Here is a 576,716-nt window from a genome sequence, read left to right as displayed (position 1 = left end):
CATCAGGAACCTGGACTGCTGAGTTTCTTTCCCAGGGAAAATGGAAAAAGGATGTGCCCAGGGGCCCCTGGACCTGGGCTGGGGCCTCACTGCAAAGAATCCTTATGTCGAAGGATGGACCCCACACCGAAGTTGTCCCCACCTCAAACTTGTGCTGCCCTGATAGACCCAAGGGAGCCCTACAAACTGACATCAGGAACCTGGACTGCTGAGTTTTCTTTCCCAGGGAAAATGGAAAAAGGATGTGCCCAGGGGCCCCTGGCCCTGACTGCAAAAAATCCTTATATCGAAGGATGGACCCCACACCGAAGTTGTCCCCACCTCACACTTGTGCTGCCCTGATACACCCAAGGGAGCCCTACAAACTGACATCAGGAACCTGGACTGCTGAGTTTTCTTTCCCAGGGAAAATGGAAAAAGGATGTGCCCAGGGGCCTCTGGCCGTGGGCTGGGGCCTCACTACAAAAAATCCTTATATCGAAGGATGGACCCCACACCGAAGTTGTCCCCACCTCACACTTGTGCTGCCCTGATAGACCCAAGGGAACCCTACAAACTGACATCAGGAACCTGGACTGCTGAGTTTTCTTTCCCAGGGAAAATGGAAAAAGGATGTGCCCAGGGGCCTCTGGCTCTGACTGCAAAAAATCCTTATATCGAAGGATGGACCCCACACTGAAGTTGTCCCCACCTCAAACTTCTGCTGCCCTGATAGACCCAAGGGAGCCCTACAAACTGACATCAGGAACCTGGACTGCTGAGTTTTCTTTCCCAGGGAAAATGGAAAAAGGATGTGCCCAGGGGCCCCTGGCCGTGACTGCAAAAAATCCTTATATCGAAGGATGGACCCCACACCGAAGTTGTCCCCACCTCAAACTTGTGCTGCCCTGATAGACCCAAGGGAGCCCTAAAAACTGACATCAGGAACCTGGACTGCTGAGTTTTCTTTCCCAGGGAAAATGGAAAAAGGTTGTGCCTAGGGGCCCCTGGCCCTGACTGCAAAAAATCCTTATATCGAAGGATGGACCCCACACCGAAGTTGTCCCCACCTCAAACTTGTGCTGCCCTGATAGACCCAAGGGAGCCCTACAAACTGACATCAGGAACCTGGACTGCTGAGTTTTCTTTCCCAGGGAAAATGGAAAAAGGATGTGCCCAGGGGCCCCTGGCCCTGGGCTGGGGCCTCACTTCAAAGAATCCTTATATCGAAGGATGGACCCAACACCGAAGTTGTCCCCACCTCAAACTTGTGCTGCCCTGATAGACCCAAGGGAGCCCTACAAACTGACATCAGGAACCTGGACTGCTGAGTTTTCTTTCCCAGGGAAAATGGAAAAAGGATGTGCCCAGGGGCCCCTGGCCCTGACTGCATAAAATCCTTATATCGAAGGATGGACCCCACACCGAAGTTGTCCCCACCTCAAACTTGTGCTGCCCTGATAGACCCAAGGGAGCCCTACAAACTGACATCAGGAACCTGGACTGCTGAGTTTTCTTTCCCAGGGAAAATGGAAAAAGGATGTGCCCAGGGGCCCCTGGCCCTGACTGCAAAGAATCCTTATATCGAAGGATGGACCCCACAGCGAAGTTGTCCCCACCTCAAACTTGTGCTGCCCTGATAGACCCAAGGGAGCCCTACAAACTGACATCAGGAACCTGGACTGCTCAGTTTTCTTTCCCAGGGAAAATGGAAAAAGGATGTGCCCAGGGGCCCCTGGCCCTGACTGCAAAAAATCCTTATATCGAAGGATGGACCCCACACCGAAGTTGTCCCCACCTCAAACTTGTGCTGCCCTGATAGACCCAAGGGAACCCTACAAACTGACATCAGGAACCTGGACTGCTGAGTTTTCTTTCCCAGGGAAAATGGAAAAAGGATGTGCCCAGAGTCCCCTGGCCCTGGGCTGGGACCTCACTGCAAAGAATCCTTATATCGAAGGATGGACCCAACACCGAAGTTGTCCCCACCTCAAACTTGTGCTGCCCTGATAGACGCAAGGGAGCCCTACAAACTGACATCAGGAACCTGGACTGCTGAGTTTTCTTTCCCAGGGAAAATGGAAAAAGGATGTGCCCAGGGGCCCCTGGCCCTGACTGCATAAAATCCTTATATCGAAGGATGGACCCCACACCGAAGTTGTCCCCACCTCAAACTTGTGCTGCCCTGATAGACCCAAGGGAGCCCTACAAACTGACATCAGGAACCTGGACTGCTGAGTTTTCTTTCCCAGGGAAAATGGAAAAAGGATGTGCCCAGGGGCCCCCTGGCCCTGGACCCCTGGCCCTGACTGCAAAATATCCTTATATCGAAGGATGGACCCCACACCGAAGTTGTCCCCACCTCAAACTTGTGCTGCCCTGATAGACCCAAGGGAGCCCTACAAACTGACATCAGCAACCTGGACTGCTGAGTTTTCTTTCCCAGGGAAAATGGAAAAAGGATGTGCCCAGGGGCCCCTGGCCCTGACTGCAAAAAATCCTTATATCGAAGGATGGACCCCACACCGAATTTGTCCCCACCTCAAACTTGGGCTGCCCTGATACACCCAAGGGAGCCCTACAAACTGACATCAGGAACCTGGACTGCTGAGTTTCTTTCCCAGGGAAAATGGAAAAAGGATGTGCCCAGGGGCCCCTGGACCTGGGCTGGGGCCTCACTGCCAAGAATCCTTATGTCGAAGGATGGACCCCACACCGAAGTTGTCCCCACCTCAAACTTGTGCTGCCCTGATAGACCCAAGGGAGCCCTACAAACTGACATCAGGAACCTGGACTGCTGAGTTTTCTTTCCCAGGGAAAATGGAAAAAGGATGTGCCCAGGGGCCCCTGGCCCTGACTGCAAAAAATCCTTATATCGAAGGATGGACCCCACACCGAAGTTGTCCCCACCTCACACTTGTGCTGCCCTGATAGACCCAAGGGAACCCTACAAACTGACATCAGGAACCTGGACTGCTGAGTTTTCTTTCCCAGGGAAAATGGAAAAAGGATGTGCCCAGGGGCCTCTGGCTCTGACTGCAAAAAATCCTTATATCGAAGGATGGACCCCACACTGAAGTTGTGCCCACCTCAAACTTGTGCTGCCCTGATAGACCCAAGGGAGCCCTACAAACTGACATCAGGAACCTGGACTGCTGAGTTTTCTTTCCCAGGGAAAATGGAAAAAGGATGTGCCCAGGGGCCCCTGGCCGTGACTGCAAAAAATCCTTATATCGAAGGATGGACCCCACACCGAAGTTGTCCCCACCTCAAACTTGTGCTGCCCTGATAGACCCAAGGGAGCCCTAAAAACTGACATCAGGAACCTGGACTGCTGAGTTTTCTTTCCCAGGGAAAATGGAAAAAGGTTGTGCCTAGGGGCCCCTGGCCCTGACTGCAAAAAATCCTTATATCGAAGGATGGACCCCACACCGAAGTTGTCCCCACCTCAAACTTGTGCTGCCCTGATAGACCCAAGGGAGCCCTACAAACTGACATCAGGAACCTGGACTGCTGAGTTTTCTTTCCCAGGGAAAATGGAAAAAGGATGTGCCCAGAGGCCCCTGGCCCTGGGCTGGGACCTCACTGCAAAGAATCCTTATATCGAAGGATGGACCCAACACCGAAGTTGTCCCCACCTCAAACTTGTGCTGCCCTGATAGACCCAAGGGAGCCCTACAAACTGACATCAGGAACCTGGACTGCTGAGTTTTCTTTCCCAGGGAAAATGGAAAAAGGATGTGCCCAGGGGCCCCCTGGCCCTGGGCCCCTGGCCCTGACTGCAAAATATCCTTATATCGAAGGATGGACCCCACACGAAGTGGTCCCCACCTCAAACTTGTGCTGCCCTGATAGACCCAAGGGAACCCTACAAACTGACATCAGCAACCTGGACTGCTGAGTTTCCTTTCCCAGGGAAAATGGAAAAAGGATGTGCCCAGGGGCCCCTGGCCCTGACTGCAAAAAATCCTTATATCGAAGGATGGACCCCACACCGAATTTGTCCCCACCTCAAACTTGGGCTGCCCTGATACACCCAAGGGAGCCCTAAAAACTGACATCAGGAACCTGGACTGCTGAGTTTCTTTCCCAGGGAAAATGGAAAAAGGATGTGCCCAGGGGCCCCTGGCCCTGGGCTGGGGCCTCACTGCCAAGAATCCTTATATCGAAGGATGGACCCCACACCGAAGTTATCCCCACCTCAAACTTGTGCTGCCCTGATACACCCAAGGGAGCCCTACAAACTGACATCAGGAACCTGGACTGCTGAGTTCTCTTTCCCAGGGAAAATGGAAAAAGGATGTGCCCAGGGGCCCCTGTCCCTGACTGCAAAAAATCCTTATATCGAAGGATGGACCCCACACCGAAGTTGTCCCCACCTCAAACTTGTGCTGCCCTGATAGACCCAAGGGAACCCTACAAACTGACATCAGGAACCTGGACTGCTGAGTTTTCTTTCCCAGGGAAAATGGAAAAAGGATGTGCCCAGGGGCCCCTGTCCCTGACTGCAAAAAATCCTTATATCGAAGGATGGACCCCACACCGAAGTTGTCCCCACCTCAAACTTGTGCTGCCCTGATAGACCCAAGGGAGCCCTACAAACTGACATCAGGAACCTGGACTGCTGAGTTTTCTTTCCCAGGGTAAATGGAAAAAGGATGTGCCCAGGGGCCCCTGGCCCTGATTGCAAAAAATCCTTATATCGAAGGATGGACCCCACACCGAAGTTGTCCCCACCTCAAACTTGTGCTGCCCTGATAGACCCAAGGGAACCCTACAAACTGACATCAGGAACCTGGACTGCTGAGTTTTCTTTCCCAGGGAAAATGGAAAAAGGATGTGCCCAGGGGCCCCTGGCCCTGACTGCAAAAAATCCTTATATGGAAGGATGGAACCCACACGAAGTGGTCCCCACCTCAAACTTGTGCTGCCCTGATAGACCCAAGGGAGCCCTACAAACTGACATCAGCAACCTGGACTGCTGAGTTTTCTTTCCCAGGGAAAATGGAAAAAGGATGTGCCCAGGGGCCCCTGGCCCTGGGCTGGGGCCTCACTGCAAAGAATCCTTATATCGAAGGATGGACCCCACACCGATGTTCTCCACACCTCAAACTTGTGCTGCCCTGATAGACCCAAGGGAGCCCTACAAACTGACATCAGGAACCTGGACTGCTGAGTTCTCTTTCCCAGGGAAAATGGAAAAAGGATGTGCCCAGGGGCCCCTGGCCCTGACTGCAAAAAATCCTTATATCGAAGGATGGACCCCACACCGAAGTTGTCCCCACCTCAAACTTGTGCTGCCCTGATAAACCCAAGGGAACCCTACAAACTGACATCAGGAACCTGGACTGCTGAGTTTTCTTTCCCAGGGAAAATGGAAAAAGGATGTGCCCAGGGGCCCCTGGCCCTGACTGCAAAAAATCCTTATATCGAAGGATGGACCCCACACCGAAGTTGTCCCCACCTCAAACTTGTGCTGCCCTGATAGACCCAAGGGAGCCCTACAAACTGACATCAGGAACCTGGACTGCTGAGTTTTCTTTCCCTGGGAAAATGATAAAAGGGTGTGCCCAGGGGCCCCTTGCCCTGATTGCAAAAAATCCTTATATCGAAGGATGGACCCCACACCGAAGTTGTCCCCACCTCAAACTTGTGCTGCCCTGATAGACCCAAGGGAACCCTACAAACTGACATCAGGAACCTGGACTGCTGAGTTTTCTTTCCCAGGGAAAATGGAAAAAGGATGTGCCCAGGGGCCCCTGGCCCTGACTGCAAAAAATCCTTATATGGAAGGATGGAACCCACACCGAAGTTGTCCCCACCTCAAACTTGTGCTGCCCTGATAGACCCAACGGAACCCTACAAACTGACATCAGGAACCTGGACTGCTGAGTTTTCTTTCCCAGGGAAAATGGAAAAAGGATGTGCCCAGGGGCCCCTGGCCCTGACTGCAAAAAATCCTTATATCGAAGGATGGACCCCACACCGAAGTTGTCCCCACCTCAAACTTGTGCTGCCCTGATACACCCAAGGGAGCCCTAAAAACTGACATCAGGAACCTGGACTGCTGAGTTTTCTTTCCCAGGGAAAATGGAAAAAGGTTGTGCCTAGGGGCCCCTGGCCCTGACTGCAAAAAATCCTTATATCGAAGGATGGACCCCACACCGAAGTTGTCCCCACCTCAAACTTGTGCTGCCCTGATAGACCCAAGGGAGCCCTACAAACTGACATCAGGAACCTGGACTGCTCAGTTTTCTTTCCCAGGGAAAATGGAAAAAGGATGTGCCCAGGGGCCCCTGGCCCTGACTGCAAAAAATCCTTATATCGAAGGATGGACCCCACACCGAATTTCTCCCCACCTCAAACTTGTGCTGCCCTGATAGACCCAAGGGAGCCCTACAAACTGACATCAGGAACCTGGACTGCTGAGTTTTCTTTCCCAGGGAAAATGGAAAAAGGTTGTGCCCAGGGGCCCCTGGCCCTGACTGCAAAAAATCCTTATATCGAAGGATGGACCCCACACCGAAGTTGTCCCCACCTCAAACTTGTGCTGCCCTGATAGACCCAAGGGAACCCTAAAAACTGACATCAGGAACCTGGACTGCTGAGTTTTCTTTCCCAGGGAAAATGGAAAAAGGATGTGCCCAGAGTCCCCTGGCCCTGGGCTGGGACCTCACTGCAAAGAATCCTTATATCGAAGGATGGACCCAACACCGAAGTTGTCCCCACCTCAAACTTGTGCTGCCCTGATAGACCCAAGGGAACCCTACAAACTGACATCAGGAACCTGGACTGCTGAGTTTTCTTTCCCAGGGAAAATGGAAAAAGGATGTGCCCAGGGGCCCCTGGGCCTGACTGCATAAAATCCTTATATCGAAGGATGGACCCCACACCGAAGTTGTCCCCACCTCAAACTTGTGCTGCCCTGATAGACCCAAGGGAGCCCTACAAACTGACATCAGGAACCTGGACTGCTGAGTTTTCTTTCCCAGGGAAAATGGAAAAAGGATGTGCCCAGGGGCCCCCTGGCCCTGGACCCCTGGCCCTGACTGCAAAATATCCTTATATCGAAGGATGGACCCCACACCGAAGTTGTCCCCACCTCAAACTTGTGCTGCCCTGATAGACCCAAGGGAGCCCTACAAACTGACATCAGCAACCTGGACTGCTGAGTTTTCTTTCCCAGGGAAAATGGAAAAAGGATGTGCCCAGGGGCCCCTGGCCCTGACTGCAAAAAATCCTTATATCGAAGGATGGACCCCACACCGAATTTGTCCCCACCTCAAACTTGGGCTGCCCTGAAACACCCAAGGGAGCCCTACAAACTGACATCAGGAACCTGGACTGCTGAGTTTCTTTCCCAGGGAAAATGGAAAAAGGATGTGCCCAGGGGCCCCTGGACCTGGGCTGGGGCCTCACTGCAAAGAATCCTTATGTCGAAGGATGGACCCCACACCGAAGTTGTCCCCACCTCAAACTTGTGCTGCCCTGATAGACCCAAGGGAGCCCTACAAACTGACATCAGGAACCTGGACTGCTGAGTTTTCTTTCCCAGGGAAAATGGAAAAAGGATGTGCCCAGGGGCCCCTGGCCCTGACTGCAAAAAATCCTTATATCGAAGGATGGACCCCACACCGAAGTTGTCCCCACCTCACACTTGTGCTGCCCTGATACACCCAAGGGAGCCCTAAAAACTGACATCAGGAACCTGGACTGCTGAGTTTTCTTTCCCAGGGAAAATGGAAAAAGGATGTGCCCAGGGGCCTCTGGCCGCGGGCTGGGGCCTCACTACAAAAAATCCTTATATCGAAGGATGGACCCCACACCTAAGTTGTCCCCACCTCACACTTGTGCTGCCCTGATAGACCCAAGGGAACCCTACAAACTGACATCAGCAACCTGGACTGATGAGTTTTCTTTCCCAGGGAAAATGGAAAAAGGATGTGCCCAGGGGCCTCTGGCTCTGACTGCAAAAAATCCTTATATCGAAGGATGGACCCCACACTGAAGTTGTCCCCACCTCAAACTTCTGCTGCCCTAATAGACCCAAGGGAGCCCTACAAACTGACATCAGGAACCTGGACTACTGAGTTTTCTTTCCCAGGGAAAATGGAAAAAGGATGTGCCCAGGGGCCTCTGGCCCTGGGCTGGGGCCCCACTACAAAAAATCCTTATATCGAAGGATGGACCCCACACCGAAGTTGTCCCCACCTCAAACTTGTGCTGCCCTGATAGACCCAAGGGAGCCCTAAAAACTGACATCAGGAACCTGGACTGCTGAGTTTTCTTTCCCAGGGAAAATGGAAAAAGGTTGTGCCTAGGGGCCCCTGGCCCTGACTGCAAAAAATCCTTATATCGAAGGATGGACCCCACACCGAAGTTGTCCCCACCTCAAACTTGTGCTGCCCTGATAGACGCAAGGGAGCCCTACAAACTGACATCAGGAACCTGGACTGCTGAGTTTTCTTTCCCAGGGAAAATGGAAAAAGGATGTGCCCAGGGGCCCCTGGCCCTGGGCTGGGGCCTCACTGCAAAGAATCCTTATATCGAAGGATGGACCCAACACCGAAGTTGTCCCCACCTCAAACTTGTGCTGCCCTGATAGACCCAAGGGAGCCCTACAAACTGACATCAGGAACCTGGACTGCTGAGTTTTCTTTCCCAGGGAAAATGGAAAAAGGATGTGCCCAGGGGCCCCTGGCCCTGACTGCATAAAATCCTTATATCGAAGGATGGACCCCACACCGAAGTTGTCCCCACCTCAAACTTGTGCTGCCCTGATAGACCCAAGGGAGCCCTACAAACTGACATCAGGAACCTGGACTGCTGAGTTTTCTTTCCCAGGGAAAATGGAAAAAGGATGTGCCCAGGGGCCCCTGGCCCTGACTGCATAAAATCCTTATATCGAAGGATGGACCCCACACCGAAGTTGTCCCCACCTCAAACTTGTGCTGCCCTGATAGACCCAAGGGAGCCCTACAAACTGACATCAGGAACCTGGACTGCTGAGTTTTCTTTCCCAGGGAAAATGGAAAAAGGATGTGCCCAGGGGCCCCTGGCCCTGACTGCAAAAAATCCTTATATCGAAGGATGGACCCCACACCGAAGCTGTCCCCACCTCAAACTTGTGCTGCCCTGATAGACCCAAGGGAGCCCTACAAACTGACATCAGGAACCTGGACTGCTGAGTTTTCTTTCCCAGGGAAAATGGAAAAAGGATGTGCCCAGGGGCCCCTGGCCCTGACTGCAAAAAATCCTTATATCGAAGGATGGACCCCACACCGAAGATGTCCCCACCTCAAACTTGCATTGCCCTGATAGACCCAAGGGAACCCTACAAACTGACATCAGGAACCTGGACTGCTGAGTTTTCTTTCCCAGGGAAAATGGAAAAAGGATATGCCCAGAGGCCCCTGGCCCCGGGGCTGGGGCCTCACTGCAAAGAATCCTTATATCGAAGGATGGACCCAACACCGAAGTTGTCCCCACCTCAAACTTGTGCTGCCCTGATAGACCCAAGGGAGCCCTACAAACTGACATCAGGAACCTGGACTGCTGAGTTTTCTTTCCCAGGGAAAATGGAAAAAGGATGTGCCCAGGGGCCCCTGGCCCTGACTGCATAAAATCCTTATATTGAAGGATGGACCCCACACCGAAGTTGTCCCCACCTCAAACTTGTGCTGCCCTGATAGACCCAAGGGAGCCCTACAAACTGACATCAGGAACCTGGACTGCTGAGTTTTCTTTCCCAGGGAAAATGGAAAAAGGATGTGCCCAGGGGCCCCCTGGCCCTGGGCCCCTGGCCCTGACTGCAAAATATCCTTATATCGAAGGATGGACCCCACACGAAGTGGTCCCCACCTCAAACTTGTGCTGCCCTGATAGACCCAAGGGAACCCTACAAACTGACATCAGCAACCTGGACTGCTGAGTTTCCTTTCCCAGGGAAAATGGAAAAAGGATGTGCCCAGGGGCCCCTGGCCCTGACTGCAAAAAATCCTTATATCGAAGGATGGACCCCACACCGAATTTGTCCCCACCTCAAACTTGTGCTGCCCTGATAGACCCAAGGGAGCCCTACAAACTGACATCAGGAACCTGGACTGCTGAGTTTCTTTCCCAGGGAAAATGGAAAAAGGATGTGCCCAGGGGCCCCTGTCCCTGGGCTGGGGCCTCACTGCAAAGAATCCTTATATCGAAGGATGGACCCCACACCGAAGTTGTCCCCACCTCAAACTTGTGCTGCCCTGATACACCCAAGGGAGCCCTACAAACTGACATCAGGAACCTGGACTGCTGAGTTCTCTTTCCCAGGGAAAATGGAAAAAGGATGTGCCCAGGGGCCCCTGGCCCTGACTGCAAAAAATCCTTATATCGAAGGATGGACCCCACACCGAAGTTGTCCCCACCTCAAACTTGTGCTGCCCTGATAGACCCAAGGGAACCCTACAAACTGACATCAGGAACCTGGACTGCTGAGTTTTCTTTCCCAGGGAAAATGGAAAAAGGATGTGCCCAGGGGCCCCTGTCCCTGACTGCAAAAAATCCTTATATCGAAGGATGGACCCCACACCGAAGTTGTCCCCACCTCAAACTTGTGCTGCCCTGATAGACCCAAGGGAGCCCTACAAACTGACATCAGGAACCTGGACTGCTGAGTTTTCTTTCCCTGGGGAAATGATAAAAGGGTGTGCCCAGGGGCCCCTGGCCCTGATTGCAAAAAATCCTTATATCGAAGGATGGACCCCACACCGAAGTTGTCCCCACCTCAAACTTGTGCTGCCCTGATAGACCCAAGGGAGCCCTACAAACTGACATCAGCAACCTGGACTGCTGAGTGTTCTTTCCCAGGGAAAATGGAAAAAGGATGTGCCCAGGGGCCCCTGGCCCTGACTGCAAAAAATCCTTATATCGAAGGATGGACCCCACACCGAATTTGTCCCCACCTCAAACTTGTGCTGCCCTGATAGACCCAAGGGAGCCCTACAAACTGACATCAGGAACCTGGACTGCTGAGTTTTCTTTCCCAGGGAAAATGGAAAAAGGATGTGCCCAGGGGCCCCTGGCCCTGGGCTGGGGCCTCACTGCAAAGAATCCTTATATCGAAGGATGGACCCCACACCGAAGTTGTCCCCACCTCTAACTTGTGCTGCCCTGATAGACCCAAGGGAGCCCTACAAACTGACATCAGGAACCTGGACTGCTGAGTTTTCTTTCCCTGGGAAAATGATAAAAGGGTGTGCCCAGGGGCCCCTGGCCCTGATTGCAAAAAATCCTTATATCGAAGGATGGACCCCACACCGAAGTTGTCCCCACCTCAAACTTGTGCTGCCCTGATAGACCCAAGGGAACCCTACAAACTGACATCAGGAACCTGGACTGCTGAGTTTTCTTTCCCAGGGAAAATGGAAAAAGGATGTGCCCAGGGGCCCCTGGCCCTGACTGCAAAAAATCCTTATATGGAAGGATGGAACCCACACCGAAGTTGTCCCCACCTCAAACTTGTGCTGCCCTGATAGACCCAACGGAACCCTACAAACTGACATCAGGAACCTGGACTGCTGAGTTTTCTTTCCCAGGGAAAATGGAAAAAGGATGTGCCCAGGGGCCCCTGGCCCTGACTGCAAAAAATCCTTATATCGAAGGATGGACCCCACACCGAAGTTGTCCCCACCTCAAACTTGTGCTGCCCTGATACACCCAAGGGAGCCCTAAAAACTGACATCAGGAACCTGGACTGCTGAGTTTTCTTTCCCAGGGAAAATGGAAAAAGGTTGTGCCTAGGGGCCCCTGGCCCTGACTGCAAAAAATCCTTATATCGAAGGATGGACCCCACACCGAAGTTGTCCCCACCTCAAACTTGTGCTGCCCTGATAGACCCAAGGGAGCCCTACAAACTGACATCAGGAACCTGGACTGCTCAGTTTTCTTTCCCAGGGAAAATGGAAAAAGGATGTGCCCAGGGGCCCCTGGCCCTGACTGCAAAAAATCCTTATATCGAAGGATGGACCCCACACCGAAGTTGTCCCCACCTCAAACTTGTGCTGCCCTGATAGACCCAAGGGAACCCTACAAACTGACATCAGGAACCTGGACTGCTGAGTTTTCTTTCCCAGGGAAAATGGAAAAAGGATGTGCCCAGAGTCCCCTGGCCCTGGGCTGGGACCTCACTGCAAAGAATCCTTATATCGAAGGATGGACCCAACACCGAAGTTGTCCCCACCTCAAACTTGTGCTGCCCTGATAGACCCAAGGGAACCCTACAAACTGACATCAGGAACCTGGACTGCTGAGTTTTCTTTCCCAGGGAAAATGGAAAAAGGATGTGCCCAGGGGCCCCTGGCCCTGACTGCATAAAATCCTTATATCGAAGGATGGACCCCACACCGAAGTTGTCCCCACCTCAAACTTGTGCTGCCCTGATAGACCCAAGGGAGCCCTACAAACTGACATCAGGAACCTGGACTGCTGAGTTTTCTTTCCCAGGGAAAATGGAAAAAGGATGTGCCCAGGGGCCCCCTGGCCCTGGACCCCTGTCCCTGACTGCAAAATATCCTTATATCGAAGGATGGACCCCACACCGAAGTTGTCCCCACCTCAAACTTGTGCTGCCCTGATAGACCCAAGGGAGCCCTACAAACTGACATCAGCAACCTGGACTGCTGAGTTTTCTTTCCCAGGGAAAATGGAAAAAGGATGTGCCCAGGGGCCCCTGGCCCTGACTGCAAAAAATCCTTATATCGAAGGATGGACCCCACACCGAATTTGTCCCCACCTCAAACTTGGGCTGCCCTGAAACACCCAAGGGAGCCCTACAAACTGACATCAGGAACCTGGACTGCTGAGTTTCTTTCCCAGGGAAAATGGAAAAAGGATGTGCCCAGGGGCCCCTGGACCTGGGCTGGGGCCTCACTGCCAAGAATCCTTATGTCGAAGGATGGACCCCACACCGAAGTTCTCCACACCTCAAACTTGTGCTGCCCTGATAGACCCAAGGGAGCCCTACAAACTGACATCAGGAACCTGGACTGCTGAGTTTTCTTTCCCAGGGAAAATGGAAAAAGGATGTGCCCAGGGGCCCCTGGCCCTGACTGCAAAAAATCCTTATATCGAAGGATGGACCCCACACCGAAGTTGTCCCCACCTCACACTTGTGCTGCCCTGATAGACCCAAGGGAGCCCTACAAACTGACATCAGGAACCTGGACTGCTGAGTTTTCTTTCCCAGGGAAAATGGAAAAAGGATGTGCCCAGGGGCCTCTGGCCGTGGGCTGGGGCCTCACTACAAAAAATCCTTATATCGAAGGATGGACCCCACACCGAAGTTGTCCCCACCTCACACTTGTGCTGCCCTGATAGACCCAAGGGAACCCTACAAACTGACATCAGGAACCTGGACTGCTGAGTTTTCTTTCCCAGGGAAAATGGAAAAAGGATGTGCCCAGGGGCCTCTGGCTCTGACTGCAAAAAATCCTTATATCGAAGGATGGACCCCACACTGAAGTTGTCCCCACCTCAAACTTCTGCTGCCCTGATAGACCCAAGGGAGCCCTACAAACTGACATCAGGAACCTGGACTGCTGAGTTTTCTTTCCCAGGGAAAATGGAAAAAGGATGTGCCCAGGGGCCCCTGGCCGTGACTGCAAAAAATCCTTATATCGAAGGATGGACCCCACACCGAAGTTGTCCCCACCTCAAACTTGTCCTGCCCTGATAGACCCAAGGGAGCCCTAAAAACTGACATCAGGAACCTGGACTGCTGAGTTTTCTTTCCCAGGGAAAATGGAAAAAGGTTGTGCCTAGGGGCCCCTGGCCCTGACTGCAAAAAATCCTTATATCGAAGGATGGACCCCACACCGAAGTTGTCCCCACCTCAAACTTGTGCTGCCCTGATAGACGCAAGGGAGCCCTACAAACTGACATCAGGAACCTGGACTGCTGAGTTTTCTTTCCCAGGGAAAATGGAAAAAGGATGTGCCCAGGGGCCCCTGGCCCTGGGCTGGGGCCTCACTGCAAAGAATCCTTTTATCGAAGGATGGACCCAACACCGAAGTTGTCCCCACCTCAAACTTGTGCTGCCCTGATAGACCCAAGGGAGCCCTAAAAACTGACATCAGGAACCTGGACTGCTGAGTTTTCTTTCCCAGGGAAAATGGAAAAAGGATGTGCCCAGGGGCCCCTGGCCCTGACTGCATAAAATCCTTATATCGAAGGATGGACCCCACACCGAAGTTGTCCCCACCTCAAACTTGTGCTGCCCTGATAGACCCAAGGGAGCCCTACAAACTGACATCAGGAACCTGGACTGCTCAGTTTTCTTTCCCAGGGAAAATGGAAAAAGGATGTGCCCAGGGGCCCCTGTCCCTGACTGCAAAAAATCCTTATATCGAAGGATGGACCCCACACCGAATTTGTCCCCACCTCAAACTTGTGCTGCCCTGATAGACCCAAGGGAGCCCTACAAACTGACATCAGGAACCTGGACTGCTCAGTTTTCTTTCCCAGGGAAAATGGAAAAAGGATGTGCCCAGGGGCCCCTGGCCCTGACTGCAAAAAATCCTTATATCGAAGGATGGACCCCACACCGAAGTTGTCCCCACCTCAAACTTGTGCTGCCCTGATAGACCCAAGGGAACCCTACAAACTGACATCAGGAACCTGGACTGCTGAGTTTTCTTTCCCAGGGAAAATGGAAAAAGGATGTGCCCAGAGGCCCCTGGCCCTGACTGCATAAAATGCTTGTATCGAAGGATGGACCCCACACCGAAGTTGTCCCCACCTCAAACTTGTGCTGCCCTGATAGACCCAAGGGAGCCCTACAAACTGACATCAGGAACCTGGACTGCTGAGTTTTCTTTCCCAGGGAAAATGGAAAAAGGATGTGCCCAGGGGCCCCCTGGCCCTGGACCCCTGGCCCTGACTGCAAAATATCCTTATATCGAAGGATGGACCCCACACCGAAGTTGTCCCCACCTCAAACTTGTGCTGCCCTGATAGACCCAAGGGAGCCCTACAAACTGACATCAGCAACCTGGACTGCTGAGTTTTCTTTCCCAGGGAAAATGGAAAAAGGATGTGCCCAGGGGCCCCTGGCCCTGACTGCAAAAAATCCTTATATCGAAGGATGGACCCCACACCGAATTTGTCCCCACCTCAAACTTGGGCTGCCCTGATACACCCAAGGGAGCCCTACAAACTGACATCAGGAACCTGGACTGCTGAGTTTCTTTCCCAGGGAAAATGGAAAAAGGATGTGCCCAGGGGCCCCTGGACCTGGGCTGGGGCCTCACTGCCAAGAATCCTTATATCGAAGGATGGACCCAACACCGAAGTTGTCCCCACCTCAAACTTGTGCTGCCCTGATAGACGCAAGGGAGCCCTACAAACTGACATCAGGAACCTGGACTGCTGAGTTTTCTTTCCCAGGGAAAATGGAAAAAGGATGTGCCCAGGGGCCCCTGGCCCTGACTGCATAAAATGATTATATCGAAGGATGGACCCCACACCGAAGTTGTCCCCACCTCAAACTTGTGCTGCCCTGATAGACCCAAGGGAGCCCTACAAACTGACATCAGGAACCTGGACTGCTGAGTTTTCTTTCCCAGGGAAAATGGAAAAAGGATGTGCCCAGGGGCCCCCTGGCCCTGGACCCCTGGCCCTGACTGCAAAATATCCTTATATCGAAGGATGGACCCCACATCGAAGTTGTCCCCACCTCAAACTTGTGCTGCCCTGATAGACCCAAGGGAGCCCTACAAACTGACATCAGCAACCTGGACTGCTGAGTTTTCTTTCCCAGGGAAAATGGAAAAAGGATGTGCCCAGGGGCCCCTGGCCCTGACTGCAAAAAATCCTTATATCGAAGGATGGACCCCACACCGAATTTGTCCCCACCTCAAACTTGGGCTGCCCTGATACACCCAAGGGAGCCCTACAAACTGACATCAGGAACCTGGACTGCTGAGTTTCTTTCCCAGGGAAAATGGAAAAAGGATGTGCCCAGGGGCCCCTGGACCTGGGCTGGGGCCTCACTGCCAAGAATCCTTATGTCGAAGGATGGACCCCACACCGAAGTTCTCCACACCTCAAACTTGTGCTGCCCTGATAGACCCAAGGGAGCCCTACAAACTGACATCAGGAACCTGGACTGCTGAGTTTTCTTTCCCAGGGAAAATGGAAAAAGGATGTGCCCAGGGGCCCCTGGCCCTGACTGCAAAAAATCCTTATATCGAAGGATGGACCCCACACCGAAGTTGTCCCCACCTCACACTTGTGCTGCCCTGATACACCCAAGGGAGCCCTACAAACTGACATCAGGAACCTGGACTGCTGAGTTTTCTTTCCCAGGGAAAATGGAAAAAGGATGTGCCCAGGGGCCTCTGGCCGTGGGCTGGGGCCTCACTACAAAAAATCCTTATATCGAAGGATGGACCCCACACCGAAGTTGTCCCCACCTCACACTTGTGCTGCCCTGATAGACCCAAGGGAACCCTACAAACTGACATCAGGAACCTGGACTGCTGAGTTTTCTTTCCCAGGGAAAATGGAAAAAGGATGTGCCCAGGGGCCTCTGGCTCTGACTGCAAAAAATCCTTATATCGAAGGATGGACCCCACACTGAAGTTGTCCCCACCTCAAACTTGTGCTGCCCTGATAGACCCAAGGGAGCCCTACAAACTGACATCAGGAACCTGGACTGCTGAGTTTTCTTTCCCAGGGAAAATGGAAAAAGGATGTGCCCAGGGGCCCCTGGCCGTGACTGCAAAAAATCCTTATATCGAAGGATGGACCCCACACCGAAGTTGTCCCCACCTCAAACTTGTGCTGCCCTGATAGACCCAAGGGAGCCCTAAAAACTGACATCAGGAACCTGGACTGCTGAGTTTTCTTTCCCAGGGAAAATGGAAAAAGGTTGTGCCTAGGGGCCCCTGGCCCTGACTGCAAAAAATCCTTATATCGAAGGATGGACCCCACACCGAAGTTGTCCCCACCTCAAACTTGTGCTGCCCTGATAGACGCAAGGGAGCCCTACAAACTGACATCAGGAACCTGGACTGCTGAGTTTTCTTTCCCAGGGAAAATGGAAAAAGGATGTGCCCAGGGGCCCCTGGCCCTGGGCTGGGGCCTCACTGCAAAGAATCCTTATATCGAAGGATGGACCCAACACCGAAGTTGTCCCCACCTCAAACTTGTGCTGCCCTGATACACCCAAGGGAGCCCTACAAACTGACATCAGGAACCTGGACTGCTGAGTTTTCTTTCCCAGGGAAAATGGAAAAAGGATGTGCCCAGGGGCCCCTGGCCCTGACTGCATAAAATCCTTATATCGAAGGATGGACCCCACACCGAAGTTGTCCCCACCTCAAACTTGTGCTGCCCTGATAGACCCAAGGGAGCCCTACAAACTGACATCAGGAACCTGGACTGCTGAGTTTTCTTTCCCAGGGAAAATGGAAAAAGGATGTGCCCAGGGGCCCCTGGCCCTGACTGCAAAAAATCCTTATATCGAAGGATGGACCCCACACCGAAGCTGTCCCCACCTCAAACTTGTGCTGCCCTGATAGACCCAAGGGAGCCCTACAAACTGACATCAGGAACCTGGACTGCTGAGTTTTCTTTCCCAGGGAAAATGGAAAAAGGATGTGCCCAGGGGCCCCTGGCCCTGACTGCAAAAAATCCTTATATCGAAGGATGGACCCCACACCGAAGATGTCCCCACCTCAAACTTGCATTGCCCTGATAGACCCAAGGGAACCCTACAAACTGACATCAGGAACCTGGACTGCTGAGTTTTCTTTCCCAGGGAAAATGGAAAAAGGATATGCCCAGAGGCCCCTGGCCCCGGGGCTGGGGCCTCACTGCAAAGAATCCTTATATCGAAGGATGGACCCAACACCGAAGTTGTCCCCACCTCAAACTTGTGCTGCCCTGATAGACCCAAGGGAGCCCTACAAACTGACATCAGGAACCTGGACTGCTGAGTTTTCTTTCCCAGGGAAAATGGAAAAAGGATGTGCCCAGGGGCCCCTGGCCCTGACTGCATAAAATCCTTATATTGAAGGATGGACCCCACACCGAAGTTGTCCCCACCTCAAACTTGTGCTGCCCTGATAGACCCAAGGGAGCCCTACAAACTGACATCAGGAACCTGGACTGCTGAGTTTTCTTTCCCAGGGAAAATGGAAAAAGGATGTGCCCAGGGGCCCCCTGGCCCTGGGCCCCTGGCCCTGACTGCAAAATATCCTTATATCGAAGGATGGACCCCACACGAAGTGGTCCCCACCTCAAACTTGTGCTGCCCTGATAGACCCAAGGGAACCCTACAAACTGACATCAGCAACCTGGACTGCTGAGTTTCCTTTCCCAGGGAAAATGGAAAAAGGATGTGCCCAGGGGCCCCTGGCCCTGACTGCAAAAAATCCTTATATCGAAGGATGGACCCCACACCGAATTTGTCCCCACCTCAAACTTGTGCTGCCCTGATAGACCCAAGGGAGCCCTACAAACTGACATCAGGAACCTGGACTGCTGAGTTTCTTTCCCAGGGAAAATGGAAAAAGGATGTGCCCAGGGGCCCCTGTCCCTGGGCTGGGGCCTCACTGCAAAGAATCCTTATATCGAAGGATGGACCCCACACCGAAGTTGTCCCCACCTCAAACTTGTGCTGCCCTGATACACCCAAGGGAGCCCTACAAACTGACATCAGGAACCTGGACTGCTGAGTTCTCTTTCCCAGGGAAAATGGAAAAAGGATGTGCCCAGGGGCCCCTGGCCCTGACTGCAAAAAATCCTTATATCGAAGGATGGACCCCACACCGAAGTTGTCCCCACCTCAAACTTGTGCTGCCCTGATAGACCCAAGGGAACCCTACAAACTGACATCAGGAACCTGGACTGCTGAGTTTTCTTTCCCAGGGAAAATGGAAAAAGGATGTGCCCAGGGGCCCCTGTCCCTGACTGCAAAAAATCCTTATATCGAAGGATGGACCCCACACCGAAGTTGTCCCCACCTCAAACTTGTGCTGCCCTGATAGACCCAAGGGAGCCCTACAAACTGACATCAGGAACCTGGACTGCTGAGTTTTCTTTCCCTGGGGAAATGATAAAAGGGTGTGCCCAGGGGCCCCTGGCCCTGATTGCAAAAAATCCTTATATCGAAGGATGGACCCCACACCGAAGTTGTCCCCACCTCAAACTTGTGCTGCCCTGATAGACCCAAGGGAGCCCTACAAACTGACATCAGCAACCTGGACTGCTGAGTGTTCTTTCCCAGGGAAAATGGAAAAAGGATGTGCCCAGGGGCCCCTGGCCCTGACTGCAAAAAATCCTTATATCGAAGGATGGACCCCACACCGAATTTGTCCCCACCTCAAACTTGTGCTGCCCTGATAGACCCAAGGGAGCCCTACAAACTGACATCAGGAACCTGGACTGCTGAGTTTTCTTTCCCAGGGAAAATGGAAAAAGGATGTGCCCAGGGGCCCCTGGCCCTGGGCTGGGGCCTCACTGCAAAGAATCCTTATATCGAAGGATGGACCCCACACCGAAGTTGTCCCCACCTCTAACTTGTGCTGCCCTGATAGACCCAAGGGAGCCCTACAAACTGACATCAGGAACCTGGACTGCTGAGTTTTCTTTCCCTGGGAAAATGATAAAAGGGTGTGCCCAGGGGCCCCTGGCCCTGATTGCAAAAAATCCTTATATCGAAGGATGGACCCCACACCGAAGTTGTCCCCACCTCAAACTTGTGCTGCCCTGATAGACCCAAGGGAACCCTACAAACTGACATCAGGAACCTGGACTGCTGAGTTTTCTTTCCCAGGGAAAATGGAAAAAGGATGTGCCCAGGGGCCCCTGGCCCTGACTGCAAAAAATCCTTATATGGAAGGATGGAACCCACACCGAAGTTGTCCCCACCTCAAACTTGTGCTGCCCTGATAGACCCAACGGAACCCTACAAACTGACATCAGGAACCTGGACTGCTGAGTTTTCTTTCCCAGGGAAAATGGAAAAAGGATGTGCCCAGGGGCCCCTGGCCCTGACTGCAAAAAATCCTTATATCGAAGGATGGACCCCACACCGAAGTTGTCCCCACCTCAAACTTGTGCTGCCCTGATACACCCAAGGGAGCCCTAAAAACTGACATCAGGAACCTGGACTGCTGAGTTTTCTTTCCCAGGGAAAATGGAAAAAGGTTGTGCCTAGGGGCCCCTGGCCCTGACTGCAAAAAATCCTTATATCGAAGGATGGACCCCACACCGAAGTTGTCCCCACCTCAAACTTGTGCTGCCCTGATAGACCCAAGGGAGCCCTACAAACTGACATCAGGAACCTGGACTGCTCAGTTTTCTTTCCCAGGGAAAATGGAAAAAGGATGTGCCCAGGGGCCCCTGGCCCTGACTGCAAAAAATCCTTATATCGAAGGATGGACCCCACACCGAAGTTGTCCCCACCTCAAACTTGTGCTGCCCTGATAGACCCAAGGGAACCCTACAAACTGACATCAGGAACCTGGACTGCTGAGTTTTCTTTCCCAGGGAAAATGGAAAAAGGATGTGCCCAGAGTCCCCTGGCCCTGGGCTGGGACCTCACTGCAAAGAATCCTTATATCGAAGGATGGACCCAACACCGAAGTTGTCCCCACCTCAAACTTGTGCTGCCCTGATAGACCCAAGGGAACCCTACAAACTGACATCAGGAACCTGGACTGCTGAGTTTTCTTTCCCAGGGAAAATGGAAAAAGGATGTGCCCAGGGGCCCCTGGCCCTGACTGCATAAAATCCTTATATCGAAGGATGGACCCCACACCGAAGTTGTCCCCACCTCAAACTTGTGCTGCCCTGATAGACCCAAGGGAGCCCTACAAACTGACATCAGGAACCTGGACTGCTGAGTTTTCTTTCCCAGGGAAAATGGAAAAAGGATGTGCCCAGGGGCCCCCTGGCCCTGGACCCCTGTCCCTGACTGCAAAATATCCTTATATCGAAGGATGGACCCCACACCGAAGTTGTCCCCACCTCAAACTTGTGCTGCCCTGATAGACCCAAGGGAGCCCTACAAACTGACATCAGCAACCTGGACTGCTGAGTTTTCTTTCCCAGGGAAAATGGAAAAAGGATGTGCCCAGGGGCCCCTGGCCCTGACTGCAAAAAATCCTTATATCGAAGGATGGACCCCACACCGAATTTGTCCCCACCTCAAACTTGGGCTGCCCTGAAACACCCAAGGGAGCCCTACAAACTGACATCAGGAACCTGGACTGCTGAGTTTCTTTCCCAGGGAAAATGGAAAAAGGATGTGCCCAGGGGCCCCTGGACCTGGGCTGGGGCCTCACTGCCAAGAATCCTTATGTCGAAGGATGGACCCCACACCGAAGTTCTCCACACCTCAAACTTGTGCTGCCCTGATAGACCCAAGGGAGCCCTACAAACTGACATCAGGAACCTGGACTGCTGAGTTTTCTTTCCCAGGGAAAATGGAAAAAGGATGTGCCCAGGGGCCCCTGGCCCTGACTGCAAAAAATCCTTATATCGAAGGATGGACCCCACACCGAAGTTGTCCCCACCTCACACTTGTGCTGCCCTGATAGACCCAAGGGAGCCCTACAAACTGACATCAGGAACCTGGACTGCTGAGTTTTCTTTCCCAGGGAAAATGGAAAAAGGATGTGCCCAGGGGCCTCTGGCCGTGGGCTGGGGCCTCACTACAAAAAATCCTTATATCGAAGGATGGACCCCACACCGAAGTTGTCCCCACCTCACACTTGTGCTGCCCTGATAGACCCAAGGGAACCCTACAAACTGACATCAGGAACCTGGACTGCTGAGTTTTCTTTCCCAGGGAAAATGGAAAAAGGATGTGCCCAGGGGCCTCTGGCTCTGACTGCAAAAAATCCTTATATCGAAGGATGGACCCCACACTGAAGTTGTCCCCACCTCAAACTTCTGCTGCCCTGATAGACCCAAGGGAGCCCTACAAACTGACATCAGGAACCTGGACTGCTGAGTTTTCTTTCCCAGGGAAAATGGAAAAAGGATGTGCCCAGGGGCCCCTGGCCGTGACTGCAAAAAATCCTTATATCGAAGGATGGACCCCACACCGAAGTTGTCCCCACCTCAAACTTGTCCTGCCCTGATAGACCCAAGGGAGCCCTAAAAACTGACATCAGGAACCTGGACTGCTGAGTTTTCTTTCCCAGGGAAAATGGAAAAAGGTTGTGCCTAGGGGCCCCTGGCCCTGACTGCAAAAAATCCTTATATCGAAGGATGGACCCCACACCGAAGTTGTCCCCACCTCAAACTTGTGCTGCCCTGATAGACGCAAGGGAGCCCTACAAACTGACATCAGGAACCTGGACTGCTGAGTTTTCTTTCCCAGGGAAAATGGAAAAAGGATGTGCCCAGGGGCCCCTGGCCCTGGGCTGGGGCCTCACTGCAAAGAATCCTTTTATCGAAGGATGGACCCAACACCGAAGTTGTCCCCACCTCAAACTTGTGCTGCCCTGATAGACCCAAGGGAGCCCTAAAAACTGACATCAGGAACCTGGACTGCTGAGTTTTCTTTCCCAGGGAAAATGGAAAAAGGATGTGCCCAGGGGCCCCTGGCCCTGACTGCATAAAATCCTTATATCGAAGGATGGACCCCACACCGAAGTTGTCCCCACCTCAAACTTGTGCTGCCCTGATAGACCCAAGGGAGCCCTACAAACTGACATCAGGAACCTGGACTGCTCAGTTTTCTTTCCCAGGGAAAATGGAAAAAGGATGTGCCCAGGGGCCCCTGTCCCTGACTGCAAAAAATCCTTATATCGAAGGATGGACCCCACACCGAATTTGTCCCCACCTCAAACTTGTGCTGCCCTGATAGACCCAAGGGAGCCCTACAAACTGACATCAGGAACCTGGACTGCTCAGTTTTCTTTCCCAGGGAAAATGGAAAAAGGATGTGCCCAGGGGCCCCTGGCCCTGACTGCAAAAAATCCTTATATCGAAGGATGGACCCCACACCGAAGTTGTCCCCACCTCAAACTTGTGCTGCCCTGATAGACCCAAGGGAACCCTACAAACTGACATCAGGAACCTGGACTGCTGAGTTTTCTTTCCCAGGGAAAATGGAAAAAGGATGTGCCCAGAGGCCCCTGGCCCTGACTGCATAAAATGCTTGTATCGAAGGATGGACCCCACACCGAAGTTGTCCCCACCTCAAACTTGTGCTGCCCTGATAGACCCAAGGGAGCCCTACAAACTGACATCAGGAACCTGGACTGCTGAGTTTTCTTTCCCAGGGAAAATGGAAAAAGGATGTGCCCAGGGGCCCCCTGGCCCTGGACCCCTGGCCCTGACTGCAAAATATCCTTATATCGAAGGATGGACCCCACACCGAAGTTGTCCCCACCTCAAACTTGTGCTGCCCTGATAGACCCAAGGGAGCCCTACAAACTGACATCAGCAACCTGGACTGCTGAGTTTTCTTTCCCAGGGAAAATGGAAAAAGGATGTGCCCAGGGGCCCCTGGCCCTGACTGCAAAAAATCCTTATATCGAAGGATGGACCCCACACCGAATTTGTCCCCACCTCAAACTTGGGCTGCCCTGATACACCCAAGGGAGCCCTACAAACTGACATCAGGAACCTGGACTGCTGAGTTTCTTTCCCAGGGAAAATGGAAAAAGGATGTGCCCAGGGGCCCCTGGACCTGGGCTGGGGCCTCACTGCCAAGAATCCTTATATCGAAGGATGGACCCAACACCGAAGTTGTCCCCACCTCAAACTTGTGCTGCCCTGATAGACGCAAGGGAGCCCTACAAACTGACATCAGGAACCTGGACTGCTGAGTTTTCTTTCCCAGGGAAAATGGAAAAAGGATGTGCCCAGGGGCCCCTGGCCCTGACTGCATAAAATGATTATATCGAAGGATGGACCCCACACCGAAGTTGTCCCCACCTCAAACTTGTGCTGCCCTGATAGACCCAAGGGAGCCCTACAAACTGACATCAGGAACCTGGACTGCTGAGTTTTCTTTCCCAGGGAAAATGGAAAAAGGATGTGCCCAGGGGCCCCCTGGCCCTGGACCCCTGGCCCTGACTGCAAAATATCCTTATATCGAAGGATGGACCCCACATCGAAGTTGTCCCCACCTCAAACTTGTGCTGCCCTGATAGACCCAAGGGAGCCCTACAAACTGACATCAGCAACCTGGACTGCTGAGTTTTCTTTCCCAGGGAAAATGGAAAAAGGATGTGCCCAGGGGCCCCTGGCCCTGACTGCAAAAAATCCTTATATCGAAGGATGGACCCCACACCGAATTTGTCCCCACCTCAAACTTGGGCTGCCCTGATACACCCAAGGGAGCCCTACAAACTGACATCAGGAACCTGGACTGCTGAGTTTCTTTCCCAGGGAAAATGGAAAAAGGATGTGCCCAGGGGCCCCTGGACCTGGGCTGGGGCCTCACTGCCAAGAATCCTTATGTCGAAGGATGGACCCCACACCGAAGTTCTCCACACCTCAAACTTGTGCTGCCCTGATAGACCCAAGGGAGCCCTACAAACTGACATCAGGAACCTGGACTGCTGAGTTTTCTTTCCCAGGGAAAATGGAAAAAGGATGTGCCCAGGGGCCCCTGGCCCTGACTGCAAAAAATCCTTATATCGAAGGATGGACCCCACACCGAAGTTGTCCCCACCTCACACTTGTGCTGCCCTGATACACCCAAGGGAGCCCTACAAACTGACATCAGGAACCTGGACTGCTGAGTTTTCTTTCCCAGGGAAAATGGAAAAAGGATGTGCCCAGGGGCCTCTGGCCGTGGGCTGGGGCCTCACTACAAAAAATCCTTATATCGAAGGATGGACCCCACACCGAAGTTGTCCCCACCTCACACTTGTGCTGCCCTGATAGACCCAAGGGAACCCTACAAACTGACATCAGGAACCTGGACTGCTGAGTTTTCTTTCCCAGGGAAAATGGAAAAAGGATGTGCCCAGGGGCCTCTGGCTCTGACTGCAAAAAATCCTTATATCGAAGGATGGACCCCACACTGAAGTTGTCCCCACCTCAAACTTGTGCTGCCCTGATAGACCCAAGGGAGCCCTACAAACTGACATCAGGAACCTGGACTGCTGAGTTTTCTTTCCCAGGGAAAATGGAAAAAGGATGTGCCCAGGGGCCCCTGGCCGTGACTGCAAAAAATCCTTATATCGAAGGATGGACCCCACACCGAAGTTGTCCCCACCTCAAACTTGTGCTGCCCTGATAGACCCAAGGGAGCCCTAAAAACTGACATCAGGAACCTGGACTGCTGAGTTTTCTTTCCCAGGGAAAATGGAAAAAGGTTGTGCCTAGGGGCCCCTGGCCCTGACTGCAAAAAATCCTTATATCGAAGGATGGACCCCACACCGAAGTTGTCCCCACCTCAAACTTGTGCTGCCCTGATAGACGCAAGGGAGCCCTACAAACTGACATCAGGAACCTGGACTGCTGAGTTTTCTTTCCCAGGGAAAATGGAAAAAGGATGTGCCCAGGGGCCCCTGGCCCTGGGCTGGGGCCTCACTGCAAAGAATCCTTATATCGAAGGATGGACCCAACACCGAAGTTGTCCCCACCTCAAACTTGTGCTGCCCTGATACACCCAAGGGAGCCCTACAAACTGACATCAGGAACCTGGACTGCTGAGTTTTCTTTCCCAGGGAAAATGGAAAAAGGATGTGCCCAGGGGCCCCTGGCCCTGACTGCATAAAATCCTTATATCGAAGGATGGACCCCACACCGAAGTTGTCCCCACCTCAAACTTGTGCTGCCCTGATAGACCCAAGGGAGCCCTACAAACTGACATCAGGAACCTGGACTGCTGAGTTTTCTTTCCCAGGGAAAATGGAAAAAGGATGTGCCCAGGGGCCCCTGGCCCTGACTGCAAAGAATCCTTATATCGAAGGATGGACCCCACAGCGAAGTTGTCCCCACCTCAAACTTGTGCTGCCCTGATAGACCCAAGGGAGCCCTACAAACTGACATCAGGAACCTGGACTGCTGAGTTTTCTTTCCCAGGGAAAATGGAAAAAGGATGTGCCCAGGGGCCCCTGGCCCTGACTGCAAAAAATCCTTATATCGAAGGATGGACCCCACACCGAAGTTGTCCCCACCTCAAACTTGTGCTGCCCTGATAGACCCAAGGGAACCCTACAAACTGACATCAGGAACCTGGACTGCTGAGTTTTCTTTCCCAGGGAAAATGGAAAAAGGATGTGCCCAGAGGCCCCTGGCCCTGGGCTGGGACCTCACTGCAAAGAATCCTTATATCGAAGGATGGACCCAACACCGAAGTTGTCCCCACCTCAAACTTGTGCTGCCCTGATAGACGCAAGGGAGCCCTACAAACTGACATCAGGAACCTGGACTGCTGAGTTTTCTTTCCCAGGGAAAATGGAAAAAGGATGTGCCCAGGGGCCCCTGGCCCTGACTGCATAAAATCCTTATATCGAAGGATGGACCCCACACCGAAGTTGTCCCCACCTCAAACTTGTGCTGCCCTGATAGACCCAAGGGAGCCCTACAAACTGACATCAGGAACCTGGACTGCTGAGTTTTCTTTCCCAGGGAAAATGGAAAAAGGATGTGCCCAGGGGCCCCCTGGCCCTGGGCCCCTGGCCCTGACTGCAAAATATCCTTATATCGAAGGATGGACCCCACACCGAAGTTGTCCCCACCTCAAACTTGGGCTGCCCTGATACACCCAAGGGAGCCCTACAAACTGACATCAGGAACCTGGACTGCTGAGTTTCTTTCCCAGGGAAAATGGAAAAAGGATGTGCCCAGGGGCCCCTGGACCTGGGCTGGGGCCTCACTGCAAAGAATCCTTATGTCGAAGGATGGACCCCACACCGAAGTTGTCCCCACCTCAAACTTGTGCTGCCCTGATAGACCCAAGGGAGCCCTACAAACTGACATCAGGAACCTGGACTGCTGAGTTTTCTTTCCCAGGGTAAATGGAAAAAGGATGTGCCCAGGGGCCCCTGGCCCTGACTGCAAAAAATCCTTATATCGAAGGATGGACCCCACACCGAAGTTGTCCCCACCTCACACTTGTGCTGCCCTGATAGACCCAAGGGAACCCTACAAACTGACATCAGGAACCTGGACTGCTGAGTTTTCTTTCCCAGGGAAAATGGAAAAAGGATGTGCCCAGGGGCCTCTGGCTCTGACTGCAAAAAATCCTTATATCGAAGGATGGACCCCACACTGAAGTTGTCCCCACCTCAAACTTCTGCTGCCCTGATAGACCCAAGGGAGCCCTACAAACTGACATCAGGAACCTGGACTGCTGAGTTTTCTTTCCCAGGGAAAATGGAAAAAGGATGTGCCCAGGGGCCCCTGGCCGTGACTGCAAAAAATCCTTATATCGAAGGATGGACCCCACACCGAAGTTGTCCCCACCTCAAACTTGTGCTCCCCTGATACACCCAAGGGAGCCCTAAAAACTGACATCAGGAACCTGGACTGCTGAGTTTTCTTTCCCAGGGAAAATGGAAAAAGGTTGTGCCTAGGGGCCCCTGGCCCTGACTGCAAAAAATCCTTATATCGAAGGATGGACCCCACACCGAAGTTGTCCCCACCTCAAACTTGTGCTGCCCTGATAGACGCAAGGGAGCCCTACAAACTGACATCAGGAACCTGGACTGCTGAGTTTTCTTTCCCAGGGAAAATGGAAAAAGGATGTGCCCAGGGGCCCCTGGCCCTGGGCTGGGGCCTCACTGCAAAGAATCCTTATATCGAAGGATGGACCCAACACCGAAGTTGTCCCCACCTCAAACTTGTGCTGCCCTGATAGACGCAAGGGAGCCCTACAAACTGACATCAGGAACCTGGACTGCTGAGTTTTCTTTCCCAGGGAAAATGGAAAAAGGATGTGCCCAGGGGCCCCTGGCCCTGACTGCATAAAATCCTTATATCGAAGGATGGACCCCACACCGAAGTTGTCCCCACCTCAAACTTGTGCTGCCCTGATAGACCCAAGGGAGCCCTACAAACTGACATCAGGAACCTGGACTGCTGAGTTTTCTTTCCCAGGGAAAATGGAAAAAGGATGTGCCCAGGGGCCCCCTGGCCCTGGGCCCCTGGCCCTGACTGCAAAATATCCTTATATCGAAGGATGGACCCCACACCGAAGTTGTCCCCACCTCAAACTTGTGCTGCCCTGATAGACCCAAGGGAGCCCTACAAACTGACATCAGCAACCTGGACTGCTGAGTTTTCTTTCCCAGGGAAAATGGAAAAAGGATGTGCCCAGGGGCCCCTGGCCCTGACTGCAAAAAATCCTTATATTGAAGGATGGACCCCACACCGAAGATGTCCCCACCTCTAACTTGTGCTGCCCTGATACACCCAAGGGAGCCCTACAAACTGACATCAGGAACCTGGACTGCTGAGTTTTCTTTCCCAGGGAAAATGATAACAGGGTGTGCCCAGGGGCCCCTGGCCCTGATTGCAAAAAATCCTTATATCGAAGGATGGACCCCACACCGAAGTTGTCCCCACCTCAAACTTGTGCTGCCCTGATAGACCCAAGGGAGCCCTACAAACTGACATCAGGAACCTGGACTGCTGAGTTTTCTTTCCCAGGGAAAATGGAAAAAGGATGTGCCCAGGGGCCCCTGGCCCTGACTGCAAAAAATCCTTATATTGAAGGATGGACCCCACACCGAAGATGTCCCCACCTCAAACTTGTGCTGCCCTGATACACCCAAGGGAGCCCTACAAACTGACATCAGGAACCTGGACTGCTGAGTTTTCTTTCCCAGGGAAAATGATAAAAGGGTGTGCCCAGGGGCCCCTGGCCCTGATTGCAAAAAATCCTTATATCGAAGGATGGACCCCACACCGAAGTTGTCCCCACCTCAAACTTGTGCTGCCCTGATAGACCCAAGGGAGCCCTACAAACTGACATCAGGAACCTGGACTGCTGAGTTTTCTTTCCCAGGGAAAATGGAAAAAGGATGTGCCCAGGGGACCCTGGCCCTGACTGAAAAAAATCCTTATATCGAAGGATGGACCCCACACCGAAGTTGTCCCCACCTCAAACTTCTGCTGCCCTGATACACCCAAGGGAGCCCTACCAACTGACATCAGCAACCTGGACTGCTGAGTTTTCTTTCCCAGGGAAAATGGAAAAAGGATGTGCCAGGGGCCCCTGGCCCTGACTGCAAAAAATCCTTATATCGGAGGATGGACCCCACACCGAATTTGTCCCCACCTCAAACTTGGGCTGCCCTGATAGACCCAAGGGAGCCCTACAAACTGACATCAGGAACCTGGACTGCTGAGTTTCTTTCCCAGGGAAAATGGAAAAAGGATGTGCCCAGGGGCCCCTTGGCCCTGGGCCCCTGGCCCTGACTGCAAAATATCCTTATATCGAAGGATGGACCCCACACCGAAGTTGTCCCCACCTCAAACTTGGGCTGCCCTGATACACCCAAGGGAGCCCTACAAACTGACATCAGGAACCTGGACTGCTGAGTTTCTTTCCCAGGGAAAATGGAAAAAGGATGTGCCCAGGGGCCCCTGGACCTGGGCTGGGGCCTCACTGCAAAGAATCCTTATGTCGAAGGATGGACCCCACACCGAAGTTGTCCCCACCTCAAACTTGTGCTGCCCTGATAGACCCAAGGGAGCCCTACAAACTGACATCAGGAACCTGGACTGCTGAGTTTTCTTTCCCAGGGTAAATGGAAAAAGGATGTGCCCAGGGGCCCCTGGCCCTGACTGCAAAAAATCCTTATATCGAAGGATGGACCCCACACCGAAGTTGTCCCCACCTCACACTTGTGCTGCCCTGATACACCCAAGGGAGCCCTACAAACTGACATCAGGAACCTGGACTGCTGAGTTTTCTTTCCCAGGGAAAATGGAAAAAGGATGTGCCCAGGGGCCTCTGGCCGTGGGCTGCGGCCTCATTACAAAAAATCCTTATATCGAAGGATGGACCCCACACCGAAGTTGTCCCCACCTCACACTTGTGCTGCCCTGATAGACCCAAGGGAACCCTACAAACTGACATCAGGAACCTGGACTGCTGAGTTTTCTTTCCCAGGGAAAATGGAAAAAGGATGTGCCCAGGGGCCTCTGGCTCTGACTGCAAAAAATCCTTATATCGAAGGATGGACCCCACACTGAAGTTGTCCCCACCTCAAACTTCTGCTGCCCTGATAGACCCAAGGGAGCCCTACAAACTGACATCAGGAACCTGGACTGCTGAGTTTTCTTTCCCAGGGAAAATGGAAAAAGGATGTGCCCAGGGGCCCCTGGCCGTGACTGCAAAAAATCCTTATATCGAAGGATGGACCCCACACCGAAGTTGTCCCCACCTCAAACTTGTGCTCCCCTGATACACCCAAGGGAGCCCTAAAAACTGACATCAGGAACCTGGACTGCTGAGTTTTCTTTCCCAGGGAAAATGGAAAAAGGTTGTGCCTAGGGGCCCCTGGCCCTGACTGCAAAAAATCCTTATATCGAAGGATGGACCCCACACCGAAGTTGTCCCCACCTCAAACTTGTGCTGCCCTGATAGACGCAAGGGAGCCCTACAAACTGACATCAGGAACCTGGACTGCTGAGTTTTCTTTCCCAGGGAAAATGGAAAAAGGATGTGCCCAGGGGCCCCTGGCCCTGGGCTGGGGCCTCACTGCAAAGAATCCTTATATCGAAGGATGGACCCAACACCGAAGTTGTCCCCACCTCAAACTTGTGCTGCCCTGATAGACGCAAGGGAGCCCTACAAACTGACATCAGGAACCTGGACTGCTGAGTTTTCTTTCCCAGGGAAAATGGAAAAAGGATGTGCCCAGGGGCCCCTGGCCCTGACTGCATAAAATCCTTATATCGAAGGATGGACCCCACACCGAAGTTGTCCCCACCTCAAACTTGTGCTGCCCTGATAGACCCAAGGGAGCCCTACAAACTGACATCAGGAACCTGGACTGCTGAGTTTTCTTTCCCAGGGAAAATGGAAAAAGGATGTGCCCAGGGGCCCCCTGGCCCTGGGCCCCTGGCCCTGACTGCAAAATATCCTTATATCGAAGGATGGACCCCACACCGAAGTTGTCCCCACCTCAAACTTGTGCTGCCCTGATAGACCCAAGGGAGCCCTACAAACTGACATCAGCAACCTGGACTGCTGAGTTTTCTTTCCCAGGGAAAATGGAAAAAGGATGTGCCCAGGGGCCCCTGGCCCTGACTGCAAAAAATCCTTATATTGAAGGATGGACCCCACACCGAAGATGTCCCCACCTCTAACTTGTGCTGCCCTGATACACCCAAGGGAGCCCTACAAACTGACATCAGGAACCTGGACTGCTGAGTTTTCTTTCCCAGGGAAAATGATAACAGGGTGTGCCCAGGGGCCCCTGGCCCTGATTGCAAAAAATCCTTATATCGAAGGATGGACCCCACACCGAAGTTGTCCCCACCTCAAACTTGTGCTGCCCTGATAGACCCAAGGGAGCCCTACAAACTGACATCAGGAACCTGGACTGCTGAGTTTTCTTTCCCAGGGAAAATGGAAAAAGGATGTGCCCAGGGGCCCCTGGCCCTGACTGCAAAAAATCCTTATATTGAAGGATGGACCCCACACCGAAGATGTCCCCACCTCAAACTTGTGCTGCCCTGATACACCCAAGGGAGCCCTACAAACTGACATCAGGAACCTGGACTGCTGAGTTTTCTTTCCCAGGGAAAATGATAAAAGGGTGTGCCCAGGGGCCCCTGGCCCTGATTGCAAAAAATCCTTATATCGAAGGATGGACCCCACACCGAAGTTGTCCCCACCTCAAACTTGTGCTGCCCTGATAGACCCAAGGGAGCCCTACAAACTGACATCAGGAACCTGGACTGCTGAGTTTTCTTTCCCAGGGAAAATGGAAAAAGGATGTGCCCAGGGGACCCTGGCCCTGACTGAAAAAAATCCTTATATCGAAGGATGGACCCCACACCGAAGTTGTCCCCACCTCAAACTTCTGCTGCCCTGATACACCCAAGGGAGCCCTACCAACTGACATCAGCAACCTGGACTGCTGAGTTTTCTTTCCCAGGGAAAATGGAAAAAGGGTGTGCCAGGGGCCCCTGGCCCTGACTGCAAAAAATCCTTATATCGGAGGATGGACCCCACACCGAATTTGTCCCCACCTCAAACTTGGGCTGCCCTGATAGACCCAAGGGAGCCCTACAAACTGACATCAGGAACCTGGACTGCTGAGTTTCTTTCCCAGGGAAAATGGAAAAAGGATGTGCCCAGGGGCCCCTGGCCCTGGGCTGGGGCCTCACTGCAAAGAATCCTTATATCCAAGGATGGACCCCACACCGAAGTTCTCCACACCTCAAACTTGTGCTGCCCTGATAGACCCAAGGGAGCCCTACAAACTGACATCAGGAACCTGGACTGCTGAGTTTTCTTTCCCAGGGAAAATGGAAAAAGGATGTGCCCAGGGGCCCCTGGCCCTGACTGCAAAAAATCCTTATATCGAAGGATGGACCCCACACCGAAGTTGTCCCCACCTCAAACTTGTGCTGCCCTGATACACCCAAGGGAGCCCTAAAAACTGACATCAGGAACTTGGACTGCTGAGTTTTCTTTCCCAGGGAAAATGGAAAAAGGTTGTGCCCAGGGGCCCCTGGCCCTGACTACAAAAAATCCTTATATCGAAGGATGGACCCCACACCGAAGTTGTCCCCACCTCAAACTTGTGCTGCCCTGATACACCCCAGGGAGCCCTAAAAACTGACATCAGGAACTTGGACTGCTGAGTTTTCTTTCCCAGGGAAAATGGAAAAAGGATGTGCCCAGGGGCCCCTGGCCCTGACTACAAAAAATCCTTATATCGAAGGATGGACCCCACACCGAAGTTGTCCCCACCTCAAACTTGTGCTGCCCTGATACACCCAAGGGAGCCCTACAAACTGACATCAGGAACCTGGACTGCTGAGTTTCCTTTCCCAGGGAAAATGGAAAAAGGTTGTGCCCAGGGGCCGCTGGCACTCGGCCCCTGGCCCTGACAGCAAAAAATCCTTATATCGAAGGATGGACCCCACACCGAAGTTGTCCCCACCTCAAACTTGTGCTGCCCTGATAGACCCAAGGGAGCCCTACAAACTGACATCAGGAACCTGGACTGCTGAGTTTTCTTTCCCAGGGAAAATGGAAAAAGGATGTGCCCAGGGGCCCCTGGACCTGGGCTGGGGCCTCACTGCCAAGAATCCTTATGTCGAAGGATGGACCCCACACCGAAGTTCTCCACACCTCAAACTTGTGCTGCCCTGATACACCCAAGGGAGCCCTACAAACTGACATCAGGAACCTGGACTGCTGAGTTTTCTTTCCCAGGGAAAATGGAAAAAGGATGTGCCCAGGGGCCCCTGGCCCTGACTGCAAAAAATCCTTATATCGAAGGATGGACCCCACACCGAAGTTGTCCCCACCTCACACTTGTGCTGCCCTGATACACCCAAGGGAGCCCTACAAACTGACATCAGGAACCTGGACTGCTGAGTTTTCTTTCCCAGGGAAAATGGAAAAAGGATGTGCCCAGGGGCCTCTGGCCGTGGGCTGGGGCCTCACTACAAAAAATCCATATATCGAAGGATGGACCCCACACCGAAGTTGTCCCCACCTCACACTTGTGCTGCCCTGATAGACCCAAGGGAACCCTACAAACTGACATCAGGAACCTGGACTGCTGAGTTTTCTTTCCCAGGGAAAATGGAAAAAGGATGTGCCCAGGGGCCTCTGGCTCTGACTGCAAAAAATCCTTATATCGAAGGATGGACCCCACACTGAAGTTGTCCCCACCTCAAACTTGTGCTGCCCTGATAGACCCAAGGGAGCCCTACAAACTGACATCAGGAACCTGGACTGCTGAGTTTTCTTTCCCAGGGAAAATGGAAAAAGGATGTGCCCAGGGGCCCCTGGCCGTGACTGCAAAAAATCCTTATATCGAAGGATGGACCCCACACCGAAGTTGTCCCCACCTCAAACTTGTGCTGCCCTGATAGACCCAAGGGAGCCCTAAAAACTGACATCAGGAACCTGGACTGCTGAGTTTTCTTTCCCAGGGAAAATGGAAAAAGGTTGTGCCTAGGGGCCCCTGGCCCTGACTGCAAAAAATCCTTATATCGAAGGATGGACCCCACACCGAAGTTGTCCCCACCTCAAACTTGTGCTGCCCTGATAGACGCAAGGGAGCCCTACAAACTGACATCAGGAACCTGGACTGCTGAGTTTTCTTTCCCAGGGAAAATGGAAAAAGGATGTGCCCAGGGGCCCCTGGCCCTGGGCTGGGGCCTCACTGCAAAGAATCCTTATATCGAAGGATGGACCCAACACCGAAGTTGTCCCCACCTCAAACTTGTGCTGCCCTGATACACCCAAGGGAGCCCTACAAACTGACATCAGGAACCTGGACTGCTGAGTTTTCTTTCCCAGGGAAAATGGAAAAAGGTTGTGCCCAGGGGCCCCTGGCCCTGACTGCATAAAATCCTTATATCGAAGGATGGACCCCACACCGAAGTTGTCCCCACCTCAAACTTGTGCTGCCCTGATAGACCCAAGGGAGCCCTACAAACTGACATCAGGAACCTGGACTGCTGAGTTTTCTTTCCCAGGGAAAATGGAAAAAGGATGTGCCCAGGGGCCCCTGGCCCTGACTGCAAAGAATCCTTATATCGAAGGATGGACCCCACAGCGAAGTTGTCCCCACCTCAAACTTGTGCTGCCCTGATAGACCCAAGGGAGCCCTACAAACTGACATCAGGAACCTGGACTGCTGAGTTTTCTTTCCCAGGGAAAATGGAAAAAGGATGTGCCCAGGGGCCCCTGGCCCTGACTGCAAAAAATCCTTATATCGAAGGATGGACCCCACACCGAAGTTGTCCCCACCTCTAACTTGTGCTGCCCTGATACACCCAAGGGAGCCCTACAAACTGACATCAGGAACCTGGACTGCTGAGTTTTCTTTCCCAGGGAAAATGATAACAGGGTGTGCCCAGGGGCCCCTGGCCCTGATTGCAAAAAATCCTTATATCGAAGGATGGACCCCACACCGAAGTTGTCCCCACCTCAAACTTGTGCTGCCCTGATAGACCCAAGGGAGCCCTACAAACTGACATCAGCAACCTGGACTGCTGAGTTTTCTTTCCCAGGGAAAATGGAAAAAGGATGTGCCCAGGGGCCCCTGGCCCTGACTGCAAAAAATCCTTATATTGAAGGATGGACCCCACACCGAAGATGTCCCCACCTCAAACTTGTGCTGCCCTGATACACCCAAGGGAGCCCTACAAACTGACATCAGGAACCTGGACTGCTGAGTTTTCTTTCCCAGGGAAAATGATAAAAGGGTGTGCCCAGGGGCCCCTGGCCCTGATTGCAAAAAATCCTTATATCGAAGGATGGACCCCACACCGAAGTTGTCCCCACCTCAAACTTGTGCTGCCCTGATAGACCCAAGGGAGCCCTACAAACTGACATCAGGAACCTGGACTGCTGAGTTTTCTTTCCCAGGGAAAATGGAAAAAGGATGTGCCCAGGGGACCCTGGCCCTGACTGAAAAAAATCCTTATATCGAAGGATGGACCCCACACCGAAGTTGTCCCCACCTCAAACTTCTGCTGCCCTGATACACCCAAGGGAGCCCTACCAACTGACATCAGCAACCTGGACTGCTGAGTTTTCTTTCCCAGGGAAAATGGAAAAAGGATGTGCCAGGGGCCCCTGGCCCTGACTGCAAAAAATCCTTATATCGGAGGATGGACCCCACACCGAATTTGTCCCCACCTCAAACTTGGGCTGCCCTGATAGACCCAAGGGAGCCCTACAAACTGACATCAGGAACCTGGACTGCTGAGTTTCTTTCCCAGGGAAAATGGAAAAAGGATGTGCCCAGGGGCCCCTTGGCCCTGGGCCCCTGGCCCTGACTGCAAAATATCCTTATATCGAAGGATGGACCCCACACCGAAGTTGTCCCCACCTCAAACTTGGGCTGCCCTGATACACCCAAGGGAGCCCTACAAACTGACATCAGGAACCTGGACTGCTGAGTTTCTTTCCCAGGGAAAATGGAAAAAGGATGTGCCCAGGGGCCCCTGGACCTGGGCTGGGGCCTCACTGCAAAGAATCCTTATGTCGAAGGATGGACCCCACACCGAAGTTGTCCCCACCTCAAACTTGTGCTGCCCTGATAGACCCAAGGGAGCCCTACAAACTGACATCAGGAACCTGGACTGCTGAGTTTTCTTTCCCAGGGTAAATGGAAAAAGGATGTGCCCAGGGGCCCCTGGCCCTGACTGCAAAAAATCCTTATATCGAAGGATGGACCCCACACCGAAGTTGTCCCCACCTCACACTTGTGCTGCCCTGATACACCCAAGGGAGCCCTACAAACTGACATCAGGAACCTGGACTGCTGAGTTTTCTTTCCCAGGGAAAATGGAAAAAGGATGTGCCCAGGGGCCTCTGGCCGTGGGCTGCGGCCTCATTACAAAAAATCCTTATATCGAAGGATGGACCCCACACCGAAGTTGTCCCCACCTCACACTTGTGCTGCCCTGATAGACCCAAGGGAACCCTACAAACTGACATCAGGAACCTGGACTGCTGAGTTTTCTTTCCCAGGGAAAATGGAAAAAGGATGTGCCCAGGGGCCTCTGGCTCTGACTGCAAAAAATCCTTATATCGAAGGATGGACCCCACACTGAAGTTGTCCCCACCTCAAACTTGTGCTGCCCTGATAGACGCAAGGGAGCCCTACAAACTGACATCAGGAACCTGGACTGCTGAGTTTTCTTTCCCAGGGAAAATGGAAAAAGGATGTGCCCAGGGGCCCCTGGCCCTGACTGCATAAAATCCTTATATCGAAGGATGGACCCCACACCGAAGTTGTCCCCACCTCAAACTTGTGCTGCCCTGATAGACCCAAGGGAGCCCTACAAACTGACATCAGGAACCTGGACTGCTGAGTTTTCTTTCCCAGGGAAAATGGAAAAAGGATGTGCCCAGGGGCCCCCTGGCCCTGGGCCCCTGGCCCTGACTGCAAAATATCCTTATATCGAAGGATGGACCCCACACCGAAGTTGTCCCCACCTCAAACTTGTGCTGCCCTGATAGACCCAAGGGAGCCCTACAAACTGACATCAGCAACCTGGACTGCTGAGTTTTCTTTCCCAGGGAAAATGGAAAAAGGATGTGCCCAGGGGCCCCTGGCCCTGACTGCAAAAAATCCTTATATTGAAGGATGGACCCCACACCGAAGATGTCCCCACCTCTAACTTGTGCTGCCCTGATACACCCAAGGGAGCCCTACAAACTGACATCAGGAACCTGGACTGCTGAGTTTTCTTTCCCAGGGAAAATGATAACAGGGTGTGCCCAGGGGCCCCTGGCCCTGATTGCAAAAAATCCTTATATCGAAGGATGGACCCCACACCGAAGTTGTCCCCACCTCAAACTTGTGCTGCCCTGATAGACCCAAGGGAGCCCTACAAACTGACATCAGGAACCTGGACTGCTGAGTTTTCTTTCCCAGGGAAAATGGAAAAAGGATGTGCCCAGGGGCCCCTGGCCCTGACTGCAAAAAATCCTTATATTGAAGGATGGACCCCACACCGAAGATGTCCCCACCTCAAACTTGTGCTGCCCTGATACACCCAAGGGAGCCCTACAAACTGACATCAGGAACCTGGACTGCTGAGTTTTCTTTCCCAGGGAAAATGATAAAAGGGTGTGCCCAGGGGCCCCTGGCCCTGATTGCAAAAAATCCTTATATCGAAGGATGGACCCCACACCGAAGTTGTCCCCACCTCAAACTTGTGCTGCCCTGATAGACCCAAGGGAGCCCTACAAACTGACATCAGGAACCTGGACTGCTGAGTTTTCTTTCCCAGGGAAAATGGAAAAAGGATGTGCCCAGGGGACCCTGGCCCTGACTGAAAAAAATCCTTATATCGAAGGATGGACCCCACACCGAAGTTGTCCCCACCTCAAACTTCTGCTGCCCTGATACACCCAAGGGAGCCCTACCAACTGACATCAGCAACCTGGACTGCTGAGTTTTCTTTCCCAGGGAAAATGGAAAAAGGGTGTGCCAGGGGCCCCTGGCCCTGACTGCAAAAAATCCTTATATCGGAGGATGGACCCCACACCGAATTTGTCCCCACCTCAAACTTGGGCTGCCCTGATAGACCCAAGGGAGCCCTACAAACTGACATCAGGAACCTGGACTGCTGAGTTTCTTTCCCAGGGAAAATGGAAAAAGGATGTGCCCAGGGGCCCCTGGCCCTGGGCTGGGGCCTCACTGCAAAGAATCCTTATATCCAAGGATGGACCCCACACCGAAGTTCTCCACACCTCAAACTTGTGCTGCCCTGATAGACCCAAGGGAGCCCTACAAACTGACATCAGGAACCTGGACTGCTGAGTTTTCTTTCCCAGGGAAAATGGAAAAAGGATGTGCCCAGGGGCCCCTGGCCCTGACTGCAAAAAATCCTTATATCGAAGGATGGACCCCACACCGAAGTTGTCCCCACCTCAAACTTGTGCTGCCCTGATACACCCAAGGGAGCCCTAAAAACTGACATCAGGAACTTGGACTGCTGAGTTTTCTTTCCCAGGGAAAATGGAAAAAGGTTGTGCCCAGGGGCCCCTGGCCCTGACTACAAAAAATCCTTATATCGAAGGATGGACCCCACACCGAAGTTGTCCCCACCTCAAACTTGTGCTGCCCTGATACACCCCAGGGAGCCCTAAAAACTGACATCAGGAACTTGGACTGCTGAGTTTTCTTTCCCAGGGAAAATGGAAAAAGGATGTGCCCAGGGGCCCCTGGCCCTGACAGCAAAAAATCCTTATATCGAAGGATGGACCCCACACCGAAGTTGTCCCCACCTCAAACTTGTGCTGCCCTGATAGACCCAAGGGAGCCCTACAAACTGACATCAGGAACCTGGACTGCTGAGTTTTCTTTCCCAGGGAAAATGGAAAAAGGATGTGCCCAGGGGCCCCTGGACCTGGGCTGGGGCCTCACTGCCAAGAATCCTTATGTCGAAGGATGGACCCCACACCGAAGTTCTCCACACCTCAAACTTGTGCTGCCCTGATACACCCAAGGGAGCCCTACAAACTGACATCAGGAACCTGGACTGCTGAGTTTTCTTTCCCAGGGAAAATGGAAAAAGGATGTGCCCAGGGGCCCCTGGCCCTGACTGCAAAAAATCCTTATATCGAAGGATGGACCCCACACCGAAGTTGTCCCCACCTCACACTTGTGCTGCCCTGATACACCCAAGGGAGCCCTACAAACTGACATCAGGAACCTGGACTGCTGAGTTTTCTTTCCCAGGGAAAATGGAAAAAGGATGTGCCCAGGGGCCTCTGGCCGTGGGCTGGGGCCTCACTACAAAAAATCCTTATATCGAAGGATGGACCCCACACCGAAGTTGTCCCCACCTCACACTTGTGCTGCCCTGATAGACCCAAGGGAACCCTACAAACTGACATCAGGAACCTGGACTGCTGAGTTTTCTTTCCCAGGGAAAATGGAAAAAGGATGTGCCCAGGGGCCTCTGGCTCTGACTGCAAAAAATCCTTATATCGAAGGATGGACCCCACACTGAAGTTGTCCCCACCTCAAACTTGTGCTGCCCTGATAGACCCAAGGGAGCCCTACAAACTGACATCAGGAACCTGGACTGCTGAGTTTTCTTTCCCAGGGAAAATGGAAAAAGGATGTGCCCAGGGGCCCCTGGCCGTGACTGCAAAAAATCCTTATATCGAAGGATGGACCCCACACCGAAGTTGTCCCCACCTCAAACTTGTGCTGCCCTGATAGACCCAAGGGAGCCCTAAAAACTGACATCAGGAACCTGGACTGCTGAGTTTTCTTTCCCAGGGAAAATGGAAAAAGGTTGTGCCTAGGGGCCCCTGGCCCTGACTGCAAAAAATCCTTATATCGAAGGATGGACCCCACACCGAAGTTGTCCCCACCTCAAACTTGTGCTGCCCTGATAGACGCAAGGGAGCCCTACAAACTGACATCAGGAACCTGGACTGCTGAGTTTTCTTTCCCAGGGAAAATGGAAAAAGGATGTGCCCAGGGGCCCCTGGCCCTGGGCTGGGGCCTCACTGCAAAGAATCCTTATATCGAAGGATGGACCCAACACCGAAGTTGTCCCCACCTCAAACTTGTGCTGCCCTGATACACCCAAGGGAGCCCTACAAACTGACATCAGGAACCTGGACTGCTGAGTTTTCTTTCCCAGGGAAAATGGAAAAAGGTTGTGCCCAGGGGCCCCTGGCCCTGACTGCATAAAATCCTTATATCGAAGGATGGACCCCACACCGAAGTTGTCCCCACCTCAAACTTGTGCTGCCCTGATAGACCCAAGGGAGCCCTACAAACTGACATCAGGAACCTGGACTGCTGAGTTTTCTTTCCCAGGGAAAATGGAAAAAGGATGTGCCCAGGGGCCCCTGGCCCTGACTGCAAAGAATCCTTATATCGAAGGATGGACCCCACAGCGAAGTTGTCCCCACCTCAAACTTGTGCTGCCCTGATAGACCCAAGGGAGCCCTACAAACTGACATCAGGAACCTGGACTGCTGAGTTTTCTTTCCCAGGGAAAATGGAAAAAGGATGTGCCCAGGGGCCCCTGGCCCTGACTGCAAAAAATCCGTATATCAAAGGATGGACCCCACACCGAAGTTGTCCCCACCTCAAACTTGTGCTGCCCTGATAGACCCAAGGGAACCCTACAAACTGACATCAGGAACCTGGACTGCTGAGTTTTCTTTCCCAGGGAAAATGGAAAAAGGATGTGCCCAGAGGCCCCTGGCCCTGGGCTGGGACCTCACTGCAAAGAATCCTTATATCGAAGGATGGACCCAACACCGAAGTTGTCCCCACCTCAAACTTGTGCTGCCCTGATAGACGCAAGGGAGCCCTACAAACTGACATCAGGAACCTGGACTGCTGAGTTTTCTTTCCCAGGGAAAATGGAAAAAGGATGTGCCCAGGGGCCCCTGGCCCTGACTGCATAAAATCCTTATATCGAAGGATGGACCCCACACCGAAGTTGTCCCCACCTCAAACTTGTGCTGCCCTGATAGACCCAAGGGAGCCCTACAAACTGACATCAGGAACCTGGACTGCTGAGTTTTCTTTCCCAGGGAAAATGGAAAAAGGATGTGCCCAGGGGCCCCCTGGCCCTGGGCCCCTGGTCCTGACTGCAAAATATCCTTATATCGAAGGATGGACCCCACACCGAAGTTGTCCCCACCTCAAACTTGTGCTGCCCTGATAGACCCAAGGGAGCCCTACAAACTGACATCAGCAACCTGGACTGCTGAGTTTTCTTTCCCAGGGAAAATGGAAAAAGGATGTGCCCAGGGGCCCCTGGCCCTGACTGCAAAAAATCCTTATATCGAAGGATGGACCCCACACCGAAGTTGTCCCCACCTCAAACTTGGGCTGCCCTGATACACCCAAGGGAGCCCTACAAACTGACATCAGGAACCTGGACTGCTGAGTTTCTTTCCCAGGGAAAATGGAAAAAGGATGTGCCCAGGGGCCCCTGGACCTGGGCTGGGGCCTCACTGCAAAGAATCCTTATATCGAAGGATGGACCCCACACCGAAGTTGTCCCCACCTCAAACTTGTGCTGCCCTGATAGACCCAAGGGAGCCCTACAAACTGACATCAGGAACCTGGACTGCTGAGTTTTCTTTCCCAGGGTAAATGGAAAAAGGATGTGCCCAGGGGCCCCTGGCCCTGACTGCAAAAAATCCTTATATCGAAGGATGGACCCCACACCGAAGTTGTCCCCACCTCACACTTGTGCTGCCCTGATAGACCCAAGGGAGCCCTACAAACTGACATCAGGAACCTGGACTGCTGAGTTTTCTTTCCCAGGGAAAATGGAAAAAGGATGTGCCCAGGGGCCTCTGGCCGTGGGCTGCGGCCTCATTACAAAAAATCCTTATATCGAAGGATGGACCCCACACCGAAGTTGTCCCCACCTCACACTTGTGCTGCCCTGATAGACCCAAGGGAACCCTACAAACTGACATCAGGAACCTGGACTGCTGAGTTTTCTTTCCCAGGGAAAATGGAAAAAGGATGTGCCCAGGGGCCTCTGGCTCTGACTGCAAAAAATCCTTATATCGAAGGATGGACCCCACACTGAAGTTGTCCCCACCTCAAACTTCTGCTGCCCTGATAGACCCAAGGGAGCCCTACAAACTGACATCAGGAACCTGGACTGCTGAGTTTTCTTTCCCAGGGAAAATGGAAAAAGGATGTGCCCAGGGGCCCCTGGCCGTGACTGCAAAAAATCCTTATATCGAAGGATGGACCCCACACCGAAGTTGTCCCCACCTCAAACTTGTGCTCCCCTGATACACCCAAGGGAGCCCTAAAAACTGACATCAGGAACCTGGACTGCTGAGTTTTCTTTCCCAGGGAAAATGGAAAAAGGTTGTGCCTAGGGGCCCCTGGCCCTGACTGCAAAAAATCCTTATATCGAAGGATGGACCCCACACCGAAGTTGTCCCCACCTCAAACTTGTGCTGCCCTGATAGACGCAAGGGAGCCCTACAAACTGACATCAGGAACCTGGACTGCTGAGTTTTCTTTCCCAGGGAAAATGGAAAAAGGATGTGCCCAGGGGCCCCTGGCCCTGGGCTGGGGCCTCACTGCAAAGAATCCTTATATCGAAGGATGGACCCAACACCGAAGTTGTCCCCACCTCAAACTTGTGCTGCCCTGATAGACGCAAGGGAGCCCTACAAACTGACATCAGCAACCTGGACTGCTGAGTTTTCTTTCCCAGGGAAAATGGAAAAAGGATGTGCCCAGGGGCCCCTGGCCCTGACTGCATAAAATCCTTATATCGAAGGATGGACCCCACACCGAAGTTGTCCCCACCTCAAACTTGTGCTGCCCTGATAGACCCAAGGGAGCCCTACAAACTGACATCAGGAACCTGGACTGCTGAGTTTTCTTTCCCAGGGAAAATGGAAAAAGGATGTGCCCAGGGGCCCCCTGGCCCTGGGCCCCTGGCCCTGACTGCAAAATATCCTTATATCGAAGGATGGACCCCACACCGAAGTTGTCCCCACCTCAAACTTGTGCTGCCCTGATAGACCCAAGGGAGCCCTACAAACTGACATCAGGAACCTGGACTGCTGAGTTTTCTTTCCCAGGGAAAATGGAAAAAGGATGTGCCCAGGGGCCCCTGGCCCTGACTGCAAAAAATCCTTATATTGAAGGATGGACCCCACACCGAAGATGTCCCCACCTCTAACTTGTGCTGCCCTGATACACCCAAGGGAGCCCTACAAACTGACATCAGGAACCTGGACTGCTGAGTTTTCTTTCCCAGGGAAAATGATAACAGGGTGTGCCCAGGGGCCCCTGGCCCTGATTGCAAAAAATCCTTATATCGAAGGATGGACCCCACACCGAAGTTGTCCCCACCTCAAACTTGTGCTGCCCTGATAGACCCAAGGGAGCCCTACAAACTGACATCAGGAACCTGGACTGCTGAGTTTTCTTTCCCAGGGAAAATGGAAAAAGGGTGTGCCCAGGGGCCCCTGGCCCTGACTGCAAAAAATCCTTATATTGAAGGATGGACCCCACACCGAAGATGTCCCCACCTCAAACTTGTGCTGCCCTGATACACCCAAGGGAGCCCTACAAACTGACATCAGGAACCTGGACTGCTGAGTTTTCTTTCCCAGGGAAAATGGAAAAAGGATGTGCCCAGGGGACCCTGGCCCTGACTGAAAAAAATCCTTATATCGAAGGATGGACCCCACACCGAAGTTGTCCCCACCTCAAACTTCTGCTGCCCTGATACACCCAAGGGAGCCCTACCAACTGACATCAGCAACCTGGACTGCTGAGTTTTCTTTCCCAGGGAAAATGGAAAAAGGATGTGCCAGGGGCCCCTGGCCCTGACTGCAAAAAATCCTTATATCGGAGGATGGACCCCACACCGAATTTGTCCCCACCTCAAACTTGGGCTGCCCTGATAGACCCAAGGGAGCCCTACAAACTGACATCAGGAACCTGGACTGCTGAGTTTCTTTCCCAGGGAAAATGGAAAAAGGATGTGCCCAGGGGCCCCTGGCCCTGGGCTGGGGCCTCACTGCAAAGAATCCTTATATCCAAGGATGGACCCCACACCGAAGTTCTCCACACCTCAAACTTGTGCTGCCCTGATAGACCCAAGGGAGCCCTACAAACTGACATCAGGAACCTGGACTGCTGAGTTTTCTTTCCCAGGGAAAATGGAAAAAGGATGTGCCCAGGGGCCCCTGGCCCTGACTGCAAAAAATCCTTATATCGAAGGATGGACCCCACACCGAAGTTGTCCCCACCTCAAACTTGTGCTGCCCTGATACACCCAAGGGAGCCCTAAAAACTGACATCAGGAACTTGGACTGCTGAGTTTTCTTTCCCAGGGAAAATGGAAAAAGGTTGTGCCCAGGGGCCCCTGGCCCTGACTACAAAAAATCCTTATATCGAAGGATGGACCCCACACCGAAGTTGTCCCCACCTCAAACTTGTGCTGCCCTGATACACCCCAGGGAGCCCTAAAAACTGACATCAGGAACTTGGACTGCTGAGTTTTCTTTCCCAGGGAAAATGGAAAAAGGATGTGCCCAGGGGCCCCTGGCCCTGACTACAAAAAATCCTTATATCGAAGGATGGACCCCACACCGAAGTTGTCCCCACCTCAAACTTGTGCTGCCCTGATACACCCAAGGGAGCCCTACAAACTGACATCAGGAACCTGGACTGCTGAGTTCCCTTTCCCAGGGAAAATGGAAAAAGGTTGTGCCCAGGGGCCGCTGGCACTCGGCCCCTGGCCCTGACAGCAAAAAATCCTTATATCGAAGGATGGACCCCACACCGAAGTTGTCCCCACCTCAAACTTGTGCTGCCCTGATACACCCAATGGAGCCCTACAAACTGACATCAGGAACCTGGACTGCGGAGTTTTCTTTCCCAGGGAAAATGGAAAAAGGATGTGCCCAGGGGCCCCTGGCCCGGACTGCAAAAAATCCTTATATCGAAGTATGGACCCCACACCGAATTTGTCCCCACCTCAAACTTGTGCTGCCCTGATAGACCCAAGGGAGCCCTACAAACTGACATCAGGAACCTGGACTGCTGAGTTTTCTTTCCCAGGGAAAATGGAAAAAGGATGTGCCCAGGGGACCCTGGCCCTGACTGAAAAAAATCCTTATATCGAAGGATGGACCCCACACCGAAGTTGTTCCCACCTCAAACTTGTGCTGCCCTGATAGACCCAAGGGAGCCCTACAAACTGACATCAGGAACCTGGACTGCTGAGTTTTCTTTCCCAGGGAAAATGGAAAAAGGATGTGCCCAGGGGCCCCTGGCCCTGACTGCAAAAAATCCTTATATTGAAGGATGGACCCCACACCGAAGTTGTCCCCACCTCAAACTTCTGCTGCCCTGATAGACCCAAGGGAACCCTACAAACTGACATCAGGAACCTGGACTGCTGAGTTTTCTTTCCCAGGGAAAATGGAAAAAGGATGTGCCCAGAGGCCCCTGGCCCTGACTGCAAAAAATCCTTATATCGAAGGATGGACCCCACACCGAATTTGTCCCCACCTCAAACTTGTGCTATCCTGATACACCCAAGGGAGCCCTACAAACTGACATCAGGAACCTGGACTGCTGAGTTTTCTTTCCCAGGGAAAATGGAAAAAGGATGTGCCCAGGGGCCCCAGGCCCTGACTGCAAAAAATCCTTATATCGAAGGATGGACCCCACACCGAAGTTGTCCCCACCTCAAACTTGTGCTGCCCTGATACACCCAAGGGAGCCCTACCAACTGACATCTGCAACCTGGACTGCTGAGTTTTCTTTCCCAGGGAAAATGGAAAAAGGATGTGCCCAGGGGCCCCTGGCCCTGACTGCAAAGAATCCTTATATCGAAGGATGGACCCCACACCGAATTTGTCCCCACCTCAAACTTGGGCTGCCCTGATACACCAAAGGGAGCCCTACAAACTGACATCAGGAACCTGGACTGCTGAGTTTCTTTCCCAGGGAAAATGGAAAAAGGATGTGCCCAGGGGCCCCTGGCCCTGGGCTGGGGCCTCACTGCAAAGAATCCTTATATCGAAGGATGGACCCCACACCGAAGTTCTCCACACCTCAAACTTGTGCTGCCCTGATAGACCCAAGGGAGCCCTACAAACTGACATCAGGAACCTGGACTGCTGAGTTTTCTTTCCCAGGGAAAATGGAAAAAGGATGTGCCCAGGGGCCCCTGGCCCTGACTGCAAAGAATCCTTATATCGAAGGATGGACCCCACACCGAAGTTGTCCCCACCTCAAACTTGTGCTGCCCTGATAGACCCAAGGGAGCCCTACAAACTGACATCAGGAACCTGGACTGCTCAGTTTTCTTTCCCAGGGAAAATGGAAAAAGGATGTGCCCAGGGGCCTCTGGCCGTGGGCTGGGGCCTCACTACAAAAAATCCTTATATCGAAGGATGGACCCCACACCGAAGTTGTCCCCACCTCAAACTTGTGCTGCCCTGATAGACCCAAGGGAGCCCTACAAACTGACATCAGGAACCTGGACTGCTGAGTTTTCTTTCCCAGGGAAAATGGAAAAAGGATGTGCCCAGGGGCCCCTGGCCCTGACTGCAAAGAATCCTTATATCGAAGGATGGACCCCACACCGAAGTTGTCCCCACCTCAAACTTGTGCTGCCCTGATAGACCCAAGGGAGCCCTACAAACTGACATCAGGAACCTGGACTGCTCAGTTTTCTTTCCCAGGGAAAATGGAAAAAGGATGTGCCCAGGGGCCTCTGGCCGTGGGCTGGGGCCTCACTACAAAAAATCCTTATATCGAAGGATGGACCCCACACCGAAGTTGTCCCCACCTCACACTTGTGCTGCCCTGATAGACCCAAGGGAACCCTACAAACTGACATCAGGAACCTGGACTGCTGAGTTTTCTTTCCCAGGGAAAATGGAAAAAGGATGTGCCCAGGGGCCCCTGTCCCTGACTGCAAAAAATCCTTATATCAAAGGATGGACCCCACACCGAAGTTGTCCCCACCTCAAAATTGTGCTGCCTTGATAGACCCAAGGGAACGCTACAAACTGACATCAGGAACCTGGACTGCTGAGTTTTCTTTCCCAGGGAAAATGGAAAAAGGATGTGCCCAGGGGCCCCTGGCCCTGACTGCAAAAAATCCTTATATCGAAGGATGGACCCCACACCGAATTTGTCCCCACCTCAAACTTGTGCTGCCCTGATACACCCAAGGGAGCCCTACAAACTGACATCAGGAACCTGGACTGCTGAGTTTTCTTTCCCAGGGAAAATGGAAAAAGGATGTGCCCAGGGGCCCCAGGCCCTGACTGCAAAAAATCCTTATATCGAAGGATGGACCCCACACCGAAGTTGTCCCCACCTCAAACTTGTGCTGCCCTGATACACCCAAGGGAGCCCTACCAACTGACATCTGCAACCTGGACTGCTGAGTTTTCTTTCCCAGGGAAAATGGAAAAAGGATGTGCCCAGGGGCCCCTGGCCCTGACTGCAAAGAATCCTTATATCGAAGGATGGACCCCACACCGAATTTGTCCCCACCTCAAACTTGGGCTGCCCTGATACACCAAAGGGAGCCCTACAAACTGACATCAGGAACCTGGACTGCTGAGTTTCTTTCCCAGGGAAAATGGAAAAAGGATGTGCCCAGGGGCCCCTGGCCCTGGGCTGGGGCCTCACTGCAAAGAATCCTTATATCGAAGGATGGACCCCACACCGAAGTTCTCCACACCTCAAACTTGTGCTGCCCTGATAGACCCAAGGGAGCCCTACAAACTGACATCAGGAACCTGGACTGCTGAGTTTTCTTTCCCAGGGAAAATGGAAAAAGGATGTGCCCAGGGGCCCCTGGCCCTGACTGCAAAGAATCCTTATATCGAAGGATGGACCCCACACCGAAGTTGTCCCCACCTCAAACTTGTGCTGCCCTGATAGACCCAAGGGAGCCCTACAAACTGACATCAGGAACCTGGACTGCTCAGTTTTCTTTCCCAGGGAAAATGGAAAAAGGATGTGCCCAGGGGCCTCTGGCCGTGGGCTGGGGCCTCACTACAAAAAATCCTTATATCGAAGGATGGACCCCACACCGAAGTTGTCCCCACCTCACACTTGTGCTGCCCTGATAGACCCAAGGGAACCCTACAAACTGACATCAGGAACCTGGACTGCTGAGTTTTCTTTCCCAGGGAAAATGGAAAAAGGATGTGCCCAGGGGCCTCTGGCCCTGACTGCAAAGAATCCTTATATCGAAGGATGGACCCCACACCGAAGTTGTCCCCACCTCAAACTTGTGCTGCCCTGATAGACCCAAGGGAGCCCTACAAACTGACATCAGGAACCTGGACTGCTCAGTTTTCTTTCCCAGGGAAAATGGAAAAAGGATGTGCCCAGGGGCCTCTGGCCGTGGGCTGGGGCCTCACTACAAAAAATCCTTATATCGAAGGATGGACCCCACACCGAAGTTGTCCCCACCTCACACTTGTGCTGCCCTGATAGACCCAAGGGAACCCTACAAACTGACATCAGGAACCTGGACTGCTGAGTTTTCTTTCCCAGGGAAAATGGAAAAAGGTTGTGCCCAGGGGCCCCTGGACCTGGGCTGGGGCCTCATTGCAAAGAATCCTTATATCGAAAGATGGACCCCACACCGAATTTGTACCCATCTCAAACTTGTGCTGCCCTGATACACCCAAGGGAGCCCTACAAACTGACATCAGGAACCTGGACTGCTGAGTTTTCTTTCCCAGGGAAAATGGAAAAAGGATGTGCCCAGGGGCCCCTGGCCCTGACTGCAAAAAATCCTTATATCGAAGGATGGACCCCACACCGAAGTTGTCCCCACCTCAAACTTGTGCTGCCGTGATAGACCCAAGGGAGCCCTACAAACTGACATCAGGAACCTGGACTGCTGAGTTTTCTTTCCCAGGGAAAATGGAAAAAGGATGTGCCCAGGGGCCCCTGTCCCTGACTGCAAAAAATCCTTATATCAAAGGATGGACCCCACACCGAAGTTTTCCCCACCTCAAACTTGTGCTGCCTTGATAGACCCAAGGGAACGCTACAAACTGACATCAGGAACCTGGACTGCTGAGTTTTCTTTCCCAGGGAAAATGGAAAAAGGATGTGCCCAGGGGCCCCTGGCCCTGACTGCAAAAAATCCTTATATCGAAGGATGGACCCCACACCGAATTTGTCCCCACCTCAAACTTGTGCTGCCCTGATACACCCAAGGGAGCCCTACAAACTGACATCAGGAACCTGGACTGCTGAGTTTTCTTTCCCTGGGTAAATGGGAAAAGGATGTGCCCAGGGGCCCCTGGCCCTGACTGCAAAAATCCTTATATCGATGGATGGACCCCAGACCGAAGTTGTCCCCACCTCAAACTTGTGCTGCCCTGATACACCCAAGGGAGCCCTACAAACTGACATCAGGAACCTGGACTGCTGAGTTTTCTTTCCCAGGGAAAATGGAAAAAGGATGTGCCCAGGGGCCCCTGGCCCTGGGCTGGGGCCTCACTGCAAAGAATCCTTATATCGAAGGATGGACCCCACACCGAAGTTGTCCCCACCTCAAACTTGTGCTGCCCTGATAGACCCAAGGGAGCCCTACAAACTGACATCAGGAACCTGGACTGCTGAGTTTCCTTTCCCAGGGAAAATGGAAAAAGGATGTGCCCAGGGGCCCCTGGCACTCGGCCCCTGGCCCTGACAGCAAAAAATCCTTATATCGAAGGATGGACCCCACACCGAAGTTGTCCCCACCTCAAACTTGTGCTGCCCTGATACACCCAAGGGAGCCCTACAAACTGACATCAGGAACCTGGACTGCTGAGTTTTTTTTCCCAGGGAAAATGGAAAAAGGATGTGCCCAGAGGCCCCTGGCCCTGGGCTGGGGCCTCACTGCAAAGAATCCTTATATCGAAGGATGGACCCAACACCGAAGTTGTCCCCACCTCAAACTTGTGCTGCCCTGATAGACCCAAGGGAGCCCTACAAACTGACATCAGGAACCTGGACTGCTGAGTTTTCTTTCCCAGGGAAAATGGAAAAAGGATGTGCCCAGGGGCCCCTGGCCCTGACTGCAAAAAATCCTTATATTGAAGGACGGACCCCACACCGAAGTTGTCCCCACCTCAAACTTGTGCTGCCCTGATAGACCCAAGGGAGCCCTACAAACTGACATCAGGAACCTGGACTACTGAGTTTCTTTCCCAGGGAAAATGGAAAAAGGATGTGCCCAGGGGCCTCTGGCCCTGGGCTGGGGCCCCACTACAAAAAATCCTTATATCGAAGGATGGACCCCACACCGAAGTTGTCCCCACCTCAAACTTGTGCTGCCCTGATACACCCAAGGGAGCCCTACAAACTGACATCAGGAACCTGGACTGCTGAGTTTTCTTTCCCAGGGAAAATGATAACAGGGTGTGCCCAGGGGACCCTGGTCCTGATTGCAAAAAATCCTTATATCGAAGGATGGACCCCACACCGAAGTTGTCCCCACCTCAAACTTGTGCTGCCCTGATAGACCCAAGGGAGCCCTACAAACTGACATCAGGAACCTGGACTACTGAGTTTTCTTTCCCAGGGAAAATGGAAAAAGGATGTGCCCAGGGGCCTCTGGCCCTGGGCTGGGGCCCCACTACAAAAAATCCTTATATCGAAGGATGGACCCCACACCGAAGTTGTCCCCACCTCAAACTTGTGCTGCCCTGATACACCCCAGGGAGCCCTAAAAACTGACATCAGGAACTTGGACTGCTGAGTTTTCTTTCCCAGGGAAAATGGAAAAAGGATGTGCCCAGGGGCCCCTGGCCCTGACTACAAAAAATCCTTATATTGAAGGATGGACCCCAGACCGAAGTTGTCCCCACCTCAAACTTGTGCTGCCCAGATACACCCAAGGGAGCCCTACAAACTGACATCAGGAACCTGGACTGCTGAGTTTCCTTTCCCAGGGAAAATGGAAAAAGGATGTGCCCAGGGGCCCCTGGCCCTGGGCTGGGGCCTCACTGCAAAGAATCCTTATATCGAAGGATGGACCCCACACCGAAGTTGTCCCCACCTCAAACTTGTGCTGCCCTGATAGACCCAAGGGAACCCTACAAACTGACATCAGGAACCTGGACTGCTGAGTTTTCTTTCCCAGGGAAAATGGAAAAAGGATGTGCCCAGAGGCCCCTGGCCCTGGGCTGGGACCTCACTGCAAAGAATCCTTATATCGAAGGATGGACCCAACACCGAAGTTGTCCCCACCTCAAACTTGTGCTGCCCTGATAGACCCAAGGGAGCCCTACAAACTGACATCAGGAACCTGGACTGCTGAGTTTTCTTTCCCAGGGAAAATGGAAAAAGGATGTGCCCAGGGGCCCCTGGCCCTGACTGCAAAAAATCCTTATATTGAAGGACGGACCCCACACCGAAGTTGTCCCCACCTCAAACTTGTGCTGCCCTGATAGACCCAAGGGAGCCCTACAAACTGACATCAGGAACCTGGACTACTGAGTTTTCTTTCCCAGGGAAAATGGAAAAAGGATGTGCCCAGGGGCCTCTGGCCCTGGGCTGGGGCCCCACTACAAAAAATCCTTATATCGAAGGATGGACCCCACACCGAAGTTGTCCCCACCTCTAACTTGTGCTGCCCTGATACACCCAAGGGAGCCCTACAAACTGACATCAGGAACCTGGACTGCTGAGTTTTCTTTCCCAGGGAAAATGATAACAGGGTGTGCCCAGGGGACCCTGGTCCTGATTGCAAAAAATCCTTATATCGAAGGATGGACCCCACACCGAAGTTGTCCCCACCTCAAACTTGTGCTGCCCTGATAGACCCAAGGGAGCCCTACAAACTGACATCAGGAACCTGGACTACTGAGTTTTCTTTCCCAGGGAAAATGGAAAAAGGATGTGCCCAGGGGCCTCTGGCCCTGGGCTGGGGCCCCACTACAAAAAATCCTTATATCGAAGGATGGACCCCACACCGAAGTTGTCCCCACCTCAAACTTGTGCTGCCCTGATACACCCAAGGGAGCCCTACAAACTGACATCAGGAACCTGGACTGCTGAGTTTCCTTTCCCAGGGAAAATGGAAAAAGGATGTGCCCAGGGGCCCCTGGCACTCGGCCCCTGGCCCTGACAGCAAAAAATCCTTATATCGAAGGATGGACCCTACACCGAATTTGTCCCCACCTCAAACTTGTGCTGCCCTGATACACCCAAGGGAGCCCTACAAACTGACATCAGGAACCTGGACTGCTGAGTTTTCTTTCCCAGGGAAAATGGAAAAAGGATGTGCCCAGGGGCCCCTGGCCCTGACTGCAAAAAATCCTTATATTGAAGGATGGACCCCACACCGAAGTTGTCCCCACCTCAAACTTCTGCTGCCCTGATAGACCCAAGGGAACCCTACAAACTGACATCAGGAACCTGGACTGCTGAGTTTTCTTTCCCAGGGAAAATGGAAAAAGGATGTGCCCAGGGGACCCTGGCCCTGACTGCAAAAAATCCTTATATCGAAGGATGGACCCCACACCGAATTTGTCCCCACCTCAAACTTGTGCTATCCTGATAGACCCAAGGGAGCCCTACAAACTGACATCAGGAACCTGGACTGCTGAGTTTTCTTTCCCAGGGAAAATGGAAAAAGGATGTGCCCAGGGGCCCCAGGCCCTGACTGCAAAAAATCCTTATATCGAAGGATGGACCCCACACCGAAGTTGTCCCCACCTCAAACTTGTGCTGCCCTGATAGACCCAAGGGAGCCCTACAAACTGACATCAGGAACCTGGACTGCTGAGTTTTCTTTCCCAGGGAAAATGGAAAAAGGATGTGCCCAGGGGCCTCTGGCCTTGGGCTGGGGCCTCACTACTAAAAATCCTTATATCGAAGGATGGACCCCACACCGAAGTTGTCCCCACCTCACACTTGTGCTGCCCTGATACACCCAAGGGAACCCTACAAACTGACATCAGGAACCTGGACTGCTGAGTTTTCTTTCCCAGGGAAAATGGAAAAAGGATGTGCCCAGGGGCCTCTGGCTCTGACTGCAAAAAATCCTTATATCGAAGGATGGACCCCACACCGAAGTTGTCCCCACCTCAAACTTGTGCTGCCCTGATAGACCCAAGGGAGCCCTACAAACTGACATCAGGAACCTGGACTGCTGAGTTTTCTTTCCCAGGGAAAATGGAAAAAGGATGTGCCCAGGGGCCCCTGGCCGTGACTGCAAAAATTCCTTATATCGAAGGATGGACCCCACACCGAAGTTGTCCCCACCTCAAACTTGTGCTGCCCTGATAGACCCAAGGGAGCCCTACAAACTGACATCAGGAACCTGGACTGCTGAGTTTTCTTTCCCAGGGAAAATGGAAAAAGGATGTGCCCAGGGGCCCCTGGCCTGGACTGCAAAAAATCCTTATATCGAAGGATGGACCCCACACCGAAGTTGTCCCCACCTCAAACTTGTGCTGCCCTGATAGACCCAAGGGAGCCCTACAAACTGACATCAGGAACCTGGACTGCTGAGTTTTCTTTCCCAGGGAAAATGGAAAAAGGATGTGCCCAGGGGCCCCCTGGCCCTGGGCCCCTGGCCCTGACTGCAAAATATCCTTATATCAAAGGATGGACCCCACACCGAAGTTGTCCCCACCTCAAACTTGTGCTGCCCTGATACACCCAAGGGAGCCCTACCAACTGACATCAGGAACCTGGACTGCTGAGTTTTCTTTCCCAGGGAAAATGGAAAAAGGATGTGCCCAGGGGCCCCTGGCCCTGACTGCAAAAAATCCTTATATCGAAGGATGGACCCCACACCGAATTTGTCCCCACCTCAAACTTGGGCTGCCCTGATACACCAAAGGGAGCCCTACAAACTGACATCAGGAACCTGGACTGCTGAGTTTTCTTTCCCAGGGAAAATGGAAAAAGGATGTGCCCAGAGGCCCCTGGCCCTGGGCTGGGGCCTCACTGCAAAGAATCCTTATATCGAAGGATGGACCCAACACCGAAGTTGTCCCCACCTCAAACTTGTGCTGCCCTGATAGACCCAAGGGAGCCCTACAAACTGACATCAGGAACCTGGACTGCTGAGTTTTCTTTCCCAGGGAAAATGGAAAAAGGATGTGCCCAGGGGCCCCTGGCCCTGACTGCAAAAAATCCTTATATTGAAGGACGGACCCCACACCGAAGTTGTCCCCACCTCAAACTTGTGCTGCCCTGATAGACCCAAGGGAGCCCTACAAACTGACATCAGGAACCTGGACTGCTGAGTTTTCTTTCCCAGGGAAAATGGAAAAAGGATGTGCCCAGGGGACCCTGGCCCTGACTGCAAAAAATCCTTATATTGAAGGATGGACCCACACCGAAGTTGTCCCCACCTCAAACTTCTGCTGCCCTGATAGACCCAAGGGAACCCTACAAACTGACATCAGGAACCTGGACTGCTGAGTTTTCTTTCCCAGGGAAAATGGAAAAAGGATGTGCCCAGAGGCCCCTGGCCCTGACTGCAAAAAATCCTTATATCGAAGGATGGACCCCACACCGAATTTGTCCCCACCTCAAACTTGTGCTATCCTGATACACCCAAGGGAGCCCTACAAACTGACATCAGGAACCTGGACTGCTGAGTTTTCTTTCCCAGGGAAAATGGAAAAAGGATGTGCCCAGGGGCCCCAGGCCCTGACTGCAAAAAATCCTTATATCGAAGGATGGACCCCACACCGAAGTTGTCCCCACCTCAAACTTGTGCTGCCCTGATAGATCCAAGGGAGCCCTACAAACTGACATCAGGAACCTGGACTACTGAGTTTTCTTTCCCAGGGAAAATGGAAAAAGGATGTGCCCAGGGGCCTCTGGCCCTGGGCTGGGGCCCCACTACAAAAAATCCTTATATCGAAGGATGGACCCCACACCGAAGTTGTCCCCACCTCAAACTTGTGCTGCCCTGATACACCCCAGGGAGCCCTAAAAACTGACATCAGGAACTTGGACTGCTGAGTTTTCTTTCCCAGGGAAAATGGAAAAAGGATGTGCCCAGGGGCCCCTGGCCCTGACTACAAAAAATCCTTATATCGAAGGATGGACCCCAGACCGAAGTTGTCCCCACCTCAAACTTGTGCTGCCCTGATACACCCAAGGGAGCCCTACAAACTGACATCAGGAACCTGGACTGCTGAGTTTCCTTTCCCAGGGAAAATGGAAAAAGGATGTGCCCAGGGGCCCCTGGCACTCGGCCCCTGGCCCTGATAGCAAAAAATCCTTATATCGAAGTATGGACCCCACACCGAATTTGTCCCCACCTCAAACTTGTGCTGCCCTGATACACCCAAGGGAGCCCTACAAACTGACATCAGGAACCTGGACTGCTGAGTTTCTTTCCCAGGGAAAATGGAAAAAGGATGTGCCCAGGGGCCCCTGGCCCTGACTGCAAAAAATCCTTATATTGAAGGATGGACCCCACACCGAAGTTGTCCCCACCTCAAACTTCTGCTGCCCTGATAGACCCAAGGGAACCCTACAAACTGACATCAGGAACCTGGACTGCTGAGTTTTCTTTCCCAGGGAAAATGGAAAAAGGATGTGCCCAGAGGCCCCTGGCCCTGACTGCAAAAAATCCTTATATCGAAGGATGGACCCCACACCGAATTTGTCCCCACCTCAAACTTGTGCTATCCTGATACACCCAAGGGAGCCCTACAAACTGACATCAGGAACCTGGACTGCTGAGTTTTCTTTCCCAGGGAAAATGGAAAAAGGATGTGCCCAGGGGCCCCAGGCCCTGACTGCAAAAAATCCTTATATCGAAGGATGGACCCCACACCGAAGTTGTCCCCACCTCAAACTTGTGCTGCCCTGATAGACCCAAGGGAGCCCTACAAACTGACATCAGGAACCTGGACTGCTGAGTTTTCTTTCCCAGGGAAAATGGAAAAAGGATGTGCCCAGGGGCCTCTGGCCGTGGGCTGGGGCCTCACTACTAAAAATCCTTATATCGAAGGATGGACCCCACACCGAAGTTGTCCCCACCTCACACTTGTGCTGCCCTGATAGACCCAAGGGAACCCTACAAACTGACATCAGGAACCTGGACTGCTGAGTTTTCTTTCCCAGGGAAAATGGAAAAAGGATGTGCCCAGGGGCCTCTGGCTCTGACTGCAAAAAATCCTTATATCGAAGGATGGAACCCACACCGAAGTTGTCCCCAACTCAAACTTGTGCTGCCCTGATACACCCAAGGGAGCCCTACAAACTGACATCAGGAACCTGGACTGCTGAGTTTTCTTTCCCAGGGAAAATGGAAAAAGGATGTGCCCAGGGGCCCCTGGCCGTGACTGCAAAAAATCCTTATATCAAAGGATGGACCCCACACCGAAGTTGTCCCCACCTCAAACTTGTGCTGCCCTGATAGACCCAAGGGAGCCCTACAAACTGACATCAGGAACCTGGACTGCTGAGTTTTCTTTCCCAGGGAAAATGGAAAAAGGATGTGCCCAGGGGCCCCTGGCCCTGACTGCAAAAAATCCTTATATCGAAGGATGGAACCCACACCGAAGTTGTCCCCATCTCAAACTTGTGCTGCCCTGATAGACCCAAGGGAGCCCTACAAATTGACATCAGGAACGTGGACTGCTGAGTTTTCTTTCCCAGGGAAAATGGAAAAAGGTTGTGCCCAGGGGCCCCTGGACCTGGGCTGGGGCCTCATTGCAAAGAATCCTTATATCGAAGGATGGACCCCACACCGAAGTTGTCCCCACCTCAAACTTGTGCTGCCCTGATAGACCCAAGGGAGCCCTACAAACTGACATCAGGAACCTGGACTGCTGAGTTTTCTTTCCCAGGGAAAATGGAAAAAGGATGTGCCCAGGGGCCTCTGGCCCTGACTGCAAAAAATCCTTATATCGAAGGATGGACCCCACACCGAAGTTGTCCCCACCTCAAACTTGTGCTACCCTGATAGACCCAGGGAGCCCTACAAACTGACATCAGGAACCTGGACTGCTGAGTTTTCTTTCCCAGGGAAAATGGAAAAAGGATGTGCCCAGGGGCCCCCTGGCCCTGGGCCCCTGGCCCTGACTGCAAAATATCCTTATATCAAAGGATGGACCCCACACCGAAGTTGTCCCCACCTCAAACTTGTGCTGCCCTGATACACCCAAGGGAGCCCTACCAACTGACATCAGCAACCTGGACTGCTGAGTTTTCTTTCCCAGGGAAAATGGAAAAAGGATGTGCCCAGGGGCCCCTGGCCCTGACTGCAAAAAATCCTTATATCGAAGGATGGACCCCACACCGAAGTTGTCCCCACCTCAAACTTGGGCTGCCCTGATACACCAAAGGGAGCCCTACAAACTGACATCAGGAACCTGGACTGCTGAGTTTTCTTTCCCAGGGAAAATGGAAAAAGGATGTGCCCAGAGGCCCCTGGCCCTGGGCTGGGGCCTCACTGCAAAGAATCCTTATATCGAAGGATGGACCCAACACCGAATTTGTCCCCACCTCAAACTTGTGCTGCCCTGATAGACCCAAGGGAGCCCTACAAACTGACATCAGGAACCTGGACTGCTGAGTTTTCTTTCCCAGGGAAAATGGAAAAAGGATGTGCCCAGGGGCCCCTGGCCCTGACTGCAAAAAATCCTTATATTGAAGGACGGACCCCACACCGAAGTTGTCCCCACCTCAAACTTGTGCTGCCCTGATAGACCCAAGGGAGCCCTACAAACTGACATCAGGAACCTGGACTACTGAGTTTTCTTTCCCAGGGAAAATGGAAAAAGGATGTGCCCAGGGGCCTCTGGCCCTGGGCTGGGGCCCCACTACAAAAAATCCTTATATCGAAGGATGGACCCCACACCGAAGTTGTCCCCACCTCAAACTTGTGCTGCCCTGATACACCCCAGGGAGCCCTAAAAACTGACATCAGGAACTTGGACTGCTGAGTTTTCTTTCCCAGGGAAAATGGAAAAAGGATGTGCCCAGGGGCCCCTGGCCCTGACTGCAAAAAATCCTTATATCGAAGGATGGACCCCAGACCGAAGTTGTCCCCACCTCAAACTTGTGCTGCCCTGAAACACCCAAGGGAGCCCTACAAACTGACATCAGGAACCTGGACTGCTGAGTTTCCTTTCCCAGGGAAAATGGAAAAAGGATGTGCCCAGGGGCCCCTGGCACTCGGCCCCTGGCCCTGACAGCAAAAAATCCTTATATCGAAGGATGGACCCCACACCGAATTTGTCCCCACCTCAAACTTGTGCTGCCCTGATACACCCAAGGGAGCCCTACAAACTGACATCAGGAACCTGGACTGCTGAGTTTTCTTTCCCAGGGAAAATGGAAAAAGGATGTGCCCAGGGGCCCCTGGCCCTGACTGCAAAAAATCCTTATATTGAAGGATGGACCCCACACCGAAGATGTCCCCACCTCTAACTTGTGCTGCCCTGATACACCCAAGGGAGCCCTACAAACTGACATCAGGAACCTGGACTGCTGAGTTTTCTTTCCCAGGGAAAATGATAACAGGGTGTGCCCAGGGGCCCCTTGCCCTGATTGCAAAGAATCCTTATATCGAAGGATGGACCCCACACCGAAGTTGTCCCCACCTCAAACTTGTGCTGCCCTGATACACCCAAGGGAGCCCTACAAACTGACATCAGGAACCTGGACTGCTGAGTTTTCTTTCCCAGGGAAAATGGAAAAAGGATGTGCCCAGGGGACCCTGGCCCTGACTGAAAAAAATCCTTATATCAAAGGATGGACCCCACACCGAAGTTGTCCCCACCTCAAACTTGTGCTGCCCTGATAGACCCAAGGGAGCCCTACAAACTGACATGAGGAACCTGGACTGCTGAGTTTTCTTTCCCAGGGAAAATGGAAAAAGGATGTGCCCAGGGGCCCCTGGCCCTGACTGCAAAAAATCCTTATATTGAAGGATGGACCCCACACCGAAGTTGTCCCCACCTCAAACTTCTGCTGCCCTGATAGACCCAAGGGAACCCTACAAACTGACATCAGGAACCTGGACTGCTGAGTTTTCTTTCCCAGGGAAAATGGAAAAAGGATGTGCCCAGAGGCCCCTGGCCCTGACTGCAAAAAATCCTTATATCGAAGGATGGACCCCACACCGAATTTGTCGCCACCTCAAACTTGTGCTATCCTGATAGACCCAAGGGAGCCCTACAAACTGACATCAGGAACCTGGACTGCTGAGTTTTCTTTCCCAGGGAAAATGGAAAAAGGATGTGCCCAGGGGCCCCCTGGCCCTGGGCCCCTGGCCCTGACTGCAAAATATCCTTATATCAAAGGATGGACCCCACACCGAAGTTGTCCCCACCTCAAACTTGTGCTGCCCTGATACACCCAAGGGAGCCCTACCAACTGACATCAGCAACCTGGACTGCTGAGTTTTCTTTCCCAGGGAAAATGGAAAAAGGATGTGCCCAGGGGCCCCTGGCCCTGACTGCAAAAAATCCTTATATCGAAGGATGGACCCCACACCGAATTTGTCCCCACCTCAAACTTGGGCTGCCCTGATACACCAAAGGGAGCCCTACAAACTGACATCAGGAACCTGGACTGCTGAGTTTCTTTCCCAGGGAAAATGGAAAAAGGATGTGCCCAGGGGCCCCTGGCCCTGGGCTGGGGCCTCACTGCAAAGAATCCTTATATCGAAGGATGGACCCCACACCAAAGTTCTCCACACCTCAAACTTGTGCTGCCCTGATAGACCCAAGGGAGCCCTACAAACTGACATCAGGAACCTGGACTGCTGAGTTTTCTTTCCCAGGGAAAATGGAAAAAGGATGTGCCCAGGGGCCCCTGGCCCTGACTGCAAAAAATCCTTATATCGAAGGATGGACCCCACACCGAAGTTGTCCCCACCTCAAACTTGTGCTGCCCTGATAGACCCAAGGGAGCCCTACAAACTGACATCAGGAACCTGGACTGCTGAGTTTTCTTTCCCAGGGAAAATGGAAAAAGGATGTGCCAAGGGGCCTCTGGCCCTGACTGCAAAAAATCCTTATATCGAAGGATGGACCCCACACTGAAGTTGTCCCCACCTCAAACTTGTGCTGCCCTGATAGACCCAAGGGAGCCCTACAAACTGACATCAGGAACCTGGACTGCTGAGTTTTCTTTCCCAGGGAAAATGGAAAAAGGATGTGCCCAGGGGCCCCTGGCCCTGACTGCAAAAAATCCTTATATCGAAGGATGGAACCCACACCGAAGTTGTCCCCAACTCAAACTTGTGCTGCCCTGATACACCCAAGGGAGCCCTACAAACTGACATCAGGAACCTGGACTGCTGAGTTTTCTTTCCCAGGGAAAATGGAAAAAGGATGTGCCCAGGGGCCCCTGTCCCTGACTGAAAAAAATCCTTATATCAAAGGATGGACCCCACACCGAAGTTGTCCCCACCTCAAACTTGTGCTGCCCTGATAGACCCAAGGGAACGCTACAAACTGACATCAGGAACCTGGACTGCTGAGTTTTCTTTCCCAGGGAAAATGGAAAAAGGATGTGCCCAGGGGCCCCTGGCCCTGACTGCAAAAAATCCTTATATCGAAGGATGGACCCCACACCGAAGTTGTCCCCACCTCAAACTTGTGCTGCCCTGATAGACCCAAGGGAGCCCTACAAACTGACATCAGAAACCTGGACTGCTGAGTTTTCTTTCCCTGGGGAAATGGAAAAAGGATGTGCCCAGGGGACCCTGGCCCTGACTGAAAAAAATCCTTATATTGACGGATGGACCCCACACCGAAGTTGTCCCCACCTCAAACTTGTGCTGCCCTGCTAGACCCAAGGGAGCCCTACAAACTGACATCAGGAACCTGGACTGCTGAGTTTTCTTTCCCAGGGAAAATGGAAAAAGGATGTGCCCAGGGGCCCCAGGCCCTGACTGCAAAAAATCCTTATATCGAAGGATGGACCCCACACCGAAGTTGTCCCCACCTCAAACTTGTGCTGCCCTGATAGACCCAAGGGAACCCTACAAACTGACATCAGGAACCTGGACTGCTGAGTTTTCTTTCCCAGGGAAAATGGAAAAAGGATGTGCCCAGGGGCCCCAGGCCCTGACTGCAAAAAATCCTTATATTGAAGGATGGACCCCACACCGAATTTGTCCCCACCTCAAACTTGTGCTGCCCTGATAGACCGAAGGGAGCCCTACAAACTGACATCAGGAACCTGGACTGCTGAGTTTTCTTTCCCAGGGAAAATGAAAAAAGGATGTGCCCAGGGGCCCCTGGCCCTGGGCCCCTGGCCCTGACAGCAAAAAATCCTTATATCGAAGGATGGACCCCACACCGAAGTTGTCCCCACTTCAAACTTGTGCTGCCCTGATAGACCCAAGGGAGCCCTACAAACTGACATCAGGAACCTGGACTGCTGAGTTTTCTTTCCCAGGGATTGGCCAAAGGATGTGCCCAGGGGCCCCTGGCACTGGGCAGGGACCTCACTGCAAAAAATCCTTATATCGAAGGATGGACCCCACACCGAAATTGTCCCCACATCAAACTTGTGCTGCCCTGATAGACCCAAGGGAGCCCTACAAACTGACATCAGGAACCTGGACTGCTGAGTTTTCTTTCCCAGGGAAAATGGAAAAAGGATGTGCCCGGGGGCCCCTGGCCCTGACAGCAAAAAATCCTTATATCGAAGGATGGACCCCACACCGAAGTTGTCCCCACCTCAAACTTGTGCTGCCCTGATACACCCAAGGGAGCCCTACAAACTGACATCAGGAACCTGGACTGCTGAGTTTCCTTTCCCAGGGAAAATGGAAAAAGGATGTGCCCAGGGGCCACTGGCCCTGACTGCAAAAAATCCTTATATCGAAGGATGGACCCCAGACCGAAGTTGTCCCCACCTCAAATTTGTGCTGCCCTGTAAGACCCAAGGGAGCCCTACAAACTGACATCAGGAACCTGGACTGCTGAGTTTTCTTTCCCAGGGAAAATGGAAAAAGGATGTGCCCGGGGGCCCCTGGCCCTGACTGCAAAAAATCCTTATATCGAAGGATGGACCCCACACCGAAGTTGTCCCCACCTCAAACTTGTGCTGCCCTGATAGACCCAAGGGAGCCCTACAAACTGACATCAGGAACCTGGACTACTGAGTTTTCTTTCCCAGGGAAAATGGAAAAAGGATGTGCCCAGGGGCCCCTGGCCCTGACTGCAAAAAATCCTTATATCGAAGGATGGACCCCACACCGAAGTTGTCCCCACCTCAAACTTGTGCTGCCCTGATAGACCCAAGGGAGCCCTACAAACTGACATCAGGAACCTGGACTGCTGAGTTTTCTTTCCCAGGGAAAATGGAAAAAGGATGTGCCCGGGGGGCCCTTGCCCTGACAGCAAAAAATCCTTATATCGAAGGATGGACCCCACACCGAAGTTGTCCCCACCTCAAACTTGTGCTGCCCTGATAGACCGAAGGGAGCCCTACAAACTGACATCAGGAACCTGGACTGCTGAGTTTTCTTTCCCAGGGAAAATGGAAAAAGGATGTGCCCAGGGGCCCCTGGCCTGGACTGCAAAAAATCATTATATCGAAGGATGGAGCCCACACGAAAGTTGTGCCCACCTCAAACTTGTGCTGCCCTGATAGACCCAAGGGAGTCTTTTTTTATTAAAAAGTGCATTCTACCATGAAAAACTGAAAACAAGAATGCCTTCAAAGCACAGTATATCCTTTGTCAGCACAACAATAAATATGAACAGCAACAACTTTATGCTAGATCTGGCAATGGGGTGGGATGGTGTGCTGTTTGTGTCGAAAAAGTTGTAGCAGTCTCTGTTCAAGGCATATTATTAGGAACTCTTAGCTTTCAATAGGGCCAACAAAAAGCACCACAGTACAACTAATAATTGTTAGGCTCCAAAAAATACTCATAGAGTGAAATGCTTGTGAAGTTACTGAAGAATAACAGCACAATATTTTGATGTATTTTTTTCTTACAGATTCTCTGTAGGAACAAAAAGGCTATTATATCTAAGAAACGAGAAATGGAATGGGCAATGAGGTGGGTGACTAAGGGCCTGACGTAAAAATGGAGAGGTATCTAAAGGCTGCTAAATCATCTAAGTAGTTCAAATACCTTTTAACCATTTAAATTATAGGAGTAGGGCAGTATTTAGAAGATATATATTTAAGTGTCCATTGTTTCTTTTTTTTTTTTTTTTAATGCAAATGGTTCTGCATTTTTCTTTTATATGACTGTAAGGAAAGTTTTAAAACTCTCTGTTGCTGAGCTTTGTCTGCCTGGATGATCCATAGTATCCATTCATTACTGAGGAAATAATATTCTGTGATAGTCCTGAACTCTTCTAACATCTTCCAGGTTGCAGGCAGAGTGTGATTCTGCTGGTAAAGTAGATGGGATAAGCAGAGGTGTGACTGACATTTTCCAGGAACAAAGGAGCTTGCACACATGGGTGCACCTGGGGTGTAGCATACAGGAGAAAGAGCAGGTGAGGAGTAAGGCACACAAAACTGCTCCCTCTCCTAGAAATGTTCAGACGCAGCAAAGCACACAGAGCTGTTACTGCCAAAATGAGTGCAAAAGATGAGCTCCACTGCATTTAGAACAGGTTTCCTGACCCTCAGCTCTGAAATCCTTCTCCATATCAAGCTAAGATATTTAGGGCTGGCAGCAGAAATGGCATTTATCTCTCTGTGCTCCCTTTGCTTTCTGTAAGGACTCTGAACCAAGTTCCTCACCACCATGGCTCAGAGGAGAGGAGCACCAGCACAGATTGCAAATCAGATCATAGAATCACAGAATATGAGGAGTTGTAAGGGACATACCAGGGTCATCAAGTCCAACTCCTGGTCCTAAGCAGGGCACCCTCAGAGTCACACCATGGGCCTGAGACCATTGTCCAAACACTTCCTGAACTCTGTCAGCCTTGGTGCTGTGAGCACCCTGGGGAGCCTGTTTTGTATTCAAACACACTCTGGGTGAAAAACTGCTATGGGATTGTATGTCCTCAACAGTAAACGAACTCCATGGTTTATCTTGGAGAATACAGCACACACTAAAGGCAGGTAGGAAATTTGGGTAAGATCTGTGAAGGAATACTGGCACCAGCTTGCTGAAAGTAGCTGCCTGGCCATTCATGGGACACACTAGGAGAGGTGGCAGCTCCCAAGGGAGATACAGGAAGACAGTAAAGAGAGCACATCAGACAGAAGCAGCTGAATCACAGTATTCAGGACATGGATTCCGCTGTGTTTAAGATATCAGCATGTCTACTGTCTCTCTAGATCTGAGTCCTAGATTTTGCAATGAGTGCAGAACCATGGACTGCAAAGAGCTGTTCCATGAATGTACAGCAACCCATCCTATGTCTGCATGTAACTGATGGAACAAACCTTCTCTGGTTATCAATGTTAACAAAATAAACTTCCTAAATTTCAAAAAGAAAGATCTTTGTAAAGGAAAAGAAAAAAGGAAAAGGCCTGCTTGACCAAGAACCATATCACTGTTCTTCTGGCTAAATCTGCACTACTCAGATAAGGGAGTTGCACTTCAGTAGCCCCATCTTTAAACAGAGTTGAGGATTTCCACAGTGTAATGCATGTCAGCACTAATAACTTGGCACAAGTCAACCTCTGTTATCAGAATAAACAGCCCATTTACTTATCCATAAATTTCTGGTTTCAATATGCCTCATCCAAATTACATGCAAGACAAATTTGCACCAAAATTATACAAAAATGCCAGTCTATATTGAGGGGTATTAATAGCATTGATAAGCACAGTACCACAGAAATGAAGATAAAACCTATCCATTCCACTTCAGGATCCAAACCATTTCTAGACACATTCAACATTTCAAAGTTACCTTTTTTCCCCATATGCATTGAAAAAATTCAGCATTAAAAGAACTGTCTATAAGCCCCTCCAACTATCCTCCCTAGTGGATTTTACTCAGGGGATAAAAAAGATTTCTCAATTTCAAACAGTTACCCCCAAGGTACTAGTCAGACTAATACCCCAAACCAATGAAAAACAGTGCTCTGCTCTTTCCAGTGCTCACTGAGAGACAGGATTCTGAACTTTGACACTGTCACCATCTTAATCCTTGGTTATTATTAAGCAATTACAATTCAGCACTCTATGGTATGTATGTGTGTGTGTGTATATATATATTTGTGTGTGCATATATATATTCACTAATCTCAAACTCTGAAAACACCTTCCAAAAACACAATGCTTGATTTTGACCTGCTACACACATTTTTCTCTTTACTCTAATTTCAGCCTATGATTATAAAACAGGAGCATTAATACCCTCTTACTTGTTTCAGGGTTATGGAGGTTAATTTATTAATGCCCATGAGATTGTCTGAGGTAGCCAAATTGAATGCCTGGATAAATGCAAACACACTAGATCAGCAGGAATGCTTTAATTAACTACAGCCTCAATACTCAATCACTCAGTAAAGCTAATCAAAACACTATTGCAGGAAACCAAATAATATTTATAGAAATTCTACAGAAAAAAATTGCATCAGAATTTACCTGTGTATATACAATAATAATTATTTTCTTAATAATTTTGCATTTATTTTGCTGAATTTCTTTGTTCCATTTTAAAGTTGCTCCCTCCAAGCTAGGCCAACTTGAAATAACTGAGAACACCAAATTTACTTCTTAGTATTCAGCACAAAGTTTATTGCAACTTAGAATGCAATTAAGGACTTTTTTTTAAGAGCCAACTTTGATTTTGAGAGTATGGTCAAAGTGTTCACAATAACAGAAAGATTACCGTAATACTTCTCTGCATCCAAGTATAGGAAAATAGAGAAAATTTATACTTAAATTAATGATTGCCATGTAGCTAGATATATCACAATATCTCAAACACATGGCAGAGCAAAAGCAAAAAAATATTAATAGGAATGTTCTCTAATCTAATGCTATTTGATTAAGCAAATATACCACAAAAATACTATAGGAAGAAGGCTGCAGGTATAGAAATGATGTACTGAAATCCTCTAATTTCTTTTAAAAGATTTTTCTTAAAGAGTTTATGTGGATAAGTCTTATTGAAAGTATGAATTTGGTGTTAGGTCATTGTCACATCTGTGTTGTGGACAGAATCAATTCCTGCCCTTCACCCAATATGGTTTAAATCTGATGTCTGACTTAGTTAAATACCAGCAGTACCTGAGCCTGAGCCCTGTCCTTACACACACGATGAGTTTTGAGCACAGTACCTGATGCATAGAGATGTGTTGTACCTGGTCTGGGAGCTCCAGGAGCCACAGGGGCTGCTGAAGGCCCCAGCAGAGGTGCAAGGACTGGGGAGCTCTGGCTGAGCACTGTGGGGCTGGAGCAGTGCCCAGAGGCAGAGCCTGGCAGCTCCAGCCCAGCTGTGGGCACAGGGTAGCAGTGGGCACAGCCAGCCCTGCCTTGCTTCCAGTTCTCTGCAAGGTCTGCAGGGAGCTTCACTCTATGCTGCAGCCACTTCTTATTCCTATTTGTGTGTGGAAAAATATCCCTGTGGGACTCTCTCTAAAAAAAAATGTTTACAGAACTAATTAAGTGGAAACTGCTACTGACCTTTTAATACTAATTATTTCTGACAGTGTTCTAGAATAATTAAAACAGGAAGAATAGAGCTCTTAAAGGAAACAGCTGTAGTGTGCTGAAATGCTATACCTGTCACAGCTGCCTCTCCAGCCCCACAAGGACTTTTTCAGCCACAAATGCCTGTGCAAAGCAAAGTCACCACACTGGTGACTTCGTGCCTCCTCCGCAGTGCTCAGCCTTGGAAACAAACACAAAATGCCCCTTTGTTCTGCTGACAGCTTTACTGACTGCAAGGAGAACTAAGGTTGGGTTGATTTGCACCAAGGACTAGCTGATCTCACAACACAGACATTAGAGAATTAGATTTACTGTTCATTTCAGAAAACAAGCTATCCCAGCAGCATCCCAGCCGCACCAGCCAAGCATCCAGTCCACAGTACAGGCACATCAAGGAAACTAGCTCTAAAGCAGAGAAACGGAACAAAGCAGTAAACCCTCATAGTTTTAATTATGCACAGCAATTACACAGGAACCAAAATTTCTTTATGCCAGAAGATTGAGCAAAAGCCAAAAGGATCACTTATTCATTACTACTTTGCAGTCATTTCATACTTTGTTGAACAACTTAAAAGCCTTGAGAGAACAAACAAGCGGCAATTTTGCTTTGAAAGGTTAAGCCCAAAAGGGAATTAGAGGCTGAGGCAATAACTTTACTTAGTTATTTACACAGCTCTAACTACAGTCCACAGAATGTGTATTTTTTACTGTCTTGTCCACCCATTGGCCAAAAGAAAAAAAGGGGGAAATAATTCATTCTAGGTTGCACAGAGAGGCAACATTGCCTCTCTGTACAACCACCACAGAGCAGAAATGTCCCCAGTCAGGGATAACAGCTCTGTTCACATGGGGGGTGACTCCTAGACATAGGTTGGATTTTTCATCTAATCCATCATTTTCTTTCTGCTCAGAAAACACCCAGGTTCCTGGGAAGGCCACAACTAAAACATTTTAATACATGCGTATAATTGTTTTCCACTTCATTATTCATTTGCTCTTTTCTGACTTCCCCATCTTTCCCCTTACAACAGCAGCTGCTCCCCAGTCTACTGTTTGGGTCTTTCTTCTCACTTTTTAAATCAGTACATATTGCAGTTCGAAAAATGGGCTGAGATGCACACTGCTCATTGGGCTGAACATTTGTAAGGACTAATAACTCCCACAGCATGGGAAAATAGAATATGACCATCACAACCAAATTAGTTTGACTTTAGGTTTCTTCTTTTGCTCCTCCTCCTTACTGTTAATGCAAGAATTTATTTGACTTTGTAATTTTTTATTAGAAACAAAGATCCATCTCAAATTTTCTCTGGTCTTCAATATTTGTGTTATTAAATAGCTCACTTATTTTTATCTTATTACTCAGTTCAACTGCCAAAATGCCAGTATAATCCAAAGCCTGTCACTAGATGGAAAAAATGTTTAGGAAAAGATACAAGAACTATGGCCTTTTATGAGCATTATCAACAACTGTGAACACTTGTTGTGACTCTACCTTTATCCATATAGCTGTTCCTGGAAATGTCCTTGAAACCCTGCTTGTAAATACTACATTAAAGCTTCTAAAATATGTGAAAGAGCTTTGGTTTGCCATATTCTAAAATATGTGAAAGAGCTTTGGTTTGCCCTTAATTTTCATTCCTCTACTTGGGCATGATGAAGATGGAACTCCGTATTTATACTTGCTTTTTGAATGAGAGAGGATGTTCTTCCAAAAAGACTTAATCTGATGAGTATTTGCACAGGATGAAAGAAGTGACGAGTTGTATAAACCTTAGAGAGAACTCTGGTCCCCAAACAGAGACCAAATTTGTTCAGAATAAAAATGGTAGAAGTGTGATCTGTTGCACCACATGTGAAACAATTTCATATAAAGATTTTAATTTTGAAACTCATAAAATGTTTGTTCCTTCTCAAATTTCAACCTATTCTGTTGCTGCTGGTTTTTTTTACTCCGCAGCCTGTAAAGTGTCAATTCTATACAGACATCACTAGTGTTTCAGCCTCCACCACTCCTAAGGTTATATGGTTTCCTCTGCAAAAAAACTACAGCTCCTGTAAAATAAACAGCTACTTTTCAGTAAAGAATGTGTTACCTAGAAGAATCATTGTTTACCAAGGAGACAACTGCTCAGCAAAGCTGGAGTTGTTTGACCCCATTACGGAGGCAATCACCAAAGAACAGAAGTTTCAAATACACTTCATAATGTGGTAAGTAATCTATAGACACTTCATCCAGCTTTTATAGAAAACATTGCACAGGATATGCTTTTACTCTCATATAGAATACTGAACAGCATTCAATCAATTTTTCACACTGCTAACCTACAGGGTAATGCATGTGAAACACACACATTTTGTTCCAAATCCCTGATCTATGTTATCCTCAAATGCAAAAGAGAAAAACAAGAGTACCAAGAAATATTTTCCTCATTGTCAAGTATTCCCTTTATACACTAATAAAAAGGTGAGAAAACATCACTGATCTCCAAACGGCATTACATTTGTTCATAGGTTAGAAATGAAATAATAAATATGGTTTAACTATCATTTGGTTTACATAAACATAAGTACTTATGAATTAAAAGCTCTTGAACCTTTACTGTAATTATAGCACACTCTTGAGTGTACAATTAAAAGAAGATACAGCAATCAAACATTCTGTTGTCCCTTGGATTGTAGGATTCCACTTTCTTTGCAAGTGACATATTTCTATGACATACTTTATTAAAATCTGTATGCGTGTTTATTTGCATTTAAGTTTCTGTTCCAAAGTAGCTCAAATAAGCTGGATACCCATGGCAGCAAGCTCCTTTAGCTTTGAAAAAAACAGTAGAATAAAGAGTTTAGGATTCATTGGTACCAGCATTTGAGTACAGAGACTTTGTACATCCAAGTTAAGCCCTTAATCCCAGTAGGCATTTTGAGAACACACACTCTTGTAACACCTCATTTGAGCTGATCAATTTTATTCTCTTCAGAAAAAAATTGCCACAAACCTGTACCACATGACAGCTGGAATGTGCTGCAGGATTACCTCATAATAATTAGCAGCAATGAAACCCTGTGGATATCCTAGAAACTTCTAAATTTACCTAAACAGCAAAGATTGACAAAACACAAAAGCGACCATGCTGGAATGGCACAGCATAAGGTGTGAGTTGGAATGGAGAAGAGCAAAACATCAACACAGCCACAAGGGCATCATGGCAGCCTAGTAAAGCAGCATGTATAGCTCCTTGCTGTGATTCAGTAAGGACTGCATAAATTCCTAAAAAAGGATTAATTTAAAAATAATTAAACAAGGACAAGTTTCTTCAAAAATGAGAATTATACTTTGCTGAGAAAAGTAATGTGATATTACATGGTCACCTAGCTGAACTTACTGTACCTTTTTTCCTTACCTTAAAAACCTTAAATAAGAAAGATTTTCCTAAATTAATAAAAATTACTCCAGGCACATTCAAAAGAAATTTCCTCCATTAAATTCAGCTTTTTCACCTTTATGACAAAGCTGAAAGCCACTATAACTTTATCTACTCCTTTGTGTAGCAGAAGTAGAACTAAATTTTGAGCAAGACCAAGATTTTTGAAATACAGATCTGTGATTCAAACCTATCTCCTATTATATGCTCACAAGTAACTACCATCACAGGAAGTGGAAAAGAGCAGTGGAATTTCCTTCATTAATCTTGAGAGCACTGAAGCAGGAACAATTCCATCCTGCAGTTCCTCAGACTATAACAATCCCCCAGATAAATTGTCTAAACTTTTGAGATTACTGCTGGTTGCAATGTCTTCCTGTTGATACTTTTCTGGATTTCTATGTATTTCTATCTATATTCCTACTTACAGTGAAATGAATTAAAAGAGTTATAAATTTATTAAAAGGTGATATAACCAAATTAAAGACTAATAATTAATAAACTTTACTAATTCATCATTAGCCTGAACTAGTTACATTTAAAATATTATTTTAGTATGCATTATTTTAGTAGATTCACTTCACTTTTGACAAAATCCATAATATTGTCAAGAAATTCCACAAAAATTACTGAACAGAAACACTCTAATGTGACAGCAGTCATATTAAATGACTCTAGAAACAAAGAGTTTTAACTCTCTTTAACAGGACAATAATCACAGCTGAAGCATTTGTATATATAAAATATCTTAGTAGCAAGACCTTAGCTTTGTATTTTTACCTCAGTTTCTGCCTGGTAAATTATGAAAGATGATTTTTACATGTTGTTTACTATTGGAATAGTTAACCATTTTTCTTCTACTTTTATTTGCTGACATCCCATTTTAAGCACATAAAAAATTGTCAGTTTTCCTAAAATACTAATCTGAAAACATATGCATGATTACTTGAGTCCTTGGGTATTTGAGAAGTGGTTTGTAAGCATATGGTTTAACATTAAAGCAGAGCTACAATGTTGCATAAAACCTAAAGAGTGATGACTTACCTGATTTAGGCCTGAGTTTCACTTCTGCTTGGTCTTGATTGAAATGCAGCACATGGATCTTCAAGGGCATCTGCATCACCCATTTAATAGATTCTGTAAGCAGAGAATTAAGATGGTCCTTGAATTTTGAATTATTTGCTGAATTATGATTTGATTATTACATTTTGCAGGAGTTCAAAGTTACATACATAATATATATGGCACAAAATTCTGATTTTACCACAAGAGTCATATTGAACAACCATTCTTATTCTCAGACATGAGGACATACGGTATTTTGCTAGAAGCGGCAAGACTGGGACATGAGCTGGGATGAAAGGGACAACAGGGTTTCTTTGAGCACACTTGGCAGCAGAACTGCTTTCTCCTGCCTCAAGAATGCTCTGCAGAACAAGATCTCATGGGGAACAGAGGGAAGCTTGGGAAGATGAGCAGGGATCCAGGTAGCAAATAATGCTTCTAGGATATAGAAGAGAACAGCAGGGATAAAAAGCATCTCTTACTTTCTTCCTTTCCCTTCCCAAGGCTGCCATAACTCTCTACTGCCATAACTTTTGTTCCTTTTTTTAATGAATAAAACATCTACTGCTACATCAGTCTAGTTCCCACAAAGAATTTGTCCCATTTCTTTCCCTCCCATCTTCTGTGCTTCATTACATATGCCATTTCTCCTAAGCCTCTGTCTCCCTAATTGTATGAATTAGAGAACAGATTAGAAGCAGCGAGGTTTGTACCAGATACCAGATCTGCTCTTCTTGCACCACTCTGTTAGATTTAAGGCAAAGGCTCTTTGACACTGTCACCCTTTCCTGTTCATAGATCAGCAGATAAGCAGCATGCCAGCAATGGTGCTTAAATTGCATAAGTACCAGTCTCCAACTACTATACTCAAAAATAGTTCTGATTCTACCTGGAGCTTGTCTTTAACATATTTTTTAACAGCAGAGCTCTTCCAACAGACAAGTACTACACACTCTGGGGGCATATGCCAAGAGATGGCACAGTCAAATGGAATAATGGTTTCCTACCTACAGATGTATTTATAATTTTTGCTTCCATTGCAGATAAAAAAATTATAACGGCCTCTCCCTCAAAGCACCTCAAGACAGAAAGATTTCCAAAAGTTGTGCAAGCTTTTCTTTCACACAGAATGGCTTGGGCTTCAAAAAGAAGATCAGACCAAATACCTTTGCTGTAGCTATGTTTGTAAGAAGGTAAAACAGCCATAATGATTCCCTGCAACAGTGGAGGGCTTTTGTCTGCCTTTCTCCTATTTTACAGTAATTGGTTACTATTTGGACATTTGGTTTTTTTCAAGAAATGAAAAGGTAGATGCAAGTTGCAAACCATATCCTCCCCTTCACCTCAGGGGCTACTCTGAATGTTGGTTAAGGGAGGGTTTACTGCGCATGCTCATTATTTCTATACAATGATTACCTTCTGCAACTACAGGTGTTGTCATTTAGCTAATTAAACCCAGGTTGTCCCAAATCCTGCAAATCTCCTGCAAATGAGAGATTCAGGCAGCTGAATTACCTGATTTGGCTCTGCAGTGATCATGTGAGAAAGTGGAGGTCTAATTAACAGTAGAATAATCATTTAGTTCTATCCATATTCATTAACAGTCTCAGTCTGTTTGTTAGAGACATTAGGTGGCATGCTGTAAGACCCACAACATTCTTGTTCTCCATCAGGAAAAAAACAAGTTAAAGCAGAATCCAAGAAAATCCCCCCATGTAGGTTATTTTTTGTATTTTCCCAAAACAGTGAACACTGTGTTAGCTAAAAGGAAGAATGTATCTAACTCTGCTAACATTGCAGAGAAGCGAAGTGAGTCTGAAAAAGTGGTACCAATTAACACCACCTTGTAGTCTTTTACAGCAGGTGTGGTACTAAATGCCAGCACAGCCTGAATATCACACCTGCTCAGGTTTAATTAATACCATTAAGGGATTAATGTCTAGCTCACACAAACCATCCCCCCCACCCCCATGGATCCCCATGACCTGCATTAACTTTAGGACTTCAGTGAAAGTTTCCAATATCATTGTTATGCAAAATAAAGGCTACAAAGAATGTAGATGTGCTGGTTTCTGTACCTGAAACTGCTTTTCCTAGAAGAGATCACTTGACTTCCTGCCAGTTGCAGTGCTGCCATCAGTATGCTAAATGTACCGTGTGTCTTCTTAAAATAGCAGCAGCCTCTGCAGCCCTGGCCCAGCAGGCAGCATCTCGGTTGTTCTGAACTGATTTAACTGATCAGGTGTCAGAAGCTGAACATCAGACCTAAGCTTCTTCCCCAGCTAACTGGGATGACAGCACTGCTCATTCCCTTAGCCATAACAATGAGCATCAGAGCAGGAACATGATTCAGGCCACCAGAACATACCAGGTCCAAAGCACAGAAATTATGTCTTTATACCCGGAGATGACCAAATCCTGCTATAGAACATATATATATTTTTTTCAACATCAGAAAGCGAGATTCACAGTGCACTATGTAAGGAAAACTTACAACCTGTTTCTTTCTCCTTTGCCCCATGACTGATTTATGAGTCAGAATATGACAAAGCTAATGGCTAAAAAAAAAAAGCTAAAAAGCCATGCACAAGGATTCTGCCACAATAATGTGGGAGCACAAGTCTTCTGTTTGAAATAAGGGATAGCCTCTCCACTGGAAAGAAGAGGAGTATTCAGGAAAACTGCATTTCAGATCCTGTAATTGACCTAGTGGCAGCAGAAAGGCTGCCACTTTTTGCAAAGAAAAAAATATGGGAGAAAGCAAAAAAAAAAAGCAAGGGAATCAATGGCATGTAATTTTTCACTACCTAAAATGCCTAGTCTTCTGTGATTTAGAAAAATAATTAGAAATATGCTGATGCTCTAACATGCAATTGTTCTGAAGCTCTATCACTCTCCTGGGCTTTCAGCAATTGGCTGATTTACAGAGATATGGAGACTGTTTCAACACTACAAGTGCAAAAAACTGTAAGTTAATTGTAATTCCTCATCATTTATTTCTGTTGCTTTGAATGCTCTTTAATGTTACAATCAAGAGAAACCAGCCATAAACACCTACATTGTTTGTTTTGTTGGGTTGGGGTTTTTTAAAATATATTTCTCTCTAAAGCTGAAGGAATCCATCAGTGATAGTGAAAGAGAATTGTAAACATCTTTCTGATAACTTTCAATAATCTGAGATAAAGAAACAGGCAACAAAAAGGTCTTGGAAATGAAAGCAGAGAAACAGCCAAGCCCTTCCCCAGCACAACTCATTTGGGTATTGCTTCTCTTAGACTGGTAGCCAATACTAATGAGACATTAAATAGCAAGGGAAAACAGCAAGAAGAAATCAAGCCTCAGAAAAAGCCTCAAGAAAGAAGGGCATTGATAAAACGAGTATAATGACACATTAACTCTACCATCCAAGGTCAGACTGAATGTGCCCCTTCATTGCAACAGGTAAACCGACACATTCCAACACTAAGTTCACAGTCAACTTTCCCCATGGCAAATACAATAGCCAGCACAAAAATAACAGTTTTTACACAGCCTGCTAGCTTTGCTCTTATTCTGAAACTCTCCATTTCTCACTGTCCACATCAGCAGATACAGGGTGCTTCAGCTGCATTATCTGCTGGCTTTGATGGTGTGTACAATTACAGGGTTTTGCCCATTTACTAAGATATACTCTGCCACCCTTTAGAAGTGATCTCTCTCTCCCACTATTGAAATAGCAGATCACAGACTCTGAAAAGACTATCAAAGGAAGGATTTTGACTTCTTTCTCTGCTTATGCACATTTCCCTTTCCCAGCTAGGGCTGGCAGCAGACAGGCTTAATTCAACTCCCCTTAATTGCATTGGCAGCTCACTTAGATTCACTGACTTCAGCTGAAGCACAATTAAGAGAATAGTGGATAATTCAAAGCTTAGAATTCTTTTTCTCCTAAAACCTGTGCAATTAATCTCTTCAACCTGACTTATAGACATACCTTGGAATGTATTGCTTTTTCTACCATGCATGCAAGAAAACTGTTAATGTTGATGTTTGACACCTTTTAGGATTTTCTTTTTAAAATATTTATCAGTATAACTCCATGGAGAGCTGCACATTATTGTGTAGGTTTAGGATCAATTTCTGTGAAATTATTTTGGGAAAACTATAACTAATTAATATAAATAGTGAATTTGCTCTCATGTTCAGTCAGCTGCAAAATTCTAATCTTCATATAACATGAACACAACTCTGATGATTTTTCTGCCAGGGAGCAAATACAGGGCATTTCCCAAAGAGATTTAATGGATGAGATGAAGGATGAGTGTTTGAAATAGATAAAGGAAAAAAAACAGGGATGGGGGAGGGGGAAGGAAACCAAAGGCTTGCTTTTTTCCCCAAATGCTGATGTTTGCAGCAAGATATTAAATTATTCTAAGACACAAATTATGAGTAATTGAGACAATTCTCACATCTTCCTTGTGCCTATATAGCACTTATGAAAGAAAGATATATTTCTGTGACAGAACACAGACTTCCTCTGCTTCACCAGAATGAGTAAGGGAGAAAACAAAACACACCAGTGCTCTTTGGAGAGTGTGTCTCTCTTGCATGAACTCCACTTCCCTAATCAGTTCATTTTAAGGTAAATGACTGCACGTAGCAATCTCACATGTGGAAAATTATTCCCAAGCATGGGAAAAGGACAATAGAAATTCAAAACTAGTAACTGGACATTCACTTCAATATTGCATTAATAAAAGCTTTCCAGGATTAATAAGATTATCAATGATAACAATATTAATAACATTGTTTTGGTCAAACTCTAACTTTCCTATTCACTTTTTTTCCAGATAAATCCACATTGACTTTCATAAAAGGTTATTATGTGGAGAAAACCTCTGGCCTTCCTTTCTTCAGTTATTATATGTAGCTTTCAAATTAACACACATGCCTTTTTTTATTCATTTTATCACTTGTATATAAAGAAAACAAATATTTTGAGACACGATCTACTGCTTCTCCCATGGAACAAATGCATTTCACAGCTCTGACTTTAGCTTTTGAAGTACAATGCACCACACAATTATTTTGGAAAACAAAGCACACAGAGCAACAGAGGTACAACGAACACAGAATATGCTTCTTCTAACTCAGGCAAACCCATACAGGGATGTTGCAGCCTAAATTGCAAAACAAGCACTGCCAGTCTCATCTAACACCCCAAAACCTCAAGCTATCCACTGCCACTCATTGGTGAGGAAATCCAAAGTACCTGGCTTTGGGATAGCTCAGCAAGGCCTTGAGCACAGGTTCTCTTTCTACCTCCCATTTCAGAACAGCAGGGTCCCCGTGCTGGGGATCTCCTGGAGCACAACCTGAGCAGATCCACACTGGAGCTGGCTGCAGCTTGTGGCTCCACGGGGCTAAAATGTGTTGTTTTACTTAATCTTCACTGCACAGATGCATTCCAGCACCAACAGTGCTGTTGCAGATATTAAGAGTTTTGATAATCTAACTAGAAAATGTCAGCTGTGGTGCCAGAACACTGGGGGAGTGAAGCTGAGGGAGAATAATTTAATTTAAAATGCTGACTCTTTAAATTCAGTTCTGGTTTGCCCCTCTCCTTTTCTTCATTTGCATTACCAAACCAAAACAAGATTTCTCTGTGTGTTTTAGTTTCTGTGTTTTTGAGAGAAAAGAAAAAAAACTGTTCTTCACCTACAAAATCCACTGACTGAGGAGAAGGATGCTAACGGTATCCTATGGTCTGGTGAGAAGATGAACAGCAAGATTCACTTCATACACACACACGTAAAGATTCTTCTCCCATTTTTTCTTTATTTATTACCAACCAATGTCAAGCCCACATTTCTCTTTCTAGGTCAACTGGGATAGCTTAGGACCTTTGACTCATCAAAGAGTAGTTGAAAATCACATTTGGCTTTTCTCAAGCTTTCAGAAATTATATTAAAGCATCTTTCTGCCTTTGCTCCTCTATAAATTTGTAGAGTCAATGCTACATCATTTCCCCCACTTCCATCAAAGAGATAGGAATGCAGCTTTCTTCCTCTTTTTGTGGACTTGACCCTTTGGAGTAGAGTCATTTACATCATTCTAAAATTTTAAAATTGTGAAAGTTTTCCTATTTCATGTCTGTCTATCATAGAGAATGCAAAGTATTCTTATCTAATACAAATTCTGCAATTTGGGATTTCGATATCTTAACATGCTGGAAACAGGAAATTGTGAAATTCATCTTGCAACTGACAAATTGCACTACTATTGTAGCAAGTAAATATTTTTTTTTTGAGTTTTTAAGCTATGTAATGTTGTTTTGAATTGAAATGAATACATGAACAGAAGAAATACTTTTTATGTATTTCAGTTTTTTGTAGCTATGCAAATAGAAATTTATAAATGTCATTATTTGCAAAAAGCAGCTTAACACTAGTTTAGAGAAGTATATAGGATCCTAAGCTAGTGTTATCCTGGATTTTAATTATAACAAAAGAGAAATATAAATATATATTTAAAACCCTTTAATGTTTGTCTCTCAAACACATACATGCACGAATCCTGAAACCAGAAACAAAAAACTTCTCTGCTGGTTCCAACATTGCCATATTCTAAGAAATCTTGCTTTATTTGTTATTGTTGTATAGTATCTCTGCATTTCCATAGCACTTTTCTGTGGATATTCTAGTTCTGTGGTCTTTAGGACAACATCACAGATACTTCCCTCAAAAGAACTGGTTTTCAAAATTTTTTTTTTCAGACAGGGAATCTGGTAAAAAGAAAATTTTCCCCTCTTGCTTCATGGCATATTTCATTCTGAAACCCTAATCTATTTTCCATTATGGCAACGTCACTGAACCTGAGTTTTATTCATGTCCATATGACTGGCTGGGGGCTAATGAAAACATTACCTCAAAACAAACCACCACCACCGGAAAAACCCCCAAAAACCCCCAAACAAAAAAACCACCAAAACTCCACAAAACCCCTAGACTAGTAGGGCTTCCAGGAAATCCAGAGTTTTGCTTTTCACCTTTACATAGGCTTTTAGTTCTAAAAAGGATCAAAGTTTTTTTAGTTAAAGCATCAAAGTAAGGAGACAAATTCTGAGATTAAATAGAACAATCTTTCCATGGGACACTTTTTAAAATGCAGCGTAGTGTCTACAACCTAAAAATATACTTTAACAGAACCAATACCCTTTCTTTAGTAAAAAACTGGGAAAATTTATTTTCCACAAAAGAATTCATAAAGCACAGCCTCCCAATTTAGAGTCATTAGCATATGCTAAACCACTAATTGAGGAACTTTTCTCTTTGCTTCTACTGTTAATGGAACAAATACCCAGTAATGAGAGCGGGTTTCCAAAAGTTTTCCTACCAATTTCTCAGCAGTCTGAAGGCCCTCCACGTGCAAACTGTGGAAGCCTCAACACAGAGCAGATCTTCTGTGTTGCTATGGAAGAGCAGATTCTCTACATGGATACTGTAAGAGGAAAAAACCCAAACCTATTCCTATTTAATTCAAAAAACACTTTACTGAATCTTTTTCCAAATAGCTTATTCAATAATCTGATTCACACACTTAGGGTTTTCCAATATTTCATGTAAAAATAAACCCTAAAAATATTAAGGCTTCTTTCTGGCTCACTTTGATGTTGTTTTTGAAGTACATTTCTGAGGGCTGTAGTAGAGTCTTTTCTTAAGATGTATTGCTGGCTGGTCAGCCAGAGGTAGGACTTTGCATTTTCTGTCTGAATCTATCTACTAAGATCTACACACTGAGAATGATTCTTACATAAGCTAGTTTTTCCACAACAAAAGATGTATATGAAATAGTTTCTCCACTCTGAAAAGCAAGGATTAGAACTTCACATTCTTGCATGAAATTGTCTAACAACTTGGAAACCAACCCATCTTGCCATGGAAAAGATCACAGGGCAGATATTATCTGTGCCATTTAAGTAAGAAATATGAGATCAAGCTTTACCAGTAAAGTAAAAAAGTAAAACCAACTTAAATCAAAAAAAAAAAAAAAAAAAAAAAAAAAACCCCAACAACAACAAAACAATGACAATAAAAAAACCCCACCAATTAATCACTAGAGGTTCATATCAGAGACAATGTGCTAAATGTGTGCACAGTTCCTACTGCAGTAGTAAATAGACATCATGTACATACTCACTCCAATACACAACAGGATCACAGAATCATTTCCATGACACATACATTTTCAGACAAATCTATTTGATTTAATCCAGGGAACTGAAGAATCTGCTTTAAAAATACTTTAAGTGATAAAGACTGTCAAAACCAGTAGTCTTTTTCAGTAGTCTATTTGGAGTTATTAAAAAAAAAAACAAAGTAAAAAAACCAACCACATGCAAAAAAACTAAATAAATACATTAAGACTTTATTCTCCCTTTCACCTACATAATATGCACTGTCACTTTGCCATGAATAGATAAAAAGGATTAAAACTGCATCTGTTTCCCCCACAGATTAAGAAGATTGCTGAAAGGCAAAGTAGAAGCTGGCTTCTCTACATGTCAGCTCTCATATAAAACATCCTGTAGCAACAGGACAACTGTGATGAAAGCTGAATGCCAACCTTCCAGCTGAAAACAAATCTTGCTGGGAAATTAGCTGAAAGGGACACCACAGTTACCATGATTGTCTTTGTTTATCACATGCCACACTATTAATTTGTTACATAATCAAAACACTACCAAAGCATAATTTAAAAGTATGTGTTTGTTTACATGCAAAGACAAGAAATACACATATTAAAATCTTTTTGTTTTTGTAGATGTTTGATAGCTTGGAAAAAAGCATCCAACAGAACTTGGTATTTAAAGAAGAGCCTTTCAAATTATGATAACATCTTGCATGTATTATTTATCTTAGTATGTACAGGGCAAGGTCAGCACGGACAGCAACACTTCATGTTTCCAAATACAAGTCCATGTACAGGTATAACAAAATTACCTTAAATATCTACCAGAAACACACATCTCCTTAACCCCTCCAGCAGAATCAGACTGATGTCTGCTGAGCTGCAGTCCTTCAACATAAAATGTCATAGTTTACATCTTTTTTGGCACCGAGGCTGGGAGCCTTGTGGAGGAGCTGAGGGTTTGCACCATCTCAGCATCAGCCCATGAGCTCCGTGAACATCATGAGTGCTTAGTGATGGGGAGAGCTCCAGAGGAGCTACTGGCTTTTGCTTTGATGGCAACAAAAAATTTACCAGGGTGATATTGCAAATACAGTAAGATCCTTGTTCTGCAAACAGTTTCTCTGATCCTTAACAGAATTTGCTAAGAAACTTCTACAGCTAACATGGAAATACTTTTAGGTCTGTAAACCAGGCAAGAGTGACCGTGAGCTGTGTGCCCTGATGATAACAGCACTTGATGCCAGGCATTTTGTCTAGTCCACTACTATGCCGTTTCATGCTTTTTGAGCTTGATGCACGTTTCTTTTTGTAAAATTGATTGCATTATTCCTCTGGAAACATTAAACATATGTCAAAAGCTGCAGCACAACTTACTGAGGAAAAAAAATATAGTAAAATGGTCTAGTATTTTATACATAAATGACAGGTAACTTTGGATTTAACCATGCACTTGTTAAACAAATACAAAAAACCTGTAATTTATGATATATTCTAATTTATGATATATTCTTCAGCTTTTAATTTTGCTCTCAATTTTGTTATTGTTAGCTATAAGAACATACAGCAAATCTGGCTTTTTCCATTGTCAGCTTAGGCAACAGAAGAAATTTAGGGGTTTTAAATTAAGAGGGAAATCTTCCAGATTCAGCTCTGACCATACACCATTTCATGTTAAATAAAGCCAAGAAAAGCCTAAAAACTTAAATTACCACCAGGTTTCACCAATTTTTCTTCTCTGAAAAATATTTACAGCTTGGTTTCAAATAAATTTGTGGGGACTGGGAGAGTGGTTGGGTTGGGTTTTTTTGGGCATCTTTTGCAGAAGCCAAAGGACCAGGCTGAGGAAGGTGGGTGGAGGCTGTAAAATAGTCCTTCCATAGATGCCTCTGTATGACAGCCAAAAGCCACAGGGCTGTTTTCTGGTTTCATTACAGTCTCTACTCCTGCCTTTCACTTGTAAAGCTGACAGTACAAATGGGGCCACTCCATGCTGAACTTCACATAAGTATTGGGATAAGAAGCATTCCTCTGAGTGTGCTGTGCCATCACAGAGACCAAGGCCCTCTCTGAGCCCCATCTGACATACTGCCCTTTGGGAAGCCAGGAGCTTTCAAAGCCACATAAGCCCTCTTCCAGTGTAACCCACCACACATATAAAGGTTTTAGACAAAAAAGCAAACAGCCCTGACTCTTTCAGCTAACACATCAATTTAGGGGATGTAGCTTCCATTACTGCTGTCAGGAAGCATCAAAAGGCATGAAGGCACCAGAATAGATCAAACATCCAGCTATGTCTTGCTGAGAGTTATATATATATATACTTCAGAGAGGGGTATGGCTGGTCAGAAGAGCAACAGAAGGCAACACAGGGTGGGTCAGGACACAACCAAGGCTTTTTAGCAGGTGGTCTAGAGACTTCAACGAGCACCTGAGCACATCTCTGGCAGCCCTCAGAAAGAATCAGTTCCTCTTAACCCTGTCAAAATAGAAAAAAATAATAAACCTGAGTAAATTAATTGAAACTATTAGTAGTGTTTTAATTTTTTTTTTTATTTTGAGCCTGTATGAGGTATAAGCCAGGAGCTACAGCTTCTCTCACACTGTTCTTGCTTCCCTCCCCACACTACTTTTGAAAGCACAGCACAGATGCTTTCCCAGCAGTGTGTTGTTCTGCTGCCAATTCCTTTGTCTTGCTTGCACTGTCACCAACTGTACTCTTCTGGGGGTAGCCTTTTCTGTTCCTAACAAGATGTATTTCACAAATCACAAATTAAAGCACCGCAACAGGTCTCCTGACATGAACAGAAAAATTGTGCCTGCTGGAGCACAAGCACAAAGGAGGAAGAGATTCATTGCCAACAGACATACATAACTAGAAACAGAAAAACTGCAAAAAATTAGTTTTAAAACCTGGTTATGTGGTAGCTCTAGAAGAAATATCAAAGACATGGCCTTAGTATAGAACAATGGCCATAACACACATGCTACTTCATGTCTCTCCAAACCAGAGGAATTGCTAAGCTGGGTATGGGATGCCTAATTACTTTGAGTCATGTTGCTCTCAAAATATTTTGCCACATTTTATAAAAACATGTGAAATGGTGAAATATTTAAAACATGCCAGATTCCTCTTAAATGGGAACTACTCTTTCTTGAGTGCTTAACCTACTTCTACAACCAGGAAATTTAATATCTTTAATATTAAGAGCAAATTAATCTCTAAATAAAATATTTTACAGCTACTCAGTTTTTTGAATGTAAATATAAATGAGCTACTTTGTTCACATCAGTTCAAGGAAAAGAATAATTTATTACATGTATTTTGGTATCTGTGTTAACTCTCCAAAACATATTGTGGAAGTTATCCCAGATTCCTTATTAGCAAATTTAAAGAAAGCAGCATTACTTTTTCTGTGAAGACACTTTTCCATTTGCATGTTCTTTGATGCTACTTTCTATATTATAGGTATCTCATTCATATTTACAGATGCAGTATGCAGTATAACATTTCAAGACCAAAGCTGAAAGAAAACACAAACACACACATTCAATTCATTAAAATTCCTCTTAGGTCATAATACAATTAAAAATAAGAGAACAAGAAAGAAGACAAACATTGCTAGCTCCACAATAATGTTATTAGGTTAAGGACATGACAATTAACAATCTATTGTCTGTGATTTTATTTCTACAGTATTTTATTGTTAGAGAAGTAATGACAAAGCTTGATTGCACACAGGTATGCACTGATATAATGAACATTTGTTTACTGCCTGAAATAAGTCACCCTTGGTAAGTACACTCAGGGTTCTCAGAGTTGTTTGGAGCTCAGCCACAACCAAAAACCAGCAAACACTGTGCCCACACTAATTTCTTTAGGCCCCCTACAATTACCAGAGGCAATAACTGGCTCTTTATGGCACTAAATAATGTTATTCTTCATAGCACTAAGTCTCCTTGAATAATATTTTGTGCAGATGACATCTGTTCCTTTTAAATTCATCAATATAGATAATTTTGTTCTCAATACATCTCAATGGTAAGAACTTTAGACCTATTCTATACACTTCCTAGTGCAATGGCCTGGATATCATTGGTTGTGCTAAAGCACAGATATGTTTCTAGAACCCTTACTTGGCTTAAATCATGAGACACAGCCATTCTTAAAGCTGGAATACTTAAACCTCTCTCATGTCCCCCTAATCTTTGGAAGCACAATTTTCCTGAGAACTCCTGATGCTCTGACAGTCCCCACTGAGTAGAAGCAAAGGTTTTGCTCCTGGGTGTGACCATGAGTTAGATGGTTCTGTTCCATTGCTGATACTCTACTGGCAGCCGAGATATGAGATTTCACCTCATTTTTACTCCTTTGTGTGTTGTATGCAACACACTGGCACTATTGATTTAATAGAGACACCCTGGGCTTTATAGGTGACATTTCATATTATTAGGTAGCTTCATCTTTATTATAAACACAGTCATTAGAAATTGAACAGCACTGTCTCTCCACCTCTTTTCTTATATGCTTTTCTACTTTATTTTTACATGTGCATGTGATAATGTGTATTTTAATTATTTTAAAATTTAAGTATCCAGAAGGAAGAAATCTGCTACATATCTGAGTTAAATATAACCCACTCCTTTCTAGACTCTTTCTTCCATTAATACAATTTCAGACAAATCCAGTGACAGTATGTTTAATCTAACACAGAGGTACAACACGAAGATGACACAGTGTAAATTTCTGGGGTTGTTGGGTTTTGTGGGTTTTTTTAAATTTTTGTTGTTTTTTCACTTGTTGGGTTTTGTTTTTTTTTTTTTTTTTAGGAAACTTTCGCTTGCATTCTCCTTATCTGATGTGTACACCGTCTCCAACAGAGAGTTTTGTTGATGACAGTGCAAGAGACACCAGAGGTACTACATAAATTTATGTCACACTTAACTGAATAGTAGGAGTGAAGAGTATTTCCTAAAATTAGACTGACTGTTTCCATGGAAACAAGAGAGCACAAACTGAATTGTAATAACTTGACTTTATAAAGTCAAAAGAAAGGGCATCTTTATACATTTTGTTGACAAAAGGACGGAAGCCAGTAGTTTATTATTTATGGGATTTCACCTTTAGGCATATTTCTGATCCTTATTTTGTTCAGAAGAAATGAGTTGTTGCTTTTGAGGTCAGGGAGGTTCACATTGACATAAAAGGTATAGGGTATCCCTGTTAACAAATAATATGCTCTCCCGAATAACACAGATGAGAGCTTGAACATAGAAACACAGTTTGAAGACATTAAGATTAATGTTCAAATGGAATTTAACATTCATCTTCAGAAAAAAAAAAATCAGAAAAGGGAGAAGGATACCTGTTTCCAAATTGCTAGCAATGGAAATCAACATCAATCCAGACATTGTCCCAGTGATACAATATATTTTCTCTGTTAAAGAGGAAAACAAAAGGAAAATAAATACATCCTGCAACACAAATACATCCCAAGGCGAGGAGGGACTGGAAATTGTTAAGGAAAATGCTTAGGGATGATTTGCTAAACTACAATAGTTGATTTTGTGAAATCACTCTAGTCCTCTGCCCCAATTAGATGAACACTCCCTACTGATATCCTCCTGGAACTACCACCCCAGGGTTTGATATGGTGCTCCAGAAACAGAGACAATTGCTAATCATGAAGGTTTCCCTCTCTTCCTACTGGACAGGCTCTCTGTTTCTACAGCCAAGGATTAGTTATTCAATGTAGCCCACTGGGGGCTTCACATCTAAACACAGAACGTCTCATTGTCCTCTCACATTGTTTGATTGCTCACTTGGGTATCACATGCAAGTTTTAATAGTTATTTTAGCAGTTCTAATAACTACTTTGAAAATAACAATGTCAAATGTCACAGCCCGCACAAACAAAAAAAGCAGCTCCCTGACAGTGATTGCTTCTTGACAATTATCCAAGTTTTAATCCCTTGTCTCTGTAATGGTGACCTGTTTATCATTCTCATTTCATGGGCAAAATTCTGACCATCAGCAGCTCATGTTTTCTACAAAAATAGTTATATCAACAGTATTGCCTGCATAAGTTAAACTTGTAACCCAGAGAGAAGAGACATATCCTTTCAAAGTAATGATCTGGTTCTTTAGCAATACACTTATTTCTTCTTTTACTGTAACTTTCTTGTAATACTTTTTTATTGAATCCTATAACAACTACTCAAAAACTATACAAGGAATCAATGACTAATAGTTCCTTTCTACTTTCAGCCATCACAAAAAACAGGTTTAGCTTCTTTCACTTTTAGGCAATTCTTCCAACATTCTGAAATGAGCTAAACAGATCAATAGTCAATAGCCTGCACAGCTCTTCAGGGAGCCCACTTAAAACTTTGTGATGTGAGTTTGTTAATGAACTCTAGCTCATTGTATGACGTGAATTCTGGTAGTTTTAGTACCTATACTGGTGACATATTTAGCCCCAGATAAGGAAGGGGAAAAAAATCAACACACCTTTCTTTAGAACAGGCTGAAAGGAGAGGCAGACTGAGACAACAGGGATTTTCCTGCTTCAGGTAACGTGCTGTACCTTGTCAAAGGGGCCAGGGAATAACTCCTGATAGGATTCATCTCCTTTAGCTCTAGGACTGGACACCAGCATGGAAAGAGACTGATGGAAAGCACCAGCAGATTTGCTTTCAATCTCACTTTGGATTTGCCACCAAAGAAGTGAAAGACACCTCTGATTGGGCAGCTATTCAATTTTACTTCAGAATTCCAGAGGAGCCTCAGACTGAAGACATTAGATTTACTTGCCTAAAGCAAAGTGTCATGAACTTGATTATAGTATTGGAAGGATATAACAAAAGACAAAGCATAAAAATAGTAAAGCATAATCCCTCTGAAAAACAATTAATTCCTTATTTTTCAAGCAGGATGACTATAAACCTTGTTCATTATTTCTTAGCCATTTAAAAACTACATAATGGCAAAATATTTTCTGCACATTTTTATTTTATCATGATACACTTTTTGTGGCCAATTCTCTGTAGAAGGTACACATAACACTACACAAGTCTGGCTGCCCTTTGGGGAGTGCAGCTATCTTCTAGTTTTTTAAGTCCAACCTATTACACATCAGAGTATATCTGTTCATGAAGAAGTCAAGAAAGCTGAGCAACATTATGATTTTTATTATATCTCAAATGTAGCTTGAATTACGTAAGAATACTCTTAATATTGCTTTGAAAATTGTCACAATGGAAAGTACTTCATAAATGAAGAACAAGAACTTAGCTTAAAAAAAGCAAAGAATGAGAGACCAATCAAATAAACAGGATAACATATAATCATAATTACATCATATTCCTCTTCACATCTTAAAAGAACTTTATCAACACAAATTTTCACAGAAGGCCTGCCTGGAATTAATGCATCATCAAGATAATTTAAAGAATTCAGAAGCAGAGGAATTCAAACATTTTTGAAGTTCATACAGAAGAGCAGCAGATCCAGTATCAAGACAAACATATCCTTGCAGACTTGCCAAATCAATTTAATGGAAGTGGCTCTCAGTTCTTGTTCTCAGAGGCCTGGCACTACAAGCCTGACACTGTTATTTGCTTCTGTCCTGGACTATGCTCTGGATCTAGGCTCTTCTGCCTTTCATGCCCAAGAGGTTTTAGTAGCATTTAGTGATCTGCCAAACACATTCAGTCTGGAGCCAGTGATACAATAAATAGATCCTGTATTTTAAGGGACAATGTATATGGAAGAGTAGAAGTAGTCATAGGTCACAAGCAGTGGTAAAGTAGAGTGAAGCAAGAGTGGAGCAACAGATACAAGGCAAGAGGACAAGACCACCTTGGGACCTTGGCTAATTCAAACTTTATTTTTTTAGAACACTGAAAGTTACTGTAAGGTGAATACATAAATAGAGAAAGACAGAAATATTTAGGAGCAGAATTCTATTTAAAAAAATATTTTGGTTACTAATAAGGTATCAAATATTTCTCTTTTTTGGGTGTACACACAGGGCATGCCAACAGACACGTATAAGTGTTACTCTCACCATATAACACAAGTCTTGTGTCTTCCTCTTGGACAAGCACAAGCCGTGTCTTTCCCTGTCTTCCCACTGCACTTCATTGCTTGTGTCATTTACACCTAGATCAGAAAACTTGTTCCAACAATGCATTTTCATGTTAGATGGAACAGGTTTCTAGGCCACATTTAGACTCAAGATGGTTTTATAAGAAAGAGAACATGAGATGAAAAGGAGCAACTTTTGCAACATTACATTAGCTATGTTTAGTGTTTTTTGAGATATAAATATTCCATGCTCCAATACATTAAAAATTGCCTAATCAATCCAATGGACTTTCTCACAGAAGACTTCTCCAAATTTATAATGCTTTAATATTGAGTGCTGACAGTAAGTGCAGCATGGGGAAGGACAGAATTAGAGAGTGAATAAGAAGAGCTGTACTGGTAAACAGAAGAAACAACTCAAAAATAAATATTTTTAGTTATAAAAAAGCAGTCTTAGGGATGCAAGAAAACTACTGGAATCCCTATCTGTATGGACTTGTGGTGCTTTATATGACTTGGTGTTTGAAATGCCTTTCATATAATTTATATTGTTCCCACAGAAGTCAGTAGGCTTCATGCAGAAAAGTCAAATATATGGAATCCCAGGCAGATAGGTTGGTATAAACCTGCCAAAGTAAACTGAAATATTGCAGCTATTTAAGATGGCCATGGAACTTGTTTCAACTTAAGTTAAATTTTGTTGATTTTTTTAGTTCAGTTTGTGGAGGGTTTTTTGGGGGGTTGGTCTATTTTACTGTGGGTTGTTTTGGTTTGGTTTTGTTTTTTTTAGTAAGATTCTTAGTCTATTTAATTTATTTATTCTTAACTGAAGGGAAAAAGTTACTTCAAAAATTGATCCAAAAGTATATTGACAGCTGGTGGGACTGATACAAGTATTTGTACAGTATTTTCCATATAGGGTTCCATCTCCATTTTAACATCTGCATTTTAAGTTTATGTCATTAAACTTAACAGCTTTTTAAATACAACCTATACATTTAACTCCTTTGTGTACTTTCACACAGAATATCCAAATATACCAATAAAGAAACATATTTTGAATGAGCACTACTAAAGCATATTTTTTGTTAGAATGGGGCTTTTTTTGTAACTTTCCCATTGTAACTGCCTGGGTATTTTATGGTTTTGCAATGCTATCTTCATTGGCAAGGATAATATTCTATGACAGATAAGAAAAGGAACCAAAAAGAAAAAAAAAATGTGAAACTGGACCTGTGAAAAGAATTTTGCAAAGACTGAGAATACTGAAATGCAAAGCAGATGCCCATTCATCTTCCACTGCAACTTGTAAGAGTAAGGAAAATAGTTTTAGAAGTGATTAACTGAGGTGGTCTTCAGAAAAAGTCACAGGTGAAGATGCAAGATTTTACTTCATTTTCCAGACCTTTCACAATTCACAAAAGGATGTGGCCTTGAACATTGTTTACATGTATGTATATTAAAATCTAGTCTAACATCACAGTGAAATCACAATACTGCCTTTCTATGCCTTCTTCTCATACCTTCTCTCCCTGACTTTTCAAACAACACAGAGCCCCATGGGAGGCTAAAGACTCCTCCATGACCATCCTGTACACTGCTACAAGACTAATAATATCCCAAAATATTTTCTATGTGCAAACCACACAAGCAGTGTAAGAAATATTACATAAACAACTATACATACCTTTTTATACCATATTAAAAATTCCCAAAGAACACAAAGTTTTCATATCTGTTAGGTAACAGAATATTTCGTAGATATAAATACAACTAAAAGATGGGGTTTGCAATTATCTGTAACAAATCATTAATAGGTTTTGAATTCAGAGTTAGACCATGAAATCTCAGATGCCCTAGCTTTTTTCTTGTCAGCCTGCTGGCACAGACTCTTGCATCAAGAACTGTGCAGTACAGAGCTTCCAGCCATCCCTCCGAGTTCAGGGCACCAGGAGAGCAGGATCAAGCAGCTGGAATTAGAAATTATGCAGGGATGGTCTTTTACAAATGTAGATGTGAATTTGCCATTCCATTTTATGGTTTGTAGTGAGGCATTGTAACTGAATGTGACAGAACACTGCAGGAGGGCAGTTCTGCTTCACAGAATTGTAAGGGAAGTGGGTAATGCTGATGCTTTACAACTGTAGGCATGTTTTTCCACAAATAAGCTCTATCCACAAATGCACATATACAACTAGAAGTCAAAGGTACTAAGGCACTCATTTCAGGGAGAGGGAAAGGCAGAAGAAAACACAGTTACAACAGAAATACTGTCTTACAACCAGCACTAACTTTGCCATTAATACATCCAATTACAGCAGATTTCTCCTAACAGCTCAGGTGTGCCATATCTTGCAGAGTATCAGCCCTTCTGCCTACAGATTCAGACAATGTAATAAGATGAAAAGATGAGTGAGAGTCTCAAGTTAGTAGGAAAGTTTCTTCTGCAGTTATCCTTACTAAAATTTCCTGCAAAACCAGACCTCTATTTAGCAAACTTTTGGCATTTGTTTTTCCTTTTCACCAAAACAAAAGGCTCCTCCACAGCACTCAAACTTTAGCACTCAGATGCAGTGCAGAAAATGCTCTTGAATTCCAAGTACCAGGAAAAAACTATAAATATAGAGCAATATAGAGATTATTCAGGAATGGGGAAGGAGTTACATGCTAGAATTCAAAAGAGCCTTTTGATAGAAGATTTGCCAAAATATACCCAAATAGACTGAAAGATTTGTTTCTATGAACTTATATTTACTTGGGGGAAAGTGTGAAAAATCCAGAGCCATACCTGATCTGCAGAAACCCTTTAACACCATCTAAGTACAGTGAAGAAGAAGGAACAAATAAGCCAGGAAAATTGCTATCTGCAACTTTCTTATATGCAAGAGAAACAGAATCATTTACCAGCTGCTTGTGCTGTTGTTTACAGCTCAAGTGATGCAACATAAAATTAATTATGCCAGCACCACAGATTCATTCCCAGAGTTAATTTACTGTGTACATTTTCCTTCACACTTCACAAGATGCCCAGGAAAAACTGAAAAAGGATTAGTAAGAAAAATCCTACAGCCTTGCTGCAGATAAGAATGCAGAGCAATCAGCTACTTCCAAACTTCTTCCCTCCACCTCTTACTATCTGTTCTCCTACTGTGAGCCACAGCCACAGTCATGATCTCTGCATGTGAGATCATGACTGCTTTACTTTGAGTTGAGCCAGGTTTGAGGGCACTTTTAAATGGCCAAATGCCCTCAAACCTGACTCGACTTTGTCAAGGTAAAGCAGTCATGATCCCACATGCAGAAGCCCCCAGGCTCTCATTCCTCTGTGTTGTATTTTACCCCAAAACACCTTTGTGGTCCAGGGCTGCTTGCAGCACTGCTGTGATGTGCAGAACAACTTGCAGAGAAACCAATGCCTCTTCAGCTTGATTTGTCCCAAGGGGCTTGACCACAGTCTCTGCCATTGAATTAATCCCATCTCCTGGCATAAGTCTCAATGAACTGTGAAGAAACCAAGGAAGGCTAAAGATGTCAGCATGGTATTTCTGCACGTTCAGGTTTAAAGCCACACCTCAGCTAAACTGTTCACCTGTTGGAAGTGAAAAGGAGATCTAAATGTTTTCTTCAGCTAAAATATAGGTCCCCACTGCTTTGCAAGCTTTAATCAACAAACAAATAAGTATATTCCAAATCCTCTAGAACATCAAGGTGCTGAAAATATGCATTTTTCTATTTATAATTTTTAATGCAAGGACAAAAGCTTTTAAGTATACTCATCCCGGAGCTGGAATTGCTTCATTTCCTCTTTTCCTAAATTATTTTAGAGCAGTTTGTGATACTGACTTTTTTTCCCCTCAGCCACATCACAGAGCCTGTGTATCACTGTTGAACAACTGGACTCGAATACTTTAAAGCAAATAAGATAATGCTGGATGAGAACAAAGTCAGAATTTCTTCATTGGCATCCTTTAGTTTGCCAGGCACCTGGCCCACAAGGGGCTGGAGCAGTACAAACTAGAAGGAACAGGGCCCTCTAGATTTCAAAGATTTGTTTCCATGGGATTTTATAGAAAGAGATATTGGAGGTACAATCTAAAATTGAATTCCTAAATTAATAGTAGCCTAGCCATATCTCTCATTTTGGTCAGTGAGGTCACACATTTTGATCAATGGCTTAATGCGACAGTTCATTCACAAATTGAATGAATCAAGAGAGGTACTGGGAAGAAAGACACCAAAATTTAGCTGAGGCTCCCTTCAAAGCCTTCCCTCCCATGGTGGACTTGTCTTTAGTATTGGAGAACTCCCTCTGCAGAATTATGAAATATAAAAGCCAGATGACAGAAAAGACACCCTATCATTTACAAACCATTTTCAGTTTTTTCCACTCATACATTCCATCCTTCATGCATCTTCTAACATAAAATTTCTAGTTTAGCTTTGCCTTCACTTCCTATACATGTCAGATAACCTCTTGCCTCATGGAGACCTGTGGGGAGTTACTTATGGCCCTATAAAAATAAGAGTTTAGTCATGTTTCTTAATATATACATTTAGAAACATAAGATATATTTTGGTTTGGGAACTTTTTAAATTAATTACAATTATTTTACATAAATTGGGCAAGTTTCTTGCTAATATTTACTCATAAACAAACACTTGAACAGTTAATTCTTTATCACAAACATTTTTAACAATGAAATCTGCAGAATAATTCCTATGAACTCCCTTATCAAAATGGCAAAGAAAACAGCAGTTAAGCAATAAGCCATGCACAAAAAAAGCTCTATATCTTATTTCCCAGTAATTCATGATTAGCCACAGATAAATTCAGGTTGTTCAAAAGCATAAAAAATATCCTGCAATTTCAACTTCCATTAAAAACCTAAGGAAAAAAGATTCAAAATTTTCCGAATTGAAAACTAAAAATCACCAGAAGAGAAAAAAAATATTTCAAGCTTTAGAAAGGATGAAACTGAGAAGCAATTTTCTAGAACTCTCAAATTGCAGAGGCTTCAATTACTAAGATGTGGAATTTGTTTTAATTTGCCCTGTTTGAAGACTTGTTGCTAGTCCTACTGCAGTCTCTACCAGCATAACTAATGAGGTCACTGCATAAGGGTTCAGAGCTGAACTCCACTCACAGCCAGAAAATATCTATTGCAGAGGCACATTTAATTATATTATCAAGTTTTTGTTTATTGCCTCATGATGAATTTCATATCACATTCTCTCCATTTACAACTGAAGTATTCTCTCACAGCCACCTACAGAAGTAAAAGACAAGGCTTCAAGAATGAGTCTATTCTTCAAAATATAATCATCCAAATGAAAAACATGTGAACAAAAATGAACAAAACAAAAAGAAATTAAAAAAACATCCTGTAGACAGTCACGTGTATCAAAGCAATACACAGGCACACCTGTCCTGCCAGGACACCTGCTGCATATGAGCAGTGTGGGCTTAGAAGGACTCCCAACAAGAAATGCAGTGTTTTCTGCACATCAAATAAGCTGTGCCCACACAGACTCAACCAGGGTACTAAAGAGTCCTATAGCAGGCAGTGCACAAAAGGAGCTCCCTTTTCAGTTTAATAAAACTTTTAATGTTATTTCAGTACATTTCACAGTCAAAGCAGAATTTCTCAACCACCATATTTAATTTTGTTTAAAAGCTGAACTGTCTGCAAACAGCACACTATGCTGCACAGAAGCTGGTCTTCACCAGAGTGAAGTCTCAGCAGTACCACATTGTCCTTGCAGTCCAGTCTGTGAGCAAAGTATGTGCTGTGGAAAAAGGTTGTTAGAGGAAAATCAGATTATTAATTAATATACTGCTGTATTAATATTTGGATAAATGAATAATAATTAAATTGATCTTATATATTCTTTCCTCCTTTGCTTGCAATGCAACTTCATACACATATACTCAAGAACTCTGAAAAACTCTGATGCTTTAAGAAAATGTAGGAAGCTTCTCTATCATGTGTTACTCTCTTTGATGAGATCTTAGAGATTTAAATACAAATACTTAAATCTCATTTCAGTTGTGTTTTTCAACACTTCATTTCTTAACACTTTACACTGTAATGAGTGTTTTTAATGCTTTATCTCTTATTTCACTTTGCAGTGAAACATTTTCCAGTATGTTTTTTGTGTATGATAGCAATAAACATAATAAACTATATTTTTCACTAATAGAGAAAATTTACATGATTTCTGTGCTGCCTCCATCTCAGGTAATTGCTCTGAAAAGCTCAACAACAAATTTTCTCTAACACTGTGAAGTAATTGAGAGGAAGATCCAGTTAGCCATTCATAGGCAGGAGGTGAGGCCTCCTGGCCTCCTCCTGCTGCACACAGATGTCCCCACACATGTTGTGAGAGGATGTGAGCCCCAAGGCAGCCCACGCGCTAACCCTGCCCTGGCCACAAACGTGTAATGAAGACCCCAGGAAAAAGAGGACCCAAGGTGGTTGCAAAACCAAGTCCATACAAAGAGGTCAGGTTCAGACACAAATACAGGTTCAGCACGTTGGTGTTACTTTAACAGCTTCTGCTTCACTGTCTGAGTCCTCTCTGACAGACCTGGGGCTAAAAGTCTGCCTCCCTGCTCTTTGTTCCTGCTTATTCCAGATGGCCTGGAGAGTTCTGACAGGGAGAGGGAACAAATAACATACTAATAGCTATAGCTATTCCAGGACAATAAAGGGAGCCAGACTGCGGCCAAACATCAGTGAAAAAATTATAAAAAATGTATTTTCGTCTCCTCATACTGGGGAAACCCAAATAGTTCCCTTGGTGCCTATATCAAACCCAACCCAACTAAATCAAAATGTTCTGCTTTTTTAGAACAACTGTCTGAAAATAATATGCAGTGCTTAGTTTCATGTTTGCCACAGCAGCACTCCTACCTCCATGGGAAGGAGTGATGAATAGGAGCTGTGACTTGCAGGATGCCTTTCCCACTTCCCTCTTGCCCACCTTTAACTCTGTGCAGCACTACCAACATCTGGCTGCTCCCTCTTGAAGCTGTGCTTAGCAGGTGAAGCCCATCCACATATTTAGTAAAGTCAAATGGAAATTAACCATATGTGTATGAAGCCAAAACATACATATGCCAGATAGAAAAAGGCAGAAATCCTTATTTTAGTCCTTGTTTTAGGACCAAACTACACAGATACATTTTTAGCACATGCTTGGGACTGTTTTGCATAAAGTACTATTTCTTTGCCCCCAGACTTCTGATGTGGATTAACCTTTCTCATGAACTCCAGTAGCACAATTAAGAGTTGAAAATATTAACAAATGCAATAAATGGAAAAAAAGGATTATTTTTAAGAACTGTTGATAAACATGAGTTTTCTGTGATTTCAGATAGTTTATGTCTAGCCCCTGTGATAAGACAGCAAAAGGCAACCAAATGTATTTTCTGGTTCACCAGGGAGACTGCAAACAGCTATTTACACAAGAGCTTCATGCAATTAGGAACAAAATCCAAAGAACCCAACATGATTTGTCTGGCAATCAGGTATTTGCAGTCAGGCCCTGGATTGTGCACACAGACACACAGAAGCACTTCACAAGTCATCAGTCTGGTAATCAAATACTGTTGTTATATAATAAATTTGACTAATGGGCACAGAGCACCTGCTGGTTTTGTTGCTGCTGCTATTACTAGCCAAATTTTATTAGCAAATAAAAGCTAATAGGCTGCTCTTCTTCCATTTCAGTGACTTGTGATAATGGTGACATTAGGATACCTGTTCTGAGGATACAATTTTTAAGCTCTGTCTACACTTTCATGGGCACAATCAGGCTTGTCAAATCTACTAGTCTAAGAATCTTCATCTTCTTTCTCAGCTGAATTATTTATGCAGCCAATATTAAGTAAAGAACACTTAACATATAAATGTTTTATATCAACTTAATTAAAAGTTCCCAGTTCTCAGTTAGTCAGTACTGGCCCAGGTAATTTGCCTAATTTTTGTCTTCAGGGGATTCTCCTGTGAGCACTCTAACCACACTGAACCTGTTACGAACTAAGAGTTTATTGAAGTGATAAGGACTTTTTTTTTTTTTACCCTAATTGTATTTTGGTGACTGACTGAACTGTGAATCTTCATCACAGGCTGCATGAAAAAAGGCTCTTGCTGGAAAAGACAAAGAGTATTTCTTCCCTGAAAGGTGATATAATAAGGTATGGAAATAAAAGAGCCCTGCCAATGCCCCCTTTTCAATTGGAACTTCTTCCACACTCAGCTGATGTAAGTTCCCAGTCCACATTGGGCAGCAGGGTAGCCTGGAATCACAGAAGGGTTTGGTAGGAAGGGACTAAAGATCATCCAGTTCCAAACAATCTGGCATGGGCAGGGACTCCTTCCACTGGACCAGACTGACACACCTGGCCTTGCCTGAACTGCCAGGGATGGGTATCCATGATTTCAGCAACCTGCTGAGGGCCTCACAACCCTCACAGTAAAGAATTTCTTCCTAATATCTAATCTAAACCTACCCTGTCAGTTTAAAGGGGTGATACTTCACTGAGCAGAGAGTTGAAATTCTTAAGAAAATAGAAAACACAACAAATTGGGAAAAAAAAAAAAAAAAAAAAAAAACCAGAACAAAACACCCTAGAGTTTAAAGTAAAACTATAACTATCAATGCCAGGAAGAGACTTTAAAGGAAATACTTGCTAAAGACATAAAAGCCAGGATGCACTCTGGATAGTGCTTGAAGGACAGGCAAAATATTCAGTGAATCTGAAACCATAGGATAAAGCTCAATGATCTCTCTGTGCTGATGTTCACAGTGCAGGAAGAGCTGTGGGGACCTTCTCACCCCAGAGCATTCCTAAGAATCACCAAGTCACATCTAAGAATCCATTAAAATCTGCAGTGTCTGTAGAAGGCTTAATTATTGAAATCAAATTCATCAAACCAAATCACCACCTGAACAACATGCCTGATTATATTCAGCCAAGAGTTTAAAAGAATTTATTGATGAAATGTCTGTTTACTACTTGTTGCTCTATAAAGCTCTATCACTGAAACTAACTTTCATATGAGATAAATGAATGTTGGCAAGGTTGATCCAAGCAACTACAAACCTTGACAAAAGCTTTTAACTTGGGTAGAGGTTGAAAGAAAAATAAATAATAAATTTTCCGGGTACATTAAAAAATATTACAGAATAGAAAGCAAATCAACTTTTTTCCTTTTTCAATAAAAGTAATATTTCAAATTTATTATGTTTCTGATGTTCCAAAAACAAACTAGTACAGTTCAGCCATGGAGAATCCTAGATCTTTTTAATGAAATGAATTTAGAAAAGTCTCTCAATGACCTTTAAGGAAAATAAAATGTCATTGGATAAGAAGGAACATCCCCTGGCAGACTGATAATTTGCTAAAGGATAGAAGGCAAATTATAAGAATAAACAATTCTCTTGTTGATTAAAAAGAATTCATTTCTTGTTGAAATTAGTCATGGTAATAAAGACCATAACAAACACAGATGAATTCCAGAAAGACCTAACAAAGCTGAATGAGTAATTAAAAGGCAGATGAAATTCATCATCAATAAATGAAGAAATGTCCATAGGGAAAACATAAGTACAAAATTACATGCTTGAAATTATCTTTTCCTACTCAAAAAGTTATGCACTATCTCTGATAGTGATAAAATATAACAATTACTTTGATAAAAATACCATTTCAGTGTCCAATAATCTAAATGTAAATAAGAAATGGTTAGGGGAAACAGAGAACAAAACATGAGACATCATTATGTTTTTTATATAAATCCTTTGGGTGCTCACATTTTGAATCATGAGTGCAATTTTAGTAACCTCATAACACATATAGCAGAAAGAGGCAACAAAGGATGATTAGAGACAAAATGATTTTCTAAAAATAGAGACTGAATAGAAAAGGACTCCTCAGAGTGGAAACCTGACAATAAAGATGGAGTATGCTTATTTCATGCATCTCTATCAGTGTGGAGAAGATGAATAGGAAGTGATTATCAACTGTTTCTCAGAACACAATTACCCAAGTCATGCTATTTAGTGCTGCTCCTAAAAGCATAGAAGAATAAATGTTTTTACATACCTCATTGATTATTTTGCCAGAGAAGACTGGGGTGATAGGAAAACAAGCAAGTTCAAAAGGAACTAAATGATTTGTGGACAATAGATCCACTGATGGACACTAACATGGTTCATGCAGTCATCCACTTGGGTAGTGCCCTGACTGCAGATTTCCACAGCCTATGGAAGGGGATCACTCTACACTCATCCTGCTTTTGCATCTAGCTGAAAACTAAAAACAGCTAAATAGAATTTTGGTCTGACATAGTAAAATTTTTCCCAGTTTTTGTTTTGGTTTTTGTTTGTTTGTTTGTTTTCTTGAGGTACTATAACATTCTGATAAACAAAATAATGCTTTCCAAGGAAAAGAAGGAAGATAAAAGTATTGATGTTTTCCAGTGGGGGAAATGCTTCTTGCTGCCAGCGGAGCCTTACAGAAGTGACTTTTTATTAGGCAACACAACAGTTTAGATCACTCACTATCCACTTTTAGGATCAGTCTGTTGGATGACCCAACACACAAAGGGGAACTGGCAAATTTGTCCATGAGATGGGACCCACAACTTAGACTACATCAGTGAGAGCTGATGCCACCCCTTTGTTTAGCTAATTGTTCAGCTCTGAAGAGCAATAGAGAATTGTAGTCTTTGATTTGAGTCACTTATTCTTGTTGCAGTGATATGTTTTAATGAATCTCAGTAAAGGTTTGAGAATTCAATCTCAAATTCTGCCTTTAATATACAATTTACTTCTCACTGACTCCAGAGAGAGCACTCCAAAGAAAGATTCAGCCCCACATCACCTGCTTACTATGTTTATTGTCCTTTAGAGTGCAATAGAAAAAAAAGAGAGTAGCAATATATCTAGCAACTAAGTTGTTTGATTTATGCCTCCTTTCTGCTTTTTCAGAGTTTTTGTATTTTCATCCCCATCATTTTACATTTGTTCCTACTAATGGTGTGCTCTCAAGCTATTTCCCATTATATATTTACTCCCTTTATTGTTTGCAATATTGAACTATAGTGACTGAGTTCCACCCCCAATACACAATTTCTCCAAGGTCCCATCTTTGTTATGACCAAACCTACCAATACATACTAGTTTTTAGCTCTAGAAAGTTCGTATTCTACAAACTTAAAAAAAATTAAAAGTAAAGAAGACATTAAGACAGTCTGCAAGTTCTTTGGAAAATAGGAAAATACCAATTACAGCTGCATTCATACACAATGGGGAGCACAGAAGGCTTCAATTGCTTCTTTACACTGGTAAAGAACACCAGCACCCTTATCCCCCCCCACAACCTCTAACATACATTAGACAGTTCCTAAGATGCTGTTGGAAGACATCAGTGACTGCCTCCTCCTCATGGAGGGATACAGACATGGAAGAGATGCCACACTGATTCTGCACCAGCCCAAGGCTCTCTCATGCCCAGGAAATTCCCCACGTCACTACTCCACTACTACCTCCATCAACACTCCATATGCTGTTTATGCTCCAGGACAGCATAAACAGCCTACACCCAGAAGAGCCCTCAGAATTCTTTCAAAGTGACTTATTCCTTTTAGATACATGGTTCTTACAAGATGGCATCCAAGGTTATTGTGTTTAAGCAGTACCTCCTAGGAGAGACACTGTCATTGGGTCAGTACCAAGAAAACTCTTAAAACAGGAAAGGAAGAAATATGCAACAATTAAGTATATTCCTCTACTAACCAAACCACTTCCTCTTCAAACCATTTTTTCCAAGCCATTCAAGGCTGAGAAATCAAGGCTTTGTGACTTGTTCAGTTTTCTGATGTATGCCTGTGGTTACACAGGTCGCATGAACTTATCTTCTAAATCAGCACACCTGTCAATATCCTGGTGCAGAACACAAAGGTACTTCATAACAGACTTTGGTCACAAACATGTGACCAATGAAAGACTTGGTGCCAGATTTTACACCAAACCAACCCATTTTCTGGGCACTGCCATATCCTTTCCTCTCCTGTCAGACAAGTATTGAGGAAGAGCTTTGCAGCGGCAGAGCCTGCAAGACATGCACAGCTCCTCCCACCCCACTGCAAGCAGAGCAGCAGTGCCACAAGGATCTCTCAGCGTGGGGGCATCTGAACAACCAGGCTGGATATACAGCAAGCACAGAGGGGAGGCAGCAAAAGGCTCAGAGAAAAGTGAGTTCCCTTAAGATTGCTTGGGCTGCACAGAATCCAAGTAATGAGGGGTGGATCCTCAGACCTGTGTTAACAGCCTGTCTCTGGGATTTTCTGTTTTCATTTCCTTCACCAAAACGAAACCTTATTTTTCACAAGTTCTTTCAATACTTCCCACCACTGACACATTTGGGATCTATTCCAATGTAAATCGAGCAAACTTTTACTTTAGTCTAAGTTAGGTGGGTGGGGGGATTTTTTTCTGTTTGATTTAGGTTTGGTTTGTAGGGTTTTTTTTTTGTTTTGTTTGGATTTTTTTCCAATTGTTTATAATATTACTACTGAAGTCTGTCACACTGTGAAAATCATCTTGAAGTGGTTTCAGAGTCACACACAGACCAGAGAAAAGCCTGCTGAGAATAAACATGTTGTAAACCAAATTACACCTGAGAAGTCAACACCCTGTTTCAAATGACATATGGCTGCTGTACAGAACACAATGTAGAACATTAAAAGGCTAGAAGCTGGGTAACTGACTGTGCATGTAACAATACAGATTGCTAGCATTGCTCTATTTATTTGGGTGGCTTTTAAAAACAAAAGTGACACAAGGTTGATACCACAGTTTTGCATAAATTTTATCACCAGCATAGATGAGCCATCTACAAGAAATGCAGAGAGAGATATTGCACTTTAACTTTAGACAATGGAATGTTTAAGAAACACGAACATCTTTACTGGGTCAAGCTGCTATAGTTTATAGAAAGTGCAGAATCACATAAAGTGAATATCAAAATTCTCAACAGCAGTTTTTCTTCTGAATTCAATCCAAACTAATAAATCTACAGTGTCTCTGCTTTCTCTGTTCACTTCAGCTCTTATCTAAATGACAAGTCTTGTCCGTGTGCCATGGATAAGTATAGCATCCTGTCAGGGAAATGACAGAAGCATCCTCAATTCTGCCAGACAAATCACAGTAGATGGGACATTATTTTCTCTTTCGCTATTTGACAGTGCCATCTGTAACTTCTGCCAATTTTCATGCATTACTCAAGGCAATTGCTTTCCTTTTGTTAAGAAGAAAAGAAGATTGTGACAGAGCTAGCCATCAAAGTTAACAGAGCACCCAACTTTGTGCAACTTTTATAACACTCCTACCTGCAACATGGAAGAGAGGCAAAATGCCAACAAAATACATGAGGGAATCAACTCACCGACAAAGACAAATGCAAATTAAAAATAAAAAAAGGTTTGTGCTCAGTGTTTTGTGATTCAAGGAAGCATTACAATTATACATGACCTGCTTTGTCCTTAAGGGCTAGAATGGGCACTTGATTGGAATATTACTACAGGAAACACCAGGCTCATGTGGCTGGAGGCACATGATCTAGGAGGGAAGCAGCTTGTTGTGCTGCATAATGAACATATTTCTACTTTTTTTGTAGAAAAATAACACTCCAACTTCCTTCATGCCATCTGCCCTACACTGAGTTCCTCAAATATTGCAGAAAAAGGAAAGAATCTTCTATAGGAATCCTCTATAACATTGTCAACATATTAAAGACTATCTACTCTAATAATATGACAAGTGCCAAAGGGTGACCTTGGTCTCATAATTATTAAACACATTTATTAGTTTTATCTTGTATGTGCAAGGTCATTTTAGGAGAGTTTGAAGCATTTAAGTGTTTCAGATATACATGGTCTTGTGCAACATTTCTACCCGAGTTCTCCTGATAGTGATTAATTCAAACAGGCATTTGTTGACAAGAGTCTCCCACAGCTTGGCTTAGATCCCTGCATGCTGGTGACTCTTGCAACTTTTCTACCTTCCTCTTCTCATAGAGGGTCTTAGTCCTCAATATAACATTTTGCAAGTAGAGCAGAGCAGCAGTTCTCTTTGTCTCAATGGTGGTAAGGAACCCCTAAGTTTCTAGTTGGCTCAACAAGTAGTTTTCTGCATGAATTGAAGTATATTTTGCAAACTGGATGCTGGAAAAATGGCAGGTAAATGTCTAGAATCAGTATTATAACCATTAGCATATGGTTAACAACTCAAAAAGAAAGGAGGGAGTTCAGGACCTAAAAGCTGCTGAATCCTATCTGCCAGGAACATCCACAAGGGACTAGATACTTTCTAAAAATAAAACTCAAGACCCACAGTCTAATTTGAATGCCTTGAGGTGCAAGCATGCATGTTTCAACCATTTAGTCTTAATTATTTTTTTATTTTGCAAGCTTTTTTTGGAATAGTCCAAGTAAAAAAGTTCAAATCTTTATCATGCAAGCTATGACAGATGGGATCCCTTTGGATCTGCTGTAGAAAAAGATTCAGAAGGAGTATCTGCAATATTTGCTGCCGAAATTCCCACCAGAAGTCAGATGTCTTCATGAAAGAGGTGTACTTCTTTAACATTTTTACAAATTAAAAATCACAAGTAAATGAATAAGTTCCCAACTGGTCTTACAGAGAATATTAAAGTCCTTCTTGAGCTGGGAATAACAGATAAATAGTGCAGAAAATATAACCTGTCCCTTTCTGTCCTAATGCCAAAGAGTAAATCACTCATGTCAGAAACATTATTGTGTCATACAGTAAAATTTGAGACTATTAAAATACCAGTGCACAGATTTGATATTAAAAACATTTCTCATGAAATTTCTTGCTGCACATTGACAAAATATGGAAGCCCTGTGGGCTTGTTCCTTTAAAATGATACATTTGATTCTGACAGAAAGAAATTTAAAGAAATTATGTACAGACTGATTTCCAAGTAATAGCAGAAACACAAGCCATGCTCACAACCAAAAAAATCCAAGTACTATAGCCCTTGAGGATTATATTGAACATGCTAATAAATGATGTGCAAGTGGGTGTATGAAAAAATAAATACAGGGATTACAGAAGTCACAGCAAATTCTGCACAGGCAACTCTCCAGTGCATTAATATTTTCATTTAAATCAACTTGCATTATCTTGTTCCTTTGAAGGTGTAACAAGAATCATGTAAATTCTTCTGCAGTCATTAAGCACAGAGATATACTGAAATGCACCTTTAAGTGCAGTTAAACCAAGTAGCAAATGTGTGAATTAAATTAACTAAATTAGGAAAAAACAATATGGAAAAGTAATTGATACTTCATGATGACTCCACGGCAGTTATGGGATAAACATATAACTTTCCCTTTGGTGCAGTTCTTAAAACAACACCCAGCAGGATAGCATAGGAAGCTGGGGCATGCTTAGCAGGTCACTTCCCTCTGTACTGCATTCTTAGTGTTAAAAGTATCCTAAAACACGAGTCCTCCTCCTGGAGCCACACAAGCCATTTCAGGAACTTAAACCCACTTCTGCAGGAGAAGATATTCTCCTAGTATCACCACCCAACCACTCCACAAAAAGAGAGGTACATTATGGAATTAATCGCCAAGCCTACTTGTGAATCCTTTCAAGCACTTCCTCCATTTGGTGGCAGAGTGCTCTTAAAGGCACTTAGGGGCCTTGCTGACAAAGGACCAAATTGACCATATCTGAGCAAAAAAGTAAAAATATGGGATGTCTGACTGCCATGAAGAATTCTACACCAAGATTCCTTCCCATCCTGCCTAGATGGCCCAAGACCATGGCTTCAGCCTGGTAATAAGAGATTTTTTCCCCAGTTCTCTGTTTCTGCTCTTTTAATAGCACTTCCCTTTGAATATACAAAACTCTTTTTATACCCATAAAACTGTGGGGTTTTGTGATGCAGCTACACTAATTTCTTTAGTGCATGCCAAAATCTAATTGTTCTATGATAAAACAATGTGCCTTGATCTTACTGGCATGCATTGCATAAAGCTAGAGAGTTTTATCTTGAGGCTATTCCTTCCTTTATGTTAAAAATCACACATCCCCATCACTGTCGCCATTTCCTCAATCCATCAGTGTCCAACGTCTGCAGAAAAATGTTGGGTTTTTCTGGACAAATCCTGTATTCATTATATATTCCCAAATTTTGTCCTATTGTTAGGGGTTCTGCTAAAGCATCTTCTTGTTAAAGAGCAGGAATAATCTTTATTGTGTCTGACCTCCTTCACTTGCCTCTTGAAGATCATCCTGCATACCCAGTAAGTGCATGATCAGAACTGAATATTCAAGTATGACAAAATTGTCTGAGATGCTTCCCCAAAATAAGCAACAAACTGGTTTAAAAACATTTATGTAATTATGGAATATAGTTTTTTTAATGCCTTAGGATTTTAGCTTTTATATTTTTCTTATATTTGTAATCCTACAATTCTTTAGTGTTTAACTTTAAACTCTATGTACAGTGTCAGCTGCTGCTTTCCCATTTTGGTCAGGCAAAACAATTCTTCTCTAGGCCTGGGAATCAAGGACACCTCACTGACTCAGGCCCTGAGAAATGTAAACAAAAGTGAGTTGGGGGCCAGCAAACTTGGGATAAATGACTTCATTACCTGAAGCTGTAATTGAAAGATTAACTCCCAATATGCAAATGGAGTAAACTTATAGAAGTATGAAAACTCATCATGCATTTTTTGAGTGTAGCCCCTGGGGGAGCTTTGTCTGCCCTAAATGTACCTGAAGGCCCTTAAGTACAAAATAACTGCTTTTTATTCCCTTAAGTTTGTCTGGACTGTTTTTAGGTAGTCCCAAAAAAGCACGTTTGCTTAATGAAAAATGTGCCCTGCAACAAAATAAAGAAATTGTGTTTTTATCTAGACAGTTTAAAGGGTAAGTATTCTTACAGCAGCTGGCTGGGATAATTTCAGCAGAGATATATTCTGAACACAGAGACTGGTCTATCATTTACAGTAATTAAAATTCATAAACATCTCTATTAAAGAATAGCTTTTCTTCATAATGAGGAGTAAAGGACTGAGTGCTCTCACAGGTGAATGCTGAATGGATGGGTAAACTATTTTTTCATAAAGTATTTCCAGACACCGAACAAGAAGTCAAGTTTGAAATCCCAAACTGACATTGATTCAGATGCTAGCTTGAGGCCATTTTTTGGATAAGTAGTATTGTCTCTGTGTGGAACAAAACAGATTGGCCTGTTGCAGTAGCAGCAACAAAATTGCATTTAAAAAAATTAAAATCTGTGTACTGAGCTCTTTTGAGGCTGTAAAATTGTGTAACTTTGTGCCAAAACCTACCATTAAAAAACAAACAAAGAAAACAACTATTTTGTCTTTAAGACTATTTCCTCTGATAAAGACTCTAACACATTTAGCAAAAAAAGTATTTTATAGAACTTACAAAAACTACAGCAACACTTGCCACAGGCACCAAGGCTGGTGACTGCTGGGCCTGAGGGATGTCTCAGTGTATGACCTGTATCAGGTAACTTTTGCCTCCAAATGAAAGACTTCCAGTAAATATACCTACTGATGAGGGGACCAATATGAGAGAAAAATCTCCCTTAAGCTTTAAAGGAATAGAGTCTACAATATTTTTAGGTTAAAGTTAGGTCCTCAGCTCAGTATTGACACCTGCCAGGAGATACCTGAATCCCTGAAGTGGAAAAGCAGAATTTCTACCTCATAGCAATATTAGTCATCTGCGTTCCCACCCCTTGAAATCACCTGAGAGAAGTTTTATACGGGCTGCAGTCCTTGGCAGGTGTTCTCCAGCTGGATCCCATCCCTTAGCTGTGTGCCATGAAGTTTTCCTGCTGGCTCTGCAGCCACAGCCACTGCCCAGAGGCAGCTGCTCGCTTGCCAGGACACAACTGCCTGGTATTTGCAAGCTTTATACAACAAAGGGGAAAGGCAAAGAAGAAATAGCTCCTTAATGAAAGGGATTTTAATGCCTTTCTGTCATTACATTCAGCCATGTTTCCTTCAGTTGCAATAAAATCCCACAGATTTTAAGCCTTTTCTGATAATGTTATGTTACATGGTTTTTCTCCTGATGTTTTACAAGAGCCTAAATAATGCCTTTCACCCACACACTGAATTTGTTGGTGGTTCAGGGAAAGCTGGCTTCCTCACAGGTTTCCATGAAACTGGTTAGGCAATTCTAAGTTGGATTTTTAAAAGAAATATCATTTTGTTTCAGAGCAAGGCTGATATTCCAGAAATAAATGTATAAATTGGGGTGAATGAGGCACAACCTCCATACCCACAGCAAGGGACACTCTCAGAGCTCAGGCCCCACACGGCCCCTGGGAGGAACTGAGGGCCTTAGTTCAGTACCTTAATTTTGGTCAAGAAATTATGAACAACCTCTGTGATGGTTTCTGAGGAAGGTGCCCTTTCCAGCATGGTCACAGTCATTGTCTGCCCATAATCCCAGGGAAGTGGGAATGTGGAAGGTGGCGTTCCGGGCTGGCGGGGAAGGGCACTGAGGGCAGGGCAGGGCAGGGCAGGGTGGCCCAGCACCGCTGCTGTCCTGCCCTCACACCGCGCTGTCCTGCCCTCACTCCATGGTGTCCTGCCCTCACTCCATGGTGTCCTGCCCTCACTCCATGGTGTCCTGCCCTCGCACCATGCTGTCCTGCCCTCACACCATGGTGTCCTGCCCTCACACCGCGCTGTCCTGCCCTCACACCGTGCTGTCCTGCCCTCACACTGTGCTGTCCTGCCCTCACACCGCGCTGTCCTGCCCTCACACCATGGTGTCCTGCCCTCACACCATGGTGTCCTGCCCTCACACTGTGCTGTCCTGCCCTCACACCGCGCTGTCCTGCCCTCACACCATGGTGTCCTGCCCTCACACCGTGCTGTCCTGCCCTCACACTGTGCTGTCCTGCCCTCGCACCATGGTGTCCTGCCCTCACACCGTGCTGTCCTGCCCTCGCACCGTGCTGTCCTGCCCTCACACCATGGTGTCCTGCCCTCACACCATGGTGTCCTGCCCTCACTCCATGATGTTCTGCCCTCACGCCATGATGTTCTGCCCTCACACCATGGTGTCCTGCCCTCACACCATGGTGTCCTGCCCTCGCACCATGGTGTCCTGCCCTCACACCATGGTGTCCTGCCCTCACTCCATGGTGTCCTGCCCTCGCACCGTGCTGTCCTGCCCTCACTCCATGGTGTCCTGCCCTCACACCATGGTGTCCTGCCCTCACTCCATGGTGTCCTGCCCTCACGCCATGATGTTCTGCCCTCACACCGCGCTGTCCTGCCCTCACACCATGGTGTCCTGCCCTCACACCATGGTGTCCTGCCCTCACTCCATGGTGTCCTGCCCTCGCACCATGGTGTCCTGCCCTCGCACCATGGTGTCCTGCCCTCACAGGTGGTGGTGAAGTCTCTCCTCCAACCCGTGCTTCCGAAGAAAAACTGCTCAGGCTCTTGCTGTTCGGTCTCAAGGCAGTTTATAGTCAGTTATCTAAAAGATTGTCTTCGTGGGCTGCGGCTGCTTGGTCAGCGGCCTGGGCAGAGGCACACACACACACCCTGACACCCTCTCTGTCTGTGTCTTCTTCTTCTCTCCCCCCACCCAGGGCTGCTGCTATCTTTTATATGAGATATTATGTATTACATGTTTATAGTTTTCCCCCAATACCTACTACCTGTATTACAAAGTGCTTTTCTACTCTAAACCAATCTGTGAGTGCCAACATCACCAAGAACATGCAGGCGAGGAAGAAGAAGGAGGAAGGACAGGATCAGCCCACTTTCCCCCATCTTAGAACTTCTGACCCCCATGTACAACGTAAAAACGCCCCTGTACAGGTGCTAAAAGCCCCCTGTACAATACTAAAAAAATTTCCCCTCTGTTTTGCAACTACTTTTACTATACTATCTAACCTTTTCTGACTGCTTGTTCCACCTCCAAAGTTGGTAACTCATTCCATGGCTCAAACTCAAAATCACAGTTGTTTCCAGCTGCCTGCCAGGGTCTAAAATGCTTCTGACCAAGGCCTGGAACCTCTAAAAATGTCTGAGAGACATTTTGAGTTCCAACACTGGGCAAGGAGGGAAAGGCCATGAAAACAATTAAATTTTGTTTTATGGCTCAGCTCATATGAAAATAAGAGATTAAAATAAATAAATAATAAAAATAACCCTACCATCAAACCTTAAATGAAAACTGGATCGAGATGCATTTTAAATAGTCACTCCCGCTAGAAATTGCTGAGAAAATAAACTGACATACATCTTCAAACATTCTAAATAGGTCAGTTAGACTTTTTCAGTTAGTAAGAACACTGTACCTTAAATTCATTTATTCTATACCATATTTAACATTAACACACACCAGATCTATCATAGACTGCAAACCATGGGGTTTTTAACATTACACCCAAAAGCCTTTACAGTATATTCCACCTTTAGCACTACAGGGCTCCAGTCAACAGGAGGTTCTGCAACAAATAGTTTTCATTACAGCCCTTTTAAACCCAAAGTTTTTAGTTCACCCATGTCAGAAAATGGGCAGCCATCAGAATGCTGTTGGAAGTAAGGAGCATATGTATGTTTCACATGTATTAATGTCAGGGGTTAAGGGGCTGGGAGAGGTTTCTGTGGAGTATTTTTGCTTGCCCCATCCCAGCTCTAAGACAGCCAGGGATGTAGTGAGGGGAGTTTAGCACAGCAGTAGAAATTTTGACTCTCTAGGTTACATAACCCCAGATGGATGCTGGGATCTTGATCACTCTGAAAAGCACCACACAAGAACAAGAGTTAAGAGCTGGAGTAATTTTTAAATGTTTGTTAACGCATGGTAACATTTAAAAAATTAATACCTATGTGCTAGCACTGTCAGACTCAAGCAGCTTCAGGAGTCCAAACAAAATTTGCCTACAATTTCAATTCTACTGCCTCAACTGCCCTGTTGGTTGGGTAGCTCAGCTTACTACAGATGAGATTCCCTCAGCTCCCAGACTCATCATAGCTTAAAAGTCATATTATTCACTGTATTACTTTGCTTTGAAGAGATATGCAGCTATTTTTCTGGCTGTTTGTAAGGAACTTACTGCTGGCTGTAGCAGATGCTGGTTCTGATTCTGTAAGTTTACTTACCCAAAAAGACCATGAAAATACTAGATCAAGAATTCAGAATAGGATCAGAGAAGAAATATCTAAATGTGTAAAAGTGCCAAGTTAATTTATAACTGAGCACTTAGACCAGGTAATGGTGGAAGCAACAGAGACATGAAATCTATCCATTTCAATACTTCCTCTGGAAATGTTCCATAAAGCTGGAGGAGACTGGAACTCAGCCTGACAGGATTTGGATGTCTGTAAAACCAACCTAAATAGCAAACTAAATCCTGTGTATGAGCGTATTCTGAGGAGGAGGCCAGTTATCTAAATATAAAATTTTAAATTTTAATTGTCATTTGTTAGAATAGAATTCTGCACTTAGAGAGACAAGCCTCAGTTGGAGGCAACACAGGGAAAACAACCTTTGCTAAAATATTTTTTCCTTCACATCTGTTGTTGAAATCCTCAACTCATACTGCAGTCATTTAACACAAGTGAGATTGTTCTATTTCTATGCAAAGTAAACATAAACACAGCTGAACTGCTCAAAACTCCACATCTCAAACAATACCAGTAACTCAGGACTGTAGAGCAAGCCTGGAAGCATGATACTGATGGAGTTTTTAATAAACACTTCTGTGAAATGTCAAGACAGCATTGCTTATTCTCTATTCTGCTTCAAGTTTTGCACTATTTAGTTTATTTCTGAAAGGGTCAAGTTCTGACATGAGGCATTAATTGAGAAACTTAGTTCCCATTAAAAATGAGAACAATTGTAATATTCATAACTGAGACAAAAAAGTAAATGTCAAAGACAAAGAAAATCTAGAAGTAATTATAACAGGAAAGAAACCTTGTTTACACATTGTTTACTTATGTGGGTGCTTTTAATCCTTGGAGTAACTAATACTGAAACTTGTACTGGGCAATTTTATTGCAGATCCCTTCCATCAGAACTAATATGAATACAGATCAATCCACTGGTCAGTGCAGACAACCTTATCGCAGAAATTGAAGAGTTTTGTTGTTTTGCACTGCTCTTCATGTTACAAATACAGAATACATTAACAGTTACCCAAAGGAAGGTTTATAGAGTAGTTTAAGTGGCCAAAAACAACAGCTTGCCACTAAAAACAAACAAAACAAGACTCTATATCAATAACATATTGGCTATTTTTGTCTTGTCATGAGAATGTTAGCAAATAAACCTTGCTTTGTTTAAACAGTTTGATACAGTCACATGTACAGAGTAATTTATGTTCTCAAACACTCCAAAAGAGACATAACCATAAGCATACTCATTTCCTAATGCCAAAATTCTTGATTATAAGTCAGTAAATAACAGTAAACAAATAATTCCTAATAAGAACCTATTTAATTTATTCTAAGGCCTTACTTGTAATACTGTAACACATGATGTGCTCAAGCAATGGTCAGACCTCTGCAACAAACTGCAGCATCACAGAAATTTGTCCTAGTAGAGACAATTCAACAGGAAATAACAGGGCAGCCTGGGAATAGCCATGTGAGACAGAAGCTATTAATGCATTTGAAAAACTTTGGGAAAGCCCATGGGCTAAATCATAAGAGACATGTAAATGAAAATAATCAGAGGAAGCAATGTTGCCTACAGGTACCACTACAGTGTCTACCATTATAATGCATAACTGTTATAATAAAAATATTAGCCAGTTTTAGAATTTTCTCATATTCCAAGAAATGGAACAGAAGACTTCCCACATTATCTGTTCCACCTGTTCTATACTAGGTTTACTGGTTTACTGGGTCTTTTTTTTTTTTTTTTTTTGGACATTGTCTCAGAAGCACTTCAGTAATTAGTTATTTGTAAAAAATTGCAATAGTAGAAACTTCTCTTTTCTCCTGTTAACAATATCTACAACTTTTTTTTTTTTTAATCTTGCTATGTATGTGCGTTTCTTGTTATCAGGAATGTACTCTTCACCATTTCTATGGAAGATACTACTTAGCTGTTCCCATGCAGTTCACAAATGCTCAGTCTCCTGGCACCCACAGCAGAGTCCAGGCTGTTGAGGCACTAGGCAGAGAAACCCAAGCAGAAACACTCTCACTCCTAGGTTTCAATGCTTCTGCTCCTCTCACCCAGGTGAAATGGCAAGGAAAGCAGACTGGCAAGTGGGACAAGAGCCAGGACGAGAGATTGGAAAACAGCACAGACAGAAACAAGAAAGCTGCAGGTGGAAGACCAAAAGTACAAAATAATTTTTTGCGTTTTGTTTCTGTTGCCTTTGACTGCTAAGTTTGTAACCTTGTTGTGCCCCTACATAGCTTTTGTTCTACAAAGTCAAATGTTTTACTAGATTTATTTTCTCGGTCTATATTTATCTGTGCATTATTTGGCTTAACAGACAAGACAAGTATTTGCATAATCTTGTCTTCATCGGCTACTGTGAACATGTACAAAACTCCACATATGTAGGAATCTGCATAATTCTCAGTTTAAAAAAATCCTATTTTGTGTCCTAGCTCAATAGAACTTTTCCCTATAAAGTAACAATGTAAGAACAATGCTAGTTCAAGTATCGCTAATAGAAACTCTTTTTAGTTGTAACCATCTTCTGTGGTATAGATGTGATGTTAGCAGATGTGAAATGGCTTCCTATTATTTGGGATAATACACAGTCATATAATGATTTAAGAATGAAATGGTTCTTCTGCACTGAAATCCCTTTTAGGTCTTTAGGCATCAACAACCCATTGGAAATGCACATGCACTCCAGGTATCTAACTAACATGACTGATGTTAACACTTACGTTGTTGAAGCAGCAGATTTTTAATATGAGCTATAACTAGGCTCAGCCTACAATATAAACCATATAAATTCCTTCTGCTCATAGGAACAGCTTTGAAGCTATCTGTGTTTTGCCACAGCTCCTTATTTCTCCCAAGACCAGTGAACTCTACGGAGCCACTCTTCACTACACCTCATTCCCTGTAACTTCTATTTGCCGCAATATACCTTGATCCTCTCCATGCATTTGGAAAGAGCACTCGGTGCATCAACAACAGTGAGTCAATGTAATTGTATAAATGTCTGACAATGTAACACTTGATACTTAATCCCCTCACGCCTCCACCCCCGAAAAAAGTAAAGATAAAAAGAAACCAAAAAGGCCAAACACAATACATACTTTTTTATTGACCAAGATTAGTTATTGTTCACATAATTTATACTTCCCTTTGGCTTTGTATTAGTCTAAATAAAAGGACAATGACATGGCTGTGGAAATCCAGCACATTGTTTCTGTTATACAGATAATAACCCAACAAATGCTCTGTATACTCAAATTGTCTCACTGACATCTCTATTTACACTAGCAGCAGTAGCTCCTGCTTTCTCTGAGCCACATCATCTCTGCAGGCACCAGACCAAGATCAGGGCTCTTTTGCAAGCATTTCTGCAGCTTATATAGCCACTACAGCCTAATAAATTACTGTTCAAATGCATTGAGAGTAACCTGGAAAGACAGTGAAGTACAATTGGGAGAGAAACCTATAGTTATTTAATCACTTGGGTCCCAGCTCTGCACAAACACATTCATTCCAAAGAGTGTTTGTTCTGACTTCAATGAAGTTGGTTTTGACACAGGTAATTACCACCAAAATTTGCCTGATCAGGGCCTCTGCTACCTCACCAGCAAAGGTCTGATCAACAGACCCATAAGAATGCTTGTAGCCATCTTATGCTAAAATTTGTCCTGTGAATAAAACAGCTGCTGCCTGCTTTGTGCTGCAGTTGTGTTACAATTAGCATCACTACACATCTGTCCAGTATTAGGTATTTTTCAAATAGACCCTCTGCAAGATGCTCACTGGGTAAAAGCCTTTGGGAGATCCTTGTTCAGATTAATCATGGCATAAAACAAGATATGTGAGTGTAACTGAACAGTGAAGTCACTGTGCTCATTTCTCATGCCCATCACCCAGAGATGTGAACAGGCAGCTTGTCTGAGAAGAGCAGCACCACACCCCTGCAAAGACAGGCTCTGCAGCTTGGTCCTCTCAGTCTTATGGACAGAGACCAGGCAGCTACCATTCTAGGTCATCTCTGCTGAATGAAATGTTAATACATTTACAAAGCTGATTAGTTGAACTGACCCATCTTTTGGTCAGCTCTTCAGTTTGGCTTCAGAAATCCCATAATAGGATTTACTCTTCTGCTGCAGCTTGCATAGGAGCCCTGTAAATTCAGCCCAGAGGGCTTTTACTGAAGGAAAATGAGGTGGTGTATCATTTCACTGCAGTACGCTTCAAATACATGTGCAAAAGCATGAAGACTAGCCAGGTTCAGCATTGCTTTGCATGAGGTCAACATGATTATAGTTCCTATAAAAAGCACACACGATGCAGCAAATTCAAATTGCATTGCAGGAACATGAAAGAGGGAGAGCATGGAAACTGCCTCACCAGCTTTCTGACCCACTGAACAAAAAAGACAGCAGTCAAGAAGTTGGACAAAGTAAGCAGGAGACTTGCATTTGGCAATTCATCTCTACATGCCAGAGCTGTAAGCAAAGTGCCTCTGGTGGCACATTTCAGTGCACAACCTCCATTCAGCTACACAGAAATTTCAACCTCTGCAAATGGCTAAAATTTTCCATTTTCTGCTTCAGCCATTCTCAAGGCTTTTCCTAAGATGAAACATGTCTAATAGTTATTAAAATAAAACTATCTAGAACAGGAACTTCAAATTTAGAATAGCATGTTTGTGCATATGTTCTGTGCTGTTCCAAATCTGAACAAATACTGCAACTCTGAAAAAACGAAAGCTGGGACATGTCAGACAAGGTAAAAGCATGAAGGAGCAATAGGAAATCTTGTGGAAAGTTTGGTCTCCTCTCAAAAAGTAGTGTTAGACAGAACTCAAAGAGAGAAAACAAGGCTGTCTAAAAGAGAGGAGAATGCTTGTCATTAATGTCCAAGATTTGAAATCTAGAAAAGCAAACAGGCAAATGAGACAGATCTTCCAATCTGTCAATGTCCTAGAGATTGTAAGATTAGATGCCCATTCACCATCTCTTTCCATGCAAGTGAAGAACAAGTGGCCTCAAATGAGGCCGCCAAAAACCAAACTCAAAGCAAACATAAAAATCTAACAAAGCTGTGGATTCCCTTGCACATAACAGTGAAAGTTTATACTTCTTTTTATTTTTAATTAAAGAGAAACTAGACAAATTTGTGGAAAATATATAGGCCAGCAATTGCTCTTTATGTAATATTATTTGAACATGATTCTGTGTTAAAAATACTTGTGGCTATGGAAAGGACTAGAGGATGGTGGATATATATATATATATATCTATATATATATATATAGATATATACAGACACACACACACACACATATATATATGTTTGTCCTGTTCTCATTCTCAACTCATTCTCAATCCTAAACATTTGCTTTTGATTTTTGCTGGAGGCGGGGCCTTGGGATATAGGGTTTTTATTAAAAAATTTAAAACTTAAAACCAGCTATTTCCATGCTGTTATCTCTCAAGTAACTGTAAGCCACAAAGAACAAGCAATCTGTCTGTTTGTGAAGTCCCAGAGATTTTAAAAAGACTTCAAGTAGACAGACCCTAGAGCACATCTAATGGGGTTCCTTTTTGTATCATACTTTATTCTTCCCAAAGGCTGGCCTGTACTGGTTTTTCTCCTTGAATACCCCACCAGTCCCAAGCACAGGAAGAAGGGGGAAGCACAGCAGGGAGTTTATCTCAGCTGACACCCAGAGGGGTCACATTAGTCACTGCCAACTTGCAACTGTTATATAAAGGAGGCAACTTGCCCAACAAAATACGGAAAAAGAGGCTTCAGTGGGCTCTCCCAGACAGTGATTCAGAGTTCAACACCTACTCAAAAATTCTCTGAAGGTGTTTCCATCTCTGCTAGGCAGACTAGAAGACAAGGCAGCAAACACAGACATCCAAGGAAAATGGCTAAATTTAGGCAGATAAATACTTCTTCTTGTGCAGATTGGAAATAAAGGCAGAGCCTAAAGAGATAACTATCAAATAAATTGCCAGTGATTGCTTTTGAACTGCCCAGGAATGATGGTATTTTGTCTTGTCATCACATCTAATAAACAGAAAATGCAATTGAGTCACTCAGTAGGCAATTGGATTTGATTTTTCATTTCCCTTTGATGCTTATAATTCCATTTTATGTTAGCAGCAGAGAGGACTGGGCTGTGACAGTGATAACAGATTATCTAGTAGTGCATATTTTTTCCTAGAACATCATGAAAGTAGCAAGTTGTGATAACCTCTAGCAGCAACAAGGACTAAAGATGAGACCTTCACATAGAGGCTTTTGCAGCATTACTGACATCATTACACTGCTGTTCTGGAGAAATCCGTAGGCATTTTTCAGCATAATAGAGCAACCTTCCTTCAGCAAAATGCTGGTGTTAGCTGGAAACTCTGGAAAGCCTGGAGGCACTCATTTACACAGGGGTTAATGGTCTCAATTCTGCAATTCTGTTCCCAAAATCCAAGCCTCCATGCAGATATTCTCCAAGTTTTTGTGTCATTCAGCAGCCTTTGCCTCGTGTTCTTCTGATCAAATATAAATTGCATGGCTTAGCTTTTTTTCACAGCTGTACAAACTACTTCAACTAATGGTTACCTAACCTTCAAAAAGCATAACATCATTTGTATCACAACCCAGCAAATCCTCCAGACAATTCCACTCAATTCCTCTTCTAAAATCCTTGAATTTATGTAGGTTCGTAATTATCCAAGTATATTCTTAATTGTTTTCAGATCAGTCCTCTTATTACGATATTTTTTTCAGTCTCTCTCAATTAGGCTCAGTTTAAGTGCTTCCAGCTGAAACATCCCAAGATAAATATTCTTGTGACTAGTATGAGAATTGACAGTTCAAAGCACAGCATAAATGTATCAGAATTTATGTGTTTGGGAACCCAAAAGTGAGACAGTATCTTGAACCTGACAGTTAGATAAATGAAGTTGAGCCTGTTTGTCTCCTGCTGTTTTAACTCAGTAGTGCTCTGTGCCTGTGACCTGCAGTACAGGGGCACCTGACACTGCAATAATGCTGAGGCACAGGAATAGATTACCTACAGTGCTTATGGAAATGTCTAGCAGAGGGAATTTTAATAATAACACGTCGGACTAACTGCTTCTGACAGTTGCTTAAGTATAGTTGACATTACTCTCAGAAAAGGTGATTATCTTTCACAGGTTTTCCCAGACCTATATTGTAGAGTTTCATGGCATACCAGCATTAAAACCACAAATTTATTAGAAAGCAGCAATTCACATGTCTTGGAAGGGCTATAACTGTGTGGCCTTCAGAGGTTCCTTCCTGTCTTATTCTAATTGCCTGGGTAGCTGTGTAGATTACTATGAGAACATGGATCCACTGTTCTCCTCTGTGCCCCATTGTGATTTTTAGAGGTCAAAGCAACAAAAATGGAAATTTATACACGAGGTTGGGGACATACATGCCTACTTATAACCATGGTTCTTGTACTGCACATTTCTTACCCTTAATCTTGGTGTGTGTGCACATATTGTAATCTGTTGGTACTCCCCTTCTATTTCTTTCAGCTGTTCTCTTTTCCTCTGAAAAGCAGAACATTCCAAAGATTTTGGTGGACACTCCTACATGTTTAGAACTTGTCTAAAGAGTTTTACCATTCTGAAAGATCTTCACATCTGAATGACTAAACTGTAATTACAGAAGAATCTACACAACAATGAAATAAAAACTTGTTCAAATTTTAATTTGCAATAAAAGTAGCAACTTGGCTGCTACAACAACAAACTTTTATGTAACTAACTTTGTGAGGCAGTGAACACTTTTCCCTATACAATGGATCAGAAGTATGTAATACATTAAGTCAGCCCTAAGATCTCAACATACAAATAAAGAAACAAGTCCCAAGACATTATCACCTTAGGAAAAAAATTAAAGTTCTTGAGTTCAATCTTCAGTATAACTATCATCATTACCAGCTAGTATAAATGAGCTTTTGATCTATGGTGCAATTTACATGTATTTATAGTGTGTTATAAACCCACACAATAATTTTATTTCTCTAGAATTTGCTTCTTAGCAAGTATTTTCTGACAAGAAAACATCTTCATAGCTTCATAAGAACAAGAATATGTGAAGATTCTGGTGACAGATAAAAACTAGCTATATCCGAAACACCATTAAAGCTGTAAAGCCAGTATATTTTTTTCCCCATTAAACTTAAGGACTATATAGCTGATATTCCAAAGCATTCCCCCCCACCCCCCCTCATTATTATTATTATTTCTGGATTTTTAATTCTTTGTTTAAGAACAATTTGTAGATTCTGAGAACTGAGTTGAGATATGGAAACCATGCAAAACTCTATGCTTCATACAAAACAGAACTCTGTCAAGTTTAAGAGGTTCATATGACCTGACTGTTGTCATTCAAGCTAAGGAGGAGAGGAGTTCTCTCTAAATCCCATGGCATCACTAGTCTTTGTATTAAAATAACAAATCAACTTAGTCCACACAGTATAAAATTTAATCTTAGTCTTATGTTTATTTCCTGATGTTTTCCTGTAAATCAACTAGAAATTAAGAATGAGCTTGCCTTTAGATTTCTTAAATAAAAATAGAAATAAACCAAACCAAAATAAATTAAGAACAAACAAGCAAAAAATTCTCCCCTCCCCTAAATAAGATGACCTATATAGATATAGATATATATATGTATATATCAGACAATTCCTGATGCAACATTCAGTAAAGCCACTGGCTTACACCTAGAATATAAGGAGGATTTTTATTTTCCCCCCATTATCCTTTAGATGGAAAAAAAAACAAGAAAATATGCTGTGAGCAATATCTCACCCTTTAACTTCATATCAAAGGTGAAGATCAAGCCCTTGTCTGCATAAATATTTAGTGAGAGCCCCTCAACACAAGGGTTTTGAAACTTAAAAGGGTTTAGGCAACACACAAGACATTTTGATGTTCCACTGAGAAACAAGATCAATAAACTGCAATGAAGCTGAAATATTAATTCTAAGAAGGATGATAAGGTCCTTACATAAACATTGGATTTGAAGATAACTATACAAGATATCAGATAGTATATATACTAGTTTACATTCAAATATTAATATTTTATCCAGAATCTAACACACATAGTAATGTGTCATATTCAATTTAAGTGCTACATATTAATGTACAATCTTAATGGTATTTGAAGGAAGGGGAATGACACCCATTACCCGACTTGTGCACTTGTCCCTCACCGAGCACGTGTTTAAATTCAGCCTACAGAGTATGAATAGCATAGCTGTCCCAATCACTTCATAAAGCAGTCCCACATAGCCAAGCAGGTAGTATTTACTTATAAGACTCAGACTATGCTAGGGAAAGGCATGGAGTTCTGCCATCATTGCTGTAGAGAGCAAGACTGGATATTTAAATAGATTTAACAACAGAAAATAATCCTATTAAGTGCAGGGCCTGGTAGCATTATGCAGTGCTCAGATTTATAGAAGAGTAGGGGAATGGTTGCAGGGATTTTGGCTTGGAAGACTGTCAGTGAAGAAATCTGAGCATGTACCATGGAGTAGTGAGTGATTGCATACTCCTGAGTCTACTCCAAATATTTTATTTTATGCATACATAAAGCTCAACCAAAGTTATACCAATTCAGTATGGTATAAAATAAGAAAGTTAGGCATTCAGAGAAGCAAGTCACAATACAATTACCATCAGCTTTACCTCTCCCTAAGGTTTAAGAAGCTGTAATTGAGAGCTGTGAGAATTCCCCATCAAAGTAGGTCTAATTTTATCAGGCTTTACTTAAATTACTGAGCTACAAACTCAGTTTGACAAAGCTGCTTTAGTGTGGTTCTACTGTATTTCCATTTTAACTTTTATTACTAAAACCAGAATTGAAATGCAAGGTTTACATTCAGGAAATTATTTACATATACTTCTGTTGTTAGAATGGACTGCTGTTCATGAGGTCTGTACATGCAGTATAATATCTTGCTGAAGGCTGATTAAATAGATCCTTAAAAATTAGAAAGGAAACAAAGGAACCCTAAATTAGAAACTTGAAGCCCAAATAGCAGTTTGAGCCTACTCTCACTTGGGCTCTGCTGCTGCTTACTAGAGGTCTGAGCTGCTTAGTGGGTGCTCAGATTGTCTGACTTGCAGCCAGGAATATGCTGAGCTGTTGACATGGCAGATGTCAGAGTTTCATGAGTGGAATCTCTGGTGTGTTTGGCAGTAAATTTAGAGCCTAAAATTGGGTATGGCTTTTAGGAATATGAAAGCAGGTGGTAGACTGCAACTTGAATAGGAACAGAAGAAATTGTCACTGACTTCAATGAGAAGAGAGGACATGCAGCCTGAGAGATCAGGGATCAGTAGAGGTGCCCAGCCTAAATTCAGACTGCTACTCACACTGCATTTCTTACAATCCTGTCCAGGCTTCCTGCATTTCCCTCTCCAACCAGTGAACTGAAATTTGGGTTCCTGTAAAGACACAGTGAAATAGGCCATTCATTTGTTAAGTACAAACATTTTGGCAAGCCAAAAAGTGCAAAAGTCAGTCCTACTATATATGCCAGCTCTTTCCAGGAGTTGTGAATGGCACTGAAGATTAGAAGAAAGGAAGGGTCTGTATCAGTGCACTGTCCCTGCTCAGCCACCTCCAGCAACAGATGCCTTTAGAATGACTACATATGCCTCAGAGACCTGAGGTGCTAGAGCAATTTTTTTTTTGCAACACCATCACAATTTAAATCTTAAAAATCATGCACAATAATTAATGTCAAGAACTATTCAAGGAATTTTTACTTTGGCCAAAATACCCCCAGCAGACATGGTCACTAAGCACAAAAAGCCCAAAATCAGTATTAGCACATCTATGTACATGCACACAAACCCAGACTGTTTTGAGGATGGGTTTAAAGTGCAATGAGAAGTCAATGAAAAAGGAGGCTGGTTTTTATCAGTTCTCTTTCCTAAGCACATCTCAAGAGCACTCAGGGAAGAAGATGTAGACTGCATTTGTTACATTGGTAATATATGTCTCTTAAAAACAAAAAAACAAAACAAAAAAAAACCCCACAAAATTCCCAAACTCCTCTTTCCTGGGGAAATGCAGAGTGCAAAAGGATTTGCTGGCATGAGTGTAGCAGAACACATAAGGAATAAATTCAAAATTTGGGAAAAGTCACATTTCTTATGCATGCACTGTGCTCTTGTAGAGATTCAGAGCACATACACATAGAACTCATGGTGCTGGAGAATCAGTCAGAAGAGAGAACAGGTACAATTTATGAAGAAAAATGTTAATCCTGCAGAGAACCAAAATTAGGTCTGCTGTGCCTATGAAAACGCTTGCACAGAATATAAGATTTTCCAGATTCTAAACTAGTTGGCAATTCCAGTCCTGAAGGTTATAATTAAAGACCAGCTTCACTCTGCAAAAAGTAGTGGAGGTGGCACAATATTTTTCTTGATTTTAGGTGGCCAGGATAGGAAACATGACAGAATGGCAGAGAAAAATCTATGAAGAAAGATGAAGCAGTTCTTAAGTTTACTGAATTATCAATTACTGACTGACAGTAGGACTCCTAAAAATCCCACTGGTGCAGTATGACATTCAGTATGGATAGTGTGGATAACACTGACTGGTATTGAAAAATACTGCCAGTTGAACATGTAATACAGGAAATGTAGGAAATGTCATCAGGTATGTCAGTAAAAGCCAAAGCTGCAAGTAGTAAATTATCAGTGCAAAATTGGAGTGTGGGAGAATTCTATGGGTCTGCATAGGATCTTCACACAACTCTTCTGAGACATTAAAACTGAACAAACTGGACTCTGCAGTGGTTTTTAAATTTTGTCATAACTTTCAAATGAATTAGGCAGTAACTTGTTACAAACTTCATTATGTAACAACATTCTACATTCCAACCAAAGATTAGCAAAACCTCTGCCCTATATTAAGAGACTTAAAATGAGATGTCCATGACAGATATTTTTTACAAATTCATCCTATCATTTCTGGTCTTGACTTCTGTTAATTCTTCAACATTCTTTTCATTTCAAGAACAAAAACCTAGTAATTAATGTTTTAGGGTTTTTTTAAACAATCTAAACTCTAATCCTTCCTGTTCCAAATAAAAAAATAACTAGCCGTTACTTATCTGCTTGTAAGTAAATATGGCTCAACTTTGGAAAACTGAAAGATTAGTAACACCATTAAATCTAAGCCACACAAGAAATCCCTATCAGCATAATAAAATCTTTCCATTTTGGCACACCCTTTGTCATATATGTACTTTCATTGTCAGAATATCAAAATGCAATAAGAAAATTCTTAATAATGATTTTCACATTATCTATAGGCCCTTAAACAGATGCAATCTCCATTTGTTTAGACTGAAAGGTTATCCTTATACACATTTTTATTGCCACTGAATTGTGGCCTGAATAAAGTTTAATGACATGGCTACTCTGGTGATGAGTCTCTAGGGACCACCACAAGTTGACAGATATGTTTGTTTCAAAGAGAGCAGAAGTGCTAAAAGTACATAAAAGCAGTAGCTGTCCACTTTCAGATTAGCACTGCCTTCTCTAAAGACACACAGTGCAGCAAGTATAGCCTGAGCCTGTGATGTTATTCACACATTGCTCAGGAGGCTGCCCCACAGAGCTTAAAAAAATACCCAAGCAAACAATTACTTAAGAATTATAGATCTCTATCCAGAATTTCCGAAAAGGGTTTCCAGGAGCTTTGTGTTTCAGAGTTCCATTTCTTCAGCCTTTCTCACACAAACTATCCCTATTGCACTACAGAAATCTCCGAAGTGCAGTAAAATACCACAACATTTAGAAGGGTTTTCTCCAGTTGTGTGCCTTATCTTATCTGTTCATACTAGAGCAAACTAGTCTCTCCTAAACAATGACAGATCCCCTTCTGCCCCAACAGAAAACACTAACCACGATCTGCCAATGCAGACTCACCAAATTCTAACATTTGCATCAGGGACGGTTATTAGCATTAACAATGTATTAGTAGCTGATCAGTGACTGTGATCTTTGCATACATGATAGCCTGCTAATTAGAACAGTAATATAGAAAAATAAAAATCAGGGCCTAATATTCTTCAATAGGCTCAGAGCTATAAAAGCAATCTGTCAAGATGCTTTTGTCACCCCAGAGAGCCTCAGATGGCAAACCCCATGTTCTAATCCTGAAGTTACTCTATTAGTGAAAGATCTTGAGAATCAATGAGGTACAAAATACCAGAAAGGGAGCAAAATTCACCTTAGAAAGTAGAGCCTTCACTGCACTCCATACACCCAAGCTAATTATGTATTTTATTCAAAGGGTGTTTCTATTTATATATTGTATCTTTGAGCCTACAGTTATAAGTCTATGAGGCCAAGCAATGAATTGCCAATTAAATTTTGTTCATCAAGATTTAAATTGAGTACTACACAAAATATGCACACAAACATACTCCAAATGCAAAACAACCTGTAAATATTAGAGCTTTGCAGAGCAGTTTTCGGTATGAAACCATATAACTTGCAGATAAAATTTTACTACACCACAAAATACGATCTATGGTTTACAGCAAAAAAAGCCACATTTATTTCCATCTCCTGATTTTCACATCACAATATCATAATCAAAATAGTGTAAGAAATATATTTGTATAATTTAATAGTTTAGTAGAAGAGATCCTTTTGCTAGAATTAAAATTTAATAGCATTACTCACCTGGACCAATTTTTAACATAATACCTACACATTAGTTTACTGTACATTGACAGAACCAAACTTTTCATTTATAGGAGCATGAGAAGATAATCTCATGGGAGAGCTCACCGAAGTGTGATCTGTTATTCTGCTAATATAGTTGGGTTTTATTTGCTTTGGATTTGTTAATGTTTTTCTTCAAACAAACAAAATTAACTTCATTTCTTTTCATGTTCCATAAAGAAACTGGTACTGGCAAGAACCTAAAGAAGTCAGGAAGTCCATATGTAGTATCAGTGTAACTAACACTCTCATTCAGTGTAGCTAAACACAATCCTTACTGATGGCTTCCCAGCCACTCCCAAGAGCATCCTGTGATCCCACAGTAATTTTCACTGACTGTCTGTAAATCTCCAGTTGTTGTCTAAACCAAATTTCTTAAGACTCTGAGAACCCCTAAGTACTATGGTCTGCCAGGACAGCAGACCTTCATAATGCTTTAAATGTAACCACAAATAAAAAATAGTAAAATTTAAAATTAAACCTAGAAAACCCCTAGCCATCACCAAACTAGGACTCATTAAATATTTACTGCATGTTTGCCCATTCTGGGTACGCTTAACCATACCAGAATTATTTGGAATTTTGTCTTCCACAAATTCCCAACATACACCATGAACAAAATGTCTCTCAAACTACTACAACTTGTCTTCTAAAAGCCCTCCAAAAAGCTAAGGGGTGAGAAACAAGTTTCAAAATTTTTCATTAAAAGGAGAATGTTTTTATTTTACCCATTCCTCTTCTAATGGTGAGCAATTCATCCAATTCAAGTGAAGTTGCATTGCACATCCACATGAAATATTCACTTATTTCTCAAATATACCACTCCCTAGATGAATCTTCAATTACCTTTTTAAATGAGGCATCTCTCTGACTCCAGCTAATTGTGCTTTTAGGAATTAGAACTCAGACACATAGCAGAAATACATGTAGCTTGCTTTATTTTTATTACTGTTTCTATATCAAACAGTAAATAACTTAAACACTGAAGTGAAAATTCACTGACAGAAGTCAAAAAGCATGTAGTGAAAAATAGAGGTTTGTGGAATGAAATGCCTGCCTTCACATGCAGTTATAGGATCTTAATTTTAATTTTTTTCTCATAAAATTATTTCAGGATGTCATCAAGCTCTAAACACTCCCATCTTCTCCCCAAATCTAGATAAGCTCTTCTGTTCAGAACTATAAATGAAATTGCCATTGCCTGCTTGAAACTTTCCCAAAATGTGCCTTATTGCTAGTTATCTTACTTATCCCTAGGTTCCCCTACAAACAAAATTTCATTCAGAAGTGTTTCAGCCCTTACAAATTTAGGCTCTGATGCAAAAATGTATCCTGTTACAGGCTTAGTAATAAATTATGGAGGATTACAGGTGCAAGGGTCACATTATCTAAATTTCCTCAGAACACAGAGTAGGTCTGAACCATGATAAAAGGTCTGTACAGAGGGGCTTTCATGTCTGTGTACCTGTTACAGTGGAAATACACATTTCAGTTTAACAACTGGTATTTATGATTCTAGAAATACCATTAGCTACTATGGTGATGAAAATTGATTTCATAGTAATCTTGAAACTTTTAACTCCATAGGATTTTCTATGTGACTGTAGGCATCTGTTTACAGTCTCCCCTCCTGCAGCTATTTAAACAACTGCACATGGTAATTTAGCAGCCTAAAGTATGAAAAACATGAAAGGTCAGGTTTTCACACTTATTTAAATACTTCTTGTTTGTAAAAAGGTTGCTAGCTTTTTGTTATTCTCTTGCAAGTTCAGCCAGAGGTGTTTAAAATGAGATTGAAGGGCTGAAGATATTTTCTTTTTTTTTTTTTTTTTTTTGTTACTGGTAGTAACTGTCCTGCTCTTTTCATACACCTGCATTTTATTTTCAGCATAGCCTGTCATTTATTCAAATATATTGCATGAGCAATTTCTCACATTGAATCTCATAAATATATAATCCACACAGAAAATTAGCACACAGCAGTTGGTATACTCTTAGATGAAAAATCTACCAAAAAAGTAAAGCTTCTTCTTCACATTTTAATTGTATGTTCATTTCATCTATGCAATTTTTATGCTTCAATAGCAATTTTACAAGCCACAGAACACAATAGCTACAGACAAACCTATCAAATCGGACATTTTGCATTATCAGTTACATTGATATTTAAATTTTCTTTTCTGAAAATTTGAAGCCTCTTTTCTGACCTCTTCCATATTTTCTACCTGCCTATTGACATGAAGGAAAAATGGATAATTGTTATTGATAGCTACTCTGAGACCTGTTTAGTAAGTCTTTTGACTTAACCTCTTTTTCTAGGGACATAAAAAATATACTACCTATTTAAAATCTAACTGCTCCCAGCACTTGAAAATTTCACCCAGGAGAACAGCCAAAAATATGAAGCCTGAGGGAAACACTACATTGGAGGATGGCAGCTAGAATTTATATAAAATTTCCAAAAATAGTTTAGCAATGAAAAATGCCGATGATTTTCAGGAAGACTCAGAATTCCAGATCTTATTTTCATTAATTCTTCAGAATACTCTAAAAATTTTACACATATTCTGAAAACAGAGCTGTCCCTTATCACCACAGCCTTTTAAGTAAGCAGCAGCATTCTGGACAACCTCTGGAGGTGCAGAAAAGGGCAAGAGCAAGCACACAGCAGTTGTATAATATATTCTCACAGTTTATGGGACATTAAGTGTGGATGCTCAGAGAACAGGGAAAACCAAAAGCATTTTTTTTCATCTTTATGAAAAAACTCAGGGCAGCATAGATGAACTCAAAGGGTGTGTTTGGGAATGTGTCACCTTCTGTCTACTCTACATGCATCATCACCTTCAGATGCCTAAAAGATTTCAGTTAATGCTACACATGATGGCTCATTGCCTACCAGCTGGCTCTGAATAAAATGAGTGCATTACTTTTGACCTAAGAGGAACTGTATGGCTCAGTCTGAGCTTATTGCAAACACCAGCTCCTTTCCCTGTGGAATAATACAGTTGAGATCAGCTGGAATACTCAGTCATAGGAGCTCTCTAGTTTACTGGAATGAGAGTGACAACAAACTATTCAGAGTTTCAAAAATCTAGGACCAGCTTATTATTCTTGATTTATCTTTCAGAATTTAAATGCAATCTCTTTGCCCTTTTTCTTCTCTCATCCAGGACACAGGTAGACTGAAAATAGAATGAAGGTTTGGGAGCTAAAGAGAGACAAGCAGACAGACTGAGTAGGTTTAATATTTAAACTTGCTTATTAACTCAAAAAAAATGAGGTTATGTTAGAAAAAATTCTCTTTGTAGTTGCAGATATGTACAAAGATGAAAACTAAATCATCTCGCACCCATTCCCTATGGCAATAAGCTGCATTTATTAAACAGGGAGCTGTGTCACAGTCTGGAGTGAAGCAACAAACAACTGTTCATTCTCTTTTGACTACATTCAACAACTATCTTGGCCAGACTCACTTTAAAGCTCCTGGCCATTGCCAGTAAGAATCTTGTCAACCAGATCTGTTCTGATATAAATTAAAGTAAGTCATGCTACTTACTTGTTGCAAAACATTATGACACCTCTTCAGTTCTGGTTTGTCGACTGAGGGTACTTCAGTCACAGCCCAAGTACCCATCTCAAAGGGAACAGAACTTTGATAGGCAGAACAAAACTTTATAACTGTAAAGAACTCCAAACCTAAACCAAATGAAAGCAACAAACAAAACAAGCAAGCTACCGGACAACAAACTTTATCTGAAACATATTAACATACAAAAGGCAATATAATAGATAATAACCTAATCTTCAATGCAAATAATTTAACCAATGCAACTCTACAAGAAAATACACCTGGCATTTTGGCTAAAAGAGGCGTCCCTCTACAATGTCAGTGCTCAATCAATCTATTGAGCAACAACACAAAGAGAATTATGCAACCTCATCAATAACCTGACTGCACAAGGTCATTGTTTATGCACAATAATCAAACACATGGTAATAACAGCCAGCTGTAATATCCATCTTGGTAAGCAAACATCTTAGTAGACAAATATAAACACTGCTAGATGGCTTATATTTAAAAAACTTTTCAGCAACTATAGGGCAACCATGTAGAACCCCTTTAATATTTATTGGAAAGGGGGTATAGTTTAATTGTAAAGGGCTAACTAAATATCCATCTGTGTGCACACCAACTGCACAGCAAACATGGGTGAGGAGGATAAAGAAAGGTTCATCCTAAATACTTGTTGATTAACACTAGTGTCCAAAGGCCCCTATTAGGATTAGGTGCTGCACTTGTCCTAACTGAATCCAATTTTTTTATTATGTAAGAGAGATGGTCCCTGTACTTGGGATTTGACAATATTGTATTTATTCTGGAAATACTATACCTGTGTCCAGAAAATGCCAAAATGCTGACAGGTTTTTAATCCTGCTTTTGCAACACGCTAAGATTTCCACCTCTGTATTTTTAATTAGGAGAGTTTTGCACGAAGCACCTAAAGGACAAGCAAAGAGAAGCGGAAAGAAAAATTCTGTTTCCTCTAGCCCCCTACAACATTGATCTATTCCTGAAAATACCATCTAGTTACAGGGTCAGTACAGAACTGTAGAGCACTTGAGACAAACCAAGTCATGCATAAGTAGAGTTTTTGGGGAGAGTTTTTCACTGCAAGTGAACAAAACTTGAAATCTAATGAAGCACAGAATAATACAAAGCACAGAATCTTCTGGGTTGAAAGAGATCTCTTGAGAGGACTTAGTCCAACCCACTGCCCAGCAGGGTCAGCTACAGCAGGTTGTGCAGGACCATGTCCAGATGGGGTGTGGAATAGCTCAAAGAATGGCTGAAGTCTAATCAAACTCCTAGTGTAAGTTTGGCTCCCTCTGATTTTCAGGAATGACTGACATATTTTCTTAGGAGACAGTCAGCTAGGTTTGGTGCTATTGTTTAAGTTTCTGTCAGTTCAAACTAACAGCTCGGCAGCAGTTTCTTCTGCTTCTTTTCCCAACAGAAGGGCTGACTAATTATTTTTAAGCAGTCCTTTGGGTTTTTATAAAAGCTGAAATCAGCAAAATCTTAACAACTGGAATAGTCTGTACCCTTAAAACATAATAATATTGTATTCTCTAGCCATAACCTGCTGTCATCCAGTATGGGAACAGTATCCTAGGCTGACACATAAGACAGCTAACTAAAATGCCACAGTATTCTCTTCCTGGTGCCAATTCCTATCTAAAAGCTGAGAGAAAAATACACTCCCGGTGACAGCTTTGAAACAACTCAATGTGTGACAGTAATCAGTTCTCTTCTGTCAAGTTGGATTCCAGGAAAAAGAATAGTTCTTTTTAGGCTATGTGCCAACATTGTCAAGGAATAAGAACAAAGGCACAAAGTAGTACTTGGCTAAATTCCTCAGAAATAAAGACTATAGGCTTTCAGTGAAGAGGGGTGCTGGCTACCTGAGAAAAGAATAATTCTGGTAGATTGCAAAGAAATCATGTTGTAATGGCTGGCTCGAGGAAGGGCTCTGAAACAGTGAGAAGAAGCAGTAGAAGAAGGCATGTCTGTGCAACAGGTTTGTGGAATTTTTGCAGGATGACGGAAACAGAAAATAAAGATTTACCAATGCAAAAAAAAAAAAAAATAAAGGGAAGAAATCAAATTACATGGGGAGAATCTGAGGGTTTCATGTCATCATCAAGGACATAATAAAACTCAAACAAAGAACCAGTACATCGGTAACGTCAGTGCTATCTGCTGGAGTGAGGGAGTGATGCATGGCAGTGTTTATATAGAAAAATGAGGGTTCAGAGCCTTACCACATCAGAGAAAAAAAAATCAAACATAAAGGTGAGACTGAGCAACATATAGTCTCACCCCTAATGAGGGAAAAACCTCTCCTATATTTTTCTGTTTCAGAGCTCTTCCCTTTTGTCAAATTACAAGAGAAAAAAATCTGATATTAGAGAGTAGAAAACCTGTTATGAAGTTCTGGACTGACAACATAACTGAGAGAAAATGGTCATTTCCTTTCTCAGTGTCTAACTGAAGATCTGCCTGTTCTTCCCCTTCAGAACAGGAGCAAAACTTAAAAAGTACTGAAGAAGCTGTTTTTCAAACTCAGGCATACAAATGTGAAAAACCACATCTGTAAAGCAAATAAGCCTTGACCAGCTTTAATCAGTAGCCCAAATGCAGCCTAAGAGACACCCAGGTAGTATCACAGAAATCAGAGAAGAGACCTCTGAAGAACATCTAGTCCAACCCCCCTGCTAGGCTGCTATGTCTCTATTTCCTCAGCTTCTTCACTTTGCATTTAAAACTTCTCTTTGCTTTGAGTCACCTTTACCAACCATGACGTAGCTATTAGCCTTTCTGACTCTTATGTCACTTCACATGCTGTCAGAAGGTGTAAGCCATGTTCTTAGCACAAAATCTCGAGATATTCGAAAATTAAGATTAAACTTCTTTCTCTTGGTTATGTGGAAGTCACTGATAATAAACCCTTTAAGTTTCAGATAGTCTTTCTTAACAACAAAAAGTGTTGATTCAGTGCCTCTAGCGAAAGTTGGTTGAGAAATTTCCACACTGTAAATTGGAGCAGAGAAGAAAACCTGATTTAATATATAAAATATTTCTCTCCACATGCCCCAGGCCCCTCCAAAACTCACTAAACTTCATGATTTCATAATGATGTGTCAACTAAAGGGAATAGCAAGGTGTAGGAAAGGAATGATGTATTTAAAGAAGAGAAACACTGAATCTTTATTGAAAAAAAAAAAAAAGTTGTCCAAACATGAATTTAATGCCCTTGCCCCCTGCCCTTCCTTTTTGTCTTTGAAATCACTCAACAAATCTCTGAACAGAGCACTTGACTATAGAACAGGGCTCACCATACACAAGTCAAGCTTTCAGCAGCCTTTGTATATTTGTGTAAGTTCTTGCCATGGTTTCGCTGCTGGATTCCTGTTGTGTTTGCTACGTAACTAACAGAAGCACAATTCTCATTAACTAACTGGACAGGGCATATCTTGGGCTTTGACCTTGAGAATAAACTTATTGAAAACAAATCTCAGCAGAAGTGGAATCTTGCCAGGAACTGCAAGGTGATACCAGTTGTCTCCAGCCCTCCAAATTTCACACCTGAGGCAAAGGGACTGCCGCTGAACCCAGGAAGCTTTGGGTTCAAAATGTTTTGAACCGTGCATCCTTCTCTTGTGATTCAAGTGCTTTTAATCTCTCCTTTCACGACCAGAGACCAATTCTAATCATTTGCACTGCACAGATTTTCTGACATGGTTATGCAAACATGATAGAGCTGAGCCTCAACACACTCGGTATTTTCCTGCAAAGAAAAAGCAAACAAACCAGGAAAAGTTTGCTGAAAGTAACCAAATAATATAGTCTGAATGAGCTGAAAACAAGACGTAAGTTACAGTTAACTCTAGGCTCCTTCTCTAAATGCTTGTCACATCTGAGACAGCCAGAAAGAAAGCCCCGTCATTTAAATCACATGGTTTACAGGGCTGGGGCTCCATGAACATCATGACATTCGTAACGAGGACTCGGCAAGGATCGCCCGTTTCTCTCTGGAGCCACGGAGCACCTCACTGTCACGTCCCCGCTCCCACACTGCAGCCGGAGCACAACGCCAGCAACTTCTGCAGCCGTCCTGAACTCCTGCAGCCGCCGGCTCCATCGCTCCGGCGAACAGCTCCCGACCGGCGGCGCCTCCCGCATGTCCCGGCCGGGCACCGGCAGCCGGGCAGCGGCTCGCAGGTGCGAGGAGCGCCGGGCACGGCGCTGCCCTGCGGGGACGGCGCTGGCCGCGGCTCCCTGTGCCGAGGCGCCGCGCTCGGCCCGCGCCCCCGGGAGCGCCGGGCCCCGCGGGGCTCGGCCGCGAGGGAGGGCCGGGGGAGGCGGCGGGGCGGGCGGGGGAGGAGTGAGGCGGAGGGCAGGGCCGGGAGGCGCCGCAGCGCCGGGGACGCGCCGTCGCTGCCCCGACACGGCCGGAGCGGAGGGTCCCGCCGCCTTCGCCGCCGCCATGGCCGGGCGCCCCCCGCCCGCCGCCCCCAGGTAGGGCCCGCGCCCCTCCCCGCGCGCCGCCGCCTGCGCGCTCCGCGCCGCGCCGCTCGGGGCCGCGCCGCGTGAGGGCGGCCGCGGAGCCGCCGGTGCCTCGGGTGAGTATCGGTGCTGGGCTCGCGGGGCCCCGCACCGAGCCCAGCACCTCCCGGGCTCTCAGCCGCGCGGGAGCCCGCGGGGCGGGCGGGGGTCTCCGGCCTGAGAACGGTCACGGAGGAGCCGCGCTTGGGCTCCGCGGTGCCGGCGGCGGAGCGGAGCGGCTCCGGGAATTGGCGAGCGGCTGCGGAAGGGCGGGCGAGGCGCCGCACCTGCCGGGAGGTGTCGGTCACCCGCCGCGGCTCTGCCCCTGCGCCTAAAGCGGGAATTAGAGGGCTTTCCTTACTAGAGAAAGAAAGAATAGACACTGTCGTCTAAATTCGCTCTAACCGCTGGTTTTCATGCCGTAGCGTCTCGAGAGAGTCGGTAAGTTAATTAGTGCTTAATGGTACCTTTAGGATGTTGTGCTGAAATCACTTCGGCGCGTGTCCGCTACCTAGTTAATCAGATTGTTTCACGAGCAAAGAAAAACCTAAAAATCACTGTAGTTCTGTTATCCTGGCTCCACCAAACGCGCATTTATAGCAATCATGAAGAACCGATTAGCGCAAAACTTCCTGCAAGACGGAAATGGATGTACGGATAGCAGGAGCCTACCGGAGATGGAAGATGTGGTTAAGCATAATTTTCAACAATCACAAGTAAATTGCATTTTGATAGTAGCAGGCAGACAGAAGTATTATAGAAATTATACCGTTTAAGACTTATCATAGATAGAAAGCATATGTTGTCAATTATTACAATTCGTTTTGGTTTAGTTGCTCCCAGTGCAATGTCTAAATGACTCGTAAAAAAACGATAGAAATAAAGTTTGGAGAGCGCACAACCTTAAAAGAAAGAGGGTGAAAGGATGTGTAACTACCTAAACACACAAGAGGAACTACTTGGGGGAGGGAGGCACAACGACACCTGAGTGGGTGATCATTACTTTGAGGAGAAATTGCTTCTATTTACTAGAAGGAAACAAAAAGCTTTAAAGCAATCACTTAGACTGGATTGAATAGTGTTTCGTATAAATAAATATTTACTGACCAAAGCTTAATAATGCTTTTGCATTTCCATCTGAATTGCCTGGTCTAGAAATAGTGCTTGCCAATATTTCCCTTGGCATTTCAGGGTGAAATGAAAAAAACATGGCAAGGAATTTTTACACTATGAATAGCAAAGAGATTATAGTAACTTTAGTATTTTATGGGAAAGCACTATCTGAAAGAGAGAGGGATGCAGGCTTTAAGGCAAGAGAGACTTTTAGGTTATATGACATGACATCTTGTATTTCACACTCTAAAAAAATTTGGTAGAATGCAATCTTGACGCCAAGATAAACAGATATTCCAGCAAGACAGTCTTGAAGGTATCAAGAATTGGACAAGTTGCTTGTTTGCTTGCCTATGGTCTTGTTTTCACTGTTACAAATTTACCTCCTCCTAAATCTAGAGCCATCTTCCAACTCCACAATTGTTGCTAAGCTTTTCATCACTGTGTTTAGAAACTGAGGAAACCAGTTCTACTCCATTCCAGAGCTCTGCCATCTGGTCATCTCTTCACCTCTGCTATAGGCCTATTAACCCAGATAAAATTGCCTATTTCTGTAGTAAGGCCAAAGCTAATCTTATTCATGTGAGCAAGGTACCTCTTTCATCTTCCTGAAGAGTGATTCTCTTCCTGGAGCTTAAGCAGGTCAGACATTCCTACACCAGGAACTACTGTTCTTTTTCATCTCCTGAAGCTCACTGTTGTCAGCTGCTTGTTATTTGTTAAGCAAGGTAACCCTTTCCTTGCTGAAGCTTTAACTGTAAGCTTTCTGTGTGCCTGTAAGGATCACAGGACTGCAGGAAGGGTGACCAGAACAGCATGTAGTTTATTCAGGGCATTCCTGTCTTCATCAGGAAACCCTGAGGGGAAAAAAAAAATCACATCTGGAAAGCCATGGAACAGATAACTTGTCATTCATACACCTGCAGCTCATTATGCCCACCATACAATATTTAGGCAACTTGTAATTGAGATGTAGTTACAGCAGCTGTTGAGAAATACAAACTTTGAGTGTCAGCATTTAGGAATTAGCTTTACTGACCTCACCAAAGAAAATTTTCACTGTCAAACTGTTAGAAATCAAGGGTATTTTTCATTTTCCTTACTGAATCACTTTAGGCATTAACCTGTTTCTGTGGCTGTTTATACCTTATCTTAATCATCTACACATGCCTTCATAAACCACAGCTTGGCCCACTTGCTGTCACACATCACCATCACTCCCAGAGTTCAACAAAAACTCAGGGTGCACACCAATTCCTAGTCAGTACCTTCTCTTCCTTTGGCTTCTGTAGCTGAAGGCAAAACCATAAACCCTGGGTTGGGATGCCAGCAGTCACTGCAGAGCAGAGCAGAGCAGGCAAGTGGCCTTCAGGCTTCTGATAATTCAGCTTTTCCAGCAACAGCTTCTTGCAGTGAACACTTAGCCTGTGGGTCAGATGAGCAGCTGCAGGGAACTGCACAGAACTGATAGCTGCCACTTTCCCTTCAAGCAGCATTTTTGATGCATGTTGCAGTTGGGGAGCTGGAAATGTGATCTATTGGGATTTACTGTTTGGGGGTTTTGTTTGTTTATGGTGGCTGGTTTTGGTTTGGTGGGTTTTTTTATGGTAGAGAAAAAAACACCACCCCTACATTAAAATCTTAAATATACCAGCTTGCACTTTGCCTCATTAGGTGAGAGACAGAAAGAAAAATGCATGAACTTCCTTGTTTCTGGCCCCTATATTAGTGACTATCTGGGATGCTGCTGCACAGCTGCTTAAGGACATAGAACCACTCCCTTCAGTAAAACTGGAGTTTTTCTGCTCAAGCTTATGAAATCAAACCTATAAACATTGCAATTTTATGTATCTGAAAGAAATATTGGCTGCCAAATAAAAGTCTTCCAACATGTCTTTTGGACTGGAACTGCTTTCAACATACCTTTTGTGTAAATACTAGAAAGAAGTGGAGGAATGAAAAGTGTTCCTCAATTCAGAATTGGAAACAGCAGTGGAGCTTAGAAGCAACTTTAGACTGGATAGTAATTTGGAAAAAATTAAAATGTCTGTGCATTCAACAGAGATGAGAAGTAGCAGGTTTTACATTTTAAAAAGTGGAAATACAAGCCCAAGAATAGACAAGTTCTATTTCTGAGAACTTGCTCTGCATGTAATAAAAAAAGTGTTGTATCACCAACACAAAATGATCTTTGCTGCATCTTAGAAATGCCTGGTGTGGCACATAGTGCACAAGAATGGCTAGGAAAAGCCTTTCTGGTTTTACAGGATCCTGGTGGGAACCAAGCACTATTTACATTTGAGGAATGTGCTAGGGCTGACCACAGATGTAGAGGTAAGTTATTTAGAGCTGAGAAGACATCCAAAAGCTGTAGCTGTATCAGAGCTTCCTTACAGGCAGCAGGCATGTGGCACACACTCAGTGCCACTGGAACTCTCTAACACTGTCACAGACAGAGCTGACAGCTGCTCTTATGCTCCAGCAAAGCAGCCTGGATCTTGTATAACAGAGAAAACAGATTTGGTGGCTTTGAATTAAGATGCTTTTAGGAATGAGTGAAATAAAACTTTGATCCTTTAAGGAGACAATATTGCAGGCAAAGGCTCCACAACAGCCATGAGACTAAGCTACAGATATTAATTTGAATAAATCATTAAAGAAAAGAGAATACAAACAAAAATAAAAGAAACAGAAAATCAACACATAAACAGAAATAAATACTAAACATCTATTCGGAAAAATTACCAGTGATGGGTGAAATGATACAAGTGAAGAGGAGCAGGTAGTGGGACTGACCACACAGACCACGTCTTATAGGTCTGTTATCCATATTTTTCCACCTCTCAGAGTACAGGAAAACTGAATGTATTACAAATCTTATTTAAATGAAAGAGAGCAAATAAATCCCCTGAACAAGTGAGTACTGTCAGAACTCCCATTATCAGGAAACTACATGCATTAGAGCAGCAGCTGGCGTCACATATGAAGATGAAATTTATTTTTCTGCACTCATGCAGAACCAGTACGGCAGCCCAACCAGAGGAATCAGTTTAATACTTACTTTTTATTTGCAAATTAGCAGATGAATGTACCAGATATTATAAGTGTAGCAACCAGAAAAATTATCTGATAAGTTTCAATATTAATTAACTTCTTCCAGTGTTAGTTTCAGTCTCAGTGGAGGGAATCTCTGAAATGACATGCTGTGCCCTGTTTTCATGGTCAATTACTTTAAGCAGTTCACTAACCTGGCTAACCTGTGTTGTTAAACATAGACAAGATTCTCAGAGATGCTTTCTTCAGTGAGGTCAGGGAAGGAAAAAAATCAGCTAAAACCAGAAGGAACCTAAATTGTCAAAGGTCATAGGTCTGTGCACGAGGAATCAGATCCCTTGAGGGATAGAACTCTGGGTGAAGGGAGGAGTGTAGAAGCAGTAAAGAAGTTAACTATAGAATTTCCATGCTTTGTTTCACTAACCCAATTGCACACTACAGTGACCAAACTGTACTGCTTATGTCCAGGCTTGGCATCTCCATTTCTTCCTTATTTAACCAATCCCATCTGGTTTGAATTCTCTAATCTCGCCTACCCTAGCCTCCCACATGAATTTCTCACTGTTTTCCTGAAAATATCCATTAATCTCCTCCTTCAGCTCCGGCTCTAATCCCTTGCATCCCTTCTCCCCTTTGTGCCTGCAGCAGCTGCAGTAGTGTCAGTCACTCTGTTCACAGTCTGCCTATGCACACCAATCCTTCTCCTTCATTCAGTCCTTCTCCAGACACAATTGAGAAGTACTAACAACTGTCAGTAATAATTTGTAATAATAAGATTCTATTGCTATGCTGCTCATTTTGTATATGATTTAGGTTATGACCTCCCCCCAGTAATCATTGTAGACATACTCACTAATACATCAGGGTTTTGTCATCTTCCTCAGCCCTACATTAATCACTTTATTCTTTCTTGTTACATGTGGTTGGTTCAGCTACTACCTGTTGCCGTTGAGCAAGACATGACACAGATACACCAGAAGGCTGGTTTGCACAACAGCAGCTTTAATAGAAAAAATCTCCTCTTTTATAGACAGCTTCAACACATTCTACTTGATTGGCTAATTAACAAAAACGTCTTTCTCACAAACAGTCCTTGAGAAGAACAGAAAAACAGAGTAGGAAAACACCACCTGCAGGTTGCTTATACTAACAAGTTACCTTCGTTTCTCTGCAATTCCATAAAAAGTCTCACAAGTCCACTGTGAGAAAACAAATCTCGTTTTCTCACACTGACCAGGCTGTCACATCCACAACTACCTGAGAAGGCATGGTGGGAGGGAGACATAGATTCATGGCAACCTTTATCTGCACTGTGGCTAATGAACCCCAGCCACTCCTCATGCAGCTATCCTTCCCTAAACTTAAGAACACCTTCTAAAGAGCATGTGTTAAAGCCATGTATTTTAAGCCCTGATTGGCACCTGAACAGCCAGCAGTGGCATATGCAGACAGCAGTGAGGTGTGCTAGAGGTGCTGATGAGCAGGAACAGGCTGAGAGGGAGGCTGGGAGAGCTCCCTCTGAGGATGCCAGCTTGGGGTGGCAGGGTCCCTGCAGTGGTCCCTGCAGGCTCACTGCTCTGTATTACACTCACTGCAGCTGCTCTCACACACAGTACTGACTTATTGCAGTGGAGAAGCAGCTCCAGCATGAAGGACCAGGAATGCAAGCACTAACAGCCTTGTAGTTTTGAGCATTAACTAAGAAGTGCAGTAGGCAGCTTAATTTTTTTTTTTTCTCAGAAGAAGAAAAATTAATTATTAATTTCTACATCAAAACAATAGCTTTAATTACCAACTTGCTGGCTGAAGTGCAGCAGCAGCTCCTCTTTTCCTGGTGTGTTTTACAGGCTCTTGCCTGTGCTCTCTGGGGAGAAGCAGAAAGGAGTAGCCTGCCTGGCACTAAGGATGAGGCACTTTGAAAAACTGCACATCTGTCAGGATCTCAGTGTCAGAAATTTTTGGGGGTTGTTTCCCAATTTTTTAACCACCTCTTTGCTTATCAGTGGATTTGATAGTGCTTCAGACTTCATGTGCAGTACAGCTTCCCTTCTTCCTGCTTCACTGAAAGGGAGAAAAAAACTATACTGCGTATTTCTGGTTGTCTTTTAACCAGAACTACAAAGTTAGTATGTGTAGATTAATACTGTAATATCTGAAATTTATTTGCTGCCCAGAATGAATTTTAAAACTTCTTTTTTCAGTCTTGTCAACCTTTGGATTGTTGACATTAATCTCTTTAGTTTCCCTCAATAATTTTCTTCCCTTCAAGACTTGCCTGGTTATTATTAAATATCTGGCTACTGCAAGTGCCCATGACACACAATAGGTAGTCATCAAAGTTATGTTTCCTCTTGGTTGTGGCATCACAATTTCTTTTACATCTAATTATTCTTGACCGCTGTGTAAGAAAGTGCAATTTGTAAGTCTTGATTAAATGTAATTTAGCACTGAAAGAACAAGTTCTTTTCTAAAGCTGCTAACACAGAACTTGATGCTAGAGTATATATTTCACTGCTAGTGAATTCAGAACTGGTCAACAAGTCCTGTATAACCCTAGGCAGTGAATTTTAAGATTGAAACTTACCCTTCATGCACTGTCCTGAGCTGACTCCATGCACTTGCAGTAACTATCTTCCAAGTATTATGGGAGCTTTTTTGTTTTCTGGAAAAGTTTTGATCTATTACATGAATTGCTGGAAAACTGAAATTCATTGAACAAATACATTGTTGTGGTGTAGTTAAAACTTTCTAAACAGAAAGATGCACACAATTTCATAGGACTTACTTGTATTTTCTTTTAGCAGTGAAAAACATGTGTGGTCCTCCTGTAGTCTCTGTGAGATTCCATAGTTATCAAAATTTCATATACAGGCATTCTGTCAGCCATGGAGTTGTTCATTACATGCAGTGGCTCTTCAGAATATTAAAGGGAGAAAGAAATGACTCTTAGTTTTCAGAACTGTGTTTAAATCAGGTCCCAATCCGTTTCCCCTAAGATGCATTTACAACCATCTGTGCTATTTCAATTTGAAAAGAGAAGAAATCAAATCAGCAGGGTAATGTTTCAACAACATACTTATAGCTTGTTCCTCTTCCACGTTGTCAGGGCAATGTCCTCAGTGAAAAATGTGTATTACCATTGTAGACATCTAATAAAAATGAACAGGTCATTTATTTTTAAAAGGAAAAGATTTGCATGCTGTGGTGTTGAAATGAAACCCGCTATCCTCACATAAACTCTGGAATAAGGCCTTCCCTTCAACTGGAATAAAACAAAATGCTCCTTGAATATTTAAAAATACAGAAGTAGTAGCACAGCTCTTAGGGAGCTTAGTTGTATGATCACATTGTATTTCAAGACCTTCAATCCTAAACATAATACATTCCATAAATTCAGTGAAATCCAATGGTCACTTTATCCACATTCCCAAAGGTAGCATATATGACCTATATCAGTGTTTGCATTATGTAATTTAGGTGTTAATATAGCTACCAAACACAGGGTTTTGGTACTTTTACAAATATACCAATACTTGCCAGATTTTGGAAATCTGTGCATGATGGAACAGTACATAGTACTATAAGAGAGAGGTGTCTTTTGGTACTAGCAACAGTAGAAGATATTTCATACAAGAAGAATTCATTCATAGGTAAGTATGTATTTGTTGAGTGCAACAGGTGATTTTCTGATTCAGAAGGCAAGGCTTTTAAGGCATCATGTATAAGAAAAATCGTTAACTACTGAAAAAAATAGTGACAGACCATAAACAAGTAATATAAACACTAGTCCAAGTCCAATAATAAAACAAATAAAGAGGGTGTAGGAATGGATTTACTTTGCATAAATTGCTTTTGCATACAAAGAACCAGACCTCTGTGTTACTTGTGTCCTTCTGTAGCTGCAATTGCTACAGTGACCCCCACTATGAAACAATAGGAAGGAATTTGGTGAAACCTGGATTGAAGTACATACTGCTTTTTTTGTTCCTTTGAATTAAAAGAGCTTAGTGTTGATCAGAGTAAATTTAAACACTCCCAAAGGCATGAAACAAGTGGCAACCTCTACTCTTAATGAAGTTAATAGGAAGAGCTGGTTTATATTTTTTTTTCATTAATAGTAAGTGTAGGAATACCCATTTGGCAAGTACTCACAGAATCACACTGCAGGCAGTGATAAAGTTGTCTGAGAGCTTAACCTGAGCTCAGTCTGTGGTGCAAATGGTCCTGCTGGACCTTGTGCATGCGAACAAGTTAACAATGAACAAGTTAACCATGTCAAGCCCAGGTATCACAACAGTTTCATAATGAATCTGAAATTCATTGCAAAGCAGTGGCAGTTTTATCTACATCATGCTATAAGGAATTAATTAAATTAATAACACATTGACCTGATTCACAGTTAGAGTCCTAGAGATAATTTCCCAAGTTCATTGTAGAATATGAAAGGCTGTATATTTTAGAGAGTAGAAAGAAGCATTCATATTGCCAAAAAAGCTCAAGTTTCTTGGACTGAAATCTCATGCTTTTTTTAAGCTGGTATAAGTGAGGAAAAAGTTGTGAATGTTGCCTTCACCTACCACTCAATCCTGTTAATCATATTACAGCCCATGGAAAAAAAATTTCACAAATTGAAGCAAATTAAACCAAATCTAATGTTTGCAGTATCTTGACAGAATGGCACAAAAGCATGTTTTATCATATTAAAAGCAAAGTTGATTAGAGGCAGCTTCATTTTGTTCTTGTCTCTTACAATGTTATCATGCTTTTTTAAAAATACCATACTTTTAAGCTAATGAGTTTTGAGATTTTTTTTTATGTCTAGTCACAGACAGTACTCATTGGCATATTCAGACAACTTCAAAATTGGGAAGATTTTTCTTTGGGATATTATTAGCAAATCAGAATTGTTTATTTCAGGCATGTAAAACATGTTAAAATAAGATCTGTTGTGAATAAACCATGACAAAATTTATTCTTTGGCATTAAAATAAGCAGAATGTACCCTGACATTTTAACTTGATAGTTTATGAATGTAACTGCAGGTGGTCATAGAAACAATACTGGATTAAAGAGAATAGGAAATTCTGTTAATATTTCATATGAAAACACTTATTTTTAGACTATTGTTTTACTTGTCTAGTATCATTAGTCAAGGTAAAAACATATTGCTTTCTGAACTCTATTATAATTCTAGACAATGTTTTGGAAGGTTTAGCAGGAATCTAAAACAGCTTGGCTTTCTTGCAAATTGAAAGTGCTGGGAAACATATTTTCTTGAAGTTGAAGAAATAGGCATGTTCCCTAGAAATAATACATTTTCTGGATAGGTACTTTTGAAAGTACTTTAGATACCGTTGAGGTAAAATATTTCCCATAATAAAATTGAGTTTAATAGGGACCAGTATCACAACTATATAGTGTCATTTTGACCAGTTTTATTTTTAATGCATAGATATGTTGGTGTAAGTACCTGACCAAAGGAACTAATTACAACAGGCTAAAAATTGCCTTCATCTTACAGCTGTAGAAATGATGTTACAATTGGGCAGTGTTATTACTGAGAACAGAGGAAGAAGAGCAGACTCTCCTTAGAAGAATATCAACCAAATCTCCTGGCCTTGCTCACAGCACCAAAATCTTGGTTCTCTTGTGGTTGAGAGGAAGGGATGAATTCAAGCATTTGGGTTCAAAACACCTGCTTGAACCTGTTCTGCCAAACAGGAGATCAAAATGTCTTTGGTGGCTCCCAAGATACCTGCAAGCCACCACTGTGCTGCGGGTGAGGCTAATCTGCCTGTTTCACTTGAAGCCCTCCCTCCTTCACCACTGAGAACAGACTGACCTGGTTATTTATTTGCTTGTGTCACTGTGTGTAGCACTGGTTCAGCAAGCACATGCCTTACAGATACCTGATAACAGAAATTCCTGATCACCTTATCATATTTTTCTCCCTCTGCTCTGATTGACTTAGATCACAGAAATGCTTCTCTCCCCCGCCTCCCCCCCAAAAAATGGGGAAAAAAGGAAACAAAGAAATTGTCATGCTTTACTGATCAGTTCTGTGGCTTATTGATGGCTGGGGAATCTTCAAGCATCTAGAATAAATATTTTTTTTATAATTTCCTATAGTGTTCAGAGACATTAACTGCTGTGATATGGACAGGTGCATCTTCACTACACTGAAGTCAGTTCTCATGCTTTGTAATAAGGAGCACTGTACCTCATGATACTATAACCACTTGGCTTGTCATACACATACTTTTTTGTTTCCAAGCCCTCAAGCTATTCCATAATTCAAATTGTGTCTTGAAAAAACTAGTTTTCCAGTATCAGTAGTCCGTTTTCAGTAACAGTTTTGCCCTTTATGTTTTTAAAAGTAACTGAAAGTGATGCTGCAACAGTGGGAAGTTCTCAGGGTCCTATCTTCAATATCTGTATTTAGGACCCCTTTCTTAATTTCATAATTCCAAAGACAGATTTATTATTTCTGTGGAGAGGTGGTACAAAGAATTTCAGAAAGTCTGCTGAATTTTAGGAAAATGCCATTCAAAAGATGAAAGTTATGCTCACCTTCTGATCACGCACATAATCCTGACTACCTACCACATTTCAATTATGCTTGTACAGTCTATTTGATTTGTAATCAATCTAAAATAAAAAGACACATGAACAGCTAGCAAATTTTGATTACCTACACACACTTTCTATTAAAATAAAATCGTGACATATGCATTTACTTTTAAGTTATGATTATCTTCATCACATTACTCTTACCTTCAGAAATATTCAATATCTGTCTTGAATATAATCACTTAAAAGCTTTTTTAAATTAAATTTGAGATCTTTAGAGGATGGCTTTTAAAAATTGTCAGATAGTGAAATACTTGTTTGCATGTGTTGTGCTTTGAGGCTTATTCTGTCAGTTTACTGCTGTTGCTCTGATGCTCCAAATGAGAATCACACTTGTTGATGACAAAAGCTGGTTAAGAAGCTTTTCTGTAATGTTTGGCTATATAATATAAATAGGATGCCAAAAATACTTAATAATGAGTTAAGGCGAGATTTACATCCTCCACATAAAAACACTGGTGTCTTCCTGTGTCATGTTCACTGCTTGTCCTGAGATGCCCAGCTGACAGTTTGTGCACAGCAAAGGGATGAGAGGAGCAGGCAGTGAGCACAAGTTGTTTGTTAGATACAAGAAACATGTAAAACAGGCTGTGAAAAATTACCCAGTGGTTTATGGCATGACAGCCTAATCTTCAATGTCTGATTTCCTGAAAAGTGCTAAGAATTTCTATTTCTAGTTGAAATCTGTGGGATCTGCTTTTACATTTGTTATATATTTAAAATGGCCCAAATTTCACCAGTTGTGTCACAATGGTTTTTTCATTCTTTTTAAAGGAGGATCAGATAACATCATACATTTGAACTATTACATTGTGCTGCACTAACAACATATCCTATATTAAGAATAGACATTGCCATCAAAAATGCAGAAATAATATAGATTTCTTAGTAAATACATGGTCATGAACATTTTTGCTAGAATGGAAAAACAATTATTTCCTCTTTTGTACTTCTTTCCACAGCACAAGGACCAGTAATGTTGTACAGTACACCTACATATGCTAAGTGAATAAGGAATTTTTACTGGGACATCTTTTAAGACTATTTCAGATTTTATATTGTTTTTTGCTGACTTAGTAGGCTTAAATAGTAAAAATTCTATTGCTTTGCTGTAGAGGAAATGAAAACTGCCTTATTCTGATGTTTTTGTGACACCTGTGCCTGTATCTCTCTAAAATCAGCTTCCCAATCAGCACTGATCACTTAAGTGTGTACAGACTAATTGTTCAAAGAATCCTTCCTTTAACAAGATTTCTTATTTTTCCTGCAGTCAAACCCTGTGCAGAGCCTTAGTTTCCCACTGGCTGGCACTCCAGACCTGAGTACAGACTCCTTGCTTTTGGGGCAGAAAAGCAGTCTGAGTTGTCTTTCAGTCCATCTCCATAAGGTAAAGTCCTTTAGCCTTCCCTGCATTTAAGGGTCTGTTTCTTAATTCCAAGTCAGTCATTCTTCAACAGACCTTGCTGGTCCCTAGCTGGTGATCCAGGTCATGTTTTTGTACTTTCTAAAACACCTTCCACCTCAGGAGCTCAGCAGAAGTTCCAGTTACCTGTGAACTGTTGTGGGCATTTCCCACCAGAAGAGATCTCAGAGTTCCTCCTGTTCTTTCCTGTAGTTTCCTCTGACTAAGGTCCAAGGCTGTTCTTTCTGGAAGGTTTCCTTAGTAAGTAGCCATTCTACCATCATAACAAAGGTCTGTCTAGAATTGCCTTAAAGCCATGTTAAATCCAGGGTTAGGTGGGGAAAAGGCAGGATGACTATCAGCTGTCTGCAAAAGTCAGTTTTAGATTGGGTTGACTCTATCAGTAAATTACTGAAATACAGTTAAGCATCAAAAAGCACCAGCCCAATCATCTGTCGTTCAGCTCCTGAGTGCCAACTCTTTGATTTGATTGTCAGCTCTCTGAACTGAATATATCCTGCCATAGCTATTGAATGTGGAGGAGTTTGTCAGACTTGTAAAGCCTTGTTATTTTAGCCTTAGTAATTCAATCAGTAAACTCGGGAAGGAAGGAATATTTCTAAGTAGATCATAAAAAATGTAGTTAGTTTTCTTTAAATTTGTTCTTCAGTAAAACTGGTCTGTTCTTTTATAATATTTTAAAAACATGATTTGAAAGAAGGCTGATTGCTACTGCTTATAGAGACTTACAGATTTATTTGCAGGTTTAATTTGAAGCAGAATAAAGGTCATTCAGGGCTCTTTGGGCATTGTGAAGTGTACCCTAGCATGGATTGTCTTTTATCTGCACCTGTTTTTCATCAGCATGTAGCTGAAGACCTGATCTTTTGGCAGCTGTATCACTGAAAAAATGAAATGTAAATCAAGGGTACCCAGTAGACTCTATTAAATGACAAATCTGAATATAAAGCAGTTAAACTTCTAGTCTTTTTTGTGTGCTGATCTGTAAAACCCAATCCTGTACCTGTTAGAGTGCACAGACAGTGAAGGAAGTATTCAGTATTTTTGTTTCCAGTGAAGGCAATAGTAGCCATGGGAGATTTAAAAAAGTCTATTAATACCTTACAAGATGCAATCCTGATATTGCCAGTGATTATATTCTGTTCTTGAGTTCCAAATCCATAACAAAATCAGAAAGACATTTGTTTGAGGTATTTATAGAGCATCTGTTTGACTCACCATCTGTGCTCTGATTGAAGTATACACATTGTCCAGACTGAATAAAAACCATTTATATGGATTAGAATAGTAATTTTGACACTGTTACATCTAAAAATTTTGTTCCTGGTGACTTTGCTGACCTGTTTACTTGCAAAGGTAAATTTTAAAACTGTAAAATCTGAAAGGTAGCATGAGGAAAGAGTATGACTAGTCTGTCCACTTCAAAAGACTTTGAAGTTAAGAGATGCTGTTTGAACACTGCATGCCTTTCAAAACTGCTTCTTGCTTAGGGTCTGGATTAAGTGGCTGCCCTCCTCAGTTGCTTAGTAGCTTTCAGGTTTATTTGATAGGGTAAAAGTAAGAAGATGCTAAGGTATTTTGCTCTGCTTTCATTTCTTTCATATTTCTATTTCAAAATGAGATTCATTCATTTTTTGTTGTTCATGATGTTCACTACAAATATTATCAGAACAACAGAAATGTAGCTCACTATAGCTTGGCATTAATTGCACTGAGAAACCTCCCTGTGTTCATTCAGTTTGCTTCCTTCAAGATTATTTTTTCATGGATCAGTACATTTTATATGTTCAAAATGCCAAGATTAGGAGTCGTAATGAAAAGAGGAAAAGCAGCAGGCTGTAATATGTATATCAAAAATGTAACGGTCACTTACTGTTTATTGAGATTGCTCCTTAGGAATGATTACTGAACAGCAAGTTTTGAGAAGTTGTTTATGCTTATTCAAGATGGTAGGAAATTGAAGTTTCTGATACTGTTTCACAAGATTAATTTTCTTTGGTGATAACCTGGGGAATTCTTTAAATTACCTCATCTTAGTTGATGTAGCACCATCTGCCACATCTGCAAAGGAGATAATTATTTTTAGGAGCAGCTGTGGGTTTTTTGATTAAGTCTTGAGTCATCGAGGTCAGTATTTTTGAATTATTTAACATAGGAAAGATGAAGCCATTTGTTTCCATTTTGGACAGTAATACATGATTATTACAGTTATTAATATAAACCTCATAGCTATTTACTACAGTCCTCTAATTTCCAGGGAATTTGTTTGTATTCTTTGTGAGTGCATATAGCTTGTAGGAAAAAAAGTTATCAGTTACAATTCATGAATCAGTAAGACAGGACCTGGTGGCAAATGAGTGTGGAGACTTCTCTGTTAACGTAAATACCAGAGTGAAAATAGTGCACTTAAATGGTGCACCAAGTCTTAGGTTCCAGGTTCCCAACTTCAGTTTCAAAAGCTGAATTATATGTTAGGATCTTTCACACCAAAAGAAAACTCTCAAAATGAGCCATTCCTGAACAGAGATTGATTGCTATGCCTATGGCTTTTTGTGGTACCTTCAAGTCAGATGAGCACATCTAACACAGATCATCATTCTCCATCACATACTAAACAAGGGAGCCAAGAAAAATGAGAACTGAGACCTAAAAACTCTTAACAGCTTTCTTTATCTTGTAATGAAAAGGCTCCAATCTGTGCCAGATATCTTGAAAGTCCAGCACTTCATGTAAGCTCTTAATGTGAAGTAAAGAGCGTAGTATGTGAATGCAGAGCTATCACTTGATGATGAGCTGGCTGCATCTCTGCAAGAGTTTCATTCTGCCTCTTGCTATGGAGGAACTAATAAGAGCAGAATCTTCTCAAAGCCAGAATAGTTTTTCCCTGGAGAGTTAGTAAACAATAGGTTTATATCACTGCCTTTGCTACAGAGAAAGGGTGGCAGAGCTGTATAGCCTAAGGAAGGTCTCTTGAGAAAACACCTGTTGAAAATTTAAACTTAGAAAGGATACCCATGGGATAAAGAGAAGAGAAAAACTTTGCTCTGAGAGCTGAGATAATTGAAAAAATATGTTGAAAAGTCAAATTCATGTTCTGTGTTGGAAGAAAGACCTGTGCCCCTGAAAGTATCTATGCAGGACCTCATACACTGCACTTCCCTGAGTTATGGAAGACTTACTTTTGTGGTGCTGAATTCCCAGCCTACAGAAGCACAGCTGGGTGCTCATTTTCCCATCAGCTGGCATGCGTTGCTGCAGATCTCCTTTGTGTCACACCTAGTCATGTACCTGACTGACCAGCAGGAGTGGCCAGAGGGTTTCCCTGTGCTTCTAGAAATTGTGTAGCCATAAACTCAATAAGGAAAAGGCTGTGGAGTCTAAAACTGAATGTAGCTCTCCTATTTTGACACATCTTTGTTAAAAGTTTTCTGCATTTCAGGGACTGAACCCTGACTGGTTGAAGCTGTTTGCAAGCGGTGGGAGCCCAGAGTTCTGTCCCTGCCACAATTCAGGAGTTGAACTGCAGTGCAGCATGAGAACAGGAGTTTTGCTAAGCAGTTACAGATCAAGAGACATGAACTTAAGACAAAAAAGAAGCTCTGAAAGTATTAGAGATACTTGTAAATGCATTTTCCTTTGTCCTGCGAAACACAGTTGCTGATTTTTCCTGTGCTCCAAGTAATCACCTGGATTTGAAATAAAACTCCAAGGACTGGGATAGGTGTCAAGAGGATTTGGGTTTACCAATTTTCGGAACATCAGAGGCAGTTGGGTTTCCTGTCAGAACTTTAGTATGAGTGGAAGCCTATTCTCATTTAAAATATTTAATGGCATTCTACATTTATTTCAGTCAGCATGTGCTTTTAACAAGGTTTTCTATATTTACAAATGAAAAGTGGGCTTATTTTGAAAAGAACACAGATTTTAAAGGATTAAGAAGTTTTTATAGATCATTTCACTTTCCACATGACTTGGAGGAGAGCTTTACTTCTGTATGGGACATGTCATGTGCTACCCCTTGCTGAAATACTGTCCAGAGATAGCACAGATTTGTTTATACTTCAGAATGTGACTCTCCAACTACACTTTCCAGCTATGCTTTAATGTGTATTCTATTTGTACTGTTTAATTAAGTTCCAAAGAAGGCCTTCAGGTAGTTGTCAAATTGTTATCTTTGTTGCTGTTAGACTCAGCAATACTACAGGCACTGAAGTTCAGTTCCCTGCACACAATGGAAATAGTCATTACCAGCCCATCAGCTCCCTGTGGCAGGGCCACTCAGCCTTCCTTTCAGTGAAGAGCAGGACAAAAGAGTACAACAGGCCTTGTAATTCAACCTGCAGGTCAGCCTTAATCTGTAATTTTCTACTAGATTGTAGATGTGATGCATTTTATAAAAAGAGGCAGTGCACAGCTTCTGCTGTGAGTGGCAAGTTTTACCTCCAAAGGCTGCATCTCAATGTGGATTTATCAAGGAGGATACTTAACTTATATGATTTGACCCTCTGAATATGAGGGTCAAGTACAAATAAGATTTGACACTCTGAATATGAGGTTCCTACTTTAAATGGAGTTAGAAAATCAGAACTGACTTAATTTTTAAAATTTCCTTCATTCTGTTAAAGAACTCAGTATAAGGGCTATAAAGTGCTATTTTGCTGTATCAAATGCCAGAAAAATTACTTCCAGAAATATTACTCTGTATCTATATCATCTGAGCAATGAAGCAGAGTTATGTAAACGGAAAAGTCTTTCTAAGTACAAATGATGCTGGTATCTTCCAGAGTATTAAGTAGTAACACACTTTCCAAGTTAAGTCAATTAATGCTCTGGTCTCTCTTGTGCACCTATAGTCTGTCCTCCCATGTGATTCATTAAACTTCCCCCCAGCTAGCAGTTAACAATTCCTAAATTAGTTTTATGTTTTTTATTAACTCTTCTAATTCCATCTAGATACTTCTATCCATCTAGATACTTTTTAAAATTATTATGGAATAGCACCACACATGTCAGTAGAATTCTCATTGAGGAAGTTTCTTACCAGTGAGAATGCATATATTTATGGCTAGTCCTAAGCAGTATCAGGTGAAAGGTACATCCATGAATCCTGGAGGGAAAGGTAGCCTTAGTCATGCTTGGCTCTGGATTTCAGGAAAAAAAGTGCGAGTGGCCTCCTCTTAACATACTGGTTTACAGTCCAGTAAAGGGGACTGAGGAAAATGCACTTTAGGTTTGGGCATAGCAGGACAGTCTGTTATCCCATTGGAACCAATGAGAGCCATGGTAACCTGGCCACTCTTTATGGTCCATCACAACTTGTTCCACATATTCTCATAGGTTACTTGCAATAATTAAAAGCACTCCAAAGACCCAGTCTGGAAAGCAGAACATGATTCTTTTCTCTTAGTGTGTTCCTGGATAAATAGTCCTATAGCACGTGTGGCCTTTAACTGTGATTGTCATGACCAGAAGAAGCTTCATTAATCTTGGACCAATGTGATTACTAAACAATAGAAGATCTTTGAAGACTGGCCTGAACTATTCCAAAAGAAAAGTATGAAGGTTCGTTCTTGCTGTGTATGCAAATAATTTGGCTGGGGGGAACTTGGCTTTATGGTTTTGTACTTCACATCTGCACAGTTCCGAAGTAAACGTGTTTGTTGTGTACCACTGTATCACAAAACAGAGTATGTGCATGATTTAGTTTAGCCCCAAACCTACAGTGTACTGAGCTGTTCCATCTGGATTACAGAATACTGCATCTCCTGTAGTGTTTTTTTACTTTGTAATCATTACGCCTTTACTTCCATCCTGGCAGGTAAAATTGCAGCAAATATTTCTGTTGTTTACCAAGTGGAATTATTGCAGCAAGTATTTCATTTGCTGCTCCAAGCTGCCTGCGTATGAAAACAAGATAGTACCACCTTTTACAGTGGCATTCAAGACAGACAGATCTGGTTGTAGGGAGTTTATGCTTTCCTCTAGTCTTCAAAAGACATTAGTCTGCTATTTTATATCCAAAGTCTATAGCTCAGGATAGTCTTCCAAAAAGGGAAAATTAGCAATAAATTCACTAGGAATATCAGCTAGGAGAGTACAGACAGCATCTTGTATTCTAAATTACATCTCTTTACTGACCTGTCTTTTGGTATTACTTGAGTTATTTATGTAGCTGAGTCACTGGAAAGGTTTTTGGGGGCTTGTTTCTTTTTTGTTCTTCAGCAACTTTGAATCTCCACTGATGCATGACGTCCCAGAGCGCCAAGGCAGCAGCACAGACAGTTCTGCAAGCAGTTTTGGAAGCTCTGTCACAGCATGTAAGAAGGTAACTTTTCAGTTTATATTATATTCAAAGTCCAGTGTATATATATATATATATATATATATATATATATATAGCTTTGCTTTTTAGCTTTCAGCTTTAGTGAGGAATACAAAATTTAAGTCATACTTAGAAAAGGTTTGATACAGAAAAATAACTTAGTGGTTCTGTTATGTTATCTTGCAAGTTTTGTCTGCCTGGTCTGTACTTGTCCCAAAATACATTATACATATATAGGAAGTAAACTCCCATTTGAACATTTCTAATTTACCTCATTATCTGACATTTCATTATATGAAATAAAAGCACAAATACCTTCAGAACTATCAATAAATGACAGGTTTCTGAGACCCAGACAGAGCTTTGCTTCTCTCAGGTCAATGCAATGGAGGGTCCTTCATGAAAAAACTTTTATTGGAATGGCTTCTACAACAGTAGGTGGTAGAGAATGCTGTTATTGTTTCCTAAAATCAGGTTGAGATGTAATAATTTAATTTAGAGCATGTGAGGGGGAAAAAAGTGACACCTGTGTGTGTATGTATGTCATTAGGAGTGGTAAAATGTTATTTTATGTGTGCAGCTAATTTCAGTACAACTGATAATAAACGGTGAAGACCTTTTATTCCTCCTTCCTAGGAGCTTGTTATGGCAGTACAGTCTGAGGGAAGGGGGCACTACCAGAGATTATTGAGGAGGACAGGCTTTCACCTCTCACTCTGCAATAAACCTCAGAGCTCTACTGTCTCCCACAGGCATAATTCTAGAGCTGAAAAGATAGCATTCATTTTAAATTTAACAGTTTATTCAATCTTCTCATAATTCTGTCTTTTAATAATGCTTTCATTTTGGGTTTGGAGTTTTGGGGTTTTTTTCTGTAAGAAGAGTGAAGGATAAAACATGTAGATGCTAAAGATTTTTTCCTTATACTGAAAACCATGCACAGAAATTGTGTTAGATATAATATCATTGATATAAAAAGAGAACTCGATAAGACAGATGTGTATGCTGGGACTGGGCTTTTCTTCCTCACCCTAACATGGCTAAAAGATAAACTGTCAATATTTAATTTGATCAAAGGGTTCATTTGCAAAATAACAGGTTTTAAAAATACTGTAATTGGAATCCTCATATAGACAGAAAATCTACTGTGTGGGAAAACATCTTAAATTTTTATTTAATCTCAGAGTTGTCTACTTTATATAAGAGTGAAAGACAATGGGACAACACTAAGTGCCACACTGCCTTTACAAAAAAGGCTCCTGCTTGGCCACATTCATAAGCATCACTCGCTTTTAAAGGTTATCCTGTGTCACGTGTGACAGCTGCTTCACCTGTCCAATCCCTTGCATCTGAGCTGTTCATTGTAAAACAAATCAATTTTATGACTGTCAGCCCACTAAAAGAAGTTATTCACTTCTGACAATACTTCTGACAAACCACAGGATGCTTCTGGCTTCTTTACACTGTTGTCAGAGTCTACCTTTGTGTAAACATAAAAGTTTACCTTTTATGTCTGTGTATGTGTGTGTGTGTGTGTGGGGGGGGTTGTGTGTGGAAAAGGATGAAGAATTCTCTTTTAGCCTGTGTTAAGTGATTTTGAAGTTAGATGTGTGGTGGAGTGAAATGCTGTGGCCTCCTGCTGCAAGGGAACAGTTTGAACAGTTGAATTTGAGTAGTTGTATTTGGCATGAATGGCTCCTGTCAGGAACCATATGAGATGTAGCCTGTTACTACACAGACCAACCTAAATGAATGCAGATGTGCCCCTCAATATCTTGTTTTATTCTGTATGTCCCACTTTCCTATCTTTTTTTGATGAGTAGTAATTAACCAAAGCAATTAAGATGTTCAGTAATGAAGATGCAGATGTTTCATTTGTGGAGCAGAGCCTTTTTAATGCTGTCTCAGTTATAGATATTTACTCTATTTTAATGTCTTGTGATCTAAATCAGGGAGCAGGAAGCTGTTACACTAAACTCATATGCAGTATTTTCCTCTGGGAAAGAGTGACTTTTCTAATCCACACTCTGCTAGAGGCTGATTTAGTTCATTGATTCACAACACACTGAGTAATGCTGACGGCTGAGTCTCTAGATGAGAGTGGAAAACTTTTTTTTAGAACCATGAATTACTGCTGATTTCACATTTAGTGCATGATGCAGATTCATCCTGAATTATTTTTTCTGAGTGTGATGATCCTGCTCCAAGCCTGATATACAGCACTATAGTGTGTGCAGCTGTCACATGAGTATGGTCAATGAATCAAATTCTGCTTTCAGTTTTCAGCTGATAGGAAAAATACTAACAATGTGTCAGTGGGATTGACCCTGCACTTGTCTTAATTAAATAAGAATGAAGAGAAGTACAGGAGGTGAAAGTACAGAAGACAGGAGGATGAAATTTTGGCAAGTGATAATGTTTGCCTTAAAGGGCAGGACTGCAGACTGACAGCTGAAGGAGAAGAGGGTTCGTTTTCTTGTCATTTGGTACGGATCACCTCAGTATATTTTGAAGAAATGCTTAAATGCAAGAATGGCAGTGGTAATATGATGGTAGAGATAAAAAGAGTACCAGTTCTCACATTGCTTTTGATTAATTAACTAGCTCTCTTAATTTAGATCAACTCCTTCAAGTTTATACACTTTTGATCATTGCAGTCATATATTATTTTTCTATAAGGACTTCTGTATGTTCCTTTAAAAGCATGAATATCCCATCAAGTTTTCATGCATGTGTAAACTCCCACTTTGTCTTAATACATGAACCTGTTTAACAGGGAGAGCTGCCTTACAATAGCAAGAGGCTATTGTAAGAAAGAGTCAATTTATTCTTACTATATGTGTGTCTTTGATCACAGTAAGACTGTTACCAAAGAAATATGCCCAAAAGTTCACATGGCTTCTAGAGATACATTTTTGCACAGCAGGTGTGTGTAACCCTAGCTGCTATCAGCATTCATTGCAGGGTAGCCCAAATTCTCTTTCCTCCACGGAAGTACTAAGGGGAAAGCTCTGAACCATATCATGTCTGTAATGGTCCTAACGCAAGAATTTGTGTTTCATAAGATGGAAATTAAACTGATCCAACATTTACCCTTCCCTCCTGCCACCACTGACTCAAATGTCTCCTCCATCTCCTGAGCAGCACTCAGACCTCTAAAACCAGACCATGTGCAAGGACACCTCTGGCACACATTCCTGCATTCTCCCATCCCCACAGCACTGGCTTTTCAGAGTAGTTTCTGGAGCCTTTCCAAATTATTTTGAGCCAACCTCTGTTCCTTATATCTGACCAGCTGACCTCTGCCAACTTGTGCTGTGTGGACTCAAGTATATCTGGTTTTGTTTTTCTCACCTGTCCTTTTCAAATCCAAGTTGCTGTAAATTATTTTCCCCAACCTCCAGTATTAAAAATGTTACACCTATTCACCCCTCTTCACACTTCTGGATACATCCTCAAGTGTGTGTGCAGAACAACCAATGCACAGGAGAGCAGAATCTGGCCCAGGGAACAAGTAATCCTACTTAATGGTATTAATCTACTTGAGGTTACTTAGAAATCACATGCTGTCCAAAACTTCCATGTAGTCATTTCTACCCTTAACTTCAAAGTCTGTCATGAAAAGCTGCATGCAAAAAATTAAGTGAAATATAAAGCCTTGCAACTCATAAACCACCCTGAAGTGACTCAAGCTTGGCAACCATGACCTGACCTGACCAGACCAAAACATTTGTCTTCACCAGTATTTGCTTCCTGATAAAAATATCTCTGAAAGAAAATTAAAGCTACCAAGGATCATTTAACATCCCACAGGAGATAAAGTGGGTGAAGTGTGGACTGCCCAGCTCATTTCATGGGTTTGTCATGTACAATATACACCTGCTATGACTGAGCTGTTCTGAAATGCACACCAAGTCCTTCTGAGACAAAGATGAGCAGCACCAAGGATATCTGCAGCTTGTCTTGGCATGATGAATTTCTGCCCATCACAGTTTCTCAGAAACTGAGTTTTGGGAAAGAAAAATCTAAAGTAATAAAGGTCAAAGAAAAATTCACTGTGATCTTTAAGGAAATTAAACAAGACTGCTTGTTACAGCAAAAGCTGTTTGAGATTAAAAAACGTTTCCTGTGTATGCAAAATTATATTTTAACAAGATTATGTTTATTTTAATGTCAGCCCTTGAGGATGAGAATGTCTAGAATCTAATTAAATCTGAAATCATATATAGATTTGTATGTGTGTTTTTGTGTATGTTCAATTCTATGTTCTCTTCACAAAGCCTCAGAGAATTATAATTTTTCAGAAAAAGGAGAGGAATTCCTAATTCTAGATTTTACCCACCAGCTCATAATGCTTCAAGATTTTCTCAAAAAAAAAATAAAAAAACCCACAAGCAAAAAAAACCAAAAACAAACAAAAAATAAAACAACCAAATGCACACAAGAGTTGATTACACTAACAGGAAATTGTTTCTTTGGGATATGGAGTGTATTATTTTCCCTATCTACTCTTGGAGTTAGTTATGATGGCAGGAATCTTTTTGCACTGAGACGGGAGGTTATAAAATTTTTTGAGTGCAGAGTCATTGCACTGGTAAACAAGATTAGCTAGCAGCCCCCAAGAAGAGGCTGGTGAAGCATTCATGAGCCTTTGGTATTCTCAGAAGAAAGTCTTTGGGCACAGTACTTCCCCTGAGTATTTTGTGAACCTTAAATTTGTATTTTAAAGCTCTTTGGAAGAAAACCCATAGCAGGGCTCGTGTACTGAGAAACAAGTGCGAAGGTGGAAAGTCTCCATGGAGGGCACCAAAAAAGGCACTGAAGCAGGCCAAGCTCAGGGCCTGTGGTGTTCCCCATTACCTCCTCATCCCTCTCCTGCTGACTTTTATTTAGAAATCAATATAAGTATAATACAGAGAGTGAAATATTAACTGTGCAACTGACTTTCTACCAGAAAGATAAATATTAGAGTGGGAGTTAGTCTGTGGGTGGTAATAAGCTTACTTCTGGATGCCCCCAAGTATTAGAGAACTGTGTCAACTGGCCACATGAGTTTTCCACAGTCATCCATCTTCCCTGAGAAATGAGGACTCACAAGTTATTCTCACTTCTCTTCCCGAAGAAGAGATCTAGGCTTAGAGGTCAAGTGTTCTTGAAGTAGGACAAATGAGTGTCAATACAAAACTTGCAGTCAGGTAAAGGAAAGTACTGTAGATAGATTTTCTTTCCCTAGGTATAGTAACAAATTTATATTTTAAATATAATTATTAAAAGTCCAAAGATTAGAGTACAGGCTATTTCTATGTAATACAAGAATTGCAAGAAGTATAAATAAAATATACATATATTTCATAAACATACTTTGCTGCCTAGGGAAGATGATGAGCCATAGTAATATTCGTAAGTAGCACTAATGGTGCAGCAGTATTTTTCCTGCTGTTCCCTAGCTGTTTTAAAGATACTAATGGTCCTTCTTTTTCATGGTAGAATATTAGTGCAGAGGCAGAAAGAAAAGAATTCAGTTTAATCTAAGCATCAGATTTGCAAACTGGCTTTGCCTCTTTAAAGTCTGCAGGTCACTGTAGCCCCATTTTGGTTTTGTTTGAGTGGAGCTGTGGCACACACTGTAGGGCTGAGTCAACACAGAGATTAAACTCAATGTTTTGGTCTCAGGGTGCTGACTGACCTCAAGACTCATTACAGAAGGTGCAAAATACTTCAACTTCTCAGAAAACAGAAAAACTTGTTTAAGAAGAAGGAGTTTGGAGCCTCGGAAATCCCTGAAATGAGGCTGCTGGCAGAATGAGTAGTACTGATCTACTGTGGAGATACAGTCAGTCATAAAGACTGCAAGTTGGTGTGCTCGGGTGTAATTGAATAATTAGTTTATCTAATGTGCCTCTTTATCACTTTAATGCAGAACAACACTAACAGCAATATTTTTCATTAAAAAGTACTGGGTTTGGGCATTTTCTTCAAGTGTTATCTCCAAGGACTCTCAGTTCTGGAAGAAAATAGTTCATACTTCAGGGGATATGCAAGTGATTTGACTAAAGGTGCAGTAACTGGATGGGTCCAAACCAAACAGCTCTGTCTTGCCCCTCTTTCTCCCCCTACCCCACTTCCCCCCAGTTTTGTCAATAAAATTTCTATTGAGTTACAACAATAGGGTTCTGGCCCCCAGAGCACAATAGGGCTCAGAAAAAATTGTAATTATTTTAACTATTTTTAACTATTTTAACAGATTCTCTGCAGTAACAGTCTGCTAGAATCAACAGACTACTGGCTGCAGAATCAGAGGACACCATGCCAAATTGGCTTTCTAGAAGACAAGTCAGAGAGCAACTGTGCCTCAGTAAGTACTCACTGCCATCTCCTTGAAAGTTATGTGGATAGGGTGTGGAGCTGACAGCAGTACATGTTAAACTAAAAGTCTGGAATTTGCAGCTTTCTTTTAAAAGAAAACATACAAACTAAAAATACATATTTCTATACAGAACACATTAATAAAGACTACTGCAGAGATTTCCTCATGTTTGGCTTTCAGACTTTGGTGGCTCTCTGCATGTTTTTATGTTCATAATCTGCAACTCACAAGAAAGAAAAATAAGCCAAAGAGAAAATTATTCTGAACCATAACTTGTTAAGTGGCAGGTTGGAAAGAGCAGATGTTTAGAAGGCTGCTCAATATTCCTGAAGGCAGAGAGACACAATTAAAGAGAAAAGGCTCATTCCATGTTAGATGAAAGGAAGCTGCTGAACTCATACAGAATTATTTTGCACTTGAAATTAAATTTCAATCTCATTATTATGGGTTATAATGTGATTAAGATCAGCTTTTGTTTAACAATGTGCATGAAGAAATAAGAGTTATATTGCTTTATAAACTATCTACATGAAACTGGATGGAAATACATGGCTATGTTTTTAATAGTTTTTTACTTGACGGAGGACTCAGAACAGCAGGTCTTCCCTCAGAATCCTGTTCAAATGCTATTCCCTGGTCTCAGTGAGCAAGGGCTTTAGGAAAGATCAGCTTTATCCCAGGTGAAAGGTTTCCAGCACTGCTTGTGCTGCACACAACCTAAAGACCAGCTGAGAGCTCTCATGGAGCCTGCTGGGATTCCCTCAAGGACATGGACACTCGGCTCCAGGTGATGAACCCAGGCTGCTGCTGCCAGCAATCCGAATCTCCATCCGCGGAGGCGGCGGCCGGAGCCTTCGCGTCCTCCTGGGGTGACACAGAGTGCCCGAGAGCAGCAGTGACACAGCAGGGTCATTGTCATTGCAGCTGTGGCATTTGAATATGGTCAGAGGTTCTTGGGCTTAATTCAGTCATAGCCAGCACTGCTCTATCCATTTCCACAAGACAGAGTGAGCAAAATGCACAACCTAGTCCCGGTGTACAAGCGAGCAACCTTACAAGGTGAGAACCTGAACGCGTTCTTAGCCAACACGGTTCATCAGGCAGATAACCAGTGGTATCCTTGTTTTTTCATATAGGAAGGGATTACTTTTAATGCAAAACATATTGACTGCAGTAATTTAATTGTACTATTTAGTATTTAATACCCTAAAAATTAGGCTTATTTTCTCAGATAAAATTGCTACCCAATATAAGAATTACTACCTAATATAAAAATTAATTCTGGCTTGCTTTTTTACCTGTTGACCTTTGACTTTTTGCTTAATTTTTCATATAATCTTAGAGGAAATTATATTTGTCTCTTGATAGGCTGGGCATACCAAGCAAAGATAAGTTGTTATAGAAAGATTATGCCATTGCTACCCTCCTTATTTCAGGCAATATTGTCTGATTTTGCCATGCTGTCTGTTTTAAAAGGTTAAACTACCTTGAAGAGCTTTTTCCTCAACACTAATATTATAATTGGTTTTTTTCTCTTTGGAAGAAATTTGTCTAATTGGTAAACATTTCATTAAACTTACTTCAATTAACAATGGTACTGTTTAGCAGCAGTTTACCACTGAGATTAGGATACATAGTTCCTCTTAATATAATCAGGTAGTATTTTGAAAGTAGTTTATTATAGATGTCTTGTTTTGTTTGTTTATACTGAATGAGAACTTAATTGAAATTTACCTAACAGAATAAAATACATGAATTTGTGAGACATAACAATGCATAAGCTCCACATAGTGATTTATAAATGGAATTAAAATTTCTGTAAGGTAACATTCTTCTTGCCCCATGGAGTGACCTTATAAAATAAAACTAGTTTCACATAAAAATAGATACTTTTGCTTACTCCACTAGCGCCATCTTTCTTTCTCTGGACTTGTAACAAATGTTTCCTGCTTTGGACATGCTTTTATGAAGACCTTATTGGAAAAGAAAAAACTGATAGATACTTTTTCCCCAGTTTCTCTCCAAATATCTAGATCTAGAATAATTACCAGTGCTGAATATTTGTGGTTGCCTTATGTTAGTACAAGTTAAGAAATCTAAACTCTTGCTTAATTAGATGATTTATAATTTTCTTCTAGCATTGGACTCTCCTAAAGCACAGTCCCTTCATCTTGCACACAGAAATGAAAATTATTACTTTATCTTAGCAGTTGCTAAGATTTAACACTTTTCTTCACAATGCTTTTACAGCATCTCCATGTTTAAGGTGGTATTGCCACACTGCTAAAGATGTATCTTAATTTTCTTTTAGGAATTCTTCATGAACATAGTCATTAAACTATTACTTAGGAAAAGAGCAGGATACAAAACTAAATGATGAAAAAAAAAATGGTGGTATAGTCCTGCAAGATATTTGGTATTCATTTGGTTCAAGATACGTATAAGTGAATTTTCAAAGTATTCTCTGGCCTTTCATGCTCCAGACCAGCAAAAAGGCATTAGAAATTATATTTGTACCTATTAAAAAAAAAACCAACAACAAAAAGTCTCTCAAAATGGACCCAGGCTCCAGTGATCTCCCCACAAGATCATCACACCCCATTGCTCTTTGCATGACCACCCTGTCCCAACACGGAGGCTGGGAGCAAGACATTGCCACTCCACACAGCCTCACGGAGAATTGTCCTTGAGAACCACTGACGTAGGCAGGTAGAACCTCTCCTTCCCAAGCAGTGCCTTTGTGTAAGGGGCAGTGGATTTCCAGACTGGCAGAAATCCTGCAAACTTCCTGTCTAATATCTTGGAGAAGCAGAAATGTCACACCTGTAAATGGCAATATGGAAGGTGGAAAATACCTGCCTTTCAATTAAAGCACTAAGAAACAGGGCTCGTTTCTTACTTTAGCGTAAATAGATAACACTTTTTAAAGGGTTAGCATGTGACAAGGACTCATTTTAAATTGTTTTATACCTCCTTAAAGCTGAGAAAAAAATTGGATTTGCAGGCAGATGGATGAGAGAACAGTTTCAATAAAGTGTTAAAGGTTTTGAAACATTCTTGAAATAGTCCAGCAGCTTTTCCATTTGCAAGTGCTCCTACTTTGTAACTACAAAAATGCTCACTACAGAATGCTCCATACAGGGATGTAAGTAATGCAGCCTGTATGCATAGACATAGGCAGTTGGATATTGGTTAAATCCAGCCCAAAGGAGCAGCAGGAACACATGGTCAGAGCAGAGGGAAAGGACAAGGACAGTGGCCCAAACTTCAATCAAATTCAGTCATGTTAAACACCCTCACGTCTAATTGTTGGCTGCTTTTCTGTGCCCCTGTGCCATTGGAACTTTTTTGGAAGTGGTCTGGTGATGATGGTGGAAGCACAAAGGAGAGTGGAGGACAGCATGACTGGGGGACAGTGGAGACAGCAGCAGCCACTGAGTGGGCTAATGCCACATGGCAGAACCCTAATCTGTCTGCAGCGCAGGAGGAGACAGAATTACAGTTTAGGGTTAGTTAAACTGGTTAGTTTAGTGCAGGAGAACATACCCAACCTAGGAGACAAAGCTGAGCTTTGCAAAGAAGGGAAGCAGTGCTTATCTTGGTGAGTGACAAGTGAGAGAGAAACCAGATTGTTACCAAAGCAAACAGGTGATGTGGTGACAGATCACATGGCCTGTGGTGTCTCTGTTAACTGAGATAATGAAGAATGCCATTTTGCTATCAGAGCAACTGGATGGCTTTGCTGTCCTAAGCAGTTATTTCAGCATTATCACTTTCATTGCAGTTTAGCCATCAAGCTTTCAAACAAGGAGGAGGTTAAGGATGCCCTTATGCACTAATTTGAGCTGGTCAAATCAGGGCTACTCTGGTCTCACCTCCTCCTCCAGCTCCTGCTTCATCTCATTGAATGCCCTGGCATTTTTACAAGTGTGCAGTAAATCAATTCAGAGAGAAAAGTAACTATGAAATTAAGAAATTAGTTTTTCTAGCCAAGTCTTCCTTGAATCATCTCACCATATTGTCAGATAAATGCCAGAGCTCACTCAAGGGATGGAACAAAAACATCCAGGAAACAGTTACCACAAATTAATTCAAACTGAATGATAACATGTGCAGAAAGTAAAAATCGTTGGCGAGGTGCATTTTGATGAAATAAAGGACAGCAGGTTTCACTTGAAATAAGGTATATTATGAGTTGTTTGCATTCTTTTCTTCACCCAAGTGTTTTTAAAGATATGGTACTACATATCTTTGGATGATTAGGTAAAACTACACAGTTTTGGGGTTTTTTTTGCATCAGTTTTTCATACTAGATTACTTCCAGTAACTTGCTAACATAGTGCAGACAATGTGTCAGGGACATTTCCTATCCCTTACTCAGGGCCCATGTATCCAATATGTTCTTCAGAGAGTCCAAAGAATGAGAGCATGCCCTCACTGAACAGTGATGGTGTAGTTGTACAGGAGTTTGGAAAGAAGGATTATTCCCCAGGCTGATAGTAGTCAACAAGGCTTTTTACACAGGGAAATACAGAAGTGCAATCTTGAATCCCAGAGATTTTTGTTTGTTGGTTTGTTTTCAAATAAAGCCATGTGTGTTCCTGAATAGTGACCATGCACAGCTGAAACAGATGCTTTGTTTTATTGTGTTTGAATGAAGTTTTACATTTGCTAGCAAACATAGAAAAGCCCTATTTTCCTGCCTAAAGCCACCAGACCTACATACTAAGACCTTTTTCCTCCCTCATGAGATTGCTTGCACACCTCAGCACTACGTCACAGGCAGGGAATTACAAGGCTGTTTATTTTACATTTCACTCCATAATTACTCAACCATCTTCAGGAACAGCATTGTCTCTTTCAGAAATCAAAATCCATCCACTGCTTTCCAGATCTAAACCATAATTACTGGAGATATTTTTAGGTTTAAGTCTCATCTTCCTATTCAGCTTGACGATACCTTAATTACATCCTGACATGGTGCAGGAATCAACAGCAGCAGGCTAAATTGTGACATTAAGTTGTAGTCCTTTCTCAGGCATGTGTGGGTGTTCTTGCTGCTGGTAAGGAATTGTACCTTCCAGAGAGCCCCTCTCTGGCTTGCACAGGGAAATAAAACCTTTCATCTTCACCAATTGCTCTCTGCGTTATGGAGCACAGTGCAGGCAGACTGAGCACTTGCTTAAAAGACCACTGAAAAGATTACTATATAATCTGTAAAATATGTTTCACTTTCTGCTCTTGTGCATACTTGGCTCTGAAAAATTTATCTTCACATATGAGCCAATGTTAAGATAGAATTCAAATATGCCCTTAAAGGGTTGCATTTCCACATTTTCAGTACCACACATATATCATACAGCAGTCAAAAGCTGCCTTATGTGAAATATTTCAGAGTGTGAAATATTGACAATAGATTTTCTTATTTTTCCTGTAACTTTAGACTTGGGACACTCTTTAATTTGCTGTCTAGATCTGCCATCTACTTTCCTGTCCATCCATGAGGGTCTCCCACTGCAGTGGGTTTCTGTCTGTCCTTAAGAGAAGTAGGTGCTTAACCTTACTCTGACAAAGCTATAAATAAGCACTGGGAGGATCAAGTGTGGTATTGCAGCTGTGTCCTCTCCAGCATTCTGCTCTGGCATATTCTCAGTGCCTCCATGACCTGCTTTATCAAGAAATGAGATTCTTGTGCTACCTCCAGAGTGGACATCTGTGACTGTGCTGTTACAGCCACAGGCTCCCTCCAATATGAATTGCAGGCTGAGGTTCACAGAAATTTGTTAAACATTAAGTATACAGGGCACTGGAGAGAGTAGATGGTGCATGTGGCATAAATATTTATTGGAATATTTTCTCTAAGTCTTAAGTAGCAATTAATTACATCAAACCCAAAGGAATAAGCTTTAATGGGAAGAAAATATTCACAGCTGGTTTTGAAGCAGTGGATTATGAAGAGATAACTTGGGAAGATTCATTAATTCAGTCCTGCCATTAAGATAGGGATAGTCTCTAAAATATCAAGAACCATAAATCCACCAAATCATTTGAGATAAGCACCTTCTGAAAAATAATTTGGACTAAATTTCAAATTCATTACTGCTAAAAATGCTATAAGGAGAGTAGTATAACACATCCTTCTGACAACATACATGGTATACCTAAAAGAGAATTGTGGCTGGGCTGGGGAGACAAGGGAGAGTCATGTCAGGACCTTATTTAGGTGAATTTGAGTGACTTACAGGAGATGCACAGAGTTGTCTGCTTTTGGAAACACTCCATTAGAGCCTGCAAGAAGAGTGGTTGGAAACCTCATGTCATGTTAGATAGCAGTTGTGCAGCTCACAGGAGAGTTTTTTACATGGAAACTGAAAGGAGTAACGTGGCTTTTGTGGCCATCCCAATGAAAATATAGGGCAAGAATGGGGAAAAAGACTTCCTCCACTCACAGCTAGAGATGGAAATTGCCCTTCTCTAATCATGCAAAGGACCATACAACAGAAGGAAGGCTCAGACCTCATTTCAAGTTGATGTTTCCCCAACCTGCCTTGCATCCTGTTGTAATTTTGGGCAGAGAAACTGTCAGTAGGGTGCCATGGTCCTACTTTGACACAAATGGATTTCTTGATGGTAGCCTGATCTGACTTTGGTGAGATAAGGATGGTACTGCTGTATCCCACTGAGGGATTGCTGTCATGAAGCCTTTGGAGTTATTTGTAGTACAGAAGATGGGCCTGAGCTGCCTCATACTGTCAGGTTACAACTGTGTGCAGGGCTGGAGGTAATTTCCTTCACCATGGCTGGTGTAGGCCTTTTCTGCATTTCTGTATTTCTGCTGAACACAGGGAATGAATAGAGAAATGCCTTTGCTATTCCTGAACAGGGCTTGTGTACTGTCCCCACCAGTGAGTTCACTGGGGGGCACAGCAGGCTGGGATAGCAGACCCCAGCTGGCCCAAGGGAAGTTCCATAGATGTGACATCATGCTCAACACAGAAAGCAGGGGGGACAAGGAGAAAAAGGGGGACAGAAAACCTATATAATACTGCTGCCTCACATTTTCATTCATTCAAATCCTTTTGCAATTAGCCACAGGGCATATCTAGTACTTCCAAAGTAATATTTTAATTTCTACATTTCACAGCTGGTTCCTTTGCCAGAATCATTTTGGCAAGCATGGAAATTCATGCAAGACAAGCATTGCATCCAAATGCTAATGGGCAATTAGCTCTGTCTTCCAGAAACTTCTTTTTTAATTCCAAGTCACTATCAGGGCATTTCAAATACCTCGTATAAGACATCTTTCAGATCAAGATCCTCTTTAACTATTTAAATATAAAAGGTCAGATTTTACTGTTCTTGGGGGAGAGAGCTACATTTCTTATACCGTTCCCAGTCTCCTATCTACTAAAAATGTGCACTCTGCATATTAGTGATAACTGCTAATGACCCCAAAAAGAAGTGAAGACAGCCACTGGCAGTGAAAATAAGTCACCAGAATTTGTTCAGTGGAGGAAAGGAAATTGTAACCTAAAAATAAATACCCACAACAGAAAAGCAACAGCTGGTAATTTTCAGTTTCCTTATTTTTTATAATGCAGATATTCACAAAAATATATCAGCCCTTAACTAATTTATACTATATACACTATATATACACTTCTTCAGTAGATACTTATCTGTATGCTTAGGAAAAGGAAACACTTTTCAGAAGTTACCTGATTTCATTCTTCCATCCCAAGACAGCACACCAATTCAATAGCAAGGCATGAAACAAAATCCTGCCTTCTTCCCAAAACTACTCCAAGGTGGAGTAATAAAAAGCAAAATAATAGTAGTGATTAAAAAATGTGGGAGAACACTCTGAAGGAACGTTCTGAAGACTATTACCTGAAACCCACACATTTCAGGTAGTAGTTTGTTAATGGTTGAGATCTCTCTTTCCCAGAAATTATAGGAAAGTGTCTTTTCCATTACATGTTTTATAATGGCAGTGTCACACGCCTCACTGCTCTGCATGTAGGCATTTTAAAACCTCCTATAAAACCAGAAGGAAGATGAATGAAGATGGCATGTTGAGCATTATGAAACCATATGCAAAAGAAAGCCATGTGCACATTCCTGCTTCAGATAATCCTCATTTCCTCTTCATTAGTGTCTGTGTGACTGCACAGTTATATAGGTAATAGCTGAGAAATCTGTGAGTGTGCCTGAGTGGGTGCAGGAACCGTGTGCTCCCAGGCAGGGTGTCTGATTGCTCTGCTGCAGCTGATTGCTCTGAGCTCCTCCTGAGTGAAATGAGCAGTTGTTTATCACACAGATAAACACAGAGGCCCCATGACAGTGTGAGAACTTGAGGAACATTCCATGGTGGATGTTCTTCTGCACAGCTTTGTGCACTTAGCATGAACGTTAGCTTCCACTGTGGGTTGCACCTAACTGCAGCCGAGTGTTTTGCCACAAGTGTTCTCCAAAGAGCTTCTGTCAGGACCTTGTATAGACAAAGGGTGTGTCCAGCCCTGTGAACTACAAGATGCACTGCAACTGTCCATACAACATCTATAAGTTTGAGAACAAACAGAACTCACCACACATTTCAGTGTGAAATGACCACAAACGCCACTCCTTATATAGTACTGCAGGAATCTAGCACAGGATGAGATTTCCAGCTCATTTTCCAAAAAGATCCAATCCAATCCTCAAGCAGATGCCAAGATTCCTCATCTCTTTGGTCTTCTGCAAAGAGACTGGGAAGTACCACTGTAGTTCTCCTTTCTATAGTATTAGTCCAGACCTGCAGATTTAGGATGACCATGAGGAAGGCAGATATTTTCCTGGTAGAAGCTTGTCTAGGGAAGGAAGTTCAGACCCGAATACCTTTCTGATTCCCAGCTTTACTATTTCAGATACAAGAAATTGAAAGCTAGAAGATTCTTGTTTTATTCCAGTGTTTTGCTCTAAACCCTTCAGAATGTTATTCAGGTATTTTTTCCTCCAACTGTGTATGCAACTAAGTATGTAGAACAAACAACTGATTTTTTTTTAATTGCAGAGCTTAAAAATGGTAATGATAAAGCTGATAATCTGACTGACTCATGGACAGATCTTTATTTCTGTCAGATGCTATGTAATTTAGTAGAAAAACATCTATGATTACAGCAGCTCTATGGTGTGGTTCTGGGAATGCAGAGCTTGTGAGAATGGATGAGTGTGCAGAAGTACAGCTACTTCTGCCTGATACACAGGGATTAGGGATGAATTCAATAATTCTGATGTTATCACCACTTCCTCCAGATTGCAGCAGATGTTTAATTGAGATATTCCATGCTCTTTTTAACTGACAGTATGCAAATGTGGGTAGTCATAGTTTTTAAGTAATTTTTCTAGGTATATGGGCAGAATTAGTATCAAATCCACCAAAGCTAATTTTCCCAGTTAAAATCACTTTATTTACTGTGAGAATTTAAAGAATTTCTCCCTTTGCTTCTTGAACATTTTATATATTTGAGTAAGCTGAGTCCTTCCAGAGCAACACATACACCCTGCACTCTTTTTGTTTTTTTTAGTTCCCTCCAAGTGCTTGAAGAACTCTGTGAGAGGAAATTATTTAGCATTATTATTTCATACTGGATTCAGGAACTCAGTAAAACTGACCTCAGCTGAGGAACAAGCTCAACTGAGGAACAATGTCCAAAAATATATGTCATTAGGCAAAACATTCTCCCCAAGCAGCTGTGGGTTTCTGTGAATAAAAATAATTTGACAAACTAGTCAAATTATATTTAAATTACTTTGATTAAATTTTTTTAAAGAATTGAGAGAACACCTAGGATTACAGTCTCAGTAAAAAAGCATGATTAGAGTTTCTGGTTGCCTGTTTACCAACAGAAATAATTTCAGACTCAAGTGAAATAGTCACTTACAAGATGATATCTGTCTAATTTGACAATAGGCCTGATGTTCCAGAGCCAAAGTTCCTACAGGTTTCATAAATACAGATGAAACTGAGAAATTTTAAGGGTGTGAACTCAAGCCTTACTTATACAACAGAGAAACCAGACAGAGCTACACTTTATTAAAGTCTGAGAGGAAAGTGGCAGAGCTTACATGTCAACATGCTGAAAAGTTAACCTTAAGATACTAATACATAGATAAGCAGACTTTTCTAATCTCAGCAGTCAGACAGCCAACTGTTTGACAGACTGATTCATAAGCACAAGAACCTGTACCATTCCTTCTTTTTCAAGTAATCTTGCTGCCTCAGAGCTCTGCCAATTTATAACCTGTCTAACAGCTGGGGCAGAGCTGCCCTGCAATTTGTAGAGCATGCATGAGCAGACAGATGCTGTGCACATCTACTGCAGCAGAAACAGGGGTCAGTCCCAAAAGGTTTGGCTAAAAATTACAGAAACCATCACTGTCACCAAATTGTATCCATCACAAAGCTGTAATTCCTGTTGCTTGTAACAGTGGTCAGCAGTAAGTAGCTGGATATTTTGTATGCTGAATGTAAATTCTCTTAATGGAAGGGTGAAACAATCCTTTTCGAGAGGAAAGAACATGATGGTCTTGGTTTAAAAATGTATTTTTATGAGGCAGGAAGCAAGAAGAAGGACTGGGGCCAGGATGGGCCTGGTGAAGAAAAGGAAGAGCTGAGGAAATTATCCAGATCAGTTAGATTTTACAGTCCTAGTTTCTTAGAGTGTATAATGGTGCATATTTATCAAACAACTGAGCTCAATCAAAAGCTATCATCAGACCTGCATGCTTCCTTCCTTAATTCTCACTTCATCCTCTGAAAAGCAGAGAACTTACAGAATGATCTGCTTTAAACAAGGAATTTTTTTAATCAGAGAAGACAAGGGGCTTTTTTTCATCTAGAGACAACAGTTTCTGATCTATTGGATACAATCCTGAAATCCCTTCACAGAAAGCTTTGAGCAGAGATTTATCAGGAAGAGTTTCATAAGGTGTGACAACCACAGAGCTGCTGGTTTTCCCTGCTGCCCTGCAAAGTGCCACCTCTTCATTCCTTCTTCCCCCAGTGTAGTCCAGAACAAAAGGCACCTAAGCCTGGGAGACTGCAAAATACAGCAGACCTACCCCACTGTGTGAAAAACAGAGCAAAATGAGATACATGGCCTGAACTATTCTGCATACTAACATTTTGCTTAAAAAGATGGGGGGAACATATTGTGTCTTATAATGAAGTGATAATTAGAGTCAGTCGTGGAGGCAAGTAAGGAAGAACTAGCTTGGTTTGAAAACTCAAAAGCAAGCAGACTGTTCCAGACAGTGGTGTTTTAGCTGCTGATCTGACAGCCTGTATCCAGTTGAGAAATGCACAATTGACTCTATCCACTGATAGCTGCACTTACACCTTGCTAATACCTGCTCACCCCGACACCCCAGAGACCTGGGGCAGGCGGATCAATCTCACAGTCATGCTGTGGAGTATTTTCACTTGACATCTCTGTTTAGCAAAATCATTTGCATTTTTTAATTAGGCTTAGCCACACTGACTTCCTCATCTTTCTCAAGTACTGAAAAATCCTGTAGAGCACCACAGAACAGTTTGCTGTGCACAGATAAGCAGAATGGATTTAAGTACTTATAACGCTTTAATCTCGTTTTGTGCTTCTACGTGTCGTACAAATGTCTTTGAGAAAAGTAATTGATTTTTATAGTAGTTTAGAGCAATGCTGTACCAAATAAAAGTATCTAGGTGTGTTCAAGAAAACATTAAGCAAATACTTAACTGTGCCAGAAATCTGAGCATTCATTTAGTAATGTACCATCAATGTTCTCTTTTCTGTAAATTAAACATCATCATTTCCTTCGCTTCAGTTGCTTATAGGATTAAAGAATTCATCTGTTTAGCTTTGTAGACTGCAGGCAGTTGTATTTCTTGGCTTACCAAAACTAGCATGGGCAGTGACTGCCAAGACAATCAGAGTTTGGGGCTAGAGGGAGTCAGTCTTTCACCTTGGTATCATTAAATAGCTTAGTTTTAGAAACCATTCTTTGGTGCATTTGGGACAGTTCTTAGCCAGTGATGGTTTCAGTCATTTTAAGCAAAACCTTTTGGGACTGAACTCTGTTTCTGCTGAGTTATTTAGCAGAGTCTGGCCTATAATTAACCGCAACAATTAAAACTTCGTTGCATCATTGCATTTTGGCAATTTAAAGCTTCAACCATTTCTATGAATTTTTTCCCTGGAAGTGTCTAAAATTCAAAGGTACCATTTTATGAACTTTTGTCTTTTTCTTTCTGGAGCAGCCTGGTCACTGATGCATTGTTGCAGACTGTGCTTGTATTTCAGTAACAGGCCCACCTGGCTGAGCTGGAGTTCAGAGGAGGCAGGAAAAGGATAAAGGTGTAGGACTGGCTCCTGAGCAACTCACAAACTGATTTTAGGTTATTATTCTGCTCATGAACAGATTCTCATTTAAAATAACACATCCTGCAATAGTCTGATGGAACCATAATTTTTCCATACCAACAATTTAAAATACAGGAAATGGAAAAAGTCAAGCTTAACTTGAACAAAGCTAAATTATTATATCAATTATGGTTTATTGGTTTATATTTATCTTGTTTTATTTGGACTGGCCTTGAAATCAGATCTGTTAACTGTCACAGTTATATTATCTAGACCCCTGAGATTCTATTTAACATGTAAATGGATACAGAAAGAAAGAAAATAAATAAGCATAATAAGACCTAGCAAAAAAAAAAATCAAGAAGATTAATGCAAGCATATAAGGTTTTACAGAAATGTACATTAACTCTTTAATCTTGCACAAGCAGTAATACTTTCTATTAGTTCTGCAGTAAAAACTCTTTTTGATGCCAGTCTATGAATAAAAGTGGTGACAGAAAAATAAACTAACTTTTTAACGGTAATGAGAGACAAGAAATATCTGGCTATTGCTCCTGGCCTTGATAGGTGCAAAGTCATTTCTGTGAAGGAAGTTTTATCCTCAACCTGGGCATATTCACTGGGGCAGTCACAGTGTGGTTGATAACAAAATTCCCATCAAATGCAGTGAATTTGCCCAAGAACCCACATGTCTGAAGATGCAATGGAGGGAGACTTCCCAAAGCCTGAGTCACAGGGAAAACCTGACAGCAGCTTTTCAGCACATGAATCAGAACTATATTGTAGCATTTACACTGAGAGTTGGAGCCATAGAGGCCTTGAGTATCAGTTATGAAAGTTTTCTTTTAGTAAATAATTGTGGTGAAGTGACCAAAGCCACAAGCTTCCAAAAAAAGTTTGCAATCAGCCTCCTTTCACACAAGTCTTAGCAGGTCTTTCAAACTATTTTTCTGTTTCCTTGTGAGCTAATGGATGATCTTATATGACATTTTAGAATATTTATTTCAAAACCATCATTTCACAGCTATTTGGTTTTTTATCTTTCTTTAAAAAAAAGGGTACTTGAAACTCTATTGTGATTACAAGATTTAAGAAATTGCAATTTTAAAGAACAGAGAGGTCAATGATTTGGGGACCTTACAGACAGTATACTAGATATATATACACACACATTTATATCTATATATCACTAGAAATCCAAGAGGTTTTATTTAGCCATCATACTAGTATAAATAAGACAAGTGAAAATAAATGCAGTTATATTTGTGAGCTTTGCAGATCAGCATTTTGCTAACCATCAAAACAAATGCTCCTGTCACACAAACTGGCTGTATGGATACAATCTGCTGGAAAAGGCATTTTATGCCATCCTAATATAAGTCAAAAATATATGAGTGATTCTGGTCATTTTCAAAGAGACAAAACTCACAGCAAGTTTCTGGACAAAATTTGGCATATTGCCACTCCTTTGATATTTTCTGTGGGTTACAGCTTACTTTGGCTCACAAGTACAGGGTAAAACAATATTTTTTCCTCGGGCTTTCACTGACTTCAGCTCCTGAGGGAGCCCATCATGCAGCTGTATATTCTCTGAAATAGTCACCATTCCAATGAGCAATGCCTTGGAGCAGCTCTATTCTGTTATTGTGCTGTGGGGAAATTACAGTGATCTAATCTTTTTAAAGCCAGGAGACTCAGACTTAGGTCTAATAGAAGTTTAGAGCAACTGTATTGTTTTTCTACTTTGCAGAGATGAAATTAGGATGAGAATAGGTTCAGAATTCCAAATCTGCCTCCTATCACAGAGTTATTGCTATGAGCAGAAATTATTGTGGTCAAAGATTCCATTAAATCCTTAAAACAACTGTCGCAGCAATCACAACTGATGTAAAATTCAATCACCCTCTTCACAAACTGTATCTTCACAATCCTACATTTCAAAAGGGATAAAGTGTTTAGAATAATAGTGTATAAGAAACAGCACACACCCTGAGTATAACCAATACCTGCCCAAAATATGGAGGAGAAACAACATGGAAGTAAAATGCCAGGCCTTTAGGATTTCAAAGGATAATGCTAAATAATAATCAGAACATCAGTGCACTGGTGTAAGATGCATGCCACTCACCAGCAGCAAGGTGAGATGCAAAGAAGTACAGCAGGGTGCATGTTAATTTAAAAGTGACATTGGGACAGCTGCATACCTGGTCACCCAAACCAGGACAGAGAGGACACAGCTGGCTGTCCTGACATAGAGCTGCCTTCTGCTCCTGCCACTGCACTCTGGTCAGCAACAGATGGCAACGTTGAAAGGGAACAAAATCACTGCCGAGGGCAGGGGGAAGCTCTGACTGCAAGGGCAGCACAGTCTGACCCTGCCTGTCCTGCTGTGCAGCTGCAGATGCTGCTGCAGTTCTCTGCCTGGGGACTGCATTCCTACCATCACTTTAACTGTTTTTTTTTTTAACTTGGCACCCAGGAACTGCCTGCTCAGAACCACTTTCCCCTGAGATCTCTCCTGGGGCTATTTACCTTTTTCACTTCTGTTTGTAGGAAATTAGACATGAGTTTTATGGGCAGATAAAAGAGCAGTCCCAAACCAGTTGTTTCTTTTAAGTGCCTTATGAAGTGTCTGAATTGGCACCTAGCATGAGTTAACTCAGTGATGTGTCAGGAAAAGGATGGGTAAAGCAGAACAGCATAGACCTGGGAGATAAAAACTCTATAAGCTCATTTTCAAGACAAAGAACATGGATAATTCTACCCAGTTCTGGTGCAAATCCAAACATCTGCATAGACATTTAGCCTCTGCTGAGGTGTATGGTACCAAACCCAGGCTGATGGTGACACCTAGGCCAAAGCTGGGGATCAGATGGATGGAGGCAGTGGTGGAGTGACAGGGACAAAACAGTTTGTGTCACCTGCATGTAGTCCTGCTACCACTTTGATAGTCCGTTTAACTGTGTTCTCCTAAGCCAGCTATTGATGGATTAGAAACTAAGAAACTGTGCTTAGGAGTGTCCTTTACGTTACAAAGTCATAGGCTCAAATGTTAGAAAATGGCAGATTCACAGTGCTCTGATTCTACATATTTTTCCCCCTTTTTGCAGGCTTCCTGTTCACTGAATAGGCAGCAGTTCTGCGTTGCATAAATGTGGGCATATGAGGTAAAATTCAGGTTGCACAAGCCATCTGTAGAGAGTTCTCATTTTTGAGTCTTGTCTCTTCAGTTTATCTTTCTTTTAAAATAGATAGTGAAATTGGGAGGGTGGTATAGTGTAGATTTGATTTTATGGGGGGAAAAACACCTCAAGCAAGTGTTGACCATAGTCCTTCACAGCACAGAACACACAACTGCAGCTCACTTTCATAACCAGGTTTGCTATATCCTAAAGCCATTTGTCAGTGAGGAAAATATACTGTGTTTACATTACATCCTTAAATACTTTATAAAAAACAATTTATTAATACATAGTTCTTCTAAGAATTGAGCTGTCTACATAATTTCTACACCAACTCAAGAGCAGATTTCAGGACTTCACTCATCTACAGAATTTACCCTATGCATCTCCTACCAGTTATAAAAATTACCATGCAAAATACAGAAGAAAAAAAGAAAAAAAAGTTTCTCTATTTGCTTTTTATATGATCATGAAAAGTAAAGACTTCTTCAAGAGCTCAGCAAGTTAGTGATGATAACCTGACTGGAAATATCTTAGCAGAAATGCTTGGAGGGTTTGATAAGAGGAAGGTTGGGGGTCAGACCCAAATCTGTGCTATTGATGTACAAGAATCTGCATAGTGCAAAAGTTGCTATTCACAGTGTGCCTGCGCATTAAATGCTTTCAGGACATGTAACACCCTGCTTTGTTCTACATTTCAGTGCTGTAGTACATGTTCACCAAAAGAACAGCACTCCTCTCTTGAGCAAATGGGACTTCTAAACTTGGAAAAACTACTGAGCCAAAAGCAGATCCTGGCACCTACCCAGGAAGTTGTGGGTGTCTATCTCACTGTGGAAAGCCTGAATTTGGGTGGTGGGTTGTTTCTTCTTTGTATTATGCAACGCCATTTAAATTTTGTTGTTTTCTCCCTCCTAAATAAGTATTCCCTAAGGCAGAAAAAAAGGCAATATCTTGAAGTTTATGTATGGCTTCCAGACAGAAAATCAGTGTAAGTGGAAAGCAGACACACTTCGGAACTGAAAAGTTGTTTGTGGGAAGTCAAGTATGTGAAGAAATAAAGGAGTGGCTGGGAAAGGACTGACATTTAAAGATACTGTGATAAGGAGAAGGTTGGGTTACAGCTGAACTGAGCTGCAGCTGATACAAAGAAAAAAAAAATCAGAATTAAATTGAGGTTAACAAATCCTGACCTGACCTTGGCTCTTCCTTCATAGTTTATGCAGTGTTTCCATCCAAATTATTAATTGTTCTCTAGTGTTATTTTGCCTTGTTTTGATGGAGGTGTCCCTGATAATTACTAGAAGTTAATCAAGCAATGCAAGCTAATGAGAGCTTAAAACTTGTATTGTGTAAAAAGAAAACAGGGAGAGATTTTTCATAATAGATCATTTTTTCTTTGAGCACCACTGGTGAAGTACCTCCAACAAAAATATCCTCACAGTGAACTTCCTAGAAGGAAACAGTAGAGCAGAGCAGGCCAGGATGGAACTGTACAGGTAATTTGTGGTTACAGTACCTCCCCATCTCATCCTGCCTCCTGCTCACAGCAAAGGGAAAAAGTAAATGAGTTCATCAGTGTCTTTCACCACTGTGAAACTGTTTTTGTTTTAAAATTGCCTGTAATTAAAACTGCAAAATCCACAGAACAGGAAATGCTAAAAGACTGCTTTGGCAGTGTAATAAATCAATAGCAATGGAATTTGACAAGTGTATTTGGAAACTGGATTCAGCACTGCAGCAGGTTTTACAGTGCAAGTCCATTAGGTTCTGAAAATCAAGAAAGAAAGGAAAAGGAAGGAGGGAGGCGGGCAGGAAGGAAGGCAGGCAGGCAGGAAGGCAGGAAGGCAGGAAGGAAGGAACGAAGGAAGGAAGGAACGAAGGAAGGAAGGGAAGGACTTAAAGTACTAGCTATTCCTGCTTGTACTGAGGTTTCTTCTGTTGAGGCATTGGTGAGTTATGTGCCATGCACGCCTGAACCAGAGATGATTTTTTGGCAGCTTGGAGAGGGCCTGGCTTTAGGATGGCAGTCAGTGTCACTGGTAGCAGTGCCACAGTTCATCACAGCAAAGTCCTGAGCCATCATTCCACAGAGGCAGCAAAGGACAAACCAAGGTTTACAGAGAATCAGGTGTTTGGCTGAAGACACAAGTGCTCCTGTGCAGCTTTTTCACAGTCCTCCTCAGTACCAGCCCTGCCTTCAGCATGGGGTGACCCTGCTGGAGAGGAGCTGAACCCAGCCCCACAGCTTCCCACACTCCCACCCTGGTGCCAAGCTGATGGTTCCCTAAGCAAACACACCTCCATGCACCTGCACACTCATATCTCATACCTCATGCTGTTGTGGGCAAGTTCATGTGCAAATCAAGAGTGAAATTTGCTAATGCTTTTTGGTAACTACCTCTTGTTGATATGTGAAATGCCTACATGTGAAAACCCAGTAGAAAGTAGGAGAAGTGTTTGTCCAATCAACTGCAGCATGTTTAGGACATTACATAACCACCATACTATGTTGCTAGAGGATATTTTTACTATTTCGTAGCTTAGACATTTTTATAACTATTTCTTAAAAGTTCACCAGATAACAGTGGCATATCCTGATTGTTGTCATTATCAGACACAGAAGTATTTTCGCTAAAATTGTAAAAGGGCTGGAAAATATGTTTTTAAGTTCATGTAAAATTGACATTAAACTATTTAAAAGGGCAAAAAGCTTTCTTCTTCACTGGGTGGTTTTTGGTTTATAATGGGAGCACTGGCTGGATCTTTCCATCTGCTGTGCTGGCTGTTACTGCAGATGGTCATAATCTGTACATATGGCATGTGCATATATAAACTGAAATCAGGGCTGTCTTGGTGTAAAAGCAGGCACACAACAGGAGCTTCGGTGCTTAACACAACAGTGTTGGTGAAGGGGATAATTTAGAGTATTCTCATTTTCTATGGGATATTTACATGGAATTAGGGAAAGTATTTCCTCTTCACTGAAAAAGAAGCAAAAAACCCAAAATCACTCAGCTCTTTTATGTTAAATTTTGGATCTGCAATTTATTTGAAGTCAGGTGTTGGCTTCAGCTGCGCCCTGAATTTGTGTTAGATTTTGGGTTAAATGAGGACAACACCAAACTCTCATAAACTTCACAGTCAGCCTAGTTTTGGAGTCCCTGCTTCTAAATCAGAGTTGGAGGAGGGATTTTCTTATTAGAAAATGGCCTTCCAATAAGCATGCAATAAAAGAAAAGTCTTCAGAAATTAAATGGTCTTTAGATCTGAAGTTTCTGTTTAAGTTAATCTCACTACCATTAAATAGTCGCTGAAACTCACAATAATCAAAGAAGTGGCAAAAGCCCTTGTCATCAAAAGCAGAACTTTCTGGTGAAGCACTCACCAGGCAGTTAAACTTTTCTGCACCTGTGGTGCCCAGTTAGCAATGCTGAAAACTTCCTGTTGAATATTGCCTCATGAACCAAGTTTAAAAAAATATTTTCATAAAGTGTTAAACTTCTCACAGACATTCTGGAAAGTTAGGAGAAATACTAGGAGAAATACTCCAATACTTATATGGTGTGCAGAAAACTCTAAAAGCAACTCACAATTTCACTTACAAAACATTTAGCAACAAGTGCCTGAAAATAAGAAATCATTGGAAAAGACATGAAGAATTTATCAGGTATATGATCAAATGTATTTTTAACATTTCCTCTACCTTTACTGATATCCTCTACATTACAGTTTATTTGCAACATTTGCTCATTCATCAGACAAACCAATTGTCAGCACAGATAAAGTCATTACTCTTATTCCATTTTTCCTCCTTTCTTACCATCTATTCCCCTGTTCTCTTTACTAACCTTTCTACCTTTCTCATAGTAGGAAAAAGCTTCACAGATTCAGCTACAAGTCTAGAAAATGAAAATATAGTGACTTTTAAAGGGTTGCTGACTTTCTAATACAACTTTATAAAGTGCTTTTTCTTTTTTCTCTCTCATTACAGGTTTGTTTTGTGAATTTAGATGCCAACAGAGATGATTGCAGTGATGAGCAAGTGAAACAGGTAACTGCTTAGGTCTCAAAAACATGCACAATGGATTATTCAGGCCCACTAGGATTCTCCAGTAAAAAACCAGAATAAAACTCTATGAACTAATCAAAGACAACCCTAGATTTTTAAGCATTACAGAGAGCAATGCATAAGGAATCAGAAATTGTCTCAAAACTGGACTATGTTACATAGCATTTCTTATTCCTATCCCCGAAATTTGTAATGGATTGTTGCAGTCTGAATTCACAGCAGTTGTGTAAATTTCTTGCTTTTTTCAGAAAAATGAACACAGACATGTCATACATCCATTTTCTTCAAATTTGGCATAATAATACATAAAAGAGTTTCTGGTATCCTGCTCTGCCACCAGCTTCTGATTTCTTTCTCTATCCTACTGCCAAAAAGCCCCTGAAAATCTCCCCCTAATCTAGGTCTTGTTCAGCTGAGCTGTTTTACTCATTCAAACTCTACATAGGTAGGAGAGGTCTAGATAAACTCCACATAGGTTGAGGAGGGATCTAGATAAAACAGAACTAAATGTGTGTTTGATCTGTTTAACTGGAAGTTACAAGGGTAGGAAAAAAGAAGTTTTTAAAAAGCAGTAAAAAACCCTGGTTATTTTACAAGCACTAAGACAAGCTACATCATGATGTGATATTTAAGACACATACCATTCCAGAAAAAAAAAAAAACATTAAATCTGCAGAAGTGACATTTAAAAAAAAAAGGGGCCTGGTGTCACTTTTGTGCTTGCATCTTCCTTTATCAGTTTCTTTTATCATCCTGGCTCGGTGCCCACGTTTGACACACCAATACAGAAGCAATATGTAGTGAGTGAACACAGGTAGGATCTCCAGACAGTACCCAGGGAGTTTCTTGGTTAAACCATTTCAGTTCATTTGCTGGAAACACTTCTAGCTCACAGAACAACCAGTACTGGCACCTTGTTGCAAGTCATTTGTTAGCAGAAACAGTTTTTCTATGCTGTGTTCTGCATCCTGGAACTGTGAAGATTCTGTTGTCAAAAATAAATATGGCAACTTGCAGAAAAATGATTTTTCTATTGAATCAGTAAGGTAACTGTGCAGGACAGCCTGAGAGGTTTTGCTTTACTGAGGCCACAAAAGCACTGGTTGTTTTCTAAAATGTGGTGGTTTTATTGTTGTTTATGGTGTTTGTTGAAGAACAAAAGCTATAAGAGGAAACACCAAAAGTTTCTCCCTCAATCTTAGAACTAGACATCTGTTCTCAGTTTTCAGTGCAGGTAATAAAAATTCCCTGCTGGCACAGGTGCTGTGCATTATTTTCCAAGAGGAAACTCCCTCATCCCCATTTCAGTGTATAATAAGCAGGTTTTTTAAATTAGCATAGAGTGGCATGGAATTTTATGCAATACACTGGTGTGGTGAAAGCATTTCTTAAAATAATTTTGAAGATGTTAGCACAGCTGTTTTTCATATGAAATATATAACTAGCAGGTACTTTATTTACTAAAAGGTGCTGTTAGGATTTTGTGTTACTGATTTAACCTTGGAATGGGTTAAATTGGGGTGTTTTGTGTAAAATAATTATGCTTCCAGACTTCTTTTTTTTTTTTTTCCTGAAGAAAAGGTAAAGAAGTGAAGTAAAAGATATATAAAATGCCATAACTTCCTACCTAAGAAATCTGATAAAATGTGACAATTTAGGCAGTAGAAAAATAGAAATACTTCAGGAAGTGTTTGTGATAATAGAAAGGGTATAATTAAAAAAATAATGATGAGAACTTTTTTATGCTACAGTGAAACATCTAACTGAATTGAAGCACTGAATTCAATTATATCACATAAAAATACTTAGTCTCATCTGGAGATCAGTTCCCTGAAAAGTGAATAGTTTCCTAATATTGATTTATCTTTTCTAAGCCAGAAAGTTTTATATTTAATTCAAGTCAAGAAGAAATAGCAGTACTGCAAGCTTAATATTTTGAGGATGAAAAGGAAAGAAAATGAAGTATTGTTGCCTCGGTTAGTAACTAAAGCAGATGTCTGGGTGCCCAAATCTGCACTCCCTGAAGGGCTTTGCCACATGTTCTGCACTAACAGCTGGGCCATGGTGGTGCAGAAAATTGAGGTGGTATTTCCTCTGCTCCTGCTCTAAGGGGTCAGCCTTGCTTCTCTGTTCACAGAGCAAGGGCACCAAGACCCTTTGCAGAGAGAGCTGCACTCTCAGCATAGGTATTTGGCTTTTTGTTCTGGCCTTCTTACACAGAAGAGCACAAATGTCTCCTGCACGTGCTGGGGGACAGTACAGATCTGTACAGCACCACTGATGCTGTGACTGTTACTGCTTTTGCCTCTAACAAATACATAACCTATAGGGAGTGACTGTATCATTACAAATGGAAGGTCATGAAGGTACACAGTGTAAAAGAAAAGAAAAGCTTATTTCCAATAGTTTTGCTGTTCCATGTTTAGCATTGCACCAATTTGGTTGGCAATTTCCAGGCAACTGCCACTGGTTTCTTACTAGTCATATGCCTGGAGGAAAAGAAGATTTGCCCTGTTCTCATTACCATGTCTACTGAAGCTTTTGTGTTTCAGGCCATGAGAGAAACACTGTTTTCACAGTCTAAGGAACTCACATGTAACAGGAAGTATTTAGATGCACCAATCCAATCAAGCTGCTTAGCATGTGACAATGTGAGAGATGGCAGATTGTCCTGCTGGACACTTGAACAAAAGTTTATACTGTCATCATGTCTTGTCTGGTGTCTCAAAAGAAAGAATACACATTTTAATGCTACCAGTTCTATTCTTAATATACTTGAAGTAATGCTTTCAAGTGAGCTTTCTAAAAGGATGCCTTTAAGTGATATTTCATTTTAATGACTATAACTGTGCAACTCAGACTTTATCACCTGAGAGCAAAATGTCTGTTTCATACTACAGAAATTGATCAGCATCTCACCCAGTCTCCCTAAACTGATCAGTTCAATGAACGTACAGCCTCCGAAGGAAAATGAAATAGTACTGCTGAGTGGATTGACATCAGGAAACCTTCAGGCCGATTATGAGGTTCCCCAGGTAAGAGTCAAACTCAGCTTTAAGATCACATCATGCCTGTGAAAGATGGAATTTGGAAAATGGGAAAAAGGAACCTAAAAGCAAAGATGTGAGATCAATTTGAGATGAGTGGAAGTTGCAAACATGCAAACAAGAGCCTCTGTCAGGCAGATTTAAGTGTGTGGTGCATGGCAGGGGGACACACACCATCTACACAAAAAGCTAAGAGATGCTGCTATTCCCCCTGGATCCTGCAGATCTGGGTTGCAGCTGGTAATTCTTTAAGCCACATTAGCACTTGATCCTTCAGAGGAGTCAGGCACTGGTGGCAGAGATGATGACTGATTTGTAAGCCCTGATTTCAAGAGGAGCAGAAGGGCAGCAGAGAAGGAAAGAGGTAACACTTCTGTGCATTGAGCTGGGTCAGGGCATTGGCCTTTCCTGTGGTCTTGCCACTTTCCACTTTCATTCCCAATACATCTTCACCTCTCAACTTCATTAAAACTGCAGATTTACCCTGGAGTACAAAATTGTCTCGACCAATTTAAAACACAAACAGGTATTGCCAGGTTTATCTGCTGCAGATAAGAAAAGAAGGAAACTTTCACTGAAATCACCTTGTGTACAAAAGCCTTCCTGAAGGAGACTATGTGACAGCTGCATTGCAAAGATCACTGAATTTTATAGTTTACCAATAAGCTGGTCATTAAAGAGAGCAAGCACCTGGTTATTGAGCTTTCTTGCCACTCATGACTAATGGCTTAGTTTAGAAATGTTTAACAAATACAAGCACAAGGCTGTGGTGGGAGAGATGGAGTTCCAAACCCCACATCCCAAGATGTTGCAATGCACACAGGGGTGGTCTGAGACCCAAACAAGGTAACTGAAATACCCAAATCACCCCTGTCTCCACAGACACTGAGGCTGGCAGCCCTCCCATAGAGAATAGAGTCAAGAGACAAACAGGAACTAAATAAATTTCTGTCAAGTAAAGCTTTGCATTGGGACTGGATGAAATTTATTGGCCAAATATGCTACATCCATCCTATTGTTTAGCTTTCAGAGAAATTCATTTGTAAGGTGACTGGCAGAGTTTTTGTAAAAGGACTTTTATGCCACTCTCCCTCAAGCCATTTTCACAAGTACAACCCAAAAAATGGATTGGGGAAAAAGCGGGGGAATGTCTGATCTAAGGCTGCGTCTCTTTTTCATAACATTTTTCACAATACAGTGCATGCTCAAGCCTGATTCAATTTCATAGCAGCTATCTAATTTATCTTTTCTGTTTTAACACGCTAATTTATCTGGTTTTCTTTTCAGACACATTTTTTAGGTGGAAAAGGAGAGCAAGCTAATAAACATGTTAATCTAGCATAACACTCATCCCACTCTCTTTATTAGTAGATGATTGGTTTGCACTCACAGTCAAAGACAAAAGGTCCAGGATGGGGTCACCTTCCTATGTTATATATTGTGCAAATGCCCAGGAGGTCCAGGGCATCTTTTGCACAGCTTAAAACTTCTGCCTCAATCCAGTCCAAAGTTAGTACCACCTAAGCTGGCTCTTTCCTGGGAGCCTGAGTTCAAAGCACAACATCACAAGCAGCAAAACCTTGGCTTTGGTTCAGGATACATCCATAAAGCAAGCATGGTCCCATGCAGGGACACTGACTCAGCTCTGTTGTATTAATGTCCAACTGTTTTAATATCAGTAAAATGAGGATAACAAGAGTTCCTTCCTCTCAGTTTCTGTCCAATGTTCAACTTAATTGTGCAGCTTCTCTAGAGAAGGCAGTTTTATATAAAGGCTGAGGACATTGTGCACTGGATCCCCATTTCCAGTGGGAGGTTGTATTGGCCTGAAATAATGGGGCTTTGGACAAAGAGGGAGAGCAGCAAAGAAACAAACAAAATAAAACACCATTTAAAAATGGTCTGTTGGAACATCTAAAGGTGACCTGCTCTTCACAGTCTTATCAGCCAGTATTTACAGGGCTGTCTTCAAACAAGCATTGCAACAGAAATGACCCTGAAAAGGAATTGATGCCCACAAACAATTCTCTCCAGAGGAGTAATACTGGGTACTGTGAGGCCACTAATAACAGCATGTCAGATGACTAACATCAAATAATTCTCTGTCATTAAAACAACACGTTGATTGAAAACAAACAATCCCCTGTGATACAGCTGTGTTATTTACTAAAACACTTCTATAACAAAAGCTGTCAGTCCAAGAAATCTTTTTTTGGCATACGTGTAACTGCACACTGTTGCTAACATTGAAATGACAAAATGTATTGCATCTTTGCAACAGAACATTCCCGAGATATTTATATAGAGAGAAGCTTAAAATAAGTGTTATTTTTTAATTGAATAACTGAGATTCTTTTCCCCTGTAGTGTCCTTGGCTGGCAGATGTCTGCTTGGTTCAGTGTGCGAGGGGGGACAGGAGGAACAGCGCAAGCTGCATTATTTTTGAAATAAACAAGTTTCTGATTGGACTTGAGCTCGTTCAGGAGAGGCAGCTGCAGATAGAAACTCGTGTCCTAAAGCCTGAGGATGACACAAACTGCTCCGTGTCCTCAATAGAAGAAGATTTCCTCACGGCCTCTGAGCACCTCGAGGATGACAACGAGGCTGATGAATATAAAGCTGGTAAAAGCAGGGGGACTGAGCATAATTATGCTGTTGTTCATACTGCCAAACAGCTATAGCAATGCTCACAGAAATTGCACTTGATGTTAATTCATGCATATGTAATTTAGAAAATGGACAGCCATTCATATTTTTTAAGTTTTGTTCAAAGACAAGGTACATGGCTGTGCAGTACTTTTACAGAGCAATAATGGACTACAAAGTTGTGCAGCTCTTTCATTTTAGAAGTCACAAGTTACTCTCCAAACACTATTTTTTTTTTCTCAACAGGTCATGAAAAATTAAATGCTTCAGAAGCATCTTCAGATGTCAAAAAAAATAAAGGAAAGGGATTTGAAAACATTCACTATAGAAAAGCCAGGTTGCCATTCATTCTTGAAGGGAACTGCATTAATAAAGATAATGCAGCTGCTCAGGTCTCTGAAACTGTGAATGCTGGGGCTGAAAATGGCATCTCACAGCCTGAAGATAAGTCAGACCAGGAAATACTGTGGCAGAAGGAATTAGCTGGAAAAGGTACTTCATCATTTAGTACTACTAATTTGACTAGTGAGGTTGAAAACTCAGCACTCATGTTAGAAGATGTATCTGTAATCAAAATGGCTAAAGAGGAGCTGGAGCCTCGGGGTGACCCCACAACGAAACACAGCAGCAAGGCAGATGGGGAAGATTGTGCAGGTGTCAGGAAAACTGATCCCCCCTCCCAGAATGAGCAGGCGACCACAGGTCAGTACGCCACAAATTTAGCAGAATCTGTTCTGCAGGATGCATTCATTAGACTGTCACAGTCTCGACCCAGTTTCAGTGAGGAGGCTGCAGTCAGCATCTCTGCAGGAAGCTCCTGTAAGTCAGAAGATGTATCTGCCTCCCGATCATGGAACGAGCTCCCAAAGATCGTCATAGTGCAGAGCCCGGACAGCTCTGAGCACGTCCCGGACTGGCCGGGCTCTGCCTTCCCCAGCCCCAGCCACTGGGCTGAGGCAGAAAGCTCTGCTGAAGTCTCGGATTCCTTCGAGGAAGAACATTCAAACGGACATGACCAAAGTGCACTGGAAGTGGCTCTGGCTTGTGCAGCCACTGTCATTGGAACCATTTCCAGTCCCCAGGCTGTGGAAAAATTCCGCTGGGAGCAGGAAGTGGCGGACTCGAGTGGAGTGGTTGCTAATGAAGAGGTGCAAGCAGCACCCTCACAGCTCCTTGACGACTGTGCTGGCACGGAATACTCGTTCCCATCTGCGCTCTGTGGCATGACTCAAGTGGCAAGTGCTGTAGCCATCTGTGGCCTGGAGGAAACAAAGGAGGAGAAATACCCTGCAGCTTCCAGTGGACTTCTGTCTGCTGCTCAGGCCTCTGCAGCCATTACTCTGCATTGCAGCTTAGCTGTAGGAAGCAGCATGGAGAAGCTGAATGAGAACATTGCAGAGGCGCTTCTGAAAGAGGCATCCCTAATTCTGACAAAACCTAACACATACAAAAATGTAGGGCATTTTATGGAATCCATAAATGGGAAAATTATTGAAACGGCAGCAAGACCACATATTCCACGTGCTGATGGAGTAATCAGGGATGAACTTGCACAAAACTTATCCAATATTATTCTACGACATTCTATAGAAGAAGTTAGGAAGAAGAGACAGGTACAACCGGAGGATGGCTCAAGTACACAAGACTTTTTCACAGAGACTGCAAACGAGTTGCTTTTTAATATAATATATTTCACTTGCAAGAAGATTAACGACATAAGGCAACTTGAAGAGTGTTCTCCTCTCTTTTCTGAAAGCGCAAAAGCAGAGAAAGTAACAAGAGCAGAAGGATGGCCAACACTGGCAACAGCATGTGAAACTTCACACAGCCCCCTTGATCATTCTGTTGCTAAGCCATTTGGTACATCCTACAGCAGCAGTACTAGTAAAGATCTTGAAAAGGTCACAAGCACTTGCAAGAGTGATATCAAAGATGTAAATAGCAATGAAGGTTCCACACTGAATTCAGAACCAAGTGTAGATACAGGGCATAACACACTTGGTGCAAAAACATCGCCCAAGAAGAGATACCTGAAAAAAGCTGCACGAGACTGTTACAAATCCCCAAATCAGAGTAATAATCATCATCAGAAGAAAGACTACAGATCATTTTCAGACAGAGAAAATACCTTTGCAAACAGTGAATGCAGGCACAGTGTTCAAGAACAGCTGTCTTCCAGTGCCACCATAAATACAGAAAACCAAGCCAAGATTAAGTGTGATTCTGTGCTAAATAATGATGTCCAACTTAGCTTGTCTTTGTTAGGAAACCATGTGTTGCTTCCTTCTCAGCCTGTGCTGCAGGTGAAAAATTCAAGGGACAAATATTGTATAACAGACTTTGCGGAAGAATTGGCAGAAACAGTTGTCTCTATGGCAACAGAAATAGCTGCCATTTGTCTAGAAAATTCAAATGGCAAGCAACCCTGGTTCTGTGCATGGAAGAGAGGCAGTGAATATCTGGTGACCCAGAGTTTATCATGCAGAACCATGAAAAGGAAGAAGGAAACCCACACCAATGGTTCTGTGGTTCGGAAGCACAGGGCACCTCGGCTTAGTGAGATCAAAAGAAAAACAGATGAGCATCCTGAGCTAAAGGAAAAATTGATGAATCGAGTAGTAGATGAATCTATAAACCTTGAGGACACACCAGATTCAGTCAATCTCTTTGCGAATGAAGTGGCTGCCAAGATCATGAACCTCACTGAACTCTCCATGGTTGATAGTATCTGGCAAGGTCCAAACCACCCCAGGAACAGACTGCACTGTGAAAGGTGGAGCCGAGCCAAGGCCTCAAGCTGTGAGAGCATACCAGAGGAAGACTCAGATTCCAAAGCCTCTTTCAATACCCTAGGCCTCATGAACAGCTTTGGTCACTCTCTCAGTCAGACAAGTTCTGTCTCAAAGCAGTCTAGTTGTGAGAGCATTACAGATGAATTTTCAAGATTTATGGTGAACCAGATGGAAAACGAAGGAAGAGGATTTGATTTATTACTGGATTATTATGCAGGAAAAAATGCAAACAGTATCTTAACTTCTGCCTTGCAACAGGTAGCCAAGAAAAATAGCCATCTTAATGTAAGACCAAGTTGCCCATCCAAACAGTCCAGCACAGAAAGTATAACAGAAGAGTTTTATAGGTATATGCTAAGAGAAATAGAAAAGGAAAATAAAGATAATGCATCATCCTCTCGGAATTCAAAGGACTGGTGTGGCAGTTTGCTGGCACCCTCTCTACGGTCACCTTTCTGCTTTAGGCAGTCGTCGATGCCTGACAGTAGATCCTCAGGCTCCAGGCTTACAGTGAACGTCCCAATTAAAGCAAATTCCTTAGACGGGTTTGCCCATCATCGCCAAGATTCATTGAGCGTACAGCCCGTCAGTACCATGGCTTCTGCAGGGCTCTGCAAGTCTGACTCCTGCCTGTACCAGAGAGGCAAGACTGACCAGATCACAGACATGCTGATCCACGAGACCTGGGCCAGTTCCATTGAGTCTCTGATGCGCAAGAACAAAATCATAGCAGATGAGGCAGAGGCTACAGAGGCAGACCAGTTTCACAGTGATTCTCCACCACACGTGGAACAATATGCAAAAAGACTGGCTGCAAATATTGTTGAAAGTGGTAAAAGTTTAATTGTTGTCCAGCAGGATTCCTTTGATTGTACAAGCCGAGAACACGTGCTGACAAGCAAGCATCCCCAAAGCACAGCCCAGGTACAGCCCAAACCCACAATGGAGGAAGTGAATTTGGATGAGAAAAAAGAGCAGATGGAGAGCCCTGGAAGCCTCCCTGCAGGACAGCTCAGGGAAGTGCCTTTAATTCAGATAGAAACTGATCAACGAGATGAGCCAGATAAAGACTCAGAGTCCTTGACTTCATGTGGCCCATCTGGAAAGGGGCAGCAAAGCAAAGCCAAGCCTCCAGAAGCTTTGGATGGGAAACATGTGGTTTCCAGTTCCCCAGTAAGTAGGTAAGTGACTAAACAGAAAATCAGCACATTGCTTTGTTCTTTGGTTTATTTTCACAGTAAAAGTTATTTCTATAGAAGAAGAAGATAAGAGTGGTACTTTTAAAGAAATAAGCAGGCTAAGTCTTGACTACAGATTTCTTTTGGCAGAAAATTACCCAATCATGTGTCGCAGTGGTACTTTCTGGAGAAAACTTATATTGAATATGACATTGTGGTATTAAGATTTAAATGTAATACTGCACAGACAAGTTCTCTTTCTACAGACATTTATGTCTCCCATAAGACAGGAAAGATGGACCAAAGCTTAAACTTGTATTTAACACAGGCTGATATCTGAACTAAAAAATAGATAAATAAAAATCAGTGCTAGTGTATAACAGACAATAGCAGGATTTGACCTGTAGTTCTCTGCTATACTTGTTGCAAGTAACGTTTTGTGTACCTGGGAACAAGACCAGACTTTGAGAGCTTGAGGTTTAACTTTGTGTTTACAGCCTGGAGCTACAAGTAGTAAAAATTCTTTAGTGAAGGCAAAATAAGAATAAAAATAGCCCTCATCTTTTGGTTCAAGACTTCTCTGGAAAAATTTAGATAGGGAAAAGAAGAGCATTTTATTTTAATGTTGCTTCATGGAGTTTAGATCACAGCTTACCACCCTCTCCTTACAGCTGTTCTTCTTTTGTAAGGAAATCTGCAGCTTGCTTTTGTTAAGGTAAAGTGTGAGCCAGCGTGAGAGCGCAGTGCAAATGCAGAGTATTGCTGCGGGTGCTCTGAGGTGAAGGGAATGCTCTCTCTCAAGGCGTTGTCTCTTTAACACAGTACTTCATTATATCTGTTACTTTAGTGGTATCTAAACTGCCAGTCTTGGAGCACTGCAGCACCTCGTTATCTCAGAGTGGCAGAAAGAGGGCAGGTGCTGGTGTTAGAAACCATTTTGTAGCTCATTTTATTCTAGGCAGAGCATTTGACAAAGCTGTGCTTGAAGTGAGAAAGTAGATTGCAAGTGCATGGCAGCAATTAGGTGGATAATTACCATGGTGTCACTAGTCTTTCATACTGACTCTCCTGCACTAACCTTCCTCCTCCTTAAAATGCAACCTGCTTTTAGAAAGATAAATTTAGAAATCCACCTATTTGGAATCTTGACTGCTTGCAAATTAAGTTATTTTTGCAGCTTACGAGCCTTTCATCTTTTCCTCTGTTTTTGAAGCAGAGTTCCCAACATGGCTATGACATGGTTAAAGCAATAGCATTGATAGGGCAGAATTAGTAAGTAGAGGCTACACCTGCCTGAGCATCTTGGCTCAGCAATGCTGTGCAGTTTTGGTTCAGCTTGCCTCCATTTCTGTCCATTGGCATCATTTGTAGCATGAAATGCAGGGTTCTTCTAAAGCAATCTCAAATAGAAGCTGCCCAAGTGCTCTCCAGATGCGCTGGTGTCTTTGCTGGGAAGGCAAAGCCTCCAGTGGTTATTCACAGAAATCTGAACTATTTGTGGCATGGCTGTCTGGACTAAGTCTAGGCTCAAGTGAAAACTTAAAAATATATATAATGTAGCTATAAAAACATCAATAGAAATTGCTCTGATCCATTCCTACTGCTTGAAATTACTTGCTAGTTCAGATACAGGCACATAGGACTCCAGGCAAAATATCAAGCAGACATAGAGTCAATTAGGAGGAAAAAAAAAAACCAAACATGAAAGCCTTCAGCAATGAAAAAAAGCTGTTTCTGGTACACAGGCCATGCAACAGAGCCTGTCCTGTCACAGTTACACAGAAACTGTTCCATGTGACTGCTCACAAGTGGGGAACTGTCAGTTCAAAGCATCACTGGTGTGAGATGTAATTGCATCATGAATCAAACAAAACCAAAATGCCAAGAAACATCACCCACAGCAATCTCTTGTGTTTTGGACCAGGTATCAGGAGCTGCCTGTCCTGTACTAAGAAGCTGAGTAGCACTCAGAGAGTGAGAGCTTGGCCTTTAGATACCCACAATGATATTGTCTCACTATATGCCTAATCAAGGTAGTTACTCAGGAGCAGTAGAACTGTAGTAGTAGTACTGGTGTGATCTCCTGCTTTAACTGAAGGCAGATGCCTTAACCATAACTTCACATAAAGGTCTGAAGGCAAGAACTTCTCTAGAGAGATCCTGCAGAGGGTTGTCAGTACAGAACATAACATTGCTTTAATCCCTAAATTGCAAATGGAGATATCTAGTGAATATAGCAAAACTACATTTTGCTTTATTTGTTATTCTGGCACTACAGTGATATAATTATTGGAGGGATTGATTGTTACTTTTCTTTCTATCAAAAGCCCAGTTTAGCTCTAAAAACCTAGCAAAAATATAGTTTCTTCTTTTTTTGTTTCTGTGTTTGTTAGGAGCATGTGTACATATGTGTGGCATACACACATGTGTGACATATGTCAAGTGTGCAGAATTGAAGCATTTTTCCCTTAACCTTGTACTTTCTAAACTCAGTCTGGGCTCCATCTTCAGTCTGGTTTCTGACTGTTGCAATATTTGTCCTTTCCCAGCCTAAGCTGTGAAGATTGTCAGGACATGGCAGACTCAGAATCATTAGTGATCCACAACCCACAATACTTTCCTACTTTCTCTTCTTTTGGATCTACAATTTGAATAAAGTAGAAAACCCTGTCAAGAACTTTATTCACCCATTAGCAGGACAGTGATTTAGCAGCAATATTTATTTCCAAGAAATGCTGTCATTGTGCAGTAACGTATACCACATACTTCAACCTCTGATTGACTGAAGTGAATTAAACAATAAACCTTTACAGTGATCAGGTATTTTATACATGCTAAATCTTTTTGTACAAGCTAAAACTTTTCTATGCATACTTAAATCTAAGGTTTGTGTTTATTTGTAGCAGTCATAAGAAAGTCCTTTTTTAAGAGCATCTCAGGCCAGATGTTCTGCTGGGCTTTATGTATAAATTATAAACTTGTCCAATCTTTTGCATGTCTATAATTCTGCAGCTTGGTTGACTTTAATGAGCAGCATTGCCTGAAGATTGGTGGCACCAGTTTGTTTGCCTATATTACAATGACAGTGTGTCTCCCCTATCACCCTGGCAGCACCAGTCCTCAGAGCAGATCGGATGCTGAAATCATAGGGGAGACAAAAACAGCTGAAGAATTTCCAGCCCATCTCAGCAGCAGTGAAGAAAGCACTGGCAGCTGGTCCCAGCTGGCCAACGATGAGGACAATCCTGATGACACCAGCAGCTACCTGCAGCTCAGCGAGCGCTCCCTGAGGTACCCACCTTGTCTCTTCCCACTGTACAGGGTGGTCTGCCCACCAAGCCTGCCCTGCCTCAGCAGTGAGAGGCAACAGCTCGAGACTTACTCAGAATACTGTAAAGAATGTCTAATGGCAGACTTTATTTCTTTATTTTTTAATAAGGGAAAAAAACTTCCCACGTTCTGATTCTCAGCCAGGTCTTCTTATATTGGTGAGTAGCTCGATTCAGACAAAGAAAAAAACATCCTGGCATCACTAAGCATCTCAGTCCTACAGCAAAAAGGCCATTGGATAAGTTAATTGCTATAGTATTTTGATTTATTTGCTGTTGTTGCCTAATGTTTCCTTTGGCACCTCCTTAGCCAAGATTGACAAGACTGCCATTCCCACCAGAAATCCATGCATTGAGGACAAAGATTGAGCCCTGATCTGCTTAGACTGGCACAGGGCTGCAAATTAACAGAGGATGACCAATTTTTCCCTGAGTAGAAATAAGTTCAAGAGCTCCTACTACTATGACCTGATTTTGTTTCAATTCAAGTCAGGAAAAATGTTTGAAAATGTTATTTAGTCCTTGGAGTTTATATAGAGTGGTAGTAGTTTGACTTCAGCCCTTTCACAGCATCAAATTGAGTAAGGTTTTTCCTTTACATGCTCTTAGACTATGTTTTAAAATATTATCAAGTAATTACATCTTTCTCTTGAGTATTAAGATGACAAGGAGGGAAGACATTATGGTAATGAAGCAGGGAAAAGAAAGAGTCTCTGTCAGAGAGCACTGTTGGCTGGCTGAAATTACTGAACAAAACCATTGCTGCCAGTGCAGCTGAACATCCATCCTGTTATTACAGTATCAACCTTTAACAAAGTCCTTGGTCTGAGAGAGCTGAAGTATTGTGCCTTTCAGCTCTGCACTGGAACAGAAATTGCTACAGCAAGTCTGAATTCATGCTGACAATGTCTCAGAACACCTGGTGGGGAAAGGAACTGTCTAATCAATCCCTCTAATGTAGGGGAAAATGCTATTAGTTGGTTTTTCAGTAAAAATTAAGTGGTTCACTGTGACTTGCCACACAGAATTTGTTCATGGTAATTGACTTGCAGACAGCAAATTCACAACTTGTCCATGAGATTATATTAGAGTATCTGCATAAACATTCACTGTCAGATTTATAATGATGTTATAAAGTGAACTGGTAATATTTTTTTCCAAATATCCTCAAGTGTGCTACTTCATCCTTGTGAAGAAGCCAAAGAGAATACTTCTGTGTATTTGTGGTCCCAATGAGCAAATTTGCTTTGATTAAAATCTCAGTCTTTCAGACTAGTCAGAAACATGAGGGGTCATCTCTGTACCTGTGGGTTCCATCAGATCCCAAATAGTATTTGGGGTATGGTGTAGTACACTGAAACTGTTGCTGGTTACCAGCATGGACTCACCCTAAAGGTAAGTGTATGATGGGCAGCTAATGCCTTGCTCCTGAATTCCCCCTGTTCAGAGGGAGCTGGATCTTCACAGGTTTCTTGCAGGACATCTCTGTACCTGCTAATCCTTCTTTTCAAGGACTTAGGCAGACTCAGTTTTTGTTTGAGGCCAAGTGTTCTTTGCATAAGCCATTCACAGGAAAACAGTCCACTTTTTTTTCCTGCAATTTTCAGCATCACTTGATGCACTGATGCACTTGATACATGCTTGATCTAGAACTATTTTAGTAAAAGCCTCATTATTTGAGCAGACTAGTGTGCTTCATTCAGGGGACCACTTGCTGAGCACAATTGATTTTATGGAATAGAGCTCCTTCCCACTTTGCTTTGTACAGAAATAAATTTTTAGAAGATGTATGGAGACACAGCTTGGCACTAATACTTAAACTTTTGCTTTGTCAGCAATGGCAACAGCAGTACAACTAGCAGTCTTGGCATTATGGACCTGGAAATTTATCAGGAGAACGTGCCATCTTCTCCTATGATTAAGTAAGTAGTCACTGAAGTGAGACTTGATGTTTAGTCCAATTTTATCTGCAAATCATTTACGCCACCAAAACCGTGCCAAGCCCTGCTTTGCACCTGCTGCTGTGCCTGCCCAGGTTTCAGAAAAAAGCACATGCAGGTGTCTGTGCAGAGTGAGGGCACCAGACAGTGAAAAATTGCAGGAAAACCCAATCAGGTGGATCTCTTGAGAACACAGATCCATCAACCACCCTGTCTAAAAGACAGTTCTCTGTGGTATCAGTTTTCTGTCATCAAACAGTCTCTGAATATTATCAAAACTCTATTGTAATACCAAGGAAGATAAAGCAAATAAGGATCAATTAAAAACAATTTAAAAAAACTCAATAGCATTCTTTCCAATAATAACAATAATAATAATTTGGCCAACAATACATCTTACCTATTGTTTCTGGGAATGTTTCTACGGAACATGCAATTCAGTTATCAAGAGATGTGCAAGTACATCCTGCCTAAAGATCCTGGTACAACCTGCCAGCTGGTGAATGTCATTATGCAGCCAGGGCACACCCACTGCACAAACATACAGCCTGGACATCACATACTGAACATGGGAACTTCTGAAGTCAGTGACATCAGAAAATTGTCGCAGCAAAACACAGACATTGGAAAATCAGCATTTACACCCAGGTTATGAGACTTGCTGTGTCTTACCATAATGTCGTTTGCTTGTCATTATGTGAACTGTAAAGATACACAGATCCTGGTGAAACGTAAAACATGACATAACTAATACAAGTACTTCATCCTGCTACAGAAAAATGCTGCAATTAATTTTTTCCTGAATCACAGATTAAATATTTAAATATATTCAGCATTTTATTGTTTCATCCTATGTAACCTTTTTCTTGCAGTTTTCTAGGTCTTGCATTGAGGGAGAAGTTTATTCATCATGAAGCAGTATTGTAGACTGTTCCTAAGTATGACTAATAAGCTTTGTTGTTGTTTGTTTCTAAGTGAATTAGTAGAAGAAAAGGTTTTCCTTAAAGAACAGACAGAAAACACTGAGGGTAAGTTGAACTGTATCAATTAAAACATACAGTTTGAAGATAATACAAGCAATTGCACAGTAACTAGTGGGATTATTTTTCCAGAAAGTACTTCTGAGCTTTCAGTGGGAACAGCCAACTGTCAAAAGGACCTCCTGGTGATAAACTTTGATCTGGAACCAGAGTGCCCTGATGTGGAGCTGCGAGCCACCCTGCAGTGGATTGCTGCTTCTGAACTTGGAATTCCAACTATCTATTTTAAAAAATCTCAGGAAAACAGAATTGAAAAGGTAGTGTTTACAAAATTTGCCATACTATTAATGTCTACGTAACTGTAGCAGTTATGATTTGTTGAAGTTATTGAGCTTAAAAGCAGATACAAAAACATCTTTATTACAGCAAGATGGCAACACTGCTGTTTATGAGAGAAAGGAATGAGAGGATAGGTGTGTCAGAACTTAAAGTATGTGAAATATGTAGTAGATTGTCTATGGCATAAGAAAGTATCACCTTGATACCTTGTCCAAGTCTCTATAGCATGCTTTGATGAATTTGTCCACTTTTTCATAACAATACATTAAATAATAATGGCCAAGGCAGAATTAAGAGTCCTTTATGAGGCTGCATTTGAAAGGCTGCACATGGTTTACATGGAGTTTAAGTGCAAAGGTTTAAAAAATAAAAAACATTTGCATGTAGACATCACATGTACTATATTCTGCTATTTGGTCATTATAATGTGAGATATTGTTTGGATTTAAAATTTTCAGTCCTTATGCTGCATCTGCTTTGCCTGTAACACCAATTACAGCAGCCTCAGGTCGGTCTGAACTTGTGCCTGGCTGTTCATAAATTGCTCCAGCTGGGGGTACAACTTTGAGAGCAGAATGGACAGACACAGATGACTGAGAAACCGCCTGAGGTTTCTCCAAGCCAGAGCCAGGAGCAACATTGAAGACCAAAACAGCCACAAGAAGTGCAAACCCTTTCTATTCCTGAATGATTGGCTGGGGCTCCTTTGTTGACCCCACCAAATACCAACCACAGCAATTCAGGAAAGCCCAAGAGAGACCCATTTCCAAGATCAGCAAGAAAGCTTAAGCTTTAAGACTTAAAACCATGTTAGTATTTAAGTAAATTAATGAAAAAAGTATTACAAATCAGTATTTTGGTCTCTTATGGGAAGATCATTTTGAGTAGCAGAGATATTGTTTGATTTTCTTGAGTACATGCATTTGGGAATCATAAACATAATTTAAAATGCATTCAACAGCAACAGTCCAAATTGCATCTAATTAAAGAAACAGCTGTCAGCTTTACCCATGTGCTTTGGCAAACAGTTAATTCAATTGCAAAAATACACTAGAGAATAATGAAGCACATCCTGCCTACAACAGCATTCTTGGAAATCACGTGCCTATTAAATATCATTAAAATAAATATTAAAAGTTTAGGCTGCAGTATGTAAATAGCAAACAGCTACACTAACTAAAGACGCAATCTTTTCTTTTGTGCTTTAAAGCTTAAAACAGAAGGAGCAAACTAATTATTGTGAAATGCAAAGAATTGAAAAGTTTTGATTTTCATTTATGTGCTTCAGAAGAAAAAGGGGCCAGATGGATGACCATGTGAAGCCCATTATTAAGTACCAAGTGGACAAAATCCAGGATTTTTTCTTACAGCTGCTTAAGAACATATATTTAACCTCTGGTTTCTCAGGAAATTTAAAAAAAAGTCAAATATAGATACTGTCTGTTTAAAACACAACTGTGATAAATGTTTTCATGTGACAAAATTTTACACAGAATTCCCTCTCACTAATACTATTTGGATATTTAAAATACTATGGCATGTATATATGGAAGTACAGAAAATTAAACATAAAGTAAAATATAGCTAGTAGTAATGCAAAAATATTTTTTTCAAGATGGACAATCACACTTCCATTATTTTGACAATGAGTTGTTGATAACATGACAAATAGCAATCCTTTATCAAACTGACTTTGTCTGGTTTTACTTTCTTTGCAATAAATAAATAATTGTCAGAAGCAGTTAATTTAGAAAATGTCATGAGAGCCCATCAGTCTTTGGCGAGCTATGGAACTAGAGAAATTAATGTTTTATAAATATCAAGAACGTTGATGTTGCTGTGCACTGAATGGTGTCCACTCCCTCATACAGCTGTGCATTTACAAAGGGCGGGCTACCAGGAGTTTGTGTGCATGCATTCCACAAAACCTTAGAAAATGTTCACCAAATCCCAAGTGTACTTCATGGTGCTTTATTCAGTGTATTTTTATTTAGTTTCTAGATGTGGTGCAGTTAGTTCAGCGGAAGTCCTGGAAAGTGGGGGACATCTTCCAAGCCGTGGTGCAGTACTGCAAGCTCAGCGAGGAGGGCAGAGAGATCACACCCAGCCTGTTTGACTGGCTGCTTGAACTGGGTTAACAAAGCTTGCTGGTTCAGCTTTCCTGTTTTATTCCAGTTTAAAGAAGCAGTGGTTTGTGTAATGCTCTGATTTCTGAACATCACTGAATAAAATGTGCAAAATTTACAAACTCTACAAAAACAGCACAAGTCCATGCCACAACTGACCCAGGAGCAAAGTGAATCTGAATTTATTGTGTCTTTCTGTGTCATGAGGGACTCTTGACATGTTGTGCTGTAGAGTGCACTGTACCATGAGGGGATGGATTTTTAGCTTCATGAATTAATGAACTACACAGTAAAGGCTTAATTATCTAATCTATTCAGTTTTCATCAATTCGATTAAATCAGGTAAAATGGGATAGTAGCCTACCATTCAGTTTTAAAACAACACTGATATTTGTACAGTGTAACTGTTGGAAGCAGAGTGTGTTTCAGAATGCCTGGAGGCACCCTAGATAAATAATATTTATGGATTTTTGAAATCCCCATAATCTGCTAAGGGGTACAAGCTTTTGAACACTTAACACCTTTGCAGTTAGACAACACAATAAAAAGCTGTTGAAAATACATTTTAGTTTCTTCCCATGTGTTTATTTCTCTTCCATAGCTGTTCCTCAATTATGCAACCTTCCCGAAGAAAGAAAATCCCATCTCCTAGTTACTGTCCTTTAAAACCTGATTCCTTTTCCCTGGGAAGCAGTGCAGTTCAGCACAGCTACACCTGGGAGATTCCTGCCCACAGCTCTGGGAGCCAGGGCAGCAGCTCTCGAGCCCTGTCCTGCCCCAGCCCTGCAACCCTGGGCAAGTCATTTCACCTCTGTGCCTCAGTGTCCCTGCCTGGCAAAAGGGAATCATAACAACTCTTACCTAAAGTGCTTCTGTTGAAAGCACCATGTAACACTCTACATATCAATTAAAAGCAGTGAAAAAAGTACTATTTAATTTAGTGTCATTGAATAAATTATTAATGAGGTGAAGAAATGCATATCTTAAAAGAGCACCATCTTGTCCTAAAAATCTCAAGGTTAATTTTTGTAACTTAGAAAAAAGCAAAATGTTTGTTAAAATTTCAGCAGACATATGTGTTTATTTTGAAGACAACTGTTTGGACTATATGTGAGAGTTCACATTCCTATAACATTTCTATAATTGTTTGATAAGATCTACTCTGCTATTGTCCTGTTGAGATGATCTGTTGGTATCATGCACTTAGTAATACATTCTCTCCACTCTGCCAAAGAGACTGAGTGTGAATTTAAAGGTAAAAACAACTTATGACGTCACAGCTCTTTTGCAATTTGTTTTTTTGAAAATACTTACTTTTCATCTCTCTTACTCAAATACTGGAATAGAATACCTGCCTGCTTTTCCCAAAAAAATATTTCAGAGAAGTTTTATTTTCCATATAACAGTATATGCTTCTGTAATATTTATTGAAAAAAAACCTATCCTTTTGCACTAAATATTTTTGAAAATTTTGAAGTAGTTTTAAATAATTTATGAAAAAGAGCCATATTCTCAGTTTTATCTTTAAAACCATTACAAAACTTGCATGATTGCATTGCTCATTTGTTACAAAATACAAATTGTTAGTAAATCAAAATTTAATGTGGAACATTAAATAACATGAGTAATTCTCGATCTACTCTGTAGTATAAACAAAACAGGAGAGGTTGCTTTACAGTCAAAATAGAGGTCAATTTATTGCAAACAATGAACATAACTGGTGTCATTGGGCCAGCCCCTAAGAACTGCTCAGCATCTCTAACTCCCACTAATGTGAGTGGCAGCTCTGAATGCTCAGCATTTCTGAGGCTGAGAGCTAATGAAAAGCACCAAGAATTATAAAGTGCTTTGTTTGAGTTAATAAATGGGAATGTGTATTTATTTTGAAACCAAATACAGTTAGTTGTCAGTATTCAATTTTTTTGTTGTGATAGAATGTTTCCAAAGCACAAATATCATGACAGAGTTGTAACAGTGTGATGCAGTTTCTCTGTACAGTAGTTCTTAATGTTGCAATTTATTCAGAAATAAATTTATGTTATAATGTGTGTCCTCTTTGCCTTCCTAGAATGTTCACAAATGAGCTGTGGATTTTTTGGACCTTTAAAATATTTGCCTGCCATCCCTGGAGCTTCTCAAACTCTGCTTCTCAATGACAAATCTGATTCATGGCTCTGGTCGAAACAAGCCAGAGCAAGGTCCAGGGCTTACCTCAATGCCAGAGCTACTCAGGTTTCAAGTTCCAGGCTACAAGTCAATCTAGAGAAAATAGGCTAAACGTAACATTCTTAGTATCACAATAAAGAGAAATTATACCCTGATTGCCCAGAATAACTCCCAATGTACAGCCTCTATCAGTGCTCACTCTGGCTGCTTTCAGTACCTGCAAAAGTGAGCAGGAGGGTGGGGAGACAGTTCTGGAGTTTCCTCTCCTTGTGTAAGTTCACAGGGGCATTTACTGCAATATTGTCTAGATATCACAGGTATTTCTACTGCTAAACAGAAAAGGAAACCATCACTTTGCTGAATAAATCAGAAAAGCACTTGTCCATTCTTAATTTTTTTTCAGTTTTTTCAAAGTGGGTATTAAATACACCTAAATGAGAATAACATACAGCCTTAGACAAATATCTCCCTCTACATGAGCATGAGGTAGGTTTTTAACATCAGGGGTGGCTGCTCACTATCTCTCTTGACAAAAACTAGGATACAACAAATTAAAATCATAGAAGCCAGATTCAAAGTAAACAAAAATAAATGAGAAGCTATCAAAGGAGAGGATGTACACAACTTCAAGTGGGAGCTGGAGAAGTTCTTGCAGGAGATGTCTCAGGATGCCCTGGTTCATCAGAGCCCCCCCATGGGAGCAGCAGCCATGGCTGTAGTGCTCCCCTTTCTGACAGTGGCTGCAGGGGAAGGTGCTTTGCCACCACAGGGTTAATGCTACCATCCACATAATAAAAAGCAGCATTTGGCCTGCAGATCTGCTACTCTTCAAAAAGCAATTCTACCGTATTTGAATTAGATATTTAAAAACTTCATTATTTATGTTTTTGTGTTCATGGTTCTTTTAATGTTGAGGTTACTAGCAGCTGAAAAACTATACCTCAGTTTTGTTCATACTGCTGAGGATTTTTATTGTCTTCAAGTAAATTAACCATTTATGGTCTGTGATAAAAATAGTCACCTGTTAAATTCAGTAGATAACTTTTCTGAGGAGGCCAGTTTTACAGTTGCTCTTGCCCTGTTTCATGCAGAGCTGCATGACAGACAAGCATAGGAATATCACTGTGATCCTGAACTGTACATGTCAAAATGACAGAGGGGAAAAGCCCACCAGTCCATTGAAATAAAGAACCCACATGATGTACTTAAATAAAACAAATTGCAGCTCAGAAGGAAAGCACATTAATACTAGCCAATTTAAAAATATGAGTCGGAGCCATTCCTAAGCCTTCGCCATGTATGAGCAAATCTACAATACCATTACTTCAGTTTTCCCAACCCACTGAACCCAGTCATCACAAGGAACAGGCCCTCAGAAGGCAACTTGCAGCTATGCAGCACTTAGCAGGACACACAGCTCTATTAGACAGCTAGACTATCAAACTAATTAAAACAATTTGCAGTGAAGACAGGGCTGGGTGATGGGTACTGTGCCCCCCTTCCAGCTTCACCTGAGAATTAGACAGTAAAGTGCAGCAAACTGGAAAATAGAAGCAGGATTATATTTCCACATCCTTTTACTAACTACCCAGGAAATGTGAGTGATCCCACTGAAGGAGACAAAAAAAAGAAATTCACACAAAATGCCACTTTTAAAACATGAGTGGGTGTGAGTATTACTGTCATCACCTATTCAGAAAGAATTTGAATCTCACACGTCACAAGTCCAAGTACACATCATGTGCTTAAATGGAAATCCCCATCCTTGTGAAGTGTATGTTCTGTCCTAGAGCAGTTATATGACACGATACAAACTCCTTTCCCAGAAAAACAGAATTGCATATTCACAGAGGTTCATCCTGAAAAGATTTCAAAGATCCTAAAGGACACAAAGAATACAGCAAATATTATTTCTACAGTGACAAGCCTAAGCACTTCAGGGCTCTCCTGAGTTAATCATTTTCAATAAGGTCACAGGGAACCAAGTTTGCCAGCATTTCAGGGTAATGTTGAAAGCTACATCTCACTCCAACCACACAGTGATTAAAGTAGCATTTGGATTGTATAAGGTACACAGATTAAAAAAAAGTGCCAGGTAATAGAGCTTGAACATACACATTCACCATTTTGGCTGATGGACTAAAGTAGAATCAGATAAAGGGATAAAGCTGCTGCCAGATCCACAGCATGGTTGCAGCAAGTTACATTTATGCAATACATTGCTAATGCATATATGCATAATTTACAAAATCCACATGTGGGTAAACCAAGGTTCAGGAAACCTAACATCAAAGCATTCACAAAGAGTATCTAGAGTACTACTGAAGCTCTTACAAGGTACCAAGCCAGCACCCTTTCCAGCAGTGCTGGGAATCACACCAGATGTGAAATATTTCACATGTGAGCAGGAAACTTAGATAACTTAGCCTGAAAAGCAGTTCTACACACTCAAGAATCTAGGAAGAATCAGAAATAGAATCCAGATAGTCTGCCAGTCCAGCCAGTGCTTACTGTATTAAACCTCAACACACAATTTCTTGCAAAAATAGGACAAGAGCTTGAAGCCAAAAGCTATTACTGATGTCTGATTCATTAGCACAGTATAAGAAAAAAATCATGAAGGAAGATACAACAGGAAGAAAACCCAACTAAAAGATTAAGGGGTGTGGGGGGGGAGAGAGAATTAAAGAGAATTAATTTAGTTTCTAATCGCAGTCCAAAGAATATTTTCTACTTTGTGATAGTTCACAGCAAGTCAAATTTCAGTTTTTAAATATGTAGCAGTAATTGTATACATCTCACAATAGTAAATTTTGTCAGCTGAAAATCTCCCAGGTCACAAGTACCCATCAAAATTGGGTAATTCTAAACCAACACAGAACAGCACTGCTCTTCCGGGCCTTTCAATTCCACCTTACTGAGATACATTTTTGACAACCGAAAATTTTGCACAAAAACCTAGGAAGCACCACAGGCATTACAGAGACATTTGTGTCAGCCACTTTGCCTACTGGTGAAAACTTCATTTTAAATGATCTGCATCTCTCTGCTCACTTCTCCCACAGTACAGCACTACTTGAAACAACCAGGAAATCTGCCAAGTGATGACAGGCACTTTTGTTTCTTCATTTACACACAAGGGTGCTGGCAAGCACTCAGAGGTAGTCCCAACACATCAGCTTTAGTAACTTCCTACTAAATTTAACCACATTTAGAAGTCCACAATCACCCAAAGATACAGAATATAAACAAAACATACCAAGTTAATTCTCTGCTGTCCACTTCCTTTCTCTCTCTTAGCCTCTTCATCCTTCCTTTGAGTCTGCTGGAGGAGACCAATCAGTTCTGCTCCTTCACTATGCCTGCAAAGAGCAATTGCACTCCCAGGTGCTCTTAGGAAGCAGAGTGAGCTCTGTTCCAGGTGAAACCTATTGGCAGTTTCTGGGAGAGGAAAGCCTGGCTAAAAGCTCATTGCATGCTACTAGATGACTTGCAGGAGTCTCTCATCCACTTCTCTGTTCATGTCAGGATCCTTAGCTTCCAATCTTTGGCAAGCAGAGTTTCTTCATGCTGGACTAATCACTAGGCCAGGATTCCAAGTTTAAGCCACTACTGATAGTAATTTCTTTTTTTACTTCACTTCAAAATAGGACAATAAGTACTGAGCAGGAAAGAAAGATGGACTGGAAAGAAGTGGGCAAGTATGAGAGGGGACTTTAACTGCAGCATGCATGGAAGAGTTAATAGCAAGGCTGCTCATAAATAGCTGCTGGTTTTCTCCAGAAACATGAATGGGGCATTGTATTACAAAAAGCAAATCTGGCATTTTAATTCAATATTTTATTACAGACACACAAAAAATTAATACAAAAGTCAGCTGTCACAACTGAGATTACTATAATGCTCTATTTTTTTTTATTAAAAAGGTTACAAATTAAAAAATCACACATAAAGAAACTGAGATATTCTATGCATTCGTTCTCATTAATCATGATTCTCTCTGGTGATTGAAATAAGAGACCAGATTCTTCTCAGTGCTACTCAGTGAAGAGGCAACATGCACTAATAAGGAACTATTTTGCTTAAACATAAGAGGGGGAAAAAAACCCTATTTTTCTTCTTTACTATGCAAGTAATCAAATACTAAGCAGGTTGTGTAAAGAAACTGTGGAGTCTTCATCCTTGGAGATATTCAAACCCACGTCAGTCCTGGGCAGCCTGCTTGGATGACAGGGTTCTGAGCAGGGCAGGCTGTTGTACAAGATGACCTCCAGCGGTCCCTTCCAACCTCTGCAGTTCTGTGATGCCATATCTAAGTCAAACCTTATCAAATCTAGATAACTGTGCTACTTCAACAGAAGGCAAACCAAGAGAGTGAAAGAAAACAGAGCTGACAGGCTGAGTTTATTGACTCTGAAATTCACAAAGTAGGCAGGCATACATCAAACCGGATCCTTTTCTTCAGTCAGTGCCAGATTCTACAGGAGTTATCCTTGCTCCCTAGTAATAAACACACATTGTGAAGGATCATTTAGGTGCACAGTCTATCCATTTCTGTTAATACCTACATCAACAATGTACCCATAAAACACATATATTTTTTCTCAACTAGCAAAAGGCAGCAGAATCTAGGGCAATACTTTCAACTGAGATCATCCTGCATCCTATGACTGAAATGAAGGAAACCTGATCAGAGTTCAGTACCAAATACAAAAAAGGCATGGTCCTTTGCCTTGTGTTCATCCACACCTCCCTCACAGCAATGCATTGTGAGAAAATGGCTTTGTCACTGCTCTGGTGCTGGTATGTGCCCACTGGAGAGATGGGAGGTCGTGCCCATACCTTTGCACAAATTCTTTCATGGCCATATTGTCTTAAATCTCAGTTCTAAAGTGAAGTTCTAGATTTTCTTGACTATATTGTAAGTCACTGCTGGTACACGCATTTGGCCCCAGAAAGTTTTCAGATAGTTTTTGTTTTGCCATAGCAAGATTTCAGATGTCTCTCAAAAAAAGGAAAGAAAAATAGAATATATTAGTTACCTGTAATGATTGTATCACCTTTGTAGTTAAAAGCACAGGAGAAGATCTCATCAGTATGGCCCTCTAATATCTGAAGGCAGTGTCCAGTAGCAGCATCCCAGAGCCGAGCTGTTTTATCAGAACTGGCTGTTAGTATGCAATTGCCTTTAGGGTTGAAACACACCTTTAAAAAATACAGAAATTAGTTATGTATATGAGTTATATATTGTACTCAGCAAGTCCTAGAGAAAGAAGCATATAAAAGTGATTGAAAGATGTAAGTAGAAAGCAGCAACTCTTGCATTCAGATTTTTAGCTAAAATCAAGGGTAGTAGTCCACTAGAGTCATGCTGGCAAATTTTGTGGCTGAACACTTTGTGTATTTACAAAGGCCTTATATACTATGACCTTACTGCAGGATCATAGCTTCCAAATAGCAGTTTTATTTAAATGTCAACATTATTCCAATGTAAAATTTATATATATTTTATAGACTTCTACCTTAAATAACATACATCTCTGTAGTATTAGAATCTGCACTGGAAACTATTTTATAGTAAGTCTTCGTATTTGTTAAACATTCACTGCCAATACTGTATGGATTTCCAGATAATCAGGTACATTTTTTGAGCACTAACTGGACAATACCAGTTTATTATATAATTCAAAACCACTTAATCAGTGAGGGCAAAATGTCTGCTCCCCAGAAATCAAATTTCCAAGTAGTAACATTCCTAAGTGGTCACATCTCCATAGAATATCTACAGAAATACATGGCCTTTTCCACGTGCTCCCAGAGGAGCAGTTTCTCTCCTCCAGCACTGAAATGATGCCAATACTAAGGCCCTGATGGAAGCTGTCTCTGACCCATCCTCTCAGCAGCAGGGGTTCAGACTGTCCTCAGTGGTTCTACACTCAGTGTGAGATATTGCAGTGACTTTAGTAACTGTGGAACGACGATCCTTCTGAACTTCCTATTCTCTCAGCAAAATGATTTATATACTAATCAACAGAATTAAAGCATTTAAGTTTTGTTCATTAAGAACCATCCTAGATTTGAAATATTAATATTTCAACATCAAAATACATCAAAAAGAGCAGTACAAACAAAGCACACTAGCTTGGAAGCTAAGGAGATTATCTATCTGAAAGAATAATGAAAAGGTGGAAGCAATCAATAACAAAGTTTGAGAAATACATACAATGTTGGAAGCAACTAAATGTATTTGAAACAGAGCCTTGGTGTTCAAAACGGAGCCAGCAAAGCACATGAGCACACTTCTCATGACCAAGTGATTCATTTAGGTGCACAGTCTATCCATTTCTATTAATACCTACATCAACAATGTATGGTGGTATAATGATTAACAGTATTCCTGCATCATGGAGTAACTGCTGGATTGGATGTCACACAAAGTAAAGTTTAAAAATATGTAAACCACACACAACTTACCTTTGAAATTTCATCTTCATGCCCTTCTAGCTTTGCAATGCACTGTTTTGTTCCTGCATTATAGACTCTTGCTGACCCTGTTGCAGTAGGAGCCATATGTGATTGTTATGCTTTACCACCCATTTCAGTAAGAACATTTGAATAAGGTCAGAAGGAACTCATCCTCAGGTTTAATTTTGGAAGAAATAGAAGGCAAACTTCACAGAGTTTCCTCCAAGGGCAAAATATGCTAAAAAGAATCTGTAATCTGAGTGGAAAAGATTGCCTTCCTTTCCTAATCAGAAATGGATTCTTCTGGAAAATTCCTAACATATGAATACAAAGGTCCACATAGAACACAGTTTATTGAAGCCTGTTATTTCAGAATACATGTACAATATATTTATAAAGCTTTCATTATATTTCACTGTTTAATAAGATATTGATTAAATATCAGGAAACTGTTTACATTGGCTTTTGTCTTAATATAGCAAGTACAGGAAAATAGATCCAAATAGTCCTCCCCATCCAGTCTGGTACCCTGTTTCTAGAATTGTGTATCTAAAACTAATACAGTATTGTCGTTATGCAGTATAACATAAATAATTGAGCAGGTCAATATAGAAAACTATTTATTGTGATTCCTATACAAATAATAAACATGCAAAACTTCTGCATGCCAATAACAAAGCTGCTTCTTTCACTACCTCTTTATTGTGTATTCTTTTGTTGTGCATTAGAAGAGCCTGCTAGTAAATCTAACAGTAAAATTCCAACTACATTTTTCATTAAAGCCTAAATCTGAGTCACCAAATCAACCCCCTGACAAGCTATTTATGTACACATTTAAAATGTATTTCCAGCCACAAGTGAAATATTTCTTTCCAAGTTTGAAGTTAAAGGGGAAAGACATGTTGAGTTGATTGAAGTATGAAAATAAGAACTTCATCATTGGAGAAAACTTTTAAAGTTTAATGCCCAATTTCTGTAATGAAACAAACATTGCTCGATGGATAGTTTTGAATCAAGTCCTCCTCTTCATCAAGCTACATTCAAAGCAGAGCCTGAGGAGAGGACAGAGGTGTTTGGTGCTGCAGCTCCCCAGCAGTGGCAGCCCCTCACTCACCATCGGCAGAGGCTGTTGCAATGCACTGCCCGGTGTAGTCAAAGCAGACATCCAGCACCTCCCTGCTGTGCCCCGCCAGCGTCGCGATGTGTGTCCCTGTCACAGCATTCCACAGCTGCACACACAAACAGGGGCACTGCATTGCTTCTTTGGACTAATTCACTTTAGAGGTATCTAGTTGAATGATAAAGCAACTTGTAGAGGCCCTTTCTGATGTTTGACATGTAATAACATGAAAGCTGAATACAAATCAATAAGGAGTCACTCTTTAGTTAGTTTAATGAAGTTCTATACATTTTTTAGTTCAGTGTATTGACTAAACAAGACTTGACTTCATGAAATCAGTAAGATTATAGGTTTTACATTTAGTTGTAAATTCTCTAATTCATTATATTCACTACTTTAAAATTATGCTCCTCAATTTAAAAAAGATACATTTTATATGTCAAGTAGCTGTATTCACTACCTACTCAAACAGCTTACCATGCACGTTTTGTCCATTGATCCAGTGACAATGAGAGAACAGTCCCAGTTGAACTGGGCACTGCTAATCTCTCCTCGGTGGCCTATTAAAGTATGTAACAACCTACCAAAAGAAAATTTTAAATGATCATTTACATTTATAGTATGTATTTTTATATACACCTATAAATCGTAAGTTTAGAAAATTGTATAGTTGAGGTGTCAAGCCTTAATTAAAGCAATTAAATGGAATGGTACAGCTCATTAACAATTCTAGTACTACATCAATTCCATTTTCTATTTTTGGCAAAAAGAGGCAGTAAAAAATAAAATGGAAATTTCCTCCCTTCTCTTTGAAAAATATTTTAGTGAATGTATTTCCAGTGAAATTTGATGATCTTCAATACCAGCGACAGATTCCTTGTATTCATCTACATGCTAAGCAAGTACAGCAAGTTTTTCCACATTACTCTCCCATTATCCTACTTCAATGAACTGTAAAAACAGTACATCTTTAAAACTCCATATAATCTAAACCCTTTATAAAATCCACTGAAGATCAAATGGAAGTTAATCAGGTACTTAATGTGAGCATGTTCCCAAATAACAGACAAATGACAGCCCAACTGAAATATGATTTCTAATCCTCATTAATCCTGAACATCTTGCTGCACAAGATTAGCAATACAAGTCCCATTAAATTCTTCAGCTTTATCTGAGTAGAGAGGTTACAATTAGCCAATACTGCTTCCTATTTAATGGCCTATAAAGCAACAAAGCCTAAAAAAGATTAATTGAGATATGCATCTATTAAAGGATTAGCAAATTGGGTTATTATCACAATGTAGTATCACTGCATCATTAATAGAAGCAGACTGTAAATAACAGATAAACTAATGACTAGAAAAACAACTAAATTAGTTTAAGTGACTGAAATGTTTTTATTCATTGCACAAGATATACAAGAGTAGCTAAATTAATATATGTGCTAAATGAACAGTAAAGAAAATTTCCTGAGCATTTGAATTTGCTATTTGTTTATAATAACAAAAACTTGATTACATTCTTAGTATTTTACAGAATTACTCTTTTTACTTTCTAACACTGAGGTCTACACTGTTGTAATTGTGCAGATTCTTTTACAGTAAAACAAAAAATCAACAAGCCAATAACAGAGGAAATCTTAATTTTATAAACGTATTATTTGGTCATCAAGACTGCTGTTACTGTAATACCTAATGCCCAAAATACCTAGTAATACCTACAAAGAAATTTTAATCTAAAAGCTGAAAGCTTAAACTTTCAATTTTCAAAAAGGCAGTGCGGCCTTCAAGCTTTGACATAAAAATCTGATCAATAAACAGAATAAATAGCAATGTGGAGACCATCTCACAGAAGCCGTTATCAGAAACACAGAAAAAACACAGAAGACAGACTTATGAAGTGCCATTAAAAATCCCATTTCAGTTTATTATTAAAAGCAATCAGCTTTAGTCATGGCAGTATTTCCTTAGCCTTCAGTTTCCAAGTGAAATTTGATCTATGGATGCTCTAGTATTTGACTATAATTGCAAATGAGAAACTGCTTCACTCTCACACGCTGGTGTCCAGCACCCCTCACCCAAGATACAGGACCAGGCTGATGATTTGCCAAATGAAGCTTTGCAGACACCTTCAACTGAACTACAATGGGCTGTATCTGCCATGGAAATACAGACTTGGATTACAAAAGTGTGTTTCCCCCTTTACCTTTTTTTTCTTTTAAATCATAGCTATTTTATGAAGAGAATCTCAAACTTTGTTCAGATTTTCTGTCCCTACATCAATTTCCCTCAGGGCAGTTCAGGGCACCTACCCAGAATAAAACTCAGGAACACATGTGCTCAGCAGCGTCAGCCAGAAGAAACTGAAATTTGAAAAGCTGTACACCTCATGTGACTCACATGGTGAAAAACAAGTACACAAAATCTCACTTACAAGTTGTTTTCAGATCTACCTGAATCTGTCAACAGAAAATTATTATTTGCTCACAGTCTTTCTGACTGCAACTTTCCATTATTTCTAAATGTATTCATGCCCAGATGGCTCATGCCATCTGAAAGACTGACTGCTGGCCTTGGAACAATTCTATTGCCTGCTAGCTAATCTCCAGAGCTGCCAGTGAGACTCTGCTCCTTCATATTGCTGGTATTGGCCTTGATGTGAAGTCTGTATTGATTTCATAGAAAAAAAATGCAACATGAAAATCCCCAGACTTTGATTTCACTGTAGACTCAAACAATAAGATGGAAAAAGTATTTTTCACACAAAAACACTTGCAAGAACATCAGGCTGAAGGAAGTTGAATTCAAAGGTCAATTTGCTGAATGAGTGTTGGTGTTGAATAAGCTCAAAAATTATAGGATCAAGACTTAAATGATACACTATGTGTACACTACTTATAAATCACACACTTAGTCTCACTTTTATATATATTGTCTATTATCCCAAAATATCACTATACACACACTTTTCTTTTATATATAAATTTCAGAGATATTCCCCTTGGTCTCAAAAAAAAAAAAAAAGGCACAACCCCTGTAAACAAAATAGAATGGTTATCTTCATAAATTACTCTGTCAGTAATCAGGGTGATCATTTTATTATTTTACTTACACTGAGTTTCCCACTGAAAAAACAAGTGAATTTGTCATTCAGTATTATACAAGTTCATAATTACCTGTTGCATTATTATTTGTTGGCATCCTAATCAAGAGATTTTGTTCTCTACAGTCAAAGGAGAACACATACTAAATTCATATTGACAAAGGATGATGAGAGGAAAAATACACCCTCTACAGTTTTTAAAGATAACATAACCAGAATAATTTTCTATAACATAAAATCTACTTTCTACTTAAACAGTCTAGAAATCCTAGACACATTGCAAATCATGAGTTTCCATGTTGATAAATATATTTCTCTTTGAAGAATTCACCAGGAACATGCATAGGATCTGTCCAATCTTTCTGTCTCTTTAGCATTCATAAGACAGAAATTGAAAATAAAGAACACATCCAAAAGCATTTCATGAGCAGCATTCCTTTTCAAAAGAACAAAGAGAACAGGAGTAACAAATTACAAGATGAAAGAACATATACTCTAAATGAAATAAAAGCTGAAATAAGCAAGCATGAAATAAGGTGTAGCTCAACATTTTCTATTTAATTTGTCCTGAAATCATGCAAAGTAAAATTATATTTATTAGTACTATAGTACCTGCCAGTGCCAACATCCCATACTCCTACTGTATGGTCAAAGGAGCCAGTGATGATCCTGTCTCCAGTGGTATTGAAAGACAGAGCAATAATTTCTGCTGAGTGTCCCTGAGAGAATTTTTGAAAAGGAGTATGAGAATACAAATTATTACTTTTCCATTAATATAGTTTAATATGTAATCATTTTTCAGCAGCATAATCCTTCTATAACTCATCACTATTTTATTTACTGTCTTGTCCAGTACACCACAATTTTGACAGAATGATCTACCTGACAGTGGAATAGTCAATATCCCAACAACTGCAAAAACTCAGGCACACCACTTAAGCAGGAAGCTTATTCACTACATATGACTTAGGATTTATGTAAGAGAAATGCATTGAAGCAGCAGAGGCCAATCTGACCCTGGGGAATGCCAGCAAGCCATGCAGAGCAAAGAGAGATGACAATCTAGAGGTAACTGGATGGCTGTCCTCTCCCTTGTTTATCTCCTCCATACAGAGGAGGTCACAACTTACAGTAGAGCAGTAAGTTTTAACAAGTGATGGAAGGGATTCTAATCTATAGCAGTAATGTCACTGCAATGAGAAACTCTGTCTTTTGATAAATAGGACTCATAAAATACCAAAGCTTTTCTAATTCCCTTCAAGTTTTCTTATTCTGTTTTATAACTGCAGTCACTATGGGATCACCTGGTAAAAGAAACTGCAAAGTTTGAAACAGTTGTAATGGTTACACTGTTATTTATCTCAGTTGGAAAACTAAGCCAGGAGCACCTCTGAAAACATAAAGAATGCAAACATACATTTAAAGTGGCTACTTCTTCTCCTTTCTCTAGATCCCATAATTTGGCAGTGGTATCCATGCTTCCAGTTGCCAACAGTGTGCTCTGAGGATTAAATGATAAGCACACCTGTAGCAAGAAACATTAGAGAGAAAAAGTTTAAAGTAGTCCATTTATAAACAAGGACTAGGATTACTATTTTTAAATACGACAAAGACCTGATACTATTTTATGGCATCCAGAAAACTTGTAGAATTCTTCCAATAGCTCTAGAACAGCAACAAATCCTTACCACATAATTCTGGATAAGTACTCAAACCAAGTGGACTCCTTGCCAGCACATGCTTTTTTTTTAATTTCAAAATTCTCTTTGAAACCCTCCAATTACTATCCAGTCTGACAGTCCTCCCTAGCACTATCATTTGGTAGGTTTTCTCTGTTACTTGATGAGACTGGGGCAAAGATCATCCAAACAGTTCTGTGTACCCACAAACACACTCTGTGCACTCTTACTCTATCAGGTGTCATTATCGATGTCATTTGCCAAGGGCATTGCCACAGCATCATATTTAAGAAAAAGCAAGAATAAAAGCTTAACAACTACTTTTTTTCACATTAAAAAATTTCACATTAAAAAAAAATTCATATTAACAAATTATGTGTTCATCCTACCATTTTCTGTAATTATTCAGTGTGATTGCTCTGCAAATAAAAAATAGCAGGTGCCATGAAAAAAGTAAAACAGTAGCTCAGTTTTTTCATCCTGAGTAACTATGGGCATGCCCTTGCCAGAAATGTATCTGATGCAATAATGGCCTTTTAGAAACAGGTCTGATTCAGAGAAACACATAATTTCCTACTGGCAATTACCTTCTTCTAATTACTTGTCAGCACAACTCCTAACACTCCGAGTCTAATCTAACCCCTAAGAAGTCAGAAAAAATGGAGGCCTTTAAGCATTTACCTGACTGATTTTATGCCATAAAATCACTGCAGCCTTTCTCAATAAGCAAACATGTTCTCCATTGTAAGGGGTAAATCAGAGCATCCAGAGAATCAAAACCACATTGAAATCAACCTCAAATTCCAATACAGTAAACCACCATTTTCTTGCTCTAGTTAAGGCCTCTCAATCTACAGTTAAATTCAAAATGTTTTTTTCAGAAACAATTTTCAGCAATATTTCACTGAAAAGTGATTGTATAGCTATTTTTTTAAAAAAACAAAAAAGCCATTCATTATCGAAATTCAGAGTGTTAATGTTTTTGCCCCGATCTTTCAAACTGAAATTTGTGTATCAAGGCACTTGCTGCTGCTGATAGGGGTCCTAGTGCATGGGAGAGGAAACCAAGCATTTTTAAGTCTAAGCTGTTTAAATTTCATAGATCTTTGACATTTCAGCATCCCACATATTCCCAGTTAACACACTTTAAATTTCAGAAATTCATTCCCCTACAGCTCCAATTGGTTCTGTACACAAAGTACAGATCTCTGTGAAATACAAGAATACAAGCAATGATGTTCTTGTAATTTAGTTCTGCAAATATGACAGGCAATGCAAGATAGCTGGAAAAACATGTGATATGTAATCAAACAAAAAGTATGTACAATAAACTGAAAATTTCAGTTGCTATGGTATTTTTCAATGTTTTAGCAAACAAGGGAAGTCAGAACAAAGTAAAAATAACAATATAATTTCAAACTGTGTGTGAGGATTTATTCTATCTCAAGAACTCAGACTATCATCCCTTGCAGTGCAGAAATGTTAACAAGACCTGGATGTATGAATAGAAGTGCCACAATAACTGTGCCTTCCAGTGGGAGCTCACAGGGAGTCAGAACTCACAGTCATCAACGATGGTGTGAGGAAACAAAGAAATAAGAAATATCCATCACTACTCACTATTTCTGCACTATGTCCTCTGAAGGTGTGATAACATTTTCCTGTTTCTGTACTCCACAGTTTGCAGGTTTTATCAAAAGATCCAGTGGCAATCTTGTCACTAAATAGAAAAAAAAAAAATCCTATAATTTTTATGTAGAAAAAACCTCTGACTCCAGAGAAACAACACTCAGCCTTGGAAGCTCCCGTGCACTTTGATGCTCGCTGCCACACTACAAGATCCTGCAACAGGATTTTACAAACACAAGTTACAGCAAGGCAAAAGATTAGCAGACACAGGGAGTTTCTAAAAGATCTACTGTGCCTATCTATAAGCAGAGGAGTGTTCATAACTGATGACTGACCTACTTGAGGGATGATGTTGTGCTGTACTTACATATTTATTAGGAAGTTATATAATTTCATCAGATAACATCTCTTTATCAACAATTATAAATGCAGTTCGCCCAAATTTCCACTTTTATGTTACAATCTAGTTCTTGATCTTTGCACAGATTTTTGTCATTAGTTTCAGCAAGCTATATAAATGAACTTCATTAAATGCTTTTCTAAAGTAAAGAAAAATATCAGAATATAAGACATTGACACAGCAGGATCTAAGTTTTCCTTTCACACAGAAGAAAAGAAAGAGATAAAGTTTCAAATAGTGTAAGAACAAATCTTTTAACATTAATTTCCCGATGGTAATTGTGTATTGTTCACCTGATAAATAGGACATCCAACATTAATGTGATTCAATAGAAAAATAGCTTCCTCAGGAAGCAAATGACAATGAAACTTCAGTAGCTAACATGTAATTCCCTTCACCTAACAGGTGGCAATTCCAACCTGGGGCAAACAATTGCTTAAGAAAACAAAAGGTGCAAAAATTAGTATCTGATGTTCACACAGCAGCACCTTGTGGATTGTACAAAAATAACTCAAAAGCTTTGACATTTCTAAATCGTCCTAAATAATATTGAATCTGTAATGGCAAATGGAGAAGTCCACTTCTTTCTCCTTAACTGAAGCAACACAGATTGTCATAAGTACTTATATGTCACATCACATACAGGCAGAAGAGAATGGTAAACATTCAGAATACAATCTGGTCATGTAGATAATACTGAAATAAACTGTGTTTCAATACATTCAGCTAACTCATATTTTTTTCAAGACTGAAGACCTAATTAAATTTTTGGTTAAAATTTCTAAATTTAATTCTAAAATATTATAGCAGAAAACATGTTTGAACGGATCTCTTGTACAAATAATGACAGTGTCATCCTACAGTGATTAGCTACAGATGAACTCTACAAACTCAGAAGTTTAACTCTTTCAATTTAAAATAGTCTATTCTTTGTTAGAATATTTGTAAAATAACAGTATTAGCAATTATGAAGAATCTCAGAGGAAATTTATTTACCCATAGGGGTTATTGAAAGCTATTGCATAGACAACGTTTCTGTGTCCCTCCAGCGAATGCAGCTCTTCTCCCGATGCTGTATCCCACAGTTTGCAGGTTCTATCATAGCTTCCAGTGATAAAGCTAAAGCAAAGAGAAATGCATTTCTGAATACAGCAAATATCTTACTGGTTCCAATGCACAGCCAAATTATTTATTTCCATAGATTTTAGTTAGCATTGTCTCAGATCCTAAATCTCCTCTTTCTTCCAAAAATACAGATTTATGACCAAAGAGGTTCCTTTTCTTCTTTCTTTTTAACATCTTATTCATAAAACCCCATTTTTTCTAATCTTTAGAGTATTTCAACTAGAAAGCATGCTGCTGCTTTTAAGACATGAAGGAAAAAATGATAAGACATATGTCCACAGTGAAATCAATTAACATGAAAGTAACACTTTTACTACAGTGAAACTCCCAAATTAGTTTATGTCAAAGACTTATTTAGCTTTTAGCAATATTTAGCTTATTCCCAAAAAGGTACTTCTTTCTGTAATATGATAATTGTCAATAGACTATGACTGTGGAAAAAAAAATTACATAAATTGAATCTCACCTGCTACTTTTTTGCATCTCCCATGGTCCAAGAGGCCTGAAATATAATCCCCAATTATGCCTGAAGCTGCTTATAAGCAGCAGAACTGAATTCTTTCAGCAAGATAAGAGCACTGAAGTTTCCATACCATTTAATTTACTAGTACAAAACTTCAATTAATGATTAGGTACTTTGACTTTGAAAACAACTTACCGGGAACCAGATTTGTTAAATGCAACATTAGTCAGAGGCAATATGTGTGTTCTAAGCACCTGAAATAGAAACAGGGGCACTGAGAGGAAATACATTTGATGCTAAAAAATTAAACAAAATTGCTCAAAAATATTCAACAGATTAATTTTTTCTCCTCCTCCTCCTGTTAGAGAAGAAAAAAATCCCACATTAATCATTAGGTTACCACTGAAGATGTTATATAGTATTGATTTCAATTTTATCCTTTATTTTAATGACCTGGGTTTTTTTTTCCACGTTTGCATTTTCTTCACCTTCTCCAAGGTGAGAAATTGGTCTTCTCAAGACCAGCAAAACAACCCTAGACCAGATCTGAATGGGGAAAATAAAAGAGGACACCATGATGACTATAAGATCACTGATGAAAGAAAGCCCAACTAATATTAACCCTTAGCCAGTGAACCAAGAAATCCAATTCAATTTGAGACTTTTAGGGTGTGGGATGCTTCCAGCTGGCACTTGACTTTGTTATACAAAACAGGATTTAAAAAAATAAATATGAGCCACAGCTTATAAGAAATATAAGCTACAGCTCTGTCTATGAGGTCATGACAAGGTGTGGAAAACCATAACAAAGATACTCAGCAAGACAAAATTTCAACTTTAATGTCTGCAGATTGTGTAGGTTGTGGAGGGCACTGGTTTCTAACACTGTTTCTAATCAGACACTACAAGATCATTCATGTGAATGAGCCCATAGCCATAGTAACACATACTAAGGTTTATTAAGCAAAGGTTAAAATAGTTTCAGATACTGCAATGGAAGTCACCATGCCATGATACTTTAAAAAGAACAAAAAAAAAAAAAAAAAAAAAAGAACAAAAAAAAAAAATCTGGTTGGTGTTTGAATAAACTGGCTGCTGTAAAACATGGCTTGCACTTTCACCTATTAGAAGCTGCCCTCTCCTCAAATCTAAACCATAATAAAATCAGAAACTGGGAAATCACCACAATTGCTGACAGTGAAGTAAAGGGATATTAAAAATACCCCAGTGATTCCCCAAGTCTTTTCTGCAGAGTAACAATGAAGAAGAAACTGTTTATGAACAGTGAGATTTAATCACTGACATATAACCAGAACTTCAATTTTTTTTTTTTTTTGCTTATCTCAAGTTTTCCAAGCTGCCTGTCTCCAAAAGGAAAATGAGAAAGGTTCACAGAGCTTCTACTCAGAAGAGTAGGGATTCATCAAAATGGAAATAACAACTGATAAGTGAAGGACTGAGAGGGAGGGAAAAACAGAAAATGTATTTTATGTTACAGAAGCAGCAATTTCTGCTCTCTAGAGACTGCAACACAAGCTGTACTTTCAGCTACAAAGTGGGAATGGGCAATCAATATGTGGAAATGACAAAAATATTTAATTTTTTAAAAAAGCCACAATATCCATCTGCATATGAGAATTATGAAAATTTATGGAAATCTCACCCATAAGATTCTTAGGACTACATGCAGGCAGCTCTGAACAACAAAGGTATTTTGAAATTATTAAAAAAGGGAGGAAAACAAGATGGGATTTTATGTAATTTCAGATTATGAGACTAATTCTCTTCTTCCAATGCCCAGTGCTGCAGTTGCTTTATCCACAGAACTCTGAGCCAGCAAATATTGTCTGTGCAAATGATACAATAATCAAAACCTAAAGCAGTATTAGGAAAAAATATTCCTCAATTGTGCAAAATCTGCTACAGCTGTATCTAATATAAAAATCTGCAAATTACTACAGCATCCCATGCCATGGAATAGCTTAAAATCTGAGAAATTGCTATAAAATCTTATTTCACTGCAGGGTGCCTAACATGCCACCATCACCACAATTACTGGAAATAACAAAAATATGATCTTATACACTTGTTTCAGATTATACTCCAGTGCAACAGGAATAAAAACCATTCATTTCCAAACAATGCACACATGGAACATTTTTTTCAGGGAAAAGGAAAACAAATCTTACTCCCACCAATCTCTTATATTTTATTAGTATCAGAAAGATCTGGTGGTCATATTTCATTTAGAAACTCTAAATGAAACTGAACATCAAAAAAGTTCTTGTCACACACTTCTAACCACTTTTGAGTGAAGGAAATAATCCAGCACTGATTGGATTTTCCTGCTTCTATTGTTTCCAAACAGAGAAGCTCAGACACAGCACTATACCCAACAATGAACAAATACATTATTTACACTCAAGTTTGAACAAGCATTTGAAGATTTGTCAGTCTCTGTGATGTACAAACAACTTCTAAAGCTTTTGAAAAGCAAGGCATTATCTCAGTTGAGAGCATAACTTGGAAGAGAAACTTCTCAAATTTAAGATGCCTTGCTACATAGCTCTGTTTTCAAGGTTAAATACATATTTCTTTGCAGAATTCACCCAGATGAGTATTCTGATCAAAAGAACGAAAGTTGTACTTTGGAACATGTAAGGGGTTTTACGGCTGAACAAACCAACACAAAACTTCTTTTTCTCTTCCAATGTAAGGTAACAATAAATGCTACAGCACTGACCAACATTGTTAACAGCTAGCTACACATTGCCATCTGCTGACACAATAAAGATACAACGTTTAATTATGTCAGATTGTAGCATGCAGTATCTCGAAGAAAGGTTCATTTGCACAATTAAATACAATTAAACCTATTCTCTTCTAACACGCTCGATCTTGGATTTTAAACTCTGCAAGGTCTCTGTAATCATTGCTCTTAAAAATCCTATTTGTTTGAAAAAATATTTCAAGTACGACCTGTAAGGTGAATATCAAGTCATCAATAGTCAAAGATAATAGTAATGACAGAAAGTAATGAAAACCAGGATTTGTAATGACAACTGCATGTAGCATAAAACCCCATAAATTTAGAGCATAAATCCCACCATTTTCACAAAATGAAGAACAAGTAGACACATGTATAAAAATATTTTCATCCTTTCCCAACAACTAATTTACATGGGGTCAATTTACAGGTTTTGTTTAAATGTAATGATGGGTGTTGTTGGCCCATAAACTCTTACTCAACAAATAAAAGATTGATTTCTCTCCATCCAAAACACACCCTAGTGCATAAACCTGGGTAAACAGTATCTAGAAACAATTATACCTCTCAACTTTATTGGGGGAATTCCTGGCAGAAAAGCCAGGCCAGACTCAGTTGCTCTGAAAGTGCAGAGGATTGAAAATTGCCAAGGAATCAGTCATACAGCACAATAAACAGCAGGAAAAATATACTCACAGTATCACCACTTAAACCCCCCCAAATTCCCAAAATTATTTTAAAGATGCCTCTGACCTTAAAAAGAGAGAAATTGTGATTCTGTTTTTCCCCTAGCTTCTCCTGCAATCTTTGTACTAGGCATATGACATGTTCCAAGCAGGAAGATGTGATGAGAGGTTCTCTTTTTTGGATTTCTTCTACTAAGGCTGTAACATCTGTGCTAATTATGAGAAAAGAATGAAAAATAATTCAATAAATACCCCAAACCCACTACAGTCCATCCTGTGGAAATAATTATGAATTTAAACCCATGAACATTATTTATTTGCAGAGAAACTGAAGTAAGCAATTAAATAGTATGCATTTATCTCATTCTGTAAAGGCCTAAAGAAATAAGAATAAATCTTTCTTGGTTTTTATATTTCCTTCCCTCTCTTACTGAAGTTGTACAGTAAAATTCAACTTTAAAAATTGTAGCTTGGCAAGAAATTTATATTTTTGAAAGGAGGATTAGGCATGGGAGATGTGAGTCAAAAATTTTCAGTTTAAATATCTGAATTAAACTGGAATTTCATAAATTCCAAACAAACTGTCCATGAAGTAGTAACAAGATAAATTATGTATGCAAAGGCTTAAATTTATCTCTGTCTGTAGCTTCAGAAATCTATGGCTGTTTCTACAACTCTTAGTTTTGACCATAACTACCACGTGGTCCAGTGTACTGATGTCCCTGGAGCCCCCAGCAAGGGGGCCACAGCTAGTCTGTGGAACTGGATCTTCTTCCCATTTCACCAGATAACTACTGATTTCTGGCTTTCTGTGAGAAGCTAAAGGTTGACAATATCCAGCAGTTAAATCACAATGCACTCTTAAAATCAGCTTAGCAAGAAAGCCAAGCATTTCTGTTAGTATGGGAATTATTCAATTCTAAAGGGGATTTTCTGCATCAGTCTTCTAAATGGGAGCCACTACATCATTAAAGAGTATCCTCTCAGTGTTTATACTCCTGTTCAGTAACACCAGTCAACTTATTTCTTTCACAAAAAGACTTGATAGGTTTTACCCACAGCACTATACTGGACAGTCATAAGTAGACAAAACTTAAAAATTTTTAAATTGTGATTTTTTTATCCTGCATATCCAGGTTACACTGTCTACTGACTTGGGCTTACATGCAAGGCCTCTTCCATATCAATGCTGGTATTAAGACAATTATATTACTTCATGTCTTTCTGCCTAATAAACTCCATGGATTTTGGTAACTTTATTTAATGGTGGCACTTTGTTATTTTTCTGAAGCCCCTCCTACTAGAGCTGGCTGAGTAGAGGACATAGGTTCTACATAATAGCTGATCTTAACTATGTCTAATACAGTCAAATAGAGTTTTACATGAACATGCTATAAAAACACAGAGAGTGCTGTTATCTGAAGTAATATCATACTTACTCAGGTCTAAGATCAAGCAGATCTATTGATTTGGTCTTTGACTCAACACCTTCTACATACTCCAAAATAATTCCTTTAAATACAAGTGATAAACAGGTCATAATTAGACTTCTGGAGTTTTATAATATGCACTGTAGACAGCAACACTTCCACTTTCATAGCTCCACTGACTTCAGGAGACACAATTCCAGCTCTTGGAGCTGGAAGGAGGTTAGCTGTTATTGCTGAGAGTAAGCATGGTGATGAACAACTCTCATATGCTTATATGAAAAATTATATTAAACAATATTATTTCTGAGCTATTTTCTATTCTAGAAATTAGCAAGCTCTTTTTTCCAACAACTTTTTGTATCATTTCATCAGTATTAATTTCAAAGAAGCTGTCCTGAAGATACTTGCTGTAGTTTGGTGTTCTAAGAAGCCTGGAAAACATGTTTTACAAAAAGCATTATATTTATTCTAATGTTTGCAAAGGCTTGAGTGTAGTAATGTATCAAAAATCATAAAATGCTTTACATTTCCAGTTTTGCTCTGGCACCTCTGCAACTTCCACTGAACTGGAGTATTTAAATGTTTAACCACATGGCTTCCTGTTTTGAAACAGCTGATAAAATGCTCAGCTGCTCCTTGACTTTCTGTGGGAAAAGATAATTTAGATGAACTTCTGTGTCATTCTGCATTTTACAAAGTTCATAGGAAAAGCCACACTTCTGTGACTACACTATCATGAGCTTCTTCCATTTCTTTATGTGTTGGTGCTGCAATAAGTAAATCATCCATGTAATGTATGATTATTGCATCTGGATGTTTCTGTTGAGCAGGAGACAAAGCTCGTGCCACAAACCATTGGCATATAGTTGGCGAGTTTTTGAATTTGAAAGGAAGATCCTTTTTTCCAATACACTCCCTGAGCCGACCATCTCCAGGTTGTTTCACTTCTGAAATGTCACTGAAACACCTGAGTACAGCACATTGGTATATGGTACTGTAAGGTGCTGGCAGCACTGCTTTTCAAAGCATGTCTCCACTCAGAAAATTCATCAATGAAGTACAAAAAATAGGAATTAGTATCAGCTAGGCTGGAAAAGGCATCTGAGATCATTAAGTCCAACCCAGGACTGAACACCACTTTGTCAACCAAACCCTGGCACTGAACGCCAGTCCTTAAACCCCTCAGCGATGGTGACTCCACCAACTCCCTTTCCAATGTCTGATCACTGTTTCTATGAAGAATTTCTTCCTAATATCTAATTTAAATCTCCCCTGGCACAGATAAAGACTATGCCCTCTCATCCTCTCACTGCCTGCCTGGCAGAAGAGACCGATCCTCACCTGGCTCCAACCTCCTCCTATGTAGCAGCAGAGTGGCAACTTTTTTCTGCTAAACAGCCATTTAAAAACACAAACACTTTTTTTTCTGTTCCAGCGACAGTCACCGTTGACTTTTTAAACCCCTTCCTGTGATGCGAGTTAAGACTGCCTTGCCTTTGCAGTAAGTCACTAATTACAGCCTCTCAGCCAGGCACGGGCACAAACGGCGGCACCTCCGCCCCGGCCGGCGGGGGACCCGCCGTGACGGGCGGCCCGCACACCCCGCAGGGCCCCGCCGCACGCCCCACACCCGCAGCCCCCGGCCCGGCACGGCCGCCGGCAGCACCCGGAGCCCCGGCCCCGCTCCGCACCCGGCGGGAAGTAGCGCAGCAGGAGCCGCCTCAGCGCCATCGCCGCCGCCGCGCCGGGCCCGCGCGTCCGCCCGCAGCCATGGCAACGGCCCGGGGCGCATGCGCGGCCGCGGCGCGGGGCTGAGGGCGCCGGGCCCGCCATGGCGGGGAGCTGGGGGCGTGGCTGTGGCTGCGCAGCCGAGCCGGCCCCGGGTCAGCGCCACCGCCCCGGGGTCAGTGCTATTGCCCCGGGGTCAGCGCCACCGCCCCGGGGTCAGTGCTATTGCCCCGGGGTCAGCGCCACCGCCCCGGGGTCAGCGCCATCGCCCCGGGGTCAGCGCCACCGCCCAGGGGTCAGTGCCACCGCCCCGGGGTCAGTGCTATTGCCCCGGGGTCAGTGCCATTGCCCCGGGTCAGCGCCACCGCCCCGGGGTCAGTGCCACCGCCCCGGGGTCAGTGCCACCGCCCCGGGGTCAGTGCCATTGCCCCGGGTCAGCCCTATCGCCTCGGGGTCAGTGTCACCGCCCCGGGGTCAGTGCCATTGCCCCGGGTCAGCCCTATCGCCCCGGGGTCAGCGCCACCGCCCCGGGGTCAGTGCTATCGCCCCGGGGTCAGCGCCACCGCCCCGGGGTCAGTGCTATTGTCCCGGGGTCAGTGCCACCGCCCCGGGGTCAGTGCCATCGCCCCGGGGTCAGTGCCACCGCCCCGGGGTCAGTGCCATCGCCCCGGGGTCAGTGCCATCGCCCCGGGTCAGCCCTATCGCCCCGGGGTCAGTGCTATTGTCCCGGGGTCAGTGTCACCGCCCCGTGGTCAGTGCCACCGCCCTGGGGTCAGTGCTATTGCCCCAGGGTCAGTGCCACTGCCCCGGGGTCAGTGCTATCGCCCTGGGGTCAGTGCTATTGCCCCAGGGTCAGTGCCACTGCCCCGGGGTCAGTGCTATTGCCCCGGGGTCAGCGCTATTGCCCCGGGGTCAGTGCTATTGCCCCAGGGTCAGTGCTATTGCCCCGGGGTCAGTGCCACCGCCCCGGGGTCAGCGCTATTGCCCCGGGGTCAGCGCCACCGCCCCGGGGTCAGTGCTATTGCCCCAGGGTCAGTGCCACCTCCACCGTTCTTACCTGCGAGCGCTTCTGGGCTGCGCCACTGAGAGGAAAGGAGCGGATCTAGAAAGGAGCGCGCTAAAAAATAGATATAAACTCGGAGTGCCAAAGAGCCACTAGTAACGGCGTAGCAAATGTGTGAAAGCTTTTTGGAAAGTGAATAGTTGCCTACTGAGGAAAGAGGGCAAAGATTAATTAAATTAAAAAAGAAAAAAAAAACTAATCAGTTTAGTTTTTTTAAGGAGATACTGAGGATTGAAGCACAACTATGAAAATACACTTTAGAATCACAGAATCATTAAGGCTTGGAAAAGGCCTTACGATAGACACCAACCATTAACCTAGCACACCATGTTCACCACTGTCCCCAAGGGCCACAGGACTTTAGAACAATGGTGATTCCACCAATTCCCTGAGCAGTTCTTAATATCCAGTCTAACCCATCCCCTGGCACAACCTGAGGCCATTTCCTCTCATCCTGTCACTTGCTACCCAGGAGAAGAGAGTGACCCTGCCTGGCTACAGGCTCCTTTCAGGGAGCTGGGGAAGTGATAGTGTCCCCCCAGTGTCCTTCTCCCCAGCTAAACACCCCCAGCTCCCTCAGCTGCTCCTCACAGGCTTGTGCTCCAGACCCTGCATCAGTTTCATGCCTTTGTTTGGATATGCATTTCATCAAAAAGAGAAGAAAAGATGTCATTGAAAAGAGATAACCAGCATGCAATCATGAGGAGATAATGCATTAATGGCATGAAAAATTTGAGTCAAGCTTCATACTGAAATGGCTACAGAGATCATTAGGGGGAAGCAGTAAACACATTCTCTTTTGGCCGATCTCATAGCCCACGTTGTTGACAATGAATCAATAAAAGACAGTCCCACTCAGTGTTTAACAGTACGTGACTTTTCCAAAGACGCTCATATGGCTCCCTACAGCTTCTCTTTGAAGATAGTAATTTGGTTTTTTGAAAGCCAGGAAATAAAATACAATGGCCAATTCCAGACTTACTTCAGGACATGGCTGGGGGACAAAGTGGTCTCTGAGTTTTTCATTCCCATTTGTTTGTTTTAAGTCTTTTGTCTTGTTTGTATGTGGAAAGTCTTGAGGCAGATAAGAAATACTTTTATTGAAAACAATCCAAACATCTTTCCAAAGGAATTTACTTACTTGGACCAACCCTGTTCAAAAATAACTTTTTGAACAACCCCAAATCTTAGTGGTCCCCAGTTTCTTACCAACTTTTTGCATTTGTTTAGCATAATATTTATTCACCCAAATTATAAATTCAGAACATAAATCCTTTTCTGTTAACTTAAATGACATGAACAAACAATCATGGCAAGGACACTGCTTTTTGCCTTAAAAGATAATTGGTTCATCATAAACACAGATTCATGCAGCCTTTCTGGCACCTTCAGTATTACTTGACACCAACTGGAATTACTACGTCAAATTGTTTTAGTCATATTTAAACAAAACACTCAAAATGGGAGGGAGGTGGAAGGACTGCAAAGCTCCATGATGTCAGTACCTGTTGATCAGTACGTTTTCCCCTTACTTTCTTGCTCCAAATCTTCATCTGAACACAGACACCTCACAATTTGTCCTTACCTGTTATGAGGATGCACTAATGACACAAGATGTTAAACCAGGCCTCAGCTGTCTCCTCTTTCCTTGCTTCTGTAAGCATAAGATAAGGGAGCAGAGGAGTCACAGCAGAAGTCAGTCCCTCTGAGCCCTGTGCTGGCTCTCCAGGCTGACCTGCAGAGGCACTGATGTGATGGCCTTGTTTGCTTCACTGTACTGTCACTAGAAAAAACTGCTGACCACCTGAGTGGGGACAAGGAGCTCACTGTGCCGAGACAAAGCTTTTCCCACAGCTATTCCCAAAGCTTTACCCAGCTTTACCTGCCTGCAAAATGCATGTACAATGGCGACAGAGTGTCCTTCTGACAAAGCAGAACCAGAGCGGTAGCACTGGCAGGATTATCTGAGGAGGCTTTAGGCAAAAATGGGAAAACTGTGGGGAGGGAGTGAATGGAAGGATTTGCTATCCCATTGTTACTTGGAGACTAGCTAAGAGGGATTCTGATTATACAGCAGACTGAGCTCCTGTCCATGCCATTAAACCTCGACTGTTAAGAAGAAATGCAACTTTTCTTCAAGTTCATTGAAAGAAGAATTAGTGCATACTTGTAGAAGGAATATTTTCGGACTGCGGTGGCAAAATTGTCGCCCTGCTGTTTTTTCAGTGTCTGAAGAGTGCACACAGCCTATGAGTAATGAAAGGCCAACTTCAAAGAATGCACCATGTAGGAAGTCAAAAAAATCTACACTGGAAATAAAAATTAAATGCTGAGACATCCAGGATGAGATAATCTTTCATATACAGAGATCAAAAGTATTGATGATATCAGCCTGGAAAGATAATTTATATAGCAGTTGCTCCCTGTCCATTTTTGCTTATGTTAGCAGCTTCCATGGGAGGCAGAAAGTTGAGATAATGTAACACTCATTGGTTTGTATTCAAGAGGCTTTGAAAGGCTTCAGTGTAGATTTATCTATGGTGCTGAAGGGAACTCTGACAGACATTGTGAAGCAAAATCAGTGCAGTTACAATGAAGAACTTCCTTTGGAGAATCTTGGGTTCTTCCTGCCAACATAGGCTCTGAAAAATCCTCTCTTGAGCCAATGTACCATCCTAAGGATAAGATGAAGGAAATACTTCTGAGTCAGAACACATTTGCTTGCAGAGAACAGTGGGGTTTAGGCTTTCTGTTTTAAAGTTGCATCATGACCCACTTGTTCTGAAGTAGGTCAGCCTGTGGTATGCTGAACTCTATCAGAAAGGCCAGCCCAAAAGTAGTCTGAGTTGAGGGAAAGATGTAGAAAGCCACTTCCTATTTCTGTTATGCAAGTAGTGGGTGAAATGAATTTTTATTAAGGGGAGTTTTTGTGTGCTGTCCTTTCTCATCATTTTCAGGTCTGTAGAATGGAGAAGAACAATTTCTTGATAGTTCCTTGTTTCTGCTTGGTGAATTAAACAGATTTACATGACTTTTTTTTCCCCAAGGTTGTTTTATTCTAGCATATTCTGCTTCCTCTTACCCAAACAAACTCACTGCATTGCTAAAGCTCCTTCTCACTTCTGCTCTGTTATTTCCAATGCTACTCAAGACACCACAGCCATGAAAAATGTTAAAACAATTACTTACATAAAGGACTTTATCTTCTGGGAGTTTTCCCTTTGCTAGGTAAGAGCTGTTCCAGGAGAAAGAAGTGACAGTGCATTTTAGAACAGTCTTCTCTTTCCCAAGGATTGTTTATCCTCTTTGCATGGCTGTTTTCATTAATTTAAAAATCTAAAATTAAAAAAAAAAAATTACAAGTTGCAATTTGCCAAGAAAGTGTGTCACCCACAAATTTCTGTTCACATGAATAGTTGCTTGTGATGTTCAAGCAACTATTGTTGCAGTGAAATAATAACAAGTAGCAGAAAGGAACAGTAGTTCTCTTCCTTAGTCTTCCATTTTCCATCTCTGACAAACTGCTTGCATATACCATGAACTCAAGGAATTCCATACATCCTTACTTGCTTCAATCACATTTTCACTTGGCTGAAATAGAATTTTCCTTCCTGTCCACTTTTCATTACTTTCCTCTTAACTTGGCCAAGTTTATGAGTTGACCTGACAACAAAAGAATCCTCAGTACAAAACCCCCAATGAGATATATTTATCTTACTGCTTCTGAGAAGTACTCAGAGATGTTTTAAATCTTTCTTTCCATGGCCCATGAAGACCTTTAGGCTGAGCTCTGCATTGTCCCATCAAGACGGCGAAGCTGACGGTGTTGGTAATAACGTAAGTGCTCTGCGGTCACTAAGTCTTCCAGATGCACCCAGTGGAAAAGAGAGGTGCTCTTCTACATATACATAATGCACAACTGGGTCAAACCATGAGTCAGGAGGCAGCAAAAACTCCTGACAAAAAAAACATGATTTCTAGTAAGTCTACAATAGAACTGGAAAATATAAGTACAGAAAGCCACTTTGTTTTAGAAAAAACGACTTTGCTGAAGTAGAAGTGTGTTTATCTCACCATTGTTTGTAATAATTTTTTTTCTTAAAGTCAAAATAACTAACTTGTGATTTCATACTTATTATCTATAATTATGACATTTATTAAGCATTTCACTTAAACAGTTCTTTTTTCCATATCTGTTTCAAGACCAGGTTGTTTGGGGTTGGATGGGTCCTTAAGCAACCTGGTCTAGTGGAAGGTGTCCCTGCCCATGTCAGGGGGGTTGAAACTGTATGATCTTTAAGGTCCCTTCCAACCCAAACCATTCTATGATTCTATAATCCTATAATCCTATAATCCTTCAATAAGTGTGGTAGTCATACTACATTGTCTTCTTTTTTTAGCATCATTTTGATCTTCTTCATATGGATGTGCAAAATAAGGTGCATGTATATCAACCATTAATTGTAATTAACAGTAATACAGTAGCACCCACTTTCATAGTCATGAAACATTTTTACCTACTCTTGTACCAATTTGGGGAATGCAAAAGTGAGCAAGTCTTTGAGATTTGCAGGTATCTCAGATGTGTGAGATTTGCATCATCTCTGAGAGACATTTTGACTCTACTTTTCCTGTGGCATATCTGCTTTTTACCATGCAGTATTCTAAATTTCATCTGCTGCTTTTACATTTAATATGTATTTTGTATTCTATAATCTTTGAATAATGTTAAAAATTCAAGAAAGCTAAAACACTATTAAATGACTGCCTGGTTTACTTACAGTGGTAGGTCTGTGAGCAATACTCTATGGCTAATGTACAAGAGCAACCACAGGACTGCAGCTATTGTATATCACATTTAAATGCTCTAACACCAGCAGCTCTAGGAGGGCTTTGGCTGGAAGCTGCATCTGACAGCACCAAAAGAATAAACACAGCAATTCAAAAGCCTTTACAGACTTACGGCTGCAACACTGCTCAGTTAAGGCTGACACCTCCCAGAATGGAGCAACCACAAGATCATGGGAACATAAATCATAGTTTTCACTTATGTACAGTCATACAGCTCTAATTGCTTAGTATACTTAGCATGCACAACACAGTGGGTTTGTTCTGAGGACTAAAAGCTTCTTTTATGATTCATTTTTTGGCAAAGGATGTTGCCTGTAGCCTGATATTTGGAGCAAGACTGCCAGGGTGTAACACAGCTGACCTCAGTGTACAGAAGGTCTGTTACAACTGATCCATTTTTATTGTTTTGATGTTTATCCAGCTGGGTGGATGCCATTAGAATCAAATGACAGTATCATAAGCTTAAAGCCCTTTGCGGTTCTGTACTTCCTCAATTCAATTCTCAACAAACTTGTGTTGTGCTGGTGCACTCCTGTTCATCAGGAGTGAAGCCAGGCAGCACGTGGGCTCGTTGGTGATTGAAAATAACTGACCAATTGTCCACGTCCCCATGGAGGGGCTGAAAGTGTCACTGTCACTAAGCACACCCAGGAGAGCTTAGGTTTCAGATATGCTTGAAAGCTGAGCACTGCAGGACAAGGCCATTCATCCATTAGTCTCTTGGATTTGCAGGGACTTTACAACCCCCTTTGTGTTTTTCCCCGTTTGGTGGAAAAATCAGGAGACAAGGAAGGAATAAAACAGTCTTCAACTTATCGAAGGTGCCATCAACTGAAGAAAAATGCAATAAATAACTTGTTAGTACTTCTTCAGCAGATGAAATGTGGCAGGTTTTATATTTTAACAGCAAAATTAAATCATCAGATTTGCTACTCCCAACAAAAATCCCTGACCATGTAATGCTAAGTTATTTTGTTGCTTTTTGCTAGTGTGTGATTAAAAAAAATTAGAAATGAGTAAATCTAGTTATGATTCCATACATGGACAGAAAATTTTCTGTCAAAGATCCTAACACAACAAAAAGCTACAATTGCTGACTCAGAAAGATGTGAGATTGCTTTATGGTAAAAAAAAAAAAAAAACTTTTAAAAAGAAGAAAAAAATCATTAAATAAAAAAAAACACACACAGAAAGAATAGACACAAATAGGATTCAATAGCAATACTGCAGCTAGCACAAAAATCACTGAGGACAGGTTTCAATACAGAGTTTGAAACTGAAGTATAAAGCGCTCAGTGTTTGAAGGGAAAGCTTTCACATCCACTTGCCAAATATCCAAACTATATTAAAAAGCATTTTGCAAAAATTTTGGGGTTTTAAATACTATTTAAATGGAAGAGAAAAAGTCTCCAAATTACTATTATTTAATTCTGAATCTCAAATTATTCAACAAAATTGCACAGGCTGAATTAGGAGCTGGAGGCAAAGATAGACAGGAGACAGAAACTCACCTGCTCACATGCAGAACAGTCCCACCAAAGTAATCAGGATTCAGGTTTTCCTAGAAAGGGTCAGGATTTACAGAGCTATCATAACTTCTAACTGACCACTCAAGGTTATATACAAAAATGTTCCTCTGATCTAATAATTTTGGAGTCCCAGCACTCAGTTATAATACCTGTTTGTATCCTCAGGAAGGCATGGAGGGGCATGCTGCTTCTACACAGACTTTTCTACCGGTAACATAACAACCTTAGCAATTTCTGACACTGAGCATGGAAACCAAGCTTTTCAATATCTTTCCTCTTCCAAAGAGATTGGTTATAAAAAAAAATTCACCCAGAATAAGAGGAACTAAAAATAAATCCCTCAAGTCATAGCTCTGTGGATGGAGCACGTGGGGTTTTGTAGCAGTGGTACCATGGAGGAGCAGAGGAAGCATGAGTTACAGAGCAACACAAAACTTTAAAGAGGCCTGAACTGGGAATAAAGAGCCACCCACAGAATTCCACACACTGGTCTCCACTTCCTTATTTTGCTCCCCTGCTTTAAATTCAACCCATGGACTCCAGGCTTTTCTGCACCAAGTTCTTTACAGCTCTGGTTCCTAACACCTGTTCCCAGGGTGGGCTTAGGGAACCTCACCTTCCAGCTTTTAACACAAACCCATTCATCATGTCTGTACCACTTTTTGGTACCTGATTTAGCCTATGAACTCTCTGAGCCCAAACAGCTCATACCAGTACTAGCAGGTATGAGACAGAGCTCCATGCTTCTGCCCAGAAGTTAGGGGAATGCCCAAGGAACAAACTGGATAATACTGGGGAATACCTTATGTTCTCAATATCAGGAATCCACCTGAAGGAAATTAAAGCTAATTAATATTGCTCCTTTAGGTACTTTGCCCCTTGAGAGCTTCACCCACAGGGACCTGACAAGTCCCAGATTTGTAGAGCCACAAGCAGATTTTTTAAGTTCTAGCAGGCGTTGAAACCAGAAAATAACAGCCTTACACTCAATGAACACCATTTTAAAAACCCAGTATCCCTCATCTCCTCTCTCAAGGGCACCCAAAATACTTTGCATTTAAGTTTAAAAATTAAATTTAAATTGGTGCTTGTATTTCTATGACTAAAAGGTACTAAAAGGCAATATGTAAATTTATCCATAAGACTCCGGTGCTGAAAGTGGGAGGACATCACTTGCACACCCTACATGGTCACATCCCTGGAGTCCACATGGGCCATGTAATAGAGGGTAAAAAGCTGAGCAGTCCTCCCCTGCCCACCTGCACCTATCTCTTCCTTGAGGTCTCATTATTCTATCAGGCATCCCTGACCTCCATCAAGAGCTCCTGCATCATGAAAACCTCATTATGCTGGAAGCCATAGGATACCATAGGCAGACACAGAAAGCAGAGGAAAGCACTGCAAGTTTCTCCTCTAGAGAAAGCCCTTTAGGTTGAGAGCAGACTGTGTTACAACAATGAACCCTCCTCAGTGGCTAAGCTAGAAGCTTGCCCAGTAACAATGTGTAAGGCCCCTACTGATTAAATAGAGAAACTGGCAAAAGGAGTTATCTCAAATCTGATTAAGATGAAACTATGTCTTCATGGTAAACAAAACTTGATATATGGCAGCTGGCTGGAGGCAAGGAAGGAATTGCATCCTATGGAGGTCATAGCTACCCCTAGGGCAAGCAAAGTGAGTAAGGTGGAAAGTGGCTGTAACAGGTGTCAACACACCTGTGCAATTGTTTCAGCTGGAGGCTCTTAACAAAGGAATTAATTTCAAGGGCAAGTCATGTTTTCAATTAAAAAGAAATAAACATATCATAGAGAGTATTGATTTTAACATTTAATTTTTTTAAATCTCCAGTTACCATTTTTTTTCTACAAACAGACTTTGTTTAACAATAGTTAATTTAATAATACTTCAAGAGGTATTATAATGCTAACTACAGCTTAAAGGAAACATTTTGGCACAAGACAATAACAAAATAAACAGAATAAATAACCTGCTTTACATATGCTGAAGAAAATAAAAACAATATACAATAAACTTAATAAAATTCACACTCTGTACAACAGTTCAAGGTAGACCTTACTAAACAGCACTCATGTCCTAGCAGTAACATACACATATTAGTAAAAATAGAAATTTTAACAACATGCTTAACTCAAGCAAAACAGTGATGCAATATGAATCAACTCAAGAAGTTCATCAGTTCCGAAGAAGCCAGAGTTGGAGGTGAGTGAACACACAGCAGTGTTCAAACCATCTCAGCCAGGAGCCTCAACCCAGTGCTTCTTCAGCCATGTTTGAGTTTAACTCCTTGCTGGAAACTGCATCAGACTGACATCTTCCTGAGCTTCTGGCTGTTAAAAGGAAGGGAGAACATAAATAATGACCTCAATTGCAGTTTTCTCTTCTTCCCTGAGAGAATAGCTCAGGTGGAAGAAAGGACAGGTGACATGACTGACTCTGAGAAGACTCAAGAAAGGAGTAGCTAAGTCTGACAGGAGATGGAAAGAGAGGGATTCCTACCTAAGGAAAAGGAGATGTTTCTTCACCCAGCTTTCATTAGGATTTACACAGGCATTCCGCCCACTGGCAGTGTGGAAGCTAGAAAAGAAATAATGATAAAGAAATCAGAAATCCCTGCCAATAACTGCTGTTGGAGTACATTTGCTCTATATAATGACCAATAGAAACAGCTTTTCTAAACACCTGTTAGACATGGAATGATCCAAATCCCTCCAATATCATATGAAGAAAAAGGAAGTTAAATGTAATAGCTACTTCAGTCTCAGGGATCATTTTTTGCACCATAAAATGTTTTTTCAGTTTATTTGATCTGTTTAGGCAAAGACCCTTGCTGGATGCCAGAAACAAGTTGTAAAGTTAAGGAGAATAGCTGTTGTCATGCTAAGGTGACAGATCAGCATCTAGGCCAAAACCCTGTAAGAAAAACATCCGATCCCTGTGAATTAGACAAGTCTTGTCACTTATGTGTCTGTTCACAGGTTTTGGCAAGGGAGCACTCCGTGTTGGCCAGAGTGGCCCTTAGCTGGAGACAAAACCTGTCTTTGTTTGCACAGCTGATTGCTAAAGAGTCAGATTTATTATTTGTATTGTATGACTGTCCCTTGGGTTAGCAGTCTTTGTCAACTAGAGGTTGTGTGGTTTTTTTACATGTGTGATATACAATTTATTCAGTCAATTTAACTTTTAGAAAAGGCAGGGAAAATCATTCTGATAGCATTCAAATCCTTGGTTTAACCAAAACAGACATCCCAAGGTTAATACACGTCAGAAAAAAGAGCAGAGATTCAGAAAAGTAACTTACATGATGGCAGGGATGTCGCAGACCTCACTGGGGAGCTGCTCAGTGTAACCCTTCAGAGCCTTCCGCGGCAGCCGCGCTTTGGTGTAGGACAGGCAGCAGTCCTGGTTGCTATGTGCTGGAGCGAAGGACAGCAACAAAATAAATAAACCCCATTTGGCCATCCTGTCCAGGGCACTCACTGTTCTACCCCAGCCATCCAGCTCCCTCATGACAGACGAGGGGGATGAGGCAGGAGACAGCACATTTTGCTGGAGGCATTCCCTTCCAGCTCAGCCTCACCCTGCTGCGAGCAGCGCCAGGAGCCCTGCCCGGGCAGCACGCCCGAGGTCACTCACCTTCCGAGGTGCCCCACAGGAGCAGCGCCAGGAGCCCCAGCAGGGAAAGCAGGACCATGCTCTTGCTGCAGCCACTCATTCCCTCTGCACACACAGCTGCTCCAGCGAGTGCCTGCCTGCTGCTCCTGCCAGCCCTGCCACACCTGCACCTGCTTATAAAGCGTGGCAGGAGCCTCGGGAATTCACCCACGGGCGGGTTCCACTGTCATCAGCGGAGTTCCCCACAGCGAATTTCATCGTGCCCAATTTGGCCCCTGCACTCCTTCCGGGTACAAATGGAGATAAGTGTGCTGGGGAATATTGTAATTCTTTTTTAAGTTGCTTAAAAGGTTCCTTCCAAAAGAAAAGGAAATAAAAGTCTATATGGTAATGAATGGTTCTGTGGGTGCAGCCTGTGTCGTTTCAGGGGTAGGAGTGTGGGTTGTGTAATGTGGAAAGTCAAATCTAGGTAACTTTAAATGTTATCTACAGAAACCGTGTGTCTTCTCTGCTCTAGTTTAATAAACCCAGCCTGGGAGCAGAGGGAGTGGGAGCAGATTCATTTCAGTGTGGCAAACCCACAGGAGCTGGGTCACAAGCTGCACCAACACCGAAGTAGTACATTAATATTTCCTGATTGGCCAACACAGTGGAGTTTCCAGATTACTACTTTCTGAGCTCTGGACTGTAGTATTGGCAAGGACTCATGAGCAACATTGAGTATTCATGGAAATGGGTTTATTTAATTTCCTTAACCATATATTCCTGCCATGACTTCCTGCCAGTTTGTTACATGTCTGAACTATTTCATCTGCAACAGAGTGAGCTTAAAAGAAACTTGAAATGGGGCCTATATTCTCAAAATCTGTACCTTCTATAATGCATTAATGCACTTCATAAACAATAGCTGTAGTTTTTGCATTCCCAAACTGTATCAGAGTATTGTGACTCCTGAACCATTCAACAAAAATACACAAAATCTTAAAATTGCCTTGCACTGTCTAGAGAAACCACCAGGGAGAGGTTCTGACACCACTCCAATTACATTGATTGAGCTGCCACTCAAGGATGGAACTTTCCCATGCTGTTTAGGGATCTGTGTGAAACTACTGTGATGGCTGCAGGCCATGTCCTGACCAGCCAGTGCTCACAGGAGCTGCTGCCAGCTCCAGGTGCTTGTAGAGTAACCTGAGATTTAAGTGGCTTCTCTTAAGGTAGAGCTCATGGACAGTCATAGGCAGTGCAAAATTACATGCTTTCCATCATTCAGAGTGCCAGTACCACTCTCAAAGGGAGATTTGTAGAAACAGAAACAGCTTGAACTCTAGAACAGACTGTTATTCAGAGAAATTAATTTCTCTATGTAATAGTGAGAATTGAAGGAATTTCATATGGCTGAAGTATACATGAGCAACCTTGCAGTGTGCATGGCATTACATATACTGGACATGCTTCTCTGCAGAGCCACAGCAACTGGCCAAAGGATGGGGATGAGGCAACAAAGAGCCCATGCCCTAATGAATGCTGCTTTTTGTAACTGTTTTATGGATCATAGTGAAATGCCACAAAAGTACAAAAAGATCAATGCTCTCAGTATGCAGCTATCTCTGCACTGCTTTAAAGACTATTTGTTGGCATTAGGCACTGCCTCAAACTCACTGACTAGAATGGTAATTTTTTCTTTTACAACAGATTTCATGGATCCCAAGTCTATTACAGCTATACCCAGCTTTGGCATTTCGTATGCCATTTCCCAGGATATGCTGTTATCCAGATGGAGGTGGCCTTGCATCTCATGTCTTCTTTGTGACTCTACAGCTCTATTTCTTCTCCACTGAGTGCTTCCTGGACAGAATTTTCTCATCTGAGCTTTGACACTTCTACCTAAGCCCCAGCAGTTTGGATACCAGGGTGATGACACTACTCAGGCAGTGCTCACCCTGTAGTCCTGCCCTCAGGCAGTTTCCATCACACCAGTGGTTCCCACAACTGACCACAGCTGGTGATGTGCCTTGTCACAGCTGGACTTGTGCTCATGGTGTTCCTTTTAGCTCATTTTTTCTTTGATTTAGGAAATTAGGTTAACATTTAGATTTAGAACAGCAGCCACAAGGAGGGCCCCAACTTCAGGAGCACTGTCATTTTGCTTGTACTTGGTGTATACAAAGTACCTTCAGTTTATTTGCACAAAGTAGTTAAAACAATCCAAAAAGGTTTAATGCAAAGAGCTGAAGAAAGCTCTGCTGGCTGTGATATGACACATAACTGTATCTTACCAGTCTTTACCTTCACATATCCCTAATGCAAACAGAAGGCAAAAAAATATAAAAAAACAAGGAGGTGCTTATATGTTCCTGAGAAGTGTTTTTCATTATTCCCTGGGAATGAGGGGCCAGTGACTGTTGTCCACCCTGACCCAACCAAACTTTCAGTCTGGTTCCCTTTGGCACATGTGTGACCAAGTGGGGCCATGTAGGCTGGCCAGGGACTGCCACACAGCCAAGAGATGAGGCTGCCAGGCCCTAGGGTGGCCAATGGCACCTCCAAACCCATCCCTGGTCGGCTGCAGGTGCCATATAAACATGTTTAGTGTCTTAACAGTTCAAAGGGGGCTGCCAGGTCAAGGGAGGCCATAATTTCCCTGCCCTGGGGCCCATGTGGGGAGGGCTGTGTCCAGGGTCTCCTCAGAGGGTATAGACCTAGCATGAGAGGTATCAGCCACGAGCTGTGAAAAGGGAAATTCCCACTGGACATAGGGAAGCAACCTTTCCATAGCAAGGGGGTGAGGCACTGGGACAGGTCACCCAGGATGGGAAAGCCTAGTTTGAACACCCTTGTAAATACTCAAACCTAAGCATGGCCCTTCCCTGAACATGATCTTAAACTTGGGTTCCTTCCCAAGCCACAATCAACCCTACATTATTTTTTTCTGGGTTTTTCACATTTAGCTGTTTGTTTCTTATTTTATTTTCCTGACTTGTCTTTTTGACTTGACTTCGCTGCAAGCTTCTCAGCTTCCCTCGCTCCTGTTGTCCTTCCTCAGATCCCCTCACAACACCTGCAGTCACAGTAAGGCAGAACAGCAAAACACAGACTGACAAAGCATTCATCCTCTCCTAAGCTTCCTCTCCTGTTGTTCCAGGGGCCAGAGAAAACAGGCTCAAACCCTCCTGTGTGTATAACAGCAAAGACAGCCTAGGTGCCAGTGCTGCAGAGCCATCCAGTCAGACCTGTGGAAGAAATGCATTAGGAAAAACTGAGCCTTTTCCCAAGTAACACTGAGGAACTGACAATTCTGAGCAGCTTGGGGATGTTAAAGAGGAGAACTGGGGAGTCAAACTGCGCTCAGACACTATCTGCAAAGCTACAGCCAGAGGCAACTTTCTCTGGTCACCAAACTGCTACATCCTGATAATATGCTTTCTCTCTTATATCCCAAAGGACTTTTACTCACAGAAATACCTGCTGAAAGTCTGAAATGCTGAAGAGGACTTAATAGTTCATCCTTGATAAACACCTCCATACAGGGCAAAAAATTTTGGGGGGGAGGGGATGGGCTTACCATATCATTCTCCCCATCACAGAAAAGCACAGGAGCAGTCTACCTGGTTTCCATGCAAGGGTTAAAATACTTTATGGACTTTTGAAGAGAAAGACAGAAAAGGAATTTTATAATCATTAACCATTTGATTATTGTCACTTTATGGACTTAGGTCTAACATTAAAGATGAAAGACTAAAATAAAGAACTTGAATGTCAGACACTGTCAGTATCTTTACCTGTGTCCTACAATAAGATGAGAAACATACTGAGAGTTGTTAATCAACTAGCAGTTAACAACAGTTTCCATGTTTTTCATCCTCACAAAGAGATGTTTTATTGCTTATTAGTACCTTTTCTGAATTGATGTAAATAAAACCTTACAGCAATACTGCTGATCATCCAGGAAACACAGAACCAGATGGGGGAAATTCCCTCCTGTAATTTCCAGAGATTTTCAGACTCCTTTGATAAAGCAAAGTGCATGAGAAGGCAGTAGCCGGAAGGAACATGGCCAAATATGGGGATTTAATCATTGCATAATCTCTGATGAGTACATGCGTAAGTACCAAGCAGAAAAGTTCCAGAGGTAACTTGCTCAATATCTCTGGAGCTTTAGAGGCTGTGATGCAACCCAGTGATTTCAGGCAATTCAATACTTGCATGATTGACAAAAGTTGTTATCTGAGGAAGAAGCCAATTTTCACTAATTATAGGTTGCAATTCATACATGACAGTTCTAGAAATAATTGAATGGCATTGCTTTGATGCAATTATGGACAAGATATATGCCTGTTGGCAGAAATTAACTTTCCATCTATCGAAAGTGCAGGTTATGAGGAGACCTGGTGAACCTGCCATGAACATCCTGGCAGCATCCCAGCACCGCTGATTGCTTCCTGCTACGTACATACAGAAGCTAAATATCTAGTGTTCTGAGGGCAGATTTCTCTCTGCAAAGTTAGTTCTACTCTGTCTACAGTCCCTTGGGGTAGCCAACCACCCTTTCACAGAAATGGACCTCTCAAACATGATGGCAAAGCCTATAACTGGAAAGGAGAATGAAAAAAAGTCTTCACTGGATTTGTGTGGCAGGGTTTTGGGTAGGTACTGGTAGTGGATGCTCTTCTAGAATCTTCTCCCATGTCTGGCAGAGGCAATGCCAGCTAGCTCCAAGGAAGGACTCAGTGGACAAGGCTGAGCTCATCACTGACAGTGGTATCATCTCTGGGATAATGTATTTAGGAAGGGGGAAAAAGCCCTGTGCAACTGCAGCCAGAGAGAAGAATGAGTATGTGGAGGATGGATACATGAAAGCACTCTGCAGACCCCAAGTTCAGTGCAGAAAGAGGGGCAGGACCTGCTCCAGGTGCCAGGGCAGAGGTTCCCCTGAAGCCCAGAGTGCAGGCTGTGGTGAGGCACTGCCCATGCAGGAGCAGAGATCCACCTGCAGCCCCGGAGGACCCCACGTCAGAGCAGCTGGATGCCCAAGGGAGGCTGTGACCCCTTGGGAAACCCACACTGCAGCAGGATCCTGGTAGGACGTGTGGCCCCATGGAGAGAGGAGCCCAGGGAGAGGAGGGAGATAGTGTGGGGGCAGTAGAGGTTACATGTGATGAAGTGACCAAAACCTCCATTTTCATACACCTGAACTGCTGGGGGAAGGAGGTACAGAAAATCAGGAGTAAAGTTAAGCCCAGGAAGAAGGGAGGTGTGGAGGGAAGATGTTTTAAGATTTGATCTTACCTGTCATGATCCTACCTTGATTTGATTGCTAAAAAATTTAATGAATTTCCTCAAGCTGAATCTGTTTTGCCTGTGCTGGCAATTGGTGATTAATCTCTCCATGTCCTTGTTTTGGTCTCTGAGCCTTTCCTTATTAACCTCTCCTCTGTCCAGCTGAGGAGTGGAATGATAGAGCAGCTTTGGTGGGCACGTGGCATCCAGCCAGGGTTAACACACCAGTCAAAAGAGGAGACCTTAAAAACAATTAAAACCTGTCTGCCAAGCTGGGCTCTAAGTTACATTATATTTCCTTTGTTACAGCCCTAGTTCTTTTCCAGTTTAAATTTGTTTTTATTTTATTTTATTTTTTATTTTATACCTTTTGGCATAGTAAACACAACAGCAGAAACATTTTGACTAATATGTTTCTGATCCTTAAAGTAGTCCAGAAGTGTGGATTTTCTGAATAACTTCTACAAAGGTGGGAAGAAAGGAAGGAATCACTTGAAAGGATTTTACACTATCTCCTGCAAGAGACTGAGACCACCAAGTGTCATTTGGAGACAAAAAGAAACCTGATTACAAAAAGTAGCAACATAATTAATTAAGTAATGTAACTAAATTAATGTAATGCAAGGATACTACACACCTTAGACACAGATGTGTTTAACATCCCAAAATCTTCACCAAAAAAAGCTATCAGCAACTTTTCAGCACAAGAGTGGTCATACAGCCACGCTGAGCCTGACCCTCACCACTTCTACACAAATCAGTGCTTCACTACTTCAGTTTGGCTGAGAATTTCCCCAAGATGCATAGATCCCAGAGAAGATTTGGGAAAGGAAAATTGCTAGAGCCAAAATCTACAGCCTGAACATGAAAATGCCTTCCAATACTAATAAAATGAGGCTTGCACTTCAAAAATGTTTAATTCAGAAAGAGGAGGAAAAGATACTATGCCTTGGCAATTATGAAAGAGAAATATATGACATTTTCTGAATGTTGAAAGTAAAATATAAGAATAGAAGGAGAAAAAAAAATCTATGACTTAAAATTTTCATTAAAATGCAGTTTTAGGTTGGCTGAAACTGTTAATTAATTAAATTGAAACATGATTTTGTATAAAATTAGAAGAGAACTATTAAGAAAATGGGAAGCTGCTTTCTTTGTGTTCTGTTTGCTTCCTCCAAAAGACCTAAGACAAATAATCCAAACCTTACAAAGAAAAGAGAAAAAATAACTAAATAACATGAAGTGGTAAAGTTTTAAGTTGACCAAGAGAACTCGTGAAGGTTTTACTGTCACAGTTGACATATGGAATATGTGATTACTTGGACTACTTAGTACATTGTTGACAGAGCCAGTTTGTCATGTATTACTGGCAGCCCAGCTTAAAAATACCCAGCCATACCTGCTTATTTGGGATTGCCAAACAAAAACCAACCGAGATTCTTTAAAGAGCTGTTAGCCAAGGCTGTGGAGTGGCTGTGTCACAAAACCTGGCAGAGCAGCTGTGGACACAGGCAAGTGCTGCAATCACTGCAGCTTTCCAGCACTACGTGGTTGCATTATAGGGACTTCCCTGAGAGCTTAAAATCACAACAGCCCTGGACTTTCCTCTTTCCAAGAGGCCTGCTCTTTTCCCAAGGAAACCACACCACCACATCCCTTCCATGCTGACTCTTACAGGTTCTTTTGCATAACACAACTGAGATCACTGACTTTCTTCCCCTCCTATACCCCTTTGCTGACCTTGGTTAGCACCCCTTGATTTCTGCAGGGGCATTTGGAGGCCTTAGAAAGCGCAGCCTTGCCCTAGCTCCTGTGAAGGAAGCCATCTGCCAGGGTAATTTTTCCTCTCTTGCTGCAGGGTTCCCTTGGCTGCTTCAAGCATTCTCTTGCTTGTCCCCATTTTCAGAGTCTTTCTTGCCTATTGCTAGTCCACACAACTCCAGCCAGCCCCAAAAGTGTCCTGTTGGTTGGGCTCCTGGCTAGGGCTTTGAGGAGGGTGCTGTGTCCAACCCCTCAAGCCTGCTCACAGCCATCAGGGGCTCCTGTAAACAAGGCAAGAACCAGAGACAGAAGAACTGTTTTAAGCAAGAACAGATGTTTTAAGTCAAGCAATGTGGACTTGACAGAAATCTGTAATTCCAAAGTGACCTGTGTTTTACAAGAACATCTCCTCAAGTATGTTCAGCCTTCCTCAGATCAAAGACTGGTCCTTTTTCTAGTTGTCTTTATACCCAGCCTAGGCCATCGAGGCATATGGGAACCAGGGCCAGAGCTCCAGGGTACAACACACACTATAAATGCTTTGCCTTTGAAAGAACTCACAGGAAGGTGAAAGCACATGGAGAAAAACTTGGACCACATTAAAAAAATATTCTTCATGAAAGGGATAAAACCTAACACACTGCTGATGAAAAAAAAAAAAAACCAAACAACAAGCAAAAACAAAACCCCTAAAGACTTTAATAACTCTACCATCAAAACTCTTTGGGGCTGGCAAGAAATCAAGGTATTAGAAGAACTCAGGACATTTTAAGTGGAAGTATTCTTACATTTAAACAAACAGTAGCAGCATTAACAGACTTATTTTAAGTCTGTTACAGTTGTCATTAGAGGTTTAGCATTAAATGAAGCAGCCAGATTGTTATGACCACTTGTGAAAATGTGACAAATGCTCTTCCAGCAGGACTTTACTGCTTGAGCTGTTGCAATGATACAAAGTCTCCCACGGTGTCTGTAATGACATGCACCTTGAGGATAAAAAATGTAGAGAGAATGTGCTGAGCTGAAACTTCCTACATACACACAGGTTGTGCAAACGTAAATTTGCATCTCTGAAGTGAGATGTCCATCTGTGACAACAGGACAATATCTGCCACTAGTGGGAGGTCTGTGGGATACGTGTACAGGGGAACACGCCCTGGAAAGTGCTCTTTCAACATAGAAAGTGCCTTCCAAATCCCTTCCGGTTTTTCCTCTCATTTTTCTTTGGCAAGCCACAGTGAGTGAGCATTAATCACTGCAAGTATTAACCATTTCAAATGAGATTGCTTTGACGTATATATCACTCCCCTCTTGTTAATTAACTGGAGATTTTAAAAGTATGCAATCCAAGAAAGACTAAAGCACAGGTATTACATGGCATTGTTACAAAAACTACATATAAGATGTTAAAGTCATCAGGCCAAATCATCAAGTAACAAACCTGGAGATAGGGGAGGTTTTTGTGGTGCTGGGATAAGCATCCTACATACATCTATATCTAGCTGTAGTTAGAAATTCTAAAGGTGAAGCTTAATAGAATCTTTCATATCCTTCCTCATCTTCTAAAATGCGCTTTTGCTCATTTTTTGTTACCATGTGTCACTTTTTTCTCACCAGAATAATCTTTCCCCACTTCATTGAGAAACAACAAAAAGCTGCTGTTCTTCCTTTAAATACTGATGGCTTCTATGCCATTAGAAGAGCTGACAGACAGTGTAGGGGACAGAGGGACACCAGAGCCCAGTACACTCAGCACTTGCACAAAAGTCAACTGCAAACCTACAACAGTGACCTCATAATATTTTATTAGAAAGGAAAATCCTCAGAGAATTTCACTGACAAGGGAGTAGTTCCTGTCTTCCACTGATGATCTGGAAAAAAAATAAAAGGAAAACTAAAGGATCTACTTCAGGTTTAATCTGTTCTGTAGGCCTTTCTGTTCTGCTGTCATTGAATGCAACAGGAAGGTTTCCTCCACCTTCCAGCACCTCACTTCTTTGCACCCCTCAGCTGGGAGAGCAGAGTGTGCTTTGTGCCAGAAAAAGTGAGAAAGTAAAAGTTTATTCAACCAACCCAGTCCTCAGGCAACCAAATCCAGTTCTCAGAGAGTGGGCAACACTTTTATTTGGAAACCTCCCAAGGTGTCTGAGAGATTTTTGCAAGAGGCACAGAGCAAATCAGAGACCTGCAATGCAGGTCACTGTCATGCAAATAAGGATGCCTGTAAAGCCTTGGCAATGCTTTCAAAGGGACACACACTGTAATTGGATGCTCCCTACCCACCCTCTCACAATTACATCAGTGATCTTTCACCTACAATGAATTCAGCAACTAACCTGTAACCAAAAGGAGACAAACCAGCCAGTGACATATATTGCAGAAAGGTAATGCAATGTAACTTTCCCTGGCCAATAAGAGATTAAGAGGGTAAAGCCCTTCAAATTAGCACTTGCTCAGACTTCATTGTTTACAAAAGGGACATAAAGCATGGCCAAAGTAGGTTCACCCAGTCTTTATAAACTCATCACAGGACTTCTGTGTGCTCCATACCATGTTAGTAGCACATTATGACAAGAGGTCCACATCTTGTTCATGCCCAAGTGTGCCAATAAAAAAATGCTGCCTGTAAGAAAAAAGAATTAAACCCCCTCAAAATGTCTCAGAGTGATGATTAATGGCACAGCTGTTTGTTCCAGATCCTGAATTGCTACCAGCAGCCACTTCCCTGCATGGTGCCAGTGGCAGTGGGCGCTCCAGTGACAAGAGTTAAGAAGAGTGATTGATAAAAAGAGTAGGCATTATCCTTAGGTAAGGTACAGCATAGTGAAAAATAGCCTTACAGCATTACTTTTTTAGTAAGGAAGCAGCTGTAAATGTACATTTAATCCAAGTACCTGAGACGTTATTTTGGTTGAATGCATTTCCTAACCTACCCTTTGCAGGAATGCCCCTAGTACCTTCTATCTAAATATCCCGAACTAAACTTTGCATATTCATTTTTGTGTCTCAGATGAAAAGCACCTAAGCCCAGGATGTGAATGTCTTGCCACATTAGGAACCCGGGGCAAGATTCAGAAGAAAGTAATGGAAACACTCACCCACACACTGTGGGATTCAGGGCCAGGCTGCGGAGAGCAGCTCATTCCCAAAGTGAGCATGCAGTACATGAGAAAAGATAAAGATCAGCTGATCCATAAGTCAGAAAGTGAACTTTTCTTGGGGATACTTCTGGGTCTGAGAAATCCAACAAAAATACATTTTATTCTTTATAACTGCCATTGGAACCTTTCTGTGCATAGGCTGTATTTGGCCACGAATGGAGAAAAATCTTCAGTATTAGCCACAGAAAATTTTCTGAGCTATCACTTCCTTTAAAGAACAAACTACACACTCTTCAAATAGAATAAGCCATCAGTTTGATTTGAAGAAGCCTCTTTGTCTGAGTTGGACAGGTGTCAAGAAGCAGATATGATTTGTGAGATGACAGTCAGTGCCCAACCAGACAGAGAGACACCTCACACTACCAACATGAGCCTTTCAGCCTTGGTGCCATCCTGTGAAGCACCAGAGATAATATCAGGATTGAGTGCAAGGGGCGGCAGAGGCAGGAGACAGTACCAAGATGACAAAGGTTTTCAGTCTTGTTCTTTTTCTTTCTTTCAGTTTATTTTTTCAGTTCTTTTTCATTCTTGTTCTTTCAGTCTTGTTCCCCTCTCAGAATTTTCCTATCTCCTTGATTCATTAGAGACTATATTAGATTATCTCTTCAGGATACACTACTACCATAAAACTCACCTTTCCTTCACTCTAACAGAATCTTCCCTTTCCCAAATGAACAGAAGTGGGATATCAGCTAGCAGATCACCCAGCCCACTCTCCAAGCAGAACAACACTTCTGCATCTAACTACACCTTGTGAAAAGAGCATAGTCCCTTTCAAACCCAGCAGCTAAGCTCTGCTGCAGGCATCTTATGGCAGAGGGCTCAAGTTGACCAAAAACTTGTATAAGCTCATCACAGTTCTACAGTCTTCTTCCATTTGGCATTCAGAAGTGAATCAGTGAAAAAACAAAAAATTTTAACTACAAACAAGATGGGTTGAAGACTATGGGAAAGAAGAGATAATGGGTAAAAGAGGATCTGAAAGCAGAGAAACCAAACATCAATGCCTGAAAGTTACTTAAATCATTCATTCTCATTATTGCATTACAGGAAAAACAGAATTTTGCAGTTTTTCTCAATGTCAAGAAATTTGAGTTGGATTCTTCAATAAGTCAATTCAAACCCCAAGTAAAAGTGTTTCCCTCAAGAGTTCTCTGCATTTTAGCAAGAGTTCCTAAGAATAAAACCAAATGCATGTATAGTCAGTGTTCTCCCAGAGGGGCTGTCACCTCCTATAGCTACAGGGTCAATAGAACAGGAAGAACCAAGATAACTCTAGGATCAGTGTCAGCAGTGATTAATGGCTGGGAAAGAGCCCAAGGGAATTGTTACATTCCTTCCATGCATTAGTTTCACATACATTACAGATGCTGCCAGCATGTGAGGAGTGCCTGGTGATGCACCATGAGTCACATGGCTCCGTTTGAGACAGTCCTGTGAAGAGCAGAGAGGAACATGATGATCCCTATGGCTCCCACCCAGCTCAAGGGGTTTTATGACTCCAGGAGTGCACAGCACTGTCCCAAGCAGGAGGAGGTGGTTTCATGGACAAAGGCCAACAAACAAGTTATAAAGGCAAGAGGCAGGGATGGCCCCTCTAACATCACTAACCCTGTAATATTGGATTGTTGAGGGGTAGAAGGCAAAGGCTGCAAAATCTGGCCAAGAATGAAGGCAAAAGAGGCTGACCTGAGACACTTCTCTGACCCAGCAAGAAACGTCATACCTTTTTCATATTCATGTACATGTCCATAAAGTTACTGTTCCATTTTACTGTGTGTGAACCAATATGCTGCCTTCCTCTGTTTGGATAATTCACTGTTACAAATATGTACATTTTCCTACTGTACTGGTCATATTCCTGAATAATTATTACATCCCTCATTCCCTCATCCCTCAGACCAACATGTGGTGGGACCAGGGTGGGAGTGGATCTAAATTTGCATAAATACTTTTTTTGTGAAAATCTGTACATTTCACAGAGTATACTCTGCTGTTGTGAGTCCCACTGAATCTTCTGAAGCTGGCTATAGGGCAGCTATCCCCATATTCAGCAGCACTGTAAGAACTTGTCAAAGCAAAAAATCTCACAAATTTGCCAGCAAATAAGTCAAGAGGATGCAGAGCAGGGTGTTTTACTTTTTACCTTTTAAATTTATCAGAATAGTTTGAAACATCATTTAAGTGGTGTGGATACCTTCCAATCTTACAGCAGTGGTATTTGCTCCTCCTCACCTCTGTAACTACCCATGCACAGGTACAGCTCTCTCTTTAATATAGCCCAGTTTGAGGCACAGATGGCTCCCAAGCCACATATCCTGTCAAATAGACACAAAATTCTCTGGGAACAGAATTTCCTCTATTGATTTTGTGTCAGGCAGGCACTAAACTGTAGTTTGGGTCTTGATTCACTGCTGCCTTGGGCAGAGACGGGCCAGGATTATCTGGCTGTTCCTTTAAGGGTGCTGAAAGAAAGCCAGCTGGAGGCCTTTCCAAAGGAGGTGTCAGAGCAAGCTGTAATACCAGAAGAACAGGAAAAAACCCAAACAGAGTCCAGTAGCTGCAATACACACAGGACAACTAGAAGTGAGACTGGGAATACTAAAAGGAGGCTTTTCCCTTGGAAGTAAGAAAGGAAGAGCTCCAGCACAGAAGGTATGATTATATATGAACTTTAGAAATATGAAATCCTGGAATGACAAGGAAAAGTGGGAGGAAAGAAGAGAGCAATCCCATGGGGAGCTGGGGGGCTGTGTTAGGCTGTGTGTAAAAGAGCAGACAGCTCTGGCACCAAAAATTGCTGAAGGAAAAAAGAAACAGAAGATTGTTTTGTTGTAGAACAACACCAAGGCATCCTAAAACATCTTCAAAAGTGAACAAAATCCTAGATTTATAAAAGACAAATTGACCACATGGGATGCCTGAACCAGGAACAAATTGGATCCTTCCCCCTCAAGCTGCAAGGCAGAGCTCTGGTTGTCAGAAGTTTGTAGTTATGAAAGCAGAAAGGAGGGCTTGTACAGCAGCTGCACAGCTGGAGAGGGCTTCACCAAGGGCTGGGGTGTGAGTGGAACACAAACCCCAGAGCAAGTGAGGTGACAAAACCCCAGGGCAGGTGAAGTGACACAATCTCCCACTCCCCAAGGGCAGAGTGGGCTGCCCCTGGGAGCCTCTGCCCTTCCCAGCTCAGCAGCAGTGACAGGCTTTTTCTGCACAACTCCTTATATCAAGTGGGAAAATTCTCACCTGACTTTACCTACCAGCCTAACACTGGCACCTCAAAGAGCAGAAGTGCATGTTAGAGGTACAGGTCTAGCCCAAAACCCTAAACAGTGCTGACTCACACTCTCGATGCCTTTCTCAGAATCCCAGGAAGCATTCCCATGGCACTGGGGTGCTGCCTGGCTCTCATGATTACCGCGTGGGAGGAGAGCCAGGGGATGTGACTCAGTGAGCACCATCCTGGGCCCAGACTGGTCCTGCCAAAGCCACGCTTGCAGCAGACTGATGTTCCAACAGCTGGGAGGAAGGAGGGGCAGAAACGCTTCCTTCCTGGAGAACTCCGTGTCTCACAGTCCTCCCGAGCTCGTTTTGCCTTGCTGGGGCCACCTTGCCATCTAGTGGTTCACACTGCAGAGCTGACACACAGCTGGGTTCCTTTCTGCTGGAATCCTGTAATGCCCATGCTTTCAGCTCTTTCACACCAAAGGAAGTAATTCAAATGCCCCTGGATCTGCACTTATTTCTTAGTGTGTCAGGCTGTCAGTAAAATGTGCTGTCATAGCATGAAGTTGGAAAATATGCGTAATGCCTACTGCATTATATATATCATATCCTATAAAAAAGGATCCTCGGCCCATCCAACCTGGAGTGATATACTCATCAGGACATGACTGCTTTGGGTTGAATAGACCTTCTCCAGCTTTTACCAAAAAGTTTGTGAAAAAACACTGCTTCATTTTAAAGATTTTTATAAGATTCATTTTTTGCCCAAAAAAAGAAAGAGTTTTCAGGAGGAAAGTAGATAAAAGTCAAAAGCAGAGTGATAGAAATCCCATCTGCTAATATGCAAAGTCCAAAAGGCTCCAAAACATAAACTGCACACATTTAAGATTCTTGACATTGCCTATACTAACATGAATATGGATATTAACTTACTGTCTATTTCCTTTTCCTGTCCCCATTACACCCATTTTGACTTTTCTTTGGGCTCTGTCCAGCAGAGTTGAAAATTTTAATTTATTCCATCACCTCACCTAGTGACAAGAACAAAAATACCTGCTTCATTTCATTTTAGCATGAACTGTTAACTTTCTGTGACCACTTTTATAAATGGAAAATATGATGTCTGTATCCAAAATGGACTTCTCATGCAGATAATCCCAGATGAGAGTCTGGCTTGATATCATTTCTGAATTACTTAGCAGCTCCATCTGCTAGGCTCCAGAGTTATCTTCGTCATTCAACAAGGTGCTTGGCTGTGATCAGTCATGGTGTCAAGGGAAATCTCAGTGCTCAGCTGTCTTCAGCACTTCAATCTAGAAAGGTTTTTCCTGTGTTTATATTGGTCAGTGCAGATGGAATGACAGGGTAGTTTGTCTCCCAGTTAAGGATCTTCAAACTCATTTTTTATGCACTTTCTACAAAGAGAGCAGTAGACAAATGTGAGGAATAACTGCTCACTTTAACATTATAAATAAAATTTATTTTGAACTGTCAACCTCTAAAGAGCACTCCTAGGCATTAGAAACCACAAAATAAAAATCAATTACAAGATTTTTTTGCACTTGCATGGGCAATATCATTATTCTAACAAACTTTATCCTCAGCTTTGCTGCAGAGGCCATGGGCTGCTGGAAGCAAGAGAGAACCAACACCTGGACTTTCCCCACCTTGATTCTATGCCTCTACGGATTCTTCTACATGATGAAACCATCAGAACCTTTCCTAACACCATACCTAATGGGACCAGATAAAAACCTGACCACAGATGAGGTATGATTTTATTCTATGATTTCTTTTAATTGAAGAAGTGAAAATAGAAAGGGAAAACATGGTTTAAAGGTTTTTTTAAAAATTAAAAGGAAAAAAAAGCACAAATGTAATCGGCTCTGGCAGGTTACAATTTGCAGCAAACTGTATAAATAAAAGATCCATTTAATGGATCCAAGATCCATTTGCCTGCCCAACAGTCCCATGCTAATTCAATGTGATTATATATTTCATGAATTCCTTGAGTGAAAAACCTTCCCTCTACATCACCATTTAAAATACATGAGCTTTCTTTCCTCAACAACCAAACCACTGACATTTCTGTTCTAGGTTACCAACCAGATTCTGCCAGTTTGGACATACTCCTACCTGGCTCTCCTTTTCCCAGTGTTCCTGCTCACAGACTATGTGCGCTACAAGCCCGTCCTCCTCCTGCAGGGCATCAGCCTCATCCTCACGTGGCTCCTGCTGCTCTTTGCACATGGCGTGCTGGCCATGCAGCTGGTGGAATTCTTCTATGGCATGGTCACAGCCACCGAGGTGGCCTATTACGCCTACATCTACAGCGTGGTCAGCACCCAACACTACCAGAGGGTCACCAGCTACTGCAGGAGTGCCACTCTGGTGGCAGCCACCGTGGCCGCCGTGCTGGGACAGCTGCTGGTGTCCTTAGCACACGTCTCCTACTTCTACCTCAACGCCATTACCTTGGCTTCCGTGTCCCTGGCATTCCTGTGCGCCTTCTTCCTGCCCGTGCCCCAGAGGAGCATGTTCTTCCACAAGAAAGATGCCCCTGAGCCTCTGCCAGGGCCTGGCAAAGGGCTGCCTGCGGGCGCTGCCCGCGGGCCCTGGAGCTGCCAAGAGGAAAGGAGCCCCGATGCTGCTGCCGGGGCCGCGAGCCCCCAGCCCCAGGCTGGCAGGGCCGGGCCCCACAGGCGCGTGCTCAGCGTGCTGCTGCAGCTGGGCAGGGACCTGAGGGATTGCTACGGCTCCCGCAAGCTCCTCTACTGGTCCCTGTGGTGGGCTCTGGCCACGGCTGGCTTTAACCAGGTGGTGAATTATGTGCAGGTGCTGTGGGACTTCCGAGCCCCCTCGCACAGCTCTGCCGTGTACAACGGAGCTGTCGAAGCAATAGCAACTTTTCTGAGTAAGTCAGTGCTTAAATATTGATCACAATGAGCTCCTCTGAAGTTTCACTGTAGTAAACTTTCAAAGTGCCATTCCATTGCAGGCGCTCCAGGGAGCCAGTGCACACACACCCTGTGCATTCCAGACCTAGGTCTTTGATGTACAACAGCTCAAATGTGAGCTATTTTGGTTTTTCTTTAGTAGCAAACAATTAACCATAACTTACCAGTATACAGAAAGTGTGCAAGTCACATAGACACTGCATCTAGCTGGTAAATCCATTCAGAAGCAGCCCTACTTCTTTGGATGAGGCTATTGGGTGGAGGTTTTTTTTTTCCACAAAACAATTATTTCCATGTTTCCATAACAATGCCATCAGCTTACACAGATGGGAGAAGTTTTCATAAAAAATTTTACACAAAAAGAACTTAATCCTCTCATTTAGATTCTTTTTCTAGTGAAATACCCTTGTGCAACGAGACAAAAAGAAAAATTTTAGTCCTTGGAAAATACAGATTTTTAGGGAAAAAAGATTCTGTGAATTTGTACAATCTTATTATGAACCATTCCACTTCTGTACCAGGAGCAGATGCTTGCACCACACAAGCAAAGTGAGGTTATCAAAAGGTAACATCAGAGGATACCACCCTGCCTTGGCTCACATTGTGCCGTTGTAAAGAACTTGCACAAGACCTGGGGGTGTGGTTTACCAGGTAGAAGAAACACATCTGCCTCACACCTAGTCATTCAGGTCACCTTTACAGACATTAAGGAGAAACAGAGACTACTTTTGCAGCAGGCAACTAAATAGACCACGTAAATCATGAACTTGAAGACCTCCTGTAGTATCTACTCCTTACTGAATTTCTCTCTCTCGTGGACTTGCCTATTTCTCAGTGTCTAAGTATAGAAGTTTGTAAATTGTCTAGAACCCCTAAGAAGGGCAGTCAGGTGGCTTAACTTTGCAACAGATGCATATTCTAGGAGGCCCACAAAAAACAAACCTATCCTTTCTTGTTCCATGGATATACTTCCTTGATGCCTCAAAACTCACTTTTTTGACAGTTTACCCCCTCTATGAGGTGGACAGAGCTAAACTGTTCAATTGAACGTTTACTATCCTAGCTAGGAGAAGGTGGAAGAATTTCCTTCTTGACTCCAAAACATGTTCCTAATTCTCTCCCCAGAGATACATGCTGTGTACAGACACCTAAATAATAAATCCTTCTGCATTACAGTTTATCCTGTGAAGTGGAATAAAACACTAAGAGCAGAATGGCAGAAAATTTATATATGCAGTTGTCTTAAAATGACCAGTCATCTGCACAGCTGCAGAAGGCATCAGAAATGCTTTCAAACTTCAGACTATTCTGCTTCATTATTCAGCATTGCCTTTTGGCATGTGAGTGTGGCAAGACTTGGTCATACAGCTGTGGAACAGATACAATATTTACAAGTCTTTTTTTCTCTTTTTCTAGGCTCACTAACATCTTTCCTAGTACAGTATGTGAAGATTAACTGGGACTATTTTGGAGAACTGGCTTTAGGGATCTTCTCTGCAATAGATGCCAGTTGTCTGTTTCTCATGCACTTCTCTACCAGCATCTGGGCATGTTATGCTGGATATCTCATTTTCAAGGCATGCTATATGCTCCTCCTGACAATAGCAACGTAAGTACAAAATATCACAATGCTGCCATCATGCACAGAATACTGAGCCTACTTTGAGTTTGCTTTGGGCATCCTTTTCCTCAGAGGTAGCTGACCTAATGCTAGACATAACTGTTTAGGTAAGGACAAGAACGCTAAAATGTCTGTTTATGCTGTTTTCGTTCTTCCAAAAAACCAGGCAAGAAAAATTGTCAAAAGGACATAGAACATTTACCTAAGCAGAAATTAAACAAGGCACAAGGTAATGTTATTACTAAAGGCAATGGTAACAGCAAAATGTAGAAGCCATTTTCCTCCTTTCCTGGTATAAAAGATGCAAAGTGAACAATAGGGACAAGCATACCTTGACAGCCATCCTTTAGGATCACCATATGCCTAGATCCCCTACTGATAAATTTTTTAGCATGCCATGAACTGCATGAATGCAGGAAAATACTCAATATAAAGTGTTCCTCAACATAATTTTATAGATATAATCATTAATGATATTAAGATGTAAAGAAGGAATAAAAGGGAACATAGGATATATAAACTCAGATATGATCTCATAGGAGACCAAGCTATTCTGTTGTCAGAAATAGAAATGTATAAATAATATTAACAACAAATATTTTATCCTGTGTATTAAATATAAAATGTTATTGCTCCAGTCATTTTCTTGTTTGGAATGTCTTTAGACATACCACACTATTTCATTAGCAAAAATACTGCATGCATTTTGTGTCAAACACCAAAATTAATCTGATAGAATTTTAAAAAATTGCTAACATTATTATGCATGGCAAGATTATGCCTATCTTGAAAGAAGCATATGAGCTCTTATTCGTCATTTTGGTAGACTGTTATTACATTTTAGTTAATTACACCTGGACTATTTAAATATATTCTAAAATAAACCCAACAAAGTAAAATCTTGCAAAAATCTCCCAAGCTAAAGTCATTGAAAATGAGTCCTGAAGGAATAACACCCTTTTGTTTGTATAGAAACTTTGCAGGTATATGTTGCAAAGAAAGATGTTCTGATTATTGTCATAAAAGTAAAAATCTACAGGCTCTTGACAGAAATAAGCAGCATGCTACCTCCACTGTCAAATCACAAAGCAAAATGTGACTCATCACCACAGAAAGCTTGGTTAGAAGATACCCAGAGTGACCTCCCAGCCAGGGCAGAACTGCTTCCAGTGTCAGCTTCTAGCCATGGCCTCTGCACAGCCTGTCTGTCACAGTCTATGCAGGCAGAGAAGGAACAAAGTGGAAGGGTATAGATAACATAAATTCTACCTGATCAGCTGAAAGCAGGGGCTAGAAAAGCAGCCCATGCAGTTAAAAAAAAAAAAACATTAAAATACACTATGGTACCCCAGACTTTTTTTTTTTTTTTTTTTTTTTGAGAAAGCAAGGAAGCAAACAAACAAATGAAGCACCATTTCCTCTGTCCTTGATGCACCATCTCCATGAATCATTATCTCTTCATCAACTGCTAGACAGCAATAGATTTCCCAGTGGGAGGTGACTGACGTGCCAGTTTCCCCTTAGGTTCCAGATCGCTGTCAATCTGAGCATGGAACGCTATGCCCTGATGTTTGGGTTCAACAACTTCATTGCCCTGCTGATCCAGACCAGTCTCACAATAGCTGTGGTAGATTCAAGAGGCCTGGGACTGGACATAGTGACTCAAGTAAGTGAGTTACCTTACTACCTGTTTACTGCTCAGCCAAATAATCTTCAAAATTCCTATGCCAAAGGACAACTTAATTCTCTTTCTTCTATAGAAATCCAGAAATCGTGTTTTTCCCTTGTCATTCTTCATCACTGTTTGTCGTCATTCTTTCCTTTTGCCTTTTAATGCATTTAGGATTACAGATGCTGGTCTGTTACTTTTCAAAGGGAGATACACCAGAACATAACTAACCAGGCCCTGCTATCCAACCAGTTTTAGTAGTTAATAGGACACCATCCTTTCTCTTCCTGAAAGCTCAGACTGGTTTTGTCAGATGAAGAATGGGAGTTCAGGACTATGAGGCACAGTCTGGATTATTTGATTTATTTCAGCTCAAGTAACTTTGATTTCCAGCTCAGGAACAAACCTGTTCTGTATCTCAGCATGTACAATAGAGTCTTCCGCCCACAGCTTGGGCACTTTATTGGGATGGGACATCCTATCTTACAACAGTGTCCCTAACTTCAACCCAATGTCACTCATGTTGAAGTCAACTGAAACCCACTGACTTCTGCCATTTTCTCTGATGGGCTCTCAGCTGGGGCAGCTTTTCTACTCTAATGGGTCTGAAAAAGACTAAAGCTATTCACACTCTGCACAGAGAAGGCAAAAGTGACTTTGAGAGAGTAAAGATCAAATCAAACATTAAATCTTTAAAATTAAGAACAGGAATATGTAGGACTTCATAAATAGCCTTGCCACTGTTGTTGGAAATACTAATATAAAATCAACAGTATATTTACTGAAACCATCGTGGTGACAGTTACTGAAATGTGCAAAAAGCAAAACAAGAAGTTGGTTTCTTCACAAGGATTATTCATGACAATGTGGGTAATGAAGGTACTTCTACATTTTGCACTAATAGAAAAAAATATCCTGTTCTTATCCCTGTCTGATGTTTATTAAGAGGCATAAGGAATGGAAGAAAGGGGCAGTTCTTCACCATTATCTGCTGTGTACCTTGAAAAGGCAAAAATTCAAGTGTAGAGAAACTGCCAGAACACAAGAAAATCAGAGTGACTGTCATCTTCAGAAAAAGCAGCATTTCTCTAATGTGTCTTTCATTAATTGTTCTGCCTTTTTCTCCTCCTCTCCCAGTTTTTAATTTATGGCAGCTACTTCGCAGTCATACATGGGATTTTCATGATCAGAAGCATTTGTGTGCTGGTCTCATGCAAATGCCAAAGAAATATAGAGAGATCTTGCCCAGAACAGCTGAACCAGGCTGAGCACGAGTCCTGGGAGAAGGGCTCCCAGCAGGGAAGAAGAGCAGCATGCAGGGAACAGTAGTGCAAGAAGAACGTTCAACTGAGCCCTGAAAAGCTATGCTGAATCATTCCAGCACTTCAGCACAACATATGCCAGCAGAGAGCTCACCAGAACAGCACTGTGCCAAGAATAAAAGATAAGTTGCTTTAGATTCTTATTTACATGCATATAAATAGCTTAAAGGCAGTAATTTATACACAGAATCAGAGCAACCACCTTTGCATCCCCCGTGCATGATGGCAGGGGGCAGAGTTCACCCTGCCTTGCTCATTGTAGCTCCTGAACGTGCTGCTGACAAAGCTGCTTCTGTCACATTTGCTGATGCAGTGGCTGAAGGTGCAACTCCCCTTTGCACAGCCCTTGTTCTGAACCAAGGAAGAAAAGATCATGTTTGCATCACTCTATTCTTTCATACTCAGTACAGGCAGATGGGGGACAGACTCCTCCTGTCTCATCCCACAGCTCAGAGCACACAGGCTGCAAAAATCTGGGCTTGCACAACCCATCCTGGGAGCTTCACTGCAACACTGCTACATCACAGTTGTTGCTTGGCCCACATTTGAGAGCTACAAACACTGTGCTGACTTCACAGCAATCTCTGCCGAGAAGGGAATTGAGAGAACAAGTAAAAGGCAAGAGAACCACTCCTTTGCTTGTGCTTTCAGTAAAATTAAATTCAGGACTGATTGTCTTCCTCTTTCAGCAGGAAAATAAATAATATGAAGGGGCTTAAGTAGCACAGCCTAAAACCAGAGAAGGACATTGTGGAGAAATTTAGCTGATTCCATAAAGGAAAATTCCAGATTAACAGGAATATCCAAGAAGATTTATAACTGAAACAGTGAGCATCACATGCTTTTGAGTGCCGAGTGAGGGAAGTCCACTGATCTTAGCCAAGAATGTAGCAGGATCAGCCAAACTCATAGTTTGTCAAGAAGCTCCAAGTCCTACAGCTAATTTTGTCCAAAAGACAGTCCAGGAGAAGGAAAAAAGAGACTAGAAATGAGTTTGCATAGTGAATATATAATTTAATATGAACTATATCCGTATGCTGAAGTTATTTCTGTAGTGCTGTTTGCTTCTAGCTTCCAATATCTACATCTAACTAATAAAAACCACTTAGCATTTACAGAATATTTTTCCTGTAGAGACACAAGCTATCATTTGTACAGACCAGCTTTTCATATCACTGTCACACACTGCAACTAGACAAAGTGCTCAGAGGCAAGGGCAGACAGGACAGAATCAATTTGTTTCAAGTCCCTAGAAGAATCAGTAGGATCTGACAAAATGAACCTGGCTAATTTTTTAGGCCTTTTGTTTACCACTGTGCATTGTGGGGACATTGCTGTAAACCAGCTCTAAGGAGAACAGTTTAACCATTGCAGTCATCAAAGTGGGAGATTCACTTAGTTTCCAGTGAGAGTTCTTTTCTTGCTGCAGAACTGAGGGCATGATGCTCCTGCCTGAAGAAATAAGGACAGAATACAAGAGAGCAAGGACTACTTTTTCTATTCTTTAAGAATAAGCAAGAATAAGTAGCAATCTTCTTTTGAGGCACTCAGTTTAGAACTAGATGTCAGTCCCAGACTAGAAGTTAACAGGAGCTTGTGTTTAAATTAAAAAGAGGAACTTCATATTTTCAGCTTCATTCTTATGTTCTGGCTAGAGCTAACTCTATGTCTGTAGGATGCCACTGAGAAGCAAAGAAACAGAGCAGACACAATGTATTTAGCTTGCAGCTTTAGAGAAAACCATATTAAGAAAACTATCTGTTTTCTTTAAAGACTTTAAATAAAAATGAATCAATTCCTATTCTCTCTAAGCTCCAAAATAATGATTCTGACATTGGAAGCTGGCAGGAAGCATTATGGGGGGAATAGGGGAAGAAGAAAGCAGCCCTTGGGAGTGTTAGGAGGAGAAAGACAAGGCCTTGCTATCCTGGGTTTTCAGCTGAAAATCAGAACTCACCCAGCAATCAGAGGTTTCTACAAGAGTTAAGATATACAGATGCACCTGTGTGTTTGTGTACTTGCACACACAAACTCTGGAGAGGAAATAGTTGAGACCTGGCAGGTTACAAGGAAATCTGTAACCACAGACTGTTTAGTTCTGCAGGAAAAGGACATTCTCAAAACATCCACCCCTCCTAGCAGCTTTTAGTATGGCTTGTTTTAATTCCAGTGTGTTAAAGGCTTCCATGCAAACATGGAACTCCAGAGCTGGGCACATTCCTCCCCATAGCTGCAACCCCCTCTAAATAGACCACTAATTACCTTTGAAACATTGGTGGGTTTGGGCACAAATCTTCCATGAAGATACAGTCCAACAATCTGATATGGCCAGTTTGAGCAAACAAGGAAGGAACAAATAGTGTGTTTGTATTCAAAACATGCAGGTGCTGCCCAAGCACTGTGTGGGCTACCACAGAAACATGAGCCAGCAGCCCTTTCAGCCCCTGCCCAGCAGCACCTTCTCTTCCCAAGGCTCTTTCCCTACCTCAGAAGCGCTTGGCCAGGGAGGAGGATGAAGGGCAGAGGCAGGCCTGGCTCCCCCGAGCACTTCCTGCCTGCTTGCACCACACCTCAGCACTGAGGGAATCTCCCATACCTGCAGGACCAGACCAGGCTCTGTAGAGCTCACAAAGGGCCCTCCAGCATCTGCTCCCATGGTGCTCCCACGTGCTACCAACAGCTTCAGGGTGAACTCCAGCCTCTGATGAACCTTGGAAGATGCAGGCAGTACACTCTAAAAAAATGGGTAAAGGAAAGAAAAGTGCAACATTTCTCTGAAGCAAGCCTGTTAATTTTTTAGCTTGGAACCTAGATTTAGCAATTTAATTTTGCTCATTTGTCCTTAAATGACAGATCTGTCATCATACAAAAGTAGTTCCTGGCCAATTAATAGTACGAAGCATGTGCTGTCCTACCTCCCAAAGCCCCAGCAAAGCCAGGACAGTCAGAGCACACCCCACGAGCCCAGTGGCTTCTGTGCTCTGCATGGGACAAGGACACTGTTAGCACAAACTGTAAAACTGGTTATCTGCCTTGCCATGAATCAGAGACCAGAGCTCTTAAAGGTATTTATTAACAGAAAGAATGCAATCATTGCTTTCTTGTCACAACAGGTTTTATTAATCATTAGCTGCACTAAGTCTTATAGTTTTATCTTAAAAATAGAACTCAGTTTGCTGACAAAATCCATAAAGAACACTTTCTCTGCAATCTTCATGGACAAGTTCTGCAAGAACAGCTATGACAAGTTGTTACTATTATTATTTAAATTCTGATAACATTTTATCAAGTTTAGAAATAACTTCTTGGAAAAAAGTTACAGAAATTTCTGACTACCACCAGCTCAAAAGGGTGGTTTTCTGACTTCTCTGCAAGACAAAGCCATCATGGGAAGAACTGCATCTGAATCCACAGGAAATGCACCACAGCCAGAGCCCTGACAGGTAATTCATCACTGTTGGAATTATTCAGGAGTGTGCTAGCTACTCACTTGCTCAGTGCATTTGGAGGTGATGCAAGATTTCTGCAGATGTTACTGATAAGCCCAGGGCTTAATTTTTATATTTTTAATCACATTTAAAACAAGGTCTTGAGTTAAAGATACTAGAGACTATATTTTATTTACAATTATTTGTAAGAGAAAGATGACAGAGGCAATTTATAAAAATCACGTTACAAGGTAAGGGCTGTTTTTTCTAACATTCCTCTGAGATCACAAAAATATTGTCTTTATAACATACAATTTATATTAAGTTTTAATGGATATCATCTCACGGTGCAAGCAAAAGCCCTTTTTCAAAAGTGCCTGCTATAGAGTGGAATTCAGCAATTTAAGATACACAGCTTGTAGCAGCATGATTAAACATCAGCTAGTGCTTTGCTTTCATTTGCTTATGATTGAAAACACTGTTTCACTTATTTTCAGGATCAGTGAAATTGACTTTTTAACACAAAAGTAGTAAAATAAACTTTAAAACCCAAATCTTTCTAGACTTCTTTTTGCTGCCAACTACACAGAAGAAACAAGCCTGCTTTTCCTTTTGGTTGTCACTTTCAAAAGTGAAGTCAATAGTTTTCTATTCTAAGTCTAAGCAGGTACCATGAGCAGACTGTATCTGGATCTTTCTTTATTCTCTCCAGTGACTGGAATGCGAGAAACATGGTTAGTGTTAAAGCATTTTAAGGAAACTGAGGTCACAATGGGTTGAGCTGCCTGATGGCTTTTATTGCCATCAAGAAAGTTTGCATGGTCATTAAGTCAAATCAACAAAAAAATCAAACAGATTTGCAAATCAACAGAAAAAAACCTCCTTGAGCACACAGAATGAGCTTTAATCTCACACATAGCTCATTCATTAATTCAGAAATGAGACTGTAATGGAACTTTATTCTGCTACAGCACAGCCACTCAGCCCTAAGCACGTTACTATGAACAACCTTTGACAGACAATACAGAGTTTACCAGGGCTGATGCACCTTGATCCAGTTGCCCATTTCCAAGTTACAGCTGTGATGCCAGGAAGGTTCCAAGAAGGGAACATTGGCTTAGGCACGTGGCACAGCTGGAGCCATGCACTTCACTCACCAGACAGAAGCAACAATGCCCTTTATCAATGTATCAAAGTTCAGTGGCAGATGTGACGGTGCTTTAACAAGACTCAACAGGATAGTGTGCTTGACTTAGTGCAGAGATGACAAGATCAGGTAAAACTGTCAGAGACCCTCCTACTAAGTCACTGGGTTCTAAACTCCTCTCAGAGAGGAGCCTGGGTGCAGCTTAGACCCACTCCTGGTCCCCGATTTGGTCATCCTTCCACCTAAAGGATTACACAATACGTGCAATAAGTTCTTTATATGACTTAGCCAAGGTTCCGAGGCGGAGCACACCGTTAGTCACTTACCAAGACTGGGCTGCAGCAAAGACTCTCAGCCTCAGGAGTAACTGCCAGAGGTGTCCCAGCCTAACAGGAGATCCAGGCGTGCAGCTCAGTGCAGGAGAGCTTGAGATCAGTGGTTTGGTTACATTTGCACATGCGGGCCACACTGCCACCCATCCCCCTAAGTACAGTTACACTGGGTGCCACCACCACAGCCCTCACTGGTGGTTGTAGCTTCAGGGGACTAAGTGTAGGTTTAGTTAAAAAGTAAACTTGAAAATGAATTTTTACCAGCTGTGAAGAGCATCTATTCTTCCTTTGTCACCTTTTTTTTATTTGTTTAGATAAATTATGGATTGCTGGAAGGGAGCTGTAAGCCACAGCTGGATTTATCCCACGGTGATCATCTGTGCAAATGGATTTTTCACCACAATGAGGCCATCAGAATCTTTTCTCACCCCCTATCTAACAGGGCCAGACAAAAACCTAACGACTGAAGAGGTATGTAACTATTCTCTTAAGCAGTAACTAAAATGCTCAAAGCATTAGGCCTTACAGCAGCAACTGAAGGGAAGATGAAGTGTGAATATTTTATCTAAAGGTCCATATTTAAGATGCTTCTGGAAAAGAGTACTCTTTGGCAGGGGGTCCAAACTTTAAAATCCCTACATTCCTAGCACTTTGAAACCCCTCTGGTGGTTGATATTTTTGGCAAAATCAGACCGGTTGGCAAAAAGAGGCTAGTTCCTCTCTCCACCACAGAAGAGACAATTATTTATACTTACCATGGAATTGATTACACTGACAGAATTTAAAAACATAAGAAAGCTAAGCAGCCTTGCCAGCTAAGCAGCCTTCCCCTTAGGAGTTGTAAGCTTATTTCCTATATTCCCTGTAATTCATGCATTCATTAACCTGTGGACATCAGGTTCATGTTCAGAAACATTGGGGTTTTTTGACAAAAACACGCACTCCAAGCTTCCTTGCTATGCTCCTATGTTCAACACTGGCTGCTTCAGGAGTACACCTCCCAACAAAAGGGGACATGGTTAACACGTGGCTGAGTCATGGAGCTAATGGTATAATTAGAAAACACAGGCTTGCTACACCCACATACTGCTAATATGAAGAACAGTCATTCCTGATGTGCAGTAGCAAATGTTAAGGCAGAATCTACCAGCACACTGTGAACCCAAGGTTTCTGCTGAAAAAAGGTATTTGTGGTTTAGGTAGTCAAGGAGTTTTTTCTCCCCGCTTTTAATTCTTTTAAGCACAAATGAAAGCATTGTATCTTATATAAATCACACAGATAGCATCACAGAATACCTTAGTTCTGATTTCAGCAAGAATCCTTAACTCAAAATCAAGCACAGTACAGATATTATCTCTTTCAGTCAAACTCACATCCAGTGAGTTAATTCCATGAGGTAATTCTAAATTCAGAGAAACAAAATAAGTCACACAGAAAGGTACAGTGAACCTGCAGCTCACCATGCAACTCATTCCAGTACCTGTTCAGAAGTAAAAAGCATTCCTCCAGCATTTAATACAGTTCCTTTCTAGTCTAATTACGTAGGCAGAGAACAAGATATCAGGTATGGATACCTCAGCAAGCTCCACAATTACTGGGCAAGATCTCCCCAAGACACACGACGTAGAGTCACAGAAGAAGGTCACTTTATGATGTACATGTAAAAGGGATACATGCCCCAGGTGTGCCCAAACTGTCTGGGCAAGAACTGAGCTTTAGTGGCAACCACAAACAGCACCTTCCAACCCAAACTCAGAGGAATTAAAAAAAAAAAAAGATAAATAATTCCTTCACAAGGCATCTATGCATTGAACTCCAACTTACTGAAAGAGCTCCTTACTTCTTACGCTTTAAATCAGAAAAAAGCATAGATGATGCAATACCTTAGTAGCAGCTACACACTATGTGCAGTTCCAGTTCCCCTCTGTAAGAGGCACATGTTTTTGGTTTTTTTTTTAATATATCTAACAAGGGAAAGAGGTGACCAAAGGTATACAATTACTCACATTAAGTTAAAACAGGCCATCATTTTCAGGCACAGTAGGGAATAGCGTTTGAAACTAGAGACTTATATCAGACACAAAGTTACAAGTGCTTTAAACAGCTCCCCATCAAAACCTGCCTTCTTCATAGGCCTTTACTGGAAATTTTAAGCCAATCAATCTGGTTTTTTAGTGGAGCACAGCATCACTATCTTTAGTCTTTACACACTGAAGTCACAGGCTTGTACCTGAAAGCAGTATAAGCCTGCACAGTTCACACAACTCAACGTTTCATATAATCACAACTATGTTGCTTCAGCAGTAACACCTACCAAAAGGTATTTTAAATGTATGGGGGGTTGGGGCTGTATTGCTTCTTTGCTTTAACGTTTCCACTTTTGTTGTGTTCTAGGTTACCAACCAGATTCTGCCAGTTTGGACATACTCCTACCTGGCTCTCCTTTTCCCAGTGTTCCTGCTCACAGACTATGTGCGCTACAAGCCCGTCCTCCTCCTGCAGGGCATCAGCCTCATCCTCACGTGGCTCCTGCTGCTCTTTGCACATGGCGTGCTGGCCATGCAGCTGGTGGAATTCTTCTATGGCATGGTCACAGCCACCGAGGTGGCCTATTACGCCTACATCTACAGCGTGGTCAGCACCCAACACTACCAGAGGGTCACCAGCTACTGCAGGAGTGCCACTCTGGTGGCAGCCACCGTGGCCGCCGTGCTGGGACAGCTGCTGGTGTCCTTAGCACACGTCTCCTACTTCTACCTCAACGCCATTACCTTGGCTTCCGTGTCCCTGGCATTCCTGTGCGCCTTCTTCCTGCCCGTGCCCCAGAGGAGCATGTTCTTCCACAAGAAAGATGCCCCTGAGCCTCTGCCAGGGCCTGGCAAAGGGCTGCCTGCGGGCGCTGCCCGCGGGCCCTGGAGCTGCCAAGAGGAAAGGAGCCCCGATGCTGCTGCCAGGGCCGCGAGCCCCCAGCCCCAGGCTGGCAGGGCCGGGCCCCACAGGCGCGTGCTCAGCGTGCTGCTGCAGCTGGGCAGGGACCTGAGGGATTGCTACGGCTCCCGCAAGCTCCTCTACTGGTCCCTGTGGTGGGCTCTGGCCACGGCCGGCTTTAACCAGGTGGTGAATTATGTGCAGGTGCTGTGGGACTTCCGAGCCCCCTCGCACAGCTCTGCTGTGTACAACGGAGCTGTCGAAGCAATAGCAACTTTTTTGGGTAAGCAATCATTTGCCGGTACTTGCAACCCATCCTGTGCAGTGTGTTTGGTGCCTTTCCAGCTCCTGTGAGGACTAAAGTAAACTGACAGAGATGCAGTATGCAAAGCATGATTTTAGTATAAGGTTTACAGTGGGCTCTTAAAAATCAGTCTTAAAAACATATATAAATAAGCTTTTCCTTCTCAGAGGAGACTCATTCTGCCAAAACGTTTTAAGAGTTTTATGTTTACAGCTCTGTTTAGACCATGTCTTTAACCTCAAGTAAGCACATCAAAATCCTGTGCAATGATATCTTGCATATTCCTCCTCCAAATACACCTTAAACTGGCTGGTTTAAGAATTAAAAGAACATGTTAACAGATGCACTACTCTAAATATTACTCAGAGCATACTGTGAAATTGTCTATTTAGACACTGGATTAAAAATCATTCCAGTCTAAGTGCTCCTCAATAAATATTCTGTGACTACATCTGTGTCCTGATTGGCATGTTTGCCACAATAAAGGTTGTGTATTCAACCCCTGTATGGGCCATTCACTTCAGAGTTCGACTTGATGATCCTTGTGGGTCCCTTCCAACTTTTTTGTGAAACCATTTCTGTAATGTGACAAGGGTGAGAACATTTTAAGTGTTTACCCTTGAAAAACAAGGAATCTTATTAATGTGCACAGAGGCTTGAAGGGGAGAAGCAAAGAGGATGAAACCAGGCTCTTCCCAGTGGTACCCAGTGACAGGATAAGAGTCAAGGGGCACAAAATCAAGCGAAGTTCTGCTTAAACACAGAACATTTTTATTCCAAGGGTGATTTTAAACAGGAACAGGTTGGCCAGAGGTGTGGACTCCCCATCCTAGAGTCAAAACCTAGTCACCATCCTGAGCAGCTTCCTTTAGTTGACTCAGCTTTTAGCAGGGCCATGTGATCTCCACCTCTCTTCCAACATCAGCCATTCTGACTCTCTCTAGTTACCTGGTCCACCCAAATTCCATTTCTCTTCAGCTACAGAAGAGAAGAATATGGGTAATGTGAAACTTCATTTACTTAGCTGTGCAGTACCAATACAGCCTCCTTTTGGAGCTCCCATTTACACAGCTGTCTCCCCCTACATTCCACAAGCTGTATCCCACACTTCTACAGGGAATTGTCAGTTTACTTTTCCTCCCTGCAATCAGCATGAAAATCCATTTTACTGAAGCTACTCCAGACTTCCAACTACTGCTTTGAGTAGTGTTCCCCAAGTCTTTCTTGCACTTACACCCTCTGGCACTTGACACAACTTCAGAGTGCAGAAGGCACTCACAAGCACTGGGAACCACTGCTTGTGGCAGGGTTGGACCAAAGGGGATGGTTTATTTCAATTTTTGGAATTCTGATGAAGAGCACATAAAACCAGCAAACTACGTCCAATTTTTGTGCCCACCTGATAACATGGGGTTTGCTACACTGTAATAGACTCAAGTAAGGATTTTGCTACATGTGGTGGCCAATAAGACATTGACAAATGCATTTTCATAAGGTTTTTCACCAGAAACTGAAAATAGACTTCTATTTTTTAAAAAAAGCGTGCAGTGCTAAGGTTTTCTTTCCATAAAGAACTTCACATGAGGTAACTAAACTCATTATACATATTTTGGCAGAAAATGCTTGGTGGGGTTCTTATTTTTGCTTGTAGTTGTTTAAAAATGGAGCAACAATAGATTGTGCACTGCTGCCTCCAGCATGAGGCACTCTCCCAAAGCCCTTCAGTCAGTGAAGAGTCTAAGCAAGGAGGAAATCATCCTAACTAATGGAAGACTCCCACAAGAAATATAATCCATTACCAAAGTCCACTGTAACTAAGACAGAAGAGCTCCTGGCATGATCCAATTACAGTTATGCAATGGCTCTCAATGATAATGTTTTGAAGTTTAAATTACTACTTTTCAATTTTTAGGTTCAGCAACATCCATGGCAGTTGGATATGTCAAAGTAAACTGGGATCTCTCTGGAGAATTGGCTTTGGGAATTTTCTCTGCACTGGATGCTGGTTCTCTGCTTCTCATGCACTTCACTGACAACATCTGGGCATGTTATGCTGGTTACCTTACATTTAAAGCCTGCTATATGCTCCTTATAACAATAGCAACGTAAGTACAACATACAACTGTTCTGACTTGATTTAAATCACTGTCAAATTTTTACATTTATCAAAATTTTACTAGACCTTTCCCTAGATATAAATATGTTATGACAGCAGCATATATTGTTTCTAGCCTGTATAAAACAGGATAAAATTATAAGAGCTAACCGTTACCATAGTACACTCCAAGTCAGAACAAGGTCGCTTCTGCACTTGGCTGTTCAATGACCAATGTCTGAGTATTCTCAAAATGATCCAATGAATATACACAGATATTTAGTAAAATTATTCATTCAAGTCAAGGGTAAATAAGATGCACAAAAGCCACAAGGCCAGAAAAAAACCAAGAAATTTCTGTCAAAATGAAGCTGATAAAGCTTAATAGCCAAAGTGGCCTTGCCCTTTGAAGAGTGCTCTGTGCACATTAAACTGTTCTCATAAGTAAAGTGCATCCACCTGTCTTTGCTCTCTACTGTTTTGTGAACCTGTGCATTCATTGTCAGGTTTCAGATTGCTGTCAACCTCAGCATGGAGCGTTATGCTTTGATGTTTGGCTTCAACAACTTTGTTGCATTGGTGATTCAGACGATATTAACTGTTGTTGTAGTAGATTCAAGAGGTCTGGGACTGGATATCAGCACTCAGGTAAGCTGCTGAGTCCCACTGCTTAGTTCCCCTACTCTCCTCCAAAGCAGGCTCTACTCCAAGATTAGCCTGTGGTAATGTGCAAGCTCAGGACAGTTACTCAACTGGAAAAAGGTTAATTTGAAGTGAACTGGCTTGAACTACTACAACCTGCTTCTCCTCTAGGTCTCCCAATGCTGGGGTGACTCAAAAATATTCTGTGTTCACAGAACAGAGGACAAAGTTTTACCTATTACTCTGGGTATTCTTTAAAATAAAGGATTACTATTCACAAGTTTATAGTCAAAATACCCCAACGAGAAGCAGGAAGCCAGCTGAAAGACAATCTATGGGTCTATTACTAGGGTAATTCCAAGTTACATAGTTCCAGCACACACATTTTAAAAGTTACTGTAATTCTGAAAATTAACTCATTCCAATTCCCCATTGAATTTCTAAAATTAGTTTAAACTTAGACATTAAATGAGTCTAAGTCTCTAGGTTTCATGTTTCCAGAGAAGAGACAAACTGCAGGACAGCTGTCCTCCCTTACTGAGGTGGAGAAGTACATAACAGAACATTCTTTCCCCCTTTTACAACCACAGAACTTCTACAGTGTAAAGTCAAGTAGTCCAGACTTCTTGAATCCTCTCAAGATGGGGTCATTATGGGCACAGGTGACAGGGAAGGGAAGGCAGTAATGAAGGACACCCCTTAGAGTCAAAAACTGTTTTTGCTGTTAGATAACAACTTTTCTCCTTCCCCACCTCCATTTCCCAGTTTCTCATTTATGGCAGCTACTTCATAGTCATAACTGGAATTTTCCTGATCAGAAGCATATACACCATAATTTCCATCAAATGCAGAAATACAAGTGTGGCTGCTGAAAGCACTGCCCTTTAACAACCGAGACAAAAGCAATCATTACAAGCAACAATGCAGAAGGCTCCATCATCTGGACAACAATCAAGAGAAATATAACGTTCAATCAAGCAAAACTGGTCCAGGTTGAAGCAAGCTGTTTATGACCCTACTGTACAGAGAGCTTTGTCAACAGGATGATGCATTTGCTCCATTTTCTTCACCAGGAGTTTAATACAAACATTCCTCAGTCTTCTAATTCAAGTTTAGTGATCTGACATACAAACTTCTATTAAGGCTCAGTGAGCACAATGACATACAAATGCCTCAACCTCACACCAGAGTTGGTGTGAACATCACAGAACAACCTTCTACTGAGTATTTCTATCAAATGCAGAAATTTAAGGCAATTTATTTACTGACAGAAGACCATCAGACATGCCGAGGGAATGTAAAGCAGTTGAACCATACAATGACCTGTCAGAAAATTTGTTGCAGAGGCCTTTGGAAATCTTAAGGCTTTTGCAACTGGACATCGCAACTGCCTTACAGAACTCAGGACTTTCCTGCAAGTGTAGCATCTTCTTACACTTGTAACAGCTGATGTTTAGGACTGAAGTCTGATCTAGGAGGGCTCCATATTAATTTCTGTATAAGGGGCATAAAGTAATCAAGTGAAGTGCTCTGATGCTAAAGCATAAAAATACAGCTTTTAGGCAACTATGCTATTTGCGTGAACAATTGAGGAAAGAACTGCAGAGACTTCCATGACAAAAACATTTAAAATTCGGGTGAAAAATTAATTTTGTAAATAAAGCTACTTTGAAACCTAATCAATGAAACACCTATGGTGTCAGTTTATGCTCAGTATACAGAAGACTCAAAACAATACAAGATCTTCAGCTTATCTGGAATTTGACAAATCTAAAATCTGTGAACACAGACTAAAGAGGTGTGCTTGTGTATAGTTAAAAGTTGCAAACCTTTAATCTGCACTAAATTCAGTTATGAAAAATAAAGTATTCCACTACTTCTACTGCATATTCCAAACCACATGTCTTGCATACGTCAATCAGTTTCAGAATCTCAGCAGTAATATTTGGATTAGGACAAACTCTATAGATGCTGATCTCATTAGCCCTTGCCCAAAACCTAATTTACACTACAATAAGTGAAGAAGGCACAGAATTGTTGCTCTTCCATAACTTTTCATCTCATTGACATCTCTTTGATTTGGTCCAGTTCTCTGGACTAAGCATTTTTAAGTATTCCACAATCCCTGCTGAACCCTTGCAGTTCCCCACTCTCCCCTGCATTTACCTCTTACTATCCGAAACAGTCAAGGCTGGTGAACAGGGAGTTACAACTATTTACGCTGTGCTAAAATACAGTGGTGAGAGTAAGGGTGTTACTAGTACCCTGCAAACCTCCAGTTGCTGGGGATTTGTTCAGTGAATTCCCCAGAGAACATTGGGAACTGAACTGAACACCACACTCACAAGCAGTCTCCATCAGAAACAAAAGAGAGATTTCAAGCCTGTTTTAAATATACCAACAGGACAAAAGCAGACATTTAAGGAAAACTTACAGGCAGCATGTTTTATGAGTTGCCTGTCTCCTGCTTGGTATCTCCAAAGTTTAAAAAACAAAAACAAACAAAAAGTAATTATTACCCCCATAGGCAGGCAACAAAATTAGCATAAATGTTTTTACAAGCATAGGTCTACCTTTCAGATGCCCTAGAAAAACCTGACATTCAGGCAGTCAATTACAAGTGAAATGTCTTGCCTTAAAAGAATTTTCATCTTTATCTCAAATGGACTTGCATGTCCTTCAAAAAAAAAAATCAATCTCACCTTATTATTCCTGTTTTCCTGAAAGCTGTTAGAATTTTATTCTCCAGCTGGTCAGAAACCTTTAAGCTTTCAGTTTATGTATTCAGAAGATACTTACATTATTTGCTTAGTTCCAGTATTACACTTGAATGGTAGCCAAATTATCTCTGTTTAAAACACCAACTACTTTTGATGCAGTTATATTTTTCTCAAACCTTATCACTGTTACAGAGGAAGACAAGCCAGACATTTTTCCCTCTACAAATTTCACTGTAGTTTGGCAGGAGATATTTCTGTAAATTAGAAAAAAAAATTTAATATTCCACAGGAGCGCTTACTGATATGCATCAGTTTTTAATAAAGAGAGGACTATTACATCTGTGGTCCCTTGGCCTGCTGTTATACACTTGGTTCAGACCACAACTAAGGCTTGTTCAGAGCCTGTCAGAAGTTACCCATAATTAGGTGTCTTTTGCTGCAAACCTTCTCTCCAATAACTACCTTTCACAGTGCTTCCAGTGTCCTTCATGACATACTCTATTCAAACAATCCAAACCTCACCTAACACTCTCCTGTGTGACAGGTCACTTCACTTGAGCTAGAACAGTATGCTTCATCACAAGGACAAAGAGAACCACATCCAAGTGAGGCATGTGAAAATGTCAAACTTAACTCACCTATAATACACTGCTTTGGATATTTCATCTGTGTACAAGACACTGTGTACATTTTCATCCAGTAAATGTTACTGCACAGAAATAATGCTACACAGTTCTTTTTTCTAATATTTATTTTTTCACCTGCAAACTGTAGCAAAACATGATCAGCTTTATTATGCAGACAGGTATCCCTCTAACATTAGAGATTTAGGCATGTATAAATAGAAGAGCTCTTAGGAAAGGAAAACATTTTGAGAAATGAACAAACCTTCAATTTAACTTTGTGACTTCCAATATCAATGGTTAAAATGATGCAGCTCATTCATTCCAAGAGATACAACAGCACCTTAAAGTGGCTGATCTATTCCCCAGTAACATTTTTCACATAACAATGTGTTAAAGTTACAAATACTGATATGCACAAATAGCTATTTTCTAAGAAAAATATGTACAGTACTGCAGCATAATGAGTGTGGTATCTGCAATAACTTATTAGCCAATTTTAATACACGTGATACCGCTACTTTTTACCTGCCACCTCACAGGTTCAAGGATGTTACCACAGCCCTCTGTTTTGCACGTTATTACCTGGTGGGGGGTTGGTTTTCTTGTTTTTGTATTGGATGTTTTTTTTTTCTTTTTGAAACTTTTAAAGGTACACAATGCAGGCTTTTATTTTACTTCTTAAAGACTTCTTTTGTGTTTAAAGCTAATATCAGTGAAACAAGACAACAGTGCAAGAGGCGCAGAGATGTTATGTGACCACATAAGAGTTCTTTTGGGTAAAGTGTCTATAAGGCTATAAGAAAGGATTGGTTGATGAGCTTCCTGTTGGAAATTGTCCTGTTGGTGCACCAGCCTGGGGGAAAAGGAACAAAGAAAATTAAGGCAAGTATTTAAATTTTTTTCCCATGCTGTAAATCAAATGCAGAATATGTTAAAATAAGCTGCTGGGGAATACTTCTGTTTTGTACTGCAATCTGCTTTTTGCTGCTCCTCTGGAATTACACTACTCTGGGAACATGTATGAAAGTACCTCTGCTTTGATCTGAACATCCTTATAAATGGCATAGTATCCAAACAGTGAGCTGCAGTTAGTAGAGTCAAATGCTGCCTTCCCTTATTAAAAGCAAAAAGAAACCCCTAATCTTTGTGTATGTCTAAGTTAAGTGTTACAGACTATTCTTCTTTGGACATACAGAAGTCATTGACACGCAACAACTCACCATAAAAGGGTTACTAGATACTCCAACAGCTGCAACTTGTCCAAAAGGAGTTACTACAGGCTTTGCTTGCCCAAATGTAGCAAAACCTGCTCCTTGGAAAGAAAAGTAAAAAATGTTAATGCTAGTAAACAATGTTCAAAGAGTTCTTTGCTACAGCTCCCAGACAAAATTAAGGGTAAGTCTGAACCGCAGAATTGGCAGGACTGATTCTACTTAAACATGATCAGAAATGTAAGTGTAAAACACTGTGGCTGAGCTTTTTGTTTTCAACTGTTTGTAACTCATCAATCTCCAATTTCTACATATGCACTTTTTTCACTGTTATATTGTATCAATTCAGGAAGAAAATACTTCCCAATTTTCTCTTGCCTGTGTTCTATGAAGTTAGAGAACGTGTAATAATGTGTTGCAGACATTCCTTAACAGTCCCTCTTGCCTAAAACCCCTTTAAGCCTGGGAATACTTACCATTTTAGTATGAGATTTTGGTAAAATTTCAGTTTGGTAATTATGAAATTGCACATAGCTAAGTCAGAAGGCTCAACTAGAGAGCCAGAATAGTGTGCGAACCTTTCATCAACAATACTATCAAGTTCATGTAGAAATAAATACCCACCCATTATTGCCAACTTATAGATAGACCATTTTCTCCATGTTTCTGATTTAGACAATGTTATCTAAAACATTCAGACCTACCATTTGGCTGTTGAGCAAAAGCAGTCTGTTGAGGGAAAGCTGCCTGGGTTGGGAACGTGGGCTGCTGGAAGTTGCCACTATAACTAGTAGGAAGACTGTAGGAGGCAGGAGTTCCAAATCCTGCCGGCATGCTCATGGATGCAGTACCAAATGTTGCTGCTGGTAGGCAAAAAATAACATGCAATTATTTATAAGAAGTAATTTTTTTCATGAAACAAATTACTATAGGGCCATGTTAAAAGTCTTCTAATGCCCTTTGTGACTGGATGAAAGTTTGGTTCAACTTCTACAGCCACTGAACTGATTTGTTCCCTTCCATCACCACCAACTGGGTGCATAATTTGCATTTACACTTTAAAAGTGACTGGAGTTATTTAAAATTTAGTAGATCCAGTACATTCGGATATACTTTCTGAAGAGGAAATTATTTTTTGTTCTCATATATTATCATGTGTTATCATACATTTCCCCCAAACTTTTTCTGGTAGAAGTCTGTACACATAAGAAGCAAGCAGGTTCAGGCAGCCTAAGCCCCTCTGTTTTTCACCTTCTGAGAAAAGCATGGAAAGATTCTCCTACTTCAAGCTGCACTACAGGAGGTTATTAAAAAAAACCCAAAAAACAAAAAAAAATCAAAGGGATACATGCATCCCCTTTCATCATCCCATCTTTAATGTCTTTAAGGAGATTCGCACCATGCACATTATTTGCACACAAAGTTCTTGTTGCAAACCCTCTTTCTGTTGAGGTAGAACTTAAAACAAAAATAGCCGAAAACTTTTCATCTGATTCTCTGCTGAACATTTCAAGTAAAGAACAGACAGCTCATAAGCATTTCCCCATGCCTTCAGCAAATAAACAGAAGCACATGAGGTGCAAGAGTATAGTAACAAAACCATTATTCAGTCTTTTGGGAGTCATTCTTGCAAAGATAAATGTATAGAAAGATTTTTAGTACAAATAAAGACACCAGGTATTCTAAGCTAATTAAACAGGACTTCTCTTTTGAAATGTTATAAACGACATTTTATGCAAGGTCAACTGTTTAAAAAAGCTAATAAAATAAATTTAATTAATATAGCTTAATTATCAGTTGAAATATTTACCCCAAAAGTGTTCAAGGGCAAGACATTATACAGACAAACTGTTGACAAGTGCACGCAAAACTAATGTACTAACACTGTTCTCAAGTTACAGTGAGCAGAGCAGCTACTCCACAGCAAACTTGGCTAAAACAGCAAAAAGAAGCACAAAAATATCAGCAGGGGACTTGGGATACTACTGTTGGCAGAAACTTAACAGTCACTTGTTAGCACTATATGGTGACCATGGATGATATCAATAATGGTTTTGTTTTGCTTGCTCGACAGGATGTCTATGTATGCTCTTCTCTCCCTCTGCCCAGTTGCCAAATACCCACACCCACTCAATTTTTAAGAAGTCTTCCACAATTCTTTGTGCAGAGAACCAGATAGCTGTCAATAAGCTTTTACAAGCAAGAACAATTAGCCACAAGAAACTTGATACCAAATGTGGCCACCTACCAAAATGAGCCTGAGGAAATATGTGAGAGTGCATTGCTCCCGAGAGGCCTTATGGAAGCCACAAAGAGACCAGACAATGTCAAATCATTTATACACTCTTCAACAGTCATTTCTTATTTATATATAGGAGAGTAATAGATACACATATATGTACCAAACAGTTCATCAACAACATGACCAGCAATAGATTAGTATTAGAAAACCTTCAGAAATAAGCTCTACAAAACAGATATTCCATGTACTAAATAGCAAAGTTCATGCAGGAAGAACAAGGACATAAAAGGACAAGCCATAAGTTTACACCTTACACTGAAAGGGGCTGAGCATTATCTTTACTTATAGACATTATCTCTGTCACCTAGCGTGGAACATCAGGATGCTGCCAAAGGCTTGGAACCTCAGCGAGCCAGGAACAGTTGTGTAGAAGGTGGAAGGATAGAGGTGTCATATTCAAAGAAATTTATCTAAAGAGGCTACAAACCCCTAACAATGATCCAAAGTAGCTCACTTAGGAATGGAATTAAAATAAAGAAAAAAAAGTACTTTGGGCATTAAATATCAGAACAAATTTAACTGTGTAATATCTCTAAAGGAGCTGAAAACAAATTAATTTCAGCAGAGGACACAAATTTATCAAATCAATTTTTAATGCAACCTACCTAAATCATTAAGCAAACCACAACTCAAATGTCAAAATGCACACATCAGCAGATTTTAATCTGTTGAAGTCCAGCTAACAGAAAAAAAGTATCAAAATTTAGCAGTTGCTCTGGAGAGGAAAACCAGCGCACCCTAGCAACCATCTAATCCAAGTTCATAGTTTTAAAGAAGAAGTTTGCTTTTTTAGGAAGTGATTAAGTTTTGCTCATGGAATTATGATTTTACAGAATCATCGCACAGAAAATTAATATAAAAAATGAGTGTAAAGATTAAGCATATGCTTTAAAAAAGAGACACTAATGTACTAAATAAGTGGACTGGTGAGGAGCTAGCATCCCATAGCCATGATTCTGGCCCCAGCTCTTCGGTTTTGAGAGCTTTCAACACTTCAAAATAAAGAAAGAAATTAAGAACAGCTTTCAAGATTCCTGATTTCAGGGCTACCTTCTATAAAGCATGTTCTAAAGCCAAGGTTATCATCTTGTAAGGAACCCAGCTGGTGATAGATACACTATAAACAGGTAGAGCTCAAACAGATCATTTCAACATTTTTCATGGCCACTATTTGAAATCCTAGAATTGCACCTCAACACAGAGCAAACACACAACATGTCAAATAGACTAGAGACAGATATTACAGAAAATCTTTAAGAAACATATTACACAGATACATGAAAAAATAATCAATGCAATTCTTTAAAGAAAGTTTCTCAAACACTCAATGTATTTTTTCCTAACCTGTTGCTCCTCGGCTATTGGTCTGGAATGGATTTGTTGAAGGTGCCACTGGGGCAACAGGGGCAGCTACAAATGGATTTGTGGAAGGTGTTGCTGAAAGATTAAAGACATTTGATTAAGCAGCAAATCTGACTCACATGAAGTCTATATAGCCTTTATACAAAGACACACAAATACCTAAAATTAGGCCAAAACCAGGAATGTATAAGATACATTAAAAATATAGTTATTTTGACAGAAGTACTTTTTTGTTAATAGCACCTTTATTAGCTTCAGTAGTAGTGGTCTCAAAGCGGAGCATTATCAAGTAAAAATTAGTAGATTGCTTGCTTACAGTCCCCAAAGGCTGTTAGTAACACTTCCATACCTCCAAATGGAGCAGGCACACTTGAAGATGTAGGCTGTGTCTGTGCAGTAGCAGCTACAGGTACTGTTCCAAAAGCATTGCTGGAAATGATTTATACAATTCATTCAGTGAAGTCAGAATTGCTTGTTTAATAATCAAATACAATTTACAGTTACTGCTGCCATGTAAAAGAAAGGGGACGAACACACAATATGCAGTTTGCAGACTGCAATGTACCTCCCTGATTCCAGGGTCAGACCCTCTCACTAGTGCTGAGCAATGGCAAGTCATCTTCACCAACAGCAGGAGAAGGAATATAGAGCTAAGGCCAACAGCATAAAGGTTGCAAAGCAGAAGCCTTAGGGGCACTCGCAATGCCAAGCCCCAAACAGGCATTTGGTATTTATTACTTCAGTGATCCAGAAAAGAAATGGGTAGCACCATTTACATTAAAAATATCTGAATTTTCTTTTCAGGGATGATCCTATGATTTTGAGTATGCATGCAAGTACTCTGCAGAGCAAAGTGCTACCATCTAACAGGTTTAGCAAGTCATGACTAGAAAGGTGCAGAGAACGTTCCACTGACAGTGTTCTTAGAGTAGGAACACTGAGTTCCCTCAGTTCTGCCATTATTGAAAACAAGAGATGCAGTTTCAGCAGTACCTCTAAACTCATTCAATGCTTCCCCATTTAGATAAGAACAAGCAGATTGGAGAAACGATTCAAGCTGCCCTGTGCTGCTGCAGGCAGCGGGCAGCCCTGGCAGCATACCTGCTGGCGTTACTGGTGGCAGTGTACGCGTTGCTAGAGGTGGCCGTGGAGCTGAACACGCTGTCCAGCTCCGCCAGCGCCGCGTACTTGTCTGAAGATGCACTTGACTGGTTGGGGGCTGACAAGGCAGGGCCTGCTGAGGACACTGCTGTGCTGAAGCCACTTCCTTGCTCACTCCCACCTAGAAAGAAAGCAGATTAAGCATACTGGAGATGGTTTCACTTTCTGTCCTGCTGATATTGAGAACTAAATGAAAGTTCACAGATGGTTGCAGACTCAAAAATGAAATATGCACAAGGGCATAGAGGAAAAAGTATTTAACAAGCCATTAGCTGTTAGCAAAGTGTCCTGCCTCTATAGGTACTCTGCAGCCCCAAAGAGCTTTTGTTTTCCTAGAAAAATAATCCATTCATCTTCAACTAGAAAATGAACAGAACACGTAACTTCAAATAATCCATTTCAGAACAAACTCTGGAGTACAAATGAAACTAAGTTTTAACATACCATTCGAGGAGAACTACATTTGAGTAACAGAATAACTAGCTTTTTCTCCTCAATTTACTATCAACTAAATCCAAATATCACTGTTACTATTTTATGAAAAACTAAAGCCAACTGGTTTTGCAGCAGAGAGGTAGGAAAGCTGCTCTGGTAGCTCTTTGTAAAACTGCAGCTCTCCATTCCAGAGCACCCACTACAGGTTTTAGTACAAATATAAAATATGTATTTGTATTTTTGTATGTTTTCATTACTGAAGTAATGATTATTTAGATATTTTAATGTTGAATTATTCATCTCGATAGGGAATAGGTTCCCAAAAAGTAGTCTTCTAATGACATTCTTTTGGAATGATGTCTTAACTCATATCTTGTACATTTAAGGTAAGGGTACATTGACACAAAATTCTGCTGACCACTTAGAGAAGGGAAATTTTGATATACCATTATAGTATTTTGACAAGCACAGCCATCCTTGTGGTAGCTATACACATACAGAATAACCATGGCAAACAATAAAGTTTAATACCTTGCCCTGCACTGAAGATATTATCTAAATTAGCAAGAGCTGCATATTTGTCAGCTGACTGAAGATTCAGTTTATTCACTGCAGCTTTACTGGCTGCAGTTGCTGTGGCGTTGCTCTGAGAAGCATTGAAGGATCCAAAATCAGCACTGGAGGATTTGGGGAAGTTATCAAAGTGAGCAAAATTAGCATTCACTGATCCAGCACTTCCACCTGTAACAAATTAAGTTAAACATGATCAATGCTCCAAAGTTAGAAAGTCTCTCCAACTGCAACTGATGGCACAATAACCCTCCCTTTGTGGTTATGTGAGGCAATGTGTTTGCCTGCCCCATCCTACCCATTTAAGGCTCTTTCCCATTTCCTTCAAAGTGGGCTGTCAGAAAAAAATTATAATAAAGTGTTTTGACTGCATATAAGGGATAAACACCCCAAACTTCAACACTACAAATCACAGTCATAACTTGATTCTGAAAACTATATGCTATTTTTAGCTGTTTAAAGTAATTTCAATAATAAAAGCTTCCTAGAAAAAGATGTATTTGTATTGATCTTTGACATTCAAAATACAGAAGCTTCATTTCCCTACCATATGTGGCTAACGAATATCTACTATTTACATTTACTTAGTGGTTCAGTGTTTAGTCATTGCAGATGTCAGTCATCATCCTAGCAAAAAAAAAAAAAAAAAAAAAAAAAAAGCCTGGAAGTCCACAAGTTGTATGATTTCATGTCCAGGTTTAGAGTTTAGTTCTCTGTTCTCAATAGTTTTAGACTGCATCCAATCAGGAAACAGGTTGGGGGAAGACACAACACAGCTCTTTCATAACAAATCTCCACTGAAGTCAGAGATACATAAATCAATTTTAGAAATTTGATATGAGTCCACACAACTGAACTTCGGATCAAGTATGACACCATGAGCTTCCATCTCTTCATTGTCCAGACAATTTAATCTAGGCAGGTCGCATACTTAAATTTAAATAAGTTGTTCTATTAAGTGTATCACATTTTGTAACAGTTGGCTGATGAGTCCACTCATACTACAGAACTTTCTAAAACAGAAAACACAACTTTCTAAAAGCATAAGCAACAAGTTGAAACATATGCAACAGCAGGAATGGAAGTGCTATACTACAATGGCATAAAATGAAGCAAGCCGAGTTTTCCACTGCGTGGAACTTACTGTGTACAGCCTGGAGAGGAAAAGCTGAAGTAAATTCACCAAAACTGCAGCTAGATGAAAGCGTTCTGAACGCTGGACAGCCAGAAATTGTGTGTGGGTTAAAGTTAACATAAGAAGGGAGAAAGAAAATTTGAAAAAAAAGTTTAAAACAACACCACACTCAAAAAAAAAAAAAAAAAAAAAGGAAAAGAAAGTCAGTCAGCCAAAGATCTAGACAAACAGCAAGTGTAAACTCAAGCAGAACTTCTAAAGCATGATCAAATTAAAGGAAAGCAAAATAAATTTTAGCAATAGGCTCTACACATGAAGTCAAGCATACTGAAGTGTGCGCATATGCTATACATAGACACACACTTGTTTGGTCCTGTGACATCCTTTTGGACCTACTGAAGTGCTTCTCTCAGAAGACAGAGTCAATTCAATACTTATTAAAAGCAGTAGAGTTTGTTTATTCTTTTCATAGTTATTTCAGGTGTAGAGCTAACAAACACAGTGCCATAAATCAGACTTCTGAGTAGCATTAGGGGAAAAAAAATCAACACCAAAGACAAGGAATTAATTTTGAGTTTCCCCAGAGCTTCAGACAGCTTGATCACATTAAAGCAGGCAGATGCAAGAAAAACTCAACTTCAGTACCTTCTGACATAAAGGTAAGGATTATTTCAATTAAGTATTAATCAAAAGTGCTAGGACTTCTACCTGTATTTTGGGGCTGAAAAGGAGACTGACTTGCTGTGGGGAAACCTCCAAAATTACTCGAGCCACTAGACTGTCCAAATGCATCAAAGTTTGCAAAACCTGCATTGGCAGAGTTCTGCGCTGTAAATCGCAAAGGAACAAAACATGTTAATGGATATGGGAAATAAACACAAAAACAGATGTATTAACTGAATTCATGGTCATGACAGCCTTCAAGGATTATGTCCTACCATGTGCTACTTTTGACATGAAGAAAATTACACATTATTCTACAATTGAAAGTTGTCTTTGAACAAGCTCTCACACATCACATTCACAGAGCTGTATCAATTAATGCTACTTCTGTCCTTCTCACACAAGCTGATACTCACAACTGCATGACCCAATGGAATCCACTCCAGCTTAACCCTCAGTGTTTGTGGTGCTGGCTGCTCAGGAACAAGCAGCCATAAAGTGCAGAATACCTAGTTTCCAAAACTAGAACTTGTGGGCTAACTGAACATTTCTTTGTGCATAAAAATTAGAAGGCATTCTTGTAACATATTGGCAATTCAAATTCCTCATACACCAAGTGCTTCCTCCTCAGGTGAATTTTGGTTGGCACAGCTTGAATACTTTTGGCTAGGTTTATAAACTCATTTAACTTGAAAATTCACAGTCTTTAAAAAAAACTAAATCAGAGTACAGAAATATGGAAACTCAATGCCAGTGGAAAGAAGATAGCATTCAGAGTGTATCCACAGAATAATATGCAAGAAATTTTAAACAGAATTTCAGTTTTCTCCTTCCTTTTGTGTCATGCTATAGGAGAAAAGAGAAGTTAACACTAATCTAATTTTGACCAGCTGGACATTCAAGTGTCTATAGACTCAACAGGAATTGCATGCCTAACTGGTAAGCTCCACAGAAGCCCTTAAACTCTATTACAAGCTACAAGGGAAAAAATGTTTTTAATCACATGCAAACCATACCTTTTTATAAAGGCAACTTGCGTTACTATCTAAAGAAAGCTCACAAAACAACTTCTAGAATAACAGATGGCAATGCATTATATTTTTAGGTTAGAATTTGTTTATTCTGCAGAGGTTTTGCAGATTAAGTATATACAAAGAGAATAAATTATGCCAATTGCTAAAGTACTGTAGCTTAATAATCTGATAGTGCTAATTAAAAGTTGTGTTATTTCAATTAATTTTTATTCAAAAGCATCTCTACTACAGATTTATAAACTGAAAGGACATTTTGATACAAACTACTGTACTCCACAATGCTGCTAATAAAGATTAGCAGCAAAGTGCCTGCATTTTCCTTCCCCGAGTACCCTGGGAGAGAGGATGAGGTTTGGCTGGACTCAATACCACATTTAGTAAACCATGTGCATAAGCATTAGGTTACAGAGCATGGTTTTGGCAGCAGGGAGCAGCCAAGGTGGTCCCTGTGAGGACAGAACAGAAGCTGCCCCCATTGCTGCACAGCTGCTGCAGCTCCAAGACTGCCCCACTACTGTCCAAAGCTAAGGATACCAGCAGTGATAGCTGGGGCATTGTGTTTATAAAAGGTTAAAAACCAGTGTGCAGAATCTGTTGCACAGAGGATTGAGGAAAATGCAAGAGAAAACACTGCAGATACCAAGGTCAGCTAAGAGGGAGGGAAGGCCCATGGAGAAGACCATGGTAAGGAAAGCTGTCCCACTGCAGCCCATGATGGACCATTGTGCAACAAATGCTGCACACTGCAGCCTGTGGAGGAGCCATGCCAGAGCAGGTAGGGCAGACATGAGGAGGCTGGAGCTCATGGAAAGCTGCTGCTGGAGCAGGTTTTCTGGCAGGAGCTGTGACCTGCCTGAAGGACAGCACCTCTTGGAAAGGACCCATGCTGGAGCAGTTCTAGAACTGACACCCACGGCAAGGGTTCACATTCCAAGAAGTTTGAGAAGGACCATATCCCACTAAAAGGGAGGGACCCCACACTGGAGCAGGAGAACAGCATGAGGAAGAAGTAGCAAGAAAGATGAAATCTTACAACTGCACCCATTCCCCAGCCCCCTCATGAGGAGGGGCTAAAATGGTCAGGAGTGAATTACACCTCACAAGAAGGGATAAAGGTAGGTTTGGTTTTATTTTTTTACTATCCTACTCTATTACTGTCAACAAATTAAGTCAAGTCTGGTTTGCCCAGTTACTTTCTCTTGACTCATCAGTTTTCTTGTGGCTTCCCCAACTCTGCTAATGGGAGAGTGAACACACAGCCCCGTGAGCACCTGGAACCCACCACAGCATGAGAGTCAGCAAGTGAGAGTGAAAGCAAGATCTTGGGAAAGTTATTTTCACCCTTGAAGTGTGCAATAAGTTGGCAAAAACAGACAAAAAATTACTTCTATTATATTCTCTGTGGTGGTTCAAATAGCATTTTACAGACTCCAAATCCCAAAATTTGAGTTGTTTTGGTTTTTAGACCAGTAGCTTTTTAATAGGAATAGATTAAGAATTTACTTTAAATATGAAAGTGATACTTTCATCCTAATGCATCAGTTGGACAGGTAAGAGACTAATTTTTAGTTGACCAAAGAGGATTAAATATGTAAATTACACTTCTAGAATAAGGGCAAGACTATTCATTTTAACCACTCACACAAGCAGAAAACTGTGTCAAGAATCTTAAATGAAATATCTTTTGGGTCCAAATTAAAAACTGGAGTGTATTACATTACAAAACACTTCATTTTACTGCATCAGCTGACACAGAAAGGGTGTCCTTCAAGTGAGCCCATGTTAAAACAGTACTGCTGTAAAGCCTCTTCAGCACAGCATTCTGATATTAATCTTGTTTTATTTTATGCAGCAAAATTTCAATCTTAATAAATGTGACACAAAAGTAAAGACCAGGTAAGACTTGTACTCTTCTGCACGTGGACAATATGCAGATTACCAATTCCAAAATTCAGTTCTTCACACAAAAACCCAAAAACAATCCTAAGTAAGTTCAGGAACTTCAGGGGGTTGCAAATTGCTATGGATTTACAGCTGCTCTTGACACTGCAGACCAACAAGGCAGTACAAAAGCCAGCTGGCTACAGCCAGGGATGACAACACCAGTCATGGCAATGTCAGCTGCTCCTATAATCTCTGCAGCTTCTTCTGTGAGGTTTGTACTACCTGGTATGCAATAAAGGCATGAAACACTGCAAAACAGGAAAAGAACTAAAATAAAATCTCTACAAAAAAAAATCTCTACAAAATAACTCTTATACTATTTTGCTTTTTCTAGATAAAAGTCTCTTCTCCAATGTTATTTGTAATAGGGTTGTGCTGTGTCACTACACCTTTGCAAAATCTTTTGTGCAGGTCATCTATTCCACTAGTTTTTAATATATCTACATGCCAAAAATTTTGATCCCTGTTGCGATTACCAGTCTATAAACTACAGACAAATCAGTCATGTACCATCTTCAAAATCTTGATTTTGCAGACATTACAGAACTTTGTAAATTAAATACCAACAGCAAACATAAGGTCAGTACGTTTCCCCTTCAATAAGCAACAATATCCTGAACCAGCTTAATACATAAAAGAATTTGGAAAGCAGAAAATCATAAATTGCAGTTCCTGCATAATTTTCAAGATTTACATCTACACTTCACAGATTATGGCACAAGTTTGCTAATATTTTCCTATCAGCTGCTGCACTCAGTAATTTATACTGAAGGATCTTAAGTTTGCTGGTCTCTTCAGTGATTTAGTTAGCATTGTGTACAGGAAGGGAAAAAACTTCACCTCTTACACACATAGCTAAAACCAAGCCTTAAAACAAGAAGACCAGACTATAAACTTTGAGAAAGTAGTGCTGGACTAAGTGCAAATTCTCCCATCCTCCTTAGCAGTGTGTAATTGCTAACAAAAATTACATGTTTATACAGCTCCTTAATGAGCATTTCAAATTCATCTTTGCCAAAGCTGGCAGACTGATCAACCCTCCTTGTGTTCCAAAGGAAAAGTCTGTAACATTTTGTTATTCATTTCACTAACACTACCCTGTACTTACTGCACACAAGACAAGCCTCAGGTAACAAGTCAGGAATACATGTTCAGCTATCACACACTGAAAATCAGGTTTCTTTCTTTTAGAAACTGAATTACTAGCCCTGATACTGCTTTGGGCTCTAAAACTTATGGTAAGACATCATAAGAATGACCACAATGGTTAGTTTGTGACCAGAAATTAACAGACTCTCTCCTCAGATTATATTTATTCTGGAGTGATCCTATAGCTTTTTACCCTTTTAAAAATTACCCATCAAAGATGCAATGGAATTTTACCTAGATTTGGAACAAACTATTAAAATACTGCTTTAATGGAATTTTCAACTCCTAAAAAGCACTAAGAATAATTAAGGGTATATACATAAAGAATCATTCAGAATCAAGTTTGGAAAGAACTTATTAGAAAAAAATTAACCATCTGCAGTCTTTTCAATAACATTATACAGCATTAGCCAGTCAGCACCAGTTCTCCCAGTTAAACACACGTCCTAAATCCTGATTAACATGAAATCTAATTTTAAGGATTTTACAGAACACACAGAACAATAATTGCTGTTGCATTGTTACTGAATTCAGCCATTTATTTCACAACATTAATTTGGATAAATCCTTGGTATTTTGCTATGACACTATCTTGGCTGTTAACAATTTCAGGACTGATTTGTAAGAAATGTCTCTTATTCTGGGTGGCCTAGCAGCATCACAATTTCTCTCAGAACTAGATGAAAAGTCCATTCGGACCAGGCAGGCAAAGGTTCTTTCCCACAGCCACAAGGTAAGCTAGCAACAACAAACTTCAGTGACCACAGAATTGACTTTGTCTTTAGGATACACTTCTATGGCTCTTGGTCTTTGGCTGGAAAAAAAAAACCCTGAGGGTTCAATATATTTTACTGAAGTCATCCTCTAAGAATTCAAGGCCTATCCCCTTTCCTCAGTCAATACATATGCTGAAGGCTTATTCAGCCTTCCTGAAACTACAGAATACTGCTCACATGAGCAGTACTCAGCTTTCAAACAGACACACACACAAAAGATGAGATCACTCTTTAAACTGGGCAAGCCTTGGTTTTTCCTTTGACAAACTGGCAGTCATTATCAATGCATTTGAAAGTCTGTATCTGCTTGCTTTTCATGAATGCTCTTCCTAATAACTTGCAGAAAGAAAATTGAAGGTCTAGTATCAGCTTCTCCCAAAATTTTGTTACTCATCCTCTCTCTCCCCCAAAGAACCTAAAGTTTAGTAGTAGGCAGAAACAGTGTAATCATACATCCTAGTGAATATCTATAGCAACACCCACTTGCAGAAGCAGAATTGTCAGTCTTTATGTTTTCAACATTTCTTTATAAAGACCTGAAAGAAACCTTGAGCAATACAATATTCCTAAAGCACAGAGATTACATACACCTCATGAAGTTTAATCAAAAGCCATCAAAATTAGAAGTACATTTTATACAATTAAAAGGGATACAGTGGTCCAGATACCTACCTGTATGACTGTTGAAGTGTGCAAAATTAGCAAAATTAGCTGTAGCAGTTGACTGAGGAGGAGCAGCAGCAAAGATATCTGAGCCAAGGTCACTGAGGAGGTCAAATTGTTTCTTTTCTTGTTGCTGCTGTCCTTGAGATCGAACTACAACAGGAGACTACAAACACGATTTCTATTAGCTAGTACGAAAAGGTGATATTTTACCAAACTGACATTTACAAAATATTAGCAGGCTAGACTAAGCTTATTTCCTTAACAAGACATTTATTCCTCAAGTTTAAGATGCTGTATGTAGGACACACCCTCCTCCTATAGTATGAGGAAGACAATTTATACTATTTCTCTGGCTTTTAAAGGAACTCTGTTGCAGATTTACATAGTTTAATAGGACCCAGAAGAGTAAAGTAACAATATATTACCAGCAACTTCAGATTTCGTATTTGAAACTGTAAATATTGTACAAATACAAGAATAAAACTTAATTTTATAACATGGAAAATAGTTATTCACTACATTCTGAAAAAATCTTTAGAATTCAGTATAAGGAGAGAAAATAGCAAGAGAATTTAATAGCAAGGCTTGAAGTTGCAATTTTCTACTGTCTGAGTTAAAAGAGGTTCATTCAAGAGTTGCCTGTATCCTGATGGCAGTTTCCAAACAGTCCTCCCTCCAAAAATCTAAGTACACAGTGTTGTTTGACTTTACAACATGCAGACATCTCCTGAAAGCCACTTAAGACAGTTTCACAATGCACAGGAAGCCATAATAAATATGACATGCTTTCATCCACATATTCACTACTAATCTCACAGTTAACAACATCAGTCATTTTCTTATTTTCAAAGAGAAAATGCACAGACGGAAATATAACACATCAGGTCCAAACTTTACAGGTATTTATGCAAAAGACAATTAATCCTATCACACTGGAAAACTCTGCTTACTGAAAATAATAAAAGTCAATTTGGTCAATAGAAACAAACTTAATTTAGTACCTGATCTGCAAACATGTATATACTTCAGTAAAATATACAACATACAGAGATCATATTAGTTGCTACAGATCATAGCAGCTGCTATTGCAAGGGCCACTGAAAGGGTAACAAGAACTGCAGAACAGTTCTGTGCTCAGCAGTCATTACTCACCTGGCTAGGTGTGCCCTTGTTTAAGTGCAGTGCGGGTGCAGCTTCTCCCAAGAGAGATTTGAGTGGCTTCACCTCAGGTGTGCTGCTTGTACTACTGGCAGAAGACCCCGATATGGATGCATGGACTGATGCCACCACCTTTGCTTGCTCTGGAGGAACATACCTACATGCAAGAAGAGCAATGGTTTTTACAGTTTCACGTGAGAAGTTCTTAACTGTGAAGCTGAGAACTGGCAGATCTCAGCTTTGCTACTGAAACTCCAATCCTGCAATAGACTCTCCCAGTAGTTTGCAAAGAACCTCTTCTTTAAATATGCCACAGATTTTTTCTTTAAATGGACTAGAATTTAAAGTCATCAATATTTCTAGCATTTATTCAATACAAAACGTGTCTTTCCCATACTAATAAATTGGATGGGAAATAATAGTCTGCAAAACTTTTACTTTATGCTGTTGTTGACATCCTCTTAAGCCATTTCTGTTCCATCAATATGAACATTGAGAAACTTGTTTGTCTTCTCTGCTTCCTATAGGAGCTCTAAAGTTCAGAAACCATTTCACTTTACAGAGCCATGTAATCTAGTTTGAAAAGCGCACTCAAAGAAGGAAAGGACACTCAAAATGATAGCAAACAGTCCATCTTCACTTCTCATCATAGGGGCAATCTTTATAATAGTAAAGATATCTTACCATCTTTTCTTTTCATATTTTTCTTGTAGAAATTCCTTTACTTTCTGTGGATCCCTGAAGTCTGGAATTGCTGATGATCTATCATCAAACAGGCCTAACCAAATCTGTTTGCACACCTTAACAAAAAAAAACCACAACAAATCAGATTAATCTGAGAAAATACCTTAATTCAAAGCCCATTTAAATTTACTGTTGTTAACACATCAAACCATTAAAGTGTGGGGCTGCATAATTTATATTCCAGATTGAGCTGCTGTAACAACTGACTGGTGCACCACGTACCAGTCTAAATACCTAAAGTTGCCTGTCACAGAAGGGCAAGCAGATCCCAGCATCCAATTTCAACATCCAACACTCCATTTACAAAATATTTGTAGAATGTGCTCATGAAATGCAAAGCACCTGATTTCTACTTGCAATCTTTAAGATTCTTCTTCACTTAATTCTACACATTCCCTCACTGTACTTCAGGGCCTAAACTGTTTCAACAGATTCCATATGCCCCAAACCCCAAATGGTAGATTTTAAAGAATCCAAGGTTCAGTATTTATACTTTTAATTGCTATTTGAGTACAAGAACTGTTTTTCCAACAGCCTTTGTTACCATGATGCAGTTTCTACAATACTATATACATTTGAGTGATGGTATGAGATAAGGGGTAAAAATACTCCTGCTCCAATTTCATTTTCTAATTGTAGTTGTGAATGAGCAAAAGTTGAACCACATGCAAAATTCTCAGTATGTTCAAGCTTCAATTCCTGAGCAAAACAAGAGGAAAGGTGTTCTCAAAATGAAACAAGATGTAGGAGTTCTAACTTGAAATGGTTTAAGCCCTTCAGACAATTCTGCAAGTAACCTGAATATCCACCCAAACAGTAACACCAAACATTAGCTGCCCTCAAAAATGCAGTGCCCTTTTAGAACAGGTTTCTTCCAGAGAAGGAGAGTCAAAAAAGCTTTGTTTTTATATTGCATATCTTTCTTCCCACACCCTTTCTGAAATAGCCCTGACCATCTCTCCTACCTGCCTACTACAAACATGCCCTCTATCCCTGCAAGTGTCAGGTTTTCAACATCGTCCCCAGTGATCTTCAGGCTCTAACAACCAAGAGCTGCAAAACTGATTGCTCTACCTTGATCTGACAACTTTCAGAAGCTGTGATACTCCCACTTCAGTAACTTCCCCAAACTGCTTGGCAAACATGATAAATCTTATAGATAATTTCAAAGATTGCTCAGCATTAGAGAGATTACACACACATCCTAACTATATATTTCATATTTGATGTTTCAGTTCTAAATAGCCCAATTGCATATGCAACACCTAACAGTCCTTAATTACCAAAATTATCATCATCTACTGGACAGAGACAAACAACAACAGGAAACAGATCTAATGATCAAAAGATTTCTAAATGAGTATTTATATAGCTAATTTAGAGCTAAGATCAGTAGCTCCTACCACAAATAAACTCAGCAATTTTGCATTCCTTCTGCAATTCTACTCCATGATGGGTCAAGTTCAACACACTCAAAATTAAACAGTCATTCTTACAGTACAGTAATAAATAAAATGAAACTTAATATATTTGGTTAATATTTCTTCATACAAACTTAGAAAACAAACCTAGTCAAAAAAAGTCACAAGTCTGTTTTAAAGTAAAAGCTAATATCAAGAACCACTGTTTTAACAGCACCAATCTTTCACTGCTTTTTGGTAACAAAACATACAAAGTCAAAATATTTATGTGTGTAGCTTTAAACTTGCAGTGAATAGCCTGAAGTGAGCCAGCAGTAGTATTTCCATACTTAGATTTGTGAGTATAACTATACAAGCAGCAGTCATATGATTGCTTAGAGGAAGAGAAGTCCTGCTTGTGGCTATTTACAGAATCTCTAGCAGCAGGAGTTGGTGGTGTTTAAATCTACACAGTCCCTTCCCAACCCCAACTTAAATACTGGAAAGAACATCAGGAAACACTGAAGAAAAGAAAATTTGTGCTTAAATTTCAGACAAGCAGAAAGACAAATGTTACAACAGCCCTACTTCATTCTGCACCCAGCACTGTAACACTTGGGGTTCTACCATGATAATCAATTTGCATCCAACCTGAGATGTGCTGGCAAATGACAGAGGAGGGCTCCTTCCCCACCCATACCACCCCATCCAATTACTTCTCCTTCTGCCACCCAAAACAAGTCAGATCAAAGAAACTAATCACAGTTACCATGTCACTGCTACAATTGAAACCTGAAGATCATCAACTCACAGCAACAAACCACAACCCAGTTTTTCATGTTTCTCCCTCCCAGTTCTCTGCTTCATCTTCCCCTTGAAGTACCTAAGCATTTGGAGTGAGAGGGGAAGAAAATAAAACAAAAGACCTTCAAAACAAACAAATGAAAGCGCCCAACAACAAACAATGCAAACCAAACAACCACCACAGCTCCAGGTCAATATCTCAGGCCATTGTGACCACTACAGATAATCTCTGTGAGGACTCAGGAAACAAGGTGCTGTGTGACTTCAGATCATTACCAGCTACAGAGCTATAGTAGATACAATTATATGAATATGCAAACAGGAACGGAGGAGGACTGTGCTTAACAAACACCTGTTCGTTTAAAATGATGCAAGCTTCTTAAAGGCATCAGCTCTTGCCATTGCATTGCAATTTTTGCAAACCTTCAGAAAACAGGTTTCCAAAAGTGTTTCCTGGAGCAACTAATTCCTTCTAAATACCTAACCACAAAAGGAAGTAACAAGTGAAATATGCCTTAAGTCACTTCTGTAATTAATTTAAACAAACTGACAGGCACTCCATGTTCTTCTGTTGCTGGCAGCACAGAGAACAGTTTTACTAAATGGGCAACCAATTTTACTACCAGTTTTACTGATGGACAACCACTAAGCCAAAGAACCTACTTAGTCATACACACTTCAGCAAGACATTCTCATTGTACTAGAGAATGGGGGACCTGTACAAACAGTGTAAAACATTTACCACACCAAATGCAAATTACATTTCATCTAAGTTTCTTTACCTAAAGAGTTATCAAAGGAAGTATAATTTTTTAAAAGTTCTTAAAATGGACAAGTCTTAAGCCAAAACCAGACACCCACAATATATAAGAGTAGTTTGGATTTGGATAGTGGGACTGATGGGAATGAACCATAAGACTAAGTGGGTGACATGACTGGAATTTGTAGGGTAAATCACATCCTCATAGAGGCATTTCAGACCATGCTTGTACCAAAAACAGCTTGTTTTGTCTTCCTACTACAGTTGGGCTTGATGATCTTAAAGATTTTTTCCAACCTACACAATTCTGACTTAAGTCCTTTAGAAAAGCATATTTTATGAGGCTTTAGAAGCACACCAGAAACCATGGAAAGGCACATATTTCTGTCTGAAGTAGCACACAGTGCTTTGAACATCAGCAGTCATTCCAAGCAGGCATTCAGAGCCCAATAAAAGGCCCATTGTCTTCCCTTGTTTGCTGGTGACCTGTGTACTCTGTCTAGCTGTACTTCTACTACCATCATCTGACTTGACAGGGATCCACAACACTGCATTGATTATGCTTCAAGTAAATCACAAAACAATTTTCAGCCATCTAAAAAAACACAAATGGCAGAGAGCTGTGCAATACCACAGGATGAAATCAAAATTGAAAAATAAAATTAAAAAAATACTGTTGTCAGAGACAGAACTCACATCATGCAATTGTGTTTTCTTGAAGTAGTTATCTGCCCATAGTCATTTTAAAGTAAGTCACCAACAGTCCTGAATTTTGTGTAAAGAAAGAAGTTTGCTATGAGAAATTGTTATTTTTGCTTTATTGATCAGGCCATCATATTTTTTGTTTCAAAGCTATGCAAAAGTTACTCTTGTGATAAATATCAGGGAAACTTATGCCATACAACTTGCTGTTTATGGTGGGGGAAGATGACTCAGCATTTATAACTTTGGTACCCTGATTACTCCCCACTAATTCACTATCTGAACTGGACAGCTAACCAAAAGATTCATTACAACAACAAAATAGCACAAGTATAGAAAGTTGGCAACTTTAGTTGCCAACACTTCATCATAAGCTTCAGTGCTATGTTCTGTCTGGCCCAACAACTGCCCAGGCAGGACACCTGAACTGCATAGGTACTCCCACAGTTATTCAGCACAGTTATCCACAGCATGTGCTGACTCTTGCAGGGCATTTCTTGTATGACATGGAAGCAGGGAGGAACTGTAAAAAGGCTTTAAAGGAAATGTAAACCTGCACAAACCCAAGCCGTAAGCAAGCAGTTGCTCTACTAAACAGGGTTTTCTTATTTAATACAACTTTACTATCTGGAAAAAAAATTAAGAAAGTAATTGTTCTCAATTTTTGATTATTTTGAAAACATGTTTTTAAAAATTTGAATTTGATATCCCAAGGAGCATGTATTTCAAACCACCCCTCTAACAGCTGCATATATAAATCACACTTGCAGAGCTCATTCAGAAAATGCTACTGTTCAAAATGTATGACACATCTTCAGCCCCATTTTAACAGAATTACTCATTCTTTTGCTTTTACATACAACATATGAAGCATCATCCCAACTTACGACACAATTACACAACACTGCTATTAAGGTATTGGGGTTAAAAATTCTATGGTTTTCTGAAATCCTTCTATATTGCACCATCTCCTTGGGAATACTCTGGTTCAGCCATTTAATATTAACATTGTTCTTTCTGCAACAACAGCACCAATAAGCCTGTGCCTGAAAGCTCCGTTTATTTGCTGAAAGCTTTGCTATACTCCTAATTTTGATAACCACAGCTCTATCAAACAAAATGCTCTGCTTAGAGAAGAGCCTGACTAGCTGGAGCCAAGAGTAAACATTCAAGTTATGTGGAAGCCCCTAGAAACAGTGGAACATATCCAACAATCCATAATCATTGTCCACTGTCCCTGAAAAGTATAATTAGTCCATGTCCCACTGGCTCACCAATGGAGCAGGGAAAAAACAGGAGAGCATTGAAGTCAGAATGACTAAGCGTATGCAGCATTTGAAAGTCTACTTTTGTTGAAGGCTTGACAGAAGCAAAGCTTTGAAGTTTTGCCACTACTACACTCTGGGGGCTGCAAAAATCAAGACAAAACCAAGTTTTACCTTGTCAGATAACAGTAAGTAGATTACAAGACTCAGCAGTTGTCTTCATGGAATTTAAAAGTTCATGAGAATCCCTTTACAACTGCTTTGGGAAAGGTATTACCTGTCCTCTACCAACAAGCTCCAGTCCTGCAAGGGATGTCATTGGACACTTGGCAACCAGATACTGGGACGTTCAGAATTAGATCAGCAAGTACAGCGTGAAGTAAAGAGGGAAAGAATCACAACCAGCATCAACCTACTCACCCTGACCTAGATAAAAACCCAGGAGGTAGCAAGGCAGAAACTGTGAGTTGCCGTAACTTAAATATATCATTGAAAGGAGAAATTGGGCCAAGTGCATATTGTATGTTATAATAAAGCCTTTACCTATATTTCTCTTCATACCATTGGTCTCCCTGAATCTGCACTCGACAGCTATTCCATCTTATGGAGAACTGTTTTTCCCAGAGTAATTGTATTTACCATATGTTAGGTTTTCCATTCATTATTTACTTTTGTAGTTCTACACTTTGAGAAATTACCTTTGTTTTCAGCTTTGACAGAAAGCAACAAAGAACACATCCCATTCAATGCACATCTGGCACACCACAAAACAAAGTTAATCAGAAAGGTTTCTGGTTTAAAACCCAGCCTCCAGTAACATTTCATGCTTTCAGGTGTTCCAAGCAGGGCTCAAATACATGTACGTGTTTTCCTCAAAAGTGTAGCTTTTATTTTGCTTTCTATTTGTTCACATGCTTTGGGGTCTTTTCCTGTTTTTAGAGTTGGGAAAGAACAGGCCTACTAAAAAACAGCTAATTAAGAAAATAATTGGCATTATCCATTAAATTTTGCATAAACACTGAGAATCTGAGACTTCAGTTATTTCTATTCCAGTGTTACGTATTTCAGCTACCAAATAAAGCTTTGCCATGTCATAAGTATTTCACTGATAGAGATCTCCAGTGTGTGGGGGAAGGCAGATATAGGAGAGACAAAGGCCTTCTGCTTACACAACACACTGAGCCACCACACTTCAGAAACTCCTGTTAGCACAGCTGTGCTGGTTAGGAAGAATAAAAATTCCGCCAGGCCAGCGAAGTTAAGTTCTTGCTCATTGAGCCTCCTGCTCTTGTATGAGGTGAAGGCAGCAAGGCAAGGAAAAGCTCATACAGGACACATCCTTGTGTTGATAGAAGCTGCACTTCAACCTAGGAAAAAGCACACTACTTGACCTACAACACTTCTGGAGACCCAGACATACCACTGCATAGGAAGATTACACATGTCAGTCTAGTTTAAAAAGCTCTAACAAGATAATACCTTTCAGAAGGCTGGTAAATGCCAAATTAGATTTCTTCTTCTCCCCCTCCCTGCCAATAAAATAACTTCAGTTATGCACCAAATATAATGCTGGCAGTGCAAACAACTGCACATTACCACACAACAAAACTATGTTCCAAAACATAACACCCTACAGGAAGAAAGATTTGGAAACAGTTTCTTTATGTAAGCAAGTTTAGCTTTGTTTCGTTATCCTGCACTTCTGATGTCAATATTACTCATTAATCTCTGTAGGTTAAAAGAATTTTATACTGCCAGAGTACTGATTTCAAAGGCAGTTTGGGTCTAGAAGTTATAGCGGTTTCATAAGCAGATGAAGCCAGCTAACAAAGACATTGTTCTACACACAATCAGCTCATGTATCTCTGTATCGTATTAACAGAAGCAGCAATGTACTCCAAGGACACCTGACTGCACAGCCCGTGCTGTCAGCACTCATCAGCTCCAGCTTAGGACTGCTCCTTCCACTCCAGGGTTTCTGGGCCACATTCCACAGTAAAGGAGATTCTAGGGAAGCATTCTGCTCTGGCCTAACACCAGCTCTGAACCAGACTCAGACTGCTGTCAGTTCTGCAAGAGTGCAGGAAACAGGGACTTGCACAGGTGCTATTGAGAGTCAGGAAAATTGGCATCAAACCAAAATTCAGCACTATTAAAATAACTCCACCAGAATATATGAGCATAACTTCATGTATTCTACTCATTAGCTCAGGTAAACATGGTCCTTGCCCCAGAGTAAGAGATTTTCTAAATATAAGACCATCAAGATCTTTTTCTTCAACCACAGGAATTCTACATATTAGAATTGGTTATCTGGAAAGATTATAAAATGCCATTTTTCAAAATGGTAGGAAAAAAATTAACTCTGTTACTGGTTTGCCTCATAATACTACTCTTCATCTTAGAGGAAAGTTTCTGAATAAATATTCACAGCTATAATGGCAACAGGAGATTAGCACCACCTCCACTTTCTTCAAATAGGGAGTTCACTTCCTACTACACTGCACAACTGAATCAGAGGCCAAATCAGCACTAGCATCATTTGAGGATGAAGTATTGAAACAAGACACATCTCCATATCACTCTCTCCCCATTATTCCTAATGAGAAAATGTGAAAATACTTTACACTGCTCTTCATGAAGACGGCAAGGAGACAAAAAACTCTACCCAGTGAGTCAGAAATGCCTTTATCCTTTAAAAGGATTTCAGAAGGCACTTGAGGAATGTCAGCTGGAAGATGCCTCCATTCTCAATGCAGTGACCTAATCTCAATATTAGCAAAACTGGAGACTGGTCAGCTGTTTATACCTCCAGATGAGCAAGCAACACTAAAATATAGGTGTCTTCTAATACAGTATAAGGATTTTAAACTCTCTTTGAAACAGTAAAACCTCATTTAAAATAATGTTCAAGAAAGGCATTAATGGCATAATGTGCCAGAAAGGCGTTTCTTAGAATATGTGTATTTGGGAAAGATGGTGTCTCACCTAAGGAAGAGCTGCTCTGAATAATCTCTCCCTGAAGCAGTTGCATTGCAGAAGCCTTTCAGTAACTGAATGTTTTACCCATGTGTGCCACAAAGACAGTCATTTATAACAACTGCGGAAAAGATGGTATTTTAAATATTATGAAGTGTTTTGGGTTTTTTTCTTTGTGTGGTTTGAGTGGTTGAGTTTTTTTAGAGGACTTAAACCTCATATAATACACTGACCTTATAAATACCCTTTGAATGAGAGTGGAAAACTACTTCCTCTAACAACAACTCAGCACCTTAACTACTTTATCTCATGGAAGTTTTCTTGCTATTTTACTTTGTATTCAGAACAAGATCCCTATTGTACAACCACGACCCACTCATCTGGAAGCAAGAAAGGTTATCACAGAGACCTTGGCCATGTTGGAGAAAGACTAGAAAAAGCAAGCTGGAATGAAAGTATTTTAGAAGTTACAGAAAAATGGAAGTTAAACATGATAGATTGCCAAAAAAGTTGAGCCTCTCTTTATATGTATTGCTGTACAATTGTTTTAATTGTTGATATTACAACATTGGACAATTCCATGTTTGAAAAGTCTTATTTTAGGCAATTTCCTCTCTTCCTATACACACAAGAGCCTCCTATGCTGAAGAGTAAGCTAAGCAAAAGAAATGTTTTTTTTTGTGAGGTCTGATGAATTTCCTCTGTCCAATACATTATTTTATCTGCAGATAAGTATTCCAAAGTCCAATACCAGCAAGAGAAAACAAAATACCTATTTAACTACTGCAACATAAAGTACAACATGTTTAACTAGGTTTTAAACTTCTAACAGTGTTTAAAACAATAATCATTTCTGTTCAATATTTGAGCACTCCTTGAATGTACCATCGGCACTTACAAGTGTCTATTCAGTTCTACTTAAGAATTAAAGCAATAATCAACAACCTAAAACTAAACTCAGAAGGACATCTTAATTTATGAAGCAGCTCATTTAAATCATTGCAATTCTCTAATTGGAGTACTGCAAGTGCCAAGACCTCTGCTTTTGAAATAGAATAGCACTGCAGAGGTCTGTGATTTTTTTTTTTAATGTCAATAATAAATTATGTATCAACAAAATCATTATGATTAGCAGACTAGTCATGGCTATAACGAGAAGGACAACCACACAAATCAGTTGTGAAGAGATCACTTCAGGTTCCAGATCAGTGAAAATAAACTCATAGCACTCTCTAGACATAGCAAGTTTAGTAAAAAATGAAATTAAATACAGGGAGGAAGCTACAAACACATGTTTTCCTTTACACTTTGTGAAGCTTAAAGCAAAGCCGGAGTTTACGATCTAATCTTATGGAAAGAGCCTCCAACACACTCTATGTGAATTCACAGAAGATTCTTTATTAAATTTCCCATGCAAAACGTCAGTAATGCTGACTTTTATACTGACTAATATATACTTTATACATATACAATGCTCTACAGTTTTAGAAAACCCAACCAACCTAGCCATTAAGAGTATTTTATCAAATCTGGGAGAGCTCAGGCCTTATTCTAGCTCTGTCTAGAGGAATCAGCCACTAACAGTCATTTCAACAAATAACACATTTACCAGGGCAGAAAAAGAAATTACTACTTCTGTTTCATTCTCCAACCTGACAGTTATGAATGGACCAACTTTTAAGAAAGTTAAGTATCAGCATTTTACTGAATGATGGGATTTATCCCCACAAAGCTTCACAAAAGCACACTAATAAAACACACTCTAGCCTACAATCAATAGTTCTCCTAAACAGGGTAGAGATACAATCAATGTGAAGCAGAACCTTATCTAGTTTGAACAGAGGCAAAATCTGCCTCTAAAATCCTTAAGGCTACAGCATGTTATTAATCACAAACTTCACCCTCAAATTGAAGTCAGCAATAGTCACATCCAGAGCTTAAGAGCTCCATGTATTCCTACAGAGCCAATCTAACATTTAACTCAGATTTTTTCTTCTATTAAAAGGAACAAAAAGTCAGTATGCTAAAACTTGTCCTCTTCAAAGCTGCCACTAACTACTTGCTGGATAACAATTTCTCCCTTTCTTTCCTCTGTCCAAGAATATTCAATATGAATATACTATAACACACATATGCAAGTATATGGATATACTTTTATTAAGTATTTAAATTATTATTAATTGTAAATTGATTATTAATTATTATTTTATTAATTATTAAAACTACTAGAAGACTTTCTGATACCAAATGTGAAAAAATACAGCTACAAGTGTACTTTTGTATTTATTTTTGGTACAGTACACTCCTTCAGGAAATATTACTGTGGTCAGTTTCAAGTTCTGAGCTTAAACGAAAAAAAATGATGGCTGCATATCACCTTATGAAAAATCGAAAGAAAACCCAATTCAGAAATACTGATCATGTGAATCTGGATTGTCTAGGCTGGGCAATAACATTATGATGACCGGCTACCCAATGAAACAAGTTTTTCAGAAGCCTCATTTCAAATGATGTTGGCTTCAAAAGACTTCTGTCTAGCTTTTGCCAAAAAAAAACCTCACCAAACAAAAAACCTAAAGTTTTCTTTACATAGTGTTTTCAACTTTAATACTAAAGTGCCAAACTCACTTTATTCTCCAAGTAATACTTACTTCATTTCCATGTTTCTGCAGAAATTCTATTTCCTGTTGTGTGAACGTAGTCATTGAAATCGACTTCACTCTGTGGGGTGGATTCAAGCCCCGCCTGAAAGAAGAGAAAGGTATTCAGCATTTGGGAAATTTATCATCATATAATAATGTTTAACACTACAGCTAGAAGTCAGTCAGTTTTAAAATCAGGAGCCATCTCTCTCTAAAGCACACTCATTCTTGGTACTGCCATACAGCTTAAGGCTGTGTAAGTGCTTCTCAAAGTAACACTCAGTGTACAAAGCCAAATAATAGAACTTCAGGGGAGACCAATATTCACAAGCGCTCATGCAAAGTCACTCAGGCACATTCTATGCAAATTTCAGAAAAGAAAATTAGACTTTTTTTTAAATCCTAATGTGCTTCACCCTTGCCTCTCTTCTTCAGTTGTAGTTTCCTTTCCCTCCAACTCCTTCCCGACTTTGATCTCTTATTACAAGTTCTACACAGTAACTAGATTTCTTCAAACTAAACTGCTCAGCTCAGTATTTTTTTCTTGCTTGAACCTATATTTCCTGTTTCCTCACAGTATCTTTTTATAGTTTACTTTTTGCCCCTGCACAGGGGCTTACTCCTCTTCCTGAACACTACAGAAGTAACCACAACAAAAACAAAAATACACTGGTTTTAGTGTGCTCTCAAATGAGAGATACCATTGCTAATGCCACAGCTCCAAACATGAGCAGCTCTGCCTTAAGCCCAGATTGGCACCACTCTCACACCCATGCCAGGCTGCTGCAGCAGCCCCAGCAGAACACCGGGCATTTGTGCTGCCACAGCCTGACATTGTCAAACCCAGCTCAGTCACAGCCTGCAAGCACAGAGAGAAAACATGCTGAGCAACAGCATCAGGGTAAGAAAAAGTTTGCTTTCTTTTCCAACTCCTTCTTTAAATAAATGCTAACTACTGCTTTTGCCCAGAACCTCTTCAAACCCAAGCTGGGATTTGCCCAATGGATGCAGGAACATCCCATCCCACATGTGCCAAGGAGTGGAGACACTCACCCAGAAATACCAGGGGTCAGTTTAACACTCAGGTTAATCAGGCCTGGATCTCCGAAATACCATCTTAAGAAGCAACTAATATACATTAACCATGAGCTATCACAGCACATAAAAAGCTTTCCAGGAATGTAATAGACAGCTAACAAATCGCTAAGAAACTCAACTGATAGCTGTATTGCTTGTATTTGTCCCTACACTTTTAATTCTAAATTTGGTTCAGTTTGCTTTTAAGAATAAAAATAAAATTAACAACACAGACATCTAATTTAGGACAGCCAGTGGTTTTCTTTAAACTACATGATTATTCCAAGAGTATTAACTATAAATTAAATTGTTATTCATCAGAACAGCCTATGACAAAAATCAGATATCCCAAATACTAACACTAATTCAACTTTGGCAGAAAAATTTTAGCACTTCCAAGTTTTCCAAGTAAGTCTAATGGGAAAAATATTGTTGTGCATTTACATTAGAAATTCACCTTCACATCTAAATTCAGCTGTACCCATAAGACAATTCTGATCCTGTGTTAAAGAACTCCACATTTTTAATAAGAAGTTGAATATGGGTTACAACACGAAGCAGTAACATTTTAATAGAAGTTACCAATTTAACATCTTTCATCTAGCTGTATCATCTACATCACAAATAAATTACATTTATTAAAATACTATAGTATTACCTAAGATTTTTTTTAAGTGAGTACTCATTTTAAGATGATGTAATTTAAAAGAAACTTGTAGGAGCTCCATGCAGTTAAAATTAATTGTTTCAGATCTGGTGCTAGGATTAGGTTTTGTTCATTTTTGGCTTTTAAAAGACACACCTTCTCAGTCTGTACATGCAAGTAATTACATTTCACTAAATAGCACTTGTAGCATCACATATTGAGTGACAGCATAGAAACAAAGTTGGCATCCACCTGGCATTTCACATAGATCTCCTCCATCAAATGTTATATGACAATTACTGTCCCTTGCTTTTACAGTAAGTATAAAAGCAGTTCTGTCTGCCTTATCCTGTACCATTTACTCTTGTCCTAGTAATTACAAATAGCAGCACAATTAGGTAGTTGTAAAGTATTCAATTACTATTTAAAAGCCACAGCTATTCACTAACACATACACATGTTTCTCAGCACAGGCAGTATATCTCAACTTTCCCACTAGCTCCTGCTGGAAATTCCTTTTTGCAGTAAGTACAGTTTAGGTGCTCTGTTGTACCTGTGTTTGCAATTTCAAGGCACTGCACAAGTTCTTTAAGATTTACCTACTCCACACTGATCTACCAGGGCTCTTCAGAGCATTTGCAGCAGCAAACACTGCTATCTTCAGCTCTATTAAATAGCAATTTTAAATGTGGTTGAGGCCTAGATAAGATTTTGTTAAATCTCACCAGAGACTTCCTTCATGCCTCTCTCTCCAGTGAAGAGTTCAGACATATAAGGTTTCCTGATATACACACTATATCCACATGGGATAAGAAGAATTCACATTTCTCTTACACCATCCTGCTAAAAGAAGGAAGGCAACCCTCCTAAAGATCAGATCACCACACAGAGGTGTCAGATGTCTGGCAGGATGAAAGAGAGCACAGCACCACGTCAGTGGTCCTGGAGTATTGGAAATTCTGAACAGAACTTTAACAGCCATAATCTAAAGTAAACTATAAAGCTGCAATAAATACTGTACATTCAAGTATTTATGTCCATTGAATATGGCAAAGGATGCAGGGAACCTATGCAAAGCTTCCTCTTATGCTAAAGCAGCCTAAGAAGTCAGCCCTGAACAAGGAATTCAAGACAAGACGATAAACACAAACACAGCCCAAGCATTATCTTCCTTAGATAAATTACTTTAGTTCTACCATTAGAACAGCAAACTCTCTATTTTTTTTTATGATTTCTAACATCCATTAATTGCCTGGAATTTCCCTAAAACAGAGCAGTTGTGCAATTTTTGAAACAGGATTCAAGGACCAAGCCTTCCTTACCTACAGAGACTATTTAATGTCCCAAATGATTCACAAACACCTCATCTACATATGGGGGAAGCATATTGGTAGACAGCCAAATACAATTATCCCTTATGAGGAATTAACAAATCCCCTTTTTCATAGGAAAAAATGTTTTTTTCCTAGTATTTGACAAGTGTTTCATGCAGTTCTAATGCTTTACAGTACTCCCTATTTAACAGGGGACAGAATAGATTACAGTCCCTTAGTGTAAATTATCCATGCCTAAATTTAAATTGACCCTGAAGAAGTATTTGCAACCTGCCCTGTGCAGCAGTACTAGTTCCTCCCTTCCCTAGAACAGAACTCCTGGGAAAGCAGCAACCAAACAGTACCTCAGCACTAAAACCAGACTGCAGCTCTCTCCTCCCAAGAGGCCCTGGGGAAGGATGACAGAGTAAGACAATTCTGCCATCTGCACTTATCCAGCACACCAGAGCTAGAACATCCCACACAGAGATCCCACTCATCACTGCCAACTTCTTCACGCTCAGCAACGATTATTTCTGTGGAAGAGCACTGTGACCAGAGATTCCAGCCCGGAGAGTCTCCTCCACTGACCCTCACTGAGTCACAGCTTAGCATAGGGGCAGCTTCAGAGAACATGAGACCTCTGTTCTCCAGAGGGCATTGTTAAACTGGTGCTCTCACAAACAAAGGAAGCTTTAAGGCCACTGACACAGGATTCTGCAGTCTGGCAGTAGAAACATTAAACATTCAAAACACAGTCAACAAGCAGTGGATATTTGTTTCTAACATAATTTAGCAGCAAATTATAGTTGAACTTGTGATTGTTGGCAGAGCAGCCGACTGCAAAGGCTAGGGCTGGAAGGGGAGCAAAATGTGAAGTGAGCCCTGGCAGAACAGAGGAACCCTTTCGTGGGAGGAATGGCGGGCAGACTGCTGCTCAACACTGCTAATGTCCGTCCTCTGGATCAGATTTTAACACCATCTCGAACCTAAGCCAGCAAAATCTGATCCCCTAAAATGCAAGAAGTTAATGAGGCAAGTCAAATACCGAGCCATCACAGAGCACCCTACACACCCAGATGTCCACAAAACAAGCACTAGAAAACCCAATGTCACAGCATTCATTATTATTTGTGCTACTGTAATTAGCAAAAAGGAATAGAAGCAGCACTGGCCATTCCTGGTACTTGTAGACCTCCCTGGAGACTCTCTGCCATCTCACAGGCTCATTTATTTTTAATAGCAGACGACTCATACACAGATTTTGAAGCAGAGTTAAGGTTAATTTAGGTTTTTTCTTAAAAAATAACCAAACATTCTTTCTGAACTGCATAGTGTTCACTGTGGTATAGACACATTTCCTTTGCTCTCCTGCCTTGCAACTGAAAACAAGAAATACAGTAACACATAAAATACCCTTAAAATATATATATACACACAGAGAGACACAGAACACATGGAGTCATTTTCCAAACATGCTCCAAAGGAAAAAAAGGACTGAAAAGTCATGCCAACTCAACCACCTTCACTCTAGCACTGTTTATTTAAACTCTTTTAATTTCTGCTAAACTTCTTCTAGGGAAAGCACAAGAACTTATCACCAGTGCACAGAGAAGTTATAGTTTGATACTGTTTGTTGATGGCAGTCTATATATCTGCCATCAAATACTTCTATCTGGCTGATACAAAAGTCCCCTACCCATGAAAATTTTAAATTTCAACTAGGAGCATTATGAACACCCAGAAGAAGGCCAACAGTTGTAAAAAAATAGTATAAAAGGGCTTTAGCATTTCTCAAAGTACCTATTATGCTCTAAACATTCCTCATTGCTGAACAAGAGATTTTCATGTAAGTTGGGCAGGAGTTAAGAGGGCAGTGAGAGAAAGGATAGGAGTGCCTTAATTATCACATCAGCAGGTACAAAAAAGAGTCAAAATTAAATAAAAAAATTACATAATATAAAACATGTGCAAGCAGACTGTTAAACAGGGATGTTTTCTGTTGGTGAACTGAAAAACATGTTCTTTTTATCAAACTTGGAAGCGGGCTGACTGCAAGTGCTACAGAATTACTTGAAAGCAGAGATGTACAGACAGCTGAGATACAAGGCAGAGAGACATTTGATAAGACAAAGGGAAGGATGTCACTATCAGCAGGCCACATGGGAGCATCCAGGAAAACAATAGTCATAGCTACCAACATAATCCTTTGAATCAAAGGACTTCTGTCAAACCAAAATAATCTCCCTGCCAACATTTCCCAAGATACAGGTTTGCTGTAATAAAGAGAAATCTTCCTGTGGTGTAATCTTGACCTGAGCACACTGCTCCTCTATACATCTCCTCCCACTGTCGGGGCAGAAATTGTGTATAATTCCACATAGCCTATATTGTACAACACGAAAAATCTGAATTACCTTGTGTGATTGCTACCACACTTTTTTTGCCCAAGTGAAGAATTTAAACACAGGGGACAAGCGGAACTATTTTAAGAGAAAGGAAATTCACACCACTGTGCATGAACTTTCTCCTACATGTGCCACTTTGCACAGCAAAACTTCTGCTCTGGTAAGCCTGGTACTAAGGAAAAAAACCTCCTGTCATCCACACTTCTGACTTAACAAGACTCACCTTCAACATTAAGTCAGAAACAGATCTTTTTAGCAGAGCCACTAGTTCTGTCGCTGTTTTTAGCAGCATATGAAAAAGCTAGACATACTATTTTGGGAAAGAGTAGAGGCAATAGTAGGTTTTTAAAGCTAAATCTAGTAATACAGAGCATCACTCTTTTGATACATGTGAAATACTTAAAGGAAATTCAGGATAGATCCAGAATAAGATTCTGGATGTGACTAGACAGTCCTCGCCAGGACAATGAATAAACACTTCAGAAAACTAGTAAAAAAAGTTATACTACAGTTTTAAAGAGTTTAGAGTTAACTGTATCTAGAATAACATGCTTATTGATGTTAGCAATCACTTTTAATTATTTGAGAAAACTTTCTGAAGGAGACTTTTTAATCTACTAGTATTTTAATCTTGCATTGGGCACTTCATACTTGAAAAAACTAGTGTACTTGACTCCAAGAATATTTCCTGTACCAGAATAGAAAAAAATAATTATAAAAAGAAGCCATGCAAGTCATTCACACAGCATATAAACAAGATAAAGTACTAAGATTATTAAAACCTTACAGTAAAGCAAGTACTGTGAGGCAGAACGCAAACAGCCATTAAGAACTACAGAAGCAGCACTACTTTTATATTTGCCATTATGTTGTTTGTTCCCAAGTCATTTCCCTACACTGTGAAATTCTACAGTGAAAAGCATTTGGAAATAAACAAGTTGTTTGAAGAACTGCTCTGACAGAAGTGTTAAAAATAAGTTTCTAGTTATGAAAAAGACACAATCTATACCAAGTCTCATCACTAACAAATGAACATGCCACTGCAGAGGTCATAAGGTGTTAACCAATGCATATGATCCTGCACACGATCTATGGAAGTTCCAAGCTGACATGAAAGAATGAGTCCAAGTTTATTTTAGAGGGAAACTTTAAGTCCTCTTAATAGTAATTTACTCCAGCTGTAAGTGTAGGTGTTACTAGCTGTAAGAACCAAACACATCGTATGTGGTTGCTTTTTTGTAACAAGACAAAAATACTGCATATTTAGAATGAAAAAACCATTTGCATTTTATCGGAATACTAATACATTAACCATGATTTTGTGGACAGTCTTCCTCCTTTAGGCATGGTAACATCCAAATGATGGCCAACACCAAGTGGCAGCTGTCCCCTGCTTATGAGCTGTTTCACTGCTTGTACATCCTTTTGGTTGCTATAAACTGGACTACGTTAGTAGTCCATACCCCCAGCCAACAGATAAAAGCAACAGACTCTTCTGAACCCACGCTAGGCATCTCAGCAGCATTCACAATATATTGATCTATTAAGGTTAAGAAGCCTGAAAAATAAAGAAAACACTCTCATGGGTGCAGCTTTACCACACATTCAGTTTAACCCAGTAAGAACATGTGCAACCATTAAATGCAGTAGCTTAAAATAGTTTCACATGCCAGCACAAATAACAGTTTGCTAAGAGAGCAAACAATAGCCAGAGCTAGCTGACTGAGTGGCATGTTTGTGTGAAAAACTAGAGTCTCTTTTCAATTTCACAACCTAAATGTATTTTCTGTATTTGCATGAAGTCTGTTCAGAAGCCTACATAAAGTAGAAGAACTCCAAGTCTAATTAGCTGTCTATTAGTATAAAAGGCAGTTTGTTCCATGTAAATTCAGCAAAGAACTAATACAGTTGCTTTGCATTTCAACATAATTACCAACTTTGTTCTAAAACACAAGACCTTACTTGGAAGGGCTTTCTGGGGTAGTAAAGGGACAGAAATTAGTTCAGGGTTCTGAATGCCTTTTAGAAACACCAATCTGTATCCTCTAACATACTATCTATTACTTTGGTTACTGTGATTCTGCTCAATTCCATTAGCACAATGCTACAGAATCGTATAAAAGCAAACAGGATGTAGCTAAAGAGACAGCAACACTGAAGCCAGCAGGGTCTTTCCCACAAATTATGGATATGCGACTGAAATTCACAACTGACTGACCTCAACTCTTAGTTTCATACACACTATCTCTGGGAAGGATGGGTGGAAAAGGGAGGAGTTGTATGAAGGCCCACACAGGAATGAGGAACAGGAAAAATGCAATCACTTTATCAGAGCCAATCCCTTTCCAAGGTTTATATATATCGTTTGTAGGAAATAGTCGATGTAAAGTCAAAAAAACCCAACCAGCTTCTACTTTTCTGATCAAGTCTCTTAAACCATTGAGGCTGGAGTTCACAGACTGAGACAGAGCTTAAAGGGTTGTTTTACAAACTACCACCAAGCAGAACTCGATGCACATAAAGCTATGCTGGTGGTTTAACTACGTTTAAGTAGTATCTGTAAACGCATTCACGTCAGGGTTAGTATCCCCGCATCTTCAAGGCTGTCATGACAGGGAACTGTTAAGCCACGTGCCCCTTCCCTTTCCACAAGTATTGTGGCACACTTGCTAAATTAACCACCCCCCGACAGGCCTGTGGGGTGGCGGTGCTCCGGCTGCCGTGCGCGCTCCCCCCACGCGGAGGAGCCTCCCCAGGATCACCTCCGGGCCGCGGGGCCGCCGTGAGCACACCCTGCCAGCGGCGGCCACCTCCGCACCGGGGCTCCGACGGGGATTCCCAGCCTCCCGCCGGCCTCCCTCCCTTCCCGGGAGAGCCCCCCGCCCGCTGCCCTCCGACGTGGCCAAGCCGGCAACAGGAAGGCGAGCGCAGGGGAGGCGGCGGCGCTGCGAGAGCCGCGGCGGGGCTGCACCGCCCGGCCGCCGCCGCCCTGCGGACGCGCGCCCCGGCGGCCGGGGGCGGAGGTCACCGCTGCCGGGGGATGGAGCCGGCCGTCCCCTCCCGCACTCACTCACAGGATGCCGGAGCAGGAGGTGCACACGAAGCTGCCCACGGTCATGTCGGTGTAGGTGGGGCCCCGCTGGTCGCAGTCGAAGCACTTGCGGTTGGGCGGGAGGCTGCTCATCTCCCGCAGCAGCTTCAGGTGCTTCTCCTCCTGCTTCCGCTTGGCGCTCGCGGCCATGGCCCCGCCGGCGAGGGACGGCCCGGCACGGCGCCGGGCCCCGCTCACACCCCGGCGGCGGCGGCGCTCCGGGGCTCGGCCGGCGGGAGAGGGGCCGGGCGGGCGGGGGGGTGAGGGGAAGACAGGGGAGGAAGAGGCGGGGAGGGCACAACCGGCGCCTGCCGGGGGGCGGTGCGAGAGCGCGGTGGCCGCTGAGGCGGACCGGCGGCCCCGCGAGGGAGCGAGCGGTTCGGGGGATGCGGCGGCGGCGGCGGCGGCACCGGGCCCGGGGCGGCGGAATGACGAGCCCGGGCGGAACCTGCGCGACACCTTTATGAGCTCAGCGAGGAGATGGCGGCGGCGGCGGAGCCCTGCGCGCCCGCCCGCTGCAGCGCCCCCTGCCGCGGGGGAGGGCGCACTGCACTCCGGCTCCTCACGCCGCGACCCCGGCGCGGGGCGGCGCCCCCGGCGGGGCCGAGTCACCCCGCGTGACCCGGCGGGCGGGGGCCGGTCCTGTGGAGGATCCCGATGTAAAAATATCAATAAAAGTGAGTGCAGTTAGACTTTCCTGGGGGAGGGGGGATCGCCTCCCCGCGCAGCGGGGTCCTCGGGGCGGGCTGTTCCCGTCACACCGCGGGCTGAGCGCCAGCAGCCCCGCCGCCCCTCAGCCCCTGTGGGCAGCGGCTCGGGCCGGCTGGGGAGCGCGGGAGCGCTCCGTGGGAGAAGGGCACGTGCCGCGACACCCCAGCGCTGCCGGTGTCCCTCTGTGCGCCACAAGTCTGGAAATGCAGTCACGGAGCGTGGCGAGAGCGGAGGCGCTCCCGGTGCCGTGGCCGCTTTGCTCCCGCTCCCAGCCCCGTGCCCGGGGCTCCTGGCGGCGGGGATGAGCCGGGGACCGGCTGCCGTGAGGATCCCGAGGGTGGATTGCGGCAGGCTTCGATCTGTGGGGAGAACACCCCCACGGGGTCTGGCTGTCTTGGGACGGAGGTGAGAATGCAGTTTTCCTTTGGGAATGTCGTGCCCGGCTGGCCGTTCCCCCATCAGGAGAGAGCGGAGCCAGCAGTCACGTACTTCTGATACCCGAGCGGAAACCCTAGTTCAGCCCCTGATCCACTAAATACGAGTTTGCGACGCACAAAGCTGCCTAACGGAATACTTTTCAACCGTGTGCGAAGTCAATGTTTTAAAAAAAGTCAATGCACTTTATATTTAAGTGATTTCTTTTACAAAACACCCAAGCAACACTATGTATGATTAAAATCTGTTAAGGTTTAATGATTGCCAATACAATGTATTTAGGGTCAAGTTTTGTGCCCCTGACGTCAGTGCACATAGGAGCAAGATCTGATCCACTGTATTTTCCTCATAGCTTTAGTTAGAAATCTAGGACTAGGTGTTCAGCATCAGTAATCTGTCCTTCCTCTTCTTATTCCTCTGGATGTGCTATGTGTTAATTTACATGAGCTGATGAACCAGTTCTAAGTTTTAAACAAAGAAGTCAATGCTCTAATTTTTTTCGTAGTATGGATAGCAGGAACTGTTCAAAATGAAAAATAAACATCACTAAATAATCACCAATGCTTAAGTAGCATTCTTAAGAGTAAACAGGATATATTTCCAGTCTTATAAGGACCAAATTCTCACTACTTCCTTTAATTTTTCACTTCTCTATGAAATGCTGATATTCTTATTATTCAGAAGGTTTCATTTATTTTGCCTTTTACGAAATACACTAACATTGTACCTTTGCCAATGACCTAAATGATCTAAAGCAGATGACCTAAATTGAGAAAAAAAATTTCAAGGTTAAAAAACAGATTGTTGTTTGTTCCTGGAAAATCCTTTGGAGAGCAGTGATTGGCCACACACCTGCTGCAGCAGAGAGTTGCTCCATGCAGCCAGGTTTTGTTTCAACCAGAGTCAAAGGTGGTTTGTAACTGAAGCAGGAGCAAGCAGCTTCAACTGCTCGTGTCACGACTGAACTCATGTGAATGTCACACAGGAACAGCTGCTGATAAAAACATCACTGTCATTGACATTGTCATTGTCAGTAAAATGTGGAACTGAGCTCCCAGGGAAAATCCTAGCACTGTTTAAGTCAATCAGAAAGTTCAGTAGGAATCCTATGACTCCAGTTTGCTTTTTGAAGGAACAATTCTGCCATTATTCTGGTGTTTGATAAGCCTATTGAGCCAAGATGGGCTTACACTAGTGGATGAATTACCTATGTTAAAATTAATGTAAATTATTTTCATAAATACCACGCTTCTCCATTCTGTATCTTATAGAGCAAATTTACCCCAGGAAACTACAGAATGAGACTTCAGGGGTGTGTGAGGATACACTGAGTTACAAATGAGATCTGTGGGATTTGGGTTCTTCCAGAGTCTGTGGCACACCTGGGGCTCCTACAATCAAGCATCTAAAGCTTACCCTCCTGTTTCTATTAGGAACCAAAGGAATACAAGGCTCTAAGTATAACTGTGTGTAACACTGTTGACACGTACAGATCTCAAAACCGGCTACGGTAACTTCCAGCCCTGTTTCATCTCCCCACAAGCAAGAACGGAACTTGTGCTCCTCTTCCACTCCTGTTTTTTCTATTTTTTCTGCTCACAGCTAGCATTAATTCCCTCAAATCAGCTGGTCTGGTGTTTTCTCTAAATCACTAAAGGAAAATATCCACAAATAATACACATGAATAAGAATGCTTCTCTTCAGTTTTACCCCTGGATTTTCTTTTTCATTACATATTTTTCTTTTTCTCTACACTAGAACCCGAATTTCCTTTCCTGCAGCTTCTCTGTCCAAATTTGTTCTTCATTCTCTCTTTCTAATGACCAGACTTCTGCAGCTGGAAATATACTGGCCAGCTGTTTATTCCAAAAGTGCTTAATCCCTGCTGCACCTGCTCCTGCTTTTAACATTAAAATTAATTTCTTAACAAGAGGTATAACAATTCTTTTTTTATGCTTGCAACATTCCTCTTTACATACAAAACAGAATTTAATATTCCAGTCATGGGAAATAATATCTGAAAGATGTTGCTTCAGTAAGCTCTTAAATATGGCCCAATACCGTATAAATTATAATATACAAGCACATAATCTAGTGGATTTATTGTCAGGACCAAAAGAAACAAGACTCTAAGAATGTACATTTGGGAGATGAATAAGACATTCTCTGTTTGCCACTAGGATTGAGGTCAATAATATCCACTTTAAAGCAATTAACCCAGCAGGATAAGCGACGTGAAAATTATCATGCTGAAAGGCTAATGGGCTATTAAATCCATCTTCCTTCACCACTGATGGGCATACAGAATTAATCCTGGGATTAGGTATATCGGATCAGGGGTAAACTGCTACCTCACTTCATATTTGTATATGAAGGGTTTTCTGAAAATGCTAGGAAAGAACACAGCCAGAACCTTCACTGATATGCTCTATTCAAGGGTCAGTCCACTGAGCATAAATTAGTGTGTCTGTGCCTGGCCTTATTCAAGCAGTAGCTTTTTATTAATGAATAGATACATTTTGGGAAGAGATCAGAACAAGAGAAAGTCACAGTAATGGTTATATAAATCATGCTGCCTGTTGACAATTATTTAAATCTGGACAATCCAATGCAAGAAAATGGTCAGACAAATATGATTGAATTATCTTTACTTGCAATGCATTATCTTTACTTGCAATGCATTTCCCTTGGACATTTCCCACCCACTGCTATGACATTAACACAGTAAGAAAAGGTAAATGATGGAAAGCTCTGCCTTTACCCTTAACAGCTGTGAATAAGAAACTGACCTCACAATAAAGAGAAAGGCACAGTCTCATCAGCTTGGGATTTTTGTATTCTAATTTTTGTATTTCTATTTGGCCTGTATTTTTTTAATGTCATCTTTTATTTGTGTGAAATACACCTAATTCATCTGGAGTAATATGGGGTAGGAAATGGTTTTCAGTCACTATATGATTCTGTTCCTGCTTTCTAGATTGGCCAGTGATGATGAAAGGTTATCAATATTTCAACCTTGCCCCTTTATATGACACAGTTCTTGCATTTCCATCGTGCCTTAAGTGCACAAGATCATATTCCAGTTTGTAATCACAGACTAGGCAGTGGAAAGAACATGTCTATATACAGTTGCAGTGTAGGCAAAATATCTGTCATAGGAATGAATATCTTGTATGCAAGGCAAGTGCATTTAATTTTTAAGTTCATCTTTACAGTACATTTATTTTTAGAGTATGTGCCAATGTTTCTATTACTGTTTTTTGTTTTGTATTGGTTTATCATTAATCTATAAAACCCTGTAGTTTAATGATGTTTTATAGGCTGTCACAGAAGTTTTGGTAAAATTATTGTTTCATGCATCTTTTCAGAGGAACATGCCAGAGGAGAGTGAAACCGTTTAAACCACAGAGTATATTCACAATTGATTCTCTTGCAGCAGTAGAAATGTAATGGTAAGTCATAAAATATCTTACATTTCCTGGAACATCCCACAGGAATGTTGGCAATACACAAGGCAGCCCAGAGTCTATGAGTAGAAGAAAGAAGTTGTGGAACTGATATGAACAAAATGACAAGGATGCAAAAAAACCCCAGCTTTTGGACACAAATGTGAAAGACAGTAATGGTGGTAAGATAGTTAACTCTTCAACTCTCTTGGTTCTAAATTGGAAGGAGAGACAGAGTCTAAACAGACATCTAAACCCCAACAGCTTCTGTAGTATTTGGCTACATAAAGTACTGAACCAGGAAATGCTCTCCCAGCTCTCTGAGCAGGAACAACTTAATTTTCACATTAAAGTTTAAAGACTTAAGTTATTTCTTGACATAGAAATGAGATTTGTATTTAAAGCCCAATGTATTTTGAAGTTCAGTTCTTCAGTACCTTTTCTACTTGATGATGAGCATTTCCTGCCTGTTTTCTGTAAAACTCCCGTGGGAGTGAAGAGAGGCCTTTGTTGCTTTCCACTAATGAATCTAAATTATTGATTAGTCAGTCTAATTTGTGGAAACTGCTATTGGTTAGTGCTGTCTTAGAAGTGCTTTAGATGGGGCAAAAAGAAATACAGGTAATTTCAAAGAGATCTTCAGTGAGGGAAAGACTATTAAAATAGACAGGAGAAACAGCATATTCAGCCAGTGCTCTTTTACTTGCCTACACTTTACAAAACTCAACTATTATCCTTCATACTTCCCTAGAATTTCATTTATTTTAATAAACATATTTTGAGGGCTGATTTGGGGAACAGTGGAGTAGAATTAACTGTTATAAGCAGACATCTTTCGGTGCTCATGGTAACCCTGAAGCAGTATCTAAAACTGGAATCTAGAAAACAGATCCATAACTTTCTAATTCTCTAAGCAGCCTGATTATATAAAGAATGAAAAAAGACAAAAAGAAAGAAAAAAGGTGCAGAGTCACAGTTCCCAAGACAAGTCACGAAATACCTGTCATGCACTGCATGATCTGAAACACTGAGTTCGTAAATCAGTGACTCCAATGTAGTAATGTTTGAGTCTTGCCTGATAAACAAAGTTTTGTACACTCCACTTAACAAAGCAATGAATATAACAAGTGTCAGAATAGCTAAACATCATGGAAATATAGATTTGGACTTGAAATGTGATGAAAAAGAACAGTATCTTTGAGTGAAAAAATGGAGATGGACATAACAAAAGAGGAAAATGCAGGAAACAGCTTTTTTATGTCAGACATTCAACTAGAAGAATACAGAAGATAATCAATGTCATGTGAATATGGGAAAATTAAGTTTTTCAGTCACCCTATTTCTGAAGGGAAGTATTTTAGAGGACAACTACAAAAAGAAAACTGATTCTATTAACTGCAGTGCAATGTTTCTCCCTACTGTAATTTTAAAATCTGAGACAAACACAGACAAAAAGAATGCAGCACAGCTCCTGCAGCTGCAGTGAGTGGATATGGATAATCCCTGGTACCTGCAAATAGCCTCCTAGGGGAGGTTTTCTGCAGGAAAAGCCTAATCTCAATCCATACATAGGAAAAATAATGCTAAACCTAGTAATTGTTTAGCACTTTCTCTCCATGTAATTTTATTCAGAAGTACAAAAACAAACTTTCAAATTGTTGTTTATAATAAATGGTTTAACAAGAAAAATTAATCCCCTGACACTCAGGCCTCTTGTACCTTCACCTGCAGTGTCTTGCCTTGAACTGTGTTTAACATTGCAAGCCATACTTGCAGTTACAAACAGCTGTAAAAAAATTAATATTTCTTTTGAGAATGATTCTCTGCTGAAGTGGCAATGACAGACATGTCTCTTGGAAACAATGTGTGGGAATTTAAATGGAGAATATTGGTTTTGAAAGCATTTGTCAATTAGAAAAACTTTTTTAACCAGGAGATAAAAAAGAGAAATGCTTATCTTCATGTGACTTAGACAAAAAGTCTTGACATTAAATAGAAGTGTTTTTTCATTACATGACTGGAATATTTAATATTTACTAGTTACATGTTTAAATGTTTAAATTTAAATATTTTTTTTTTAAATCTGAAAAAAAAAAAACCAGAACAAAAATCCAACAACGAAGCAACCACCAGAAACAAATTAATAATCAATGGCATGTTGTGCACAGTAACATTCCATGTACTGGGTTTTGGAAATGGAAAAAGAGTAAGTATTCAGGACATTATCACAACCTGAACAAAACCTTGGTTTGCTTTGTGGACAAGAAAGAGAATTAATACTCTGAAACAGCACAGTGAATGAAAAATTTGGGATAACAGCAGAAGAAATACCAGTGTCTTACTGACATAAACAGAGTAATTTGAGAAATACACCCCTGATGTCCAAGAGATTTTATACAAATGGGAAAAACCCCACTGGCAAGGTCCTCAGGGCTACCATGGATGAGGAAAATTGGTGGGGAGAAGGAACCTGACAGTTAATGAATCATCACAAGTATAGAAACAAAAATATTACAGAAGCTGTTAGGGAAGCATAGTATTTCTTACAAAATAGGACTTTTAATCAAATATCTTGTAATTGTTAGTTTGTAACCCTGTTAGTATAATTTTTTTATATCTCCTCAGTTTACCCTGACTTTCCTAAACTATCAAGATTCACTTTATGAATACACAGAGGTTTTACATCCTGCTCCGTTTTGTATGTGGTTGTTTCAGACCCCAGTGCTTTACTAATAAAGGTCCAGCTTTCCAATTGTTCCAGTTTGATGTATTCATAGCCAGCTTATAAACACTGCTCTGGGACCTTCAGGTCCTTGTCTCCCCCTGCATGTCTCTCTGTGCCCACAGATACCTGCCCAGCTGCCGTGGGGACACGTGCAGGCAGAAGATAGAGGGGATGGAGGAGCTTTGTGCATTACTGCACTACAACTTTGCTGATTAGGAGTGTGAACACTCAAAATTAAACCAATTTAAGCAAAGGAACAATTAGCAGAGAAAGGTTTCATAGTAATTATTGACAAGCTTTCATTCATACTGACCTAGGCATTTGCCAGGATAAACTCATTTTACATTCCTGGACAGAGATCACTGCTCAAACCCACCTGCCAAGAGGCTTAGCACTTTCTGTATTTTCTCATTATAAACAGTCAGTGAATGTGCAGAGTCCGTGTGTTTTGTTTCTTTGCTGCAGCCTCTCAGCATTGCCAGGGAATGCCCACAAGTGCCCTCGGTCCTCTAGACAGCCAGTGTCATCCCCTTATATAATGAAATCCAAATAACCATTTGTCACAGCTCTTTGGAATAACATCTTCATGTTAAATGATGTACTGTTATGCTTCAAAACTGGAAATTATCTTGAAGCATAAAATTGTTCCTTGCAGGTTTCAAAAAATTAGCTAGTAAGAGTCAGATAGCTCTGCTGTGTGTACTGTCATTAGCAACAAATCCTTTCTGCAACAGGGGGAGTTTTTCTCCACAGTAAAATGTGAAAGCACATTCCAAATTTTATCAAATTTTATTATTTTTGTTGTTATCATTTAATCCCTGATGCTTTTGGTTACTAGGAAATGATGAGTATAGTACTTCAATCAAGAAAAAAAAAAGTTCAAACTTACTTTTAAGTCTGTTTAAATAGTCTGCTTTTACATATGAGATCAACCAAATTCAACCTGACCCATGATCATCTCATAAACATTTGATCTTACAGCTGAGCTTGCAGTGGGCAGTTAAAATAACCAAATTGGAACTAATTGGTTTGAAAGGAAACTTTCAAAGAAATAAACTATGAAATAAATTACCTAATTCTGAAACCTGGGGATAATCAACAGTTTGCTTCTGGTCTAGATTTCCATGAACTTCAGCAGTCTGCCTGCTGGTCATGCAGCACAGAGCCTGAATCAAGGAATTCTTCACAAAGCTCACTTGGACATCGTGCCTGCAGTCACAGGACACTGTCAGAGCAGATTCCCAGCAGCTGGGGAAAAAATTGTGCAATGCTGTGGGTCTTGAAGTGAAACTTCAAGATATGGGTGTGGGCATCTAAGTTCCTTCTAAAGTAATCAGAGCAGCAGTAGAAGTAATAATGAATGGCCATGGGGGATCTGCTAAGTGTTAATATGAATGTCATCATTTTTTTTTCTTCTCCAATTATTGTCTCACTGTCTGATGGCCACAGGTTGTTGAAAACTGCCTGACTGAAAGCATGCTGAAATAGCATCACATGATATTTGAGGTAGGAATTAAATATTAAACATATATTTTTACTGGAAAAGAAACATGAAAGAAAACTGAACTGTGCTCTGATGTTATAAACAGAAAATGACAGGGGAATAATTCAAATCTAAACCCATCATCTCCCTAGTAATGAAAACGTAATCAAATTATAAAAGTAGCTCTCCCATGCTCATTGCCACAGTCATTGCTCAATCAGAACGTCTGTGTAATAGAATAGGAAACCTTCAGACACACTTTTAGATTAGGAAGCTGTGTTTTTCCTGATGGACTATAAAAAAAAAATTATAAACATTTCCAGTTCCCATCACTTGAAATTACAGAGAAAAATTTCCATTAACATTCAACTAGCTCAACTAATGAAGCCATTTTCTCTCTGGACTCATTTCATTCTAAACATTCTCTGATGTTGGACTGATTTTCAAAAATTGTTTTGTTCTGTTGTCAGATATTTTTACCAGTAACTTGGAGGATAAAGCTGTGCCTCCTAGTGCTGCTGAAATAACCACTAAAGCAAGTAGATTTCTTTAACCACGAGCACTTTTAGATAAATCCTTGCCCTCTGGTGGTGGGAATGCTTCCCCTGGTTAATCCTCCTGTGACACGACTAATTCTGTGACACTTCCTTAGTTTCAATAGTATTTTCTTAATTTTGCAGAACTGCCCCTGTGGAGGAGATACTCCACAAGAACAGGTTTCAGTATGCTGTCTTTGAACTCCAATTACTCCGAATTTTCTCCCATAGGTTTAGGTCTAATGTAGGCAGTGGTGCTCCACCTGTGTGTTTCCTTCAGCCTTCGGGCATACTGATTTTTCATTCCACTTGGCTTCATTGTTTGACCTGGCAATATCCCCTGAATTACCTCTGAGATATTCATTCCAAATCTGGATACATCCCCACAAATCTGCCCAACATGGCAGTGGGTCTCTCCTCACTTACTACCTGCTATGTGGCATTCTCTAGAAATGGCCAAATAAGTGAGAGCAGAACATTTTTAAACTTGTTGACTTCAGAAACGGACATCCTGCACCAGTCACGAGTATTTAATTTCTCCCTTCTCTAAGGCTGAAAAATTGCCAGGGGCACTTTTCCTCCCCACCCAAGTGCACAGTACAGCCTACAAAAAGCCACACACACACACACTGGCATTGACAAACTGAAGATTTGATTCAATACTTGGCTAAATATGCGGGGATCATGAAACTATGGAACCTCTTGCCAAGAGCAAAGGACTACAGCTCACCATTGTCTACTAAAACAACTTGCATTTAACAGCGTTAAGTTTCTTTGAAGGCAGATATCAAAATATTGTTGCAGAACTTTGTTTGCAAGTTGCAAATTTTTAATAATCAGAAATGGTACATAAATATTGGCCAGATAATTTAAATTATTATTGAAAATAACATTTTTAATAGAAACGCCTACTTACTGATGCATTTCATTTCAGTTTCCTGTATAAAATGACAAAATCAGGTGCTTTAAACCAAAATGGTACCTTCAGGATAAAGAGTACTAAACTAAAAAAGTCAGGTAAAAACTTATCTAAAAATTTTACTTATCTAAAAATATTACTTATCTAAAAAGTTAAAAAACAAATGTTGCTCTGATTTATATAAGCATCCCATACTAAGGGAAAACACAGGACTGCAGATCTATTGAGATGCCCCTTTAATGGGGAGCCCTCAAGCACATTCAAAACTCAATGAAATTTTAATCTCATTACAATTAAACGCAAAATTCCTCCAACATCAATAAAATCAAGATTTCTTCTGATAAAGAACATTGTTATAAGAATAAATGAACACAACTGGCAATGAACAGTTCCAGAGGTAAAGAATAAATTTTAATTTCCATATAAGAAAAGTGAGGTACTGTAGTTGTTCCCAGCTGGAGCAACAGGAGCAAAAGATTTAATGTGTCCAAAATTAACATGTTTGATTATAAACTTGTAAGTTCAAGAGCACAGTCCCCAGCACAGCTGCCACAGACTGGCAGAAACACTACACTTATTACACAGAAACAGAAAGGGATGATGATGTTTACCTTCTCCCTAGAGCTACCCTTTTCCCGAAGAAGAGCAGCCCAGTTTTTATGTGCACCACGAAGAGCTGCATTGCAGTGTGCCTGTGATTCTGGAATCACCAAGAGCCTTCAGTGATGCTCTGATTCTGTCCCATGGAGCAGCTGTTCCCACTCTGCAACCTCAAGCTACAACAGGGGTTATTTACCGACCAGCTGGTGAGAATTGGATCTTTAGTTTTTAAGGCAAGCTGAAATGGGAAAAATGCAAAACTAGTGCCATTACATCTGGGGAATCGATTTAGAAAGACAAAACCAATCTGTCCTTGTTGATAAGTGTTTGCTTCTCAACACTAAATGCATCTCTCAATATTAAACTTCAAAGCTCTGATGTAAGAGAACCCAAATAGTTCAGAGCCTCTTTAAAATTACCACAGCACTCAGTAATGATAAGGACGAGGAAAACTAGGGCTCTTCTTATGTTCCTGTACTGCATCATCCCCTCCCTCTGCCCTGCAAAACACAATGACAACACATCTTTTGATGTTTTGAATTCTTCATGGCTTTGTATACCAAGATAACACCAGAGTACCTTATTTAAATTTTTGATTCATCATAAAACCCAAGAGATTGTTATAAGAAATAAAGACAAGTCATAAACCAGTAAAAGCTTTAAATTTTCACCAGCAATTTCAAACTCTGAATTAACACAGAGATAACTGTGAAATGATTGTGTTTTCATCTCCTGCCTTTAAATCACAGCAATAATTCATACAAGAATTATTCCTGGACTTATGTTAAGAGAAGCAAAACATCTGGTTATTGTAACCAGATGCAAACTGCAGCTAAAAGCAAGGAAATATAACTGGATGCTCAGTCACATCACTGAACTGCTGAGACACAGGAGAAAAGGCACAGAGAAGCAACAGAACAGCTTCTACTGCTGAGATCAGAAGCAACTTAACAACAGTGCATGGAAGCATACTGAGATATTTTTCTCCATTTACTTACCTGGTACCAATAGAGTAGAACTTCTCTTACATTTCTCAAAAAAATTACTCCTATAACACTTAAAAAAAAAAGACAAAGGATGCAGATGACAGAAACAGAGTAATCCAAGACCATTCATACACTGGATTTACCTAAAATTTGGAGAAAAGGCAAGTCTAGGTTACTAGTGTTTCCTACTGTTTAGTGAGTTTACAAATGTAATTTTTGTAACAATAATCTAGTTCTTCAATAGGTTGCAAGAATAAACTGTCCTGATTCCTTTCTATCAGTCATTATTGACACTCTGCTCAATCTATTGTCTCTCTGAAAGATAAACAAAATGTGACTGTGACAGGAGCAACCGCTGGGAGATAGGAATGCACTTGTACTCAGCACCAATGCAAGCAGCTCACAGCTTTTCAGACAAAACTGCCATGGAATTTCATGAACAATATTTCTGAGCTGCCATTTTCACCACACTTTATAGCTAATGATTTCTGTAGGTCTGACAAATCTTTTAACTATGCTCGTTTATGGCTACTGATTAAAAAAAAAAACAAGGAAAAAGGTTAGTAATCTGAAGTATATAAATGATCCCAGCATATATTTCAGGATCTCAGCACAGCTGTAAATCCTGAAATATATGTTGTGTCAGAAATTAAAGCAGATACCACATTAAATGATTTTCTGACCTTTAGAAATTTGAAAATAGGACATATTTTCTTACAAAAACTCCTTTTTCAGTCAATACCTCTATAAAACCCTAGTCTTTCTTTCTATGTCCCCAAATTGTCTTTTCATTTGATCTTAATACATGCTATACTTGTGCCACACAGTAAACTGATTTATTTTGCATCACTCAGCTTTTACCAGCACAGTATTCAGTAATCCACTTATCCTAGGACTTACACCCACATTCCAAACTACAAAGCCAAAGGAAGCAGTTCTTAATTGTTTTTAAAGGTAAACTGACTGAAATTTGCTTTTCCATCTCAACACACATAAATATGTATATAAAAGCAGTAGGCAACATCAGCTGTAAAAAAACCATATTCACTATTGTCCTTTTAAAATAGGTAAAGAGCAATAACCTCATCTGGAAACTAAAAATAGCATGAGTAATTTTACCATCTTTTCACATTTTGCTCTTATTCCCCTGGAATATAGTGACCTTATTGGCTTTGCTTATGTAAGTGTTAATAGATTGCCTAGCTGGAATTATTCATTTAACACAAGCAATTTTGCTCATATTTTATGCTGGGTTTATCTTTCAGCCCTCCTTTTTGTATTCCAGCTCTCACTCTGGAATCTCAGCCAGAGGCAGCATGCTCCAGCCACATCAGCGTTTGACACCAGGTGAGATGCAGGGCACTGAGTGCTGGAGACACTCAGGGGTCACAGACTCCTCCTGCCTCAGAACACCAATACATGTTTCCACTGGGTTGAGAGCCAGCACTCACTGTCACAGCACAGACCAGCCTAGCAGCTGCAGCCAGGACCTTTGGCTGCCAAGTGTCCTTCCCTAAATCCATCTTCTGGGCCAAAGGCAAAGGACATGTTGCAATGGCCAGCACTATCAGGCTTGGATCAATGGCCATCGGCCTTATTCTCCCCCTCCTATTAGTGAAGGCACATTGATTTACCTGGTGTCTTCCTTTACAATCGGTGCTCACAGTGGGATAAAGCAGGAAAAACTTCCTGAACATCCAGCTTCTTGGTCCTACATCCAGCTTCTTCCTTGCAGGGCTCACTCCTTTTTTAAGAAAATTACTCCAAAAGACCTGCAGTTCTCACACATCTGTTGCCCTCTGGTAGAAATGCTGAGTTTCTATGACATTTAACAGAAATATCATGCAGGTATCTGAATTATTCCTAAGTGTCTTTCCATTCATTTGGAGTTACACTAAAACAGCTACAGATGTTGCAAACAAGACAAACACTGATTTCACTGAATTCAGTACTTCAGTCATGGGACTGCTTAAATGGAAGTACATGGACTAAACAGGAAAAGTACCAAAAAGAGAAAAAAAAGAAAAAGCTTATCTTATAGAGTGTCATGTTCTCCAATTTCTTTAGGTTCAGGCCTTCATGATCCTTATTTTCACTTATTTCTCATTTTGCAATAAAGGCATTTTTACAAGTTGTAAAAATCTTTCAGAGCATGTCCAACAATAGAAACCAATGTGCATGGCAAATAAAATTTGGATGAAAGCAGTGAGACCTCAGAAGTTTGAATCCCCAAGAGTGCCAGGATCATCATCACACCTTATGTTTTCACAAGGTGAAGGACACATCGATCCAGATGCAACCCAAAGACTGATGTAATATATGTTAATTCAACTCAACTTATTAACAATCCTCTCCAAACAATCTCTGAGGAGGCATTCCTGAAAGGTATTTCTGTACAGTGAGACTTTGTCACACATTCTTAAACATCACTAAAAATGGTCTCCTGTGATGCACACAAAAACTTCTGAGCCAAAAGGCAAAATTTCACATTAAGGGTGCTTCTGTTACATTTAGGAAAATGAGCAAACATTGAACATTGTGCAAAAGGAAAAGACTTTATTTAACACAATATATTATTTGGAAGTTTCAAGCACTGAAGACCAGAAAAACAAATTGTATTTTGCCTTTCCAAATACACCTATATTCAGCATGGAAGCCATTGATTTTTAAGATACACCAAAAATGTCTTTTAGCATCTAGTTACTGCTGATTGCCTTTTCAGCTGCCAATCCTTGTTTGGGTTTTGAGTAATCCCAGGGTCTCCTGTTCTCTGTGTATCCATAGAGCTTCCGCAGTGCCACACGTGCAGCCTCCTCCTCTGCAGCCAGCAGTGTTTCACCAGGGCCTTCAGCTAAAATCTTCTTATCACTTGGGGAAAAAAACCAAAGTTACAACCATGACAAACCAAAGTTTCCATCATAAAACCCTGAGCACTGCTGTGTACTGTTTTTTCTCCAATGTCTGTGAACACCGATTTCTATATACACACAATGGAAACGCTTCTGTTGGTCTTTCCTACAAAGGTAAATAATTGTATATTTAGTAATGGGAACTCAGATCAGAAATGTGTCCATTTCCTGGAAAAACACCACTCTGTTTATTTGGGCTCCTAACACAGCATGGATTCTTTACAGCATTCAAATTGTTAGCCCTGATAAAAATATGCAAATTCATTACTCTCATTATCTTAATTAGGAACTGAAGTGCTTTTGTCTTTTCTCCTCCCCTGGTAAGGAAGTATTTCAAACTGCTTCAAAAGGACTGACAGAGAAGCTCTCTCTGTTGTGGATCATGTGCTCATGTCTGTTTAACAAACACCTATGGGCACACACTAAATAGGAGCAGCTCCTGAAGGTAATTCCTGAAGAGAAACAATCAAAGTTCCTTTCCTTTTTATAAGATACATCTGAGAAGGCACAGAAACCAAAGCAGGGTAAAGTAGAACAAGTTAAGGTACGTGTTCATCTGCAGCTCCTTTAGGAAAGCAGCAGTGATGTGGATGCTGTCCTGCCTCATGGAACAATGTCACTCCTGGGCACTGACCACACCAGACACAAATGCACCTGGGACATCTGGCACTTCCTAAGTCGTGCCTGCACACAGACACTCCTACGGCCCAGTTTACAGTGCTGCTGATTTTCAAACTTAAAAGCTTCTCTGAAATTTAAAATGAGTCTCTCTTCCATCCCACTCCCTTGAGGTCTCTTTATGCTTGCCTAAGCCCTGGATACAGCTGTGGTCCCTCCAAAGCCATGCAGTTACTCTGTTCCCAAAGTTCCTGTGTCAGGTCACTCAGAACACACCCAGGCTCTTTGGTACATCCCGTTTAGCCTCTGGAGCCTTTAATCAGAGACTGTTTATGTATCACCACACTGAGCTATGGCCAATGCTTAAATGGCTCATTTTATATGGAACTCACTATCGTGTTTCTTTTCTGGAACAACTTTACCAAAAAGCATGAGTAGAAAAGTAAAAGACCATCTTCCCTCCCTCCCACTCCTCCAGTTAAAGCCATTTAACTTTAAATTAATATTGCACTAACCAGTACAACCCAACAAAGTAGACTGGCAGAACCGTGCTGACTCCCAGCTGCCTGGTAATTCTTGGTTCTGGAGCAGAGATATTCCTCTTGGTCAGTTCTTCCAGCAGTAAGCCCATAGGATTTACAACTTTCCAGATCTCAAACAGGTCTTTTCCAATCAGCTGGGGAATAAAAAAGTCCTAAACAGGAATATTTAGAAGTTACAATTAATGGCTTGAGATTCTGGTGTCTCCTAATGGAAATATAGTATGAAGAGACAAAAGGTGATGATGAATTGCTGAAATGAATGATAAAGCTGCCTCAGTGCCCCATCCCAGTGCTCAGAGTCTCTGTGGTTTAGTCACTGACAGTCCCAGACCCAGAGAAGGGACAGCTCCAGCCTGTGGGACAAGCTGTGGCAGCAGAGGAGCTGGGGCAATACAAGGGAATGGGCAAACCCACGGGTCCTTCACCTGTTTGGATCACTCTTGTCTGTAAAGAGCTCCTTGCTCTTACAGACACCTCTCAATGGTCTTGTATCAGGAAGAACATTTTAACAAACACTTCCCTGTTGCAAAACTAAAAATAAGTGAAAAGGATGACTGAAAGAACATAGCTATTAAAACTACTTTGTCACGCTGAATTTCAATCATTTTTGTATGAAGTATCTTCAGGGGTTTGCACTCCTATGTGCAAAACCCATGAACTCATCCCTGTTTATTGGAGTTTTTTTAAAATTGAAGATATATGAAATCTCACATGGAATAATTATCTGATAATATAGTGCATGGAATATAATGCTTTCCCTTAGCAACTTTCAGCAAATATTAATATCAAATATTATAATCCAGAAGTGTATGATTTAATGTACTTGATCAGCCTTCTTAATGAAAAAGAACCCAACAAATCCCCAACCCCTAAAACCCCAGGTGACCACCAGATTTGTTAAATTGTCTTGCTACAGGTATTGTCAAAATTCTGCCAACCTCCCTGGATCTCTCCCCCTCCAGGTACAAGCCAGCATTCATTGAACCTACCCTGACAAAGATCCCGGTTCTCTCGGGCCCGCTGCTTTCCAGCAGGGCTCCTATCACGGCGAGGAACGTCCTCTGCAGCACGTCTGGTGGGGCAGGAAAATCTCTGCAAAGCGCCAGGTCCTGTATGGCCAGGTTTTGAGCCACATAAGAGACAAGTTCCTGACTGGTGAGAAAATGAACCAGTGCTTCTATGCCCTTTGCAGGTAACTCTGGGTAGGCGCCTTCAAAGCACTGCGCCAGGTAAGCGCGGGCGAAGCGCAGCCCTCGCTCCGCAAGGCCGGTGTTGTCCTGGAGCTGAAGAGCGACCGCGTCCTTGCCCAGCCCCAGCTGCCGGCGCCTCGCCTCTTCGCTTTCGATGTAGCAGGGGTTAACAAACGCGGTCTTGAGGAGGTCCAGGGCGAAGTTTTCCTGCACCCGGTGGCTGAAGGCTTGGATCTCCGCGTGGTAATCCCAGTTGGGCTTCTCGGACCTGCGGGCGCGGAAAGGGAACCAGCTCACGGACAGAACGCGTTACCCGCCCCGCGCCTTTCGAAAGGGCACGAAAAATGAAATTGAACTTGAATACCAAACCCAGTATCTAAATCCCTGGGGTCAGACACTGTCGGTTCCGCATCCCCATCTGCCCACCCCATTCAACCCGGACTGTGCCAGCCTGGGGAGCTCAACCCATTTTGCTCCAAAGCCCGAGCAGACGAGGTCTAAACGTTCTGATTTCCCCCCTTTTTGGGACCGTCCCAGCCCTTCTCCGAGCCCCGCCCACCCCTCCCGCAGCTCACCGCCGCTGCGGAGGCGCCTGCAGCCGCTGCAGCTCCAGGTACGCCCGGAGCCACCGCTTCTTTTCGGGGGGCGGCGCGGTGCCGAACGCGGTGCCGAACGCGGTGCCGAGCCCGGCGCCCCGCCCGGCCCCGGCCAGGAACGGCCGCGCCGCCCGCAGCAGCAGCCGCGCGGCCATGGCGGGTGCGGGCAGGGCCGGCTCCGCCCCGCGGCTTCCGGGCGGAAGCGCTCCCGGGCGGCGGAGCCGGGCCCGGGCTCTGCGGCCGCCGCCGGGCACGCCCGGCCCCGGGAGCGCGAGCGAGGACACGAGCGGACAGCTGCAGTGCTGGGGCTGCGGCTGGGGCCGCCGGGCATTTTAGGTGACACCCTCAGGCTGGGCGCCCGTCAGCCCTCAGGCCGCGGCAGTCTCGCTGTGATCCCTGCGGGGCTCGCAGCGGTCCCGGGCAGTCTCACTGTGATCCCTGCGGGGCTCGCAGCGGTCCCGGGCAGCCCCGCTGTGATCCCTGCGGGGCTCGCAGCGGTCCGGGGCAGTCTCGCTGTGATCCCTGCGGGGCTCGCAGCGGTCCGGGGGCAGCCCCGCTGTGATCCCTGCGGGGCTCGCAGCGGTCCCGGGCAGCCCCGCTGTGATCCCTGCGGGGCTCGCAGCGGTCCCGGGCAGCCCCGCTGTGATCCCTGGTCGCCGAACGTGCCTCATGGGCGGTCCCTTAGGTGGCGGCGTTCTAGAATATTTTTTTGAGTTCCATTCCCACGTGCAAGACAAAGTCCAATTTTGTGCACTTAAAAGAAGCTTTATTTTTGACTGTTGCCCGTACAGTTCTTTGTACATCTCTTAGCCCTCATTTGCACCATCAGAGTTCACACAGTACACCTTCAGTGCAAAGGTCATGGTATAAAACTCATGAAAATGCAGAAAAAGTGCAAAGCAGGCCTGGCCCTTTTTATCGTCTTTACTAAAAGACAAAGGCACACACTTCAACATTCACGGTAAGAAAACATGCACAGCAAACGCCCCTATGTAGTCAGAGAAAACAAAGCTCAGAAAGCACACACACCAGAGCCCCGTGGGGAAGCCAAGGAAGCAGGTCCAGCCTGTACAGCAGCGCAACAGCCACACAGCGAGCTGAGAGCAGCACTCCCGCAGGCATTGGCAGCGCTTGTATCAAAATCCGCAGGCGTTCTCATGCTGCTGCTCCGGGATGCCCTGTCCCTGCCAGGGCGCTGCCCCGGGCCCGCTGCGCAGGGACAGCCCTGGCGCTGCACCGGGGCCTCTGTGCTGCGCAGGGAGCGAGGACAGCGCTGAATCTGACCCTGGCTCCTCTGCCGCCGCCGCGCATCGCCATCTCCTCGCCCCGCTGTGCCCACCACAGCCCGGAAAGGGTCCTGCACAGGGCTCTGGCTCCGGCTGTGCTAAGGAGGTTCCTGCTGAAGCAGCGCTGTGGTGTCGCTGCCGGTCTCGCACACGGGCACGATGAGCTGTCCTGGACTCCGGGAAAGGAGCTGGGGCTGCTGCAGCCGCGCCAGGGCCACGAAGCCACCAGCCCGCAGAGAGCTCCCTCATACCCCCGTGACAGCATCTACCGAACAGGCCGAGGCTGAGCAGGGGATGTTTAAATGACCCCCGGATCAGGGCATCCCAGACTGGCCCCCATCCCCACCACACAGCCTGACACCAGCACCCCAACCCGCAGGTGTGGCAGCTTGCACTGGGCTGTCACACGCCCACCTCTGGTGCTAACTACTAACGTCAAAAACTAATAGTTTACATAAATTCTCAAATAAATTCTCTTCGAATGATAATTAACAATGGTTTGGGGTTGGGCTTTTTTTGAGAGAGTTTTATTAAACATACTACACCAAAATCTTGTACTCCATAATATTTTGATCACTCACAGACTAACTTGCTTAAAAATGTAATTTATAGAAAAACATCTGCAAAATTAAACCTAAAAAAAAAAAAAACCATATTACACACTTCTGGACAATCTGCATGTTAGCAAAGAATTTGTTTTATTATTCAACCTGAACATATACTTAAACAAGGAACATACTCATGAAACAGAACACACTCCTTGATTATGGCACACCGCAAACTACTTGGACTAAAGAAAAACTAGTGCAATTGTTTAATTGCATCTAACAACAGAACAATAAAAATGACTTTGTATTCCTTTGTTTTTTGTTCTTTTCTTTTCCCAAACCCATTCCATTTGTTCTCTTCTCTCCACAACAAAACCTCCAGTGGTTAGTCCTGGAGACAACTCACACTGCATGAAGCAGACTCCCCATGGGCTGGTCCATGTTACACAGAAGCATGCAAAGGAGGATACTGCAGCATTTGCAATGCAAATCTATTAAATACGTTATAAATAAACAAGGTGTCCCTTTAACACTGCAATTCTAGAGCCTTTATCTGTGGTGGAAGTTTCCAGTGTATTCATTATAAAACAGCATACAATCAGAAACAAACAAGGAATTCTGCAAATTGTTTGTGTTTTCAACTAGCAAATCTTTCTGAGAGCTGTGTCTAGCGCCGAAACCAAAGCCAGCTATTGAGTAGCCAAAAAGCTACAGTAATGGAATACATGATCACTTCCCTCTTAGCACGCTCTTTGTTCTCTTCTTCCAGAAGCTGGAGACGGCGATTAAGTTTGATTATCTAAAAATAAATAAAGGCTTTTAATATTTCATTAAAAATTGCCACACTTTCTAGAAGCTTCTGAATGACCATGTAAAATTAGTATCTCAAACAGATGGGTGTTAAACAGTTGATAATTTGACCTGTGTTCAATCAGTAGTGATCAAACCCTGCAGTCCCTATTATTTAGGAACAGAAACAGAGACTGCAGACCCCCAGAACAAGACATGGCATGTGAGGGCAGTCCAGCAGGAGTACAGGGAGGAGCCCTTGCCTTGCCTGCTGGGGGTACCTTTTTAGTTATAGAGAAAACCTCCTTCCCCATTATAACACTACAGCTTTGTCCTAATGCTGTCAACTACTGTGTTTTACATACCTGTCTTCTTAAGGAGGCAGCATCTACGACTGTCATGTCATCTGGGGTTCCCTCGAGCGTCGTATCAAAGCTGGAGAGACCATATCTAGCAAATGAAGGACAGGGTTCAGCTGTGTCAGCCATGCAGATCAGCAAGTACCATATTCTATCAACATTCTAGTAGATGTGTATTTGGTGGTGATGAAGACAAGAATTATAATTTATTTTGTAGCTGTTCCAGAGTTGCATTTCAGTAGGATCCTCACTGAGTGAAGCACAAACAGATATGAAGTGGCTAAGTGCTTGACTAAATTAGAGTTGATTGCTCTCCACACTCAAAATTCTCCACACAAATTTCCTTCTGACACACAATTCCTCAAAAGACCATTCCAGTTAATTGATTCATGAAACCTGAACACTACCTGACCTAAAGTGCCAAAGTTGCAAGAGACCTCGCCAGAGTAGAAATAACCAGAGGCTTGCAAAGTGTCTTATGCTTAGTATCTATTTCAATATCCAAAGGGAACACTTACTGAGATTAAGAACCTCAGACACATTAATCTCTGTATTTTAGGCAGAGAATCTGGCAAACAAAGCCCAGTGCAGTCACTCACTGCTTGCTGAACTTTGTGTGCATTATAAAGTTTGTTACCAGGGCACTCAGTTTTCTGGATGCAAAAATTCAGAAAGATAATTATTCCAACTCCAGGACAAGTTAAATAAATACAGAACATTTATTATCAGTTCAAAAGTAAAGTCTATATAGGTTTGTATTTTGATCATCCAAGTGCTAGCTCTTAACCAGATTAATTTCCAACAACTAACAAGTAAAGCAGTTTCTGATCATCCACCTGATCCTCCTGAGCTTCTCACTTTTTATTTTAAAACCTCGGTTTTCAATATCAGCTCCCTTTGACTTCCTTTCTCATGAAGACCTCTGAACAACTGCTGCAAACAGCTTAAAAGGAGCAAAATAATGTCAAGGCTACAGAATTCCCAACAAATACACCTAAAACAAATTAAGCATTTAATGACAGTTAATTGTCAATTCAAACTAACAAGAATATGAGTAGAATTCATGGAGCTTGCAGAATGCCTTTAAGTGCACAAACTACTTTTGCACTGCAGGTTCTTCCATCCTTCCACCACTTTCCTGAAACTTCTCTACAATGCTCTCAGCTCAAGCAGCCTCTCTTCGCCCAGTAAATTGTCAGGTTTCCACGTATCACTGCCCATCAATCCTTTGTTTCCAATTAAGAACTGCTATTTCTAAATGAGAATTCCCTAGTGGGGACTTCAGTAACAGTGAGATCCTTCAGCTTTGCAAAAAGAAAAAAAAAAAAAAAAGACCTTACTCCTTACTCTACAGGTCCTCTGAAAACTGAATAGATTTCTGATGAGGGTCTTTTTGTAGCTACATTTTTGTTAGTAGTACATGGTAAAAAAATTAGAAAATTCCAGCAGATCTACAGCACATCTGTCCCTCACCCTCTTCTGGGAAAGGCAGGGAGGGTCAGAATTTCAGTGAGATGCACACACCTCCCTCCCAGCTCACATAACAGTGTATCACTACTGCTCTACAATTCCCAAACCATTCCAAATATTAAATCAAGAGGGTTACCAGCAAAAACCCCTTCATGATACCTCTTAGACCATTTCAGAAACTGAATTCCTGAATTAGAGAAGAATCATCTGTTTGAAACCAGTTTCTACTTAAACACAAATCTAACCTCCATTTCCATGAAAACACTCAAGTGCAAAAGACAAATGGGAAAAACAGATGTGAAAGGACTATTTTTCCCCTCATCATCCTGACCATGGATTATGTGTCAATTTCTTACCCAGTTCCACTGAAATTATTTCAATCTGCCAAGACAACAGCAGTGAAAAGGCCTCCAGCTACAACCAATGATCACAGGCTGAGAGCACCTCAAATTAGGTGAGGTAAAGCCAAATCCTCCAGTAAACTCCCTATTAAATAGCAAATACTTGAACTATACAGCTCATGTAATGTAAGAGCCTCCTCTCAGGCATTAATCTGAGTCAGAGTTCTGCAGCACATTGTATCTACCAGACAACTGAGATGACTTGGACGGGGAGGGAATAAAGGCCTGAAATACCTCCAGAGTTGAGAGGCAGCATAAAAATGAGCACTGTGCTTTTAAATAACATTGTTGGAAAGAGGGAAATAGAAATCTGAATTTTAGAATTAGTGGTTCATGACTAACAAAAAAATGCTCTTTACCTGGTGTTGTCATGATGAGGGTTAGAGGAAGTGGTAGCAGCAGACCCACCACGTAACATTGGCCTACAGCAGGATTTTGTAGATTGAAAGCACAAGACAGAAACAGGAAATGACAAACAAGAGATAAGAGGTAAAACACAAAGATCAAAGGAATGTCAAAATACTTCCAAATATACTCTATGTTTCAATATAACTTCTGTAATTGATTTTGTTGTAAATTGCACTTTCATATTTCCCTCAAGTTGATTATAATCAACACTGAATGTTTTTGCAGCTAAGATGTGTAAGCAAATTTTTGATGAAGCAGATTTGGAGAAGCTTCATTTACAGAATACAAACTATTGGAATAGAAATTTAGCCTTATAAAATAAACATGGGGAACCTCAGATTAAAAAAAAAATACCCCCCAAATCTAAAACCTCATCCAACAATAACAAGAAATTAATAAATGTACTACACATACTTATAAAAGCCCTTTTAATCATCCTCTGTTCCCTGCAGGGAAAGGGGAGATTTGTCTTTCCTGTATTCATCTAGATGTAATTCAGAAAACCTGGGCTGGCAGCCTAAGGGCCATGTATAACCTGAAGAGAGGGAAATCTCTCCAGGAAGAAGGGACTACAGGCTTCAAGCACATCTCTTGAGCATCCTTACAAGTGTTGCTCTTTTCCCTTTTCTTTCTGGGCAGGGAGGAAGAAAAGGTAGAGCTTTTTTAACTGCTGCATCTTTCTAATATACATGAAGTCTGCAATGAGAAGTTGCTGTATTGCACTTCACAGCGATGGCAGCACCAGCAGTGCCCTCTGACAAGCTGGCACTGTGTGCTTCCAGGGCCTCTGGTCATGAGGCATTAGGGCTCCACATCACAGGTGTGCAACAAACTCTGCAGGAGCCTGAAATCTCTCTTCAATCTCTCTCATTTTCCCAATGCCAGCTGCAGATATGCATTTAACCCATTTACACTGCAGGCTATAAAACTGAAGGCAAAGAGAATCTAGTATGAAAATCTCTACATCAGGTCCACGTAGGAGGTAGAGCTTTGGTGCCAAGGTGGCTGCAAGAATGCTGTGGCCTGGCCTGAGACCAGCCAGAACCATGCAAAAATATCACAGCCACCAGTTTCACTTCAAAAGATCAGGATCTAGGAGCTGTGGCAAACTCTGCTACCTGAAAACTATTTACTGGGACCAGGTCCTAGTCCAGTTAGCACCGTAAGTGCACACCACAATGCTCTCCTTGCTAGCACTTAAGCTAGCATGATTTGTTATACAAGACAGAAAGCCCCATTTCTGATACATGCAATATATGAATGTTCTTACCTACATGTACAAGGTCTCACAGAAAGTTATCAAAAATAAACCAAAAAAAAAGCTATTCCTAACCAGAGAAATAATTCAGCTGGTCTAAAATCTTCTCTGACAGATGCTACAACTAAATACTTTGAGACAGTGTAAGAAATAGACTAATCTAAAATGGAGAAGGTCACAGAATTTCTCTGAGAACTTAAGTCACCTGTAACTAACTGGCAGACATGTGAGTGCCAATACCCAGCAGGCACTTCCCACACCATCTGACACAGGACAACATTTGGATTCTGTGTAATGAAAACAAAAGTCTCAAGTGCTCTCTAAATTCAGCCTCTGTGCTACCTTTTGGCAAACAAAGTTTTACAGCTGTTGTAGAATTTATCAATCCTAACTACCCATCCCAAGGAAAGCTACAGGCTTGGAGACAGCTGAGGGCTACAGCAAGGCACAAACCCAGAGGATTCTGAGGTCTGTGCAAGTCAGGAAGTCTTTCATCCCACTTCCCAACACAGCCAGGCTGTTAAGATGCTGTGAGTGATTTCTTCCTTTTCATTACAGACCACTTTTTATTTCATTACAGATGGACCCAAAAGGAATACCACAATATTGCCCCACCTCTTCTACTTGCTTGTTTTCCTATATCAACAGAGAATTGATTACATTTATCACAGCGTGAGAACCTTACCCCAAAAGTAGCAGTAAGTTTTTTGGTACATACAGAATGTACAAGTATAATATAGGCAATCCATTAAATGCATGGCCTTCTTTAAAAAAATAAGTGTCCGTCAGAACTTTGAATCTTCTGGCTGCTTCTGTCAATTCCATCCTAAACATTAATGTATGATCAGAAGGAGCCATAACACCAAGGTCATGTGTACTCCCTGCAAATACAGCAGCAACCTCAAACTTGCTCAGGAATACAATTTAATACCAGTGGGAGAACAGTCTCTAAGGCAAGGAGCAATTGAACCCAGTCTGTCTCCTGCTGCTTCCACAGTGAGGATGGAACTAAGATGTGTTTCCTCCCTAAACACATGGTCTGGGAGAAAAACAAGGAGTGGACAATTCAAGAGCCTGGGTCCAGTTTCCATCATCCCTGTGCCTGTGAACAGGGACTGCTGCCAGGACACACTCTGCTCAGCAGAGGCAGCAGCTGTGCTCAGCCCTGGCTGCTCTTTAAAACACCTCTGCAAGTGTCACCAAGGCCCGAAGAACGGGCAGTAGGATAAAGGGATGTGCTCCAGAGGTGAGCTGGGTGAGCTCCTGAAGTACCAACAGGACTGGCTGGCTCCAGCTGCTCCCCTTGCCTGTCCCAGGGCTGCCAGCAGTTACTCCAGCACAGCAAAGCTGCTGCCTTTCCCAGCCTCCTCCACACCTGCACACCCATCTCATTTCCTTCTGAACTATCATTACCCCCAGGCTAGAGTCAAGTGTAGCCCTCTTTGATGGTCCTAATTCACTTCCTATTTTATTTCTACAATGAAAAATATCATTAACTTTCTCAACATAAAGAATTATTGCATAAAATCTCAGGATATGACTATGTGGGTAAAGTTTGACATTTAAAAAGGACGGTGTTTTTTTTAGAAAGGGCTATCCTAAAGAAAGGAAATTATAAATTGCCATACTCTTTCCTCCGAAATAAAATGTACTGACTTGAGAGATGAGTCAATTTAGATCAAGTACAGATTTCAAAACAAGTCTATGCAGATATGAAATTGTCTGGTTTTCCTCCATTTAAGACATTACAAAAATCTCCTTAAATGCATGGAGTTTTTGGGGGGTTTGTTTGTTTGGCTGATTTGTTTTCAGATTTTTCTTCTGCTGCCTAGAGCATAAAAGATCAATCTTTAAAAGACACTAGTGGTAAGCCCTACAGTCATTCCACAGAAATTGAAACAGAAAAATGGTTAGAACTAGAAACCAAAACTGACCTATTGTCCTTGTCCAAGCTGAAGGAAATGCAAGAGTAAACAGTGATCATTAAATTGTTGCTTATTTAAATAATCCTTTATGTGAGCAGTGCTGGCTGAGCTAGGCATAACTCATTATCTGCAGCAGTACCATCAGCACCTACCGTAAGCAGTTTTAGTAGATTGGAAAATGTTTTGGGAAAAAAAAAAGACAAACTATAAAACAAGTTAAAAATATTTCCAGTGAGTAACACACAGCCACATCTTGTTAGTTTTAAAAGATCTCTTCAAGTATTAAACATTAAGGTAACGCTTTGAGAAAGAAAACACATTACACAGAGCAAAAGAACAGAGTGCAGGTTCAGAGCAATTTAAAATGATTAATATTTTGCAACCATGCAAGTGGATCATCCAAATTTCACATTCCCACGCCAGCTGTAGCAGTGGGTGTCTAAACACCCAGCCACAAAGAATACACTTTCACCTTATTGAAAAGTTCATTATTTTAGCACCTATTTATTCATAGGTGACTGGAAACAGGATTCCCATTCCTTCTAGGAAGGTTGGTAAAAACACCTCAAAAATTAACTCAAACCAGGATGAGTAATGCAGCTTTTGAAATATTCAGAATCCTAGAATTTTTCTGATAATTGAACTAAGTTGAAAGTGTATGTATGTATATGGGTTTGTTTTCCAGAATCCAAGCAAACACAGGCAAGAACATGCATTAGAGAAGCCAGGAATAAAACCTGTTAGCTTCACAGCAGACTGGGAATAGGGCTACAGTTCCAATCTGTATTTTAGCAAGGCCTCTCAGCACAGAATACCCAAGTGCTACTGTTCATAGGCAGTACAAATTCTTCTTATCTGGGAGCTTTAATTTGGCAAAACAACTTTATAATTATATAATTTTAATACTGACAAGGAAAAAAAAAAGTATTGATGCCCAATTGTTGATAGATAGGCATCAAAATTTTAACAGCAACAGTCTGGCATTTCACAGGACTAAATAATTCATTAGTTAAGCACCCAACTCACAGTATTTCAAGGGATTCTATGAAGCTGATTTTATTTGTTTTTCTGAGTCCTGGTTTAAGAATAAAAGGCCTAAAAGATTGGAGCTCTTTACAATTCAGGAATGTTAATATGGGCATTTATATATTGTCAGGTCAGCAAACATGGTGAGCTACAGGAGGTGCCAGTTTGGAAAGTGACTGCAAACACACAGACATTCACAGTAAGATTGGCTTGATAGTCACATTTCATTACTAAAACAACTAGAAAGTAAATCATTTAAACTTCAGTAAGTGTGCTGCTAAGGTAAGACAGGAGAGGCACATGGCAAATTTCAAAGAACTTGCTACCACAGGCCACACTGAAGGGCTACAGGAGAAATGAGCAGTTCCTCCCAGTGCTCTTACCAATTATTTCCACTAATCCAATCTCCTGGCAAGCCCCGGGGGTCTGAGCTAGCCCTACATTGGAGACTGTGTGCAATTGTTACCTGAACTTCTGGGTTGGCATACAACTAACCTGCAAATTGCTTTTTGTAAGTGAGTACTGCCATTGTTAGTCTTTAGAAATGTTTCTATAGTATTAAACATGCTGTTCTTGGAATGCTTCCAAATCCAGTCAGACCAAGGATACACCAAGTGAGCAAAACTCCACTGAAGAGAATGGAAATAACTATACAGGGATTGCCATGAGGCTTGTTCTGGCTCATTACTCTTCAAGTGTCAGGTTATCCATAAAATCAGAGATAGCAATAACCAGAGGAGCAACCAACTCTCCAGTGTCCCCTGCCTTTCCTGCTCTCAGCATCCATCAGTCATGTGGCCACCAGAGAGAATCATTCCCAAAATAAACCATAACAGTTTCAAATCTTGACAAATTATCAAAGTAGGTTACAATGCTCTTTAATATTCTACCCCGTTTCTGCACATTTTTTAATGCCTTATGACATCATCAACCCAATCTTATTGATTTGCACCACTGCTCACCAACAGAAAAGCAGAAGACAAGGCTTGTAAATTTGCAGGCTCAGGGTCAAGTATTAATTGCAGAATACACTGATAATCTTGGACCAGCAAAACCCCTTGCAGCCACAGGCTAACCCTTCCTGTAAAGATTTTTATTTGGAAGGAAACCAAATGAATCCTATATTTGAAACAGAAGCATTTTGAAATGTGAATTTTGGATATTTAAATTGCTTATGAATAGTGAAAGCAAAAGAAAGCAAAAGCAAATAATTTCATCTCATTGTTGTGTAAACAGAAACCAAACTCCACTAAAAAGGAGAAAAGAAAAACAAAGCAGCAGAAGCTGGCAGAATCAGTGACAACCAATCACCTGCGGTTTTCATCCAGCACATCCAAGACCTGCTGGTAAGCCCTACGAGTGGAAGACTGGATAAACGACAAAATGCCACGAGCAGAGTAAAGATTAATTCCATCTTCAGGTAACATATTGGGAGGACAGACACGAGCCTGTTGCAGTGATGGGGTCACACTGTTTGTACAAGCACAGTAAATGAAGAGAAAAATACTAGAGTCAGATTTTAAATGAAAAAAAAGCTTTTCAGATAGACCCCATTGCTTGCTTTTGGTTTACCCTTCTCCCACCACTGTAAGGTAACACTCCCAAATTTGAGTAGTGTGGGGATTGTGAACTGCATTTCCATATGTCCATCAGAAACACACACAGGTGGTATAAGGACACAGTTCTGATCTGTTATACAAGTTAGTCCTAGAAAGTGCTTGTACAGCTAAATCTGTACCTGTTGAAGTCAGTGTTCAAGTCCTCACTTGACATCAACGAGAGGAGTGTTTTTACAAGCACTGGCATTTTAAGAAAACCCTACACATCATTTCTTTCCAAAACACAAGATTTTTCAGTAAGGAGAATCTCACACAGAAACCCTTCAACAAAAATTTTTGGAACCTGTGAGCAAGACAGTATTTTCATTTACACATGAGCAAGTTTAAAGGCAAACTGCAACAAATTCCAAAAATAGTACAAAATTCACATCCCATTGACAACAAATTACATTATCTAACTTGTTGACTATGATGCAAAAAAAAATATTTAGAATATGCAGGACTGGACCTCAAACATGACCATTTGGATTACACCAAACTAGTCTATCAGTGAGAAAATAGCTTTGATAAACTCCTTATGATTTGCTTATGTTTCTTTACATTCAAAGTCACTTTATTCACTTTTCTTGCACACAGCAAGACTTTTTTTTTTTTTTTAATCTGGAAACTTTGTTAGAGGTGAGATGCTTTTTTAGTAGGAATTAATTTGTGTTAATTTAATGTAAATATTAATATGCATGCAAACCAAGTGCAAGCCACTGTACCTTTAAATCTTGGGTTAGTTTTTACTCCAAGATTAGCAACCATAATTCAACACACTTCCTTGCCACTTGTGCTTTGCTACAACAGCTTTGGATTTAAAATGTCAATCTTTTTGACCTTGGCATTTTAATAAAACATTAATGCTGAGTACTTGGAAGTTGGCTTGACATTTGGCTAATCTCTGGCTGGGTCAGAATCTGTGGCTACTCTCACTTTGAACAGAGCTGCTCTGCAGGTGGCTGGCAGCAAGATCACAAAGCTGAGTAGGACAGAAAGTTCCCCTGAACAGACTGAATCAAAGAATGTTACAAATGTCACCTCTCCCACAGCAGAGCTCAGCCACCCTGGGCTCAAGGGACATTCACAGACTGCAGCAACTGGGGCTTGGCTGATACTGCTCATTGTTACCTCAAGGGCAGGGATCTTTTCAGGCTGCCATACACTACATTTCAATAAATATCTGGTTGCTTCCTTACAGCATTTATTGTTCTCCCACACTTGTAGAATCCACCTTTCTTCTATATTTATGAGGACTTCTACTTTGTAATCAATAGTAGTGGTCACACCCACACATTTTACTCCGGAATTGCACTAGAAATGCCAATATTCAGCAGAAAAATATCAAGCAGCAGGGGTAGGTTCAAAATATTGCAACTAAAATGAATTTATCAGAATTTTTACTCCGTGTGGATTTGCTGGATTGAGGCAACTGAAGGAAGAGTTAAGGCTTGAAATCACAGGATATTTTACATTAAAACTAATTTCTCCTGTGCATCACTTCAGAGATGTGCAGAATAGGGTGAAAAACAACTTAATAAAAAAAGGTAGCAAATAATATTTAAATATATTGCAAAACAGAAAACATTGTGAAATTCCTGTTGTCCAGAATGGTATTAGTATAAATACAACAGTAATGATTTTTGCATTCAAAGATTTCTGTATACTAAAAAGATGCTAAAAAAATTAAAAAGCAGAACACAAAAAAACCCCCAGTTTTAACTAAAACTACAGAATTCTCTAGAATTAAGTTACATGTGCTGATTAAATTCAAGTTATATAATAAGGGAAAAAAAAAAACCCAAGAATAATTCTATGAAGGGTACAACGGCCGTGACTGGGGGTGGAGAGAGAAGCAAAATTTTTCTTTTATTTTCCTTTTCCAGGATTTGAAATTGCTGTCCTGTAAGCACCTGGCAGTCCTTTGGACTATGTCAGAGACTGAGAAATATTAGGAAGCAATTACCTGATACACAAATCATCCCTGATAACATAAAAGAAAAAAATCTCTGCCATAAGGAAATACTCTAATATCTAGTATAAGCACTTATTATTAAGACATTGTGGCTATCCCTCTCCCTCCTCCATTTCCAGTGAAATGGTCCCAGTTGTAGGTATAACTTTGTTTCTCATCTATAAAAATAATTCTTATATACATCTCCAGCCACTGTAACCTCCCTGGTTACAGATACCAGTCAATTCCAGAGCTTGGAACCAAAACAAACAAGGGAAATTACTATAAAACAGTACAGTAGCATTTTGCTATATGCAGTTTTTAGCTTAGCAGCAATCTCCCCTAAATCTTCTCAAAGCATTTGTGGTGTACATAGGCTTTATTTCGTGTATTTCTCTGACTTGCAGTTCTGGTCGTATTAAATGAGAGGTAAACAGATTTAACTAATTAAGGTTACTTTAAATTCAAGCACATAGACAGACGTGCACACTTTTCCTCCATGGCTTGCAAGAAGAACAGAATTTCTCAAACTGTGAAACTGAACTCTCTAGAAAGATGTGTTATTCTAAGGAGAAGGCTGGAGCAAAAAGAAAATTAAGTGCTGCCCACTTTTCCACGCATTCTTGGTAGTTTGGTGATTTCCAGCAGAGAAGTGGAATCCTTGCATTCAGCATTGGCTGGCAACAACCAACAGAAAGCTTTGTTTCTCCAGCTATACAAAACTAGCCAAATAACAGAGCGTCAAACAAATTAAAGCTATTTTGGAATTTAATTGTCCCTTTCATTGGCTATCAGGTGTTTTTCCCTGTGCTCTTTACACAGGGAAACAATTCGGCCAAGTTTGAGAAACCCTGAAGCAAAATTAGAAACCACACATTCAGTGTAGCTGTTTCAAATTTTATATTCTAAGCTACAGGTACTTAGTCAGAATATTAGTACTGCAGAGAGCTACAGAATTACACACACTCTTGCTTTGCATACACCAGGGAAGGTTCAGGCTTACGTGCAGTCCTTAGTCGAAAGAGGTGACTGGAACCGTGGCATTTTATTTCTTGGGACAGTATCTGATCTGTGCCACCTTGAATAATAATTGTAATCTCTTAAGTAAGCATCCTTAGAAAAAGAGGGATTGTAATTTAGAGTGTTGTCATTATAGCTACACAGACAGTTATTGTACAGCAGGTACTTGTTAGTCCCAGGATTTCTAAGAGCATTAAAAAATGACTGACTTCAATGAAGCCCAGCTGCCAAAAAAATCCTCAGAATTGTCTCTGCATGCAACTGGATAACAAGAAGAGAAAGACAATGGAAGAGAAACCACTATTTGTGCATGCCAAGAACACTGTGATAGGTAGCCCAGCCAACTCTCACTTGCACGATCTATTCCAGAATGTTTAATTTTGTCACTTTGTAAGGCAAGCCCTGGAATTTCACACAGTACATCTGAATATTTTGTCCAAGAAGTACAACAGTGTCCTAGATGAAAACTTAAGAGCTGTAGTCATATTTTGAAAACAAAGGTTTTAAAATGCAGTGCTTCGAGCACCTCTTCAATCCTCATCACAGCATCTGAGCAGCCCAAGTGGACTTCCTTTTCTATTTGAAGATGTGAACCAAACCAAAGCACAAAGAGCTGATTTTTGTCAAGGTAGAGCACCACAGCATTTGTAGTGAAGAAGTAAACTACTTTTCAGCCAACAGCACTGGATACAAGAACTATAGGAGCAGCTAGCTTCTTGTAATTTTGTAATTAACTGTAATTAACTGGAAAATTAATATTTCCAGATGGTAAAGGAATTTCAAGGTGATCTAAATGAGGCAACAGCTGCACAGTAACATTTTCTGTAGTGCAAAGAATAGATTTACATGAAACTTGTAAATTTTTTTTTTTTTGCAGTTTATACTGTATGTCCAGAGGGCTTAAACTGTGAGGAAACAAGAGCCAAGAGGTTACTTTTCCACCAAGTTCAGAAGGCCTGGCCTTCCTGCATTTGTGGGAGCCACACAGGTTCCACTGTGACCATGGTGTTTTTATAATCTGAATTCCTAGAACATTCTCCTGAGAGGCAGCCAGGTACAAAGTCACATTCTCCACTTGGAGAGTGACAAAACCCAGATGAGGGAGAAATGTCAGACTCAGCATCAGAGTGCCACAGCATGTTCAAAGTGATTTCTTTCTTGGATCATACTGAATCAGAAGAAGCAATTGTGACAGAGAAAGAAGCCATTTCTAGGAACCTCCATGATTTAAAAGCAGATGATCTAACATTAGACACAGCATAACTCCTGTCATAAGAAAAGAAGCACCTGGCAGGACAAAAGAAAAATGAAGTTCTACTAAAATACATTATCTGCAGGTCAGAAGTGCAGAACACTGCAATGAAGAAGGATTTCTTCCACATGGACAGTAGAGAATACAGATCTGAAGGCTCAATATCATCTAACTGTTATTTATCTTACAAGCAAGAGAAGAGAGCCTGGATCAATCAAAAAGATACAATAGAAGGTGCTTGGCACTGAAATTATGATTTATTTGACAGATCTTATCAAATACTAGTGTGCGTATCAAGAGAGGAAAACTAATCTCCAGGTGTGTTATAATTTCCTGGTTTTTGTAAATGATAGGCTGGGTCATGCCAGCTGCCAGTCATATGTTCCTTGATCACAGCCTTTTTAAATTTACAGGACTTCAGGTGCTTATTGTATTGCTAAGCCTCTGAAGGTTTGATAGTAGATTAAAATACTGTGACAGCAAATAACATTCAGACCATGTAAATAAACCCAGTAATTCTATATATAACTACTGAGTGACAGCAAAGCACACAGGTGAATTTTACACACTTAGGATTTTCAGATTCAAGAAGTCCAGACATGTGAGAAATCTGACAGCAACTACAGGCAAAGCTGATCTTACTATTTTCTCAGATGGCTGGCATGGCCCATGACTTTTGGAAGACTAACACGGGGATCAAGTGTAAAGCAATTTCAAGAAATTGCAAGAATTTCTTTACCAATTTCTTTTTCCTTTTAAGTACAGTGCATCAAAGACTGGCAAAGCACAGCTGGCAGCATCAAAGGCAGAAATACTTCCTCAGGAAGCCCCCATCACATGAAGACCATGGTACTGCAGCATGTACCACGTCCAAACTACCAGAAGGACAAGAGGAAGCCATTCTGAAGTGACATTATAGTGTGTGCAGTCCAACAGGACATTACTGGGTAAGTGACACCAAAGGGAACTTGGACACTGAGGAGGCTGACAGAACACCCAGACTGAGCTGGTCATGCACTTAAATATGGGAATCTGACTTTTGCCAGCTCAGTAAATGTGTGTGACTCTGCAGACCTGAGAACCTAGACATGCGCCATCTATAAACTTGTATGAACCCAAAGTCTGATCAAATAACAAGGGGAAGATATGAAACAATATTTCCATTAATATCTGGAAGAGAAGAAGAAGTATAACATGTCTGGAACATGCATCAGAGTACATTTCATTTTGGCCAAATTAACAGGCAGACAGATATGTAGTACACACAGCACCTCTACTGCCCCTGATGTAAACAGAAGAAAACAGGCATTTCTAGGGCATATTTCACTTGATCTACTTTAGACTAAAAATAGGTAGACCCTAAGTAGGGTATGCACTTATTTCCCTCTAGTCACTGAAAATGAAGTTTGATGGTGATCTAGCAACAGTGTTATACAGTCCACATTGGGTCAGATGAATTCCATCTTTCAAATTTTAAATTTAAAGCCTTTTCTAAGGCAAGTATTCCTTATGGCATCTGTATTAAAATTAATGTATAGAATATTCCTAAGTGTTGCAAAACCAGTTATTTACAGGTGGAAAGATGCTGTCACTCAGAATAAACTATGATTAATCCTAGATTATTATATCTAAGAAAAATTTACAGATATTAATGTCTTCAAGAAGGCACCCTAAGAACTGCTACCTTGGATGGTAACAATAGATGAAGTTTCCAATTCTAAGTGCTCCTTGCCATTTTGGTCAGAAAAGATATATATACTCACAGATTCCAATACATGAAGTACAGTGACACCACAGAAAAATTACTTATTCTAATATTTATGAGGAAATAAAAATATTTCTTCTCTAGTGAATGAAAATCATTATAATATTAACAGTGAGAGAATTGGGAACATTTTGATGCACAAAGAACTCAATTTCCTGAAAATTGAGGGGGGAAAAAATATTGTACCAACTCAGAAATGGAAAAATCTCCTGAAATAACAATTTCTGGTAACTGGTGAAACCAACTGTGAGCCCACAAACACTTCCACCCATCCACTGCAAGAAGTCACCTCCCTAAACAAAACCCATAGAAAAGAAGAAAAAGGCTGGTGTTATAAGAATTAAAATTACATTATTGGTACAACATACAAAAGATTAGTTGGGAAAAGCAAGCCAGGAGGTCAGGAAGGAAGAAGAGTGTCCCGAAGCTGCAGCAGTGGCCCTGCAGGGGGCTGCACTCACATGGAATCGTTGCGGGCCAGCTGCCCGTTCTGCCGCGGGGCGTTCTCGCTCATGGAGCGCTCTCGCTTCAGCCGTCCCACCGCGCGCACCTGCAGCACGGAGCAAAGCAGAGATAGCAGCCAGAGAGCTCCAGCACACAGCCCTGTGCCCTGCAGGTCTGTCACTCGCACCTGCCCTCACACACACAGGCACATTTTCATGGGTTTCACAGTGAGTAGCAGGAAAACAACGGATGACAGATATGATGCTGGTACATGTAAAATCAAGCTCCAAACTTACTGCAATCCTTACCTACCCATGTGACCTGATGTCAAAATGACAAATCAGCAGAATTTTCAATATTCTCTGGAGATACTCAAAGCTCTTTGGACACAATCCTGAGTAACATGCTCTAGGAAGACCCTGCTGAGGGAGGCTGGACTAGATCAACTCCAGTGGTCCCTTCCAGCCTTACCCATTCTAGGATTCCCATCACCACAGATAAATATATTTCTATTGTATTTTATAAGCCTATACAATATGCAGCTTCATATAAAATTTTCCATTTTTAAAGCGTCTGTTGCCATTATTCACTTGGATACCAATGTTATACCATTATTTGTTTTCTTCAGTTTTGTTAAAACTCATTAACTCTGTGTGGTGTTATATCATCTGGCTATGAAGTCCAGAAGTTAACCACACACATTATAATGTATAACTATATACAACACAAGAATCTTATATTTTTTGGTACTCTCTAAATAAAAAAAAAACCTTACAGCTTTCTCTTTATCACAGGCATTTTTTTTTTTTAGAAATATTTTGAGGAGCTCTAATTATGACTTTATTTTTGTAAGTAGTGAGTAAGCTTGCAGAGCATGGCAATTCCAGGCCATCTGCCACTTCAAAGCCTAAAAGAACTACTATAGTGCTAATAATAATATTTTTGTATTTTCCCAACATATGTCAGCACCAAGTTGATCTGTACCACAGTAGAGAAATCATTGGTCATTTCACTTTCTTTAGCAGAATGCTTCTCATCTAAGGTAAAAGCAAAATAAGTACTGGCCTCTTCACTTTGAGGTGTCTGCTGTGGAGGTTTTTCTAGGTCCAAAAAATCTAGTGGTCGATCACTAAGAGAAATAACACGGGGAGGAGTTTTCAATGCCAGTGGTTTGAATGGAGTAGACTGAAGAATGTCAAGGTCTGCTGGTCTGGAAAATGGAATGTCTTCACTATTACCTGCAAAAACATCAATTGTCAATAGAAAGCAAACTGTTCTGAGGCCTGAAGGCCAGTGCTTAAAGTTCAAAAGGTCATCACAGCAGTAACTTCTCCAGCCTATGCCAAATGATGAAGTATAACTTTAACAGGTCTTATATGTTAAAAACGACTGCTGAAGTGCTCGTGAAGACCACATTGACACTTATTTGAGCAGTTTCTTTGAGGACAATGATCCTGAGTAACCCTGAACCACATCAACTGTTACGCAACTGAGAGCACTGAAGACACAGTCCTATCAGTGGTGTCTTTGACTGGGGACATCAAAGCATAAAATATATGCATGTCACACATTTTGCAAACTCTTGGTCAGTGGCTCTGGATCTATCACTGTAAAGCCCATGACCATAAATACTAAAGTAATATTGATAGATTCCACTCATAATAGACAGATTCTTAAAAAAATTAGCACTTTGATTACAAATGCAAAAACACATTTTGCATGACAAATATAAAGTTCATCCCCAAAATTTTTTATAGTTACTTTAGCTTACAGTTAATTACTCAAAATCAGGTGTAAGTCAATAAACAGTTTTTTTTCCTCCAAAAATAGCATAGTAAGATGAAACATCTTCAATTAAACCTTCTGTTCATCATTAATTCATCAGCTGTCTCCATTATAAGGTACACCAAAACTACTCATGAAACATTTTCAGACCTTAAAAAACTTCCCAAGTCAAAGAGCTTCAACTGTTTAAACACCAGAAGGCATTTTACAAGTTATTCTTTAAAAAAATTACATAATCAACATACATTTTTTATCCATCCAGAAATCTGGGAAACTGATTTAAGTTTTCACCTGCACTGCGATGCAGACATACCTGCCACTACAATCCGCTCAGGAACCTGCATAGTTACACTGGCATTTGGAAATCCTTCCTGGCTGCCCTTGTCCAGGTCAGAGTTTTGAGGAGCCACCTTGAGCTTCTCGGGGACCCTCATGCGCTGGCTGATGCCCTCGGTGTATTCCATCTCGTACTGCAGCCGGTTCATCTCGGCCATGTCGGCAGCCGGGGACGGGAACGCCGCCCCGCTCATCCTGCACGGAACACAACGCTCTCACACAGGGACCCAGCAGAAGCACGCAGAGGAGATGCTCTGCTCAGATTACCAGGGAAGTGGGAGATAATAACTGAACAGTCTTATTTAGAGGAACAAACTGCACAGTAAAACTCATAGGAAGTGTAGTCACAAAGTGCTGAGAGGTGCAGGCAATGAAAGAAGAACAAAGTGATACTGTAGACAATGCTCAAATTGACAGTTCTCAAACTGAGCCATGACAAATTAAAACAAAAAAAACCACCAAACAAACCAACCTGTAAATTCTGCAGGTAAGGTATTATTCCTGCACTGGCTGGCAGAAATAGAAACATAAACAAAGACATCAAAGAATCGGTAGGACTGACAGGAAATCTATTCCAGATTGGTGAGAAATCTAAATTACTGATTTGCATTTACACAAATCCAGTACACTGGTGGTTGAGAAACTGGCTGAAGTCTCACAAAAACTTCATGCTGAGGCACAGGAATGACAGAAAAGACAGCCTGGGCAGGAGCCTCCTGCTCACTGTCAGTCACCCAGATCTTACAAGGACAAAGTTCCTTATCAACAGACTGTCAAATCAGCTTGAAAACTGAGAATATTCATAACCCTTCCCAAGTGCAACAATACTTTAAACTTCTCACTTCTGTATTTTTCTGTAAATTAACATCTTACTTTTGTAGAACTGATACAGGATAAGGAAGAGAAAGAAAAATACTTAATTTAAACATAAAATCATTTACCAATACTTTATATATACATTTTCCTTGAAAAGGAGTGGGATTTCAAATGAAGCAGTGGAGGAGTTTCCTAGAAACTGGGCTGTGAGAAACTTACCAATGCAGTGGCTGGGAGTTGTGTCAAAGACCAAGGTAACTGGGAGTCTGAGGTTAGATTTCGGGTAGAGAGAAAAAGAAATCCTAGAGCTGCACCTGGGGGTGGCTGGAAAGGGACCTCAGACAGCTGGGAAAAGCTGATTACCTGGGCAGTGGCCAGTGCACCTTGATGATGGCTCGGACCCAGATAATGGCTATGGGCTTGGTTAAGAGACACCCTGAATGTACATTTGGAGAAGAGCTGGAAAGGGGCTCTCAGATGAAACAATAAACTGCAAGAACTGGTTGTGGGAAACTTTTCATCCAGGCAACAGCTGGGGGGCTTGTCAACAGCTCACACTTAGATTATGGGTTTTTTTAATGTTCGAATAGGAAAACAAAGTTTCTAGACATATATATACATACAAAACATGTAAATACAGCTTTCCTGGCAAACCTGCCTATGCGAAGCACAAAATCTCTGAGTGGTGTTGCTTAAGTCAGTCCCTAAATGAAGTAACCCATCCTGGCAAAAAGGCAGGATTTGACACTAAAATTACAACATTCCTTGACTATTTTTGGCAGCAAGGCCACGTCTGTCGCTGCGTGTGCTCTTTGCTGAGCTGAACGTGCAGAATGTGGAGAGGCCTCAGTGCAGAGCAGCCCAAGGCAGGTGAGCCAGCCCAAGTCCCCCTCCCTCCCACCATCCCACACAAGCTATACTTCCACATTTACCATAAAACCTCAAATAGCCCTCAGCCAATGGACAGGAGCACAGAAAAGGACCTGGATTGTGTAACACACAAATGCACACACTCTGATCACCTGGCAGTCCATCCTGCAAGCCTCAGCATTATATGCAATGCTTCCTATCACCACAGATCAAATAAAGTATCTCAATAATCTTCAAGTGCCACTGTAGGTGATCAGGGAGCAGGCTAAAAGGCCAGAGTGTAACCTTAAAAGAGGTCTATGTCAACTTTAAAAAAATAGTTTTAAAGGAAATAACTTGAAGTGCTGCACATTTAATCCACCTGTATTAATTATCACTGCTTGTGTCAAGTGAAAGTGAAACAACTAGTTTAATTAGGAATAAACACTTTATGGCAGTTCAAGAGTTGCTTAAGCATCTGTCATGTCACTTCAAAAATATCAACCTTTTCACATGGAGTTTTTTCATCCCCACCCTTTGATTTCACAAACTAGATTTGTCTTTCTTGCAAGACATTGGCTTGATCAGCCAGTGACATGAACAAAATACACAGCCATCTGAGATTTCTACATTCCAAAAGGTGCTTTTCATTTTAAGCATTGTCTGTGATCAGTAAAGCATTTCCCAGTCTCATAAAAATCATAATGCCAAGACAGAGGCCAAATTTTAAGAACTTACAGTACCCAGAGTATTGACTGGCAACAGCTTTAAGCACACTTATTGCTCACATGTGACAAAACTGCTTCACTCTCATTTGGAAATACCTGGTTGGCTCCAAGTTTAGTGATCAAGTATCCCTGCCCTGCAGCAGTGTTTCCACCACAGCTTGGTGAGGCTTTTGGACACAAGTCTGCTTGCACAACAACTGCTTTCCAGCTGCAAGACAAAACCTACACAAAGCCAGACAGCAGCAGAAAGTGTTTATAAACTAAATAGCACTGTGAGAATTTAGCAGTGCTTGCCAAGGCCCTACAGATGCAATTCCCCAATATCTTCCTACTCTTGTCTACTTTGTGTCACCGAGAACTGGATTTGCTGTCAAAGTGATTTCAAACTTACCTTTTTACAAGAGAACAGCAAAACAAGAAACAGTGAGATCTCAGCAAGAGATAAAACATTTTAACGAAGCCTCTAAACAAAACAAAGTTATGTTTTCTCTAACGTCCTTCTTATACAAAGCATTTTACTGAAAGCATTAATAATAAATCAGGAGACTGAGGATTTAAAAATTGATATTTACAGAACTAAGTACCTCTTAAAAAGGCACGATAATAGAAGTCTGAGAATGATAAGACAATAAAAATCCAATCACAAATACATGACAAATAGAGAACAGACAAAGTGCAAATAAGTATCAACAGTATTTAATGAAAGAAACAAAGGCAAGGGAAAAAAAAAAAGGTTACATGTTCAGAAAGACACAGGAATACCTCCCTCTCTTAAACAAGAACAGAAGAGATAGGGATGAAGCAATGAACACAAATGTGAGGGATGACTGGCAGCATTTTGGCCATACCTGTGCTGAAACTTGGAATGTTCTGCACTGTGTGCAGCCCCAGATACAAGATGAGCTCTGGTAACAGTATAGCTCTGTCATCAGAGCTCACAGATGTTTTATATATATATATATAAAATCTATACCAGAGCTCAGAGAGGTTTTACAATTTGTTCCTGATGTGGCTGCTTCACAGATCCTCTGTTCATATGCACATAAGCTACAAAGTGTTCCCTTGGCAAGCATCCAGTTATCCTTGGACAAGTAAAAACGGGAAGAGGGAGACTCAGAGCAAAGCTGAGGACACGAATTAAGGACCCAGGAGACCTTATTGTGGGCCCTGTAACTATGAGAATAGTTACTATGAGAAATAGCGAGGCCGTGAACTAACGAAGCACGAACAGAACAATGCGATGGAGAGGAGCACCAGGGCCAGGCTAAGGGCTGAAAGCTGCTCTGCAGAGTACACTTACAGTGCCGAACTTAGGCACTGGTCCCTCTCCCTAGCACTGGGATGGCACCAACAAAAGGTACCTACACACACGACCAAGGCCAGATGACCACAAAGCACTAAAGGCTGCATTCTTTCAAGTTTGCTTTACTCCAAACAGAAGAATGCTTTAACACAAAATACTTTTAATTTTTTTTTTTTTTAATAAGGAAAAAAAATTCTAGAGAACGTTAGAAGAAAAACGTCATTCTGACAAGCATTTTTCTGGAACACCAACTACCCACTGCGCTGTGGCGGCATTAAAAGCATTGGGAAATAGCGGGGGTGCAGGTCCTTCCTTCCCTCTCGGGGGCTCGTCAGGCGGCTCAGCCGATAACGTCCGCGGCACCGGGAGCTCGGGCCTCGCCCCGCCTGTCCCGGGCCCCGCACCGGCAGCTGTCCCGCTACCGAGCGCTGCCGGCAGGGCCCCGGGCCGGGCGGCCGCGGGCACAGCGCAGGGGCCGGGGCGGGACGGGCCCCGAGGGCCGGGGCTGGGCGGCCGCGGGACACTCGGGCTGGAGGGGCTCCGGCTGCGGCCCCGCGGGCAGGCCGAGCCCTCCGAGCGGAACCGGGGCCGCTGCCGCCAGGCCCCGGCGGTCCGTACTCACCCCGTGCGGCGGAAGGAGGCCGGGGAGCGCTGCCAGCCCGGCCCGGCCCGGCCGGGAGCGCCTCAGGCACCGCGGCTCCGCAGCGCGCTCCGCGCGTCAGCCGCCAAACGCGGCCTGCGTGTCCCCATCGGGCTTCCGTAAGGGCCGCGCGTCATGTGACCGAGGCGGGCGGAAGCGGCTCTTGCCGGTGCCTCACGTGTGAGGGAGGCGGGGGCAGCCATCTTTGCCGAGGGCAGCGTGCGCCGCGCAGGCGCGTTGCGGTGCTTGGCAAGGTGACCCGCGGGCGCTGCGGGAGCGGAGCGGCGCAGCCCTGCCCTGAGGGACTGCCCTGTGCCCTGTGCCCGGCCTGCCCTTCCCGGGACAGCCGCGCTGCGTGCCCGCACACGGAGCGGTGCCCGTGCCCCGCAGGTCCGGTGTGCGAGCTCTGGCACGGGCAGAGCCGGGGCGCTGCTCCGGGGCAGCCCCGGCTGCGCTCTGGGCTCCCGGCGCCCTGCCCGGCCCGCGGCCATCGCCCCCGCTGCCGGACCGAGCATTTGGCACCCGCGCGCTCCCAGCGGAGCTGAAACCTTCCGAGAGCCCCATTAGCTGATCCTTCCCGAAACTGATTCTCAGAGAACCCAGGAGCAGCTGCTGCTTCAATTTCCCAACTCCACACAGGAAAGTACAATGAAAGATGCTGTTATACCCATGAGGTATTTTTTTAAGAGAAGAAAGCAGGCTCAGAGCTTTCACTATGTTTGGATCTATGATTACAATGCTTTGGAGGTCAGAAGGTGTAGCAGTTCCACCACAGAAGCATACATTGATCGAGGGCTTGCAATTTGCTAATTCAGCTCTTCACAGATATCAACAGCGGTGTTTTACAGAGGGAAGTGGTCAGAAACATGATCTCCTACTAAACAGAAGTTGTCTAACACTGAGAATGATACAGTAGTTTCCTTAAGATCTTACATTTAATCTTTGGTCGCCTTGAAACATGAGCTGTGCCCCAAGCACATCTTACCCAGGCAATCCTCATGAATCTGTATGTGGAGTTCTCAGTTTTACCTCTTTAATGTTTTATAAACTATAAAAAGGATTTAGTCTTTAGATTAAAAACAAACAAGAAAATCCTAAAGGAATTATTGTCTAAAAACTTGCTCTTCAAGTACACTAGAAATACAGCTCTTCTCCTGTGATTCCCCATGTATCATTTTATGTTGAGATCAGTTTTGCAACTGTTTTTGTTCCATTGAATATAGGACTGTTGTTAATAAATTCAGTGGTCACAGACAAGTCACTTGAGTCCTTCTGAGTCACAGGAAATCCTCCAGAAAAGCCCTGGTGGGGCTTTCCAGTGTAGTATCAGATTATGAATTACCGTTAAAGGGTCACAACTGCCCCTGCCCCCTGTCTTCTGTTCCAACTCAAAAATAATTGTATCAGGCTGTATCCCCTCCCCTCTCAGGATGTTCTTTCCATTTTTTCATTGTGTACAGGTCCTTGCACAAACAACTCCGGCACTTTTCAGATTTTGCTGCAGATATCCTTGATTTTGAGATCAGTGATTTAAAAGGCCATCCTTAAGCATGTTGCATACAACACAGCTCTGCTGGTTTGCCTTCCTTTTTCTCAGACTGAACCCTTGATAATAATTTAAGGTTTTCCTTTTTCTTTCTGATTGCAATCACTCCCCACATCCCCACCTCAAAATGGGATGGGAGGAGAGAATCAGGAAAAAAAATAGAACTCATGTTGAGGCAAAAATGGTTTTATAATTGAAACAAAGTACGAATAATGATACTACTACTAAACATAATAAAAAGGAGAAGGAGGGAAAGAGCTAAAACCCAAGTAAGACAAGTGATAATACAATTGCCCACCCCCTGCTGCCCAATGCCAAGCTGGTCTCTGATCCACCATCAGCTTCCTGTTTCCAGGTAATTTCCCCAGCCCATCCACTGGCATGGCATTCTATGGTGTGGAATTGTCCTTCGGCCAATTCAGGGCACCTGGCCCAGCCCTGCTTCCTCCCACATTTCTGTGCCTCTCCTCCCTGGCAGGCCACGGGACACTGGAAAGTCCTTGACTTAGAGTAAACACTACTGACCAACAACCTAACCACCAGCATGTTAGCAATAAAATCAGCAGCTAGCAATGTAAATTCTCATACTGAATCCAGAACAGCCCTGAAACAGCTGATGAGAAAAACCCAGCTTATCACAGCATCCTCTGTAGGAAGAAAGCTGGTATGCAGAGACCCAGATTGGCTATTTACACTGAAGTGCTAAACTTGGAGTGTGGCCCAGGTCAGAGGGAGTGAGTGTCTTTCTGAGGCCAAACTCTACTCCCTGTATTTTAATCAGGTAACACTTTTTTTTGGTATGCACTGGTAGTGGACAAGAGCAATAGCAATGGAAAGGAAAAATAAGTCAACATGGAAATGGGTCTTTTATTTAGTCAAAATATCTTTATTTGGCTGTATTTAGCAAAATACAGCCCCCATTGTTTGCTAATTATTCCCAATTTCTCATGTGTCTATTCTTTCAGTACAATATATTAACTGCTTGCACTTCATCAGCATTTTCCAGTTAAGGCTCCCAAAGCATTTACAGACATCAGTTAACTAATCCTCACAACAACCATTAGCAGTATGGAAGTAAAATGATCTGCAGCTGCAGTGGGAAGTTAACGTCACCTTTTTCCAAGTTTTTCTTTGATTTCCAGGGTCTAGCTTGCATTATGTGGGGCTTGACGAACATGTGTCCCTGCAGTTGTATTTCATGCTTTTGAAAGAAAGACTTATTTTGACCACTCAAAATCTAGATCTATTTATCAACATCTTTCTTTAGTAACTTGTTGAAGGCCACAAAAAAGTGAGCAGCAGAATCCAAAACTGGGAACAGGGCATAACTTCCAGTTATATGCTATACTATGAGACATAATTCTCTGTAACTTACCTTTGGACTTCAAAGCCACAATCCATTCCCTTCTTCTGCACATTATTCTCTGCTGAACACATTTCCAGCAGACTTCAGCCTCAGGTACTCACATTTGCATTTTACTAGCTAGTTTTATGTGGAAGCCTCCACAGTCATCAATTCTATATTTGGATGACTGCATTAATGAAAAAAAAGAAACCACTAGCACGCAGCTACCTACCAAGCAACAGGTGTGGTCTTTGAGTATTTAAAGCAAACTTCAGAGTTTATGGAAAAGTCTAGTATGTAATTGTTTTTAGGAAGATAACCTCAACCCCAGGCTTGATTCAATGGAAGACTAAATACTAACTTGACATTAATACCTTCTTATCAGTAGTGCATCTGCAAAGAGATTCTTCATTAAACCCTGTAAATTCACAATTATGCCTTGAAAACAGAATTACTATGACTGTTCAAGCAAACAATTTTAAAATATCCATTCAGTTCATATAAATGGTATCTTGATGTTAGCTCCATCATGCCAGTAAGAAACTGGCACGGAACACAGACAAAACCTTTTCTTAGTTAGGTTAACACTGAAAATTCAAACAGTCTGACAAACATAATGGAAGTATTTTAACAGAAACAATATAAAATTTCACTGGCTTAAAAAAAAAAAATCTAAATGAGAAATCCTGGTTATTTCACTGAATTGCTAGACCCTACATTTAAAATGGTGCATTTACAGAACTATTCAGATGAATTAGGCTTCTTTACTAAATACTGAAATTCTGATAAATTGTGCAAGTATTAAAAAATATTAACATTTTAAATGTTAACATTACAATTTTAAATAGCCTTGCAAGTGCAATGTTATAAATATTAAAAAACCCTCAGAGCTACAATTTTATATAATTTATATGAGCAAATGAAAGTGCTTTTCAAGTATTTTTGTTCATTTACAGTTGGATTCTCTTGTATATAAGTCAGTGCTTAGATGGTACAATTTAAATATCAGTTGTTTAAAAAATTCTGGATGCATACATTTATCTGGATGGAATAGATGGTTTCATATGCAGATGTGTGCTAAATATTTAAATATAGAATACAATTTGTGATAAATATTTAAATATGAAATACTGGAAAATGGAAGTATTATAGATTTTGTTAGGAATCACATCCTGATGGGTGTGTGATAACCTGATAATGCTATGGGAGCCCTTGAGCCATACAGTAATTGTTAATTCTTACCAAATCCCAAATTACATGGTAAATATTTTTTTCTCCAGGAAAGACAAAAGCATGTGATAATAATAGAGGCCCAATACTGCCAAATTGAAGAACTCAAAGATTGCTTGATCAATGTCAAAAGCCATGGAATCTAAAGAAAACTTTCCAACACTTTCTTCAGTCAGCCCTTAGCCACAGTCACTCTGGAGCACGCAGGCAGCGCCTGTCACCACTGTGCTGCCTGCCCAGTGCCTGCTGTCACTCCCTCTCTGGCCAGTCAAGCACCATTATCATCACAGTGATACAAAAACCTTTGTATTCCTGTTTGCCAGCCAGAGGAAGGGTGAGGTACATGGGGAGATACTTGTTTATTAGACAAGAAAACCAAACCAAAACAACTCTTAATGAATCATTTGTAGTTAAAAGTGCACTGAAAATATTTCCTATTGAACCCTATCTCTCATAAGTGCCAGACTGTCATCTTAAATGATATCCACTTGGAACACTGAACATATGTAAGCTGATACAGGAGCGTTTAGTTTGTCTTGCTATTTGAAAAGCACATGACACAAGGCAGCACAGACATCTTTCATTAAAGATCTGGTGATGCTGTAGTTTTATGGTAAAGATGCAGCTCAGAAATGACAAGGTTCAGCAGTTGCCCCTGCAGATGCCATTATAAGCTTCCTCCAACAAAGTGCTTTGTCATTTGCCAAAGACAAAAGTCAAACTGTTGCCCTACCTCACCACAGTGCTGCACTGGCAATTTATAATTTTCTTTCCAGATGCAGCAGGACTTCAATAAATTATAGCTCTTCAGAGTTAGGCATAGGCAATTCTTTGAAATAAATCAGTTTCATGTTCTGTGAAGAGTGGCCACCGTTTAGATTGGTCTCTTCATGCAGACCTGACAACGACTGATGATATTTTCTAGTTGTCCTGCTTTCAAAGTCTGTGGCACAGGTCTCCTAGAAGAAAAAAACCCAAACATTCATTTTCTTTCTTTAAAAAACAGGAAGAGACAATGAGACTTTGGATATGGAATTACTGACAACAACCTTGAAATTCTTGGCTCAAACATCTGTGTGCTACAAAGTGACTGCACCTAACAAAGAGGGGTGCAGGGAATTAAAAGGAAGTGCCCACAGGTTTTGCAGGCATTTATTGTCTCCTCGGGCACTGGGATGCAGGGAAGTACTGTTTACCTGAACATTCTTCTTGGATTTAATGATGCCAACCAGAAACTGTAGGAATTAGTGTAGTAGTTGCATGTCCCCCTGCCATGGCACTCTATGAATGGGACAGCCCGAAATTCTTCCAGACAAGATCCAGGAGATGCCAATGCTTGGCCAGAAGCCTCTGAGCCAGCACTTGTGTACTGTAACCACCAAAACATTTTGATGAGAACTTGTCCATCAGATTTTAGTAAACTGCAAGCAAAAAAAAAAAAAACACCCTCTTTCTAAAACCTACCATATGTTCTGTGGTATATCTTGGACAAAATAAAATGAACACAGATTCATTTGATAAAACTTACAGTGAAGCACTGAAGCCTTCTGACAATTCAAGCAGTTATGCCATTTTGTCCCTGCAAAGGTCTTTCAAGCAGTTATGCCATAAGTCCCTGCAAAGGTCTTTTTTGGATTGATGAAATGCATGAAACTAACCAGTACAAAGCCTAGAAAGCTGGTTTCTGTCCAGTTGAGTGCAACAATAACTACATTACAAATAAATCAAATTGGTGGGGGTGTGTTTTCATATTTTTTTGTTGCACTGATCACTTCTCAAACACAAAAAGCAGGAAAGGCATTTTCCTTCTCTGATGTTGGTAAATGCTTGTAGAAGTAGCTCTACAATAACTTACAATAGTTTAAAATTGTCTAGAAAATACCATCTAACTTTGCTGATGTTGGAAACAAGTAAATTGTTTCAATAAAATGCTAAAACAATTCCATAATTCTTTTCCAAGTTTCTTATTATTACTACTTGGGGCCAAATGGCAGGGGAAACAAAAGCTTCACTCTAGACCTAAAAGGACTTTACATTAGGCAAAAAAGAGGGGTTTAAAGTTCTTCTACTTTCATTTTTCGATCTCTATGACATCCCACAAACATGAGTAACAAAGATGAAATGCTACATCCCCTATTATAAATACACTGTTAGTCCCATAAGCAGTTCTCAAATTGCACTTCCATTATGAACTTTCTTCACTCATATCTAATTATGGCATCAAAATTGCTGAGGCAATATTCTGTAGACAGTGTACTGCATTTATTTTGATTTTAGCTTTCTGCGCACTTCAGCCCCAAGTCTGATTTTTAAAAGAACTTCCTGGCATGGAAGTTAGTCACTTATTTCTATGTTTCTGTGTTCAGGACTGGTTTAACCACTCCACTCCCCAAACCTGTTTCCTAGATCTTAGCATAACATGTGAAAGTGAATTTATGCACTTTTTTTGGATAGACTAATGTTCTTTAGTACTTCTCTAATCTTTTCTGCTTTTCCTCCTCCCTCCTGACCTGCAACAGGTCAGAATAGCAGTTTCTATACTTTTGGAATTGAATAAGAATTAATAGAATTATTTTCTCCTTCTTGGAAGAGGCAAAAAAAAATAATTTAACAGTTATTAAGAAACAAATGAGGTATGAACAGCTGAAAACACCAATGAAAATGAGAGGACATCAAATGAATCATTCAAGTTTTTATATCCTTACCATAACAAAAGAAAAACCCTTCCAGAGAGACATCCAGCCATCTGGACATGCAGGAACTACAGTTGTTTGGCTGTGAACTGCTATTACCATTGCAGCTCCTTCACAGACAACACACCTGTGAAGGAAAGCACATAGATACAGTGCAGACATGAGGGAAAACATGAAAGCAGAACAAACTTGTGCCTTCTAGGATGGTAGCTACCTCATGGCATAGCATATCTTGCTATAAATGCTACTAGTCACACGGGTTAGTGCGTTTAATGAGGAGTAAGTGATTGAAGGAAACCCATATACCTTACCTTGCAGTTGCTTTTGCAACCTCTACTAGTAACACCAAACTAAAACTGTTCTAAGATGGGAAGTAATTCCAGAACATTTGAGCTTCTTAATTTTGCCTTTAACGAAGTAATGAGCAAAATATTACCTTTTTCACGTGCTCAATACTCTATGTTATTCTGGTTTAGTTCAAAGTTCTGTACTTCTGTACCTTTATTTGCTAAGATTTGAAAAAGTAATCTTTATTTCCTAAATGAGGAAACTGAAGCTGAGCTACTGGATTGCAACAACGGGGTAGGGCAGGAAAGAACAGTGCAAAGCCTGCCTTCCCACCTTGGATTTTGCTGCTCTAGGTCTTTCATGCTTTTAGAATTTTTCTCTTACATTGTTCTCCATCCTTTTCAGCTATTCCAAGCAACTAGGAAGGATCACACTTGCAGAACAGTGTTTCATAGCTGAGAACCTTCAGCTCAGTTTACAATGTTCTTCACCAACTACAGTAAATACATAATCCAGAATTGAAAGCAGAACTTGATTTGTGCTATAATTCTAAATAACAAAGCTGTCTTTATTTAATGTTAGTCACTCTCTAATATCCATATTGATAGGGTCTTAAGAAAACAATCCCTGCAATCAGTAGGACACAGTGTGCCATTTTCTTATGCTGGCTCTGCAGGAATAGGCCCTGTGGTGGGACTCTAGCTTTATTCCAACTTTTCTTGAGAGTATCACTGAATATTTGACATACTTAGGTGAGTAACTGAAAACCAGGCTGATGAAGTCAATGTTTGTACTGGCTGAGACAGGCAGGTCTTGCCTAAGATTTGCCACTTAATTTATGATGCCTCTGTGGTTCCAGGAATTCTTATTCTCTTACCTGCTTATCTGGGGCTCTAGTGCCCTGCCAGAAATGGGTGCCATGTCTGGTGGCATCACCACTGCAGTGGACAGCCAGTAGGAGTAGTCATTGCGGGAAGCAAAGCTACAAACATCATTGATGCTACAGAACAAGAATGGCATGGTGCTGAACCTCTGCAAGCAGCTACCAGCTGTTCCTGGGAGACAAAAGAGAAGAGGTTTGTGGCAGTAGGAGATTAAATTTAGTGCAGTGACCAGAAGAGACACACAATGGCACCCAATCTACTATAGGGATAATTAAAACAGTTGTTAACTATAAGAAGAATCTGTTCAGTAAAATTATCTGAAAGAAAAATGCTTCTGGCTTATACAAAAATATCTATATAATAAACAAGGGCTAAAAACAAAATCTGTTAAAATAATACAATTTTCTTGAATGGTATCAGCCCTTGACACACTAGCAGGGATTCAGCTGCTTGAACAAAATTTTTTGGTGACATTATTCACACCCTAAAGTATCCCACTTAAGCTCCAAAACCCATAGGATTCTCCTTCACATCCTGTGGTGTTACTGTCAGCCCTGTGCAAATGTTGTGAAGGTTTACACTAGACACCTATCCATAAGTAACTGAATTCCTCCTCAAAAAACTCTAGGGATATCAAGAAGGGAATATAGGAGTGCAGGAAGGAAATGTGTCTTTTGAACCATGATTCCTGAATTTACTCCAGGTCACTCTGGAGACAGATGGTTGAAACCAATGTTTATCTCAGACACTTACTGTAAATTCGGTTTCAGGACAACTTAGCATTATTGGACTCTAAGAAAACAATCTGAATTTTTTTACCAATACAGTACCAAGATCTTGTCCATGTGCTCTTTCATTTCCTTGTACAAAAAGTAGTGAATAGCCAACATAGATCTGGGATGTCCCATGTGGGCACGAAGGAATCTTCGTTGTCTGACTATGCCGGGTAAAGATAAATCCTTTTCTTGTTGGGCCAGCAATGGTAGTACCTGGTGGTCCAGGTAACCCCTGCAGACCTGGAAAGCCAATCAATCCAGGCTGTCCTGTGGACGAGAAATAAATATGTATGCAAGTATTATAATTTTCTTTGATTTTTCATTGCTTTTAAATTAGTGAAACTGCTTGAAAACTATTTAAAAATACCAATAACAAGATACAAATTAAGATACAAATTAAAAACTGGTAGCATTTGTTCCACATTCCTTCAGACTTAGGTAGCTTTACACTGCATAGCTCATGGCATAGTAAGGTATTTTAAAGAACCATGGCCATTTTTACAAAAAAAAAAAAAACAAAAAACAAAAACACCTTAAAGTAAAAACATTTTGTGATACCTAAATAAAATTATTGTTCTATTTTGATGTAATAAAAAGGCACCCTGGTACCTACAGGTTTCAAGTGACTAAGTAGAAGTGATTCATAACAGAAAAGCAAAGTCAAGGCATATTTCTGTAAATTATTATTTCAGTTGTGAACATGGATCTGTTAAAAGCTAAGAATGTGCTTCATATGTCCCTAAAGTTACTGTAAATGTTCTGTAAATTACAGAATCTCAATACATGTAAGAGGAAGGATTTAGAGAAATCAGCAGTATAATTGATCTGAAATTCAGTTAGTACTAGTCAAAGAAAGATTCTGCTTTCCTGTACCTCTTTGTCCTGGAAATCCCCTGTCTCCTTTTGGACCGGGTAATCCTGGATGGCCTGGATGACCAAAACGTCCTGGTAGACCTTTTACTCCTTTGGGTCCTAAATTGCAATCAAAAAAAAAAAAAAACCTAGAGGCATATGACAGTATTTATTCTAGATTTTAATAACTGATAAAGAATAAAGTTAAAATCCCCACATAAATCTAGCTGTGTTAGAATAAAACATGAACTTACTAAGTTTTCACACTATCTACAGTGTAAATGTCATCATCTTTCCTATCAGGAAGATTACAAGGAAATATTGAATGTGCTGCAGAAAATGAATGTACTTCAGCAGAGGCCTGCCCCCTTGAAGAGCTCCCTGCCTGGAGTGCAAAGCTGTGGCATTGGGAAGGGTGCCAGATACCCACTGCATATCCACATCACCCTACCTTCTCCTTCCTTCCCCATTCCTCACAGCTGTGGCAGGCTCCACTCCTGGTGCCAAAGAGAAGAAGCCAGCCTGTCCTGTCCTTCCCACCCCCAGACTAGGACAATCACACTGGAGCACATCTAGAGTGCTTCTAGTACAGGTGGTAATTCCTTCCTCCCCACAAATGACAAACATCCTGAGCATGGTTCTGGTTTTATGAAAATGGGGAAGGTTTTCATCCACTGTATTCCTTAGGCTTACATTTAGGGATGTACTCACTGACTCACTGTAAGGATGGAAGGCAGATGGAATGGGACAGGTTATAAGTATCAGGGCATTAACAAAGTACAAAGAGTTATTTTTAAATATGGTAAAGGTTTTAAAGACATGTCAAATTTCTGTGCAGAAGTTTTTCCACCAAACCAAAGTGTTCTCCTAAGCAGCACAGACATGCATAGAGGTAAAAGTATAAATCACCTTGTAGTCCAGGAATCCCTTGAATTCCTTGATCACCTGGTGTTCCTGGGATTCCTGGCAGTCCTGCAGGACCCTTGCTTCCTGGGATGGAGAATATTTTTCCAGAGAATCCAGGTGGGCCTGGCAGCAAAAATATAGTGAAGATCTATTGCTTTACATTAAGGGAAAGCAAAAAAGCTACAAAATAAACCAAATAAATCAGCTTAAGTCAGCTGGTATTGGAAGAAGGGTTAATTACCTTGCTGCCCCTTTGGTCCCCTTGGCCCTTCTGCACCTTGTGGTCCTGGGGGTCCTTGATTACCCTTTTCTCCTAAAAGAGAAGATTAACGATATATCTGTCTGGTTTTAAATATCAAAACAACTGTCAAAGATTCAGAGGCTTGTTGAAGAGTCCTGCATAATCCATGCAAAGTTCCCAAAGGGTAATACAGCCTATAGACTCATTTGAAATGTGAAAGTGGGTTTCTTCACCTCTGCTGCAGCTGTATAATTTATAGATCAAGTGCATTTCATTTATAAGATGATACTGTCATGCCTGTCTACACGAAGGTTGGTCCATAAACCTAGTTTAAATTCTCAACTTTATCCTTTCTATCTTACATGTTTTTGTCACTGGATTTGCAGTCCTCAAGTGGAGTTCAGCTCCCTTTAACCCTACTGTCAGTTATGCAGAAGACTTTAAGAGAGTTGCAGAGTTTTTGTTGAGAAATTTGATAAGTGATTCTTTTTGCTGTGCACAATATGAGGTTACATTCAGACTATGCTCCATAGTTCTGCTTGAAACAAAATAATTAATTAAAAGCTTTTTTAATATCACATAAGGAGATTTGACATATGTGAAATGAGAGTTTTTGGTTAAAGAAAGTAGAATTACTGTTTGTGTGGTGACTGCCAATTAGAACAATTTTTAAATGCACAATAGTTAGCATGGATCACTAACAGGTAGGTTAAACAGGTAATGATAATTCTCTGGGACTGTAAATCATGCAATTGAAAATGAGAATACTGGAGTAATGAAGGCCTACATCATATTTAAATCACTAGAAAATTGTCTAAATTAAAAGGATTTTTAGCTAGCTACTGCTTCAACTTACCCTCAGGAATATGAAATTAATGAAGTCAATACATTTAACAGTTCATCTGCTGATAAAATGTAAATGAGATTCTAATTGGAACTATGCTTACAGCAAAGGACCCAGTGCTGTAATTATGATTAAATGCTCCCAAGTTCTGTAGCTAAGAGGTTGTCAAAAAGTCACATTTTCTAGCAGTGGTGGGATATTTCCAATTGGCAGACTCAGTGCCAAAGTCCTTACAGCTCATCACTCACTAAGGATAAACTTGTTTTGAATTTGTCTGAAATTGAGGTTGTTGATGTGTCAGCCCTTCCTCACCTGAGCCTAAGTTAGGAACCACCCAGAAGCTCAGTGAAAACTCTTAGTGAATGCTTTCATTTAGACCTGACTTACACCCTCATTTTCATGGCAAAACCTTGTGTCTCTAGAAGCTCTCATACACAAATACTATTATATCTCAACATGGAAATTATTGTATTTGGCACACATGAATGTACATAATATTAATATATTAATACCTTTTACACCTGGGAATCCAAGAAATCCAGGGTACCCTCTAGGACCAGGATAGCCTGATCGACCTTCTATTCCCTGCAAAACAGACAACATCCATAATAAACACAAGCAGCATCTTCACACGATGAAATACATTTTAATTTTTTTCAGAATATTCAAAGCATTATGTTCACAGCATATGCCATAATTAGAACTATCTGCTCCACTTTTAAGCATGAAATAGTCATATTATTGTTCAGATTATCCTGTAATACAGACCAGCCAAGGAAATGACATGCCAGGAATTTTAAAAAAACAATTCTTATTGATCCACTTAAGTCCATGAAACTTGCTTCTCATACTCATTTTGCTATTTCCTCTATTACAAGGTATTTTTGTGAAAATGGGTGGGAGGGAATGCTTGTTTGGGTTTGTTGTTAGTTTTGACATTTTGGAGGGGTTTTTAATGGGTATTATTCTCTTTTCATGGTAAGAGCAGACTATCAATGCAGTAAGAAAGAAGCACTATTCCTTTCACTGACTTTGGGACCAGGAGGGCCAATGTCACCAGCTGGGCCCCTTGGCCCTGGAATTCCATCTGCCCCTTGGACACCTTTGCTTCCTTTCACGCTGAGAGTGGAAAGACCAGGAAGGCCTGGAAAACCAGGAGCACCTATACAGAAACAGAGTAAGTGAAGACTACTGCCAACATCTTTTCACCTAGATTACACACAACACAGTGCAACATTCAATGGCTCCATAACAATATTCATGTTTATCACATCAGTGATTTCCAAGGAAATATACACACTTAAAAAAAAAAAATCTAATTTTTCCTAGCCTGCTAATTGAATCTAAGATCAGAATGTACAGTACTCTTTAACACTACAAGCTTTTGAATATCCTCCAGCTGTAGTTAAGTCTGGAATCACAGAGTAATTTACATTGGAAAAGAGCTTTTACATCATCAAGTCCATCTGAAAATCTAACACTGCCTAACACTATCCTCACTAAACCATATCCCTAAGTGCCAGTCATGCTATCTCACTTTGTTAAAGTTGGATCTCAGCTGCCCCACAGACCACAAGAGAGGAAAGCAAGATAATGCAATAAGGTGGACTTGAAAGAGTTATTTTAATTTAAATGCCACTGCATAGATCCTGTTCTTTGCAATGGTAATATTGCATTAAGTGCTAAAGAGACCTGTTTAATTATGGTACTCTCTTGAGGGAATGCCCTTTTCAATCTTGAATTCTGGATAGGCTGACTTCTACTTCCAATTATCAGTATATCCTTTCAGACAAATAAGGAGTTCCAACAACACACCTGGTCTTCCACGTGCACCAGGTGCACCTCTGTTCCCTTTCTGGCCAGTGAGTGCCATGCCTGTGGTGCCTTGAAATCCAGGTAACCCCACTAAGCCAGGAGGTCCAATGGGTCCTTGATCGCCCTGATGACCTTTCACACCTGGAGGCCCAGGAAAACCAGGCAGTCCCATGTCCCCTTTGATTCCTGCAAAGTGTGAATATTACATGTGGGGAAGGCTGTCAAGACAGTGAGGTGATGTGACAATTTCCTATACAGCAAAAGTGGAATTTAGCCCTTGTTTTTAGTACAAAGAGGTCCCCAAAGCCACCTTGCTACCCTAAAGCAAAAGAGTTGTGAGAAGGCAGGACTCACAGAAAGGTACACACCATTTTTTCAAATTAAAAAACCCTCACAAATAAGAAAAACCCACTTCAGTTCAGAGATTGCTCATCCCAAGGCATAAACTTGAGAAGAGAATAAGCAGACTAGAAAAGGGAACATTTATTGATGAATAAGTAGAAGAAATGCTTCTTTGTTCATCAGAACTAACAAATCCTTTTAAACTAAATCCTAGCTGGAAGCATCAATATGAATGCAACAAAATAAGAGTCTGTTCCAAAAGGATATTGTTCTGAAGTCGATCTTAGAGTGCTTTAATTTTTAAAGTAAAGCAAATCAATGGATTTCTACCTGCACTAGAAATACAATGTAAAATTTAAAAAAATGGGAAGAGTCCCTTCTGTTTACAAAGAGAAGATGAACAAAATTAAAATGCAACCACTGCAGCTTTCTCAAAGTGTGCTTGTTATTCATAAAGATCTTGTTTTGATAAGAGCATACTCTGTTAATCAAATTATCTATCACAATAACATTTCAAAAGCTCTAGAATGTGTATGTCACCTTCACAAGACCACAGAAGTCAGCTTCTTTGCCTTTTACAACAATCTAAACTTTACAAGCAACAACTCTTGACATTTAATATATAGGACCAAACCACTGATCAAAAGCACAGAATCCCTCTTGATTTCCTCTGACACTCTTAGTGCCATTTGAAGCACCTGAAAGCAGGAGGGGACTTGATGGTTCTGGGATCTAAAAATTAAGCTGTTGCTTTCAAAAAGACAACTCACCTCTACGTCCAGGAATACCTGGAAAACCAGGGATTCCTCTCCCTGGTGGGCCTGTAAAATATTAGGGCACATTACACTTCAAATCCAAAATAATTTTTAGAAAACATTAATTTTTTAATATTTCATACATTTTTCAGAAATAATGGAATCAAAAGGTAGAGTTTTGTTGTATGTGAAGTAAAATGTATTATAGCCATTTCTTCTATACAGAAACACAAATTAAATTGTTAAGTTTTTATTTATAGGAGGATCTCTTATTGATCAATCTTATTTGAGGTACATTCTACAAAAAGAAGCTATTTCTTTCTTTTCAGAACAAAAACCAGAAAAATATCTGCACTTAATTTAGTTATTAAGAAAAATAGAAAAACCAATGTAAACACCTATAAAACAAAATATGTTAATGGTGATGACTTCAAACAGTGATTATTTCAACATGAGAATACTTTGTAAATACTATGGATGACTTCTCAGTATCTTCTTGATACTAATATGCAAATAAACAGTTTTCAATGTAAAATTCTGTCAGAATTCAGTGTAGGACTAAATCTATCTGAACATTAATAACATCAGGAGTGACTTTTAAATGAAAAGTTCCACAGCCCAAGGTTTAGGTCACAGAAGATTTCACTATTCATGCAGGAAAACACTGATTCCTTTTATTTTATATTAATGTAAGACAGAAGACTCCTTTGAAAGGACATTGGTTCTTTTAAACTCTTTGAGATCAAACCCATAAGAACTGTTAACAGCAGTACTTTGACTCTTGCAGACATGAACATTATTAGGTGACATTACAACACATGTAGAATGGAGCATTAGTAATGCACTTGGGTTGTTGACAGCATGTACAAAAATTACATAGTAAACCATGTATAACCTTCTACTTATAAACTTAGCTTTGCTCCACAGAAGCTCCCTAGTAATCCTCCCCTAATCATCCTTGTCTCTATAATTACAGAAAAAACCCAGCTGTAAAGTGGAATAAAAATGTTTCACTGTTACCTGGTTCTCCCTTTACTCCCGGGGGACCAGGCATGCCATCCTGACCTTGAGTACCCCTTTCACCAACATGTCCAGGTTTTCCAGGGACTCCAACAGCACCTGTGAATTACAATGGACCACAATATAATTTTTACTTCTGTAATTTTGCAGTGAGAAGATTTGACTCCCTTTATTAAAACTTAGCTACTTCAAAGATAGGAGTAGCTGTGTTGGTACAGAGCAGGATGTAGCTTGAATTGAGCTCACTGGACTTCAGTGGATTTAACACCCCCACTATTTTCACAGACATAATAAAGCCTTTAATGCATGCCTCTCTGTTTCTACATATACACACTGCCCCTGAGGTATATTTTAAATTTTGTTTTAGTTCTGTTGCTTTACCAGACAACTACAACTCTGTCTTTTTCTACTCCAGTTAGTTTTTTTCTCTTCATCTACCTGTATCTTAGGCTTAATTTCTTTAGGTCCTACCTCCTAAAAGACAATAATAAACTTTCTTATAATTGTGTGGATATCACATCTTGAGACCCTTGGATATGTACTTATAAATAAAAAGGGCAAAAGGTGTTCCAGCAGTGAAACAAAATTCTTGCCTCAGCTGAACTGATAACATTGAAAAGGGACTGTTAAAAGCAGGTAAACAAAGCCTCAAACTGAAATGAAATCCCAAATCCAGGGCAGTGATTTAGGAGAGAAGCTGTATACCATACCAGGAGGGCCTGGGACTCCCTGCTGTCCTGTGCGGCCCTGGCATCCTTTCACACCAGCATCTCCAGGGGGTCCATACTTCCCTGCAAGAAGAAAGAGTGTGGCAGAGGGGAAGTGGCATCACCCCTAGATCCAGATTCAGTTTAAGAGTTTTGCTGTTGTTTCTGCTTTGGCCAGCTGCAAAATTCTCCAGGTGACACAAGCTGGACCGTCTGCCCTGACCACAAAGGAGCTGTTGAGGTTTGCAGCAGGCAGTGTCAGCCCGTGTGCCACCCCCAGGCACCCCGTGCCTTTGGAGGAATCATCATCTTCTACAAGCATGTCACCAGCCCTCCAAAAGTACCCCATACCTGGGATTCCTGCAGCTCCAGTTTCCCCTCTGATCCCATGTGGTCCTGGTGCTCCTATAAGTCCTGGATGGCCCTTGGAGCCCTTTTCTCCTTTGCTGCCAAAAACTCCTGGGGGACCTGGATCTCCCTGAGAAACAGTTGCACACACAGGTAAAGAATCACAGTGAAGAACAGAAAAATCACATGCAATTTTAAGGGTTAAGTACATGTAATCATATTTCATTAGGATTTTCAGGCAAAAACCAAAGCAGACTAAATATGAGGTCTTCTCATAATACCACAGATATTTTAGATATAGCTAAAGTCTATTTTTAACATTTACAAGCCAAATTTGTTTTAGATATTTACCCTGGCACAGATTTCCCTTCAATTTTATTCTACCATCTCTTCTTTTGATCCAAACTTTCATTTCTTATGTAATATGTGGCTACACAAAATAGTGAAATACTTTTTGCTTGAATTCCTACTGACTTTTTTCACAGTAATCTCATTGGGGCTACCCAGCTGATATTGAAAATAGTCAAATCATTTAGATAGATTACAGGATTTATAGAAGAATTTACAGCCTCAGCCACATACTTCAGATAATCTCATAGGTAAAAAGACTTCCAGTTATTCAACAACCAGAACAAATGGAGTTAAGCTATCCAGTTTATCTAACTTAAAAATACTGGTTTGTACTTAGCAATGTATATATGACCAAACATAACATATATTGGATGTTATACACATTGCTAAGAAAAAAAACAAACAAAAACAAAAAAAGCCAAACTTGTGCAAGGATATTACCAGACTATCAAAACCAAACAGTACAAGTTTAGATTACAAGACTTTTGCATTTGGTAAGATGAGGTTTTGATGTACTTTTTAACATCCTTGTTCTTAACGAATTAGGAACTTTTAGAGAAAATAAGTTCCTTCAAGATATTTCATCTTTATAAATAAGAAATTCTTGCACAAATTAAGTGAAATAAAATGAAATAAAAAACTTCTCTGAGTAATGACACAATAGAATTTTTATATTTCTTACCACTAATAAATCAACTATTTCTGCAAACTTTGCAGCTCTTGATTACATGTTGTTCTGTTTCTATAGTCAAAGGCTCTGCCTAACAGAAAAGTTTTACCTTTGGACCAGGTTCTCCTGGAGGCCCAGCAGATGGGTACCCAGGATCTCCTTTATCACCTGGAAAGCCACCATAGCCTGGTGGACCAGGGTCACCTGATGGTCCTGGAAAGCCTGGAGAGCCTTTCTGGCCTTTTGGACCTGGAAAAATACCAATACTGATACCATTCTTAAAAGGATCATAATTGCATTTCACACTCCATGTTTTGTGAGCTATTGCTTATATATACAGATATTAAAATAATTTAAACTCTGATTTTATTTCTAAAAAGGAGGTTCTTACATGTAACAATATGTAAATTAAAGAATTTAGATAGAGAGGGAGAATTGTATTCTGCAAGTCAAGCAAATGCTGGGGTGAAGGTAAGTCTATGGATACTAAAGAATAAATCCCAGTCTAAGAATTGTGTAACAGCTGTTAGAATGGTCTAACAGCTCAGACCTGTGCAAATGCTTCTATAGAGCTCTAGGAATTTATAATAATGTCTTGAAAGAAAATGACCTGGAATTCCCATGTCCCCTTTATCTCCGAGTGCACCTGGGAACCCTTGTCTTCCAGGAATCCCTGGAAGACCCATAAATCCTTTGGCTCCTGCAAGATGAAGACATAAATGTCATGTTAGAACTGTCATGGATACAAAATCCTTTACCACACAGCTTCTTTTGGTGTATTAGTATTTTATACATAGTCAACATGGAGCCCAGACACAAATTATCATTATTGTTTTCAGAAGGCCAAGGAAATAACAAATACCTCATATGTCAACATTAAAATTAAGGTTTGTGACCACAGCACTTAGGGGAAGCCACTGCAATATATTTTAGCTGAATTTGATCAAGATCCTGAATTTGTATTTAGACATTTCAATTGTACACATATTAATTTGTATGGGCTTTCCTTTCATTGCTTGAACTCCAGTTCAGTTTAGTTTTGTGCATGAAACAATCACATTATTATTACTCATTACAGATTTCTCATTACTAGGATATAGTAAAAAGCTCATGAGTGTGACCTAAACAATTTTGCCCCCCCCCGATATATCTTGAAATTAATTTAGCTAAATTAGCACTCAATTTAATGACTAAATGATCCAGATGCATCTAGCATGTTTTCTGAACATTCTAAAGCCCAGTGTGCCAATGCCTGACATTTTTACACCTGCTTTTCACTGGAAATCTGCTAACTTTTGAAATACAAGTCAAATACATAAGTTTTGAAAAGGGAAATACAATTCATCTGAATTTTAAAATATCCTAAAATATTTTTGTGCCAATTTTAATATTTTAGAATTAATTTTTAAATAATATTGCAATTATTAACTTTTTCCTTTTTAGAAATACTAATTTTTATTCATTGGTTTCATCAGCTTTTAGACTTTATTGTTACTCAGGATTTAATACTATTTTCTATTTGTCATCACCAAAAATGGTTTATATTTGAAAGAAAACAAAGAATCATTTGGTGATAGCTGCTATGACTTTCAAAATGCAGCTTTTGAAATTGCTCAGTTTCAGAATTTTCAGAAAAGCTTGAGAATTAACAGAGAGAATGTAGTGCTGCTTCTGGAGGCAAGTTGGTGTACCTTGGAGCAGCAGTACCTCCCTGCCCACATGGTACAGTGATTTTCAATATACATATTCTATACCTGGTAGACCAGGCATTCCTTCAGACCCGTCAACACCTGGTGGACCTCGCACACCAACATCTCCTTTTTCTCCCCTTACACCCATTTGGCCTTGAACTCCTAAAATGAAGTTTCATTTTCAAAATATTACAAAACATCTTACAGTATAACTTTGTACAAAGTTTAAAATTCTATAACCCTTTAAGCTAATGAAACAAAAATTGAGCATTTTCCCTCTGAACACACACAAGCAAAACACAAGCTCAAATCCAACACCTTCTGTATTTTTCATGTGGAGGCAATAGGAAGTTTCTAAAAGCTCCCATATGAAAATACCAATAGAAAAAGCCAGATAGCATTAGTTGACCATCTACAGCTCATCTAGAGAGTTTATATTAATATTGGAAACAAAGGAGTTCTTCTGGCAGTCAAGTATTTCTGAGCAGATTTAAGGTCTTTGCAATCCAGCATCTGGTTGGTAAGTGTAGCCATTTCTGTGCTCGCAGGATACTAAATGTGTAAAAACACGAGTGTATAGCACATATGTACAGAAGCCTCCTGGTACTACTGATTTAGGATTAAAATAAGAGCTTTTTAAAGCTATTAGGATTTCTTGAAATTGAACTGAATATTCAATTTAAATCCAACTAGCCCATAAATAATTATTTCAAAAGAATGTGAGTACTCTCAGCAGTAGAGACAGTTTATTCTATGTTTTAGAGTCCACTGGAACTGCAAAACAGAAGACAACCCTGACTAGTGTTAATGGCAGAACAATGAATGTGTACCTTTTAAACCTCGTTCTCCTTTGTCCCCAATACCAACCACAGTCTCAGATGGTCCAGGAAAACCTTTATCACCTGGTTCACCTTTTTCTCCAAGAAATCCTTTTCTTCCCTTTATTCCTGGGAAGCCAGGAGAACCTGGAAGAAAAAAGAGTGAAATTTTCTAAAGAGACCTGACTAGATGACACAAAGCAAACCAGATAATGCCAATCTTCAAGAACAATTGTAATTTACATAGGTAAATATACATTTCAAAGCAACCTAAACAGCCACTTAAAAATTAACAAGGAAAGATGGCAAATCAAAACTTCTAAAAAATATGATGCTGTCATTCAGTCTGAGGACTGCACATATGCAGAAGATAAATTTACCAAAAATCAAAAAAGTTGCAGTACAACATCTGTACTCAGGAGTGATAACATACACAAAAATGGATCACAAGACTAACTTGAGCATTGAAATTTCTGTATTCTAAGTGATAAGGAAAGTAGATAAAGTGGTCACTCGCCTTGGATACCGGGGTTGCCTGGTCTTCCAACCATGCCAGGGGGCCCAGGAATTCCTAACAGTCCCATTACACCCGGATCTCCCCTTGCACCTGTGGAGTTGAAGCAGTAGGAACATATTGGTTAGTATTAGATCTGTTAAACAGAACATTACTTCAGAAAACTTCACACATACCTGTCATTTCAATGTTTAATTGCTTGTTTTTTTTGGTTGGGTTTTTTTCCGTTTCTGTAACTGTCCAAGCTAGTTTTCCTATCTTTAACCACAGAACCATGATTTATAACCCCCAAATTACCTAGATGAGTAGTTGCAAGAGCTTCTTCCAGTGAATTAAATAGCTAACAGTAAGGATAATGCATCTGAGATACCCACTCAGGGATGAGAGATCAGTCATGAGATGTGTGGGAATGAAATTCCTTTCAGGCTCAGGAGTCAAAGACCAGCTGGGAAATAACTCCCTCAAATGCCACCAGAAGTCTTTGTCTGCATAACTGAGTCAAGTGCTACATGTTTATCAAAAGCTTTACAGGTTCTCAATATAAAAAGGCATGTACCATCTCCTTCCCACAGTGTAATGATTTGATATTAAAGAAAAATCTTTGTTAGAAATAAGAAGCATTGCATGACTGATCTGTTTTATTCTTCAAAACAAATTTCAACACATTTCTGAAAGAAAAAAACAACAAAAAAAAATCAGCCCTACAGGGACCATTTAGATTACTTAAAGTTAGCTCTGGTTAGTGACAGAGCTTGTTCTGTCAGACTCTAGATCTGAGCTTATAAGAGAAAGAAGCTGGCATTACAAACTATTTGAAAAGGGATACTGAGTAAGAACTAAACACTTGGCACTTCCATTGTGCTGGGGAAGTTGCTTTGAATATTAACTATTTCATTACTGTATAAAAACCTACTGTATTATTTATACATTACTATATAAAAAGCTACATAAAATGCGGTTCTCAGAAGACTATTATAGAAAATTCCACATTGTGTCAAGAGAGCTTCAAGATATGCACATCCTTTGAGGAAGAATGATTAATTAGTTTTTCATAAAAATCTCAAAGATAAATGAGAGCTGTTGATGGAAAACTATTTCAGCATCTTCAGTCTGGAAAAACATGACCTTTCTGCAAAACACCTTTCTGCAAAGACTCAGTTGCTACATCAGAAATACTTGGGGAAACCTTACCTGGCAAACCAGAAATTCCTGGCCTTCCAGACTGTCCCTTGGGACCAGGTAATCCCGTATTTCCCTGAAGACCTATTAATCCAGGTTCCCCAGGCTTTCCGTAGATTCCTGGGATACTCAAACCAGGAGCCCCCAGGTTTCCTTTTGAGCCTTGTACACCTCTTCCGCCTAAGAAAAGTGCAGGACATAGTGAAGTATGGTACATCTGTCTGAAAAACAAACCTTCATCTCTGTCTTTACATCATAAGCATGAAACTCCTCTTCAGCTTTGCCTGTTTAAAGCTAAACATGATCTGTAAGGCAACAAATACATTCAGAAGATCTTATGAGGCCTGTAGTTGGGATTTTTGAAAATAAGAAAAAGAAGTAGACAAATCTGTTCTTTCCCAGAAAAAGAAGAAAAACTCAAACATGAAAACCCCACCTGTTGCAGAGGATAGATAGATACGATTGTTATTTTAGCTAGCCGGATGTCACTTCTACCCTTGGATGAATCCTGGAGTGAAATGGACTCTTCCATCCCACCCCGCAAGAGATTGTGGTTCATCCCGCACCTCTGTACCTGCCCCTAAAACAGAGTCTGTAACCCCATTGGCCCATGCCTTGTCCCAGCCCACCTGGGAGCCCCTGATAAGGGGGCTCTGAGCGGCCATGCGGCCTCTTGGATTTCCTCCCCTCCAGGACTCCCTCCCTGCCTGGGGCTTCCCCTCTCATAAACCCTCCGTTTCTCTCTCCCCTCCCCCGTCCTCCTAAGCCCAGCCACGTGCTACGCCTGAGAGCACGAGGCTTGGGCATCCCTGAATTCTCCAATAAACCTCTTCCCCCAAGAGCAAGCTTCAGAGATCTCTGCCTCCCTACACCCCCACCGTGCAGAGGAGCCTACTCATCCCTCACCCACCAATTTTGCATTCTTTCTTTATAATTTTTTTTAATCCTTTTGAGATCATATATAGGAAAAGGAATGTGCTGTATAACTGAGTGTGTCTTTTTGAAAGGAAAATCATATTCAGCACAGGCAGGTACTTCTGGCACCATAAATTCTTTTCCTACCTAGCTGAGTTTTCCTTTAATTTATTTCTTTACCAATCCCATTGCACCACAGAATCTAAGTTCAGTCCCACAGGGGATATATGTCTAAAATATCTATCTCTTTTCCTGTGGAATTTGTGTCAGTTTGTGATTACTCTTTATACTGCCCAATAGAATCTGAATTTTAATCCATCTTCATCAGTGCATGTGCTTCCTCCCATCTACAGAAAGAGCATCTTTCAAATGGATTCATATTTTCTTGCATTCTATTCTATAACCAATATCTAGAAACAATTTCAGCTCCCTCAGGCCATTGGAAAGCAGAACCAAAACCCAGATTCACCCAGTCAAATGGCATTTTTGGGTCAGAAAGTCCTACCTGATGGGCCTGTAGCTCCCCGGCCACCTGGCAGACCTGGCAGGCCAATCAAACATTCAGCAGGTTTCCCTGGAAAACCTGGGTCTCCAGGAACTCCAGGTGAGCCACGATCTCCTGAAAGACATGAGTGTGGATTCACAGCCAAAGGCTTTCAGTGAGCCTTGTTTGATTTGATTTCCCTTACAGGAACATGCTGTGCTCCCTGAGCTTCTCTGGCAGCATTACCTCTTAGGCCATCATCACCATCATGCCCAGGATGCCCTGGTAGGCCCGGGAGTCCTGGGAGTCCACCTTCACCTCTGGGGCCAGGACCGCCGTGACCTCCTGGTGAACCCATTCTTCCTGGCTCTCCGTGAATAACCATGCCTGGCTCACCCTGCAACACAGAAATGTAAACAATCCTTTCTGCTTTGCAAATCTGCCAAAATATTTTCTCCATTGGAGTAATAATGACCTTATTTTATTAGGGTAATTCTCTTTATTCCCTTTGGATCTTTCACACTATAATTTCTAATGGCTTCACTTCAGCAGACCACTGGATGCTCCTTGTTAGCTAGCTGAGTAATTAATCTAGACAGCTTTTAAACTTTGTCTCCTAACTCTAAGAAGTTGCTATGCAGCAATGCAAGACACTTCCCTCCATTTGGTCTTTACTGCACTGAGATGCCTTCTGTAGGCATTTGAACATCTATAAAAGTGGGGGTGAAGTTTGTGCAAATACAACTTTTCCTTTATTTTTATATCATAGTCATATATTTAAATAAAATTATTTATCTAAATAATCACAATCAGCATCCAGATATGACTCAGGACACTCAGTCAGTTGTTGGCGCTTTTTGAAATCATTCTTCTGAATATTGTTGTCCATAAAGAATATTTTTATCACAAATGTCCCAAGGGCATTCCCGAACTGGAAAGTTTGAATTAGTAGGTTTTTCAGCTGACTGACTAAAACAAACAAAACAACTGCTAGTTATTTTGAGTACCAGCAAATCCTTATGTTCATAAAGCAGGTCAGGAGACCTGAGCTTATACTAATCACTAATGATATACTTGGACCACAGAGGCCACTTCACATCCAAATGTGCTGTGGCATCAAGTACAGATTAAAAGAAAAATTCACAACCTCAACCTTCACAACTTCCTTTGTCATGTCAAAAAACACACAAATGAAAAACACACAAACATACAGGCACAAACAGAGAAATGCCACGTGTTCAAATAATCTAGGTGTTAATATTTAGTTTAAAAATTGAATCCTAATTACAGAGTAGTCAAGAATCAGTAGATTAGCTTCTGTTAATCAGCAAGAGTGGCTGCAATATTACCTCCAATCTTCTTTCTTCATGCTTCAATTCAACAGAGTACTTGCTTAAATGAAATACATACTTACTTGTCAATGACCTCCATCAAATATAAGCTTAATTAGATTTTTGAACGGGCATCTTTTCAGCAGTTGTAACCTTAATTTTTTTTGCTGTAGGCAATGCAATATCCTAATTGTGGTCTGAGAAAGCTCAAGTAGGAAAACACCCCAAACACTTGGAATTCTGAAATCTTGTATTTGGATCTAAAATTTTGGTGTGCGTCCCTTTTTATATAAAGAATTTAATTTCATAGTTTGTGCATAACTAGTCAAGTAATGAAGGAATTCCTATATTCCTTACATTTTCTAATTTATTTGCTCAGTATAAAATTGAATGAATGGGCCCTATGGAAAAGCTTGTGCTGTATTTCTAACCAAACCTTTTGTCCTGGTTGTCCTAGGTTTCCAGCTCGGCCTGGATCTCCAATCTTTCCTTCACAACCTGGTGGCCCTCTGCCTCCTGCAAGTCCTTTATCTCCTGCAAAAGGAATTAAATGGCAGTATAGATGCTTTGTTTTACAAAAGGGTACTTGCATGTGTGCAGTTACAAGCCTCTGACACTAATGCAGCTTACATGAGCTGAAGGGAGGATCTTGATTGCAGAGCTAATGCATCTTGCTCCTTGCATATTCACTCAAAATTGACTGTAACATTGCTTGTTAATTAATTGACTTGAAGCAAGTCACCATTCTTTTTTTCAAGTGAAGCCATTCTGATGTCAGCTCCCTACTGTGCTCTTTAGCAAGCAGCTTGGTACAAGTTTCAGTATCTGAACTTTTTTTCTTAACTCCAGTCCTTACAGGATTATGAGAATTTCCTAGTATTTCTATGGTTCAAGGAGAGTAATAACTTTGCATGGGGAATGGCTAAATTTACAGTATTGAAAATTCTTTATATTACCTGCATATTAGAGCAGGTATTGCACTGTACACAACCAAAACTGATTAAAAATGAAGTACTGACTCTTACACAGCTCTGTCTCTAACACATATCCAGGTAAAGAGAATCCATCTGAATTAAGTACTCATATGAGATAGCTGCACCTGTTTGGGCAGTATTCCAGCAAATATTAATGTCTTTAAAAATATTTCCCTACTGTCAGCTTTGAGACTTCATACTCTGAAATACCTCAAAATATTTCAAACTTGCAATTTATTGCAATTTTAAGGCAGTAAATTACAAGACTGCTAAAAATGCTTATCTGTTTATTCATTGATTTCTTTTTTTAGCTTGCTAATTATTTTAAGGTGTACTTAATTTTTTTTTGTTTTCCTTTTTTTTGAAGATCAAAAAGAGTATTTTACCTTTTGGACCTGGGTTCCCAGGAAACCCAAGCCCTGGAAAACCTGTGTCACCTGTTGGTCCTGAATGTCCTGGATCACCTGGCTGACCTCTTGCTCCAACCGTACCTGCCCAAAGAAAAAAAATAAACTGTGAATTATCTTACCACAGAACATCAACTTGTAAGTTCATGTATGTTATAGTTCATTATTATTAATAAGGATGCAACTGTGGATTATATTAGAATTAGACACTATTTCTCCACTGCAGGTTTTCACAGTTAAAGTGCTAATTGCATTCACAGTGTCAAAGCATTTATGAGTCTGTCAGTTAAGTTTTTATGCAATCTGGCCAAATTCCAGACTCCTGAAAACAGCTACATGCAGACATGTATCTTCCACTTCTTGATAGGTTCCAAACACACTTTATATAGGTTAGTCTTGAAACAGAAGCAACAAACTACTATAAAACTGTAAAAAAAAACTTCCTGTGCTGTTCAAGACAGTTTTAAGGACTATTGTTCTACAAAACCCAAGAAAAGATGCCTTACAGTTAACCAATCTCTGATTTTAACTGTTTTACTGATTTAGTGCTGTACTTACCAGGCACTCCTGGGGGTCCAGGTAAACCACGTGGTCCCTGAGGTCCTGGCAATGCAGGTAATGGAGTTGCCCTACTGGTCTCTCCTTTTAGACCTTCAGAAAATACATTATCAAATATTACAAAGGCAATTAGTTTGTCAATCTCAAGCATTTAAAAATATGAGTGATCAATCTACTTGGCTAAAAATGTAGTATTATACAGTTGCCATATTTCTGAAACTCCAACAGATTTTGAAAAGCCTTCACATCCTGGCTTCATTAAGTAAAAGCATTTTATTGACACCTGCAGTTTTCCTCTCAGCCCTCCTGCAGTCTAGTGGAGACACAGAAAAAGCAGCACAAAGTCACCAGGAAAATGATGCAACTGAGAAGTGCTTAAATCTTCAACTCCATGTCATAAAAGCTCAATGGGAAATATCTTTAAGCACACTTGTTTATATCTGCCACTCAGCTGAGTTCTTCCACTAGTATGTTTCCAGAACACAAAAATTATTATGCCCTTTACATTTAACCCACTGACTTAGATTACACTAATGGAGATGACTGGCTGCATATTTGAATAGTTTTTATTTCCACAGGGAGGTCAGTCAAGCACTAGAACACATTGCCCAGAGACAAAGTGCCATCTCTGTTCTTGGAGGTTTTCAAGGTCCAACTGGATAATGATGCCTTGAGTAAATAAATTGGTCTGATCTCATAGCTATCCCTGTGCTGAGATGAAGTTCAGACTGCACAGAGTCCCTTCCAACCTCAATTATCTTTTCACCTAAGACTTTTACTTCTATCTTTGGAGGTGCCAAAGCTGGGACAATGTTCTGGAAGTCCCATGGCAAGGAGAGGTTTCCTGTTTCATAAATTATGTCTTTGATTTCAATCTATCTCTGCAATTTTAATCAAGTGGTCTTTAACATAGGCAAAACACAGTAAAATAGGGAAGTTACAAACCAGCTTCTCCAGGTAATCCAGGTGGTCCAGGTATTCCTTTAGAGCCTTTAATACCTCTTGCTCCTTGTGGTCCATAACCTGGCAGGCCAGGAAGCCCCATTTCTCCAGGAAGCCCAAGTCTACCAGGCAATCCAGGTAGTCCTCTATCTCCTTTTGATCCAGCCAATCCCTAATGATTACATATGTATACCAAGAATTACTTGCTTTCCACACCAGCTTTCTTAACAAAATTGCCATTTTTTTGACTATAATCTTGTATTATTTTAATAACATTAACTCTGATAATTTAAGAAATTTTTTTTCCTGATTTGCTTGTCATTGAGAATAAATTTGAATATCAATGGATACAAAGAGAGGGCTATTAAGAGGAAAATACTACAAATAAATACAATTGCCTGACTTTTTTTCCAATCACTGTGTTGTTGCACTGTACACTTTTCTTCTGTTTTAAAACACATGTGGCAAAAAACCCAAACCCACATTGGCTCTGAATTCAGCATTCTGAATTCAATCACCTCCTTGAATTCTGTGGATTCATGTTTATAGACATTTATATCTGAATCATGTTAGCAGTTTCTCAGCCAACATAACAATTGTTAGATTTTATGTCTGCTGAGCTCTGCCCTAACAAGTCTAGTTTTATGGTCAGTTCTCTGAAGATTAACCCATAAAGACTGAATAGGAAGTATTTGAATTATTAAGCATTATAAGTAGTCAGGAAAATGCTTTTAAAAAAGATTTTATCCATCACAGAAATCCAACAAAATGCTCCAGTATCCATATCCAAACTAACAGCTCACTAGACTACTGAGGTTTTTCAGCAATGTGTACCTATACTGGCCTCAATTCTCTCTGGTATTACATCAGAATATTTCCTCTCCTTCTTTCATGCATATTGGTTGTTAGAGTTGAGGACAGTGCCCTCAGCCAGGTAGGGGATATTCAGCTGAAATATCTGCATAGATTTAACAGAGTGTTGTACAAGATAAAATACTGACTTAGGTTTCCAAGATTTCTGTATAAATTGCAAAAAGTGCATACCCACCTCTTCACCTTTAGAACCTTTGGAACCTTTAGAGCCAGGTCTTCCCAGAAATCCACTTGAACCTCTTCTTCCTTTTTCTCCCCTGGCTCCTGGATCTCCTTGATCACCTTTTGGCCCTTCTGGATGTACATATCTTGGCTCACCTTTTGATCCTTTACGCCCTTGATCTCCTCTAAAACCCGGAGGTCCCTAGAATAGAGTTATCAAAATAATTTCAGTGCTAGATATATGTAATCTGTTTTCAAGTTTTCATTTTTTTAGAATTAAATATCGCAAAGCACGAAATATCTCTCCCTAGTCTCATTTTTATTCTCTGTAATAGCACGCTTCAACGAATAGGGTTTTGGGGTTTTTTGTCTTTTCTTTTTCTCCTGCTTTTACTTCTTTTGACAAGGCTACCATTTCATTTATGCTATTACAAGCAGGAATAATGTAGTCTAATTTAATGAGTAAGACCATGGCACAAAAAGGAGGACTTTAAGACATAGTTAGAGATTTCTCCTCCACACTGGACTATTTCCCTGGGGACACTCTAGGTGCCACAGCTGGCTATGTTTCTTGTTAACTTCCCTCTCCCTTCTCTCCCCCGCAGGTTACAAAGCAGGTACACTATGCCAGCTGAAAGCACACTGGGCTCTAGTGATCTTGAGCTCATGAACTCTTAGGGGGCTCCTGGAAGCCTGCTAGCAGACTCATTCTGCATCTGTACAGCAACCACCACAACAAATACTTGTGCATGATTTTCTATTGGACAGCACAGGCTGTACTTTCCCATAAATAATTACTACTACAGGCACAAGTTAGCACAACCAAATGATGTGTGTGGCATCAAGTGGCAGACTTCCCTCTACATAACATTTCCCTGGAGGGACTGTCCTTTGCACCCCTGACGAGGGTATGATGAGAAGCAAGTTTCTCTGCACAGCTGGGGCTTTAGCAACTCCTGAGTATGCTGGAAACAAGAGAAGTAAGAAGTCTGACAAAGATCACAGCATACAAAAATCCATATATGCTTTACAGCCACTGCCATGATTATTGAATTATATAAAGGAATAGAAGGTAACTCTAGACTACCCATACTAGAACAAGCAGCCTCAGCACCATGAAGTGCAGCACAGGTTAATCACACAGGTATTTATTTACCTGCCTCACTGTCTGGGTTAACTTGCTGCACTGAGCAACTAGGTTCATGTAAAGCTGTGTGAGCCATTCATCACATTCTCTGCCTTGCCTCCCATGCTGACACATTAATTACTACAGGGAGATCACCCAGTATGACACTGCAGGTAGCACTAGCCATGAGGTTTTTCTGAAATAGTTCTTGTGGGATCTGAATGTTAATCTGAAAAATCAGTCTTACTTGAGCCCCTGGAAGCCCTGGTGTTCCTGGAGAACCTGGAGAACCTTTTGGACCTCTTGTTCCTTCTCTACCTGCAAAATAAACATTATACTTAGTAAAGAAAAATGAAAACAAGGACATGGATTTTGACAAGCTCCAAGAATTGCACCCAGTATTCAATGTTTCTGTTGTTACAGTGGCTACTCATCGTAGACTGAGCTGGCTTCAGGCTGCACCTAAAGCCTATCAGGTCTTGAGTTCCAATCTTTTATGTCTTGTGCTCATATCAGCAGAGGGGGCTGCCACCTCAGGGCTACTTCAAGGACTGCAGGCTGCAGACAAGCCCACACCTAATTCTCATGCTAAGTCAAAATAATTTGCACTCCTACTATCCTGTTAGGAACAAGATAATTTACCAGGCATGCCATCCTGACCACGAGGCCCAGGAGAACCAGGAAGACCAGGCATTCCCGGAATGTAGATACAATCAGTACACACACGAGCATCATCACCTAGAATGAAAATAAATCATTAGTTGCTCCACAGCAAGCAGTTTTCAAGCTTAACTAATGTGCTATTTACTTTGTTATAGCTAACACTTTTTGGCCAGGAGTGGTAGAATCATGGCCTTAATTTTGTTGGAAGATCACTTCTAATACAGTACTAAATTACCTGTGGTCAGAAAGTCAATCAGAACTGACTGCAATTAATTAAAAGGACAGAAACATTTGGTTTAAACTTCTTGGTTTTTTCAAGTCAAGTTTTAGCAAACAATTTGGATACAGTCACTTTACTGATAAGCCAGATTCTAAGCATATGTAAGGGACCTACATTTCCAAGTAACAGAGCACTGCAACACTCAGGGTCATTCTAATGACAAGCAAAGGGCAAAGAGATTCAGCAGCTCCTGTGGGTGGAAGTGGCAGCTCCTTTCAGAGATGAACCGTCAGCAAGAACACAGAGTACAAAGCCCTACCAACCTGTAGTAACTGTGTGTTCCTGTGTAGTGGCAAATTACACCTTGCCACAGTTCTGTACAACTGGTGTGCAGCACTGGCACATCACTCTTTCAGTTGATGTAAGGGGAGGAAGATATCTCACCATCCCCAATGAATGTTCTTAAAACTCTGAACCCAGCAAATTATTTAAAAGGTAAATTAAATTTTAAAAAGATCTAATGAGGATCCATGAAGATTACTAAATTGTGCCATCTACTTCTGAGTGACAGTCATCTGAAACTGACCTCTCATTCCAGTATCTCCTGGCGGTCCTGGAGGTCCTGTACATCCTGGCTCTCCAGGAAGTCCTGGCAGGCCAGTTCCAAATCTTATTCTACCTGTTAATGAAATGAGATTTTTATATCACAGATTATTCAGATAATTCTCTGCTTGCTAAGGGAGAAAAAAGTTGCAGGGATGAGCTGGAAACAGTATTCTGATCCTTATGGGTCCCTTCCAACTTGGGATATTCAATAATTCATTTAAAAGAGAGAGCTACCTGGAAAAATCCAAAACACCTGCAACTAGAAGTACCTGGTTCTCCTGGGGGACCTGGTAATCCAACAGAGCCAGGCCTGCCAGCAATACCAGGCAGTCCTGGAGGGCCTACTATGCACAAGCCAGTTTGTCCTTTCTCTCCTTTTGTTCCTTTTGGGCCAGGAAATCCTGGGGGACCTCTCAGACCAGGTCTTGACACACCTAACCAAAGGGGAAAACCACAAAAACAGAGTTAAAGAAGAAATGGCATTTCAAAGCTAAGTACTCAATAAGATGAGTGACAGACAAACACACCAAGTTCATCCCACAAATCTTTTTCTATATTGAAATATATTAATCAAAGTGAGAATCTCCAGACATTTAAAAATTATTTTTAACCTAAGTACTTGACCCATCAAAGCTCTTGGGTGAAAAAGCTGATTCAGTGTAATAGACAGGAAAAACAATGTGTTTTATTACTGCAAATACCTGGTCTACCAGCAGCTCCAGGAGGACCCTGTGGCCCTGCAAAAGCAAGATATTAAAAACCTGAGTTAAACCACTCTATACTCTACAAAGTCACTGTTCAATAGCATTGAATACCAACTTTGATCTTTTGCATTTTAAGCTTAAAATTTAAAATAAAAAATTTGGTTTTGCCTGAGTAGACATCTACCACTCATGCAAATATTGCATACTGGCAATTATTTTTAAGGGTAAATAATGCTATAAATCAAAGTCTCAGGATACATTTCAAGCCAGCAATTAGATGTGAGTCTAGGAAATTTTCTTGTAAAGGCAGAAGGTTGCTGAAAACGTAGTCTACAATAAGCCCTTTAAGGGGACTGTTTTTAATACAAAATTTTAATTTTTATATCCCACTCACCAGGCATGCCACGTTGACCTTTTGGTCCTGGAGGTCCAGGGGCTCCTTCATCCCCTTTTTCACCAACCACATAATCATAATACTCCGTCTCAAGAGAAAGGGGATAAGAAAAGGAATTGCAAGAATGAAGAGAGAAGCACAGTACCTCACACTGAACACTTGATTAAAGCAATGTTTTGATCTCATTCATAATTTTGATGTTCTGATACCACAAGACCTTACTAATTACAATCAACCAGAAATTAAATCAAAATTGTTATTAGCAGCAGTGTTGTTTTAGTACTCTGTCAATATCACAAACGCTTCAGCTTTTTGCAAAGCTATTTCTTCTGAACAATTTAGGCAGGTTTCCATTAGGTGCACTTGGAGCCCTTAGGAGAGCCACAAGGGGGACAGCATGACTAGACAGGGAAACAGTACTCATACCAAGTTGCTTTCATAAAAAGTTATATTTGCATTTTAAAATTAAGGCCCCTGTTCTAGAAGTTATTAGAAATCGATTTAAATATTAACTTCTGTGAATTTTTGTAACTGTTCTTTGACAGTCCAGTCTCCTGCCAAAATTGCTGGATCCAGGTGAGGTCTAATCAGGCATAGATACTGGAAACAATTACATATGAAAGAAGATCTCATCTGTGTGAGAATCACAGCAATACCAGTATTTTGCAAAAGCCATGCCTGATTAGAGCATCGCAGGATATCCATTATTATTATCCTCATGCAAACAATTTGGATTATTCTTATTATAATGGTTTAGGAAAATGATATATGAAGGTAATTTGCACTTACTCGACCACAAGCTCCAGGTGGACCAGGGTTTCCTTTCATTCCCTTCATAGAGATAGGTTTGTTTATTAAAAACAATATATGGAATCACATTTACCCACTGTTACTTCAGTACATTGCTCAAAACTTTAAAAAAAACAACTCTTCCTGACTAGTCCTTCACCACCCTGTGTCTGTTCCCTACACAGCTATTCAGCTGCATACACAAAGACCTACAGGAACTCATCAGCAGACATAGATGGACACTAGTTCAAACAAATGATTTGCTACAGCTGATCCATTCCATTTTCCATTATACCCTTACTTACCTATTTGGCCAAGTGAAACATATTATATACACAGTGATAAATAAAATTATAAAATAACCTCCAAACATACCTTAACCTCATCCTCAAAAGCAATAACAAAACTGTTGGACAATACCTTAGCTCCTTGCCTTCCTGTCAGTCCTGGCTTGCCCTGTTCACCCTTTTGTCCCTGCAGGTGACAGTACACAGTTTTATAAGGATATAATCTTATAATTTTATAATCTTTTAGCACTGACAACAGTAAGATCTAAAATGTAAAGCTTTAACCTTCCATGGTGATGGGAAAGTGAATGCAACTTGCCCAGGAGAAGAAACTGCAGGGAAAGACCCAGTTTGAGGTACAGCTCCATGATTGTAGGAAAAGCTGCAAGTGCCCCATCCAAACCTGTGTTTATTACAGCACATTCTAACTCCCAAGGGGAAGCTGCTCTGCAAGGCACAAATGTAGGAGTCTCTGATCTGTTCTTCCTCTGTAAATTATTTCTGAAGGGGAGAAACTGTACACAATGCAAGACTCTTGCATTAAACACCCTGCCCCAGAACTCGCTCAGTCTGAGAGGTGGTGCTGATCTCAAGAGGTGTCGGCAGCACCAGGACAGTGCAGACTAAGGTTTTCTGTTAGTGAATACAGGCAAGGGAGAGGGACTTCTTGTACACTCATGCAGCTGAATGCACTGCCAGTGAGTAAAGCTGAAATGGGAACAGGGCAATGACATGTCTTTGTCATGACAGAAAATTTTCTTTCTGTTAGAGGCAGTAGAGCTTTGTGGTCTGTTATTCAGTGTTCTTTGTCAGACTGGAATGTGTTTAGACTGCCTGTGAAGGTCATTTTAGCATGACAAAGATGATGTTATAGTAAGATACATGTGTAATGGACTATTCTGGCAGTAAGAATTTTGGTAAGATATTTATAAGGTCAATGCAACTCTAATGATATTGTGAAAGTAGAGCTGAAGTAAAAAGAACTGATAATTAACCAATTGAATACAGTATTTCAAACACATCTTAACAACTCCAACTTTTAAATGAATATACAAATTATACTATTTTGCTTCTAAAATGGCATATTCACTTCTTGATTTGTTAATACATAAGTCTTTCACAAAAATTTCAATGTGACTAACCAGAAAAAACTCAGTAGAATTAATTTTGCTTAACTTGGAGTGTGTCTCAAACTCATTAGACAATCAGCAGCAAGCAACAGGCCTTTTTAATTGCCATAGAAACAATGCACCTATGAACTGAGCCTCTTTCTCCTGCACATTAATCTGTGAGGACATGGTATGTTCCAAGGGCAGTTGCATGAAGGAAATGTTTCCGTGTATGCAAATCAGCATTTTGAAACACATTCCACAATGAGAGAAAAGCTGTGACAGGAAGACAGAATTGTCATAAACAGATGTCTATCACCTAGAAAACATTTAGAAGTCTTCCTTCATTACCGGTAAGCCAGGTGGACCTGGGGCACCTTCCTTTCCAGTCTTCCCCTACAAAGGAAAAATGTAAAATAAAATAAACAATTTAAAGTGAGGCTATTGCATTCAAAGAGCATAGCAACTCAATGCTGTGCACATAATTGTAAACTGTGTAAACTGTAAAAAGCCATTAAGATTAATTTAAAGTATTTACTGATCATAACTAAAGTTCATAAAATGCTACAAAACAGGTAGTAAGATATTCCACTGACATTGCTTCTCCTGTGGAGGATTATTTGTGCCAGACTCCAGCAGTACAAAGTACCATGCAAGTGCAGAAAGCTTGGTGAAAAATCAGGTTCTTGCATAAACAAGACAAATAAAACAATACAGCAGCAAGCAGCCCTTCCCATGGTGAGTTTGGAAGGACACTGAAGGAAAATGCTCTGAACCCCATTTCCTGTATGGGATGACTTGAGGAGAAATTACATAATGAAAAGGAACAGGGAGTGCATTTCAAAGGTATCAAAGCAGGGCAGTAGATGGAAAAGTGAAAACAGAAGGAGGCAGCATGCCAGAGGTATCTGCTGGGGTCCTGTATCTTGTGTGGCAACAAGAAATAACTGAGAAATTCATAATAAAATAAGGAGACAAAGGGGAGGGAGGCAAAAAGCACTGCAAGGCAGAACAAGGCTTTTGCAAGCAGAAGAATGTGAAAGAAACACAGAAGACAGAGGATTAATAATGCACATTGGATAGCAAGAACTTATAGAACTTTACACTTGTAACTCAATTTGAAATTTTCATTATGTATAGGAATAATAAAAATAGCAATCAAGTTTCTCTCTAACCCCATCATTGTTATAGCACCATACAACTGAAGAAAGAACAATCCTCAGGTAGTACCAGGGTCTTGTCTTGCTATCTTTCCTTGTGGAAGAAAATGTGTTGCAACCACAAGAAGTAAGAGAAAAGTTTAAAAAATATATACATTTAGGCTGAATGAAATATTTAATTTGAAAATTATTTTTCTTAGTATTGCTTTCATAATGTAGTCACAATCTATATTCAGAAAATGTCACAAAACATTTAGATTTCTTTGAGTCCCTTATTATATATCATTAAGTTGTTATGAATTAGCAGTTTCCATTACTAAGACCCTGCATCTGTCATTGGCTAGATTTTATCTGAAAGTTTGAAAGGCATTTGAATGAAAGTAATAGTTTTCCTTTAATTATCTTCCAAAAGAAAAGATATAATCAGGTAAATTGTATGGGTTTTTTATGCATGGGTTTTTTTAATAAATATTTTTTCATATACTATGCTGTTAAGGAAGTGACTCTTAGGAAACTTTCTTCATATCTCTGCACAGCTGCTGGTTGAACATAGTATTTTAACTCTGCTGCCTTAAGCAAGCATGGAGTTTTCTACTATACTCTTTCACTACAAATCCAGTATATGTCTAGCAGAGCACTTTTAAACTAGACAGCAACACTTGTTCAAAACTGTTTTTCAGAAAAGACTAACACATATGTATTCAACTGTTTGCACACACCTGTGCTCCTGGTTCCCCTCGGTCACCCTTTTCACTTTGAGAATCACCAACTGGCCCCTGGAACAAAATTACACTGAGGATACTCACATTACTCACATTGAAACTCACATTTTCTAAGTTAAATATATATTTTGTATTTTTTTATCTTTAAAAAAATACAGGTGGAATTCTATTAATAGGTATTTTATTCTATTAATTAGTTCTATTCTTGTCATTAAAGACTGAAGTAATTAGTGTAAATACTGGACTGCAAAGAGTAGCATTTACTAGGTGATGCTGCCTGAACATTGGATTTAAGGGATTTACTTCTGGTCACTTACTGCAAACCCCATTGGCCCTGGGGGTCCTCTTGATCCTTTTTCTCCTTTTTCTCCTTTCAAGTCCTATTACATAAAAAAAGAAGCACTTACTGTGGTGTCTTGGATTTTTCTATTCTTTCTATTTCAGTCTGGTTTTACAAATAGGAAATCCTGCTGCCACCAGCAAGATTTTTTCAGCAGAGATGGTTCTACTCTATTAAGAAGCAGAAACTTCCTATCAGTGCTCCTGCCTAAATCTGATGTTTGAAAAAGAAACTGTTTCTGCACATTTCAGAATAGAGCTAGGTCAAAACAACTATCTGTGATTGCATACAAAAGGACTGCAGTAAATACCCCCACAAATGGCAACAAGAAAAAAACCCAGATAAACCTTAGCTGTTTTGCTGGAGCCAGAGTTATTTCCACACGTAATTGCAGAGGCCACCCACAGCAACCTTGTTTCTGCGGGTGCAGGATTAGACTAGGCTATACTGTAGCACCACTGGGCCACGTTCTAAAGCCAAATTTCATTGTCTAATTATTGCCTGGTTAGACTCACGCACCAAACTATTTATGGAAGGAGTTTTGAGAGGTTTCTAAACCATTTTGCCCAATGTTGATGAAAAATTGCCACTATCTCATGATAAGCCACCGCAGTTGAGAGTGGGAAGTGCTCCAAGTGCTCCGTATTTGGTCTAAACAGGGAGAGCTGGTGTGCCTAAAAGCTGAACCTCTCTTTTGCAATCTTTCTCTTCCTCAATTCAGTCTTCATGTAAAATTCACTTTTATTTCAGCACATAATGGAGAGGGACTTTGGATGACTCCATAGATTAAATGCAAATTCCATAGGAAAAAGGGAATCAAGGGAATCATTGTCCTGTTGATCTATTAATACTTTGAATTCTATCAGCTATTGCTGTTTCATTTCTATATAAGGATACAATGCAATAATTTTAATTTACAAAGCAATACTTAAAGCTGAATCTGATTATTCCCTTCTATATTTATTGTCTTTCCAACACTTTCCATGATTACTCAGGTTTCAGTAAAAATAATGAAAAAACTACAAAATGTACATGAACATGTTGTAAGCTTTTGTGAAACTCTGGTAGCTCAGAGTGTGACATTCTCAGTGCCAAGGCCCAGAGGTCAACACAGCTGTGGCTTTGATGGCCATTCAGAAGATCCATGTGGATTTGGTGAAGCAGAAGTGATTTACTCTTCATGTACTCAGATTCCCAGCAGGTAGGGCACTGGTATGCAAGAAGCATTTCACTGGCATGTGCAGATGTGCACATGAGCACATAGGCTCATCCGAGCTGGCTCCATACAGACACTCTAAGAGAGCTTAGAATCTAATGAAACAAATCTGACAAACATTAGGATGGATAAAAATATATGTTATCAGAGCAGTGAAGATGAAAACAACCTCTCACAGTAGAACTTAGTCAGATGGCTTATCTGAAAGTGATGTTTAACAATTTCACTACCGTCATGTTGTCTGGTCCGCTTAACGTCACAATAACAGTTCCTGGGGGCCCAGGGGGTCCAGTTAACCCAGTGTCACCCTTGAAAGAAAAAGAAGAATAGAGGAAATTACAAGCAATGTGTTTCTGTTATTTCAAATTACTACTACTATACTTTCAATACCATGAAAATTCTTCTGTCATGACACTCAGCCATTAATTCAGTTAGCATTTCCCTTTGTTTGCCATTTAAATTCCAGAAAAAAAAAGACATGGAAGACTTAACCTTCCCCTAGCTGATTAATATAAAAATGAATATGCTGATATCTGTTAAAGTTTCTAGAAGCAACTTAAATTTTCAATCCTATTTATTTGGTACAAAACTCTTTTAAATCAAGCAAAAATTTCTCCTTGATTACAATATTTATCTCTATTTAATTACATCAAGCAGTAGATTACATGAGCTGTCTTTGGTGACATTGTCCAAACTGCAGTCTGGGTATTCCAGGAAGATCACAGAATCATGGTACTAACAGACATAACAAGCTTTCATGTGTCTTTCACTGACAACAGAAGTAGTGAAGCATACTTTTTCATTAAGAATCTTTGAGGCCTGGGATCCTCAGTGTGATCTTTCCTGTGGACCTCAATAAAACAATATCCACAATTTTCAGTGATTTTAAGCCAGGAATGCTTTTGCATGAATTTGCAGCACAACAGCAAAGAATGTGTCACTCTTTCATAAAGAAGCAAGATGTTCCATGGTCACCTGAGCTACTCCTAATGAATAACCAGGTTTATAGGCAATTTTTTCTCCCAGGAAACTCCTAGCACATTCCAGGTAGTGATTACAATGTTAAAACTGAATCTGTGCAAGTCAGTTGGCATAATTGTGAGATGCACTAATCTCTTACAAGGATATTCAGATTAACTGCAGTAGTCCTGAAACTGCAGGCTAGGTACCGAGAGACAATGTGGGCATTTGTAGTAATACCTGGCTTAATGTCAATTACATGGGATACAAAGTAAGTACATGAAAGACAAGTTATCCAATTTTTAGTCAAAATCTGGGGGTTATGCTAGCATCACAAGGGCTGAGGCTGAAAGTACATTGGACAAAAGTTGTGAGACTACAAGCACTACATATTTACCACTGTTTATCTGCTTAGATAAGCATTTAAAGTATATATATTAATTTAATGCTATGTACTAATTAATATTAATTACTGGCTTCTCTTCAGTGTCTAATCTTCTGTCTAGATGTTTATCTCATCAGCTCTTATGTGAAAACATTTTGACCTTAGAGAGCATTGCCATGTTTCCATTTTTTAACAAAAGACTCCCACATATCTACTGAAAATTTGCATTTTACAGTACTTACTTCCCCAAACATTTCACCATAGCAAATCAGAAAATGCAGAAAACAAAAACAAAACTTATAAAATGTTTAAAGCTCCTTATGAAATTACCTTTCTTCCTTTGGCTCCTATTACTTTCAGTCCCATAAGACCCTAAAAAAAATCCCCAGATGTTATTTTTTTTTAAATTTCACAAACATTTAAACATGGGTTGATTCATATTACACATAACAGAAGTTTTCATTTTTTAACCAGTCTGAGACTACCTTAGGTCCAGGAGGTCCTGGTTTCCCTGGCATGCCCTACAAAACAGGAAAAGAATCCTCAGCTAAAAACTTACAACCTTGTTCTCTGATATAGGTGTTTTGAAGTACCCAACTTCCACAGAACTTATATCCCATTTTTAATCTTTCCTCCACCTTTAAAACTGCAAGCCATTGTCAGTAGGTGACAGATTGTTTACACAGTATAGTTGCAAATGTATGCATCTCTCAATGTTATGCATATTAGTATTTTAAGTGAATTAATAGATAGTTATTTGAAAATTAAAATTTATGCCTATATGGACAAGGGATGCTTCTAAAAATATAGAAATTATCATGCATAAAAATAATCAAAAGAAATGGAAAAAGAAATCGGATGTGTTCAGAAAAACATAATTTTTACATACACATGTGTCTAGACCTCAAATAAGTCTGGGAGACGCAAGTACTTGTATCTGTGTAATTCCATAGGGTTTAGGAAAAATCAAAGGTCAAAGTAACAAGTAAGACAAACTCATACTAAAGGTCCTGGAGGGCCCTGTGGTCCAAGTTCCCCAGGATATCCTTGAGCACCCTGGGCACCCTGCATATTAAAAAAGAAACAGGAATAAATTTCCTGGCAAGATTATGAGCAAAATGCAACACCAAATTCAATGAACTGGACGAGAAACAGAGGAGCAGCTCTGCTTCTGAATTTCCTTTTCCTGTCTCAGGGAAACAGGAGTATAATTCTTCCTCACTGCTTCATTATTTGGCATATGTTTTGAAACATGAGAAAACATCTGTTCCTAAACCAAACTACTCAAGTGAGGAGGTAGTCCTCTGAGAAATGTGGACTCATAATCCATATGGTCCTATTAATGCCTCTAATAAGCCTTCAATCCTTCAAATATTCTATGCAATAAATCATATATTTTAAAGCTTTTTTTTCAAAGAAACGGAAAATTAAACATTCCTTTCTTTTTAATTTAATGCTCTCTGTTTATGCCAATAGTCAGAAGAAATGTCAGCTCTACCTTGCCCTGTTAATGTTCATTCTTGAAATACAGACCATTGTGTCCTTTGTTAGTACTCTAGAAGTTGAGCTAGTCTATCCTGTTCAGTCTTAGCTTCAATGGGAATTTTAGCAGTTGGACTTGATGTCCATTATAGGTCCCTTCCTACTGAACTGTTCTATTCTATATGTGTAGGAATGAACTCAAACATCTGTGACCAGTTTTTCTCCCTACCTGAAATACTGTTTTTCTGCAATCTGACTGGCCTGCAAACTGACTGGTTTTGATTTAGAGCTCAATGACACAATTGTAAAAAGTACTGTATCTATATTAAGTACATAATACACTTAAGTTATGTAAAACACCAAAAAATTTTAATACATACTCATGTTATATACAATGTGTTTATACATATTACTGTATATTTTTATACATATCTATCTCAGCACCCCTTATTTTGAGTTACCTGGAGACCAGGCATTCCTGGTAATCCAGGATCACCTTTTTCACCATACTCTTGGCTATATCCCTCTGCAGGGCACCCCTGGACAATTAGATAAAAAGAAACATAAAAAGTTATGCTGTAGAACTCTGTAGTGCAACAAATCTTCTAATATAGTTTGTAGGGAAATAAGCAACATCAGAATTACACCATGATGGAAACTATCTACTATGGATAGTTCTACCTTTAAATAAAATTTTATGAAATCAAATATATCTTTTGCAGGCCTCCCAGTTCTCTGTTAGGAGTAGTCTTTTCAGATATACCTACATTAGTCATGCACAACCGTTGCTTTCAATTTATTTTTGTTACTCTTTATTTCTATAAAACACTCTCTAGCGCATCTGAAGATTTCCATATGAATGCATAAACTTTGGGGGAGGAGCTTAGTTCTTTGTGTGCTTGAAAGTGTTAAACTAATTACATACAGTAACAGTAGTCTGAGGGAAAAAAAATTATAGACCATTTTGCAATGTGAGGTGAATGCTATTAGGACAAAGGAAGGACCAAACTTTGTGGTTGCTTCTTCTGGAGGGTAAACCTTCTGTTTCCCATAAATGGAGCTGTAAAGAGCAACAAACTTACACACAAATTGTTGATAACCAATAAATCTTTCATGTAATATCTTCTAAATAACTGACCTTCTCTCCTTTGATACCAGCAACTCCCTAGGAAGAAGAACAATCATATTGAAACAGAAAAATAAAAGAGTGCTGAAATGACACATTCTAAGTAATGTCTAAGGTTGATGCTCTTCAGGTGATTTATTTTCATGAAGGTGGTGCATGACTGGGCCAGACTTCAATTTAATAAGAAATTAATATATTGTTTAAAAATAGTCAGTCTCACAGGTACAACTCTACAAGTGAAGGCAGAACAGCTTTGAAGCCTGATCTTAATAAATTAATAAATAAAATCAGCAAAGCTGTCAAAATAAAGATAATATTTGAAAGTTATTAGACTTGAAGCCACTGGAATTCAAAAGACAGCATTCTTTTTCCATTTGTTTAAAAGTTTGTCTTTCAAATACATTTCTACAGTGAAAAAATCCCAGATCCTGGGATTAAAGCAGTGTATCCAGAGTGAGAAGTTCTGGGTTTAATTCCTGGTTCATACAGACTTAATTAAGGCATTCTTTCTCAAAGATACTTAGGCACAAACTGAAACAGCAATCTATTAAATATATCTTGGACACTTCTAGAGATGTAAGTGGTAAAATTCCATGAGTATCCCATGAGAGCTAACTCCAGTCAATTAATTTCATGCCATCACTTCCTAAGAAGCTGAGGCCCAACATGCAGACAATAAAGCATTACTTTTAACTTTGGTCTTTATCATACAGTTTTCATACTAATAAAATGGGGACGCCTATATATTTCAACTGTTGTCAGTATGAGCTAACACGAGGCTTTACTCTCCTCCAGGCACTGGCTTTATGTGGTGGGAATGACACAATCATGAATGTCACACTTACTGGAAGGCCTGGAGCACCTCTTTGACCTGGAGGACCTGGAAATCCTTGGTCGCCCTGAAAGTAGTAACAGTGATTGTTAATGCATCTTATGGTTTATTGTTTGGCCTGATTTTGGCAAATGATCACAGAAGTTTTTTTATGCTATCACACTAAATGTGAGATCACTACTGTGAGATCACAACCACTGTATTTTGCTAGAATATGATTTTTCTTGCATTTTATACAGCTTGACTTCTATCCTAGACTGTTCAAATTAGTTCACAGTTTTACTAGAAATCAATGACTTTCTGTAGAAGGGATTATTCTGACTCCCTCTTTCAGAATGCTCATAGACCAAACAAAACCTGGTAAATCTGTTACTTAATATTGAGCCTTTTCACTTAATTACTTTCAGGATTTATGAATTGCCAATGCAAGCTAGATCCTGGCAAAATAAAACGGATGAACTATCTCCTTCATAACCCACTGCAACAAAAGGACACATTTGACAAAACTGATTAGGCCTCCTGGAGTTAATGAAAAAAGTATTATCTGTCAAAATATCAAATGTTATTCTTATATTTTAGCAAAGGCCATTAGAATGTATTATTTATGTATTTATTTTGCACAAAAAGGTAGCACTTTTCCTTTCTCTGGTCCCACGGCACAAGTTTTCTAGCTGATAAAGTCACAATGCAAAACAAGTCAAAGTTGTTGTAGGTTGGGGGAAATTTAGAACAGTTTTTGGCCATTCCCAAGTGCAGCCAGATGCAATCCAGGACACTCAGCTTGGTTTGTACCTTTGTGCCATTGCATCCTGGAACACCTGGGAGCCCAGGAGGACCAACAGCTCCTGGTTCACCCTAAAAGAAGAAGCACAAAATTGACAAAAGCTTTGATTTTGTACATTCATATTGCTTCACAGAAGCACTGGAAGAGTTTATGTTGGAGCAATGTTTCACAAGACTTGACAGATTACAATGTGTTCTTGAACCATTACAATGAGTAAGATTGCTGATGCCAAGATTTTTATCTCTAGGCCAATTGACAGAGACAATGCTGATGTTGAGACTAGAGTGAGCACATTGAACTGAGGATAATAGTGCACTAAAGACTGAAGAGGGAAATGGTTAAATCAGTTTCATTTTTACTTACAGGAAGGCCTGGAGGACCTGAAAATCCAGGTATTCCTGGGATCCCCTAATGATATTAAACCAGAGAAATAATATTATGAATATTAAACAAAATGTCATTAGGCAATTTTTCTTTTATTACAGTCATAAGAATGAATGCAAGTATGATTTTATTAAAAGATCATTACTTCCTTAACTCTGCTGACTGTGAACCAAGCATAATGGTTGCACACAGGTAACACACACTGGTTTTGCCCACAAAAAAAACCCCAAACTACTCTTTGTGGTATTCTAGTCTAACTTTGCCACTGCACACTCAAATATTAAATACACACAGCAACAACCTTGGATGTAAGGTGCAGCAAAAAGGGCAAAAGTTCTAAAAATAAATAATACTAGTGCACAGACTGTGTCATAAATTTTAACCATACTTTGAAATCAGACAATGTTTTGCTTTTATTTTCACAAATTATTGAACCAAGTTGGCAATTAGCATGACACTTAATACATACAAGTTTGTTTAAAATACAAACACTTACTCGTATACCTTTGGGTCCAACTAAGCCTGTAAGCCCTGGAGAACCCTAGATCAAAAATGGAAAGTGATGCTTTCAGTGCTTTTCAATTGAGAAAGAGCACATAAATGTCAACAGGACACACAATGTTTTCAATATCAATACCAATATGTGCACATAAAACCAGCTATATAAATAAATAAATGATTTTTACAGTAATTTCATACAACTTGCATAAATTGTGGCGTCTTTTCTTCCCTTTCAGTGTTTACAGGGGTATCATAGAATGCTTCAAGTTTGAAGGGACCTTAGATTATATTGTTCCACCCCCCCTGACATGGGCAGGGACCCGTTTGACTAGAAGGGGTTGCTCAAAACCTTATCCAACTTGGCCCTGAAATTCCAGGGGTGGGTTACCTGTCTCACCATCCTCCTACTCTCATTGTGAAAAATACCTATATCTTGTCATAGGTCAAAATAAATAATCATATATGTTGAGAAATGAGTTGCTATGGATTTGGTCAAACTGAGACCTGGAAGTACTTCCCTGGAAAGGAAGGAAAAAACTGGAAGGTTCCCAGGCATGGGTGATGTTTATGTAATCATCAGATAGATGCATGTACTCTCACCTGAACAGCTGAGCATGGAAAGGAAGACCAGGAGCAAACTGAAAGGGGGCTAAGCAGGATGGGAGAACGAGGCTGAAAGAAGCCAGCAAAGAAAACCACATAGACACTGAACTGTCTGCAGAAAACCTGCTGGAATTCTTTCAAGATGCTTAGAGCTTTAGTGCTAGCAAGAAAATATTACCATTCCCAGAAAGGAAATGGAAAATGTGAAGAACAGCATAGCTTCTAAAGTCCTGGGCCACATTCCATTTCAGATCATGTAGGGGCATTGGATAGGAGAGGCTAACTGGCAACACTACAACATATAGCAATTCAGACTAACAGAGGTCTTCTTGCTAGATAAACTAGCCTTACTTTTTGCCATTCTTGAAGAATTATTATCACTTACTAGAAGGGAAATGCTGTACTAAACACTTCAATGAGTTCAGATAAAAGCCTAATAACATATATCAAATCTACATGAGTAGTATTGTAAAAATAAGATAGGACAGGATAATGCAACAATACTTAAATGAAAATTATAGAACCCATTTGGTTAAAGGTATAGTTAAGTGCAGGTCCTAGACATAATCTGATTGTGGCAGCACCTTCCTGATTCACACTGTTGCTGAGTTCACACCATATTTACATAAAAAATAAATTATTCACCAGGGTGAATTTATTGGTAACAGTAAGATTACTGCTTCCCAAGACAAAATATACATAAAATCCTTTTTAATGCACAATTTTTTATTTTTCTACTAATGCAGGAGTTATTGAAAATTCATATTCAGCCTCAGTTTAGGCATACAGAAAAGAAAGAAAGCTCAGGTCACTGAAGCTACTCCCTCCATACTGCAGGCAACCAGGTATTTCCTAAACAGACCAAGATTTATCATAGAAGAGATATTTCCTTTCAAATTTTCTTAAATCTATTTTTCATATTTGTCTCATTAGTAGCTTGTTTACTTTATTTTCAGCAACAAATGTTAAGATGTTAATTGATACTAAGACAAAAATTGAGGTATGCTGCAAAAAAACTGTATAGACCTATGTTAATTTTCTCTGGCAGTTTAGTCCAGCTGCTTTAGCACTGGCCAATGGACAACTGACAAGAAAAGCCCATGTTCATATCAGCTCTACTTTGATGCAATCAAAATGAGCCTTACAGCTGACGACCAAACAACATCCCTACCTCTGAGACAGGTTTTGGTTTTGTAAAACAGCATTGTCTACACAGCCATAGCTAACTTTGGCTGTCATGCACAGCAGTTTCTCTGTGTGTATCTCTCCATCTCACATACCTACCTTTGGTCCCTGTGGTCCTGGAGGCCCTTCTGGACCAGGAAAACCTCTTTGACCAGGTGGACCTGGAACACCAGGAAAGCCTTTTTCACCCTGTAAGCATTAAGATAATTAATCTCTTCAAATATCCATGAATTATTCTTTTGATAGCTTATTTCTAAGGCATTAATTACTTTCAGTACCTCTTGGCTTTCCCCTGCTGCAGTGGATCCACTGCCCTGTTTTTTTGGTCCATCTCTGGGCTGCCATGGCCCCACATGCTAATAATTACAGGTGAATTATCAGAGCACAAGATAGTACTCTGGATCTTGCAGAGTACAGAAATTATCTGACAGCATGAAAAGTTTAAGAAAGCAGCTGATACATAGTCCTTGTTAATATTTCTGTATTATGTTTAGCAACACAAATTGAGAAACTTAATGGCTGCTTGTCACAGCATATGCCACAGCACGTGATGCAGTTGAGAGAGCCAGGATACACAGAGTAACATCACACAATTTCAGAAAGCTTCAACCCACAGAGAGCAATACCATACCACTTCAGAGGCTTCAAGAGCCATCCCTTCTTGTTCTTTAGCCCAACCCTCATGTTGCTGCAGTGCCCCTGTGTGCCCTCTGCTCCCTTTGGGGGTTGCTCAGTGCCCCTGGGCACTCCATGGCTCATTGTGTCAGTGCTGCTCACCTGCTGCTCACAGCTGAGCCACTGGGGATGAGCTCCCACAGCCCCACCCCAATCACTACAAACTGTGTGCCTGCAGCTTCTGCAAGGTCAGTTCCAAACCATCAATATCTCTTCATGAAAGCCAAGGAAGAAAACAGTGAAAGTCAAATGCAAAAAAAACATTCAGACAGACTAAAAACGCCTTGCTTTACATGAAAAATATGTTAAATTTTTCTGAATCTCAGAGATTAAGACGTCAAATTACTTTTTCATGTAGATTTTTAAACATCAAATTCAAATAAATAAACTAAAGGAAACAAAATTGAAGCTATGGGAACAGAATAGAGGAGGCTAAGATAGAGTGAAAGTGGCATTTCAGTTTTTTAGTCAAATATAGAAGATGCAAGTCTTAACTTGGTTTAAATTAAGTGTTTCAAGCCTGGAAGCTCATGGAAAAGGTGTTTCAGCCCTTCAGACAGCAGCAATTTAGCATGCTCATTTCTACATCAGTGAAGAGCTACTGGTTCAAGACCTTTTACATCACAGCATGACATTGGAGAGAGAGAATGAGATTATCAGTTCTCTCAGAGCCACTTTTCCTATTGCTTTATGCAAAAATATACAAAGAAAGCATGTGAAATTTTGCTGTGATAAAGTTTGAGGGTCCTATTCAATGTACAAGACAGGAGCCAAGAGATGTCTCTGGGAAGCCAAAAGATTCTGGCTTTTCCCAGCACCAGTTCTCACTTCTTAAAATCCCACAAACTCGCCAGATTTCAAATAGCTTCTGAATCAAATAAAAATTTAAAAAATAGTAATTATATATATTTGTATCTCTCAAGATACAATGTGATCCCATGATAGTTTAACACATATGATGTAAGAATTGCATTATAAAGTGCGTGTGAGATCTATATAATAAATCGGCATAGCTTTTTCTAAAGAATCGTTTCTTTCTACTGCATGTTCTGCAGCAGCATCCCGGACAGGAGGATGACTGCTATCCCAGGAGGAGCCGCTGGAGGGGGGTCGGTACCAGCTCCCGGGAAAATCCAACTCCTCGCTGCCGGCCCATGGCGAGAGTCCCGCGGCGCTGCTGAGCCCCAGCAGCGCTGAGCTGCCCTGGCAGCCTCGCCGTCCTCCCTACAGAAAAGGCGATTTTAGCCGCACTTGCTTCTTAGCAGATCAACAAGATCAGGGGATTTTCAGGTTGGAGAATTCTGAACACTGAATAATGACCAAAACATGTTGATTAATGTAATTTTCCTGATTTTCTGCATGTAAAACTTAATCAGTCTAAACACTGATTTACTCTTACCCACAAATTGGTCAGTTATTTTCCATGGAACTGATAAAGACAAGTTGTGGGTGTGCATTCTTATTAATATGTCTTTTTTAGTGGGCAGCTGATTTTTTTTTCTAGGTTTTCAACTGGTTTTAAATTCACTGTTTAGGACAAAGTTAGGTTCGACCAACTAGTAATATGAAAAATAAACAGGGAGATTTTACTGAAAATATTAGTATTCTCCATTCCTACTTATTAATTTATACTTTAATAATGAACATATTTACTTCCAGATAAATTTTCTCCAACTTTATAAAAACAGATGGGACCAATAAGTGGGACTAATCATAATCCTAGATCTTTATAGATGTCTGGAATCTGTTGATAAAGTTTAGTATGGCAACTTCTGTGTTCATGGCTCGCTTACTGCAACCATGGCTTCTTCAATAATGCCCCTTTCATTTGTGAATCAGTTGTTCTTCCAACTGCAAGCAGGAGTTTCAAAGAATTTTTGGCATTTGTGTAATTCAGGTTTGTCTAAAAGCCACTCAGAGCCTCTGCCAAGCTGCTATTGGCAACAGGGAGAGCTGTGGATCTGTTACTGCTGATGGATTTGCTGTTCCTTCAGTGCTGGCAAAGTGTTTGTGATTAGGACCCAAAAACTCATCCCCTGCTTGATCCACAAGGAGTTTATCTGTTTGATGCCAGTGTGTGCAGCTTTCCTTCAGGAACTGGCAAAGGGGGGTGGGCAGGGTCCAGAGATGGCAAAGGGGAAGCATGGAACATGAGACTCCTGATGGCATTATGAACTTTGTAACAGGAGAGCAGCTGCCAAGGTAATGGTATTGTTAGGAGTTAGTGAAAGAGACCTGGTGCTTTGGACAGTTGTTCTGCTGGTGTCCAAGCATCATTACATTCTGCTGTAAGCATAATAATGCAGTAAAAAAATTCAGTTGAAAAGGTTTAGTTGAATAGTTTTCCCAAAGTTAACAGAAATTTTTAGGATAATCATTTTCTGTAGACCCTGTTTGCAAAATACCATCACTCACTAAACTCACTCACTGTACAACTGAAGTCATCTACCAACAATTTCCAACTAGATAAGCTAATACTCAAAAAGGAAAATGTATGTGTTCTTACCTTACTACCTTTTGTGCTATCACAAAAGCAGGGACTTTTACCTTTGCATACACAGTTCTGAAAAACAAAAATATAAACTTTATAATACAATTCTTTTTCTCATTGAGTTGTTTGGAGAGAGGCAAGTAAGATCTAAGTGGTTTTAGTAAGTAATTATTTCACAGGTAAGACAACTTTATAAGAAATATTTGTGAAGAGGCTATTCTCAAAAGTAGCAAAGGTCTCATTATTCCTCTCTATTTCTTCTGAGACAAATAAGAGCATTAGTGAGATCTTGCAGACACAATTAATTACTCCCTACAGCTTCTCATATGACAACAGTCACAGTGTTTCAAATTTGTAACTTTTATGAGTGAAAGATGCTGCGAGTTGCTGCTGCTCCCCAGGGACTTGACGATTCCTGACAGTTGCTGCTTGTCTTTCAGGTGGCTGAACTTAGGTGAGATGATGCCATCTATCAATTTAAAAACAGCTGCAGGGAGCATTCCTCCGGTGAACAGATAATTAAACATTTATTTACAAAATAAAGCAGAAATTAAAATCAGTTGGCTATGAAAGGCAAATCCTCAAGAAATTATTGTGTCTGCCTCTGACTTATAGACAGATCAATAGGTGGCTACTTGATGTTCCAAGCTAGATTTCTAAAGAGTAGCAAACATTAAATAGTTAATTCTTTGTCATACTTAAAGGAGACTTTCTCTTACAGTGATCTGACAGCTAGAATTCAAGTGGTACTGCATCAGAAATTAGGAAAACAAAGTTATGTGAAACAGAAACCATCTAACTATGCTACCTTTACTATTATATTAAGCAATATGATTATATCACCAGGGATACAAGAATATGAACTAGTGCAGAATTAACAACAAACAGTATCCTGATTTCTTCTTGGTGAGAACAATCAGTTTGGTACTGGGTAATCTAAATTCATCAAGTCAGTTATATGATAGATATTTTAAACCTTTAAGCATCAATACAAGAGGATAAAGTGATGTATGTCTCAAAATAAATTTGGGATAGTTTAGACATCTGATTTTCTTGTTCCTTATTCAATGACAATACCTTGCATCCCAAAGCATTCTCTTCAAAACTGATTATTGGTAGAGGTCTGCTAAGCAATATAAAAAGGGCAGTTGCTGAAGGCAGGATGTATACAAAGATATATACCATTATAATTTTATAGACCTTCATGGAGTTGTACCTTATTTCTGCCTGTGAAAGCAAACTAGAACCAGATTCTTTCTAGCATCTGCATGCAAGCACAGTTTTTAGGACATGTAGAGAAATACAAAAATGAAATTACTCTCCCATAACAGGTATAATCTGCAGAAGATTTGGTGTGTGCAGATACATCAAAGATGATCCAATGTGAAGAGAAATTCATGAACATGTAGAAAATTATGACACTATACAATTAATCTAAGTTAATAAACTTTTGCAAGAAAGAGAACCTTTGCTCTTCAAGAAGTCAGAATGCTTAGAATGTGTTTAATTTGTCATTAGTAAGCTTTCAGATCTATTTAGGTCTTTTTGTGTACACATATCACTGAAATTAAACTGAAAAGACCAATGATTTAACATTACACAGCCAACTGCATAATACTAAATGTTTTGGCATATGATTTTTATGTAAGATTAGATTATGCCTTCTGTACAGGAGCTTTGAACCAAAAAATCATTGCACACTTATACTGCAGGATGCTTTCACATCCTTCCAAGATGCCTGTGGCTCCTTTATCAAAGGATCATAAAACCACAATATGATGTTTCCAGGTTATAAGATAAGGAAATACTTTATTCAGAATTCTCACAATAACATCTATATAAATAAATGTATTAACCGAAGCCATATGCTTATTGCATGGTTTGGGGTTTGTGATTTTTATAATAATAATTATTTATATTTCTTTCAAATATTTAGATGAAGAATATTTTTGATCTAAAATCTAGGTCAAATTATAAAGCCAGATCATTATATGAATACCAAATCAAATCAATTTACCAATGAACCAAAATTAAAATGCCACAGCACTTGGAGTAATTTACAGAGTAGCTCTTCTCCAAAATGTTTTTAGTGATAGTTACAGTGTTATATTAAACAGACACATAATTCCAGTAGCACATATTGGGGCACATTTACTGCAGTGGTTAATGTTTTGATCAGTGGGTGCAACCTTATCTCTAACACTGAATTGCCCTTCCTACACTATGGCTGGATTCTACTGGGCTCTGATCTCTTCCTGCTCCTGATTCAGAGAGTAACTTAAACAACTGCTTAAAAGTATTCCAGTCCTCTCTTTCACATAATTCCTCAAAGAAATGACACAGAAAGAAGAAAGAAATAACATACTACAGCCTATGGTGTCACCCATACAAAGGTTAATATAGATTGAGCATGGCACTGCTACTCCAGCCACTGCAGTGGAGGGAACTCAGTTTGGAGAGAATCTTACACAGTTCTCAGCACTTTCCAGTGGCACTGTCAGACAGTGTATTTAGGGATGTTATCAAACATGAATATGCCAAAGGATGGGACAAAGTCCTACTGTAAGGAGAAGAGCAAGCAATGCCAGCCTTCCTATTCTGTCACTAGCATAGGCTCAGAGTGCTCACTCACATTGGTGGGGCAGCAGAGTAAACCAGGAATGGTTCAAAGGCAGGAAGGTGGAGTACAGATGAACAGAGCCAAAGTGAGGATGATCCCACATTTCTCCTGTGATCTATTTTTTGGAATTATATATACAATGAGAGAACTGTCAGAGTATTTCTTTGTTTTTCCAGATCCAGAGAATATCAGAATAGCTCAGCTATAATTTCAAAATACACATTTGTGTTAAAAATACTGCACCCAGGACAGAGAGGCACCAAAATGTGCTGGTGCAAGAAACAAGCATATATTCTTTAAATATATTTCAGACCAAGACCACACAGGATGAGTAATAATGACATTGAGATGAAAGCTGAGATGAAATTAAATGTATTGTGTAGGAGTATAGTAAAGTGCCTGAAGTGGGGCTTAAGTTTGCACTTTTGGCTTGACTGGTCTTTAATTTCATGGGTGAACTCCACTGATGCCTGAAGTAAATCCTGGTTAACATAAATGAAAGATGAGTGTGCACCATGAGGTATTTTAAAATGAATTAAAAGCAGTGCAAGTGATATCCATTAATTACTGTGGACAGTAAAAATAGCCCAGGTGTCTCTCAAGTAGGTGATGAAGCTGTCACTTTCCTTCACTGGTGTTCTAACCACTGATGAGATTTATTTTTAAAAATGCATAACTAATTTTTCATTTAAATTTGCTACTTATTAGCATCTCACCTATCCTGCCATTAGGTCTTTATCTCTTAACTTAGATTGAATTAGAACTCTATAACTATATGGAACAAGACTTACTGGATAAAATCTATTTTTCTGAGATGCCACTTTTTTATTTTTTTCCATCTTTTTGCTCATTAACAATATCCTGAGCAGCCTAAAAATATGCATCTCATCACAGTGGTCCTGTGCACTTATCAGCTAATTTCAAGTTGTCTGTAATTTCTCTTAAATGCCAATACTTATTAAAAATTACGTATTAGAGAGCCAGCTCCTTTAAGTCTTGATTATGAATTTTCAAGGGCTGCTGACACATGGAGATTTTTGAATTCTTCCTGAGCTGTCTCAGTGCAATCACTTTACATATCCCAGCTGCGTCTATAAATCACAAGTGAGCACATAAAATAACCCTGCTCCAACAGTTGATGTTAATATAGTGCTTAAAACTCCAAAAGGCCCATTTCAATAATTCTTTACTACCTGTTTTCTATTGCATCTAATAAAGGTGGGAGTAATACATTGTGATTACAGGAAGTGGAAAGTTTTGCTCTACCATTTATCCACACTGCAGATTTGTGTTGGGGTAGGTATGCTGCACATATGTTAAATGCTGCACTATCTGAAGAACATTATGGTGGTAGCTAGAGTTTCTAGCTTGGGTACAGTTACAGTTTTGAAAATTTAACCTAATTTGCACAAGAGGATCTGAGAGCAGAGCTTTACAGAAAAAGGTTCCCACTGTGAGAAAAGCTATATAAAGAAAATCTTTTTCTTCTGATGCACCTGTATTAAGACACTTATCTAGATTAGCACAGTCAGGAATTCTAGCTAGACAAGGTTAGTGGATACGTGACCCTGGCAGCATATTCCTCATGTTGCACAACTGCAAATCACCATGGAGCATGCAAGGTCCTGGAGAATGAGATCCCCTCACTCCAAAATATTGCTATCAAAACAAAATACCAGTCTCACAATTAGAATCTGTATACTAGAAGTTTTTCATGCATTCTAAGCATCAAACATGAATTCATTAAAATTATCAAAGACCACGAAGAACTTTGTGTTTTTTTAGTGATTGCTGGACCAGTACAACAAAACCAAATTATTAAGCCTTCAATAAGTATAGACAACATAGAGCAGAAATAGGAGATGATGAGATGAAGGAAAATATGTCAGTTCCCAAACCCTGAAACATTGTGTAGTCACTTGTGAACTGGAAGACAGCCAGACATTCCTACCTTAGAAGACTCCTGTTAACAGCTATGTATGCTATCACAATTCACAGCATTTTGCTTACCAGTTGAATACCTAGCACAGGATGAAAATGATTTCATTTAGACTTTCCCATATAAAGAAATACACCTGTAACTTACGTAATAAACAGCGTGGTCAATAGCACCCAACACAGAGAGCCTGGATCTAAAAGACACAGCAGGAGACAACTGCTATGCTGCAGGCAGTGCAGCTGTTGGAAAAGCTCCATTAAACACCTGTAATGGGAACCTTGCTCAGGGAATAGCTATTGAATCAAAATGCCCTGTTGGTGACACAGGCCTTGCGTTACTGGCTATGTGCTGCTTTCAGTGTGAGGTGCAGGAGAGAAGTCCTGAACATTTGTGGTCATAAGAACACATAGCACTTCACAGAAGCAGGACTTTGTGTTTAATTTACAGATACACAAGTCATCATCATGTGAAGTTAACACACATTTTTATCTGAACTTGCTAAGAATGTAATTACTTTAAATCCTTAATTTTAAACTGGTATGAGTTCTTTTAGGAGGGATTTGCTCATTCATGTAATATAAAGATAAATTTATAATGGTATTTTAAACCATTTAACCAAGCTAAATGACACGTAGAGAGAAATGGAAGAAGCTTCTGTATGTGAACATTTAAACAACTCTCTATTATGCCAAGGGGAACATTGTATGAACCCTTTTTATTACTTCAGAGATTTAAAGCAATTTGAAAAAAAAAACTCTTAGATTTTATAGCAAAAACCTGCTGGTTAAGAATTTTGTATAATGAGATTTTTGTAGTGTTAGACAAATGTCTCATAAGCATCCGCTACCATGGTGCCAACCATACTCTTTTTCAAGCAGATACAGCACAATCAATTCTACTGAGCTTCTCCCTTCTCTCCAACTCATTGTCAGTGAGGAAGTGTGAGAACAGTAGGGCTTAGCAATTTTTGCCCATGTCTTCATCATTGCCTTAGGATAAAACAGATAAAATGTTTTCATGCAGAACAAACCAAACACTCTGAGTTTTCACAAACTCAAATGATTTGTGAGCTCTGTAGTCGTGGCCTATTTTGTAGACATTGCCTAAAATTACTCAGTGTCTATACAAGTAGAGCTGGTATATTGTGTGCAGGTTTGGAAAGCTGTATGTTGCGACTCTCCTGTTTTGGGAAGGGGCTCTGTGTGTGTAAATTACTTTTGATCTATAAAGAGAAGATACAGAATTTCTCTCTCTTTAGACAAAGAGAATGATTCTTTTTCTTCTCCTAAACCACAGAATATATTTACATTTATGTTTATAATGACCAGTACCTTACTCTACAAATCATCTCACTAGGGTTGAAGTCACTGTGATAAGGACTATCAGAAATGGAAGCAAACTGTTCCTGACATATTCAGATGTGTAAAATCTACAAAGATGGAGCCATAAACTCCATCTCTGGGGTTGGTTTCTTCTTCCGACCTTGAAGAGCACATGGGGACAACAGAAATAAATATTTTCTTTTCTCCAAGGAAAAAAAGACTAAGCAATTCAGGCCACACAATTTTGTTTTGTGTAGCAAACCCTTAAGGGTGTTTAATCAGCTTATTCACCCGTGTTCTTCCTTCCTAACAGTCACCTTAAAAAAGCAATCTAATAACAAAGAATACACACCATTTAACTAGTGAATTTTTGCTTATCTACTACAATATGGTTAGCAATAACTCACACATTTTGTATTTCTTCCCAGCTGTTGAGTGTGGGAATGGTATTCACTAAAATTTTCATCTCCTCAGGCCTGTATATTTGTATACTCATAAAATTCCTGGTGTGCATCTTCTGTTAAGTGGTGCAAATAGCAATGAAAGCAACAGTAGCTTGTTCAGAGAAGGCCTATTGCACATGCTTTGGTTTTTCCTTATTTGAAAGGCTCTGTGATTTCACAGATTAAAAAAATTAAAGGTCACTTCTTCCTGCAGCTTCCTCCAAAATAATCTGTGGAAAAATGCAGCACAAAGCCCTAGCTAAAAGGTCTTCACTAAGCCAGGCAAAATAGAAAATCTGTAAACCTGTGAGACTTGTACCCTATCACAAAATAGGTAAGACAAATAATGAAAATGGAACTAAAAATATATTAGGTGTGACAAGATGGAACATTTTCAGTGTGACTGTAAGAGACTGCTGTTGCAAGCAGTTAAGGAAAAGGTATTTTTGTATTTCACCTTCCTCCTAGGCTGCTGTAATCCATGCCAACATACTTCTAGTATTACTTTGTTAGGCAGTAAGGTGAGAATGTGACAGTAAAACAGATGACCGGACATCCCATACTAGTTGCACTTAATAGCAAAGTATTTTGTTTCAAAGATCTGTTATATCAAGTCAGCTCAGGTATTGCAGAAAAGACTGCTAGCACAGATCATAAATAAAATGGTTTTATCTCTATGAAAGGCAAAGCAGTGAAAAAAGAACCTGCCTACTCTAACAATTTTAATAGCATTATTCAGCCAGCAAAATAACTTAAATTACAGACTTTTGCTTAAATGTGTACTTGCCTTGTAGGTTTTCTAGAAAAGTCATCAAGTGTCAACAATTCCATTTTTACAGGTGTTTACTTAGGTCATCTAAGCAGGTTCATCTTTCAGTTGTAAGATGCAGTACACACATAGGCACACTTCACATTTATGGCCACCAGAGCAATGTGCTGCAGACCAGCAGAAATCCATCAATTTTTATGCACAAACATTAGGGTAACCCTGCTAATTTATTCTACCTCTCCTGGCCCAGTAGGAAAAGCCTTGCTCTGCAGTGCTGTGACAGAGGCCTGTATGTCTATGGAGCTGATGGCTGAATTACAATAAATGTAGAGGCAACCAGGAGCAGAAGAGTCTGGCAGAAGTTGGACCCAGTTCTTGGAGTAACACCCTCCTTGACTTCGAAGCTGGGATCACATTAACCAAATCAAAGAGGGCACTTCACAAAGAACTTGTTTTTCTAACATGCTCTATGAACTCTCTTGTATATTCAGGTGCACATCTTTCCTTCTCAGCTGCTTGTGTCACAAAGAACCTGGGTGTTTCCAAAGGCTGTCAGACAAGAAACATTCTCACTAGGACACTTGGTGCCTCCAACATTTTGATTCCTGGTCAAAAAAAAAAAAAAAAAAAAAAAAAAAAAAAAAAAAAAAAAAAAAGCCTGCATGCCATTCTTACCAGCCTTGGAGATGGCCATGGGCTGAACTAGAACATAATTTTTCCCTTCCAGAGCCATGCATTAAGATCTACTTGTGACAGCAATATAGGTTGCATATAATTAACAAAAAATTACTGCTATGAGGAAGCAAAGAAGATTAATTTTAAGTACTTGCAAATTCTAACATTTGTAAGAAATGAAATTAGTTGTGAAATACGAACACTTGCATCTAGTCACAGACAGTATGAGTGAGGAAGAGGATGCAAAACAGATCTTCCCAAGTCTTACAGTCACCAAGGTTTTATGTCCCCTCCTTTGCCACCAGCACATGATAAAAAAAAATTAAATGTCATGATGGAGGCAAAAACATAACAAGGTGCACCTAATTTAAGCCTGTAAGCTATCAAACATTGCAACAGTATTTACAATACAAATTAAAAAGTGGTGGTAAGATGAGGTGCAGCTAACTTGCAAGCAAGTAATCTTGCTGAAGTATAAACTCTCTCTATCCTGTTCTGAATAAATACTTACATGATGCCATCATAAAAATGCTCAATGCCACAATATCAATTGAGTGCTAATGAACTTGACCAAGGTATTTTTCCTATTAGGAAAAATTGAAACCACATGTCATTTAAAACAACACATTTCAGGGAACATTTTTAGATTAGTATTTAATTTGTAGATACAAGAGAAGTACATAAATGGTACCAAAAGACAGGACACACTTAAGGCAATTAATTGAATTGTACATTTGCACCAAGACACCATCAGTTCCAGGTGCTGTTAGACAAAATTAAGCAATGAGATAGCAAATCCATTTTTTCTGAAAGAAAAAAAAAGATGAAGAATAGGAAGAATCTTGTATCCTGTAAAAACATATTGATGATGATGATTCTAAAATATTTAAATGAACAGCAGAAAAATCTGAAGAATTATAACACCACTATTTGAAGTCAAGGAAGAAGAAAGAAGCTCATCAAAGAAGCTGAAAAGCCTTTGACATGGGAAGATGTTCCTTCTGCTGAGTTTTCAGAAGATGTGATTAGAGCATGCCAGTGGCCAAGAATGCAGACAATAATACTCCCTAGCAGGTGCCAGAAAGCTCGGCCTCCTAAGGGCAGAGAAGTCTGGACTCTGTGAGGAGCTGCAAGGACTAAAATTTGCTGTATAAACAGCAGCAGGCACAAATGACTAATTTGCTTTCATGTCTTCAGGAATAAACTACACCTAAAATTTTCTGTGTTGAAATATTGTTTTAATTGATGCAAACAGCAGAAGTATTTCTTGCTGGTCAAATATCAATTTATTTTCATATGAAAGTGTAGCATGATTTTAGTATATTAACTATACCTATTTCTTTGCAATGAACAGTTTAGCCAAGATCCAACGATTTATTAATCAATTACCTCATGTCAATTGCTAATAAGCCACTAGTATTTAATTACGAGTTTAAATAAAAATGCCAGAAGAGGAGCTTAGAAAAAGTGTGTGTGTGTGTTTTGGGAGAGGGGAGACATTCCTGGAACACAGCCTGTGCTTGCTAAAAGCCATCCAGAAGCCCACATGATGATATTCACCTCTTCAGAGCAACATGGGCAATGGATGGAAGGTATCACCAGAGGACGAGGAAAATGGAAAAAAAAAAAAACAAACCAGCAAACTGGGCAGAAGAGTGATAGTTCTTGAGTTGTTTATTCTTCTACATCTTCCACATCCAGATCTGGATGGAGCCTGAAACAACTCTGCAGAAAACACATATTTTGCAAATAGATCTGGTACCTCTGTTCTACGTAAGAACTAAGAGGTATTTTAATTCCATTACAAATAAAACAATTAGATCTTTGTTAAATGACTAAACTTGACGTGAATGGAGTTAGAATGACATGAAAAGCCCAACATACTGGGTGAGGTGCTTATGCTGGTTCCAGACACTCTACCCAGAATGGGTGAGTGAAAGAGTTGCATGAATTTAGAAGAAACATTATTACTAATTATACTGCTTCAGATAATTGTAGCAGAATGTGGCTCTGCTTTAGCAACAGCAAAGTATAAAATTATATTTCTTCCTTCTAAAGGCAAACTTAAAATGTTTTGAGGGGCAGTAAAGATTTTAATGTAAGGTGTTAACGTTTACTCATACCTACTCATATAAGGAAAAATTAACATTGTTGACTATTACTGAAGAAAGAACTTGAAATTTATTAAAACTGTCACTTTCTTGTGTTTTAGGTTCGTCGGAAACTGTCAGTTTCGTTTGATGTGTACCAGAAATTCACTGAAAGCGGCAGTTTTCTGTTTGGTATATGCCAGATGTACTGAGAGCTCCACCGACCCGCGTACCCTCCCAGCTGAGTGCTCCTCTCCCAGCTGCGAATGTACAGCCCTAATGTTATAACCAGACACTGGAGAAAGGCACAGAAAAGACTACAATATGATCTAGGAGAATTATTGACCAAACGGTGATGGACGCTCATCATTAAGCCTGAAAGACAAGTCTGTACAATGGTTTGGTCATTAAGGTAGCGGTGTCCAGACGGCAAATGCCGCTCCGGAGGTGTTTGCCTCGGCGAGCATCCCCTCCCTCACGCTCCGTCCTGGCCGTCCGTGTGCCCTGTGCCCGCAGGCCGGGCCCCGAGCCGCGTCCCGGAGCCCCGTCCCGCCCCGTGCCGTGCCCTCAGCTGGAAGGGCGGGACGCTCGCCCCGTGCGGGGCCTTCTGTCCCGTCCTGTCCCCGCCCGGCAGAGGTGCCCAGGTAGCGGTGCCCCGCAGCTGGGCGAGATGCACTTCGCCTCGCCTCGCCCTGCCCGGGCGTGCGTACGAGGCGCATCATTTGAAACACGCATCCACCTTTCCTTCCCCAGCCGCGGGCAGCGCGGGGCCGAGCCCGCCGTGCCCGGGGCCCGCCGAGCCCCGGCGGGACCGCGGCACCGCCCCGTCCCGGCGCTCACTCACCTCCGCCGCGGCGCGGCCCGGCCAGAGCAGGGCGAGCAGCAGCACCGGCGCCAGGCGGCCGCGGCGGCCCCCGCCGGCCATCCCCCCCGGCCGCTGCCTGCGCGGCGTCCCGGGGCGCTGCGACTCTGCCCCCCTCCGCCCTCCCGCGGGTTTTGGCCTCAGGGCTCCTCCGCACCCGCCTCGGCGCTCCCGGGTGGCGGCCCCGCCCCGGCCGCCCCTCTCCTCCACCCCCTCATCCCCCCCGCGTGTCCTGCCTTGGGCAGCGCCGGCAGCCGCCGCCGTCCGTCCGTCCTCGGCGGGCATGGAGTGAGCGAGGCGTCGGGGCTCTCCCGGCGGGGAGCTGAGGTGAGCGCCGCGGAGGGGCAGCCCCGGGCGGGGCAGCCCCGGGCGGGGCCCCTGGCGCTGCTCGGGACGGGCCCGGGACAGCGGGAGGCGGCCCGGGCTGCCGGCCGGCTCCGGCCCGCCGGGAGCGCGCAGGTGGCGGCCCGGCCGAACCGCGGGGCTCGCCCGGGCGCGGGGCCGCGCCAGCCCCGGACACCGCCCGGACGGGGCGCGGGCTGCGCTCGCACGGAGCGGGGTCGGCTCTGCGTCCGGCGGGGAGGAGGGCACGGTGAAACCGGGCGGGAGCGAGGCGGTACCGGGAAAAGCTGCGGCCGCGGCAGCCGGAGCCCCCAGCGCCGTCCCGCCGCTGCCGAGGCGCTCCCGGGCACGGACGGGAGCTCCCGCAGCAACGCTTTCGCTCCCTCGAGTGTTTTCTTTATGAGAAACTCCCAGGGGACAAAATGCTGCCCCGCCGCATAAATGGAAAGCAGCGAGAAACGTTTCTCCCCAGGGTTTCCACGTAATATGATAAAAAGCTTTTGAGAACGAATTGTGATTTGTAAAGTGTCGGTAATGTGTAAAGTTTATCGCTTTTATTTTATTGACAGAAGTGCTGCATGCTCAAGGTAGCCTTTCACCAAACAGAGTGCTGTTTAGAGAAGATGCAAACTTAGAAAGCATGTTCGCAGTGCCAGCCACAGCAGCCTTAGCTTGTCTGTAGTGTTCATGGATGCTATACAGGAAATCCCATGTTACAGATTTTATTTGCACTAGAAGTGATACAGGAAAAGCAACTATGTAATAGATGTATATAAATTTAGGAGTATTTATGAAATACAGAGCTAAAGGCTTTAGTGAGCAGAAAGCTAGCCACAGAGCTTTGTATAACAGCTTCTCTGGCAGGCACAAAAGTAAAGCTAGATCTCCACTCAGTAGACCATACCAGCCTCTTATTGAAATCTGATGTGAAAGCCTGTTAGCAGAAGTTACTTTTCCAAAAAGTTTGGTAGTACCAGTAAGAACATGCCTCAGGAAGAGTTGAGCATTATCTACAGTATCAAAGATCTTGTATATAGCAACATGTTAAAACAACTTGACTCTAAAATATCCAACATCTGTGAGAGCAAGCTGGTATAGACAGCAAGATATGGAGAGAAAAGGAAAGAATTCCCCTGGCTTCAGGCCAGATTGATGGTGAACATGTAGAAGAAATAGTATCCACTACTGGAAATTAACATGAGAAGTACTGGTGTTAGAGAGAAGGTAGCAGGTGCTTATTTACACAAAAGTGAAAAAAAAAAAGGTGATAACCTGTCTATGAGACAATGAGGTCAGACCAAGGGAGGCTACAGTGGAAGAGAGTGATCAGTCCTCTGAAACGATGACAACCCAATGCAAAATGCCCCAGCATGGCTCTCACTGTAAGGAAGATAGTACTCAAAGGAGAGCTGTTGAATACTAGGCCAATGAGTTATTGGAAGAAACAGAAGAAAGCAGGCAGACCACTGTTAGGGGCAATGAAGAAACTCATGCAGAATACTGAGTGAATGAAACACTACTGTTATAAAGAGATACTGAGTCAGTTTTTAAATGATGAAAATCCTGTGTGGAAATTTAAAAAAAAAAAAAGAAGTCAGCAAGCTCAAAGCAAAAATGTGAAAGTGCTAACAAGGGAGATGTACCAAAAAGGCAAAATATTTAAACAGAATCCTCTTCACTTGCAGAACCACCTCCTTCACTGACCTTGAGCAGCTGGCTGCTAAGTGGCTCAGCTGAATGGAGTTTTGTGTATTTATAGTTAAGAATCAGCAAGTAATGTTGCATTCTGAGATTGTCACATAGAAGCATACATGCCTTTATGTGAGTTACCAGGACAGATCTGTGACTCCAAAGGAGCACTGAGCTGCTCCAAAGGCAAGATCAGCCACTGATGTTCTCTTCCCTGCTCACTGTTGCCATCATTGGCAGTGTCCATCCACACCAAGCCTGTGGAACCTTGATGCACACTGTTGCTGATACTGCTGTAATCCATGATATTATCTGAGAGCTACAAACTCAGACAATCTTGTCTGTCTAAACAGCTGTCCAGGCAGGGTTAGCATCAGTTCTGCTAAAATGTATACCTGCAGCTGCCTGTAGACCTGCTTCACAGAAAAGCACCAGTACATGAACACTGGAGATCAACCTTAATTCTAGAAAGCAATTGAAAGCTGCATCTAATTAAAGTTTGTCTTTTTCTACAGTAACTGATACTTAATTATTTTAACTTTGGTTTTGTTTCTTTGGTAGAGAAAGGATAATACTATTTTCAGGAATATTTTTGTGGGAAACATTAAAATTGTATGAATTTAGTATAAAGTGCAAAGTTTTATAGAACACTGTAAATGAAAAAATGGGACTTATTGGAAAGAATGGAGAGAGTATTGAATATGTCCATCATGAATGAGGCAAAAGTCCTATGGAAAACAGCTATATGTTCACAGATTTCAAATGAATGTCTGAATTATATGCATGAAAGAACCATATTAAAGCTGAGCACACAACCCCATTTTTTATTTCACAGCTTCTGAATCCTTGACTTTGCAACTTGTGTGGTATTGTTGTACATAATGTCGCTTCCTTTGGCTGTAATGAAAATACAGTTAGGATTGCTCTAATTTTTTTACCTCAATAATTGTAGCTGTGTGTCTGCCTCAAACTATGGCTCATGTCCCTTGTTCTTTAGCAGAGTTACATTCTTTAGCAGAGAATGAAATGGTCTTGCTTCTTGATTCCTGCCTAGAAAGTAAATATCTAGATTATGTTATAGTGCCAGCTTTTCCCCTTCTGTTTTCTGAGGCTGAGGTGAGGTTTGGTGATCTCATGTGAAACCTATTCCTTTGGTGGCAGTGAGTGTGCTGTCCTGGGGATATTTTTTTGAGGTAACTGTTGTGATTGCTTCAAAAACATAAAAAATGATATCAATTTGACACATCAATCTAAACAAAACCTTGTATTCTTTCTGTTATTTTATTATCTACTGAACAATTCAACTTGTTCAGAAAATAATGGGGTTTAGATAGCCATGACAAAATAACAAGTAGAGGATTGCAAGTCTTCCACTCATGCATTAAGTATTATTTCAAACTGTGTCAATGGGTTGGATCAAAATGGATTTTAATTTGAAAATAAAAGTTTCTCTGCTAATACAAAGCAAATGTACCAAATATAATTTTCTTTTAAATTTTTTTCTTAATTTTCAGAAGCTGTTTGGATAATTAAATAATGAGATGGATAGTGGGCAACAGGAACACATTTCTGCAAAGTCTCAACACTATGACTTGGATTTTCCATTTGAGGCAATCAGTCCTTGCAATATTTTATTGCCTCACAATTTTGCTTATATTGTTTATATTACTAATGTAAAAAAATCAGTGAGGTAGGAATGCTGTTGGAATATTATTTTTTTATTAGGGATGTTGTTATTTTTTTTCTTTTCTTACAGATGGGGAACTGGGGCACAGCAAGACTGTAAGAATTTGACAGATGAATGGAGTACTGTACAATACATGTAAAGAGTGATCTTGCAGCATGGGCTGGCTGCCTTTAGGCTATTTATTCATCAGTCAGTGCACAGCAGCTTCCAAAGTCTCCTCTTAGTACTGTGGGATTTGGATATACTGTGATATATTTGGATATATTTTAATATACACAGGAATCGATATTTATAGATTAGTTCTGGCTATGAAAGATGCCACACTATCCAAATAATTGAAAGCAAAACAGTAATGTTTCAGGAACTGTACTCTCACATGTTTAACAAACACATGGCTGCTGCCTGAACAGCTATCAGAGAGCAGCCAGTTTGCTGCACTTCACATCCTTCCTCCCTTCTCAGGAGGCTTCTCCAAAGGAAGCAAATCCCTGTCAACACAACCTCTAGTCAGTGTTCAGTTTGCTCAGACTTATTCCCCACATTTGGAATACTAGAGTGCTAAAAAGCAGAAGCCTGTGATAATCTGTGCTAACCTGGGAGAAGCCCAGCTGTTAAACCTTCAGTTTGAAATAACCAGTGTGACTCATTTGCCAGATATGCCTTATTACAAAGGATTGTAGCTTCTTTTTTATTTGGGGGATATGAAATATGCACATGACCTGGCCATGTCTATGGATTTGTGAAGCTTGAGTTTCCAAAAAGGTTGGAGCAGCAAATAAAACTGCTGTTGAACCTAAGTCATAGGTCAGGGATGCACTCTGTATGCAAATTATGTATTACATATGCAATTTATATATGCAAAATTTGACTGTGTAGGACTGTGGAGGCCACTGGTCAGTCCTGCACAAAGAGCTTCCAGCTTCCTAAGTCCTGGCAAAAGCTGCAGAAAAAATGTTCTAAAAATAAAGCTAAAAACTCTAGGTGATGTGTCCAATGATTGCCATCTGTCCATGCAGATGGGTAGAACTCTTAGATGAAGTGCATATGTTTTATTCTGCATTCAGAGTGTTCTTCCTCTGCTCAGATGCTGGCAAAGACTGGTCCAGCCCCATTTGCAAAAGATGCTGATGCTCAGCCTGGTCTTAAAACTATAACAAATAATTCCTTGAGGTTTTTTTAAATTTCATTAGGTTTTTTACTATACATGGGTATTGCATCTTTTGTCTTAATGCCTTTAACTAAAATGGCTATGAAAACTTTTAAAGAAATAATGATGCAAGATGCTCTTTGTTCATTACTTTAAACACAGAATGAAGACTATCTTTACTAGGCTGAAATCTTGTACTCCTTTTTATGTGCATCTGCAGTTTCATTATAGTCCCCTTGAAATAATTGGATTGCTGATAAAATAAAATGTGGCCCGAATAGAATAATATAATGTAGTGCCAACACAAAGCTGTACAGTGTAACACACAAAGGGTTAAGACTTATTTTTGGTTTTCCTGTAATTATTCATGTGTACATTGGATGTTTATTTTAATAGAAACAGGTTCAGAGGGGAAAATAACACCAATATGGAACAGTGTTTATAGACCAGCCACAAACAGAAGGAAAGAGAAGACCTGCCATTTAAAGAAAAAAAAAAAGTGCTGCATATACAAATCCTCAATCAGCAGGAATGGCATTAACAAAGGATTCATTTGAACGGATTAAGTGGCTTATCACAGCTGCCTGGTGAGTTTTACAGATCACTACATTTTTTAACCAGATTCACTGAGATATATTCTTAGCTATTAATTTGACAGTAATAAGAAATGCCTAGATATTTGGAAAGTTGGAGTAATTTTGAAAAAGGCTTCACTGTATCCTGTAGAATAGTACACACTTGATCACTTCTCACTTTCTACAAGCTAAATTTTTGTGAAGGTTTGATGTTGTGAGTGTAGTTCTAATTCAGTTTTCTTCTTTTAAATCAGGTGGCTGCTGATTGTTTTTTCAACTCAAGGAATTGATGGGGTAAGTGACATTTACTTTAGGCAGGTGAGGGAGAGAATGGTAGAGTTTAAACAAGTAGCACCACATGCACCAAAATCATCAATAGTTCTGTGGGAGAACTGTTATGTTCCTTTCCATATTTCTGTGGTTCTGACTTTCCTTTCTGCTACTCATCTTCTCTATTTTGCAAATTTATGCTCTGGATTTTCCTAGATTCTAATTCTGGCTTCTTGAGGTGCTTTTGGAAAGCTGGATGTAGAAAACCCTCCCTTGTTCACCGAGTCTGTCTCCTTTCTCATAAAGTCTCCTTAATGGTTCTGCAATATGGCACATGTCAATTCCAGCTTTCCATTCTGCTCTGTATGTTAGCCTAGATCTTAAACTGGCTTCTATGGACAGTCCCATCTCTCTGAAGCCAAATTTTCACATATAATATAGTTTCAATATCTATTTTATTATCCTCTCTGTACTGCCCTTCATATTACCCTTATGTTTGCAATACCCTTCCCTTCTTTCAAGTCCATCCTCTTTGTATTCTTTCAAATATTTAGAAGCTCTTTTTTTGTAGAGATTTTTTTTGTCCCCAGACTCATCCCTTTTTATTTGAGCTGTTAAAGTTTGTAATATTTTTTAAAAATAACCGTTCAATCAGAGGAAAGGATAATAGTTCCATTATTGGAAATTTGTATTCTATTTACATTACAGGAGAGGCAAGATTCTAACAATTATGTGAGAGACTAGTGCAGAGTAGATTAGTAATTTCATGGAAATGCAGTGTGTGAAAGACAACTAGTCTGCGAGAGAGATCATCATACCCTCCTGTTATGAGGTTTGGGAATTCCAGATATTCTAAAAATGATATAGATAGAACAGAATTTTTCCTCCTTATCTAATATTTGTCAGAGTTTTCTCCTTGAAACATTGAAGTATGAGTCTATAATCTTCTGTTGGGTATTAAAACCAGTAACAAAACAATTTTGACCTTCATAATAATGAAAACCCACACTGAGGAAATATTTGTTTTATCACCATTTACTTGTTTATCTACATTATTTTTAAATCTTTTACCTCCTTGTTAAAATTATTTTAAATATATCCTTGATAATTTACACAGTTTTACTGAAAAAATGTTATTTAGTGGACATTCCAAACTAGTTTATAAGTGCATATGATGTGTGTTTATTACTACATTTGGAGAAATAGAAAAGAACAGTGTTCATTTACCACACAGAAGATCTACTAAATTTATGTTTTGTTGTGTTTTAATTTTCCCTTGAATATAATCTTTTTTGTCATTGCAGTTTGATGAAAAAAAACAGTCACTTCTTTGCTATTAAAAGGACAATAACAGAAAATTTAAAGAAAAGAAATAAGTAAATTAATAGTAGGCAATGCATAATTACACCATGCAAATACTTTGTTTCATTTAATAGACAAGAATTAAATTCAAGGTTTTATCTCTGAGTGAACTTCTTCCTCCTTCACCTTGTATTGACTTTTATCATTCATTGTAGTTGAACAATCTCCTAAAATAATGTGATGGATTACAAATTTTACATTATTGCAAATTAAATTCTGGTTCTGTTAAAATTTATTTCAGGTGCAGCTGGTTTCCTAAGTTATATTTGGCTGTAATATTTAGTGTTATGTAACATAACTTGTAGTTAAGGTCTTCCACCTTCTACAGCAACAAGTAATAAGCTTTTACTTATTGCTCCTATCTTGCCAGCATGTTTATGTTGATGAGAGATCTTTTGCCTTGAAAACCACCTAATTAGCTAATATGTCCAGCTGACAGTATTTGATGATGTAATTGTTGTCCATTGTGCATTGATAAATGCATAACTTTTCAATTTTTAGGGAGGATATGCATATATTGATCCATGTGGGGGACAGGATTGTTCAGTTTGTCGGTGCTTTCCAGAGAAAGGATCAAGGGTGAGTTGTGATTAGAACTAATGATAACTATTGTTGTAAGTACTGTTCATTTTGTGCACATTGCTGCTCCTAAAAATCAACATGGTTGATAAATCAGTAAATCAATATTCGGACATAAACACATCTGACAAACTAGCATAATTCTGTCACTGGTATCAAGTACAGCTGTCACTGAAGAAACCTAAGACTGTAAAGAATTTTGTTTCTAATTGGGTTTCTACTAATCATGGTGCCTTTCTTGCATTAAGGATTCTTTGAAATCAGTCTAGGAATTAGATGTAATTCCTAACACATGTAAAGTATAGAAATTTATACTTGTCTTCTACTAAGAGGCTGGTTGAAAGAGAATGTCCATGCCATTCTCTAGTTTTATGACAAATTAGTTATTTCTTATTTGGGTTGGGTGACTCTAAAAATGTTTGCAGACTTTTTATCTTATTCACTTAAGATACTAACTTTAAAAAAACCCAATAAATTCTCTTTGTCTTATGAATAATTATAAAACAACTCAGGCATTTTCACATTACATGCTAAAATTAGTAACTGTGCATGTTGTTAATTGCTAATTGAAATTCTTCCAGTCATGACTAGTTTATCCTGACTGTTCTTTCTCATAATACATCTCTATCTAGAGATAGCCAATAATTTAAACATTGTATGAGGGAAAAACTTACATATATACAGAAGCTTTATATACACATACACATAACATACACATATACATACACATACACATACACATACCATACACGTATACATATACATGTCCTGATTGGTGATCAACTGAAAAATTGTCAGTGATGAAATTTGTTTTCTACCAAAGTATTAATGGTTAAGTTTGGGTTTAGGAAGGTTGAATATGGTGGATCAGTTTTGGAAGAGCCACATGCCCCATTTTGCTGTGTACAACCTGAGTTGCCAGAACAGCAAGACACACCTTTCTCTTCCTGTGCTTCTGCAGTTAGCTGCACTCTTTGCTGTGTCATGATCACTGCCCTGGTGTCCTTGGATCCTATCCTAATCCTCCAGGATTATGTCTATGTGAAAGTCCCCCATGCTGTAGGATTTTCATAATAGAGGTCTAGAATGTGTATATCTCTGTAACACTGTGCTAACAAAAGGGCATCCCAGGAAAAGTATTTTGACTGGTACCTCTGCAGTGTCTCTCAGTGCTACTGAACAGACTGTTTTGGGTACCAAAAACCTGATCTGAAGTGCCATTTAAAAATAACTAACTTTCAAACTAGGGGGAATTTCCCTGATTTGGGTTCTCACTCAGTTGCCTGGAAGTTCTGAATTACATGCCCATAATCAGTCAATAATAAATACCTTCTGCCATTGTTGTAGCTCTTTCCTAGGCTGTCCTTATCACACATAAACTGTACTATGATTCATGCATTTGCTGTTAGTTTTCTAAATAATTCCAAGGAACTGGACCTAAGTGCCAAATAGAAGGCTAATGAACATTTCAAAATGAATTGAAGGTTGTTATGCAATGGTAAGTCTGAGTATTGTACCATTTTCTGAAAAAGCTCTGAAATAAGGATGCACAAGTACCCTGATGGATAATGGATAAAGTATCTCCAATGTCATATTCATTTATATTTCATGCAGTCATTTATATTAATCAATATACTAGAAACAGAAGTACTCTTCAGACCCTACACTGCCTCACATAGATTATTGCCCATATTTTCTATACTAATGTATGATGATGAACATTTTTCTATAGGATTATTTAATATTTTCTTTCATGCTACAATTCTTCTGGTTTTTAAAATTTGCTGTGTTCTGCTTTACACTCTGACACACTAACTTTGCTCTCTGAGCTTTTGTGGAGACTACCCATTACAAGATAAAAGATTGGTTTATCTTAATGTTAGCTTTCTAGAATGCAAAACAACTACTTTATCTGCTTTTCTGTCTGATTCCTGGTCTGGGGCTGGTTCCTCAGAGTTTTGCATTTTCCTCAATCCTGTCTTGGAATTGTAAAAAATAAATGATTATTAAAAGCCTCTGGCATTGTACAGTACACAAGCCTAAATATTCAGAACTTTTGGTATTATGACTTTGCCTTCTATTTGCCCGTTTGAAAATATTTTAAATTTCAATATCAAAAGTCTTCTTTATTATAAGTGGACAAGATAATGATAATTGAGGTTTAGCTAGAGAAAAGCTGACCATGGGAATAAGAAAATGAAACTGCCATGGCCATACTTGAATGTATTGATACTGGGCAAATTGAAAGAAAAGTAGAAGCTATTTGCTTCTACTTTCTTCAGCAAATAGCAGAACTTTAATTTAATAATTAAATAAAACCATAATAGCTGTGCACCAGTTGTTCTATTGGGTTTTAGAAGAGCTTGTCTACCTGCCATTTTTAATTCTCTCAACCATATATATATCTGTGCAATAAATAGATTTACACTCCTATTCATTAGCAAGAAATCACTGTCTGAAAAAAACATTTTAGTCACTACTGCTAGTAGCATATCATTACAATTGTTTACATCACAATGGAATTTTGACTTCTGTTCACTTGGGATTGCAGTCTTGTAGTCTCTCATGATCCTGTTTATCTTTTGTTCTTGCATCAGAACTCAAAAGGACTCTCTCTTCCATAGGACACCATTAAAATGTGCTGCTAAATCTCTTTGCCCATACTGTGTGCTAATACACCTAGACATTTCAGAACTGTAGAACAGCTAAATGAGGCAAAACATCATTAGCGAAATATGGCAGTAAGTGTTCTACCTGACTTCTTAGATTCTTTTTCCCTTCTTCCTTTTTGGTGGGCCATAAAATCTGTGATTTCAATTTTCATTAAAGATGTAGTAAAACTTTTCCACCATTTCATCCTCTTTTACAACACTGGAAAATTGTTTCCTGGAAAACTCCTGCAGTTGTATCACTAGCTTCCAAAAATGCTGGCTGCTCTAATAGAATTTAGATAGTTAAAAAAATGTTTGCAGTTAGCACTGACCGATTGTAAACTGTCCTGTGCTGACCCCGGAGTTTGATCCTATTCAATTCCGTTGGCTTTGTTTTTAGTTAAGTAGATTTGAGAAGCAAGCATCTATTCATGAGCCAACCTGATCTGGCTTCTATGGGGTCATGTGAAATGCCTGGATCAAAGTGAATAATAAATATAACTCAGCAGGACCAATGTTCATTCTTTTGCAGATGAAGCAAGAGGTTTATTTTTATCCTAGTGTAGGGGAGAATGCAGCAAACAGAAATCTAAGAGGAGGGCTTTACACTTTCTGACACTTCAGATGTAAGGAGTAAGCATTCCCAAGAGATGCTGAGTCACTTGGGTATCACAGGTAAATTAGGAAGTCAGATGGTATCAGTCACTGCAGGGCAAGAATGCACTGCCTTGGAGTAAGAATGAGCAAAGTTACCTGTGAGTAAGTCAATATTCTGGCACTGCTTCTCTTGTAACATCTCCCCAACAGATCTTGTGAGTTGCCAGATTTCCTTAGTAGGTTCCATAGGTTATTGGAGTTCAATTTACAGCACAGTGTAAACATATTTAAAATGCATTAACTCTGAAAATTGTGCAAATTCTGTCTGTTTTGGGAAGTAAGAGGCATTTATTAAAACACATTTTTTGCATGTCAGTATGCAGTGGCATTCTATTATTCACATGGAATATCCAGTATTTGTATTTGAATTTTCAAGCTGCACACTCAGGAAATAAATAAGTAAAAACCTTCTGCTTGGTCTCAAATTCACTACCAGAGATGCATGTACACTATCATCTGAGGAAATCTAGATTTCTCCCATTGTTTTTCTCCTACTTGTTGATCATTTTTTCCCAGTACATTAGCTGTACGTTTTAAAGCAGAAGAGAGACCAGTTATGCATTTCACTTACATTCACTGAGAAATTCACTGAGAACCATATTATGTTTTTCTATAAAACAGACCAAAAGAAATGAGACCCCTAAATCTACATACAGAGCAGACCACACTTTTTTTTTTTTTTTTTTTTTTTTTTTTTTTTTTTATTTAAGCAGAGGAATAGGCAGTCCTCTGACTACGGAAGTTAGGATTTCAGCTGGTAGGGAATGGATCCTGCTTACCAGAATGTGAAATAGAAACAGAAGCACTCCAGTCTGTAAGGAGAATCACACCAATCACTGCAAGGTCTCTTTGAAGGTGTTCATCATACACAATGCCCAGCTACAGCACCTGTAAATTAGCATTTTTCATATTAGGCACTTTTCATATTAGTAATTTTTCAAATTTTAGAAGTTTTGACCCTGTTAATTATCCTTCCTTTTGTTCTTGAGCATCTTTCTTTTCTTAATACTTTTGGTTCCCCTGTCCTACCATACTGAAAATGTTTTTTTCTCAGTTGCTACAGATTTCCAAGCTCTTCTACATCAAGCAAGATAAAACTCTACATAACCATTCTTTTTTACATATTTAAATCAACCAAAAATTGTCAACAGTGACTTCAATAAAATGGTACTGAGCAAAACTCAGTTTTATTTTATTAGCTAAGCTGATGTTTGGTTTGTGGTCTATTTCTATAATATCTATGTTCTATTTGTTGCTGTCTGTTTTCATCCATTGGCAGTAAAGAGTTTCATTGCTTAACTATGATTTGCTGAGTTTGTTTAACACAATAGTGACACCCACTGGCTTATTGGACAGTTTTTCTTTTCATAGTCCCACAGAGTTAAAACACAAACCTAAGTATACATTGTGAATGCTGTTTTCATCACTTCACTGTGATTTGTCATGCTTCTGTGAAGTATCACTGTGAATACTAAACTGCATCATCAGGGGTTTTGTTCTTGTAGCATATTGTATCATTAAAAATATAATAAAGTTGCCAAATATGCTAAGTTGCCAATTTTCCCAGTAGTTTTCAGCATGGTTCAGATGTTCTTTACAAGAAAGATAGACTATTTACAAGGGCCTGTAGTGACAGAACAAGGGGTAGTGGCTTCAGGCTGAAAGAGAATTTAGATCTATATGAGGAAGAAATTCTTCACTGTGAGGGTAGTTAGGCCCTGGGACAGGCTGCCCAGGGAAATTGTGGATGCCTCATCCTTGGAAGTGTTCAGGGCCAGGTTTTGAGTGACCTGGTCTAGAGGAAGCTCATCCTAACCATAAAAGGGGGTTTGGAACAACTTGATCTTTAAGATCCCTTCTATCCCAAACCATTCTCTGATTCTATGTAAAGTCAAGCTCTAAGTATTATTATTGCATTTACTTGGCTAAAATCTATGAAAATAAATTATCTAATTTGGTCTATTAAAGACAAGATACTGGATTTAATGCCAAATTGTGTGATTTCTCAGATTTATCTCATCTTAATCAGGTTTATATTTAGAAGAGGGTTTGTTCTGAGTTTTTTTGAATCTTGGCTTACATGACAATTAGCTGGTTCTAGTCTTACACAGTGAGGAGCAGACTCTCCCCAGAAAGGACGCCTCTCCAAACCCCTCCAAAGCTGTGGCTTTGCTGTGTAATCGACCAGCTCTTCCAAAAGGGGAGAGGACATGGGTGAAGCTTAGAGCTGCAGCAGATGCCCCCACCTCACTAAGTAAATTACAAAATAAAGCAGCTCTCCAAATGTCTTAGTGAGCACTCCTCTCTTGCCTGCTTTCCTTTCCTTCTTGTTCTGTCCTGCTCCTGGTGAAATGAGAAAGACTGGTTACAAGCCAGAGTCCAGAGCATAGTGGAAAGGGCTGCTGTATTATTTTCCTACAATCTGTGTGGAGTTTCTGGACATTTTCACTTTTGTTCTTATGAACAGAAGGTGAGTGCATTTCACAAATCACTTGTACATCTCCATAGCCTGTAACATAGGGTACTGTCCTTACTAGGTGGTAACTGGGCTACTTTTGACTTTTTTGATAATGAGAAGCAAGACAATTCACTTGAGTAGCGTGACATTTTTTATTTCCAATTAAGACTCCTTTAAAACATTGTACTTGAGACAGTTAAGTGCTCAAGACACTCTCAAAATCAGATGCTCTTCAGTCTCATGCATTTATAAAAAAAAAAAATTCCAGTTAACCTTGGCTATTGCCTTTTCCAAACAGCATTAAATGTTTTGTTACCTGATTCTGAAGTACTTGCAGTCTTAGTCTTGGGAAGCATAGTTAATTAAAAAACAATATAGCCTTGTTTTGCTTAAAGTCAATTTCTTACTGCAGGTCAAGCCCAGGATATGCTAAAATAACAGACCATGGTCTTGGCATGGTAGCTCCTGACCTAGACAATTAACAAGGCACTGAAAACCTAGAGGAATTTATTGGCATCAGATGGCAGAGTGGGCATAATATTCTGTTCATTTTATCTGAGCTAATTTGTCATTTCCACATGAGCATGACTACCTTCATCCTCTTTATTTTTACAGCTGTCCTGAGACTGTAATGCTGTGGTAGTCACATTGGATGGGCACAAATAATAGATGTGATAATAGATGTTATGGCATCGTATCAGTTTGGTCTTAACAAAGCTCCAGTCATTATCAGTCTTTGAGCTGAAAGAAAGAGACAGAATCCATCAGCTTCATATGGCATGCTAAAGTTGTATCAGCTGCCAAACCCATTGTGAATTCTGAATTCAGTGACTCTGTTCTATGACTTCACTGCCTTCTACTGAAGACCATGAAGTCAATTAAATTCACAGGGTAGCAGCAAATGAAGACATTTTATCAACCTAGAGGACTACACTTCCTGGAAGTGTTTATTTTTTAATTATAATTACTACCATAGAATTCCTACAGCATCTCAGCTTTTTTTCTGAGTGCAATAAAAATCATGTTTCTTAACTGAAACTTATCCAAAGAATAGAACATGTTTTGAAAATTTTATCTTTCAACTCTTGAATGCAGCACATATACACTATTAATTAAAAACACTGAACTTAGTGCAGAAACCTGTTGTCAACAAAATGCATTAAAAGACAAAAGCATTAAAAAATAGTGCAAAACATCTTATGCTTTTCTTTTCCTGTTGATGAAAGATGCATTTTGCAAGGTAATAGCTAGTTTACAGAACTAAAAAGTCATACCACTTCCAATAAAGTTAATGGTTCAAACAGTTGTATTTTATTATATTATTAGTCTGATTCATTCCACTTGTACTCAAAATGGTGCTTTAATTAAAATGGTTGTCCAAATATTTTTTTCAATCAAGTATTTAAAGGGCATAATAACTACCTTAGAAGTACTTAAATTAATAAATTCATTCTAACATAGAATGAGCAAGGCTCTGTGAGTAGACAGGCTGCAACTGCTCATACAAGCAAACACTCAACACCCAGAAAGAATCCTGACTGTCCATTCACTGTTAACAAGGATGCAGAATCATCAGCTTTTAATATCAGTAGAACTTAATTTGCATAATATTTTACAATGCTGAAATCCTGGTATCCCAAAAATTGTAACTGTTAGAGGAGACAACATGCTGAGACTGCCCTTGAATTTTTGCCAGTGACTTCTCTGGAAGCAGGATCGAGGCTGGAGTGAGAGGAGGGAGTAAAGATAAATGGAACATGACTCACATGAGAATTCTTTTTTTCAGGTGATCCTTATTTCTAAGTGTAGGACTTCTTTTCCTAGCCTCTGGACTAAGTTCCTGTTCATAACTTAAGGGCCAGTGGACATCCAGTCCTACTTCCACTGGGCAGGAACCTATAGTACATTCCTATCCAAACATATAGTAAATTACCTTCTCTGTTGTTTTGTTTATTTGATTTAGTGATGTATACCATACATTTTTTCACTTATTTTCACTGTCAAATCACAGTGATTCTAAAAAGACAATTAGAAAATAAATAAAAAGTAAAAGAAGTATAAATACCTGCTTGTAATTCACAAGATTTTGTTCAGATAGATTCAGTCTGCTGAAATGATTACATTGAGAAGCAAGCATTCAGTTCTTTTGCTTCCTGAAGCTACATATCTTCTTGCAATCATCCTTCATTTCTATCTTTTTTCCTTCAATCCATTCATAAAAGAATCTGACAGAATCTGTTATTTCTGTGAATATTGAAATATCTTTTACTGCCCTCAAGTGGTCCAAAGCCATATGGTTTTCTCAGTAATGCGTGGGGTTCCATTTTGCTCTCTTTTAAAATACTGGATAATAATTATTTATAATAATTAATTCTACACTGTAATAAATTATTGATTATACATACTGTGTAACTAATAGAATTAATTATATTTATAATAATTTAGTATAATTAATGGATGAAGTCTGGAAAGAAAAAAAAGTCTTCAGTTTGGAAACAGAACAAGTTATAGGTAAACAAGGATAATGAAATAAAATTAAAAAGATATGTAAAAGAAATAAAGACCTGCAAATACATAGATATTTGTAGGGTGGAAGTGTAAACAGCTCAGATGTGAAGCCTGATTAGAAAGCTTGCTTCATTCAGCACTTGGAATCTATGATTGCATAGTTGTTGAGCATGACAGAACAAAAACTGCAACACATCTGAAACAACTCCACACCAGTGTTATAGACTGAAAAGTCCAGTTGGCATGGGAAGTAATTTTGCTTTAGGAGAATGTATATTACCTTGGAAAAGTTAATAGAAATCTATGGAGATTGTATGGTAATGAAGGTACAAATACTCAATTTAGAGCCATTTATAGATAAATTACATTCTTCAATCTCCCAACCCATTTTAACACAACCTATTAAAATTGATGCTTTCTGTAAACATGTTAGCTAATAACTATTTTTTTTTCTCCAGGAAACGTCACAAATTTTATGTGAGGCACTAAGATATGAGTGATTATGAAAAATGTGAGCTAGGAAAACTTAATTGGCATATCATGACTTGAAAGAGGAAACTCACTTGATTTGTTCTAATTGTGTACAAAGTCCCTTTGGCTAAAATGAGTCCTCATTTTTTCTGGTGGGAAAACACAATGCTCATTGAAGTCCTAGGCTTGCAAAAGGTGATATTTAAATTGGTGGAGCCAGGAAGATTTACAGGTTATCCCAAGCATCTCAGAGTGGTGGTCTTGGAGACCTGATGAAGGTGAAATTATCACCCTCAGCAAGTTGTTAAACTTGAAGGTTGTGTTCCTACAGCACCTAACTCATGAGACAGTTTTGCAGGCTGTCTAGCAGCTGTTTTGAATCATGAATATTTATACTTTGTAAGCCTTGTTTTATCCTTAGGGTGATCTCTGAGTTGCTGTGGGGGTTACAGCAGTAGCCATTCACTTCTTTGGATTCTTTTCAGGGTCAGCCTGGTGAGCTGGGACCTCAAGGTCCAATTGGGTCCTTGGGATCTACAGGACCAGTTGGTCTGCAAGGGGAGAAAGGACAGAGAGGTGAGAATGGGAAGCCTGGGCCAGCTGGAGAAAAAGGTGATAAGGTAGGAAACACCACAGACAGCTCTTTTAGGTATATACAGTGTGTAATGTTAAATGTTGATAAGTGACACAGAACCTGAATGACAAAAAAAATGTTTGCCAAACTATATTCTTGCTCACACAAAATTCTCTCAGAAGTTAATTAATTCTTGAAAATTTAATAATTAATTATTGAAAAAAAACTTCAATTAAAGTTGTCAGAAGACATAAAATATGAACAGACTGACTCTGATTGGCACATACCACATCATTTTCCTTAACCTCAAAGAACGTGTAGAAATGTGGAGCTGGAGGGAACAGTATGGTGCTTTTAAAAATGCTGCACTAAACAGAAATTATTACCACTTAGAGAATATAATTTGAAGTTCAGATTAATATATTTCATATCTGCACAATCCCTGGCCCTTGGTACTTCATATTAGTTTTAATAGTCTAATTTGACTGATCTCAGAGTGAAATCACTAATGTCACTATCTAGCACATCTAAAATGTAAATGCTGTAACAAAAATTGTACTGCTGCTTTTATCAAAATAGGAGCAGGATTGTGAAATTATGTACAGAAATATTTTATAAATTACAGGCAATTTCCCATTCTGTCATTTTATAATCTTTGGAGGATGAATGGCTATTGAGTGTTAGGTGTTTGTACCACCAGTTGGCACTAGTTGGCACTAGTCTTCTGCTAGGCCTGTAGAAGTTTTTTTTTCAGATATTTAATTTCTGAAAATTATGGCTTTTGATTCATATTTCAAACAAGACTGGTTTTATGTTTCTTGCTATATAGTACCACATATTATTGTTTTTCATTCTTTTTAAGTAATGACCTCATCAACTTTGTTTTTACATGTCACCTGTTTTTAGGGCCCAACTGGAGTCCCAGGATTTCCTGGTTTAGATGGTGTTCCTGTACGTATAAAACAAATATTTCTTTATAAAAAATTACAGGTCCCATAAATTTATAGCAAGTCCTCTAACAGAATAATGCACTCACTAAATTGTTTTGCTTTATACTTATTGATATGTCTCTCAGAAAGTTATAGGTTTTGAAAAAATGTAAAAAACTAGGTTAATTAAACTATTGATAACAATAGTTGTTATTGTTTCCTATTGATAACAAACACCACAAATTCCCAAAGAGGTAAGTACAGAATTTTCATACAGAAGTGGGGCAGTGAAGGCAGAGACTACCCATGGCCATGGAGAATGTGTCAGAGCTAGGCTTAAAAGCAGAGCATTTCTTCACTCAGGTTCTATAGCACGCTGTGGTCTGCTTGGTCCATTCTTAACATGTCTGAAAATATCTCAAACAATGCACTGGTTTGTGCTCAAACATTCTGATTTTTGCTTGTAGTCCTTTTGCAGGGAGAAACCAAACCACTGAGTGCAGTAATTTTAACCTGAATAGGGACTGAATAAGTGAAGTGGGTCCTAAATATGTCTTTATAAGCATGTGATAATGTATTTTCATGAATGTCTTCTTCAGTGTGAAAACTGGTGAAATAGTATCTTAGATAATGCACTGCTCAGATAGTGCAGTTCTAGCACTCTGCTAGAAATGAATTCCTGTGATGCTACCAGTTTCATATGGATCAAACAAAGTTAAAATGTTGAATTTTGAAAGTGAAAATAGAACCAAAAGCTGAGTAGGTGTTTTAGCATCTGTTTGTCAGCTGTCCACATTTGACAGTGGGACTGATGCCAAAATTTCTGGATAGTATAGAGGTCACAAGCCCAAAATGTGGCACAGAAAAAAGGAAGCGTTCCCAAGAAATGTATATTCTTTTTGCAGAAAATGTTAATTCAAAAACAGTGTCCACAAATTAGACTGAAGCATTTACAGACAACAAGAAGGGAGAATTGACAGAAGTGTTTCAGGGAAATGTCCAGGAGGATACTTTCTTGACAATTTTTCAGATTTCCCCCCCAGAAAATAATTTTAGGTCATAATTAGTATTTTGTCCTTACAAAAATATTTAATTCTGTGAAAAATAGTTTTTTTCCTCCAACAGAAAGATAATTCCAAGAAAAATTCCATTGTTTCATTGCCCAATTCCTAATTTTTAGTAGAACTAATCCTTATCTGGACACTGGTTAGTTATTGCTAGGTTAGAAAAAACACAATCTCTACAATTATTGTGTTCCTGAGTCAAGCTGTGTCCTCTTTTTCACTTGTTTTATCCTAACAATTAAAAAATATGAGGCTGCTTGAAATTACTTTTTTTTTTGTAGGCTTTTTCAGCTTTATAACTGTAGTGGATCTAGTGCTGGCCAAATCGCCAGTGCACCCACTAGAATTATTTACTCATTTTCTGCTGTGAGATATGGATTAAGAGGAGGGCAAAATGGGCTCAAAACTTTTAAGGGTATAAAGAAAATTTTATTAACAGAATTAAAAGAAAAATAAGAAAACCAGAATAAAACCTTCAAAACACTTCTCCTCCCCACACATCCTCTTTTCTTTCCCACTGACAACGTAAAGAGACAAAAGCTGAGACTTTCAGCCAGTCTTTCTTCGGGTCTCTTAGGGAGGGGAGTCTCTCTCTGCCATGCCATGGAGACTCCTCCACAAGAAACAGTTCTCTTGTGGCTTCAGTGTCACAGCAAATCAGCTGCCCGGGAAAGGAAAAATCTGTCTGCAGTGTCAAAGCCCTTGCCATGCCTTGCAGCTTTCCCACAGCTGCTCTCATGGGCCATGTCCACTAACTGGGGCAACTTGGCAGAAATGTCAGCCACGCCGCGCCACGCCGCAGGCTGAGCCCGCGCAGGCTGGCCCACCCACTTTCCTGTTCTAAGGCCGGAAGCCAAGAGAGTTTTCGAGTTTTCCCGGGCTTGCTCGTTTTTAAATGTGTTTTTCCACAGTGGTCAATTCTTTTAAGTGGTTTAACTGGGTGTCAATCTTACAAACTAGCCAGCTGATTCTGCCAGGTCCCTCCAGGGAACCACCCCTGCAGCCCATGGACTGCCCCCAGCTGAAAACCAGGCTTTGTTAAACCAGGACAACAGCCACAGGAAAGCCTATACAGCCTAGAGTCTGTATTCTCTAAGAAGATGGAACATTACTTTTTCACTCAAGTGAGAACATAGTCTGGTCCTCTTAACCAGTGTTATTATAACCCTGTTATATTTGCTATGCATAAAAAAAACCCAAATAAACAAAAGACTTACCTCATTTTTTCTATACCACAAAAAAAAAATCTATTCAGAATAGAAAAAATTTCTAATGCAAAAGAATATGAAACCAGAACCACCATAAGAAGCTATCTCATTCACATCTGAGATATATTTGTTTCTGAACTGTTCTGTTAATTTAAGAAGTAATTTCTCATTAATCATGGTGTATTTCTCATAAATATTAAACTGTCTTTCAGGGCCTCCCAGGAATGGAAGGACCCAGAGGCAAGCCTGGTTTGGATGGCTGCAATGGCTCAAGGGGAGACCCAGGATTCCCAGGAGAAAATGGTTATATGGGACCAAGAGGTCCTTATGTACGTGAAACACATTCCTGCTGTGCATGTGCATTTCCCCTCCAAGCTAACAGCTCTTAAAATGACTCCTAGACTGAGGCATCAGCTTCACAGTGCTGCACAGGGAATTCCCAGGAATTCTTACACAGGTTAATAGGAGTGAAACATACTGATTAAGCTTGAAAGTGAAATAAACTTCTATATCCTTGAAGATATATGTATGCCTTGAGAGTTAAATTCTGTCTTGTTTCCCCAGAATTGCCACTCCAGCTGAGAAGGAGTAGCTTGAAACCACCACACTATTCATTAGTACTTGAAATTTCTTAAAAGAATTACTAGTAGGGACATACATGAGATGACTTAAAAATAAGTGGAAGCTTCAACAAGGCTAAGTCCTGTTACACTCTAAGATTTGGTACCACTTTTTTACACATATGTGCTCTGTGCACTCCTAGTCTTGCTTGGGCATATATCTGCATATGCAGAGATCGTTCTACAGCTTAAATGTTTGAAATTAGCACTTTAATATTTGTTTACTTTTTCTGGTACAATGGAAGGTACTTTAAAATTATTTAATAGCTGTGTTAGCAGTATGACTACTGAAGATAAAAAGATTCTTGTCATTAAGGGAAATAAGTTACTGTAGCTCCAAAGAAATTTTGCTGAACTGTTCTAGTCACCAGTCTTTGATTTTTTGTGGAAACAAGTTTTAGTTCTGAATAAGAGCTGATTAATTGGTCTAGGAGCTTCTCTGAAAATTTTTAAGCAACACAATGAAAACAGCTGCACTTTACATGAAAAACCAAATGTGTTTTGTGAGCACTAAATAAAATGCTAAATAAAATGCTGAATTCAGACATTAGAAAAATGTGGAGTGGGTGCAAGAGTATAATGATACTATCAAAGATAATAACAATTAGAATAAAATACAGGTTCATGCTATGAAAGACACATTATAAACTTATTAATAACCTCATTTGTTATATGTCCCAAAGTAACTTGTTACATCTGCTGAAACTCTAATTTCACCTGTATTTTCTTTCTTACTATGGCCTTCAAAATAGAGTTTTACTTTTCATAATTAGACAAGTGAGATAAAGAAAAAATGGAACATGGGACAGCATAAATTCTACCAGTTTCAGAAGCATGGTCTTTGGCAGGCCTGCAAAAGTATTTGCAACCTACAAGAATAGGGAGACACAATAGGCATGTAGCCTTGAATTGCATACTAAAATTCCAGTGCAAATTCATTGAGCTACCCATAAAAACAACACATAGTAACCATATTTGCTTGTGTGCAAGAATGCTCTTCCAACCTCTCTATGCAGAGTGCCTATTTTTAAATTGATTTGTTGCACCAGGTACTAACTTGCCTGTACATTACAGCCAATATTTTTGTCCAATTCTTAGAATTCTAATTCTTTGTCTAATTTATAACATTGTCCTGTATAATTTTATTTAACACCGTGTACATATACATCGGCTTTACTTCATTGACCTTGCTGGAAAATAAAGTAATTTCTGTTAAGCCTTACCTAAGTCATGTAGAAGATAACAAACTGAATCTAACAAAAATGTTTTATTATACAAGAGACCACATGTAAAATAACTAAAGATAAAAACAACTTTTGATTTGTTTAATGTGTTCCCTAGCAGCTGTTGTTTACCTGTAATCTGTATCCAACCTATTGTAGCTATATCCAGCTGCAGACAGCTGTAATTCTTCCTTTTATTGTACCATTCCAGGGAGAAATACCTTCCCTGTTTCATTCTGACTGCAGGATTTGGACAGCCAGTTTATGATATCATGAACACTGTACCAGTACAGTTTTAAAGGGGTTGACAGTGTCCCATTTTAGTGAACTCAGTAGTCAGATGGTTAACTTAGTTAAATTATATCCACTGTATTTGGATTTCAAATGGAAAAACTTCAGAAATAACATCTTTATATATCTGTTCTTCAGATATGTGCATATCATGCTCTTAACAGTAGATTGAGCATTGCAGTTAAATTTTGCAAAATATATAATCTGTTCATGCTAATTCAGATTGAGTTTTTAAGGGTGCTACAATTAGCAAGGTTTTAGAAAGGACCCACAGCAAGTACCATGGGAACTTAGTTCTTAAAATCCAGGGCTCTTAGGTATCAGATTTCTTTTATAAACTGAAACAGGTTTCCTAATAGATGGAAATATTGAATACTATGCATCTAATACAGTCCATACTTTTTTTTTTTTATCTGTATGCAGTATCACTTTAAATTCTTCTGAATCACAGAATCAACTATCATGGAAGGCAGAGTGCTAGTACTTAAAGCCTCTGCCTCCCTGAAAGAAACACAAGGCATATTGGTGCTAAGGACAAGATTTGTGAAGATCGTAGAATACTGAAGGACCCAAGTGCTAAGGAGCACCTTAACAGAGCAGGAGACCAGAAACTGTGGGAACCTGGTTTGCTCAAGTGTACAGCAAGTTTTGTTAGATAAAACGATTATTCATGATCCTAGTGGATTACCTTGTGATACAGGGGCACCAGAAAGTTACAGCCTGAGAAGTTATCATACATTCTCCATGAAAATGTAGGATATCAGTAAGTGGATCATGTTTTAAAATACTCTTTTTCTTTAAAGGGAATTCCAGGGCAAAAAGGAGAAAAAGGAAATTCAGTGTATATTTTGCATTTTGGAAAAGGACTTCCAGTAAGTATCTGATTGTGAAAAAAACCGTCTATTTGTAGGAAAACATGTATGGTAAATGTAATTGTTCCATTACTCCTCACTAGTTATAAAACTTATTGCAAAAAAAAATTAAAAACACATATACAACTCAAACTTGAACAGCTAGTTTATGATATCTGTAAAGTTAGAAAATATCCACAAGAAAGCTTGAACTGGTTACTGGCTCATTTGCTAAATGATTGTCATTACAGGGAGAGAGAGGTGATCCTGGACCCCCTGGCATGCCTGTAAGTACAGTCAGTGGGTTCTATAACTGCTTTTTGTCTTGAAGATCTTCAATTTTTTCTCCTTAGTATGGTAAGAAATATTGGGGTTTCTCTCTGCCTGCCTTAAATAGCAGAATTCCAGAATAAAGTCTGAGAAACATCAAGTCTGTATAGTCTGTTCCCATGGCCAGTTCATGTTGGATGAAAGGGCGTAGAAACAGACCATCCTCACCTGCATTAGCTGTGTGTGGATATTCACAGAATATTCTCTCTGTGAAATTCAAGATGTGAAATCTTCTTCTACAGTATCTGATGTGTCTCCCAAGAATAAGTAGCACTCTATCATATCCCAGTCATAAGAACATGAAAGAAGAGAGAGTTTAATTTTGTTGCTGAGTCACATTCTTGATGGCTTTGGGTTCCTCTTGTTAAACCCTTTAAAAAAGTATTCACTGATGAATTGTATCAAGTCCCTGCACTGTAGTACAATTGCTGGCAAAGTGAACTCTCAGTGCATTAATAACATAGAACTGTGCCTTGTCCAGTATTATCTAGAAGCTGGTGCTGGCTGCTCTAGTCACAGGGAGATTTCAGGCATGGTATAAGCTTTGGCCTGTGGGTGGAATCCAGTGGCCAGAAGGCTGAGTCCAAGGTGTTTTAGAGGGGCTGGGTTTGTGTAAAAGAGGGTAAGTTCTATCTATGTTCACAAAAAGACATTTTTCAATCTTTTCCAGGGACCTAGGGGGTCAAGAGGTACAACAGGCCCATCTGGATATCCAGGCCATCCAGGCTTGCCTGTAAGATCCCCACAGTTATACAGCCTTGCTTTAGGATATTAATTCATTCTTGTCTACTCATTTTAGAACTTGCCTTAATGTGAATCAAAGCCTATAAATAATTTTTGAGGCAGGTAATAAGACAGATTTTTGCTTTACCTTATGAGTTTGGGAGTTGAGGGATATGTTCTTCCTTCCCATGTCTGCATGAACATGTTTCATCCTGGCAGTCTGTGGTCATGGAGAAATGCTCCTAGTGCTCTCTCCTTAACCCCTTTTCCCAAGACCACCTGTGGGAGACAGGAAAGGGGGAAACCAGAGGTCAGCCCTCCTGAATGCAGTCACCAAATGAAGTAAATTACATTTTGGAATAGGTACACCCCAAGACAAAAGTCTGCCTCCAGGTCCTATGAGCAAGAGGAAAAAATTTTCAAAACCTGTCTCTAAATCAGACATATTGACTTGTCTTCATTCTTTTTTCAAGGGTATTCCAGGTTACCCTGGTTTGCCAGGTGAACAGGTAGGTAATAACTTCTGAAGCTGTTAGTGAAATAATAATTTATACAAGTATTTGAAATGTTCCTTTTATTTGTTATCAAGTTTTTTAAAAGAGTTACTTGATTAAACTCTAATATTAATATTTTTCTGATCATACTGAAACTGTGTACATTCTTTATCAATTAGGGAAATCCAGGGATTGGAGTGGATGGGCAAAAGGGGGAGCCGGTAAGAAAACAAATAATATTAATTTTATTATTGCTGTAGAGTTAGAAGAATAATAGTCTTATTGAGTTCCCTGGAACCCATTCAATTGTGGCTTTGTGTCCTGCTAATCATGTTAGAACAGAAGAAGTTATTGAATCAATTAACTCTGAGCAGAAGGAATTCCTTCAGTGAGCTGCAATCAGGAATCAAGCACATTCTGAAGATTTTGAAAAGCAACAATCAGTGCTACTTAGCATTTCCATACATTCTGAACTGACACTGCCTAGGTAATCACAACAGTATTTGTGATTACTTAGTGACAGGGGCTGGACCAGATCAGTCCCTGAATCTCATCTCTTGCTAAGTGCAGAACAGATGTCAAGGAAAGGGTATAAGAAGCACATAATAGTAGTTTTTTCCCAGTCTCCACCTATATTAGCATACTCAGGATATATAGAACCAATGTAGAATATTTGATATTTCTTCTATTAATTGGTCCAATGAGTTCTTAGAATTTGTGCAAGTGTCTAACATACACAACTTTCCACAGCAAATCAATAATTTCATTTCACATTCACAAAGTCATGTGCTCAAAGGCTTTGGTCTAGAACATGAGAGACTGTATGTACACATATGAGATTTGACAGTCCTGTAACTACTATCTTCACAGCAGATTTGGAGCAGGAGCCAGGCGTTCTCATTTATTTCCTTAGCAGTAACATCACTTTTAATGACTCAGGAGATTAGACTGACAACCTTATTCATCTGGGCAGATGGTAAAGAGGCTTACAGGTCTCAGTGCAAACCCTTACCTGCAGGTCATTAGTACATTTTCAATGAGTACAGAAATAGGTAGTGCTATGGTACAACAGGAAAACAAGCTGTGTGTCACTGAAATCTCTGCTGTTGCTTTGGCTTCCACAGGGCGACATCGGGCTGCCTGGGCCGCCTGGGTCACCGCTGTTAGTTGGACCTCCTGGAGCTCAGCTGTTCAAAGGACAAAAGGTGTTAATTTGTCATCATATTTAACAGTGCCCAACTTGGCAAGTACAATCCTGTGATGTAATTTTTGCAAGGATGGCATAAGACATACTTCTTTTCTGTAAGAAACCACCAGCTGCAGCAGAATCCTGTGTTCAGCACCCTTCCTACAAGCTTTCAGGAGAGGACAGGACACCTCATGTGTACTTTAGCTCATGCTCTGGAGGGAAGACTGTCTTGATGCAGAAAGGAGATACTGCCCTTACTTTGGTTTTCTTCAGTTTTTGTCATTAGCAAATCGTATTTGAGGCATCTTGGCGAATTTGATTACTGTGCTATCGAATCTCTTTGTGGCTCTTCACTAATACTTTACTTATTTAATGCAATATAAATTTTGCATATCACTGGCAACTGTACTCCAATCTATAGTTTTGAAGTAACCCTAAGTCTTCTAGGGTGCTCTTTTTAATATAAAAATTAAGTGTGATTTTGTTGCCAGTTTTTATTGTAAGTTTTAACAGAGAATCATGGAATTGTTTGGGTTGGAAGAGTCCTTGAAGATCAGCTAGTCCCAATCCTTCTGCCATGGGCAGGGACACCTTCCACTACAGCAGGTTGCTCAAAGCCTCATCCAAACTGGCCTTGAACATTTCCAAGAATGGGGCATCCACAACTTTCCTGAACAACTTGTACTTCTTCAAGATCATACCTACAATAGCTACAGCTGAGTGGCTTGGAACATTAGAATGTTTGTAACCCATGTTCTTTTTAAACAAGAACTGTGTTACAGAGCCCTATACTGTTACAGAGCTTTCTGCATCCTCAAGTCAGATTTCCTCAAATAGACAAATGAAAAAGTGAAGCTGGCATTGCCAGCTTCTTGCAGCCTCAACTCAGGGAACCAGCAGACTTCACGTGTTGGACCCTGGGCTTTGATCATGCAAACAGCTGCTATACAGGTGTATGAGGAGAGGGAAAGGACCAACAGAACCTCCATAAACTCCCCACGTTCCTGGGAAGTGGGACATTTGCTGCTCTACAACACGACACAATCATGGCCATGTAAGCAGTCATTCATACTGGGGCTGTGCTCAAAAGTGTAGATCAGCAAATCAAAAAGTGTATAGCAGCAAATCAAAAAAGGAACTACTGTCATACATGTTTGTAGGAACAAAGCCCTGACTCACAGAACCTTGGAAGTGAAAAGATACTTATATCTCTCTCCAGAGTCATCATGCTGTTTTGACAGTGTTAACAGAAATAAAGATAAGTACATAAATGTTTTTCTTGTTTTTCTTGTGTCGAGAACACCTAAAGAAATATATCCACTCCTTAAAAAAATACCTTTTAACACTTCTAATTCAGAGTAGGACTTTAAAAAAGTTAAGCAGCACATAGGTATACCTGCATATTAATATACACAAAAACTTTCCTTTTATATGTAGGGCCAAAAAGGATTACCTGGGGTAACAGGATACAGAGGGCCACGTGGACCTAAAGTAAGTAATGGGACTTTTTTTTCCCCACAGTGCTAACAAAGTCCTTGTGTTGTTATTGTGTTAAGCTTCTAAAGCACAGCATTTTTTGCTGTGAAATTTAATCACCACCTAAATCAGTGTGAAAGCAAAAATATTTCAAAACTCTTTGGAAAATTTTTCTGAGTCTGTTTTACACATACCTATTGAGTGTTGCCTAGTAGCAAAAAGTCAGTGTTGTTGCCAGTTGGGCTGTTGACATAATGGATTGGAACTGTGAAGAAAATACAAGTAGAGATTATTTTTCCTCAAGAAGAGAAAGGAGACAATCTGAATGTGTTCTTAATGAGGCATGATGTATATTTACCACAGAAGGTTGAGGAAAGACTTTAACTTGACATTGTGGATATCCCCAAGGGTAGAGAAGGCAGAGTCACCTGTTTGGAGAGAAGGGTTGCTTTTTACTTTCTAGTCTACATTTTCTTTTCTTTCTGTCAACATGATCAATTTAACCATTGAGGTGCTAGAAGAGGAAAATCCATAGCAGGAAGCTGCCAGATCTCAGAAAAAAGGACGAAATTGAAGACAAAATAATTACTCTAGTTTATGTTTAAAACTTATTTAGCTATGTAGCAGAAGAGAAGAAACTATTAACACAAACATCACATTTCTTAGTTTTAAGTCTGGCTCTTTTTCAGAAGTTCATTTTCCATCATAAAAAGCCCACTGTTACTTGGCACTGGAAAAGAGAAGAAAGCAAATCTTTTTCTATCAGATTTACATTGAAAAAGATGGGCTTTATATGCATGCTTCAGTACTAGTAGATGACAATACATGCACTTAGTTAGTCATAAGCAGGAACAGAGAAAGCAACTGAAGCAGCTTAAATGATGCCCAAAACTTAAGAAAAAGTATATACAAATTCAACTGCTGAAATAATATGAAGCTTAGAGAAGAGACCAGAGCAGGTTTCTCAAATAATTGGAGCTACTTAGGCACTGTAGGCGATGCTGTGTGAAGTCAGCCCCAGAGACCGAGCCTCACAAGTGAAACAAGATCCATCAACGTAATGCATACATCATTTAATAAAGATGCATAAAAATTAAAATGTAGGCACACTTCACTGAGCATCTTGGTTAAAAAAACTATTTTGACTGCTCTAGGGCATACCTGGGAGAGGAGAAAAGGGTGAAAAAGGCCTTCCTGGATTGCCTGGATTGCGGGTAAGAAAGTTGCACAATAAATTATATCACAAATTCACTATAATTAGGCAGTTTAAGTTTGCAATTTCAAGAAAAACTTCAAGGATTTTTTAAACTAATCTGTCATGCTTCCTGCATAGGAGACTTGCCCTAGTACTTACCCTGTTCTCAGACTTAAACATAATCTCATACAGACTTTACTTGGAAAGAAAGTAAATCTGTACAGTTATCCTCTAAATATTTAGCACAATGCTGCTCTAGAATAGCACAGTACTAACACAGTAATTTTAATGTTCTCTGTACGTGTTGATGGCAGTTTTTTACAGCAACTTTACTTGTGCTGGATTTGCCTAACAGTGCTGAAGTGGAGCAGCATTCTACTATTATGCTTGATGCAGTATGGTTAAAAAAAAAAAGGTGAAAACTTGACTGCCTTGCTTTGGTCTATAGTTCTAATTCTTGTCTATTTCTCACAGAAACTATTTACAAAAGCTTTGCAAAGTTTTTGGAAGATATCTCAAGTAATATTTATCTATGTAACATTAACTATCAGCAGTTATGAATAGGCTTGATTTTAAATAAGTTTTTACTGTTTTAGCTTACAGTCTACTTGCTTTTATTAGGGTCATCCTGGTTCTTATGGACCTGCAGGGTTTCCTGGAATGAAGGTATGAAGGCAGAAAATATAAACAGCTCCCTGAACAGCAGGATCAATGATATTTTGTTTTCTGTGGACATGTGCAGATTTGGAATTTCCACATACTTCACAGCTCAGATTGCATTCCTTCTCTTCTGCTACCTGTTGCCACAGAAGCTTTATGAAATCTGTGTCTTTGAATTTGTCCCATTCTGAAATTTGCTAATGGAATCTGAAGTTGGAAGGAGGAGGAAAAGTCAGTGGGACACACATACAGCATAATAAAAAAGTTATGCAGCATGTTAACTCTTATTTTTTATGGTGACATTGTTTGTGTAATTTTGTGGTGCATGCATGTTTTGTTCATGTTTCTGGCTTGAGAAATTTCAGTGATGCTAAATTTTACTTATGAACTTACAGCATCTTACTGGAATAAAGAACAATAGATGTATGTATATAGATCTACATCTTACCCAGCTCTAGTTAAGGTAGTGATCATGCTGTTCATAAATCACATTAATGTATCAATATTTGCCTCTCGAGCTATGTTCCAGGTGACTGTTTTATCTGCAAAATTATTTTTCACTTTTTTTTCATTACTGCCTACCTAAAGAGTTTGAGTACAGGCTGGACGAGTACATTAGAAAATCATAAAAAGAGAAGAGAGCTGATGTGCAGCTGCTTTCCATGCAGTAGTTTAAGAGAATCATTCAGCAAGCAGCAAACCAATTTCAGCTGTATTAAGCAGACAGTCTATCAGAGTCTGCTGGTATGTATTCCAGCTAATTCTGTGCCCCAACTCCATTGAATCTGCTGAGCACTGTCTGAATAACCTGGCAACACATGCTGTGAATTTTCCAACACAGGAGAGTCTCTGAAACACCACCTCCTGTACAAACAGTGAAGTCTCTTTGCACACAATTATAACATGACAGTGCTGTATGACTGGGTTTTGCTCAATTAATTATGTCTTAACAGATTTATCAGTTTGTATTTATGTGATCCTTTCCAGGGTGAAACAGGATTTGCTGGATTTCCTGGACAACCTGGCTATCCAGGCATACAGGTAAAAAATTACCACACATTCACACTCCACTCCCCTCTGTGCCAGAATTTCTCCCCAAATGTACCCACTTATCAGGCCATTTCCCTTTATACAGTCATAATTTCTGTAAAGGTTTACTGTTTTCATGATAGTTATAGTTATCATCACCATGTTAATAAATAGCAGTCTAAGAAGACATTCCTACCTGGTACAGGTAAGAGTGGGAATTATATTTTACATACCAGAGGAATTGTTAATCCCAAGAGTTACCTGTAAGTATACCAGGATAGCTACCTAATCCATGAATTGTAGTACTCTGCAAGGTTTTCACAGTTGAGCTGCATTCCCCAGGGAGGTATGGGAGGTAAAGGAAGCTGCTATTTAGTTAATAGTATGATCCTGTACATGAGGATGAAAACTGGCCCCAAAGGAGGTGGCAAAATTCCATTCAGATGGGCCTGTTTGTTTGCATGATTTACCAAAATCTCTTGGCATGTGTTCAATCTATTTACTTAAGTAATTGTTCCAAGATGTTTACCAGAATTGCAAGGAAGTGGACTCCTTCACACCAGCTGTGTTTAAACATTTCCTACTTTGGCTCACTTAGATGACACTAACTGCCTTTTGTTTTACAGTACTTGCTGCCTTCCATTAGTGATTACAAGTGTAGGTCACAGCCAGGGCTAAGTAGTAAAACAAAAAAAAAAAAATTAAGTGTTGAAGAGATGCTTAAAACAATTTCATAAGACCCAGGTGTCAGTCTAGTGACACTTCAGGACAAAAGTTTATGGAATTTTCTTCTGCAGGCTACAGAACCAATGAAATTCTGACTACTGGATCATATTGTAATTCTGGGTAACAGCAAAGACTTGTGTGAATGGATATTTCCTTTGGAATCTACAATGCTAAGGCACACTCAAAAGAAAAAAGCAGTTCTGGATGCTACCCTAGAGGGAGCAAAGCAAGAGTGAGTCTATCCAGGGGGGTAGGCCTAAGAGTCCTGGGATAGGATCCAAATTGTCAGCAGTGTATGAATAAAAGGAGGACTGAAATGCTGCAATGCAGAAGGTGGGTGACTGAATCATCAGTAGAGACACCAAGGTTGAAAAAGCTCTTAAAAGTTTTTGTCACAGTACAGAGGACAAAAACATTATTGCAGAAATTGTGATGCTAATGAACTTGGCTTAAATATTCTGGAATTCAAGGAGTGTTTATTTCCCTCTGAAATATTTTTTTTTGAAAACTGCATATAAGCCACTGAATTTTCTTCAAGAGATTTGCACAAAAATCACCTCTGTTATAAACTAAAAATTAAGGTTGGAACACACTCTACATAATCTGTGGTGACACAAAGAAGTGAACTGTGGCTGGTACAAACTTGTCATAGGTAATATACAGCTAAACACACTACAGCTATACACACTAGAAAGCACACAAATATAAAGCAACAGACAGGTTTTCAAAGCATGTTTACAAATAAGTAACAACAAACTCATAAGGTAAATAAGTGAAAGTACAATAAAAACATCTGGCTTAATCACAGACTTACTTTCTAATTTAGGATTGTCTGGAGAGTGCTAGACGAGCTTCTTCAGTCAAGATTTTAATCATGTGGTCATACCTAAGGGGAAAAAATTGCCCACAGATGTTACTTTTCATCCCCTTTGGCTGTTATCAACTTCACAACACAGTGATATCATTTAGATACTAATTAAACTGAAACATTACATATCAGATGTAAACAGAAAATTCATTGCAGTCCAATACTCCCAAAATCTATAAACACATCTTAAGTGTTTTGTTGTTAAAAAGTTTTCACCCTGATGTACATATTGTTTTAATTTGGGGCCTCATTAACCAACTTGAGACAAGTCATGTTACAGACAGAATATTGCATTCCTCAGACTCCATTGATTACCCTACAGCCTGAGTAGCCATCAGTTAGCACTACAAACAGTAAACAAAAGCATGATTAATTGTTGGTAGGTTATGCTAGGGAAATGGCTGAAATCCTGCAGTAATGAACCAGAAAGATTAAATTACAATTGCTAGTGCCCAGAGCAAATGAAATCAAATCAAGTATAGACACAACTTAATAAAAAAAGGATAACTAATGCAGATATGCAGAATCTTGAGTGATTGCACAGATGCTGTAGTTTTGATTGGGAAACCATTGGAGAAATCTGATTATTCCTGAAAGGGGCAGACCTATCCAGACTGCATCAACTGTTCAGCTGGCCTCACCAGCTGTTGCTTATGGTCCACTAAAAATCACATGCACCAAAGGAACAAGAATATGATTAAAACTTATCCTGGGAATAGCCTGTCCTTGTGTATATTTTCTGAAACAAACATGTTCATAGAAAATCCAAGATGCATTCAGATTTAAGGTGTAGAGACTCAGGAAAAAAAAAAAAAAACAAAAAAAAAAAACCAATTGCATTGAAAGTACATTCCATCTTTTAAAAATGCTGACTGTTTCTAAAAACAAAGAGTGGACTTCAAGGAATTGTTGCCATAGCTTTTAATGCCTAAGCCTGGATGCTGGCAACACAATTTTTTTTAAAACTAAACTGTTGGCAAGAAGAGTCTCCTGAAGTTTTTATGGGAAAAGAAAGCAGTATCAGTCAACAAAATTATCTAAAGAGATCTATGCTATTGTGTAGGAGTGTACCACAACTCCTACTGTTGGCTGAGTGAAAACACAGCCAATAGGCAGCTGCCAGCCAGAGAGGGCCATTAGCCCTAACAGCCCAAAACAAGATTTTCAGAGACCACAAATTGAATTTATTACTTGAGATACCAAGGACAGACATGTTTGACATTGACTCATTATTCTTCAGTTCCTTATTGTGTTCTGATTGTGTCATTTTAAAATCAGCATGAAAATTATATAAGACTTGGGCCAAATACATCTATTATACAAATCTTTATTTACCATCATTAAATTAATTTTAAAGTTCAGAATTCTTTCTAAATTTATCAGATGAGGAAAAATGCTAGTTTTTCTTTCCTGCCACACAGAAGGCTCTTCTGTGTCATTAGGAAAGACAAATCCATGTTCCTGTTTAAAAGAACTAAAGATGACACAAGGATATGTTTTCATTCTGCAAGATACAGTCAAAGGAAACAGGCCAGAGATCAAGAGGGCAGCAGTCAGTGACAGAACTGTCTAACTACTGTAGAAACACCACTTAAAAAAAAAAAAAAAAAAAAAAAAAAAAAGCCAAGAACGAGGCATAGAAGGCCTTGTTTTCACTTGTGTAAGAATGGGTATTCAGTTCTCCTTCTCTGTGTCCTAAAAGGCCCTGGAGTCCAGTCTGGGAATGCAGCCTCACCGTGCAGTTCCCACATTGACATTCTTGTTTTCTTAGTTCCCATTTGCTGAAAAAGGAGAGATGATTTCTAATCTACAAAGCAAAAGGTCTAATAGAATTTGCCACATAAAAGGCTTCCCTAAAGTCCACTTCACTTGCAATTCTAAGTAGCAAAATCCAAGTTAATTTAGAAAACCTCCAAGCAGAAGCGATTTTCCTCACCATTACCAAGTACTTTCATGTTTCCCTACTGCAGATGTTTTAAACTTCTTGTAAGAGCTTTGAGTATCTCTTATCATTGATAATAGCTGCTAGACAGTGAAACTGTTTTTCTTCATGCTTATCTGTCATAGAAGTAATTTCCTAATCCTGATATAGAATTTTTGTAAATTTTAGTTACAGATAAGTTGTTAAATCAAAATATCTCAATTAAATGGATACTGATTTACTGTAGTTGAATCATATTTACAATAAATGAATGAAATCAAATACAGCAGTTACATGTTCTGAAGAGTCAAATAGATATGTGTAATGGATATATTACTGCTCAGCCACTGGTATTCTGAATGATAATTATTATTTTAAATCTTTTTGCTTGGTTTTAAGTACTACAAAGCGTCAAAATCAAGTTTCCTAGGCAGTGTGCGTCACATTCTTACATATCTTCCCAATGTTTAAATATTTAGTAACATTCTAGTACACCATATATTTGTATATTGAAAAAATATTGTTGGACTCTTACAGGGGGATCCAGGAGAAAAAGGGCCCCCAGGTCCTCCTGGAGCTGTTGGAACTCCACTGCTTCCTATAAAAGGTTATATCTATTTTTCACTAGCCTTTATGCTCTATAAAGTTCAGGACCTGTTTTGCTAAGGTGTGTGAAAGTGGTCACTAAGGGTGCAGGAGACAGAATCCCAGTGGCCACAGGCTGTGTTTGTGGGTTTGGCCACATTTTTGTGTTTCTCTCACTGATCCTCCTGGAACTATGTTAAACATACAAGTGTCACATTAAATGTTTGTTTGTGTGAAAGATCTTTGTGCATATATTCACAAGTAGATCTGAAGGACTCTCTTGTTCTTGGACCTGAGCATAGATGAAGAATAGGCCTGTGCTGGTTAATGGACAGCAAATAAGAACACCTGCCTTCCCCTTATTATTTAGGATTCCTGTTTTCAGTATTGCCACAACACACAGATTTTAGACTACAATCAAGCTTCCTGTTTGCAAAGGGAAAATCCTGGGACTAGTACCCCCAACAGAATACTTGCCAATTTATTACCTTCCTCCCTAAATCTCAGGCTGGGTTTTAATGTCCCAGCTCCCTTTGTCCCCATCTTATTCAACTAATTGATGAAAAGATGTGTGGAAGTTCTTATTTCATAGCAGGAAGCAGTGGGGAACAGCCAGGCCTGCTGCCTGCAAGGTTGTGCTTTTGCATCTAATACTTGGAGAGTTTATCTTATGAGAACATTTCAACAGACAGCTCATCATAAATTGTATTTCTAGTGCAGTACTAGAAATTTCCTGAGATCACAGAAGTAAGTTACAACAAAACCCCAGTTCAGCAGAACCTCCCCATTAGATAGGGGCCTCAGCATGAAATAAATTAATTTTTTTCCACAGACTTCCATGGTTTCCAGCCCATACAACAAACAACCCCATGCTTAATATCTTGAGTAATATTCAGTCATGTGCATGGTGTGTGAGTAGATCAGAGAAATCTGATTTCTCTGAATCTTCAGAGAAAGAGGCCTTTAGAACAATAGAATAGAACTACTGCCAATATCTTATTTTTCCAGTTTAATGAAGCTGTTTGAATCTGATTCAGGTTTTCTTTATCAGTATGTAATTGCAATTTTAAATTTTGTTATTTGTAGCAATTTTGAAAATATATTTTTAAAAATCTGACTAATTTCAACTAAGGGGATCCTGAAATTACCTCCCTGTGTGTACTAAAACACATAACATGAAATCCATATTTTTTTTAAATGCCACATGTGTTTATCTTGGGCAAACATTTTTCTCTGCTTTTTGTAATACATAGCACAAAGATACTTCTACAAAGTGAGGAAGAGTTAAAAATGTGCTTGTGAAACGGGCTGGAATCCATAGAAAAGTAACCAAATCCTCCCACCTTAAAATTTAATTGTTACACATTTTAAAATGTTTCATAAGTTATTTTACTCTTGTGTAGCTTCCAAATTATAATTTTGGTGGCAGCTTAGTTTAGATTTAAGCTGTCAATTCCATAAGATGTTCAACTCACATGTTTCTGTAATTCTCTGTAGGTCCACGAGGAGATCCTGGATTTCCAGGTCCTGTTGGTGAAATGGGGTCAGTTGGACCAATTGGTCCTTCAGGCCTTCTAGGAAGACCAGGATATGATGGAACAAGTAAGAAAAGTAGAGGATAAATGTTAACTATACACTAGAAGGAAAGAAAGCAGATGAAAGAAAACTGTCCTTTGTTCTTGCTTGATGCAAGTCACCAACAGTAAAGAAAAAGAAACAAAATGATCCAAGCAGAACATTAGGAATGGCTGGAAAAGGAACAGAAGACAAAGGAGAATATTACCATGGTAAACCCATGGTATAACTGTGTCTGGAGTTCTGTGCTTAAAATTTCTGCTCTCCATCTCAAAAAGATACAGAGGGATGTGCTGGGGATGGCTTTGCTCTGTATGAGGAGCTGGAGTAACTGGGATGTCTGGAAAAGAGATAACAGAGAGAAGAGGAAAAGAAACATTTGAAGGTCTACAGCAGGAACCTTTTTTTCCTGTGGATCCTGGAAAAACCTAAGAATTTGGATTCAAGCATTAGTTACATAGATGTTTTTCAGGGCAGTCCTGAATGGTCTGGAGTTTCCTCCTTGATATTTCACATTAATGCTGTATGGGCTGTTTACCTTTCTTTTTTTTCAGGTCTTCCTGGCCTGCCAGGAGTAAGTGGGGCACCAGGACCTCAAGGTTTTCAAGGGGACCCTGGTTTGCCTGGAACAGGTGAATTAATTCCAGGAAGACCAGGATTTCCTGGACCACCAGGCCTACCAGGGCAGCCAGGAAGACAAGGCTTACCTGGACTACCCAGTAGGTTCAATAGCATTTTATTTAACAAGAATAGAATTCTGCAGAATAATAGATCCATTGTTTTTGTTGGTGCTACAAATACAGAGAAGTGAAAAGTGCATTTTGACAACTATTTCAAAGTTTACATGGGATTTTGAAACCATATTTTTCCTATTAGATTTTGATCAGTGAGATTTCAAGATTTTCATAGTTTTCTGGGTGATTTAAACCCACAAAAGTAAGACACATATTAAAATTAAAAAGGTTCATTAGACCAAAGTGTTTTGGTCTAATACACCAGTTTTTAACTGTTCAAATTAAAAATACTGAGGAGGAAGCCCAAATCTATATCCTTTAGAAAAGAAAAAGTTCTAAGTAGAAAAAAATAGTGGCAATGAGAAGCAATGTGTCAACATCAACTCTAGCCATACTGTTTGTTGCAGTATAATCTATAAGAAACAACTTGTAACGCATTTAATAAGATCTAACTTTTCATGTAAAAATAATAAGAGAAGGGAGAGGAGAACACATGACCTAAGCTGTGGAAGCATAAACCTGATTTATACTGGCTGGAAAATTTGTTTTTTCAAAGGTGTAATCTGTACTGACAGAGGGATCCCTGGAGAACCTGGACCAAAAGGTCAAATTGGCCTTCCAGGAAGAAAAGGGGTAAAAGGAGAGAAGGGTAAGTTGGCCTGGATAAAAACAATTTGAGTATGAAACCTTTGCCAGGAGTGTCAAATCTAAATGTGCAAGAAATTCATGGTAACTTGGAGGTTGAGGGCCATCAAAGCACAGTTACATGGCCTGTTGGCATTGGGGCTTCTGAGTCAGCAGAGTTCTGTTAGTGCGGAGTTACTCAGCACTGTAAAGGGAGACTGATAATCCTCTCCAGGTGAGGTAACATAAGATAAAATGGTCTAAATGTGGTGCACTACTCACACAGAAAAGAAAAATGACAGCATTATTTTTTGTGTAATATTTTTTCAGCTGTTTCAATGTAATTTTGACACTTTCATGTAGGAAGTCAAGGCCTCTGTTCATGTAGTGCTGGTCCTCCTGGTCCCCGTGGTGTGCAAGGACCTCCAGGTACCCAAGGAAGGAAAGGACAAATGGGATACCCTGGAGGACATGGAGAAAAGGGCGACCCAGGCCTGTCTGGTGCCGTGGGATCACCAGGGCTCCCTGTGAGTACTTTTCATCAGCTTCAGTTAACAACATCAAGCTACCTCTCATCTCATAAGGCATTTAAGCAAAATAGTTGAGAAAGTGCCCAGGAAAATGATCTGGAACTTTTATGTACTTTAGCTTATTACATTCTAGTGAAACAGGCTTTTACTTTTGGGAGCAGAGTTACTTTCTTTCATGTGCTTCATATAGTTTATCTTAGTCCCCAGAGTGAGCAGTAATTTACAACACCACTTAACCTAACAGCTTTAGGAACACAGTATATGATAATTTATTGGTCCTGCTGTGATTTTGATCTAATTCTTCTGGTCTGACATATGAAATGTACATCCAGGATGCTGCATGACAAAATAATGCCAAATAGAAAGTTTTTTTAAATACACTTTCTTATGTGTGAGAGGGTTTTCTTTGAAAAGATAGGTAGATTTGCCCTGCTTTATAACTGTTGTATTATGGTTGGGTTTTTGGGCTGTTTTGAAGGACATGTTTAGAGGGGTTTTTGTGCCTTTTTTTGTTGTTGTTCTTGGGTTTTTTTTTGGGGTTTGCCTTTTTTTTTTTTTTTTTTTGAGATTTGGGTTTGTTTTAATAGCAGAACATAAGGATTTGCTTAAAAGTTTCCAGAACATGTTCTTTCAAAAGAAAAAAAAGCAAACAAATCCACTGTGAGTCTGAGAGAAGGAGGTGGAAGGGCTCTCATTCAAGTTCCAATTGTTTCATTAGAAGATTTACATTTGCTCTCTTTTTTTTCTTAAAACCATATAACCTGAGTGGTGTATGTGAGATTCTGATGTTTTTGTTACTTTTGAGAGTATGTTTTAGCCCTTGTGGCTCTGAAGTAAGGCTTGAAGCCTTGTCCTGAATTTTGCTGTTCTTAGGTTACTTAATTGAGAAACAAGGAAAAGTCATCACTTTGGAAGGAAATAATTCACTTCAGTACAGAAGTGTGTTGGTCTACTAGAGCATTTTTCTCCATTTTCCTGCTCACTTTTCTTCCCAAATATTTAATTTTCTTTTCAGACACTAATAACTCATCACTGCCTACTTGAAGATCTAGACATTGTAGCAAATAGTCACTTCTAGTTTCAGATACACATTTTTCAGAAATCAGCTGCCTGATTTAAATCTGTCAATCACATTATAAACTGTTTTTTCTCCACCTATTTTTAAGGGAAAGGTTTTGAATAACAGAGGAAGCTGCCTATATAATACCCCAGTTTTTGTACCTTAGTGGCCTTTTACTTCTGTGTAAATTTCACATGGTTGTCTTGATCCACATATACTGTTGCAAAATCAGACCTTGACCAAAGATGATATGAATAGTGCACTCTGTTTGGATAGCTGAAAACAAAAATCACCATAAAAATATAGGAAAGTATTTATTTTCCCCTCTACACCTGTCAATCCATATACTCATCTAAGAATATAATGTACCTAACTAGATGAAATTTTTTATTGTTGGCTTTGTGGATTTTCATTCAGAAAAAAGAAGCATCACTTACTTCCTGCTGTGTTCACTTCTCGGAGGACAGCCTCATCCAGCAGTCACCACCCTCCAGAGATTCCCTTCCTCAGTGGGTTGAGGGTTGAAGTCTGCAGTGGGAAGAGTTAATGAATCATTTGACTCTTGAGATTTTTACATTTGCAGTCCCACATTTGTGCAGCTGTGGGCCCAGTGCTCTGGCACTACAATTTCTTTTAGTTGTAGTGGATTTGGTTTGCAAATTTGAGACTTCACAGGGTTTATTCATTTTTAACATGTGTGTTCACAGAGGCCTGTTCAGCTTTCTAGTGGTTTAACAAAGTGTCAATATTCAAAATGAGTCACTGATTGGTATTATTAGACAGAGAGGAAGCTCTCAGCAGCTGCTCTCAGAGGAATTTCCTTGGGTAGCTTCTTCCCTCCTCACCAAACATCAGTCAATTCAAAATCAGCACAGCTGTACTTCAGTGCATGCAGCAGAGTCAGCCTGAAGAGACCACGTGCCATTCACACTCCTCTTTTTGACCATCAAAAGAGACCAGTGCATCCTTTTGGTTACTTTAATTGGTCTTTTTTGGGGAAACCATGCAAGAGATGGAGATCTGCTTGTCCCTTCAATTCCCACTTTGATTCTTTGCCGGAGATAACTGACAACTCTTTTCTTTGTCAATGATAAGGGGACTCCTGGTTCTGCTGGACAGCTTGGGGAAAAAGGAGAGAAGGGTGATCCAGGAAGAGTTAGAATAAAAGGTAAACACATATTTTACTGTTAACCTTTTTGTTTTCCTGTACAATGTCTAGGCAATTGTGTGAGAAAAACATTAATTTCCTCTTTACTAAATCCATTAGTTCAGTAAGTTATTGAAAGCTAGAGGGCATATATATCCAGACTGCTCTCTTGGTACCCTCTCTTCTTGCTAAACACAAGATCAACACAGTGTTTTGTAGTTTTTTTCTCTAGAGTTGAGCCACAAAACAATTTTACAGCATGTTATTAATGCAAAAAAAGTACTTTTCATGTCATGCATTTGATAATTGGGGTCTTCTAAAGGTCTGTACAGCAAAGACTAAGCAGAATACAAATACTGTGAAATCATGAAGAAATATTGAACAGAAGCCACCTCCTGAACTGTCATATACCAATACCATAGCTGTTATCTCAAATTAGGCCACCAGCATCCTTCTTGGGAAAACCTCAGTCTCAATGACTATTCAGATTCCTCTCCTATTTCTAAAAATTACTCTTGACCAGGCATTGAAGAAAAACAATAGGCCACCAGTTGCACAACTGGAATTCTTGTAATTAAATAGATCAAAACCTCTCCACAGTTATGGTTATGTTTTACAAAAGCAAAAGAGAACAATAAACTACAGCAATCTGATGGCAAAACTTAGTTAGAAAGGCTAAAATAGTTATTCACAGAAGATTGTCCTTCTTATTGTTTATGAAAAGTTAGCTTAGCTTTGGATGCCTGTGGGTTTTTTACAGATGTTGGAACAGGGGAAAACATTTGCTTTTATTTGCAAAGGATTTCTTGACACAGCAGAATGAATCTTTGTGTTAGAATAGTTTCACTGTCCTTGATGCAAAAGTTTCTTTCTCATAAATATTGGTGTAAGAGAAATACACATAGAGAAAAAAAACAAAAACCTCTGGGGAATATTGCTGCAAATACTCTGCATCATATGGCACTGCTGTATCCTGACTTCACTGAAATCAAGAATAAATCTGTGATGTGTTTCAGTAGTCAAATATTTTAACTCTATGTATAGCATGGACAAAAGCCACGTCCTTTTGGTGCCTGTGAACATGTCTTTTACAGAGAGACCAAATTGTTCCATCAGGTATCCAACTACAAACTACCTTCCTAAGCCTAAAATGCCTTGTTAAGAAATGTGAATTCAAGGGCTGGGAATTATCATGAAGATAGGATCAATGGTTACCCAGCATTTCTTTAAGCAGAAATACCTCCTTCCCCTAAAATTACTGCAAATATATAATTTTTTTTCCCAAAAAATATTTTAAGGATTAAAAGGTGAAAGAGGACCTACTGGGCTTCCAGGACTTCCAGGCCAAAGAGGTCTTGACGGCAGAGATGGGGAACTAGGATTGCCAGGGGAAAAAGGAGCTGAGGTATGTTAGACTTCCCCAGATTTTTTCCATTTCAATTAACATATTATCTTCTGAAACGTTATGAAAGTTTTTATCCATTAAAAAATTAGTTTCTTGTAAGTATTACTCTTTATTTTGTTACTACTGATTATAATCTCTGCATATACTGTGTGCCAATATTATAGGTCAGGAAACAAAAAATACACAAACCTCTTTGTTCCTATTGCCTTTGAATATTAAAAATAGTAGTATCATCCATGTAGTCTTTCCATTGTGAAAGTGTTTCTCCAGATAATTCTTTAACATGCTCTTTCACCATCAAAGAGAGGAGAGAAATTTGCTCTTGTTACTTCTTACCAAGGTTTTTATTTCAGGGCGATTCTGGAGTAGCCATTCTGGGTGATAAAGGATTCCCTGGGCTCCCGGGACCTCCTGGGGTAAAAGGCCAGATGGGATTGCCTGGTCTGGGGCTTCCTGGGTCTCCAGGAGCCAGAGGTAGTCCTGGAGACTTTGGTGATATGGGTAATGTTGGGCCACCTGGTCCAAAAGGCCAGAAAGGTAATTTTGAATGTTTATGTTAAGAATGAAATTACAAAATACATGTTTGGATGTTTGGTAGTGTCCATCATGATTTAATATGTATTATCTGTTATATTAATGTATTATTCTATATGTATATCTATATGCATACATTCATTTAGAGTGAAAATAATGTTTAGGAATGCACAATTTATACTTAAAGCTTGGTCTGTTTTTTTGGTTATGAAAATGCTTAGCAAAAATATCTATACTGATAGTTGTAGATAGAATTAAAAAGAAAATATTATTTCTTTCTTCTAATAGAGACTACTGTAAAACAATTTACCACAACAAAAAAACTTTGTCTTTAAAAATATATATAACTGTATTACAGCAATTTGAAATATCACCAATGTTCCATAGGAAGTATCAAGAAAAATATATTTTAAGATTCCCCATCAAAACTTCAGTAATATGGAAATAACAATGTGCATAAACAGTCACTGCTGATTGCACATGTGGTTGGGTAGTTCCCCAGAAATATTAGAGTAAATGTTCAGACTCCAGTTAATCTAAAGTCAAATAGGCCAGTTTCTTCTCCCTCTTGCTTCAGGTGAAACTGTCTGCATTACATCACCATATCCTGGAAATCCAGGTCCCCCAGGTTTTAAAGGTGCTCAAGGTATGTTTATGCATGGACTAATTTTTGATTTATACTGAAATGGAGTTTTTAGTTGCTAATTAAAGAAAAGAGGCTACCCTAAAAAGCTACACTATTCTAGTTTTTCAACAAAATGCATGTTTCAAAATATAAAACTGCAAATAAACAGGACTGTATTCTCTAATAGAATCAAGGGCCAGACAGCTGCAGTTTGCACCATCAGAAGGTGTGCAGGCAGCCTCCATGGATATAATTAAATCAAGGTAGCTTCAAACCCTGTCCTACCTCAATGAAAATGCATGAGAGAGTCTGTAAAATATGGTTGGAGTTGGGTAAGGCCTAGAGTATGCACATCTGGATACCAGGAGAAAGAGATGTGCAAGGCAAAGATATGCTGCAAGTCTGTAATTTCTAAAACTGTATTGCTTGTGGCAATTTGAAATTGAGCCCTAAAATCTCAATACTTATCGCCATTACTTCAACTTACTCAATTTAAATTCAAAGAACTCACCCAGGAACTGATGTGATGGCCTCCAAGACATTTGAAATATCCAAACAAATTAAGAAGAAATTGAGTGGATTTTCAAGCTGTGTAACACAGCTCCCTGACATCAGTGTTGTGGGTGGGAGCAAAAAATTATACAGACATGAATGTACTGAGCTCATCTGCACCATTCCAAAAGATGGATATAGCAGAGGAAAGTATAAGAACCTGAGCTGACACCTGTCATTCACTAGGTTAATACTGGTCATGGCCTGTAACATTAAAATGTTGTAGGAAATATATTTTCCTAATTGACACTGGTGATTTGCAGTCTGCTGTTAATGGAATAGGGAACATGTTCATTTAGAAAAACAGCACCCATGCATTTGTTTATGACTTGGGCAGTGGCTCTTGTCCAAAGTGTTAGAAGCAGATGAGATGAGCTTGTATTCAAGGTATGTGAATTTGTGTGAAATAAAGATAAAATCCGTAGATCACACATTTTAGTGCTCTGACAGCCTTTTCATGTATTTCCTTTTTTATTTCCAGGACAAAAGGGTTTAAAAGGACTCCCTGGGCATCCTGGACCAAATGGCTTTGATGGGCCAAAAGGCCAACGAGGAAGGCCAGGAGCAGGAATCCCTGGGCCAGAAGGTGAGTTGTGCTTTCCCTAATTTGGGAGATTTTGAGAGCTGCTGGTCAAGTGGTAATGCAGAGAAAGGTAGGGTAGGGTAGGGTAAAGCAGAATTGAATTGAAATGAATAGTTCAGTGTCCAGAGAGCACTGAACTGGACAGTAGTGACAGTACTCAAGACAGATGTTGCCCCAAAGAAAACCCCTGTCACTTCCAATAGGAATTACCTCCTCCAATCCTCATGTGTCATTAGCAATAAATAAGAAACATGAAATTTAATTTATGATGCTATTTTTCTTTGTAAGGTGGCAGTTTAAATCTGGCTAAATTTGGACTAAAATAGTCCACAGTTTGGGGGGCAGGGAGGTGGGGTGGGGGGGCAGAACAAAACAAAAAGCCCTGAACTCCTGCTGAATTAAGCTTTATCTGAATTTAAAAATCATATCAACAGGCTTTCGAGGCACAGCTGGTGATCCTGGTGATGAAGGTGAAAGAGGATATACAATTGATGGCAAAAATGGCCTTCCAGGCCCACCTGGCACAGATGGTCAGAAGGGTCTTCCAGGTGACACCACATATGGCCCTCCAGGAATCCCAGGCAACAGGGGACTGCCAGGACCCCCTGGTGCACAGGGAGCAAGGGGTAATCCAGGCATTCCTGGACTTCAAGGTATGGGCCAGTTTCTGTGAAACACTTCTACATGTTCAAAGGACAATATCTGAGCAAAGGTGTTCCTGGTTCAGAGAAACCTTCCTTTCACTCAGATCCATAATGGTGGCTGCTAAGAGTATTCCCTGTTTTTACATTTACATTTTGCTGTTTGCTGCAGCAATGTCCCCACAGCACCACATACTTCCCATGCCATAGAGGATATTGCTGTTTCCTTTTACCGGTGTTCCTTTTGCCTGGCCCTAAGCAGATGCACCCATCCTTCAGTGCAGGGAACACCTACAGAACTGAGCCAGTGCTGAGCACCTGGTGCAGGCCAGTGAGCTACTCCCATTCTGCTCCTACACATCTGAAACTCTTCTGTACCTATAGATGAGGGTTGAATTTGTATTTGTTCCTTAAAGAAAGAAGTTCTCCACAACAGCCAATTCTAAATTGCAGAAAAACATTACTTTTCACAAACTATTCAAAAACTAGAGGATGAATAAGATACTATAGTAACTGAACACGTACATTTCAAAATTAAAACTAGGAATTTTGAGGGACAGTGAGTAATGGAATTAACAAGTTGTTTTCTTTTCCAGGACAACCTGGTACCCCAGGATTTCCAGGTGCCAAAGGTTTTAGAGGCCCAGAAGGTGATGTAGGAGCACCAGGCTGTCCAGGCTTCCCTGGCTCACCATGTGTCCCAGGCTTACCAGGACCACCTGGACTCAGAGGTGTCATGGGCCTGCCAGGACCTCAAGGTACACAACAGCCAGCAGGCTGCCTCACAGCTCTAAGCTTTATATATTTTCTGCCAGATTTCATCCCATGATTTTTGTAGCTGGCATGACAAATGTTGCCATGGGGACTGCTCATTACTGGGGGTGTACACTGTATTTTGCACATTTCTGTAAACTCAAGGACTGTAGACTGTGCATCTCAGGTGTATCCCAACTTCTTTTCCCATGCTGTTTCTTAACTGGCCAAATCACAGTGAGTTCACTATAACAAAGAGTTGTCTCTTATCTATTGTCCTGAGTAACTTAACTGAGCTCCTGTCACTACTGTGAAGCTTTTATCTTCCTTATTCTTCAATTGAAGTGTTATTTAGGAAAGCTAGGAGACACATCTATCAAAAGTATTTGCAAATTAGTAGGGATTTTTCGCACTGCTCTCCTATTGTCTTTCACTAAAGAAATACAAGAAAACAAATATTCCAGTTGAAAAATCTAGGTAGGGTGAGAACTCCAACATGGTAAAAAAGAGGTTTCAACTTAATTTGCCATGTTTGATGATCTTCAAATTTACACCAAATCTATCACTTTCAACTTTTTATATACAATTGCTTAACTTTTGCCTGCATTTACGTACATAGATTAAAGCTCTCTTTCTCAGGTTTACCAGGCTTTAAAGGTCAGAGGGGAGACAGGGGCCTGGCTGGGCCACCTGGAATCAAGGGTCTCAAAGGCACTCTGGGCTCACGAGGTCCTCCAGGTCCTCCAGGCTCACGCGGTCCCCCAGGACTTCCAGGCAATAAAGGACCCATTGGCTTCCCAGGAGAGACAGGTATGTTAAATATCCTGCAGACCATCTCACCTCTAAGTTCCCTTGTAGAGGGAGCCCTTTTTACTGTTGTTAAGGTTAGGAAGTACTTTGCACCCACCTCTCTATCCAGCTTCAAGGATGAGACTGTAGCAGTGTAAACTCAATAACCATAGAACCAAAGAACCTTGTTCTTTCTCATATGATAAAAACATAGGGATGAATACAGTTTGATGCATCTTGATGCATCCTGGTGCTTTAGTTGTTTTACAACACTGACATATTTCTATATATTATTTCCTGACTATTTGTAATAGGTTGTAATAGGCTATAATAAGAGGAATATGTTTAGGGTTAACAGAAATTCTTGGGTGGCAGTCCTGAGGGGCAAATGAGTCCAGGAAGGCTGAACATTCTTCAAGAAGGAAATTTTTAAGGCATGGGAACAGGCCATCCCATGCACTGAAAGACAAGCCAGTGAGGAAGATGAGCAGCTGGGCTGAACAGAGCTTTAGCTGAACTCGGGAAAAAAGAGAGAGTGTATGAAGTTTGGAAGAAGGGACAGGCAACTCAGGAGGACAAGCCTGTCTTAGGGTTTATGGGGGGAGAAAATCAAAAGGCCCAAAGTGAAAAACTAGAACTCAATCTGGCTATTGCTGTAAAAGACAATAAAAATGCTTCTATAAATACATTAGCAGCAAAAGGAGGAGTAAGAATCTCCATCCTTTATTGGATGGGAGTGGGGGAAACAGTGACAAAGGATGAGGTACTTGATGCCTTCTTTGCCTCAGTCTTTAATGGCAAGTCCAACTGTTTTTTGGGGCCAGCCTCCTGAGCCTGAGGGCAGGGACAGAGAGCAGAACGAGTCTCCCATAATCCAATAGCCACATGCAAGATCTGGTGCCGTGTTGGGGATAACTGCTTTAGGAATAAGGGTAGCCTAAATTGTCAGGGGCTGACTGCAGGTAGCAGGAGGCAATTTGCTTCAGTGGAGTCAGGGTTTCAAGAGGAGTTTGACCGTGGCATGACATCATGCTCCAACTAATGGTTTTGTAGTTCTGCTGATTTCCTAAAAAGTCCTTCTAAACATCCTGGTTTTGCTTTATACTATTCCTTAGAATATGACAGCAGCAGTATAAGCAGACTTAACATGTAAATAAAGCATTTCATATTACCAGGAAGCAAAGGCATTCAAGGACCCCAGGGATTCCCAGGACTCCCAGGAATACAAGGCCCAATGGGAATCTTTGGTGTAAAAGGTGAAGAAGGAAAAATGGGTCTACCTGGGCCTAGTGGAGAATGCGGAGATATGGGAATAAAAGGTTTGTAAAAATCCACTTCACTCTCTGGTTATATTGTTGCTACATTTAGTTTTGTTACTACTGTGATAAAAATCTGTGTAATTTTTTATAGGAAAGAGAATAATCATCTGCAAGATACAATCACGGGCAGCTCAAAATTGCTGTCTTTCATAATTTCACAATCTTTACTAATTCTTCCGATTTAATATCACCTGGGTTATGACTGAATAAAAAAGCAAGGGCAGTATTGCAAATTCTGTCAGCAGTGAACCTGCTGAAAAAACAGAGTCACATAAGTACTTGAAGGCTGTCTCTATTAGTATCTATCAAACTGGTTTTCAGGACATGTCACTCGTGAGGATATATTTACATTGCATATGTTACTTCCAAGGTGAAAGGGGGCCTCCAGGAGACAGTGGTTGTGTTACCCTCCGTCTGGAGAAAGGACAAATGGGGGACCCAGGGTTTCCTGGTGAGCATGGATTGAGAGGTGAAAGAGGTAAGTTCATAAAAGCTCTGCATACACACACATTTCTCTGACATAAATCACTGGTAGTTTTCACAGTGTGGACTCAGGGTTGCAGTAACATCCAGCCACCATACCATGTTTACAGGTTCTTAAACTGGCTGTATAATTTCTCTGGATTATCACTAAGGCAATACACCAAGAGTGAAAGCATTGTCATATTGAAAATCTGTGTCAAACACTGGCTTGATTTGATTGGTCATTATCTTGTTCTGCAATCAACTTCAGGTGAAAAAGGCAATACTGGTTTCAGAGGCACACGAGGATTTCCAGGAAAGAATGGTGTTCCAGGACTACCAGGTGACCAAGGTGACACTGGAGTGATGGGGTTTCCAGGATCACGGGGTTTGCCTGGACCAAAGGGCCTTCAAGGAATTACAGGTTTTCAAGGAGAGCCAGGTGACCAGGTAAACAGAGTGGTAGTGAAGTGTCCTGGACTTTGCAGTTATCTCCTGCCTCAAAGAAAGGGTGCTTGTATTGTACTCACCCATTAGATGTTCCCTCTGAGAAGAGCCAGCTGGTCTAGTAGGAACTGTAAATTCCCTACTGAAACACCTCTGTGCCTTGGTTACGTTTCAGCAGGAACTGTGGTGGGAGTTAGGAAAGGACCTCTTCTGGCTGCCTGTTCTGATGTAGTGTTTTGCCATGTGGTTTGAAGTCCAGGTTCCACTACACTAAAAAAGGAAGGCAAAAAACAGATGCACAAAATTAAGTTTTTAACATTATTCTTAAGAACAGATTGACAAACCACTTACCACAGAGATCATAACATAGCAGCAGCACAATTATGCAGTTAATATGTAGCTGCTTCTTCATACCCTGCTGTGTGAAGTGACCACGGCCGCAGACAAGACAAAGCAAGTCATCTTTGCCCCAAGCAGAACCCAGGCAAGCAGTATTGCTCAAGAACAAATACACAAAACCACACAAACATTTCATGAAAGGTATAATTAATTCTTCACTTCTTGTATGCTGGATAGGTAGACAATGAGATTACAGGAAGGGAAAGGCACAGTTATTTTCTTGGTAAAGGGACATACTTTTGCTTAGTTTGTTTAATTAAATTTCTTTGCTGATTAATGGTTATTATTCAAAATGAAAAATAGGGAAATCTACATTTTTATTGTGACATCACAATATTTCTGGTTAATGTTTATAGTAAATTTTGGGTAACATACAACAATATTGGATATCTATTTTATGGTGCCTATTAAATAAAATTATTCAAGCCATCTGTGGGGAAATGAAGCTGTTTGAGCCAAGAACGAGAATAAGCTATAAAAGCATAAAATAAAAATTATTAGCAAGTCTAAACTACAGTTTCTTGTTGTTGGCCAGTGTTAGATATGTAACAAAGACAGGATTTTTTTTCTGTTGAGCTTAAGATATAGTTTTGCTCAGTGAATCAAATGCTCCTGCAGATCATTTCTGCTACACCCATGTCAAACATTTTTATTTTGTCTTTAAAAAAAATTAGGGTGATGCTGGCTTACCTGGAAGCCCTGGATATCCAGGACTGACTGGCTCCAAAGGATGTAAAGGTAATGAGTTTATATAGACATGAGTTTATATAGCCATATTGTTAGGATACATGTGGGAAAGACGGTGAGCATTCGCTAGAAAATTATTTTCACTTCTATCCTGTCCTTCTGTTTTCCCATAAAACATGAATATAATTAGAAATTAGTCTCACTTACCTGAAGGCAAAAGTTGTATTTCAGTATATTCTTTAACAGCTTGTTCCTTTAAAAGTAGGTATTGCTAATTTAGAAGATAAATTCCTGTCAAATTTCACAGAACTTAAAAATTCCATCAAAATAATGTACAAATCCATTCTGTGGATATGGAAAATTTGTCAATTCAAATAAGAGAAAATGCAGTCAAAGTGAACTGTCATAATTTGCATGTGCCAAAGTAATTCCCATTTTGTGTTCTTTTAGCCCCTTCTATAACTGTTTATATCTATTAATGACTTTCCAGCTTTGGTATTTTGGAAAGGATGCTTGTATAAAATGGAATTCACTGTACCTCAACAGGCAAGAGAGGTGACCCAACTCCTCTGCTTGGTCCACATGGTCAGAAAGGGTCTCTGGGAGATCCAGGATTGCCAGGTATGTCTCTTTGACTGAAAACAAAATTAGACTTAAAAATTTATTTTCTCTAAATTTTGTTAGCAGAGGGAGCTCTTCTCCCTGTGCATTTTGAACCATTATATAGCAAATACTTTTTTTTTTTTTTCCCTTTAAGGACTTTGTGGATTTCCAGGGGAGAAGGGTTTACCAGGTATCCAAGGACAGCCTGGAAGACCAGGATCCAAGGGTGACCCTGGATATCCAGGGCTACCTGGATTACCAGGTAATGCCAAAGTTTAAAAAATAGTGCCATGGAATAGCTCAAAAGATACATGGGACAGGAGAAGGCGCTTGAGGTGTCTCTGTGAGGAGGCTGGAGAAATCAGAGATCACATGAGAGGGGGCATTGAAAGCTATATCTGTACTTATAGCAGCAAATATCTGCTCAGTGTCAGAGAGCAAGACCCATCAATTCTTCCTACATTCCCAAACTCTTGTAGGTACTTCTGTTAACACAGCTGTGTGCTGCATAGCATGGGAAAAAAAATAAACAGTTTAATAAAATTACATCTTCAAAGGTGTTTCTTTCACTCTCAGGAGCTACAGGTCCTCAAGGATTGCCAGGAGAACCTGGGGAAAAAGGGAAACCTGGAATTTTGGGACCTCCAGGATTGCAAGGGTTACCTGGATCCCAAGGCAGAAAAGGTAAACAGAATAAACAGTGCCATTCTAGTGGTAATGTGACAGTACCAGATACTGGTACATAAATACTCTTTCAGTAGTGAAAATGGAAAAGGCCTTACTGTGACTGTGATTTGGACTCTGGTCTCTTAAACTGCTAGAAGACTTAGTTAGGCCAGTTCCCATTACCTTTGATAAGTAACAGAAATGCTACTTTGGAAAATTGGGCTACAATCTAAAATGAGTAAGGAGGAAGGTAGAAAGAGTCTGGCTTAGCTGATGTAACCAATAGCAAAACATTAGGAAAGAAAAAGGAGTTTGCAGTAATTCAGTTGTTTCGCCTTCACTTCAGTTATACTGTGTTCTACATTTTCACCATTGAGTGCCACTGTTACTCTGTAAAACCCAGCAGGTTGCTATGACAGCTTTGTTTTTCAAATTTGTTTTAACAAATTGCAATAACTTGAGTTAACTTAAGTTGGTTTTCTTGTTGCTTGTCTGATTTTGGAGTATTTAGCATAGAAGTGTTTCCTCCAAATTCTGATTTACACTTCTTGCAATGATTGTTGTGTTTAGATTGAATATCAGTTAATCTATACAATTATTTTTGTTGGAGAATATGATTAATTTTTACTATGCTTAGAATTGAAATTGTAAGTTATTAATACCCCATAAAGAAAGTTATCAGCCCTGTTTCCTGTGTCTGTTATAGTGTGCCTCATAATCAGTTCCCAAACAGGAAGATGATTAGTGACTCATATACAGAAACCACACTAAAGTAACACTTGGGACTACAAAATATGGTTAGAGAGGACAATAGATACATTTTTTCAAATTCAGTTTAAGGACAAATTGAGAAGGTTTCTTACAAATTACTGAAAATTCAAATGAAAAATGGAAACAATTTATGATTGCTTGCAGTAAATAAGCAGTGCTGATTTAAACTGTCATGACAGATTCCCTGCTGGTACATAATATGCAAGAGAACATTTCAGTGTTGCAGGCAATATTTGCTGTAACAAAGGCAGAGATCTGCAGCAGCAGGGATGTCTGAAAGGGGTCAAAAAATAAAAAAAACATTCTTCTGCAGGAAACTTCTTCATAACTGATGGGTTCTTTCCTTCTAAAGACACTTCTTTATTATCTTGTGCAGAAGTTATCCCAAGTCCTGCACAGGAACATGACATTAACACACGTCCTGCAGAGGGAAAAGTTCAGTCCCAAATGACAAATCATTAGAGACAGAGTTGCCTGCTAAGCTGAGGATTCTATGTATTGCCAGCATAGCTGAAAAGAATGTCAATACGTTTGAAACTATACCCAGTAATGAAAACTGACTGGTATTTGTATTCCAATTCAACTGGATGTATAGATCTTGGTGCTGTTTTCATCAAGTTCTGGTTAGAACTTGAATGAAACTAAATGGATATTAGAAACAAAATGGATAATTCATAGCTAAGTACATGGCCTCATTAGTCTCATTGGTTCTCAGTTACATTAAAGGTCTTGTGCCTGAAATTTTAGATTTTAAAAAACTTCTAGATTTAAAAAAAAAGTAAGTTAAAGATAATCTATTAAAGGATAACCCCATTTTCTTTATTACAGTTGTTTTACTAGTTAAGGGCTTAGCCTGGCAAGCCTTACTTGTGTGAGTAATCCTTGATGGAGCAAGTAAAACTCAGACAACCACGAGGAGGACTTGTGTGAGTAGGAGCTGAATTGGGCTGTAAAGCACAGAAATAGTGGTTCATGCTCAGGTCAGCCAATTCAGCTGTACCTAGAAATATGGGACCATAGCAATCCAAAAATCCAGAATTACAAGTGCTGATATTATAATGGATTGTTGGCAAATGTGTCAGAAATTCCCTGGAAAGCAAGTAAAACCAAGCCATTAATCTTGCCAGAATGAGCCAGAGATCAAAAAAGTTTTAAATGGTGACCTGGGGGCCAAAATTAGTTAGGAGTTCTTAATAATTTTAAAATACCACTGTTAAATTCCCCAAAAGCAACTCATACATAAATTTTTAAATGGGAACATGTCCAAAGCACAAGAAGGCTACAGAACACAGGAATGAAAGTTAGAATGTCATGAAAAGTTAAAGAACAGTTAATTAATGTAATAGAAGATATTACAGGTTGGATTACTAGTATCCCATATTATAAGGTGCATTACACAGAGTATATTATCAATGTTTTGTAGGTTTTAAAAAAATTTCTGGATTTAAAATTTTTCCAGACTGTTTTATCTTTTTTTTTTTTTTTAATTCATCTTTTGTTAAATCTTAACTAAAATAATTCAACAGTTTCTGGGAACAAAGCTATATGATTATAATTTTTGGTGTGCCTGCTAGAGAACTCTAGGGCTTTTTTATTTTTTTCATTCTCAGATGATCCATCTTTGAACTAGGGACACTTAAATTTGGCAGGTGAAGCAGCTGATGAAGGGTATTTTTGTTGTTGTTCCTACGGCAATTTGTCCTTGCTGAATTTATAAAGCAGTTTATAAACTTTAAAAAATATATCCATTCTTATGTGCTTAAATAGAGCAATAAATTCTCCCAAGATTCCTGCTCTGGATACATGGCAGATTGGTGAGCTGCAGGACATGCTGGGATCAAGCACAGGCACCCAACAGAGAAACTACATCTTCTGTGCCAGGAAGGAGCCAGAGGAAAGGAGACACACACAGATAATTCAGACTTGTGGGGAAAACCCACTGCAAGTGGACTGGGAATCCTGCAGGGCTGGGAGAGGAATTGATGGGGAAGGAAGGGAGGCAGAAATGAGCAGCAGAAGTGGAACAGAGACAGGAACAGGCACTGACAGTATCATTCAGCTCTTTGATGTTTGGTGTCCCTCTCTGGAGCAAGAGGCATCCCAAGTCTGCTCCTGTCTCTGAAACCTCTTTGAAACCTGTCACAAATGACCCATCAGTTTTGCCAGACCTGTTGCTATCACCAGGTGACAGACTTCTGTCTGCACTGAGGAGGTATTTGTTCTCACATTTGATAGTTTATCTATATAAGCTAGGAACTAAAAAGCACTGATGACATGGAAATAATTTTTACCCTTGACTGCAAACAACAAACACAACCTTATATTAGTTCAAATTTCTTTAAAATTGATTAAAAAGTGGCATCTATTATTTTATTTATTGTGTTTTAGCAATTTTCAAAAAAGCACAAGTCATAAAGCAAAAGTTATGTCTGACCACCACAAACATTCAGCCAGTGCTAGTAGTGAACATCACTAGGGACAGAGATGCTCTATATACTACCATGTGTCACCAGAAGTTTCAATTATAATTTGTTGTCTTCAACGATTTTGTGCTGTTCAGTTCAAAGAGCTTTTGTAATAGTGATGCAAAAAAGCATAGTTTTCTGTGTGAAGTCTGCAGGACAAGAGAAAAGAAGCCAGGTGGAAATCCTCTTTTTGCTGCAGCTAGGTTAAACTGTACTTCTATTTTGAACAGAAGCTGTAAAGAAGTTCCAGTTTTACAGCTATCTTAGCTAGTGTCTGCATCCCCATCAGAGCCATGAAGTAGTAGCACAGTGAACTTTGGAGTAGCAGCCACATGTAGCAGTAGCAGTTCAGGCACAGACACAAGGTTCTCTACCCATAAGCTGCTAGCTGCAGGATGGAAGGACCTAAAGAATTGAAAGTTGTGCTTTCTGATTGCTTTGATGTGAAACTGTATTATGACTGCAATTTTTAAATTTTTCACATTTGCCTTTCCAAAAAGACTGCACTGCAATGTGACCTCCTCTGCAGTTACCAGCAATCAAATTCAGCAAATAGCCCATCTTGATCCAGTATGTGTTGTCAGATTGAAAATAGGCTTGATTTTTAATTGTGACTGTAAAGGATTGTTGGTCAGTCATACCTGTGTAACACCTCTCAGGTCTTCCTGGATTGCCTGGACTGGATGGCTTGGATGGATTAAAAGGTCAAAAGGGTTCTCCAGGAGCTCCAGGTAAAGATGAGAAATAACTGGAATAGAAAATCTTCTACATGACTGAATGTGCAAGGAAAGGTGCATGTTATTTTGATGTTTGCCTTGCCCAGAAGATATCATTAAGCTTAGGCTAAACTTTCAAACAGAATCTAAAGTATGCTTAATGGCACACCTGCAGTTCTTCGTGGGGAAAACTTTCAAACTTCCATTACTCACATAGTTTTGTTGGAATGTTTCAAGGCTGTTTATAAAATTAAAAAGTTCAGTGCAGATGCTTCAAAGGAGAGCCAAGTCTCTCTCTTTTTTTTTAATATGCAAAAGATAGAACTAACAAATTAAAAGGAGACTTGTGAAATCCCAGCTCCATTTAAAGTCCATGAGAGTTGTGCCTCAAACTTAAGAGGAATGTGGATTTCACTCATGCTGATGTATTCACAACTTTCAAAAGGTGCTTTTGAATCACCGTTAAAAAACAATGCTTATAATCTATCTAAAGAGTACAAATATATGCTGATAGAAAATTAAATTTAGAACCATGCAATCAATTTAGATTTCAAGTTACAGACAATAATGACACCATATAAAATAGCCCCTGAAGAAGAGCATTCAAGCAAAAAGATTACTTTCTTTGAAAGTGATGAATTAGGGCCAGATTCAACAAAACTCTATCCAGCTTCCAAGAGAGAATCAGAAAAAGAACACTAGGCAACCCTTGCAAGGAGGAACATCTGCAACTGGTATTTCTGTTCTGCACATCTGTATTTGTACTCGCTGTAAGCTTTATGTACATAATTGTTTCCTTATAAGGTCAGAGTGAGACAGGGCCCCCAGGATACTCAGGAGAAATTGGACCAAAAGGAGACAGAGGTGAACCTGGATGGCCTGGTATTTCTATTCCTGGCCCCCCTGGAGAAAGGGGATTCCCAGGATTTCCAGGTAAGAAAAGGTTTTCTGCAAAGTGCTGCTCTGCAGTATTGAAATTCAGCTCAAATTAATTTATTTTTCTAAAGGCTCCTACTCTGGTTAATATGAACATTACTCAGAAGATTCGTTCCCTAAAACCACTTCTGTTGTAATATGCTGATGTTTCCTGGGTACAGATACAGAGATTCCAGAATTTCTGATTTATGTTATAGGAAAGAATGAAAATAGAATATTATATGGACTTGAATATACTCAGGGAGCAGCTAGGTAGGGTTGCCATTTGGGAAGAAATTCCTGAAGAAAAAGAGTGCAGAAGATCTAGCAGTCCCAGAACTATCAACTGTTCTGATGTAACTGCAAGATAGAATTGCTTCACAAGATTGCAATGGTTATTTTAGAGCTTGATGATATAGGAACTGCACAGAAATGGGAAAAAGCAAGTGTTTGAGGAAGGGCCACTGAGAAAGTGAAGAAACTGGAGAGAGGAGGAGAGGGGGAGTTGCATTGGCTCCAGATGTGAAGGCCCAGGGGGAATTTATTAAGGTGTGTAAGTACCTGATGGGAAGGACCTTTAAACAGTTCCTTCATAGTGATATCCAGTGAGAGGACAAGAGGGAATGGGCACAAATTGACAATCAGGACATTCTACTTAAATATAAGGAAAAGTTTTTTTCCCTGTCAAGGGAACTGATCATGGGAACAAGTTGACTGGAGAAGTTATAAAGTGTCTGTCACTGGAGATACTTAAGCCCCAGCTGGACAGAGCCTGAGGCAACCTGCTCTAGCTGATCCTGCTTTGAGGGCAGGGTTAGTCTAGGAGGTCTCCAGAGGCCCACTGAAGCCTCAGCAATCCTGTGATTAGAAGTGACATCAGCTTTACACTGCCAGACCTTGCCACAGTCACATAACACATGGAAGAAAAATAGCAGGAGGTGAAATCTGGTGAAGTGAATTATTCTAAAACGAAGACACAGTCATTTTTATTAGTTTGGTTACTAGTTTGTGAACTGGGGGAGACAACAGAATGGCAGTGTTGAGGTGTCACCCTGATTCTTAAGACTTCTTAAAGCCTTCTGAGTTTATATTCCTTTAGAGAACTTTTCCACACAATTTCTGTAAACAACATATTGTTTACATTCTTTTATGGGGGTGGAGAACACTTGATGTACTGGTAGTTTGTCCAATGTCTTTGGAGAGGTAGCCCATTCACTCTCCAATCCAATGTCACCCTTGGGAAGGTATAAAAGACAGAGTCAGATAATAAACGTTCCTTTTTTACCTTGCAAGCAGCAGGTGGTCCGCGTTGTGCTTTCACGTGTCCCACAGCGACATTGAGGAAAAGGAGAAAGTTTAATTCTGAGATGTATTAACACCGTTTGACATAGGATAGGAGAGGTATCCAATAGTTGTGACCAGATTTGACAAACAAGAGAAAACTCACCAGAAAGTAAATGGAAGGATGGGGTCAAAAGCAAGACTGAAGAAAGTAGATTTGTTTTTTTGTAGAAAAGAGAAAGCAACAGAATGCAACCCACATGTGAACAAGCTGCAACTCTTCAAAAGTGTTGTGCAGAGAACTCTGCCTGTCACAAGTAAGGGCATAAATGTTTTATTGTGGAAAAATCCAGATTAAAGACTAGTAAAAAAATGGATTTAAGGCTATTAAATGCATCTTGCTCAGTGAGGTTTTTAGGAATCAGTGTAACTCTCTTTTGCTAGGAACAATCTGTGAATACTTATCCTGCCCCAGGCAGAATCATTTCATAGTCCCCACTCACCTTACGTTGTTACCTTTTCACCCCTTGCTGGAATTCAGGAAAATATGGCTATCTGTGGCAATGTGCCTACATATGATAATGCATTTTTCAGGCTACATAGATTTTATGGGAAGAATTAAAAATTTTAAAAGGTAATTAATGTTTTCACTTTGACAAGATGGCCTCATCAGCCTGGGGACTGGTATGTTTTGGATACAAGTGTGACCATACATTACCTCCATGACTTCTCATGTCAGCATTCTTTTATTTATTAACTTCTGTCTGTAATCTAAAAAAAATTTAAAAAACCCTCTGATTTTTAAAAAATGTGATCCCTTAGGTAAAAGAGGACCTGTTGGACCCACTGGACCTATGGGAAGATCTCCTGATAGTGCCTCCCCTGGTCCTCCAGGTGATCAAGGATTACCTGGTTTAGATGGCATTAGAGGTAATAAAACTAAAAACACCAACTTTTATAATGTAAAAAATAAACCCTGTGACTAGTAGGAATAACAGGGTTACTGTCTGTGAAACAATGTATAGAAGTGCATAGGGAATAAAGAAACCCATCAGTACCTCAGTGAATACACAGAGAAGTGAACATTAGGTAGATAACCAGCCAAGGACAAAATGCAGATCTCCAGATTAAGCAACACAGTAGTAAAACTGTAGGATATAAATGTAGGGAAACAAAGCAGTGTTTCAATGAACGTACCAGTAACTTGCTGCCTCTTGTGCTTGCACAGACGTTAAATAACTTTGGGAACTATTCCTGTCATTGTCTTCCTTGGACAAAGGCTAACACTAGTATTTCCAGAAATGTGCAAGGACTGTCCTACATCCTAGAGAAAATGAAAACCAAAACCACTCTAGAGTAAAATAAAAAACCCCACCAGCAGAACCTGGCTATTTTTAGATGTTTTTAAATTGTGCATACATTAAGAATAAAGTTTTTTTCCATAGGTGATCCTGGCAATCCTGGTCCTCCTGGAGAGACTATCTTTGTGCGAGGAGATCCGGGTGACAGTGGCATTCGAGGGGCACCAGGTAATCCTGGGCCACGAGGACAACAGGGAGCCAGAGGCCCTCCAGGGAGCCAAGGAAGAGAAGGCCCAAAGGGTATGGTCAGGGATGATTTAAAGTTCTGTGTGCACTAATTCCCAGCCCCTGTGACTGAGTCATGTGCCCAAGGGGTGGCCATTGCAGATGGAGCTGGGCAGAAGGGGTGGAGACTGGACATTCCACAGCCCTTCCTGGTTACCTACAGACACCATGGTGTTGGGGTAGAAGGTGAGAGTAGAGACAGATTCACATGCAGTGCTTCACAACAGCTTGTTGGAAGACACCTCTGCCACTCGGAGAATAAGGCAGTAAAACATTTGAGTTTGCCAGATAAGCAAACCATGACTCTCTGTTCAGGGGCCTTGAGAAACTATGGAAAATGCAGGTATGTTTGAACTAACAGACTCTCACATCTGCCCATATCAATAGCTTGGAGCTTTCAACAGATTCTTTAGTCTGAAAACAGAAATCTACACTACTACTTCTTTCACACACTGTAGAGAAATCCCATCTACACCAATCACTTCCAATCTCTACAAAAAGAAAAGTCATAAATTATAAGTCAGATTTAGACTAGAGAAAGAAGAAATGTCTATTTCTTTCTGTGGCACAACAGAGTTGAGGATTCCCAAGCATTTTTTGTTACTCAAGCATCCAGACTGCATTTTATTTTTGTTTGGTTTTACTTCCAGGTCCTATGGGGGTCCATGGCCCACAGGGTCCACCTGGTGCTTTAGGACAACCAGGAGACCAAGGTTTTCCAGGAAGACCTGGTCCCAGAGGTCCCACAGGTATTCATGAATCTGTTGCTCACTGTCATTCAACTGTAACTGTGATCCTTCTATTCATATATAATCATACTAATGTTACCATGCATGCAAATAATTTAAACAATCTCAGAAAAAAGATCCCTGAAGTTGCCACTTAAATGATTTCTCATTTAATTAAAAATTATTGAACTATTACTTTCTAATGTTGCCTCATGTAAATGATTTCAGTTCTCATTCCATTCTTTAATCTAATTTACATGCCTGAAACTTGCTCCCACCTGCACCTCAATGACCACAATCTGCTTTCCATTTTTCAAATCCTTCAGGTTTCATAGGTAAGTTCACGACTTTTGAGTATTGTTCTTTTCATGGGAGCTCCTTTATATATAGAAACATTCAGCTCTTATTAGAAGGTATCCCAGGTGTGGTTTCTAGGAATAGTAGGTACTGCTAGCAGGACATAGTTCTAATACATATTTAATAGAAACAGCACCAATGTCATGAGAATGCTCTGCTGAGAACTCTCATGCTAGGATGTCAATTAGACTTGTGAAACTTTTATTTCTAGATTTTTTTTGTTTGTTTGTTTTTGGGTGCTTTTTTTTTGTTTTTTGGTTTTCACACAAGATGCTTTCTAAACAAAATCGTACCAAAAACTTGTATCCTAACACTGGATTACTACAAACACTGAACTCTCCATCTGACTAAATGTTGATCCAAAATGCAAACAGGCAAAAGCTGCCAGTAACTTTCAATATATAAAATGTGAATATTCTTTTTTTATTATGTATTATAATTACTTCAAATGGCTGTTATGGGCTAGCCTTTTTGGCCTGCCTATTGGTGGTTTTGCAGAAACAAAATACAGCAAAATTTTCCATGTGCTAAGGTGTTTACATTGAAGCTGGGTAGGTAGACTTTAGGGTTTAACTCAAATCAGTTTGAGGCACATTAAGACTGAAGCTGTATACCTAATATGTGAAATGTAGAATCATTGAATTGTTTAAGTTGGAAAAGACCTTCAAGATATCAAATCCCACCATTAACCCAGCACTGCCAAGGCCACCTCTACACCATGTCCCCAAGTGCCACATCTACATGCCTTTTCAAAGCCTCCAGGAATGGTGACACCACCACTTCCCTGGGCAGCCTGTTCCAGGGCTTGACCCTTCCCATGAAGACATATTTCCTAATATCCAATATAAGTCTCCCTTGACGAAACTTAAGGCCATTTCCTCTTGTTACTTGGGAGAAGAGACTCTCTACCAGCTCCTTTCAAGTAGCTGTAATAGAGCAGTAAAATCTCTCCTGACCCTCCTCCAGACTAAATACCCTCAGTTCCCTCAGCTGCTCCTCACCAGATTTGTGCTTCAGACCCTTCCCAGCTCCGTTGCCTCTCTCTGGACACACTCTAGCACCTCAGTGTCTTTCTGGTACTGAGAAGCCCAAAATTGAATACAGGATTCAAGGTGCAGCCTCACCAGTGCTAGCACAGGGGAATGGTCACTGCCCTGGTCCTGCTGGCCACAGGCCAGGATGCCACTGGCCTTCCTGCCCACCTGGGCAAAGATCACAGACCACCTAACATACACTTGCTAACACTGGCTTGCCACACTGTTAATACTGTGCTAAAAGACTAAGAGTAAAATTAAAACCAGTAGGACTCAATAATTTGAGATTTTAAAATACTTAAAGTATACTCTTGAAAACCCAAATCAGCTAACATTTATGTTGACTTTCTGCATGGGAGCTATTAGCCAGTCTTGCAATTCACTTTCCCATTACACATTCCAGGTGACCCTGGTGAACCAGGAAAAGTAGATGATTCATGCCCTACAATCCCAGGGCCTCCTGGGGAAGCAGGGCAGAGAGGAGAGGATGGCTCTGCAGGATTACCAGGGCCAATAGGCCAGCCTGGACCCCAAGGTAAGCTCATATTTTGAAAGTTTGGATGTTCTTCTCAGCCATCTAGACAACAAGTTGAAAAGGGTCAGAGCGTCAGAGATACTTCTCTGTGTTTTACCCTCTCCTCCTTAAACAGTTACTAACAGTCTCCAGAAACACACAGTGGGCTGGTTAATGCCGAGGCTGATGGATAAATGTAGCTGAACCAAGCTGCTTGAGCCTGCCTGCACTACATTCCCATTTCCCAGGCCAGGCAGGAAAAAAGCATAAGACACTATTGAGAAAGAAGTTCTTCAAGTTGTATTTTTCCTTTTTCCCCACTGAGTTATAAAGCAATGCCTCAAACCATCCCTGTGGTTTAGGCCTATTTGGAGGATGTTTAAAATGTACATGCTTTAAAATCTAGCAATAATGAATCCCAAATCTCTGCTAACCAAAGTCCTAAAAGGATACTGAAGTCAGAGAAGTGGCTACAATAGAGGTCTTTATCTGTTAGACCATGAAAAAGTTACCACCAAAGAAAACTGACCAAAGAGATCTTAAAAGGAAGTGATGAAAGACTGAAATGTTCTTCTGACAAATGAAAAGAAAACAAGGGTGATGCTGGTACTGGTGATCCCAAGAGAGAGGCCACCTTCACAGAAACACAGCATAGGCTGTATGGTAGAGTGCCTTCAGTTTAGATGGTGGAATCCCTTGTGTGCTTCTAGGCATTTCCTACTTGGGAAACCAAAGTTTGTTGTGTTGGCTGTTCTGGGTCCAGAGGAAAAAAAACATGATTGTCTCCCAGGAGATTCCCTGCAGCAGTAATTCCCATCATGAAAGGAAACAATGCAGTTTTCAGTTAATTCTCTAGTTTTAACTATCTTAGTTGATTTACCAGCTAAAAAGGGTTTCTGGGGTTACACAGCTGCATTTCCTTTATATACATCATTAAGGATTCCTGTAAAACCAGTGATACACATATTTGCACTGGTTTTATGAAAGAAATAAAGAAATAGTAATGCTTTTTCCTTCATTAAGATAGAAGAATCCAATTTTTTCCTGGCTTGGAAGGCAAACTGTAAGTTTTACTGGCAAAAGCAATAGGTTTTATTAAAACCTGTAAATATGCTTAAGCTTTGGAAGAATAACTCTGCAACCAACACAGAAAAGCTGTTAATTTTTTTTTTTTTTTTTTTTGACTGGTTCAGACTTTCTTAGTAAAAAGTAATTAGGGGAAGATTGAATGCTGTAAGACAACCTTGAATTACTCAGTTTGCAGGTTAAATAGCAAAGTCTGCAAGGAATGAAACACCATTACTGAGAAACAACTGTGGTGGGTGGTAGAGAAACACCCTCATCTGAAAACAGGTTTTTATCAAAAGGGGAAAACTGCTTCTAAGTGCAACAATACCTGATGTTACTTTGTTCAATTCAGATTATGTTTTAAGTAGCCAGTGAACAGGCCCACCATTATCTGCACACTACATGAGATGAGATGTATCTTTTATTTTCAGAGCCACATATTCCCCCAGTGTATAAAGTGCATGGACATGTGAAATACAGAAAGGTGAGGCCATCAGGAGCCTAAAAATTTCCAATTCTGCAGTCCCTCCCTGTTCTCTAAGTACTCCAATACATCCATTACTTCAAAGGGAGTTCACTATGTGTTCTAAGAATTGCTGAATGGGGCTCTCAGAGCCGACAGCTTGGCTTGCCTCAGGAGGAGTTAGAGCTCATTCCGTGGTACAGATCCTGACGGCAGCTCTACATGAGGTTTGCATGATGTTTGTTTGGGAGTGCTTTGATTTCAACTATAAATCACACAAGATCTCTGCAGAGGATGGAAAACCTTATCAGGAGCTGCTGTTCCTAACTCATGCCTCTGAGTTACTACTGTGGTCACAGGGTGAATAAGTGGTGAAGAGAATTCCCAGCAGAAGCAGTTCTGCACCTCTCTGTCCTGTTGTCCCTTTTGCTGACTGGCCCTTTGTCTTTGGACAGTGCAGAACCTTAAATGCTGCCCTATGAAGGAAAAGCACATAGTTTGTATTTATTTAGGCATAAAAGGTGAAGAAGGATCATATGGCCTGCCAGGTCAAGATGGGTTACCTGGGGCACCTGGACCACCAGGTGACCAAGGGAGCCGAGGAGAGCAAGGATATGCTGGGCCACAAGGTAAGAATGGAGCGTGACTTTTGGGGGGAGATGTGTGAGATGATGCACAGACTCAGTTTTCTCTCTGCTCCCCCAGTCCCCACATGGATACATCCATCTCTAGCCTGAGATTCCATGACACCTCTTGCCCCTTCTCAGTTCAAGCATTGACAGTGACATTTGTGAATGATTTCATAACAAGACCCATTGGAAGAAAATTTACCTCAGCATCCATTATTAAGCAGAAAGGCAATTAAGCACCCATACTCATAGAGAATATATCAATAGGAATGCACCTCTCAGCCAGGGCTAATGGGGCAACTGTCTGGCAGTAATTAAAGTTGTATTTTACCTGTGACTGCTCTCTGATAAATTAAGGGTTTAATACATATTTGAGCAAGGGGCATCGACTGTTACTGCAAAGATTCAAATTCAGTCCAAACATTCTATTCATCCTAGTGAGTAAGTCTGGGAAATCATTGCCCACTTCGATTCATTTCTTAATCCATACAGCACAAGACAGAGGCACAATAGAAAAGCCAAGTGCCAAACATTCAGTGACAATCTAGTTAATTCCTCTCCCAGAATAAAGATTACAGAAGTCTGTTTGTATCTTTATTGCTTATGACAGCCTTGAAGTTGTATTATATTCAGTTGGGAACTTCTTATTGAACATTTAACACACAGCTGGTGTGAACTTTTACTGTATCTTATACAAATAAATTTATGTTACCTTTCTCCAAGGTCCACCTGGCCAGACTGGTGTCCCAGGACAACCAGGCCCCCAAATTAGATCTACAAGTGGATTCTTGCTTGTCCTTCACAGTCAGTCAGACAGAGAACCACTCTGCCCACAGGGGATGCCAAAGTTATGGACTGGCTATAGCCTGCTGTACCTGGAAGGACAAGAGAGAGCCCATAATCAAGATCTTGGTATGTATTGTACATAATTGCTCTCCAGCTAAGGGATAATATAGTGTCATCTATACAAGGAAACACAAGTCACATGGAGCAAGCTATAGAACTGTCAGTTACTTATTTTCTATGTTAATTTACACTAATTTACACTGATGATAATGAACTTGGATATGCTGCACTATTGTCACCCATTTAAAATGGCTTTCTGCTGCTCTGCAATTGAACACAGAAGTATTCCTAAGTAATTTTGACTTGAAGGGGTTTATTTCACTTATCCCAGCTCATTTTAGGCCGTTTTTGAAGTCACTGGAGAGATTTTCCTAGGTCAGAAATCTTATTTGGCCACTCTGAAATAACTCCCTGGAGGATCTGCTCCTTTTTTACTGTAGACACAGCTTGGGAAAGAGCCGGTTAAGTTGGGTAAGCACAGTTTGGCAATATAAGTAAGCTTTACAAGTAAATTATGCATCATGTGTACAGCAGAATCCTGTGCTTTTCAGAGTCAGAAGCTAATATTTTTTGGAAAATCCAAAGCCAAATTCCTTCCAGAGACAGCTCTTTTTGGTGCTTGGGTCACTTCTTCCCTGTCTTATACAATTCTGACTAAAATTAGATGTCGAAACAAGCTGCCTGACTTGCAGCCTGAGGAACTGATTGGTGGCAATTTGCACAGAAAGTTTCCTGAATTCTTGTTGTCTTGTTATACAAGAGTCAAGAGAAGTCTCTGAGGAGGAAAGATCAAGGACCTAATAAGCTGAACAAAAAAGAAGTGTTTAGAAGAGCAATAAAAAGAGCTATTTTTAGAATAGAAGTGATGTTTTAGAATGTTTTACTATTGTGTGTTTGGCATTTCCCAGGAGAGCCAGTTGCTAACAGAATGCCTCATAACAGCAGTGAAAATAAGATTCAAAGGAAACTGAGTCCTTGTCCCCTGTGTGATTTTGCAGGCATCTTTCCTACTCAGGCTGCTCCAGATCCTTCATTAGTACTGGAATGGAATATTATCAGTGATAAACAAAACTGGCTTCTGTACACAAATATCACATGTTTTTAATGAAAGTGTTTGGGTTTGGGGGCATTACAGAAATAACACTTCATACACCAAGTTCAAGGCAGAAGTTTGTGCAGTGATTACTGCTAATTCAATAGGCCATCATTAAACTGTTCTAAATTCAGTTCTGGAGGAACTTTACCACAGAAGTATGCACTGGTCACTTCTTGGTTCCCATTGATGTCTGCCTGATGATATTTTTGCAGGATTGGCTCTGCAAAATCTGTCAATCCTTCTATTTCACTTTGAATGGAATGGGAGTCTGTGAAACCTTTCTGGAAGGCAGTAGGATAGCTGCTGAGATTGCAGCTTAATGGACTGCTAGCAACGGCTTGTCATAATTCACAAAAATGTTTCTATTTATCAGTATTGTCATTTGGTTTCTCACTGCTCCTAATGAGTCTGTAAATAGCTGATCTCCTTTTAAACCAGCCGCCACCTCTTGCCTAATTTATTTTTCAGTGTTGGCACAGCTAAGAAATTTGTTATCATAACTGTTTCTCATGGTGACAAGCTACATCATATTTAAGTATCAGATTGACACAATTAAATATTACTGGTCAAAGGAAGATACTTACTGGTAACAGGTCTAATAGGTCTCTGTTTTTCATGTAGACATTTTGGTAAAGGGCTTGGGAGGTTTAACATCTGTGCATTACCTAAGTCCTGCTAAAATGTGTAGTGCTGCAGCTACATTGGCCAGAATACAATCTTCAGCTTACCTAGGAAGTGAAATAATTGGCATCACTTGCTGTTGTTTCTAGGTCTGGCAGGATCCTGCCTGCCTGTGTTTAGCACCATGCCATTTGCCTACTGCAACATCAACCAGGTGTGTTACTACGCCAGCCGCAATGACAAGTCGTACTGGCTGTCCAGCGCCGCGCCGCTGCCCACGGCGCCGCTGGCCGAGGAGGAGATCCAGCCCTACATCAGCCGGTGCGCCGTGTGCCAGGCCCCCGCGCAGGCAGTGGCCCTGCACAGCCAGGACCAGTCCATTCCTCCCTGCCCCCCCAACTGGAGGAGCCTTTGGATAGGATACTCGTTTTTGATGGTAAGAGAAAGTGGGTGCATGATTAGATAATAGGCTTCTTTCATCCAACTTTTGTATTCTAAAGGTTCAAGGATTTTTAGCTCTGGAAAGTAAATTATTCAATGTGTAACAAACATTAAAGAGGAAAATTCACGAGAAATGAGACTAAGGTTAGTTCCAAAGTGCAGAACCTGGCTGTAGCTATGTATACGGTACTCAGAGACTTAAGATACAAATTTCTTACAATTACAAAGGTTTTGCCTCCTTATCTATAATAAACAACAGGATTTTCACCTACAAAGACACAATTTTCAGAATTAGAGCTCCAGGTCTTTTTAATGCCATCTTCAAGTTATGTTCACAGCAGTTTGGTTAATGGCTTCATTCTGAATCAACCCAGACTAGTCCTTCCTTCAGTTTGATAAATATCTGAAAGTTAAGTGAGCCAGCTCTGGACTTCGAGATTTATTTATTACAGAGAAAATTAAGATTTTCTCCAGCAAAAGAATCTTACTCCAATATAAGATTACAAAAAATGGCACAGTTAAAAGCAAGTAGGCAAAAAGCTTAACATCATTTACCTATTTTTCATGCACAGTTACCAAGTTGTCTCTTTGTTCTTTCCAGCACACTGGATCTGGTGACCAAGGTGGTGGGCAGTCCCTCATGTCACCTGGAAGCTGCCTGGAAGACTTCAGATCAGCACCATTCATCGAGTGCCAGGGCCAGCGGGGAACATGTCAGTTCTTTGCTAATGAATACAGTTTCTGGCTGACCACTGTGATGCCTGACCTGCAGTTTGCATCAGCCCCCCTGTCAGGGACTCTTAAAGAAGGACAAGAGCAGAGGAAAAAAATCAGTAGATGCCAGGTATGCCTGAAGCATGGCTAAGAAGCAAACCAAAAGCAGGCAGCTACAGAGAGAGGCTTGTGGGAGGATGAGCAACATGCCAAAGGTTTAAATAGCAGCTCGTGTTTGAATATGTGTCAAAGTGTGCAGCACTGTTCTTTGTTGGAATGGAAAAATGAGACAAAGATGAGGGATCTGCTGAACCTCATCCACCCATGTACACACATCCACAGGCAGTAAAATCTCGTGTAAAATAATTCATTAAGACAAAACTCTGTCCCATTGGAGTCCACTGCTGTAAAGTACAGGGAACAAGGTGAGCTTGGAGGATTAAGTCAAGCTGGAAGACCAAGGACATCATACCTGTTGTGCAAGAGAATGGATTTCCTGTTAGAAATTGCATTTACAGGAGGAAGAATATGTGCATTTACATGGCATATTATAAATATTTATCCATACCAATAGAATTGTGCAAACATATAAATGTCAAAGCCCTGTAGCTGAATTTCCCAAGCTAAAGAAACTTTGCACTTGCTGTTTCTGAGGGAAGGGAAAAGTGTAATTGTTAAAAAATAATCTAATAATTAAAACAATGAAGATCAAAGTCTTTTACCACTGCAGGACTGAACTAGACTCTGAAAAAATTGTTAATCGGGCTTTCATAAACAACAAAAGCTGCAAATCCATTTAACAGCAGATTATGTAAGAAAATAAAATTAGCTGAGATAACAAATCCTTAAAAACCTCTATTTATATTTACAATTAATTTCTAACAGCAATTGCATTAAATTATTAAACTCTAATCCAAATTTCTGAAGAAACAAAGCAATTTCTAGTATTAACTGAAAAGAAAGAGTGACATGGTGATAAAATGGGTGAACTTATCTGAGTGATGAATATATGAAGTGTTAGGACAATAAACTGTGTTCATTTTTTCCTTCTTTGTAAATACACCACAAAAAAAAGAACCATTACCATTAAGATCCTTATGGAATGACAGCTCTGAAGACCCTTTCTATTTTTTAAAGCAATGATTGTAAAAATGTTCATATCCTAAAGCACTAATCACCTTTTGAAAAAATGAAAACATGCTTGTACCTTCTTCATTCATCTGTAAAACCCAAAATGTTCTGTATCACGGGGAAACATCTGAAAACACAGATTGCAAGTGTAGAATCCATCATGTACAGAAAGGCCACAAATGCTCCTTTTATCACTCAAATAAGCCACATTTTACTAAAATGGAATCAAATGCTTTTTCCAGCACTTTTCATTTCAATTTGTGTTCACTGAGGTGCCCCCAGCAAAAGGATTTTCAAGGAAACTCAATCTTCATCCAAGGGTCCTAATTCAAAGCAAACTCCCTCTGAAGCCATCACGAGCACAACAGGCTGATCAGCCAATTTAAAAGCTGGATACACAAACTCAAAGAGCAGGAAAAACAGACATTCCAGGCTCAGCCAGAGGAAAATAAAAGTCAGAGGATAAGTCCAGTCGAGTGTAAATACATCTGACAGTGCAACTTCCTCCTGATACAACCAACCAAATCTCTCCAATGTGCTCTGGTGGTCAACTGACTGTGCCCTTTCACCTGGGCAAGGGTCAGGAGCCCTCCTGGGGCATGTGCTATTCCCACCTGTGCCAGGGAACATTTCCCTCTTGGGTCAGTCTCAGGTGATCCTGCCTGCACCTGGCAGATGTGACACTGCAGCAGGGGCCAATCACTGCCACTGACCTGTATGCAGGAATTCCCCTGAACTCCCCTCCTGACTCAGGCAGCATCCTACAAGCAGGGGAGAGCAGCTCTCCAGTCTGACATAAACGCCAAAGTCTGTGAGGTGCTGAGCAGCTCAGGAGCTTCCTGTGGGAAGAAAGCAGTGGGTGGAGAGGAGCAGCAGTGCTTAGGCCACCTGTTCTCCAAGGTGTGCAAGCTGTGCTTGCAAAAAGGCCTCAGCCAAAGCCCCAGGGGCTGGGAGCTGCTGCTCACAGTCTCAGGAACAAACACCCAGTGGCTCAGGTGAGGGCCCTATTTCCTGATGGATTTAGCTGATTCTACACTGAGGTCTCTTTTATGAGCCTCACCTGACAGTGCTCACCAGCCCCTCTGTCACTCATCTGCAGCCTCTTTTTGGGTGAGAAACTCTGGAGAGGGGCTGTGCCTTTCCTGGAAAGCAAAGTGGGGCTTTGGTATAAACTGCACTGAGGTAAACAATAACCAAAACCTTATGCACTGTGTTACTGCAAACTGGGTCATAGGGACAAGGAGAAAACAAAGGAATAAAAAGGGTTTTTGGAATCGCATCTGTGTTCATGTAACTTGAACAAATGCACCAAAAACTCTTTAAAACATCAGCAAAAAGCCTCACCAATAATTTAAATAGGCTATTTCACAGCATTTTACCATATTGCTCTTTTGTTTGATTTAAAAACACCCCACAGTGTTTTGTTTGCCATAAAAAGCCCCCATATTCGTGTATCATCTTAATGCAGAGTTTTTGCAACTGTGCCAGTTCCATTTTACTGTGGTCTGTAAGAACATATATAGGAAATGTATTTTAAGCTACTACTGATAGGTCAGATATTTCCTAAGTCTGTACATTCCTGTTCCATGCTCAGTTAACTCCATAAGGCATTTGTCAGAAATATTGTACTAATTCAAAATTAAATTGCAGATAAATTGCTTAATATTACACAGCAAGTAAAATAGTTCTATGTAAAAAGCAGCAGATGCTTTAACTCTGCAATCATTTGTCCAGTGACTAAAAGCAGAAAAATAATTGGTAAATTATTCATAGGGAACCTATTTATGAAATTAAGTGTGAAAACGCATAGCTGAAACTGTTAAGAGTAAAAACACCCCTAAAAGCAATGGCCTTGTGCTGGCCCTTGAAGTCCAAATTACCCTTATTATGGCATTCCAGAGTTTGGATCTTGTGCAGGCCCAGCCAAGAAGTGAATTTTATCCTCAACAGCAGGCAGGATATTAAGAGCAACACAGAAAATTATGATGGCTGCACTTGGAGTTCACTGAAACTGGAGCAATTTGGGGTGAACTCCCCTGAAATTAAACTCGGAACCAGTGATTTCCAATGAAAATTGCATGCCTATCACCATAGCAAACCATGGCCAGGACACAGGAAAGATCCTGGTTGTAACTCAAGGCAAATCCCAGGGCAGGTGACAGATTCTTATCCCTCACATCCCTGTGCATCAGGATTTCTAGAGGATAACAAGTGGAAAGAAACCACTGCAGGCCTGAAACCTGATCTGCTCACAAGAAGTGTGCCAATTTTTGCTTCATTTGGTGTTTTTCATTACAAGGAAGGAGATACACAAGCCAATACTGAAAACATATCTGGAATGTCATCTTTTGGTGTATACAGAGTGTGTCAAAAGAGAGAGACTAAAACAAAACTTAAAACAGGTATCACTCATTTTATCATACTAGTGCTGTGCTGTAAAAATGGTATTTCAGAGTACTTCAAATTCACCTGTGTACAACAGAGCTTCTGTATTTGGAGTCCACAATCCACAAGCATAGAACAGGTGTCAGAGTGAGAGGACAGCAAAGATGCTTCAGCTCCAGACAGAGGAGGTGCTTGGCTGGGGTCTGTGAGCTGACACTGCTCCTACAGAAGCAGTGCAGGGGCCATGGCCAGGCCTTGCTGCCCCAGGTCCCTGCTTGTCACATGCTGGGAGCTGCTAGGGCTGGGAGCTGGCCCTGGCTGGCAGCCACACACCTGCCCAGCTGCTTCACCCCCCCAGCAGGACAGGAAAGAAAACAGGAGGACAAAGAGCAAGAAAATTCATTGGTTGGCATATAGATGGGGAAATCATTTACCAAGTACTGTTGGGGGCTAAACAGTCTCAGCTCAGGGCATTCTATTTATTATTTTGGGGAAAAAGTTGACAAACCTTAACATACCTTTCCTCCAAGTTTCCCAGGGTCAACTCACTCCAGGCCCCACTCTGCTCCCTTGTCACCACAGCAAGTGCCAGTCAGACCCCTCAGTGAGGCAGGGGACAGCCAGAAGCTTCTTGGGACAGGTGATGTTCCAAGTACAAAGTGGCCTCTCTGTGCTGCACCTTCCTTCTCACTCTCTTCCTGTGCTTTGACATTGTTCCTCCACAGGCTGCAGCCCTTTTGTGGCAGTACCTGCACTGGGATAGGTCATTCCCAGAACCACATTATTATGTGCAACAAGTTTAAGCAAAACTGATCCAGGGATTCTTCCAGGGCAAACTCTTAACCAAAGAAACCTCTTTCCTAATTTGGTTGGTTCATAAGCACCAGAGGAAAACAAAAGTAGCATGAAAGCAGTCAAACCCAGAATTCCTACAGTCCATGCATTTTTTGCCTGTATTTAAGGCAAATTAAGCAAACCTTTTATCCATTAACCCAGGCAGCTCACTTGTTTGAAAAGGATCCCCCTAAAGCTTTGAAGCACGCTCTGGAGCAGACTGAATGTGCTCTGCACCACACCTGCTCTGGGCACTCAGGGCCAGCCTGCAGGGACTGTGCCAGCCCTCCAGCACAGCATGTGGGGCCACACCAGCAGCCCTCACAATGCTCTGACCTGTACCTTCATGCAGGCTCAGGACACAAACCATGGCCATGTGGGAGCTTGTTTCTGTCACTCCACATGACCATCTCACACTGATGTCCCAGACTGACTCCCAGCCCTTCCAGGCCATACAAGCAATCCTTAAGTAACTTGTAACTCCACTCAGTGGCCATCCACAGACAAATGCTGCACAGAAGAGGACTTGTGTCCTAAGGCTTGACTTGCATTAGAACTGAGCAAGACAGAAAACAACCATCCAAGGCCATGGGGAGGAGCTGAAATGGGGAACAATTGTTTGCAAGAAAAAGGATCTCTTCAAAGCCAGCTGTGAGAAGCAGCAGTCAGGCAAGGACAGAGCCCATCAGTCTTCAAAACAATAAAAAAATTCAGGCAGCTCTGGTAAGAACTTTCCAGCAGGTGAAGCAATTGCTTCATCAAATCGGGGATCTATTTCATGACTGGATCTGATTTCAGAAATCAGCATTTTAAACTGACCAAACAACAAAAACAGCTGCTGAAATTCTGCCCACCTGAACCATCTGGAAAACCAGCCAGGTGGAGAAAAAAATCCCCAACAGCACTCCGACAGATGCTGCTCCATATTCATACTTAACAGCTTTCCCCTTTCCTAGTCACTTCATCCAGATGTTCCAGAAGGTACTGAAAGTTCAATTAGAGGTGACATTTTATAAGTGCAAAGTAAAAACAACTCCATATTTATAATTCTGGAGTGAACCTGTCCAACAAAGACAGTTCCTCCATGTAAGGCAGCTCACAGAGCTCACAGCACAGCTCACCTTGTGCTTGACCACACACTGCCCCACTGCTTCACAGAAGACAAGCTTGAGCTTTGTGGGATTTGAAATTCCACATATTTAAATGTTTTCCACAGATTCACTGAACTAGAAATGCAGAATGTGAGACAAATCCCAACCAAGTCCTAAGGGAAGACCCACAGTAAGGTACCACCCTACAGACTCTGTTTTGTTCCTGTGTGTTTCTCCTGGCTGGTTTATAGCAAGATTTGGAATTAAGCACTCAAGTCCCAAAGTGACATGAGGTTCTGCTTGGTAAAACAAAGTTTCAGTACACAGGAAAACAAGAACTTTTCCAGAATTTAGTCTTCCATGCACATGGCAAACACCACTCCAAATTGGTGCTTTCATTGAAGTGAAGATTAAACCTTCTCATGGGCAGAAATCAATCAAATTCTGATGGGAAGTAAAAAAAAATAAAAATGGCTACTCTAAGGCAGTTATTGCTGTAGTCTGACTCTTCATGTCTACATTTTAAAAACTACAAAACAGATTAGTATTTTAGAATTCTGTAACTCTATTGTGCTTAAACATTTAAGATGTAGGTAAGAAAGTGAAATAGTTGCAATAAATGGTACCAGATGTTACAGAAGTTTTGGCCACAGACAGGTTGTATTCTCTGCATAAATGATGTCACAACAGCCTTCTCAGCTGCAGAACTTCATACATAAATACTTTATAATTTTTAAGTTGGCAAAGAGGCCATTCCATACTCACTAATATTGTATGTATTTAGGGGCCATTCTTTCAATTGTTCCATGCATAAGGAAAGAAAACAGGGATTCACAGAAGTGGCTGCACACCCATCTCTCTTAAATGATCCCTGGAAAGAATGGTTTGCTGATGGACCAGACCTAATCCAACATTCTGCACCAAGGCAAGTACATTTATGACTGATCTGCCCTGAAGGGGTACTTGTTTAACCTGCTCCAAAGAGACAGAAGGAAATTTGGAATGCCTCTAGCTTATTTGGGAAGTTCACTATCTGCATGTTTAGAAATATTTTGCTTGCACTCCTTTTGCTGCAAATTATCTGCTGATAAATAAGACAAGAGAGCTGAGTTTACTGCTGCTCTTGTGCAGCAGAGGAATGCTGTCATACGTATCCTTGATCTGCTCTTTCACTAACCCAATTGCTTCACCATCCCAGCAGATCATAGAAACAAAAACGCCCAAACCATATTTGAGTTGTATGAAAAACTGAGTTTCTCCAGTTTTCCCAGCTCCTGAATGAGTAAATGGATATCAGAATTTATTGTAAGACTTTTTAGACACTCCTTCCGAAGCAGCTCCTACGACTGAAAGCTCAGAAGTGTTAACATTTTCTTGCCTTCTGAAATCTGGTAACAAGTAAGAAATTTTTGTTTTATATAGGGAACAATGAGAAGCTTATGATAAACCCATGCAATGACTCTGTCCTTCATGTCTGCACACTCCAGAAGCCACAGCACAAACACCAGGATCTGCTGGCCAGCTGTGGTGAGGAAGCACAATCCACATTCAGTCCCTCAGTGCTGAACCCAAAGAGGCACAATTCCCCAGCCATGGAATCAGAGGAGAAAAGGAGAGTAAGCCCCATTCCCATCCCCTCCCAGCAGCATGGAGGGCAGCTGGACCCGAACTCCTTCCCAAACTGTTCACTCCCCCGTGCTGGGCTATCTCCACACTCACCTCTGGAGAGAAGCAGCAGCTTCAAAGGTTCAGCAGTTCTCTGCTATTACATAACAGCATATAGGAACTTGGTACATAGGGGTATCATAATTAAACAGCAAGGGATGGCCAGAGAAAGTCACTTTAGTCCTGCAGGCAGAAAAAAAAAGGCAAAACTGCTAGCCTGAAGTGGCCAGTCCCTTCACTATCTCCTACTACACCCTATATGCCTATATAAATACTGTTTTCTTGGTATTTTAAGGGGAATTTTTTTCTCTTTAGGAGAAGTGGTGCTGCCAGGGAAAACACACTGCCACAAAAGCACAAAATTTGCCTGTGCTTAAAGACAAGATGAAAGAGGGACAATAATTTTAAAAGCGTAACACAGTTCTTTCATCCCATCTTAATTCTGGACTGTGAGAAACCCTTATTTATTAACAGTAATATGTTAGGTCATTCAACCATTAAATTTCAAGAATGCACCCATTAACAAGTCTGCTGATTAGGATTAATTAGGGAGTGGAATTTGTTACATGGTACCTGATCACAGAGTTTAGAGGAAGTATAAAAAACTCACAAGAAATCACAGCTCCTACAACAAAGGATCAAACTGCAGATGCTGAAATATTTTATACAAAGCTACATTTTCTTCAAGAGCCCTTACTTAACACAGGCAGTGACCAGGGCCAGAGAAGAAGCAAGGTCCAACACTCACCTGGGTAACTGCCCTTAATTTTTGTCCCAGAAGAGACCAAGTGCAACAGAGCACACTGGGGATTCATCTGCCACATCTGCCCTCAGCAGTGCTCTGAAAACTATTTGATGGGGGCTTTAATGACAAAAATCCTGCTGAGGACTCACAGAATAGTTTGGGTTAGAAGGGCCCTTTAAAGGCCATCCAATCCAACCCACCTGCAATGAGCAGCCGTTACTAAACCTTCCAAATATTGTATGTAGCAGAACTTTTCAACAATCTAACTCCAAAACTTCCCCTAAATTAAAAAGAAACAAAGTTAGTCCCAATACAATCAACCTACCCCCTTGGTGTCACAAGTCTTCATTTCTAACAACATAGCAGCAGCTCTGTCATTTCAAATATACACATTATTAATCACTACAATTAAAACCAAACAGCTTTAAATGTTAAAAAATATTTATTTCAATTCTGTATACAAAAAATGTCAAAACAGTGGAACATTTATTAGTACTGACAGTTTTTGTGAATATTTAATGGCATATACGTCTAAGCTCACTTTACAAAACCAAGTGCTTATAGAATTGTCATCAGGTTTTTGATTTTCCTTAAGTATCTTTTTTCACCTGACTAGCAGCACATCCTGTGCTTTTAAATAAGAAAAATATCAGAGTTTATCACACACAGTATGTTACACTGCAACTTCTGACCAGAGCATTAAAGAATTTCTGAGGAACCAATGCTACATTATTCTCATTTACATCCAATTATTACCTCCTGAGAAAAATATGTAGGTTTTTGAGACTTATTTTCAGTGAACATAAAAAAGTTGGTCTTCTATAAGAGTGTATTCTATGGCTATTGCATATATACAAAACAAAACAACCCAAGCCCAAGAACACCCCAGAAATCAGCATTCTGTCTGTACCTGGAGTCCCATTGCAGTTGTGCCCGTTGTGTCCCAAAACCCAGAGCACAAAGTCTGCATCCTGATAGTGTGCTTTTGCCAGCAAACAACAGCTTCTCCTACATACATTAGCTACAAACAGAAAGGGCAGGTACTATTTATTTAAAGAACACAGTAAAAAATTCCCTTTCAGGACATTTTTCTGTATGAAATATACAGCACTGTTTTTTATATTCAAAAAATAACCTCATAGAAAGGTAGACTTCATAAAGCACAGGTTGGTGAAACTCTTAAACTGCTTATCCTAATCCTCAACTCCATCAGTGCTGTGAGGAGATTCCAACAGGTCTGTGTCAAGAGCCAATAACCAAATTATTCTTCTGCAATCACACCTCTTCTGCAATAGTTTTAGAGGAACATCCCCAAGTTCTTTCATTCTGAGGATAAAACGCCTGGACAAGGAGTGATTTTCAGGGCTATACTGGAACCAAAGCCCCTCAGGTTCATCAGTTAACACTGAGAGGCAGCAGTGCCACAGGCAGAACAGCCTTGTGTGGAGGGTGTGCACAGAGGGACAACTGAGCTCTCAGGTCTCCTGTCAGCTCCTCTGGTTGGGCAAAGAAATTCTCAAAAATGAAGAATTCAAGGTAGCCTGTGTTTAGGAATGATCTCCACAAATCTACAAACTCTCAGGTCTGATATTGGTCTTCAAACTAGATAAATATTGAGAAATAGTGGAAATTTTAAAGCTGCATGAACAGCATATACAAATACCAAGCCTTCTTAGAAAGAGAAATAGACGCTTCAAAAAAAGTGTATTACTAAATAAATATATGCTTTGTATGACATAGCCACACACCTTTACACAAAATTCCTAACAAATTATTTCAGCTCTGTAAAGGATAGAGCTGAAGGCAGTTTTTGATTTAAAACATAAATATTAAGAAAGGCTTTAGGAAAACATAAGTAGTAACAACTCAGTTTTATCTCATCCAAGCTCTAGATAATATGGTATGAGGAAGACTGCAACACTGAAGTTTGTATTAAATAACTTTCTTGGGAAGGACAGCTGGGGAAGGACAGCTACAAATACTTGTCTGCTCAAGAGCTTAAGCCTAGATTCACATGACCTAGCCACTGTTATCAAAGCAATCTTTTCAAGTGTCATTTCACATGGCAATCCCAAAAAATGAGCTGGTCAGCACAGATAACTGAGAAAGGTTTGTAAGGAAAAATTGCATAGTTTTAAAGTTACATAGAAAACGTAGCATTTCAGTTGCAATGGATGAAGAAAACCTATTGTCTGAGAATATCAACAGTCAAGAAGCCAATGAATTCTTAAAGCTATACAAAATAATTTAAGGAAGCAAAGACAGTTTGGTAAAACCATCGGTCTTCTTCCATTTAAGGTGCATTAAGATGGAGATAACCAAAAATCACATTTTGATTCTTATCTCACATTTCTTATTCAAGTTCCAACTTGAGTCTGAACTCACAAAATCATATGCAGTTTTGCAACAAGTAGTTAAAAAAATGGAAAAAGATTATAAGTGATTCTGTAAACTACAAATTACAAATAAATCTGTAAATATTTTGGTAAGTCTGAATAGCACTTTACACCAACACCTGCCAACTTCATCGTCTGTCAAACCTATGAAGCCTTCGCCTTCTCATGTCCTCTTCTGAGTTCTCAGGTGGGAACCAAAACCCATAAGGTCGCTGCCCATGATTGTGTGTTCCTCCACCAAAATCTACAAGACACAATGAAAAACAACTGCTATATTGGTCTGTAATAGGAGAAAAATGCACATATATCCTGTAAGCCAAAGCATCACTACACAAAGGAGACGGGGAATCTAATGTTTTCAATTCTGATGGTTTCAGGGCAATTATGACGTCCAGAAACTGCTCTTAAAGACAGTCAAATAAAAAGAAAAACCAAAACCAGAAAACTTCCCCAAACAATAAAGCTACCACCACCCAAAAAACCACCCTAGCCCAACAACAAAACCAAACCAAACAACAAACCACAACAAAAAGAACATCTAACAAGTATTAACCCATTAAGAATAACAAGTATTCACATTTTTCACAATCCCTGCTTTACAACAGTGAACTCCAGAATGTTAAACTATTTCAGTGCCCTCAGCAGTTGGTTCTGGTAAAAGCAGCTTTTGTGTTTGCTTTTAGTACCGAGCCCAACATGTGCAGACCCACAGCAGATGGCAGCAGTTTCACAAGGGAAGGACACGTGGCAGCCCAAGCATTCCAGCTGCAAACAAAATAATCTGAGCTCTGAGCAGCAAGAGCACAGCCAGCCCCACAGCTCTGGGCCCTGGCACCCCGAGGAGGCAGGACAGTCCCTTCCAGCAGCTCTCCAGAATTCCCATCGAGGCACCCAGCAGAGAAACCATGCTTGGTTACTCACACCAGCTCAGCTGAGGGGCTCTGGGAAACAAAAATCACAGCCTGCCTTCTGAGCAGAATTAGAGTGTTAAGGGCAAGCAAATTTGCTTTAAAGGTAATAAAACCTTTGTAACATTCAGCATTTCTTAAGTTTTCACCTTCCCCACATACGATTAAAACGGCATCGTAATGCTGTAGATTTATAATTGATTTTTGAATAATTATAATTAAACTACTTGTCTTTCTAAAAAAAATCTTTCCAGTAGTAAAATTGTCAACTAAATATTAAAGTTTCTTATAAAGACATTTATTTTCTATACAGCATCCAAGGTTAATTTTTATTCAAGGAAACAGATACAACTTACACAGTTAAGACAAGTCTTTGCATAGTCCCCATAAAATATGCTCAACCCTTCAAATATACATGTGCTTTAATAATCACTAGCAGTAGAATGAGGTGTTATAAAAAAGATTAAAAATGCTCTCTTATATATTGACCCAAAATTAGAAGGCTAGACAATATATTTTGACAAGCTTTAGGTTGAAGAAAAGATATTTTTTTACATCAAACAAAACGGTGAACAGCAAAGTCTGGATGTTTTAAACACATGTATTTATATCTGCTTGTAGATATTTAAATTATCCTGTTACCTAAAATAGTTCCTTGACACCTTTTTTCTTTTAATTACTGCAGAAATATTAATGAAATAACACCTTCATCTTATCAAAATATTTATAAGCCACAGTGTTCAGAAATGGTAATTAGATCGCTGCTACTACTGAAACACCACCTGACATCTGTGCAAGAAACCAACACAGGCTTTTCAACACATCAGCAAAAACAAATTAAAGACTAATGGAATCCAAGTCTGCATGTAAAGGATACAGAAAACTGCAACAACACTGATGATAGATAAAACCAAAGGATAAAGTACAACAAACATAGAACAAAACATTAACCCTTCCATGGCCTATTTCACAAATTTATTGTGAACTAGAACCATGCTCTAGTAGTGAATACAGAAGACTGAGACCCCCATCCCTATGCTGTCACTCTGTGTAGGAGTTTCTTTTGTTACTTAAGTTCACAATTAAAGCATGTTGGAGCAAAACAAGAAAATCACTGTAACTGCAACAGATGTAACTACACCTGTATTAATGCAATACCACAGAAATGTTACATCAAACATTCTCACTTGATTTTTCCTCTTCTCTAAAGTTATGACCTTATTTTTAGGTTAGATTTGCAAGACAATTTCTGTAAGATTCAGATATCAAACTACCAAACTGTTAAAGTCTCACTAGTAGAAATATGTAATTAGGTCTGATAAGAGGAGTGTAGCAAATAAATAGCAGAAGTATCACAAAGCAGTATGTCTGTATTTCTTTTTCATGCTAGCTTTATTTGTGTTAAAGAAGAATCTAGAACATTTCAGTTGAACAGCTTACCATTTTCAGTATCATCATCTGTCCTGGCACTACTGAATGTGGTATCCATACAAAAACCAAACTATACAAACACTTAAATACCCATACAAAGAACAGACACTTCTCATTTCTACAAAAACTCTTACTTCTGGAGAGGCTTTGCTGTAGAAGATAATCACAGACAGCAGCAATTTCTTTTGAACCCAGCAAGGACCACACAGCCAACCAAAACAGAGAGCTCAGATCTGGATATTTGATCAAATGTCATAACAACTTCCAGCACTTGGTTGGCTTTCAGTTATACCAGTTTTATATAAATTATCTCTTCCATAAATAGTATAGCCCTGTTACTATGTTATAAGAACAGAATAAAGTTTACTAAGCAGCTACAGATCACATACAGTGTAATATATTGAACACCTGACTTGCCTTGCTTTTTAATGCAAAAATACCAATGTTTAAAGGGTTCTATTTAATAAAATGGGACTTATCTTAGTTTATAAACATCCAAATATTTTCTTTTTCCACAGAATCAATGACATTGGAAAAGACATTTGAGATTATTGAGTCCAACCTATGACCTAACACCCATTGGGTGGGCAAACCCTGGCCCTGAGTCTTTTCCTAAACACCTCCAGAGACAGTGACTCCACAACCTCCCTGCACAGCTCACTCCAAGGTGTTTTTAATGCATTTGGAGTTAGAAGTCAGACAGAAACTACAAATGAATAAAAAATATAAAATGGCAAAATGGGTTTTATTCTTTCCTGTCCTTCTCTCTGCAAAATGCAGACATGCTATACATTCTGAGAGCTTTGGCTTTCAGTACTTATCACTGCCCCATTTTTTCCTACTCAGCTCCAAGCAGACCACATTCATTAGCCTTTGCTATTGTTTCTAACATAGCCCTTTCAGTTTCTATCAATGTATGACAAGAATTTTGCCATTCTATGAAGCAAACTATTCTTCCTGGTGCTGATGCCAATATGTCTCACCTACAGACTTGAACATAAACTGGTGAAGAAGAGTAATGGAAATAACTGTTTCTGTGCTATGCTTGAGAACAGCTGACAAATGAAAAATCAAATTAGCAAGAAGTAGCTGAGGGTAATGAGTTCAGAAGGAAAGTAACATACAATGAATCCAGACATGGCTGGACTGTTACAAGAGCAAGCCAGAACAATCTTGAACAGTTTCTGTCTCTCTCTTGTTTTTAAAAGGAGATGGTAAAATTGACAAATACACAAAACCATTCCCTCCTCAAAAGTCTGATAATTTGTTTTGGTTAGGAGAGGAGATGGTTAAAGACTTAATCTTTAATCCCTTCATAATTAAGGATTTTTATATTTATTTTAATCATGCTTCAAAATCTCATCTTTCCTCTATCAGTATCACCAAAATAAACTCTTTTTGAAGTAAACAAATTGTTGAAAGCACACTGGTAACATTTTTAGAAAGCATCAATCATTTCCTTATAAGCCAAAATTTTACTGCACACTCAGATCATCTATTTGCTACAAATAATCAATGCTACAATGCAGAAGTAAGAGGATAGAGACCACTGCTGGACTTGATGCTCTTCTGCAAAGAATTAAGGGGATTAGTTTTACAGCTACCATTTAGTCAGATACTGAAAATACTCCAGGAGAGATGGCATAAAATAATGTGACTGCATTTCCCAACCATTTACTAATTCTCCAGATGTTAATTCACCTAAAACAAGGCTAAACTCATTATTAACTGAAAATGGTTGATACATTAAATTTATTATGTCTTTCTTTCCCAGGTATTGAAAAGAATTTACTAACCAACTCAAACAACCCTACATAAACATGCTACTTAACCAGTCCCTAGGCTAAGATGGCTGACAGCTATTCCTCTCCTGAGTAGTAAGAATGCTATGAATAACTTCATTTAGAAGAAGAATTTCAGGTAGGCTGTATATTTATCATAATGTAGTAAAAGTATTTTGTTGATCTGCAAATAACAAAGTATGTTTTCCTTAGAAAATGACTAATTTATTCAGTCAGACATAAAAAAAAAGAGTTCAGAACATAATTTTTAAATGGCCCCAATGAAAAAAATGTAAACTATATACATCATCTATAGAATTAATCCAGTGATAAACCAAAGTTAAAATAGTAAATGATGGGTAAATCTAAAATTAGGAATATTCACTGACCTTATTTTACCAGTAAAAATTCCCAGACTAAGTTTGTTAACATTTGCAAGAATCTTACAACATAAAAACCCATTTTGCTTTCCCATTACTGCATTTCTGCTTGCGTAACAAAGACCCACAGCAATAAAGGAACTCTGAACAATATCCCTTTCCCAGTGCCAAGCCTGAGACACCCAGATGGATGGAGGGAGATACCAATGCACACTGGAGCCACTCCAAGCAGCTCCCACTTTCTCCAAGGCTAAGGGATGCTTTTGTGCAGCCCACACACAGCTCCTGCTAACGATGCCCACAGCTGGGAAGCAGAAGTGCTGCTCTCCAGCAAGGTGACCCTGCCAAGCCCACTGTGAAAGGAACAACTTTTGTTCCTTTACAAGTTACTGAGGGGGAAAAAAAGCATTTCCAGAGGCCACTTAAGTCAGATAAAATACTCCCATTTGTATCACTGGGTCTTGGATCAAAACACCAAGAGGTCTCCACCGCCATATGCAACCCATGCTTTTAAAATGGGTGTAATGTGTATAGGAATGCAAACTACCTATAGCTACATCCAAGATTTAACTCTTTTTAGAGTTTTCCCCCTATTTTAATTGTCTTCAGCAGTTGAAACAATTGCAAGAAGGAAACCATCCAAAAGAATTGGCAGTACCTGCCAATATGTATTTGTATATTTAGGAACACCCAGAAAAAAAAAACCCTCAACATTCTGTATACATTTCAGCACAAAAATCTGAATAAATTCTTCTCTTATTGTAGCAATAGCAAGAACCTGTGTCACCAGCTATGTCACTGTCAACTTACTGCCTAAAGAGCCAAGGAAGCCAACCCTTTAGGCAGTATTTCCAAAAACTCCCGGCTTTGCAGAACTGGTCTTTACCCCACAGTATTTCAGAGGTGCTAACTGGCTGTGGTACTGGTTTGAAAGAGAAACCCATGGTGAAAGGCTCAGTGGTTCCTTTAACTCTTTTGGTGAACTTTGATCACTGTTTTAAGGACAATTGGGAGCTTTTTGGTGCTAATTTTCAGCAAACTTCTTATCCTACATCAACCACAGTATTTATGAAGAGACAGATGGAAGAGAATTCATGAAATATTTCTAAAATAATTCTGACTATGCTTCTTGTTGCAAGTGATCTGCTTCTTACATTGGTACCAAGACTTTCTGTGTGGAAATGATAAAAATTCACTGGTTCATTTTCCAAGAAATTTGCTTAAGAAAGTGCTGGTGATCAGACTATAGAGCACAGCTGCAGTTTTAGAAAGTTATTTAAAACATGAGGTCTGCTCAACAGGTTTTCCAAGAGGTGTGTTGGGTACCATAGTATAAATTTCAGAAAAAAAAAAAAAAAAAGAAAATCCATCACAAAAGCTGCATCTAATTCTCAAAGTCTAAATCCTAGCATATGATTTCATGAAAAGTATTTTCATCTGAAACAATGCACTGCATATTTGAGCACATAATCTGCTTTAAGGTATTTCTACAGAAAACCACCATATTCAAGTGCAATGACTGGCATTTCTCTAACTGTGGAAAGAACAGATAACACTGGAAATAAAATATACAGCATTTCTCCAGTTTCCTCACATAAATTCCATTCTTATATTACAATATTCCATGGGCTGGCAAATTTCAAAGACTCCAATAAAACATCCTGTCTCAGTAGCAACAAACAGACGTGGGAACCCTTCCAGGGAACAGGTCAGCCAGATGCCCAGGTATTTCCTAGCTGCTCCAAAAGACTCTGACTAACCAATCAATACCTGGCCATATAAAAGCTTTTGGGTGCAGAGGTATTTATCGGTTTAGTTTTAAATCAAAAGCAATGAAATGCATAGACAGTTCATGATAAGATGTAAGAGGAATGTCTATACCTGATACTTGTAGGTATTTCTCTTCAACCACAAATTAGAAAGATTTCACCTCCATGTTTAAAAAGCTTAGTCTTTTATGGAGAAACACCAGCTTGCAAAAGATTCTTAGCATTATTGACATTGAAATTCAGACACTTAGAAATTCAACTCATAAAAAATCCCAACACCCACCACAACAAAAATCCAAATCCACATCCCACACTGATCAAGTTCTTTCTTCTGAGCAGAACAGCAAGCACACAATAGATCAGACTTGGTTATACTGGGGTTACATTAAGGGTGGCTGATAATACCAGTATTAAACAAAAATGTCAGTCATATATTTGAACTTCATAGTAAAAGGAATGTAAATATCAAAGGCTATGACTTTTTAAAATCCAAAATTATTTTCCTAAGTAAAGGAAGAATTACTGCAATTTCAAACCAATATAAAATTATGAGAATAACAATAAAAATTCAAAGAACCCCCAAATCAAACTAAACCAACAAACTCCGGAGAGAAAACCAATTAATGCAGTTTAAATGATTTCTTGTTTGAGGCAACAACATAACTACAACCGAGAATGGAAAAAATTATAAGTAGCAATTCCTTTCAGCAGAGACCTAAATTACTAAAATAGTTTGGTAGTCTTAAAATTGATGTCTCCACAGATCTCAAACAAGCCCAGCAATTTCTTTTCTTGCATTAGACACTAATTACTATTATTATAGACATTTTCAAGATATTGCATAAAAATAGACCTGCAGTTCAGGAATGCCTGACTGTGGAATAATCAGAAAAGCTGTATCATTAGGGTGGGTTTAGATAACCCATATATGAGATTAGAGAACAGTATCTACTGAGTTTAAATTAAGTGCATGTCTTAATACAAATTTGCTTTCAGTTGTGGACAACAGCTGATACCAGGAAATTCTGTATTATGTCATTAATTCTTTTATTAGCTTAGCAGGATACTACCACATCAATTTATAGGATCAACATTCTATATCCATAATGGTACATTTTGTGGCCTAAAAACCATAATAAATGTACTTGTCCCAATAAGGATGAAAAAGGTATTATCAATCAATTGAAATTATTGGAGTACTCTGTAGTCCAAGTTACAGAGCAGCTGTGATGGTTTAAATGCCATAGTTGGGGAAAAATTAATATGAGAGCCCTAAATTGATTGTGGTACCTGCTATTACAACCTATTTCAAATTATTTTAAGTAATTTTTTGTCATTTTGAGTACCTGTTTCATCATCCATGTAATTGCAAGAATCTCTGAATGTTCATGCTTTAGGGAAAACGTATCATGTTCAAAGGATAGTGCTCATTCAAGCTAATTATTTTTCAGACTAACTGACAGGGAAGAATATCCTAATTGCCCATTAGCACAGTAAATTTCATCTCATCCTTTGTGTCCCTGAACCAGGTGTGATCAGTGACATGCTCTGTATTATGTTCTTTGTGAAATAAGACATCTGCCTATAGGCAAATTGAACCTTTACGCAGCTTAAGGAAGTATTTTAAGAGCTCAAATCTCAGGTCTTGCTTGTCCAAACTGAAGTGTTCCAGCAGGCAGGAGAAAGAGGTACAAAATAAAGCAAGATCCCTACACATTTGATCACAGCAAATTCTACTGGAAACAATAGATGATCATATCTTTTCCTGCTTCACTTGCTGTGAGGCTTAAAAACTGTAACCAGCACTGGAACCAGGCACTACCAGAGTGTTAAGAAATGCTGCTTTGGGCAGAGAAGTTTAAAGTGAAACTTGGTTTGCTACAGCAATCTAGTGGAGTACTAATGAAATTCATTCTTGTGCTTCATCAAAGGACATTCCCCAAAAAAACATATTGCCTCTTATAGCACAAAACTTATCTTTGTTCAAAAACACAAGCAGATAAAAAACACATCTTACCTGGAGTGCTGGATAATATTTAAGGCTACAAATGAAAGTTGCAGATGTTTCACAGTGATACATGTAAGCTTTTAAAGTGCATACTACTTACTTACTTATAATCTTATCACTGTGATTCATATTCTGTTTTCTTGATAGTTTCAAAAAACTCCACAAGAATGGCTCATTCTTTCATGTAACATCTCAAAATGCTTAACATTAAAAGCTTTGAGGGATTTCTTTCTCAAACTCAATGTTAAAAATTATGCAAAATATCATCTTAAAAAGACAGTAAAATAGACAATATCCCTTACAATAAAGCTCATTTTATATCCATTCCTTCCTAAAATTCCAAGATATATCAAAAAATAAGTAATAAAGAATACATCTTGGTTTCCCTCGTAAGTCCCTTTCAGTATGAATCATAACTTTAGAGATTAAAATGCAATAAAATTCCTACCTCTTTCATTAAGACTGTTTAGCACTGCCCTTTCAAGCTGTTCTTCTTCAGTGAGCCCACCTGTATAATCAAAGTAGCTCCTTGGAGTTCTATATTGAAAATCTGGATTATAGCCATAATACTCTGTAAAATTAATCAAAAAAACAAAATAAATTTCTGCTACTCAGCAAGTGTGAAATCAGATGTTACCTTCTTGCTATCTTTCTTCCATAAATTGTTTTAATTTGGGAAAGAAAAAAATTATTAGGGTTCAATTATTTATACAATATATGTCATAAATTAACTTCTAATTTATGAAGTCACAGCATGGTAACAGGAGAAAAAAAAAAAACAGAGAAAAGATGGACCAAACATCTAAATTTTTTATAAATTGTTGAAAGTGTCAGAATTGCAATTACTAAGAAATTTCACACAGAAATTGAAAGACTGTTTTCATCATCTCCTTTTAACAATTTGTTGTCAGTATTTGGACACCTGACTGCTATTACCAGAACACAAACCAGGTACTGTTCAGGCTTTTCCTCCCCACCTCTCTTCCCCTTTCCCCCAGGGCAACAAAACAATGTCATCACAAATTCCAGTCACCTTTGGACCTAGAGAAGTCACAGGAAAAGATTCGTACAAATTCCTGCAGTACTGTACAGAGCTCATGTTGTGCTCTGGCACAGCTAAACCTGCCCTGCAAAAAGCCAGCAGAGCACAGATCTCATCAGTGTCCCTCTCACTGCTGCTGCTGCACTGCTGACAAACCTTTCTGGCCTTTGCACAGCTGGCCAAAGCCAAGCACAGGCCATCACCCACCCAAATACATGGGATTCAAAAGGAAAAAATTACTTGGCCAGAGAATTGAGCAAGACTCTCTTCCTGTTAACAACACAATCTGATCTTGCCTGAACACAGCAAACCTAAGCTGAGAAAGATTGTAGAAAAAAAGTCACACTTTTCAACTGAGGAAAATTTTAGAGAAAAGTCCCATTTTTCTATTCCATTTCTTTCTTTTCAAAATACAAAGCTTTTGTGTTCATTTCTAGAGAGCTGAACAAAGGACTTTGAAGAAGCAAAATACAGAAAGGTTGCCAGTTTCTTCCAACTGAGAGAAAATTATACAAAGGTTTTTCAAAATTATGGAAGTGGAAATATTTTTGTATTAAACAAGTACAGCAGGCCATTTCCTTTTTCTTCAGATTATTAGCATCAATGAAAGCCTTGTGTTCTCTCATTCATTTTATCAATTCCGGGTGAAATTTGTGAAGTTTCTGTGGTTAATAACAAATACAGATAACAAAGTGAGGACAAGTAAATAATTTCTATTTAAAAATTATTTTGCTAAAGAAAAATAACCCAAGCTCTAGAGCCTTTAGACAAATAAAACCAGCAATACTCTGTCTTGAAAGTTATATAGGAAAAGCAGGAAAAACTGACAAAAGTAACTGCACAAAATTCTACAAAGAATTATATATATTCTGTATTTGCAAACATCCCTACATTGATTTTATAAACACATGCACACATACACTGTATACACACACATTCTGTCTTTTTCCATTTCTGTATTGTCTTGGAACACAACTGACATTGGAAGATTTTTCCTACACCTGCAGTGAAATCTGACTGAAGGGCAGCATTTAGCTGTTATGTCTGTACACTCTGGATGCAATCTTCATATACTCCGCTCATTCTCCTCTGCTCTGCTTTATGTTAATCTGAATGAACATTTTCATTCAGCTATAAATTTATTTTCTGGAGGCTTCAAGACTATATGCATGAAGAGTGTAAAAATCCTGCTACTAAAAGCATGAAATTATCAGATGAAAGCAAAAGGATGCTATATTTTAGGTTTGTTCTATTGCTGTAGTTTTCTCTATGTTTTATGTTTCACACTGCCAGCAAGTTTTAAGTGCTCAGAAAGCTGTAATCTTTTATTTTAAAATGAGACATAGTTTGGTAACATTGACATGTTCAAGGTGTTCCTATTAATCAAAATAAATGTCCTAATACTTTATTCATGAACTGCACTTAGAGAAAACCCAATTCAGCTACTAAATACTAAATGTGTTAAAATTACACTTAAAACCTTTTTTCTTTTAAAGCTGTTTCCTTGTGCTGTTTCATAAAATCTCTTCTGACCACAGCTTCATCTATTTTTCTACTTAAATTGGTATTTAAAGGCACATAGTAATAAATCAGCAATGCCAGCAAGTGAAAAACTAATCAAGATATGCATCATTAGCCTATGACACTAGAGAGAGTTTTCTTCATTCACAGATGGCCAAATTCATTCCATATATCATACACCAAGCAAAAGGTTAAATCTTCCATTAAGACTTCTGCAAATAGGAAGAAAGACAATTACAAAGTATATGAACAGAGAATGAACATAACAAATATGTATTTTCTTAACTGCAGTTGTCATTTTAGACAAATGAATTTAGTACAAAGAAAAAATTAAATTGTTATATCTAAAGGCAAATTTGGAAGACAAATCAGGTTAACTCACTCCATCTCCCCCTTGCCCAAAAGAATTCAAAGTAATAGCATTTGAGGACTGCTCAAAACATGCAAAAAAAAATCCCAGACTTCTTTGTTGCCAGCATGCTATGACTTTTTTTTCCCTCCCCATCATGGCAGATCTACTACATGAAATCTCTTCCAGTTTCCCTACTTGAAAAAAGCTGGAAAAGCAAACAGAAAGGGCTGTTGAGAATCTCTCTGCTGCTCCTCCACAAGGGTGGTCTCATACATCCACCCAAGCTCCCAGCAGCTGGTGTTTGTACAGGGGCTGTAACAGATCACAGAGTTTAAATGTCAAGTACAAATTCTTATCTTCATTAGCTATTAAAGGACTTTTTCCAATATAAATCTCTCAAGTTTCCATGCACCCTGCTGTTCTGGGATACTGGAGGAAGGTTCAGTGTCTGTGAGCAGCTGTGCTGGGCAGCACCTGTAAGTGGATGAGCAGCTTTAGCAGGGCTGGGACTGCCAGCCATGGGAACAGGTCACTTGTGCTTGCTGCACACGCTATGTTCACCTCGCATTTCACTTCACAGTAGTGATTGTTTTATTTCTTTACTGGCCTTTAGATCAAATGTTTTGTGACCTGAAAGCAAATAAGAGTAATGAAAATCCTGGGTAAATATACTTTTAAGTTGGAACAATCCCTGTTGCTTTCGCTGAAGAAAGCAGGCGAAGATCTTTTGTTTAGAAATTACAAAACAGATGTTTCAAAAATACTTAAGGACCCAGAATCCTGCTTGTGGGAACTATTTAATGTAATAATAAAATTGGAGATAGATCATGGAAGACAAAGTCCATCAGGGAGAATAAAAGTAGCTATAAACTTGGCTCAAAGTAAGCACATCTGAATTATAAAAGACTACAAAAAATAAAAAAACCCTGCCTGACAAAACATCAGAGAACAGTAAGAATGATCAAATGTATGAATTAATTTCCTTATAAGCAACCAGACAGACTCCAACTTTCTGAATGGAGGGAAAAGATGACCATTGTGAGTCCAGGACTGAAGCCTAAAAAACTACTAAGGAAGGAAGTACATAAATATGAAGGTTTACTCTCCCTCCTCAAAAAAGAATTAACATGCATCAAATGAAATTAGCAGTTAGCAGGTTCAAGCCAAACCAAAAAATGACAGATTTTAAACCAGAAAACAAACTGTTAGTCTCTTCTGATGATGTAGGTGTTCAAAGTGTTCATGTCGATTCAAAGAGCTTTTGACAAATTGATGGAAGAAGGACCTACCACAGGCTATTAAAGACAAAATTCTCCCATAAAACTTGCTGCTGAGAACATCTTTAAGCCACAAGCCACTGCACACTGGCAGATATTTGAGAGAGTTATCACTATGCATTTGTCCTTTTCTTCCAGCAGATGCCTAGGCAAGAGCATAAGTCACTGCAGGAGGTAAGAGATGCCAGGATATGCATCCCTTAGCTCAGATCCAACACCCAGAGCTCTCCTCCCAGCCCTCACAGACAAGGACTCCACCTATTATTTCTGCACACTCCACATGCAATGATTCAATGTTCTGCAGGAGAAGTTAATCAAATGTGCTCTGCTCAGTGTGCCAGCAGTCCAGCCATCCATCTATAAACTGAGGATGGCCTAAATTCAGTCTGCTGAGGAGGGGCTTTCTGCACACAAATTACTTCATTTAGAGAGTGTTCCAAGGAACAAGATCCTTGTTAAAAGGAAAAACCACCCCAGAATGGATCAGATAAATTTGTCAGATGAGGGCATAATTTCCAAGGTCCAAAAGGCTGCTTTCAGTAGGCACAATTTCCCCACTGCTACACCTTGTGCAAAAGGGATGATATTTCCCTGAGGCAGCATTTTAGGAAGTCATGACCTTAATTTGAGGCTTAAGGCTCTTGTACAAAAGCCATCCACATTCTTGCCTGAAGAGGAAAGGTGAGACATGCCCAGAGAAGTCATATAAGTTTAGCAAGTATACGAGCGCAGAATATTTTGTATACTCTGGATGTTTTATTCACACAACTCTCCTGTAGGTTTTCTAATCATTAGGAGAAACTGTTTTTAAAGCTGGAGTAAGATTTTGGTTAAGTGGACAAGAGTACTTACCTGTATAGTAGTCTCTTGGCCTGTCAGGCTCAGTGAAGAAAGAAACGCCAGCTAAATAAAAGAATAATGCATATACTGTTAGAATAATAATATTTTCTTTATAGAAGACAAAATTCAAATTAAAGTACCCTTTTTTTAAATGTTTGTTTCATAAGATACAGGCAGGAAATCAGTCATGGGTATCTGTGGATTTTTTTGGCATGAGTGAAAGAATAACACTATTGCAAGCTTGTGTGTTGTTCCAGATTTTATAGTAGAGTGCTGCCATATTCAAGCAACATATTAATGTATACTAGGAAAAAAGGCAAACCAACCTATAATGTTCTCCCACAACATATAAAGAACAATTTCTCTGCTGACAGTATTCATTAGTAATAATGTTTAATGCAGAGAAAAGTAAGGACTGGAGCAACACTGCAGTATTCCTGCTTTGCAACACAGGAGAAAAAAAATGCCCATGCATTGAACACTGCTTCCTACAGCTGTCAGTCACACAGAACCTGCAGCAGCCAGGGCAGGTTTCACTAGCAGTACTGCAGCGTTATCACTGAATCTCAGAGAAATTTACTGCAAGGGACCTCAGAAGGTCCCCCAGTCCAACTCCAGCCAGAGCAGGGTTAGTGAGGAGATGAGAGCAGGTTACCCAGGCAGAGCTGCATCTTGCCAAGTCCAAGGCTGGAGACCCTGAAGCTGCCCTGGCAGCTGAGCTGACGCCTGCCTGTTCTATAGTCATGGGGTAGTTCCCCCGTGGCACAGGATCATGCAAGGTTAACCTTTAACCACCGGGACACCTGCGTCTGTTCCCCAGCAAGGCAGGAAAGCTGATGCTTTGGTGACCTTTTTTCCCTTCCAGCTGCTGAACATAGATGACTTACAGACTATCCCCAAACTGTAATCAAAGCCCCAGTGAGAGCACACACATTTGAACAAATAATTCCCCACTACACAAACACCGTATCCATGTTTAATTTGATGGACATGGACAATATTTTTAGAAAATAATTATAACTGCAATATGAAAAGCTGTAATAACACATTGTTGGAAAGCTCGAGAAATCCAGCAACCATTTCTTAAGCACCCCATCACCTTTTTCAAACCAGAGACTTCCATTAGAATCAACACAACAGTAGAAATCAAGATGGAAACATTTGGTTCTGACATATGTTTATGGCTTCACCACACCTCACCTGAAGTGACATTTTCATTGAAGTATTATACTCTAAACAAATACTTTAAAAGAAGAGTAAAAGATATTCATCTAAGTAAAAATATCTGAAAGCCAGATTTATTCTTTATTGTTTTAATCCATATTTAAGAAAAAAATGGAATTTTTTCTTCTGTACCTACTTCAATAAAATGAGCACATATTTAATTGTCTAAGAACTGGCTGGAATTGCCTGAATTTCTATATGCAAGACTTATTGAATTTTAAAAATACAAGTGTTCCTTATGCAGATTTTGTAAATTCAACAAAATTATATACCTGCACAGGCTTGCATGATCTTTTTCAGAGGTCCCATAGTGTACATCAATCCAACAAGAATCCCTGACAGATGCCCAGCAAAAGAAGTCCTAGAAAATAAAAAAATCTTGTGAGTAATGGGAAGAGGGACTTGTTTTGGTAGAGACACAAAAGGGAGAGTGGAGAATTTGTAAAGAGAAAGTCTGAGACTTCCCTGAGAAAGTCTCTGAGTGAGACCAAGCACAGAGACATTACCTGCCTGCAAGGTTATAATGCCAAGTTTTCTTTCTTTGTAACTACCTTAAAATTGGGAGTTACACAGTTACAGAAAAGTATTTTAAAAATATCCTGAAAAAACTAATTGGAGAGATCATTTTAGATTATGAGAGTATGATTCCCTAAAAGCATTTAAAGGCTTACCAAAGGAGTAAACTGGTTTTAACCTTTAGAAAAGCAACTTACATTGTAATGTCTGGGTAGATCTTACCAAAACCATGTACATTTCTGAGAGAAAGCACAAACAAACTTTCTATTGCACTATCCATGCAATCCTACCATTAGTCTGAATGAAGCATGAATGCAGATCCACTGTAATCTTTGTAATACACTGCCTTCAAAATTAAAACAATTGAAATGCTGAGATCCCAATTCTTTTCTATGCATACCAACAATTTCTTTAAAAAATATCATTACCATTTGTATACAGAATGAAAAGGCTCTGGGTTCTTTTAGAAATAAAATTAGAAGCACATGTTTACAGTAAATAAGGAAATTTCCTCCAGTTATTGACATGACTAGGGGGTACTCTATAAATTCAAAAATCAATTTTCAGCATTCAAATTAACAATTAAAACTCCTTAGTGTTTAAACATAGATTAAGAGAAAAGCTTCTGAATTCAAGCAGGTGTAAACATTAGCTGCAAAATTTTCACCTCTATTATGAAGTTACAGAAGCTAATACACTAAATATTAAAATTTCCTCTTATGCGCAATTAGAAATAACTCATGTATACTGGTTGTCAAAAAATTTAAATAATATGAGTTAAAATGAGCTTTTTTTCCTTTATAAAGTAAAAATGAAAGCTCTGTTTAACGTACCAAGTGTAATGTTCGCATCAATTTTCACATTCAGGTCAGTGACCTGCAGGAGTTATACAGATCATGGCACAAGCACTCAAGCCAAGACAACTTCCAGGCATCAGTGGTAAAAGGAGACAGGAGAATGCAAGTGTCACTAGAGGGAGGTAAAGATCAAATCTAAATTCACTCTTTTGCCACCTACTTAACCACAAACTCAAATCCTGCCATGGAGAGCTGCTCTCTTGTTGGTAACCAACAACTCTTTAGAGAGCAACACATAAATGCTGATGTAAACATTTATAGATAAAAGGTAGTGACCAAAATAAAGTATCTATAGAGAACTAATTTTCCAAACAGATTTTCTGGGACAGATTTTCCAAATTTATGAAAAATACGTGCTTGTCTTGGAAAATGTCTGACCTCGGAAAATTAAAAATACTTAAAAATCACCTACTCCAGAAATCACCATTATGATATTGGTTCACCTAAGACTTAAGATATCTGCTCAATTAAACAGAAAGTAACTTGAATTTCACATGTCTGTTCTTCCATTAAACAAATAATCCCAAAGACTGCTAAGCAAAGCCTACATCTCAATATCCTTTATGGAAGGTGAAGATTAGAGAGATACTGAATGCACTTTAAAAATTTTCCAAAACAAAAATATTAATGAGAAAGAAAATAATAAGATGTCAGTAAACTCCTAAATCCTTTCCCAGCACACAAAGCAGGTCCAAATTTACTGCATAAGCTAACTGGGCAGAATTCTGCCCCAATCACTCACCTCTTATCTATTCAAAATTAAATTATGCAATTTGGTTTACAAAAGGAACCAGTTAAACATAGACTTCAAATGTTATAACCTACCCTGAGCACACAGATGGACATGTAAGAGCAATGCTGTGAGAGATACAATTGCTATGGTTCATTGCAAGGCAGTTGGCAGTTACTAAGTAAACATTGTGTTCTAGGATACAAATTTTTGGGGATCACTACTTGTTTTCTGTAGCCCCCATTATCATTTAAGTGCTGTGAAATTGCCCTCTGTAGGGGTCACTGTAGAGGCTTAGATGAGACAGCAATCTAAACTTCCATTAAATTATGAAATATTTTTTTATATTATTTTTGGACTTCCTATCCACTCTCTACCCAAAGACATTTCTACAGTAAAGCAACTGAAAAAGAACAGCACACAATGACTGAACTCATTGTTTTCCTCTACCATAAAGAGTAGGATATGGTTGTACTTCATACATAACACCCTTCCATTATTCTTTAATTAGAAGTAAGTACTGTTAAACATATCACCAAATAAAACCTATGTTCAGCTAAAACAACAGTTTATGTTTTTCAGAAAAATGGTTTAATGCACTGAAAGCTTTACTTTTCCATTTGTAGCAATGCCATGCAGCTCACAAATAAAATTGCATTTGGGCAGAGCACTCTGCTGTCTTTAATCCTCACTGCAGTCAATTGAGCAGCCAGGCATAAAGCTATAAAATCAGTGCTTAACCTAAGCAATATCTGAATTCTCCTTCTGTGCTAGGAAATGTTCTATCAGCTATATCAGAGTATCTGACAAGGATATCTCAGTATTGCTGAGCTCTTATTTTTTTAATCTTTCTGAAAAATGGAAAATTGTACATAAACTGTGATTTGATAGTTCATAGGTTTTGTGTCTGTACTTTGCACATATTCAGCAATGTGATTCACAGTTACAAAATATTACATAGGAAAATTACTCACTTGCAAACAGGACTACAAAAATCAACCACCAAAGAAGAGCAAGGCCCTGTTCTCCCAGAGGCAGGGGCAGAGGAACTGTGCAGGCATAGAGCACACAGGGAAACTGAGGGAGGTGACCAGCAGCACTGCAGGACAGTGACACTGACAGTGACAAAACTGGCAGAATACTGGATGATAGTTTGATCACAAATCAGAGGAGTGACTAAGCCAGAGTGGTCTAGGACAGAAATGACAAGCAAACAGTGAGATGCTGCTCAGCTAAAAAAGCCCTTTATTGGGCTTTATGGCGGAGAAGTTTACTTACCACATTGAAAAGGCACAGCCCTTTTCCTTATCCATCAACTTTTGTTATCCTCCCTCAAATACTCAATTGCACCTTCTGGGAACAGTGTTTCAGATTTTTAATTTGAGATGTAGTCAAAATAGAGGGTTTTAAGGAAAAAGCAGACTGCAGGTCCAACACTGCACTGGGATACCAGCTAACACTACTCACTCTTCATGAGACATTTCAAATACTCCAGATGGCCCAGATCTCATCTCCTTTCTTTGAAATATTAAATGCTCTTACCCTGGGGAGATAAAATGAATAGCCAGCAGCTCCACCCAGCAAGCATATTTACTGGATATAGGCAATCCAAGGACACTGCTCACCCTTCCTGGGTTATAATGGTTGTTCAGAACTTTCAAAGCAAACAAGACACCTGCAAACAAGAATAAATCACATGAAGAGAGAAATACTTGTGCACAAATAATAAAGAAATACAAACAATTTGAAGTACCATGCAGCTTCGAAACCACAAAGCATATTGCTGCATGCCAGAACAGTACTGGTCTTTCAGTAATACTTTTCAGTGACTTAAAAAAAAAAGATACAAAAATTATGTATTTGTATAACTGCAAAATCTAAGCTGCTTTTTAATGTGCCTGCTCACTGTAGCTATTCAGGTATTCAAAACAATACAAACATAATTTAAAAGAGTTCTAGTTGAAACAATTGACAAAATTAGTGAACTCAAAAAAATGTTCTGTGACTTGAGAAAAGCCACTACTGAAAACAAGACAAATACGTGTAAAGCTCAACAGTAGGTTCAAATTCTGAATTAATGGAAAATCATCTTACACATACTCCAGAATCATTTGTTTCTGAAAAAAAAAAAAGAGATAAATCACCTCTAATAACAATAAATAATATTAATTTCTAACTCACTGCAACTGTTTTGTCATGCAACCACCAGCCAATGTGATGGAATGAATTCAGATAATTTATTGGAAGTGTTTATGAAAAAGTCCCTCTCAAGAGAAAGCTCACAGTGGTCTGAGCAACTTTCTTAAAGGCTGAAAAAGAGAGCTTGCCTTCTAAGGCTAGGTGCCAATGACAGCAAGGAAATCCCCTAATTATCTAGAAATGCAGGGCTACTTTTCCCCTTGACTGCAGATTTTTTTAAAGAGAAGGAGTTTGTTTATTGACTTGAAAATGATCTGTCAAAGGAGGAGACAAGACCATTACTGGAAGAAAGGTGACCAAAATCAGGTGTTTGGATGTTGCTAGCAGAAGCAAATCTAGGGCGTCTCTCCAAAGACAGGCACAAGTAATTTTAAACTGACAGACTTTTCCAGAAGCCACCTAAGGAGCATTATAGAAACGCTTATATGACATCTGAAAATTAAGAATTCAGACTTCAATTAACCAGCAATATTAAACAGAAAACACAATTCTCCCAGGATTATGATATTTTCATGTTCTCAGCTAAAGTCCCTGCTGGTCACAAGAACATGAACTGACTTACTTTATGTTCATGCCCATAGTACATGCTTTAAGTTTAAAAATAGGATAAACACACTGATGTGACAATCATACATATATACAGATGTACACCCGTCCTCTTTCTGCAATTAACAATTATTGTTATATAGCAACTATACACATTAATTTTACATATGTGAATTGGACCAACACTGTATCTTACCTGAAAAACCTACACCACAATTCATTTCATAGGAAGGATCATCCAGAATTATCACAAGCAGGAGTTCCAGCACCATGTAAACTATTCCAATCAGTACTGAAAATACTGCAATGATGTAGGCAAACCATATGCTCTTCAGCTTTCTTTCCAGCATTATGCCCTTCCAAAGCATGGAAATCATGTTATAATACAAATGCCAATCATCTGCATGGTGGAAAGGAGCAAGCAGCAAACGCTGCCAGTTCTTTCTGTAGACAGCTTCATTTACACTGAGACACGCTTCAGACAGTGGCCTCAAAGGATTCAGAAAGAGAAAAATATTCAGTACAAGCACCCCAAGGGTAACAGAAGGAATGTTCTGGAGTCCAACTTGAGAAATTTGATAAAGCAGCAAAAGCAGTCCAGCACTGACTCCTCTTTGCCTTCGTTCCATAGTAACTTCTTATTCAAAGAAATGTGAAGATTACTTCAATTTCCAGTCTTTTGTTCAATTTTGAGACCATACAAGTTTTCGAAATTCTGAAAGAAGAAAGATAAATTGTTATATAAATATTGTGATGTTTTGAAGCTCATCGCTGTTTTTTGTGAATTTTTAAACACAAAAAATTCATCAAGGTAATCAGCTGAGACCTTTTATATATCAGAACAAAAATTCAACTGAGGAAAAAAACCCACAATTTGTAAAATGATACAAAACACAAATAAAAGAGATTTACACAGGTAATCCTGACAAGCATTGATAGAAAAAGCAGTCTGCAACCTCTGTTTCACATCCCTTGACAGGCTGTACTTTATCCATTAAAATACTTAGGTATTCTAGGCATGTTTTCATTAACTCTGATTCAGCCAGAATAATTAAGATTTCAGGAAGGAAAACAGTTCAAAATTCTTCTCTATAGTTTCCAGGATTCCTATCTTTGCTACGTATTTAATTTTTTTTTAATGATAATTTTTCCAAATTTTAAAAATATTCAAAACAAGTTAAGCTTGAAAAGTAAAAGTCACAATTTTAAAAAAAGCAGCAGAGACACAGCTAAGAACTCCTAGATGCAATTTGAAAATTGTTATTGCAAATTGGTCATTGCAGATAATTACATTGTCAGTCTTTGACTTTAAAGTCAACATTACCAAAAAACATAGTTAATCCAGAGTTTAATCAATGTTATTCTCTTTTTCCACACTAGCTCTGATATCAGGTACATCAGCACCCCACATTCTTACAACCTTCTCCCAGACCTCTGGCTTTTCTTGTACCACATGCACAGTTACATCTTTTTAATCACAAAACAGTCGAACACAAAACCTGTTAGCATTTAAAAGTGAACATCCTTTAAGTGCAAGTTATGAAGAAACGTCAAAATCTTGCCATACCATGTTCAAATTGTCATTCTTGTGTTTTAAAGTTCCCATTTCTGCTCCTGATACCCTTAAGTTCCCAATTTAAGTACTTTCAACACCCATGCACCTTGGAAAAGAAACCCTCATGCAACACAAAGCCAGACAATAATCATGGAACAGGACTGGGAATGCTTTCCATCATGATCACAGCAGTGCCAGTTATCATAAACCATTCCCATTACTGGGAGCAACCAAAAATGTCAGCCAAAACACATTGTGTGTTTGAGTCAAAGGGAAAAACATACAAGAAAGAGAACAGTAGTTATTTGAGAGCCTCCTTAATGCAACTCCCTTAAAACATTCCTCCTCAGCCTCTACTCCATTTATTAAAAGTCTAATGAGGCTTGAAACAATGAAGCACTTTTTCCCTTTATCTTTTTTTTTTTAAACATGCCACCTACTTCAAAATGTACAAATTTCCAGAACAGACTTGAAACAGACATTTGTCTTCCATCCAGGCTGCCACGTGTCTGCATTTTTGTCACCTACTCAAGATAAATGTCTGAACTAAATATTCTTGGAATTTGTTTGTTTGTTTCGTACAAAGCAAGCAAAAAGCACTTGAACTTATTTTTACTGTGACAAACCCCCTCAACCATAAAATATTACAACTTCACATTTCTAAAAAAATCATGTCACAAAGTAAATATTTTACTAAATACCAGTTAAAATGAAATATTCTACAATGTTCTACTGTCTTTTCCTATAGCTGTAATTTGAATTTAGAGGAAAATAATCTCCCTGTACCCTCACTCCCCCTAAAACAGACATAACTACCCTGAAATTTTGATTTATGTTTATGCAAAAACCAAGTACACGCTAGAAAAAAAATTTGTGCATTCAGCCTACATGTTCAGATTAGAGTTAGACCAATGTCAAAACCACTTGAAACACGAAGGTGAGTATCAGATCCCAAGCACAAAGCATTCCACAATAAAGATAAGCCTCAACAGGCCCACACCACTTGTCTGTGAAGATTTAGTCTCAGGATACAAAGGCTTCTCCAGGTAAAGCAGAAACAATGTTTTTAAGGCAAAAGAGGCAGGCAAAGGAAGCAGGAGCCAACTGTAAACACTTTTACTGTGGCACTCAAACTTTGGAAAGAGGTAAGGGAGATGCCTAACAGAAAAAACACCAATGCAAGGAAAAAGAAACAAAAACTTGAAACATAATGAATCATACCGTTTATATTTAATAAGTATGCAAGGAGAAGGTCAGGCACAAGCTGTCAGCTACAATAAGCTTTGAAATGTCCAGTCAACTACATAGTTCATAGCAAAGACAAGGTTAATTATAAAATTAATTACTTCATACAGAACAACTTCTGGATTCATCAGATGTGACTTTAAAGGGCTTGCCTTCACAAAGGAATACTGAATGGTGAACTCAAAAGATACAGCATTTCAGAATTTGGTGAGAAAAGTTCACACGTCTGTAATAAAAATGGTTTAAAACAATTTAAACTCCCTTACTGAGACAATTCAAAGTTAAATATTAACACTCAATAATTTAACAAATGGCTATATCACAGTCTTTTTTTATTATGTAACATTTTAAATTTCGAAGTTTTCTGTGAGACTAAAGAAGCTCTTCTGCCTCTTATATCTGCTTCAGCATGAAAATGGAAAATCTTTTAGAGATATTTAATCCTCTTAGGTACCACTAAAAGAGGAAGTCCTTAATATAATAAGCTTTTAAACTAAAAACTTCACCTTAAAACTGAAAATTGTGTTCTGAAGGGTGTAACAATTATTGTTCACAATAAAATATACACATTAAACAATACATGCCATGAATCATTTTAGCCACCTTATCCCAAAATAAATGAGACAGCTTTCACAGGAAAGAACCCAAGGGACTAGGTCAAATCTCTCTCATAACAGACAGTAATTAGTAACTGCCTTTCAAACCACCAGGATACATCTACACTAATTGAAGTTGGGGAAGTGAAATAGTCATAAATATTTAATATCACTGTACTTGTAAAGGTAAGAGGATGTCACAGCTTAAAATAAAAACACATCAAAACAACAGTGAACTTCAGAATGGGCCACAGCTGAGTTTTAATTTCATAATGTTTAACTCAGGGTCAGGGATTTGGGGTTTGTTGGTTTTTTTTCCCCACTCAATTACAATTGTTACATGTGTACAATGTTAAAACTGGGCAATCATACTATAAGAGCTTCCTCCTTTATCTGAAGAATTTTTTAATATTATGAAAAAACTAAACCATCAAAAACTGCCTTACTCCACTTCAGAAATGTGAAGCACAACAGCTCTTACAATTTTGGCATTCCTTGGTAGCTTTGAGGGGAAAATTTATCTGCAGTGTGTAAGAGAAAAGAAGAACAGGAAATACACTTTCTGAAGAAATCCATTTTAAATAACAGTGGTTAAATAAACAATTCAGAAACATATGCTTTCTAGTATTAGCATTATACTACTGTTGTCAACACCTCCAATGTATGTCAATAAAAAACCAGTTCCAGGAAGAACATCCCTATGCTATTTCAGGAAATTAAATCAGCTCACGTATTGTTAATTACATTTTACAGACACCTGAATTACTCAAAGTCGCTGTTTTAACAGCTGTAAGAAACCTTACCAAATGCAGACAAGATAATACTTGCCGTTGCTTCTTCTTTGATACAGCTGCAAGTTATTTGCAGTTTTTCAGGGTAGGTTTTCTGTTTTGTAGTATTAACAAAGAAAGGGATATAGTTGTGGCGAGTTACTGATTTTTTATTTATAGCATTTATAGAAAGTATCACTGCAGGGAACGGGGTAAACGCAAGCAGCAGCCCGGGTGCGGCTGTGAGGAGCGCAGCCCGTGTGCAGCTGCGGATAAGCCCCGCGGGCTCCCGGCTCCCCTGTGCTCCCAGAACCGAGCCCCACCGGCACGACGGGGCTGTGTGTATAAAGATAATGGCCGTGAAACCGGGAAATATCGGCCATTCCACTTCTCACGCCGCTTCCCTTCTGTAATTCCCACCACCACTCCTGGCAGCGGAGGGAAACTTCCTACAGAGCGCAGCTTGAGGGCAGCTCACCCAGCCCAGACCCCGCTTGTCGGGGCTCGCTCCGGCACCCCCTCAGCAGGGCGGCGCTCCACGGCTGCGGGCCGCGCCCCTCACGGCCGGGAGGCCGCTCTGCGCCGGGAGGCGGCGGCAAAGGCGAGACAGGAGGAGGGCAGGAGAGCGGAATAGGAGAGCGCGGCAGGAGGAGCCCGCCAGGGCCGGCGAGGAGCAGGTGAAGGAGGCGAAGGAGGAGGCGGCGGCGGCGGCTCCAGCGCCCCCCGCCCTGCACTCACGTTCTGCGGCGGCGGCCCCCGGAAGCTCGCGCCGCCCCACGTGACCCGCGGCCGCCACTCCGCGGCGAGGGGCGCGGCCCGGCCCGCGCGGGAGCGCAGCGCGCCTGCGCCGGGGCCGCCGCGCCGCCAGGGGCGCTGTGCGCGGGCGGGCTGAGGGCGGCGGCGGGACGGCTGAGGCGGCGCCTCGGGGCGGGGTTGGTCTGGCACTGCCCGCTGTTAAAATACATGATCAGGTTTCCTTTGAGAGCGTTTAACTGCGCATGCAAAACAGTAACTCGTTCTGTAAGTTTAATAGTTCGAGGACTTTTTTTTTTCCCCAAGCGTTAAAAGCAATTAGATGAAGACATTGCAGAATCACAGAATCAACAAGGTTGGAAAAGACCTCTGAAATCATCAAATCCAACTTATGATTAAATGCTACCGTGTTAAACAGACCATGGCACTCAGTGCTATATCTTGTCTTAAACACCTCCAGAGGTGGTGACTCCACCTGGGCAGCCCATTCCACTGTCTAATCACCCTTTCTGAGAAGAATTTCATCCTAATGTGTGACCTAAACCTCCCCTGGTGCAGCTAAAGACTGCATTAGTTTCACTTTTGTAGAGTACTAGTCACTGGGGTCACTGTATTATTCCCCAGATTTGACAAAGATATCCAGACTGTGAGCTTTGTTATTAATATTCAGCAGGGAATACACTGGGCAAATTATAAATGCCTGAAATAATAGGGTCTCATATAAATGTTGGCGAGATGATGGTGCAAATAGTGACTAGAAATGAATCATACAAAACCCATAGCCAAAGCTACGCGTAAACGGCCTGATTTTGCTGTCATTTATGTGGCACTCAGGTTACACAGAACATTTTGGCAACTCGTACAAGTATGTCATACAATTTATAAGAAAATTGCATTCTGCCCTTCCAAAAACAGCACACAGCTCAGCAGACTGGCAGGCATGAAAGGGGCTGAATTCCTAGAAACAGGGTGGAGATCAAGTTAAAGAAGCAGGCTTTGCCAAAACAAGCAACTTCAGCATAGTCCTCGCTTCCAAGAACGGACAGAAGCCAAAAGGGGCGGGCAAAGCTCATTGTGTGCCACCATTTAGACACATTACCTTAAGCTCCCTACTTCTGGCACGTTTAGATCTGTTACCTCAATTAATGCTAATCATAATAATTCATAGAAATCACAGGATGTGGGAGTTAAAAGTGCCTGAACTGATAGACTTTTTTAAATCATACAACAGGTTTTCTACAATTGGCACCATTTCCTGTAACAGCATACTCCATTTTCAGGCAACAATAACTTCAGTCCATAATTCTTAAAGATGCTATATTTCTTGCCTCAGTACAGGCCCACATCTTACTACTGGATGTAATATCCCGCCAGATCTTCTGGGTTACTTTATACTTGCATAAATAGCTGGTTAGAAGAAGAAAAAAAAAACGCCTTCTACTCTCTTTCTTTAATCTTACACCACCATTCACCTCATGGATTTCTTTTAATTTTTGGCTGAATGTTAATTTTTCTTTCCAATAAAATTGAATTAAATAAGAAACACTGTTCACATATTACAACTTTTTTTGTTTTTACAAATTCTACGTTTGATATACTTGTGCCATACAAGCTGTAACACAACATGAATAATGTTCTTGAATAACTAAAAGGCTAACACATAAAAGGTTGGTTGAATTAATTTAAGACAATATCCCTTTCCATTTAAGTATAGGTTCTGTTTCCTGGTTATGTCTGGCCCGATTAGGGAGACAATTCAGCTCTTGGAAGGAAAATAAAGAAGAAAAAACCAAACCCATCATTTTCATAACATGTGTACTCCTGGTACAGGAGTGACGCATATGGTCAGCACTGCTTACGTCTTACTGCTAACTATATAATCCATGTAAATATTTATCATACAGCTATTATCAGTGTAAACATACAGCTTAGTCATATGTTGACCCATAATGAAAAAGTGACATTGAGATCTTTGCTTAATAACAGAAGGTTTAAACATGTTTTAGAAGCAATGGAGCAGATTTCAGAATACCCACTTTTTCAGAGGGTTATACGGAGGATTTACAGCATGTAACAATTGCAAAGAAACACCCTGCTATGAATGCATAGATGCAAATTAAATCCATATCTGAAGTTTATTTTTCTAATTAATGCTGGGAATCTGATAGCAGAACATTTGAAACACTGTTTATGTTAATCTTGAAGGAACTAGTTAGGACTAGCCTGCAAATGTAAGAAGAATGCTGGAGTGTAGTTATGGTAAAGAACTGTGGCTTTCCCAGACTGTCAGTACATGACAGTGTTTACAAAAAGCAGAGCAAGAGAGAAGCAGTAACCCAGAATTTGATATACCGAATATTATGCGTCTGTCAGAAAATTAACAAAATACAGATGATCAAAGGATCAGTTTAAACATGTTATTAGTTTATATACAGTGCTACCATTCTGGTTCTGAAAACATCATAATGCCTTGGAAACTGGGGACAAGCCCTTCTGAGAGAGACAGATGGAAATAAGATCTGATAGTGAATGTTTTGTATGAGTTCAGAGCTTGCTCTTCTAGAGTCTTTGATCTGAAATTAACTCTGCTTTTACCACATAGCCCACCTTCACTAGCTTCTTCTTTGCTGGCAGGTTACTTTCTCCAGCTGCCAGCATCACTAACACAGTAACTTTACAACATGGAAAATGGAGAGAAAAATAGAGATGCTTTCTTTCCAACTTACAGAGATAAAATAAATCCTGGAGGTTCTTGATTTGTTCATGTAGACTCCCAGAAGATGTAGATGAAACAACCGGATGGAAGCTAAAGGAATGTCTTGATCTTAATGTGGGCAGGAAGAAACGGACCAACATCAAAAAGGCTTCCCAACAGTTACAGCCAAAGGCGTCTGATCAGATGATCAGTCATCTCCTGCTTATCCGGATACTTCCATGCTGCAGTGAGACACTTCAGTTAAGCCAAAGCATTTTGAAAAAGCTCAAAAGTCTGAGCTGCTGTACGTAACCAGATGAGAAGGCAGTAGACCAAAAGGCAATGTTAAGGAAATGAATGTGTGAAATGTGCCAAGAAGATGGTACCAGGCAATCCTTCTATGCAACTGAAGAGCTTTCTAAAAAAGATGTCAAAAACAAAGAGAACAAGATGTGACATCACTGATGACAACAAACTATAATGTAAAAAATTATTTAGTATGAATTAACAAAAGAGTAACCTGCTGTCATCCAAAACTGATTTTAAAAGCTGCATATACAAACATTTATCTTCCTTTTGCTTGACCACAGGAATAACAGTCAAGAAGTTGTTACTGATAATAATACTCTAGGCAGAAAATATTCTGTTGAATACAGTTGTTTGGGTTTTTTTCAGCGGCAGCATAATTTACATCTCATCATTCACAGTTTATAAAAATCATTAACTTAAAATATATTCTGCTGCTGGAAAGGAATTTTTCTTAATACTCTAGCTGTGAAAATTTTGTGATTATTTCCCATTTCTATACAGCATTCATGTAATGTTTTCTGTTACAGAAACATGGGTTTTGATCCAATTTTTAATGAAATTTGAACTACTTTATAACAAGAATGTGTCAGTATTCTGGTGACATTTGTATGCTTCATTGGCCTGCAGGATGCCAGGACAGTGGAAGCAATGGCCTTCCCAAGGGAGATGAAATGTCGATTTGCTGTTCTCCCAGGTTCCCAGCTCTCAAAGTTGGGCTAATCCGGGGCAATACCAGAGAGCATTATCTGGCACTCCTTGTAAAGAAGGATTTGCCAAAGATAGTACAGTAATTTCACCAGAAATTACATTTAAGCCCCTTCTTGGAAGTCTTCTTGCTCTGTATTTACTTCTGGATATATGAGTAGAATTCATGCTCTGCATGTTTTTGTCTTTTATGCTAACCCTGGTCCTACATCACATATGTTCACTAGCCTGACTCCAGTTCCCTGCAGAGAGGCTGAGAGGGAGAGGCAGGGGTGAAAAAGCATTTGGAAGAGGGGCTGATACTGGCAGAAGACCATTTGAAAAATTTTACTTCACAAATTGGCCTTTTAATTTCTGTTTTCATTCAAAGAGGGAAGCTTTATTTCCCTTGGAAGTTTGAATCCCGGAAGTTGTGAGGAGACATACATTATTATTTCTTTGGGGTTTTTGTTTGTTTTGTTGGTTTCAGTTTCCTAAAGCTGTCTTTAACATATTTTTATTTAACAAAACTAAGCCTAAATGAAGACATCTGTCACAGCTCAGAGTGCATTGATCTGCCTTAATTAGGCTTTAATAGTCCCTGACCAGCCTCACCTGCATCCCCCAGCCACATCCTCTCCTCATGGGCCCAGAGCCCCATTTAAGGTCATCCTGAGGCCTCTCTCCTTCCTTAAACCAGCCTGCACCAGGGCTGGTCTCCAGCTGTCCCCCAGCCTTGCCCTGGCCACGGGTCCTTGGTTGCTGGTTCTGTCTCCAAACAGCTCCATCCAGGTGTAATGACTGCTTTCGACTCTCTGCCCTTGTCTTTGCCCTGCCTCGTCCTCGTGGGCTGCCTTGTTTTGGACTCTTGGCAGAACCAGCTGCTGTCCCTGGACCGTTCCTGCCCCTTCCTCAGGTACCTTGGAGCTGGGTCCCCTTTGCAGAGGTTGTTCCAGAGTAAGGAAGGGGTGAGTACAATCTTCAAAGCAGTGAATCTGACAGTGACAATTCAAAGCTGGGAAGCTCTATTGAAGCATTGTTTTCACCTTTTTCATGATTGGTTTTTACAATATTCAGCAGAAATTACAAGACTGCTGTAGAAAGCAGTAAAGTAAATGAAGAGCAAATTGGGATTTTTTTAGCATAGAAAGTAATGTTTGAGTTATAATCAAACTGCATATAACTGAAAGCTTGTATTTTGTAGTTGAGCATTACTCAGGTTCAGCTCAGGAGAAATTTCACTCTAACCTGATAAAGTAGAATTTTCTGGCAAATGGTTAGCTAGTATAGATGGAAAAAGCAGACAAGCCTTCAGGAGAACAATGCTTTATTCAGATCTGAACTAGAAGCAGTGGTCTTCAAAGCTCAATAAAAATTGACGTGTATTTTTTAAAACTGCCTTTAGCGCGCACTGGAGACTACTGATAGCAGCTGGTGAAAATAACTGGTGAGCCTGCTGGGGATGATGCTTTTTGCTGTGTATGTATGGTAAATAAGCCTCAGCCTGTACCTTGGTTTCAAATAGCAGCTTTCGCCCCCTGTTTTGTGGTAGTGCTGCTGTGGCCATAATGATTGCCTAAGGACAAAGACAGATGTGCTGGGTCTTGTCGGACCAAGAAAAGCAGATGGAAGCCTTCCTTCAGACCTGGAGCAGCAGCAGGAGGTGGCTCTGTGCTGTCCTCCCGTGACTGCTTGTCGTGACACGCAGCGGAGAAATGCTCTGATGTGGTACACTTGCTGAGCAAACAGCTACAACAGGTTGCTGTCTTACTACTCCAGTTTATTTTTCACTCTGCTGAAGATGATTGCTTATCAGTCCTCTATTGATAGTGCTCTCTAATCTTCTTTAAAAAAAATCAACGAGGTGCTTGGGATCTGCTTGAGGCTGTATGCAGGGGCTGGGTGGAGCAGGCAGGATTCACATCGTGCTCTGCATGTGCTGAGAGCCTGCACAGCTCCAGCAAGAACAAGTAACAGCCCCGGGCTGCCCTGTCCCACAGGCCATCTCCAGGGCAGGAATCGCCCACTTCAAAGGCCACCCCTGGGAACAGGGCAGAGGGCTTGCGATTGGCAAGGAATGAGCACCAGCAAGGGCATAAAGATAGTGCTCAGCCATCTGTAGGGGTGTTCATGCAAACTTTCTAGGACTTGTTCAGGTTTCTGGGGATCTTCCAGCTTTCTAGGTAGAAGGGCAAGTTTTTCATCCATTAGTTAGATGAACCCTCCCACTTCTGAGAGTCAAAGAATTCCCATGGGGATTGCCCTGGGGACCTTTTCCTCCTCTTCTAAAATCTTGTGAGAGTCTATTTGCAGCTTTTTCTTTCAGCAACTCACTAATGTGTATTTCTGCTACTTGTCACATTTATTCCGATTATTCATTCTGTGTTCAAATTTTGGTCCATGTCCCATGAGCTTGAGAAATATATTTTTTAATTACTTTCCTTGTTCTCTTTACTGGCTTTCCATCTGAAATATAATGGTCTCTGGCAGCTTTCTGGCTTTTGGCACTGCAGAGTACCTAGATCAGTTACAACAAGGTGACTTGGCGTTCTGCGCAGCCGCCTGTGAGGATTTCAGCCAGGCCTTTGCTTGATTAATGAGCACTGGCCTATTCTCGAGATAAATTCATGCTGGATTTTGCCCAAGGGCTACAGAGTGGGCACTCCAGGGAGTTTAGTGGAAGAAATCTGTACTTGAAATGACTTTTCTTTGAGATCTGTTTACTTAATGATTGCTTGCATTAAGGTAATACCAGTGATAAGGAAGAAAAGGCAGTCAAAATTGTCAAACACATTAATTAGATTTTTTTTTTTCCTCCTACTTGTGTATTACAGCTGGTTTTCTCTTGGAGGAAAGATTACATGGCATGCCCTATGCTGGGCCAAGTCCCTGAGGTAGGTGGGCGCTCACAGGGTGTTTGCTTGCATCTGCATGGTGCTTGTCAGCAATGCCACTTGTACATCAGGGGCTTGGCACTGAGCAGCAATCCCCCCTCCTGCCCCTCCCAGAGCTACTTTCCTTTGTGATGACTGGCATATCCCTGTTGATATCAATCACCAATCAAGTGTATGAGCATATTTTAGCTGATTTCCTAAAAATCAATGCGTGACAATTTTACTTGCATGCTGCTCTCCCAGTAACTTTGGCATCAACTGACCAGTTTCAGTCTCTGCCAGAAGCAAGTGTTGCTTGTGGGCTGCAGCCCCACCACCTCCTGCAGCTGCCATCCATGGTCAGCCTGCCTGGTGAGGGGAGCTGCTCTGTGCCACTGATGGGAATGGCCAGGGTGTGCTTGGCAGTCCCAGAGCTGAGCCCCAGTTCTGGAGACAGCAGGATACCAATTTGTTCTAAAGGGCCTGGCCAGCAGTGCTCATTTGTAGCTGTGCCCCCTTCTCAGCTGGGGCTGTGTAGCAGTGGGTTTGTGAAGACACTCATGAGCTTTACCTGCCCCTACCACGTGCTGGTTCTTTTCTAAACTGCAGGTCAAATAGGGCTGGGGGGAAGACTTCAGGGAGACTTGACATCCTTAGGTTGAAAATGAGGGTAAACAAGCAATGTGTAAGGAATGTGCCAGGCAGGTGACGAGTGCTATGATTAAACCTGATACTCAGACCAGGCAATCGGAGTTAATTTTTCTGCTATTCATGACTTCTACATCTATAAGGAGTTGGACAACTGTTTTGATGCACCATTGGGGGATGGGTGTTGAAATACTTAGCAAAAAATTCTACTGAGAATATAAACTGTGCAATATTTGAATGCTTCTGTTGCTGTATCAGTGTTTCTCTGAAGGAATCATATGTGATTCTGAAAATCCCAGGTTCATTTGCAGAAGGAGAAGAAATAAATGGATATGTGCACAAAAAGTCAATGTACTGAAATGAAAAAGCAACATAAGACAAAACACAATATGTGTGTTTTTAGAGTATCTGTCAATCTAAAGTAATAAATAAGTAAACAGAACCTTTTTAATTCGTTCAAGTGAATCCCTTTCAGGGCTGAATTAACTAAAGCATATCTTTATGAAATAACCCTCATTATATAAATCAGTGTGCTGATGGATTACTGATTTTGCAGCCAAAAAACCTCACCACTATAGGTGTGAAGTTTCCTGATCATCTAATAAATTGATAACTTTGAAGCCTGGTTGTGACAATTCAAATGTCATCACTATTAAACAAGTTGCCAAAATGCAAACAACCATCCTAAGTCATTAAAATGTAATTATAAAGGACAGCTGGGTCTACTATCAATCTGGGCTGTGGGGACTCATAATGGGGAAAAATATGAAATTTTCACACAAACAGAATGAGATTGCTGAATGTGCCAAGCCCAGCTCGGGAAGCAGGGGAAATTTCAGTGCATGCACAGTTATTGGTGCTCACAGAAGGCTTGCATTGCTGAGATGGACACAGGAGTCAGAGGCAGTGTGACATCCATCAGATGTCTTCCCTCTTTGCATATATGAGGAGTCCTTTTGCCTATTACCAGGATCTGCCTTGCTAATGAGGGGCAGATAGGCTGGGTGGCAGCTACAGTCTAGCAGAAATGCCTGTGAAATGGGACTAAATTTGCTCTAGTGTGGAATGGCAGTGCAGGTGGTGTAATTGTTTGGAAAACTAGGTGGACTCTAAGTGATAATGGAGGTTTGCTTTTTGGCTCAGAGGAATGAAGGAAAAAGTGACTATAAGGCTTTTCAGGCATAGACCTGATATGTTTATGAAAGCTGTGTTTAGTTGTACTGATAACAAAGTTATTGAACTTTATTTTTTATGTTTATTATTTTCCTGTTACTTTGATAAGGCCATGATGTGGGCAATGAGCCCAGTCCCTGCTACGTGTGGTATAGCTCTAAATTCCCATTGGTTTCAGCTCCATCCCAGTAGGTTCTATCTTTAATTCAGCAATGCAGCATGCAGTCAATGAGATTTACTGCTGATATGCACCATGGAAAGGGTGGAAGGAACTAGAACTGTGATACTGCTTCATTAAAATAGTAACCCCAAAAGGAGGCCCTGCAGTCTTTTGGTGTTTTATTTATATGCATTATGGCGCTACAACAGCTGCTGGCTTCCATAATTAAGCCCCATTTTCCCTAAATGTGGTGGAAATGATAAAATGAGTGAGAAATGCTGATCACTGGTAAAATTCTAAAAGGAATCTTCCATGTTATATATCTTGATGTATGTAACAACTCAAGTATTGGATAGCTTGTTTTTTTGAAGCTTTTATAAACCTGAATAGAATAAAAAATATGTATGAATTCTTGTGTCTAATGTGAAATAGCAGGGTTTTTTTTTTCTATATATGTCAGCCTATAGCATATCTTCTCAAAATGGAGTTGCAAATAATTGCAAGGTGTGTTCTAACTGATTGGTGTTCCTAAAAATATTTAGGTATCAAATTAATGCATCTTTTTTACACCTATGAAGTAAATCCTTGTGGTGCCTTGGGGCATTCATTGTACTGAAAAACGTTACCTTTATTCTCTCTGAGGAATGCCTGCTATTGCATATGGGTGTTCACAAACCATTCATTTCCTTCCTTTTGTGTACTTGGAAATGATCTAATAACTGAGTGGTATGCTGTAATTATCTACCTTTCACTTTTGTAAATTATAATTTTTGTTTGTTTTGAAATGAGAATCAGTTGGTATGGAGCTTAGAAAAGCATTTAAGATTATGAACTGTTTCTAATGAACAGATTGTTTTCTGATGCAAATGGAAAGCCAAGTTGAGAGAGGTTTCTCTTTTTTATGCAGAAGGATGCAGCCTCTCAACAGGCTTTGTCCTTATTTTTTGGCAGAATTGGTCTGCCCTACTCAAAAGCATAAACAAGCCTCAGCCTATCAACAACAGAAATGGGACACCAACCTGCCAAATATAGGGAAATGAATAAACGGAAGAACAATAAAAGTCAGTAAAGTAGGAAATCTCATGTGGTGTGAATGATTTCCTATATAGTGTAAGCAAGTTTTTTCTGCTGTTTGTTTCACACAGCTACGCTAAGGATGAATAAATTTTTGTCACCAATGCTGTTATGAAAAGCATACAAATTTGAGAGATCACACTGGCTAATGGGCAGAATGGTTATTTTGGAAGGAAAAATAAGCTTTCCTACAATTTTCATTCACTATCTCCCAATGTGAGATACAATTTACTGCAGGTTTAGGAAATTAAATGTTAGTTTTCCATGTGTACTGAAGAGGTTTGGAAATTAACTTAGCAAAGGTGAAGATACTTGGTATTTCTCAGTGCACAGTGAGAGTTGGCAAGATGACATTGTAAAATATCCTTAGTAATAGGCAGTTAGAAAGTCTGCAGGGGATGAGGTCAAAGAAGGGTTAGCAGCTGACATCAAATCAGAAGCCAGATGTGCTGACCCTTAATCATAGGCTTTTGCAGACTTTTTTTGTACTGCAATTCAGCATAACATTATTGAATTCACCTTTAGATTAAGCTGGTCTGCTTTGACATATACAAGCCCATATGCAAGTTAATGGCTGTGTCATCCACTTCATTATGCAAGCTTTGATAACAGAGCAGCAGGTGACCTCTGCAAGGAGCACCACTTTTCAAGGTCCTTAACCATTTGCATTTTGGTGAACAGGAAGTGGCACTCCCCATTTAGGTCACGTTGGATCATTAGTTTTACATATACAAATTAAAACTGGGAATTGTCATTTGCCACACCATTTTTTCTTCTTGAAGAATTACTTAAAACATTTAATTCTTATGAAAGTTCTCTGCTTCTGTACCAGTGCAAAATTTTTGGCTTTGCAGAGGATGCATTCTTAAAAGACTGTAGTTTCTGCAAAGGCATAGGTGTTAGTGGGCTAAAACTAAACATGGTCAGAAATTTTTAAGGAGCTAAAAATAAAATTTTAAAAAAATAAAGGTCTGGGAATAACAAGGCTAAAAACATGCATGCAAACCCTAGCTGTTCCATGTTGCTTTTATATGCTTCTGCAGTCTTAGCTTGTGAGATTATTCTGCAGGGTATTTTTGCATTAGAACTGGAGTGAAAGGGGGCTTCCTGTGGTGCAATTCCTGCTAGTTTAACAAATACTTTTGGGTTGCTAATATAAGCTTAAAATAACACAATATTGATGTAATGTTATCTTTATTCAGAGGCTGTGCTTCTGACTTGCTCACTTACACAGTGCTTACTCAACAAACCGCACAGTAATCGGTAGTATTAAGGTCAATGGCTACAGATCTGTCTCTCACACTGAGCACTAGAGATGACATTTTCTGAATATTGCACCAGGAAACTCATTGCTGATTCCCCTGAAGCTACTTACCTTTCATGCAGCTGTGGGAAAGGATTTAGCCAGGAGCTGGCCAGTGGGTTTATGACCTTTGTAGTCTTCACTGTGCAACTCACATCCTGAATAAGGCAAGTAGGCAAGACAGGGGGCTTGTTTCTTACACTGAATAATATCTGACCTTCCAGTGAGGTGTCTTCAGTGGGAATTGTGTGTTCCTTCAATGGATGACCCTGATGGCATCCTTAATGACCTGGAAACCCACATAAAATGTTATCATCACAGCTATTAGCATAATATTCCAGTTCTCAGATACTGAAACTGCAGAACTCAATGGTCTTGATATCTCCTGTTCACAAGGCAAGGGGAGGCACATGTATGAGCCAGACTTTTCCCATGCCTGTTTTTATGCTGCTTTCTGAATTTCTTAGCTCCTATTTCACTCTTACTTTTGTATTCTGTCCTTTATTCCTATTAACTGTTGCTGTGGGAAAGCACAGTTCAATTACTTTAGCACTTATACCTGAATTTGTGGTACTTATTTCATGTGTATGAGGAGTTTCAAGCCAGTAGGGTTGGGTGATTTTGTCTTCTCACAGGAGTTTCACCCATGAGTTTGGTCACTTCATTTCTGAGGAATGCAGCTGTTTAGGAAGTCTGTCATCATAGATTAAAAGAAAATGGCTCTTTAATGCTGCTTTCACTCGGACAGCTTCTAGTTGCCTGAGAAGCCTCTACTTTCTGGTGAAGACTTTGCACCTCTAAACAGATATATTTCACTTGCAAGTCTTAAGTCTTCAAAACATAAACTTACTTTATATAGGCTGTGCTTTCTCTTTGAAGCTTGATTTGCAAAGGTCATGGATATAAAATACAGGATTTATAAACCATGGGAAAGGCATCTATGTTGTGCCACTACTCTGCTGGGACAAGAAGCGCTGCATGAATCTCCAGCTGCACAGAACGGGGGGACATTGCACTTTATCAGCTGTATGCTCATGAAAAAGACACCCAACAAGTAACTGCTAGTTTATTCTCTTTCTGAAGTGACTGATGCCAGTATCAGTCAGCAGGCTCAGCCTGATGCACCTTTTCATACCTTGGTTTTTAAGTTTCCCCGCCACTAAAAGAAAGGCAGTGAGGAGAATTCCTGCCAAACCCAGAGCACAGCTGTGCTGCTTGGTGGTGCTGTGCTCTGCTACAGCACATACCTGCAGGACCTTAGTGAGTCTGTATTTAGGACATTAATGTCATTTTGCAGACTGGACCCATGTTTTACACTGCATTTGCTACAAAACTCTAAAGCACCAGAAGTGCACTCTACAGTATTCTACAGAAGGTATTCTACAGTAGCTTAATTAATGTTTAGACATTTGAAGCTAGTTAAATATGAAACTGTTTCATAATGAGAATGAATTCCTCTGAGGTACTATTTTTTATTACTTTTTCTACTGCATGGCCAGCTTTGGACTGCAGGTTAAGAACAAAAGCTGGATGCTTCTGCTGGAATTTTCCATCTAGAAATAATTACTGAGGGCAATGCTGTAACTTATCTTTCCATTCCAGACGTGACAACCTTTTCAGGTGATTAGAGGGAAGCAGACCTCTCCATTAAATTTTTTCAGGTTGTTCTGCAGATTCAGGAAGACATTTATACTCTCTTCATGTATTTAAGTTGATCTTTGTCATTCTGTGGCCTGAAACATCTGTTTTAAACAACAAAAGCAGGGATTATTAATCACTATTCTATAGGAAGGATTTAATTCAGTAACAAACTGCATAGCTATAGAATCACTCAATAACTGGAGCCTTGCTGATAGCATGGATAAATTGAGGTTTTCATTGTATTGAGATGTCAGTCTTGCATCTGTCATCACTGCTAAAATATTTTTAAAAGCTTAAAAAGCCCAAGAGGTATCCTGTCCCTGGATGAAATACCAAATTCATTTGTTCCTATGTCCTGGGTGCTGTTTTCTGAAATAGCAGAAAAAACAGACAAATAATTATAGTAACTATATTTATAATTTAATCCTGTGAAAGAGGACTAAGTAAGGCAATTGTAGCAATCAGTAGGAACTAGTGTATGCTTAGTAGCATGTTCACATTTTCTTTTTGGTGAAAATATTAAAATTGTAAAGATGTGTGATCATTAAAGATTTCTCTCTGAGAGGCAGAGGAACTTCAAATGGGCACAGAAGAGGTATCTGGAAGCAGTCTCTGGATGCTGACAGTAAAAGCAAGGAAATGAGAGCGTGCAAAACATACCCAAATAATGCCAAATTTTTTACTTCATATTTACACTAGTTTTGTACTTGTAACATGAAGCAATAAATACAGAAGTGATCCAAGCATCTAGATAAATCTAACTGCTGCAAACCTGGGGAGATATTGGGTGTGAAAATACATGAAACTATTCCAAATTTACTACTTAAAATCTGGTCCTTGGACTAAGCCCTCAAAGAAAAGAACAAAGATAAGACTTCTGCAGTTTCATATGTAAAACCTCTATAGAATGAGGAAACCTCAGCTTTGTGTTGTGCAGCTCAGCCCTTGAGTTTTGGGCCTTCAGCTCTGGATTTCTGCAAGCACAGGATGGGAAGTTAGGAGTGTGGCCCTGCCAGTCTGTGCAGTGGGCTGAGCAGCACATCTCCTAATCACACTGGGGTTACGTGAAGGGAAACCCTAAAACTCAAACAAATATAAGTGATCTATTTTATCTCTCTCTCTCCCCCCCGCCCCCCACTTTAATAACCATACTGATTTTCCCAGATTTTACAATTGGGATTTACTAGCTCTTCTCAGTCTACCTAAATCCACCAATTGATAAATGCTTTCTTCCTGTTGATATCAGAAAAACAAATGCATGTGTTACCCACTGTGAGACCCTCCTCTCCACAGCTGGGCTCATGTCTTGGGTAAAAACAGCTGCCTGCTGTACTTTGAGTGTGAGCACCAGCATGAGCATGTCAGTCTGTACAGGGAGACCATGGAAACAGGCTGGTTGGCAACTCTGCTTTTTCTGATTGTATGGCAAGGACATGCTGAATCTGCTGTCTGCAAATAAAAATCCCCAGTAATGCTTTGTAGAAAATAATCTAATGCATGTAGGAGGGGAGTATGTATTTATGTAAATCTACTAGAGCATCCTCAAGAATTAATGAGTTTAAAGTGGTTAGGAAAGGCAGCAGTGAATAATAGGTGTGGAGACCTTCTGTTTGTCAGCAGAGACTGCGAAATGGCTGGAGCTGCTCTAGCTCTGTGCATGCCAAGTAGATACAAAATAATTGTCAGCACCAGAAAACCACTTGATAGCAGTAACTCAAGTAATATGTTGTATTTAACTCAAATGTATCAATATCATTAATACTTGTGTGTGCTGGCATGTAAGTACATAGCAAAATAAATTATTTCATTAATGAATATTAGCATGTCCATGGGGGATATTTCTGGAAACAAACTTCCTTTGTTCTCTATGAAGTTGAAGAGAATTAGATATCTGTAGTTCTTTTAAAGTCTGGCTTTTGATGTCCAGAATTGACAAAAAAAAATACTATATTAAGGCAATAAAATTGTGGCAGATCATTTTTTAAATTTCAGTTTATAGGAGCAGTCTGAAAGAGGTAGAAATCCTGCTCTGTTTCTATTACCTGTGTCATGCTGTGTGCAATATTGGTGCAGCAAATAGTTTTTCTAATATTAGCATACATATGAAGGAGACCAGATGTTATGTAGTTTCCATAATTTGGCTTAATTTTAGAAAGAAGTGGCTACAGTTGACAATGCTAACAGCTAGTCATATTTTTTTAATTTGTAGCTGTATGATCTGCAAAGCTGCAGGTCTTGGGGTGGGTACAGATCCTGGCTGAGGAGCAGAAGAGCTTGAGGACTTTCCCACATAAAGAACAGAGCACTTGATCCGTGTTATGTAACTTCAGCAGCTCTGTCAATTGGACATGATATGGTCCATGTCTTCTAAAGAAGCTATCAGAATTGAAAAAATTAAATTCCTGGGTGAATGTTTCATTTGTAATGTTTATTATCAGTAAGTGGCTTCTGTCTCATTTTACTCAATGAGATTTTCTTTAATTCAACTAAAGCAGCTTTTCTATATAAACATGAGTACATGCGTTAGTATTTCCTTTTCTTTCTCTATATATTCTTTTCTTTCTGCTAGAATATTTTCACTGTAAACAGGAACAGTTTACCTTGGCCCTGGAATTAACAGTAACTTGGACCTCCTCAGTTTGCTAATGAAACAGAGTTTTGACTTATATTATTAAAAAAAATATTAAAATGAGCTGAATAACTGTTTTGTGGCCAGATCAACATTGTACTGGAATTGCAGACTTTTCCTATCTCCTTATTTCTTATATTCAGAAAGGACATATTTCTCTAGTAAGGTCAAAAAATCTCAACAGACAACTTTTGGAAGGAAGTTCCAGTATATTTTAAATAGCAATTTTTCAAAGTACTCACTAGAAACAAACAGCCCTGTGACAGATTTATTTAGGGATAAACATGCATACTGGTTTGGTAAACAGCTTTTAGTTGCTTACATTCAAGTTGTTTGCTTTGCTCCTGAAAGACAAAAGTTGGACCTTTTTTATGGCAGTCCTAAAGTAATTTCTAATTCAAACCACATCAGATGGAGGAAAGAAGATGAAAACCAAACACCATTATTTTATCACAGTCTTCTTTTGAGCCTGGCACATGTTAGACATATAATAAACCAAACTCTGAGAATTTTAGTAATCTATGTAAAATTTGACACTAATTGAAGAAAAATCAAACTAACAGACCCCATAACCAAATTGTTTCTTACAGGGCAAAACCAGTGGATTTCTGGGACCAGTATCTTACTCAATTCTAAGCTATCTGACATATTAAAAATAGACAAATTATGTTTTAAGAAGGCAGAAAAGCCTAAGATTTCTTCATGTGGTGTTTTCTTCCTCGTTTTTTGAAGTTGCTATTACCATTACTAAATCCTCTATTGAAAAGAGCAGATCCCCACTGATCATATGTTTCAGCCCCACTGATGCATATGTTTATGGAAATATAATCCACGCTGTTTGGCCTTCCTGATCTTCAAAACCTTCAACCCCATTGCTTAATACACAATCGGCTATTCTGTTCCTTGAATCAGGTTAGTGTTTCTAACCTGAGAAATCAGTGTTTTCTAGCCAGCTCTTTGGAGTGGCCAGGACATTCCAATGTTATGGGGCAGGTGGGCAGTTCTGGTGGCTGCTGCCCTTTGAGCTGCCCACACATCTCAAGGGTTTGCACAGAACTGCTGGGAAAGCATCCCCAGTCCATGCAGGACCTCTCTCCTTCTCCTGGTTTGCACCTTCAACTGAATCTATAAAATATTTACAGGAGCCAGGATCAGGCATTTTAAAGAATATTCTTGCTCATGACTTACTAATTAAATGTGATCTTATTTAAGCAATAATAATAATGATGTTCCACATAAGTAGAAGTTATTAACTTCCATTAGGCTGAAAACAATTTCTTCGGCAAGGTCCCTAAAAATGACTGTTCTAATTTGGCATGTTTGAGTAGTAATTATTGTAGTAACATTTTAAATGCATAGGGTGCCTTTCATTTTAAATAGCAAACCTGAAGTAAGTAGAGGTAGAAGTTGAGAGAAATTAATGGATTTTGACTAGACTATTCAGAACAGGCTAGAAAAGGAAAATTTTGAATAGTGTTTAAAAAATGTAGTTTGGGTTGCTCTTTCATGCAGACAGATCTCAAAACAATTGATAGGATTTTGTCTAAGGTTTGCTAAATTTGCTTTTTGTCTGACATCAGTCAAGAAAATGTTGAGTCCTGAAAGCATGAAAAAAATTTAATATTATGAAAATGGGTTTTAAATTCTTTTAGTGCCTTCCTTTGCATGTCCAAATGTATGAACTTCCAGTCATACTTACTCATCAGTGGGCATATATGACAGTAAATATTTTCATGTTTTATACACACTGCCCTGCCACCCACCCTGCAAATCCTCCCCAAATGCAGATAAAACCTTCTGGCAACTGAGGAACACTAAAACATAAAGCACAGTAATTAACATGCATAAGTTTGTGCTTATGCCATATTTTTATATTTAAAATTTAAAGGGGGCTTGCTGAAAACCTCCATCTGATGACCCTCACTTGAATCAGCTGCAGGTGCATCTAGAAATCAAGGGAAAACAGGCTTTGGATAAAACTTGCCCCTGAGTACTTTACCATACACCTTCATCCCTGATGTAAGGCCTTCTCATGGGGGTCGTGGTTAAAAATGTTCAACAGAAATTTGCAAAATGGAAGTGATGACAGAAGAAGACTGGTAACAACTACTTCCAGGTCAGGTGATTTGAAGATGAGTCCAGTTTAGACCATCTTCTTGCTATGGAAGATGTCCCAGTTACCTTTTCTGTGAGATTTATTCCAATATGCAAAGGCATTTTGTGTGAAAGGAGTAATGAAAACCAGTGTATAAATAGTGAAATCATTACCTAGTGCTGCTTGCATCACACACGAGCATATGGATATTTTCTGGGTCTTGTCCCAGAAACTGTTGAGATTTTATGGTTTAGGAGAGGTGTGGGATTCTAAGCAAGTCATTGACTCATTCTCTGTCCAACAGCATTTAAAAAAAAAATAATTGAAATTCTTACTGCAGTAACTGAATAGGATATTTGGCAGGTGCCTAAATGTTCCTGGTTAAATAATGCAGAATTTACATCATTATTTAAGAAACCCTGAGTATTTCTTAAATAGAATAGCCCAGGCTATGGATTCAAACATGGAGTTAGCAGTTATCAAAGAACCCTTACAGGACCAAGTAAAATTAATCTTAAAAGCATAAGCATGTGTGCTGCATCCTACCAAGGTCCATCTGGGTGCTCCTTGGTGACAAAGACATGTACAGGAGTAATATCCATAAACAGTGGCACATCCCTAAGCATACTCCCAGCCTCTGTATCTTCTGCAGTCCTGAACTGGCTGCCATATCTTTCTATTGCATGGACAGACTTTCCCAAGTACTTGTCCACTGATTTTTCAAGTCACGGCATTCTGTGGCAATGATTTCACAGGTTTGTTGACATTAAAGAAGTAACTTTGTTTTGAATCTTCTAGTTTTAGTCCATGTTCTTTATCTTTTGTACTGGAACGATCAATCCTTTTCACCTTCTCCATGCCAGGAATGATATTTCTAGGTATCTGTCACATCTCTTCTCAGACACTCTTTATCTAGTCTGAAAATCTCAGTCTGCTAGCTCAGTTTGTGCTATCTTTAATAATGTACTATTATCTTTTTCCAATTCTTTATTATTGTTTTCAAGTCCAGAAAGTAGAATTTTTCCACAGTAGGCAAGGGCAAGATGTACAATAGATTGTGAATGTAAAAAAAAAGTCTCTATTTTGTTTTCTCTCCTTTACATGATCAATTCTAATCTTCTGTTTGCTTTTTGACTACAAAAGTGTTGAGCTGATGTTTTTAAAGAGTTAACTCTTACAATTCCAAGACCATCTTCAAAAGGAGCTGTAACTATATTGGAGTATGTCACTAAATATGTAAAGTCAGAATTGCTTTTTCCTGCATGTGTTTAAGCTCACTCTTTTATTGCCCAGCATCACATAGTGCAAGGAGGCTTTTCTGCAACTCTTTGAACCTTCTTTGAAAGAGCAGAAACCAAGGAAGTATGTTCCATTTACAATCAGCAGGTCATGATTAAGCTTGATCATATCACACAAGGGAAAGCTCAAGGAATTCTGAATCACAGCTGGAGCCTGTGAAATGAGTCCATGTCTTCTCAGGATGATAAAAATCAGTAAATTTTGCCCACTATCATTGAACATAAGTCAGGTCTTTAGATAATCTCAACTGCTAAACTCCTTGAAGAAAACCAGAGTAAATCTCCTTCTTCTCTAGAAACCGTTGCTTAGTCTTTGCTCTGTTATCCCATTTTTCAGTCTTCCATTCCTGACAAGCACAACTGAGGAATCATTCATGTTCAAACACCCACAACACATCCTCCTTAGAAGTAACCAGCCCTGGGGCCAGACTGAGTGCAAGGCCAGCAGCCAAGGCAGATGGTGACAGCAGTGTCCTGCTGGGCAGGGCTCTGGTCCAGGCCACGGAGCCCCAGCCCGGCTAACCCACCTGCACGGCACGGGCTGGAGCAGGGCTCAGCACAGCCCTGCTCCCTTCGCTCCTCTCCAACAAAGCAAGGCTCTTGTTCCTGATTCCTGCCTCAGAAGGATTTCCCCAGTGGGATCCTGTAGGGATAAGCATGTTGGGATCCTGTAGGGATTAGCATGTTGGGATCCTGTAGGGATTAGCATGTGTTTCCTCCTTTTCCTCTGTAGCTGTTAAACGGCGCTGTGGGCAGCAGCAGGCACATTACCTTCTGCTTTATTGAGCATTCAGGGTTAAACACTGACACCTCAAAGATGAAATAAAGCTGACTGAGCAAGACCAAGACTGCTGCTGTCACCGAGTAACCATGGAAAAACCCTTCTATTTGGCTTTAATCTTCATAACTCTGTGGACTTTGCCACAGTGGTAAAAAACCCAAATCAAACCCCTGTGGACCTATGAAACTCTCTTGCTCAGTCAGAAACTCAAGACCATTGCTTTAAGCTATGCACAGACAAAACTTATTATAAATTAGATAAAAGATTCTGTAACTTGTCCTTTGAAATTCATGCTCCAGGCAATTTTATCTGTGGTGAAGGAGACAGAATTAAAGCACAAAAAAAAAAAAAAAAAAAATCTCTGAAGCATCACTACAGTTTTTGAACTTATTACAGCATGAAAATATAAAGATAATAGATGCAGAGCTGAAGGTTGATCAGTGTAGTCTGGGAATTATCAAAAAGTCTTACTGAGCTTGCTGTTAGTTTAGTGATACTTCAGTTGGGATATCCATATTCCCAATGGAAAGCCTAGGAATGATGTTTTATCTTTTCTGGCTTCTTTAATCAAAGACACATGAAGCTATACAGGGAGGTACTAATGTACAAAAAAAATATAATCTCTATGAATTAATTTCGATCACTAGAACATAAATATTTCATATCAATAATGTTCTCTAAATGCTGTTATAAATAAGTGTTTTACACATGAACTGGAGAATACATGATAGAAAAATTCTTAGTGAGTGAAATATAGAAAAGATGCCTTGAACTTTTCTAGTCCTCATTATTGTGATACAGTGGGATACAGCTGTCAACATAACAATATAATACACTTGAAGATTCTAATTAGTCATTCCATATATGTTCTTGGTTTGCTTCAAAGAGATAATGGTAGAAGTCAGTGATACAAAATATATAATCATGGTATTACTACCATTCCTTTAACGGAGAAATCAAACATCTTGTTTACTTAAGTAATGATTTAAGTAGTTAAGAAACAGCCACACTATTTTTGAAGGAGGAGTTATGCAAATTTCACCCTTATTGTTGATTGGAGAAAAGTAAATATTACAAATGAGCTTAAAAAATAAAATATGCAATCAACTCAAGCCAGGGATGAGGCCCAGAGCATACCTGTGTTGGTGTGATGGACACAGAGCTGGGCTCTTCTCTGTAGTGCCCAGTGTCAGGGTGAAAGACAACAGCCACAAACTGAAACATAGGAAATTCTATTTATACATAAGAGAAATTTTACATTAAAAAAGCATCAGGGTTCCCTGCTCACCTAATTTGGGTACAGTAGAAATGGGCTGCAACTGAGGAGGCCCTGTAGCACCTGGCTCCCCTTCCCTGGCCGAGCAGCTTCCTGCTCCTGGACAGCTTGGTTCCAACTCAGCAGGAAATGAAAGAAAATAATGTTCAGAAAGTTTTGATTTCCTGGCCTGAGTTTTCTTTTGGGGGGGGTTATTTGTTTTTTATTATATTCTGCATAGAAATAGTTTTGTTTTAACTGAAGAGTTGGGTGTGGAAAATGAAATCAAGCACTCTAACCCCAGCTGGGAGTTGAGGTTAGAGGGAGCAACTTGTAGGTCAGTTGTGTCTGCAAGGTGAATGGAGGAAGGTGATGAACAAGGGTTGTTCTGCTTTTCTTAGAGACTTACAGTGATGTAACTTCACCTTTGGGGAAGTTTTTATTTTAGTTTGCATCCTTGTGAGTGAGATTTTTTTTAGTGGACCCTAAAATTCTAAAAGATTGTAATAACAAGTCTAACACCCTTTTAACAGAACAGTCGGAAAGTGAGCAAAGTGCATAGAGATGTATCTGAGGAGAGAAAGGTTGGGGGAAAATGTCATAAAAGCAGTTGATGGCAGAGGCAAAAAAAAAAATCAAGAGCCTATGACAATCACCTGAGAAATGAGCAGTGGTTTTATTGCTTACTTCATTAAGGGTGCATGTTGAGTCTTAACTTCTACATTTACTTATTTTTGCAGCTAGCTGAGAATCTATATGTAAAGAGGTAAAGGTGGCTTCAAGGGAAACCAGTCTTCACTGAAAATTAGAGCAGCACTACCTCTTCAGTTACTTTTGGATCCTTGAACTTTTGGACTGAATGTTACTTTTTGCAATTGCCTTCCTGGGATGCCATTTCACCAAGACAGCATTACCAAAGCACAAGTTTTGATCATCTCCCAGTCCTTACTGATCTGCTCTGCTAGGTTCAGGAGAGACAGTGCGAGGACTAATTGTCTCAAACACTTCATGCCTCATGAGGTTACCTGTGCTAAATTAATCTTTCAACCACTTACTAGGGAAGATAAAAGTTAAGAATTTTGACCCTTATCTGTTCTATTATACTTCTTTCCCTTCTCTATATCAAATAATCATGTTGTCTCCAAGAGAATGGATATGGAGATATATATATATATATATGCATAAATATATATGTGTATATATATTCTGAGGTGTATAATCAGGATAGGGGGATGGTTAAAGTGTACTGCAGAAATGAAATTTAGGATTTGGACATGGATGCTAGAAAAGCAACCTCAATTTTGTTCTTGTTTATTGAAGCTGAATTTCTTGTATAGAGAGACATTTATTTATTTATTTACAGTGAATTAAATGTCTTGAATTGTTCTTGGATTGAACTCCTTTGCAATTAGTTACAAAGTCTGAATTCTCAGTCAATCATGGTCAAGGCAGGGGGAGTATTTAAATAGAAACAGTTAAGGGTATGTTCTTCTCTTTGTTGTGCTGGTGTGCACACTTATGTACCTCACAGAGAAGTACAGTACTTCAGAGTTTTAGAACTCAAAGAGCAAGAAAACAATTCCAAGATGTGGTCTGGCATGATGCAAACTAACTTTAAAAAATAGTTTTAAGAATTTGCTGGAAGCATGTTATTGCCTGTTATTTCTGCTGGGCAAAGGACATGAATCTATATATAAAGTTTGGAAACACTTCTGGGACATTTACTGAATCCCCTTGATAACCAGATAAGAAGAACTACCAGATTTTATTTTATCTGCAAAGCCAGCTATCATTGAAGAGTGTTCCCAGGATGAATGGAGCACATTTAAATATACTGTCTGCCCACAAGCTGTGGCTAGGACATGGTATGAACTGAATGAAACTGTTAAGGGAAGCTGAGTGGACATTAGGAAAAGGCTCTTCACTGACAGGGTGGTCAGTCACTGAAACATGTTCCCCAGGGAAGTGGTCAGAACACCAAGTCTGTCAGAGTTCAGGGAGATATTGTCATATGGTTGAGTTTGTCATATGGTTGAGTTTGGGGTAGTCCTGTGAGGAGCACGGCCTTGGCCTTGATCATACATATAAGTATCTTACAACACAAGAAATTCTATGATTATAGGACTCTATTCTGCTTCTACTCTCAAATCCATGTTCCCTGGCATGACACAATGCAAGTCAGATGGTAGTTTTTCTCCATCAAGAGATCATTCCACTTACATGTGCACATCAGTGGAACACCTGCCAAGAGAAAGAATGGGGCAGAGCAAATAAAAGTTATTATTTAATATTAATAACCTTGCCTACTATGTGCAAATTGTTTAATGAAAAAAGTAGCACATTTATTCTGTGCACAAACATGCTTTTCCATGCTTGTAAAGGGACAGGGAGAGGAGGTTTAGAAGCTATCCTCCTGCCACAGGACCTTTTAGCTGTGGATGTATGGGGATGGTGCCCTCTTCTCACAAAACATACCTTGTCATTAATGACAGCCACGATAGCTGATCTTATTAGGCCTTGGGGCTGCAATTCTATCCCACAGCTCCATGGTGTGGGCTGGGGGAGCAATTTCCTGTCCTACTTGTTGGAGGATAGAAATACACTCGGTTTGTACTAATCTTTATCTCTGGGTATGTGTAACAGATTTATTTTCAATACAAATGTCAGGGTTTGTCATGATGAGTTATGGTGTGGAGGAAAGAGTGAGGTGATGATATAGGTTATTGATACAGCATTGTCTTTTTTTCTCGTTCCTTAGCAGCTAGACTCTGCTCTTGCATCTTGTGTTTGGAGAACACCTGCAAACAATTCTGTGCTTTATGGTGTTTTCTACAGGATGATATGCAAGGGTGATTTGTGCTGCTGCTTGTTGTCTTTTCTGGGTGCTCCACGTGTTTCAGCTGTTTCAGGGGCATTTTGACCAAGCAACTGCTCCTCTCAAATAATTGTATGGCCACGATCGATGCAGCTGCAAACTTTATAGTGCAGATGCATTAGAAAAGCCTCCAACGTATTTACCCCGCGTTTGGACCCACAGAATCCAAACGAGAGTATAGTTTTGTGTTTAATTTGAACCTGAAGAGTAGGTGAGAGCACTCGTGGCGCTTTCACCTCGGACCAGCTGCAGTCGTTCTGCGCGGGCAGGGCAGAGCGAGCTCAGGGCGGTTGGAGGCGCGCTGCCCCGCCAGGCCGTGCAGGGTCCCCCGCACTGTGCCAGCGGCACCCGGGCACCCCGCAGGCCCCCGAACCCCGCGGCACGGCCGCAGCCCGCGGGGCGGTCCCGCAGGGGGCAGCATTGAGCAGCGGATGCGGCCGCGGCGCTCCCGCACTTGTTCCCGGGCCCGGGGCAGCGCTGCGGGCGCGGCACGTCCAGCCCCGGCACGGCCGCTCCCGCTGCACGCTCGGTTCAATTTAGCACGGGAGCGACGCGGGGAGACCGGGAACCCGCCGCACAGCCCGGCCTCGCCCGCCATGGAGGCAGCGCCGTGCCGAGTCCTCCCTCCCGCCGGGCCCCTGCTGGGGACCGGCCGCGCTGGCAGCGCCGGGGCCGCGTCTGAGCCCGAGGAGCGAACGAGCCCCGAGCGGGGCGGGCGCGGCCCCGCAGCCACAGCGCCCCCCGCTCCGCTCCCCACGAGGCCGGCGGCAAGGGAAGGGCTGCGGGTAGGCGGGAGCATCTCCCCGCGCGGCTGGGCCCAGCACCGCCACGCTGCAGAGGCCGCCGGCGGCGGGTATGAAAAACACGGCGCTGAATGGCTTCTACGCCTCTTTACTACGCGCCGCGCCCCAGCCCGGCCGGGCGCCGCCGCAGCCGTGACGGACGGGCGGCGGCACCAATGGGGGCGCGGCGGCGGCGGCCCCGCGGCCGCGCTGAATGAGGGCAGGGCGGAGGGCGGAGCGGCGGCGCTGGCCGGGAGCCCGGCGGCGGCTCCGGGGATGGTCCACGCACTGGCGCCGTCACGTGTTCTCCTTGGAGTGAGCCTGAGCCGCGGCGGGCGGAGGGGGCTGGACTGGCGAGCGCGGCCCCCGCCGCCTGTTTTGGTGCGGGGCGCCGGGAAACTCCGAGGAGAAGCCGGCGGAGAAGGAGCCGCGGCGGCGGTGCCCGCTCCCCCGGCGGGCTGGGGCACGGGAGGGGGCCGCGCCGCCGGCCGCTGAGGCGCTGCCGCCTGGAATGAAGAGGAGGAGGAAGAGAGGATGTTCCTTCGGCACTCGGGCTCGCCTCCCCTCCCGCCGCTGCCGGGCTGCGCCGCGTGTGGAAATGGCACTTTCTCTGCCTAACGAGATGGGACTGAATGGGGTCGCCAGCCTCCTCCGCACGCTCGAGCGGGAGCAGCAGCCTCGGCGCTGATATTTGGGGAAGGGGGGTTGTATTGTGGGCGGCATTTTTTTTAAATTTTCTCTTTTTTTTTTTTTTTTTTTTTGGGGGGGGGGGAGGAGAGCGAGAGAGGGGAGAGCAGCGTGTATTTTTGGGTGCAAACCCCGGACTTTGCAAAACAGTCTCCGCCCCCGAGAGGATATTTAATCTGCAACAGAGATCGCTGCTCGCGGAGGCAAACTTGAGCCGGGGAAGGGGTGCAGGGAGCGGAGGAAAGGGACCCCCGCCCCGCTACCGGCCCCGCCGGAGCCCGACCCCTGCAAGGAAAGATGCGTTTTTCATTCCCGGCTGCTCATTTTGGGACGAGACTTTCCTTTGGACTGATCGGGACTGGACTTTTTAAGGACGAGCTTACGCGTCTAAGCGCGATTTGGGCATAAACAGCAACACAAACTCTGATTTGGTGCTGGAAGCTGCCTCTGCCACTGAACAGCTGCTCTCACCCTGCTTCTGTCCCTCCCCCGTCCCGTTCTCACAAGAGGATCCTGAGCTATTTTGCCTTTTTTCTTCTTTTTTTTTTTTTTCCCTTTTTTAAAAAAATTTGGTTTTGCATGAATTTTATTTTAGGTGGTTGCCTTTCCTGGCTAGCTTGGCTGTTTTGGGGTCTTGCAGACTGCAAGCTGCATTAACAGCTCCACCACCTCTCATTATGGCCAGCCCCACGGATAATAACGAGGGCTTCTTCTCAGATGTCAGAAAGGTGGGTTACTTGCGCAAACCCAAGAGCATGCATAAACGATTTTTCGTGCTGAGGGCAGCCAGTGAGTCTGGACCCGCCCGGCTGGAGTATTACGAGAATGAGAAGAAATGGAGACACAAGTCAGGGGCCCCCAAGCGCTCCATCCCACTAGAAAGCTGCTTCAACATCAACAAACGGGCTGACTCCAAGAACAAGCACCTGGTGGCCCTCTACACCAAGGACGAGCACTTTGCCATTGCAGCTGACAGTGAACCTGAGCAGGAGAGCTGGTACCAAGCACTGCTGCAGTTGCACAACAGGGCCAAGGGCCACCATCACCTCCATCACCATCACCACCACCACCACAGTGATGTCACTTTTGGAGGCAGCAGCACAGGACTGGGGGAAGCAGGTGAGGACAGCTATGGCGAGGTAGCCCCTGGTCCAGCTTTTAAGGAAGTTTGGCAAGTAATTCTGAAGCCTAAGGGCCTAGGCCAGACAAAGAACCTGATTGGCATCTACCGCCTGTGCCTGACTAACAAGACCATCAGCTTTGTAAAGCTGAATTCAGATGCGGCTGCTGTGGTGCTGCAGCTGCTCAATATCCGCCGCTGTGGTCACTCTGAGAACTTCTTCTTCATTGAGGTGGGACGCTCAGCTGTCACTGGACCTGGTGAGTTCTGGATGCAAGTGGATGACTCAGTGGTGGCACAGAACATGCATGAAACTATCCTGGAGGCCATGCGAGCCATGAGTGAGGAATTCCGGCCCCGTAGCAAGAGCCAGTCCTCCTCAAACTGTTCCAACCCGATCTCTGTGCCCCTTCGCAGGCACCACGTCAACAACCCTCCACCGAGCCAAGTGGGGCTCAGTCGGCGGTCCAGGACTGAGAGTGTCACGGCCACTTCTCCTGCCAGCGGTGGAGGTACAGGTGGCAAACCCAGCTCTTTCCGGGTTCGAGCATCGAGTGATGGGGAAGGCACAATGTCAAGACCTGCCTCTGTGGATGGTAGCCCAGTTAGTCCCAGTGCTAACCGGACTCATTCACACAGACACCGTGGCAACTCCAGGCTCCATCCTCCACTCAACCACAGCCGGTCCATCCCAATGCCTTCCTCGCGCTGCTCTCCTTCAGCCACCAGTCCAGTCAGCCTGTCATCCAGCAGCACCAGTGGCCATGGCTCCACCTCAGACTGCCTGTTCCCACGAAGGTCTAGTGCTTCAGTTTCTGGCTCTCCTAGTGATGGTGGATTTATTTCTTCCGATGAGTATGGTTCAAGCCCGTGTGACTTTCGCAGCTCCTTTCGCAGTGTAACCCCTGATTCATTGGGACACACCCCCCCTGCCCGGGGCGATGAAGACCTCAACTACATCTGCATGGGAGGGAAGGCCACCTCTTCTTGCTGCAGCCTGGCAGCGCCCAATGGCCATTTCATCCCGCGCACCTGCCACCCTCAGCAGCAGCCCCGCTATCCTAATACACCCTGCTGTCCTCGAGGTGGTAGTGAGGAGGTTGCTGACTTGGAGAAGGCATTCAGAAAGCGGACTCACTCTGCGGGTACTTCTCCCACCATCTCGCACCAGAAAACACCCTCACAGTCTTCAGTGGCCTCCATTGAGGAGTACACAGAGATGCTGCCTTCTTATCCCTGTGGCAGCAGCAGGCTGCCCTCCTACCGCCACTCAGCCTTTGTGCCCACTCATTCCTACCCAGAGGAGTGCCTGGAGATGCACCACATGGACAGTGGCCATCATCGGACCAACTCCGCCCCGCACACGGATGATGGCTATATGCCCATGTCGCCTGGTGTAGCCCCTGTGCCCAGCGGTGGGGGCCCCCCCAAGGGTGGTGACTATATGCCCATGAGTCCTAAGAGTGTGTCGGCCCCACAGCAGATCATCAACCCTGGCAGGGGTGGCCGCCACCCTCCGGCCACAATGGACTCTAATGGCTACATGATGATGTCCCCCAGTGGCAGCTACTCCCCCGACAGCAGCTCTGCGGGCTACGGCAAGATCTGGACAAATGGTGCCGGCCACCACCCAAAACTCTCAGTGGAGAGCAACGAAGGGAAGCTCCCCTGCGGCGGCAGCGACTATATCAACATGTCCCCAGCCAGCGGCTCCACTACCAGCACTCCGCCCGACTGCTACTTCGGGGCTGCGGGGCAGCCGGGGGTCGAGGAGGCGGCCACCGTAGCGCACCACAAACCCATCTACTCCTACTTCTCGCTGCCACGCTCCTTCAAGCACGTGCACCGGCGGGGCGGCAGCAGGCCGGCGGGGACAGCCGAGGAGGGCAGCCCTCAGCCCCGCATCGCGCTCGGCTCCAGCCGCCTCCTTTACGCGGCCGAGGATTCGTCCTCCTCCACCAGCAGCGACAGCCTGGGCGGCGGCGGCGGCCCCGAGGGCGGCCCCCCGCCTCAAGCGCAGCCCCCGCGCAAGGTGGACACGGCCGTGCAGACCAAGGGCCGCCTGGCGCGCCCCACGCGGCTCTCGCTGGGTGGCCCTAAGGCCAGCACCCTGCCGCGGGCCCGGGAGCAGCCCCCGGTGCTGCTGCCCGCGGAGCCCAAGAGCCCCGGCGAGTACGTGAACATCGAGTTCATCGCCGGCGAAAAGCCGCCCTTCCCCTCGGCTGCCCTGAGCATGGCCCTGCCGCCGCCGGGCAGCGAGGCCGCCGAGGAGTACATGAACATGGAGCCGGGCCCGCCGCGGGGCCCCTGCCCGTCCGGCTTCGCCGCCGCGCGGGCGGCCCGGCTCGGCCGGGACTACGTGGCGATGCAGCGGGGGGGCGCCGCGGCCGGCGGGGGCTCCTGCTCGGACTACGCGGACAGCCCGTCCCCCGGCTCGCCCGCCCGCCTGATCAGCTACGCCGAGGTGCGAGGGGGCCGCGCCGGCCCCGAAAAGCCCCCGCCGGCGGCCGCCACCGCTGCGTCCCCGGAGCTGCCGCGGCCGCCGGCCGAGCTGTCGGCGGCGCCGCCGCGCTCCTCCTCCCTGCTGGGGGGCCTGGGCGCGGGCAGCGCCTTCACCCGCGTCAGCCTCAGCCCCGGCCGCAACCAGAGCGCCAAGGTGATCCGCGCCGACCCGCAGGGCGGCCGGCGGCGGCACAGCTCCGAGACCTTCTCCTCTACGCCGAGCGCGGCCCGCGGAGCGGCGGGCGGGCTCGGGGCGCCCTTGCCGTGCGGCGGCGCGGGGGGCGCCGAGGAGGTGAAGCGGCACAGCTCGGCCTCCTTCGAGAACGTGTGGCTGCGGCCCGGCGCGGGGGAGGCGGCCGCCCGCCGGGACCCGGGGGCCGCGCCCGCCCTGGAGAACGGACTCAACTACATCGACCTGGACTTGGTGAGGGACTGCGGCCACCGCCGCCACCACCACCCGCACGCCCCCGCCGAGGCGAAGCAGCCGCTGCCGCCGAAGCCCCCGGGCCAGCAGCGCGGGAGTGGCCACGGTGGCGAGGATCTGAGCGCGTACGCCAGCATCAGCTTCCAGAAGCGGGAGGAGATGTAGGAGCCGGGCACCCGCCGCGGAAGGTGAGCCCGGACGGGGCGGGACGGGGCGCGGCTCCGCTCGGGGAGTGGAAGGACCGCGGGGAGGGGGCTGGGGTCGAGTCTGCTCACGGCGGAGCCTTCCCGCGGGCTGGGAGCATCGTCCCCCGCGGCACCCACGGGTTGGGTTCCTTTCCTTGAGCCTATTGGCCTCACTGCAGCATGTTTTAGTGGCAGAAGCGGGCCGTAGTGCAGCATCCCTGCGTGTGTCCCGCCGCTGGGAGCACCTGCACGGGCTGGGGAGTAATTCCAAAGCAACTCGGACGCTCCTGTTCAGCCGGGGATGCAATACTGTGCTTACCGTGTTGCCACGTTTTTTTTTACTTTTCAGCATTAGCAGTGCTTCAAAAGTGAGTGGGAGAGGGGTGTGCAATCGAGTCACTTCTATTATTGGGCTGGAAACAGAAAACTCCCAGTGTAATCCTGGTTTGGTCAGTGATCACCACACTTGTGTCCAAGAGTAGAGCAGTGAACCGTGCTAACACGCGCGGGCTCAGGGCATTTACCTCACAGAGTTGTGACTAGTGTTAATTGAGCTTTGTTGGAAGAAGTTGTGAGTTTGAAAACAGACTTCAAAGCCTTTAGAGCATCGTATCTATCACTTGTGTTTCAGTTGATAGATACTGTGTGGCTGTCCCTCACCTGCCACAGTGTTACAAACAACACAAGAAATGAGCCCTATGAACTGTGTTTTTGGCATTGACTAATGTGTTCTGTTTCTTCCTGAAGCTTTTAATTTTTAATTCGGGAAAAACTTCTGCCTGGCTGTTGCACATTGATTACAGACATGTAAGATGAGTAGGAGCCTTGTAGGAAGCAGTGTGATGTTTCTGTTGAGTGGGAACTTCATGCAGCACAGAACAATGTGTCTTGTGAAGAGCTCATAAAGTACAGTGCACCTGTGTAAGTCCTTTCATGAAAGGTGAAGAGTGTTTTGTTTTGGTGCAGGCAAGTACTGGCAGATAGTTATCTAGTAAAATTTGTCGCTCGATTTTAAGTTTCTTACATGCCTGAGCAGCAGCAATCACAGTAGTTTAAGCAGTTACTATGAATATATGCAATGATATTAGGGTGTTCACATCATCTCAGTATTTGTGTTGCCCGTTGGCTGCATTGAAGTTGGTGTGATGCCTGGGATCACATGTTTTTCATGTTTAGATGTTTTGCATCTTTATAACCTGAACAAAAGCAAAACAGCCTCTTCACATTTGCTGCATGGCATTGCTGCTGTTGCCCATTAGACCAAAGCAATATTAAGTCTTAGTCTTATCTGACCTATGAATACTAGGTTAATTTGAAAGTTCAAGGTAGGACTTAAGATCAGTGCAAATATTGCCAATCTGGTTCAAGTGGTAACTGGTAGGAAATGGTAATTTTTATGGCTGACAGGACTGTGCTAAGTGTCACCATACATTATTTGTGACTAAACGTGCACAAATTACACAGCTACACCTTTTCTCAGTTCTGGTATGTGCTTGCAAGAGCCCTGTGTTTGCAGATGGCTCTTGTTGCCCTGGGAATCCATATCTGCTTAGGGCAGCACTGGTGTTGTGAATTCTTCAGGAGGGGACTTTTGCCAGAAGATGCAACATGTTCTGCAATTAAGTCACTTTGCTGGGAACATCACTGTTCTCTCCCACCTGTGGAGTGCTGAGACTGTAGAGTAAGTGTGAGAGAAGATCCTTGGTCAGAGTGGGGGTAAATAAAGAATATATGAAGGGTATGAGAACGCAGGTCTGGTGGGGAGCAGTGTCATAACTGCTTACACAGGTTTTTTCCAAATGCACTGCTTTCCTTTTGCTGTTGACAACTTGTTTAATTGAACTTTGTGTCATCTTTAATATAAAAGCTTTGGCAATGCTCTCCATGGTGGTGTTAGATAGATACCTGCTGTGATTATACTGTTCAGTGAAAGATTAGGATGTGGAAGACCTGATAAAAGAGCTGGCTGAAAAATACTATGTAGATGCTTTTAAGGGCAGCATTGTGTGAAATAGAGTGTAATAGAGTAGTTGTTAATTGAAGTTGGTTCTTATTTCCCAAAATTTATATTGGATTGAGGAGGCACAGCTTCTTCTGGGAGGCAAGGGAAGAATCAGGTTGTAATTATATGTGGACTTGGAGCCATGGCTGTTCCTTCTCCCTTCCCACTATAAAGCTTTGTTGGTTGCTTGTAGCCTTCTCAGACATTAACCATTGGGATTCTTATTTCCCAGGCTAGATTTCTTACTATCAACTGAAACTTCTCTTGCAAAATTCAGCCCGACTAGTTAATCTCTTGAGTGTGCTAAGGAAACAAAACCAACAATGTTTTGTTCATACTTAAACCACTTTTACAGCTATTTTTTGACATGCGCTTGTACCTTTTTTGCTTTGAAGGTAAGACTTAGGTTTGGCAGGAGACTTGTTCTATGTAGGTTGTACCTTATGCCATTCCTAAGAAAACCTGCCTGGAGCTGAATGATTTATGGGACTGCTTGCCCATGCCTGAAAAGTTGCTGAGCACCTTCAGCCGAACTGTTCACCTGAAAACTCCACAGCTCCCCAAAGCTTTGCCTGCCTTTCCCAGTGAGCAGCAGAGAGGGGTGTGCCTCCTTGGCCAGCTTCTCCTGTGCTCCTGGTGGCAGCTGAGGCTGTTTGGGCTGCAGCTGAGAGCGGGGAGGTTGCAGTTGTGCTTTCTCCTGTTGGTATAAAGATGAAGGAAAAGCTACTTGGTGTGTTTGCAGGTACAACAGAGAGGAGAAAGCATCTGGAGCTGGGAAGGGAAAGGTGAAGCTGCAGTTATCAGAACAAGGGCTGGGGAGGCTGCACTAAGTACTCTTAGTTACTCTTTACTCCCCCTCTCTTTCATGGGTTATTATTTGCACTTTTAATCTCAGAAGTGGCAAAGGAGGACTATGCATGCTTTTTTTTTTCCCATGAAACAATCTTCCACCCCATCCCAAAGGCCAAAACTGTCTGGATAATACCTGTTTTATCCATTCTGGTTTTTCCTTTTATTGCCATCTACAAGACAGTAACCCCAAATGTTTGCTATTCATCTCCTAACAGTTAAATGACTGTTGCTGCTTTGATGCAAACTATCCAACTCCTGTCCTTTTCCCTGCTCCCCTGTCCTTCTCTGCCAGTCTCCCAAGTTGTTAGGCATTAGACTCTGAAGTATTTTTAATCTCTTTCTAGTGTAATTATTTCTCCTAACATTAAGGATCCTGGCTGAAATAAACATGTTTCCCAAATTTCATTGAAAAACATTTCTCTCACCCACAGAATTCCTCTGCACTCTCCAATCCCATTGCCTTCCCTGTCATATATTCTTGCCTGTTTCCAAACAGCTGGCCCTGCCCTAGCTCTCTCCTTTTTTACTGTTACAGTGCTGTAGTTTCAGTGCAGTTCTGTATGCTCTCCTGCCCAAACTTTACTTCTGCTGTAGAGAACTGGCTACTGTTATGTGTGTCTAGCCTAGCTGGTGACTCTTTGATTCTTGGGTGATTTGATGAGTGGTCTTTTATGCTGTAGCTGGAAGTCTGTGTTGCTGCAATTGCCAAGTTGTGCTGGGAAACATCAGCCCATGAAATGGAAAAATTGAGGGGAGAGAGCAGTGTAGCCCTAAGGCGTTTTCCTCCTGCTTAGAGTTTTGCATGCACAGATGTGGTGGGCTGGTCCTGGCTGGACACCAAGTGTCCACCAGAGCCACTATATCATTCTCCTCAGCTAGACAGGGAAGAAAAAGATACAACAAAAGGCTCATGAGTCAAGATAAGGGCAGGGAGAGATCATCATCATCAGTTGCTCTCATGGGCAAAACAGACTCAACTTGGGCAAATTAGTTTAATTTATTATCAATCAAATCAGAGTAGGATAATAGGAAATAAAAACTAAATCTTAAAACACTTGTCCCCCCTCCCTTCTTCCTGGGCTTAGCTTTACTCTCCATTTCTTTACCTCTTCCCCACAGCAGCACAGGGGTATGAGAATGGGGATTTTGGCCAGTTCACTGCATGTTGTCTTTGCTGCTACTTCCTCTGCAGAGTAGTTTCCTGTATCCACAGTGGTCTCAGATATCCTCACTCCTCTCTCTGGCTGCAGTTGTGCAGGTTTTTTTCCTGTTCCTAAATAAATAATCCTAGAGGTATTGCCACTGTCAGTGGCACTGCTTGGCCATGGCCAGCAGCAGGGGCATCTTGGAGCTGACTGGCAATGGCTCTGTCACACATCTTCCAGCAGCTTCTTGGAGGAACCACCCCTGTAGCCCCCACTATCAAAACCCTGCACACAAACCCAAGACAACAGTTGAGCAGATGTTGTGGTTAGGCTGTGGATCCTGCTTTTGGGGCTGCTGTGAGAAGGCTCCTCAAATGAGCAGGGGTGTTGAAGATGAATTGCTGATAACTTGTGTTTTGAGTATATAGTCAAAAAATATTCCAAAAAGGAAACCATTATATGTTGGCTCTGGAGAAACAGGAAATGCAGTAGCAGGACAGCAGAATGAATTCAGGTATCTTGCTTTGATCTCCAAAGCTTCAAAGCTTCATTTCCATTTTGTTGATGACTCTGAGAACTCCTGAATGTACATGCTAATAACATGGAATAGAATACGTGTATGTAAGCAAGTGGTAACTTGGCTCACTCTGGCTTTGATGCTGACTGTTTCACCCACTGCATGGGTGGTTTGGGGTTTTTTGGTGATGTAAGAAAATGGAAAACAGTGTAATGGGAATTCAGCACAAGGGCATCTATAGGGTTGTTAGACCTTTTGCCTGTATCCGGTTAAAGCAAAACACTTTAAAAAAGGGTAGAACTAAACTTTTGTGTGGTTCTCATTAAAATACACATGACGGTAAACAGAAAATTACTCATGTCATTCTTGTACTATATACCTGGAGTTTATTTTTTTTGGACACTCCTTGCTTTTTAAAATTTATTTCCTTCATAGTTTTCAATAGTTGTGTTCTTTTTCTCAAGTTAAAAACTTAAGGTGGAACACAGCAATTCATAAAATCATAGAATATCCTGAGTTGGAAGAGACCCACAAGGGTGCCAAAACAAGACTTATACAGTTAAATTAGGTTTCTAGGGGTGTGTTGTTTCCCGAACTGAAGAACAGAAGTTTCTGTAGTTTTGGGTCAGCACCAAGGTAAATACCAGCATGTTATGAAAGTTTTCATGCTTTGTGGGTATTACTGTAGACAAAACAGTGCATTTCTTACTGTATGCACACACACCAGTTTTTCCCCATACCTAATTATTTGCCAAAATTGAGCTTGTGTCTCCACGTACTTGCATATTTGCAGTTCTGTTTAACAAGACCAAAAGCTTATAATTAATGGGTTTAGATGTTTCTCTTTTGTTTTCCTGGCTTAAAAACTGAAACAGAATGATTTATAAACAAATTCATATGATTATGAGGTACTACCTGGACATCTTTAGCACATGGTTTTCACATTTAGTTTATGTTTAAACTGTTTTTTGGATGCAATTTATCTTTTAAAATGAAACAGGACATTGCAGGGTGAGGATAATGCTGATTTTTAATAGCAACTATAGGGAGATCGTAAATTTCCTTAGATAACACTTGTAAATAGAAATTACAGCTCGTTAATAAAGTGCAGCAAGCAGCTGTGGAATGGGAATATAATTTGACCAATATCTTCAGTATGGTGCATTGTTTCAGGACTGCTTTATGATAGCTAAAATTTTATATTCATTAGGATTGCACAATTTTCATGACTTCCTAAATACATGAGTGCAAGTACTTAAAGTAAATGTGCTTGAATATTCTTTTGAACAAGTAAGTGTATAATAGCTTGTTTGTGAAGAAAGTGAGGTTTTTTCCCCCAGTTTCTTGAAGCTCTGAAAAATAATCTGTTCAGTACTGATTATTACGTGAGTAAAGTCACATAAGATTTAAAAGTTATTTTGGTGTCCAGTGATATGGAAGAGAAATAGATCTTATTTTCCAAAACTAATTTGATTTTAGGTTTAACTTCTGTGCCAAGTTTCAATGAAAACTAATTACTGCGTTTGATTGACAGAGTTATGAAATACTCCTAAGAGACGAGAGGAAAAAGGAGGGGAAAGCTGTTCATGGGACCTGTGCTGTGACCAGGAGAGACTGGGAGTTGCTGGCATGAGATAATGGGAAACTTGAGGTGAAGGCTGGGGAGCACTTGTAGAAACTGGTGTGGGAATGAGGTGGAAATGAGAGAGAAATCACTTGGGGGACACACAAACTATGGCAGGATGGTGTAGACAGAGAGAATTGCAAGGTGTTTGTGATCTGAGGGGAACTGGGATGGTGATATTTGAAAGTTTGAGGAAGAGTATAGAGAAATGCGGAGAGCCTGGATATCACAAAGAGTTTGTTTAAGAGATGCTCATTTTGCATGGTACTGCAGTTTTCTGAAGGTGTTTCTCCTTCTGTGTTTTTTTTTTAAAATCTTTATTACGGGGATGAACACTCTGCTTAGGAAGCACATGTGGTCCTTATTTGTTATTGGATTTTATTTTTTTTAGTATTTGGATATTCTGCTGACCTTAACAGGATGATTTGCTTAGTAAGGAAAGCAGAATTTACCTCCAGCTCTCCTTTCCTGAATTCTTTGTCTTGCAGTATCCCTGTCACAACCACAGCAGTAAACCACAGCTACAAATTCTGAATTAAGGATATGATAAATAAGAATGAATGAATTTTAACATTAAAACTCCTTAATTTTATAAAATACATACACTAGAAGGAAGACTATATTCATACAGGTTTTTTTAACTGCAGCATTTTCTTCTTTACATTCTACTACTTGGACAGTTATAAATTTGATTAGGGTTCGTTAGTTTAATAATTTGTCTTATGGATTACTAAGTATAGATTCTCTTACTTTTTTAAAATTTAAGTAATATATTGTAAAAGAAAACTTCAAATGACAAAGCTATTGTGGCTTGTTACAGCAGATGTGGTTTTCATTTTGTGGTAAGAGCCGCAACACAATTATATTAATACTGACAAATGTGTCTGAATTCTCAACTTGTCAGAATGGTAGAAGCTGGCTTTTGGTCATCTGTACATGATCTGATGTGTTACACTACCCTGTTCATAAAAGTGAGTAGCATTATTCTATTTTTACATAATTCTGGGTCTTTGATAAGAGGTGATTATTGTTTTGACTACATGAAATAGAGATAGTAAAGGAGAGATATTGGTAACTTAAAAAAAAGATTCACAAGTTTAACAGCTTTACTTTCCACTTACAGAAATGATGTGAAATTTAACAAAAGCCAAGGTGTGAACAGATAAAGGAGATTTAAATAAGCCTGGCACTCTTAACTAACTAAAGGATGTCTTGATATATGTCTCTCTGATCATGCTTGACATATCTAGGTCATGTTCTCTGAAGACTATTATTAGAGATTTAACCTTGGGTAATTGTGAAGTGTATTTTGTTCAGAGTAATTTTTGATCAGGTAGATGAGACAGTGGAAGTTTGTGTGTGTTCAAGGGCTTGTAATAATTTGGGAGTCTAGTTGGAAGACCTGGTGTCGGCCACCGGAGCTGGAAGGTGAAATGTACTGTTCCATGGTGTATCACAGAAGATTTACCTGTGTACATTTTGTTAACTGTTGTAAAATTCTATGTTTTTTGGAAGCTGGGAATGTGGAATAAATTACCTGTTAAATTTTCAAATAAGATATGCTTCAGGAGGACGTTGTGCACTTTACAGCTAGTAGAGCTGTTGAAATGTACTTGCACATTTGAACTCTGATGATATGTGTTTTATAAGGGAGGAATATAGAGTCTGGGAACATCTACAGTTTTAATTGACTGTGTTTCTTCTTCTTCTGCCTCAGCCCATCTCCTCTAGCTTGTGTAGGATTTGGACATTTTTAACACTAGGGCACCTAAGGATTGTACATGGTTTCTTTGAAATACAGAATCTGTGTGAATAGGAAACATGGGAATTAACTAGCAGCTTTGGTTCCAGTCTAGTTTCAGTGGTCTGGCTTTCAATGTAGTGCACAAATATTTGTTAAGATATAACTATGGGGTAGGAACTCCATAAGATGGATTTGCCAGTCAATAAAATACTTAAATAGTTTGTGCACAGGCACAGGAGCCTTCCTTCAGTGGCACAGTTCCCTGAAGGAATAAAGAGCTTGAAGCTGGAGTAGAGGAGACTAAGCCAGTCTGATTTTATAGGTTCCTTCTGCCCTTACTTCACTGAACTATGGGATTAAAACCAAACTAAAACAGACCCTCCCATCATCCTCCTTACATGATCCTGCATCACCAGTAACATTTGTGTAAATGCTGTGTTGAGAGTTGTCTATCTTCTCTGAGAGAGTAAAAGAATCTCAAGAACTGTACACAGGAGGTAGAAGATTGAGTTTGTTTCTCTTACAGCACATTTCAGCTGGGGTCTTCTGTTTATCAGTTTGTAAGTGACTGCAAAGGCATGGAAGGCAGGTGGGGAGCTTGAAGCACCATGGCTGGAGCTGTGACTTGGTTCAGGTCTGACCTGAGCTTCCCATGCCCTGTGCTGTGTGAGAGATGCAAAGACACCTCCAGTGACAGCTTATGTGTGTCAGTGAGGGAATCTTTTAGATTAAAACACTGGATAGTAATTAATCTTCAGCCAGCTGGCCTTCATTTTGAAGAGAAGATTGCTATGTTAGAAAAGAGAATTTTAACCCCCGGAGAGCAGGAAATGAGTGTCAGGGGAGATGTTTTGGCTTCAGAGACAAACTTGTAGCTCGGAAGCTGCAGGGGAGTGCTGGTGTCCAAGTAAGTGATGCTTAGGCACTTTGCTGAAATACCTTGAAAACTGCTAGAACAAGGAGACAATGATGTTCCAGTAATTCCCAGTTTGGTTTAGGGTTCCTGTGTGAGTGATTGACACGGTGTTTGGGAGTCCCTGTCAGCTGTGATGCTAGAGCTTTCACATGAATATTAACATACAGAAGCTTTTCTCTTTCCTGGAGAAGGCACAGATGTAACAGAATGTCCTTTGCTGTACCTGCTGTGTCATAGGGCTGGTAAAGTCTGCAGCCTTCCCTGCGTGGTACAATGTGCTTTTTCATGGGACTTGCTCTCTGTGATGATACCTAGAGAAATAAAGGTTGGGTACTTTGCTGAAATGATGGTGGCTGTTCCATTTCTGACTCATGCAGGCACTGTAGGTAAGTGATGGTGATATTGGCTGAGTAGTCTCTGAAAAATGGGATTAATTTTCATTTCCTTAGAAGAGTTTGTGCTATTGTAATTAGTGATTCCTCTCCTGCAATTCCTGATCACAATTTCTGAATTACTTGTTACTTCAAAATAGCAAATGGGGCATTTATGGAGCAGAATGTTTAATATAATAATGAGGACATAAACTAACGAGCTGTTTACTTAGTTGAGGCTAAGACAATGTTATCTTACTTTTTTCCCTATTTTGGAGCTTTTCCACAAAGATTTTCCTTTCAGAGTACTGTTGTATTTCCTGGAAATGACCAACAGCAGGTGGCTCAGCTTGAAAGTGCAGTCCTTGAAAGAGGTAGGGCAGCTCAGCTTGCCACAGGATTCAAAATTATCTTAGATGTCAGTAAGGTAATGCATTTCTTTTTTTGATGGGAATGAAGATCTGTACTATGGCTACATGAAGGGGAAAATGAGCAATACTTGGCTTTTTGCAGTGATGGTAAATTCAAATGGAACCATTTTCATTTGGGAAAAGTGATAGTGACTAATTAAAATCTTTAGGAGAACAAAAATATATTTTTGACAGGTGGAAATAGCATTGTTAAAACTGAAGAAATTGCGTCTCTTTAACCTGTTTACCATGTTCCTCTTTTTGACTTCTTTGCTTGCAAAGCTTGGGCACACTGTACCATCCCTTCATGCTTTGCTATGTTACAGTATTTTTAGCATTTGGTCCACTTTTCTGTGTTGGAGATCACAGTTGATTTTATTTTCTTAATAGTGTGAACTAAACTACAAAATTTAAAAAAAAAATGTTTCTCTTTAAAAAAAAAAGGGAGATTCAGGAGTACTAAATAGTTAATTGCTTGATTGCAGAGTGTAGATGTACTGAAAACTATTGCAACCAAAGGAAAGTTTTTCTCTCCTGTGTGTGGTTCAGGAATCCCAAAAAGCAGGCTGGCTGGCACATCTGGGGTCCTGCAGGAGCTTTGGGCAGATGTAACCAGCTTACTTTCCTGTACAAGAGGGGTTCTCACCTGGGCTGCCTTCGCTCCCATCTGCCTGCTCCACTGTTTCTGTGGCTGGTTCCATTCCATGAAATGGTCACTGTAATTAGGCTAGCCTGTTCTGTAGTAACTGTTTATATTTTCTCATTTTACACATAATGGCATTCAGATTTTTGAGAAATGGCAAAATAAAATGTATAAAGATGAATTCCATTTGTTTAGGAAGCTGTATGTTGAAAACTGTAAACATTTTTTCTTGTTGAAAGTTAATATTTGTTCTGGTGTCAGTATTTTGGAAATAATCTTGTATTTTGTTGACTTTATCATCATCTTGTGAACATGATGCATAATGTTCTTGAATGCCTTGGATAATTTAATATGGGTGGATAGCTGTGTGTAATTTACATCTATCTTACCAGTCTGAGATCAAAACAGAGGCAGATGAAACTAAATAGAAGAGCAGTGATGGAAGCCAAACAGCTCCAGCTCATCCCTTGTCCTTTTCCAGCTGCTGTGCACACTCCCACCTCTCACAGCTGCTTCTTGGGAGCAGAAGTTAAAGAATGGGGCACTGCGCATGAACATGGGACTTTAAACATGTAAATGGTGCACTTCACTCTTCAATGGATTAGCACAGCTGATCCATTCATATGCAAGGCAGTCCTGAATCCTTTAAACAATTTAAGAGTTCTTAAAAGTGAAACAAAACTCTCAAATGTATTTAATTCTTTTCTGTATGAAACTTCTTTCTCCAGCACGCTCTGATAGAAGGGAAAAGCCCTGCTGAAGGTGTGCAGGCATGTAGCTAGGGCATGTTTTTTCAGGCCTTTGAACTAGGTTAGGAATGTGTCTCAAGATGGAAGAATGAATAGTTACTTGGTGCTTTTAGCCTCCGGGCTTGAAACTCGCAAGAGGAATGTTATTGTGTCTTCAAAGCCTGTTTCACACAAGCCTTTGTTGAGCAGGAACTTGGAGAGTCTTTGTATTATCATGCACACAGCAAAAAGAGCCAGCCACCCAGTTTGATCTAATTGGGCCGCAGTGGTGAGATGTTTCTTCAGTAGGAAGGCTCTGGAAAATGGGGTGCATATTTTTAATTAGGAAATACCCTTTAGAGTGAAGGGATTGCCTACACAGATGTTTACTAGCTTGCTAAAACTCTCTAATTATACTGATGCAATTCCCCATATGCACATCCCCTCTTTTTCACCTCTTCCCTATGTAGTGCTTTCCCAGGAAGAAAGCAAATATTTACATTTCTTTTAAATCCTGTTTTGACCCTGAGGTGGTGGTAGCACATCCCTGGAGAAGACAAGCTGTGGTTGAGAAAGTGGGGTGGTTCAGGTTGTAATTTTTGTCTTGCATTCTCAAAAATAAATCTGTATTCAGGACTAAATATGCTGAAATATATTAATACTACCTAAATTAAGACAGAACTTTCACTCAATGTAACTACCAAATGTTTAGAGGAAATAAACCCATTGCTCTCGTGAACATGAGTGGGGTTTGAAGTGCTAAACCCTCATTTCTGAGAACAGCAGCTGCTTCAGTAGATACCCAGAGAAATTTATTTTCATTTTAGTGTGAGTAGCCTAATGTTTATTCAAAACTGAATGAGATCAACAGAAAAGATGGGAAAACAGCTTTGTCTTAAGTTTTTTAGTAAAAAAACCCGAAGAACTCTACAAAATCAGAAATTTGGAATTCCACAGTAGCAAGGTTCACTCAATTTCACCTACTAAAAGATGAGGCTTAAAAATAAGAAAAAAATTGTCTTTAAATGCAACATTTATTTTGTTAGCTAACTTCATTAGGTATTCAGGGACTTTGCTAGTTTTCATCCTGTTTTTCATTCAAACAGAGGTTGAAAAGTCATGGTATAAAATTTAACCAGCTACTAAATAGTGACCTGTGTTGGCATTAATTTCATGTCAAGACTCTGCATAAATATACACTAATAGTATTGTCTAACTAGGAACTATATTAAATCCTAAATTAAAAGGTTAAATTGCAGATCATAATGATTTAGTGGTTATTGGTGTTTAAGAGTGACCATTAAGGACATTAAAAAAAATAAATTTCCTCATTTGCTAATCTAAATTTGATTATTTTAATCACTTTAATTTGAATTAATCCACCGTGAAGCTAAGTGTCAGTATGTACATGATAATTAAATGTATCTGAACTGATACAATCATGCAGAAATGAAGGGTAGGCTCAGAAAGGACCTGGATATAGGATGTTGCCTGGTGTAGAGCAGCAGGAGCAGACAATCTATGAAATTACAGGAAGCTGGGTGAGGGAGAGGAGAGGGCAAAACCACAAGTACAGAAAAGTGGTGGTTAAATGTATTGAAGGGTAAGAGTGACAGGCATGCTGTGTAAATTGGCCAGCTCCTGCATCTTCTGTAAGAGAAATTTCACAAGGTTAGAGAAGGGAAGGTTGTGTAGGAAGGGGTACAGGGGCTGAGTGAGCAGAAAGAGAAATTGGAATAATGCCGGGAAGCTCAGATTTCAGTTGATGTAATTGGACTTTAATGTCTTGAATGATTCATAATCTCTTAGCTTGATAGGCTGTTATAAAATTTTAAACATAGGTATGAATGAAGCCTTGTGCTGATAACACTGTGGGATTGCAGCAGTGGAAAGCGTTGATGTGCCAAGAATTGTTAGAGGAAAAAAATTCCTCTAACATATAACGTGGTCGTAAGTTTTGTGTAGGCATATTTTGGAGGAAGGTTTGAATGATCCTTCTGCATGAATGAGCTATGAATTATTTTTCACCTTGGTGTGGATGGAGAGGAGTCTCCAATGATGTAAATTGCTGTACCTACTTGAGGTTGGTGGGACTAGGGCAGCATGCCTCAATTTAGAATGTGTCCCTTTAACAGTTTTTCTTTCTTTTTCTGGAAGGTGTTACTACACTGTTCTGCTTGAATTAATTGTGAGTCCCTATTAATTTTAATTAGCTATAGTAATGAGTTAGCTCTAAAGAGCTACAAAATTATTTGTAATTCAATGTCTCGTTTATCTTCTACCTTGGTTATTTCATCTTTTCCAAAACTACTTCTCCTGAAGATTGGTGAGATGTTTGATCTGTCTTGGTTCAAGCTTGTTTACTTCTGTGTTTCTTAGAGTAGCTCGTCAGCTTTTATTCCTTTATCAAATAACTCCTGTGATGTTAATCATAGATTTGGGTCACATTTCAGCATTTGCATTTGGGTTGAAGGAACAGGTAAAAGCAAAAGATTATTAGCAAATTGCTTTATACATAGAAAAAAAGAGGACTACAGAACATGTAATGATAGTCTTTGCAGGACTCCTGTTATTTGTAAGACTTTCCAATCTGCTTTTAACTGATGAACTCTTGTAGTAGTATCTCGCTGTTCTTCACTCTAACTTTTTGAAAGGTTTTTCTTTGGTTTTAGGAAATCAGGAGTGATATAAGTCGCTGTCTGCAATCTGTTTCCCTGGCTTTGTCTGCATATCCATGGCTGATAATTGGAGCCTTTACCATTATTGTGACTTTCTCTGTTCTGATTCCTTAGGCTCAGTTCATACAGGTATATCTGACAGAATTAAGGCCAGGGGGAGCTGCAGTAAGTGCAGGCAATCACTGCACTTCAGAAGCAGAATGCAGGACACAGGTTTACCATCAGCTTAAAGAAATGGAAGGCCATGCTGTTGTTTCTGTCCCCTTGAACATGTATTCTTTGGAGAGTTTTTTGGCATCACCTGGGGAGCACTTGGGAATGTATTTAGGAGGAAATCAGGAACCACTTCTCTAGACAGCAGCTAGCTCCTAGTTTGGTTAAAACCAACTGTGAAACCCCATCTGCTATATTCTTTCAGGCAGCAAATCTTCAAGTAGAATACCTGATGTGATTAGTGCCTTACACTGCCCTTGAAACCACACTTGTCTTGGCCTACACTGCTGCTGCTTCTGCCTCTGCAGAAGCTGGCTGAGATTGTCTGCAGGGCTGCTGTGAAACTGTGCCACTGGTGAGTTGTGATCTGACCAGCTGCAGCACCAGTCCCTCAGTCCAGGGAGTCTTTGCAGGTGTGCTGGGGAGAATCTGAGAGGGTTTGTTGAAGTGGGTTTGCTTCTTCACTCACCTGGAGGTGCTACTTTGAGGTAGGAATGCAGTATAAGTGCATTTATTCTGTTAGGAAAAAACCCGCTTCTCAATTACGGCTTGTTTTGGTTTAGGTGGTCTGTATCTGAGAGAAGACATCTTTTGCTGCCAAACTTGTGCTTGCTGCTTTAGTATTCATGCTAGTTTAGCTGTCTGTGTTAGTCATCTTCTCAACCAAATATTTTCTGCCAAAACCCAAATTCACACTGACAAATTAGCCTTTCTAGTTTAGGTAATGTCAAATATATATGTGGAAAATATTTTCAGGTGAAAATGAAAAATAAATGTAATGGCTTCAGACAGCTGTCTTACAGACCTTCTGGTATAGTTACTCAAGATGTCATATGAGAAACAGGCAGGGTTCCCACCTTTCTGCCCCCAATTTTCAGTCAAATTTAGTGATTATAGGAGGATTCAACAAGAAACTGACTCCAGTATTAAATAAGTAACAGGCTGTGATAGAAGGAAACATCAGTTTCCCTAAAACATTTCCTACTGGTCTCACAGCAATTCAGATGAGACTGTGGAAGAAGACTTTTGTTCTTTTATTTAAAAATCTCTTGCATGTTTGTCCTCAGTGGTGTATTACAAAACTGAATATCTGTTGTCTGGCACATGTGTGATTGTACAAACAAAACTTTATTTTAACTATTTATTGAACTTATGACATTAAAGAAGTAACCTCTTAAAGACAACTCTGGCTTTCTACTGCTCTATGCAATGTTTCCAGATGTATTTGGGTACACTTGGAACATTAAAGTACTCCAAGAGCTATTAGAGTTGTCTGTAGCCTGGCTTTGGTTTTTCCCTTTGCTTCAGTTTTCTAACACTTTCTGGTTTAAGCCTTATTTATTAATAAGTGTTATTGCATTCTGCTTAGTTTTTTAAACTACTGTGTCATTTATTTGGCAGGAGAGGAGGAAGGTTAAAGTTCTTACCTCCTCCCCTTCTCTCCAATGAAATTTTTGATTGTTCTGTTTAATGAGTCATTTTCTCTACAGCTGAAGTTAATTTAGTGGCTAATCCAAGCAGTGAGTATTTTCTGAGTGAGGAAGTGAGAGAGCTTTAATTCTTTCCCCTCTTTTCAAATACAAAGGTATATCTTGGGTGCTTAAAAAAAAAAAAAAAAAAAAAAAAAAAAAGGCATGGAAGAGAACAGTGCCTGTTGGAGGTATTTTATCATTTAACAATAGGTAACAAAACATCTATTGACTACACTGGAGTGAAGTCACTACTACAGGGGATGTAGGTAGGGTTTACAGTGCTGTAGGACTACTCTATGTGCAGAAATGCTCTTTTTCAAGTGTTCATTATCAGTATGTAAAAGCTGATAGTGAATGCTATTGAACTCTTAGTTGCTTTAATTGTTTCTTTCCTGCCAAAGTGTATGTGTGCATTAGAGCAAGTTGTGTGCTCTGGGCTGTTGAAGCCAATCTGGTCAAGAGCATTGTTTTCCACAGAAAAAGGATAATCAAAAATTTGAAATTACAATCACTTGTGAAATACTTGTGACGTGTACGTCATAGATTTGTAAAATCTGTTTCATATACTTATGTTTGCTGAACATAGGGTGTTCTGATTTGGCTGAATAGTACCAAGTTACTGTGTGGCAATGTCCTCACACACAAGGCTTTGATTAAGCATGAAAAAAAAATTAAAGCCTGGCCTACATACAAGCTTACACAGACAAACAAAAAGTGTGAATTAAGGAAGATAGCATTTTTATACAAGTGTTTCAATACCATGCATAGTAGTGGCTCGTCTGAGCAAATGAAAGCGACAGCATAGAGTGAAAGATTCATTTAGACCTTTGGGGAAGACACAGAGACATTTCATACCAGATCAGGGTTATTTGAGTTTTGTTTGGTGTGGGTTTTTTTTTTTTTTTTTTTTTTTTTACAACTGGGTATAATTTTAACCAGGGTAAGTTCAGTGACTTTGTTTGCTCATGTGGACCACAGGTATGCATGGCTATTCAAGGTTCAGTCATCAGCTCAACTTCCAGTTGACTAAAGCAGATTTCCCCCTTGCTGTGAGCCCCTTATGCCTTTGGTTGCAGTGTATGACAGTGTATTTCTGTGTTCAGCCAGGTTGCTGAGTTGAAGTTGCTGTCTGATTTGGGCCTCCTCTTCCCAGGAAAAAGAAGGGGGGTTACTGGGGCAGGTGTGGTTACAGCCATGTCTCTGAACAGCCTTTGGACAAGGGAAAGTTTGTGTTCTGTCAGTTCAGAGCATGAATGGGACTTGTACATGAGTAGCAGCACGAGGGAAGCTTTGGGCACACTTTCACTGCTGCTTTTCATACTGTCATTTTCAAGAAGGATTCTTACCCTGGTTCCCATGCTGACACCTCCTTTGTTGAGTATATGCATTCCTGTAGCTGAGCCAGGCAGCTACTTCAGGGACATAATCCAGGTTAAAAGTAACCTGGCTTAGGGAGGGCAGAAATCAGAATTCAGATTCATTTCATTGTATTGCTACAGATCCTGGTGCCAGGGCAACAGGAGTGGATGCTGTGTGTGGTGGGAACATTTACAGCAACAAGACAGGCTAGTACAGACTTCAGGTACACATGAAACAGTGATCATCTTCTTGCAACATTTTCACTCATTTTCCAAAGCACTTATTTTATTTGGCCAGAACAATGATGGTGTGAAGCAGAAGGGGCTTGTTTTTTTCCTGCATTAGGATCATAAAAACTTTCTAACTCTAATGGCTGGAAGTGAACCTTATGCACAAAGGATCTTTTGTTTTGTTTTTGTATAAACCCATTTGACATTAAGCAGCCAAATCTCATCCTTTATGGTTGGTCTAATGCGTTTTTTAGAAGCTACTGCGCTTCTTGTTTAGCTTTCAGCCCCAGCTCCAAAAGGCTGCATCTCCTTACATGGTCTTGTCTCTTACCTGCTAAGTCAGGGATAGCAAACCAGCACTGAACACCTCTGGTGAAAAGCCTGAATTGCTTCTTAGGAGTGTTAATTACTACAAAATCTTTCTGTCCTTCAGCTATGGAGAATTTTCTGGATTTTTTTAAAAGAAAATTTCCAGTTCTTAATAGAAATGGGAATGATTGTGCTGAATTATGTAGTAAGGTGAGGGGTCTGTTGTTGTTTCAGTTTGTTTACTCTTGGATAGCTTTCCTGAAAGGCTTTCTGTCTGTTCTCTCTGTGCTTATGGAACCATACAAGCTCTTGCTCCTAGGGAAATGTGTCGCTGTGAGCTCTCTGTAGCAGTTAGGCAAGAGAAAAAGCCCAGTGGCTGAGGCTTATACTGTAAGCCTGTCAGAGTACCAACAGCAGGTGAACTGATTGTTAATCCTACCCACTATTTGATGTGGATGTGCAGGGCAGAGATCAGTAGTTTACTGAGCTGTTAAGTGCTAGAAGGGGATGCACTTTGTGCCCCAAGATAGAGTCTAGGTTTTGTTCCTCAGATCTGCAAGAGAGTATTTTGATTTCAAATCTTTGCCATCTTACTGTGTATTTGAAATTAGGAACAGTTGCGGGCTTAGGTTTTTTTGCAACAATGACTAAATGATTAAAGCTTAAGACATTCTTCCAAAGAGGAAGAAATTAAGATTTTTTTTCCCTCATATTTTAAGACTAGAAAGATAAGAGAGGGAAAATTATGAACATCATAGAAAAACTTTCTGGATCTTTTAATGAAATGCCAAATTAAAAGCAGAATTCAAAGACCAAAATCAGTTAATGAAATTTTTACTTAAAAAGAAGAAACCTAAAAATTAATGCGTGGAATACCTGATGGGTGACCTTTGCTGGGGGCTCAGTGGGCTGAGTTTGGAAGCAATAAACTTGTAATCTGAGGCTCTGACCATGAAGGAATTGATAGAAACCACAGCACTGTAACCTGCTCCTCATCTTCTCACCATCCAAATGATAATCCAGTGTGTCATAATAGTGAGGATGTATTCCTAAAGCTTGAGATGAACAGCAGGAATGAAAACATCCAAGCACTACTCCAAACACTCTCCCTTTTGATGCTGAGTGTACTGCACTAGTCTGCTAAAGGTAAGAAGTCTCACCCTTTGGATGGAAGTTCTCAGATGTGGGCATTGGAAGGATGTTGAATAGTTGTGCAATTGCAGCCATGTGTTCATTAATTAATGAGAAGTGGCCTATCTGTGGCCTTTGGTGAGTTGTACATAAGTCTCACAACATGTTGAGAAACACTGATGTCACTCCTGTGCCCTGATGTATCTACTGGTCTCTTCTTTCCCTGTAGGTGTGCTGAGGCAGGGACTGTCATTTTCCTGTGTTTGTGCAGTAGCCAGGCCTTGAGCTGTGACTGGAGCTCCTGCACACTGTCACAGTGCAAACAATGCCAATGATCATTATCACTCATTAGCACTTCTTATCACTCCTTATCCCTGCACAGCCCTGGTTGAATGTGTAACGTGCCAACATTCAATGTCTCAATGAACCCCAAATCAATAATCCTCACCTTGTTCAAAAAACTTGAGTTGTCAAGCTTTCCCCCTTCCTCCATGATGGTAGATGTTTCTGCCAAAACTTGTCCAGAAGTGCAGCAGGATGTTTTTCAAGCCTGCCTCATTAAGGTTGTAACCAGGAATTGGATGTGTACACCAGCTTCCTTTCCTCTGTTTTTAACACTGAGTCGTGTGTGTGATTGCTTCCATTGCTCTGTAATCTGTCTTGCTGTTTCTACTTGCTGGTTGGTTTTTAGGAATAATGGCAGTCTTAAAATGCACATCTTGTATTATTTAATAAGATTGGATCCTTTCTTAGCATCCGGTGATACTTTGTTATAAAAGAAATGACAATTGTTGAGCAGCTTGTGAGGAGGGCTCTGTGTACCTGGAGTGAGCTGCACATGCAGCTGCTGCTCAGTGCGGCAGAGGTGAGACCAACAGGGTCACTCTCTGAAAAACAGCTTGGAACTGGAGCACTTTGGAGAGGACAGAAACAGCTTCTAATTCTTTATTTTTTTGACCACAGTCATCTAAATTTGAATCTTCTGTGATTTCAGGGATGATGAAACCAGATAGCTTGGGAGGTTCCTCCTTTGGGGCACATGAGAGAGAGCACCAGCCAGACGACCGGTACAGACAAGCAAGAGGCACTGAAAGACACAGTGTGATCACTCGAGCTGTGCAGGAGGGAGAGCTATATTTACCAGATATAAGTGATAATAATGAAACTTCAAAGGGAGCACACCCTTTTATTCCACAGCTGTGCTCTGCCATGCAGAAGAGACCAGGGTAGTTTTCCAGTGGAAGTTTACCCTGTGTCTTTGCCTTGGGGAAGAAGTTCAGAGAGTAGAATTAGCATAGAATTTCAGAAAGGGATTGATCTACCAGTAAAACCATTATCAATTATGTAAGAGATACTGTGAAAGGATTGACAGAATGGTGGAGTTTAGTCTTGCTAAAAATTCTTGAATGAAACTGTTTACAGTTTGCTCCTCTGTGTTCATTACCTTGTAGTCAAGCATGACCAATTCGAAGAGGATGTAAGATAACAGATAATCATTGTAAGATGCACTAACCTGTCATCATCATGTGCTTCATCTTCCTCAGTTGGGTATTTTATTAGATGAAAGTCCCAATCCAGGGAACCTCAATAATAATTGGTCAAAGGGAATAGAGCATATATGAAAGTGAAAACACATAAACATTATTAGTCAGCTTCCATTCTGATGTTTGGTCTGTGATTTGAAACTAGTCTGACTAGACCCACATTAGGGGGAAGACAGTGCAAGCAGATATCAAATATGTTGAATTAATTTGCAATCTGGAATCTGGGAGTTAGTGGGGTTCTTTTTTGGGGCGCAGTGAGTTACAGCATTTTTCAATAAGTATGATATGCTAATTGTTACTTGCAATGTATAAACATCTTTGCAGATGAAGAATACAAAATGAATGTGACACATATTTCTTAAGAAGCAGTCTCTGCCCACAAACCTGCAACAGAGTACCAGACTAGTAGGTATGGCTAAAAAAATTAGCTTTCTGTTGTAAAGTTACTGTCTAGACAACATAATCTTATAAAACTAATACTTAAAATTGGGGAATTTTTGTCTGAAATTATTTGATGCTCAAGAAAAGAGAATTCGCTGATTCCTTTGACTGACAAAAATGGGAATGGAGCTTTGATAGTTAATTCACAGTAACTATTGAGTTTAAATAAAGATACGGTACATTTCCTTTTTTCCTTTTCTTTCACAGAGCAAACTGCAATCATATCCAAAAATGGAAATTACCTTTTTTTTTTTTTTTAACTTTAGATCTGATACTTTTACCACATGAAATTTCTGTAGTATGTTTTAGAGGACAGCCCCTGGCAATTCTGCACATGATAAATAATGATTTCTGTGGTGGTTTAACAGTGATCAGGATGCAGCAGAGAGCCAAAATACTTATCTTCTTAAGATCTTACATTAATCAGAAAAGTTCTTAAGGCATTTGTTTACAGTTGCTCATTAATTTTCTTGTGCGATAAGCTGCTGTAGCCTTCTAATTTGGGTAAGTTTCTGAGTAATTTCTGTTGGTGCTATGGTGATTCAGCTTGCCCAAAACCAGAATGCTTTAGCAGAAGAATTTTGCTTCAATCTTCAAATTTTTTTTCCTCCAACGTTACTTGGATTTTACATTAACTCTTTAAAAAGTAGTTTTGAAGATTCTTTTTGACAGTCATTTTTCATTGTAAGGTAAATTACAGATTCAAAATGACATTAGGAAGCCTGATGTCTGTCTGTCATGCTAGAGTATCACTAGAGTTGGTGTTATAACATCTAATTTCTTCCACAGTAGTGCTCAAGTAGCTCCATCTATGGATAGTCTACAATTCATGGATAATCCATTGCAGGTTTTGTTTGCTATCATCAGCCATGGAGGTGTGGTGTGTGGGTTTGGGGTTTTTTTCAGTTTTGGTTTTTTTTTGCACCCAATTTCTGTCCTTTTTAATAAATCTCCTGTATCTGGTAATTTTCCCACAATGATAAAACTAGCTCTAGTGGTCTTGATTGATCTCACTTGCCTTCCCTGTGGCTCCTAGACATCACTCAAAACAACAGCTCAATTTGTTACCTTGCACCAGCCTCAGAATATTTCCAGTTTTGATGAAAAATAGTAATACTGTTACTTTTGGGTAGCTAGATGCTGTCTAAGTGCAGAGGAATTCCAGAAGACCATCCTATAACTTCAGTGGCCAAGAATGTGGTATACTAATGTCAGCATAGGTAAACATAGGTTTTTAAACAGAATTTTTTTCCAGTTAGGAAAAAATTATTCTAAACCATGTTTGTGTGATGCTGAACTCAGAACTGACAGTTGCAACTTGGAAAAGAGGCTTTGTGGTTGTCATTGAGAGTTTTCCAAGACTATTGTCAGCAATGTGGAGTAACAGCAGCCAAAAAAATTGAGAAAAACCTGGTCTGTGTGTGCCTTTTGCATCATCAGGAAAAGGTACTGAGGACAAGAAAATACCTTTTGTTGGTATGTAAAACACTGGTGTGCTCACCACATTTTGAGCACAGGGTCTGGTTTTGTGCTTGCATCTAAAGAAGGTAGAGTTAGTGCCTTTAGCTTAGGGAAGGTACAGAGGAGGGCAGCCCTCAGTCCACGGAGTTCCATCATTTAAAAGTTCTGATTTGGAAGGTGGGCCACTGAGAGGGGCAGAGGGTTCAAGGTTTACAAAATCATGAGCTGGTGGAAGGGTGAACTCCAAGCTCTTGTTTACAGAAACCCTGCAGCACCAGCTCACTTGGTGAAACTGGATGGGAATCAGTTTAAGACAGATGAAAGAAGAAAGTGTTTGTTTACATAGCAGGTATTGAATTTATGCAACTTGCAGCCAGAGGATGTTTTGAAAACAGGCTGAGTAGGCAGGTTCAAAACAGGGTTAAGAGAGTTCATGGTCAGTGGGGAGAGTGTGAGGGGAGTGGACCACGGGACATGGGGTATTGGTTCTCTCTAAATAGCACCTTTTCTGCCTTGTTGGAGATGAATTCTGGACTAGATGAACCATCAGTCTGACCCAGATGGGTGTTTCTTACATGCCTGAGCTCTCAGGCTTAGTGGGATCTTTTTGTCATTCACTTAGAACTATGTTCTTGCTCATGGCAGGGTTAGATGGAAGGCATGAATCCTCTCTTTTCTTTTTTTTATGTTCAGTAAGCTGCACCTCCAAGGGAGACTCTTGGATCTAATTGTTAAATTCATCAGTGCTGCAAGCTGATATGGCTATTGCTTCTTAATAAACTGGAAAAAGTTTCCTTCTTTCTAGCCAGGAAAAAGTACTGGGAAGTCCATTTGGGAATGTGATTCATCCAGGTCACAGTCATCATTTTCCTCTCAGATTCCAAGGAGAGATTTGGGATAGTGCTCAGATACTAGTGATAAGATTTTATTTAGATGTAGCTTTCAGTTGTAGTGGTGAGCAGCTACACTGGTGTTTATGCAACAAGGCTCCAAACACACTTTTTATTACTTCATCAGAGGGACACACTCCCTGGTTGTGTCCCAGTGAGCTCTGGGAATTCGGAATTACTCAACCCCTGCCTCCTCTCACAGTTAGCAATGCTGAGAAGTGAGAGTAAAACCCACAGCTAGAAGTCATTGAATCTGAAGGATGTGAGTAATTATTTTGCTGGAGAGTAGGGTAGAGTATTACAATATTTTCAAGTAATTTTTAAAAAATCTTCCTTAACAAAGTTAACTTCAGTATAGCAGTGCCTTGTAGGGTGGTAACCATTGGTAACTGGAAGACAGTGAGCCTAGGCTTACTATCCATATTTTTAGATTTAATTGGGGTAGACTTAACATAAAAGAGGTTAAGAAAGAGAATTTGGAGGTTTTTGCATAATGTTAAGGCTGGAGAGACTGCAAAGCTGAAAAACAGTGAGGACATTCCTTTCAAAGGTGGTGACATTTTGTTTTACCATCAATGTCTTAAAACAGGGAAATAAATGCCCCATTTTTAATGTAATGTTCAAGAATTATTTTTATCATGGAGGAGAACTTAATTAATGGAAAGAGCTAGGTTATGTCTGAATCTGGACACTGTTGAGCTTTATCATAGCCTACTGTCAAGCTGCTGTAGAATCCATCACTATGAAGGCTGTGCTAGCAGGAGTTATTCATGTGGATACATACATCTGACTTTTCCTTGCTGGGGCACAGTTGTTTTGAGACCTTTGAGAGCTTGTCCTGCTTTCTTCCTCCTTTCTTCCTCATCCCCACTTTCTCTTTCCACAATTGCAGTAAAATTTGATAGCTCAAAGTGTAAATTAATCCTAAATTATAGAAGTTCTTCCTTGAAAATGACTGTAAATCTCAGCAATACATTTCATAGAATACAGAGAAGGAGCCTGTTTATGGAAAGAGGGGAACTTACTTATATTTTTTTTATAAATACTGAATAGAAGTGTATAAAGTAAAGCTTCCTCAGAACCAATCAACCAAAAAAACTCCCCCCTTGTCTTTTTTGACCAAGTTTCACTGTTATGAAATATATCAAAAGTGTCAATATTTACTATTGCGTGAACAGTCTTAAATATTTACTGTTTGAAGCAGCTCTGTACCTTTTTTTGTTCAGTTTTGAGAGTGCCTAGTGTTTCTACTCAATACACTGAAAATATTAAATGTTAACATTGTAGTTAGTTATCAAAATAATCTCCTAATTTGCATTAAATTAGTTTGGTGAGGCGATATAAAAGGCATTCTTGGTGGGTGGAAAAGAAGCACTAGAGGAATACGGAAAGAATGGCTGTTTACATGATGAGCACTGACACTGCAGACCTGAGCTTAGAAGCATTAGGATTTTGCTTGGTTTGGTTCCAGTCACATTGTGCAACAGGGAAAAACAAATGGAGAAAACCTCCTCTGCTTTTTGTCCCTTTCGAGGTTGTACCTACCTGAGTGACTGTATGTCCTGGTTTAGGGCGAATTTGGGAGGATATCTCTGAAAGGGTCCCTCTAGAAAGAAAATTCAAGGGGCCCCTCCCCCCTGCTTCAGGAGACATGACTCTCCTTTGAGAAAAGTAGAAGAGACTTTATTTAACAAGCAAAGTACTCACAAACATGGAAAAATGAATAATATTAAACAATGGAACCTCTTGCTGTTCTGAAGAGATGGCAAGTTCAGAAAATCCTTTTCATTGGGGTGTAGCTCAGCTCACTCAGTCCCTTATCAGCCCCTCCTGTGATGGAAATGCCAGTGCCCAGGCCCTGATGGGCCACAGGTGTGAGCTCCTGGTGTTTTTCTGGGTTTTCACTCCAGAACAGGCAGTGAAGTAGCTCCAAGAAAAAGAAAGGCCACAGTCTGAGCAACTTTTCTGCCTCAGCTAGCTAAAAAAACTAACTAAAAGCAAAGGAGAGCTCTCCTGCTGTCCATCCATGCTGCAGACAACACAGTCTATGAGGATATGGTACACCATATCAGAGTGCAGGTTCTGATGACAAACTGTGCACCTCTTCTCCCCACCCTTAGCTCTTGGAGCCAGTCTTAAAAGTGCTGAACTTTATAACCAGCATAAAGAGAACAGATGACTGGGGATACAAGCATCATAAAGTCACCCTAGGACACTGTAGAAATTGATCTTACCCCTTCCTAACCATCTTAGTGATCTAATGGTAGGGGAGCAGGATGGTGTCTTCTTTTGCTTCCTACAGATCATCAGCTGTAAGAGTGAAGGAAGTGGTAGATAATGAAGTCTACCTCAAACCTGTTTGGCTGTTTCATGCAAAGGCCACAGTGTAAAGCTCCTTAGAGTGCTTTGCTGATCCGTTGGTAGTCCTTCATTCCTTGAAATATTAAATTGCTGCAGCTTGGTCAATGCAGGGATGGGGTACTGGTACCATCCAGCCAAACTCTGAGGGACACATGCAGGCACCTCTAGGGGAAATGTGCAGGGGCCACCTGATGCACTGTTTTGTGTACAAGAACTCAGGAATGAATGTCTTCATCTCTCTTAATAAGTGTCTGAGTCAGCTGAGAGAGCATTTAACAAATGCAGTGTAAGAAGAGCTGCAAGATGCTGAGGTTCCCTCTGTGGCTGAGTAAAGCTGTGAGCTGCATACCAGCAGTGGCAAATTTGATGCTCTCAGTGTCCATTCAAGTGGCCTTGCTCCTTAAAGCATAACATAGTGCTGTTCTGCAGATGGATGAGGAGGGATAATGCCACAGTGTGATGGCTACTGAAGGAAGAGAGCTGCAGCACAACCGAGAAGACTGTCACAGCTTTGTTCAGTTTCTCTGTTTCTATGGAAGTTGTTTTTTTCCACAACTATACTTGTAGAGCAGAAACTGAAATTCAATTCAACTTCCTAATATATATGTATTTCTACTGGCAGCTGTATTTGAAGCTTTCCTTGGTTGTTTAGCTTTGAGAGGTTGACAAAGGCTGTCTGAAATACTCTTCTCTGATGAGGAGGTAACTGACCATATCACAGCATGTGGGGAAAGCTTCCTGGGCAGCTAGAGATGGAGGAGAGGCAGTGGAAAACATTCAGGTCCAAATCAGGCCCCCTGGAAAGAGGGGACAGCTGCACTGTGTTCTATGAACAGAAGAGATGCTATTTGATTTTATCAAATAGAGGAGCAGCCTCTCCAAGAAGGGAGAAGACATAAAATAAGCTGTCAAATAAGCCAGGTCCTGAGTTCTGGCTAGTGCAGGGATGGCAGCCTACCTGTGCATTTGAGGTGAGAATTGAGGAATTATTTAATAAAAAGATGAAGTTCTGAAGGCTACAAGTCCATGTGCAGGCTGGATCCCTGTTTTCTCCGTGTTGCAGAACATCAAATATTATGCTATTCCCATGACAGCCTCACTAATCCAGCTGCTGCAGTTAGGAGTGACTGTAGCCTGATCACATGTGGAGATTACTGTAGCTACAAACTAAAGTATGGCCATTGATATTTTGCACAGTCAAGTTCTCATCTCTGAAGCTCTGTGAACAGAAAAATTCCATCTGTTACTTTGGAGAAATATGCAAAGTATCCACATAATCTCTTCAGCCTCTATGTTCCCACAAATCACGGGGTGCTCTGACGGACGTGGTTGCCATGTTCATTATGAGAAGGCTGAAGTCTTGTTGCATAGTTTTAAAGTTAACTTTAACACCTTCTTGGATGTTATCTCAAACTGTGAGATTTGTGGGTTTTTATATTTAGCTCAAATTGTCTGCTATAAATGGCTTTGAGGCTGCTTATAGAAGGGTGGCTGACTGCTCAGGAAACACGCCTGCATTTCATGTTACTTAAAAACATGTGTCTTTTTGTCATCTCAGAATCTGCTTTGCAGAATAAGATTTGTTGGCATAACTCTTCAATTTACTTCCTTTATTTCCTTATTTCTGTGAGAATGGTATGAAGCTGCTTCTTCTGCATCTTCTCACTTGGCCACAGACCTGTCTTGACACTCCAGCCCACCCCTGATGGTGCTCAGCTTGTCTCTAAGTTTAGTTTCACACAGCCAGGCAGCAGTGAAACCTGGAGGTGGTGGCTCTCCTGGGAGCTCTGCTAAGAGGGACCCACACAGCTGGCCTGAAGAGCACACCCATCCCTGTGCTGTGGCCACAGCCTGCCTTGGGGTCATCTATTCCCTGATATATTGTACCTTCTAATTATAGAATAATGCAGAGTAATGACACAGTTGCTTGCCTTGGACTTTTTGAGTAAAATGAAAATATATCTGTATGGCTGTGATGTTTTATACTGATAGTTGCTCTCTGTGCCTAGCTAGAACCCTTGGGTGATAAAGAAAGATAAGTGAAGTTGAATTCCTTCAAAATATTCTGTGAATGGTGTGGAATCAAAATATAATGCAAGTCAGAAGTTTCTGTCTTTTTTTAACCCCCAAACAAAGGTTTTTTATTAATTTGCAGTTGTTGCATGCTCTCAAGGTTAGTTGTAGTCATTCCAAAATTACAAAAATAAATCCGTTTAGAATGATGGTTCCCAACTGATGTGCAGGGGCATGCAGAAGAGCCAGCAGGCTGTTAGATATGCTTTGAAATCTGAAGTAATTATAGCTTTCTCTCTGAAGAGTTGCATTAAGGTTATAAGAACACTTATGCAAGGATTTTGGCACATGCAGGTATATCATGGAACAGTTAACGGATGCAGAAGGATTCTGGGAAGAAGGGCTCCTCAGGAGGGTTAAGATACTCGGGCATCAGGTACTTACCTGGTGTGGATCTTACTTGATGCTTTGTTTCATTGTGGAAGTTTTTTCCTCTTAGTGGAACTCAGCTCTTATTGCACTTCATTCAAATGTTTGCATATTTGTGATAACCAGAAAAATGGCAGCATAATGATCATATTAGAGACATGTATGATACTCTTCCTTTTTCTTACTACATGTGGGTACTATGAATATCTCACTGTACATGAAACAGAATGAACACAATCTTTTCACTTTAAAAGAACCCTCCCGCATTTCATCATGACACACTGTATTAGAAACCCCAGTGCTATGGGCTTGTAGTATTGATGTAATTCTTCTTTTGGAAGATCTGTCTGGTTTAGCTGCACTCCCTTACATGATGCTTGTTCAGCTGGAGTGTAGAAATATTGTTAGTGCCTAGCAAACCGTGCAGCAAGGTTTGTGCATTGGCTGTGCTGCAGCTGCTGTGCAGGGGTTTGAGTGTCTGGCTGTATCCCAGCTGCTGGAATCTCTGCCAGGCACACCCACCCCCTTTAACTTGGTATTGTAGCCCAGGGCTTGAACCTGAGGATGTGCTTATGCCAAAAGAAAGGTATGCATGAAATTATAAGGAAAAAACTATGAGGTACGGGGCCTGTTAGAGATGCTCCGCACTGTGAATAGAAAGTGCTTAGTAAAGGCCTTTCAAAATGACAGTATTTTTCATAAATTATAATATAATTCAAAATTAAACAATTTCTTCCTATGCTTTTGCCTTTCTGCCACCCAGCTGATAGTATCAGCTGCAGAAGGAGCTGCACGCTGTGAGGCAAGTACAGTTAGCTTCCTGAGCTGAAAAGGGGCCACATCCACAGGTGAAGAGGGGCTGGGGGAAGCCTCTGTGCTGTAACTTAATCTGAAGTCAAAGTAACTTAATCTAAGTCAAAGCAAGTAAAGAGTTCCCTCTTGGTGAGTCAGTGGTATAGTGATTTATAAATGACTGCTGTTTTCATGTTGTTTTCACAGCCTGTAAGATGGAGGGACATAGAGCTTTGGGGGATATTTAGCTGTGTAGACACAAGATTAATTTGTATTTTATTTTATGTGGGCATATATGGGTGCTAATACTTTGTTTGGTCTTCACAGAAACAACCACCACCAAGTGCAGAGAGTGGTTTAAAACAATAGGAAGGGAAAATATTGCTTGTTAACATAGTTTGATTTCTGTATTGTGTATATCAGAGCCTCCTGTAAGCGTTTTTCTGATAAATGTGTAAGACACTGAAAATAAAAGTCAAGGTATATTCTCACAAGACACCTGAGCCTCTCTGTAAGCTGTTTTCCCCTCTTAGCTCCTTGCCTAGCCTAGCTTCTTTTGGCTATGGCTGTAATGCAGGTTATAAAGGTACTTGGACTGCTCTGCTGCAGGTGAAGGCAAAATGTAGTGTTTTTAAGTACTTCCAGCTCCAAGTACTGAAACACTGGTGCTCACCCAAAGGTTGTCCATTAAGTGTTGAGGGACCCCAATGTTCCTGTTTTACCTCGCAAAAGCTGATCCTCCAGGCAGCTTCAGGACAAAGAGTGATGTGACCTTTGCAAGCTTCTGGATCATGTTTTGAGCTCATAGTTTTCTAACAATTGATAAATCTGCACATAATTTTTACCTGGAGCTGGACCATAGCACATACTGTAGACATTTGAAGGAAATGCTGAAGTAAATTTTGCTTTATGCTTGCTTATATCAACAAGCTAAGATTGCCTGAATGTGCTGTGTGCAAGTATGTATATATTTCTGTGTAGCAGTCTGTGTGTACCTGTGTGTGTGGAGGGAGGGGGAGATAAAACCAGTTTGTGGCAAATGGAGGCAAAAAGTGGGATAGATCATATGAAAACACACCTAAATGATTGCAATATCAAAGCTGGTGGAAGGGGTGATCTGCAGTAAAGTAAGAAGTCCCTTTTTTGTCCCAGCCACCTGGCAGCAGAAGCTCAGTGGTTGCTGCACCCTTTGGAGTACCCTGTCTACTTGGGCTTCAGATGAGTTTGCATTACAGGGAATGCAGTGTTTAAAAGCTACTGTTGTTTTGTCCTTCATTAAGGCACAACATGTTTTGATTTGTATGGAGAATATCTTAAAGACTGGATGCTTCTTTGGCAGTGTAAACAAATGGAGGAGGAAAATGCATCTGTTTTCTATTACAATCTAATATTATGCTCATCTGTGGCTTCTAAGTAATGGGCACTTGTTTACATATTACAGGATATAGTTTATAATTTTATAAACATAGTTTATAGTTGCATATTGGTTTCCTAAATAAAAGAAAGAAAAGCAATAGTGGCTTATGGTAATGCTTGCACTGAGACAGTCCTGGAAGTCTAAAGAAGCAGCTGGTATCCAAGAGTGGGAATGAAAAGCCTCTGCTTTCTGCACTGCCTTTCCCATTGCTCAAATACTGCCTCTCTTTAGGCTCAAATCTGCTTACTAAATTTAGGATTTGTTGTAAATGAAGTTTATAACATTGTTTTCCTGCAACTGAATCTGATTTGTAAACCCTTACGTGGAAGAGAAAGTCTCCTTCTTTAAGTGTTTTAAAGTAAAATGTCAGTAGATGTCTGTGTACATCCCTGGTTTAATCACTACATCTAAATTGCAGCTGTGAGATATTTCCAAAGCCCTGTTTTCCTTTCTTACATTTCCATTAATTTTCAATGAAGCATGGCTTTGTTGAATGAATTGGGTTATTACTTCTGAATCTCAAATACACCATGTAAGTGTAGTGGCCAGTTCAACATTTAGAATCCACAGCTTTGAAATCTTACACATCTGAAGGTATTATTACTGTTTGTTGATGTAAGATTGCGCTGCCTGAAAGAATAATGTAGAAAAATTTGGTCATTTTGTCCTCTCTTGATTGTCTAAGCTGACAGTATACTTCAGCAGTAAAGGGATCATCTGAGCACAGAAGAGAAAAAACAAGAGTATGGAAGCTTGTGTAGATACATTCCTAAGCCCATGTGGAAGAAACCTGAGAAATAAAAAAGTAGAAAAAGATGGGAGGTTCATGGATCTTTTTATTAAAAATCTGTGATTACAATTATGTAAGAATCTGATGGTCTGATGGTGAGTTAACTTCAAAATAATAGTTTCATTTTTCTTATAAGGAAGTTCAGGGTAGTTTAGCTTAGTTTCTTATTCTTTTGACAATGTATATTACAAGAAGATTTTTCACTTAAAAATTCATATGAATGTCTGTATTGTCTATATTTTGCATGGTAAAATAGCAGAACATCTAATTTGCTCCTGTTTTTGACAACTTTCAGTGCTTCAGGCAGAAATTTCCCATGGTTGTTACTAGTCTCCCTCCAGTTGAAATTCACTGGAAAGCTTTAGCTGAAAGAATTTAACCATCTTGAGTGAGATGAGAGCACCATTCCTTTTTCATCCCTTCCAACCACTGCTTCAGATAGTGCTGATGTTTTGCAGATTTTGAAGTGACCTTGAAGTTTGGAAGGAAGCAATTGCTCCATTTCAGGGGCTATATTTGCCTGAAAGCCACACTTTGTTATGTCAATACTCTGAGTAGCTGAGAAATGCCAAGTTGCATTTACAGTAGAACTTGCTACACCTTCAGGTATTATTTGGAAAAGCTGTGGCTCCCACTGTATGAGCTTCCATAGACCCTGATGGCACTTTTCTCTTAGCAACGAGGACTGCAAGCTGGGAGAGAATCACAGACAAAAATGAAAGTTTGAGAGGCAGTTTTTTTGTGCTGAAATACCAGGATTTTGACTGAAAGAAAAAGCTCCTGTTGTCCAGAAAGAAAAAGTTCTATATTGTCTCTGTAGAACAAAATGCCTATAGATGCTACAGAAATTCTATTTGTCATGATTCTTAATTCAAATTAAGCATTGCATTAAACGTTATGAATAGTTAGTAAGTAGAGAGAGATGAATATGCAATTATTGAGGCTAGAGAACATGTAATAGAAAAACAGTCATTACCAATATAGGATGTATTTATCTGTAGAAAACAACTATAGCTGGTTTTTCCCTTCTCTTTCTATGATAACTCTTTTCTAACAGTCCTCAGAATTGATCTGGGAATCATAAATTTGTCTGACAATATGGAGGTTTGGGGGGGAGGATGTTTGTTTTTGAGGCAGGGGACTGTCCTGGTTTTAGAGAGCTTTTTTTCCCAGTAATGCAATTGAACTACTTTCTTTTCATGCTACTATAGCCTATTTTAGGTCCTTTTTATATACACTCTCTAATAAGCAGTGGTGTTACACTCTTACCTTTTGTACATGTGATAAGTAGAAAATGCATGTTACAGAATAATGTGATAGGCAGTATACCTTCTGGTAGAATTCTGAACTGCAAAATATATTTTTTTGTATGATACCATATTTACAGAGTTTTCTTTTGTTCCTTAAGTGATGTGAAATTATGAAACATATCTTCAAAAATGCTTTAATACGAAAAATCTGCTGTTGCTAGAAAACAGATGTACAAAATAACATTGACTGAAATCTCTTTAGTTGCTGTTCTGTGTACATTTTTTACCCCAAAAGACCATGAAGATTGAAGTTTTATAGCAAAAATATTAGCTTTATCTTAATTAAATCTTCATTAACAGAACTGGACCTTAAATTAGAATATTTTTGGCTCTGGCATGAAGATGCAGATTGAGAGTAGAAATTGGGATACTCTGCCATTCTTCATATGTCCTCTTTACTATAGCTTGGCCATTCAGAGTACTGGAGGTACAGGGAGTTTCCAAATGAATCTAGAACTTAAAAAACTAATGCAATATTCTGTTGGATAAGGGGAGAGCACAGGAAGAATTTATAGGTAGCTTCTGAAAGCAGAAATTGTTTTAAAAGGGACTGAGCTGTAAAACTTCTTGAAAACTGCACTGCTGCTTGTCACAGCCACTGATTATTTTTTAAATTATATTTAAAATTTTATTTTATAGTTTCCCTCTATGTTTCAGACTGCCTTCTTCCATCTCAAGCATATCTTTGATCTGCACTTGCTCCTTGAAGTATAATGCAAGCTTCTAATTTTTAAGTTACATCTATAAGGCTGAATGGAACATTACCCTCCTTGTTTGACCTCCCACATGCAATACACAATCCATTAAATCTCATGTAATATTTAAGAATTTAATACATCCTTTGCATAACGTAACAGTAATAATACTGACAAAACACTGCTCCAAGCAAAACTGCTTATCCAAACAGCTGAGCTGTGAGCAGTGGGACCAATGAAGCTGTGTTTCCTATAGATTTTTTCTCATATAGTAACTGGCCTCTTCCCCTCTGCAGCTTCTCTGGAGTATCTGACCAGCAGTGCTGGGCTGATGAGAGGATGGATGCAGGGATTGAGCATGGGTGCTGACCACCCTGCTCTCTTCATTTTGGGGGGAGTTTCAAATGTATCATCAGGTACTTTTGTAATCACTGAGACTGTCAGCAGGCCAAGTTAGGTAGAGATTCCTCTCATGGTTGAGAGGCCTGGGTGGCCAGTGGTACAAGTTTGTGTGGTAGGTTATGAGAACAGAGAGCTTTCCATGTTATGATACTATAAAGTGCTGTGATACAGCATGATAAGGCTGGATTTTAATATATTTTGTCAAGGTTAATGTCTAGAGGGTGTTTTCAATCACTGATTAACCAAGACATCTTAATAATACATGATATTGTGTGCAGATCCTTTAGTGTGTATGCTAAGCCTTTAATCTGTGCTGCTATATGCTTTTAATTTTCAATTGACTTATGCTAATAGCTTCTAAAGGGTTATCCTTAATGCTGGATTTCACAACTCATGGAAGATTTACGTGTGACAATAATACAGTGTCTATTATCATCTAGTGAGATTCTTAATGATACTCTTGTGAACAACTTTCATTATATGGGAAAAATTTCATGTGGCATGTGTTTTTTTAAAGTTTAAAATATCTGAAAAACTTTCACCTAGTTTGACTTTTGCTTGTGTAATTTTACAGTTTCACAATGCTAGATTGGTGTTGCAATTAAATAGCTAATGTGACTGTTGATTAGTTTCCCATTTGAAATCATGGTAACTGAACAAGTGAAGGTTAGTCCATTTAGGCTGTTAGTAACTTTAACATTGGCAGTCGTTCAGCCTTTTAAGATTTTGCTGAATGAAACTCAAAAGAAACAGCAGTAAAACACTTAATTTGTCTAATTGGTCTATATAATTTGGATTTAATTCGCAGTTGTATCCAAGTAGGGCTCCCCCCTCCCCAAATGCCTGCCAGGTGCTGCCTCCTCTGCTCATGCACTTCAAATTTGAGATAACTTCATTGTTTTGAAGGAGATTGTATTTCCTTTGTGCCCTATATTTACTATTTTCTTGTTACTATGGTTTCTGGAAATAAATTAGATTACAGTTGTTTTGAAAAGCTAATCTATATACAAACAAGTTTTTCAGTGTTTAAATGGTGCGATAAAGAGTTTAGCATGGACTATCTTAGAGCTTATTAAAGTGCTCAGCATTGTTATTGAGGTTAATCCCATAGCAGTCTGGGGTACTTTGACTGCTAATTCAATGGGAGGACAGAGCTCTTGCTTCACCAGTGGAGGCTTATTTTCTGATGTTGGAATTTTGTTGTCTTTTTTTTTCCTCCAGCTAAAAATTCTATCATACGTAGAGTTTACTTAATTTTATAAATCTGTTTTAATGGCACTCAAATGTTATTTCTTTTTGTAAGCATTTATAATTTTGCCTCTCACCCTCGTGCGTATGGGTTGTAGTTTCATACCATGGAGCACAAAACATACATTTCCCACATAGAACATATTCTTCAGTTTGTAGGAGTCATCCAGGAATGAAGCATTTCTTCAGTTCTTTTTATTCTCAGCAGTGTGTGGCTGCCTGATGTTTTATTTATAGCACCTTGTCCAGATGCTGCCCTGCGTCTGTCTTCATGTGGGCACTGTCAAGACATTACCACCCTGCTGTGTGCCCCTGGCACAGTCTGAACTCTGCTGGCAGGTAGCAGTTCTCAGCTCACAGGCAAGGCACTGAGACACAGGAAAATTAGGGCAGAAAAATTATGCTCTAGATATTATAGTGACTGTGCATGTTTGAGACTTCACAACTTCCTCCTCCTCACAATAAAATTTCATGTAGAAAATAGATGGGTTTTATCTTTTCCTTGAGATTAAGACAAAGTAACTTGAGTAAAACGACAGAGCGAATCAAACCAAGGGCAAAATTAATTTCAGGTCTTTCTGCACGTGGCTCTGTGCTTGTCCAACTGGCTGTAGGTCCTATACCCCAACCACAGCACTTTACTGTTGGCAGTTTTTGAGTATGGCTGATACTTTGAATTTCAGTTATCAGCTTAAGTGTCAAAGGAGTCTGAACACCAGGTTTGAAGTGCTAGGAAGATGCCATGTGCCTCTTAAAGAAGGCTTGCAATTTACAGCAGAGAGGGAAGGCAAAAAGGTCAGGTCAAATGACTGCCAATTGTGAATGTATGTGGATGTACATGAAAATGCATTCATACAGAAACAAATGATGTTGTATGTCAGTAGTTTTCTAGGATTTCTTATCGTGGTCTAAAAAGCAGAAAACAATGTGTCAAAGCAGTTAAGGTAACTAATTTAACATCATACTGATGGTGGTATCTTGGTGAAAAACTAAATCTGTGGTTAAACTATTGTTTTCTAGTCCAGCCTCAGGATGTAACAAGCTTGGCTGTTACTTTTTGCTTTATACCAAAGGCCTTCTCCTTCCCTTTATTAAAGCATAATCTCTAATTTGTTTCCAGCTCTTTCTGCTGTATGGTAGTTTTTATATTATGGAGTAGCAGATGGATTCAAAATAATGGATTATTTCCTTCTATCTTGGCTTTCCAAACTTCTTGTTACAATTTTGTCAACTTTATGATATTTCATTCGTTCTTATCCCTTCTCTGTTTTGTGTTCTTGGCAGGCTTTTCACAATGTGTTTTCCAGTACCTCCTTATTAACCTTTTTTGATATTTAATGCACTGTTGTTTTGAATTGAGGAAGTGTTTCAACCAAAATCACTGCAGAACTTCCTTCCCACGCTGCTGCCCAGACATGCTGCAGACTAGCTGCTTAATTTGCACTGGCAAAATTTCAAAGTGAAGGTCAGCTGGCCAGGTTATCCCCCAGCGGGGCTTCTGTATCCCTTCCTAATGCCATTTTTCTTCTGTCTGTTCTGCGTTTTCCTCTTATTTGTCCATTGGGAGGAAATGGCTCCAGAAAAGTTGAATGGTGTGACTCCTTCCTTGCTTTAAGCTGTAACTCTCACAATTTAGCATGTATCACAAAAACAGTTTCAAGGCAGTTTGAACTAATAAATAGTTTAAACTATTTATTTAGGGTTTTTAACATGTTGTCAGAGAAAAGTAAATCTGTCAGAAAATGAGCATTATAAAGTTGGGTTAGAAAAGCACAGGCGAAAATGGTAAGGTTTGGCTTCCGGAATAGGGAACCAGGCCAGAGTGCCAGAAAGGCATGTGAAATACAGATTCACAGAAAGATAAGGATAATCAGCAGCTGAGATATATTCTGATTATGTGGTAGCTACACTGGGTGTTATGTGTTGCTAAGCTCCATTGCTGATGTAATTTACTTGATATAATATGAACACATCTTCAGTGCACTGAATTTTGATCAAAATTAATTGTGTATGTTTAAATTGCTGACAAGCTGAGGGGATGTGAGTGCATCTAAAGGCACCCAGGTCTGCTTCCCTATAGCCAGAGCAGTTGTAATGATTACCAGCACTGGTGAGTTTTCCTAATTTGAAAAATAAAAGTTCTAACAAAGCTCCTTTGAAGAACAAATTGCATAATGGTGTTGTTTCTGGGTTCTCCTACTATCGATATTTGATTATGTGTTTGATAAAGATAAAAACTGAGCAGTGTTTTCTTTTGAATGCAACAGCCATAGGAATTGTATGAAGTGTTACTTCACCAGCGGCTTCTTGAACTGGGTGTGGCTTATTGGGTCCTCGTGAGAGGTGTGAATGCCACAAATTCTTCAGGGCTAGACTCTGCAGACTTGGTGAACTGAACAGTGCAAATTCCAAAATAATGAGTGATACCAGTTGTTGAATTTGCAAGTTTATTTGAATTTTAAAGACACAAGCAGTGTTGCCCTTTGAGGACTACAGCTATTAACTAGGTGGTGCACATTTAGGGTCTGATATTACTCTCATTATTGCTGTCTGGGGAGGAGAGAAAACCTTGGGCCAGCAGTGGGTTTATCTGAAGGATATCAAACACAAACAGTGCTGCCAAGTGTATTAGAGGAGCATTATGAGAAGATTGGGGATGAACTTGGAGTATTGATCTCATGAGATCCCTGGCTTCGTAGTAACATCATTATTTACAGTCCTGAAACAGAGGGATTTTCCCTCTGTTGTAAGCCTGACTCAGCCTTTAGCTGATTACTCAGATGGACTATTAGTAAAGGAAGCGGAAGATCCAGACCTTCAGTCCTTAAAAAATTGCAAGACACAAAGATGAGAATCCCATTTATAGCACTACACCTTTTAATGAGAAAGACTCTGCCCATATTTTTCATTTCATAGAAACCAACCAACCACAAACCTACAGGCTGCATCTTGGATTTTTGTTACTTGCAACTGCTGGACACTTGTTTTGTTTTATGGCTTGCTTCGCTGTGCTGCCACTAGAAAAGTTGTAGAATTTCTTTACAAAACATGCTATTGAATTTAAGCTCTTTCTTTCTAAACTTAATTGTATTTTGTTTCTTTTAGTCTTCCAAAAACCCCAAAATTTGGTAACTTTTTCCAAAATTGAAAAAAAAAAAGAATTATTTAATCAGAAATCCAGTGTTTAGGTTATCAATTTTCCAAAATTGAAAAGATGAAATATTTAATCAGAAATTCAGTATTTGGGTTATTAGTCTTGTTCAAACCCCTACTGCTACTGATTTTGTGTAATAGAGCAGGATATCCCTTCAGTATCTTTTCTACATAGAAACTTTGTGATTTCCTTTTTCCAGTATGTTTTATGCCAGTCCAGAGAGCTGTCTGGTATCCTCTTTTTTTGGTGGAACCAGGCAAATCTGACCTCCAGCAGCTTCACTCTCTCCCATACCAGGTGCTCGGGGCAGGCATTCCTTGGCTTTGTGTCTGTGGCAGCAGCCTTTCTTGCTGACCTCAGTGATGGGTTGAGTTTTCTCTTGAATGAGTTTAAATCAGGTTGACATGCTGTGAAGCTGAAATCAAACATACAAATTCTTTGCTGGGCAGAAGCTCATCCAAAGAATGTGTGTGGTTTAGTTTGTGCTTTCCCACTGTACTTACATCCCAGGAAATGGGTTCTGAAATGTAAAAACCTGGTTCTGGCTCATCATCTTATTTTTAAAGTTTCATAGTTGTCGTTTTTTCCCACCTTCTCTTTCTGGGGGAAAAGAAGAAAATTTTCTGCTGTAGTGAGGATGGCTTTGTTTTTTTTTCCAGGGCTGTACATGAAGTTGGTCTGAACCAATAGCAGAAAGATGGTATCATCTGTAAGTGGTCTTTAGGTTCCTTCCTCCAGCAGTGAATGACATCTACAAAACACGAAACCGAGAGGAAACACCAAACTCAGTTATTCTGCTTTATAGGAAAGGACTTGATGAAACCGATTCTCAGTAATTTCCCATTTAAGACGTTCACGGGAAAGCTGAAATAGGCATTTTGGGGTCCAAGGAAGAAAAGCTTATCTATTAAATGTAGATTACAGCCTGTCAAGTTAAAGAGCAATGTTGTAATGACTTAGTTTGGTTCTGTTTGGAATTGCTTTTGTTAGACCCGGGCTGCAATTAACGCACTGGAGCAGCCATTGTTCCTGCCTGCATTCCTTGGCTCCTTCGGCGGCGCTGGGCGCGGGGAAGCGCTGCATCTCTTATTTGCATCTCTTTGAAAAGGAGTTACTTGAGCTGGCTTAAATTTTAGTCGATGTTTTTAATTTATCAGAAGGAGATGGTTCCTGTGCCTGTGTGCACGTTAGTAATGCCGGGGGAAATGAAAACAGGCACTGCTTGTGCTCATCCGTGAGCATTCGGTTTGTGGGCAGGGGCGCGCCGTTTGCTTCTAACAGTGATGACTCGGGCAGATGTCACCGAGACCAGCTGTAAAGGAGATTTTCAAGACTTCTTTAGGGGTTCACCTTGTATCGGACCCCTAAAGACACCCCGCTGTACCTGTCCGGGCTGCAGGGAGACCTCGGCTGGTGGAGTCCTGCGTGAGTCCTCCCGAGGATCTTCACAATGGCTCTCCTTTTGTTTCGAGCTTTTCTTCATGAGCGTTTTATTTTTTATGAGCTAGATTTGCTCATTATGTGGGAAGCTGCTGTTTAATCTACACAGAATAAGGTGATCTATATGATCCTAAAGTAAACAACAAATGCACTTCTAAAACCTTTTGTTTATAACTAGTAACTATGACAGGGAGTCTTCAACTGTGATGGGGTGCAAGAGGTGCACTTCTGGAGAATGTGTTTGGATTAACAAGGTTAGTGGCAGAGCTGCAAAATATCCTCATTTGGTACACTGAGAAAAAAAAAAAATCTACATTTTCTTCAGTCGAACTACCTTTTCATTGACCTGGCTCTGTCACCTGTGGAGTTGTTTCCTAAGCAGATGCCAGCTGACACTGGGAAGATGTCGCAGTGTGCTGAGCAGTCTGATGTTTGGGAGCTGTGTTTTGCCCTGCTGGGTTAATCAGTGACAAAGTAGTTGCATTTATTTGCTGACATGATGGTGGCACTTCAACAGCAACTTCATGTTATTGGACTGTTTCGAAATTAAATTACTCTTTGGAAGGGCATTTCTATTGGTGTTTTAGGGACAAGACACATCATTGGCTCTTAATAGCAAATGGAAGTTTAAATTGGCTAATGGAAAGCCTTTTGCTGGAACATTGCTGAGTTTTCACTTTTGTTTGCTTTGTTTTATTTTTTCCTCCTTGGTTACTTTCAAAGAGAATGGAGTTGAAGGAAGGAGTGAGAATTACACTTTAAGTGTAGTTTAGCACCACATCTATGTTACGTATGAAATTTCTGTTTAACTTCAGAAAAGGTATATTAAGCTGTCTAGACACTCTACTCTTAGTTCAAAATTTAAGTACTCTTCCTCTCCAGCTCCCCAATAATGGAAATAAAATGAAATATCACCTTATTTTTAGTTACTGGATTTAAGAATGGGATTTCAGCTGTAATAGAAACTTCAGCTAGCTGTGCTGTATCCATCCTGGACTAAGAGATTTGAGAAGGAAGCTTTGCCAGCTGGAACATGCATCAGTGTTATCTGCATGTGTGTTGTAACAGATGTTGAGCAGGGACTACTTGTCAGAGGTAACTCGGAACTTTTAAAGATGCTTGTTTGTTTCAGTACATTTTTCTTGCATCACTAACTTTTTCCATAAAGTCAACCGCAAACTGCATTATTGGGGACTCCAGCTGAAACTTGTGGTGAATAGGAAATAGATTAAACACAGGTTTTCCCTTTTCTCTGGTTGCCAGCAGTGATGTCAGTAGTTTTAATGATCCTTACCTCAGCTCGCTGCTGTCCTCTCACTCTCTATTAAAACACTTGTCTTCTGTACTGTTTTGTGTGTTGTTAAGGAAATGCTGATGGCTGGAGGTATCCAGCAGATTACTTCATTTCCAAATAAGGTTCTTTCACCTTAAAGCACACTGTAATAGCTCACTGAGGAGAGAGGAGATTTAGATTATTTTGCCAAAAAGTCAGGAAATACTCTTAAAGTCCAGCAAAGTATGAATGCTAAAACTGAGGATAGCGCTTTTTGCTGTGCATAAGGCACAAATAATGATCCGAGGTTTATAGGTTGAGTGTATTTCCAGTGACCTTGGAGGAGCAGCTTTGCTCTTGGATTGTCTGTTTCCTACACATCTTTGTGCATTCAGGCAGAACAGGCACCACTGGACTGCAGGAGTAATGTGGGTTGTCATTCTCTCATTCACCAATCTGTGGGAAAGGGTGACAGACAGATTTGCATGTTGTGCTGCTGAAGATCTGGAGGTGTAAGTACAAGCTTGAAACTGCTCTATGCCCCTGTGTCCTGTCATACCTGCAGCTGACGTTTGTACGAACCCTTCAGGGTCCTGTGATTTTTCACTCTTTTTGCACATTTGCAGCACTATACACGTGTTTGGGTTTCTGTAACTGTGGGTTTCTTCAGTTTTCTTTTCTTAGTGATTTCCTCTAGGAAGTGTTTTGTTTTTCCATTAGACTTGTTACCCTCTCTCTTCCTCTGCTCTTCTGACTTTGGAATCCAGGAATAAATGCACTCCGGTAGTGGTTGAGATGACTTCTTGGCCATATTGATTGAATTGGTGAGGAATTGGATAGGATGGGCCATTTTGTTCAATACATGATGTATTTTAGTTTAGATGACCTGAATACTGGTGAAGAAGCATAGAACTTGCCCCTGATACTGCAAATCATGTATTATTTATGCTCTTAAAATTTCTGAGCAGAATCAAATCTGGCCATGTAGAAAAGCTGTTTCTTGCTGTCCTTCCACTTGCCCTTTTGGTGCAGGGCAGGTTGGATCTTTGGTCCTTGCTGGGGGCACCCAGCTGCTCCTCTGGTCCTGCTGGATGGGAGTTGGGTGTGGAGCACCCACCTTGGATAGGCAGCACACACACGATGCACACTTTGCTCATCCATTTAAACAAGCCATTTCTCTTTTGTTGCTTGTCTTTATTAATAAAGTATGACATTACTGGCTAATTTTAGGTCAAATGTAGTTGAAAGCTGACAGCTATGTGAAGCTGTGTACAGATAGTCGGGTAGGAACATTCCAGTAGATCGCAATGTGAGTGCAGAAGAAAGTTGAAAGTAAATAAGAGATCTGTGAGATAATTCTCCAGGGAGTTTTCACAGCATACCACACATCATTTGCAGGGATAGGCTTTCCTTTCACTTGAAGGACCACACAAAGTAAATTTTGTTTCTTGTGCAATTAAAGAATATAGGACAGGAGGTCTTTTCAGTTTTTTCACTTCAACGTGTCTATGGGAAGCCTTTATTTGTATACTGAGGAAAATGCACTGTTTATCTGTCTTTTCAGGAGCACAGTTAATATTGAACAAAGAAATATACACACTTTCATGTAAAATATGAGTCTTGCTTCAGCAGATTTTAGCAAAACTATTGAAATGTAAATGCTAGTAGTCCTCTAACCCCAGTTAAAAGACAAATTGTGTTCATTTCAGTGCTGTGGTTCGGTTCCCAGTGGGTCTGGCTGCGTGTCAGGGGTGTGCAGAGAGGAACTGGGACTGTGGTGTGGGAAGCCCAGGGGTGTTAGGCAGTGAGGAACACCAGGGCTGTGTGTGTGGCCAGCCAGTGCCCCAGGGCCTCAGGAGCAGTGGGAGGCAGCCCTGGTGCCCCAGCGTGTGACCTCAGCTCTGTGTCCCCCAGCAAGGACCGTGCTCCTCACAAGGGCTGGAGCAGCTACCAGCAGCACACGAGGCCATCCAGCACCGAGTGCATCCTGCTGGGCACTGCCTTGCTCCTCATCAGGGCTGGGACAGACAGCCTGCCTGGGGAGAACCAGCAGAAAGGCACAGGACTTGCTGACCCAGCCTGGTGCACTGTGCTCTGGGGCAGGGAGGCTGCAGCAGATGAGGAGAACTGGGGGGACAGGGTCAGAGGCGGCTTCTGGCATTCATTCCCCTCTAAACCTGTGCTGTGCATTATCAGAGTTACAGGACCTTGTTATTCATGCAGCTCTCTCTCAGAGGGAAGTAGAATGTAGATAAACTTATGGGCTTTACCAGGATTTTCTACGTACCATTTTTTTTAGAACTTGTATGTCAAATAGGGATGGGTAATGCTGCACCCCGAATGCTCCATTCTTTAGCCATCCTTCCCAGGCCAGGAATGGTGGTTGCAGGTGGCCAGGAAGGCCGCTTGTAGGGTCTGACATGCAGTGAATCTCTCCTGTAGCTGGTAAAAATGCCAACAGCAGGCTGGTGTTTGGAGCTTTCCTTTCTCTTGTTGCAGGAGCTTGTCAGAGTTAATCAGTATGGACACTTAAATTGTTTCTGCTTAGGTGAATCTCTTGCAAGTTTTAAATGTGTTTCTGACTGCTTTGAATTTTATTGCCAACATCTGTTTTAAATGCTTTTGGGATTCACATGCCTGAGTACAGTTCAACTGTGTATGCCATAATTTTTCAAGGTGCTAACACTTTCAGTTTGAGTGATAACTCTTTTAAAGACGAAAAAAAAGGAGGGGCAGGGAAGTAATTGCAGAAAGTTTTAAAGTGCTCATGATGCTAATTTTCTTTCTGTTTCAATTTCAGAATGATGAACTACACAACCTCAACAAATCCTTCTTTTAAACTCATGGGTATCAAGACTATAAATGTTTCATGCTATCACAACTAGGACCTCACCTCCTCCTCCTCTTCCTCTGTAAATGGGTACGATGCATCCAGTTCAGTTTGTTTACTTAACACAAACCTCAGGAGTTGTTGACTGAGCTGCACATCCTGTGTTGTGCCAAGCAGAAGCACTGTGACACCTGGACAACAAGTCTCTCTTACTTCATCCTCTACCATAAGGACTTAGCTGGCCACATGAACTGATGTGCCCACCACTACATCATGGTGAGAATGGGTATTTTACTAGCACATTTACACAACTTCATTTGCTGCTGAAAACCTGTATGACAAATCATCATTGTAAATTATTACATACAAGACTTAATGTTGGTTGAAGAGTATTAAATATTTAACATAGGTTTTGATTTATACATGTACTTTTTTAATTAAAATGTAACTTTTCCTACAGCACATCTTTTTTGATGTGGAACTGAGGTATACTATATTCTGTTGTAAACAGAGTGGGGAACCTGCTTAAAACAAGGCTTCTAAGAATAGAGTAGGGTACTATTCTTGTTTTAAGATTGTAATTCAGAAAATAATATAATACAAATCATTGGTCCCTGGGCCTTGATTGTACAGTCATATTTACTGATGCTATCAGTTGTAAGATAACCCTGATGTTGAGCTGAATTCTTTCCAAAAGAAAAATAATTTTGTATTCCTTGTAAAATAATGATCTGTATTAACTGCAATGAAGACAAACATTACTGTACATGGGTATTTACAAGTGTCAACTTGAATTCATCAATTGCACAGTAACTGACAAAAAAATCAGAAAAAAGAAATCGAAGTCTTCCATTGTATATATTGTAAAGAAGAAAAACAAACAAACAAAAAACAACCAACAAGAAACCACAAAGCAAAATGGAAACAAAAAAGGGTGAACTTTTTAAATTGACTCTTTCCCTGGAATGAAAATGTGGGCGTTTGTAAATTCTGGAAATCTCTTTCTATATGTAATAAACTAGATACTGTTTTATCTGCTGCAGTGGGTTTTTGGTCATTTTTACTTTCTTAATAAGCTGTCTCAAGTATCTGAAATTGTCCCACCAGGTTTCTGTGACATTTCCATTGTTTTCATTGAGAATGGCTGTGGGCCACTGTAGCTTAAGAATGAACTGTAATTGGGTGAACTAGGGTATATGCTTCCTCACATTATTTCACCTTGTTTCAGTTTTCTGGAGACCTTTCAGGATACAGCTCTCCTTCCACTGAATTCGGGGGAAGGGTTCACAGCATGTAAAATCATTCGGAAGCCATAGCAAGACTTCAGCATAAAATTTAAAAAGCACGACTCAGATGATTGTCTGGAAATCAGTGCAAGAGGTACGACAAGGAAGAACTGTTCTGTGACTCTCCTCTGCTTTACACTGATTCTATGCAGATGAAAATTCTTTTCTGCATAGCATTTGCAGAATCTTAATTCTTTTGGGGACTGGAAAAATACCGAGATCATGGATTTTCAAGTAACATGTTGTTGAAGTGATAATTGAATTTGAAGCCATGTCAGGTCCCCGTTGGTCCCTCATGTTTCCATGAAGCAACTCCACGGGCTAGTGCACATTCAAAAGATTCTTGTTATCAGGAAAAGGCAGGCAGGTACAGCAGCAGCTCTCCCTGCAGGAAGGCTGTCAGCCCTCAAAGAAGGGGTTTCTTCCCCTTGAGATGTTTATGATGTCTGGGATTAGGCTGTGGTTAGTGCAGTGTCCACTTCTGACTGCAGTATAGATGAAGGGGCCATTGCACAGCTGCTCTTCACCTCTCCTTTTGCTGGAGGCTTACCAGTCCCTTAGCT

At 40.9% G+C, this 576,716-nt stretch overlaps 12 protein-coding genes and 2 long non-coding RNA genes across 75 annotated transcripts; 7 read left to right on the top strand and 7 right to left on the bottom strand.

The window, feature by feature from the left end:
* Positions 1–130,080: 130,080 nt before the first annotated feature.
* SPHKAP (SPHK1 interactor, AKAP domain containing) lies at positions 130,081–195,579 on the top strand. 9 transcript variants are annotated; one of them, XM_077785647.2, is made up of 13 exons: positions 130,129–130,284; positions 149,051–149,153; positions 155,395–155,505; positions 175,077–175,136; positions 178,055–178,189; positions 180,568–180,823; positions 181,094–181,688; positions 181,776–184,820; positions 187,929–188,108; positions 189,982–190,068; positions 191,062–191,114; positions 191,199–191,383; positions 193,400–195,579. In XM_077785647.2, exons 1-13 carry the CDS (start codon positions 130,244–130,246, stop codon positions 193,541–193,543), a joined length of 4,995 nt encoding a protein of 1,664 aa, XP_077641773.1. In that variant the 5' UTR covers positions 130,129–130,243; the 3' UTR covers positions 193,544–195,579. The 9 variants fall into 9 exon arrangements, 8 of the variants coding, with proteins under 8 accessions (XP_021409351.1, XP_077641773.1, XP_021409357.1 ...); XM_085587702.1 differs by lacking the exon at positions 130,129–130,284 and adding exons at positions 130,466–130,581; positions 142,676–142,792 and having other exon boundaries at positions 181,094–184,820; XM_021553676.3 differs by having other exon boundaries at positions 130,081–130,284; positions 181,094–184,820.
* Positions 195,580–199,519: 3,940 nt separating this feature from the next.
* Positions 199,520–218,396, bottom strand: DAW1 (dynein assembly factor with WD repeats 1). The gene is made up of 13 exons (XM_021553643.3): positions 218,255–218,396; positions 216,573–216,645; positions 215,201–215,345; positions 211,876–211,934; positions 211,089–211,211; positions 209,684–209,783; positions 207,802–207,909; positions 206,997–207,103; positions 203,760–203,862; positions 203,277–203,391; positions 202,172–202,248; positions 200,740–200,902; positions 199,520–200,197 (listed from the first exon to the last, which is right to left on the bottom strand). The coding sequence occupies exons 1-13, from the start codon at positions 218,394–218,396 to the stop codon at positions 200,163–200,165; spliced, it is 1,350 nt and encodes a 449-aa protein (XP_021409318.2). The 3' UTR covers positions 199,520–200,162.
* Positions 218,397–227,548: 9,152 nt separating this feature from the next.
* CCL20 (C-C motif chemokine ligand 20) lies at positions 227,549–242,228 on the bottom strand. Its single transcript, XM_021553673.4, has 4 exons — positions 229,389–242,228; positions 229,054–229,168; positions 228,252–228,329; positions 227,549–228,082 (listed from the first exon to the last, which is right to left on the bottom strand). The coding sequence occupies exons 1-4, from the start codon at positions 229,465–229,467 to the stop codon at positions 228,055–228,057; spliced, it is 300 nt and encodes a 99-aa protein (XP_021409348.1). The 5' UTR covers positions 229,468–242,228; the 3' UTR covers positions 227,549–228,054.
* LOC110483655 (thiamine transporter 2-like) lies at positions 242,047–258,951 on the top strand. Of its 2 annotated transcripts, XM_021553696.4 has the most exons (6): positions 242,047–242,221; positions 244,396–244,561; positions 244,889–245,705; positions 247,165–247,357; positions 248,894–249,035; positions 250,176–258,951. In XM_021553696.4, exons 2-6 carry the CDS (start codon positions 244,412–244,414, stop codon positions 250,365–250,367), a joined length of 1,494 nt encoding a protein of 497 aa, XP_021409371.3. In that variant the 5' UTR covers positions 242,047–242,221; positions 244,396–244,411; the 3' UTR covers positions 250,368–258,951. The 2 variants fall into 2 exon arrangements, with proteins under 2 accessions (XP_021409371.3, XP_077641771.2); XM_077785645.2 differs by lacking the exon at positions 242,047–242,221 and having other exon boundaries at positions 244,217–244,561.
* On the top strand, positions 255,589–265,437 carry SLC19A3 (solute carrier family 19 member 3). Its single transcript, XM_021553697.4, has 5 exons — positions 255,589–255,738; positions 257,663–258,479; positions 260,413–260,605; positions 261,102–261,243; positions 262,003–265,437. The coding sequence occupies exons 1-5, from the start codon at positions 255,589–255,591 to the stop codon at positions 262,123–262,125; spliced, it is 1,425 nt and encodes a 474-aa protein (XP_021409372.3). The 3' UTR covers positions 262,126–265,437.
* Positions 264,691–300,400, bottom strand: AGFG1 (ArfGAP with FG repeats 1). 13 transcript variants are annotated; one of them, XM_077785640.2, is made up of 15 exons: positions 299,964–300,400; positions 291,455–291,548; positions 280,834–280,949; positions 280,144–280,306; positions 278,998–279,154; positions 273,468–273,587; positions 272,769–272,927; positions 271,586–271,795; positions 270,560–270,740; positions 269,808–269,887; positions 269,441–269,533; positions 268,043–268,090; positions 266,499–266,657; positions 265,804–265,895; positions 264,691–265,436 (listed from the first exon to the last, which is right to left on the bottom strand). In XM_077785640.2, exons 1-15 carry the CDS (start codon positions 300,128–300,130, stop codon positions 265,377–265,379), a joined length of 1,899 nt encoding a protein of 632 aa, XP_077641766.1. In that variant the 5' UTR covers positions 300,131–300,400; the 3' UTR covers positions 264,691–265,376. The 13 variants fall into 13 exon arrangements, with proteins under 13 accessions (XP_077641766.1, XP_085443820.1, XP_021409358.1 ...); XM_085587694.1 differs by having other exon boundaries at positions 266,499–266,654; XM_021553683.3 differs by having other exon boundaries at positions 272,769–272,840; positions 299,964–300,398.
* Positions 300,401–300,663: 263 nt separating this feature from the next.
* LOC146766636 (uncharacterized) lies at positions 300,664–317,448 on the top strand. 2 transcript variants are annotated; one of them, XR_014957378.1, is made up of 3 exons: positions 300,683–311,041; positions 313,107–313,168; positions 316,853–317,448. It is a non-coding gene; the product is annotated as an uncharacterized LOC146766636 (long non-coding RNA). The 2 variants fall into 2 exon arrangements; XR_014957377.1 differs by having other exon boundaries at positions 300,664–313,168.
* Positions 314,358–317,861, bottom strand: MRPL44 (mitochondrial ribosomal protein L44). The gene is made up of 4 exons (XM_021553642.4): positions 317,656–317,861; positions 316,880–317,348; positions 315,864–316,042; positions 314,358–314,689 (listed from the first exon to the last, which is right to left on the bottom strand). Exons 1-4 carry the CDS (start codon positions 317,829–317,831, stop codon positions 314,518–314,520), a joined length of 996 nt encoding a protein of 331 aa, XP_021409317.2. The 5' UTR covers positions 317,832–317,861; the 3' UTR covers positions 314,358–314,517.
* Positions 317,862–319,641: 1,780 nt separating this feature from the next.
* On the bottom strand, positions 319,642–341,757 carry MFF (mitochondrial fission factor). 5 transcript variants are annotated; one of them, XM_021553630.4, is made up of 10 exons: positions 341,619–341,757; positions 337,278–337,495; positions 336,245–336,417; positions 335,197–335,285; positions 331,702–331,776; positions 328,458–328,616; positions 326,130–326,147; positions 322,889–322,951; positions 320,665–320,749; positions 319,642–320,309 (listed from the first exon to the last, which is right to left on the bottom strand). In XM_021553630.4, exons 2-10 carry the CDS (start codon positions 337,492–337,494, stop codon positions 320,178–320,180), a joined length of 1,011 nt encoding a protein of 336 aa, XP_021409305.1. In that variant the 5' UTR covers position 337,495; positions 341,619–341,757; the 3' UTR covers positions 319,642–320,177. The 5 variants fall into 5 exon arrangements, with proteins under 5 accessions (XP_021409305.1, XP_021409306.1, XP_021409307.1 ...); XM_021553631.4 differs by lacking the exon at positions 326,130–326,147; XM_021553632.4 differs by lacking the exon at positions 331,702–331,776.
* Positions 341,758–344,029: 2,272 nt separating this feature from the next.
* COL4A3 (collagen type IV alpha 3 chain) lies at positions 344,030–401,846 on the bottom strand. The gene is made up of 52 exons (XM_031505648.3): positions 401,544–401,846; positions 390,857–390,913; positions 387,775–387,864; positions 385,883–385,927; positions 385,366–385,410; positions 385,011–385,073; positions 384,232–384,285; positions 383,399–383,425; positions 382,722–382,799; positions 381,781–381,843; positions 381,264–381,299; positions 381,109–381,150; positions 379,664–379,741; positions 378,195–378,257; positions 377,875–377,931; positions 376,347–376,391; positions 375,020–375,073; positions 374,600–374,641; positions 373,811–373,898; positions 373,414–373,449; positions 372,982–373,146; positions 372,693–372,785; positions 371,866–371,961; positions 371,471–371,541; positions 370,111–370,299; positions 369,066–369,234; positions 368,121–368,213; positions 367,542–367,646; positions 366,618–366,715; positions 365,097–365,247; positions 364,872–364,985; positions 363,464–363,631; positions 362,276–362,365; positions 361,771–361,905; positions 361,004–361,102; positions 359,860–359,949; positions 359,359–359,498; positions 358,232–358,358; positions 357,884–357,964; positions 357,174–357,272; positions 356,169–356,219; positions 355,057–355,242; positions 354,273–354,403; positions 353,754–353,826; positions 352,398–352,469; positions 352,160–352,279; positions 351,272–351,370; positions 350,453–350,665; positions 349,616–349,793; positions 348,463–348,577; positions 346,954–347,126; positions 344,030–346,716 (listed from the first exon to the last, which is right to left on the bottom strand). The coding sequence occupies exons 1-52, from the start codon at positions 401,844–401,846 to the stop codon at positions 346,632–346,634; spliced, it is 5,235 nt and encodes a 1,744-aa protein (XP_031361508.3). The 3' UTR covers positions 344,030–346,631.
* Positions 401,847–404,854: 3,008 nt separating this feature from the next.
* RHBDD1 (rhomboid domain containing 1) lies at positions 404,855–502,931 on the bottom strand. 36 transcript variants are annotated; one of them, XR_014957352.1, is made up of 21 exons: positions 502,826–502,931; positions 498,118–498,636; positions 496,719–496,851; positions 493,346–493,434; positions 491,862–491,912; positions 487,266–487,388; positions 477,055–478,784; positions 468,135–476,424; positions 455,926–465,450; positions 451,318–451,414; positions 449,777–449,963; positions 440,874–440,964; positions 437,697–437,828; positions 437,389–437,440; positions 433,354–433,425; positions 429,288–429,357; positions 429,124–429,194; positions 427,277–427,451; positions 415,571–426,049; positions 413,300–413,408; positions 404,855–412,785 (listed from the first exon to the last, which is right to left on the bottom strand). XR_014957352.1 is itself a non-coding variant. In XM_021553669.4 (7 exons), the coding sequence occupies exons 2-7, from the start codon at positions 498,548–498,550 to the stop codon at positions 478,669–478,671; spliced, it is 945 nt and encodes a 314-aa protein (XP_021409344.2). In that variant the 5' UTR covers positions 498,551–498,636; positions 502,826–502,931; the 3' UTR covers positions 476,574–478,668. The 36 variants fall into 36 exon arrangements, 2 of the variants coding, with proteins under 2 accessions (XP_021409344.2, XP_085443826.1); XR_014957358.1 differs by having other exon boundaries at positions 425,919–426,049; XR_014957370.1 differs by having other exon boundaries at positions 404,855–426,049; positions 468,135–475,582; positions 476,148–476,247; positions 476,345–476,424.
* COL4A4 (collagen type IV alpha 4 chain) lies at positions 406,875–469,135 on the top strand. The gene is made up of 46 exons (XM_085587692.1): positions 406,875–407,013; positions 407,256–407,295; positions 409,135–409,212; positions 418,443–418,577; positions 419,438–419,482; positions 421,945–422,061; positions 424,670–424,738; positions 424,969–425,004; positions 425,718–425,780; positions 426,244–426,279; positions 426,444–426,485; positions 427,389–427,469; positions 428,891–428,944; positions 430,084–430,143; positions 430,746–430,790; positions 431,772–431,825; positions 435,866–435,935; positions 437,411–437,515; positions 438,043–438,207; positions 438,779–438,871; positions 439,210–439,373; positions 441,532–441,604; positions 442,882–442,988; positions 443,342–443,525; positions 444,100–444,168; positions 445,181–445,285; positions 445,717–445,935; positions 446,520–446,681; positions 447,316–447,486; positions 448,641–448,784; positions 449,155–449,262; positions 449,518–449,696; positions 450,767–450,830; positions 451,326–451,400; positions 451,537–451,644; positions 451,959–452,066; positions 455,944–456,015; positions 456,805–456,933; positions 459,019–459,126; positions 459,642–459,797; positions 460,433–460,531; positions 462,305–462,436; positions 464,459–464,575; positions 465,299–465,487; positions 467,288–467,574; positions 468,181–469,135. Exons 1-46 carry the CDS (start codon positions 406,958–406,960, stop codon positions 468,442–468,444), a joined length of 5,037 nt encoding a protein of 1,678 aa, XP_085443818.1. The 5' UTR covers positions 406,875–406,957; the 3' UTR covers positions 468,445–469,135.
* Positions 502,932–506,979: 4,048 nt separating the features above from the next.
* Positions 506,980–527,149, top strand: LOC146766635 (uncharacterized). Its single transcript, XR_014957341.1, has 3 exons — positions 506,980–507,496; positions 509,363–509,422; positions 524,199–527,149. It is a non-coding gene; the product is annotated as an uncharacterized LOC146766635 (long non-coding RNA).
* A 1,192-nt stretch (positions 527,150–528,341) lies between these two features.
* Positions 528,342–575,909, top strand: IRS1 (insulin receptor substrate 1). Its single transcript, XM_021553701.3, has 2 exons — positions 528,342–532,036; positions 574,838–575,909. Exon 1 carries the CDS (start codon positions 528,480–528,482, stop codon positions 532,011–532,013), a length of 3,534 nt encoding a protein of 1,177 aa, XP_021409376.3. The 5' UTR covers positions 528,342–528,479; the 3' UTR covers positions 532,014–532,036; positions 574,838–575,909.
* Positions 575,910–576,716: the final 807 nt, after the last annotated feature.

The sequence above is a fragment of the Lonchura striata genome, chromosome 9 (assembly GCF_050655825.1).
Source record: "Lonchura striata isolate lonStrDom1 chromosome 9, ASM5065582v1, whole genome shotgun sequence".
Taxonomy (NCBI): domain Eukaryota; kingdom Metazoa; phylum Chordata; class Aves; order Passeriformes; family Estrildidae; genus Lonchura; species Lonchura striata.
The sequence above is the reverse complement of the archived record's forward strand: the minus strand, read 5'-3'. Positions and strand labels throughout refer to the sequence as shown.

Excerpts from the sequence above, each read along its gene's own strand:
- IRS1 (XM_021553701.3), top strand. The coding sequence starts at position 528,480 with ATGGCCAGCCCCACGGATAATAACGAGGGCTTCTTCTCAGATGTCAGA.
- MFF (XM_021553630.4), bottom strand. The coding sequence starts at position 337,494 with ATGAGCGGGGCGGCGTTCCCGTCCCCGGCTGCCGACATGGCCGAGATG. Across the intron at positions 335,286-336,244 it reads AGACACCTCAAAGTGAAGAG|GTGCGCGCGGTGGGACGGCT; the intron begins GCCAGTACTTAT and ends TCCGTGCTGCAG. Across the intron at positions 320,750-322,888 it reads CCTCATCATGACAACACCAG|ATATGGTCTCTCCAGCTTTG; the intron begins GTAAAGAGCATT and ends TTCATTTGCTAG.
- DAW1 (XM_021553643.3), bottom strand. The coding sequence starts at position 218,396 with ATGGCGGGCCCGGCGCCCTCAGCCCCGCGCCGCGGCCGCGCATGCGCC. Across the intron at positions 216,646-218,254 it reads GCTGCGCTACTTCCCGCCGG|GAATTATTTTGGAGTATGTA; the intron begins GTGCGGAGCGGG and ends TTGTATTTAAAG. Across the intron at positions 200,198-200,739 it reads AGGTGATACAATCATTACAG|GGAGCAAGGATAACTCCTGT; the intron begins GTAACTAATATA and ends GTTTATTACTAG.
- COL4A3 (XM_031505648.3), bottom strand. The coding sequence starts at position 401,846 with ATGCCCGCCGAGGACGGACGGACGGCGGCGGCTGCCGGCGCTGCCCAA. Across the intron at positions 387,865-390,856 it reads ATAGCACAAAAGGTAGTAAG|GGTGAAAAAGGCTTTCCTGG; the intron begins GTAAGAACACAT and ends TAATGCTTACAG. Across the intron at positions 381,151-381,263 it reads CAGGACCTCCTGGACCTAAG|GGTCTTATGGGACTGAAAGT; the intron begins GTAGTCTCAGAC and ends GATTTTTTTTAG.
- SLC19A3 (XM_021553697.4), top strand. The coding sequence starts at position 255,589 with ATGGATTGCTGGAAGGGAGCTGTAAGCCACAGCTGGATTTATCCCACG. Across the intron at positions 258,480-260,412 it reads AGCAATAGCAACTTTTTTGG|GTTCAGCAACATCCATGGCA; the intron begins GTAAGCAATCAT and ends TTCAATTTTTAG. Across the intron at positions 260,606-261,101 it reads CTCCTTATAACAATAGCAAC|GTTTCAGATTGCTGTCAACC; the intron begins GTAAGTACAACA and ends ATTCATTGTCAG.
- MRPL44 (XM_021553642.4), bottom strand. The coding sequence starts at position 317,831 with ATGGCCGCGCGGCTGCTGCTGCGGGCGGCGCGGCCGTTCCTGGCCGGG. Across the intron at positions 317,349-317,655 it reads CAGGCGCCTCCGCAGCGGCG|GTCCGAGAAGCCCAACTGGG; the intron begins GTGAGCTGCGGG and ends CCGCGCCCGCAG. Across the intron at positions 316,043-316,879 it reads GAACCGGGATCTTTGTCAGG|GACTTTTTTATTCCCCAGCT; the intron begins GTAGGTTCAATG and ends ATTCCTGTTTAG.
- COL4A4 (XM_085587692.1), top strand. The coding sequence starts at position 406,958 with ATGGCATTAACAAAGGATTCATTTGAACGGATTAAGTGGCTTATCACA. Across the intron at positions 444,169-445,180 it reads AGGTTTTAAAGGTGCTCAAG|GACAAAAGGGTTTAAAAGGA; the intron begins GTATGTTTATGC and ends TTTTATTTCCAG. Across the intron at positions 451,401-451,536 it reads GGGAGATCCAGGATTGCCAG|GACTTTGTGGATTTCCAGGG; the intron begins GTATGTCTCTTT and ends TTTCCCTTTAAG.
- AGFG1 (XM_077785640.2), bottom strand. The coding sequence starts at position 300,130 with ATGGCCGCGAGCGCCAAGCGGAAGCAGGAGGAGAAGCACCTGAAGCTG. Across the intron at positions 291,549-299,963 it reads ACCTCCTGCTCCGGCATCCT|GCGGGGCTTGAATCCACCCC; the intron begins GTGAGTGAGTGC and ends CTCTTCTTTCAG. Across the intron at positions 280,950-291,454 it reads TGCAGAAACATGGAAATGAA|GTGTGCAAACAGATTTGGTT; the intron begins GTAAGTATTACT and ends TTTTTTGTTAAG.
- LOC110483655 (XM_077785645.2), top strand. The coding sequence starts at position 244,358 with ATGGGCAATATCATTATTCTAACAAACTTTATCCTCAGCTTTGCTGCA. Across the intron at positions 244,562-244,888 it reads AAAACCTGACCACAGATGAG|GTTACCAACCAGATTCTGCC; the intron begins GTATGATTTTAT and ends TTTCTGTTCTAG. Across the intron at positions 247,358-248,893 it reads CTCCTCCTGACAATAGCAAC|GTTCCAGATCGCTGTCAATC; the intron begins GTAAGTACAAAA and ends GTTTCCCCTTAG.
- CCL20 (XM_021553673.4), bottom strand. The coding sequence starts at position 229,467 with ATGAGTGGCTGCAGCAAGAGCATGGTCCTGCTTTCCCTGCTGGGGCTC. Across the intron at positions 228,330-229,053 it reads TGCGACATCCCTGCCATCAT|CTTCCACACTGCCAGTGGGC; the intron begins GTAAGTTACTTT and ends TTTCTTTTCTAG. Across the intron at positions 228,083-228,251 it reads AAACATCTCCTTTTCCTTAG|CCAGAAGCTCAGGAAGATGT; the intron begins GTAGGAATCCCT and ends TCCTTTTAACAG.
- SPHKAP (XM_021553676.3), top strand. The coding sequence starts at position 130,244 with ATGTCCCGGCCGGGCACCGGCAGCCGGGCAGCGGCTCGCAG. Across the intron at positions 175,137-178,054 it reads GTGATGAGCAAGTGAAACAG|AAATTGATCAGCATCTCACC; the intron begins GTAACTGCTTAG and ends TTCATACTACAG. Across the intron at positions 191,115-191,198 it reads ACAGACAGAAAACACTGAGG|AAAGTACTTCTGAGCTTTCA; the intron begins GTAAGTTGAACT and ends TTATTTTTCCAG.
- RHBDD1 (XM_021553669.4), bottom strand. The coding sequence starts at position 498,550 with ATGGAACGAAGGCAAAGAGGAGTCAGTGCTGGACTGCTTTTGCTGCTT. Across the intron at positions 496,852-498,117 it reads TTGTGGTGTAGGTTTTTCAG|GTGTCTTGTTTGCTTTGAAA; the intron begins GTAAGATACAGT and ends TCTTGTTTGCAG. Across the intron at positions 478,785-487,265 it reads AAACAGTCTTAATGAAAGAG|ATTTTGGTGGAGGAACACAC; the intron begins GTAGGAATTTTA and ends TGTGTCTTGTAG.